The 543,570-nt window shown below is 38.6% G+C and overlaps 2 protein-coding genes and 1 pseudogene across 7 annotated transcripts; 2 read left to right on the top strand and 1 right to left on the bottom strand.

Moving 5' to 3' along the window:
* Window positions 1-19,650: 19,650 nt before the first annotated feature.
* On the top strand, window positions 19,651-465,524 carry tmem132e (transmembrane protein 132E). 2 transcript variants are annotated; one of them, XM_042499185.2, is made up of 9 exons: window positions 19,651-20,862; window positions 330,020-330,986; window positions 395,944-396,084; window positions 407,506-407,698; window positions 417,448-417,591; window positions 430,117-430,322; window positions 440,853-441,132; window positions 455,353-455,547; window positions 461,166-465,524. In XM_042499185.2, the coding sequence occupies exons 1-9, from the start codon at window positions 20,802-20,804 to the stop codon at window positions 462,234-462,236; spliced, it is 3,258 nt and encodes a 1,085-aa protein (XP_042355119.2). In that variant the 5' UTR covers window positions 19,651-20,801; the 3' UTR covers window positions 462,237-465,524. The 2 variants fall into 2 exon arrangements, with proteins under 2 accessions (XP_042355119.2, XP_042355118.2); XM_042499184.2 differs by lacking the exon at window positions 19,651-20,862 and adding an exon at window positions 328,213-328,920.
* LOC148187215 (uncharacterized) lies at window positions 57,243-58,183 on the bottom strand (annotated as a pseudogene).
* A 21,010-nt stretch (window positions 465,525-486,534) lies between the features above and the next one.
* Window positions 486,535-513,857, top strand: rad51d (RAD51 paralog D). 5 transcript variants are annotated; one of them, XR_015778951.1, is made up of 13 exons: window positions 486,535-486,648; window positions 486,872-486,979; window positions 487,064-487,125; window positions 494,937-495,055; window positions 503,548-503,629; window positions 503,828-503,962; window positions 504,046-504,141; window positions 504,266-504,356; window positions 506,265-506,335; window positions 506,899-507,066; window positions 508,523-509,885; window positions 510,037-510,225; window positions 511,329-513,857. XR_015778951.1 is itself a non-coding variant. In XM_042499791.2 (12 exons), the coding sequence occupies exons 2-11, from the start codon at window positions 486,898-486,900 to the stop codon at window positions 508,616-508,618; spliced, it is 1,002 nt and encodes a 333-aa protein (XP_042355725.1). In that variant the 5' UTR covers window positions 486,535-486,648; window positions 486,872-486,897; the 3' UTR covers window positions 508,619-508,648; window positions 511,329-513,857. The 5 variants fall into 5 exon arrangements, 1 of the variants encoding a protein (XP_042355725.1); XR_015778952.1 differs by having other exon boundaries at window positions 508,523-508,648; window positions 509,757-510,225; XR_015778953.1 differs by having other exon boundaries at window positions 508,523-508,648.
* The last annotated feature ends 29,713 nt before the right edge of the window (window positions 513,858-543,570 follow it).

A 543,570-nucleotide genomic window follows, 5' to 3' on the forward strand; every position in this document is an offset into this window, starting at 1 on the left:
CACAGAAAGTATAACAGAAGTCAAATCCATTTTTTATGCTAGGCTGCCATTCTCAGACTTATTTTTAAACTGGTGATGGTTTGGGGAGATTTAACTCTGAAATAAATCTAAAGGGCAGTTCACAGTGCACGGTGAGTTTATGTGACCAAAAAATGCCAGAGAATGGCCACTGAAAACATATCTGAGAATACATCTACAGAAGAAAATATGTAACAGAACTTTCTGTTAAACAGACGGGAACATGCTGTCTTTGAGTAAAACAATTATATAAGCCATATCAGATGTACTGTTGGTAGGCCGAGCTAGCTCAAAGGGCAGGCTTTAGGAAGCAAGCAGAAATTTAGAAGAAGAGTGAAAATTGAGCATGCTGAAGAACTCTGGACAGTCAGAATAATTCCCTCAGTCTTGTAAACAGGATTATTATTACATCTCTCTCTCTTTTGCAGCTTAAGCAGCCTCAGGGTGTCTTGCAGAGTAAGGAACATTGGCATTGTTGTGTGCATGTAAATGCAGTCTTGAATGACACCTTTTTTATTGTACAACAAGGTTAGCTGTACCTACTCCTTGTTGAATGAAACTCCTGGTGCCAATCATTAACACAGAAAGCATGGCAACAGGGATTTCAGTTTCTCCTAAAAAAACATAAATTCAAATTAAAAAAAAAGATTTATCTATTCAGCACCCAAAGGCATGAATATACAGAAGGGAAAGTATGAATAAAAAAACACATGTTGCATGCTGCATATTCATGACTTGTGACTCAGCAATTCCCAAACACTGTGCCATTTCAAAGGTGCAGTTTTGAGTGACATCCACCCCTATTGATACCCCTACAGGTAATTTCTTCTTAATAACCCAGCCCCCTTTTACAACTGCATCTCTGCTCATAAAATTATTAAATTGCTTACCTTTTCAGCATGAAAAGTGTGACCTGGCATGTGTAAAATGACCTCATAGATCACACTCACTAAGACTGTTTTGTTCAGTCCATGCAGTGAACGAATGGTCATGAATATAGTTCAGCATGATAAAACATTTTAACAATCACATTTCTAACTTTGTGTAACGAAGCAGCATGTTTTAATTTGCCCGACCAGCTGGTGTTTAAAATGTAAAAGTGGGGGGATTCACTCTGACTTGCATGACATCCACCACGTTGAGACTTCAAGCAACAGAACAGATGCTGTGATTGAGGAAGATGGTGGGTCGCTTCTGGCTGCTTTTGCTAAAGGACGCTTATGCTACAGCTAAAGCAGATTTCAGAACCACAAATATGGATGACTGTAAGCATGCTAAGAAAAATCCGGCCAAAGAAAAATTGCATTACACTATAAATTTACAGTGATAGTTCTGGATTTTTGAAGTGGGGCTGTATGAGATACTTATTAATGGTCACATTAGTACATACAGTAGCTTGTGGTTGGCGCACCCCACAGCTCAGCATTACTATGCTGCATAGAGGGGCTGACATCAAAAAATGCCTTCCCAAAAAACGTAATACCAGTCTAAGTGGACACTATATTGACAGTGTTTGAGAAATTTCGTTTCAGTCGGATTGCATATCAGCCGCTAACAGCACTTCCTGACCCAAACAGCTGACTGATGGCAGATGAGAAATGTAGTCCCAAAGGAAAAGTCTGTGTGACAGCGAGGTAAAGCGGTAAAAATACTCTACATACAACCTACGTAGTGGCTAAAATATGTTTCAACATAAACCCCTGTGGGATGCGAGCCTTGTCTGTTTCTGCAAACTGAGAGCCTGCCAACCACCAGATACTGTATGTAATTCACTAACTATACATAAGTATCTCATATAGACCCACTTCAAAAAAAATCCTGAGCTATAACTATAACATGAGGTCTATGGAGATTTCCTTAGCACCCTCAAGTGGCCATTAGAGGAACTATAGTTTTTGGCACTTATGCACTGGCTTTATTCTTCAGCCTCAGAGGTTGCCACTTGCAGACTAATTAACATTTGTGATTTGATTTTGCAATATCAGGCCATAGGATGTCTCTGCTGCAACCCTGCGTCCTGGCAACCCAGTCTCAGTCCAAAGTCGTCTCATGGTGATGGTTGGTTGGTGACCTTCCAGATCAACCTATGATGTTTTAGTTATCTTGCCTATCTTATCTAAGAGTTCAGAGTGAGAATTTGTTGGGTAATCGTGTAATATAAGGACCACAAATGTGCTTTTACAGCAGGCAGGTGAGTAGGTGGATGGGTCCCACAAACAACCAATGTTCATGCAGGGGTCTGGAGTTGGATGAGGGTGTGTGTGTGTGTGTGTGTGTGTGTGTGTGTGTGTGTGTGTGTGTGTGTGTGTGTGTGTGTGTGTGTGTGTGTGTGTGTGTGTGTGTGTTTGCCGCGTCATCCCACCACACGTGCATTTGTTGACATGACAGTAATGGGCTGCGTCATCCCACTATGACGTCACCCCACCTTGTGCATTTGTTTACATCATCATGGCGACATCCCGGAATGTCATAGGTTGACGCAGCAAGGATAACTACAACGTCATAGGTTGACATGGAAGGTCACTGACCGTCCATCACCATGTGACAAGTTTGGAGCGAGACTGTGTTGGTCCTGAACACCCAAGTATTAGCATGATAAGGGCATTTTATTTAAACTCTATTTGTTTAAAATATAAAGCACCTATAACCTCCTTTTGGTGGTAATACTGTTTAGAGTGCAGAGACAAAGCCTCCAGTGTGATACAGCATCTGGAAGGACCTACTATACCATCTATGGTAAAGATAAGCCTTTCTTAATAGTCTTAACTCCAGATTGCATGAAGGCATATCAGCAGTGAATAAAAGAGGAGTGATAGTGGATGTGACACCATCAAGGTTAAAAATAAACAAACACTAGAAAAAGCAAGTATTTAAATGCAGTATTTTATATAAGGAGGGCACATTTCACAATGATTATGTAAAGTGTGTTGAGATGAAACTGTACAATTGTGGAAGCATCTTAAGGCTAAACAGACAAATTCTCCATTCACAAAGAGGCAATTTCAGCAGCACTGGAGGCCACGCCAAGGCTTATAAAGTTCATACAAACATTACAAAGACTATTCAGAGGCTAACTCTGGTCAAATAAGGTCACTGCGACTAGCAGAGCTGCAGAGTTCATCTCCACACTCTGTGTACAGTGTTTATTGCACAGATTTCCTTAAGAATTAAACTTTTACATTGTGTGATGATTTATAAATGTGGCTGGGTCAATTCCATCAATCAGTTTTATCATCAGTTATGAACCTTTTGGTAGCACAATCCTGGAAATCCACAGGCCCTTATCACAGCAATACTATTTCCTAACAATACTGTCAATATGACAAATTTATCCAAGTATAAATCTTAAGGTGAAAATGTTCTATGCTGAGGATTATTCTAAATGTAATGCAGTCTGACTAAGCTGTTCGAAGGCCGAGAAATGGAAATGTTAGGAGAATCAATTTAATGGACTTTTCACAGAGATTTTAAGTAGAATGAAATTAAATAATACATATCCACAACCCATGTGTGCAGCAGGTGAGTTAATTCTGAATATAAAATCCAAAAAATAAATGTATTTGTCTGATTGATACTGATATGATATTTGGGAGTGATATTTGTCATAGTGCATCTGCAGTAGTAATCTTATTGGTACATTATGTTACTTTTACAAACATTTATGCAAACCACAGATATGTAACATTGGTATGTTTCATACACAGTGAATAAGCAGAAACTTTTCTTTATGCTTCAGGCACAGAAACCACTTGTTTGGGGTTAGGAAAACAACATATTTTGGCTCCAGATACCTGGTTTGGTTGCCACAGACGAGGCTGGGCATGTCCTGACCTCTTGTTAAAAATACCCAGTTTTGGCGCAAAACCACTGATGGAAATATCCCAACATCTCATTCAAAAAACCTGGTTTTGTCGCCAAAAACATGGTTGGAAATGTCACTGGTCTTGAACAGTTATTTGCTGCTTGGCAGCCGTCTCACATGAAGGTCTCCTCCTCGTCCTCCACCTCCTCCTGATAAGAAACTCAGCTCATATCTGAACTACGTTTAGTTTAGAAATGTTGATATGATGGTTTTTAGAAGCAAACAATGCCAACATTTTGTTTTGGGCTGCAGGGGTTGAAGCACCTGGCAGCATTGGCGTCTAAGGGTAAATGAAAAGAAGAATTTGCAAAGCACGTTTCAGTTTCACAAGTGTTGACATATTAGTTCAAGCCAAACAACACAGCTGATTTATGCTTCAGTGCTTTGCAGAGGTGGGCGGAACTGCAGTTTATTGATACTGTGTTTATCACTACAAGCAACCTCTTTCATATTTAGCTAAAATCTTTTCTATTATTAATAGAAAAATATTAATTGCTGCATCTTAAAGAATGGACATGGAGCCACAACCATAAAAAAATGCCAACAATGTAGATCAGATCCACATTGCTGTACGGCTTATTGTAAGTAATCTTAGGACTTAACAATCTTAAAATTATCACAAGAGAAAAATCTGTCTCAACCCATTATAATTCCACAATAAAGGGGAAAAAAACACTTGTTTGTAATTCTCTAAACCAATCACAATCATCTTGGGTGATACTCAGCCAGGGATGCAGCGATGGTGCCCTTGCAAAATAGTGTTACGCTGACATATAAATAGTGGACGTAGCTACCATGATGCCATCTAATTGTTTGTGGACTGCCATTTTGGAGCCTCGAATTTGGCATTTTAACCATTGCCATCTTGGTGTTTTGGTGCTAGAAGTGACTATATTTGGAGCAAGTGGATCTGACTCATAGACTGTAGCAATGTCTGGCAGACAGCCTGTCACTTAAACTGCCTGTCCTTAAATATGCGTAACCTTGGGCTTTAATGAAGTGTAAACATGTTTATTTCTGCTATTAAGTTGTTAGTTTAAATGTAAGGCTGCCTTTTGCCAGCATTAACTTTAAAGGTTGAATTACCTGAGGGCTGTGGGCAAGAAAAGCACAGGGACATCTTCTCAGTTTCTTTGTCTCTCTTCTTTTTTTTTTTTGTCCGTTGCCTCAGAAGAATAACAACTCAATTTCATTGAAGACACAAACATCTCTTATACCACTCAGTGGAAGGTGCACCACATTATGTAGGCCTAGTAATTAAAGCAGGAGCAACTTAAAACATTATAATGTAAGAATTGAGCATAAATGAAATTGACTTATTTATCTAAAATAAATCAGAGAATAAAATAATCTACCAAATAAATTAAAATTTCACAAAAATAAATCTTGTCTTACATTCTTCCCCATCCTCAGCTGAAATATCCACATGAAAAATAAATCTTATTTTATGCACGTCTTGGGGATTTACTGTGTTTCGAGCCAGCCTCGAGCGGCTGCAGTTTTTGGCACTTCCGCATTGGCTTCATTTTTCAGCCTTACTTGGTTAGGAGGCGCCTTGTTTTGGTGGAACATTTGCACGGAGGTGAGCACTGGCATTAAATGGCTAAATCCCTACAAAAGAAAACGCCACATAAAACAGTAAAAGATGGTTTGGCGTGTAGGTTGCTAGCTCGGAGGATGTTGTTTTACTTAAAGCACTAAAATGAAGTGGAGGACATCTGGCTATATAAGAATAGTATCATGGGATATGAGGATTTTGAAATCTGAAACAGGCAGATTGCAAAAGGGTAGAAGACTGCGTGTGTGGTGTTCTTCTATGGTATGTTATTACAAAGTTATACTGCCATCTACTGGCCTGGCATACTACAGCTTTTTTCGGTTGTTTTTGTGGATCTGTGTACACAAGGATCGTTCTCACAATGTTGTCATATGAATGCAGATTTTTTTTAAAAACGCAAATGAAGGATTTTTCAGGTTTTTAGGGCTATTTTTGCACGGTGGCCATAGTCTGAATTGCAAGACCCTGATGCACAATGACACAAAAAGACAATGCACAATTATTACAAAAAAAAAAGGATCAGCTGTAAAATGATGAACACCCCGAAATTACTCTTGGTATTATTAGAATTTGATCCAGCTCAGTTTAAAAAGTCTCAACTGTGGTTGGCATGCATGTCTTGAAGTAGTCTTTCATACAAATGTATGGAGTGCTATGCAGGAACACTGTATCCAGTTCTCTCAATGCATCCATACAAACTGCTTCCCTCTGTGAAGAAGAAGAGCAGAACGGAGGTACAGTCTGTTGAAACTCTGAATTAAAATGCTGGTTTCCCTCTGGGCAAACTTTTTATCATCCCAGGCAGATGGTAGACATCTGTGGGATCATGAGAATATCTTTGAAGATGCATCTTGCCGGTGGATAACATGTAAAAGGTACTTTGCGACTTTTATCTTGGGGATTAAATGGTGTGTGGCTGAATTCACAGAGTAACGTACAGAGTGCAGAGGTCACAAATGGGGTAAAGGTTAAGGTAGAAACAGGTGTGGGCAATCTGCTTTGCTGTAATTGTGATATTTTACCTATAAAAACCTGAAATACTATCAGCTGTAATGTCTGATCCTGTTGATCCTGTTCATAGATACATTTCTAAAACATTAATTTGTTTACTTTCTGCTGGTGATGTACGATACATTGGCATTTTGTGCATCCATATCTCAGCTTTTGTCTCTGCTGAGAAAATCAAGAACTTTTCATTTTGCTCCTGAGAGTGACCAAACATTGGATTCACCAGTTGACAAGTGGCCTTTAATAAAGTTCTGCAGTTATTGCTGCTCTCGGTAATAAGATTACTAACATATTTTCTCTGGCAGCCTGAAGTGCGACATTAAATTGTCAGTAATTCCTTCATGCGTAAATGAAAAACAAGTTTATGACTCCTTCATTTATGTTGTGTCTTTGCCGTGATTTCCTTTAATAGCACAAATCTGGTCATTGGACCACAGACAGCTGTTGACATTAAGTTTTTAGATGGATTCAAGAACCGTAATATGATCCAGTGCTGCCAAAATAAAATATGTCAAATTGTAAAAGATATTGTCAATTAAAATCTAAATTACTAGCGATTGAGAAGTTCATTGCATGACAGGGGAGTACAGCTGCACACATGTTGCAAGTCCTTGATGACAAAAGACAGAAATTGAAGGCGATTATGTGTGTCCAAGCACTTGTAGAATAATGCGTGCAGCAGATATAGATTTTAGCCCTTCAAAAACCTGCTTTGTGGCAGTGTGAAAGGCTTGTCCTATATTGAAATAATTACCAAATTATACTTATGATGAAATAAACATTTCAGCCCTCCACACCTGCTGGGATTTCATAGGTCATCGTGTTGACACAAGCAGCTCTGGGCAAGAAACTGGCAGTCTCACACAGACTTCACGCTGTGCTACAAGTCCGTCAATGGCTGGCACTCAATCCTCCAGCAGACTACATGCTGCGCTCGGGTTCTCCACTTTGAAACACCCGCGCATTGTTTGTGTACAGACTCTAGCAGCTTTGTCTTTCAACTTTATCTCCTTGCTTTCATGAGGCCTCCTACAGAAGAGCTGTGGTGTGGCTGTGGTTCTCAAACTGTGCCACATACCCAGTGTGTGGGTGTGGATGACCAGAGGAAGAAATGTGAGGCAGAGCTAATGTCGAATTTATCTGCTTTGTGTGGGAATAATAAACGGAGTGCTCTCGCACAATACCAAGATTTACACAGAGAAGTCTCACACCAAAAATACCAACAACTTGCTACTAAGAGTGAATGTATTAAAGTTGTAAATTAATATAAATATCAAGGACCAGTAACTGATGAAACATCCAGGAGAGGATAACAACGATTTTCCTTCACACAGAAGCTTAGACAGTTTGGAGAAGATAGAAATCTATACTTTTTCTTTTGTCTGTTATTTGTAGAGAGTATTCTATTTTTCTGCTTTATTTCCTGGTATTTTTCACTATTTGTTGTCGATAAGACCAAACTGTGTCGAGCAAAATTACGAGCCAACAAAAACACAGTGTGACGCTCCCTTGTGAGTCCCGAGTGGTGAGGAAAAGGCCTGCAATCCCAGGTGATGTATCCCACCTCTCTTTTAGTTGTTACTGCAGGATGGAGGTACTGGGTACATCTTTTGCAGACTACCAGTGTCCAGAGATCCTTCATACCTTGCAGTTTAGCTCTGTTAAACAAATCCTCCTGGTATGAGAGACACTTAAATAACCATTGTTAGTAATGTTAATTTATTATTATTGGATATTTTTTAGAAGTGACTATTTGTTTTTTCGTATTTATTGTAGTATAAATTTGACTATGAATGAGTACCATTTTTTGTGTTTTTATTGACATGCTTGTACATGTGTGTGTGTGTGTGTGTGTGTGTGTGTGTGTGTGTGTGTGTGTGTGTGTGTGTGTGTGTGTGTGTAAGGGGGGGTAGATTTTGATTTAATTTTATAAAACACTTTGTGTTATAGTTCATCTGTATGAAAAGTGCAAGACAAATAAAGCCTGATTGATTGATTGACTGATTTATACATATTATAGTATTTTTATTTTTCCTGTGGATAATCACAAAGGTGCTTTTATGTTATGTGTGATTGTGTGTGGTGAATGAACTGGCGAAATAAATGTAATTTCCTGTGAGGGATTAATAAAGTATCTAGCTATCTATTATATGTCAATATATATTCTATTTTTTTAATAAAATACAACAATACTATAGTATACTAGTATAGCACAATATATTTTAAACTACATTATGAGTTTATACACCAGCAAATGTGACCATACCAACATGCTTAAATAAAAAAGTGATCATGGTAAACTTTACAGCTGCTTAGCTCAAGCATGGTGACATTGTGACAATGTTAAGATACTGATGCTAGCATTTAGCTTAAAGCACTGCTGTGCTTTTCTTTTACAGCAGACTGACAGAGCTCCGAGCCGGGCTATTCTTAGTTTTACTGACTCTGCTGTGTTGTTATAGTTTATAGTTCATTGAGGTTTGGGTCAAACAAGCAGGAATTTTAGCAGCAGACTATTTTTACAGAGGCAGAGAACAGCCATGATGACAAATATTTTTCATGCGGTTATCTTAAGATCACAAGTTAATTTTTTTGTTATCCAAAAATAAAAGTAAAAAAAGCTCATTTTGTCGTGTTAAGTTAATTTATTTTATTTCCTGGGGAAAAAAGGCCAGTTTTTCAAGATAACAAGAAAATGACTTTTGTAATCTCAAAAATCACTGAATAACTATGAGGTAAACTAAAATGAGTGTGTAGTTCATTTGACCAAAAATGAACATCAACATCACTGTCATGACTGTCGGAGGACTGAAATACATCTGATGTGTTGATCAATAACGGTACACTTTTATAAAAATTTCATCTTAAATCAGTTGCTACAATTGTCAAGACCCCATCCATGTATGCTAGCACTGCATATACTCCCAAAGTCTGACAGATATTATATGTTGGCTAATAAGAGTAGGCAAACTTTATTTTATTGTAATAATGGGTTGTTAGTCTTGGCTTCCGTACATTCCTGATGAAACTAACCTTATTTCTAAAAAAAACAAAACAAAAAAAACCAAAACGCTGTTTAGGAATAAAATCTGCAGCTGAAGGGCAAAAAACAAACATACCTCACCCGGCAGAAAACACATTCAACACTCTCAGTAAGATGTGATTTTCTGCAGTTGCCTCATTGAAAACAAAGCTCAGATGTATAACATTAAACATGACGAAGAGTGGCAACATCAAGCCTGCGAGCCTGTTTTGAAAATCTGTGCCGTGCAGCTCAGTGATGATGGACTGTACTGATGTTCTTACAGAGTGATTGCACTTTCATCTGACTTGCAAAGTGACTTCAGTTGTTCTTATTTTCCCTGTGATTGTTGATGTCTCAAGTGATTGCAATTTATCTCATAAACATATGTGTATTTACATCTCCTTTTAGCTTTGTATTTTTCAAACAGCGTACAGACAGGGAGCGATGTTACGACAAGAGAGAAAGTGTCGAAGTGGGCAAAGTTGAGCCAGAAACTGATGTAAAGTATAAAGATAACATGTAGTTCAAGTTCTTGAAAAGAATATTTAAATAATTTTTTGAGCTACCTCTGATTGCGATTATTCTAATATTCCTGGTTAATGACAATTAAGGGTTTTTTTACTTTTTGGTTTATCTTCTCTGCTTTCATAGGAGGGCATGACAGAAAAACTTTGACGACTGGGGTGTGGCATAAGCTAATTTGGCAGCGTGTTGTTTTTCCCAAGATGTACACATTTTTTCTGTCGCTCTCAAACAAGCTTCTCAATGTATGCGCAGCTAGTTTATATGAGTTATCTCCCTGTTGCTGTATAAAAACATCCACTTGCCCATAGGAGAATAAATCTGCCAAAACCTTAGTGTTAACACTAGCCCAATACTGATCTCTGGGGGGCTCCAGTTCTGCTTTAATTTCCTGGAAAGATTCCTGCTGTGCACTTACACATGTCTACTCGTTCCTCTTCGCCAGTAGGCCTCTCGAGAGGTTAGAGATGTCTGTGAAATACTGTAAGAAGGAATGTGCATATATAGCCTCTGAGACAAGTCATAGGAAGCAGACGGTGCACATCCTCAAATAATATATTAATATATAAATAATTTAAAATTAATGAAAGGATATCACATGGAGAGCTAGCACCCTGCAGTGTGTCTCGTGCTCTAGCAGCAACAGTTTAAAATCACACATTCAAGGCACAAATACAAGAAGTGCTGTAATACACACAATACTAAATGCTGTTTGCAACAGAGCGAGATTACATTCATTATTAGTTATGTAGCGGTAAATTGACGTAAAAGAAAATAAGAAGACTACGTTTTTTGGCCACTTTGGGGCATTGCAAATGCTGGGAACACAAAAGCAATGCTAATGCAACTGCAATGCAGCGATTTTGTAGGGTAGCATGACGGGTTGGTGAATGTGTCCATCAAATAAGAACCTTTAACCAGGAAAGTGCCGTTTGTGTACAGTGTGAAACCAAAAGTCATCGTTGTTTTGTTACTTCACTTAATGTAACGACACAAAGTACTTTGAGAGGGTACATTATGTAACTATGCAAAGCATGAGGTGTATGTCATTTATACGCCATTCGGAATTTTTTAAGTAAAATCACAACAATCTTTTCTTAAAGTTTCCTAAAGTATTTTTCTGTTCTCTAAACCTAACCATTTTTCTTTACCTAAACTTAACAAAATGTGACTGTTTCTCAATGAAACTGCACCTGTTCACAATGGACTTTGTATTCTTGTTAACAGCATGCAATTTTAGCACCACCATGTAACACTTTATTAAGAGGTAGTGTCCATTTCATGTATTTCTGTGAGACCGAATTGGTTTACAGAGCTTTTCTGATGAAAGCAGCTGCCTTTTTTGGCTGAACATGAAATGAGAGCTGTGTGTGTGAATAAAAACACCTATAAAACAAAAAGAATTAGTTAAAAAGCTCTAAAGACCTGTGATATTTTTCAAAGTGATAGATGCTTGATATTTATCTGCGGGTTTGTCATTATGAGCAAACCAACCCGTTCTGAACCAAATCATGTTCCAAAAACACAAAAAAATATTCTAATGATGAATTTATTCTCCAAATCCCTGATAAATCATTGGCAAAAAATAAATAATAGCACTTTTGTTAAAAACTTTTGTCCATTACAACAGACGAAAAATCTTAATGCAGAAATTGCCTAAAAGTGAAAATGAAAATGTGACTTAAATTTCATTAATTTCTAAAGTATCTCCCGAAAATAGTATGTGGAAAACCCCCACTGGAGTCCATGTTAAATCCCATCAAATAAGTCTGTGCATTTAGGTGGAGTTGATTGACAGTTATCATAGATCTAGACATCCTAGAAGAGTTATGTCCTTTGACATGGACAGGGGGATCTGAACGGGTTGATACAGAAATATTCATTACAGAAGCTTTATGATAAATGCTATTTCATAATCGAGAAAAACTAACACCTTACCCTATTTTCAACAAACTATTGTGCAAAGCCATTATTATTTTCAATTGAAAATTCAGATGCTACAATCAAAAGCAGATTGATATTCTTCCAGGTTTTTTGCTCTAAGTGAAAGTAATTTCAACTTTGGCACCTAAATAATCTGACATGTATGAAGCTTATCCAGCTCCCACTGAGAGGCAGAATAAGAGATGTCTTACATGCAAATCAGTGTAGCTCAAAGTCATCTTCTGAACTTTGTACATTTTCATTTCTGGTCTGAAACTCGTGGGAATTCTTTGAGATTAAAGAGATCCGGGAAGGTTTGAATGGCAGTGATCTATTTCTCATCCATTTCACACTTACCAGGCAGCACATGTATTGACAAAAGTGAATCACATTGTCGGGGAAGAAAAGAAATCCACACAAAGAAAAAAAAAGTCAGTGGTGCCAGACTCTTTCTTGACATCATGCCTGATGAGAGTCTACACATTGACTATGGCAACTCGACTCTATAGGAAAGTAATGGACCTGGTGACTACGTCGTTTGAATTGTTCATGGTGTGACGCTGGGTCATTGGACATTGTGTTGTGTTGTGTTGTGTTGTGTTGTGTTGTGTTGTGTTGTGTTGTGTTGTGTTGTGTTGTGTGCGTTAGTGTAATTTGAGTATTGATCTCATCAGTTCTGAGAAAAGACTGGAATGACAGCGGAAGTGCTGTTCTCACCTGCAATTTCACTTTCACATGTTGACATCAGCTCCCAAATAGTTCAAAGGATAGATGCACCATAACTTGAATACTGGTAAGAATGGCAATCACGAATACATCACACGAATACAAGCAGAGCTTTCCCACTGAGATGTAATAAATTCAGAAAAGTATTTAGTCCTCACATCATTAGGTTTTTGATTATACAGTGAAAGCGTGGTTTCAGGCAATTATGTTGCTGGAGCATCTGCAGCATTTAAAACTAAACACTACTTTTATGTGCCTTAAAGCATGTACTCATTGCCTAGACTGCACATAAATTAAGTTGTGGATTTTTACACAGAAACTTCCCTCAACTTATTGCTGCTGTCACTGCAGCACACAGCCGTATCAAATGGTGACCAATATGACAATATAAGAGTTTGTATTGAAAAAAAGATATTTGCACAAAGTTTGTGAGTGCTCTTACAGTCTCCTCCAAAAACATTAAGTTAATGATTATGATTATAATTATACTTTTATTTGTCCCCAAAGGGAAACTTGTCTTGGACACAGTGCTGCTTGCTTCATAGTAGCATACAAACGCATCACACCACACAAGACATCACCTTAGTTACTCCATGGCAACAACAAAAGACAGGGCACAAAAACATGGCAGTCACTGACAGCAACATCTTGGTCTGGAATTAAAAGTGCAAGTACTGAATACTTCACTTCCCCAAAGGACAGTTTGTATGACCAGTTCCATCTGGTTGCATTTTCAAGTGCATGTGGATGCACCTGGTGCCCTCCAGCTGTGCGCCAGTGTATGATAACAACACCACTAGTTATGTCAGAGCGCTTTCTCACCTGACGCTGTCCAGCCCATTGTGGTTGGACACAGAAGGGGACTTTTGGCTTCATGCTCGTATACCAAAAGCACCGACAGAGCGGCGCTATTTGACGAGTTCAGAGTGAGAACAGGCTGAATATGCACATGGAGCAGTACAGAAGCAAAAACAGGACCAATAATTCATGGCAACAAGTAAAATATCTTGTTAGACATATGATCCACTTTTCATAAATTCTATATGTTACACAGCAAGCATGTTAGTAAATTAAACAAGCAGTTGAACTTTTCATTTAAAAAAAAGAATATATCAAGCTGTATAACATTCAGCAATATGATTCGTTTGTATGCTAAAAAACAAAAGAAGGAGTTTCACAAACACAACAGATATCATGGAGGTTCTCCTAGGAATTATTGGACTTTAGACCGTGCATGAATACCACATACGAAGCCTTCACAGAGCTATGTGAAAACAAGACATAAGGGGGACATGAATGTGTGTACCAAATGTAATGGTTAATGGTTCATCCTCAGGGCACCATGAATGTCTGTACAAACTTCTATGTATGCATTCCACAGATATTTCAACATTTTGATAAATCCTGAGTGGTCCACAGTAGCATTTGACATCACCTTTTTTCAGCTACAAACAAGTGAGAAAGTACAGATGTTATGAGCTATTCTGATGACACAAGTTCATGATAGTGGATTATTTTGACACTTTTTGTCACTATATTGCACACATTATTCTCAGCATTAGTTTCATCATGTGTGGTCCTCATCTGAGAACATTACCCCTGGCTTGCTGGGAAATCTCGAATAAGGAGAACTCACTGCAACATGAGCAAATGACCGTGCATGAATACCGCACACTGGTGAATGACTCATACCATCTTAGCGCCCCATTATCCTGTCGCCACGGATGTGCATATGAATGAGTTGTTTTGAATGTTTTGTTTGTTGTGGTGTGCTTGTGTGTATGAGAAAATGCATTTTTACCAAAATTACATCTTAACAAATATAAAGGGAAATGAGGAGACATAAAGTTTGATAAGGGTGTGTTGGAAACAATGTAATTGGTGTTATGATGCCTGTATCTGTGTGTGTTTGTGTGTGTGTGGAGTAGCTTTGGGGACAATGGGTTATCAGCATTTACAAAGCACCGTGCTTTTGATATTAGTCACAAAGAAAAGAAAAAAAGAAAATAACCTTGTTGAGAAATTTGGAGATTCATGTGTGAAGAGAAATCACTTATCTGTAAAATTACGACAGGAACAACAATTGGGTGCTAAAAAGACACAATGGACCTCATGCAAGAAACGATACATGAACAAATTCTCTTTTATTTTTGCTTGTATCCATGATTTGCTCTTATTTTGTTAGTACCTATTGATTTTTAGGATTCACCAATGTTTTCTTATTTTTGATTTTTTTCTTATGTAAGAGAAAATGTAACGAGTGGTCGAGAGCACTCGTACCAAGATAAGAGAAAAACATCTTTTCATGGACCACAAGTTGTTGCCCAGCACAAGGAAAAATACATTTTCCATTTGAGGAACATTTAATAAAAGGTATGGATATCTTTTAATAAAATTTAGATTATGTTTTAGAGTTATTAAAATTACTATATTAAATTTCAAGGCCAAAGAAATACTGTACTTGGTACATTGATCCCAAGTATTGTAATTTCAGTTATTGTACATCCCTCTGCCGAGCAGTGCTGGAATCTATCTATCTATCTATCTATCTATCTATCTATCTATCTATCTATCTATCTATCTATCTAATTCACTGCAAGTGGGAAACAAAAACAAGCAATTGTATCAAGAAGAATAAGATATGGACAAATTTGGAAACCAACACTTTTGCAGGGAACATTTTTATTCAAGATTCAGAACATCAAAAAAAGCCGCATTATCTTGTTGACAACAGCAAGACAAGGATGTGTCAAACAGCTGCATGAGCACAGAAAATGTTGCCAAAATGACAATGCGAAAGCTAACACACAGGCTTCAGCAGCATTCAGTTATACCAAGAAGTATTAATAAGTACAACAGGATGTGACGGACAAAACTGTGAGTTAAAACATTTCTCACATGGAAATGTGGCGCACACTTGGCAGGAGAATTTAACACATTTGAGAAAATTAATGTATCAAATTTGCGAGGTGACAATGGAAAGGTGCAACAACAGGGGCCTGTTTGATTTAAGTGAAAAGCCTAAATTGTTTTAGTGTAAAAGAAGTCCATTTTCATGTGTAATTGTGGGTGGTATTAAATTCCCAGGCTGGCCACATCCTAATTTATCACCACCAGAGACTCTTATGTCTTCAGAGGCACAGGAGTTTGAAGGAATAAGTTCTCCATTTGACAATAAGTCTTTTCTAAATGTCAGAGGATAAAAAGATAAATTACAAAGTCAAATGCATTAACAAACCATTAGCAGTCATGCCAGGGCTGCATCAGTGGAGCCTGTGGCAGCACCGTCTTCTCCCGGCTACAGTGGGGAACCACAGTCTGCTCTCTCACCTGGCTGCCTGCTGCTGCGCTGCGGCTCAGGTGTTCTAACTGGAAAATTGCAAGTGACTTGATTTGCATAAGTGGTCCTGATAGATTAGCTGCTAAAGCGGAGAAAGCTGCTCTTGTTAAGTTCTTGGGCGCGATGGGACTTCAGTGTGCCTGTTAGCCTTTTCCTGCAAGAGTTTATTAAAAAACAAAGACAATGAGCTCTGAAACTTTACTCATTACAGACAGGCTACGAGGAAGGAAAGTCCGCTAATTTAAATTTTTTTAATTGCTTTGCTAGATTGTTAACTAGCCTCTCAAATAAAGCAGCAAATAAAGGTTATGAATTATCATGACCAGCTCTTTGTGCGTCAGACAGTCAATTACCATAATAGAAACATCTGCTTAAGCTTTAATTTTTATTTATTACTTTGAAACCTGCCTTATTGAAAAACAAACAAAGAACTAAAGCCATTTTCAGACATGCACCCAATTATACTAATGTCTATGTGCAATTTTCCATGTTGGTCTCATGTCTGACCAAGTGTTCAAATCACATGTAAGTTGCTGCATGGTTCTCTAGCTTGGCTCCAGCTGACAAACAGATATATTAAAAACAGCTTAAGGGTCTTTCTTCAAATTTGGCACAAACGTCCCAACATGTTCTAACCCCAAGCTGTCACATATTGCAGTTTTGTCAGTGGACTTCTGTGTTTAAATATCTCATTTTAGGTGTCCTTCTGTGCCTGTTCTTTACACTCCAGGGTGTCGCAACCACGATGTCGTCAAATGCACATGGAGGGATGAAGCAGCACATGGTTATGTCTACTCAACAAAAGCACATGGCAGTCAACGGCTGCATGTCAACAAACGCACATGCTGGCCTTCTCAAGTGACGCCTCCTATTCATGTATCGGTCGGACACTGCAGGTGCCGTCTGGCAGTCCGCCAGCACACGATAACACCCCAACCTTTTCTGTCCGTCTGCAACCTCAGCTGATGTTGTCCAGGGGCACTCCATGCGCATGAGAGGTGCCTTTTGGCGTCATGCACTTACGCCAAAAGCACTGACAAATTGTTGCTATTTTACGAGTTCAGAATGACCTGAAAAGTTCACTTGAAATAAACAATGAACTGATAAAATGTTGGTTGTCAAAAGTCAAAATGACCTTGACTGTCTCAGTCTTGTGAGCACAATTTCTCAAGAACACCTTGAGGGAATTTCTTCCAGTTTGGCTCAAAGGTCTCAAGGATGAACTGCTTCATGGTCAAAGGTCCAAGGTTCATGAAACTGTGGCCATACCTCAAGAGTTCCTATGCAGATCATAACAAAATTTCAGAAAAAATGTCTACTAATAGGATATAATAATGAATTGATGACATTGCGTCTCCAAAAGGTCAAAGGTCAACTTCGCTGTGAAAACATAATGTTCTGCAAAAATACTTTTCTGGCCATTATTCAACATCATATCTCAGGAGCAGTAGGGGAGACATTTGGTGAGATACTAAAGAGATCATCTTGTCTGCCGAGGGGAAGATGTGTAAAACATCCATGTTTTCACCAACATGGATGTAGACTGCAACTGCATCTTGACTAATTCAAGGAGGCATACAATTGTGAGGCATTATTTATATTGCCAGTCAAGAGAAGACAGGAATGAAAGAGAGAGAACTGCAAAATTTAGGTTCCACACCATGGTTTGCATTAACCCCTGAGCCATAGGGGCGTTCTGTCATTGTAAAACAAAGAAAAAAGTAACATCACTTGCAGCTTCTCCTGCTGTCTTCCTTTACAGCTGCCTGTCTCAGACATTTATGAGATTTTTCATATGTTAGATCAGTCTGTAAAACATAAATCTTACAAAAACAGAAACAAAACAATACATGTAGAACCACAATAATAAACAGACAAGCACTCACTCCTTATATTTTCTATTTTCTTCCATGCAATCTGCATAGATGAAAGTGTGTAACAACAACGTCAAAATACATTTTAAAACCCTTAACTAATGCAGCCTGTGAGACAGTGGAAAACACTCTTCTTTCTTCCTTTATTATTATGTCTGTTCAGAAATAAATAAATAAAAAAAGCCATTATGGAACATTTACATAATGGACACTTATATGTAAGCCTGCAACATGTATACTGTGTCTGAACAGGGCTTTATGATAGATAATTGACCCATTAGCTTACTTATTTAAGATCACAATAGACCCCTGATGGCATCATTGTGGCTCAATAGAAAAACCAAAGGTGCAACCTATAACTCCATTTGGGTGCACCAGTCAGCCAGAATGTACAATACAAGAACACTGGCACACATAAATTGCATGCAGCCATTGTTAGGTTATTATAACAAATTGCACCTGTGTTTGTCAGGTGAACATATTAGCTGTAAGAAGTCTCTAATGCCTAAAAATCTTAGGTTTCAGGACGCTTCATATCACACATTACTTTTGCTTGTACCCTCTTATTGCCTCCCAACAAACACAAAGTGAAGCCATGACTGTGCAGGAGTGCAGCCTTTTTCTTCGGTAGGATATTTTCCTCTCTGATGATGAGGAGGAGGCGGGTAAGCCACTCACGTGATTAATTTTTGTCTGAGATGCCCGGTTTGAGCCACGACAAGCTCACAACGCCCAATATAGACAAGACCGGACATCAGCCGTATTCCCTTTCAAAATTAAACCATGCAAATTTTGTAATTTAAAGGTAGAATAAAAGATAATTTTATATTTTTTAACAAAAATATCTATATTTTCACATATTTTAAAATAATGCCAGAGTTCTAGATCAAGAAAATACACGCACGGCAACTTTAAATCTAAAATATACCAGTAAAAAAAGTAGGCTACTTCAAATAGTTTTTGATTAAGTTCATTAAGTCTTTAAAGGCTGCAGTGTGGATGCTATTAGTGACGATAAATTGAGGATTCTCCGCAATCCATTTTGAACATAATTTCAGTATTAAGCCATTTCTTAAACGTCAGCTTAAACTCGCATTTTAATGCTTTTAAAATTTGATATTTTAATTGCATTATCTTCACTTAGAATTTAGGTATTTGTTTCACTTTTGTGCAAAACAGTGTAATTGACAAACAGCTCAGTAAGTTATAAACAGCAGCGTAATCAGCATCATCACCTGCAGCATAATCATAATAATATGTGTAGTTCTGTTATGTAAACATCCATTAACCATTGTTGACATTGTATTTTAATTTAGCTACCAAAAATAAACAAATAAACAATACTACTACTGCTGCTGCTATTACTACTACTACCACGACTACTACTACTAATAGGAATAACAATAACGATGTTGACCAAATAAGATAATAATTATAACAATATTGTGGTCGGTTTTTATTAGTGTTTTTTTAATTTATTTGAAGAGTCGCCACGGGTGGGGGATACATGATAAGCAGCTTTATTGTTATAAAAATGCTAATTTATTTATTTACTAATTAAATGTAAACACAAAGCATGGGATACATATTTGTATGCTGCAATGGAAAAGTGTGTGTGTGTGTGTGGGGGGTCATTTAAAAAAACCCCAACAATAACACGATTTTATTGGTGGTTTATTTATATATTTAATCTTTATTTCCTCAAACTAAAACAAATACAAGCTGCTGATTAACTTTATTTTACTTTGAAAATTCATACAGGATATGTTTTTTTGTATCGCTAGCTTGACGCGCGCGAGCTGCGGCTGTGTAACATTTTAAGGTGAGCAGAGCACATTTAGTTTGGAGAGGAGTTAAAAACAGGACCGACACAGCTGTGGAGGAGACAGCCGCTACATGAGCTCCGTCTCCGGTGGAAACATCACCGACAGCCGCCGTCAGCTCGAATAATTTGGATTAAAACACAAAACCGGAGAGTTGGTCGGACTTGGCTGTGTTTCAGACTGCCGGTAAGCAGCACCGACCATGCTCCGCTCGGGCTTTCTGTCCTAACATGACAAAGTAAAGCGGAATAAGAAAAGTGAGCGGGACTTTTCCGGATTTTTCTGCTCTTTAAATGTGTTTTCTTTTGCTCGGTAATTCCCAAACTGAGTGACTGTCGCAACACGCTGCGGTAGGTGAACTACTGGAAATCCTGAAAGCGGGCTGTAACCCGGACCTTTCTGGCTCGTTTAAAGGGTGCAGTTTTCACCGTTTTAGTATCTCTGAATGTATTTTCTTCTCTCGGATTTTAAATGAAACCGGGGAAGTCAGTGACGGCTGAAAGCGGTGCGGAGCCCGTCGCCTTTTCGCCCTTCTCTCCATCCACGATTTGCGCAAGGAATTTCAGTTTTTGAATTCTTAATTGGAGATGACTAATCACACAAACAAACCCTTCTGCTCCTTCTCTTCTGCTTGTTATTTACTCTAGTCTAACCCTTTTGGGGTGAGCACGCAGGATTCCTGTGTTTTAAGCCAGAGCGCGCGTCATCTCTCCACTGATGCCCACTGATTTATGATTTTTGGGGACATTTATCGGGTCTCGCGCAAGGACTTGGATCCGTTTCAGGAGCTCCGGTTTTCTCTCTTTCCCCCAGTTGTCCAATTTGGAGCAGGATACTTGTAACTTTATTTAAAAAAACGCTTTTTGCTTGGAGAAGCCCGCGGTTTGGTTGGCCGTGCCTTAGGTTTGCTGCTGGCCAAGAGACAGTAAAGACTGTTGCTGGACATTCACGTTTTTTGAGGACAGATATATATATATTTATATTGCGCATTATCCAAGTTAGGAGCATCGGAAGAACTGCAACAGCATCGCGTGGAGGCTAACACCTGCAGAGAGCTTTATTTAACAACCATCGGCTACTGGAGCAACTGGGATTTAACATCCGCCTGCTGGGATTTCTACCATGTCAGGTGTACGGGATTGCAGATGGACTCTCCTCATCTGTGTGGCTGCGCTTTCATATGGTGAGTGAGCCTCCTCCTTCCTCCTCTCTCCTCCCTTCTCCCTTCTCCCTTCCCCTACCCTGACCCCCCCCCCCTTCCAGTAGGGTTTTAAGGATCATAATTGTGTTGCATAAAAAAGTGATGGTGCCAAATTTTTGCAACATGCAACTGCAGAGGTAGCTGCTGTTCTTATTGGACATTTTTTTGGAAGATGGGCACACACACACACACACACACACACACACACATACCTAATCCTGTTACACATTTTAGAGGAGTATCTACAGATGTCTTGGCAAAAAAGTGCACCCCCCTGCAGGAATGTTATGGTACTTTTGGCATTTTTATACGTGAAGGTTACTAGAAGTTCAGTATTGACAGTCACAGGCACTTTACAAGCGACTACAGGAAAATGCAAGTATCCACAATACATGACATTAAAATATTAACCATAGCAGACATAAATATCATCAGACTCCAGTAGGCTTGGACGATACCTAATCATTTCATACCCTCCTGAAATTTCACTGGGGATTTGTCGGCTGCAGTTCTCTTGAGGTATTCTCACAACTTCTTTACTTAGCATGTGAGTGTGACAATGAGAGCGGTTTAAAATGCTAGGGTGAGTGCAGCAAGGCCTCCTGTGTGTGTGTGTGTGTGTGTGTGTGTGTGTGTGTGTGGGACTCGAGGTCTCTGAGGCCAAGAGCCTCTGCGACCATCCTCCTGAGGCAGCCGGCCATGCAAGTATGCGGCGCTAACTGCACATACACAAACACATAAAATACTGTAAATACACAATCCACAAAATGTTGTCAGAAGTAATTTTCTTACACCTTTTTTCCTTATTAAAAATAGAAATACAACTGCGCACATTTTGTATTCAGCTTTCTCTCAGTCACAGAAAACTGAAAAGGCCTAATCACCTCATTCATTCATCTTAACTCAACCATAACAAAATGAAACTCAGCCATATTGTCTTGGCTACTCTTGCTAGTAATCTAGTTAGTAAGTCCACTGTTTCAACAATCACAAGCTCCGGTTTGGTCAAAATAAATCCTTAATTTGCCAAGTTAGATGTAAAAAACATTGCTAGCAGCTGTCTGTTTTACATTCCTGTAACTTATTCCTCTACCACTAGGTGCCTGTTTCACCAGTAGAGACTGGAGACTGAGCTGTATTTATACCGGCATTGGAAAACATACCTTCCTGATTCACAAATATCCTGGTATACTGTAATAATGCCCAAGCCCAGACTCCAGTGAAAATCACACAATTGAGCACCACAAAGAAGCAAAAACATGTGAATTTTGCAGAGTCTGAGCTCAAACCCTCATTCATCACTGCTCACTCTTACAGACCCACAACATATTACACAACTGTCGAGCATCTCCTTTTGATTTCTTCCTGTGTGTGCGCAAAGTCGTCTCTTTCATCGTGGGAGGGCTCTTACATAGTCTGTCCTACATAGACTGACGTCTGCGCTGCAAAGTGTACGAAATCCAAATCAAACATCCCAAGGATGATTTCCTGACATGTCCCAGTGATCTAGTTGAACTCCGAAAACACTAATCCTCCTTTAATATCAGACTTCTTTTTATTGATGCAGCAGCAGCAGCACTGTTTCCAGCAGGAAGCCGACATTACAAGAGACTTATAGGAATGAGTGCAGAGTGCAATCCTTTCCATATTTACTGCATTACCGTCTCTTGCATCCTTTCAGGCATTTCACACAATATATTCCCCTCTCCTACTCATTTTCACTAAGACTTGCCTCAATTTCATTACCACACAAAAGAAACGCCTACGTGTGCACTACAGAATATACTCTCCTTGATGGCTTCACCAAGGCTGCGGAGCAAGTGCTCTGCAATACTCTGCCTACACAAATCCCGCTAGCGCCCGTGGTCAGCGTTGCTTAGCGCAGGGATGCCCACCTTCCTGGACAATGAAGGCGCTGCTGTCAAAAGTAATTGCGGTAACAGATTTGGCGCATGGCCGGCTGCCTCGGGAGGATGGTTACAGAGGCTCTTGGCCTCAGAGACCTCGAGTCCCACACACACACACACACACACACACACACACACACACACACACACACACACACACACACACACACACACAGTAGGCCTTGCTGCACTCAGCCTAGCAGTTTAAACTGCTCTCTCATTGTCACACTGTAAAGAAGTTGCGAGAATACCTCAAGAGAAATGCAGCCGACTTGCTGGATGAACAGCTAAGCAGACAAATCCCCAGGTGTGAAAAAGCAATATCATGGACTTTAAGACTGCTCTGGGGAGAATACAGTGCTGTAATGAATCTATTCTTCTTCATTCTTCTTACCTCACAATCATATTTTTGTACATATTGGCTCACGCATAACGGTGTAAACAAGCTATTGAGATAACGATTCAGTTTTCTGCCAGGTTGATGAAATAAAAGCCTCTCAGGGATTTGTTATCAAGATGCCACTACAATCGGTCATTCTCCGTATAAGCTAAGACAGCGCTACAGCGGCCACCTCAGCTTAAACCTGACACTTCATTGATGCCTCGAGGGGAAATCTGCCTCTTTTACTTCGTCCGTTCTCTTCCACGTTCAGGTCAGAGGTCAGGTGCAGAGCAGCATTCCTGGAGCTGATGGGGATTAAGGATTTTGCTCAAGGACACTTCAGATAGGCACGTTTGCTGATAAGAGCGTTTTAAAGCTAGGTTTCTATCATATGCCCATGTTTTCTCACATTTAAAGTACATCAGCATTTAGGAGGGGTGTAGAGTTGCCTATTGTTTAAAAATCATTTGATAGTAGTGCTAATACAATAATTGACTGGTTTGGATAACAGAACAATACATTTTTAGGTAACTTTTTTTTTTTCAAAACCGTTTCCTGTCATTTAACAAAAGAAGCCAAACTTGTGAAAAAGTTCAACTTTGTCAAAACACAAGCAGCTCTTTTTTTATTTAAATCCATAGCTTTTTAAAGAAGAGGAAGACCAGATAATGAGACTGATCATACATTTGATTCTAGCTTTTTGGTACCATTAGCTACTGCTATGTTTATTCCTAGTGTCCACACTATTTTGGCATTTTGGAGCTCCTAAAACAGAGACCTTTAAAACGCTGCTGATCCCATTTTAGTTTGAAAACTTGGTTTATTCAAGCAAATGAGCCTTTTAAAAAAGACTCAGACACACAAGTACACTTTCGGATAGGGTCTTTTATCAGTCTGTCAAGTCAAAAATTATGGCTAGGTTTACATACCTTTTGCGATTTTATCCTTTTTTGTGTAAGATAATACTTTAGGTACTGCTCTGATATGTTGCCGTATTTGATTTTCCCACCTTGACCGCCTTATACTCATTTCTTTCAGTAACACTTCCACTGCATCATTATTGGTCCAAGCAAAGACATCTCTGGTTGTCCTTTACACCATATCTGTAGTATTTTCTGGAATCAATAAACCAGCTGCAGAGTAGGCGATCTGCTTCCTGTTTAAACCGGTACGTGCATGCCCAGTTTACGTGAATGGTCATGTGAAATGCGTGTTCAAGTGTGTTAGTATCGATGAAGACTATTTTTAAAGCAGTGTTAAAATGCTTGTGTGTATGCAAATCGATTTTGTTTTAAAATGCTATTTTTAAACGAAAATGTATTAGTGTGGATGTGGCTTAAGTGCCACGACAGATTTTAGTTGGTGCTGAGACAGTTTGTGACCTAGCCGATTCAGCCATAAATTATAACATCTCCACTAATACTTGAAATAAATTTTGGTTTTCCTAATTATTCAATAAGTATATAAAACAGCAGAAAGCAGTAAAAAATGGCCATCCATCCGAGAGCACAAGGGGATGTGTCGAAATGTCTTGTTTTTCAGACCAACTGAAAAACAAGACAAGATAACAAGAATTTACTGGAATGCTAGTCGACGGAAAGCAGGTTATTCTCAAATTTTAGAAGCTTGAAAAATGACTTAAACAGTAAAACAATTATTAAAATAGTTTCTGATAAATGTTATGCCGAGTAATTATTGCAGCTCTAAAAACATTAACCTTCAGAGAACGGAGCAGAGGCAGTAATTCACACACTAAATGTCATACACTTAATAGGTAATTCCTTCTTTATAAATTGGTCGTGAGAGCTGGGTGGTTTACCACCTTGGCTAAATAATATCCTGAGGGAAAGCTTGCAGCTGACATCCTGAAAGGATGAATTGTGGTTAACCTGGATAAATGGATTGAATAGATATGACTAACAGTGTTACATGGAAGTTGTGATTGAGTGCCGCTGATTTCTTGGAGCTGCGTCTGCAGTCAGCTGCGTAACACGGCCGGTGGAGCAGTGTTTGCCCAGTCATGGTTTGTATGTTGTTGGCAGCCTTCCCAGCGCCGGCCTATCTCTGAGAGGAGACACTGGACAGAGAGCAGACAAAGCAGCAGTGTGACACACCACCTCTCATGTTCTTGCCTAATTGATTTACATGTGGTAGAAAATGAAGCCTTTGCTCCGTCGCTGTGTTTGAAGAGGTGTCCTTTTTTCTCTTCCATTTTTATGGAAAACACTGCAACATTCGTGATAGAAACCTCGCTGCCTGTCCATATGCATCAACACCTTGTGACTGCAAATGAGTCAGTGTTGCTATTTAGTTATTCTGTTTTCGTTCTATATTCCAGTGATGTCAGGATGTCGCATTGTTGTTGCTTCACCTGCCACTTTTGTTTGTGTTCACGTCCATGAACCATATGGTTTTTATTTTTAGCTAGCTGCTCTCAGTCGCTGCTTAAGGGAAGAGCTTTTTGTGGCATTAGCCGTCGGCGTCAGGAAATGGTAAAAACCCGTTTGCAGCATGGCACCCTTTGGCAAGTTGATTTTTTTTTCTTTTTTTTTTTTTTTTAAATTTTCAGTGACAGATGGGCTTAAGGCTAAAACCAATCTGTGCTCTCTGAACAGCAGGGCAACCACCTACTGGAAACAATAAGAAGAAGAAGCTGTTTCTGGAAAGGCAGGTCCTTGTTTCGCTCGTGGCCTTGTTCTTTAATTACACCCACAGATCTTCCAGGTGGGCCTGTCACTCCATTTTAATTGATTAGCTGTATGTAATTGTTAGAATAAGCCAAAGCTGAATTTCTTCAATTGTATGAAAACAGTGTTTGATGTTGAAATGTCAAAAAGAAAGAATTTGTCGTGGCATTTAGCTATGATAACAGGGAGGGGGATAACTCTACGCTACTGGGGAAAAAAAACAAAACAAAACCACATCTTGAACAGAAGAATGTATAGCGGTATTAAGCAGGACGGCAGCCTGTGAGCGTGTCACTTATAGAGTGGCTGGGAGGGAAGATATGTTTAACTAGAAAATGCATTTCCTGAAGAAAATGTGTGTGAATGGAGAGCTGAAGCTGCAAAGCAATGCTGAAAATACAGGAATCTTTAAGCTCAAATGCATTGCATTGTACTAACCGAAAACATGGAAACTGAATTATTAAACTGACAGAGATGGAAGTTGAGCTGCTCCACCTAAAGTTGCTAAGAGCTGAAAGACATTGCTAAAAAGCAGGAACTGAAATGTAATACTGTTAAAGGTGGGAGTTGGAATACATTATCTAAAAGACTGAAGAAAGAATACATGCTTTGTACTTTTAAAAACATGCAAAGTAAAAAAAAAAAAGAGTTGAATGCAAGCATTAATGTCCTGAAAGAACATAGCATTTTGACATTTGAATGTTTTTCGTCGGTGAAAGTCTGTTAAGTATCACACATTGCAAAATGTAAGAGAGAAGTATCGTTATTTTGCGTTTGTTGATAACAGTATTGAGGGTAGTGGAATTTAAAAATGGAGCAGATCTGAGCAGTGAAGAAGTTTTCAATGCGGCACAGCTATTTAAAGTTTTAACAAACTTTAAATGTGATCATATTACCATTTATAGACTTTTATTTTCAAAGTTTAGCATGGTTTGTGCCCTTTGGTAAACTGAAGTTAATATCTTGGGGCCTGTATTTTTAACATCTGGCCTGCTGCCATCTGTGAGCTTTTATTTTGCCTTGTTTCAGCCCTGTTTTTGATGTTCTGTGTTTTGTTTTGGTTATGTGGCTACATTTGAAATTTAATCCTGGACTTTACTTTTTTTTATGTTTTTTTTTTTTTTAAGGTTTTTTTTAAAAATGAAGAATGATTTGAAGAATGTTAGACAATAACAGTGTTTGAAATAGAGGCCAATCTTTGCTTGAATCCCTTCGATGCTCGGAGCTGTAACTTTGCTCATGGTTGGCTGTTGTGGAGTGAATTCTAAAGATGCTGTCCTTCATCACCGGAGAAAGGAACCTTTTGTGAAGCATCGGTTCCCTCAAAGTAGCGTGATACGCAAGACCTCTCCCAAGGAGCTTCAGGGCGAGTTGGTAGTTCCTACTAAAAGGAGCACACTACTTGTACACAATGCATTAAACCCTTTTTATTGGCAGGCTTTTGTGTCAGAAACTTGAAATATCTGAATCACGAAAGCTTGCATGCCTTTTTTCATCCCTGAGGTGAATGCCTTCATAGAAATCAATTTACCACATCGAATATACCCTCGCTTGGTTTTCAGTCAACTCAAAAGCCCCATTCCTTAAGAGAGGAGATTAAGCACAGTAAATAAAACATGTATTATAGGTTCTTGGGTTCATGGATCGACTTGAATCCTGAGTGGCAGACGGCGGCGTGCCATTTATTTCACGTCTGTGAGGACCTTGTGAGACAAAACCTTCCCCGCCTGATTCAAGGCTCTGAGCACCACTCCTCCAAAACACTTGATCTCCGATAGTTAAGCTGTGTGTGTGTCAGACAAGTCTTCTCGGCATGGGTTATATTTAAACAGCTTCCGAATACATACATGCAGCCCATCTGCTTCTTGCAGTTAAGTAGTGTGATCTTTTGCTCTTCATTTTGTGTATCTTTGGAAATGATGGAAAGTAATCTCTGTCTGAAATAGTCCACCACCTGCTTGGCTTGGTGTGCAGTTTTGAAGTGCGATGACGTTTCACAGAATAATTAGACTGAATGTGCTAACTATTCATTTGAAGTTTCAAGTGATGACAATGTATGATGCACATACAGTATATATGTAGGCACAGGTCAAGCGTATTGAATAGGGGATGCACTGATTTTGAAAATCTTGACCGACAAGGATGTTGAAAATAGCAATTTAGCTGATAGCTAGTCCCAATGTTTTTTTTAAGATTGTTTTTGATTATTTATTTTGCACCAGGGAAACAAACAAACCATTATAAAAAAACAATATACTGAATGTATATACTGTTGGAAAGGTTGAAAGTGAAATGAAACAGTTCATTTAACTGGGTCCAAAAGTTTGCTTTCACTTAGAAACAGCTGCTCCTCTCATATTAGTGTGATCTGATCAGAAAGAAAAGATTAACAGAACAATTTTCTAACCTGCGAGAGACAAACTGCTGGGGAGAGGACACAGAATGATACAAAGGGATGCACAACCAAAGATGCAAAAAACAAAACAAAACAAAAAAACGAAATCAACTTATCTGCCACACATTGGCATTGGCTAATTGTTTGATGCATCCCTAATAGTGAAGATACTTTAGTTATTTGACTTTATATTTCCAAAATGTAGAAACTTTTTTTTTGCAATTGTAACTTCATAGTGATTCTTTAAAAAAAAAAAAAACCTTTTCCTTGCAGCAAATCATTTCAGAGAAATTTACCCATGACATCTACACAGAATATGTTCATAACAGCAAAGAATTTGCAGAAGAGAAGGGAATCCAAGAATTTTTGGCGATTTCATGGCCGTCTTCCAGCTCTCTTCCAAAATCATGGAGCTCTGTAACCATGCTCAGCAGGGAAGCAATCTGTCTCCACATTAGGGGATCACATATGTTTGGTATGAAATCAGTTCTCATGCACGGCACCTCACACACAGATGCCACAGTGCCTTTGATTTGAAATAGCTTTCTCTACTGCCTGTGGTATTGTGAGTCATACTTGGGAACATTTTCACAAGCTTTGCATTGTAGGAAAAACACCTGTAAAACGGATGAGATGCACAATAGTATATCATCGCTCGAGAGGAATGGCCACGTCATGGCCCCCCTCAGGGAGGGATGTTGGCTCTGTTGTCAGTTGAGTTTTATTTAACACCTTTATCAGGTTTTATCACCTACATGTGACGATACCCACTGTGGTACGCTCCTGTCTTTCTGTGGTGCCACAATGCTATAATCCATTTCCTCTAATTCTGGCCGTCTTTTCATGAAATGGCAATATATCTCTCGCTTAATAAGTTGTCTCCGCTGACACGCAGAAAGAGAATGAGATTTCTGAATGAAGAAAAGGTTACACTGAAGGTGGCCTTTTTAATTCCTCTAAGAGGAATACAAATTTGAACAGGGGAAAGTAGTTACACATTTTGTCCACATATGGCAGATGACACATGTCCACGAGGGGGGCAAGACCTCCCCTGTTGTACAAAATGCTCGGGGCTTTGCAGGGAGGATTGTATAATCTCACAGAAGGTCTGAAGAAGTGATAGCAGCGTTAATAGAGCTGTGTCACCTTAACTATGTTAGGATACTTACTGTGAATTCAACCTCTTTGTCTTCTCTGCTATCAACTGCTTCTAAGGAGTGCTCAAACTTTACTCCTAGTTGAGCAGATGCTGATGTGAATGGATGATTTAACCCAGTTCATTCGTCAAAACAGCGTGCACACCAGGGCAGGAATTTCACCAGAGGCCACCCTTGTTGCCCTGCTGTCTGGCCTCGATGCCCCTCTGAAAATCGTATGCCCATCAGCCACCGTGGCCTTGGTGCTCCGTTCTCTGCCTGTTTTGTTTTTGTCTTTGCCCGCCCTGCCTCTCTGCCCTCTCCCGTCAAGTCTGCTCCAACAACTAAATGCTAATACATGTGCTTGATTGGTCAACAGTAACATTTCGATGTATTCTCATGTGAGTTTATTTACGACAGGCTTATGAAAAAATAACCTGATATCACAGATTCCTGTGAGAGGGGAGAGGGAGAGAGACACTGTGCTGCTTGGAGCTGCTGACAGTTTAGTCTGAGTGTTAAGTTACAAAAAGAGTCTGAAAAGTCAAGGCTGATAATGAAATATTGAGGATACAAAGGCCACTAATATCCACATTGCTGAAGTCACTCCTAGCTGGTAGAATTTTCACTTTCAGCCATGTTTGCTGTTGCCGTATCCATGGATATGACACTGTTATGTCAACAAGTCAAAATATTGCCGGTATCACGAGAAATTTTATTGTAATTTTAAAAATAATACTGGTATTATCATGGACAATATAACTCAAACATATATCATGTGCCGTTTGTCATTTGTCAGCAGTCTTTTCCATTGGACTGTTAGCCTCCATTTGAAGGATTTGTCTGCCGTCAGTCCAGTAGAGACTGAAGAAATACAACCAGTTTTAGCGCTCAGCATATTTCCAGTATCTCCTCTGCTTCCTGTCCTGGTGCTACAAATCTGCTAAAGGACTCAGACATGCATGCTCCTTTCTGGCAGTCCCAGCTTCCTCCTCTACAATCGGCCAACACTTAAATCTTTCTCGGTGCAATATTGTTTTCAGCTGTGGGATTGCTTTTCCTGCTGCAGTTCAGCGAGTCTGGCTCAGGGTTCTCAAAGTTCAGGACTGTTTCTCATTGTCAGCACGGCAGACGTGGAAGTGTATTTGAACAAGCTTCGTGTTCCCGTAGATTAGTCCCGGTGTTTGACTTTGACAATCATTTCTTTGGCGGTGGTTAGGGGTGACATTTCCTAATGTGGTGTCAGATCATGTCATGTAAGATTTACTGTAAATACAAGCTGCAGACTGGAAGAAAATCTCCCCTCTAGTCTTTTCGTGGTAATTACAAATAGGATATGTGGCTCCAGTAACTTCCACTTTAGAGTCACAAGTTGTCGAAGTGTCAACACAGTCTGCAAACACAGCAATGAATCCACTGACTGTATCACTTAAAGTTTGTGAACACAAGTCTTTTTGGGAAAAGTAAATGCTTGCTGCTTGCATTTTTGGCTTGAGATTTATTTTAAATTCTCAACTAAAAATAAGTTTTGATGTTTGACTGCACAGATTTTACACATTAAAGTGTGTTTACAGATCTAAGGGGTACTAGTTCATGTGTGGAAAAAAAGTTGTGTAAAGCCTTTTGTGAATCCAGAGGGATGAAATCTGAGAAATTGCCTTAAGTCAGTTGGATCTGAAGACTCTGAAAATGTAAAAGAAGAAAGAAGTGCGTTTACCTTTGACTTATGTGATTGTAAATAGATTGTTTTTTGTTTTTTGGACTGTTGGTCAGACAAAAAAACAAAAAAAAACAATTTTATGTCCACATTATGGCCTCAGGAAATTTTGATGGACCTTTTGTCGACCAAAACAACAAAAACTTTTTCATATAGGTGCATAGAAGAGGGGCGAGCAGAATACAACTTAGAGAAAAACTCCCGCACACTGTTGGACTTGCAGAATAATGATTTTAATGTAATTTTTTGGTACTAGCCCTTAATGAAGCAAAGAGTTTTATGACAAAGAGAAGCCACATGCAGTGGGGAGGCAGAAATACCGAACATCAATTTCTGTAACAATTTTCATTGTTATTCCGAGAAAAAGAGAAGTAAACAAAAGTTAAAAACACAATATAGTGACAATCATTAACATATCCCAAAGCGTTTCTATTATATAGGTCAGTTTTAATAAATAAATGCATAAATTCGTAGGGTTAAATTGCATTCACAAAGAGATAAATTTATAAATTGTGCAGGTTGCAAGAAGTATATGAACCTGTAGTGATATATTAACATGGAAAATGAAAAAACAGACCCTGGTTAATGGATTTCTTACATCTTCTGCTTTAATATGATACCAGTATTTTTACTTTTTCTTCGAAACTCAGCCTGCTTAAGTCTCTCAAAGACAGTAATGTCAGCCAAGGACGCCAACATCCCAATAGATTGAAAGGTGTATATGGGCAGTGAAAGTAATAACAGATTGAAACAGACATTTCTGTTGTGATTTATGATGAATACACCTGTCCCAGAACGTTAGATGTAGCTGTCAGCTCCTTATGTTAATCCCCTGAACATGACAGGAAGTCTTCTCTGTCTGAGTGACAGGTTTCCGTCTTTGTACAGAGCGGCGTATTTGCGTGTAGAGAACGCTCCGCCTTTTGATCTAAATAAACACTGCAGCTCGCTCCGTAGTCTGGCCGTGACTTGTGATTGTGCTGGAGCACTGCCATTCCTGGAAGCTTCAGTATTAGCCTTGGGTGGCACAATAAGCTTTACTACGAGTTCACATAACTGTTGTGCTGACTTAATGTAACATTTTTCACTCACATTGGGCATTGATTGATTAAACCCAGCTTCTGTATTCTTCAGAAAATGTAGTTATTATTGCTTGTAGAATTTTGAAGGTTTATTTTTTACGACTGTTGGAATTTGTGTAATTTAAAAGCAGAAATGGGGCACTGAATAGAAAATTGTGGCATTCTTTGTGACAAAAGTTATGACTATGATTCAAAGAAATAAGTCGATCTGTTACCTGTGTGTCTTTGTGTTGTCGGCGTGTGTGCAGCTTTGCCAAATATATGAGGAACAAAAAACAAATGAACAGATTTGTGGACAGAGCACAAGTCTCTGTTTATTGTGTTGTTTGTCTCTGAAATAACCCCGAAATCAATCAATAATGTTGTCTGGGACTTGTTGAGGGTGGAGTGTGCATATCTGCTGAACATACAGTTTGAATCTTAGTCATATTGATTTTAACGCGGGGAAACAAATGCTTTACAAATTAGGCCACCATAACATTGACTGCACTGGATTTGCCTGACTCCAGTGATCATGTTGTGTACAAAACCTCAGTCAAAAGAGAAAAAAAACAAAAACAACAACAAAGAACAGGCCGCTGTTGTTCTGTCATGTTTAATGCAAACCCACTTATTGTCGGTGACAATGGGGAACTCACGACGCATTCAAATCCAGAATGAAAACAGCACTAAAAAGTGGCAAACATGAGTCCGGATTTGATAGGAAGCCAGATGTAGAAATGCGTCCTGGGCTTTAGTGTTCATTAGTTCTGCTTCCACCTCCTGCCAGCAAGCCATTGATCTAGGATGTCTGTCAAACTGTGTCAAACGGAACTTCATCTTTGAACCGTGAAATCTTAGTAATTACATTTTCAATTAAATGCTGGAATATTAACCCATTTTTTGGAGAAGTTACATCAGGCACATTAATACACTTTAAGTCACAGATTTACTTATTTTTTCTGCCCTGTGGAAAAATGAGATGTCTTTTTTTCAGCTGTTTAAACCACAGTTAGGTCTATGAAGATATGACAGAGCTCAGAGAGAAGGAACAACTAGCTTAGGCCCAGTCTACATGTTTACAGATTAGGGTTGTCAAACTTAAAAAAAAAATCACCATTAATCACAGAATTTCAATAATTATTCATGATAAATTATGTTTTTTTTAAATCACATGTTTTTAATTAAATTATTTTGCATTAGAAAACAGATATGAAGATCATATAGACAGGCTAAAGCTATTCTTACCAGATCGTCTTGAGTGAGAATGAAATGACAGCGAAAACCTGCATGACACAAGCATAAAGTGGGCAAATTCATTCAGATATCTTAAGGTCAGAGGTCATTATTATAGGTCATTATAAGCATTGTAAGCATTATAGGTCATTAATTAATGCAATTAAAAAATGAATAAATAAAATAAATCATGCAATTTGTATGGACCTCAATCACAATTAATGCATTAGCACTGACAGCCCTGTTGTAAAGAAGTCATTAGACCAAGCAGTGCTAACAAAACAAACTGGTAGTCTACTGCTGCTGTTGTTGTTGTTTATAGTGTATGCTCATTGCACAAGATATCAACAGTAACCACAGTTTGGGAAAATCTGCACCTTAGAAAAATAAATAAAAAATCTCACTGTCAGTGACCTGGAGTTCTGTTTGAATTTGGATGAGAGGTCAAAATGTAAAAAAATGTGTTTACAAAAGTACCTGTGTACTTGGAAACGGCCTCAGTCGGAGCCAGTAACAGCATCATCATCCATTTCAGAATAAACTCCACTCAGTCTCTGTTGGTATTTTTGGGAACAATACTGAAAGCCAATTTCATGACAGCAGACTGGAACCCATCTGTGCTTGTGCAGATCAAGCTGAAATAAGTCTTGCACTGTAACTGTTGCTTTACATATGCAGCGCTGTTAAGACCAACTCAGAATTCAGACACTCTAGGGACGTTTATCATCCATATTATTGGACTTCTCCTATTCAATATTTATTGAAATAAAGAGGACCGTATCTTTGTATCAGCCCACTGCCCTCACTACAATCGGCATCTACATTAATGTTATATTTAAAAAAGATTTGAGAATGACTAATTTGCAAAGAGTCATAGCATGTCATTGATTAATTTGTTGTCCATTTCACTTTGTAAACACAAACTTTTGTCATTTGTACATTTTTATCAACTTAGTATCCCTGATTAGTCTTGAAATTTTGATCAGTTATGCAATCTTTGTCTTTCTCTCTCTTTTTTGACCTCTCCTGCAGTGTTTTAACTTTTTCATTTTCTTTTTCTATCTTTTTTATCCATGTGTATGTGCAAATAAACAAATAAAAATGAATAAATTTGGCATCACAAACTGCCTATTGGGTAGTTGGCAAAATATTATTGGCTCACTTAGTTGTCTACAACAGAATTAAAGGTCCTGCCCTGACTTGACTTAGGTCTATATATTCGACTGTACGCTCTGTGCTCTATGAAAACATCCTTTTTCCTAGCCTGCAGCATGCTGCCAGATTGAGCAATGCCCAGTGTGATCAATTCTTTTATTAGGTTACATAGGCTTTAATAGAAAATGAATCCCAGACTCTGCTATGCTATATTAAGTTCAAAGTACATTATAATAATTCTACAATAAGCTTATCAAACAGGATTTAACCCACACAAAGCACAAGAAAGCTACAAGCTCTGCACTGTTTTTTTTGCTTTGGGCCAGGCTACTATTAGGCTAACGTTTTCACATAGGCTATGATTTTAATCATATGTTTCAGTAATCATTTCTCACTCGCTGTCTTTGATAAATAAAAAATAACTTGTAGCACTTAAACCTATCCTTAAGCAGTTATGTTAAATTAGTGATATCCATTTTCCTCCCTGCCTTTCAGTTTTTACATCTGCCACGCTTACAAATTCTGCTTGAGGAGTCACTTTGTTGAAATTGTATCGTATACGTTCACTCAGCTCTTTATCTGACAGCGACAAAATAGATGTGATCCCCTTCTGGACCTCCGTGATGGAGAAACAGGAGCACCTGCATTAAAATATGCTGTCCTCATACCTTTATCCTGTTTCCTCATGACATGTGGATGTGCTAAGAACCTGTTCAATTAGCACTAGTTTCATCTTTGGCTCTCAAAGCGGGATATTAAAGGGCTCCTGGGGAGCCTCAAGCAAAAAATGAGAAATTGATTAATTTTGCAGCTATTTAATTCACTGGAAAGATACCAATTAAAGAATATGAAAAACATTGTTCTATATTGTAATGGTGGGGGGCCATGTGAGCTCCACATGCAGCACTTCATGTCTACTAAAAGGATGATTAAATTTTTGTTGTGCACATCCTTTTTGCAGGTGCTGAGTTCAAACACATATGGTGATTTCTGCGTCCCAAGGACAACATCTTTAAATTCTCTACTTAAATGTAACTATATTACATTTAAAATTGACTCATCATCGGGTACAAGATTTGAGGTCGTGCAGAACATCCTGCAGGCACAGGCTTTTAGTGACTAAAGCCCCATATTGCGGGTTACAGCAGAACTATCCATGAAGCTCATTGTGCTTTTAGAGGTTAATTATTTCCAGAATGCTTGGAACCTTCAATGCCGGTGACGCAAAACTATAATGGTACCTACTCAGTGAATTAAATCACCCACAAAAATATTGTCCATCAGCCTTTGCCAAGGTCGTAGAAACCATTAAGAGCACTGAGGTCATGTTCTCTGCATTTTCTATATTTGCTCCAGGGAGGGCTTATGGCTACAAGTATGTGTTAAAAGAAGATAACTTACTAGACCTCTGTAGCATGATTCTCATCTCAGGTTAGATATGGCAGGTATTTTATTATGGAGGGCAAATAATAACCAAACTATGTCTATATGTAAAAATAAATAAATAAATAAATAAATAAATAAAGGAAAATTAAACAACCAAATCAATAAATAAATACATAATTACATAAATAAAGTAGTAAATATTCAAATGTATAATTATAACATACATAAATGCAGCAATAAACAAATACAAAACGTAATAGAAAAAAAATAGTAAATATTTAAATATATAAATACATACAGGAATAAATTAATGCATAATTAAATGCAAAAATAACTAATTATTGAATTACATAATTAATCAAAATAAATGAAAAAATATGGAAATAAATAATTACATACATACATACAGAAGTAAATAAATGTAGTTGCCCAAACATGTAAAAATAAAAGTAAGATGTTTATTTATTTCCTATTTAAATGCCAACTTAAAAAAAAAAAAAAATTCTATGCAGTTATCTGTTTATTTCCATATGTATTCATGTATTGGTCTTTGCATTCTTTCCCGTTTTAATTTAGCTATTACTGTATTTATTTATACGTAATGTATTTATTTATTGGTGAAATCATTTTCTGTCCTCCATATTTTATAAGCTGACTCTAGTATTTTAGACTAAATCAGAATCATTTTAGGGATTCAGTATTTTTGAAATCCTGACTACGGCCCTGAATTCATCCTGTTCAGTTGATGTGTTCGTCCTATCGACTGACCATACTGAGCAGTTAAAAATCTGGCAGGTGAAATCAAGTTGGTGAAGGATATTTGTTCCAGCAGGTGAAGTTGGAAATATCTTTGAAAAACTCCAGTGGGTAAAGGATTGTTTGTTCCAAAACAGAGGGTGCAGATGGGAGCATTAGTTTTGCAAGTCAGAAATCTCAGCTGCCGGCCAAGTAATCATTGAGTCACCAGTATTGACTGAAACCCCATCAACCTCCCACAGATAGATTAATAGTTGTTTGGTGCCACGGGGCAGGGAAATCTTATTTCGTTTTTCAGTGGTAGAATGCTGGACTCTGTTTGATTTGTAATTTATTATAGGAAGAAAGTATAGAAATAAACTGGTTTAACACACACAGTTGTTACACGTATATTTTAATATAATCCAGGTACATTTCTTGAAGCAGTACAGTACAAAAGTGAAATATACCCCCTTTTGGTCCAGACTATTTTTGGCCTTGGATATGAGGATAGTTGACTTTGACTCTTGGTCATTGTTACATCAGGATGTGGTTTAGTATTTCACAGAGGGACCTCACATAAATATAGGCCATCTATGCAATAGAAAGACGTACATTTGGTGCTACATGATCAGAGAAAACAGAAAAAACAAAAGCTGGTTGAAAATTGATGAAATATTCCTTTAATGCCATGTCTACCATATATATTTAACAGTACTCGTGAAATTACTCAGCAAGGTGCAATGTGCAATTTTCACACAATTAAAAGGGGAAACAGATTGGTAAATCCAGAGTAAATTGGACTAAGAATAATAAACTTCCACATTCTTTGTATCTGCTCTCAGTGATCACACAGCTTTTGAGTGCCAACCTTAAAGAGGCTTAGAATAATGAATTAGTCATAGAGATCTCAGAGGACACGAGGGAGGAGAGTTTGGCCTAAATGCACAAGTCTATCAGTAGCAGATAACAGTTCGTACAATTAAAAGTTTCACATAGACTTCATTACTCTAATTCTGAAATACTTGAAATCCGTTTTACTCGATGTTCGAGGTTTGCTTTGCATCAGACTGAATTTAAAAGTAGAATATTGTACATATTTAGGGCAAAATTGAATGGCTTGGGTTTGTGATGACTCTATTTGTGTGTGTGTGTGTGTGTGTGTGTGTGTGTGTGTGTGTGTGTGTGTGTGTATTTATTTATTCATTTAATAAGGAAAACCAACCATTAGTAACTGCCTCATAATTAGTAAGGAAGCTAAAGTTCATCTGCAGTCTCTGGGCAGGTGGTACAAAGATGAACTACATTAGCCGAAACAGGAAGCCAAAGTTGGGCCAGTATTGGCGTGAAGTGTCTTCTTTGCTGTTTTGCGTATGGCCAACCATTATCATGTTAGGCCAACACTGGCCTCCTGCCTATGGACAAAGAGTATATTGGCCCAGTATATAAATGGTTGGCTAGAACTGAAAACTCTTTTAATTAAAAGTTAGGCTTAGTTACTGTTCATAAATGAGGTAATAAATGAATCCAGCAGAGCAGGGTTTTAGATTTTCATTGAAATAAAATCCCCACACACTCAATATTCACTTTATAGATTGTACAATATGTAAATGTGAGATATGAAGTAAGCCAAGCACAGGGGCCAATAATTAACCAACATTCTCTGTATTAGCTCAATAATCTGTTCACTAGATGTCGAATTCAACCACCTTCAGAATAAGCAGGATGGTTGCCTGGTTGCGTAAATGCCAAATGTCCAGACCAAAAACATCTTGTCTTCTGATTGATTGACCTGATGCACATTGGGCCAGTCAGACTAGTTTAATGCAAGGTAGACTGTACTGACAACATTTATGCCCGAAAGCGAGCCACCCCATTTATAGACGTACACATGACTAAACTACAAAGATTCATTTTTAAACGCAATTAAATCAAATTTTAATTTTAAAACTTTTGGAAGCAGGTCTGCTTTAGTAAAACTGATGCTACTTTGCTACTTTGACCTGACTTCTTCATAGCAAGTATCCTGGTTAAAGGTGACAGTATTCTACAAATACAAGAAAAAGTAAATAAGTAAGTAAAGTGTATTTATGTAGCACCTTTCACAGATAAAAATCACAAAGTGCTTTATGTTAAAAAAAAATAGATACGCAATAAAGCAAAATAAAAATACAAAATAAAAGAGCGGTGATAAACAGCACAAGCAGAACAAGTAAAAACACAGCAATAACAAAGCCAGACGAGGGCAGAGACACACAAAGATAACGAGGGCTAAAACATATAAAAGTTAATGAATAAAATGGATGATGTGTACTCTAACAAAAAGCCTGTCTAAATAAAAATGTTTTCAGCTGCTTCATAAAGTTAACACACAAATCGAGGGATCGTACAGATAAGGGGAGGGCATTTCATAGTTTGGCTGCGACAGCTTTAAAGGCGGCCAGTAACTGTTGTTGTGATGACCTGATGAAGTGGCCGTTTGTGTGAATATGGGAGGAGGAGGTGTTTGACCGTGCAAGGCTCTAAAAGTCAGCACAAGTATTTTAAAATGTATGCAGAATTTAATGGGAAGCCAGCGAAAAGAGAAAAAAATCAGTGTAATGTGTGATTTCTTGTTTCTTGTTAAAAAAGGTAGTGCATAAAAGAAACACTCAGAAGAGAGAAAGTATCAGAGAAGGATGCACACAGATCCAAATCAGTATTAAAGATATTTTTTTCCCAAAATGGAAACTTTAAACCGTCTTGTTTATGTCAAATGAATGCTTTCCCCAATTTAGATTTTATCACAAGCCGATGGTTTATAACCATGGCGTTGCATCCAATAAAGGAGGGCAGGCAGAGCAGGCAACCTTGGAAATCCTTGACAGGGTGATAAACAAGGTGGTGGAGACTAGTGACCCGCTGTTCTCTTTTCATGTTTTAAATAGCTCAATTTCTATTTGTCAAGGTTCTGTTGAGGCTACAGGCAGCTGGGCTTCAGAGTCCACTCGGGGTTTTAAATCAGTCTCCTAGAAATAAGAAATTTTTCTTCCCTTGATCTTCAACTGAGTGTGTTGGTTTGGAGCTGTGTCAGGAAAGGGTTTTGTTATTCTGCGGTTTGTGGTTTGACGATAATGTCTTTTTCCTCTTTGTGATGAATGTGGAGCAAATATGCCTGACCTCATGCTCAAACTGATAACGTGGCGGTGCTTTTTGTTCCCACTGTGAAACTGGGGCTGACCCCGATCTGTCCTACTGTCCTCTGTCCATTCGTTCATCTGGCTGTCCCGTCTGTTACACGCAGTTGCATTTCAAAATTGCGCTGATTGGCCTAAGGGGGGTGCCACAGCATATGTTGGTATGTCATGCATCTTTGACGCCGCTGATTGCACTTCAAGGAAATGACGTGTCTGATGACTGCGCTTGAGGGAAGCTACAATTTCTCTCCTTTTTCTCTATTTGCTGCCATTATCGAACATTTGGGAACACATTTTCTACCCACTCCACTGAACACATTGGTTATTTGACTGTATTTCTAGTCCTACTTGTCTTACAAATTCCAGCCTAGTGCGTTTTGATGGCTTTTTTAAGGTAACACGTACTGCAAATACTGATTTATAAGAGATCATTTTGGTGTTGTTCTTGTGTGGTTTTATCCTTCAGCCAGCTTGGTGCTGAATCTGGCTATTTGCTGGATTAATGGGATAGGAGGTAACAGAAGTGTGTAAAGCTGTGAATCATTAGTATCACTTTCAGTCTGGCACACGATGACCTGGGCTTATTGCTGACATGGATCTGAGGTTCATAAAAGGTTTTCAGCTTTTGTGACTATGCAGAGAATATGAATGACACCGTTATAATGTTGATTGGTATAATTCACTGTTGTACTCACACCGTTAGTCGCGTATTAAAGGCTAATATCCCACTGTGCTGTCTGGGGCTTGATGATTAATTACTGCTAAAGTGTGAAAGTCAGCTGTCTCTTCCCCACTGACCTCTCACTGTTGGAGAGGTTGTCAGTGCTGCGTTTGGTTTTATCCTTACAGATTGTTTGGGAATCTAAATGCAAACGGGTCAAGACACACTAAAAGTGTGTTGTAGCTCTACCATTATTTCACACACGTTATTGCAATAGTACAGTAACAGTAATATAAGCATCATGCAGAATATTTTATGTATTGAATCCATTAGACTCAAACATCTATTACCAAAACCTTGGGTGGATTATGAGATAATGGGGCCCCTGGGAACACATATGCAAAAGGCCCCACCACCTCTCTTACAGAGGAGTAGGACACACAGATTTTGTGGTGGTTTCTTTATGTATTTTGTTGTGGTTTTGTGTCCCTGTGTGGTTGCTGTGGTTCTTTTTGAGGGAATTTTGTGCTTCCTTGTGGCCATTTTGTGTCTTTTTGACGTAATTTTGTGTCTTATTAAGGCAATTGTTTTGAAAAGAGCATGTGGGAAAATAAGATTTCATTTCATTTAATTTACTCCCAAAGTAAAATTGAAAGGAAAAACCTGCTGCTTTTCAGATGCAACAGTTTGAAAGGGATGAGTTTATATTATTTTTCAAACCAGAAAGATAAAAGTTTCAAAGCATTGTTCAGAACTTTAAGCCCTAAAATAATCTGTGGCATATGAGTAAAGATAAGTATGTTGAGCTAATGTTTGCTTTGGAGTTTAATACTTTATTTGATGTTATTCTAATGCTTCTCACAGACATCCTGTTTCTCTTTGACAGAGTAGATTAATTTGCTTACACAACCCCCTTCGTCTTCTGTGTGAGTGTACAGTGGCTTTAGATATGTGCAAGAAGACTGTAATAAAAATTTCCGCTCCAAAATCCACTCGAGCAAGAACAGGTGACATTATGAGTCTTACTATTGTGTTAGGATGTGTCAGGATCTGCCAGCCCCTCTGTTAAGAGACAAGCATGATCCTTGATGAATGATGGGAGGTCCGGCTCCCTGAAGCAAGCACTCGGACCCCCTGGGAAATCAAACAAGGACTGGGAGAGCCATGTTCATCCGCCTCACAGTAGCAGCGTGACATTCTACAATAGCGAAGAAGTCATTTTTCATGGTGTTACTCGAGCCCCTTTTCTCAAACACGCCAGAGGTGAGCCTGTTATAGGAACAAATTGTGTGTTCTGGGTGAAACGACCAAACGAAGTCATCATCACTGCCACACGTTTAATGAGGACTGAGGTGGAGTGCTGCTCCATTTATGAATTCCCAAACGTTGCTCACATGTTTGATGACAGTGTTACCAAACATTTATCTTTTGGCCTGAGCCAGAGACACAGAGAATGACCGATTCGAAGCCAGCGGTGTCATCTCTCTGGATCCACACTAGAGTGAATGCGTTTAATCATCAAAATATAACACTGTTAGCAAAATAATTTGGAAGTGTGTGTGCATCTCCAGGAAATCTCTTTGGGAGTTCTCACTGTTTGGTTTACCATCTTTCCCCAAATCCCTGTAGGGAAGCTCCAGATTTAAAATTTGAGAATGTCAGACAGAAACATTTACTGCTCTCATGTTATTCTCTCAACTTGTACAGGATGTTCTCATGTGTTTCTGTTTTAATCATTTGGGGAAAGGGACACAACGTTTTTAGATCTCGTTGTATTTTTTTTACATTGCAAATGCATGGGTTTCCCACAACCTATTATTTTGGAGGTGTGCTGCTTGCTGAAACAAAAAACTGCCCCCAACTCAGAGCTAAGGAAACGTTCTGCACCTATATAAAATGTAACATTAACCTCCAGTTACAACGACAAAGCCTGAACTGTTGAGACCTTCATCTAGTCACTAAACTGACCATGAGATAAATTATTAATGGAAATGTAAGCTCCTGAGCATGTTGGTGTTCATGATATGGAAAGAATTTTTTTCATAGTTTACTACTGATGCCGGACTTTTAAGTCTTTAATAGTGTCTAAAAGTAGGCGTGTTTCTCCTTTTGGGCTTGTTTTTCTACCCCAGTCCAGAGAACATTAAGTTCTCAAACTTAATGTTCAAAGGTCAGAATATGATTTCTATCCAAGGCCAAATGATTGGTGATCAGCAAATGACTTTAATTGAACTTGCTTATAACTTACAAGCAACGTACATTCAACATAAAGGCAGTCAAGTCATGTCAGTTTTATTTATAAAGCCCATTATCTCTGCTCTTAGACCCTCACATTGTCTAAGGAAAAACTCCCCCCAAAAAAACCTTGAACGCAGTAAAAAAAATGGTAGAAACCTCAGGAGGAGTGACTGAACAGTCACCATGTACCTCAGTTCTTGCCATTGCTGTCACTTTTGATGACATAAACGATCATGTCTGTCTTCCTGGGGACCAGAGGGAAATGCTTCATCACTGGCTTACCACCTTCAAAAATCAGCTGTTGCATTGGTCTAACTAACTTACCAATAGGGATCCAATCCTGCAGAGAACTGGCCCTGATCCTCAGTGGATGTATTTAACCTCTTTGGGACATTATTATTCCACGGCTGTACAGATTACTGGAATGAACATGTTCATTGCCAGTACTTTTCCTGAGCTGTCTGTTGCCTGAATCTGGTCGAATGCGACCCCCTTGTATTTGGATGGCGTGTCAGGATAATAACCAATATGTGGTCTGAAGATCAAAATCCCATTTTCGCAGCCGGCCACTTATCTGTTGGCTCATTTGGCCGGTGCAGGAATAATAAAACTCGGGATGAAAGTCGTCTCCTGTCTCCAGCTCCAACTGCTGTTTGGCAAGGTCTCTGAAAAAAGTGTTTGTGTATTCAAGTGTATGCATTCGTGGGGTGATGTTTCCAGATGGGGCCCCGTGCCAGGAGCAGTGTGTTGTGATGTGACTTTGCTGTGAACCTTTTCGCTCTGGGCTGGCTGGTGGGTGTCACCAGCACAGACACACACAGCTCCTGCAGGATGTGTGATGGCAGGTTGTCATATAACATCAATGTGTTTTGTTTGGAATCAGGAAAAATATAGTTCATATCTTGGACTAATGAATTCTTAATTAAAAAATGCATCTTCTTGTGATGATACAAGTTGCCCTCTTAAATGACATGTGCTTATTTGAGCTGTGTAATTTAAATTAAGCAGTTTCAGAGTGCTAATTTGTGATAAATTGGTATTGATTTAAATTTGAACTGGAATCAAAGAAAATGCAGTAGATGAGTAATGGCAACTGGCAATTTGAGGGACCTCCTTCATACACACACTTGGAAATAAATTATCTTATCATGTTTATCAACTGCTAATTGGTGCACCTGGATTTGTGGCTGCCAGCTTTAATTACCTCCCACAGGTCTCATAATTCTCTGTGAAATGCATGATGGGATTCATCAAGTGCCAGATTTAAGGACTTTCCATGATGGTGTAATATCCAAACTGAGATCTATCTTAGGAGTATAATGAGGTTGAGGCTTTTCCCTCAACATTATCTTTAGAAGCTACTTCTGACTTTCTGCTGATTTGGTTGGTAGATTAAACATACTCAAGTCTTAGGAAATAAATGATCCCCATGAGCATTTTTTTGCACAGTATAACACAGGAGTTCAGGCTGTCTAAACACAAGTCTTCAAACCAAAATCACAATTATCTTATAAGTAACATTGCAGTACTGACAATTAAGGGTGCTGGCATCCTTATGTACAGTCAAATGGTCATATAAAAATGATTAATTCCAATTTTCTTACCAGATATTCAAGTAATGTGCACTGAAATCTCCGCAGTTATGTCATTTGTCTCCCATAATAAACTACTGTTGACATCACTGAATTTAAAGTGATATTCTGGGAAAACAACTATATGATTTTGTTATGAGCTAAGCTCAATACAAAGGATTGGCAGAGATCTCAAATGGACAAGATTTCCTAATTAATATTTGCTGTAACAAAATGCAGTGATTGCAAGAGTAAAAGCTCACACTCATTTATGAACAAATTTAACAGAAAGTCCAATCCAGTCCCACTCCTCTTTCCTAAACCTAACCAACCCAACTAATGTCGGAGCACTAGCCAATCAGAGGGAGAGTGATGCCTTCGATATCTTAGGAAATGCAAATTGCTTTTCAGGGCGGGGAATGGGAATACAACATGTGTTTTCCCTAATGCAAGTCAGTGTACCATTGAAATTAATTTAAAGTTGTTACTTTAACTCTTTGAAACCAGGGCAATTTGGCAGAATTTCTTTCAAAAATGTGGGTTGAAGGCAATGAGCAACTTAAGAAAAAAATCGCCCAGAAATTAGTTTAAAAAAGTTTAAGAAAATTACCTAAAAATATATAAGAATATAAAAATAAAACAAACCAAAAAACAAACAAAAAAAACCCCAAAAACAACAAATAAACAGGGAAATCACCAGAAAAAAAACCTTAAAGCTTAAAAATTATAATATTTCTGAAAAATTATTTAAAATACATAATTATGATACATAGAAATATAATTCTCTTAGATTTTTGGGCTAAATGAATTTCTTGCACAATTTGGGATATTTCTTGTCAAGTTGCTCATTGCCTTTTTACCCATGTTTTTGAAAGAAAGTTAACCAGCTTCAAAGGTTTAAATATTTTTGAAAGGTGTTTACATGCAGCACAAGGAAACTGATGTCAATACAGGTTTGAAAGGGTTAAAGTAAAGAAAGGTTGCATGATGTTGCGTTAATACATGAAATTGCAGTGAAGAGCCATGCATTGTGAATTGTGTTGAACTGTGAGCTTCCTCTCAAATTAAACCTGTAGAAGGACAAAGAAACAATTTTTCGAGATTTTGCATTCTTGCTAAAATTGTTAGTGAAACACTGAATTGTCGAAACAACGTGAATTTGTTCAATTTACAAAAATCTGTTTAAGTATTATCCTTGAAAGAGATGCAAGGGAAGATCATTTGTAAGTCTTGAGTCAAAAGATCAACAGAGTGAGATACACAGTGGATATAAAAGGCAGGAGGTTGTTCGTCCCTGGAGATGGTGTGTACCGCATTGATTTTTTTAAAAAACTTCTTTCTCGGCTCAAGTCTACGTCTGCCTGCAGACAGGAGATAGACTGAAAGTGCTGAAGTGATAATCTGGGAGATGCTTGTATTTTTGATACAGCCAACATCTTTTTTTGATATCAGGTTGTTACTTTGTTGTTTTGCACGTCTCTGGTTTAGAAATCAATTTTTAGTCTTATATGGTATGACTCAGTGTTACCAGAACAAGGACCCCTTTTTCACTGACTTGAATATAAGTTCAACTTTCTCTGAGTGTACCATACCAAGAAAGAAATGTTCAGCTGTCATCAACTGCTAATTACTCTTACTTGAAAAGGCAATTACAGCTGCCACCAAAAACACTCATCAAGTCCTCCAAACTAAATGACAAAATACTTCATTACTTCATCTGCCGTTGCCTTTTAGACTGACTCCCATTTGGCAGCCTTATGGGAGGGACGACACTGTTTATATTGTTTGTCTGATCAGCTGCAACTACAGCTATGATATGGTTACGTGAAGGCACAAAAACTTAAAGGTTTGACTAAAAAATTACTACTTAAACTACTTATTTACCCCGTGTTAGCTTAAATTTGTGAAGAAAACACTTTGCCCTAACAGTCGCACACACAAATGAGTAGCGTGTCTTTTCTCTTAATTCTGAGGTATTTTGAACGCAAATTTTTAGTGAAAATTATAGTTGGAATATACTCCACAAATTGCCAGAGTTTGTAAATGAGTATAGTTTTGCCGTTTTTAAAGGCAGTATCCTATGACTTATATTAAAAAAAAAACTCAGTTCAAGGATTCTTTGTAGAGGAATGCAATAAAAACAAAGTCCCAGGTTCATTGCACACAGAGTGAGTAAATGATATAAAAAAGGTCATTTGAGGACGAAGTATTCCTTTAGGGTTAAAAAAAACACCTTTAGTTTGGACTAGACACTACTTTAAAGATTGTAATCAAGACTAAGCATAACAAACATTGACTGACACACACTTTTGACCCAACCATCATCTTGACATCTTTGCTTTTACAGTGTCACGCGACCAAGTGTTGTCCTGATCATGGGATTCCTAACTTTGACAAAAGTCCTTGAAAAATATCAATATACGATACCACTCACAATACCACATATAGAAAATGACATAGAGGGCATGACATTTAAAATATTTATTAAAAGATAAATAAAACATAACAATAACTACTTCTCTTTTTGTCATACAGCAGAATGACTGTCAAAAATACCAATAATAAAACAGTAAAAAAGAGCACTCTTACTGACGTATCGATACTGTGCAAAATGAGTATTGAAACCATTTCAAATATTCAAAATGCCTTTGTTTCCCATAGCTCAAGGTAAAATCTTCAGATGTCGTCTTTTGTCTGACCAACTGTCCAAAACACAAACATTTTTTATCAGTTCAGAATTATTTAAGAACAAAAGCAGTATTGGTTAACCTACACCACACTTATTTGAAAAATGTTACCAAACATAATTGAGCAAGCACTCACATTTAACCACAAAACATATTTGGAAGTACATAGTTTGTGGGAGACAGAACTGGATCTCAAACTGAAAATATGCTCACAGTACAAGATCAGAAAATATGGATCCATCACAAAGTGTGTTTTATGTGTGTGTGTTTGGCTTATGTGGAAAAGGTGGTGTATTGATTAAAACAAAATGAGACCGTGCGATGGAAAAAGACAGCAACGTTCCTTAAATTGATACATAAAACCAGCAGGGATGGCCTGTCTCCATCATGATCTCCACTCCGCTTTGTTTGTTGGAGGCTAAACTGGAGCTCATTTGAATTCATCATCTCTTCGGGCCCTCTCCTTCTGCAATAGTTTAATTGCAACCAAAATTTGGATGAAAACCACATTTCACCGGATGTTATCTTGCCAGAGGCATTCATAGACTACCTTCAGCATTTTTTTCCCCACACACATACACACCCACACATACTCGTACACACCTCAGGCTCTCTGGTACCCCAACTCTTTCTTGCCCATATGGTTATAGTTTGTCTTGGAAGACGAATAAGCCTCCGCAGTTCTGGCAGCATTTCCACATCTCGGCTGTCCATCAATCCCTCTGGCTACACCATCTTCCCTACCACCATTTCCCAAAAACCACATCCTTCCTCCCCTTGTTGATTCATCTCTCATTTGCTACTGTGGGTCCTCTTTAGAAAGCAGTGACCAAAAACTTCTGGAAAACCAACAAGTAATGAGCACAGCCCTGATTGAGGTCAGTAAACCACCCACATGATCACATCCTGCACTGAACATCAGTGAAGTACAAAAGACGGGGGTGACATGTGATCCACATACTGCGACTGCACTGTTGCACCATCTGTTTGTTAATCCATTATAAGTAGGTATTAGACTACTCTGTTTATATGCAACCGGTCTTTCAGTCCAGTTATGGATTTACAAACTGGCACTTTTGGGGTGTTTCAACCAGCAGGTTGGTTCGGTTTAGTTTAGTTCAGTTTGGTTACACATTTTTTTGCGTTTCCATTGTTTAAAGTTGTTGATGGTACTTTTAGTACCTTTGGAACGGTCCCCATTTTTCGCCTTTGGTGGAAGCGCAGCTTTACACTGGCATGTTTGGTACACTTAAAAAGTCTGAACACTCAGACCGTTTGGCTCCATTGCCTCTGTGAACATGCTTTTCTTTTTTAAATAAACTAATGAAAGAGCATTGGCTGAGAAGCCTGCATAAGTGTGACCATTAGGAAGCTTTCTGCAATCCATCAAGCGCTCTGTCCGTCAGTCAAAATAATTGATCCTGACATGAGCAGAAGTGCCAAATGGAATTAATGACTACCTTAATATGCAGCATCATGACATGTTGCAGAGGAGCTCAGTGGAAACTTTCAGGGACTTTTCTAATTAATAATGCAGAAACAAACAGCACAAGTATATAAAACCTTGCAGGGATTCGTGTGAAACTCAGTCTCGCTGACACAAGCATGAGTCTATCAGTAGCTGAGTCAATACACTTGAACCAAAATCCACAAACTAAAACTTCACTACTGAGCAGATCACTTTTTGTTATTTCATGCTAGCATTTATATTTTACCTCTTGAAGGAGCCAAATATTTTTCTTAAGGCTCCGGCTGTTCAAAATGCACGTCTGCCAAAAAACTCCACTGAGAGGGTGTGACAGTCGCTCTCAAATCTCCGAGGGGAGGTTATTCAGCGTTTTACAGAGCAGTGTTCAACAAGCCTTTCAGTCCTTTGTCTCACTTCCTTTAGTTTTCAAACTCAAACAAAGATTTTATTTCAAGTTGTTATGCAAGTTTTAGATCATCTGTTAATGTTGTTTCTTAAAATGTTAAAAACCACAAAGGAATTCTTTAGCTCAACATTTGTTGTTCTGCCACTCAATGTGACCATTAGAGAGCACAAGATATGTTTCTCTTAAAGCATCATTAGACTCTACAGGTCTTTTAACAACAGTGATGTCTGATCATCATTTCAAACTCAGATTCCACCCTTGATTAAACTGAAGCTCAACAGATCAGCAAACCTCAGTGTTTTTCTGTAAGTTGTTGAATTTAACATGAATACAAGCAAAGAGCCAGTCATGTACTTCATGGCTGCATAATTTTGGCTATGAATGTCTTTTTAAAGACGTGTGTTTGCACATTGAGACATGTTAATGCAAACAGTCCAAAGACTTAGAAAATGAATGCAGTCCAGCTAGGTTAAACGTACATTATTTTGAATGGACCCCACCCCTTCTACTGCCACTTTGTGTCACTTCGGGTCTGTTATTTAGAGCTTCAATGATTCGTCAATTATTTGATAAGATGTTAAGCTATAAAATTGTCAACTAATCTGATAATCAATAAATCGGTTTGAGTAATTTCTGCAGAAAAAAAGGCAAAGTTCTTTGATGCCAGCTTCTTATATATAAATATATTCTTGTTTCTTTACTTGTCTGTGACAGTTAACTAAATATGTTTGGGTTATGGACAAAAGAAGACATTTAAGGACATAATCTTGACTTTACGAAACACCAATTAACATTTTTTACAATTTTCTGGCATTTTATAGATCGAACAACTCATTGATTTATTTAGAAAATAATCGACAGATCAGTCAACAATGAAAATAATCTTTAGTTGCAGCCTCAGTTTTATATCTTCTTGTGGTCATATTGCATCTCCCGGTAGCTGTTTTACATCTTTTGGTCATTTTGTGCCTTTTTGTTGTAGTTTTGCATCTGTTTGTAATCATTTCGCATAAGGATTATTATTTTGTTTATGAAGCCTCCTCTGTACCCTGGCTCTGTCCCTTAGGTCTGTCCAGTAATTCATGCATGCATACTACATTTTTACAAGTCACAGCAATGTTGCAGGGGCTTGTGTTGTTTTCACCTATTGAATCTGTGTTTGTCATCACAGTAAAATTTGGTCCTGGAAGCACCTATTGTTGTGACAACTACCACAGAAGTAGTTTTAAGTACTTTGCTAGATGTCTATATGTCTATGGTTAAAATTTTGTCAGTGCCAAAATTTTACAGTTGTGCAAGAAATTTTACAAAACCTAAAAGTGTGTAGTTGAAATCAAAACAAGGGCTGAAATCAAAGATGGTTGTGGTCTTCGCAAGGGGGCAACTTTTTACCCCTGGCACAGTTTTTTTTTTTTTCTTTTTAGTCCCGGATCGCTTTATCTTGGCTGGAGTGATTTCACTGCAAGATGGGTTCTAGTTTTTAATGTAAGATGTGACAACAGCCAACAGTGTGGTTTCCTTTGTGCTGCATAGAGAGCTCCTTGGGATTTTACTCATTTTTTTATTGTGAAAATCTATGTCAAACAAAATTATTGCACATACTTGTATTTAATGAGCTTGTAATCAAACTCTTCCCCTGCAGTTAATTCAGTGCTCATCCTGTTAGTTGGCTATTTGGAAAGAATGAATGGCTCAGTTACAACACCATCCCTCACTATCCTCCTATGGCACTGGCTTGCAATTGACCCCAAAAAATAATTCTGGAGACAATGTTTCTTGTTTAAAAAAAAAAAGTCCGCTCTCATGATTTACTTGCAAACTTATCTGTCATGTAACCAGTGGAGCATCTCTTAATTAACAGCGAGTTAACAGTTGGATAATCTGCTTTCTCCATGGCTTCAAATAGCAAAGTGCCTTTAAAATTGCCCCTCTGTAGCCTCTTTAGTGTAATACTTTTAGTAACCTAATTATTTGACACAGCTGTGTTAACTGTAATATATTTGTATTTGGTAACAAACTCTTGCCTTAAAGCCTAAGATCCCTTTTCACGTGTACTTGTGTTATATTGTGGTTGCTTTAAACCTTTCCAGTTTTGGTGACGGAGCTCAGTCTCTCAAAATGTTCTCTACGAGTTCTTAAAAAAAATGTTTAACCCGTTGAGGCCTAATTCTTGTCAAACAAAGCAAAACAAATAAAACATTGAAATCAATAGGCACATTCATGTCTTGCCTGTGGGTATACAGCCTCCATAATTGCTTGAAGAAAAGTTTCAACTGATTAGTTGCAATAATTGGGACCTGCGATAAAAATATGAATAATAGCAGGTAAATTAAATTATACTAACCCTCAAGACACCATTCCAATTAAAAATAAAATCACGTTAAAATCACCTGGGCAGCCTCCATTCAATCAGGTGCTCTAATTGGAAAAGTATTCACTGAGGTCCCTGATGTTCCTGTCCAATGGTTCAAAAATCATTGTCCATGATGCATTATCGTGCATCGCCTATAATAAATGATCCACATTTTGCTGCTTCATTAAAATGTATCTAGGCTTTGAAAAGATAGAGATTAGAAACTCTGCAGTAGCGCTCCAACCCATTGAAACCTGAGCAAATTGGTTTGATTTCTTTCAAAAACACAGGGAGATGGAAATGAGCAGCTTATGAAAACATGGCACACAAATTTGCCAAAAAGTTGTAAAAAAGTAATTAACTAAAAATTAGCCAAAAATTACCTGAAAATAAGCCAAAAGGGGAGAGTAAAAAAGGGGAACAAGCATGAAAAAGTGCCTTAAAAAGTGTTGAAAATTCAAACAATATATATTATTGCATTTACTTTTTTTGTTCTGTAACCTAATTTTAAATATAAAATGATTATGATTATAAATAAAGTTTTCTGGACAATTGTTCCTTTTTTGGGATAGTTTTCTTATAATCCTCCCCTCCTCTTTAAAACAGATTTTTTTTTTTCCGAGGTTATTTTCACCTTTTGCTAATTTCTTGGAATTTGTAGGCCATTTCTTGCCAAGTTGGTCATTGCCCAATGTTTTCCAAAGAAAAGAAACCAATTTGCTCACATTTCAAAGGGTCAAATAGCTTTTGAAAGGCGTCTGAACACAGAACAAGAAAACTGATGTCAATCCAGGGTTTTGAAGGGTTAAAATATCTTGTTCAGTGGTTATTCTCAAAAAAAAAAGGTGCAAAATTTTAATCTGGAGCAAATAAGAGAGACAGATAAATGGAAGTAAAAGGATAAAACAAAACACAATCTTGGGCGCTGGGGCTGAAAGGGTTAAGAAATGTTTGTGCAACCAACTTTTGCCTGATTAAATTATTTTACTTTTGTCCTTTACTTTGATATGGTTGATAAATGAAATTACTCTGACCCCAGAATAATGTCCAATACACACAGGAGCCTGGCATTGTAAATAAGAGTGCTTTACAGTTAAGAATTAGATTCTATATGCAAACTTTAAGCAAGTTAGGCAGCACATTTCATTACCTGAGACAGTTTCAAAGTGCTTTATGTACAAGAAGGTATTTAAAATATAATTAAAAAGAGAAGAATAAAGAGGGGTCTATGCCCTGGGGAAATTTAAAAGCACACTGAACGGGAAACGGCCTCCCACTTGTGGCCAAGCTCAAAGTCAATACCGTCAGTGGAGGCCGCGTCGTCGGAGTGGCTGTGGGGAGTGGTTTTCTTGCCCAGTGTCTGGCTGCTCTCCCTACAGACAGCCCACAGTGTCTCCAAACTAGAGTTGAACCATTAATTAGGCAGCCTCTCCACACAGCCTCAGCTGCTACAGTTAAATTAACTGGACAGACATAAAGACAAGGAAATAAACTGTGTTCAAGCCAGCGCTGCCAAGGACCAGTGGACACCTTGAAAGACGAGTTTTTCCTTTTATTCATCACAGGATGTAGAGAAGCAACAAAATTGCTTTTAATGACTTGCCAGTGAGTCTGATCTGTTACACTAGCTGTGGCTGTTTATGTTGAAAACCGTTTTGTCCCACAGCAGCAGCTTAGTTTTTGTTTAGAATAAAGCATTTAACGATTAGTTATTAAATCAACCCCATGGTTATTATGATAAAGTGAATATAAGGGACAGGCGTTACACTCTAAATTGCTCCGGATGGCCTGGTTGATGCACAAAAAACAAAAACTTGAAAAAACCCCACTAACATCTGGCTTTTATCTTTAGTGGTTACAATCTGCATTCTCTGCAGTAGTCACTGGAAATTATCAACCCCAGTTCTGATTGGCAGTGATGGAAACATAAAACCCACGGGGACATGCTAATACCGTTTTCCACCAAAATTAGCATGCATTAGCATGCGTGTATGCAGTTTTTTTGGATTGTGGGAAAATCTACTAAAAATAGGTGATAGAGTGCTTTTTTTTATATTGCAAGTAGACGAAAGTGCAAGGCTTTGCAGTATGCCTTTCTGTTTTGTTTTTTTTCTGATGTGTCTAGCTCAAGGTCAAAGACAGGCCAGAAAACAGGGTTAGTAAACACAAGCAGCATGGAGGCCAGTGAAAATGTTAAATTGGTCTAAGATGTTAGAGCCCTGCTAAGACAGAGACAGACGGTGTTTTTTTGGCACGTTGCTATTGCATCGTGCCAGCGGAGGGGCTAAAATAAGGTGTTGTTGCCAATCAGAGCTGGAGCCAATAAACACCCTGTGACTACTGGAGAGTCTTTTGACATGGGAATGAATGCCAGTTTTAAACTTTTCTAAACAGAAATACAAAAACCAAATGAAAACCTGTTATCACCCTCTTTCTGGATTTTGGAGTCATGTTTCCAGCAATATTCACCCTCCTTTTAGCCCTTTTTTTGGTCTCTGCCAGTTCCCAAGAAAATATCTGGTTCTTGAGCTTCTAAATGCTTTAATATGTTTTCCAACATTGTTACTGTACTAAAACAGTAATGCTATGGGTTGTCAAAACAACAACAAAAAAGTTAATCTAAAATTGTTTGTAGAGGTTTGTTGAGTGAGTACACTATGGGTTTTTGAATGTTTTGGATCAAAGCAGCAGGTATTGACTATCTTTTAATATGCTGAACAATTTTCTGGCTGAACCTCGTACTACCTCACACTTACCTCGTACTACCTCACACAATTTTTGCAATGATGGAAAGACTTCAGAAGCAGCATATTTACTATCTTGGGACACTGCAACTCTCCTCTGTTCATTGTTATGAATTAGTTTCGTGGGGTTAGCAGCTTAATAAAGCAGGATGAGACAGGTTTCACAGACTGAGTGAAATCCTCAGCATACTGGAATGATTCCTCTGGCTAGACACTTAAAAATAAAATGAATACAAGTCAAGATATTCAGTTCCTTCATAATAGTGGTGGAGGACTCCCAACATTTTTTTTGGATACAAGGCAAACTGATACATCTTGTAATCCGACCACATTGATGTGAAGTGAGTGAGCTCTTCCTGCCCCTTTGCATGATTAATATAAATCAAATCCCCCACCTCACAATGAGACGCATGCATCTGAGGCTCTCTTCTTTTCTCTGCCACTGCTTTTACCTCCCTCCCTCTTCAGCTCTCCCTTCACTCTCTCTGAAATCCTCTCTACCTCACTATCCCTCCCACCCCTCACCCTGCAGTCAGTGCCTGTCCTAGATTTATTGCTCCCCCCTCTCCATCTCTCACTCTCTCTCGAATGCACACACTTGCTCGCTCAGTCATTTTCCCACTTAAGCTACTTCTCATTTTCTCCCACACTCTTCACATATGATTTGCCAGGGCTATGTCTGCTGTAAATCCCACCGCAATTAGCAAACAAGTAGACTCTCCCATGATAATATAACACTAAGGTGGTATGATAATGTTTCTCTTCTTTGCACCAGTTACCTCCCTCAGAAACATCATTAACTTTGGCACAAAGCCTGGCCAGAATTTATTCTTTTCTTTAACAGCACAAAGCTTCCTTTAAATATAAGCTCCCGTACAATAACCCCAGGAGTATTGCCATTTATTTAAGACAAAGCTGAGAGATATCCCTTTTCCAATTCGGGCCACCTCTGTGAATTTTTCTGGCAACAAAACAATTGATTAAATGCACAAAACTGAAGCGCATATGCTTCATTGGCCCTGAAATAAACCCAAACCTGCTGCCAAAATGCCTGAAACAGGAGGTTTCCATTTTCATTTGTCATCTAAATCACCTCAGAAATTATTGGTGATAGCTCTTATTCGCCATCCCGCATACAGCAAACCCCCCCAAACAAAAAAAGAAATAAACAAAAAAAAAAAATTGTTGGCAAATGTTTTGGGGCTGTTCTTGGGATGACATTAGAGATATGATCGTGGGGCCTATTAGCTCACTCAGTAGAGCGGGTGCCCCATGTGCAGAGGTGGAGTCCTCGCCGCAATGGTTATGGGTTTGACTCCAGCCTGCGGCCCTTTGCTGCTTGTCATCCCCTCTCTTTCCCCCTTTAACACTTCAGCTTTCCTATCATTATAAAGACAAAAAGACAAAAAAAACCCCCATCTGACCGGGCCCCATAAACAAGGCCCGATCCTACATGAACCAGCACAGTTTTGTCCAAGCCCGACCTGAGCCCAACCCAGCAGTTTTGAACTTAAGCCCAATTTAAATACCCAAATTTCTACTGTAAAAGAAATATATATTTTTATATATTAAATCATGTATTACATGCTAATATGTCAACATGTGTCCTCCCACCACTTCTCCTTTTTCTCCTCTTTCATCTTGTGTACGACAGGTTTGGCACAGTGGGTTTCACCCCTCAGTGCGTCTAGTACGCACAGAAGTGTCTATGGCAATATGGCAGGCAGGTGATAATCACAGCTCTTTGCTGCACGTTACACACTTCTATCCCACCTCTCTCAGTGGCAGCCACCCCCCCCCATTCTCCCTCTTTCCCTTTTGACTCAGTCCATCAAAACACCTTGACATTTACGCATGATAACTACCTAAAAAAAAAACACACCACTAGATTGGTGAGGGCTTGACCCGATTCAAGCCTCGGGCAATAAAGAGATATTACAGGTTGGGTCGGACCAATCTAGTGGTGTGTTTTTTTAGGTAGCTCTCATGTGGGGCCCAAGCAGGCTTGAACAGAGAGCTCTAGATGACATGCCACATTTAAAGCGGCATGAGTGTATTTTTGGCCACTAGAGGGCAGCACAAAAAGCAGAAAACACAATTTCTGATCTAGCATTAATTTGTTACCAACCCCTGAGGGAAATTTTTGGCTCTTTATCTACTGGATGCTTCACTATGATCACCAGCTTGTCTCTAACTGACTGCTGTTTGGTGCTGAGTGGCGTACAGCAGGTTCATCATTTTTTTTGCTCTTTGCAGCTGTCTTTTGTTCCTAGAAAAAGGTTGATGCAAGCATGCAGGTTATAAAATACACATGACCTCTGCCAGTTTCGTGCTATTCCACTGACTGATGACAGCGTTTACTTTTATCCAATTTGTCTGTCATTGACCCATTCACATGCACACTCACGCACTGATGGAAACAAGCTGCCATGCAAGGTGCTGACCTGACCATCAAGAGCAATTTGGGGTTCAGCGTCTCACCCAAGGACACGTTGACATGTGGGAGGGAGTAGCTGCCAACTCTGTCATTACTGGACAACCAGCTCTCCTGACGGAGCCACTGCCGCCCTAGAGTCACACACGGCCGCAGCTGGTGGCAGTAATTAGTGACGGGCGATACAAAACTTTTAATCAAAAATAATGATATGTTTTGGTAAAATTCTACAACTACCAAATCTAATAATTTATTAAACATACATGTGATTTTCTCTCGTTAATTGCTGTTTTTAGGGAAAAAAAATCAAGACAAAAGCCAATCATGTGACACATATCAGCCATTAATAACCAATTAAATACAGAAGCAAATGAGTACCCTTTGAAATCTGGATTGACATCTCAATTGGTGTAATTTCTTTTGAAAACATCAGTCTACAACTTTGCAATACTTTTAGATAGATTTAGATTTTTTAAACTAGGGACAGTGTCCAGAAAGGTATAATTATCATAAGTTTATATTTACTATAATGTTACAGAATTATCATGTTTTACGCACTTTTCTCAGGTTTTTTTTTTAAAATTAATTAATTAATTTAATTTTTTAATTTTTTTAATATATATTTTTTGTGCTAATTTGTTAGATATTTTTTAATTTTATAATATTATGGGTCATTTGTTGATTAGTTGTTCACTGCCCTCTTCCAGTATTTAGGAAATGAAATCAAGCTAATTTTCTCAATTTTTAAAAGATTTAATAAAAATCAGCAACACTGTCTCTGTAGACCACAACCATTGTGCATTTTGGGGAATTCATATTGTATGTATTCATAATGCTTTTTGACTGTCTGCACCCATCTCCTCCTGTGGCCAGCTCACTATTCCAGCTGGGTGTCTGATGACTGGTAGGGCGGACATGCTAATGGCTTGGATCTGATTCCTCCCACGTAGCTGTCCTCTTAGCACCTGTCTCACCCTGGAGGTTTTTGGCTGACCTCCTTCCGTCCTCGTTGTGACTCCCACTGGCCTGCGAGACACTTGTAGCTGTCCTACATGTCTGCTAACCTGTCTATTGGAAGCTGCACCTCCTCAGTAATCACCACCCCTTTCTCCGTTACCATGTGACCACACTTTTTCGGTTAGAATGACATCCCAGTGTCCTCGCTGTAGATCCTGGTGAGGTCGATCGGCGAATCGATGTCTCGTTCGCTCCTGGCATACAGCATGAGGTCATCAATGTCCAGATGTTGGCTGATGGTTGCTCCACATCTGGATCTGTATCCATAGCCACTCTTGGCGATGATCTGACTGACACGATTCAGGCCTATGCACAACAGCAGCGGGAACAGTACGTAACCTTGGTGTAAGCCGCACTTTGTGGCGAGTTGTGCAATGGCCTGGAGTTGGCTTCCAATGTTTTTGTCCACAGCCACTTCTCTCATGGCCTCCGCTTCTCTATCGTACCTCCTCAGCTGAGCAGCCAGAGCTTTGAGACCTTGTGTAGCAGTCTCTAGAGTCTCACTTATGAACATCTTGTCATACGTCTTATTCACCCGGGACATGTCTGTCGTGACCTCCATCTGCACTTCTGTTAGCCGGCTAATGTCCCTCCGGGCTTCCCTTATCTTGGCTTCCAACCTTCTCCTCCGTGGGAGGCTCTCTCTGCATGTCGTGTTCTTGATCTTATACCCAAGTATCTCCCGGCTTACTGTTGCTGTTGGTTTGCGTGATGGTGGTAGTGGGGATAGTGAATAGAGCTGTGTAAACATCTGCAAGCGTCTCCTCTGATGAGACTTTGTCAGTGAGTGCTGGTCGTGTTATCGAGGGATTGATTTCATCTGTTCACAGTCTTCATCCTCAGCTCAGTGGACGCAGGTGTCATATCTGGTGTTTTGGTATCACCACAGTGTTCAGGAGTGGGCTGCAACTAACAAATTTGTTATCAGTTATTCTCAACACTCTCAATCAATTAAATGTATTAATTATAGACTGTAAAAAAACTCTTTCTCTCTCTATACATTGAGTATATTTGATATATCGCACATCTCTAGTGTCAAATGATTAACACAAAGCATATTGATGAGAAACAATACCATATATATGTAAAACCTACACTCTGACTACTATTTATGGTTGACTTTAAACTAATAAGTCTGACTTTGTGGTCAGCAGGTGCAGTGAAATGTGGTTGTGTCTGAACAGAGCAAAAATCAGATTGCAACACTTCCTTAACAGAAAAATTCACCATAAGATGAATCACAAAATGACCTCACTGATTGATGCTCAGAGTCATGGGTGGATAAAGCCAGTGAGTGAATTTACTCAGGTTTTTGTCTTTGTGGAAATGTTTTTGCCATGAATGATGTAAAAGAACATATTTTTAAGAACAACTCACTGACAGCAGGAGTAAGCCCTGTGACAACAGCCTCTCTCAGTTTACTTTGAGCTGTGTTTAGTGATGACAGTCACAATTTAAAATGTTTCTTGGCTGTCTTGACGTGACTCTTACGCTTGGTTATGTGCCGTGTTGGCAACATGTCTAGCTGTTACTGCTGTATTTGACTGCTGTTCTCCTTGTGAATTAATCTGGATCATGTTGGCCAGATGCCAAAAAATGTAGAAAGTCGGGGGCATCATCGCTTGTAGCCCTGCCCTCTTCAGTGATTTGGGTATTAAGGTCAGCTGTTTGGAGCATGACAATCCCAACTGATACAAATCTCTCAAGTCACTCATAATCTTGAGGCAAATCAGCTTATACTTTTTCTTCAATTCAATTGTTCTGGGTTTTGAGCTTTTTGTTTTGAAGGACTTGTACTTGTTGTTCAGCCCTGTTTCTCCGGGTTAAAAACATTCGTTCTGTGTTCTTTCAATCCCAATTTAATTTTGGATGTAGGAGGAAAATGAGTGACTAAAGTAAAGCATGAAAATGGCATCTGGGCCAGGCTGACATTGTAGTCTGCTTACGTTTGCTGTAAGATATAGTACAGGGGAGTCTATGGGAGTTGTGAATGTTTTTTTTAAGTATTAAATGAGTCTACTAAGGCTGCATGGATTTTAACTTATTGTCTACAGCTATAATATATAGCCTAAAAAAGATCATACTAACAAGTTTAATTAATACTGACAAGAGTTGCACAAATTACACACTTTTTTTGGAAAGTAGGCTCTAAAGACGTCATGAAATCAATATAGATGTAAAAACTTTTTTTTTATTTCTCACACTTATGATTTACTACATGCCAGCATCTGGTCCAGCAATGATGGCAAAAGTTGTTTAGTGGGTGTTGTTTATGGTATTATGGAGTTGGTTATTTCCGAAAAAGGATAAACATTTGATGACTCAGCCTGCACTCTGAAGCATTTAATTTGCATCCAATTAGTTATATTTCTCCATGACTGACAGTTTTGACAGTAACTGATCGTCAGGATGCAAATTTGAGTTTTCTAGGATGGCGAAGGCATGAAACATTTATGCTATAACCCGAACCAATCGCACTCCTGTAATTTAAACTGAACCAACCCAAATTTCATGGCAATGAGTATTAGCTGATCAGGTGCAGAGTAGGGCGGTAATCTAGGAGGTACAAATATGTGCGCAGGACCTACGAGCTAGCTCACAGTTTTGGGTCGTCATGTTGTTTTTGGTTGTGCTAACTCTCACAGTTATAACTGATAATGCCATCCCAACTGCTGCTAAATGCAAATGAAAGCTACGACACGTTTCACAACACAAGCACCACAAAAAATGCTACATTAAGTAAAATAACTGATGAAAAGGTAATCTTCCTGCAGTTTTCAACTTGATGGTTCCATTGAACTTTTTCATGTCGAAGATTGTTTTTTTCTGAGTTTAAGATACAATGGATTGCATCATAACCCTCATTAACATTGTTAGCGCTCTCAGCACTGTCGCTGTCGTTATATATATATATGTATATATATATATATATATATATATATATATATATATATATATAGAGAGAGAGAGAGAGAGAGAGAGAGAGAGAGAGAGAGAGAGAGAGAGAGAGAGAGAGAGATAGATAGATAGATAGATAGATAGATAGATAGATAGATAGATAGATAGATAGATAGATAGATAGATAGATGTGTGTGTAAATATAATTTGTTGTACTTCACATTAAAAGTAAATTTCTAAATGAGAAATGACATATGAAATGAAAACAAATGCTTTTTAAAATTAGTCCGCATGAAAAAACTAATTTTAGCCCTATTTAATAATACCAGTGATTCCTTCTGCAGTAATAAACAACTTTTTTTTTTTTTTTTACAGTGGCTTCCATTTGATGAGCCACAAAGCTGCTTTGTTTTAATGATTTCTCGCCCTCAGGATCCCTCATACCGCTCCCCCAAAACAGCCAATTACTTACTGAGTGACAGGTAGCTCAAATTGTTTCCAGCTTCTGCCATTTTCAATTATGAACCGAAAAACACTCCTGTGACACTTTGAAAGATAATTCAATCATTAAGTTATTTTGCTGAATCAGCGAGGAGCTCTCATTTGCTCGGTCATCACTCACATCTCCCTCATGATACACTCCAGAAATGCTAATTTAAATATTTTTCGGAATCCGTCCTATGAGTTATCTGCTATTGAACAGTTTCCAGCTCATTGACATAATGCATTTTAGGTCAACAAGTCGACCACTGAGCCTTTGTGGGTCATGAAACAGCAGAGCTGTATGAAACAGCGTGAGACATCTGTGGCAGAACTAAAACCATATTAACATGCTCTCAGCAATTTCTGTCGCAAGAAGTACAGTCTGTTTGTTTGGGTGTTGTTCGCTTTTCTCAGAATCCGTATTTAAAGATAATCCTGAATATTCAAGGAAATTGCATCGGAAATGCCGGTGCTCAATTTGTATTTTTGGCAAATAATTTAAACGCAGGTCATTGGTTGTTCCAAAGTCACTGCTGTAAACTGCAGTTTTTCTCCACAGAAGCTTTCATGGTCACATGACTCAGCTCCACAGGTATTAAGTAATCCCCAATCCGGGTATGAAAAGTTCTCATGGGTCTCCGAATATGTGCCGGGTGGAGTGTGCCATTACTGAAAGCCATATAACATGATTGTGATTGTATGGTGGGCTGCAAATAGAAAGGGGGCATTGGTTAATTAGCGAAATGTCAAAACACCCAAGAGTGGAATATGATTTAGCATGGTTAAACAGGCACAATGGAAGCACGTTTCCGGGCTTGCCGGGGGGAGTGTGACATAGTAACCAATGCAATGCGAAACAGTAACCTATCTCAAGAGGCCAGACTGTTGAGCGCTTTGAAGCTATGTTGGGATTCAGGGACTCCAGCTCCCGTCTGAACTGCGAGGGGGGAAAGAGAAAATCAAGAAACGGAGATTATACATTAAAGTCACGCCTGAACTGATGAGCCTGACTACTTGGCTTTAGTGGAATACATTATCTGGGCCATAAGTGGGACTGTTTGGAAGTACGCGACTGTTGTTGCGCCCTTTAAAGTGTGTGATGTTAAGTTCTGTCAGAGTTGGTGTATTTTTAGAGGTGCTTGTCACTCACTTTGACAGCTTCATGTGTGCAGTCTGTCGTCCACCATTTGGCCCAAAACACGAGTAAACAGGAGGGCATGGTTTGATGAGGTGCCACTTAAGTGAAATCCAGACATAATCTGTCAGCGCTGACTTTTTGCCCTCAGCATTAATCCTGTGGTGCACTGCATTATTCAGCTGTGTTTTTATTCAGTGTGTTCCTGCGTCCTACTGGAGTCCATTTCAACGTTTTCCTCAAGAAGAACTGGTGCTTGTTACTTAAAATTTTAGGAGCACCACCTCAATCAATTTCTTAGCACAACCCACACCCTCTCTCTCTTAAGTGTGTAGTCAATCAGTAGTAACAGCAGCCCAGTGCCAGAAGAAAATGTTGATATTTTACTTTTTTGCAAATCATGAATATGTTATATTTGTACTTTTCATATGTAACACATCAATGTCTTGGGAACATAATATATAAGCTGACTTTGTCATCAGGAAATAGATAGGATAGTGGAGGTAGTGACACTTGCGACGCTTGCAAGGGCAGCAATTTACGAGTTTAATCTTTTAATCTTAATTTTTTTCACAATTATTTTTTTAATCTGTAAAATGTGAAAAAAAGCAAAAAATGATGATCATAATAGATGATCATGGGACCCAAAATGGCAACTTAAGTTTGCTTCTTTTGTGCAACCAACCATCCAAAACCTAAAGAGTCCTCATTTACTGTCATGCATGACCAAAAAAAAGCACATTTAAGAATGATAAACTAGCGCCCCAGAGCGTGGGTGAGGGAGAGACCGTGCGCGAGGATCACTGTTTCACCTGAGCAGTGAGGAAGTAACAAGTTCTCATCCCGGCAGATAGAGACCATGTGCCTTGCAGTGTTACGTGAAAGAGCGAGCCGTGTCCCTCCGACTGCTTGACAGTGGTCGTGATGCTTTATACTTTATGAAGTTAGAAAAATAAAACCTCTGACAGTTATGCAGTCCAGCAATCTGTCCAGTGTTCTAAATCAGTCTGTTAAATTTCTCTGTGTCAACAGGTAACATCATTATGAAAGATATTAAAATGCACCTGCTCTGTGCTGCAGGAAAATGTTCCTCTCGGTGTGAGCTGCAGGGGGGGCTCAAGTGTTTGCTGCTCACCCGGTGCTGCTCACACCGACACAGAAGTAGCTTGACTTAGTCAACAAAAAAATTGCATTCATCCTGTGGAGAAAAAAAAGTATATCTGAATGCCTGAATTAAAAACTGAATGCCTACCTAATTAACAAACACCAGAATAGCTGAATATTTGGGTCCTGCCCTACCAAACATGGCTGTTTTGTAGTGACCCGTTCTTTTGTATCCAGTGCTTCTTTATGCCGGAAAAACGGCTGTTTTTACAAAGACGTCTCTGCTTTTCCTGCTATGATAGTGGTCTGAAAAACGGACCAAGTGACCACCGCTTTTCATGCTTCGTTTGTTTACCTCCCATAGCTTGGGTTGTTTTTGTGGTTTTGTGCCTAAACATAATCTCACGTTAACCAAAACATTATTGAAATGTTATGAAAGTTTCAACGTACTTGCAACAAAATAACAATCAAATTTAACGTATGGGGTCGTTTGCAGAAACGAACAATGCCAACATTTTTTCTGGTATTTGCGTTGGTAATAACTGCACTGTACACAAATAACATTGCAGTGGTTTATGTAAGGGATCAAAAGAAGTGAACTCGTGTGATTGTTGGTTAAATAGCATGTTATTGCGTCCGAGTCCACTATTGAATCTGCTTATAGAATATGAATCCTGTTCATGTGTTTAGCAAATCTGTTTATGTTTAGCTATCATAAGTAAAGTCTGAATGAATGAAAAAGACGAGTGGTATGATTGAGGTTGCTGTTGCCCGAGGCACCGATTGTGTAAATGAAACACAAACAACACAAACACATGCTTGACAACACAGAGGTTAGCGTTGCAAAATGAGCCGGTTTACTTCTTTGTGCCTGCATCAGTTGAAACTTTAAACAGTAGCCTTGAATATGCAGAGGTTGCAGTGGCTGTACTGCATTACAAAACCCAAACTGATTGATGCCTCAGGGTGTGTATTTTTGCATTTGCATATTTGTACTGGTTTTGTTGTATTTTTGCATTTTTATGTGCTCCTTGATACCTTCTGTTTGCTGGTGTTGTGTGACTGTATGTGTTGATGGGTCTAAGTAAAGTCCAAGTAAAATTTCCCCTAGGGGACAATAACGTTTATGTCTATATCTGTCTATCTCTCTATATATAACAGTAGATGCGTTTGTAGTGATACAAATGGATTGATTTACCACGTAGATACTTTGATCAACACAAGTTAGGCTTGATACTTACAACTTATGTTTTTATTCTTATTCAAAATGTAGTTTTTATGATGTTTCCTAAATGTCACTTTGGATAAAACTTTAATTTTGGAATTTTGTTACTGACACAAGTAATGTTAATTAGCAACCCTGTGAAAACATAATTATGTTCAGAGACAAAGTCTCCTTGATTTAATGAAACATATATTTATGTACTGCACTGGATTTACAGGGACGTGTTCAGGATGGTTGGTGCACACACAGTGCATGACTGTGAATCATGTATATCTGTCCAGACTCTTGTCTTAGGTTTTGGCAACACAAGCACTATGATTGAATTTAGTGATTTTGGTTTGATGATAAAAAAAGCAATAATCAAAATAAAAAAACAAACAAACAAAACATATATAAAAAAAACACTGACCATAGACAACTAAAATAAGTAATAATAAAAACAGCCAAAGACAAAAGGACAATAATACAATCATAGTGTGTTTTCAATGACTAACATGATGAAAATGGGTTAGAGTTAGGTTTAGTTACAACTATTACTGTAGTCACTACATGTATTCCAAGTTTTCCTTTTTTAAAGGCAAACAAATGAAATAGGTTGTCAGTGAACATTGTGCTGTTATCTTCGCTGTCAACATTACTTGCCAGGTATGTTAATTAGCAACATTGCTTCATTATGTTAACAGGAAACATCATTTTTTCAACGTTATGTTTCCCTCAAAAAGGTATTTGCAGTTTCAGATTAGTTGCATTTAAACATAATTTCAAGGAGAGAGCTCCTGCTAAATCTCATTTTCTGCTAAAAATAAAAATTGCCTGCTATTTGGCTGTTTTGTGCTATGTTCTTTTTGCTAACAAAAAAAAACACTTAGCATTGTGAAAAGATTCAAAAAGACATTCATTAGCCTCAGAGCTTGGGAGAAAGCAGGTGTTTTACCAACGTGGAACCAGATTCAGTCACTTTTACTGTGCTGATGAAAGCCACGCGTTAGCTGCCCACTCATACAACTACATGAAAAATATGCACACACCCACCCACACACCCACACACACACACACACACACACACACACACACACACACACACACACACACACACACCAATTATCTCTACTTCCTGATAATCACCCAACAAGAAAGCGAGACCAAAAAGAAGGCATATTTGCCAGGTTAAAAGTTTAAAATGCGGCTAAGTGGTTGCAGTCTGAAGCAATGTGCTAGGATGGCCATTTCAAGTATCAAAGCAGCAGCTCTGAGCCGAGCTGCACGTTAGAGTGCTGAGGCGACGACATGCACGATGAGTTTTTCTGGAGGTGTCTGGAGCTGCAGTGGCCTACTTTGAGGACATGATCCATGTTTAATGTCCCGGCACTGTGCAAGGTGGCAGGCAAGATGACGTGTTGTCACGGTGTCGTCTGCATGTAGACACATTCTTGTGATTTTTATAGAACATCAAACCTGCATTTATAGCAACAACGCCGATTCCCCTTCAGAGCAGATGAGCTGATGACATGTATGCATTTACATCTTACGCTTTCCGTCTCCTTGTTATGCTTAAATATCTGAACTTCACATGAATTCTGTTCATGCATTACGTGTAGACAAATATGCATGACATTTTATAACGAATACGTTAATTTGCTTAATTAATGACCTCATTAGGATACTTGGTTATGTTGACTGCACCGTGCTGATTATGGTGGGATATCAGGCAGCTCACATACTTGTAGTTAATCAGCGTGTTGTTCTTTGAAGAAGGTTACAGCGAAGAAGTGCTTCAGAAATGTAATAAAGACATTACCAATAGATAAGCTTCAGCATGACTCAAATCTACAGCTCAAAGCTAATTTAGCAAGTAGCGAGCTGTTTTTTCCAAATATGTGAAGATATTATACAAATGATGCAACCGAGTGAAGAGTGAAGCTGTATTTATAATCCGTGATATAAATAACCTGGCCAAAGCACGAAGAGGGAAAAAACACTCTTCGCTTTTTTTTTTAAAGCACAAAACTGAGAGGCTCTTGCCTTTAAAAAATGTTGGCACAACACTATATAAACAAATTAACTTCAAATGTTGTACCATCATTGGCGATTGTGTGCTAAATGCCATTTAAATTTAATATTATACAATCTCACAAGGTTACAAATCATAATTCTGGATTAATATTTCAGAACTACAATGTTGTCTTTAAATATTAAACAATTTTTTTTTCATGCATCGTGTAGCCACTAGAAAGTACATGACAAAATATATTTATTTATTTGGTGTTTTTGAGTTAATGACATGATACTGGTAATTTGAACTGATAATGAGAACTCAGTTTTGTATTGGATTGTCATAGAAAAACAAGCGGCATGCTTATAAGCTCTCGTTTCCTATGCTGTAGGCCATGATTGATCCTTGACCTTATGTTAATGTACCTTTTTCCTTGTGCTTTCAACAACAACAGCAGAAGTAACAACAACATCTTTACAAAGTGCAGGAACAGGATATTCAGTAGAAAATATAGCAACAGAAAAGCAAACAGTCCTACCAAATATAAGGCATCAAAATTAAGATAAAGTTCGAATGAAGTTAAAACAAGAGGACAAAGTATTTAAAAAAACAAGGCTCAAAATGTTATTTTATCTCGATCTTAGTCAAAGATTGGTTTGATCAGTGATTTCACTCAGATAAAAACCTGGTTTCTCTGAAATTTTAAGTTTGGGACACAGGGCGATAATTTATCGTAAAGGAGGCGCTCCAGCAGTTAAGTACAGTACTTCCATAATGTTTGGGGACTTGCAAGAGACAGATTTTAAAAAGGTAGTCCAAATTGAAGCAGTAGAGATTGACTAGTCTCTGTTTTTTGTCTATTACGACTCAAACTCCAACACTGGATCCCACAACTTTCAAAATGCTACTCAAAAGGCAAGAGAACACAAAAACTCAAGAGAACACATAGATGCCACTGGTACCATTAACAGTGGATCTGTTGTATACCAGTAAGCCATGACAGTGTGACAAAGAGCCAGCATGCACACTACCAGCACCCTAAAACTGAAGCAGCTAAATGGCATTCAGCCATCATTAATGTCCCACTGTAACATGCCAGAATATTGGCATGTAGCATCTTTAATTAGACTTTTCTGTCAATGTAATGTTTAGCTGCACATACAAGGCATTTTCCAGGCTTTAATTATATGATGACAATAGATTTAAAAGTCAAAATTTGTTTATTTAATTACGTTATCTATATATTGGTGGATAACTATAACACTCTTCGGCTGTACGATAGTCCGACCATTTGAGCTACCCGTAACAAAAAACATGAAAAATGCTCATCATAATATCCTTAAGTACAGGATTATGTAATTTAATGCCTTGTTTTTGTTCAAAAAATGTGACAACCATCAAAACCTTTGGCATTTTAACCTTGAAAAATAACTTAAAATGATTTATTGATTATCAAAATAATTGGCACTCTGTTTTCTTTTGATTGTTACGGCTTTAGTGACATCTATTTTATATTTCCTAATGATATTTTTAGCAGACTCATCTTGATGACCTGGCAATATGCATTTACTTTATCACTCTTGTCTCTTCAAAATGAATTAGATGTAAACATTGGACAAAAGCTAAAGCAAAAAAAAAAAAAAGGGTTGAAATTGGGTTGGGTTGTCTGATATCAAAGGTCAGTGTCTCTCATTGAATCCTGTTAATATTGACTGCCCTACATATCCCAAACCCAGATGCCCAGCATCTCCTTCTTTTCTTCATTTCAAAAAGTTAGGCACTGTTTTTGTTGCAGTTTTTATAACAAATTTTTCAAAGCTTTGCTTTAAAAAGTTAAATGTAAAACAATCTTGAATTTCTTTTAGATGTTTAATTGAGATTTTTGAGTCATCATGCAGCACTTCAGCATAAGCTAAAGAGCTGAGAAAACTCTCGACTGCTGATTTCTCTCGTTACTGTGCTGGAGAGACAATCTGCCTTAGAAACAGAGGATCAGAGTGTCTCTTACACTGACTCATTCTTTAACACCTAAACAATCCAAGGACAGAAGAAAAACGCCCATGTTCCTACCTATTAGTGCTAATTAAACGAGTTACCTACGTGCATTTCCAAGGACTGTCACTGTTTGATCATCTGTGCTCCAGAAATGTTGTGATTAAGATGTCATTGCTTCAGGGTCACTGATTGAACATGTTGTTCTTTGAAATCTGTATCTAGTGTCTATAACTGTGTTGCCATTAATCAGTTTATTACCACGTACTGTTCCGATTTTTATCGCATCATAAAACGGGTGAATTGCACAGAATCACTTGACCCTGTTAACTTACTGTCGATCTTTAAATGTAAAGTTCAGTGTGTAGCTTTTTCACACTAAAAGCGTATCTTTTTAGAGTTTGTGCCTGTGAAAACTCTCCGTTCGACAGTTGTGTTTAGTAATGTTATAAAAAAATTGAAAATCGAAGAAACACTTGACCTCATGCGAAAACGTACACTCTCAATTAGTTTTATGCAATTAGCTTTAATGGTACCTTTTAAGGCAAGAAAGCAAGTCCCCCACAGAGAACAGATGTTTTAAGTTTTATGGAGGAATTTCGTGATTACTCGAGTGCCGTACATAACACTTGACATCGTCAAACAGGCATTAATTCAGCAAGAGTGTTTCAGATCTGGAGGAATGTTAATTGTACGTTTTAGTCATTGCTAATGTCTGAAATGTCACTTTGATATATAAAAGCTGTATTTCCAGCAATATGACAGCTGCATTGAAGGCAAGGACAGATATGTTTAAGCACAGCGTTCTCGTAGTTGACACAGATGTTTGGTGTTCTTCAGAGTGACAGATTTATTCAAAGACAGGCAAAATATAACCCACTTTCTTTGAAATTTTAATACAGCCCATTTATTGGATTACAGAGTGAAATGTTTGTGTGATTGTGCCTCAGCATCCCTATTTATTTGTCAATATTTCAGGCCTAAACTAAAAATCGGTGTTTTTATTCATTCTGCTGATGATGTGCACTCTTTCGGGATCATAAAGTCACTATTGATTGTAATATTCGAAAGTCTCTGTAGAGCTCATTTTACCAGGAGAATCCACCACAATGACACGTCGGCTACATCTGTTCGATGTGGGCTCAGCAGCTGCTACTGTTAATATTCTGTAGGATCCTCTGCCTTCTGATTTATGTATTTATGCAGAGAGCTGGATAGTGTGGGTTCAAGCTGGGTTTTATGGGATAAGTCTGGTGGTATTCTATATTTTCATTTGAGTGGATCCCCTCATATGCCGTCCTGCTGCTGCGAATACTCACTTGAGCACCATATCTGCACCTGAAAATAGTCCCCAATGGCCAGCTGCTTGACAAAATGACTGTACTTCTGTTTTTTTTTTTTAAATGCAAGAATATATTCTTAAATGTTTAAGTTCTATAGGAGCCAGTGGGCTCAGGACAGGGCAGGGGAGTCAAGGTATTAAGAGATGGCCCAATGCATGTTAGTTTTGGCCTTTTCGTGGTATTTTTTGACAGTTCAAGACACACTTCATCCTCATTTATCCAGTCTTTTGCTGAGTACTTCCCAAACACATGCATTTTGGGTAAAAAAATACTGATTTAAGTCACGTCAGTGCAAACGGTCTTAAGCAGGGCAGAGTCGAGCGCAGTTCATACTCAAACGTGTGCCCAGGTAAATGCGTGTTTGAGAAATACTGAGCATAAGATTGGATAAATGAAACAGGGCTTCACACTCATTCATTAAACTGTGGCGGCCCGCCATAATTAAAACATCAGCTGCCACAAATGGATCATTCATAATGAGCAATGTTGATATATATATATATATATATATATATATATATATATATATATATATATCATTTGGTTAGGCATTGCACTACACTCCTGGAGCGCGTTTTAAAAGTTTGCATTATGCATAGAACCCACTCTTCTCATCTATCGATCTGATGTGATCGTAAAGGGGTATTTTTTGGGGGAGTTTTTTCTCAGTCGCTGTGAGGGTCCAAGGACAGAGGGATGTCATATGCTGTAAAGCCCTCTAAGGCATATTATGATTTTTGATAATGGGCTTCATAAACAAAATTGAATTGTACTGAATTGAACTGAATCAAATTAGCTCTGGACAGATCCACACATCAATTATCCGCTCCATGACTCACAAACTGCTGCTGACAATAAAAAGAACCCATTGACAGCTCTGCTTGTGCTGCATTCATAGACCCACCAAAACCTCAGAATTTAGAGAGGGGACACAGAATAATACAGAGGAACACACACATTTAAAAGAGAAAGCTATAGTTTTAAGAAAGCAAGTACACTTATGACACAAAATAGTTAAGTGTGTTCAGCCGTTTGATCAATAATTCTGGATTGGTTTAAAATTCACAAGTACCCTTTTGGCAGAAAGAGCTCACTGAGAACTTTTTTTTGACATATATTACTCATTTTAGCCCAAAATGTCACCCATACCCCTATGGTTATCACCTTTCCAGTTCAGTTTCTCTCTGTGCCAGTCTCTTGCCATCTTTTATTATTTTCCTTAGACAAGTTTGTGAGACAGGAAACTGTTTAAATCACCAGTGGAAACACCTGAAACACCTACGGAAGTGCTCTCGTTCAGCCCGTTTGGTTAAATAGGCTTGTTCAGCAGCTCAGAAATATTAATAAAAATGTCATAAAATTAAAACAAAAAAAAAGTTTTTATTAAAGTTTTTTGTTTGTTATGCATCCACACCCATGGATGATAAAGCTACTGTCATGGTATCAAGTGTGCACTAAAGCAGACTTATTAAGTGAAGTTAATTGTATTTCTAAAGCCCAACATCATGAATCCCAAGTCTGCCTCAAGGTGTTTTACAATCTGTACAGCATACGACACCCTGAGTCCTTAGAACCCATTAACCCTTTGACATGACTGACACCATCTGTCCTTTAAGCCTGACTGCAGATCCGTCCCATCTGCACTGACGGATACGTTCGACGCAGCTGTCTGACAGTAATTTCTAGCACGCCGTTGCCGTTTGTCCACACTTCACTTACACACACACCTCCTGTGAAATTAGAGGCCACGAGTTATTAGCTGTTTCCTGCCCAGGTGTCAATCCCGCTGCTGTAACACCATTCATATTTCACTCACACGAGGGTTTTCTGTACGAGGAACAGAGTCGATATCACCACACTCATATTTGTCAAGTTAAATAAGTTGTCTCGGAATATAGACCCCACGGGCCTTCTACGGCGGCTCAGTATTGATAGCTGGATTTGTATAATGCTATGTATTTCACCGTCAGTTAAAGCTTTGCTTTGCTGCGTCTCTTCATTATAAAATCTCCTAGTTTGCCCGTGTTGTTTATGCTCTGCATCCTGCTTTGTCAATTTACTGTCTTGCAGTAGACAAGGAGAGGAAGGAAAGAAAAAGGATGGTGGAGACAGTGATTTGCTACTGTTAAAATTTCAATTTTCCACCCCAGAGGAGGGTTGTTCCACATGAAAGAGAATGAAAATGCTGTTCTAGGAGAAAACCATCTTGAAAGCTATTCCAAGTTCTTGAGTTTTAAGTAAATTTTGCACAATGTAAATCTCCCCTCTTTAATTTAAGCAGAAAATTGATGGATTGCAACCTGGAACAGACATTTTGTGTTATTCTTACAGACTGGTTAATTAAGCTTTGCAATTATACTTAATGGATTGCATTGATATAGTTAAACAGAGAAGTCTTTTTAAGCAGCTTTTAGTCTTTGCTGAATAGGATGCAGAAACCTAGAATGAAAGCTATCTTGTCTGACGTAAAAGAAAGAGGTCAGCATGATTCACACCTTACTTTAATTAAAAGGAAGCCAGCTGTTTCGCAGAGCGTGTTCTGTATTTTTCTACCTTTAAAACATGTAATGAGACATCTTTTTTTTTGTTGCTGCCGGCTGCAGTGATCTCACAAAGACCGTTCAGCCCTTCATGTTAACGTTGCTGCCCTCCTCATCTTCAGCTCTCTCAGCTCACACTCCTACCTCACTCCTTCCACTGCTGTCTTTTTCAAATGATATCAAATTCAAAACCTTAAAGCTGGCACACACAACTTCAAAGACGTCCACAACCCTCATAGCTCTGGGCCATGGTCCACTTCCTACATTCTGGGCAATGTTCTTCATTCTGCCAATGCGGCTCTGGTCATCAATCCAACTACTGTCGACTCTTCTCCTTTCTGGCTCATCAGTCATGAAATGAACTTCTCACTCCAGTAGAAACATCAGAATCCACTTCCAATCTTCAGTGGGGGCGTAAAATCCTCTGTAGAAGTAGAAGTATAGTACCTCAAGTCATTTTCCTCACACTGGCTCGTATCACCTCCTCTACTCACTACTCGTCTCCGCTCCCCCCGCCTTTTACGGGATCATGTATAAGCCGCAGGAAAAACGCCAAAGCATAGTAGTTTTGACGCCTGACCTCTGATCCTTTCCATTGTGTGCTTAAAATCGGTGCTCTGTTTGACTCCGGCACAGCTGGTTTTTCATGGAAATGTGTGCATGTGTGGGTGTGTGCATGTGGGTATATATGCTCATGTGTATGTATGATGTATATGTGTGCTATGCAATATTTCTAAAAATGCTTTTTATGGGAATTTTAATTTGAAGTCTTGGGAGACATCGCCAGACCGATTTGCAAATGGAAATTAGTCTGAAACCTCATTCATTCATTTGTTCATTTTTGATGCAGTGATATAAGCGACATACAAATGTAAACTGATTACATGCAGAAATGAGCTGTGATGGTGCAGCGTCAATATATCTGTGAATGAGTGTTTTTGAAAAATAGCACTTCAACAGAAAATTGCACATCTGCTGTAGCCATCCTGGTTGTTTTCAAAAATGCCTCAACAGAAGTCCTCTTTACTAAGCTAGGTTTGTGCTCAAGGGTGCGCAAAACAAAAATGACAGCATTATGTATTTTGCGTCAAGCACAAAGGCTCCACAAGTTGTTTGTCATCGTATCAAACCTGCCCAGTGTTAGATAAATGGTTGTGATTCCTCGGGACCAGATGTATCTGCCAGAGAAAATGAAACATTAGCTCGCTCATTTGTTCCTAAAGACTAATTTCCTTGACGTTTAAACTAAGGTTTAAACTTGGACTAGTTAGTCTTGAATTAAGAAATCACTCAGAAAACAGTCAAATTTGAGCATAATTTAATGAGCTTAAACATTGTGCACAAACAATAAGTATAACATAAGAGCCATTTCAAATGCAATTTTTATTTTAAATGTCACTTAAATGTCACATTGAATTGTGTATTATGAACACATCCTGCGGTTCCTACAAAACATGATGACAGCTTGCTGAATAAAAGTTAACAAATAACATTTATTTACTTTGTATTTAACATCCTGACTTATCTCATTTTAAAACACTGACACTCCAGCAGGTACTCTTTAATGCGTGAGTGTGCATGAGAATTGACACACACACACACACACACACACACACACACACGTCCACTCTTCTCAGGATCTCTCGTGCACCCAAAAGCACCTGTTTTATTCCGCGTCACGGCTAGACATCCAGCCTGTGTGAGTGTGTGGGAGGGTGGGCATGGTTTTAGAGTTGGTCGTCAGCTGTGGACTTGTACTGGTCACACTGATGCACAGTTTGATCCATTGAGTCTGAGTTTGTGTTTGTGCGTGTATGTGTGAAACAGAGAGAGAGAGGGAGAGCAGTAGAGGATGTTGTGTTAATTATTGTGGTCGTTTCAACATATCAAAGTTTTAAGGCCACTTAGTCTGCAAGATGTCTTGATTTGAACTTATGTTCCTGCTCCATTTTGTCTAATCCAAGTAAGATTTTTTTAAACTTTAAATACATCAGGCAAAGTCCTTTCGTAATCACATCTCGTGTGGTCCACTACTAACTTGATGTCCTATTCCTAATTTCAGATATTACCTGTTATAACAAGGCATAAAATGGCACAATACGTCACCACACAGTCAAAAACTTACAAAGATCCACACTTACACAGACTTTTCGTCATCTTCAAGCACTACATCTTCACGATCTCCCTAGTCATGCACACTAAACCGCCTCACAGCACCATTCCTGTTGCAATTAACCTTTACCTGTATTCTATCAGAAAGAGTATAATAAACAATATACATTTGAATATAACTTAAACATAGACTATTACTATACACTATTCAAAATATACACCTGTGTGTATATATATGTGTGTGTGTATTTGTATATATATGTGTGTGTGTGTGTGTGTGTGTGTAAACTCAATAAATATCAGAACCCATCTAATATACCAAAACAAGAATTTCTGCCAAGTATAAAATATGTGATCAAGTGGCTCTTACAATTACAGTGTTTGGATTTCCCTTCATCTATATTCAGAGGAACGTGTGGATTGTCCACTGGATTGTCATTGCATGCTTTTCATCCACGATCAGTGCTCTTTCTCTTTTCCTTTTGTGCTCTAACATATTTAATGCCTTTGGACTTTGATGTGCATCAAAGTTGGCAGGTCAGGAAAATGATTGAAATAAGTGGTTAAATTATCCCATCAGTTGTTAGTGGCCTACAGTGTGGGATGCTTAGAAATATGATTAATGTGATTACAGCTTAAGCGGGATGTCGGCACTGATTAACTGAAAAATCAATTAATCATCTTCAGCACTATTCAAGGGACAACAGGTCTGCTTTAGCTGATGAGTGTCAGACACTGAGCACCCACTGAAGCCCCTCTGCAGTACGATTTTTTTCATGTAACCTCAACGGTGTCATTGGTATCATGCTTTTCATTGCCACATCAAATATGAAATTGCATCACATCTGTATGGGAAAACAGAGACAATGTCAGTGCTAAGAACACCCATTGCATATTTATGAACGCTCTCTGTTTCATATTCCCATTTCCCATGTCTGAGAGAGTTTTACAAGAGCCTCGACAAATTACAGTGCGCCCATACTGTTGGGTATTAGAAGACGGTGGCGTCGCTGTATGTTGGAGAACATGATTGAGCACATGTCTCTTCTCAGGTTTGCCAGTTGAATTATTTCTCCCTCAAAGAGTGAAGGAACAGTGGGAAGGATTGTAACATGTGCACCTGTCAAGGTAAAATAGCACGCCATCAAGACGACAGAGAGAATTCTCAGAGCTTTTGTTGCAAAGTATCGACAGCAGAAAATGTTAGTCGATATCTGTTTTGAAATGAAGTATTGTCTTTTATCTTGCCCTCTGCCGTAATTGAGTGTGTCAGCTTCCAAAGTAAACAGTTTTGCGCTGTGAATGCTGGATATCACAGCCCCAGAACTCTGTTTACTTGAAGTGGAGGGGGAAAAAAGGGACAGTTGTCTTATCTCTTGGCAAATGATGCAAGTTTGCCAGCACGCCATGAGTAATAAAAAGGGTCCGTCGCTGCACTTGTCATCGTTTGGTTTGAAAGCGTTTTAATCCTGCTGCTTTATCAGTCTGTTAAGTGTTTGATATGGAAACAGATATCTCCCCTCTTGTTTGTCTTTTTTGGGAAAGACGTTAGCTCCACTCATGGCCACCATTTGGTTTCGCTTCAGATCAGATGAAAAGCCTCCTCCTGGCTCTCTGCTGCCCGTCACACAGCAGGTGTCCCATATTTGCGATTTTGTGCTCTTTGCCAGCTCGAAGACAGGCAGCCATGTTGTCTACTTCACTGAGATTTCCCCATCATCGCGGCTCCACAAAAGAGGCGTGCGTAGCAGACTGATCACCTTGACGAAACCTCCAGCATCTCGCCTCAGGATCAAGAGTGAACCGTGTCAGGCTAATGCGTTTGTGGGCCGCGGTGCTGTGATCATGCAAAGGTTTTGCCTGTCATTCAAGGCAAATCAGGAAGTACCTTCAGTAGACAAATGCCTCCACATGTCTCCTCCTTTCTGCACAAACACTCGCCTGCCAAGTGTGGCAAAGTCATCAGCTGGCGCCTTTGATCAGTCATAGTAGCATTTCAAGAAGCTTCAGCTGCAGGACAGCCCACTGGGACTCTGCAGGAACTCTGCCCCCAAGACAGGAGGAATTAGTCTACACTTATCTCTCATTCACAGCCATATTGGCTAATCTTATCTGAGCGGCTCTGTGTTTAAGAACAGTCGTGTGAATTATTTGCTCACCCATACTGAAAGGCTGGCAGGTAGGAAGTACTGTGGAGCGTGCTGCATTTGGTTGAGAAAAGGATTAAGGATTGAAAAGTCTCTCTTTGGTATTGTTCTTCCACATGAATATCTTTTTAAAGATTTTTTTTCTTGGGTAACAGCATAGACGAGGTGTTGAGGTGCTCATTTCAAACAGACTGTCTTTAAGCTGAACTTTCCAGCAACGAGAGAGGCGCTGGAGTACAATACCTTTTGAAGATATTATGTAGGGACCAACTGTGGGACGCTTGCTTTTGAAAGCGTTGGGTGTCTTGAGTTCAGCCGTTATGTGAGAACGGTAGAGACTCACAAAAGCTTCTGTTGTAATGTATAAATCATTACACTTTAGTTGGGAAAATACTTTTGGTTTTGGCTCGGCCCCTCAGTCCCAATTAAGAGAAATCTTTATGCTTCAGCGCACAAGCATCTAAACAAACCCACAGATAATTATCACCTGCGTGTAGCTCCCCCCAGCTCCTCACTTTTCAGCTCAGTGTTTTGGTTTTGTGATCCACAACTTCACTGTGTTGGTTCACTCTCACCATGTGGTTTTTGGCCACAGTCGGCAGCTGGAGAACATCCAAAAACTGACTGTACTCTACCTGCTCAGCAACAAACAGCAGACAGACACAGTTAGAGACTAGCTGAGCATTTAGCAGCTAAAGACACGGATGTTTTCCTCAGGAGTTAAAGGAGAACAACACAGAGCTAAAGAGAGCGAGGACTTTTATTCTGCGAGTGTAAATAAACACAACTCCAGATGAATGCTAATGGTGCTCTGTATCTGCTGGCTGTGTAAATAGGAAAATGTTTGCTAGCTGCTTTGTCTTTTGTCTATCAAGATAAAAGTGATAATATGTCGGTGATGTGTCACAGCTCATTTCTGTTGCCTAAAAGTGGCCAAAAATTAGTGATGGCAGGTTTATTTGTAGTGTGTTCCCAACTTTGCTTCAACACTGTGGGGAAAGCCCTTTCTGGTTTGAACATGGTAATTAGTAAACTTGAATTTGTATTTTGCATTTTCCAGTCGTGTGGCCACTCCAAGTGTTTTACATACACTAGTGGCCGAGGCTACAATACATGGTTAAACATTCACACAATTTTCTTTTGGCCAAGAATACAACATGCTTATTAGAGCCGGGAATCGAAGCACTGGTCTTCAGATTAGAGGATATTAAGACTATAGTTTTTGTACTGTAAGGTTTTTGCAAATTTCCCTATTGTTGGACTAATAAAGTATTATCTTAATTTTAAATTTAATATTTAAACAGGAAAATGATGCATCATCTAATTAAATATGCATTTTAAAAAAGTCCAAAACAAGCAAACAAATGTTTTTATTACAGAAATGCCTTAATGTTTGAGAAACATCTTAAAAACCTGGAAACGTCCTAGAATCTGAGAGATGTCCTGAAATCCTGGAAATGTCAAAAAAATCCAAGAAATGTCTTGACATTCAGAAAACGTCCTAAAATTCGAGAAAATCCTAAAATCCTGTAAACTTCCTAAAGCCCAAGAAACGTCATAAAATTCAAGAAATGTCCTGAAATCTGAGTAATGTCTTAAAATCCTTGAAACATCCTTAATCCAAGAAACCTCCTAAAATCCAAGAATCGTTCCAAAAATCGTAGAAATGCCCTGAAATCCTATAAACATCCTAAAATCCTTTAAACAACCGAAATCATAGAAACTTATTGAAAATTCTAGAAATGTCCTAAAAACATCACAAATGGAGGCAAATAGCCATAAATCTCATAATAGACCAGAGCATGAAAAAACTGGAGACACAGAGGTGTCTCTCCACATGAAAGAAGGAGTAACCACATTTACATACCTTGCTCTTAGGGTTCAGTCCATAAACAAAATTTTTAACATGCATGGGATGCATACATGACCTTTAAGTCCACAAATCATCAACAGTGCACTGCTCTTGTCATATTAATAGAGTTTCCCTCTAGTCCTTGTAGCTTTTACTGTATGTAATAATGATTCATATCTGATCACACAATATTTAGCTGTGGCTCACAGACAGAAGCTGCTGCTTAAATGAGTAAATAAGGGTCAGATTTATCACGCCAGCTTTGAATTACAAGCTCGCAGCGACAGAGCTAAACACAAAACTCAATACTGATGTCTGTATTTTTTATTTATTTATCTTTTTTTTACTGAATGGATTTACAGTGGAGCTCTACCCACCCATGCCCTCACCGATGCACTTTACACTTCCCTCTGATGATATCTGGCAGCTTGTTTGCATCCCTCCTGCCGATGATTTGATGTTGTTTTCATCCTCTCTGGCACCTCATAGATAAACTTGTACAGAGATGCAGCAAACTGTAAAGATGAGCTTCTTTCTGCCAGTTATTAGATACAGAGAACATCAGATGGGGTGGAGGAGAATGACAGAGGTTTCCCTTGTGCTGGTCTGTCATTCAGAAGAAAAGCATGCCATGTTCCACTTAACTATTTATCATTCATCTTCTCTGTGAATTCATTTAGTGACATCTCTGGGCTCCCTGTGTGTGGAGACTTGATCTTTTTGTTTATCCAATGCAGTTGGTAACTGGAAGTGTCTGCCTCAGTAAATATTTGTCTCACTTGACGCATACGGAGCAGCGAATGGACTTCTGTTGTGACTGCGCTAAATGCAGCTGTCTGGAGTCTGATGAGGATGCAATTAACTTTGGGTTATATTTGAGTTCACCCCGGAAAGTGCAAGTTCAAAATTGAATAGACGGTGACACAGATTTCACATCCCCCATTTCAATCACATGCATGTTGGGCAGCAGAGCCGTTCAGAGAGCCACTAAGAGCTTGTCAGTTGAGGAAAATTAAATTATGACCCCATTTCATTGCAGCAGTTGTTCTCATGCGTTCTTTCCTTTCTCGTTCCTCCTCCTGAGACAGGTTTGAAGCATAATAAATCTTACCGTTTCACAACAGGTATCAGCAGTGTCCTTAGATCTACTTTCCTCAAAATCTGAAGGTGTTAAAACTATTTGTTGTTTACTCTTATGTAAATCATTTAGTTTGGCAAAGCATCCTCGTTGTGCAACAGCGATGTTTGCCTGTATTGTTGATATGTTGAACTTGTGTAGGAAGTGATGCTTAACTGGCTGTTCTGAGTCAGTCTTCTGCCCTAAATGCCTCCTCCCATGATTGCTGCTGTTATCTACTGTTCTATTTACATACGCAGTATGGGTGTACCGGCAGGCGAGAAAATCAACAGATTAAACTGCACGTTGATGTCTCAAGCCACATTTTTTTTACACCTGAGTTTCAGTTAAATATCATGCATACACGTAATGCCACATTAATTGATTTTGGGGTCACAAGGGTGAAGAAAGATGTGAAAACAAGTTGAAGGAAAAATAGTCACCATTTTCTGCATTATAAGATTGTAAAGTGCCGTTTGGCAGTTATAGCCAACATGCAGTACACATTTCATGACCGTTTACAGATCTACATAATAATATAAAGCCAGTAAATACAAGATCCTGCTCCTGCTGCTTCTTATTCTGATAAAAAGCAGTCACTTTGATTGCTAGTGGTATTATTGGTGAGTGTGGGTGTTTATGTTGTTTGTATTGTATATTGTATTTCAATGTACGTGAAAAAAGGATAGCTGTTTATATTGTGATGGTTTGTATACAAAATTGGGATGGTTGAATTGGGTTGTATATAAAACTGGGATAGTTGGTCATATTGTGGTGGTTTGTATATAACATTTGGGACATCATTTATGTAGAATGTGAATGTATATAGAGGTAGGAATAAATATGTGTGTAATTCCTCTTACTCCTTTTTTAACATGTGATATTAAGTTGAAGTGGCTTTGTAATTTCTTCCTGCACACCTGTCCACAGGTTTTTCAAAGGTGTGCATGAGCCTCCAAATCCAACCTCTGTGCTTAATTACCATCGGGTGTGCCTTTTAAATAATCACGTGCTGATAAGCAAAAGACCAAACAGGTGCACCATAAAAACATCTACAATAAAGGCAATGGCAGATGTCATTCTACTCTACCAAATGATTTTCAGTAATATTACATTTCATAATGAAATGAAATTAATTTATTGTCAGTGTTTTGCGGTGCACCTGTTTGATCCTTTACTAATCAGCATGTTATTATTTAAAAGGCACACCTGATGGCAATTACTCACAGAGTAAATCTGATGAAGTATCCTGGTGTTTGTTGGAAATTTGATTTACTTTTTGGTGCATGTGGTTCGTCCTGCACCGGCTGGCAATCAGGAGAGAGGCGCGGCTTTGCACCGGAGTATCTTCAGTTTTATGACCACATAGTTATATGTTTGGCATTGTGTTGCTGGTCACCTGACAAATGTAGGGCCAGTATTAACTCTCGTAAAGAGCTTTTGTGCTGGAATGACCCACCTGGAGGACTTGGTCCAACTCAGCCATACAGTAAAACCGAAACAATGAGCCAAAAGAGGCTAGAATCTCAGTGATGTAGCAGAGTTAAGTGTTAAATTTTTGTAAATTCTGCACAAAGAGCAGTAATTTAGAGTAGAGTCATTTAATTCAGTGAAAGAAAAGGAAATATTTGACATGTAAGCCTATAGGTTTCTGGGCCGAAAAGTAACTAAATGAGAGCGTGGTTGTTCTGAACTGCTGGACTGACTGATGTTGTCTACTCTCTATAAATAATTACTCCTGGCACTTCAAGGGTTACCTCTAGTTGATTACTTTTAATTAAGGACTGAGACTGAAACTAACCAATGGATAAACGCTCTACAGAGAGCAACACTGTTTTTGAAATGCAGTTCTTCACTGCAGCTGGCTTTGACCAGAGTGATATTCTGAGTGATACTTGGCTACACAGCCTGCTGTGTAATGAATAAGTTGTGTATTCTTCTGCGACAGATTTATGAGCATTAAAGAGCGTTTTTATGTAGGTCTGTAACTTGGACAACACATTCTAGTGCTGTTTACGGAAGATCATTTGATTTAGGACTCTTGGTTATCAAAGATTTTCATTTTTCATTTTTAGAAGGTGCATATTTACATGCTGTGATTTTCAAATAATCCTGCATACAGAATCAAAGTTGAATCAGAATCAGAAGCGACTGACTGAAATATAATGAACAGTTCAAGCCTGATCATTACACAACTGCATTTGCCAAATAAGCACAAAGAAAGCACACGGAGAAAAGCATAAATTATTAATTCATTTCACTCAGACTTCGGAAACTATTCTAAGCACTGGGATGGCACCAGATGTCACCAAATGGGATTTAAAAGAGTATTTAATTCCATCACTCCCCCGCCTAACTGGCCTCTTTTTCCATCCAGTTGACATCGTGTGCTTGTAGGGCAAATCTACATGCTTGCGTGCCTACTAAGTGCACCAGAAGAAAACAAATCAGATGCCCTTTTTTCTCAAATTTTGTAGTCGCCTTCCTAAGAGTACTCGTACGATGAGCTCTCCAGGCCATGGAGAGAAGTCTTTTCATTCACTGCTTCTTTTCTGAGCGGAGACTTAAGATTTGAAGACTTATCCAGCCCTATTGCTTTCCCCTGCGCCTCTCCATAATGGAGTGGCCGGATTGGACATTGTCACTATCTTTTTGTCTGTGTCCTCCGTCATCCTCCTTGTTGAGGGCAAGTGAAGCGAATCGTATTTCCTGAAGACTGTGTCCTTTGGTCATTTAAGGTCCATGTCCTATCAGGAATCACAGTGAGGCATTTAAGTCCACCTGAAGCCAAGTTAGAGCAGAGCTACTTGTGGGCAATAGTTTGACCTTCCTTTCTGGCTGTCACGAATTTATGAATGATTGATGGCACAGCTCATTTTTGAATTTTGATGATATTTATGTTTTAGGGCTGCAGAATATGCTTATATCCACTGTCAGTTAATCATGTCAGGCCCACAAAATGTCAGGAAACTGAAAAATCCCCAGAACACAATTTCCTGCAGCCAAAGATCTCTCCCATCTTTAAACGGTTTAATGTGTCTGAACAACACATCCATAACTTGAGATATTCAGTGTACTGTCATTCAGGATAGTAAAAAAAATAGCAAATTAAAAATTGTGATTGTCAAAATTGTCTGTTTGGACTGTCAAAAGAAAACCCTTAAAATATTTGCAGTGACAGTTTTGTGTATCTGTCATACTCTTATTCTGAAGCATTGTCATAAAGCATATCTGCAAAAGACTTGGACATATGTACGGAAACATGGTACATGTGATGTCATACCACAAATAATTTATATATTGAGATATACATCTTCTGGACGTATTTACTGTGAAACTGTTAATAAATAAAATAACCAGATGGAGCTGTGTTTGGACAATCCAGCAATGTGAATATACGGCTTAATTTTCAGAAGAAAATGTTGCCATTAAACCATAGATGTGTTTGTTTGCACATTTCATACGTATCATATTCATTACAGATTTTCACAAAACATGCATTTTTTGAAATGCTGATAAAACCGCATTGCGAGATGACTGCGACGAAGTGATGTTATGCGACCTCTCTCGCCGTGTTTTGCAACCTCTCACCATAACCTAAACTTTATTTTGCCTCTTCCCCCGGCACTACTTTTGCAGAGATTGTTTTTCTCTTTTCAATTGGCTTGCAATATTTGCCATATTTGATTAATACTGGAACTTTGTTGCTGCTTCGAAGCCAGTTTCTCTGCAGGCAGATTTCTCTGTCTGGTCTAAGACTTGAGAAGGTCTTGGTCTCTTCCTCTGTCCACACATACCCACACATACCGTGACATGTTTTTTAGAATGTCATGTGACTTTTTGCTGTAAATCATGTGACGTATAAAAGCGAAAAAAGTGATTCCATTGCAGTTTTGCAAAATATACATTTTTTTTTCTAAATGCCTGAAATACCACCTCATGGTTTTTGGTTTTGTTTTTGAAATTGACATGTTTCTGTTGGGTGTATTTTAAATCACCAATATCGATTTGCAAAGTTTGAGGGCTAATGGAAACCCACCATGTGTTTCTAAAGGGGTGTTTTATATGACCTGACTGTCACCTGGAGGTGGAGGGAATGGCGGATGGCGTCACACTTTGGTGGGTGGATGGGCCTGCCAAGCCGCAAACTACTGCAGACCGCTGATAAAGACCAACAAACAACATGTTAGTATTTTAGCAAGTCATTGCTGTTTCCAAAGGCTTTTTAGGCACAAAAAGCAGTTGTTTTTCTAGGGATATCACTGTATTTCCTTCCTTGATTGTGTCCCCTGAAAAGATATTTTAAGCCAAAACATGATACTTTTCGAACCACAATCAACATCACCACTTATTAACCACATAGTTGTTCAACGTTAATCATGTCTGCTACATTATAACGTGCAAATGTAGCAGAAATGTACTATGCAAACTTTTTTTTTCTAGTAGCAGGCAATAAAAATAGAAATAGTTTGTCATGCTGATCCCCAAAAAAAATGAAATTATGTGATGTGTATATCATATACTGTGCAGTATCACACTATATAGTTTTAATATGGAGAGCTTTCAGTGACATGATTTTTTAATTTGTCTCTTATATGATACATTTTTTACTCATCATTTTTATTGCAGTGCCACAGGGATGCAGAGACGCAGTTAGACACAAGCAATATCAGACAGATTTTAAATAAATCCAGTTTGATTTATAATGGATTGGATTTCATAAGCATGTGGCTGCTGACTATGGTACATATAGAGCGTCTAAGAAGAATCGGAAGCATTAAACAGTTGGATGATTGATAACATTAAAGTTCGTCTTTATTTCCATCTTCGAATAATGATTTAAATAATGATGGTGATCATAGATGTGATGATAGAATAAAAAAACAAACAAACTCTAAATTGGTCAAAAACAACACATTTTAAAGGAGAATAAAAAATCGATTTAATCATAAATCCCCTCACATTACTTCCTGTTTTTGGTCTAATTTGTGAGAGTATTTTTTTGTCATGTCTAAGTGACAGACTGAATCTTTCTAGCATGTAATATGCACATCTGTTACATTTTAAAGTCTACTCTTTTATTATAAGTAGTATTGCCACTGCACACAATGTAGAACACAGTAGAAAATGTTCAGCACCATGTAGTCACTGATTTAATCAATCCCTCTTTATTTTTTATCTCCTCTCTGATTAGTTTTCCATTGAGTTAGGTGGAGGGAGCTGCAGTATTTGCAAACACTGGTTCACTTGGAGTTTGTGGGAACATTTTCTTAAATAATACTCACTGTGAAATTAATTCGGAGAATGCCAGTTTTTAAACAGAGACAACAATTACAAGAGAAAGCCAGAACTGTGCTTGTTAAAGAGAAATCTTTGTTCTGCGCACGGCCGTTGATTATCTTATCCCTAATAGTTGCATAATCCTGCTACTTTTATAGACTACTCCTGTGCAACTTTCGAAATTTGTCACCGTGGAATCATTAAATACAGAAACTACCTCTACGAACGTTCAACCTGGGTTTCATTTTGCTTGTTTTGGTGATTATGTAGAGCCTGACATAGCTTTAACAGTCTGACACAATCAAATACACAGAAAAACATACACACAGCCAGTTTAAAGAGATAAATAGATCACCAGTGGGAGTTTAAAAGACATTCACACTGTAGTAACACACTGAAACAGCTGTGACTTAAAGGTGTTTTAAACAGTTCTGTTATTATAACCTGTTTGACCTTAACAGTTTCTCACCTCTCCTTGTCAAATTGCAGGCTATCTATTTCTGCTGCATTTATGTTTAATGTACAAAAATGAAAGAACTTTATTTGCAGTAAAGTTAAAGCATTTTTGACATTGTTCTACTAACTGGAATCCCCCATTCACTATGATTTGAACTGGGTTGAAAACTCTATTATGGGGTATATATTCTTGTTTTTCTTCAGCACAATTGATATTTATCAACGTAAATGAAACAGATTATTAATGAAACCTTTATGTCTGACACCTTGGTCTTAAATTTTGACATACAAATCAGCCTCTTTAAGATTCGTGAAGGTGAAAATGAAATACAATCAATTGTTTTTCCCATTTCTATCTTTATGACTATGTATCCGTGCACAGTGTGTTCCTGCATCAGTAATCCGTTAATGTCACCGCAAATGTGACCAAGACAAATCTCTGTTTTCAATTGTATTTTGTGATAAACTATCTCTGAAACCAGAGCTGAGAATGCCAAAAGCGTGTTGCATGGCTCGATAATAGAGTGACAAATCAAAGCAGATGTAATGACACAGAGGGAACGATAAACTGACAAACACATCAGTCTGTAAAGCCAACCTCAGAGCTTAAACTGCGGCAAGTAAACAAAACAGTGTTTGCTTGTGGTACAGTATCCTGTTGCACACACACACATGCACACACACACTTTCAGAGTAAATATCAATTGTGATTATTTTTTGACAAAATGTTTATTAAAGGGGTGCCAAGTAGCTCAACTGGTAGAGCAGGTGCCCCATGTACAAAGGCAGTGTCCTTGCTGTAGCGACCGCCAGTTCGATTCCAGCCTTGGCCCTTTCACATTAAGACTGTCCTTCATTTAAGCTGAAAAGCACAATAATGTATCTCTGAAAAAAGCTATTTCAAATATAAGTTAAGGAGGTATTCAGGTAGAGAGCTTGAAAATGTCTCAGTTTCAGAAACAGAAAATGTCAGAGGGCAGCCTTCCCAATTTGACACGGTTCAACCATCCCATGAGCACTGTGGTCAAAGCTTTTTGACATGCTTAGTATTCAAATGCTCTAATGAAGTGAGGACTGGCCAAAATGAACTTAAAAGCCATGAGATAACTGTCTGATCTCGTGAGTATGGCGGAACCAAACACACCTTTTATATGTTGATCAAACCACCAAAACGCCGGCAGTGTTTGGCCGCCACAAGTCCGTTGTGTGAGTTGGTGTCAGATCATGGATTACAGACTCCACCTCGGGAACAGAGCAGAGCCCACCCTGAGTTACAGCTTATTTTGTGGTTCCTCTGTAGTAAGCCCCTCGCATTGATCTCTCAGGGCTGCTGAAGCGAACTCTTTTTTTGCATTCACTTCCCTGCAGGCTGGACCTAAATTACCTTCCTCTCCTCACAAGTTATCATTCTGGTGTTGCCCTTAAAGCCCCACATTGCTCAGTGGACTTGACAAAATCACAAGGCTTTCAACAGCTCTCTGGCCCTCCATTGTGTACATTTTGACAGCAGCTCTCGACAGCCTATAAATGGGTTTTCCATCCTCACGCAGTAAGTGTCTAAGCATAAAATAACAAGAACTCTGCTACAGCTGAAACCAGTTCTGTTATGGAAATGGTTCTCGGTTCCCAAATCTAAACTAGGCTGATGTCACGTCAAACTTCACCGCGTCTGTCTCTCTTCATCTTCCTCACACACTTGTTTTTTTTTCATATAACTTATCTCTCACTAGTCCTCTCCCTCTTTGTTTTTCATTCTCCTTCTTTTTATCTTTCCCCTCACCATGACTTGGAGTGTCTCTCTTTTCCACCCTTTCTTTTTCTCTTCATCTCCTCTGCACATATCTCCTTTTATTATTCTAATCGTGACAGCCACATCAAAGTAATAACTTGCATTGCTGGCATAAATATGAACCACAATAGTATACATTAGCATAATGCTTTCACCAAAACAGTGTTCCCTGACTGCAGTCTTGGGGAACAGTCTGGTGTCTGGAGATGGTGTGAGTCTGTTAAACACCATGTTTTTACCAGGTACACCAAAAGCAGCCTGCAGCTGATAAAACTGCTCACCTTCAAATGCAGCATCCTGCAGCAAAATTCTGGTTTTGTCCCCTCTTTTTCTTTGCAATCACGCGGCCCCTAATATTGAGGCGCCGCATCCGAAATCTTGCGACCAGCATGCGGTCGGCTTCATGCTGCTCTTTCAGCTGTTGGAGTGATAGGGATGGCACTCCCAGGGTCAAGTGGCGAGTGCCTCCCCCTCAGCGAGAATGAAAATGCTGAACAGATGCTGTGCTGTCGGGTCCGTCTGTCTGCCTCAGTGTTTGATGGGCCAGTGTTTAGTCAGTCAGTCCGCCTTAGCCTTTAAATGGGCTAGTGTTTAGTCAGTAGGTCTGAATATTTAACGTGCCAGTGTTTAGTTTGTCTCGCTCAGACAGACTGACTGAGTAAGCACTTAAAAATTAAACACTGACGGCTGTTTTCCCAGACAGGGTTTATGTCTAACTCTTGACTCAGGTTTAGTATCATTTGAAACTGATCACTGTGACGTCAGTGTGATGTCTGAGTTTCCAGTGTTTAAAGCAGTGTTGGGCTTATAGTACACACACACTTTAAATTTGTCATCAATTGCAATACTAGTGACCATAACCAGGTACCAGGTTGAAAATATGTTTAATGCTTCTGTAAAGGCATTTTACCATGATGGTCTATGAGAACTGACTCTGTTTTAGTAGCAGCTTTTGGCAACTCCTCAGCACTAAATTTTCAGCCTTGTGGGTCGCTACTTGCTAGTAACAAGTAACTAGTGATGTGGGGCAACACTAGTTAAAATAATACTTTTTTTCAAAAATGTATTTTGAGCCAAGCTCAGTAGTTGTAAGTTGTAAATACTGTTATATACGCAAATAAGTTTCTTAGTTTTTTAAAATGTTTTGCACCGACAATTATGACATTTTAGTCTTTTGTATATTTGCAGTCTTTCCCAACTTTGTGTTGCAAGTGCTGCACAGCTATTTAGGGTTACATGAAGTCATATCTTTTTTTGATCTTATCTTGTCTCATTTTATCTTATCTTATCTCATACACATAGCCTTTACACTTTTTTGCCGATAATTAGATAAAGAGACTCATACAAAAGACACAAAAGGTAACAAACGTCCCATATCACCACCTCTTAAATTACTTATTAACACATTATATCTTGTTTTTTTTAAATCTTGGGGGTTATGTGCCAGATAGTTTCTTGGCTGGACTATTTACTTGGTAGTTAGCAGAGACTCCCACTGTCAACTGTCGAAAGTGACCAATCATTCGCTTCTAGCTTTTGGTGCCGGACAGTTTTCCATTATTGGTGCTACAGACATATTTTGGTTGGTATTAAGGTCTGGGTCATAATCTGGACTGAAACTTGACTTATCCATTAAAAACCATTATGAAATAAGGACCATTATGAAATCTTTGTCTGCTTTGAATAGTTTTATTATGTCTCAGTATTTAATAGGCCAGAGTTTTATTTGGGTTTTCTCAATTTTTATGTATTGTACCAGTTTCTTTGTCAGTCACACTTAATATTTAATGAGCTGTTCTTTAATCGTACAATCTCAATTATGTATTGGGCAAGTCTTAATTTGTCACTCTATCTTGGCACTTAATGGGCCAGTCTGTTTGTAGTTAATGGGCCAGTATTTACTCGATCACTGTTTATTTTTTAATGGGGCAGTCTTTGGTCTGTCACTTAATGGCTGCATTTAATGGGCCAGTGTTTAGTTGGTTTGTCTTCCTTGTATTTATTCGGCTGTTTTTGACAGTGTAAACCTGCCAAGCTGATGAAAATATCCCATCATTACAAAATATTTAAGTCATAGTGTCACAACAAGCCATGAATTCACACTGATAATGGGTTCAGGAAGACAATAAATATGCAAATTAGAGATGCTAAGAGTCATTTAATGCAACAAAAAGATGCTTTGACCTGTTTGGTGTGGAGAAAGCCATAATCTGCAGGCGTTATTGCTACATCATGTGACTTAGTGGAGATAAAAGTGTATATTGGTGTCTGTGGATTCATGTGTGTAGTTTGTCCAGTGATGTGTGCAGGCGTGAGAGGTTCCATGTGATTTTATTGACTCTGTCTTTCTGTCTCTTTCTGCCTGACTGCCTGTCTGATGGCTTTTTGTATTGTTTGACTATAACTAGATAAGAGGTTAGATTTGCTCAGGGACTGAATGGATAACACAGCAGTGGTTTAAATGCACCTCTTAAATCATGACACTTTTCAAAGACATACCCTCTTATCAAAAAAAAATGATTGCATGTGCTGATGCATCTACTTACAAGATGATTGTTGCTGTATATGCAAAGTTTCCTGTGCTGTTTTTTTAATGACGAGTTAAGATTTGAATCTCTAATAGGATGAAATATCCCACCTTGACTTAAAAGTTGTCACGCCCAAGTTTATTGGCAACAATACTAATGCAGGGTCACAGAAAACTATATTGTACTTAAGTAGACATGATAATAATTAAAAGGACTTCATAACACATGGAACAATTAAATAAGTAAGACCTTTTTATTTTAGGATCAACACTAAACATATTCATATAAACACAATCTATTCACATATTTTCATATTCACTCGGGCTTCCTCTTGAAAGTCGGAGATTCGAATCATCAGTCAGAGACCCTTCGGTCAACTGAGACAGCTTCAAGTCAAGCAGTCATTTTTTGTGTGTGCACTGTACTTCTGGGGACGTCTTGCTCCCCAAATTTTGCTGCTGAGCGAGTTTTCTTGACTGAAACGCGACTCTATGGCACAGGGGAAATTGTGCTTCGATACGTTCCTCTGATTCCAGCATGGAGAATTAAAGCAAGTAGAAGTAAGTACCAGCACAAGTATATAAAAATATAAATTATAGAACAGAAATACAGTAATAGTTAACAATTAAAATAAAATGAAATATACATGTAAAGAATAAAATGAAATATACACGTAAAGAAATATAATACGAATATTTAAATAATGTGGATAATGTGTTGAGTATGTAAAGTGTGTAAAATATAAAACGGTGCCTTATTCTACAATGCAATGTATAACACTAGTATGCAAGTTAAAAATAAACAAATAAATGAAAGTGAACAACACAGATTTACATAAGTAAGAATAACAAGAAGAATATATAAAATATATATAATACGTGTTACATGATAAATGCAGCCTTTCTTTATAATGCAGCCATCACTTCCACATGGTGGCTCATGGATTGTAATAATGAAGCTGTATCAAGTCGTTAAAAAAATGTGTTATTTTCTAGATTTGTGCAGAATTCTGACTGAGCCAAACATCTCACAAGTGTCTGCACTGATTGCCTTCCTCCTCTGCACTAATCAGTGAAATTCTCCAGTGTCCTCCTTGACTGCAGTGAAATCCTGGATTGTCTGTGCCCTCCAAGGTTCTCATATTTGAGATCCTTGAGTTTAAGAGAGCAGCCAGGTAATAAACAGATCCACTGCCTGGGACTCTGGACAGCGGACTGCAGCAGTCAGCACAATATCCAGCCAAGTCAAACAGCTGACATGTGGCAACAGCATCTAACATCACACTGCATCTTGAACTGAATCCCAGTGTATGGGAAGACAGAACAGGTGCCAGGTGTGAATCTAATTACTCTACTGAGCAGATAAAACTGACTCTTAACTAACACGAAAACTCCTGTCGAAACAGCACAGGTCTGGTGGTGCCTTGCTTAATTGACGTCATTGTTGGCCGTGGTTTTACAGTCATACTGACATTTGATCATTAACCATCACTGGTTACTGTGACATTGCAGATTATACTGTAATCCTATAATCTGGATTAATGCCGAAGTGTAATGTGCACTGAGTAGATTAAATTGTCAGCAGCAAGTAGAATCAGGTACATGCAGTGGACACAGAGCAGGTTTTATATTCCTATCCTAATCTAATGTAGTGGGTGTTTGCCTCTAAGGACAAAATAAACAAGAGAAAAATAGATTTTAGCATGTCGTTCATCCATCCATCCATTCATCCATCCATTCATTATCTTTTGCTTATCTGGGGACTGGCTTGCAGGGGCAGCAGGCTAAACAAGGCCTTCCAAATATCCATTTCCCAGCAACATTTCCCAGCCCCTCCTGGGGGATCCCGAGGCATTCCCAGGCCAGATGAGATATATAATCCCTCCAGCATGTTCAGGGTCTACCCTGGGGCCTCCAACCAGTTGGACGTGCCCAAAAAACCTCTAACAGGAGGCGCATGTAGTTGATGGAAACTCAGAATATCTGTAGCCTGTTATTACAGTAAAAGTCGTCCAGCAAATTTTATTGTGTAGGGCTTATTTTTTCACATAGCCAGCTCTGTAATTCTTACTGATTACATTTACATGCACACTGACATTGAAGTATTATTCCAAATATGACAATATTCTGAATTTGATACAGGTCATGTTAAAAGTGTGTTCTGTTTCTAAAACCATTTGGAGGCCTCTAGCGATTTCCGGTTATGGGATTTGTCAGTTTTAGTCATTCTTTTAGGAGCATTCTTTGGACATTCAGAATATACACTTTGAAGGGGTTTTCGAACACAGTTTACGACATAGGGCCTCTTGCCTGTTTACAGTCAGCTTTGTGCGTTGTCATGGATACTTTGTACATAAATCAACTTGCCAACAGTTTGCAAGGCTGTGGTTAGAGATGCATGCCCAAAAAGAAAGCCTGCACTCCTCATTGGAAGGAGAAACACACCTACTTTTAGACATTATGAAAACTTAGATATCAGCAGGGTTTTTACTCAGATATCTTAACATCGATCTTTCCAAGAAGGTGGTTAAAGGAATGAAAGAGGGAGGCTGTGAGGCTGTGTTTGCACGGTTGAACAAGTCCGCCACCGGTGGAAAAACTTTGACAAGTAGCTCTAGCTGCTCCACTTTTTCATATTTTAATCAACATTCATGCTCACAACGGCTACAGAAACAGAGACACAGTCGTAGCATTAATGATGTAAGTTTTGCATTTTATAAGCAGAAAAGTCTGAACGGATAGGGTTAACCGGATAGAAAACTTTGTTAGGGTGTGGTAGAAATACATGCCCAAAATAAAAGCCCACATTCCTGGTTGGAGGGAGAAAGCATACTGACTTTTATCCACTACGGAGGACTTTAATATTAACCATAGACTGACTGGAATCTGACAGGAAACTAGAGCACTAAGCAGACAGTCACTCAAGTAGCCCTGCTCTTGAACATGTGTAATTTGGGTCCTTAAGTGACACTGCATTCCTTAAAGAGATCATTTTACTACATGACACATTTATTTTAGCGTGAAATGTAAAAAATACCCACAAGGTTGCTCCGCGGCATCACATTGCCTCTGGTACAACCAGTTTTCTGTGTAGTTTTGAAACCTGTTAGAAAGCCGCAGAGACGTGCAGAGAAAAAAACAATAGACCAGCCTTGTACAAATAGTGCAGAGCAGCACGATGTCTGCACGATGTCTGCTCTGCATGCACAGCTTTCCTGGTTAAGTGTCGCAGCTTCTATTGATTATAATGGACACATTCTGCTACTTAAATGCTGAAGCGGAGCGTGTCACATTGTGCCGCCTGTAAATGAATTTTGCCCCCCAGTCTTATACTGGACTCACGCTAGGCAGTTACAGAGTCAATAACACGTCATGCGATTTAACATCCAAAATGCTGATGTTACTTTATTTTTTATGTGTTACTGTAATCTTTGCTAAAAAGAACATGTGTAATGTACAGTGCACAACGCATGGTGTATTTTTTGGATCATTAAGCTTAAAAAAGTGAACATATAAGAGAGATCATTTAACGTTTTAAAACACATCAGTTCAACATTGTTATTGACAGACTTATTGCTCATTTTTTTAGCTTGTTCAAGCACTCAATAAAATGAAAACATTGAAAAAGTTTTAATTATCATAGCCATCTCTTCAACATGGCATGCGCCAGCAGGTCATCCAAAAATCAATTTAAGTCACAAAACCCAAAAAATCTTGTAGACAAAAAAAAAAAAAGCAGTGCCTTTCTCAAACATACTGTTATTAATTTATCCTTGTTTCTGGCATTTTCTTGTTTTTTGGGATGTTTTTCGTTGTTTAAGTTTGACAATGCTGTCAAGTTAGAGCAGGGAAGGAGAAGAAGGTCACGGCACTGGAACAGTAATGTGATCTATGCTTGAAATACTTTAGATGCCCTTAAGAAAAAGACATATGAGTCACAATACAAGATCATCACATTTTGTTGTTGGTTTTGTATCGATTACTCATATTTTAATGAAATAAATGTAAATGTAAATGTAAACTTTTTAATGGCAATATCTTTGTCAAACTTGGAATGACTAATTCTTGACTACAGAGGCCAATGGGGGAAGCTGTAGCCTAGTAACAAGCCAAAAAACACTATTTTCATTGAATATTTTATTAAGGCTGCTACGTGGGAGCTGTGAGGTTATCTGAATAAAAATGCACCCCCTCTGGATATTCAGAACGGAGCATTCTCTGTGGCCATGTTTTCATAAAAATTAAACCTGTGTCTCACAGTGATACATTCAGGCATTTTAATACTTTACAAAGCCTTTTTTTTAAGGCGTTAAGGACCCACAGATGCTCGAGATCTCAAGAGTGGAGCAGCAAACCCTATGTGACAAACATGACTCTAATGTAATTCCAAAAAAAGATAATTCCCCATTTCAAATGTTTTATCTTTTAGTTTGTGCCCGGCGAGCTGAGATAATAGATAATTGCAGCACTGAATTGTTATTAATTTATAATTCCGTTATTATCATCTGTTCATTAGTGGGGAGAAACTAGAGTGCACTCTGCCCCACTTCCACTCAATTTAGCAAGACATCTTCCCAAACTGCCAGCGCCACAATGTTTCCCTCCATGTGTGTACAATTGCTCTTCTGCCTTAAACTAGACAGAAACTGCTACACGAAATGACTATTCTCAGAAGGAAAACTAAAAAACAATGTCCTCTGCAGGAGGTAGGACATTTGATGACAGACGCAATAAGAGTGACGAGTAGGAAGAATTGGAAGTAGTTTCAAGGGGTGGATAGAAAACCTGCACGTCTGTGACTTACTGCTTATTTTCTTGTTAGCAGTTGCAATTTATTATATGTGTGAGATTGAACAAAAGTCTTTTTTCTTTATTTTGACTAATCTTCATTCACAATGCCATGGTATGAGGCTATGGCAGTGCTGAATTCAACAATACCACACTCAATCAACAAAAGCAAGTTCAAAATGTAATGGTACACATGACTGGCAAAAACATTGTCGACATTTATTTTGGGTTTGCTCAGTGAGACACAGTGTTGAAGATAACATTTTTCATTATTAAGAGAGTCTCAGACAATGCCTAATTGTGATTTGAACCGCGGCAGGAGGAGGCCTTAGTTCTGCTGAATTAAATTTTCTGCATGTAATGACTTTTGCCAAAATAAGCCCAAAAAAAACTCATGCAGCGTACTTAACCTTGGCTGCTTGTTTCACTGCTATCTCCGTTCTCTGCCTCACCTGGGAATTGAACTCAATCTAATGAGGAATACTGATTAATGAGAAACGTGACACACTATGTGTGAGTCTCTATCAGAGTTTTCCCCGGATCCACACGAGGACGAGGGGTCTGTTAGTGTGTGTGCCCAAACAACATTTAAATCTCAACCAAAACTCAAACAGCGACAGGAACTCAGGAACCTTCACACATTAAATCAGGAACAAAAAGCTGCTGTTTGTGTTTGCACCACATCTGAAGAAAATTAGTAACACAGACTGATTACAATATTTAAAAAAGTACAGCTCTCCTCAGTTTGAGGAGCAATTCACACACAAAAAAACCCAAAATAATCATGTTTTTCTTGGTTGCCCAACATGTGATATTTCAATCAAGGCTGCAAAAGTAAGTGTTTGGTGATTTTTATTCCTGCTTTAGTACAAAATCACATAAAAACAAACTTTTTTTTGTTCACTTGCTGTCAATCTTTTGCTACAATCTCTTTTTAGACAAGTCGGGACAACGACCACACAACTTTGTTTTTAAACTTCAGCAAGCACTGCCAGAAATGTCCACCCCTAGTATTGATTTTAGTGGCACCACTGCTTGCTAACGGTGAAGTAGCTGTAGTAATCTGAAGGTTTGTGTTTGCCCAATCAGCACCACTCAATAAATCAAATTTCACCCTTTTGGGCCATTGGAAAGCCCTTACCAGGGACTTTTTTGGGCCTAGAAACTGATTTTAAAACCTGGTCCCTTGAGTAAAAGAAAGCGTTGAGTTCCGAAAAGGTTCCTGGGTTGCTGGGAAAGTTTCTGCAGCAGAAAAGGGCTTATCACCTTTGAAAACCATGACAATGACAATGTTTGACAATGTCCTATGTTTTCTCAGGCTTTAAAGGGTTAAGGTAGACTTGAATATATCCGAACCTTTCCTTTGAGTTTGTAGTGCATGCATTTAACAGGTTCTAATATTGAAAATTAACCACCATTGTCCTATGCATTGATGAACACAACTGGACACTGAGTCTCTTTGGGATTTTTTCTCCTTTTCACATATTCTTCTCTCTTAGCCTTGTTATTTATAATTCAGAGCTTTCACTTGTGACTCTTTTCAAGGTCGAAAAAACAACAAAAAGAGGCTGCAATTGTTCATTGCAGGTGGCTTGTTGCCTCTTCGTACCTTGGGAAAATGCCACTGCTACACTCTGGCTGCGTCTGGGCCGCACAGTGTGCCAGCCCGTTTGCTAAACTGGTGAATTGATTTACCAGGCAGTATTCCTTGATTGTGTCTGTAGACTGAAGCAATAGGGTCAGCGCTGCAGAGAGATGAGTTTATTCACCATTCATCGATCAAGCAGTCCAGCCAAGACACAGAGTGGTGCAGAGTTTCCCACCGAGAGAAGACGCTGACCTGGTTATTAACACAGCAGCCCTGCTGACCCACTCAGAAGCCAGTTTGAAACTAATAGGGAGCATTTCTCAAGAAAATCAGTAAAATTAAGTCTTATTCTCTCATTATGATCGAAACAACTCAATTTAGAGCAAACCACTGCAAAGGCTTTAATTTCAAGGAGCTACAACAAGTGCAGCAATAGTCACAGAAAATAGCAACAGTGCTAACTTAGTGTTTGATTAAAACCATCAAGATATGGACTTTAATGACACTCTCTGTGCTGTGGTTTAATCAGGTGTAAAATGTTGTAGGGGAGGAATGATAAAAAGAAGACACAGCCAAAGTGGGTGACGACGGTCCAATTTGTGAAGGTCCCTCTTGCGTGAATAATTCCATCTCCAAAAAGCAAGTGCAAATTAGTGCAGGTATAATAAAAGAAAGATGTGCTAGGGTGAATATTTAGGTGGAATGTCTAAGCATAAAAAAAAGAAAAAAAACGGGGGGAGCTGCACTTAATTAGTTGAGAAGCAAGAAGTGATAGTTGAAAAGACGAAGAGCAGTAATAATAAATGAACTGAACATGATTTCTGCTAAATTGTGCACACAAAGGAGAAGATGGGGAGTTGCGGGTATTCGCAATTAAACTTTAATTTGATCTTGAACTTGACATTCTCTGATGCATTATGTTGATTGTGCTATTCCAACAAGACATTAATAGTAAGTGTTGCATTGTGCTTCAGATACTTGGAATATAAGGGAGGTCTCAACGCTTTCTACATCCTCCCACGTTTGCTCGGAGGTTGCAGCTGATTTTTTTTATGATTGTTGTGTCAAAGCCAGGCTTTTATGGCTTCTACACGAACCGTTCTCTTTTTCATACCATAAAAGGATTGTTTGATGACATATTGAAATAATTTAAGAAGCAAAAAAAAATCAACACAAATTGTCATAGTAAGGTGTTGTGATATCGCAAGCCCCAAGAACAACTTCAGTGCTTCTTGTCCTTTCCTCATTAGTAAGTTTTCTAACTTCCTAACTCCTGTTTAAGATGTGCTCCAAAATCCGTGTTAAGTTGGGTTGAGATTTGGTGACTGTGAAGGTAATAGCATGTGATTCACATCATTTTCAAACCACTTAGGGATTCCACAGTCCAAATAGCCAGCAGAAATTTAGGCCAAGACCTCCGCCTCTGTGTGCCGATCACTTCAGCTTATCTCAATAAACAGATATTTTTATATGAATGCAGATTTTAAAAAGGCCAAATAAAAGCTTAATGCTCCAGTCTCGGGGTGTGGGAGCGCAATATAATGATAAAAACAAAGTGATTTATTGCTTAACAGTCAATATTAACATTAAAAAGAATGAAGCTTTGACTTCAAGGTGAAACAAAAGCCACGTATCAAACCAAACTATCTTTACTAGGGGTCGACTGATAATGTTTTTTAAGGGGCGATACCTATACCAATTATTAGTAGTAAATGAGCCTGACAACCGATACTTAGAACCGATATGCATTTACAAAAAAAAAGGAAAATCCTACATCAGTAATTAATTAACTCCACAAAACTGTGTTTAAATACCTTTTTTAAATTTTTTTTAATCAAAACTGAAACATTCAACATGCAGCAAGTTCCCATCAACTTTTTGATAAAGTCAGTGAAAATTTAAATAATAAATAAATAATAGTAGCTCCCTGAGGTTTTACAAAGTTAAAGTTCCTTTATCTGCACTTTTTGTTTAATTAATTTTATTAATTATATAACTTTGAACAGATATCGGCAAAAAGCCAAATGTCGGCTTCAATAATTGGCCAGGCCGATAATCTGTCTACCCATAATCTTTACCCAGAGTTCTGCCTAATCCTCATGAATGATGCATGAATTAGCGTCTATTTGCATCTTTGACTTTGTATATAAACTTGCGGTATAAACCATTACTCGAAACAGACTGTTTACCTGCTGCTCATACGTGATTGGCCAATACTATTTAGACTACAAATGGGAACCAGAACGTTTTCAATACTAAAATAAACCACTGACAAAGGATTCTGTATACATATATAAATATTTTTTTATAGGAATTTTGTATCCCAAGTCTGTTGTTTAAAAGCATCTATGTGATTTTTTTTCTAGTTTGTTAATTCTTTTCTAAATTGTATAACTTGAATTGCATTGAAGCAGTGTATTAATAAATCCAACCTCACAACAGATTTCTTTCTTTCCTCAATAGCTTTCTGATCCTTAAAAAAAAAATCCCAATTCTGAACCTGCTCATTTCAAACTCTCCTTCATTTAACACAAGCAGTGTTTTGTATTTAACCGCACAGATCTCAAACAGCAACTGCCTCATCGTGATTAATATGTTCAAACAAAGGTCATGTGCTCGCTTAGCCATGTATAATGTATGAAGTTCAATGTTTAGCTGGAGATTCAGCATCAAAAAGAGTTCAATCGGTTAAAAAGTTGGAAACTTGAAAGGCGATTGGGAGTCGGTTCATGTGTGGTGCAGCTCAGTTTAGAAAAACATATTTCTACCTCCACTTGACTGCGTGTTGATTTTGTGAGCTCCATTTCCTCTCCTGAAATGTGGAAAATATTCCAGAGCAGTGACAGGAAGTGACAGTTGCGGTGACTGCTCTGACAGCAGTAACTGACACTGAGAAGCCACAGCAGTGTTAGTTTATGGTATATCAATAATGTCACGCTCAGCGCCTATTTACTTTGGCCTGAGAAACTGGAAGATGCCCGGGTTTCTTTTTTTTTTTTTTTTATTGAGTTTCCCCTCTGGAGTCTTGAGAAGCTCCAGTCTGACAGATCTATTTGGCGGAGGTGAACACGGCATCAGTAGCAGATAAGTGATGTGTCCGCACCCCCTCTCCCTCCCTGTACTCTTTATCACTCTCATTCACATCCAGCCCTTCATCCTTTGCTTGCCTTGTTTTTCTAATCTGTGTGGGACTTTGGGAGGCGTTCGAACTGCATCTGGACTACGTGACTGTGGAGCTCCCCTGCTTGTGCTGATTCTGTGTGTGTCGATGTAGTTACAGCTGTCTGATTAGTGTGGGCGACTTGAGATTGGTGAAAAGGTCAGAGTTCATTGACTTCATTGACTCAAGAGTTCATGGATTTTGTTTCACCTCTCCCTGTTGGATAATTGATTGGCTTGCCGATACTTATGAATAATGGCGGCGTTCAGGCGTGCGTGTGGCCCTCCAAACAAGCAGTCTATCAGTGTGACCCTTTACACAGTTCTTGGGCCCTTTTTCCGACTATTTGTTCACATCGGGTAGCTGTGATGCACCCAAATTGGCAAATCTGAAAACTACAGGTTATGGACCAAATTGTCAGACATAAAGTCCTCACCAAGAATTTAATATGATAGTATACCAACATATATCAATTTGTGACCATTTAATTAGTAGTCTTACCAGTACTAATATTATTTCCATGCATATTTACATCAACACTACTTTGAAAGACATCTCAGAAATGGTGAAAAAAATCATACTGATATATTCTTTTTCATCAAATATACAAAGGAATAACATTGAATTTATAATATTAATGATAGTGTATATTCACCTTTTTTTAATTTGATAAAAAAAAAATCTGAATTTATTATCTTAGCAGTTAAACATAGTTTTAATTGGTAAAAGAAAAGAACTCTACTCTGTAGTACTCTGAAATTATTTCAGTGTATATATAATGATTAACACTAAATGTATAATTTAACAACAATAACTTATTATATTGTTTTTTAAAAAAAAATTTGGGGGGAAATAAGTTCCTGTGGGAGGCGAACTAAAAAGGCATATTGTTTAAACACACAGCAATATGTAGCTAACCGGACCTTTGGTTTAATTTCAGGTACACACCTGTAAAGTTTTGATGCTGTTGCAGTGCCGAAATCTGTCCACAAGCAGACATAAACACCTGGCAAAATACTCGCCGTCTTTGATAGTTCCCGCTACAATAGGTGTCTCTAGCCATGATAAGACACACACACACACGCACACACAATGAAAACAATACCAGCTGTTGCAATGTTGTTGTGGCTGGTAAATATGTCATTTGTCATTGCTGTTCAAAGTGACCCATGGGAGAGTTTTCTGATCTGACTACCTAACTGGCAGAGCATCATTTGTCAGTGCCAACTGTTAAATATGAACATTACAAAAATGATTCATATGACCATTCCATCTGCCAACACTATGGCTAATGTTTGGATGGGTGTAGGCACTAAAAGTACATGGTAATTTTTAAACAAACTGTTGACGAGTTATCCAAATCACGTTTTGTAGATGCATCCATCTATTCGACCTCTAATAAAAACTTATGACCTTGTTCCTGACAAACTGGAGTCTGAATTCTTAAAGTTATTTTTTTGTAACAGGTAAATTATATTAGGCACTAAAGAAACAGCAAATAATAGAAAGTTTCAACAACAATAACTGTAATATAATGTGCAAACACATCTTAATTTACACTGAAATATAATTCTTACCACATTCATTGTGCATTATTGCATCAACACATGACTGATACAGAGATCTTAATGATTTCATTTTCCGCCACCAGTTTAAACACATGAGTCACTGTGCAGGGGTTACCAAGTCGTGGTAACATTAAGCTGGACATTAAGATGATTGGCTTTGACATTGCTTTGTAAGGCAAAGGATAGTGCTTCTGGTGATAGATGCTGTCATGTAGGTCAATGCACTGTCAGAATGTGCTTTTAAAAGTGAAAATGATAATCCCACTGCACTGTGTGTAGGCACTGGATGTTGAATTTAATTCTGCAATACATGTACCTCGGAAGTCAGAGCTGGGAATGTCACACCGTGGTTGACAGCACTCGACAGCAACAAGTTTGAAAACCAAGACAAATAACAGTTCTAGCTATTATTAGTACTTCCAATTAACAACTTATCAGGCAGTGTTTTGCACATGCAAATACAGAAGCAACATGTACACAGGTAGAGGTTGGACAATACCCTGTGCATGACTGAATTATTGACTCATAAATAAGATGAGAGTACTAATATAAAGTATATTACACCAGCTTTTCCTGCTGTTGATGTGCAAAGCAGCAGTCGGATTTTGTGTTGGTGAGGTTCTTTCAACTTTCCAAGTCAGAAATTTGGTTTTGGGAGGCGTTCCAGTTCACATTTCCATTTGGAAAATTGAACATAGCGATTATTATTAAAGACAAAGGACATATGCATTCAAAAAGGTAAAATAAAATTGTGTAAATTAGCATAAAGGCTGTCTCAAAGGTGCTTTTTGTAGCATTCTGACACCAATAAATGATTAGTAAATTATATTTTGAGCCCTTGTGTTGTTTTACAGTCTCTATTTTTGCAAAGAGCTAGATATTTTTTTGCAGTGGCAGAGACTAATCACATTTAAATATATTTAATGAAGCACATAAGAAAGAGTCAAAGACCCCCAGTGACAGGATTTAAATATTTAGTGGGAAATGTAGTCTCAAATTTGATTAACAACAGATATAATAAAAGCACTACCACAAGCTACAGACTGCTAATCATCTCTAAAATAACTTAACTTTATTTATAGTGATTATGCCAATGCATTTCCATTATGGCAATTATATGAGATATTTAAAAATGATACACAAAGCTCATTTAAATGTCTGTATGAAAGGTAAAACAAGTACAAAATCCACAAATATTCCCAACATCAGTGTTAATGGCTTCTTAGAGGATTTTCCAAGCTCCTGTTTTTTACTGAACTTTTTTTTATAGCAAACATAAAAAGGGTTTGAGTATGTGAGCCTGCTGTCGTCTGTATACACAGGGCTCTGAACCCTGTCTTGTTCTTTCATTTCTCCAGTTTGTGTTGATGTGTTTCTACTGGATTAGTCCGCATAAAGCATCATCTCTTTTGCATTACCATCCTGAGATGTGAATGAGAAGCCGCGGCCGTATATCTGAACTGCATTACTATTACTGCAGCCTTTCATTTGACTTCTTTTTGCAATAACTCTCCAGCGCCAAAGGAGTTGGCAACATAAATTTTGAATCAACCTGTATGAAGTATAAAGCAGTAGCCAGGAGTGTGCACTCGTGCGTACACATGCACACTCGCCCACGCACACAGACACATAGACAAACTTCCTCCAGGGACCGGAGAATTAATAATTCACATACATTTCCGGCACAACTCATGTGTTCTCTTTTATGACATCTCGGAAAGCCTAAGAAACGCAGCCTATGGGAGGCAGATCTGTGGGATCATTACAGCCCAGCAATAACGCTGCAGCCCCCTTAATGAAGTAGAAGATGGATTGACGCTGGGCTGGGTTATTGCTATTCAGAGAGCCCTCCCCATCGCTCTGTGGAGGGTGAACAGGACACTGAAAGAGAGGCATGAAGAGAAAGCAGAGGACACAGAGGCTAATGAAGGGACCTCACTGGACATCGATGGCAGCAATGTCCCTTTCCCATGGAGCTGATTCTACCTTCAGTCTGCAGCAAACACCCCCTCCTTCCCGGTGCCAGCAGCTCACATTATCTGCCATGCAACAGTGCCTGATATAGGCCTGCTCAGTGCTGCAAGGCCTCCTCGAGATAGGCCTTGTTTATCACCAAGATTTTTTTTTATTTTCGAGGACTCGCAGATGCACACATACTGCCATGAAATAAAGATGAGAGCTGTGTCCTTTTACCCTCATTAAAAACTGGACCGGTGCCTGAACATACAGTAAGCTCTCCATGCATCCCGGCTCTTCGCTTAGATAACAGTTGCAGGGTTTATCTTAAGAGCCCACGGTATCGGTGCCACGGTATTAAATCTGGCTGATGGCTTATTAAAGTTTAAGTTGCACACTTGATGTGAGTTTTACCTCTTCAGCAATGGTCAGAAAAACCGCATCTATTTACAGATAAACTGAATCTAAACCCACTCTGTCTCTCCTCGCCGTTGCTTTGCTTGTTTTATAGGCCGCTTGTATGTCAACGCGTTCCTTTCGTTCACTCCCAGACTGCACTTTCGTTGAGTGATTACCCTTTTCAGACAAGGCAACAAATTTGACTTTGTCTGAGAGTGGCGCTGTCTTTCTTCAGTAATAGACATGACCCTGTGTTGTTTGTTTTCTGGCACATGATAGAGGGAGGAAGGAGGCGAATGGATTGTTTCCTGAGCTGATACACACGGGGAATGTTTAACGCTTAATATCATGTTTGTCTTTATTAAACGTGTTTTTGTAGCTGTGGTGTTGCATAAATCTTAATCTCAGACCTCTGCATGAATTTGTGCAATGTGGATCATAAGTGGGCTGTAATTAGCAACAATGCATCAATCAGTGGGTCTTAAATGTGTGTTAGATACATTTTCTGTAATATGAAAGAAATGAAGGACTCAAGACATTCTGAAGATTTATATAATTTTACTATATTATACTTTGGTGTTGGGCTGAAAAGTGAATTTTGTTTTCTTTTTTTTCTCTCTTTTTTGCTAATATGGCAAGTAGGTTTGAAATGTACTTGCCTTAGGTCTTTGGTTGGGGTGTTTTATTCAGTTTCCCAAAGATAGATGAATGAAAGCTTATTTTACGGTTTTGCCCACTTTTCTCTGCTCTCTAAAACCCTAGCCATCACAGCCTACCTCTGTTTTCTTAGCATGAGTAATAAGGATAAAAACACTTGTTAATAGGTAAGACACAACATGAATAAATAAATAAATAAATAATAAATACAAACATACATAAATACAAAAACAAAAAATTTAAAGCTTTACATTATTTGACATTTGGACATTAAAGTTGTGCCATATTAAATTACAATTTGTAACAATTGTAACAAATTGTTTTATTTTGAGCGGATATCAAATAACAATAGAAAAAAAAAATAATTGTCATGAAAAATGACCCCTTTTTGTTGACCTTGCTCTCAAACTTGCAGTAATCTGTATAATACATAGTTGTCTGAATCCTCGAATGCCACCCAATTAAACTCAATGTTTTCAGTTTCAAATGTTTCAGTGTAATAATAATGTAAATGTTCTCCAGTGCTTTAGCTCATATACCTTTGTCCTTTCTCGTGAGTGCCAAATCAATACTAGGCATGTTCTACATGCGAACATGAGAAAGAAGCGAGATGGCTCACTCCTTTGCTACTTCCATCATCAGCTCCCAAAAAAGTATGTGCGCAATTATTTACCACTTGCCCAATCGGGCCTCATTTGGCAAGTAAATTGCTAGATTTACTAGCCCGATGTAGCTTTCTACTTGCCTGGGGCAAACAGGCAATCCTTATCGTTGAGCCCCGTGTGTTGTGTAAATGATGAATTAAAACCATAGCACTGAGAAGGTTATAACTCTTTCCATGCTATCCTCTTTGATAAAATGCACAGAAGACTGATTATTGTTGTAAATGCATGCTGCTGTGTGCAGTTCATCATGACCTGTTACTATGCAGGATTTGTGTTATGAAACAAATTAAAAGGGCACATCAGGCATATATTATTGGAACACCATAATTTTGGTTGACTGACAAGAGACATTAAACAAAAAAAAAAAAAAAAATCAAAATTGATGCAGCAGAGACCTGAGGTATCCTGACTTTTAGTCAAAAGTATGGTGGAAGGTCATAAAGCAGTGAATGGTAACCCATTTCCAGTGCTATGACTTTATTATATAGAAGTTACTAGATGTTATCATTGTTATAGATTTGGGTAAGAATGGTCCTGCTATATTAACTAGTGTGTTGGGAAGGCTGTTATCACCTCATTGAATGGCTTTGGCAAAGCTTTACTTTTCAACAATGCTGTGGTTAATGTGTGGTTATCTTTAGATACAAAGGCAACTTGGCTATAGACAGGAAAAGGTCATTTTTGGGCTTTAAACACCCACATTTGAGGAAAGAAACACTGCTAGCAACACCTCAGTGTCTCATTTCTGAACATCCAGTGTTGTTGGTTGTTATTCTGTAGCTTGGCAGCCGTCTCACCTAAATGCTCATAACCTGTACGAAAGCCTGTTTAATAGAGTGATAACATTGAATGGCATGTTTTTGTTTGACCCTCCCTGCCAGGGGAACGCCCACATCTTTCAAACTCTTCACTTTTCAGTTTGTAACACAGTCTTTCTATTACAAGTCTGTAGTCTCCAGGCCTAAGCTGAGGTACTGTTACCCTCAGGCACAGATTCGTTGTGCAGCTGCCAAACTGCATGGTTGAATAGTGTCGCTTTAATATTTGAATCTCCCTTACCCTATCGTGACGTGCACTTTACAAATGCAAGTTGTCACTACTCACTTTCATAAAGCGTAACATGCAAAACACTTTGCAAAGAACATTACAGTATGTATTGACTGACTATGAGCCTATAACACAGAGTTACAGTTGAATTAAGGACTATTTTTGTGATTTTCTACATTGTAGCCCATTAACTACAAGATGCCTACACTCTTAATACTTTGCCAACTATTTTCAAAGGCATAACATAGGTCGCAAAGGTAATGGGGAAATGGTTGTCAATATGTGAAGTATATACAAGAACATAGTCAGTGAGATGGAATAAAGGTGCTGATATAGTCCATGCATTTAAACAGTCAGTATGTGGCTCTGTAACCTAACTAACAACAGCATATTTTGGCAAACAGACAACAAATGCATATGGTGGTCATCTTTATCATCTTTTTTTTGTGTGCAGCACTGCAGTTTGACACCAGCGTATGCTTTGTGCACTCAGTTATGTGAGGATCTCTGTCAGGTGTATGGAGTGCAGGACTGGCTGTGTGTCTAGTAGTGGTATGAAAGGGATACTATGCAGGTTCCATTATTAAGGTGTAACCACAGGCTATATGGAGACCAACAGTATCCAATAAATCCCCTGTCTACCCTCCTACCTTACCAACCTTCCTGCCAACCAAAGATGAGTTTTATATCACTCAGTTTCCCTCTCGGCTCCCTTACAGTGAAGATGACAGCAAAGATATCCAAACACAAAGCAAAACAGAAACAAACAAAAAGCAAAAAAGAAGAAATGTCTGCACATGGTAGCGCCCTTAAGTGCAACTCATCAACAAGTGACGTTCTGAGCTAATTGTCAAGCTCTAAATGTCACTTGTGCAAATAAAAAAAAAAATTGTGAATCACTGCAACCACGAGAGGTCCCAGAGCATGCAGTCATAAATACGCTCAAAAAATATTAGGCTGATGGGTTCAGTAGTACAAGCAGTTCTTAAGGATCCGGAGTCAAGCTAACCTGTAGTCAATAAAAGCTACTTTTCAAAATTTAAAAAACACAGCAACCATGCAAGTTCCTTGAACATGTGGTCACAAATGTTTATAAAAAATATTTAAATCATTAAATCAAATTTTAATTTTAATTAAACCACACATTCACTTGCTACGTACGGACTAAACAAAAGCACAGCATCATCTCTGCAATTTTCACAACATTAGTGAATCAAAAGTTCATCAGCTCAGCACCGATCCTTGCAGGAGTCATCAGGTGTCAAGTTGTTGGAAATATCAGAGAGATATGTTAGCAGACAACACTTAACACTTCTTACACCTCCCTTCCTGAGCCAACTGTGCCAGATTGCCTTACCTGAGTGATTTTGTGACTATTTAATAACTTGAAAAGCAGAAAATAATTTCAGCATAAGGTCATGCTATTACCAAGCAAATTAGTCAAGGGATTAATCTTAATAACGACCTATCCTCCTGACTGATCAACTTAAAAACAGTGACAAATACTAATCTTCCACAAAAGATTGCACAGTCCATGTGAATGTTCAGTCTTTGAATGCATAATTTGATTTATGGCAACAAAGCTCTTTGTATTCATAGAAAATAAAACTATTATCTTCCACGAGCCAAACAAATGAAATGTCTCCTCTTCATTTAGCCAGGGGAAAAATATGGGGAAACATTCAGCGACAAATCCAAAGGGAGAAGGTTTCCAGCTGAATACCTCTAGGTCTATTTATGTGGGAGATGAAAAGCTTGTATAACACTGGCATGATCCTCACTTTCCGAAGAAGAAACAACTTCTGAATAGCGGCATTCAGTCATGAGCTTCGCTGAATATTCTCAAGTCGCGCTGTTTGAGAATATTCAGAGCATGCACCTGAAAGCCTCGAAAAAGGTCCGCGGTTCGCTCCTGTCCACGCTCTGTAAAGGGATGGATGCTGTGGTTTATACCATCAACATAGCGTGGTCTCTGCTTCTAAAGCCTGATCCATTTCCTTCAGTGTGTATCCAGCGTCTCACTCGCCCCCTGCCTCGCTGTAAACACTGATTTCAAAGCTTTGCATTAATTTTTAAGGTTTAATCTGACCACAGGCAACAAATATTAATGCATTCTGCACCAGAAACATCAGATATCTTGCATAGTTAATATTCTAGCAGAGAACATGTTGCAGCTAGTGTTTACTAAATAAAATGCAAAGAGTGTTTTGCGTAATTTTGTGAGCTAGGTGAGGATTTAGTATGCTCTACGTGTCATACAATCACTCCTGTCGTTATTATCATTTACAACATGTAGCATTTGCAGTGTGTAATATGTGAGATGTGTGCATCCAGTTCTTTAACAGCCGGTTGTTATGCACGATGGCAGGGTATGTAAATGGCATGAGGTGTATTCATTAGACAGCTGTGACCTTTTCCCACAGATCGTTAGTTACCTTGACCTTTTGTCAATAAGGGCATACAGATTCCCAGTCCAGGTGAACCTGAACTTTGTGCCGGCCCACTCCATCACCACTACGACGCTGACACCTCCTCTTCCCTCCGCTGACCTTTTTTAGACAGATACCAACTAGCTGTCGACACAGGAATTGAGATAATGTATGCCAACAGATGTCTGACATCCTTACAACCCGCGCCTGCTCACTTGATTAAAGAGTGTTTTTCCCCCAACGTGTTGCCTAGAGGATGTTTTATTTACAGAGTCCCTGGTGTTTGACTGCATGATTATATTCTGTAAGTTAGCAGAATACAGCACAAATGTGTTAAACCTCGCCGACTAGCTTTTCTGGCAGAATATTAGGTCTGACTAATTAGCACAAACAAGATCTGGCCTCCTGTATAAAGTATAACATAGAATCAGATTTTATATATAATTTGCCCAAACTGTATTTTATTTTTGTATTGCGCCAAGCAGTGTTGCTGCATTTACATTTGGATGGCTACGGTTTTATTTCATCTTCTTCCTTTTTATGAGCACATCATGTGAGAGGAACACCTTACTCACAACATGATCATTTTTATTTATCAGTTATTCATCTCATGTTACATTAAGTTTGTGAAGAAAACTTTGATTTTCTTCTTTGCCTCCACAGTGAATGAAGAATCCAAACATGGAGAACATTCTCAATGAACTGTGTTTAATAACAGTAAAACTATACCAAAACATACATGTTTATACTCTGTTTGTGTAATCTAAGTCCCATTTATCCAGTCGTATGGTCACCACCTCACAAACATGCATTTTCATGAAGGCCTCCCTGTTTACAACAGTTCTGGACATGAGTAGCGCGCCTGGGCAAGTGTGTCTGTTTCACTTTGCCAAATGAAATGCACGAGTTGGTTTCAAACACATACAGCTGGATAAATAACACTTGGATTACACCGCAATAGTCGTATGAGTTTCTGTAAATTGATGTTTTTATGTAGTTGTGCTGTTGTTAAATAAACAGCACAATTTACTTCAATTCATTAAGAATTTTCTCCAGATTCTTCTTTCACCTCAGAAGCATGTGAGACAAACAGAGTTTTCTTCAATTAAGTATTATTTGAAACTAAAAAGAGGACATTGGATTTTGAATTCTGAATTCGACTTTTCTTGATGTGTTTGATCCTGAAGCCTTTCTGGTTTACAGTGGAGGCTGGATTTAATTTTAACAAAGATTTAAATCTGGAATTTCAGATCTAAGAATTAAGAACCAGTAAGGGTTTTTTTCACCAAAATGACATGAATATTTTGATATTAACTCATTTCAGGAGCTTTGATTCTTGTGTAACACACACTGACAAGTTGTCTGTCGTTTACAGAACAGTTAAAGCAGTTTCAGTGGCGTTAGTAACGGGCCATTACAGTAAATCCAACTGATGTGGATCCTGCATCAGTCTTTGATCATTAACTGCTAATAACTTTAACTAATTCAACTCTGATATGACTTGATTGAATAATATACCCCAATGTGTCTTATTTTAACAACTGACAGATGTATTAAAAAAACATTTTTAGCAGCTGTTACCAAATGATATGTACATCAGGCAGTTAGAAAGTATTTTTATCAGCTTTCATCAATCAGTCTAAATTTAAGAAGCTGTCAAACTTTTGTTTTTTTTTTAAATTCTACCAAGTAAAGACCAAATAAAATTGTGCATTCTGTCATAAGTTCCACATAGAAACTTTTTTTTTTCCGACATGATGCTTTCACCTGAGCAGATACATTTCACAAATGCTGATTTTGTTTTTGGAGAGGTCTGTTAGTTACCACAATGAGCCTTTAGTCTGTCAGTGATTTATGCAGTTAATCTGAATCTGGTCATATTCAATGTAAACAGAAGCACAAACGTACAGCTGACAGGTGTCATTCTTTGTGTAAATGTGTTTTCTTTAATAACCAGTTATTTAAATCTTGATAGTGACATGAACTGGTAAAGTTGATTAATCAGGTCAAAGCAATTAAATCTTTCCATTTTCGTAAACATTGAATGCATGAAAAAAACTCACATTAATGATGTTAACCTCCATTACTTTAATTGACCTCTTACTGTCACACGGTTTAAACATATTGCTTATAATGTTTTTCTTTTCTTTTATGCCTTCCTGTCTCCTGCTGATGTCCTCATTGCTTTCCCTATGGATCAGGTGAGTACAATTTATTTTTCTTAGTATTTCTTAATGATGTGGAAGTAAAAAAAGGTTCAAGATGTCTCTGTAAATAGTGTCACCATGTCACTGCGGTAAGGATGTGTCATGTTCTCATTCTCTTCCCTGTTGGTTTGGAGTTTTCATGTTTCGCCTCGTGATTATCAGCCTTATTGTGAGCGATGAACTGCAAATTTGTTTAATTTCATGCCTCTGCCCAGAGCATGCTGGGACGGGTTTCATCTTTTCTTAGTAAGGGTTTGTGCATGTCAAGGAAAACTTCAGAGTTCTCAGAAATACCCTGCTGTGTGTCCAAATCTGACAAGAAAAGGTAAAAATGGACATGCGGCAAGTAAAACTACACAAATTAGATGAGATCTTTGGTCTTGTCCAAAGTTATAAAATAGGATTGACAATTTTAACAAGACGTTGAAGTAGTTCAGGGGCCTTTTCTCATTTGTATTTTTCTCTAGAAGTCGTATATATGAATACTGTTGTCTGTTTTTGTGTAGTATGCTATGGGCATTTGTCTTTGTCCATAATAAAGTTATTATTATTATATTCCTAAACTCTGGGAAACTTTTGACACAATTCAGGTGCTGAGAGAGGTTTGACAACGATCAAAGATGAGACTAATCAAAACGAGGGGTGAAGAGTGCTAAATAATGTCTGATAGAAAAAGCATGTTGTAATAGGAAAGGGTTTTACGTCCTGTTTTTAAGTTTGACAGTCTTGCATCGAAGACCACGCTGCTCTGCGCTTTCATGTATGCGCCCAGAATTAACTAACAAGATGTAGACTGAAACATCTGGATCTTGCATCAGCACCAGTTTAGATGTTGTCAGACTACTGCTGTTGTCATGGTGATCATGGATGCTATATTTGCTGCAACGATGTCAGCACCATCTTAGTCACTTTTAAGGTGAGGTGTGTACAAGTAAAAGGAACACCTTTCGGGGCACATCTGGCGGATGTTGGAAGCCTTTTGTGGGATGACAGGACAGCTGTTGCATGGTGATATTTTCCTGTTGGCAGCAGCATTTTGCTGACGCTGAACAGATTTCTTGGCAAAAACAAGTGTGTACTGTTCTGAAGTTGAGGTTTGGAGGTACTTTAGTCATATTTTGATGTTAAACACAGCAGAGGAAAAGTTTTACAATGGTTGCTTGTTGTTTAAAGAGATCATTGCCAATTTCTGCCAGCTTTGTGTCATAACAATGTGGGTAGTATGTCAAGTGTCAAGTGTGGTAAACTTTCCTCCACCTTACAAACATCCAGATCTCCCTGCTCAACACTCAAACTCAGTTTTGGCTCTAGTAATTTTTGCTGGCTGTTTCTTGAACTACAGCTTGTACCTTTGTATTTTTGAATGCTTGCCACCACGGACGCATTGAGTATAGAAGCGGAGACTGAGAGATCCACCCTTTTCCTGTGAAACTCAGACAAAACTCGAACTGAATTGTAAAACTAGTCAGTGCTGATCAAATGTCAACCAAGACTCTGATACTGTATTGCCTATTTCTTGCCTTAGATGTTTTCAGAAACATATTTTAGTGCGCTGTTTGGCTGTTATATGAGAGTTTATAAACAGGAAGCTGGCGTCATACTATTTCCGTTATTATATAAATGTAGGCAGAAACAACTGAGATCCGACAGAACTAAGCAGCGCCAATCAAATATGAACCAAGAGTCTGTGACTGTGTTCCCAGTTCTTGCTTTAAATTCTTTCAGAAACATATTTCAGTGTACCGTTTACCTGCAATTTTAGATCCTTTGTTACCAGCCAGCCGCCTGTGTCAATACCGCCATGCTCCCATATGTCAGCTACCAGCAGGAGTGTTTTCCACCTCTTGAGCAAAAGCAAAAACCACAGTCTTTTTTCTCTGTTCTCTCTGGTTGGGTAGCACGACTATCAAAAGTATTTTCATCTTTCTGCTGCATAAACAGCCTAGTTTTATGAAAAAACCATCAAGCAGGGAAATACTTTTTTAACATGGATCTGTTTGACCTTGGATATGCAGTCCTCTAAATTTAAAAATTTGAGACATCAATACTTGGCTCACTTGAATTGGCAGTGCATGTAATAAGCCTACATCAAGGTCCGTACATTTTCTTTGATAGTTCTGATTGTCATAGATTGTCATAAAAAAGCCTATTTTAATGAATTATTGAATTTTATTTTGTTATTTGATGTAATTTTACTCCACGCATTGCCAAAAAAATGTGATTTAAATGTTATTTATGTAAATCTTAAGCAATTTATTTACCATAGTAACTTTATCTAAACTATCCAATATGGTATTAACTGTACTGCATCCTTCAATCCTTTAATTATGGCTAAAATACAACGCCTACAGTACAGGACAAACTAATGAGAATGACAGAACAAAAAAATAATAATTTAAAAAAGTCTGAATTTTCAGTACTCATTCTTCCACATTCTTACTCTTGAGAATTCATTGTTTCTGCTGAGCAGTGTAGGGATCATCCACAGGGCATCCTTGACACTGACAGTAACTTCTGCCTTCTGAAGTCAGGGAGCAGCGCGCAGGGTCGTCTGACAATCTGATTCCCACATTGCTGAGAAATGTATACCAGCTGTCTCTCTATCCTTGTCTGACACATCTCCCTGGAAGTGTCGCGCCTCAGGTCCCCTCAGCAGGAGGAGGGCTGAAAGAAAGAGGTCAGAGAGATTGACTGAATCAAGATTAAGCTGCCATTGCAGCACTTGGGCTTAAATGTGTAGATGAGAGCACAAAGCCCAGGAGTAATTTTACAGATTGCTAGATGTAGCTAGACATAGCTGCTCTGTCTTTAGCTCTCACGAGTTCACAGAGAGGGGACGGCAATCAAAACTCCCCTATCGCCCATACAGAACCAGCTCCGTGTTCTTTGTCACATCGTGTGGGTATTTGACATGCGTGGCATGTCAGTGAGAGATAATATTTAGCTTTGCGTGTGCCAATCAATAACCTGTCATCCTCTAATCACTTTGATTAAATAAACTTTGGTTTAAACTTTTTCCACAGTGGATAAAGATAAATGAATGAATACAATTAACTTTTTATTTGATATGACATTAACAGTTTCTTTTTTAAAAAGACGCAATCTCACTTTACTAAAGTTAATAATCTGTCTGACCCGCAGGGATTGTGATATCAAAGATTTACAATCTTTTGGGGAAATTCTTAAAACTAATGGGGATATTTTTCTTTGTAATGAACTTGAAAGGTTGTCTGGGAAGCAGATCAGCATGACTTTGGTATATCAAGTTCCCCGGTGGCTTTTCTAAAAAGCCCAATGATCTGTTGGCCAGTGATCATTTTGGAGCAAAGCAGAAATGGGGGGAAAACGCACACAACATATCATGCTGCTTTTGCAGTTGTCCATGTTTTCTGTCTATAGCTTTTACAATAGTGTTTATTTATCAAAGTAGTTTTTCAGACCTGAGCAGGAGAGCTCCAGCAGCGCTCAGTTGCTTAGCTCCCTTGATTGGCTCACTTTCCAAGGATACAGGCCTAACTGTGAGCTCATTAGAGTCATTAGACAGTCAGGTGTAGAGGAATGTAGCTGTTGTAGCTCAATTAAAAGCTGAACATCTTTTCTCAAATAGGTTTTATTCCCAACTCAGCTTTAGTGCTTGTCAGTCATCGTTGATTTAAGCTTCGGGGTAAACAGTGAGGAAATAACTGCTTCATTAATGTCAGTTCCGATATCGAGGTCCTGCACATTTCCTCTTCATTTTCCTCCTAATTTGACTTCTTTTTCCATTGAATTTCTGTCGATTTTAGGTTTCTGTGGGAAGCAGCAGCCATTTCCTTTTGCAGTGCAACCATGGTGGTTTCCACCAGAACCATAAAATGCATCATTTCACATTCTTTCACCAAATACTCATGGAAACCTGCCCAATACCATGCAGTTCGATCTTTACGTGAAAAGTTGTAAAAAGTTGGCATAATTTCGATCTATGTTTGCCAGAGGCTTTATGTTTTCGGGTTGTTCCATTCTTGTGAATGCAATATCTCAGGAATTTGTTGAGGGAATTCTCTCAAATTTGGCACAAACGTCCACTTAGATTTAAGGAAGGACTCATCAGATTAGTGTGGTCAAAGGTCAAGGTCACTATGAGCTTGTGTCTGTCCCATTCTTATAAATGTGATACCTCAAGAATGCCTTCAGGGAATTTCCTCAAATGTGGCACAAACAAGCACTTTGATTCAAGGATGAACTGATTAGATTTTAGTGGTCAAACATCAGAGGTCAAGGTCACTGTGAGCTCGCATCTGTCCCATTCGTGTGAGAGTGATACCTCAGGTTTGTTTGGTTATTAAGATCCCGATTAGCTTCTGTTTTAAACAGTAGCTACACTTCCAGGGGTCTCCATTATTCCCATTTCCAATATTTCATGTACAAGATTACACAAATACACATACGTAGCATACATACTCACAGCTGGACAAAACACAGCACCAATGCAACAGTTTAGTGTTTCTGTTACTTGTATTTGAAATGCATATTTCAGTTACTTTTTAGTGTTTTTTTTTTTAGCAGAAAATTAGAAAATTCTAATGTAAATTGAAACAACACACTTTGGAGGACGGTTTCAAAATACTACTGTAGGAAAAATTAAAGGGCTTTTATTTTGAAATGAGAGCTTTTGATTTGAAACAACCATTACGTCATTACAGAACAGAAAGGGAGACGTTTGGTCAGATACTGAATCGTTGACACAAATCTTGGGTGTTCATCTTGAACCAGTGGTGAGTGTATCGATCTTCTGTCGGGCTGAGTTGAAGATGTGTTTGAAGTTTCCATGTTTTAGAATTTGTAGCTTCTTTGCAGCAACTTCTATATTTGAATTGTCAGTTGTCATGTGTACAGGTCTGGTGAGACATGGCTATAAACTGTAACTGTTACTTAACTGGTTGGCGGAGACATACAACCACAAGGCAGTAATTGTAGTTTTAGCAGTGAAGACATTTTTGTATTATACACATTTGACAGAGTAAGGGTGTAACTAAAGGTGCAATAAGAAGCAAACTTGTGTGCCTCAAGTATTAATGAATATCAGTCTGGTCGATGCGCCCCTGATTTTTATAGTTTATTTGAAAGAAATGGTGTTTTTGCTGATGTCAAACACAAAAGCTGCTTTTTGCTGTCGTAGAATTCCTTTCTCACAGCCAGGAACCTGATAAAGCTTGAGCAGATTATTTATGTTTACTCAGGTAGGATTTTGCTGAGCGTGCATTCCTCTTTTATTTTGTTCACTGGTGTATCCATGTTATTGCTGCATTGTACAAATACAATTGTGTTTGTTGTTAATGGCTCAATTCTTGAGGGGATTTCCAATTAAAACCCCCCACTGGTTGACAACAACACAACAGATGCAGAAGTTGGCCCTCCAGTTGATTAACATACTGTATCTAAAATACTGTGTAGGTACAAATAATTGGAGGAAACAATATTTGTTTCTGTGTTGTTCCAGTTTCACAAACAAATGTAATAAAGCAGATGCCACAGATCGGAGCACAGGAGCGTTAGGTGAATTTTACAGATGGAGGTGAAAGAGGTGCAGACAGTGTGGCGACAGCAGCAGGGCAGAGCTGCACTGACAGCACTGTAGCGGCAAATGGGTTTGTTAAGCCATCATTGGTTGAGTCAGACGCCTTGGGTGGGGATTTCTTGCCAACAACAGAAGCCACCCAGAGCACCTGCAGTCTTCCACTCACAAAGTCAAGCGAACAGAGGTATGTTGTGACACAGGACTAAAGAAAAGGTCAAAAACAAGCAGGCTGTAAGTGGAGTTGACGTGACATTAATTGCGTATCCTTGGGGCTTTGGGTCTCATCTGTGGTTAAATGCTGATGAATGTCCAGACAATTAAAGGTGCTGTATGTAACTTCGGAGAAAGATAGTTGACTGGTGACTCCTATTTCCAGGTCGTCAAAAATTGATGCTGTGGGCTGGTAGTCGGACCAAACCACCAGCCCAAATTGGTGTTTAATGTGCTGGGATTGAGACTCAGCAGTCAACTGTCTTTTTCTACAGTTACATCAAAGATTTTATTTGATTTAGATTTTTTTCAAATAGAGAAATTATTATACAAAAGCAGACAGACAAAAAATATTTACAGACAATGAATAACTTGATGACTCAGTTTAAATATTCGAGACAGTGTGAGAAGAAGTAAAAACTTAATGCTACCCCCCTCTATAAGTCATTGAATTTTAATTATTTTTTTAAACCTATAGTGTAATTAATTAAATATATACATACACCCGCATACTCAAAATCAAATATCTACAATTTTTCGTGATTATTTACAGAAAAAGGAGAAAAATGAGCAAGGAAAGAATAAATAACAAGTAACCAACTAAACAAACAGCAACCTGTCAAACCTGCCTCATGAAAATCATTGCTTTATACATTATTGCATACTGGTTTATGACTGGACATTGCTTTATTACCACATTAAAACTGTTCCGTAGTTTAACTCCACAGATTAATTAACAAAAACATTTTCTGGGGATACGAACGCTACACGGTTTGGAATTAAAATTTCCCCTCAAATGTTAACCTCCTTCTCGATCACTGAACAGTTTTTAGGTATTTCCTTGTAGTAGGTCATTTTTAGCCTGAAACAAGTTTCACAAGATCTGTACATTTCAATAGTTAATAGATGTTTTTGTTTTTCTTGTTGGTCTGAAAAAGATATTTGGATATTGGCAATGTCAACTATTTTTTGACATTTCAAGATTCATTAGAAAAATAATAGATTCATCAAGCCCTGCATGTCCATCTCACCAAATTAATTTCCATCAAAACAAGAAATGCCCGTAATTTGTTCACAATGACTATAATTAACCTTTTAAATTTGTAGAATTAAAGTGAGTGCAGGAGCCGCCGCTTTGACCCATGCTGTTATTTTGTTTAATTGCAATCATTTAGTTTTTCTGTGCTGTGAAAAACAGCCTGTGAGTTCTTAATGAAGGAAGTTTTTCAAGAAAATGGTGCATTTTTCAAATTTTACATAAGCAGTTATTGGTCATTATCATGGATGACACCTAAGTAAAGCAGTTGCTTAAAATGTGGGTCATGTATCCTGAGGTATTCTTCCGTTATCTACTGCTTTAATTTCAATCAGCTGTGTGTCTTGCCATTGGGCTACATTTACCCAGGTTAAGTAGTGTTTAATAACTCGAGGGAGGATAAAATGTTGTGGGGAATTGCGAATGAAGTCCTAGCCTTGCAATATTCTACTCATCAACATATTTGAAATGGTTTTGCTGTCTACCTTCCTCTAGAGTCCGTCTAAAACTTTCTTCTCAATCCATCCAGCTCGAGTTGACTAACAAGAATCTCACGCTCTGTTCTCCCCGAAAGCTCTTCTTTACATCTTTTACCTATGTAGCTCAATTAAAGACAAAGTAGACAAATTATCTTTAAAAAAAGCTCTTGATTCACAAACTATTTAGTCTAAAAATGCGTATAAATGCTTTGATTTTGAAACACTTGAGTTTACTGTGTAATCTTAAAGGGTTGAACCGAGAATGCAAGAAGTAATGCTGCACATAATGTACTTTCACACAGACATTTAAATCATTAACGATGTATCATGGGCGTTTTATTTGGACACCAAACCTTTGGCCTTATACATATTCATGAGCTATAATGATTTGTTGTCCACAGCGCTCGTAGCTTTGATGAATCTTTAATGCATTAATCATCCTTAAGATGTGGGTTTATGTCAATTTTTAAGATTCATTGCTTTGACCAATGGCGGAGCCTTTTTTCGTAATGAGATATTTGATGGTCATTTTGTGGTTTGGCTCTCCTTTTAGCATTCTTGAATTGCCGCAGAAAAGAAATCCACCAAAGAGTACACAATGAAGGTCATAATGTGGAAGCAAAAAATAGGATGATAATTGGCTCTGCATAGCTTCTGTTATTTGTCTCAGTGACGGATAATGGCTCAGAAATGTTCTCTCCTCCCCAAATAACCAATAAAGAAAGCTCATAGATGACTGAAAATATTGTATTATAACTTTCAATGGGAATGACTAAAATGTGTTTTGCTGAATAACCAAAGTGCACAGTCAAAAAATGTATAACTGCTTTAATTCCCCTGATGAGATCGCATGTTTTGCATAATAAATTTAACTCTAATAAACCAAGTATGCAAAAATACAGTGGTAGAGCATACTGGAGTTGAACCTTTATGTCTGAGGCACATTTTGTTTTACTATAACTGAGAAAAAAAACGATTTTAGAATTTCAGAATACAATTGCATGCTGCATGAGTCAAACCAAGCTCTCAATTTGGTTTCATTTTGCTTTAATATTTCTTTTTTAACATCTTTTGAGCAACAGAAAAGGCTAAAAGCACAACATGGACATCATTACAACTTAAAACTGTTTGTTTTGGTCTCCACCAGCTCTAGGAAATATCTTTATGTTTTTTTGTAGTTTACAGCATATTTTTGTGGTTTTGTGTGTTGCTTTGTGGTAATTTTGTGTGTCCTTGTGTTTCTTGAGATCTTGTGTCACTTTGAGGTCATTTTCTGCATTGAGATGTAACTGTGAGTGACTCATTTCACAGAACAATTAGTATTTTGAAACAAAGTGATTTGATCCATTTATAGAATAAATTATTTTGATTACTGCAGCTTTAAATACAATTATGCTTAATATTTAAAGATTGAACAAGTACTTAAGTTATTATTTCATGTATAGTAAATCGTGGCACCTGAGATAAATTACGTTGCTTGCATTTTTATTATTTTGACCCTAAGTGTGATGTAATGCAATAAAAGTTTAGTCATTAACATCATGACTTGATGTATTTTCATCTTAAGCATAAAAAGAAACAGCCTAAATTGATTTTTATTTTCAGTGTATCATCATCACAGTCCTTATTAACATGTAATATTTTCAACTTGAATCGAGTTTTGGCTCGCAGTGTACTTTTGTAGTTAAACAGAAAATTAGTTTTACAATAAAGGCAAACATAACAATGGCGACAGAAAGAAGAGATACCATCTGTGAATTTCAAATAAGATTGCTACAACACTTGATTCAATTAAAAGTTATTAATTAAAATATTTTCTTTTTTCTTTTCATTGTAATCTCTTATCTGTTTTGGGCTTTGTGTGCATGCATATGCATGACAGAAATGGTTCTTTGTAATTTTGTACACAGCACACTCAAGCCTCAGTTGTTGCTGTGTTGTTTCGCCTGCCCTGCAGAGGTGCAGAACCTTTTTGGGGTTATCTGGGTTGAAACCATGGGGCTCTGTCGCTCTGTGTGCACATAATATTCTCTTTTAACACACCTGCAGCTTCAAATAACCTGCTGCAGTTTGCACTTGTCTTTTTGTATATCTGTCCTTCATTAGAGCAAAACCAAGACAAGCTCCCTAAATCTGAAGATTCAGGATGTCTGCATGAGAAAACATGTGAAGCATTACACTAAAACAGATATATTGACCATGTTGCGTAACAGGCACTTGTCCAAGATAGATCAAAATGTTTTGAGCTGTAAAAAATATTTTTCATATTATACCTTGATTAAATGACTAGAAACGATATATAAGGGGGCACTCATAGTGCAGCATATCCTCATGCAACAACATGAAATACACGCATTTGTTTATATGATATCTATTGAATAAGCGCCCCACAAATGGCAACAGCATGATGCGTTAAGATACATTGGTTAGTTTAAGGAAAAGAAACTTAGTTGGACCTCGTCACCTTAAATACTTAATGTCAAGTTACGCACTTAACGTAAAGTTACGCAGGTTAGGTCTAGGAAAAGAAACGTGGCTTGGCGTTGTCACCTGATGTATTTAATTTCATGTTACCTCGTTAATGTAGTTACGCAGGTTAGGTTTTGGATAAGAAAATTAGTTAGGCGTTTTCACCTTACGGACTTAATGTCAAGTTACGTGTTTAACATGAAGTTGTCTAAGTTAGGTTTAGGAAAAGAAACATTGCTGGGGGTCATCACCTTACATACTTAAAGTGAAGTAAAGTTACATACTTAACGCAAATTTACATAGGTATGATTTAGGGAAAAAAAACACGGTTGAGTGTTACATTCTTAGAGTGGAGTAAAGTAGAGTACTTCATGTGAAGTTATGTAGGTTGGGTTTAGGGAAAGAAGCATGGTTGGTTGTAGTCACCTTACATACTTAATGACATGTTATGTACATAATGTAAAGTTATGCAGGTTTGGTTTAGGAAAAAACATAGTGAAGACATAAATTAACTCAAAGTTCACTTTGTTTAAAATGAGACAGGAACACTGGTCTTTTGGGGAAAAGTCCTTTGTTTGTTTGACCAATCCACTATCCCAACCTGCCACCTCGGTCGGACTTTTGCTCTTTATACTACTTTCTTCTTGACTCCCACCAATGCATTGGTAACCTGATCGCAGCCTAACCAGCTATGTGGGTTATATAGGAATTAGTGTGCACTAGTTTTTTGAGTATACATATGCTGCATGAGAGCAGCCTATGTAGTGACCCACAGATGACTTTCACAGGACACTGCGGTTCCCCTCAGCTCTGTGTAGGCTGATAGATTCTTTTAGTTCAGTATTTTGGTGTTACGGTTTGTAAACTCTGTTCTCTGTTCTCGCTGACCTTGTCGCAGAAGCAGCAGGTAGTTTTTTTTTCAGCCAAAAGCCACTGTGTGCTATCTGCCTACCACCAAACAGCACACACACACAGGTTAGTGTGTACCTGATGAACCTCAGCAAACTAAAACACCAGATGTTTCCCTCAGGTGCTGTTAAATACCAACACAGTGTGAATATCGAACACATATTTATCAGATGAAAAGAAGCACAACTCGTAATGAGTGTCTGCTGGGTGTGTAAATAGGCTATTATTTTCTAACTCTTTCACTATAACCGATTTAAAAAGTGATAACTATGTTTCCAACTTGTTATGCTCTCCCCAAGCAGCCAGAATAATCAATTAATGCAGCTTTAAGTTTGAATTTAGTTCAATCCATTCATTATCTTTACTGCCTATTCCTCTGCAAGGTCGCCAGGGGCTGCAAACAAGTTTAAAAAAAACAACATTTTACACAAATTATTTTACCGAATGGATCGATGGGTCATTGCTTATTTGGGTCATCCATTTTCTTCTCAGCATTTAAAATTGACAAAAGCAGTTCCTCCATAACCAAAATGATATTTCCCCCCTTGAAGCATTATTTCCTGCAGACTGCATCCAATGCTGCGTGCAGAGAGAGAAGCTCCTTCACTGCAACCTCCCCATTGTTTGAATCCAGAGTTGTCCCTTTTGCCAAATCATCCTTGTATTCACCGTGGAGATAGCTCCAGCCAGACCAAACAGCTTTATGCAAATGCTTCACAGTGAAGCATGAAATATTCATGTATTCAAGTGATGTGTGTTTATATTAACCTGGTTTAAATTTATTTAGACGATTAGCGGTGTAATAAACAATTGTGCAGAATATTTCAGCGTTGTGTTCAATGCAGTGCTCGCCTTAAATTCATCGTTGTTAGAGATTAACTATGTAACACAAGTTTTTTTGTGCATGTCTTTTTTTAAGAGGTGAATCAGCTCTTGAGTCTACTATGTCAAAACTGACCCAAGGTGAAAAATGCATACCCAGACAAATTCTCTCTCTGCAGCAGTGATTTGGAATGACATTTGTGACAAACATGACCTAAAGTTTTACCTCCCCTGCAACTGAAGTCTTCCATCTCGCAAACTCGAGGGTATTTCCGTCACAGCTGAAACCCAGTGTCCACACACAGATTTGCTTTTTTTTTTTTCTGTCTGCGACTTGCAAACATAACAGACAGCGTCGTCTTTTTTGAATCACTGCCCAACAACGTGTGGGCAGAGAGAAACTCTAACATGTCCATCAAGAAGTAGACAACTAGTGTGTCACACTTTGCTCATAATCTAAAATTACATTCTCTCTCTTTTCTTTTTTTTTTACATTTTGGACTCAAATGCTTTACTGATTTACCAAGTCTCATGTTGAAGTATGAATCTTTACCTGTTAGGCATCAGGGACAGTTTGAATAAGTCTCTTTGGATGTTAGAAGCCATATATCAACCTTGAATATTTCTTTTACATCAGACATCATTTACTGTGACTATCAGCAGTGAATTTATTTAAAGGTTTAATTAAAAGGTTTATGATCAGACATCAGACATGTAATCGGCTTTATTTTGAGCATCAAACCCCCTTTGGTAGCTACGTTATCACTGATAGTGATAATAGCTATAGGTGCAGAGGTGATGAATGATAAAGAGGTTTTGTGGGTCAAAGTGAAGCACCTTACTCATTGGGGCTACTGGGAATGAGGAAGACTATGATTCCACAGCAACGCCGTCCTCTACCAGCTGGAATCCCCGAATGAGCGGTACTGCTAGATAGCTCCCACCCGACCGAGAGGAGCCAGTGGGGACCGGAGGGTGGGCAGTGTGCACTATGTTTTCGCATGTTAACGTGGCTAGCTGGCTGTCTCTCAGCAAAACCCAAAATTAAATAAAAATAAAGTCAAGACATTTTAAACACAAAATATTACAATTTTGCCACCTTTAAATGGATCGAGCTTTGAGGTCAAGGTCAAATTTGTTTATATGGAACATTCAAAAATCAACCAAGGTTGACCAAATTGCTAACGAAATAAATAGTCAATAAAAATACAGAAAATGCAGTATAAAATGCACAAAACAAACATTCCAAAACAATTAATCAAATACAAATATGAGGATTGAACGGCTCAAAATAAGACAAAGGCCAACGAGAAGAAGTGGGTCTTGAGCAATGTCTTAAAATAAACTTTGAATGCAACACTAAAGCTCACTGATCGTACAGCCCAACTATACACAACAAATGTGCATAACATCGCGTCTGCCCTGCCCTACTAGTCACTTGTGGCTTCCAATACCCAATAAATAGGAGCAAATTTCTGGTCAGTGTAGTGGTGCCGCACAAAGAGTCAGTGGAGCGCTATAATAAAAGGAAAAGCCTTTTCAATTTCATGTCAGTTTGCTTTTTCTTTTTTCCTAACACAAAGAGAGAAACTCCCGTACACTGTCCTGCTGCTGGCATATTTATTTAGTTCAAAAATAAATAAATAAATGCAACGTTTCGGTCTAGCGGTTCAAGACAAAAATGCAGTTTTTTTTTTCCACTCAATAAATATGTCAGCAGTAAGCAGGACAGTGTGTGGCAGTTTATCTCTTTGTTTTCAGATCGCTCTATCCTCCGACGCACCTGTCACACATTCAGGTGTGCAGAGATTTTTTCAACTTTTTTATTTATTTATTTATTTATTTTTATCTATTTATTTTTTTGTGGTTAATGGACATCTGTGGTTCAGCTATTGAAGACAAAATAAATGAAACTGACTAATTTGCTAAAGAGGCTAGCCATGGCATACACCATGAAGATCCCAGAAAACACCTCAGTCTCATTTTGTATGTTTGAGCCAGTGGGCTTTTAATGCTGCTCTGAAGGGGCTGATGAAAATACCTTGGAGGATGGTCAGTTTTTACAGTGCACACTGACACGGTTTGACTGAGAATATGAGTGTGAAATGCAGATATTTTTGTCTGGAGGTTGAGGAGACAAAACAAAGCTAAAAGGCGAGTGACTTTTTGACTTAACATTCAACTGGTGGACACAAACATAACTCCATATGAATGCTAATGTTGCTCTGTGTGCACTGTGTGTAAATAGGAGACCGTTCAGTAACATTTCCCACTACACAGCTTCATAAATCATTCGTACCGTTGTGGCCGTGAGTCTGTCATCTCGCTTTGATGATCCTCTGCTGCTTATTGGCCAAAATTGGTCGTTTTAGCAATGATACCAAACAGGTTGACCACAAGGTCAATATCAATAATTAAAAAAACTAATTATACTGTGGCTTTCACACACAAACATTTGCTCAAAGTGCTGTATATTAACAGGGATGAAGAAAAACATGACAAAAGAGTTATGAAAGAGCAGAAAGTAGAAACAATGGTTAAAAACAAACAAAAAAAACCCCAAAGCAACAACTCGAAATTCTGAGAATTAATTCAAATAATGTTTTCTATTTATTACATAATTAATACTTTATAATCATAATAATCATAATCATAATGTTATAAAATATTATTACGTTTTAATAATATATATTATCAATTCATATTATTATTTATTTAAAATGTGCTCTACAAACCAGTGGTAGCTTTTGGGGTTCAGAGTGTTGAAACACTAAAGTAATGATAATATAATATAATATAATATAATATAATATAATATAATATAATATAATATAATAAGTACAATAATAGTTCTTAAATTTTAAAAATTAGAAGAATTCTACATGATAAAAATAATTCAACACTTCCTTTCATAACCGCTGGAGTCTTTTACATTTATGTTAAGCGGTCCGGTCTGTACTGTTCCTGCAGTGAACTTCCCCCGAGATTTCTAATCAGTTCAACTAGCTCTGTGATCTTTTTCCTCGGGTTTTCTCTGGATTACATGTGAGATTTTTCAGCTCATGTTCTTTCTCTGTTAAGACACATTGGATTTGTTTTTTGTCTGAATAAACTGTGAATATAAATTGCATCACTTCTTACACTCAAGGGGTTTTCCCACTTGATTTTTAACTTAATAGTGTGTTGGCCACTTCAACACTTTAATCCAGACTAGGGCTGGCCCATTAATCATTTGGCTTCCTGTGGTTATTCAAACCAGACACAACATAATTGAGATAAAACAGTATTGTGCTGCATTCTGTTTTGCATGATTCTCTGGTTTTGTCCAATGTTACCAATTCAGCGCACCCTCTTTCTTTACAGGCTCAGTGCTGCCAAGTTGGCAACTTTACTTGCAACATTAAGCAACTTTTCTGACTCCCTTGGTCACTTTTTTTCTAGTGAGTGACACGTGACAAATGTAGGGACTTAGCGACCATCAGGGGGAAAGCAAGAGACACAGCCAAATATATTGTTATTCATTCTACTGCATGCTGCTATGAGTAATCGCAGTCCATGGCTTTTTTTGCAAACAGTTTTTTTGCAGCAGCTCTTTTTCTCTTCTCTTACACCATTTTTATATTTATATATTATTTATTTACATTTTTAATCTTTTAATTTTTGTTTTAATCATTTTTTTTGTATATATATTAATTGTTTTTCACTTTTATATTTAAAGATTAAAATGAAAAATGAAATCTATTTAAAGAATAATCATGTTAAATAATCATAAACATGATATTGACCAAATAATCATGATTAGCACTGCTGCAATAGGATTTGCCATATTGGAACAACCCTAGACCCCCTGACTAAATATCTTAATAATACTGGATTGCCATGAAATTTTATGCAGACATTCATGATATATGTGTCAGAAATGATTGGATGGATTAAACCTCTTGGCAGCATTAATGTCTGCATGTAAATGCATTTCATGTGTTTAAAGATTATATAAATTATATATCATTTACAGATTTCCCTCAGGACACCAGGTGTTTAGAGAAATAAATACTGAAGGTTTCTTGAAGTCTTTTCTTTGATTCCCTGTTGTTATGATGGTCTGTGAAGGAGAATAGCATGGCAGATTTATTTAGATGAAAATGTCACAGAGCGGAATAAAAAATCAAATTGAAACGCAGGAAAAATGAAAGTGCACCCAAGCAGAAATTAACCATTAAAAAAAAAAGAGAAAATGAATGACAATAAATCAAAAATAAAACTGACACCAACAGTTAAACCACATACATGTTATCACTCACATTAGAGCATAGCCGCGAGCACGTGTGCACCAGAGAGCGAAGATTTACCTTCATATTTGTTTTGTGCGTTGCTCCTCATCTGGCGTGATGGCAGAATACACAATGAGAGACCATTGTATTACTTCCTCTCTGAAACTCTTTAAAGAGCACACAGCTCCCCAGCTGCATGTTAATGCAATCATTATTTTAGTCTTTCTTTTGCTGATACTACTCTGACCTTCAATACATTCTTCGGCTCATTTTTCTCCAGGGAGAGGAAATTGGCCACGTAACGGCAAAGGTTTCTAGTTTGGAAGTTCTTCACTGTGAGCTGAGGTGGGGTGGCCGCCCACTCCAAAACAAATTAGAGAAATCTGAGAGAATTCCTCTGTTTTAGCAGCGAGGTGACAGCCATCTGAATTATACATGCTAACAAGGACAACCACAGTGAGTATGTGGGATGCTGCTGTGCTGCGACTTGAACTCGCAGACTCCTGCGATCCACTTGAATCTTCAAAATGATCATTACATCCTCATTCCCTTTGCTTTTTATGACTTTCTGCATCTGGACGATATCTTTAGCAAGTGGTTACTGTTTGCTATTAAGGTTTACAGTGACATTCATTAGGCTACTCTGGTGTTATCAAGCTAAAGTAAGCGCTGTTGTGTTATTTCCCAGTGGGAAGATATACAGAAAAAGAATCAAATAAAAACGAGTCCAATGCCACAAACGTGCAGAATAACAAAAAAGTTCTGACCTTTAGATAGGACCCAGCTTGTCCTTCATCTCCCAACATTGTCTGTAATATAGACGGTATATTTTGGATTCTTTGTCCTGAAACATGAACAGTCCCAACATTCTGACCTTGTTTACTTTAATCTGAACAATGGCATGGCCTGAGAGAGAAAATCCTTCAAAGACGGCCCAAGAGTATTTTCTGTCATAATCTGTCGGAAATATGGTCTGAAATTAAATGTTTTCCTCCATTCAGACATTGATGTACACGCGACCTGATAACGGAAAGAAAGAACTGAACGTAATGGAGGTTTTTAACCTCCACCCTCTTTTGTTCTGCAATATAATGGCTCTTTTAATTCCTCTTTTAAGGCCTGTCGAGATAATTTAGTATTTAGATTTAAAAAATCCCCCCCCTGCCTTCTGCATTTGTTAGAGCCCTCTGGTCTCTATAAAGCAGGATTGTACTTGGAGAAAGTTTTGCCTTCAGTCATCAAGAAGAAAAGGATTGTAATGTTCTCTTTTCACATGATAAGCTGCTGAAGTAGGACTGTATCTGAGCAGCATGGTGAGTCATCCCCAGTGTTGCCAGCCTGCGGCGGGCGACCTGGGAGGCCCTCTTCCTGCACACTTTCCTGACTGCCATGTGAGGCCAGTTCAAAATCCAGTCATTGCACTGAACACGTTTGAGAAGTATCCTGTGGACCTTGAATCTTCACCAGCCGCCCTGCAGCAAGCAATAGTGAAAACGTCTAAATAGCTTAAAATGAGGCATAATATCCCGGAGGTGTCAATACTGACAGAGAGACAGACGGAAACTTGAAGTGCAGTTATCGAATGTAGACGAAAGCGATCTTGATTCCTTTATGCCAGAAAAAGGAACCCAGAATATTTTCAGCTTCAGCTTAAGCTTCAGTGACAAATTACCTCGCAGTATCACACATGTATGTTCCTACATCCCTGCCTAATACACAGCATTTCTAAACTTGAATCGTAGGTTTGAAGACATTTGCATTCGCTCTTGAATGAAAAGAAGTGTTTATTTCGCCCCTGAAATGGAACCTCACTTCCATCGGGGAGAGCTAATCCTCATTGTTAGATCTGAAAACTGGTCTTGAAAACCCAATCTATCTATTAGAATTCAGGTGATTTGATTTAACGTTATTTGGCAGTAATAATATGAGAACAGAAGAGATCGACTCCATCCAAAGAGCGACGCAACCATTTATCGCATTAATGCAGTGTTGAAAGGTAATCTTGTGTACCAGTACCTCCAATACAACAAGACTAAAACAGTTGGTTTCGAAAGAAAGACGATACTGTGGGTCACAGACCTCTCGATCACAAGTGTTTAGATTGAGCTTTGTCCTAAAATAGAACAAATTAGCTCACTGACTGACTTGGACTTGTTGCACATTACACAAAACTAATCAGTGCAGCATGTTATAATCAAATACAATTAGAAGACACATTTATTTTTCCAAACTTTGAAAAGAAATCTTTGATGTTGCCCCTGAGGCAAAGTTTGGATCCCATCAACAGATATACTGCTACTGTACGTAAGAACATTTGTGTTTGAAGACGACCAACAAAGGTCTCTGAGACAGCAGGGGGTCCTCCACCATCCGTCTGTGGTACCTTTCTACACAGTCTCAACACATATAGTATATACAATGAAATGTCAAAAATGGATGAGATTTCTGAGCCTTTTTGAACCTTAACCTTTAATATTCTACACTGATAAATCTGTTGATTATTTATCCCGATTAGTGGTTCACAGCTGGTATTCACATGCTATCAGTATTTGGATGATGGATCTCATCATAGTAATTTACACTTAATATGAATAGGTGTTACCTCGATTCTGCCCACGTTAACATGCACACTTATATTCCAACATTATTTTAAATGTGACAATGCTCTTATTGTCAGACAGGTTGTTCTAACTTTCGATTTTAATGAAATTGGTATCAACAGATTTTAGATATACACTAATATTGCAATGGTTATCTTTTCAAGGATGTGTTTGAAGTAATGAAAGAGAGACTGTGTTTGCACATTTGAACAACTGGTGGAAAACTAAAAAAAAAATGGCACAAGTGACAGCTGTTTCACTTTTTCATGTTTTGTGATAAAGGACATGTTAGGGCACGTTAATCCGAGTATGCACTGCTGTAGGTATATTGTCTTTCTTTTGAATGAGTGCAGCGATGGGACTTTGTGTGCGTGTAAATGTAGTCATCGTTATTGGATTTTAAAGTGCAATAGGAGGAGTTGTCGAACTGGCAGCTCAGGGATTTGGTGCTATGTTCAGCTTTTTGAAAGGGAGCATGACATATCAGAAGTAGGTGGCGTTAGGTGGCTTTCCAACTTGTCTTTTTTTTTTCAAGAACATGACAAAACATACATAACAGAACATAACATACACCTTGCAGATTGCATGTTAATAGTACGTGTGCATTTTCTCCATGTCTCTACAAAGTCAGAAAAAAGTGTGAAAATAACCATCACAATTTCTCTGAGCTTGGTGAGATTCATTCAAAATTTGTCCAAGATATCTAATTTACAATATAAAACAGAGAAAAACAAATTATCATATTTGAGAAGCTGGTGTTATGTAATAAGCAGATTATTATCTAAATCTTTGTCAATTAAGCAATTTTTAAATCGACAAATAATTTTAGTATTAAATGATACATTCCCTTTTTTCTGGTCTAGTTCGCTTGGTTGAATAAGTATCACATTTTCTTGCAAACTGTAGTCTGAGCTGTTCCTACAGTACATTTATTACACACAGCATACAGCTCGTGTTAATTAAACTGATGTATTTTTGGTTTAACCACAGAAAAAAAACAATATATATATATATGTATATATAAATTCATAGCTTCCCATGTCTGTAGATATGCATCTGCTGAATATTCAAGGTTCATCATGCATATTACAACAATCAAGTCCTTTGAGACTTTGAATACGACTTTATAAATAAATGAACTTTTAACTCCAATAAATTGACTTCACTCATTTATGCACATTTATGCAACATCCTTTGTGAGCCCCCGCAGATTGTTCTCCAGTGCATGTGTATTGAATGCAGCCTCATGCAATTCAAGTAGCGCGACCTTCAGCTGCTCATAAGAACTACTCGAAACTTCCATCAAATATCCTGCTGACTATAATCCTCGTCAATCTAAAGCGCTAATCCATCAGTGAGAGTGCCCTTTTTCTGCACACAGGAAAAAAAAAGCTTACATGTTCTTCTCTTATCTCTTATAAATCTCTTAGAAAATTGTGTTGTCAATTTGTCCACTAATATCTGGTCGTCTGAGCATCTAGTTTTACAAGGACACACATTTGGATCTGTATAAAGTGAGTCTCTTAAGGCTGTTTTTCAGTGAAGAGGCATCTTTGCATGTCATCTGAAAAAGGGTTGACCCAGCTGGAAAAGCCAAGCCTCAGTGGCTCTCTACATCAACTGGGATGTCGAACAACATGAAAGGAAAAGCACTTTTTTTGTTGCATTACTGGTCTAATCCATGGCATACAGGATGAAAGTACACATCAGTTAAAGGAGCATTGAGCAGTCAATGACCTTTGTCGAACTCTATCAGCTGCCAGTGCGTGTTGTAATGTAGGAAATCTTAGAAATAAATACCTCGTTTCCTAAGGCTTTCATCCACTAACCCCACTTGTATTTAAATGACTCTGAGAAAACATGAGAAAGAGGGATTTTACACCAATTTTACATGGATCACTCACAAAGAAGCACGACTCAGCATCAGAAAATGCTTGTGTGTTGTACACTTGAGTGTATTGCAGCAGGTACCATCTTATGAATGAAACTTCATTGGCTTTCATAGAGATTAAATGTGGAGGCCTGTGAAGTAATTAAATCATTTAGATGCTCATCAGTCTTTATTTCCACGGTTAATTTACCTATAGATTGATTAATATGAGAATTCATTAATAGGACTAAATAGGGCACCACCTTTACTCCGACTGTAAAGGACCTTGTATAAAGCTTACTCTGCAAATAAAGCTTGACTTAAAAGAATTAGTGGTGTGCAGTGGGGGCTGTAATTCACAATAGCTGGCTGCATTTTGGCACAGGATAACTCAAACACTATAATTTTATAATATAACATTGCACAAACAAATACACCAGTACATTGCTCTGTGTCACTTACATGACAGATAGATTAAAAGAAGTACAGCTGAAGGGAGAGGAAGTCAATGTCATGGCTCCTGGTGGAGCTGAAATCCTGAACAATATAAAGCAGCATTACAGTGATTAAAGGTGATAAATTTCAGGTTTCATTAAACTGATTGCGGCATTTATAGATGAGCCATCCTTTCTTTAATCAGCCTTTGCGCCTTGATTTGTTCACTTCTGGTCCCACGGGGAACATGATGTGACTGAAACCACACATGCTGAAAGCTGAACTTAAAAACTGAAAAAATTACAGTCTGCACAGTTAGTAAATCTGATGAAGAGCTTGGCACTCTTGGTGCAGTAATAAAACATGTATATTCAGTTGTCTGGTGGTGGGTATAAGCAGGTATACAACATATGCCCTCCTCTTTTTCTGGCTGTAGTATACCAACCTATCAGCCAAAAAGCCACTGGAATATCTTTGAGACTATACCCACACCCTCCTCGGTAAACTACCCATCTACCTGGTGGTACACCCACCTCAACAACTACCTCTACACCACTGTGTGTTTTCTTGGGAGCATTTACTTGTGTGCAAACTCTATTTTTTAGTTTTTCCCATGTTCCCCTGTCCAGCTCTGTGCTGGACTGGGCTAGGATTTATCATCTGGATGTACATGCTTCTGTTAACCCTTTTTAAAGTTCAATTTCAGACAGAAATCCCCATTTGAATGAGAAAGCAATCTCAATTTCCATTCCCTTATGCCCACTGAAAGTGCATGTTTTTGCCACTGACTTGTTAGATTATTATTCAGCATTGTTGAAGGGATCACTACAGAGAGAGACATTTTGTTAAATTGTAAGATCCTTTTCGTTTAACCCAAAATGGCCCTAAAATTGCTATCACCAAATCCACCAGACTCCATTTATATAAACAATACTTTTACCACTGTTTAGCAGCCACCAGCTGAAGCCCTTTTGCTCAATACTGGAACAATTTCAAAAATTGATGTTCCCATTAGTCACTTAAACACAATAACATTAGGAAATATGGTCCAGGTTGAAATATACCAAAGTTAGTCTACCCCTTATGTGACAAAAGTGGCTTTTTAACTAATAGAAATTAATTAGCATCTTAAACATCATAAGGAACTCAAAAATCCTCTTGTATGTTTATTATTTTTATTGAAATTCTTGAATTTTGATAGAAATAATTAACACCCATGAAAAAATGTGGTTAATTATTTGTGAGATTGAAATACTTTCATCATTTTAGGATTCAAGTCATCAAACATTAATTTGGTTTTGGGGGTGTCTTAATTGCTGCAGCCACATTTGTGATTAAAACTATTCAAATGCTAATTTATGCATAAAAATACATATTGGATCCTCAAAAAGCATAATAGTAACAATAACAATAATGAAGAAAATAATTATTCAAGAATGTGTGAACGTTAAGTGATAATTGCGTGGAGCTGTTGAAACATTGCAGTGTCTCATTGGGCAAGGACATTTGGACATCTATGTACACACAATACTTAACATTGGAGTCCACGGTTGCTTTTTCACTATTTTTCATCACTCAACTTTAGAAGCTTCTTTAATAAAGCAGAAATGCAACAGAACAGATCTTGCAGCTTTCAGAGATACATATATCCTGTTGGGATCTTCACAGGAGGCAGCTGGAAAAATTGTAAACTGCAGTGCTTTTGAGTTCCTCTTAGCAAAATGCACGTCCATCAAAGCACACATGCTGAGTCGTATTTCTTTGGTATTTACTACAGTGAGATCCACCTGGAATATAATCAGATGGGGCTTATCTTTCTGTCCGACTGTAAATCGGGTGAGAAATATCTTTCTTATCACAGAATGAGTCATGGTTACATCCTCCACAGACATGTAATTATTTTTCACTTATTAATATTTACATTTCTTGGCTCTGTACATAACTACAGCTCATCATCAAGATACTTAAGCATTTGCTGATAATACATGCAGTTAAATGAGGGGAATGCTGTGTTTTAATAGCTGGGTGATCATGTTCACACTTGTGCTTCCAGTGCCTCGGGGAAATAGTAATGGTAAAATCTTAAATATGTTATTTTAACATTTGTAGTTGCACCAAAACCCAGCGGATAATGTTTTTTTCCCCCCTCGAGTTTGGAACACCTAATTACATAACAGATGTCTTACAACATGCGACAAAACACTTGTCTATTTTATCAGTTTTAGAAAAAGTCCAGGCTGCATATTGTTCCACTTGTTTTATTTTCACTTTATTTAATTTTTGTTTTTTCAACTTTTGGAATTTTCTGTCCTTCTGTAAAACACTTATTTTTCAAATAAGACAGTTAAGGTTTTACTCAAAACAAATTAGGCAAATAGAACAAAATGTTCCCCTTGACATTTCATCAGGGCTTTGAATCTTCAAGGATTAGCCAATAAACATAATCAGTAAAGAAATCAAACATTTAAAGCTGAAATGATTTAACTTAAGAGATATTTGATTTAGAGATGTGTTGATTCCACATCTATTCGGAGCAATAAATGTGACTTTCTGTGCAAAGCTTTTGATAATGAAAATATCATTTAAGGACTACATATTACCTATACCTCCCTGGTTCCCTGAACAAAAAGCCAATGGGATTTTTCCATTGGAATTTGGATTATTGCAGAAAATAAGGCAAACAAATGTTTATGATACTTACATGTTTAGTTCAGCAAGATAATCTTCACAAAGAAAAAACTTTTAGGATTTGAAGCCTAAATGTAATTGCCAGGAGTGTACAACTAACGTTAGGCTATCAAATAACTACACCATAGTTGCATGATGTTAACATCGCCACCAATGTAATGTTTGGCCCAGTTTGGAGTGATGATGTTCTGTAGTCTCATTTAATCACTGCTTTTTTAAAAAAAATCACGTCATGATATATTTTTTGGTCATAGAACAAAATGTGAAAGTCTCTTTCGCTTGTGTTAACTGCAGACCCTATTTTTCAGCATCTAACCAAAAGCAAAAAAACATTTGCAAACAAGTGCAAAAACTAAATAGCTAAATGATTTCTGGGTTTTAGGACTCATTCATTCACCACTCTATAAGCAACAGATTTTTATAATTGATAGTTTCATGAAGTGTTCAAGCAAAAATACAAAATCATTGTTTGTTTAGCATCTCAAATGTGAGTATTGGCTCGTTTCTTTGTTTAATATAATTTAATTTAATGTTATTTTGAACTTAATGTCTGTTGTGTTGGACTGCTGGTTAGACCAAAGAAACAATATGAAAACATCTCCCATTTGTTTTATTCTTTTTTGACATTTCATAGACTAATTTCATGAGTCAGTTTAATAAGTCAATTGGGCCAATAATTGTCGGATTAGGTGAAAATGGAAATAATCGTTATTTGCAGCCCTGACATCTTCGTTTCCATCCAGTTGGCTTGTAGTTCACACCCAAAGCTCTCTGAATTTGAGCTCAAATAATCACCTTGTGTGATCTTTGAGGGAGCGTAGCTTTTAAAAGCACGAGTCTCGGTTGGTTTTTTTGGCCTGTCAGCACTATCACCTCCTCCTCCTCCACCCCAACCAGGAAATTACGCTTGTCAGCACCCTGACTGGAGTCTGCTGGATTTGGAGAGGAGGGATCAAAGCCACTCAGGGCACCAGCACATGGCCACTGGGCCCCATTAACACTTCCTCTAACTTAAATTTCTCTCGCCCTTCTCTCATCTTCAAAAGACCTGTCTTATCCAATTCCTCTGCACTGTCCATGGCTGTAGATGGGATGGGACACAATAGCATCAAGAGGGAAAATACAGGGAATATTGAGGATATAGAGGCAATGGCATTTCAAAGGAATCTGAAATGTGAATAAAAGATCGGAAATATTGGGGTGTGAGTGCTGAGGCAAAAGTCTGTTTACATTTATTTGATCTCTTTGATCGGGGCCAGCTGATGCATGGTAGCACCTATTTTTGTTGACAGATCTTTTAAGAAAGGCTTCAAAATCTTTGTCATGATCACAAACAGGCCTGTATGTTGTTACGTTAGCTCACACAAGCAAAGACTCCTTCCCTCTCCATCCCCATCAATTTAAAAAGTAGCTGTCGGCACATAAAGACCAGTGTTGGACGGATAAAAGTACGAGATTCTGCTTTTTTCTGGAGTGGACTTTGGAGTTTGAAACGCATAACCTGACAAGCATCATCTATCACAGTTTCTTATCTTGCAGTGCTGTCAACAGGCTGCTTTAAAACATGATGAAACAGCTCTCAGCTCCAGGTGCTATCAACGTCTGGAAAAGCCTCTCAGAGAAGAAAACAGTGCTATTAATAAGACGCTTTGGTCTAGTGAAAAGGGAGGAAAACCAAATGGTCAAACACAGATCCCCCAGTGGGATGTGTCATCACTTTATGAGATTGTTGTGATGGAGCGGCGTTGTTAAAACAAGAATGCAGTCGCTTGTGGTTTGATCTGAATCTTATGTGCCTGACAAATTCTGCAGCCAACTGTGCAGACATCGCTGTCACTCTTGGAATTTTATTTGTTGAGTCTACACCTACAGAAATCCTGACAGCGTTGAAGAGGCACTGAAAGTGATTTTAGAAGTTGTAAGAATTAAATGTAAAGCTACACCTGCCTTAAGGTTAAAGCTGAGTGATGTAAGAGTGAAGAGGAAGAAAATCAATTGAAATGTTGGCTGGGATGCTGAATGGATATCTTTATTAACAGGATTTGATGAGTCAAAGCTTGACAGTGAATTGCTGAGCAATCTCTCACACAGCCATATAGGCACACTGTCTAGTGAAAGCAATATAAGACTTCAAACCACCTGTTCAAATCTTTCAGTGCTATCTCACAAAAATATATACTGAATTCCTTCACGGTGCCTTAAAATTGCTGTGTTAATGTCTGATAAAGACATTGCTTACAGTCAATTACACCCTATCTGAAAAGAATCTAATTGGGATTGAGGTCAAGGCCTTGGTGTAATAATGAGGATGTTTGCAATTATATGTGCAAACTTTATGTAAAGTGCTAGAAACTAGGGAGTTCAGATGGAAATCCAAGGTTACAAAGGGCGCACAGGGAAAATTAATGCACCAGGTGTTGATAACTTATCATTCTTCTGTATTTTTTAAAAGTTTTAAAATGCTTTGACTTTGTGGAAGTTAGATACCTGAATATACAGCAAGACAGGCCCACATGTACATATCGATGTGTCAAACCATGGTGACACATTACTGTGTCCGTTAGACCGAAGTCTCACATAATAGCCTTTTTACTATTCTTAGAAGTTGACCAATAGTGGGGCTTAAAATTCTGAACGTTTCACAACATTTAATTCATGTTGTTCTCAATGAGTTTGCTGGTAATCTGTAAGGGTTTATTCTCTGGGGAGCAGGAATAAACATAGTTCAGTTGCTGCTAATATGTTTTTTTACAACTGTAAAAAATAGTAAAAATGTCAGGGGGTCACCAAAATAAATTACATTCATGTTGACCATAGCTATCCACAGGTAATTACTTGGAAAGCCGTTTAACGATGTATCGGTAAAGAGGAAAAGAGAAGAGATAAATGCTCTTCTATACAGTTTATAGTAAAAACATTTTTTCCTGTTATACAAATAGTTACTGGCCAAACTATACTGTACTTTGGCTTGGACCAGTTGCCAGTTTACAAGTGGAGACCCCAAATAGTTTGTTGACCCCTTGCATTTTGTATTTCCCAAAATATCAAACTGTCCTCTCAATCCCATCTTGTGGGTGAATGCAGCTGTGGAGGGACCAACTATCCAAGTAACCGATTAACTGTTAGAGTTCCTGATTTGAGTAGTTTATTGGCAGTTTTCCACACCGCATCTCAAACTATCCTGAAAAACAATTTAAACAATTCTTCAGTAAATTCTGGCCATTTCAATTGTTAAATGTCTGTTTTTTTTGTGTTTTTTTAAAAATTAAACATTCTTATATTTGCCGTCATCCGTTTAACTAAACAAGGTAGAAGCTCTATATACTGAAAACTGCATGGTAACTATTACATGCCTTTTTCTTAAGTTTGAAAAAAAAAAGCATATGAATTTCATTAAAAAAACTCAGAACACTTGAGAACATTTCAAGGTGAATAATGTCTCTTACATTCAGTGTTTCTTCAGAGATTCACCAGGTCAGATTTCCATCAACCACAATTAAAGCTTAAGAGGCGGTATCAGGCGTTACTGTGAATCAGTCCGATGCTTAGCGTTGAAGAGGCATAAATTCTTCATGTTGCTTGTCCTGGAGAGATTTTAACCGTGGGAGATTGCATGCACCGCAAACACACCAATGTTCCAACAGACGAGACATGGTAATTATTATGGAGGAGCATGGCTGCAACACAGCGCTTATTAAATTACTCTGGACCATGAGTTTACTTCGGATTTAGGGATGATAAAAGATGTGTGGCCTGTGGGCTGAAGACTAATCATTTCAAGTGAAGTGAAGGTCATGTTGGCTTGGCTATGAGCTGCAGCCACAATGTTTTCAAAAGAAGAAATGCACTTCTGTGCCTTTTTTATGTACCCACTACGTGACACACTTGCCTTGTCATAGTTCTTTTTTGCTTTTTTTGTTGCTGCATGTCATGTACATTTGTATGGCTCTTTCATGGTCTCAAACGTCCTTGAGGTGCTTAAATGCCCACCTACGCTTGATGTTTAATCAGAAAATTTAAAAAAAGGAAAGATTTAAGACACATTTAAATTTTAACTTTAAATGTTACAGCAGATATTAGCAGAGGTTTCACTTGTCAAATTGCATTGCCTTCAATATTTTCAACATTTAGAACGCCACGTTTAATTTTTTAAATAACATAAACATGACTAATCAGATCTTATCCTTCCATAACATCAACACAACTTTGGGTCCATAATGCAACAAAATTAAAGATGCCCTTTTTAAAAAAATACATATTCTATAGACACTTGTATGTGAAGCAAACTCCTATCTTGAGTGAGGCTTTAATGCCAGCAAGAATAATTTGTGTTGGAGCCATTTCTCTGCTTTCTAACACTTAATTTACATGTCGATATATGCATTCATGGAAATATATAGCATAACATATTACCATAACATATCTTTTGGGGCTGATGAAGTCACAAATCAATTATTCAGTAATTACACAGTCAGTTAAAGGACTTTTCAAAACTCAATTTCTGGCCCAGTAGAGACACCCACGCCTATCCACACCGCTACGTACATCCCAACAAACCCCACTCAAACGCCCACATATTTTCTACTTTAATATTGCAACCAGTGACTTCCCAGCAAACCAGTTTTAGTAAAAGCAGATGACAAAAAAAGGCTAATAATGACTGTGATAACACACATTTCTATTTAGATTTTAAATCCTAATTGCTGGCACTTCCTCTCCATTGTCAGACCTAATTTAACTGTTTGTGTCGATTAATTGCAGGCCACAGTAAGTTAAGTGGATGAAAGAGATGGAGCAGCCAGATATGCGAGACAATATGTATTGATGTTGCTGCAGTTGCTGCTCATCACCAATAGATGTTGGGAGATGTCACCGAATACATTATGCACAGCTCAATATGCAACATTCAATAGGTTTACTTACAAAGGGAGGGATCTATTTTTCATGTACAGTAGTCCTCTTTGCTCCCTGTTTCTCTTCGATGTTTTTTTCTCTTTGTCCATCGCTCCCTTCCTCATTTTGGCCTTTCTTTTGAAGTAATTTTCTTTCACATTCTGTGGGGACCTAATTCAGTCTATAATCAGACACATAAAATAGGTAAAATGCTCTTAGGTTTTTCACCTATGTGAGCCAAGAAATCAGAATATCCATACCCTGTCTTCACTTCACTTCTTTAGAGGAGATGCAACAAGTGACCTTTGTAAGGAAATTGGCTGGATTTTTATATCAGTGACAAGCAGTGCACAAGAAAACGTCAGTTCTCAAGGATAAAAAAAAAAGAGAAAAAAAGCATTCAATTGTAGGAAATATCTTTTTAAATAAGCATAATTATTGGCCAACAGAACAGGAGAAATTAACTTGTCAAGAGTTTGTAAAACTTCTTTCAAAGAACCAGGAGATATCTTAAAACTTTTAGTTTGGCCACGTTAGCTTTAAGATAATTTAGGGTTCTTTTAGACTAGATATTTTTACTTCCTTTACTCTAAAAAAATAGAATTGTACAACAATTCAGTTATTTACAGTATGTTCCCCAGTTGTTCTGTACTGTACTTGTCTATAGGAATACATGATTGTTGTGCTATAGAATTGACATCGGTGAATTCCATTTGGTAATTATCAACACGTTCTCGTCCCAAGTCATTGCACATCACCATTTTGTCCGTAGACTTCCACGTCTACATATTACGCAGTAGTTGTCCTGTTGAGTCTGCTGCTGATGTTCTGGGACGCCCACCAGCACGTCAACAAAAGCACATAGTTATGTTTAGATAACAAAAGCACATGGTTATGTTTAGACAACAAAAGCACACGGTTATGTTTAGACAACAAAAGCACATGGTTATGTTTAGACAACAAAAGCACACGGTTATGTTTAGACAACAAAAGCACATGGTTAGATCAAGGTTACAAAAGCAAGTGGTTATGTTTAGAAAAAAACATCATGTTTTGGCTCTACACTCAACCATACACCGCCCCTCCAGCCCGCCCCATAGGGACCTTTCAACTCCTTATATCACTGGCAGTGTTTCAACTAAGAAATTATGACTTTGACAAAGCAGATTTGTACTTGTCAGTTTATTATTCCGGTCATTTTAGTTTCAAGCATTAAGTTACCAGTAATAAATCTCAGGAAGAAGTAGGAAGTTATATCTCTTAAGGCAATTAAAGAAGAAAAAAAGCTTAAAAAGTGAAATATTCTGACATAAAATCAGCCCCATATCTTGTCAGACAAAAACACGTATACTATATTGCCTTGATTTAAAACATTTCATCTCACTTAGATTTTCCTTTTCGCAGTATGAAGTTTTAGTAGATGTTGTTCTCTGTTCAGCTGTCATAACATCACTTACCCAACCAAAACATTCCTTGTGTATCTTCCTTGGGCGCAGAAAGTGCAAACACAGTATGTAAGTTTAAAATGTTTTGACTTGAGCTAAGAGTTTTTGATACCCAGGGTTGTTTGACCCAGGGAATGTAAAGAGAGAGGAGCAGAATTTGACTGTTTGTCCTAAAACTACTGGACCGGAATTAACTCCGGCAGTCGAAACAAGTTGAAAATTCACTTCCAGTTGTACACAATTTATCTCAAACCAACTTGTTCACTGGGTTGAAGTTTTATCTTGGAGTAGTTGAGAACCTAGATAGTCTGACTTTAAAAAAAAAAAAAAAAAAGTAGCTCCATTGAGCTGTGCACTCCACACAGCGCTGATACTCTGTTTGGGAGCCAAAAGATTTTCTTGATATTGATCTGTTCTAAACAAAGTGCTCCATCCACATAGTGATCCATTTCTTAGCTCTTTGATACATCGTCATGTTTTTGGAAACTCAAAATATTGAGCCACTGTACATTGTTACACCCCTACTATCCATTTCTTTTTGTTTCTTTCAGACTGCTTTCTCTGTGTCAGTTGCACCAAGCTGTATTGAACAGATCAAGTTTACATGAACTCAACAGCAAATTTTTTCTAGCAGTGGTTCTAAAGTGCAAGAGTTGTATTTTGCGTCACCAAAAGATATTTTGCGAATCCACTAACACCATGGGGGCTTTAGACAAACATCTGTACATGGTTAAAAATCAAATTACATTAGTTTCAATCATTGTGACTCTAACACTGCCTGTAAAAACAATTAATTATTTTTATAAATTAGAACACAGACACAAGTTACCTACTTAAAAATTGTATCCAAATAGTTCCAAGAGGTTTTTGAGTAATGATATCGAAACCAAAAAATGGGTAAAATTGCCCCCGGTCTCCTAATCAACTTTATGTTTCCAGTCATAGAGACAAAAAGTCTAAATTCTGAGTAAATGCAGATGAGAAAGAGCTGGAATACATAAAGATGCTGTGTTGGTCATGCCGGCACAGTGCAGAACAAAACAAAGCTAAACTGCTAAACTGTCAGAAGAAAGCCAAATGTATCGCAGCTTCTGCAGAAGTTTTCAGTGTGTGTGTGGTGAGTGAGGAGAGAGACCATGTGTGTGTTTGTGTGCACTCAGGACAGACAGGGGAAGTGGACATAAGGTTAACAGTAAACCATGAATGTAACCATGTGAAGTTTAGTGTGAGCTTCAGGTTGTCAGAACTGCCAGACCAGTGAAGCTTTTTTAGCAATGCGTAGAGAAGTTGTCATGCATGTTTTCTCTCATCTGACATCTGGGTGGCCCTCTGATCTGCTTTCACACCGTCATGAACATATGTCAACCGACAACGATCGATGGTTTATCGATTGAAGCAACCTGGCATCTGGGTGTATTTGATTTATAATCTTTTCTGTATCTGACTCTGGCTGATTTAAGCAGAGTTTGTGAGTTAATTGCGTATGGGGAGATTTTTACAGCAGCAGGGCTAATTGTATAGCAACAGCATAGGGAACACTGCAGTGGGTAGTTTTTAATATCATTCTGTCATTTTGAAAATGGACTTCCCTGTTGAACTGGCGACTGGAGATTTTGTCTGATCCAAATGTCCTTCCTGACAGACTGCACAATTATGCTTTGCATGTAATTGGAGTAGAAAACAAAGCTGTTAAAATTAAAATTTGCCCAATGTTTTAATGTCCCAACCTGTCAAAACTGTGCCGTCGCATCAGTCACAAAGGCGGAAAGGACAGACAACAGCCAAAAGCCATAGAGGCATCAGTCTTTAAAACATAATGCATGCATCCTCTGCAGAGCCAGGTTGTTAAAATGTATCATCAATCCACATAATGCAGGCAGCCTTGTCTGGAACATTGTAATCTCATTAGCACTTATGGAAAAGGTTTCACTACCAGTAATAACAGGTCAGGCACAGTCACGTGGTCAGTTGCACACATGGGTAAACTCAAAGAGAAAAACACTGATAATGTATAATTTAAAATGATATGTGTGTAAATCTGTGTGAAAGACCTTAACACAAACAACAAGCAGTAGACATAACAATCCATTCAGATAAGAGCCTCTGTGTCCATATATCCATGACAGAGGTGTAACAGTGTGTTGTGGCATTTTCGATATGATTCCAAATATAACATGACACTCTCATTGGCTTTTTTTCTGGTTGAGAGATTCAAGGCTTCAAGGTTGAGCAAATTAATTTAAGAGTCACTATGTGTTTAGCTGTAGCTTTTCTCTGCCCCATTTACTATATTGAATGAGGCATCAGTGTGGGTTTGGCAGCTGACATAAGGTGGTGTGTGTCAGTGAGTGTGTGTTGTGTGTGTTGTGTGAGCCCAGGCAGAAAGTACAGCACAATCCACAGTTTTCCGCAGTGATACATGGCACTATGATGGGATTAGCAAGTCCTTCTGGAAATATACTGACGTTTCTAACATGCATCTAAAATCTGAAGACATCGATTTATGGTCGGTGCTCAACAATGCAAGTCCACTCATGACAATTTCTTTAAAAACATTATAAAAAGTCCATTTCTAGTATTGGAAAAGACCTTAAAAAAGTTTGTCAAAATGACCAGGAACAAAGGTCCTCCCCTGGTTGGGGTTCAGCGACCACAGTCCACTGTTGGAGGAGTGTATAGGAGTGTATATGTGTTAGTTTTGTGAGTTGTGTGTGCCCAGGCAAAAGTACAGCACAATCTGCAGTTTTCTGCAGTGATACATGGCACAATGATTGGCTTGGTAACTCCTTTTGATTATGTACTGTTGGTAACTGTTGGTAATGTAAGAGTGTATTTGTGTGTTGTGTGAGCCCAGGCAATGATAGATGGGATAGACTATGATGGGACTGGTAACTCCTTTTTGAGATGTACTGAAGTTTCTAACAAGCATCTTAAATTCTTTTGCTAATTTGTCATATCCCTCAGCATGGTAATCTTGCCACCCGTGCTTGCTGATGTGAATTAATGCCAAAGTACGTTTATATTCCTTGCTGAGCGCTCCCAAATAGATCATAATCCTTATGAAAATCCGAGAAGGTGGAGACATTCGTGCAGAAAATTTGTCCTGAACCAAGTGGAAGATTAACCAGAAACAAATGTATTCACCAACTTAGTTTTGTTGGATAACTGCATGCAAAAGAGGAAAGAATTCATTATTTTTCACAATAAATGGGGCTCATTTTGATGATTCTTAAAAAAAGTTTGCATTGAAAATACCTTAAAGGCCAACATCTGTTAAAACTATAACACACACCTAAATATGACAGGAATAGAACAGATGTCTTCACATATGTTGTCACTGCACAGACATACTGTATCTCTCACTTCTACATTGTAGTTGCTGTGCACTCACATTCACTCAAGATATTAAAGTTGATGGAAATATGACCTGGATTTGATTCACAGCGCTCACATCTTGATTTACATTTTCTTTTCTACATTACCTTTACCATTTTGGGAGACACACACTGGATTCAATCAGTGTTCACAGCATAACATATCCTTTTTTTGCCAGAGGCACTGAGCATATTCTATTAGTGTAACCTAACAGGAAGAAATGACATTTCCTTTTCCTTTGATAAAGCCACACGTTTTAATTTTAGCGGCATGACTCATATGCAATCATGCCACAGTATATATTTAAAAAAGTAGGCTAATTGTAGGCCTAATTACTAATAGTGAAAGCTGTCTTGGGAAAAAAATATTAATTTCCCAAGAACATCAGGAGCTTATAGATTTTAAGAGGCAATGACTCAGACTCACCTTATGGTCACAGAAAAGGCTTTAATGTGTCTGTACTTCATTAGTTGCTGAGATTTATGGTTTTCATAACTCACTGAATATGAGAAAATGTTTATACGTTTCTTCTTGAAATATTTGAGCACTTGTGGCGCTGTTGAGCAATAGTTTGATGAGCATGAGCCCTGTTTTATTTGTTCATATGAGCATGTGGTGATGCACTACAACATCCATATAACCCAACTTTTGTGAGAAATAAAACAGCTGAACATGGTATTAAAGGGGACCTTTTCAACTGGAAAATATAAAAAAATAAGTATAGGGGAGAATATAAAATATAGAAAATAAAAAGAGAAGTCATTACAATGGCAGATATTGCATTTACTGCAAAGATTAACCATTTTTATCCAATGAAATTGGTACAGAGCATCTCTGTTATGAGCTATTTCACTGCTCAACAGTTGTCGGTGGTGATATTCTTAGAAACATAGAGATGCGTCAGCAAAAAGCAAGGAAGAAAATAACCGCTATACTGAAAACTAGTTCTTACCGTCATTACAGGACTTTTTACACATTTACACATAAATGTACAGTTACTCTTCCATTATACTGAGGAACTGATAAGAAGATCATGGCTCCAGGTAGCTTTTCAGTAATCCTTTTTTTTCGACATCTAATTGGCCAACATCATCTTCATCCCCCTCTTCACTTGCCTTTAGGGTTATAGTTACATCACTCTGTTGGTTTGGCATGTTGTTGACAACGCTTCTCTTGTGTGTTTAGGTATCCATGTGGACAGAGGTTAATATTTTTGAGAACAAAGGTGTCAGATGGGCATGTTTCAAGTTGAATTGCCAAACATTTATTGGAACAAGCTTTCCCATTATGCAAAGTTGGTGATTTTCTAAATCTTATGTGACAGAAAACTGATTGTCTGCAGCTTAAATGAAATAAGCAATTTGAAGAGGTTGCCTTGTATTTTGTTACATTTTTTTTTATTATTTTAGGGTGTTAAGTATAGATAAGATGATCAACTGATTAATCAAGAAGTAAATCCGTGTATTAATTAATAATGCAAATAATTGTTTGTTGCAGTTGAGCAGATGACTCTTTGGCTGAACAGCGAGGCCAGTGTAGATGTGTGGAAAACTGCAGTTTCTCGAATGGCCACTTGAGCTTGGCTCCAAAAATGAGTCAATTCCTATAGAAACCAATGTTAAGATTACTAACTTTACAGGAGAAATACATGTGTACAACCTGGTACTACTACTACTACTACTACTACTACTACTAATAATAATCATAATAATAATGATAATAATAATAATGATAAAAATAATATCCATCTGCTGAATTTTTTAAATAACTCACCCGTTTACATTTCACCAAGGCTTAAAGTTACACATGATTAAGGGCATGGCTGCTTTGACAGGCTGACAGGCCGTCTGCGAGGCCTCTCTACAGTCTATGAGTCAGATCCACCCATTGCTCCTCCAAAACTCCACCCTCTTGTCAAAACATGGTTACTTCTGGCTCCAAAAATCAAAGAAATGGCAAACTTTAAGGCATAAAAACAGGAGTCCATATACAAATGGCTGAATGTCCGATGGCTAAGTCCGTTATGTTATACAGTCTGTGATTGCAGCACTTGTGATGTGCAAGTTCCAAACACACAGATTTGACAGTCTGATAAAACAACACAAAAACCAGAGAACTTCTTTTGAAGTGATATAAGAGAGAATTTAAACTCCCGATTTCAAGGAAAGTCACCAGAGGCATCTATGAAAGACTGCAGACATTTGGACTTAAATTTCAACACCACACTCACTAAATTTTCAATATTTCAAGTGCTCAACATGGGCACAGGCTGCTGTCTGTTTGATCCTCCAAAACACAACTCATTGTTTTCCAGTCTGACAGCTACTACACAGTCCAGACTGTTCGCTGTGTTTGTTCTGTTTATTTACTCGCTACAATTAAAGTTGCCTCCAGGGCAATCAATATGGCCAGTGCCTCATGTCGGATTTATAAAAGCTTTTCACAGCATACACTTGTCCCTGGATTCCCTTTCTCACCTCCGTATCCCTAATCCTCACCCTCTAGAGCCCCACCCTCCACCATCACCACACCCTGCCCTGCGACGCTGTGTCTGCTGGCCCGCGTGCTAAAGGCCTATCCTGTCCCTTCAGGCTCTAGACAGTCCACAGGGAATTATTGCTTTGCCCTTAATGCTGTAGGTCGCACATAGAGCTCCAGACGGGGCGAGCCGGGGAGAGAATAACAGAGATGAAGAGATCGTGTAATCCAATGAGCCTCACTGTTGGGACACTCAAACAGTCCTAGATTGATGGGGATTGCTCTCTATGTCCTTGTCATCATCAGAATCAGGGGCTCAAAATGATTGCTCTTCCTATCGGCAGTACGTCGTTGAAAATCAAACAAACCAATGTATTTGGTGAGGAGTCACAGCTGCTTCAGAATCTGTCTGTGAGCTGTTGTTGGTGCTTTCAGCCAATATTTGTTCAATAAAACCCGTGCAGAGGTGGAAGCTGTTCGTTCACTATGTAGCTCAAAGGAATCCAACAAATATTCTAAGGTTTGGATGCATGCTTTTGTCCAGTCAAGGACAAAGAGTGTGTCAACATGAGAGCACAAAAGCTGCAGTCACATACATCACATCGTACTTTTGGAAGCTGAAATACAGCAGCCACTCACATCAGATTACATTGTCTTGATTTGATCATCTGTGATAAGATTGGATTTTGGATTTCATGATTTCCCATAAAATTCACAGCCACATGAAAGCCCAAATTTTTTGTAAAAGATTGTCACTAATAATGGCTTATTTCTCTTCTTACTTTATTTTCTGGATCAAATTTTGGGTTTTCACCAGCTGTGAGTAGTATCATTACCATGATGGCATTGAGATGTGGTATACTGTTCTTGGCAATTGTCAGTTCATTATTCTAATTAGAGTTGTGAGAATGCTGAATCACAGTTTGAAACAATGCTCAGACTATTACAGTACAAGTGTGGCAGAATTTTTCAAAGTCTCAAGCAACTTATTCTAAGTGAGGAAGAAAAGCAACATTTATATGCAGTGCACATTTCAATCAGGAGTCAATGCAAAACATGATGTAGAACAGGATGTGGCAGTTCCATTGCTGGTATTTTGTGGAGCTCAGTTTTTCTAAATTGACTGTGGATTGGTAGTGATTCTGTATTTGTTTTGCACAAATACTGTTACAACTGTTAGAAGATTTAAAGCCAAGGCTGAGGAAACTGAATGTGTTTACGCCCAGGCCTGTCTATTAATGCAGCATGGCATTACCACGTTGAACGCTGGATCAAAGCAGCTGATGTAACAAGGGATGTCTGTTTCAGTTAATTTTGCTTCTGACAGATGACATCTATTAACCAGTGTCCAACCATTAAATAAAAAAATGCAAGATAATGCAAAATACAAGAGGCCTTTCCTTTTGGTCTGGTGCTCCACTGACTAAGTCAGCACATGGCATTTCAAAGTGTATTCATTTAGAGGTGGCAAAATATTTTGTGATGTAAATGTCTTACTTTTTCCAACTGCTTGGACATCGAGTTGAGAAAACTTCTAAAATTCATTTATGTGTTACGGGTTGAAATAATAATTTTAAATTGGTTAAAAATTCTCCTTTTTCAGTGCATTGTGCCCACTACCCACCCTCCAATCTTTACTAGTTAGCTAACATTAACATTAGCACGCCACCTGGGTCTGATGGAAGCTAATGAGTGGAAACAGTGTCCACCATTCGATCTTCCCTCTGGTCACCCAGGTGAGTAAGCAGCTTTATTTTAAACTGCTTTAGCATTGTTAACTACATTAGCACTGCTAGTGCTAACATCGTGGTGCAACACGCTGCAAAATTGAGCCGTTTACTCACCAGGGAGAGTGGAGGGTGGGCACAATGTTTCCATAGTAACGCTGTTGGTTTGGGACAGCATTTCTAGCAATTTTGCCTGAGTTAGCACAAGACCCACAAGACCCAGGTGGTGCGCAATATAGCAAACTGAAGAGCTGCAAAAATAATCTATAAACGGACATGTGTAATATTCTCGGCAGTACCGATTAACTGTTAACCATTGACATCCCTAGATATAACAGAATATACTATATTATAATATATAATACTATCGTAACAAAAGGACAGGTGATTTTTACATATGCAGCAGCTTTCAAATAGAAATCAGCTTTAAACGTTTACTCTGTTTGCTGCCAACACAACTAACATTTTAAGTCTTTAACTCCCTTTTTACATCATTGCCCTGGCACACTCCTCGAAGTATCCGGAGCTGCATAGAGGATTTAGAATAGAAATAATAATGATAATTATAATAATTGTGCTTTCAATCCAGTGAAGATGTGTGTCATCCAAAAAGTGAAAGTCTGTGCTTTACTCTTGAAAATGACACATTTCACCTGGAATGCTCTTCACCTGATATATGGATGAATGAGCCGTGGCCACAGCAGCCCTTTAAAACTGAATGAAGGATATTCTTGGCTGGAAAATACTGTTGACATTTAAAGTTCTGATGCTGCTTCTTCAGTTCAGTATATCTGAATGTTCCAGCACTGACGTTGCTGTTATTGAGGACCTCTGAAGGTCAGCTGCGAGTGAACATCCCGAGCGTTCTCTGATGACAATTTACAGAGAAGAAACAAAAGTTTAAAGGGGTTAGGTTTGAGATCAACTCTTTTCATCTGAAATGTTTTTAATACAACAATGTAAGATGCCGCTGCTTATTATGTAATATTACTGAGCTATGCTGAGTCACTTCTTTATCTTCCTGCAAGGAACATTTGGTTTGCAGAGAGGGCTTTTAACAACACAACAAGTTTTCTCAAATTCCACAAAAAATGGTGCCGACCAGATGAGTCATCCAAGTGATACACTAGCAGTGCAAGATACATTGTTGTACATCAACATCAGAGGCTGTAATTTCCTGTGCAAATTAGGGATCCCAACTGGGGGGAAAATGAGTGTCTGGCTCTCTTTTCTGAATCACCCGCAAGGCATCAGTTGGAACCGCCTTCAAAGGAAATACCAGGACAGCTGAGCATCTTTCCTTCTTTCTTTCTTTCTTTCTTTCTCTCTCTATCTTTATCGTGTGCAGCTTTGTTTCTGTCACTCCAGTTTACTTGACTGATTACTTTCAAAATAGTGGGTTGTCTGGTTGATAAACCTAAATTATTTTGCAGCTGTGTTGACAGAGAAAGAAACCAAAATTGGTCGCAGAATCTGTTTAAAAGTCAGGCCTGCCAAACTCCAATCTTACAGTCCAACTTAAACCCTAAAACCAAGTCTTTCGAGGAAATGAGGGCCAGCCAAAATGTGCTCAATATATCGGTATTCTGCTGGTTGCAAACTAGTCAGTCATATTTGTATTTTCTTAAACATGTTAAACATGTTTAGTTAAACTTATTAAGTTTAACTAACTAAACTTATTAAGTTTAACTTAATAAGTTTAACTCATTTTACTGAAGTTTCTAACACTTACAACAAGGTATTCCACTTGTCATTTTTGTCATTTTTTCGAGATTTAAAGTTGTATTTTACTTACTTTTGTAATTAGCCTCTAGTTACATTGTGTTAGTGGCAATTTAGTTCAGTCTTTGTTAACAATTTCCAAGAGGAATGCACATAATAAATAATAAATAACACCAAGACATTAAATAAAAACAACCCATATATGTAGACTGAAAAGGTGTAGGCCGAAGCTTAAGCTTATTATACCAAAGCTGTTAACTTATCATGTTCTCATGAGTAACTCATTAAGTCTGAGTTATACAAAACATAAAACAAAGACAGAATTAACGACAGAATGACAAAAAAGCAGAAACAATAAAAAATGCCAAAACATGTCATGCAAAATAGTACTTATACCCCACTTTTATATTTGCTTGCCACCATAGTTTTAAATGTGCATTATTAAAAATCACAGTCTTTGATCATCTTTTTTATTTATGAAAAAGTTTTTTCAGCCGTGACATTGGTTTGGTTGCTGGCAGGAGAGTCTGCTTTTCCCACAGAAAGTGACAACATTAATGAATACATTTTTAGGTGTGAAAATTCCCCATAAACCTCCTACACATTCAGACAAAGATTTCTCTCCAACCACAGATCTCTTCCTTTTCTTGTTCTTTTGTTATTAAGGCTCGTGCCCTCTACTGCTGCCATTTTACATGACATCAGGGAATTTAAGTCTTTCGAATTCACCCATTTAGCCTCTGCCGTTTGCAGCTGCCAATGTGCAAAGTTACCCTCATGCAACATGAAGTAAACAAAAGAAAGAAAAGCAAATGCCTTGTTTCAACACCACTTGACTTTAATTGGCCAGCTACATATTTCCAGACAGTCCTTCCCCATGTGATCCGGCAGCAGACCACAGAGAGAGAGGAGACAGTGTTAATGCGCCCGAGTGCAGCGATAAGGCATTACGACGGCGGCCGCGGTCTGTACTAGCAGCAGCTGGGTTCGCGAGGGCTGATGAAGAAAGATTGCCAATGCTCTTAAACCTTGAAGAATGAAACTGAAGATAACTTGATATCCGTCCTCCCTGCGGCTGATGTGTAATGATCCTCCATGACTGACACTAAAAAAAGCATTTTCTATGAACTGATAGTCTGACTCTCAATATACCGGCTTTAATCAGGCCCACAGCGAGCAATATTGCCTATCTTCTTTTCAGACTCAGCTTAGATCTCATATCGCCTCACCTTTGGGGAAAAAATAAATTAAAATGTTGGCAGTGGCTTTTTTTCCCCTGCCGTTGTGTACTGATGGCAGATATCTGAGGCTCCCTTGCTTTTAGCTGAGATGACAAGCACACTCCTTCAATGTCAAAGCCCCCAGGGCCGTATTAATCAATGGGCATTATCCCAAAATCACATTAATGGTTCTCACTTACAGCTAGCCAGTAGTGTAATCTTTCACTTTAGCGGCTTGTCATTCGTGCTGCCAGTGGAGGAGTAATACTCAGCTGGGCTGGTGAAGACAGGAGGGTGACACACCCAGACAGTTCCACCCCTTGAACCAAAACCAGATAGAAAACATTTGAATTATGTGATATTAATTAGGCACCGCAGACGGGTTTCCTGTGGGGAATAGGTGTCAAGCAAATTTGCATTTGTTCCCCCCCCCGTGACACATCTTCGGCCACCACTAATTCAGCCAGAGTGGAAAGCCAATCTCACTGAAAATGATTCAGCTGGCCGCAACACAGATGCCTGCCGTCTTTCATGTGCAAATAGAAGGAGCCGTGTTTGCCAGTGGCAAGTAGTCGCAGGCCAGACTTGGAGTTTTGTCCACTAAAATCCAGCATCATCTGTGAGTCCTCTTTCTCTTTAATTCCGATCATTAAGTAAAATAGTTTCTGGTCATATCTGGCTGCTGGCCTTTTCTGATGTAACTTTGTATGCAGCTACAGAGCAAAGCACCTCAGGGCTAGCTGAAAGGGCACACTGTTTTCAGGTGTGTCAGACAGAATTATAACTCAGTGAGCAGGCTGTATTGTATAAGAGATTGTAGAATATACATGTTTATATGCAGTCATCCACACAGTGCTACGTAAGGAAGTTTAAAGCTCAGGTAGGCCGTTTAATTTAGCCGTCATTCGGTTAAAACCCCTTTCAACCTTTCCGCTTGTCATAATTTAAGTGGTAAAAGAGAATAATAGACTTCTGCACCTCCTCTTGGCTCTATTTTCAGGCTTTAGAAAATCTAGTCTATGATGGAAGACTTTGGCCAAATACAAGCCGTTTTCGGAGAGAGCAGCTGTCAGTCATAACTTGTGAACTGCTGTCAAACTAGGAGGCGCTTATCAAATATGAATCATGATTCTGTTACTGCATTGCCAATTTCTTGCCTCATGTGTTTTACAAAAAAATGTTAGTGTACTATTAAGCTGCAAAATAAAAAGGTTTGTGACCCGGTTCGAAACAGTAGGGACTGCTAAACAGTACACTAAAACAGTGCACTAAATGTTTCTGAAAACACATGAGACAGTTCTCCTGCTGGTGCGTAGTGCTTCTTTCAGCTCAACTGTTTTTAGCAACATTTTAAAGCTAACTAACTCACTAACTCACTAAGAAGCCATCCTCAGAGAGAGCAGCTGTCAATCACAACTTGTTTCTTGCCTCATATGTTTCAGAGAGAAGTTTGAGAAAGTTTGTGAGCTGGCTGCTATGTTCAAAACAGTAGGGATGAGATGCAGCACCACCAACAAGCCAGAGCAAACTTTTTGTTTTATAGCTAAACAATACACAAAAATATGTTTGTGAAAACACGAGAAAGTTTGCTCCTGCTGGTGCTTCTTTTAGCCCGACTGTTTTTAACATGACAGCCGGGTCACAAACTTTCCCATTTTACAGCTAAACAGTACACCAAATTATGTCTGAGGGGACACTTGAGGGGGGAAATAGGCAATGTAGTAACAAAATCTTGATTCATATTTGATCAGTGCTGCCTAGTTTGACAGTTTCACCACAGTGGATTGTATTTATTTATTTATTTATTAAAAAAGGGACAATGTGCATCAGTCTACATTTTAACAAATGTAAATGCACCCGAGTTAGCTGGGGAGCTAGTTTTCATCAGTAGTCCTTTGCCTGATGTTAATAATCGTCCTAAAATAATTAAATTAATATAAAATATTAAGATGCAGTATGTACTATGCATAACACAAACAACATTAAGATCGAGTGTGTAATATAGTGAGTGTAGTCATTTTAAAATGAGGTAAAATTAGCCTAAAATCAGTGCCGACATTGTTGGCTTTCAATATACCGTTTCTTCAAATTACACTTAAAGTTGATGAGCAGTGAAACGACTGTGCCGCATTAGAGACTTCTTGACTCTGATTGGTCGTTTTCATGATTCTTGCAAATGCCATAAGGAGCACTAAGGGGAGGCAGAGGGACCTCTTAGTTTTTACAGACAATTTGTCTCATGTACTAATGTAAAAAAAATGAAACAACAACAAAAACCTTCCCGCTTTGGCAGTAAATATAAATTCTGCCTGTTTATTTCTGTTTTCAGTTGTTAGTGTTTCATTAGAAGGAAGTGAAAAGAACGTATCAACTGGAGCCAGCAAGTGCACCATGTTAATGAAGAAAAAATGTAAACAGTTTTACTTTTTTTTCCCTTCATATGGTAAGCAGCAGTGATCTGACACCTCATGCTGCATGCACGGCGGGAGTACGTTTTTCCTCACATCAGGACAGCATGGTAAAAGGTGTTGTTCTTGGTGATGATGTGTAGGGGGTGTGCTGGCCTGCACAAACAGAAGAAGTTCCCTGCAACTCTTTGTCTTAAAAGCTCACTATGGCTGTTTTCTTCCTGAACTATTTTTGCACAAATCAAAAACGATGCACTGACAAAAAGCACTGAAAACGACCACATCCCTTCACTGACCTTGGTGACAAACAATGCATTTCCTCTCTCTGCGTCACAACAAAATCTACCTTGGTTCGCCAGGTGTAGGATTTTGATATGAAGCAGCAGCAGTAGCAAGTCTGATGTGACTGCTGATGGGCAATCAGTGCACAAGGAGGCTGCCATTAATGATATAAAATGACAGTAATTTTTGTATATATGCATACTGCATATGGTTTCTTGTAAATCCCTTTCACGTGGGTATGCAAGTTAAATAAGAGCAATGAGAACTATTATATAGAAAGGCAGTTCCAGACTGGAATACATTAATAGCCATTGCTAAAAAATGTTGATTATAAATTGCATCCAAAATTAGGATTTTCTACCAAATTCAGTGTCAATGTCGACTTATCCCCTAGCTTTTTTTTTACGGGTTTGGTGCACTCGAGTTTTTTTCACTCAGTGATGTTGAAACTGTGACACATTCAATTGAAAAAATAAAACTGATTTTACTGGTTTTAATTACCCACTACAGCCGAGGGGCTTTCTGTTGAGTGTCATTATGAAAGCAGTGTTAGAAGGACTGAAAATAAACATGGATGTTACATTAATGTGCTCGCTGACAATTAAGGATGTACCAATTATCCAACCTTCTGTCTGTGCTCTGGAAACAGAACCATTTGTATGATTGAATTTGACCAGCTTATGAGTCTCCATGTTTTCTGCCGACTTCACATGCCACAAGTCTTGTGAGTGATCTCGCTGTGAGAAACATCTGGCCTCCCACGAGATGAAAACACTGCTGCCCTGAACCACCGAAACACTCAAACCAATTAGAGCAATGAGTCATATGCAGTATACATAGTCTGCTGCCGGGCACATGAAATGTGACATAACTTCATCTGCAGCAACCCCAATCAGATTGTCTTGATTCAAATTAGATAAAGACCATGTTATGTAGTTTATCATACAGTCACCAAGATTCCAGGCAAAGGGAGATATCACAACATGGTATCTGAGTCACTGTTAACACCAGCAAGCAGTGATGATACCTATTATACATTAGAAGATTCATTTATATGAATCAGAGAGACACAACAGCAGCTTTAAAACATGGCATTACGTTGCATTCAATTGCTTGTTCAGTCAACTTCAGAAAAAGGCAGAAAAGAGTTTTTGGCCACTTGGAGGCAGCAGAAACAAGCTTTTACATTTAATCACATGTTCCCGTCTATAGGCTTTTCATTCCTTTCACACAAAACTGTCGCTCAGCAGAGATGGGAAATACAATCAAATTCTTTATTTAAACCTCTTTTTTTGTATCTCTTAGGTTAACTATGCTGGTATTACTGTTTTCTTAGGTGCTTGTGGTTCAGATAAATGAAATGAATGATTGCATTTTAGAGAATCTTACTGAGCTTACTGATGGCGGGTTTTTATCACAGATTTGTGTAAAACTTAAGCTATATTTTCGAAATGTCAGTGAAACACAATTGCGAGATGGCTGTGTTTGAGAGACTTCTCTCGTGATGTCATGTCACTTCTCCTCTCACGATAACACTCCAAGAAGCATGGCAATGGATGTACAAAACATTAGCAGGCCATTTCTGTTGCAGCCATTGCACTAGACGTCATTATTTCCGATTGAAGGACAACATGAGGTTTACAATACTATATATATACTAGGTAGCATTCAGGACATGTCTAAAGCTCAATATTGCTCAATATTGATTGTTTGAGCTGCCATTTGTTACTGTTTTAGGATTTATGTTTACTTTATGTTTCAATAATGCAGTTGTTAATGCGTGATTACGTTTAAGCACAAAAAAACACTTCGAGATGATTAGGAAAAGATCATGTTTGGGCTTAAAATTGGTTTTGGTTGCACAATACCACCTAGAAATGCAGCACTGGGAAGCAAAAAACACCCACGTGTGGGGGCAGAAACACCACTGGAAATGCTTCGAAAACAATGCTTAAGATATTGTTTATTGGTTTTGAAGTGGTCTGCAGCTTGGCAGCTGTCTAGGTGTCATGCCAGCCAACATCCCCTTCACCTTTCACTGAAGTCAGCATATATACATATAGCCGCATTATGACAAACAGCCATTTAATAACTGATAACAGCCCTCTGAACATGCTCGGTGTAGCATGTTCTAACTTCTAACTAATGTCGAAGGCTGATAGGTACTGCTAACACCTATTTTAAAGATTGATAACATTCAAAGAGGATGATTTAACACGTTCCCACACCGAAATGCAACAATACATCTTTGGCCTTGTGCTTGTGTTTTTGCCACTCAGAGTATAGATTCAACTATTTTCACATTTAACAACCACACAGAAAAATGTTAAGTTTTAAATATATTCATCTCATCCACTTTTGTTATAAAGTAGTATTTGGTGAGGCAGGTAGAGAAAAAACTTGAGTAGAAAAAGTAACTAGAAAGGTAAACTTTCATCCCAGCAAACCTCTTCAATTAATGACATTTCCCAAAGTTTTAAACCCTTTGTTGGGGAATCACACAGTTTGACTTCATTCAGTTTTTCTCTCACTCCACTACAGTGGCCTTGATGTGACTCCAGCTTAAAGAAAATGAATACATTCATTCCCCTTTCTCAATTTATCACAGCTTCTTTGCATTATGGGTAATTGATTTGTATGCTAAGTGATTTTCCTCTCGTCATTCACTATTGGCCTCAGAGTAATTCACCAGGTTAAAGCATCTCAGCACTTATTACAATATAACATTATGTATGCCTGGGGGAGGGAACCACAGAGCAAATATGTCTCTGTCATCTGGCTTTATAGGAACTGTTAACATCGTAATTGATTGGTGTACTTTGACTCTTTGAATTACAGTCTCACAAACAAGCTCTTCACTCTTAAATGCCATTCGCATGTGTTACATGATATGAAGCATCACTACAGAATACTGTATATTCTTATATGCCCCTCTATGGTATGGTGTTGCCAGTAGATAACATAGCCAATATTGGCTGTTACTGACACAATACATCCTCAAATATGTTGCAATACTTAAATAAAGAGCCAGTGCCCTCAGAAAACCAACAGGGTTTTATACATATATATATATATATATATATATATATATATATATATATATGAGACAATCAAGGAAGGAAAAGTCATGTTACTTTAGGAGCAGTCGGTACAATCATTTGCTATCCAGTGCACAAAAACAGAGTCAGTTCTAAGTTTCAGCACCACAGCCATGAAAAGGGAGAAAATCACTGTTATCACCTGCCATCAAAGCAAAGCCCGGAAAGCAACGTTAGTACCATGATATCTAACAGCGAAAGGTGATGAAATTCCACACAGATTACCTGAGACAGTTGATTACATACAACACCCACAACGATGATTTACAACAAACCCGGACAGTGAATTTGCTTTACACAAACAGTGCATGGATCAGAAGTCCTGATTTGACTTCTTGCAGGGAAGGTGACGCCCTCCAATGTGTCTTTTGCACTACACACATCCATTTCTGGGTCTTGAAAAGAAAGTCTTGCATTCAAATCAGGGTTCCCGCAGATCCTTAAAAGGTATTTTAAGATATTAAATTAATTTGTCTATAAATAAGGCTTTTATTGGGATTAAGTTGTCCTAAGTCAATCTCTAAAAAATCTAAAAAATGCTTAGACATTGGAGGTAGGATTTTTGTGAATCTTTATTTCTGACATTGCATTTTAAAAGCTCAAACTTATGGTTAACATAAAAAAAAGTACAGTAAAAGTACAGATATCTAACCGTAAAATGAATTTGTTAGAAATTCAAATCACCTCTTAAAATGTAGCCTTTAAGTATTTATTTACTGTACACAAGTATCAAAAGTAATGTCAAGCTATTAAATGTGCTTAAGTATTAATAGTAAAGGTACAAGTAAATGCTGATATTAAATTTAAAAACAAAATCCAATTTTGACAAATATAAAGTTTATACATCACACTTAAAATGGGGCCATTACACTAAAAGAAAAACAAGGTATTTTTTTACAACTAAAAGAAGAAAATCCAGTTGTCCGTCCCTTCAATTCCTTCATTCGCCCATCCGTAACTAAGATAAGTAACTACGATGCGTGGGGAGAATGTAGTGGAATAAAAAATCAAGTAAAGTACATATAGTCCCCAAAAATACTTAAGCACTGTAACAAAGTATTAATTCTTCATTACATAACATCAATGCTTTTGCATTAACATCACCAAAGAGTCATGTTTTATAAATATAATTCCTCCTTAACTTAAGTAATTGGTGTTGGTTGATGTTTTTTCCTTCTATATTGGCTACTGTAGAATTAGTCTTAAATTTCAAATAAAGTGGCATTAAAACAGTCTTAAAAAGTCGTAAATTCCACTTGCCCTTAGTTGTAGCAGCCGTGGTTCTTGAATATGGAGCATGAACAGCGCGTTTGCTTGGCTGTCACTGACTGTCCTGCTGCTTGTGAATAAGGGCAGTGATGTCTGTGTTTATCACTCCTCTAATGAAATCAGTCCCCATCTCCTCATCAGTGTCCTCGTTATTAAAAACATGTAAATTGTTTGCATAATGGATCACTTCAAAACATCATTAACCATGCATACATTCACATCTCATTGAATTTGCCATTATTCATGTTATTAGTATAATTATCTGATGAAAGGCCCGTATCTTGAAAATGTCATGTTTTTGATGGCAGTTTATTTTTGACATGGTTCAGGAAGTTTTGTTAGCTTACACTTCATTTTCTGTATCCTTAAAAACACCACATATGTCCTCAGCTACAGACAAAAAAAATCTAAATTTGTAATGATAACAGCATGATGCATGTAGATATGCAAACAGGAATTACTATTCCATGACAGATGCAATACTCTAATTCTTTAATTAAAAGAAGAAAACATCATTACAGGTTTAGATTATCAGAACAAGACAAATCCCCCTCATCTGATTGTGCCTGAACTGAATTTTATCTCCTTGGCATCCCCGCAGTTAATCACTTATGTGTGATAGCAAATCAAATTAATCCGTGCAATTTGTTGTGACTGGGTCCAGAATTTAATTTTCTACTGCTTGATACTGTTTGTATCCTTTCTTATGTTCTTAAACTAAACTTGACCAAGCCACTTTGCAAGAGGATTATAAATCACGCTATGTGCATCTTTTGTTTTGGCTGCTTTCGGTTACCGTAATGTAGTGCTTGAAATTTTTATAATTTTATATATCTTTAAATAATTTTGTAAAGATGTACTTTGAAATGACAGTGTGTAACTTTAAAAAAAGACAAAAAAACCCCCAAAACAGCTGAATTCATGGTTCACAGAACACAGTCTAAACTCAGGTTTTAATACAGCAGTCTCACTTGTTCTTGTGACCACTGTGACATCACCTATTACTTTTTTTGGCTCTTGCATATTTGGAGCCAGAAATGACCATATTTAGACAAGAGAGTGGTGCTAACTCTAACTCTAACTCGCTGCTACCTTAGTCAGCACAGTGCATTTAAAGCTATGGTTAACTGTAATATTGCTTATACTAAAATCCTGCAGCAAAACATGGCTTAAAATCATTAAAACAAAATCTAACTCTACTGACAGGAAAAACTAAACATTTAACTGTCTGGAGAGAATCCCATAGTCTTGTTTTCCAGGCCTAAAAAACACATGAAATTAGTAAAATCCTTGGAAGTTTTGGAAAAGTATAACACCAAAAACTTTTAATTTTACTTTTGTCTGTTTTTCCTCATTCCTTTGTAAAAAATTACCAAATAGTGTTGAAATTATCTGGTGAATCGTTAATGAATCAGTCCACAGAAAAATAACCACTGTGACAAGGCCTCGGCTTTATTTTGGACATTTTCTGACTGACTGTTTAATGTATTTATCAAAAACATTGTCGATGTTGTGGTGACATTTCAACAGATTCTACCCACCTGTCATTTGAAACATCCACGCCATTAATTATGCGTAACTTTAAAAAATAATACAGGGTTCTCATTGTTATGGAAAACCTGGAAAAGTCATGGAATCCCACAATCTCATTTCACAGGCCCATGGAAGTCATGATACTTGAAAAATCCTTAGAAATTTTGGAATTTTGCTGTTTGAAATGAAATGGTTACAGTAATCTTCCTTTGATAACCCTTCAGGTAATGTATCGTCATTGTAAAATGTATTTTCTGCAGCTGTTGATGTAAAATAGCACTGATATAAATGCATCAGTGAAGAAAATAGAAAACCTATGTTGTGACAGTGTGATTTAACACGTAGGGTCATGAAAGTTTCCGTACTACTTTTACATTTCTGAGACGGAGCATGGGGTGCGTAGGGCGTTACACTGTCACTGCCAACCCAACTATCGGTGGTCACTCGCCTGCTCTTATACTAAACAATCGTCTTGATGTGGTGAATTGTCATGGAAATTTTATTATGGTTCCTTGCAAAGTCATGAAAAGGTTTTGAAATTTTTTTCCATGAATATGTGTGGCAACCCTGTTAATAATGTTTAAACATGCGAGTTACACGTCAATTTCTGTTAATAAATGCTGCTGTAACTGTCATAACCGCTCCAGTTCACTAACACTGTGATTCTTCTGTACTTGTACTCTTTCACTACATATCTGCGTATCACAGAGTTCAGTTGTTTTATCTCAAAAGTAAAACAAGGTGTAAACATAGTGTATCTCTCCAGGAGACATGTTTGTTTTCCTCTACCTTTTCTTCTGGAGCTGCTGAAACAACCAGTTTCTGACTTGTAAATACAGTTAGAGTGGTAATTACAGCTGGAAACTCTTTCTGACAGACTGTTTGAACGTGGCAGAGGTCTTGAAAGCATCTGACCCTTTGGAAATGAAAGGAGACTACAGCTGGTTGGGGGGTTAAAAAGTAAGGTCGATCCTGTTTTGTCTTGTTTACACTGAGTTATCCGAGTTAACTTCTTTTATCCATCCTCTTTCTTCAGTTTTTCCTTTTATTTTGGTTTCAGATTTATACTTTAAAGCAGATAATGTTTCAAACAAATTAAGGACAGAAAAAAAAACCACAAGGACAAGAAGAATTTGCTCTCTTCATCTATTCAGAAGTATAGTTTTGGGCTCTTCAAACAGCTCTTTTGTATGTTTCAAAGTCGAGATCAAAGACAAGATGATCAAGCATTTTTTTTTGCAGTGAGGGCCCTTAAACTTTGGAACAACTTGCCGGGGGAAATATGATGAGCTAACCATAACTTTTTTTAAAGACACAAAATAAAAGTCATTTTACAAACTTGTATTATAATGGAAATGGATTATAGCTGGCATTATGCTGTGGCCAGACTTTGTTTGCATCCTGGGCCTTATTTTATGAGTTTATACTTTTATAATGATTGAAAACACTTCACATTTTGAACACAGTTCAGGTAATGATGGCAGAACAGGAGAATACAAGGCTCAGGTTCAAAATAACTTCAGCTTTGTATTTTCAGGGGGTTAATGGAGTAACATGTCACCTCATTTAGCTGCTACTGTAATTTCTTTCTTGGTAGTTTGTTTTAAAACTGTTTAACACTATTGTATGCCTTGCATTCTGGAGTCCTAGTTCAATGATTAATAGCACATGGTCTAAAATAGATGATTCAACTGTGTTTAGTGAAAATCTGGGCACAGAAAGAGGCACAAGGGGCAAAGGGGTTGTATTTACTACCCCAATTAATCATGTGTCAGGTTTATTTTGAGCGTAACATGAATTCAACCAGAGTGTCATCTCCCATTGCTATTTACATGGCAAATTTGGAAAATTGTTGCAGTGGTTTTCTTCTGAGAGTAATGCAGTAGCAACAGTAATGTCACTGCAGCGAATATTGTGGGACATTTCAGTAGGTTACAAAAAAGCAGTGATAAACTTGACTGAGGAAAGAGAACTAAACTTTTAGCTTCTGAAATAATCAATCAAGGTCTGCGGCTCCGTGTGCACAAGTGTGCGCAGCGTCTCTCTAAATGGGGTCGCAGACAGCAGCTCAGCTCTGCCTTCTACTATGTTCACATTTTAGAGAATTTAATTAATATTTTCCTCCTTAATCATGCATTTTTTCACCTACCTGCAACCCATCTTTGCGTCCCTATGTGTGTGTAACAAGCAGAGTGTATGCAGGTTGAACACATCTATTTTGGCACATCTTACTATCTGAAAACGGTGCCCTTTAAATAGCAGAAAATAAAGTGCCATGCTGACTTTAGACCAGGTTTTTGTAGGTCAATGGCACAATCACCCCCTGCTTTTTCAGTATAGCAATTCGCCAAACTGACCACACCTCATTTTTAGGCCCACACGTCCATCGTCACACAGATATGTGCAAATACATTCGCCACATACACAACAGGGGCCTTGGCCTTGAAAATGACATCTGCAATGGCATGAAATTAGCAATGACAGTTGCAGCGCACAACTTTGTGCATGGTATAACATAGTGACCTATGTGTTAATAATTCTTTTTGTGTTAATTTCTTCTTGTTCTTGAGGACTTACCTTGGACTTATTGATAATTATAAGGAGTATTAGCATGTTTTAAGTTGAAAACAATGGTAAAAATAACATTGTAATCTTTGTAAAAAGGGAAAGTTTGTATGTTCAGTTGTCAGTCCATTATATAAGAAGCAGGGATGCAAGTTTCTCTCCCACAGCTTCATCTTTTAACTGGAAAGCTGTTTAGCCACAGAACATAAAAGCCCATCATATAATGCATGCATAGCAAAAGAAACAATTGTGCAGGTTTCCTGTAATGCAGAGTAAAAAACCCATACATGTACAGTAGGTGTGACTGTAAGCATATGCAAGTGTTGGTCTATTAAATACAAATGTTCAGACATAAGTGATTTAAACAAGTTAAAGTCATGCCTCATTGACTTTAATTTGAAAGAACGTGTCATACAACAATGCCTTTCAAACATTTCCTGTTTTTTATTTTGTATTGTCCTTCTTTCCAACTTACACCAAAACATTGTATTATTTTTATTCTATTTTTCTATCCAAATTATTCCAGTTCCTGTTTTTTAGCTGCAAACATCTGCACAAGTGGTTTGACATGTGGCCCCCCGTGGCCACAAGTGGGATGGAAAATAAATCATCATTATAATTTGAAAGCGTAAAAGAGAAATGCCTCATTATCATCATGAGTGGTCCGTGCAAAATAGCTGTATATATATGCAGATTACAAGGCTCACTTTTTATTGGGGTGTCCTTCGCTCTGTGTGAGCGCTCAAATGGCATCTGTAAATATGGTTCAAGCAGTCAGCAGTTGGACTGATGCAGAGTTCAGCCTCTGGTGCTCTCAGACAGCGGGCGATGCCTGTTTGCATGTTAATTGCTGAGGCCCTGCCAGGGTGAGAGTACAGAAAATACTGCTGACTGACTTGGTGTCTTTATTTACTGCTACATGACACTGTCTGCCTGTCTGCCTGTGTGTGTGTGTGTGTGTGTGTGTGTGTGTGTGTGTGTGTGTGTTTTATGGGGTCTAAAGCAGAAATATGGCTGGTAGGGATAATGTTTTTGAGCAGTGATGCATCTAGATAGTACACGGACGGCGCTTACGAACATGAATTTGTTTATCAGAGGGCATCGTATTGCAAAGTGTTTGCAGTAGTTTGCCCACAGCACTGAGTATAAAACTTACAGCCAGAACAGTGTGTTCATGTCAAATTTCCAAAGTTTGCAGCACTTGTTCGCAAATTAATGAATGTCACAAAGATAAAAGTGACATGAATCCAAAAAGATGCAAAGCTCAGTTCCAGCTGGATCTGGGACAACGTCAGCCTCAGAAACGTGTCTGAGTGCAACTTAATGTAACGTGTGTAGAAATAAATCTGAAGGTGATGTCGATTCATCTTCAAACTTGACAGTTTGCTGCAAAACTTTATCAGAAATGAATCACACTTCAAGTGTTTTATACTCAGCTTTATTATATTATGCACTTTAGAAAGCTGTGGCTGGAGGCATTATGTTTTTGGGTTGTTTGTCCATCCGTCCCATTCTCGTGCACGCAGTATTTCATGAACAACTTCAGAGAATTCTTTGCAGTTTGGCACAGATGTCCACTTGGACTCGACGTTGAACTGATTTTGGTGGTCATAGATCAAAAGTCAAGGTCACTGTGACCTTGTCTGCCCTTTCCTGTGAATGTGTTATCTCAAGAACACCTTGAGGGTTTTTTTTTTAATTTGGCACAAATGTTGGATTTTGGTGGTCAAAGGTCAAGCTTACTGTGACCTTGCATCCATCTCATTTTTGTGAATACAATTTCTCAAGTACGCCTCGAGGGAATTTCTTAAAATTTGGCCAAAACATGTTTTTGGCTATAACTCAAAAATCTTCAACTTCACGATGACATCATAATGTTCTGCAAATACATCTTTCTGGCAATAATTCAACATATCAAAGTCAGAAACCGAACTGGTGACACTTATTATGGGTGTCCACCTCGAAACTTTGTACCTTGCCTGGTGTCATTCAACATACAACCATGATGCGGTAATTCTATCGTTGTTCTTCTCTCTATGTTGAGGTGACTTTTTGACAGTGTCACTGACACCATGTAATGTGTTAATATATTTACATTTATTTTGATTGCTTTAATTTGAGGCATGAAAATGTTGCTTCTTTTTCATGCACATATTTAAACTGGCTACAAATTCAGCACAATTATCCAGTGATGTTTATGGGATGATTTATGTATTTAAGAGTATTTTAATTAGTTTAATATAAGCATTTAGAAATGCATGCAGTCTTGAGCTGTTATTAAGCAACAGTTGCTCTATTTAGGAGGAGACAGACCAGTGCTGTAAGGACAGATGTTGAGGAAAAAAATAAAAATAAAATGAACAAAAGGAAATTGGATGACATTGGATGCTATGGAAATTGGAGGTGATGTCATTATTTTGCATATACATTTCAGAAAATAGGATAATCACAGTGGGGTTTACGTTATGTTCAGGTCAGACACACTTGTCCACTGGTATAATCTCGTTGACGTAGTAGTCTTAATGTCTGTAAGTACTAAAGGAGACTGTTAGCGGTGTAATAAAGCACTGACGGGGTATTTTATTTCTATTATGCTCTTTTCATTTTGTTCCTCTTTTGTATTATCCTCTTTCCGAATCAATGTATCATTTAGTCTATGAAATGTCAGACACCCGTGATGAATTTACATCACAATTTCCCAAAGCCCCAAGGTCATGTCTTCAATTGCTCATTTTGCCCAAGCAGAGATATTAAATTTACAATGATATCAAGCTGAGAAAAAGCTCCCATTTGAGCCAGAACTCAAATGTTTGACATTTTTGCTCATTATTTTTCAAAATTACAGACTTACACAGTGCCTGAGCTTACTAAATCATACTAATTTTGCATCTTCTTTTACTTTGAAGGTGTTACATTTATTATGGATGCCTCCACCAACCCAAAACTTTGGCACAAATAAGCCTTAAAACAAACTCAGTCAACATTACATTGCCTGAATCGACAATAGAATCCAATTTGTCAAATATGATAACATAATTGGTACTGTTAATTCCTTATAATTTAACTTTTTTCATATTTTTTTCTACATGTGAAGTCAAATTTTCTCACTTCTCTGCCGGAAGTCCACACTTTTTATAAAAGCCAAGTGTACCTTGTGATTTTAGTTCCTCAAATTTGCAAAGCCACAGAGGCATCGGCACCTTTTCATTACTTTGGCTGATTACCCAACAGTCTCACAAATGGTTCGTGTTTGCAGTTGACTCATTTCACTTATGAACTAGCGAAGGCAAAAGCAATCACACAAACTGCTTTGTGGCTGCCAGGCGAGGCTGATGGATGGGTGAACAATATGACAGACTTTGACACAGTCTTGCTAGCTTGCTGATCGGGGTGTCGGCTTAGAAAATGTTTTTAAGTTTAATTTGGGGGACTTGTTGACACGAAACCTGTGTGTTTATTTATTAGTTTATTAGATGAGCCCTGGTTGTCTGCCATTTTGTTGTTTTTGTTAGTAAAAAAAATGCTCTGCCAGTCACATGAGTGCGGGATCATTTTCACTGAGGAGAGCTGCAGTATGTGCATTACTATGTATGTGCACGTGCTTAAAGAATCTACATGAAACTGCTTAGATTTACTTACGTTGAATGATAATGCTCACATCTGTTAGTCCAAAGAACGTGCACTCCCCCACCTCAGACACAGTTTCTCTCTGGACTGCATTTGCCAAAATTAATGATATGTCATTTTGAATGGTGTTGAATATTCAGCACCATAGCACCCACCTTTCCACGCCCGTGGCCAGTCATCCCTGTCACCAGATAAACCTTCGGTATGGAAAGTTTCTGCAAACTGCAAATATGATACATTTGCATTTTATAATGTAAGTGATACGTTAAAACTTAATAGTTTCACCATGCATGGTATGGTGCATGTTATGTTTAGGCACTAAACATAATGGTTATGGTTAGGAATAAATCAGATTTTGGCTTAAAATAGGGGGAACTATCCCACGGGGGAAAAAAAACAACCCTAGGCCCACTTGCATAGTGGACAAAAATGTATTGGTTAAAAAATAAAAATAAAAAAAGCTCTTTGGGCCAAGTATCTTGGAGAAAAGAAAGTGATGTGGTGGTCAAAAACAAAACAAAAAACAACATGCTTTTCATACCTAAAAGCTGCTGGAAAAACAGCAGTGGGTCACTACAAAACACCCATGTTTTGGCCTAAAAAGCTGCCAGATACACGCTTTACAAACATTGATATTGATATGTAGATAATTTACAAATGTAATGTATTTGCATTTGTATTTGCATATGCACATTGCCAACATCTGATGACATGGCTGGGCCAGTCATATTCATGTTGTTTTACGTTCAAGTTATATTTATCTATGACTGATAACTCATATTCACACCCAATAAAACTTTTAAATGTTTCTTCACAATGCCGACCAGTTTAGGTCTAGCACATTTTTAAGACACGTCACCCAAACTGAATGATGTTTTAATGAAATATTATTTTCATAAAAGTTTTTGCTATTTTGGGCTTCTTTTTTGTGATTAACTCCCGCCTCCTGCACCAACTTATTCAATGTGTCATTCATGAGGCGTGCTGTTAACCTCTAAGTGGTCAATTATTCTCTGCAGGCAAATTAAGAAGAGAAAGGCTAAAATCCACTAAAGAGCAGCTGGACACGTCTCATACTCTGTTCTTTAAAGCACTTGCTGTTTCCAGCTGCTGTCACACAATGGCGACAAATGTAACTCCCTTTCCATTCTGAAAATTGATTGATTTGATTGCATCAAAAAGCAGCCAGATGTGAAAAGCTGGTCCTCCATGCTAAACAGGCCTGATCACAGACCACATTATGTTGCCTTCAAAGATGAAAAGCACTCCCGAGATGAGAAGTGATACTGAGTGACCAGTCATCATGACAGGTGTCACCAAAATCAAGCAAAGACGAGGAGATTTATCATTTGAATCGATAGTCGGCTGTTTGATGAGAGACGGCCTTAACTATCTGTTAGCATCTGAACTGAAACTCGCTCCCCAGATAGCTAATTATGGACACAGGCTGCTGTTTGAGTCATTGAGATATTAAGGAAACGCAACATGTCAAAGCAAACCTAATATAATATTGGATTTGCTTCTTACATTCAAAGCATATATTTTTATTTATGAGTCCTGGCTGAGGGAGCTCCTGTTGCTCGCAAACAATCACTTTGGCATGTGCTGGCAGTCAAATAAGACAAATATGACATCAAAATGTTTTTTTTTGTTTTTTTTCAGACAAGAGCTGGAATATGTTCAAAACAGACTTAGATTCGGTGGAGAAATTTAAACTACCATGTTTTGTTTCTAGCTGCCATTTTTAAAAATCAAATCTGACAGGCATTATTTTGTATTTATATTTATTATGTATTCACTTCTTTGACAGGTTAAAAAACAATAACAGCAAGGATTTGCCAAAATTGTCCTTTTTTCAGGATGTTAAAGCCTCTGGAAATGCGTTCAGCTCCTGAGACATTGAGGCTGTGATCTAATCTGACTGCCACTGTAGGATGAGACTCAGATTATACTGTAGGGTTTGCAGTTCAAGGGCCAGGGTGATTTAACAAATCTAAAATGGGAATATTTCAGATTTAAAAACATTAATGAAGAAATTCTGGGCTAACACAGTTTAAGGTCCAACAGCGTCTTCACTGTTCCAAGGTAAAACATATAATACAGACTTTATTTGTAACACTGCAGGTGATAAATGTCTGTGGGTTTTTCATTATGAATGAGCTCTTTAGTCATTAGATCCATTATTAATATAAAAATATTGAGTAAGTATAATACATTTTAAATTTAATCTTTGATATTAAAGTATATTGTTTAAATGGAAACAACAAAATGCCTAATCAGACATATTTTACCATGCAATCTTTATGCTGTGTTGATGGCGTGTTAGTTATTTTCATTTACTTTTTTTGTGAAAATAGATGTGAAAGATCCATCGATAGTCTGGCTGTAATCTTGAAGCTTGACAACCTGACTGGCACCTGGTTTATGTTGTAAGGCTCACTGTTGACTTGATATATGAGCTCATATATTGAAGTCTATCAGCAGTTCACTGTAAACCAGAGTGGAATTTAACCACATGAGTCTGTTTCATCATATCATCATAGCATGAGGCGGATATAATCAGAAATCTGTTCACTACCATCTCGCTCTAGTCTCACACGTCTTATCAAATATATTAAATGCCCACCTGCACATCCTGCTCTTACTCTTCCCTCTTATCTAATTTCGGAAACACTTACCTGTGTATTGAGCTCTCACTCTTCCTGCTCTATCAAATCTAATTTTTTAGAAATGCTGTCACTCTTCTTCATCAAATCTGCACGCGTGCCCCGTCTGCCCGCCCCGCTCTTATTCATCCTCGTGCTATTTAGTAAATGTGTCTTGTGCGAGCGATCTCACTCTTGTTTGTCTATAAAAATTTTGTGCCTGCCAGCTCTGTTCACAAAGCCGTTCCATAAAATACTGATAGCAGAGGCAGGCCACGCTTCTGCTCTGACAAGTTTCCTGTTAGTCTGCGTTTTTCACAGGCTTGAATTTCTCTACATTTTCTTCACAAGCCACAATCCATTACATTTAAGTTTTGAAACTAAAAAAAGCTGTTGCCATTCATTCAAAGTTGAAATATCTGCTTTTTTTTTTTTTAGGGAAAAATGATGTAAAACCTTAATAACGTAGTTTTAAAGTAGATGTTAAATCATATGAATCAGATTTAGGTTGCCTGTCTGTCAGTGTAATAAATGAATAAGGTTGAAGTCGATGTCACTGCCCGTTTAAGAACACTTGGTTCAGTTATGAGGAGCAAAACAACAAAATTGGGGCAGGAACAGAAATGGTTGTAGTATTTTGTGTTGGGAGAATTTGCCTGGGGCAAAGACAAAGAGCCAGCAGGCCAAATAGGACCAGGCAGAGGTCTCGTCCCTGCACTCGGAGGTGCTGTATCAGAAGGAACACGATGAGATGGGCTGAAAATTCACCAACAGCCAACCAACAAACAGTGTCAGGCCTGTTACTCAAAAAATATACTTTGTCACTCATTACTCATTTCAAAGGTTATGTTATTACTAACTTTTTATTCCCTGGCAACAGTAAATTGTTACGCCCGTTGTAATTTTACTTTTCTGTTACACCCCACAAAATTGGTAGCTGTGCCCTTTATCCTCAAAATTCACACTTTGCATGTACACCTCTGTCAGTGTCAGGGTAATCTCTGATAATCGCAACTAGATAGGTTGCAAATGATTTCTTTAACCTGGAGGTCTTCTGCTGCCTGTGACTGGTATTTTCTTAAGGGTCTGTCTGAAGGATGGAAAGTTTTAGAGAAAGCCAAGATTTTATCCACAACATAGCCAACCACAAGCTCCTTGTTGTTTGTAGTCTGCAGTCCAAAAATAAAATCCAGTTTTGGTTGTTTAGTCATTGTGGGGCTACAGCCATCTTTTATGGAAGCAGAGGGACTCATTTTTGGAGGGGTGTATTTTCACGAGCTCCATGTTGTTGTACTGTCAATCATAGTAGGTGTTTCAGGAGGTTTAAAGTCATGTTTTTGTCAGTGGACAGATTCTTGGTGTTCATTTGATCTTTGTTACAAACAGAATTGAAGAAATGGGAATATTTCCAGCTGCTGAATATAAGCCCTTTCATCTTTTAAGCCATGGCAGCTTGCTGAATGTTGATGTGCAACAATTAAAAAATGAATCCAGCGGTGTGATTGATTGATGGATTTTAAATCAGTGGGAGGTTGGTAAAAATAACGTGTTACTTATAAGGAGTTATTGCCCAACACTGCAAACCAACCAAATAAACAACTAACTGGCCAACCAACCAACCAACCAACCAACCAACCAAGCAGTCTAACAGATAACCAACCAACCAACCAACCAACCAACCAGCCATAAAATAGCCATTATTGAAGGAAAGAAGAAAAAGAATCACTAAAACAGCCAATTCCAAACCTTTTAATTAGGATTTAGGCCATGCCCACGTCCACTGTTAATCTAAATACAGATACAAATGCAGGCATTTTGTGATACAAACTAGTACATAAATCAGCTTTGAATTGCACCCTTACTAACTAGTGCCCAGCCTTTATTTATTAGCCACCACCAGAACTCCAGCTATTATTTGAGGACTCTGTTTGAGAAGATCTGAACAGCAAACATGTTACAAGAAATGATAATAGAGAGTCATGTGTACATAAACATACGTATTTGCTCCATTAGGGCGCTCATTATCCCGCCTTCGTGTCCCCCACCAGCGAAATTCCAATCAGGTGCTTCCCTGCCGTGGATGTGATTAAACATCTGTGATGGTGACACCAGAGGGCTGCACTTCAGCACACCGCTTGGGACATGGATGGATTACAGCTCTATATAGTATATAAAATACTCCCCAGCCTGGTGAACTGCAGTTTCCTGCATCCTACAGTATAAATTGAATTGACTGCTTTCAAGCGTGGACACAGTTATGGTTTTACACAGCAAAACAATTTAGGAACCAAGATCCCAGTTTAGTTCCAGGTGTAAAATATAATAGATGCTTTCTGCCTTGCTGCAGTTTATGATATTTATGGGGATTGCTGCTCCGCGTTTTGACCAAAATGAGTTTTCATTCGGCTGCCAAAAGCCCAGGAAGTGATGCCTGAAGGTTATGATGGATCCTGCCTTGTTTCCGGATGTTTTCTCCATTACATTCAGGAGTGACAGGCATCTTTGATCTTCCCTTGTTTGTGTCAACATTAATCTTCATTAGCATGAAAGACGCAGGTTGCCAATTATCTGCGAACATTAATTTTGTCTTTGGCAGTTGTGTCGCAAAGTTGTCCTCAAGAGGATTAATTTGTATTAAGCTTTATTTCCCCCATATTTCAGGCATCTGGTAAAACACTCCTGTTTTTCTTCGGTGGGCAAAATAATGGCAGAGCTTCAACCTTCTCCTCTTTATTGTAGTCGCTTTATTTTCCTCACACGAGACAAATCCCAGACAAATGTCACACAGCTCTCAGGCTCCGTGTCGCTCGAAGCTTTTATCTATTTATCTAGCTGTTCGGGACTCCTGAGCTGTCAGCTTACTTTAACGGACTCATAGAATTTGGCTGAAGGTACTGCGCCCGCTGTGGTGCCGTTGATGTCACCGTTTGACTTCTTAATGTTATGAATGGACCCGACGTTCTTTTAGATTGTGATTCTGGAGCATTCCTTGTGCATTTTGCAAAGACCCTCGGTGGCTGGAAGGCAGGACGAGACTCGGCCTTGTTCCGATGTATTATGTTGTGTAGGGAAAACTTTCAAAATAGTTAACCCTGTCTTTTCTATACAGGGCACTAGAGCTGGGTCAATTTCTGGTTCTGGACATTCACACAAACATCTAATTCTTGCATACAAATTAATATGCTTTCAGCATTAAGGAGCCAAGTAAGACTGTTTCCTCTTTTTAAACTAAAAGCTTCAAAAGGAGCCGAGGCGCGGTTTTCAGAGGACGAAGATTGACTCATAATCAGTCGACTTTGGCTTTGATATACTTAAAACAGCCTGTTTCCTGTGTTACAGATAGACATTTGTTAATTGAATTTCACTTGAGTTTGGACTTGAGTTACTCAGATGTACTGACAAGTGGTACAGTGCGATGTTTGTAGTGGTAAATGGAGCTTAACAAGACATTTAAAGCCACTGCGCCATATTGTAGTGAGGATGCAGTCTCAGAGGACGTTATTGACTTTGCAGTCCATTAATTACATGGGCTGCTTACACATGACTATCAGAGATATTTTTAGTTCAACTGTGTGCGTGGAGAAAGGTAGGCATGCCAAGAGAGAAGGCATTATGATCATTCATTCTCAGCTTGACCCTGCTAACTGTAACTGTCTAGCCAAGGACGACCTCTCGGCTTGAGGTGTCATTTATATTTTACAAGAGTCTCATTTTATGAGTCCTTCATTCTCATTTTCTATGACACTGATTCTCATTGGGTACGACACCTTGATTCCTAGTTTAGCTTGTACAGAGAAGGCATTCATGGATTTATTATTGAGTCTGAGTCGGCCGAAAGCGACATTTACTAACTGCAGCCTTGTAAAGCACTGAAGTGTGGCACACTTCACTGAACCACTGTTTAACTTCACTCATTCACTCATTCATTTAATCCTTTATAAGACTTAGGAAATCAATTAAGAGAGACCCTCCTTTTCAGTGATGCCGAGCATGAACAAAGACATTAAAAACAGTCAAGCAAACGAATAACAGTTAAAACAGAAATAAAATCATATAATACAAACAATAATAGCAATGTATAACAGTTAAAAATTCAAATAACAGATTAGAAACATGTTGTGGTGAAGAGGTATAATTAAAAACATTTACACTCAATTAAAACAAGATTGGAGTTAAAAGGGATGAAATATTGGGTGAAAGCATCTGTTTTAAAGATTTATAGATGAATAAAACTTGTTGTTGTCTTGTTAGGTTTCCTCTTTTATAATTTTTATCGTCTTTCATTCCATTTATTTTTATATTTTCCAAAAACTTCTAAAAATGTTCTTTATTTCTCTGTTTTGTTCTGGCCTTTTTGCTGTCCCTATCCCTAACCCTGCTTTTGCTTCGTCTATCAAAGCACTTTGTAAACAATCTGTTTTTAAAGGTGCTGTATAAATGAAGTTGTATTATTATTATTATTATATATCCGATGCCAGCCTCACCTCAAAGCAAAAAGTGGCCAGCCGACTTTTTGATAAAGATGGTAGTGGTGGTGCTGTAAGGATCACCGCTTATGAACCTTAAGGCTAAAAGGGAGAGAGCATTCAGCGATTTTAATGTAGAGATTTTCCAATTCTAAACAGATTAAAAAATGATTAAACTATTCTTTATCTGTGCAAAAAAGAGGAACAGTTCTTATTTCTGTATAAAAAGCCAATATGGTGCTTAAAATTAGGCTTATCATCCAGACAGATACCACAGTATTTGTACTGTGCTACTTTCTCTTTGGAAGGGCCGTTTGCAGAATGAATATTATGTGAAATGCTGAATTCTTCACAAACTGTGATTGTGCTGTGTCTTGTGATATTGAACAAAATATTGGAGCTGCAACGGTGAGGCAGAGCTGCAACAGTGAGGCAGAGCTTAAGCAGAAAGCAAACAGGAAATCACACAGCGAATGGGGTCTGATGGCGACGGCCTCAGCGCTGCATCCAGCTCAGGAAACGCTGAAGGATGATGGAGTGTTCACTGGGGATTTCTTAGATGAAGCGTGAGTGGTGCAGTGCCTCGTGGCAATCATTCAGGGAAGCCAGTGTAGATATCAGGCCATGAATGCAATCTGGCAAATGTCTGCTGCAGTTCAGCACAGATCATGCAATGAGATGGATATTAGGCTTATTTAAGCTGAGACCAATAAATCAGTTTACAGGCTGATGTCTGCATTTAACTTAAATACGGTTTTTGGTTTGTTTGTCTGCCTAACCGTAGAAGGTAAAAGACTCTTTTATTATATTGCTTTGCAGAATTCCTTGTGTTTCTTTTTAGCTTGCCCATTTTCGGTATCCATTACAATATCTGCTAGAATCTCCAAGTGTCATTCAAAATCTTACTCTAAAGGCAAATATGAATATTTTTTTTCTGCCTCATGCCTTCTTAGATAAATGAAACCATCCATGTATCCAACCGTGCAACTTGAGAGGACGTATTTACACGATATAGCAGTCCTTGACTGTTGACCCATCTACCAAGAAAATGGGAAAATACTGTAAGTCTTAGTTAAATGTAACAGAGTTCCTGCTTTTGTCATATCCTTTGCACAGATTAGCAGAAAAGATTTTCGTCTAACAAAGGATATTCCTTCTTGACCTAAGAAATCGCTGGTTGTTCCAAAAGCAACATATTTTTATCAACATTGTAGAGGAAAAATGTGGATTGCAGAAGAAATACCCGTCTCCAATAACATTTTCTTGCCTCTTTTATCTACACAAACTGCAACTTTCTCAAAGACTTGTTCAGGTCTTTATCTACTGTTAATCAGAGCCCTTTCACACCTTGTTTGGTACCCAAACCACATTTACTGGTGTAAAGCTTCCAAACAGAACCAAAGATGAAAAGAGCTGTTCTCAGCCCTGAACAAATTAAATCATGGGCCGGTTTGTCTTTAGGGGTGTAAATCACAAGTTTCATCACAACATGATATTATGCTGATATGCTGGACAGCGAAACACTATTTGCTGATATCACAAAGTCTGCCAGGACTCGATTTTGATTGGAACCATTTAGGGACCCATATCAATATGAGACAATGTCGTCTTTTTCTTAAATGTTTTCTGTTCTTTGTCTGGTGGAAAGCATCTAGAACAGTGATACTCAACTTACGGCCCAAATCTGGCCCCCAATAGGTTGATGGATGGATAAAGTGATCCACATTGGGAATTGCTTTTGTACCTTTAGTTTCCATAAGGTGCAAGAGTGCATAAAACAGCATTTAAATAGATCCTGTTTTGGACCCGGACCACCGACAGAGGTCCTAGCTGAGCTCCCAATGTCCGAAAATCCAAGAAACTTCCTAAAATCCTAGAAATATCCAAAAATCCTAGAAATGTCTTAAGATCCTAGGAATGTCCTTAGGTCCTAGAACTGTCCTAAAATCCCAGAAACATCCTAAAATTCTAGGAACATGTATGGGGCTGCTGCGACTGGCCCCCGGCCATCTGTGATTTTGCAAAAATGTCCCCCAAGCAAAGCAAGTTGAGTATCACTGCGCTAGAACGTTAAGTAAGGAGGTTAGCTTGAATGGAAATGGTGACACAGGTGTTAAAATGGGAATTTCAAAATCAAGGCATTTCTTAAAGATAACTATATGCACAGATGTCTTCACCTTGTATATGTCAGTGGGTCATCGGTCGTTGAATCGATGTATCGCTCCAGTTCTATGCATCATTACAGCCTGATTCATTTCTCGTGTGAAAACCTCTTTTTATCCAACATCATGTTATCAGAGCATCGTAGCTGCTTTAAGGAATAAGCGTGTGTGTAGTGTATCCACGGTTGAGTGAGCGAGGGAGATGGTGCAGTGTGAATTTGCTTAGAGCTGACAGGTGTTGGCAAAAGCAGAGGAACAAAACAAAAGGAGACGAGGTAGCAAATGGAGGGAGAGAAGTCCAAATTTTTCATTGACATTTTGTCTGACGACTTTATAAAGGGTCAGTTGAAAAAAAAACCCTGAAAAATAACAACAGTTCTCAGTTAGCCAGATGTAACTGGATCAAATGTTTACAATGTACTAAAAATGAAAACCTAGGTTCGAACCTTGGCTCAGACAGGCGTGACACTATTAAGAGCAGTTTGCCTTCATGGCTTTCTGCCAGAAAGGCCTTTTCTTGGCTAGATATAGGAAGAAGACATTGGTTTGGGTTAAAATGAAAATATTCCCTGAATGCCTTCCCAATGTGTGGAAAAAAAAGGATGCAGTATTACATAAAAAAGAGAAAAAAAAGTCATAAAATAGCATCTGTGAATCATTGAGGCTCATTAAGGCACTAGTCTGCTAAAACATTTCCATTTGAATCCATGTATTGCCATTCACTCTGACATTTATTTTGCTTTAAGCAAAGGAAATGTTTTACTAGAAACTTTTGACTGGTTCAGTCTGTTTTATTGTGTCATGTGTCTCTCTTTACAAGGCAGAAAAAGGGAAATCACTCATTCTGTCATACAGAAAATGACAAACTCAATAAAAACTTTGCTTCACTTGATTTGTGTAAGTGACATGATATTCCTAAACATGACTTTTTGATATCTCTTTTAGCTACGACTAAATTATATGCATCACTTTGACAGTTCTCGTCTCTGATCTGTTCCACTCTTCTCTTGATAACGCCACTGCTCTCAATAAATTTTTGTTTGAAATATCACTGTGAATCATCATACTGACAGCTGTAAAATTCAACCTTAACAGAATGCTTTTTGATTTTTTTTCCTCCATCAAATTAGTAGTAGCCAATTAGTCGTGGGGATGAAAGGTGCGTGCAGATTAATGACAGCCACCTTTATCTCTGCAGATGGAAGCCGACCTCTCCTCAGTCTGGTGTCATTTCGGCTGGGAAATGAATGAGATCCCTCGCTGTTTTTCCAGTTGTTGTTTTCAGGTTTATGACACTGTGAGGAGCAGCTGGGGGTAAATCATTTGCCAAGCGCATTACAATGGGACACCGACACTTGATCACATATATTGATGCCTCTTCTACGGCCTTGTCTTCCATCTGTGGGAGCAGATTGTTCTGGATAGAGGTACGTGGCTGGCTCCAAAACTGTTTGATTGGAACTAAAAGCTGCAGCCTGTCGCACTATTTTCCGGCTTTGATGAATACTGTGGGATTATAGTGTACAGTTCATACAGTATATTGGGGCAGTATATGGTGCATGTGATATTGTGCCCATTCCAAACAGACATGTTTGGATTGCTGATTGCTGGGCCTGTGGTATTGCTGATTGCAGCTTTCTTGAGGATCACTCATACAAATAACTTCACACTGCCCTTCCTTGGGCTCTGAGCAATACCACTGAGTTGCAAATGTTGCAGTGGCACTGAACTTGCAGGCTATCCACTGGTGCTCAGTGACTCTCGGGAAGTGAAGAAGAGTTTGGTTGTAAAACTGGTATATTGAGTAGTTAAACTGCAGTCGATGCAGACGTAGGTGAAGACGTGCTCGACTCATCCCCCGCTGCTGCACAGTGTTCGCTTGTGTATTCAAAGTTTATTAGGGCTGCTGGAAAGTCAGATTTGAGCCATCAGTCGGAGACCCCTCAGTCAACAAAGATAGCTTCAGGTTGAGTAGTTGTGTTTTTTTCTTTTTTTTTATTCACTAGTTAGTGTGCTGTGTGTGTGCTTCTGCGGACGTTTTGGTTCCCAGACTTTGCTGCCAAGTGAGGGCTCTTGACTGTCATGCTACTCTTTGGTAGAAGCTGCAGCACACGCCATGCAGTGGCACAGAGGAAGATGCTCTCTGCACTGCAATGTTGCACACTGCCGTTTTGTCGTTAACACCTTTAGCTTATTTACTACAGCACGTAAATGTCACTGTCACACTGTGCATCCCACTGAGCCTGTTCAAACTCTAAAACTTTATATGGAAATCCTCCCCTGAATTGTCGAAACTTTTTATTTAAGGGCTGAATCTGATTCAACGAAGATAATTCTTGAGTCCGGTACAGCCTTAAAATGTATTGGTATTGAAATTTGACACTGCGCGTCTTTGGGTCCCCAATAAGACACATACCTAGTTTAAAATAGTTAGGATGAATGGTTTTTTATATACGTAAAGGGCATACATACAGACAGACAGAGTCCTCGTAAGTTAGACAGACACACCTATGTACTATGCACAGGGGCATTATGAGGGCATTTGTCATTTTTCACCCTCTTTTTTGTGACCATGTGTAATTGAGATGTTGAACATATGTATTTTGTGTTATTGTGTGCGACAGTGAAGACATTTAATAGATATATTAGACTTTATTGTGTCTTTCGGAGAATGGAGAGATTTGGAGAGCGAGCAGATCATTCTTGCTCCCGCCATCCAGCACCATCCGTCGCAGTAATCCCCATCCCTGATTCCATGTACCAGCCCTTTCAAGTTCCGACACAGTCAAGTGCACACCCTGTCAGATAGCAAACAACATCATGCAAATGATCCCAAACATTGAAGATAGCTGAAATTTGATGCAAATTTGAGTGTGAGGGTAACTACAAAGCAGGAAAGCAATATCAGCAGGATGTGCAAGTATCAGAAAAATGCCAGAGCATAGACGAGAGCATGAGGGTTCATAGCTCACAGCAACACAAACACATTTTCATGGGTACATACTCCAATTGAAATTTATGAGACATCATAAATTTATCTACAAACAAATGCGGTCTCATTTTGGGCCTCTGGTGGGCTCACACGTCTGAGTTGGAGAAATCCTGCAGCAGCTGGATTGATGATGGGAGGGAAAATGACTGTGTGTAAAGCCTGACAATCTAAACAGAGCTCTGGATGTTAAAGATTAAAATTTAGAAACACACACATTGTTGATGAAGTGGCTTAGGAGGATTTGATTCATTTGACCAGAGAAATGTGAGAGTGATACAAAGTGGCACACAGTGTTTTCATGTAAAAATCACACTTGTCTAATCAGCCCTCAATCTAAATTCTGCTCACGGGTGTGATGAAGTGAAATTATAGTACAACATCCAGAGCAGTGAGGGTTGCTGATTTTCAACCCTTTGTGTCATAACACTGTGGGTAGTGTGCAAATGAACTATAGTATACTTTACTCCATTTTACCAGTGCCCTCCTCCCTGCTCATCTCTCATCTCAAATTTTGCTGGCTTTCGGGCTGTCAAATTCCAGATTGTATGTCTGCATTTTTTTTCCCACAACAACGGAAACTCCACCAAACTTCGATCAAACTGTAAGGCTAGACAGTGCTGATCAGATATAATCTAATATTCTGTTACTGAATTGCATATTGTGTGCCTAAAACATCTTCACAAACATATTTTAGTGCACAGTTTAGCTGTAAAACAAGAACAGAAAGTTTTCCTGAATTTTAAAAACTGATGTTAAACTATAAAACTTAGCAGTGCTGAACAAACACAAACCAAGATTATTTTACTGTATTGCCTATTTCTTGCCTAAAATATCCCCAGAAACATCTTTTAGTGCACTGTTTAGCTTTAATCTGAGAATTTGTGAACAGAAAGTGGGTGCCATAGTGATTCCTAAAAATGGAAGCTGAAAAAACTAAGATCAAACGGTAAAACTAAGCAGTGCTGATCACACATGATCCAAAATTCTGTTACTGCGTTGCCTATTTCTCACCTAAAATGTTTTCAGAAAGATTTTAGTGCTATGTTTAACTGCAGTTTGAGGTCATTTGTTACCACTGAACTGACAAATTGTCTTGTGTCAAAGCAGCCAGGCTTGAAATCCCACCATTCACCAGCAGGAGCATTTATTGGCCAGTTGGGGCTCAGTGCATTCTGGTTGTTGTAGATTTTTTTGTACCACATGGGCAAAGGTGAATGCCACTACGCTTTTTCTCTGGCCATATAGCACCAATTTAAAAAGTATTTTCCTCTTTCTACTGCATAGATGGACCGCTTTTATGAAAAGACCATCTTTCCAGCAGTGAAATTCTTCTTTAACAGTAAGCCGTGCTCTATCCAGAGACTGCCTGACTTAACTACAGAAGATCTTTTGCTTCTCTTGTCTCTTCGGTGTCTGTTGATGTAAAGAAAAAAAGATCACAGTCCAGCCGAGCTGGTAAACAGTAGCGTGCTGTGAGCAGTTTACTGATGAGAAATTACGTAATTTCTGGGCATTGAACTTCAGATTTCTCAAGCAGTGATCTCTCATTGCTACTTGGCCCCACTGACATGAAGCATAACTGGAGCAGGGGGTCTATCGGGGCCACACAAATGCAAAATATGTTGCAGGGCATGACATTAACTAGCAGACTGTGAGGTTTTGTGGTCAAATGTTAGCTTGGATTAAAATAGATACATTATGATTTTTTAAAATTTTGAAATGATATAAAGTGTACTGATGGGAATCATGTTGCTTGCAGCTACGTGGTAGAAGAATGCAAACTTATCTCATTAACAGATATAGTAAGTCGCCCACATTCCTCACTGTATGCATAACACATTAACCGCATTGACTTTATCAGTCAAAAGCCAAGCCGCACACCATGCAGTGTGCACCGTCTATTTGTGGTTGGGCTTATTGTTCTCTTGACATCTGATTTCAACTTCTTTATGGATTCTCACAGCGGACTGCACCCTTGACTCCTGTGTAATGAATGTAAAGACGTGTTTTGTGGATGCCAGTGTGGCAAAGTGCCGCTTTCTGACTTGTTTTTGTAGATGGTAACAGACAGTTTGTGAAACACTTGAAATCAAGGTGAACTATATTTCACCTCGCTGGAAACATTTTTGAGTTTTTAGGTTTGCCAAACATTTCTCCTTCCTATTCTCTACCTCTCTTTCTGTTCTGTATTCAGTCCAACTGCAGACTGTTTCATGAACACAAAGAATGATTGCTACTTTGGGGTTATAATAAGGCTTCAAACACCGAGGCTCTGTTCTGATGCCTCATTAGTCAGTGATGTCTAACTTTACATGTCCATGGATTCACTGAAGATTTTTGCCTCGAGAGCCCGAAACGTCTGCCATCCGTTTGTGTCTCCCAATTTGGAATTCATTGATAAATCTTCAGGACTGGTGTTTGCAACCACTGGGCTAAATTAGAAGAAAATGGCCAATTTAACAACAATGATCCATCTAGTAGTTTAGCTTTGCTTATGAAAGTGTTAACATGGGTTGCAATCTAAAATATGAGGGTTATTATGAGTTTAGTAGTCATCGTCGTCACTACCATAAATGTGCTGTAGCTGCTTTATAGCAGAGTTTATGTTGTTGCGTAGACATTTCATAAGACGCCTGAATAGTGAAATCCCTTGACATGTATCCAACATCACCATCCACAGTGCAGAAACAGCACATCTTTAGCCAATTGCATCAACGTCGCACTGTGTTACAAAACTATTTAAAGGGGTACTTTGCTGATTTTCATCATAACAATGTGGGCAGTATGTATAAATGAACTGTGGTAAGCCTCCCTCCATCTAATCAGAGCCTAGATTCCCAGTGAAACTCTCAGGCTGTTGCTCAGACTACAGGCTGTGCCTCCTTAAGTTTGTATTCCCCCCCCCCATGCCGCCACCACAGATACAGAAGCCCTTTTATACACGGAAATCATGCTATAACAGCGGCATCATTTTTCTCTAGTGTGTGATTGTGCACCGCATCCTGGAATCCTGCAACCAAATAGGCATGACGTTTAACACAACAGCATCGCATATAACATGTGTTTGCAGCCTCTCTAAACAATGACGGCATAATGTCAATCATTTACCTTCTCTGTTACATGGTGGCTGATCTGGTACTCTGCTCAGTGGCTAAGGAGCTCCCGCCCAGATTAGGCAGTGGAAATGCAGCGAAAGAGAATAGAAGTGGAACAAGAGATTCTATCTCTCTCTCAGACTCAGACCAAAGGGTAAGATTAGGCTCTATTGATCAAATATAGGCAAGGCAGCTTTATTCATACACATTTCATACAACCGGGCAATTCAAAGTGCTTTACACAGCAGTAAAATATAAAACACAATAAAGATACAGATTTACAAGATTTACAAAAAAAGCAATATAATTTAAACTAGGATTATATTATAATATAATATAAACTAACTACTTACTACACTGCCTGTTTCTCACCTAAAATGTTTTCAGAAACATGTTTTAGCTAACTGTTTAACTGTTAGATGAGATCATTTATTGCCAGACATCCACCATTGTGTTAAACAGACAAGTCTGCATTTTGTCACATTTGGGCAGGAGCATTTATTGATATGGATGTGCATGCTTGTCATTGTAGGTTTTCTACCTCCGTAGCTAAAGCGAATGCCACTGCCCTTTGACTATCCGACCATGTAGTACCAATTTCAACAGTATTTGTGTCTTTGTACTACATAGACAGGCCAGTATCATGAAAAGGCCATCTTTCCAGTGGTAAAAAAGTTCCTCAACAGTGATTGTTTGGATTTACTCGACAAGTGTGTCACTTGGCCGGCAATGAAGAAACGTGCTGTTGCGGGGATTAAACCATTAACCTTCTAATTATGGTGTCAACCTGCCATGCTGTACAGAATGCCTCATCTATTGGCTGCGAGTTGAACTCAGGTCACCAACAGAAGGCCTGTGTTTGTGCAGTTTAGCCGCTGCATGATTAAGATGGCTAAAAAGAAGAAGAGTACGGGACACAGTTGGCTTTTTATTCACCTCATTTTGTGAGAGGATGAAAAAAATATCCATAGATAAGTGCAGCTGCTGCTATGATTTGTTCTGTCCAAAGTGGCCCTCTGCCAAACATTTGAGTACCTGTGAGAGAGAGTAGCTTGTAGCTGTTGTGTTCCCAGTGCCGTATATTTACCGCTCTGAGTAGAACCGGCCTTTGGCAGTTTTATGCACTTATCAAGGTCAGAGTTGGGATCTCATTTGAGATGTGTGCTTACTTTAGCACTAGCAGCACCATCCTGACAGATTAAAGCAAAGATTAGGCCGCTGAAAATAGATAATTGTGATAATGGGCACAAGCTGATTAAAGAGGAGTTTGCATCTTAAAGTTGTCGCCCCAGCGTGACTTTGCTGCCAGATTAATCAAGCCCATTTACAGCAAATTTTCCATCTTGTCCTGCAGCTTTTCATGAATACAAAATGGTTGCGCAGGAGGGTTACAGGGCCACGGGTTGTGCTGCAGCACAAATATAGTCTGTCTCAAAAAACGTAGAAAAAGCCTTGAGCCTACCAAAGCCCCTGTGATCAGGTGTGTGAGGCTGCTTGTTGTGCCAAGGGTGAGGTGCGGATGAGAAAGGCTTAGCCTAGATTGATCTCAAAACACTGGCTCCTCCAGCCTGGACACAGCTGTATGAGGAGACGATGCCTCCAAAAACCAGGCCCACGCATTACCATGGCCCAGCAGCTATGGCTTTTTAGCTTATGCATGCCCTCTTGCTCTGTGATTCGTTTCATACGTCTTCGGGAGGCCTGCCTGAAGGTCTTTGTGTCTGAGTGAACAAAAGTTTTCTTCACTTTCTCCTCTTTACTACTGCATATCCTGCAGTAAACATATAGTAAAGGGTATACCATTACAGTTTTACTCCAAACAGCCAAGCTTTGTTTTGTAGATTTTTTACCTTTTAAAGGTCCAGTTTGTATAATTTCAAGGGATATATCAGCAGAAATGGAATATGATAAAGTAACAATGTTTTCTTTAGTGTATAATCAGAAAAAAGAAGAATCTTTGTGTTTTAAATGGGATGTTTATATCTACATAGAGTGCGGGTCCTCGTCCTTGCAAATCACCATGCTAGTTCAGAAAATACAAACCATTCATTGGCTCTAAATAGGGCCATTCACCTTTTTGTGTTGACCACCATTCTTTGAAATTCCTCTGCAATGAGCAGTGTCAGAAAAACACCCTTTTAAAAACAAAAAAAAAAAAGTGACACTGCTTCATCTAGTGTTTTTTGTCAGTTTAAGTCACCTGGTCCATTTGTTTTGAAGAGAAAGAAGCCAATGCGGGTAATTCAGCCCCTGATTGAAACCTCCTGAATGTCTGCATCTTAAATTATCAGAAAAACAAGGTGAGCACACATTAGCAGGTGCTTGGCTAGCCGGCCGTCTGCAATGACCTAAACAGCATCAGAGAAACACTGATTTGTAGCGTGTAACTGCTTTAGTCAGTGTTTTTGTCGGCTTTAATCACCTGGTATGTTTGTTTTAAAGAGGAAGAGACCTCTACAAATGATTCAGCTCCTGGTTAAGACCTCCTGAAAAATGAACACCAAAGAAAATGTAACTGGGAAAAGTTTTAGCTGGATGCAATCTGCAATCCTTGTTACAGGGCGCCACTAAATCCTTCCAGATCTTACAATACCTGTGAGATAATGACCCTAATTTGAATAATTGAACTGTAGCAAGGAAATCTGAGGCTCCACATTGGTTTATTGTGAGTGTAAAGCTCAGAATTTCTTTTTATATAGGCTCGAAGACAAAACAGTCTCTACAACATGATCAATACTATGCTGCAACAGAATTTTATTGCAGTGAAGTTAAAGTGTGTAATATCGTGTCTCAGGAGTCAGGCTGCAGTTTTTGACAGGGATCTGGAGATATCATGCAGGCGGTACGGTGAGTTAATGTAGTCAAAATGTGACAAATTGAAAGCATAACCCCAGTTTTCAGGTTGATTAAATGATGGAAAAAAAATGTCAATTTTATTTTGGAAGTCTCTTGACACACTGGAGTAACTGCTTAACATGTTTGACAAGGCTTTAATTTGAGCTAAAAATGTGTCAGGATTCTTTCAGATTGACAGACTTATTGACAAACCTTTTCTTAAGTTGTATTTCTGTGATAATACTATTTAGCATTTTGCGATGTAGCCTCAGTCTTCAGCTTTGGCTTACCAGCTTATTGGCTCTTGGAGGGCTGCGTTTGATGTGTGCTTTTAGACTTTTGTTGATGTAACAGTGCTTTTACAGAGCTGATGCGGTGTGTTCATCTTTGACAAAGGCCAGGTGGAACAGTGAACGTGACTGGCTGTCAGGAGCAATCATGTACTCTGGCCAGAGTGCATGTATGAGACAGAAGCAGATTTAATGTTCCATTTAATGTCGGAAAGATTTGGTCTGTGACCGTTGTCATGCTGTTCACTGGCCAGCTGCATGCAAAGCTAGTGAGGTTTTTTACAGCTGCAGTTTTGAGGTTGACATGCAGGTGCCTGTACTCTGAGGACTATTCAGGTTTATTCCAACTTGGGTCTAATTGACAGTTTGGGCTATCATTAATAACTGTAATATTAAAACTATGTTTACTACTCAAATACTGGAATACTGCTTAGGTTTTGCTATTTTTTGTGATGTATTGATTCTCAGAAATACTGTATAATTTGTTTATATTTAAAAATTTTCTTTATTTGTTTATCTTAACAATCCTGTAAGCGCTTTTATTTTTTTTACCCACAGATAATGCTGACTTTGCTCAGATTACACAAAAGCAGTGTTATGATGTTGGATGTTACATGGACATTTCTCATTGCCTAAAAATAAAAAAACTTGGTTTGTTTTATGCATAGGAAGAGTGAGAAGAAGTAAAATCTAATCCCATCCCATCTCCACAAGTCACTGAATTTTAATTAACCAGCTTATTTATTTTAACCTTTAATAAATTAAATATATACATACACCCACATACTCAAAATCAAATATATACAGTTTTTCATTAATATTTACAGAAAAAGAGGAAGATAAACTAGGAAAAAAAATTAAATAACCAAATAAATAAACAATAACGCCTTCAAACACCTGTTGAATGTCAAACCCCCTCTTCGTCCCTGTAACTCGTGAAGATCATGTTTTCATACGTTAATTTATGCATGATTTTAAACACGAAAGAATAACTCCTGCGCACAAGATGAAAAAAACAAACCTTTCCAGTCTTTTGGGGAACAGTGATATGGTGGTGTTTTCTCTGTACTATGATAGTTTTCCTAATTTTAGATAAAAACAAAAAAAAAAACACTGTATATCATGAGGCTTGTAATAAATCACGAGGTATTGATACTTGACCCCTGTATCGTAATCTGTATCAAATTGCCAGATTGTTGCCAGTATTTGTTAACATGTTAAAGTTTTTTATATATGTTCACAGTGCTCCCAGTCTTAGTTTGCCATGCTAACATTTGTTAATTAGCAGTAAACACAAAGTGGAGCTGAGCTGATGGGAATTTCTTTCGCTCTGCTAGTAATGGGCCATAAACCAAAGTGTTGGAAAAATTGCGAGGGCACGAAATGAAAAGTCAGGGAATCAAACACACTCACCAAATTTCACGGCCATCCATCTAACAGTTGTCAAAATACTGTAACAAAAAGTGATAACGCATGATAACGTCACTCTAAGACTTTGTCCTGAAAGTCTTGAGTCTGAACAGTTTTTGCTGCTCTGGTAGATGAATTTAGTCAAAACTTTGATCTTGTCATAGTGGTAGAGGGACAGTTGGATCGCATGATCATTAGAGGTGATCCTCTATAGGGAGCTTTAATATCTGCAGGAAATGTTCATGTCAGGATTATTTGACCTCATGGTGGTGCTAGAGGAAAACTCAGAGAACCACCAGATGCATCCTCATGGGACCATGGACAGTTAATTACAATCCATCCAGATTTTGAGATAGATACTTCTGTGTGGACCAAAGTGGTGGACCAACTAACAAAGACCAACACTGCTATGAATACAAAAATTAAATTACAGCAATGGACATTAATACAGGCTAAATAAATGAGCAGCATCTTGAGCCACTCCATGCACTCCAGTGGTCCAATTATTACTTTCTTGATTTTGAGATTTTCTTAAGATTTTTTCAGAGCTTCACACATGTTCGAAGCTACTGCTCATCGTCACCATATGTCACTCCATCACCAATCGTTACACCTTTGCTATGTGGTTAGTGAGGCGTAGCTCCAATTACAGCCTCCATCATGCACAACGGGCTCCGCAGCTCTCTCCTCACTTGCCTGCATTGTCTCAAGGAAGAAAGGCTTTTTCAGAGCGTAATTCCTGCCTGAGAATAGCAGGAATTAGGACTATTCCACAGGCTCCCAGAGTACAAATGACAAAACGTCTCCGCCTGTGATCACAAAGAACTCAAATAAAACAATGGAACCCTGGGAAGTGTGGTTACTAGTTAGTGTCTTATGCTGGGCTGAAAATGGGACAGTGAGGCGCAGAGTGAATCTGAATTTCCAGGAGCTGTGATGATGAGTGAAACCCTTCGCCGGGGTGCTCACTGGTGGTGCCGGGTCATGTAAACAGTGGGATATATGGCAGGAGTCTGTCACAAATCATGTTGTTTGGCAGGGCGACTTGTCAAGGATTTCAGTGGGATTAGGAGCATTATGCATTACTGATTAAGCTGTTGCAGGGTTTAACTTTTAGCAGGGGAATATAACAAAGTGAAAAATTTGAGACTGTTTTTTTTTTTTTTTAATTGGTGCAAAAGTTAAAACAACTGTGAATTTAAAAGGCACAAACAAACAACCAAACATACATAAACAACACACACACAAGACCAGACAAAGGAAATAAACTGGCGTACAGAACTTGACATGGTAAATAAAAATAAATACATAATAGACGCAGCGAACCAAATAAGGATATTTCTACAGTTTGGATTTTGCAGTTACTATCACTTAAATTAACGTAATTTCAGATCGGTGTGTGGGAAATCTGTTAGATGTGAAATATGGCAGTGGGAAGAATAAAATAAATAAATAACTAAAAAAACAACACAAAAATAATAATAAAATTAATAATAATAATAATAATAATAATAATAATAATAATAATAATAATAATAATAATAATAATATTATTATTATTATTAGTATTATTATTGTTATTATTATTGTTACAGTAATAATAATAAATTATAATCAAATGAAAGCAATAATACATATATTGAAAAGTAAGTAATAGGTAGGTGCTGATAAGGGAGTAATAAAAAAAGGAATACAGATACATTTAATAAATAAATACATACGTATTCAGCTGTTGAAGTGAGGTCGGACTGGCTTTGAAGGGGGCATTGGTGACTGAAATTCATGAAGTCGCAAGCAAAGGTTTAAAGCCATTGAACTCATTTTAACCTGTTCAGGTCTTTGTTTTGACTTACAGAAGCCGCTAATCGACCAGGCTTCACAACCTGGGATATTAGGGACAATAAGCTGGGTGATTAAATGGCCCTGATTGTGGTCCTCGTAGCATTATTAGCAATGCCATTTAAGCAAGGTCAATCTCACACCAGCCTCATTACCGCATAAGTAGAAAAACTGCCTCCAGTGTTAGTATGGTTGCCACCAAAATCACCTCATAGCTCAGTTCCAGCTTTTCCTCAGTTCATCAGCATATTATTTGTTATTTTCTGAGGGCTATTGTGTTGTAATATGAATACACACATGAGCATGCGGCGCCCTGTGGTCAAAGAATAGTGTTTTGCAATGTTTTTCGAGGCATGATGAAAACTAGATCCTTTCATGCCTGAGTTCTGCTTATTGGAAGTTACAAATGAGCGTTATTACCTCATACACTCGGGGAATATTAGAACTTATTCCACCACCAATACGATCCTCTCAGCTAATCGTCATGAACCTCTTCCAAATCTTCAGAGCATTAATCACTTCAGGGACTAAATAATAATTTCAGGGCTTGCATCCTCCTCTCACTTCTGTTTAATCTCTCAGGTGTCGACTGTCAAAATAATAGTTAGTAAAAGAGAAGTAGACAAAAGGAGGGCTGTCTGACTTGTGCCAAATGTGGCAATATTTTTTATTCCTCTCTATAGCTGTAATCAGGCCCACCCTACGCCGAAATGACTGCCTTTTTTGCTGCGCCATTGAGGATTTCCAATCAGTATGCGATTGCATTGTAATCATGGAGTCTTTTTGCTTCACATTCTACAAAGCAAATATGTCCACATTTGGCAGCTGGCACTGCAATTAATTCTCAAGTATGCACACGCTTTTTTCTCCACCATCCCTCTCAGATCTGCAGCCCAATACAGGTGAGAAACTAATTTACCTCCTCTCTTACGTTTCGTCTTCCCATTTTCTCTCCTGACTTTCAACACCATCGTCACCACTCTGTCCTGTTAATGACTAATAAAGTATTCATGTCGGCTATCATGAAACAAGAGCCAAACACATCCCAACAGATATGTCTTTTTTCTGTTTCTTTTATTTATTTATTTATTTTTACAATTGTCCTTATTCCTAGTGGTGGACAGTAATGAAGTGCATTTACTTAATTGCAGTTTTTGAGTATCTGTACTTGACTTTTTTTTTTAACTTATTACTTTGACTCCACTACTTTGGAAGACAAATATTGCTCTTTTGACTCCAGCATTTCTGTTAAGGCCCTCGTTACTCGTTACATTTGCTTTAAAGTCAGCAATTTTTTTTTTCTTTTCTGAAATGCAGAAATTCATAAATTGTGATCATGCACTTCTGCGCGTGGTTTATTTGTCAGATTGGTGTTCCCGTACCTCTGCCTCGTGCATGCGCTTCTCAGACTGGGCAGCTCATTGGTAGAGACAAGAAGAGAGGAGAGGTCACCAGCAGGTGGATGTACGTGGTAAAGCATTGTTAGTAATGTCTGTTTGGAGTTTTTGGGGATGAAGAGTGATTCTTATAGTTTCATTTATTTTATTTGTTTACTTGTTGGGTGCCATATACAATAGACATTAATCTCAGATTGAGAAGAGATGTATTGCACCAGATAAAGCTTTTAGCTAATTTCCATCTGCAGTCCCTGTGGCAGGTAGACACAAGTACGATCTATATTAGGAATGGTAGTTAAACATAAGGTGGTATATTTAAAGACATTATGAGAAAAAGCATTACATCAGTACAAAATACAATAAGGAGGTACACAATACAGTAAAATAACATAACAGCACCCATGGCCCTGTTCCCATTCTTAATCCCTGATTCCGACCACTTTACTAAAAAAAGTGCACATTTTAAATGTTTGCTCGGTTTACCGTGGACAAACTTCATCACGACAGGTCAGGATTTGTCATTCTGTTTTTGATATTTTCTGTAATATAGTAATGATATTTTCAACAGAAAATATCATTACTCAGCATTTTCACTTTAGCTGTGGATTTGCCAATGCGTTGAGATTTTTTTGTTTTCACAGAGCTCTTCTAGAATTCTTGAAAGTAAGTACCTCAGTACTTTCACAAGTAATAATTTGACTCAGCAACTTTTACTTGCGTTGGAGTAATACTTGACCAGGAGTATCTATACTTTGACTCAAGTGATAGAGTTGTGTACTTTGTCCACTACTGCTCATTTCTCATGCTTTAATCATAGATATTCCCATATTCAGAGCACAAAATGAGTCATGCTTTTTCTGTTTTTATGGAATTGATGGTGCTATGGCTAATAAAGAGGCCAGATGCCTCATATTTCGCACCAAATGACCGTAATTTGTGATAATAAGGACCAATCTGTTGCATAGCGAGTGTACCTGTCCACCTTAAGTTATACTGATAGTGTTATTGCAGCCAGCCGACGTGTAGTCATAAAGCAACACCAGTCCCCTTGTTGTCAATAAAATCCTTTGTCTACAGTATATAGCCAAAAGTTTGTGGACACCCTTGTTCACATGCTTCTCTAAGCTTTTGCTCTGGTGTGCTTCTAGCTTTGTGGCATGAGTTTGTGTTTATCCTGTTTCTACATGCCGGTGCCCCCGTGGACGAGGCCAAGTCCAAAAAAGGACTTAGGTTTTCCCTGGCCTGCGCAGAGACGTGACCTCAACCCGATCCAGCACCTTTGGCTTGAACTGAAACTGCAACTGTGAGCCAGCCCTTATCACCCAAACATGTGTGTTAGACCTCACTAATGCTCTTGTGGCTGAATGGGAGTAAATCCCTGCAGCCAGCAGGTTCCAAAGTCTTTGGGGAAGCCTGAACCAGAGGAGTGGAGGCTGTTACAGCAGATTAATACTTATTTCACCCATCAGCAGCTATAGCTCCATAATTTATTTATCATTTTTATTTTTAACTGTGCAATACTGACTTAAATTTTCATATCCTGTGCAATAATTCAGCTGTGTAATTTGCTGTTTAATATTTCATTTATACAGTACTTTTTTTATATTTAATTCTTATTTATTATTTTTTGCATTTATACTTATATTTCGTATATTTTGTATATTCTCATTTACTCTTATTATGTAATGCAAATGTAGTGTTGTCTCAGTCTTGCAAATGAAGTGTTGATGTCTATATTTAGTGTAAGTGGCCACAGCAGTTTTTTATTTCCTTGTTTGAACAGCCTGGGAAAACACAAGTATGTGAAATCTCAAGAAACGATCGCTTAACAGCCAGTAACAGCACGTTTTGTTCCAAACAGCTGACTGGAAGCTTAATACCGTGCAAGGCTCAGTTGGGCCTCTACGTAGGGATAAAGAAGTTATACGGTTTAGAAAAGGTAGTGCCAAAGGAAAAGGCTGTGTGGTGGCGAGGTAGAGCAGTGAAAACCCTCTCAATACCGCACTCATTTAAGCCTGGCATACAACTGTGCGGTTTTCGGCTGTCCCAGACGAAAGATGACCAACATGAAAGAAATGTGGTGATATCTTTGGTCAGGGCTCTGAATCAGTAATCCTGCGTCACACGGTGAGAGATTGGGATGACCATCTCCCATGTGACTGCTGTTAGGACCTGCGTTTACCAAAGAAATGCAGCATGAAGTAACACACTGATCAGCGCAACACTGCAAAATCCTAGTAGATGCTAGTGCTTAGTTTGAGAGCTCATTGCAACTTTGGCACGCCAAGTTGGCCTCTTTTCTCCGGTCACGACTGCGTCCACATTCTCCTCCACCTCCTCTTGTTCAGACTTTTTTCAACACACATTTATGCCATTAAAGCGAGGCCCGATTCGTTTATTTACATTTCTCTCTTACCACTACAGCGGCCTAGATGGATGATACGTGCTGACGACGTGTTGTGTGTATTGACGTAGATGGACGTTGTAACCCGGGATTCAGTAGGTGATGTCATCATACAGTCTGTGTACATCAAACTTGATGTTGTACCCAAGTGCATTACTTGTATGTCACAAGCTTTTGAATATTTTTTAGATTTTTTTTTTTAGATAGGCCCCTTTAAATGTGGCTAAAATCTGTTTTGATTTTGACCCCTCTACAGCAGCATAATGCTGAGCTGTTGGTTGTGAGTCTGGTCTGGAAGTGTGCTGACAGCAAGCTACAGTATGTAATAAACTGACTATACATAAGTATCTGATAGAGCTCCACTCCAAATCCTGAACTATCACTTGAAATTTCATTCTAAATGGCATTAAAAAGTCCTTAAAAGACTGAAATCTAACATACCATGAGCTGTAGCATCCCTGTTCGCATTTTATATTTCTATTTTTTGAAAATGTCTCTGCACTTTTATGTACAGTAGGAGCCACTGTAATATGTCAGAATTTCCTCCGGAGATTCATTAAGTATTTATCTCAATGCCCATGGCTTTACAATAAGATGTTCAATAAGTGCGTATAAGTGTATTGTTGAGTGTTTACGTCCAATCGGCCATGTCGTGTATCTCCTCTCAGTGTCTCAGACAAACCAAGGTTAATATTTTATACATAATTCTTCTCATTTAAGTGACAGTCTTTGGTTCTTTTCTCTAAACCACATCTTGCTCTGTGTCTTTGCTCTTCTCCCTCTCTGAAGAGCCCTATTTATGTCCAGAGCTGAGGTGCTGATAAAAGTGTTTGCTTGCTCCCTGCAAGGGGGCAAATGTAAAACACATAGCACAATAGAAGCTGGGATTCACGCACCCTGATGCTTTTTAGCTGAGCACGTCTTCTCGACGGAGCCCTCTGGCACATTGCCGTCCTCTTTGAAGCCTCTCCACTATTGATCCTGAACAGCAAAACCTAATGCATGCAGATGTGGCTCCAGTCAACAGGGTTACACCAGCAGATAGGCCTGCAGCCGCCACAAAGCCTTTCCCCTTCAGAAACAACGGCCGCTCTGTTTTGTATGTGGATTTTGTTGGCTTTGTTAAAGCTGCATAAATACAGTGTACTGTGAAGTCCCACTCCAGCACTCAGCAGCATTGTTTTGTTGAGTGCACTGATGAAAAAAAAATGACCTCTCTGCTGATGTCTACAAGGACATTACTGAATTTTGTCCATTAAAGAGCAACTGCTTCGCCTGAATAAATCCTCCTAGATCACTCATTAGGCATGCAGAGTGTTTTGAAGCTTGTGATTCATGAGTCTAGTTCTGCTAATGTTGATGGGGGAATGTATCATGAATTTGATTATTACCTGAACCAGAAAATATCCATTAGGGTTCAGCTAGTTTTACATTTAAAAACAGATGCTAGTGTTTTAGACTGAAAGGGCCACCTCGCCAGTTTTATATGTGGGGTTTATTTGCCATGGGGGGTAGCACTTAGCCTGTGGAAACAGTAGTTTAACGTCTTCTGTCTTTTTGTCAAGTTTCAGAGTGTAACCCTAATGGTTTCGTCAGGCATTTCTTGGCTTGAGCTTGTTGAGTAAAAATGTATAACCCGTGTTACAGACTGAAGGTGTGGAAATGAAATGTTGAAGGCATTTGAAAAGATGCAATTGGTTGCATTATGGGAAACGTAGGATCCAGCAATTTTAGAACTTTTCTTTTAGTAGTGGTACCTCTGACAAAGGCACAGGACTTATGTACTGGTTGGCCGAAGTCTTTTCAGTGTTTCAAGTGCAGGGTTTTAGCTCAGATACAGGCAGTGCTAGGCGATGCAACAGTCTGCCTTTGTCACCACTAGTTCTCTGATGTATGTTTGGTGTTTCTGGGCCTTAAAAGTCAGAATATTCCAGCCTGCACTGATTCATTTTTAACTCGACTTTTCACGTCTCCTGTGACTCTTCCAACTCAATGGGAGTGCAATACTAAATCACAACTCTTTAAGTTGTCTGTAGCTCATGTTTCTTCCCCCAAAATATATATATATATATATATTTCCAAAGTTAAACATCCTCTGGAACAGGGTTTAGACCAGGGACCTCCAAAGATGTGCCATGCATTTTTCATTCCAAAGGAGGAGTGTGTGGTCTGATTTCACCACTTTTTCTACCAGGGAGAAACCAATAAAACCGACTACTGTGGCCTTTAGTTGGAAGCAAAACCTACGTACTGTCAGCCGTCTATGTTGTAAGAATGCATATCACGGGACAGTGAACCCCTCCAATGAAACCCCAGACTAATGAAATTCCTTGAGGGTTAGCAGCTCTGTAAGACAGTTTGACCCACACCATCTGTCCACAGAAGACAAAACTCCAGGATACATTAGTTGAAGTAATTTGCATAAAACATGAATGAAAAATTACACAAATAAGCAGTGAAAAAAAAATCACATTGTAGGTTTACAGGCTGTCTTATGCAAGCGTCTACCGAGAGAATTCTCTATCGTATTGGCAGTGAAGTAAAAAATGACTCATATCTAACTCTTTTTTTAAAGGGTTAATGTTGGGGTTATATTGACTGATTTGCCCATGGATTTGGCACCAAGCTCCCACACTGTTTCATTAAAATAGAACACATCCACAATTAAACCTCATCCAGATGCACAAATGACAAATTCAAGATGGTTGGCATGGTTACTTAGTGAATAAGAGAAAACGGAAGTGATATATGCAGCTGCATCCAGGCAACAAAAAACCAATGTTCTCACAGGATTTATGTAGAACAACAAGGCAAGTGCAACCAGCGAGCTGAAAGTTAAATGAAGAGGAGGAAACGGTGGATCATTTCAGTCCTCTTCATAACACTTTTGTTTGAGTGGTAGTTAGTTGCATCATTGCTGGAATAAAATGTCTGGTGGGCGTTGAGTGGCATTTGAGCTGGGTGGAGAGGTCGGTAACAGTTTTCTATTGATATCATTACTTAAGGAAGCTTTAGATGGCATCTATAAACACATAGTCAGGAAAAAAAATGTAAGTGTTAGAGAGAAGATGGTGACTAATGCGGGAACCTTAATGCATCATCTGCAGATCTCTGTAGAGCCAAAGCACACAGTGAGAAGTGAAAATGATTACTTTCCATCAGGTGCTAGAAAAAGCCTCAGTTTGTTTGCGTGAGCCGGAGCAGATGGTGTGAAGTTCTTTTCTGCATTTATAAGAGCTAAAAGTTTAAGAGTACCAGAATCTGTAAAGTTTTGTGCTTATATAAAGGACAACCCCCTAACCCACCAACACACCTACTCACCCCAACTAATGTATATGATCGTAGATTTTGCCCATGAAAGCCCACATGAGACTACCTCTCAGATATCGTTTTCAGCGTAACAGAAATAATTGCCTGTACCGCAGGTGAGGTGATACTGTCAGGGTGAACAGTGTAATTCTCTTGTCAATTTGTATAGCATGGAATATCTACCACATCCTCAAAGAGCATCAGGATGCCCTTCGTAAGTGAAAATGACAACCCCTGCCCTGGGAGCCTGACTGGGAGCAGGGAACAACTCCCATGTGAGCCTCATTAAGACTAAATGGAAGAGATCTGCGGCAGGGAAAGCTGAGGGAGGAATCCAGTGTGCCATTAGTCCCTGTGCAAATAAAGACTAATGAGCAAAAATCATCCTTAAAAAAACCCTCTCATTACATTAAGTTCTGGGGAGTAGCAGTATGGTTAAACTATTAAACTATTCCTCATTTTTCCAAGAATTACCTGGAATTCTCTGAAGGATCATGATGGATCCCTGCAGTGTGCTTTGGGGGACCACATGTTGACAAGGGTTAGTGTGGCAAATTACAGCTAAAAAGGGTGGAGTGTCTGACTGAGCGTTGGACCAATCCACCAAGAGGTAGTTAAACTAAGTAGGGTGAAAAGCGTGGAATTATTAATGAGGGTATCACTTCACTGATGTACAATTTGGGCAAATTAATGTAATCTTACGAGTCAGCCTTTAGCTGTTCAACTCTAACGGTAGTTCATTTGGAGTAAACTATTACCTATTTATTATTAATTTTACATTTAACTTTGCAGACCTGCATCTGGAGCTGTCACGTCATCCATCTTTATTTTACAGTTAATGACTTTGACATAGTTTTAGAGGAATTCAATAAACATGAAAATGACGCACACAACTTAGCAAACAAGAGTTTGTCATTTCTTAAACACAGCATGAAAACAAAGAAACCTCAAACTCTGTTGTGTCGGGATGTTTTAAATCCCTGATACTGATCTGTAGAGTTTGATCCACAGGATCAGTATTGAGGCATTTTTGAGAGATCTGTGTCAGCCTTGGGAAGCCTGATCATTACTGATTCTTTGTTTGTTTGCTCTGTGTGTACTAGCTATCAAATATGCTTCATTACACGCGGTTAAAATGGTTTCTCAACATGCAGCGCTGTGAAAATATAAACTGCAGAGCAGCATGGTAAAAAATAAACAGCAGACAGCAAGTTTAATTACTGATTTGTCAGTGTCCATCAGTATGCAATGTGAGCAGAACGGCTTTAGTTAAAAACACGATGACTGTGTGTCTCTTTCACCTTTTAAATGCTGCTGTTGGTTGCATTTTAACATCAGTTTAATGTTTGTGTTGTGGATGAAGATAAGCTGTCTAAGTCCTTTTCCAAGTTTCTGCTACAACAAATCCACATCGAGTTTCCTCTCTCGGTGGACATGATAGTAGTATAGTTATTATTGAAAACCATTACAGGAAAGCTCATTTAGAGCCGTTCAAACATACCTTGATTGCCTTACACATTTTAATTTAAGCCTGAAGTAGCCTGAAGAAGCAGCTGCAATATGTAGGAAAAATAAAATGATCTCCTGGAATGCATTTGAAGTAGTTCAAAAAAGCCCTTCCCATATTTTGTTGCATCACTTGTGTTGTACATTCATATTCAGAAAAATAGACCCTTGTTGGAGGTACTTAATGTTTTATGCAGCGCTGCCGCTACAGGAGCACATATTTTGCGCTGTGCATAGGACATCAGTGCTGGAGAGGGCACCAAAACAGCTCAATATGATCATTATCAGTCATAATCATACATACTGCATTCACTCTGCCAGTTAAGACAGTCTCCAACTCAATGCGGTTTTTGAGCTGCATTTGCTGCTGGTTTGGCACACATGGCGCAGCTAGGTTATTATAACAGTTATTAATACAGTGAGTTGCCTCTGCTGAGTAATGTTTTTTTTTTTAAAAACAAGCTCATTAAAACATACTCGCGTTCAACAATGGCACAGGACCATCTTAGTGGTCGTGCTGTCATCAGCATCAATACAGAACTCGCTCAGGAGCTGTCATGTAATGACCTACTCTAGCGCTGACATGTTGAGCGCTGTGGCGATGCGTATTTCTACTCAAGACCAATAATAACCTAATCAGCCACCTTGAAGCCAGGTAATGCAGACGCGTGTCGTTCTGGGGAGCCTCTGAAAACTGCTGAAAATCTGACTCTTTGCTGTCTTTGCAGAGTTTGTAAGTTTTTGCACTAAAGGCAGCAGCAGCCCTAGTTTTATGATTCATGTTCTTTTACACAGAAAATTTCATTTTTTTATTTTGTATTTATTTATCATTTTTTGTTTTGAATCATATGGATTTGTCATCTTACATTCTCAGAAGACATAATTAAGAGAGCTACAGGCTTTGAGACACATCCCCCGTGCAGATACTTGACCTTCTGGAGACCGTACAAGAACTCCAGCGTTAAAAGTTGCATGTGTTCTTTGTTTTTCTTTCATATTTTGACAACATATTCAAAATTATTCATGAATTTCATGTTTTTGAGGAAAGCAGAAACACTACTCACTGCACACTGGAGATATTACCTTTTGTCTCACCGGCCTGACTCATGTTTTCTGATTATTCAACTACTTGACTGATGTAAAACAGTTCTTTGAAATAACCAGGGAGGAAAAGGGATCCTCTGCACCCCGCTTAGATCTCTTTAAACCCTCCATTTGTTTCACCTTTTTCTCGCCATCTCAGCGACTGATGATCCAAAGTGGCCCAAATGGCCGGAGTGGTACATTGAACATTAAACATTAAGATCCAGAGTTTTAATGAGAAGAGTTGCAGTTTTGAAGTTCAAGACATTTTAACCACTGGGAAGTGTGGGATCACTTTATGCATCAGAGTATATAATATTTAAGACCTCTACAATCATAATCAACAACATGAAGAAGTAAAGAATCATGGTTAGAATTTACAGAGTAATCGGAGCTTGCAGTGGCAGGCAGGAGGCCGTCCTTGACAGTCCAGCTAAGATATGGTGTGCGGTAAAAATGAAAAGTTCAATGTATTTGATTTAGCCTGTGGTTTCCTGAATAACAGCCCGAAGGCATTGGCTCATATTCGGCCCACTTCAGGTGACTGTGAACTGCAGTCAATGATACTTGAGCTTGCGCTGGACCTGCATTTCCCAGACATAAGTGAGGTTCTATCTGTGAAAGTAATGCTCTTTGCCACACTCTTATTGTTGTCTTTTTTTCACACTGAAGTTTCTTCAACCAGTGCAGCAAAGGTGAAGATCCTCTTGATGTACAGCCAGCTGAGTCAGTACCAAGGCTTTCCATGTGGTCCCTATCGTTGGAAGATTTATTAGCAGCAGGTGTAATAAACCACCCCAAAAAGTACAGATTTGGTGACCCTGAGGTGATGCTATCCCGCTCAGTTTGCTATTTTCATCCCAAGATGCTACACACCACTCTGCAGAATACCTAATTTATGTCCATTGTGGGCACTGCTGCAGCCATTTTCTCTCACTCCACCCCCTACTGCTTTTGATGTTGCCGCTGTCAGCTCTTGTGAAGTGTCAGACCTTTGAGCACTTTATATACAGGCTTAGATTTTTGATTAATTTATATGAGTATGCAGTGGATCTGTCCCCGTCGAGGCTAATTGACGTGTTTATCGATACCACTCCATGTGAAAAACGAACTACTCTAGTATAGTTTAAAGGGAGGAAATGAAGAAGGACACAGTGAGTATCTTTTCGCCAGACAGCATGCATAATTGCAGGTTGCTATGCAACTGAATATACCCTCTGCAATGAATTATCTCTCTGTCAGTACAAAAGTTGAGATAAGAAATCCTTCTCCTTTGCATATGAATAAAAGCAAAGTTGCATTTGCAGATAGTAGCGGTATCAATCAGCATATACATCCATATGGAGACATGACTTGCATGATTTCACACAAGTGCCAGGATGAAGAACTGATGTGCGTTTCATTGGCGGGGAGGAAGACATTTCTAATTTGTATCAGTGTTACTGCCTATCAACACTTTGATAATATCAGCCATTCTGAGCTTGAGGCCCCCTCATATAGAATATTTACATTTTCAATTTACTTCAGACAGCAGAGCGTGGTGGATTTAGAAAAATGAGGCCAATTCTGTTTTTCATATGCGCACAACTGTTGGAATTGTATAACCCAAAGAAAGTGCTCTGCAGTCCCACAGCCCTTGGGGTGTGAAGCATTCACTGTAACTGTAGTTGGTGTTAGTGTTGAAGATGATCACACTATTCACCATTGAGAAAACTTGGTTTATATTGCTACATCTGCCAGGTTATGTGTTTTCCACTGTGAGCACAATGCTTTGTATTGAGAGTATAATTATTAGATAAAGGAAAAAGCAAATATGGAGGTAAAAACTGTGTTATACTGTGACTGAAATTCCTCGAGAGGAGGTTGTTATGGATACTTAAGCAAACAAAGTGTATGGACGAGATACTGGAGGTAGCAACCTCTTTTCTACCATTTTTAAAGGTATACTGACCCACTACAATTGTGCAATGGTGTATTTATCTGCAATGACCGTGCCCTCTGCCTCTGATTTATTATTTTCTTACAGTTTTTTGCTGTATCCTGTACGCTTTATGGGCTGCAAATGGGCATTGGTGTGTATCCCCTTAGCCAAGCACACAATGAGGTAGGGGACTGTGGTGACAAGGTATTAGCAGCATGCATCCGAGAGGAAGCGAGGGAAATTGCAGACCTACAACATTGTCAAAAAACAAACAAAAAAAAAAAAACAAGGCAAAACAGTAAGCGGACAATGCTTGTTCCAAAAACTAGATTTAAACTGGGGTTGGCTTTTTCTGTCCCCGTCAGGTGCTAATGAACAGGACATAGCTGAAGAGCAGAGCAGAAGTAGACAGGTAGGTGCTGGTGGTTAGCTTAGTATCGGCTTTGTCATTCCAACAAATGTAAAGCTTCAGTTATGCCTTTCACACAGACTGTTGCACAGACATGAGCTGATGAGGAATTGTGACAAGGAAACGTTTGGATCTACAGTTTATATGGGTGTGTCTTCAATGCAAACTGATATGCTCCTAAACTATGGGGGGCAGTGTATATAAAACTGATGTCTTTAGCATGAATTTCCCATTTACTCCATTCATCCGTGTGCGTGAAGTTAGAATTGTGTTAGATATGCACGGACAGGCAAAAGCTCTTAACATGGGACCCTTACAAAGGTACATGACTGATAGTGTGACGGCATTTCGGCTTTGCAGACAGTAGTGACCCCCACAGATGCGCCAAGCATATATCGACCACGTTCCCACGGTAGTAGCTTGCAGTGAAGATTTTTTAGTACATGGAAGAAGTGACCAAGTTTGAATGTTGTGTTTTACAAACAGGAACCAACACTCATTATACCTTTAATCTTAGCCAAAAAGTTTTAGTTACATAATTTTAAATGTAACCAAACGTTAACTACAGCAGGCCACAAAACCCTGATATGAATAGTTTGTATAGTTCTTAGGTAATTTTGAAAGGCACTGAAAACCACGCATCCTGTCTTTCAGGTATGTGTAAGAGCACGGCTGTTACGTGACACCGTCAGCCACAGTTACAAAGCTAGACTCGCCACTGTAAACATGAGCATCACTCAATATAAGGCGAGAAAGAGCTGTCCGTCTGACTGACTGACCTGAATTTGGCTCCCGATGAATACATCTGGTGCTGTGGGAAACACATTCAGGTCATCTCCTCTGTATGCACATAAAAGCAGTCCCATTTGTTCCCTCTGCCACCAGGAAAGTTCAGGGAGGGGTTGTTGTTGGCGATCGTGGTAATGCAGACTGCATGGTGCAGAGAGCTGTCTCCACTAAAGTGAAAGGAAACATGCTGTGAGACAGTGGGAATGAGATGCTGCAAAGGTCATTGGACAGATTCAAACCAGAGATGCGCTTGAAGTTGTGCAGTATTCGTCTTCAGATTGCTTGACCACCAGGATGCCCTGTTTTTCATACTTGAATGTGCAAAGTACTCCAGAACTGCCAATCAAAGGTGGCTAACACACAGGTCCATGCTCTAAATCCTCACCATGAAGATTATAGTCACTATATTGCAGGATCTGACCATTTCTGAGTTTGTGGTAGTATTAAAAATGACACTGTAGAAGCAGGAGGCGGTGCGTGTCATTACCCTTCTCCCACTTTTATATACAAAGGGAGAATGTGATGAATGAAAGTCTCAATTTCCTCTGATATCATTTTATTTTTCTTTAAACAAAATCATACACCATAAGAGCAATTTGAATATACTTTATTTTGGGCGATATCTATTACCAGCCTGGTCACCAAAAGGACATTTTGTGTCTAAACTAACCAGTGTTGATGAAACCAAAAGCAACTGCGCCAGTGTTACAAATCCGTGGTTTGCACACACATACAATACCCATCCTGTGGAGCAATCCTTCATATACTGTGTTTTTGACAAGGTAAGAAAGTATATTTTAACAGCCACGTGTAGTGTTTTTATCAGATATACCTGGAAATTGCCAGAATATATGATGGATTCTAAATATACACTTCAAGACGACAACTCACCAGACTACAGTGAGAACCGCAGCCTTTGAATTTGATATCTTAATGATGGCTGGGTTGTGTAAGTCTTGTTGGAGCCATTGGCTCGGAAACCAGCTGCTCATCTCCTGTTTCTGCGGTGTGATGCAGCTAAGGTTTACCAGCCCTTCCCCCGAGGCAGGATGCCAGTCTATTACAGAAGCTTATTCTCATCCATCTCTCTGACACTGAGTGTCAACCAGAGAAGTTTTGAGTCCTGATTTTAAATCTTTTCTGTGAATCATTTGGGTCTCTACCCTCAAAACTTCACAGTGCGAATCTCTCCCTTTGAAGAACTCCTTACAAAGTAGGCAGCACAGAAATGTATTCATTACTCTGCACAAGGTAAACACAATTAATATGTTTGTCGATGCAGTTGTTTGGGCTTGTTTGTGCGTGTGCAGGTCGTTAGGCTTGAGGGATAGTGCAGTAAATATCGTCCAGCAGACTTTGATGAAAAGACAGGAAACTGAAACCTGCTGGCAGACTTTATCAGCACCCACAGCAGGAGTCAGATTTTACCTGGAGACTGATGTTATGGTAATAGATACGGGGGTCCAGCCACCAGCCAGGCATTCAGGCTATCGATTTTGCAGAGATATTTTCCAGAGTAATCAAAGAGCTGTGAAATCCTTACTCTGCGAGTGCTCAGAGCTTCTGGGACCACTAACAGGATTGCTTTCTCTGGTGAAGTTGAGAGTTGAGTAAACTGATACGTCTTTCACGCTAATGTCCACATACTGCTGTGGGTGTAAGTCGGGGCGATTCAACTGCAGTCCACCAACATGGCAAGTGGGTCACAATCTTGGTCAGTGGGCCAACAGAACATGCATGTTTTGTTGGTATCACTCCACTCAAACTGCCATCACCACTGCTTTCATATAGTGTGTGTTGTTGATGAAACGGCTGCTAATGAGCTGTTGAACACGTTTCTGGAAGATCAAACATAAAACATTATTTGCACACATGCAATAACACAGTTAGTTATTTTAGTGCACATGGCATGATTTGCATTCCAGTTAATTCTCTCTCTTTTTTTTTTTTACCTCTTATGATAAGGGTAAAGGTATACAATGGAGATGTAACTTCTAATGCTAGTTAATTAGAATCTATAAATAAAGTCCGATGACTGATGGCAGTTTCAGAGAGGGGCGTTTTAGGGCAAGGTAAAGCGTTGAAAATATTCCTAATACAGGGTGCACTTAAGGTGAAATTGAATTTTATAGTGGGCCTTTTTTAGGTGGCTAAAACTAACCAGTTTGGGCAGCGTTTGCTCAGCACCGTTTGATTTTATGTAAGTGACGTGAGGGTTTTCTACCTGGAGTTTATTGTAAATAAACACTATGACTACTTCACTCAGGCGTAACTGTGATGGGTTTACAGGAGTTGATTGAAAGCCTGGTGCATGTCTTAATGACGTTAAAGGGTGCCTTTGATATCGATTTGTGTGACAAAGCAACGGTTTTTGATGCCCTGGAAATAAGAATGAGAATGCAGTTTTTGAATGTGACCTACAATCGTGACTAAAAATCAAGACACGAGGGACTGTGCACCGTTTTAACCATTCTTATATAAATAGTTCTCTAAATTTCAGTGTATTCAGTGTACAGTCGTGTAGTTTTGCTTTACACACGTCAGAAAAAATATTAAAACAGCTGAGTAATGACTTACCTCAATGCTTATTCAACAGTGATGTGTTGGAAGGTGAAGATGAAACAGCTCGAGTTTGGTTTGAACGCCCTGTGTTAGTGATTTGTTTCCTCCCGACAGTAGTGCATTATGTAGATTATGATTATTTAAAAAAACAGCCAGTTCATCAGTTAATGCGAGGCCTGAAAGAGACAACAGGGGACTCTGTATTCTGCTGATTCACAGCAAGACATGATGGCTGTCCTGTTGTTCTTTCTGTCTTACTTTGTTGGTAGTTAATTATGAACCGTGCTGGTTAAGGTCAAATGTGTATCTTGTCAGTGAGAAGCTGAACACCAGTCGCCTGCAAAGGTTGAAATTTGGATTGATTATCAGTAATAAGGCATTTCTTTTAAATGTTTTTATATCTTTACACATTAGGCTCCAGTACTTTCTTCTTGACCTAGATCTGTATTCAAAGCATTGTTTCTATCATGTTGAGTAGTTTTTTTGTTTGTTTTTTTTGGCTGCCCCAAAGAAGGCCTTGAATGCTGCTTACTCATTCTCATTTTGAAGACCAGGCCAAGAAATATTTTTGTTTGCTCAGCCTCAAGGCTCTGGTGTAAGGTTGTCACCGTTTTCACCAAAAATGGTGCAAAAATGTAAATGGTACTGTAATGGTGGAGAGGGAAAAATGTGATTCATGTGAAAATCACTTATTCAAAACACAAGTTTTTCCTTCTCCAACAACAAACTTTTTCTTCCGTGTTTGTGCATTTGATTTTCAGAATATATCACACAGTTGAGGTCACCTGGGAACAGAAATTTTATTTCTGTCCTGTAGTATTCTTTATCTAGCTTGAATTACTCCCAAGCAGAGTACTGCAGGCTGCAAATCGAACACAGTCATTTACCATGCCTCTTGTCAGTGAGAGGTCAGCGAGGGAGGCGATAAAGTGGACCGGTGATGGTTCTAATATATGTAATACACTGAAGAGCTGATGCATTAACTGATGCTTTTCTTGATGGTGGATTTTTAAAGGGAGTTAAAACAGTTTTAAATGATTAGTTATTATTCTACTCTCTAACCTTATCAATCTACAACATGCATGCTTTCAGGTATTTAAGACTCAGTGTCATACTCTCACCATCAATGAAATACTGATTTGGAACAATAATATAAAAATGAAAGGACTACCTCACCCCTAAATGAACATTTGTAAATTAATTACTCACCCCATGTTACATTTTGCCTTCAATGAACGAAGAATCAAAAAAATGGATTCTTCTTTAACTGAAATCACAGGGGTCCAGCAGCCAGACTGTATCAAAATATCAATTTCAAAAAACTCTAACACAACTTGTACCGATTAATCCAAGTGTAATCCAATCACATGCTCAGTATCTTTGGTCTTTTCAAAGCCGGACTCCTTTGACAAAAACAATAGTTTTACCTTGCTGAAAAACGAGTCTACCACTGCCTTGATCAGTTACTTTGTTTGTTATTGTGTGACTTGATTTTTTTAAAGGTTAACTTTCTGTTCAGCAAAGTCACACAATGACACAAACAAAATACAGATCGGAGCAGTAATAGACAGGCAGTTCCGGTTTTCAGTGAAGTAAGATGACTGTTTTTGTCAATGGCGTCTGGGTTTTAAGAGAACTTTCACTTTAAGTTCAGTTTCCTGTCACAAAGGCCTTGAGAAGTAAGACTTGGATTATACCTCACAGGTTGTGTGAGATTTTGTAGACAAAGTATTTTGATAAAGTGTTCCTGCTGTTAAACATGACCCCCCTTCACTTAAAATCATCAAGAATGTTCTCTGTTTTTGGACTCTTTGTTCATTGGAGGCATGTAAGAAAAACAGTTTTCTTTGCAAAAACAACATAAAATGTGGTGCGTTATTGATATACAAATGGTCATTTTGTGGGTGAAGTGTTCCTCTAAGAGTTGTAGAGCTGAAGATGTACCGCAGATTCTCTTTAAAACTATCTGCTGAACAGGCAGGGAAGCTGTTTGTTTGCTTTTGTATTTAGTGTCTTATAGGTTTGATATCTCCTTTTTTCATAATATTGAAATCTAATGGTACAAATGAGCGTGAAAGGTCATTTTTTCAAAGTCATTTCTCTGTCCTCGGCCTCCAGCTGCTATAATTGGTCCACTCTGCCATTAGCAGACCTTGCTTAAGACACCTCTGTGTGATATCATCTGCACACTCTGAAGGGCAATGGCAGCGCATATTTGAGAGGCACTCTCTTTCTTTATTCATAAAGTCTGTTTACCATTGCTCCTGATTAACTGGGTTATTCAGTTACACCGAGGTCAGAGCGCCTCGGCTACAACAAGGCCACCAGATACAGCTGGGGCCATTCATACTGCAAATCTCCCTTCACAAGCTTGTTCACGCAGGTAAATCAAATGTTCGGCTGCAGGAAGCCTGAGTCATATTTAGTAATGGTCTCAATGTTAATGAAAAAACATATCAACAAAGAATATCCTCTAAAGCAGGGATACTCATCACGCTTTGCTTGGTGGCCACTTTTGCTCAATTGCTCGTAGCAGCCACATACATCTTTCTAGAAATTTGGGACGTTTCTAGGACTTTTTCCAGGAACTACCATGTTTCCCGGATTTTAGGATCTTTCTAGGATTTTAGGACATTTTTAGGATTTTAGCACATCTCTGGGATTTATGGACCTTTCTAGGATTTTAGGATGTTTCTAGGAGAATCTAAGATTATAGGACATTTTTAAGGATTTTAGATGTTTCTACGAATTTAGGACATTTCTATGACTTTAGGACGTTTCTATGATTTTAGGACATTTTTAGGACTTTCAGATGTTTCTAGGATTTTTGGATGTTTGTATGATTTTAGGACACATCTAAGATTTTAGGATATTTTTAAGGATTTCAGATGTTTCTACAAATTTAGGACATTTGTAGAATTTTAGGACTTTTCTATGCTTTTAGGACATTTTTAGGACTTTCAGATGTTTATAGGAATTTAGGATATTCCTCGGATTTTAGGATTTTTGTATGATTTTAGGACATTTCTAGGATTTTACGACGTTTCTCTGAATTTAGGATGTTTCTAGGATTTTAGTTAATTTCTAAGATTTTAGGACATAACCTTCTGTCAAGGGTGTGGGGGATCCTCCACTGGCATTTTTTTGATAAACAAACTCTATTTTGATTATGTTTTATGCACTCTGGCAGCTTATGTACACTAAAGTGCAAAAACAATTCCCAGTGTGAATCCCTTTAATTTTATTCTGAACTAGAAAATGGTTGGGGGGGGGGCACCTGGCACCCTATCGGGGGCCAGATTTGGTCCGTGGGTCGTAAGTTGAATATTACTGCTCTAAAGTGGCATACTTCTAAATGCAACTTTCTGAGGAAACAGTGCTCTCATTGCAGTGGCTCTGGGCTCTGAGCTGAATTCTTGGGTAATTGTGCCCCAATCATTTCATGAGGATTGCTGGAGTTATCAGGATGTGCACTGAATGATCAAGCCTAATGGCATTGGGAGGTATGTGCTCAGGCCCCTTATTTTTATTTTATGGCCTGAGACAGGGCAGTGGGGTTAACCTCATCATGCAGCCAAGTCATTATTGCGCCTCATCTTCTCTGCCATTGATTGCTCGCAGCATTTGGGAATGGAATCCTCCATATTATCCGCCCTAAATACCTGCATCAATCATGTATGAAGTGATAGATATTCTGCAATTATACATGGATGCATTTTCCTTGTGCAGCTGGAGCTGAATCCCTGCAATCTCTAGTGGCAATGCTGCTGTTTTGCTGCTGTATTTAACATCCATAAATATTTGTCTTTTTTTTATGTCTAAAGCGCTTAATGAAATTTGTAACAGTTTATAAATCCAAAAGCACTCTTTCTCAGCAGTGCTACTGTTTATTTGATGCACAATTGAAACACAAGCTGAACTGTTGGTCTCTGAGTATCTCTTCTACACACTTGATGATAGTGCCTTGCTACAGGGCACTTAAATAGTAAGAAAGGATATAGTGTCTCTCATCTCTCTGACAACAAAGCAGGTCTTTCTGCACTGTAATCCCCACAATATAAACTCTTTGATCTTGTTTCTTTGTGTTTGGGGAGCTTCTTTGTCATTTGATGTTGTCTCAAGAGCAACAGCGGATGGAAATTCATGTACAGGAAAATAACATTTTCACAGTCTTGGTGCGGCCTTTGCGTGCACACAAAGGTATGATAAATAATCCTGTCTTTCTTCACATTCAGACTCTGGACTTTGCAGGTTCATGAGTCGTGTCCTCAAACTAGTGTGTTCAACTAAAAATCCAGCTAGTGTTTCCAGTAAAATAAACACATGGATTAAAGAATAAATCAGCCCACAAAAATGGTGCAGCTTTCCTTCCCTGCTGTTGAACGCAGTTACAAGTGTGGCTGATGACCCTTTATGGTCACCTTCCCTTCTGTTGATTATTTCCCAGATCGTCTGAATGGAGTCCTCATAGGCTCAAACCCTGCAGCAAAAATAAAATTTTAAAGCTCATTACCTTTGATCACACTCGGCCTTGTCACAATTACAACAGCCTTAAAACTTTAAACCCATAGAGGTCAGTGAATTAATGATTTTTGTCATAAAAGCAGTCTTATAACGTCATCAGTTTAATTACAGACCTTTCTAATGGCTTTTCTTACCCCAAACTTTGAATAGCACCACCTGTTGTTTTCAACTTTGACTCCAAACAGATATTATTTAAAGCTGTTGCTTTGTAACTTTTATTTCATGAATAACTTTGGTCTTTTGCTGAAATTGTCAATATACTCAGCACTAAATCAGGCCAATAATCTGAGAAAAAAATTATATTCCTTTGCATACCATATTACGTCATAACACTTCTAATGGCATTACTGCATGAACATGAAAACAACCAATCAGAGCTCTGATGGGAGATGCTTGATACTGCACTTAACTGTTAAAAAATGGTGTCCAGGTCACAAATGCTGTCATTTCACAGCTAAACAGTACACTAAAATATGTTTTTGAAATCATTTTAAAATGAGAAAAAAGAAAGTTTGTAGCCCAGCTGCCACATTGGGAATAGCTAACCGAAGTGCCAAACATCAAGGCCAGACCAACTCATTTTACACCTAAACCATATACTAAATTATCTTTCTGAAAACATTTGAAACTAAGAACGTTTTGGACCCGACTGCCTTGTTGGAAACAGTTAACCAAAGTGCCAAGCACTGAGGACAGACCAGCTTTCTCATTTTACAGCTAAACAGTAAACAAATGAGCGTTGACTGACATAATTGATAGCTGCTCTGAGACTCAGCTCTAATTGGTCGTTTTCATTCACGTATGGTTAAGGCCATCAGAAGTTTCATGAAGGCACAGGCAGAGTTTTTTCTTCACAGCTTATCTGTCTCATTTAGTGCAGTGTGAATATAGTGACAGCTTGAACAAATGTGAGAAAAAGTTTTTTATTAATATGAAAGTTCCCAACTACAGCTTTAATGCCTTTAACACATTTCAGATAAAATGCATGAAATAATTGGGGTGATTCAAAATGTTGTTTGACTTAAAATTAAAGCCACAGAAATAAGCCAATTATCAAAATCACCTCTCATGTTAGTCAGAAATTCAAATACACTGACCACAAAATCATTTGGTTTGGGGAAGAGAAATTAAAGGCAGGGCAAATTTATCTTGCACTGAAGCCTGGTAATAATGAGTACTTGAGTAAAAGTGCATTTTTGTTTGGCATTACACAGTCTCAATGACTTGCATCATCAGGTTATGGGACTGAAAGTTGTCAACTCAGTTTTCAGATTCATTATACAGTTAAGCCTAATAAACTTACAGAAAGGGAATATACTTCATTTCAGTTTATTTGGATAGGAAACTCTTCTCTGTTAAAGCTGCACTTTTTAATTTAAAGTCATATAAAGCATGTGTTTTCTATATTAGAAAATAGTGCAGCATCACCATGTTTCGCTACGTAATCAGATTTTTAATTATGGCAAACGTTTACAACAATGTGCAACGTAATGAAGTAGAAAAAGCATGTCTTTCTATGGGTCCATATAGAAATAGAAATTTGCACCCATAAGGACTTTATTGCGTGTGTATGCGTGTGTGTGTGTGTGTGTGTGTGTATGAAACACCGCCACACAGCCCCCCTCATAAGCTGCTTACAGAACAACAATGGGTTTTGTTTGCATTGCAGATGAGAGGGCCTCCAAGGACACAATTTAATGAACATGTAGGTCATTTCTGATGTGCAGTGTACAGTAGCATTAACTGTTGAGTTTGCTACACATGCTCCAGCTGAGATGATTTTGGTCTGGGGGTGATGGATGTCCATATGGGGGTTAAGCACTTTAATAACATAACAGGGCATGCATGTGGACAAACAATGATGCAGATTAAAGATGTGCGCTTGCAAGCGTTAATAAAGCATTAGGCCCTTATTGTCAGAAACTGTAATCGGACAATCTGTTTTACAGAATGGCAGAAGCAATTAACATACTGTATTGTGTAGAAATTACAGATTGCCACAGTTACATAAGAAACTCTTAATAATTAATTTTATAAATGCTTTTTTAAAAATTCCAATAGTCTCATGCCCGTTAAGCAAAAGCTCTTTAGGGGCTGGGAATTATCTCAAGCCAACGTGCCACTTTATAAACTTGCATTTGATTGTGTCCAGTGGGTAGTAACATCTTTAATTGAACATTGTAACCTTTCTATAAAATCCCAGACACATTGCAACATGCAGGCTGGTTCAGTGGTGAAATCATTCAGGAACAAAGATCATTTCCTCTTGGTCAGACACATCTATTTAGCTGTCCCATTACTGATGAATTATAACGGCAGATGAGCATGACTGCAGCACAAGGCACCAGTCATCTGGTCATAAATGTGCCATAATTGCACTTGATTGCGGAACTTTTTGTTAGTGGGTGGTGCGCGTATCCTCGAATCAATATTGTACTCAGTGATGGTTTGGGCAGCAGGAGTGTGCAGATGCAGCTCTTGGGACATGACTCTCTCGGGAAGAGAGAGTAAGTAGACCCAGATTTAGACTTTCTTTGTTTCTACTCTGCCTTTTTACTTTCACCACCTCACCCTTGCCTGCCCCCCACCTCCCCTCATAATGAAGGCAGTTGGAAAGCACTTATTTCTATCCCCGCCCACTGCTCCATCCATGCTCCCTAATGCACATCCCCAGACCAGACCACAATTAAAATTTCAGAACAAATTTCAACCCTCCTTTATTATTTAAAACGCCAAAAGCTGCTGCTGCATCTAGAGACCAAGTGGGGGACAATAGAGGGTGTGGCCATATGTTTCATACGTGCGACTATTTAGTCAGGAGTCAAGAGCTGAGCCGAGGCTGGTGGATCTAACAGAAATGTTCACTTATATCAGATATTGTATCAAGAGGTCTTTTAGTTATCCTTGTAAAACTTCCACTCCAGCCACTACTGGACATAAACGGCATAAAAAATTCTTAACTGTTCCCCTTGATAAGAGAAAAAAAAAAGGAAAGTGTACTGTCTCCTTAAACAGGTGAAACAGCGTAGAGTTTGGATTGTAGTGGCTAAATGGGAAAAATGGACACCACTGAGAAACTGCAGTCTGTAGCTCTTGTTTCATTTTTTGAGAATAAAATCACAAGACCAACACACCTCACACAAATACAAATGGTCCTCTTTCCCTCTGTGGACCGTCGGCCAGCAATCTTAAGTTTGAACAAGCTAACAATGTTGGCTCGCAAACTTTAAGCTAATGAGCCCTAGAAATTGTTGGCTAGCCATTGCAAATGATTGCTACTGATTTGCTGGCCTGCGATACTTATTAAAGCTAACAGTGTTGGCTTGCAGTCGATAGTTTGAACAAGCTGACAATGTTGGCTAGCGATTGTTGGCTTGAACCAAGCCCCCAGGAAGAGCGCCAGGCTTTGGAGCAAATTTTAGTCATACATAGTGACCAAAAGTGGAATTACATGGTCACGTGATGCTGTGGGGCCCAGAAAGACTTTTTCCTGTTGACTTAAAGAGATATCTGTAAATCAGTGGATACACTTTTTTTAACATTTAAACCTCTGCGAAATGACTCAGTTAACCACAAGATTAAATTATCTGATCGCCATTCAAGCTAGTGAGACACTAACACAGAAGTCAGCTGCTCTGATACCCGCTCAGGCACAGTGTGCATGCTCTATGGGCCCCCGGTAATGCAAAAGATGTAGGTACTTTGATACTTTGATTTTCCTTCAAGCCCTACTGAGCAGCTCTCATAACTGTATCCACGTTTTTGTAATACATCCATTGCTTGAACAAGCTAAGGATGTTGGCTAGCGATCTTTGGTTTGAACAAGCTAAGGATGTTGGCTAGCTATCGTTAGGTTTAAAAAGCTATCAAAGTTAGCTAGTTGTTGTTAGTTATAACAAGCTTACAATGTTGGCTGGTGATTGTCAGCTTGAACGTGCTGATAATGTTGGCTTGCAATCGTTTCCTGACTGTGTCCAGGTCTTTCTATCGACTGCCACAATCCACGCTCTGCACTGGTTGTTTAGGAAAGCGGTAGACTTTCATTTCAAGTTTTAACCTTGTCAAAGGGAACAACCTGCTATTGAGCAGCAAGGACCTAAAAACTATTTCCTCATTTCCCACAGTGTTTATTACAGCTCAGGATGACAGCGTCTCATATGCTGTTTTTGTGCAGTAGTGGCTGGACTGGAAGTCTAAGTGGAACAACAATGTCATTTCTTAACAACTGAAAGATGCAGTGAAATGGTCTATAAATAGCCTACAGAATATTGTAATTTTTTTTTGCATAGGACTTGAAACTTGAAAGGAAAAATGCCTCATCGCTGTTGCTTGCTTTTAGCTTTGGTTTGGATTCCATGAGAGTTCATAGAAGGTGAGGAGCTTTAGTTCCAGAAATAATAATATAGACCATATTGGGTTTCTCAGGCCACACATTTCAGCACCTGGCAAAGTAATCGATCAGCAACCTTATCACCCCCTGCGGATAATAAATGCACATTCTGTGTTTTGGGTGAGAAAGAAAAAAAATCTTATGCATTGCTCTCTCCATGTCCCCTGTTTTTCATGCAGGTCTGAATGGGCATCAGGTGCCTTGCGGGACTCACAGATCAGTGTATTTCTTTGTTGTTTTTCTGGCATAAACACGCAGATTTCTGCTGTTTGTTGTCTATGGGAGTCCCTTTGTTTTCTCTCCAGCCGGGGAGGTGTGCTCATGCATATAATGTATCACAAATCACAATGCCCGTTAAAGTGTCATCAGCAGGATCCTCCTACGGCATGTGCTGTGTGATGTAGTCGGTGTGTTGGACTGTATGAACATACAACGCCACATCATTTAGCAAAGCACCTTATGCCTGGTTCTCTGTAAAGAGTAATATTACCTCAGAGCAGCCGTCCTAAATCACCCTCTGACATTTTATTGAATCACAACTGAATGCACATAAGCTGTGTGCCTTAGTAGCTTTAAAGTAAGATTGTATGAATGGAGAAAAACAAACCAGGAGCCAGCACAGGAGCACTGCCTGCATACTAAACCACTGGCACACGATTAAAGCAACTGTTGTGGAACGACCATGTTTCAAACTAAAAAAAATAAAATGGAAAAAAAAAATACTGCAGCTTAAAAAAATATTGCTGTTTACTAACTGGACTCATTCTACAAGTGAATCTGTCGCATACAAGACTGGACTAGAGAATATTTACTGCTTTACAGATTGAATCATTAGATACACTCATCCCCCAGGTTCGAAGGTCAGCCTCACACGTTCAGTTGACTGGGTTTAATTATCAGTAAAATGTCAGATTCATGTGGATGAGCTAAATTAGCTGCAGTTACACCTGGCCTCGGTGCATTGTGGCTCACCAAATGAAGCAATAGACAGCTATATTAAGTCTCTGTCACTCGCTCTCCTATACAGGCTCTGGCTTTACTCTCATTTTTGGAGAGGCCACCCATGCTGTAAGTGTTGGTTAAAGTAGGTCATTCCACCTCATTACACCCTGTTGGTACTGTGCACATCTTGTGCAGCAGTAAATTGTACATTTGGATGACAATTATACATTTAAGTTTAATTTTGAGTAAATGTGTGCACAGCTGGCACTGGTTTGTTGTGTTTACTCCGCTACTACAGTCCTTTATATCAATCCATCTGTAAGAATACCTATATTAAGTGACTAAAGGGACGTTGTATGTTATTATAACATGTATATTAAGAACTTAAAGAAACTAAAAGCTAATTCTGCAATTTATTAAAGCAAAAGCAATTTACAGCTAGCAAGTGAGTGATCAAGTACATTGATAGACATAAATACTAGTGGGGACCGAGCAGTTGTTAGATTTTACCTGTTCAACTGTTTTTAAATATTTTAAGCTTATTACCTTAAAAGCTCTGAATTGGCACCTCCAGGATTTAGAGATGAGTTCCAGTTTTTTGAAACTGGCGCTAGCTCAGCCACAAAAAGTGAAGACTGAGAACTGTTGGCAGTGGTGTAGATTGAGCACAGTCAGATGAGACTCAGCTGCTGGGGTTTTGTCATTGTTACCTGAAGTAGGCAAGCATTTTGAATTAATTTTTGAATAATTACTGATAATGCATGCCTCCGTAGTGTCGTTAAAGTAGAGTATGATTGTGAGAGGAGAGGAAATTGGATCTGTAATGGAGCAGGTAGCCATGAAGCAGTGTGACACCTGAAGCAAAAGTACAGTCAGGTCTGTACAATTAATTGATTTTGAGCCACGACTTTAATTAGATCTTTCAGGAGTAACAGTGACATTACATACTGCCAGCTGGCGAATTTTGATAGGATAACATTTAATGGCATAATTGTTGGCAGTAAATTTAACCCTTGTGTCTCACTTTTTTAAAAAAAAAAAGTTCCAGCATTTTTGTCATTAGAGGAAAAGAATATATTAAAAAACTGCCATTGAATTTTAAATTTAACTGACTACATCTTTAATCCAACTTCAGTCCTACTTACAACTACGAAATATTCATTTATTTTAATTCTTTAATTGCCTATGTGTTTACACAATCCCACGTTTTTTCCCTTGATGGAAAAAAAAAATTAGATTTTTTGTTATGTATACTAAATGAAGGGGAAGGTGTTAGTCTTGTTTTTTTTCATAGTCTGGGACGTGTCGATAATAATAAGTGATTTCAGTGCTTTTTAAAAATGTTTTGTGTCAGCGTTTAACAAAAAACTTTCATCTTCTCCTAAAAATGCATTAGATATAATATTATTTTCCACTTTCACTGAGTGAAATTTTTAACTACCATCACTCTTAATCATAATTAACAAATATTAATTAATTTCCATAATTTTAACACTTTAAATGCCAGTTTTTGAAATGATGCCACTGTTTTTACGTACATAAAAAAGAGGTAGTTTCCATATACTAAATGCCAGGGAAAGTTGACCTTAAAAAACAAAAACAAAAGAAAAACCTCACATCCTTGCTGAAGCCAAACTTGTCCCGAGTGAGGCACAAGGTTTAACATTACCATCAGCTCAGTCAGTGCAGAACAGTATCATCAGTCTGAAATCAAAAGATTGTCAGTATTTCCATAATTGTCCCAACTATGCAGCTGTTGTCTATGAATATTACTAAATGCCATGGTTATATTTGAATATCAATGAGTAACTTCAAAACACACTTGCACATAGATTTCTAACTTGCTTTTGGTTGTTTATTTAGGAGAACAGCACTTAATGACATCTAGCTTTTTCTCCTTTTGAAAGTTAACGCACATATTTTTTGTTGCTTTGATCAAAATTGAGTGTCTGCAAAATAAAATCACTGTAAAGCAAAAGTCAAGTACGAAACTAATGTTACATCTTAATAAACTTGAGAGCTTAATTGTCAGTTCTTCATATAAATGCTGTAATATAAAGTACAGTTATTCAGTGACTCACTCATCTTTGCCCTGCTTAGATGTTGCCGACCTGCCGTCACCATAAGCAGTAAAATTAAAAATGATGTTGTAATTGCTTCCAAAATTCAGAGATGTTATCTTCCTGCCGGTACTGATTATCAGCATAACTCTTCCACTTGAGACTTGAAGTGTGTTTCCCTGTAGTGTGTTGCCACTGGTAGAAGGTTGATTGCACTCCTTGACAGCAACATTAGGCTGGTTTCCTGCTATTGTGATGGTGCTGATTGTGTTAAGCACTAGATTTATCGAAATTTAAGGGATACCAGCTTTCTATTATAATGATGTGAGTTGTTTGTGTAAATAATCAATGGTAAAATTCTCTGTTGACCGGAGCACTGATCTCCCTGCTCATTTCTCAGATAAAAACACTCCATCAGGTTGATTTCAGTGGCTCTGCGGCTGTGTCTCTCTCTGTCTCAATTTAATTTTCAATTCAGCTGGCTTTATTGGCTTGACATAATACTGTGTGTATTGCCAAAGCATATTAAAATATAGAAAAGTTAACATTAATCACATTGCATTAACATAAATTAAATAAACTAAAAGACAAACACTCATAAGCATGAAGTTGGCTAGAACAATACTTACAGCAAATAAAGACAAATAACAAACAACCAAAAGCAGTAACAAGATGCAGGTCCCTCAGACTCTAATCAAACAATTAAACTAGGCAGTGGTGATCGAATAGAACCCAAAATTCTGTTACTGTATTGCCAATTTTTTGCCAAAATGTCTTCAGAATCATATTTTAGTGCCCTGTTTGGCTGTAATATGAATATATATTATGGCAGTGTTCCAGCCTGATGCCATCCTTTCTCGTTTCGTGCGCACACGACCGGCTCCGTCGGGCTGCGTTCTCAAGCGACGCCACCAGCTGTCCAGCTGTGTTCCAGGTGGACGTTGACGGTGGCTTTAGGTGTCGGAATAAGAACAGGCTGGTTTTATTGGTGCAGTGCATTGTTGGTCGGTTAAGTGACTGTGAACCTGTGATGCCATATCTCCACCAGTCACTCACACAAACTCTTTATTCAACCAAATATTCCTCAAATGCCAACATGCCACTCATGATGAGTCTCTTTGATATTAAACGAGATATTTAAGCACTTAATTTGGTGCGTGACACTGCCAGAAGAACCATGCAGACATGGAGATTCTCCAGTTATTTTCATACCTGACAAACAATATCACCAGCACTCGTACCACCACCACCATCACCCTGGTTAGCTTTAAGCACATTGCCCACTGATTGCACTAATCCAATCAGATAGATCAGGTGTGCCAGCTGTCACACCGAGACACTTGGCAGTAACACCGGAGAAAAGCAGGCTGTGTAACAGCCGGTGAGCAGCCATGCAGAGCGGATGTGTCCTGTTAAATAATCCATTAAGACTTTTTTTTTTCCTTTTTTTTAACCTCACCAGCCTCTTTAGATGCATCCGCATTAAACTAACAGTGAAGGTTTTGTCAGGAGTTTTTTTTTTCTTTACAGTAGCTGTTCCTCTTTTCCTCCTGCACCAGAAACAGCACTGCTTTATGGAATCAGAAGTGGCAGATTCAGAGCCACCCAGTTGCCCTGAAGATGTTGCCCACCACTGTGTCTTTTATACACAAGCGCGTCGCCATTCCCGCCAATTGTTACTATTGTCCTCAAATAAGAGGGAAATTTCACCGTTGAATGCCTTGATTACCGCCCACCCCCCGCTAACTGTATTGTGATTTCAAGAAAGGGATTATGATACAAAGAAAAATTGGAGCCACATTACAAAAGGTTTACAAATACCTCTGCTCCAGTTACTCTTCAACTGATGATTTGAAAATTGAAGCCCCCATCGCTTTTGCTCCTTTCCTTTAATGCTAAAAGAGGATGTACATTACTGGGGTCTATGATGTCATCCCATCAAAAAACACAATTTCTATGTGTAATTTTGAAAAACTTTGGTCAAGGAAACAATCCACCAATCAGACTTTATTTTTCATCACTTTTCATACAAACAAAACTGTAACACAAAGTGCCTCATACAGTAAAACCAAAATCACACAATCACACAAAAGCACATGCTTAAAGAAGCAAGACTGTAGCGAAAAGTGGGGAAACACTAGTGGCAGGATTAAACCTACAGAAATAAATAAATTTGGTAAAATATTCTAAATAGTGGATAAGGCGTAAATGAAAGGATAACAGCACAAAGTAAAATAATAAAAAATCTTTAGCAAAAAAATAAAAAATTAAAATACCATCTAGTAGAACAGACCAAAATGTATAAATAGATAGTCAGTAAATGAATAGGTAAAGTTCAAATAAAATCATCACATCAAATCATGGAGTTATTTTTAATTCTGACTTCAAATGACAGATTGATGACAGGCTGGCATTTTTTCAGTTACAATTAATGAAAATCTAATTTGTAACACACACAGACTGGAAGACAGAAATAGTATCCAGGCTTTCTTTGAGTACCACATCACAAAGCTCGCATACAGTATAGCTTATAAGTATATATATATTTGTAAAAGTCACATTTCTGCTATAATATGGCCACATCCCATGTATAATGAACACATGGATTACTTTTGCCTGTAGGGGTATTGGCTTGAAAGATGAAGTCATTCACTGTATGCTCATTCCTCTTATGTCTTCCACCCAGATGGAAATTGCACTCAGGTTGATAGCATCCTTAGGATGGCCGCAGGCACTGTGAATGTGCGCACACTTCGCTCTTTCAAGTGCCTAAAAATGCATTGTTAAGGTTTTTTTTTCCCCTTTTGCCACAGTACAGCTCACTCTTGAACTTCGAATGACACAATTTCTCTCCGGATCAGTCTGTTTGATAGATACTCTGTTGGACAGATAGATAGTATGTAGGGTGGAAGACGAGAGCCATTTTTGAATGTGGAGAGAATGAATAAAACAAACAAACAAAAATTGGGACAGGGAGTGTGTTTGCCTGCAGGCGCGCCGTGACTCTGACTACCTTCCTCTTCCCACACTTCGCTTTCTGGGTTACCCTAAAGGTGAAACATCCAAGGGCGTCTGAACGCAGAGCAGCATGTGTGCTTGCCTATGAATGTGACTAACTGTGCACTTTTATGAGTTTAAGAGATATAATTTTGTTTAAGTGCTGATACTAGTATATTCATTTACTGAACATTAAAGATTCAGTGTGTAGAATTAAGGAATATATTGGCAGAAATAGAATGCAATATAATATGTATGTTTTCTTTAGTGTTAAATCACCTGAAAATAGGCCTCTTTTGGATTGTCATTACCGTAGAATGAGCATGGGTTTCTCACAAACATATGCCGCCACGTGTTGATTTTTTAAATTATTTTCAGAGTTGGACTGTGATTAAGAGTGGTATTAGAATATATATTCCATTTTGTTAATGATTGCACTACATTGCTGAGGTGCAGAGCGTACTGTTGTCACAGATGGAGCAGAAGATCACCAGGCACAGTGAAAGTGAAACTTAACAGTTTGTTGTGCCTGATCTAAAACTTTGCTTTTACTCGCCTTCTGCAGAAGCGGCTCCTCTCATCCAACAATCTGATCTGATCAGTTTTGATGGGATAAACTATCAATTATCAGTTATCCACCTTGCAACTCAAACTCTACAAACTGCAGCTGAGGAAAAAAAAATCTTATGAGTTCCACCTGAGCTGCATTCACCAGCAAAAATGTCTGAACGCAGTGAGGGGACACAGAATGATAGTTAGGACACACACAGAGTTTGTTGTGGATAATTTGGCTCCTAGTAAAAAAAAACAAAACAAAAAAAACCCCCTGATCTTTAGTTATCAGAGAAAAATTGATAGCACACAGTAGCAGGTGCTAGGCTAGCGTCAGATCTCAGACATGCCAAACAACATCGGAGAGACCGAATATTGGCGTGAAACAGCTTTATCCATCGTTTTCACCGGTTTTAATCCCCCAGTCCATTTGTTTTAGAGAGGAAGAGACCTCTATGGATAATTCGGCTTCCGCTTAAAACCTCCTGAACATTAACCACTGACAGAATTCTAACAAGGGTAAGTTTCAGGCGGTTGCAATCTGCATTCTTCATCACTTGATGCTACAAAATCCCCTTAAATCATACACACTGGACCTTAAATACTTGTAAATATTCTGAAGAGATCATGCAGCAAAACTCCTCTGACACCCAGACTAATGACATTTTCTGTGGTTAGTTGCTCCTTTTGTCAGGATGACCCATCACATTCATTTAATTGAAAAAAAAAACCCTTTGTGTATATTACTACCCTTAAATTGATATTTCGTTGATTTTAAAAAGACATCATGACTGAACAAGAAAGTGAATAATACGTCTGAAAAGGGTCCAGTTGCTATATCTGTCTAATTCTAATTCGCTTATGTGCGCACCTTGCCTGTGCATCTGCATGTCTGTTTTGGTCATGCATGCTTCCAGGTCAGTCTAACGCTGGCGGTGTGTTGTGCAGCGGCTGTGCTCTGAGTTGTCCAGGTTGTCCAGGATCATCAGTTGGGAAAGCCTGTCCCTTAATCCCCAGTCCTGTGTTAATGGTCCACCCTCGAGGCCCCCGGGGCAGCAGTCTGAGACGGAGGATGAGTGAGCAGCGAACTTCAGAGAAGAGACTGATGTAAATGTGAAGAAATAGGCTGTATGGATGAGAGAACAAAAAAGTCAAAGAACTGGGGCTATAAAAAGGCAAGGGCTGGGCAAAGGGATTGCAGGAGGCAGAGAAGGGCTGGACAGGCGCCTTCTACCTCATGGGAATGCAGCAACTCAACCCCAGTGAGTAAACTAGAGGGCTGCTCCGACATGTCAAAGCAAGATCACAAAACTTATTTGATCACGGCTAAGCCGAAGACGTGATGTCCCACTTGGTTGGAGTGTGATGTGTTATCCCCGGCTTTGTTTTTAACAGAGAAATGTGCTGTTGCCTCCGTAGGCCTTCGTGTGTGTGGCAGCAGGCTCTGTGAGATGTCATGTTGTGTTACATATGGCAGTGAATGTCTGCATAGCCGAATTCTCATCTGGAATAATTGACAGACAGGGAATCCAGACGTTGTTGACAGGTCTATCTGTAGTGTGTGAGTGTGTTAAAATGAGCACCAGTGCCTGCGGCTGGTCACTAAGCAGGCCCACGTGAATGTGTTAATGTTAGTAATGAGCATTGTCTCCTGAGTTAGCAATTAAAGTGGGACGGCTGGTTATCAATTTGCACATTTTACACTCGGCAAATATCTGCGCGTCCTGATGGAATTACACACATCAAAACTATATTAAATATAATGAACAGATGTGTTTTCGCAGAGTGAAAAAAGACGTCTGTTTGCATTTCATGTCCACTGAGTTTGTAGTAAAATCTGCATCCCATCTGTTTCGCTAAACACAATTTGAATTAACACCTGTCGTTCTTTTTTATGGCCTCCACTGTCTTACATGGGATGCAGGAGATTTCAATGTCACCCTGTCCGTGTCTGTGTGAAAAGGAAACTATAGTACATGTAGCAACCAAATAGTTTGACCACATGTCTAATTATGATTGCTAAATACATGTACATATTATAAATAGTTTTCAAATTTAAATGATTTTTAAGATACTGTTATAAGAACGGTTCATAAATATAGAGAATGCAGAAGTGTAAACGTGTAAAATATCAGCTAATTAGTGCATTTATCAGCTGAAATATTTATATAATGCTTATTTTTTGTTCCTACATTTAGTATAATTTCAGTATATGTATTTAAAGATTATGAATCATCATGTAAAATGCTACAATCGTCTAAAGGCCCTTTAGCACTAGACAAAAATCCCACTTACACCCATTAACATCTGGGTTTGCTTTATAGTGGGGAAGGTTAGAATCACACATTGTTCAAAAATTAGTCCGCATTGAGTTTAACAGAGAGACTGAATAAGTAAGAATTAAAAAGAAATTACCACAATAACATTTTCAGTGGGCTCTTTGCTGCTTTAAACCATTTACTGACCAGTTTTCAGGCCTGTCCGCGATGTAAACAGTCTCACACCAGTGACAGTGCTCTGGTCATCTAGCAGCGGGAAAGCAGTTTATCACCTCTTCTTGACAGGTTTGCCTCTCTTTAAAAAACCTGCAAACGAGCGCTAATTGTAGAAAAGGGGCATAACAGGCATTTCTCTGTGGTAGATCACTGGCTGTGTTGCTCCATGTTAACTCTGTCAGCTACTTTCTTCATCACTCTGAGCCAAGTTTATTTTCTGCTGGAGTACCTTCTCTTTGTCTTTGCACAAGTGTTCATTCATTTCTTCCTTTTGATTTCCCCTGACTTGATGTTCATGTAATCATAAATTTTTCGGTGCTGTTCCGTGATTTCTTTCTACCCTCCCACACAAATTATAATAATAAAATTAAAAAAAATGAAAAAGTAGAGATTTATTGTAGAGCAGAAACCTAGCTGTTAAGAATTTACTTTTCAAACAGATGTAGTATAGAGTAATGCTTCACTATTTGCCAAGTTGGTGAGATATATTATTAAAGGCCAACACTGTGTGTATGTGTGTACCGGAAAAGTCCAGATTTACTGTGAGCATTAACTTTGAGCGTTCTTAAAAATCTGGTATGTATGGCTTAGGGCAGGGATACTCAATTTGCTTTGCTTGAGGGGCCACTTTTGCAAAATGACAGGGTCCAGTCTCTGCAACCCCATATATGTTTATAAGATTTATGACATTTCTTATATCTCACACATTTTAGGACGTGTCAAGGATTTTTAGGATGTTTCTCTTTAAACAAGCTGTATTTTGAAGCTGTTTTATGGCACCTTATGTATACTAAAAGTACAAAAACAAATTCCTGGTATGAATCACTTTATTTAAATTGTGAATTAGAAAATGGTTGGTGGGGCAATCTACACCCTATCGGGGGGCCATATTTGGCCTGCAGGCCATACGTAGAGTATCACTGGTGCAGGGGGATATGTGGCAGAAATGGGTATTGAAAACTTTTCTTTTTTTTAAGTGTAACATCACCTGAAACTAAAAATGGAAAGGGTCGTTTGAGTTTTTTTCATTGCCCACCCTAGTTCTCACAGACACAGGACATGTTTCCGTTGGTTGCAATCTGCAACCTCACTGCTAGATGACACTAAATCCTACCTATTAGACATATAAGTTAGATAAGTGCTTTTTTGGAACCTTTGCCACCAGCATGATTAGATTACCAAGAGTGCTTGGTGAACGTTTAGGCCACAATAGAGCTGTGGCAAAAAAGTAGATCACTGTGTAATCCATTATATTAATTTAATGTAAAACCCTTTTACTGTTCCTCTGCCTTAATCCACTCAGTATATACATCCTTTGTACCATTACTACCAACTGTGTAATGCAGGGAGTGGGAATGGCAAAATGTTCTCAACCCTCTCAGCACAAACCCATCCTGAAGCCAGGACACTCATGCATTGTTTTGTCACGTTGATGCTGTTATCCGTAATTGGATTGTTTCAGTCCCACTGAGGTTTCGCAGAATTGCAGGAGGCTTTTTCATGTACCATACTATTCAACTAATCAGGGTGCACAAACATTGTGCCACTTCCGCGACACAGATTTTGGGAAAGAGACTGTCTGCTCCATCATTTTAATTTACTGTCGAATGGGCCTCCCAAACTGCACTGCAAGGATTCGAAACACACAAAGAGCTGCAGCTCGACTCCCAAGGTCATTGTGTCGATGCACCTTCAAACCGCAAAATTAAGAGCGTGATAAGTGAGGGACGTTGAGACGTTTAAGAAAGTAGATTAAAATGGTGTCCTGGAGATGGAAAAGGAGAGGCTGATGGTGAGGGTGAAGAGGGGGTGAGGAGGCAGTGGGACTCACTTTATGTGGATTTCATCAAGATGACTGTCAGGAGAGTAAAGGCCTGGCTGATCTGTGCCAGATAAATTAGGTCTTTGTGAAGGTTCTTCTGACAATGAACTCTGGAGGAGAAGTCACAAAAGACAGTCCATATAAGATATATTAAGGTCTGCCATTGACAACCCCGTAAGTAACAGATAGCAGAGAGATACTCCTTTCTATATGTGCTTTTTCTGTATCTGTTAAGCTTCTCCCCCATGATGAGAACATCCTAACCATACCTCAGAGGAGAGATGCTGGAAAGGTGATGGTCCTCTCTTTTGGCTTTAGATGCTGCTACTGTTCAAGGCCCTCACTTAGAAAAAAAAAGCAATGTAAAGAAAAATTCTTTGCATTTTTTATGTCCTTGGGACAACAATAACAAATATCAGTGTTTATTGTTTTTAACAGACCCAGTGGTTTTTCAACCTGCCTCTACTAAAAGATGTTTCTTCATTGCATTGGTAAAACAGAGAAAAAAAATAGAATTACAGATTATTTATTGTTATAATGAATAATGCTTAAATATGTTAGTATACCACTATATCAATCTGTGACCATGGCATTAGTAGTACTGCCTCTACTGGTATTATTTCCACAGGTGTTTTTTAGATATTTATCATCACAGTACTTTGAACATCCCAGAAATGGTGAAGAACTTATAGATATATTTTTTTTCAACAAATACATATGATGGAATAACATAAAAAAATATATATTAACAAAAGTGAATATTATGATTTTAGTATTTCATAAATATTGTGTCTTTCTTGTCTAACACCACTTAACATGGTTTTAGACAGTAAAGAACCTCGCCTGTTTTATAGTTTGCTGGCAATATGTTTATTTCTTTAATATAATATCCCCTTTCCCGTAAAAATAGGACATTATTCTCGTAAAATTGCGTCTTTATTCTCATAAAATTATACATTTATTCTCATAAAAGTAGGACTTTTTTTTCTTATAAAACTACAACTTTTTTCTCATAATAATAAAAATAATAATAAAAACTCTGTAGAAGTAGTTCTACCACTTATCTTCCTGTTTTTGTTGATACAAGTTAGTTCCGACCAAGCAATTTGATTGGTCCAGAGGCATTCCATGAGTGCTGCGTACAGTAAAACAACACCGGGACTTATAACTCTTCACGAATCACTCCGCTTCACAACTGCTCTAATATGCTAATAACAGCTACGGGAGCTGGTGCACCTGTGGGAGTTTTGGTTTAGGAAAATATGAGGACAGTGGTTGTTGTTGAAGCTGTAACACCGTCTTCCGTCGCGTTTATTGTTTTATTAGTTGTCCAGTTAGGCGAAACCAGGACGCTTGGTTACATTGGTGGCGGCGGTGTTGTGGAGACCTTACCCGCGATGTTGTTTTTAGCTTAGCTGCCTCTAGCTAGCTGGTTAACCGTGAGTGGTGCTTCAGGGCTGGACGCAACTACTTTACGAAGTTTTCGCGCGGAGAGGACGACCCTTTTAAACCCGGCACGGGGTGTTTGACAGCTGGGACTCCAAAGTTGATAAATGACTGGACCCAGAGCGACCTCAGCCGGGAGAGACAGCTACAGGTGGCAAAGACTGCATTTATGAGCAGGTGAGGATTCTTCCTGCCGGCCTCGCATGTCAAGAGAGACACATAATATACAACAGTCTGCCACAGTTATCAGACAGGGCATACTTCCTAAGTAGCTGCCCTGCGCATAACATGAAGACCCAATTACCCAAAAAGTAATGTAATTAGCAGGAAAAGTTTTGCGTTGTTCCGCAAAAGTTGTCACTTTGAGCGGTTCCGGGACTATTTGTGTTGGCGGAGCCCAAAAAATCATTAGATGAACAGACAAATCATAATCTGCTGTCGCGTATTACTGTTGACGCTTTTTAAAATGTTGTATAAAAGTAATATGACAATATCATAAGTTACTCGCATGTATATGGCCGCTGAAGTATTTTTGGAGCATTTTGCAACTCAAAATTCGCCCTCACCAGCTGTGGTTGTGCTTACGTTGGCAAGGAGAGGCAGCTTATAGCCAACCTGGTTTGCAGTGAAATATGACAGGAAGCTGGATGTAAACACCCAGGCTCCCTGCCCTGAAACAGAGTGAGACTGTCAGGGCAGGCATTACATGCCCTCTGTTGTTTTTTTTTTCCACAAGAAAGACCAACTTGAATTACTCTGAGCATCTTACTAAGAAGCAACTCAACAAAAGAAGCTTACAAAAGACACAGGTGTATTTTCAGAGCTTACCATGTAACTTTATAGCTTTGCTTTACTGATCTCCAAGCCCTTCAGGTCCTTATTTGTTCTGTCTCTGTACAGTACTGATGCTGAGTGAAGCTCTGTGTCCACAAACAGCGACATTGTTTATCCTTTATTTCTGGATCTTGGTAATGTGAGGAGAATCTCAACTATATCTTAACACTGATGGGCTATCACAACACAGTGTCACGAGAGGTTCACGCCCAAGTTGAAAAATTTACCCATCGATCGCACTGCCTGGCCTGAATTCGCGTCTATTCGTGTCTTTGCTTTCACTTAGTATGTAAAGTCATTGCACGAAATGCACGCTTCGCATTCAATGTAAATACACCATTAGACGAACTAACAAGTCATAAGCTGTTTTCATGTATTACTGTCAAATAAATGATGCTCGCTGAATTGTATAGAAGCAATGACACACTCGCGGTCATACATTGTAACTGTATATCATCACGGCTGTGATTGTCTTTGGTTTACAGTAAAACAGCTTTCCCTCTCGTGTGATATTGCTTAAACATACAGTGACTATTGCATGTCTATTGCCTATCCTCAGGGACAAAATTCTCTGTTGGTCTTCTTGAAGTTACTATCATTTTTACTTGATAAATGTTGACTTGTGCAGTTTTTCCCTATCTGCACCGGGGGTTTTAATTTAGAGGAGGTTGTATGCTGTACAGGCCGTAAAGCCCACTGAGACACACTTGTGATTTTGGCCTATATAAATCAACTTGACTTGATTTGCCTCAGTGAGGCACATGGTAGACATTCAGCTGTTAACCTCTGTGCAGACACACTGCAAACTCCAAGTCAAACTGTCACTGAATTTCACCTGAATTTTAGAAACAACTCGCTGTTTTGTCCCAGGGTGGGCCGTGATTGGCTGCATGAAGCTTCATCACTACAATTCAGCTCAGGAGAAAAGATAGCACTTCTTATTCTCCAGCTGAGTCTCTGTGCGCGAACACATTGTTTACACCATCCGTGCAACTAAAAGAGCAGGTTAGCAGCTCAACAGTAGCTCTGTCAGTGTCTGTGCTGGATCTGTTCAGCCACAGTACTGCTGTGCACTCAGAGGTGTTCTTACAGTAACCACAGCCCATTATAGAATCACTGTAGTTTTACTGTGCAGATGAACACTTGAAGACTGAAAACATGCTTCACGTTGCAGTGTTTGTATAAATGCAAGTGAAATACAGGCTATGTGGTTGGTGTAGACAGCTATATTCATTTACATGCCATATCTGTTCCACTATTGCACAAGATGAATGACTGAGAAATGTTGAACAGTACTTTTTGTAGGTGGGTGTCACTGAGCTTGCTGTCTTTTCAGTCAACCACAAATATCTGCACCAAGCAGTGCCAAAACTAGCATATTCAGTGCTGCCCCCCCCCCATCCCCCCACCCCAAAAACCCCTTAGTATTTATTCTGTTAATTACAAACTAGAACCAAGAGCTATCTGGAAATCAACGCAAACAACTTGGCTAGCAAACAATCAAACAATCATAATAAATAGCAATAAAATAGTATGGCATTTGCAAATTTTAACATTTTTTTTGTACTGACCCCTACATGGCTTTTGCGTTTTCATTTTCTCTAGCTCTAATTGTCGCTACAGACACTCCACTACACCATATCCATTAATGCATTACATTTAACAGCCCGTTCTCACTCTGTAGTCATGATATGCCACTGGACATCAGGTTGAAACGCTGTCTGTAACTATGTAATATAAGGAGCACAAAGGTCTCTGTCGGGTGGGTGGAAGAGGAGGTGGATGGATCGAGCACACCCCGAACTTTCATGTCGCTGTCAGGTGTTCACTTCTCGTCTGAATGTGATTTTTAAAAAATTTATTTATTCATTTATTTTAGATGATTTTACCGATTAGATGTGTTTAAAGAGGAGGAGCCAATCACTGAAATCACCTGGTACACTGTAGCGCCCAGCGGTACATGTTTGACCTGTGGATTTTATTTATAATAATTTGTTGATCCTTGGTCAAAACCTGACAGTCCTAAACTGTAACTGACAATTACGGAAGCATCTTGAACCTTTGTTGAATGTACCCCAAACACAATGATGTTTCAGCCATGCGTGACTAAAGGCAGCACTCTCTAAATGGCGAAGTAGGACAACATCTTGAGTAGACAAAGCAAGCAATCCCTGATGCCAGGTCTTGTAGGCCTGCTCCTCTCAAGTTTCCTCCCTTCATCCTCCCCCCTCAAGCCATGGACGCTGTCCAGAAATGATTCGCCCCTAATTGCCTGTCACATTGCCACAAAGCTGTGCTCGTGCTTGAGCCTTTTCTTTTTTTTTTTTTTGCAGTGCACAAATTCTTAGGGTCAACTGATGTAGTGGAGCACTGGAGTGGAGTTGAATGAAAATGTTCAAAAAATGTTCTAATGGGGCATCAAGCATGTCCCTGAGCATGTGCAGTGATGTGTTTGCCCATGCAGAATCTGTGTATCCCTTTTTTTTTTGTGGGACAGAACACGCTAAAGCCACCATGATGAGGAGGCGAGGGGGTTGAGTTTGTCACGACACCTCTGCAGGTTTGTGGCTGCATGGCTAACGTCTGTGTTTGTTTCCAGACGAAATGCAGCATAAATGTATTCTTCTGTTTTTGTTTGAGTGGGCGTTTAAACTTGACAGCCACAGCAGCAAGTAGTAACTCGTGTTTCCGTTGTTTTTCTCTGCCTTACCCCCTTTGGTATTAGGATGCTACCAAACTACAAATGTAATCTTGCAAATCAAAGGTACTGCTGGAGCCGTTGAGGAAACCACAAATTGCATTGTGTGGGGAAGTCTATTTATTATCACATCACCACATTCCCCATTTCCCTCTCAGTTAGCTGTAGTCCATCTTTGTACTGCTGGGGAATCATGGGAATGATCAATTTAGCTGTGTTGTTGTGTATTACTGTCTGCAGGACGAGCAATGAATCACTGATTAGATTGGGATGCTGCTTGTTTGAGTTTGTGCGTGCTCACTTTTACAAGGACATTAAGCGTGTTTGTGCCTGTATAGGGACTCATTTGTACAATCCCGGCGTGAAAACTAAATATACATATTTTGTGCTTTCCCCTACAAAAAAACCCCCCACAAAAAACACCCCAGACCTAATCTGCAGCCAATTTTGTGGTAGATCATGAATTAAAGATCCCACGTGAGCCTCTGGCTGCCACTTGTAATGCTACAGACAGGTCTCTTGTCCAAGGCAGTCTCAGTGCTGGAATTTGATGTAAAAGTTTCAATTTGGCTCTGTTTGACTTTAAGCCAATCACTGTGTACAAAATGCTCACAGACTCTCTGGATAGTTTAGCCAAGAAAATGCTCTCACTGTCGTTTGCCAATATCCATTCCATTAGTAGTTTATGTACCGTAAACCTGCATCTCTCACCTTTGCTCCTTGTTAGACTCAGGGACAGTTTGAGAGATTGAAATGAGGTCCTGAGAGGGGTGGTGTGCAGAAATTTAGGGACTGGCTTTGTCATGCTAAAGGTAGAACTGAAATTAGAAGCTAAGACCTTAAAAAGTTGTTTTTGTGTGTGACCTGACCTGATTGGTTTGTGATTGTGGGACTTCAGCTCTGTTTGAACTAATTAAAGATGTGTAGAGAGAAGCAGAGAGCACATTCAAATCCTGAAAATAAACCTATATTTGTAATAATCACATAGACTTACTGTATAGAAACACATTGCTCTAAGCTGTGGTCATGCTGAATGTGATACTGTTTAGTGTTTTGTTTCATTGGACTTCAGTGATGAGAAGTGGAGGAGGATGGAGGGTTTAAAAACAGAATGTGAGTGGATGGATAAATACTGAAACAGGTCAACACAGTCTTTGTGAAGCACTTTGACTTTATTTAAAATTGTTCTGCTGTGTTTTCTTTTTTTCAGCCCACTTAGAGAACACTTTTTATCTCAAGTGTGCGAGTTGCTGGATTTGATTAGGAAAGAAAATAAATAAATAAACCAACAGATAGGGAAATAAATAAATATCCAATCAGAGTTTCAGCCTGATTGTGTGTGTGTGTGTGTGTGTGTATCAGTACACTGTATACCTATAGAAAAGTATTTAAAAGAAGTATACTGTTAAGACAAGCATTTAAAGTGAGTTGTGCAGTCCTTTTTGCTGGATTTCAATGAATATATCTAAACATTTTCTCAGAATACTACTACTACCATTAATACTGCTACTTCTGCTACCGCTACTACTACTACAACTACTACCTCTACCAGTAGCACTACTATGACTACTACTAATAATAATGATAATACTAATACAAATACTGATACTGCTATTGCTACAAGTACTCCTACTACTGTTTCTACTATTACCACTACTATAACTACAACAACTACCACACCCACCACAACTAGGACCAACACTACCACTACTATTACTACTACTCTACTAGGCTATTTCTACTACAACTACCGCTACTGCTGCCACTACTACAGTTATTAATGGAAAACACTCAACTACTAGTACTATTGTTCCTACTTCTTCTACTGCTTCTTCTACTACTTCTTATACTGATACTACCACCACTACTAAAACTGTCACTACCACTACTATTGCTACTACTACTACTACTACTACAGTTAATACCACTACTACTTCAACCATCACAACTACTATTACGACTATTAATTATACTTACATTTATACTAATGCTACTTCAAGTACTATTGTCGCTACTTTTTTTTCTTCACACAGGTAGCATTTTGAACCTGGTGTTGCAAACAAAGAGTTTTCCAATTTTCCAAATTTCAGTGTGTGCAGTACTTATTTCTGTTATTCCACTTTGTTGCAAATCATTTTTATGGATTGAAATGTTGCAATTTTTTTATCTGAGTAGTTTTATTGACTTAATCCCAATGTCTGCTCTCAATTTTATGTGAGTAGCTGCAATAATAGTAAATCATTTGAAAAACTGCAAGGCCCCTGACACACACGGCTCTGCCTTCTGGTGAGATGACCTGTGGTTATTATGTGATTTCAGTGTTTGGCTCAGAGACATCTGCCAAGGTGTAAAATTACCATCTGTCAAGCACCGCATGTTGCTAAAATTAGTTGTTGGTGGATAAATAAATCAAAATCGCCTGTCACACTGATCTGCTACCTTCAGAAGCAAAATCAAACCATTCAGAACTTCACAATGCATCTTAAAATCTTTTTTTTTTGTTTTTGGTTATGTTTAGTTGTAGTTAAGTAATATACACCGCGGCACTGGAAATGTATAAAGAATCATTTCGGTTCACCTTCCCTTTAGAAAGTAAGTCAAAGAGTAAATTTTGGACACTGTTCTAGCACATTGAGACTGTGTTGTCTGTCCATTACCATTCATTTTGCAGAAATGATTCAGAGTTGCCAGCATCCATTCAGGATTAAGCCCAAGCACTGTGGCAAAACTCCTTTTTATTGCTATCCATGTTTCTGCATTGTAAATGGGCAACGCATGAGCTGCGTCAATGGAAGCAAGACGGATAAAACTGCCTGTCATATTTCTGTCCGTTGGGTTAGAATCAGAGAGGTCACTCCCTGATTCTTCAGATGGAGACTTAGTAGCACTGCAGTGCCTTTTTTTGCTCCATTCTCAACTCTGTGATTTTTATCAGGGTCTCTCAGTGTGCCTCATTTAGCTTGCGCTACTCTCATGCAATGGTTCACACGTTTGGGCTGCTTGACTCACACGCTCACACGTCCTGTGAGATTATTGCAGTGTGTGGATGGATGAGTAGAATGTGGCGGTACAGTATGAGCGTGCAAGGCTGCTGCAGATATTGCACAAGGTAGCCTCTGGGAATGCCGCAGCTTGCGTGTTTGTCTTACAAACAAACACTTCCTCTGTTCGTAAGATCATATTTACATGGATGACTACAAAATGGAAGGTCTGGAAACTCAAGTCCTACCTCCAGATGTAAACATAGTCATATTTTCAGTTGCACAGGTGCACTCTTTGATTCTGTTTGGCTGGAGTGCAAACGAGACCACGATACTCTCAGCTTTTCAAACACAAATGTGATGTCTTCCCTTTTGTAATTACTCCGACATACAGGGTTCAGAGCCACATTAACCTTTTGGCAGGGGCACCTGTGGACCACTTTAAAGCCCTGCTGTTGTGCTGTCTCCAAAAAGGTTGCCAACTTTATTGTCCTAACTCTCAACTGCATCCATTTCAAATCCAATCTGCCCTGTAGGTCTGATTTATTATTGGTCATAGCAATCATTGTGATAATGAATTGTCTGGGTTTTTATGACTCCGTGCCGACAACGGCTAAGGCTGGAGGCAATATGTTTCAAGTTGCAGTATCTCATGAACACCTTGAAGGAATTTCTTCAAATTTGGCAAAAATGTTCACTTGGACTCAAGAATGAACTAATTAGAGTTTAGTGGTCAAAGGTCATGATCACTGTAACCTTGTCCATTTCTTAAGTGATATCTCAAGAAAATCTTGAGCGATTTTTTTTCAAATTTGGCGTGTCATGTCTCAGGAACAGAAGGGAAGACATTTGGTCAGATACTGAATTAGTGACACTAATCTTTGGTGTCCACCTTGAAACTGTGCTGATTGATTAGATTTTCTGTGCTCCTGGGGGGGAGATGTGTGTGAAGCATCCATGTTTTTACAGACATGGATGTAAATTGTAAGTGCAACTTGACTGGTGTGCAGAGGCATACAACCATGTGGCAGTATTTCTAGTTTTAGCTAAATGCAAGTATGTGCTCAAACTTTGTGCGAGGCTAAATTTGCAGCCTCAAAAAAAATGAATACTCTTGTGTAAAACAGAACTTACTGTGTAATAAGTGTCGTGTATTTCGTGTGCTTCAAGCCCATCTGTAATTTTTTTCATGCACAAAATATGTCACATTCTCCCTATTGTTAACAAATTTCTCTCTAAAGACCTATTACCCTTTTACAGACAGAGCAGCCATTATTTTTTTTGCAGACCCCTGCCACTAACTTGTTTATTACTTCTAAGCACTTATTATACTTTTGAAATGGAATAATTCATGAAATTGACTTCTTGGCAGAAATGCAATAACTTGGATGCCAAAATATATAAGAAGGGAAAGCAAAATAAGTTCCTTCAAGAAATAGAAAACATGAGGAAAGTCTCTAAACAGTGAGTTGGGCTGCTCACTAATTTGCAGAAAAAATGCATTTCTAATCCAGGTTATCTAGTTTGGCAGAATTGCCAAAAAAAACAGTTATTTCCATATGATTATTGTAGCTTTTAAAGACTCACTAACGTTCATTTTCATAGTGATAACAAGAACCTCAAATAGCCAAGGCAATACATCAGCCTATATAAATTCATTGCTGATACATGTAAGGGATAATGTATGTCAAGCAGGTCAATATTGTGAAATGAGCCTTGACAGGGCAAAGGTGTAGATTTTGGAGGGGATGCAGGGGACATGTCCCTTCATCATTCAGCCATATGTAAGGTGTTGCTACAATATACAATACAGTATCTTTAATTTTGACAAAATTAATGACATTTACATCGGAAATTGATGCAGAAAAGACACAGATTACTGCATAAAAATTCACCATAATGAATGAAATGCAGTGTTTGATGCTCAAGCTTGTCTGGTAGATGACCATTAAATCCCCTGTTTCATATCTGTCCCTCCCAAGGTTGAAACAAAACCTTTGCCTTGCGACAGGGTGATGCATGGTGGGTTCACCTCGCAATAATGACCCACCCACTGTACATTATCCCACTTATTAAACAGTAATGTACTACAGAAATCAATATTTTGACACAAAATATCCTTATTTAAGTTATTAAACAGAGAAATACAACTGTACACCTTTTGAATTCAACTTTCTTTTGGTCGCAGAAAACTGCCGAGGCTTAATTTCTTCGTTAACTCACCATAAAACACATTTTATTCAAACAGTCACCAGCCATCATCACATCACCATGATGAAAATAAAACTGTGAATTGCTCACTTGGAGCTACTGTTGATCATTAAAGCTCAACATGTCTTTAAATGGATTGTTTTGGAGAGATGCACTCTTATGTCCATGCAGACTGGCTGCGATTTGAGGGGTAGCTGAGAGGTTTCTTTTCCAGTGACTCATAGAGGGCCTCCAGAAGGGGATGATGGGGGAGGCGAGTGTGATCATTGCCACTCTCAAGACGACAATATTGTGCTCCTTAGGAGGGTGATTCTTATTGTGTGTGAAGCTGAACTCCTCTTCTTCCTCCTCCTGCTAACTTCTGCCTTTTTTCCTTCTCTTTTCCATGTGCTGTCGACCTGATGTTACTCATGGTGCCCTCTTCAAATAGGTAAGTCATATAGATGCAATCATTTTCAGACTACTGCACACATGTTTGAAATGTCTTTATGAGGAGATCCATAATGGAACGGATGACCTCCATAGTGAGGTTATTTATACATATATATCTACACATGTATGTGCACACACACACACACACACAAACGCACACACTGTGGATTAACCTTGACAGAAAATGACCTGAAGTATGTAGGTTGCAGAAAAGCTGAGATGGATTGCATAGAGCCATGCCCATGCAATCAGTGAAGGTAGTGAAGGGCTTGTTTTGCTCAGACATGCGTAATCATCGGCAGTGCATTTAATGAGGCGGCTGTGAAAAGCTCCGAGATGCATGGGGTCAGGTCATCGATATCCTGCTGCATCTCCATGAACCGCAGGTCACGTCTCCTGTTCATCATCAGACTGTGGAGAGACGTCAGGAAATATAACTCGCAGTCCACTTAGTGTTGGAACAATATGATCTATGTCATGTTCTATCTGCTCATCATTTATGGTAAGCTCCTGAGAAATTTACATATTTACACTCAAATTTTATACCATTTTTTGCAATTAGGCACTGTAATCCACTTAAATTGGAGCCATATCAAGCAAGTCATTGATTAATTATGTTGTCATAGATCATAGAAGAGATAGAAATGGAAAAAAGGCAATGTGCTTAACATTGAAATTACGTTAATTATACCATATCTCTTCTTACTTTTTGCTTAATGAACGGTGAAAGGATGTGATGGGCAATGAACTTTCTGTTCAATAAAATGCAGGCTTTAAAGTTGAAAGATGACCCGCAAAGACACGCCAGTCGTCTAATTCCCCCCTCTTCCCTATTTCAGCTTTCATGAAGTCATTTGCTACATAGCACAGGTCACTCCAGCTGAGGTTCATCATATTTATTGAATTGTTACCCCCCCCTCGACAAAACAGCAAAGCACTCTCTGTTTGACAAGGGGAGCTGGTACTCAAATTTTAATGAGCCTCCGGAGAGGATGAGGAGGCAGTCTTGTTTACCGACAGGCACTGAGCTTTGTCGGCAGGTACCAAATATTGATGATACAACGTGGGTGTGGACAGCATGAACATGCTTTCTTCAGCTCCAGTCAATGAGCGCCTTCTTTATTTTAGAGTACTCACAAATCTAAGAGGATAATAAGACTGTGCTCTTTAACCTCCCACCAGATTGAAGTAACAATGTAATATGATGCCTTTCCCCAGTTAACAATGGAAGGCTGTGTTATTTATTGCTATATTATGCGTTTTAAACAGAATTCGGTCCACTGACCTTTAATGTTTTCTTTGTTTCTTCCTCTGGCAGAGTGGGCAGGGCGATAGTGGAGTCACAGACAGAGGAAAAAGGTGATAGGATAGGTTAAAAGCTATCTGAAAGCTTTGAGATCCTCTTTCTTTTCTCCATCTTTGGCACTCTCTTTTTCACTGTGCTGCATTATCCGGAGTCGTTCTGATCATTTTCAAAAAGTTGGCCGTCCTCAGTGGAAAGACAAAACAAAAGAAAACTGTTAAATCTTCTCTCTTATTGTTCAGTTGGCAGAAAAAAGGAACATGATACACTGCCATCGTCTGGTGCGGAGTGCAGAGATCTGGTATTGTGCGTGCTGGCTCACTGTCACACGGTCATGGCATATTGGGACACTTGAATGAAACAGAGCCATCATTAATGTCATTAGTAACACCTGTGCTTCCCCAGCTGGGGCAAGTTTAAGTGTCTGCTGTGAGAAAGGGTTAGTGTGCCTTTGTGAAGCCTATCATGTAAGTGGTTTTCTCATCTCATCTGATGTTATTTTGTGTTTTTATTGTGTGTTTTCTTTTGTATGTTTTTGGTTAACATCCGTCTCATTCTTGTGTTTATCTCAAGAATGCCTTGAGGGGATTTCACCATATGTGGCACAAACATTCACTTGGACTATTTGCTGAACTGTTTAGGTTTTGGTGGTCTAATGTCAAGGTCACTGTGTTCCTTGCATTCTTCCCATTCTTGTGAATGCAATATCTGAAGAACACCTTGAGGGAATTGCTTTTAATTTGGCAAAAACATCCACTTGGATTCAACGATGAACTGATTCCATTTTGGTGGTCAAACATAAAATTCAAGGTCACTGTGACCTTGCGTGCATCCCATTCTCAGGAGCATAAAATATCAAGAATGCCTTGAGGGAATTTTCTAAATTTTGGCACAAACGTCAATCAACCAAGAATGAGCTAATTCATATTTGGTGGTCAGAGGTCAAGATCACTGTTTCTTTAGAAAATGTGATTTTTGGCCATAACTCAAAAATGAATGTGCTAATTCTGACAAGAATTTGACACAAACTTCCACTTGGATAAAACAATGAAGTGCTGTTATTTTATATCCACAATGTCAATGGTCATCTTCACTGTGACATCATAATGTTCTGCAAAACAAAAAAACCCTTTTCTGGTCATTTTTTAACATCATAATGTTCTGCAAAAAAAAAAAAAAAACCTTTTCTGGTCATTTTTTAACATCATAACTCGAGAAGAGAATGGGAGTCATTTTGTCAGATTAGGTGGTGCTAATCTTGGGTGTTCATCTTGATACTTTGCTGATTGTATAGATCTGTGCTTTGGGGGGAAGATGTGGGTGAAGTGTCCATGTTTTAGAATACGTAGCTTCTTGACAGACATGGATGAAAATTGTAAATGCAACTTGGCTGCTTTACGGAAGCAGACAACAACAGTGTGGTAATTCTAGTTGACAATTTTCTTTCCATGTGGATCTTTTGATTTCTCCCATTGGCTCCTGCTACCATATAAGTGAGGCCACAGTCTTGTTGTCTGTATTTAAATCCCTTACAAAGACCTACAGTGGTCAAATATGTCTCCTCTTTTGATGACATAACCACTATAATAAAGGGACTTAAATATTTCCTTCCAAATTTATATATTTTGCCTGAATTACCTTCTTTTGTATCCTAATTTTGGTTTTTGTTTTCCATGAGTACCCGTGGTTATGTTTTGATCTACATTTGAGTATACAGAGCAACCAGTCATCTTTTTTATGAGTGATTTGGATGTGTTGATTTTCGGTGGCTGTTGTTTGTTGTGGTACTGTATGACACAGTGTTATCCTAGAAGTATTTTTTGTCCACTGTGGGCAAACTGATACCTTGATTGGTTAGTTGATTTCACACAAAGGCATATTATGAATGCTGACTATTCTTTTACATTCTAAATGTACATATTTTTTATTTTTTCTAATAGACATTTATCATTTTTAAATTTCAATGACAAAAGGCGCATGGACAGCTAAATGTTGTCTTCCGCCTTCTGTCTTTTAACATCTGCCATCATTCCAAATAACTACTGAGGCATTCAGGGAATAGTCACCAGTTAACAAGGAAACCAGTTGAAGCATAACACAGTTACTCCTCCCCATCATCATTATTCCCGCAGTTGATATTCTGTCTGTCAGATTTGACACATTTACTGCATCTTGTTATGTCTGTCACGTACTGTATGCTTTTGATGGCCGGTGCTACATTGCTAGCTGCTGTCTTTTCACCTTGCTCCGTTCTGGAAGGATTCTGCTGTTGCGGTTACAGTTGATGCACATGGTCAGGTTTTGGATAAAGTGGTGCAGAATTGGAGCAAAGGAGCTTGCTTTTAATTCTCTATGCCAGAGAAACCCTTCTATCTTTGTTTATGAAGTCTGCATACTTGCTAATGCATCCTAAATGATGTCCCGTGTCCATGAATCAAGCAAGCCATTCTTATCATCAGGCTTCTAATGGATGAGGATTCATTTTGCCTCAACCTTATGAAACCTTAGAAGGACTGGTGCCATTAAGGGATGATGCTGCCTTCACTGTCTTATGTTTCACAATAGAGAAAATCAAAATAAAAAGTGACAAATGTCTTCAGTCAGTTCAGTCAGTAGAATAACTTATGGTTTCAAAACAAAACGCCATGTGCATTTTTCTTCCCACAAGACACTTTTAATCAAGTCGCAACATCTGAGAAGGTGTCTCTGCAAGTGCGTTTATTTTGGAAGATACAAATTAGCTTTGCTTTTCAGCAGTTAAAATGCATCTTATAATGCCTGTCACGTCAGTGCATTCAGAGATACAGTGCTCTGTGCATTACACTTACATTCTGTATTCTTTAAGTGGCTAAATCAGTCATATGGAACAGGTTGTTTGTGGGCTCGCATTCATTTATGTGGACACTTAGTATGCACATACTGTTTTGTTTGAGATCAAGGTTTGTTTCAGCTCTTTGTGTTGAGAGTTTGCATATTCTCTCTGGGTTCTGCTGTCCTCTTTATAGTCCTAGGTGTTCTTGTAGCAATGTCTTGAGTTGGAGAATTTATAAGGCTATTCTAACATTAGACTGACCGGTGATGGACTAATGACCTGCCTGTATTCTTTTTTTACACTCTGCCCAGTGCATAGAGGGATTTGCCCTTATGTATGACTACACTCAAGAATCAGCTGCTCTGTTAACTTCTCTCCTGCTTAATCAAAAGTGTCAGAAAAGGCGACGCATGTGCAAAGTGAAAGATGCGAGGTCAGACTTGACAATTGTCACGTTGAAGATCTCCGATCAGAGCCCCTGTCACAGAGATAGCACAGTGCTTCAGGGCACCGTCAGTGTGAAGTCAGTGCATCTTTTAATGAAGCTAGGCAATGTAATGCTGAACTCCGTTTTTTTTATATATCAAAGCCTCTCCTTTGATTTTTTAGTTGCTGTTCAATGTTCTCATCACATCTTGTCAATCAAAATAATAAGTGATGATGGGTTTTTTAAATTGTGTCTTTGGCAAAATTTAGTGGGATTTTATACCACCCTGATTCCCCAAAAAATTGACGCTGTTAAAAACAAACATACAACAGAATGTACGATTACAAGTCCAGTTTTGAGGTAGGTTATATAGTTTTATTGTAGTCATTTACAATTAAAATGTTATTTGTGATAACCTGTGATTTTATATTAGTAATTGATCAAATAATAACATGTAACAGGCTATGATACCGAGTTTTCTTCAGCTCTACAGACCATTATTGCACAATCTTTTTGCTACTGTAGTTCGGTCTCTTTGTTTCATAGCAGCCAGTTGTTTTTAGCTGAAAACAACTTCTAAAGGGTGCAGATCAGACAATGTTTTAATTTTGGCTTGTTCTGCTGCCTTCCAAGTGGCAAAAGAAATTCAATAAAATAATAACAGTTACAAAAGACTTATCATAATAGTAAGTACATTCTGCACATACTTTTGTACTTAAAGTAGAAAAAGACAACTTTTCCACTTCTCCTTCCCTAATATTTCGAAGTAGTATTATTGATGGCAACACTGTTGGAAAGACAACAGGATTGCTTTCTGTTTTCCTCATTACAGCAACAGCAACAATACAAAACACCCTGCATTTTGTTTTCTACAGTTTCTGCAGTTGTGCCACTTCTTGCCATTTCCACTGCTGGGGATAGTAACTGCAAAGAACAGGCATTTATTTTGGTAACTGGGAATAGTTTCTCATACCTATCAGGGAAAATGAGAGCACTATCCTCTTCCTGTTTTGGTTGCCCAGTAGTTGGTGTTCTTCCTTTGTGCCATAAATGGAGCCTACATTTTCCCAGGAGATTGTAGCCAGTGGCAGACAGAGGTTGCATAGTGAAAACAGAACATATAAAGAAACAATCTAAACGGCAATGCTGTCATTATTCTATAGTCAATACATTGTGCAGTCAACAGCATTTACTTCATAATGATAAGATAAGGCAACAAAACGGTCATATTCAACTCACAAATGGCATTAATTGATTCTTTAGGCCACTGGGTTGGCTGGAAGACCAAAACAAGGAGCTAAAATGACTACGAAGCTCTGCAGAGTCCAGGAGAACAAAATATGTTGTCAGTTTTCATGCTTTCATGATTATGAACAAATGCTTTTTCATTACATAAAGTGATTCAATCTATTGCCAAAATAAAATAGGTGTTGATGAATGCAGCTTTAACTGTTTAACTCTTGTGCTGCATTCACATGCCTCTCACAAGTATTTAAGTCAAGTCAAGTCAGTTTTATTTATAAAGCCCATTATCACAAAACATGGTTTGCTTCAGAGGGCTTTACAGTGTACGACATCCCTCTGCCCTTAGACCCTCACATCACTCAAGGAAAAACTCCCAAAAAGGAAGCCCTGTAACAGGGGAAAAAAAGGAAGAAACCTCAGGAAGAGCGGAAGAGGATGATGACGGATCCCTCTTCTAGGACGGACAGACGAGCAATAGATGTCGTAAATAACAAATGAGATGTCGTAAATAACAAATGAGATGTCGTAAATAACAAACAAATTTAAAGTCTTTGAACCCTTAAAAAAATGCAATGAGCAATTTGGCAAGAAACAACCTGCAAATTCCATGAACTTAGTAGATTTAAAGAAATATCTAAAAGTATAAAATATGGAATAATTCCCAGAAAACAAAATTAATAATAGTCATAATTATATTTTGAACATAATTTTTAAGAACTTTTTTTTTCTAGTCTTTTGTTGTTTATTTCTGGTTTTTACTTTCCTTTTTCTTTTCTCCTTGTTGGTGCTAGTTTTCAGGTAATTTTCTTTTTCTTTTATTTCTTACAGTTTTTTGGTTCAGTTCTTCTCAACTCACTCATTGCCGTCTTCCAATGTTTTTGAGACTGCTCAAATTTTAAGTTTGTTCTTTTTTTTAAACGAAGCATTTTTACTTCTTATTCACGATATTTATATTGGGTTTCTGCTGTTTTCAATTAGGTCAAGGATTGAAATACTAATTCCCCCACTGCTTAACCATGTGTGGATATAATTGAAATACTTTTATTCGGGAGGATACCAAATTATTGACTCAAGACACAATAGTTGAAAATGTTAGTATGCCTCAAAGCCAATAAGTCTCTCCTCATATTATCGGAGATAAAAAGATGGTTATCCATGCCTATGGGATCCCTGCTTGAGCAATCAGTTTGTTTAGCTTGAGCCTGCTATTGTGCAGTATGGCTTCTGCAGGGAGAGATGAGATGTATAATGTGGAAATCCACCAGAGGATAATCCCGTATCAGCGTCAGCAGCCATCTATGGATGCTGTACTCTGTAGACGGTGGCATGGTTTGATGCACTCCTTCGCACTCTTGACAATTCGCTCGCATTTTCATTTGCACACATACACGCACCCATCAGTCTCATGGAATTTGCAGAGCTGAGGGCTGCTCGAGTCGATGCTTGACACGTGCCGCATGAACAATGTCGAGGAAATTGGCAAGAATCTCGTCTCTGCTCTCATATATGGGCGGAACAAAAGCATGCCTTACGCTGAGGTACTGTCATTACACTGCTGCTCAGGATGTAGGATGCTCATTGTACACCACCTCATTTAACTATAGGCTTAATTACAGTGACACGGTGGATGCTTTGCAATTACAGACGGCACTAGGTGTACTTTTATTGGAAAGTGTTTCTTCTTTTTATTTGATCACAGACTGGGTAATCTAGAACATTAGCCTGTAATTGAATCACTGGTGAATGCACAAGGCCTGTGTAACTTTATTATATCTTATCTAGCCTCATCTCCACTCACCGGGCTCTCTATTTGTTACCATTTACCAGCAATTGTTATCTGATAATGAAGACTGCTCATGCAATACGATACCCAGCCAGCAAATGTTCAGATATAGAATACCTGCACAGTAATGGCAACTTAAGTGCTCTTGTAATAAACTGGAGGTTCTCTGTCTGTGCATAATAGAATAACAACAAAAAGGAGCAATTTGAAAAATGGTCAGTCAGTGGTATATTTGATTGTGTATATTGTATGGGAGATATTACTGTTTTTTATTCCTGTCATTTACCTGGTGATCTCTCAGAAAGGCCATTTAGGCAACAGTTAAGCGTTCATCACAATAAACTATTTTTAAGCAGATTAGACCATCACCATGGATGAGTCGAGGCTGATGAGGTAGAGCTGGCCTGACAGAACCATAAGACTTTTTGACATATTTGAGTTTGTCAGGTTGAATCCATACTGGTTTATGTAGTTCATCCTTGAGTCTACTTGCTGAACTCATGACACATTGATGTAGAATTATATTTGGAAAAATAAACCCCATATGAAGTGTTAAAATCCTCACCAGGCTAGCAGTCTGACCTCAACTGAAGATGAGAGAGAAGTTTTTGGCTGTGCAAAGTACATTTAAAGTTGATTGTAAACTAGATGCTGGAGTTGCTCAAACTTTCCCTCACTGCACAAATAAATAACATGTTATAATTTGAATATATAACCAGGATCTACACAGAACTACACAGTCAACCAACACGACAAGGTTAAAGGGATTTAGAGTTGCTCTGAGTAGTTTTTACATTAGTCATGTGATTTTGGTGTCATATAACAAGTGTCACTTCATATTACTCAAATATCCAGCATAATCTTATCCCAACATATTAAATACTAAATACAGTGGCTCTACACATCAAAATAAGTCAGTTTGGGACGTTGAGGGACGGCAACTCTATATAACGCTTTTCACATTGGCCAGTTTCATTATTAAGTTCATTATTACAAACACAAACTGCACTACTAAGCTTTGTTCAAAGCCACAAACATTTCATTTAGATTGCAGTGCAGATCCCAAGCTTTCAAAAGTTAACAAATATTTGTTTAATTACAAGGAAATGTGTGTATAGGATATTTTGTGTTTGATAAAATGTTGCAACCATAAGGTATTGGCATCTTAGCTTTGAATGTTTTAATCAAATTGTGATAAGTGCAATGTGGCTTAAATGAAGCTGCAACCAGCAGATACACAATATAGATGTTATTGCCCTACAAGAAAGAACAAATAGTTTATAAAACTGGTAAACATAGAGGATACAAGAAAATTATATGGGGAAATCTGACTTTGAGGGGTTAAGCTTGCTACATGCAGCATTAAATGCATCCAGTCTCTTTCAAAATAAACTTACATTGTAGGTAGAACACTTCTTTTAGGCTTACTGCCTTAGGTTTAGACAACAAAAGTGCATGGTAAGGTTTAGACAAAAACACCATAGTTTGGTTTAAATAAGTATGTTTTTTACTTACGTAATATAATGTCATGTGACATACGTCATTAACATAGCATGCTACACATACTAGTGTATGACATTGTCATTAAAATAATTCAATTGACAGTTTCACACTGAAAACAAACAGCTGACTTCTGGGTGAAAGTCGAGTTTGCTTGACCCAGTCATTCCCACTCCACACACCCTATGCAGACTTTCTTGCTCTACGGTAGTTGCCCGAAGCCGCAGAAACTACTGCCACCCATTGTGTGTCATACAGCTGCTAAAAAGGTACCTCTCTGCTTTGGTGTCTGCCACCATGGGCAACTGATCAAAGTTAATATTTGACAAATTGTGTGTGAGATGAGGCTGACATGTCTTAAAGGTTCTGTATATGACATTCAGAGCATTATTATAGCAGCAAACCACTTTTTGCTTTGTAAAGATATAGTGGACTAATAGAGTCCTGAGCAGAGAATGAAGTTATGGTGCCTTTGTGTGTTTTATTTTGAGCTTCTCTATTTTTTCTTGTTGTAAACTATTATGGCCATGGGTGCATGTAGGTGCAAGTCTGTATTTCATTGGCTAGCTCATTGCCCCATTTGCACTGTGCTAATACGGTCGTTACGACTGATAGCAGGATGCTGTGTTCCAGGAAGCATTACGATCACTCGTTCCCCCCTAATTCACACCTTTAGTTCTGTCGCAGTTGTTTATGAGGTTAGCACTGTTAGCTGCTAGCCACCTGCTCAGTCACCTCCATGTTGAGGTGCATGTTAAGACAACTCATACACTCTTAATTTTGTGTAGAGACGCTCTAAAATACATGGCAAAGTCAAAATCTGTTAATAAGAGTGAAAAGTGTTGATCACAATTAAGCCAATAATCCAGATGCTTTGCTGGTGCTTGTCCAGAAAAAAAAGAGAGCATGATTGAAAAGTTAACATTTCATTTTTTTGTCCACTTTAAATAAGCCCTTAAAGCTTTGAAGGATAAAAGAAAAACTTCACTTGAATAATTCATTGGTGCTATCAACTTTGTCTTTGCTCTTTGTGCAGATGGATTAAAATAAACTGAGCAAAACAAAAATCGTGTGAAAAATGTTCATCATCCTGTTTGGCCTCCTCTTCAGGAAAGACATCCTGAAATAACTGTTAACAACTAATTGTAAAGAATATGTATTGTGATTATGCACACGTATTTTTTTAAATAAATGTACTCAATTTAAAGTGAGATGTAAAAACATCTCTTTTCCCAAGCTGTCTGCTGTATACCAGCCCACTGTAGTTCACAGTGAACAGATTTTAATGCAGATGGCCAAATATTCCATCAGTGCTGAAACTCTGGCCCGCTCTTCAAAGGGAAACAAGACTATAAATGTGCCTTGTAAATATATCATGGAAGTGCTTCACTCATTGTTCTGTTTATGCCACAAAACAAGTCCCCGGGATCGTCTATGCATTTTACTCCCCAGCCTGTAAAGAAGTCGCTGACACAGTGAAAGATGAGGTTATGAGACACAATCACATCAGCAGGGAAACGTGTTTTCGGTTCAGGTGGGAGAAATAGAGGATGATGCAACCACTCAAAAAACTCTCCAATATTCTTCCCACACACACACAGCACCTAAAAAAAAGTGTTTTTACTGGTTGAAAAAATGAATTTCTGATAAGTTTATAGTCTGAGCTGGTGAGTCTATGAGAGAATAAACTCAAATCTAGGAGTATATCTGAAAAAAAATATCTATGAATGTATGAAAATAAAAAAGAACACGTATCTGTAGACTCAGTTTTGAAATATACTCTTTATAGATTCATACAAACTCTGTCTTTCTCACAAAAGGGATGTCGGTTCTTTTCTGTACTTGAGTGTTCCCTCTTACAATCTAATGTCTTCTTGTCATGCACTATGTGAGATCCGACATTATAAGTGCTGAAACACGCTGCATAAAGAAAGTACAGCCTGTTTCAGCACTTATAATTTGGAGAAAAAGTGAAGACTTTTTTTCTTTTCAAACTGCTCCAAAAACATAGTCAAGTCTCAGTTTCTGCTTTCATGTGTTCATGTTGCCTGTAGCTGAACGTGACATTGGTTTGTACTTAAAGATGTATCATGGAAGTATTTTCTATGCATACATGTATAAACTCATACAGAAACAGGCTGATCTCGCAAATGGTTGGTACATTTTCTATGAGAAATGAAATGCGTGCATATCCCACATATTTTGAAAGGCTGTGATCACATGACCACCGTGCTGTCTTGGAGTAAACAAGAAGCTGCCCCGAGCAGTCGTATAAGGAGGCAGGTTGGTGGGGTCACAAAAATATAGACTTTCCCACTGGAGTGGGAAATTTCCCAATAAAAGTTTAGGCATTATAAGGTATGATCTCACCATATTTCTTTGACCAAACCTAACCAGGGACTCAACTTGCTTAAATCTAATCTCCATAACTGTGCATTAACTATGTAACTCTACATTAAGAACATAACATCATTCATGGGGCATAATTCATGTATACAAACTGTTGCTCGTGCATTTTTGTTTGATATCATACAAATCATTTTGTGAGAATACAGTGACAGAAGTGACTCTTTTAATCATCATGTATGACCCAGTAAGTGTGTGGCACTATCTTTCTGCAGAGACTCTGCCCTCTTCCTGTACTTTCTTATTTTCTTTTATTTTCTGGTACCAGAGTATAAGCAGCAGGCATCTAAGAGGCAACGCCGGAAAAAAGCAAATATAGCAAGGCGAAACACCATATGAGAATGAATCTGTGGAGTACAAGACATCAGGAAAAATCTGCACAGATTTTCAGATAATTTTATTGTATTAATTTATGTGTCCTTGCAATGAACACTATATTAGACCAGAATTATTGATCGCATCAACTGTATTTGCATTCTAAGTGGTTAGTGTTAAATTGCACTTTAAGTTTGTTAATGTGAATATGTGCCCAGGCACTTAAAATTGTCAAATGTCAAATCGTGTCTAAAAAGTGCAAATCAATACTTGACTTGCTCTAACAAGTTTCAAAAATATTTCAGTATTTCACAGCAGTGTATTTTATTTTCTCTTGGGTGATGCTTCTAATCTTACTAATTTATTTCGATTATAAAAGATGCATTTAAATGCTCATTTTGTGTTCACGCTGCCGAAATGTGGCATCTGGCTGCTTGCCCTGGCTGCAGGCGTGCACCTTGGTAAAGAGGAGAGATGCAGCACAAACCTTCATCAGGCAGAAATAATGGCTCTCCTGGTATGTGGACGAGCACCGAGAGAGTCCCTTCCCTTCAAACCAGCTGATTATATCCAAAGTTAGTGTTTCTGGAATGTGGAAAAAAGCACAGAAAACAAATGTAATCTATATTAAAATCTAGTTGAGACTTAAACAAATTGGCTTTATTTCTTTCAAAAACAGGAGTAGAAGGCAATGAACAGCTTAACAAGAAAGGGCCCAAATATTACCAAGCAATTAGTAAAAAGTTAAAAGAAAATTACCAGAAAATAAGTAAATAAATATATAGATTAATAAATATATGTATACATAGCACTGTTGCCTCACAGCAAGAGGGTCCCTGGTTCGATCCTGTGGGCGGGGGGCCCTTCTGTGCAGAGTTTGCATGTTCTCCCCGTGTCTGCGTGCTCTCTCCGGGGTCTCCGGCTTCCTCCCACAGTCCAAAGACATGCAGGTCAGGTTGATTGGTGACTCTAAATTGCCCTTAGGTGTGACTGTGAGTGTGTATGGTTGTCTGTCTATATGTGTTGGCTCTGCGATAGTCTGGCAACCTGTTCTGTCCAGGGTGTACCCCGCCTTCAGCTGGTATGACAGCTGGGATTGGCTCCAGCCCCCCCGCAACCCTTGCGAGGAAAACCAGTTACAGAAAATGAATTAATGAATGAATGAATACTTTGAAATATATGTCAAATATAATGTAAAATATACACTTTTTTTGCCTTTTATTATTTCTTTTGCAAGTTGACATTTCTTTCCATGCAGCTTATTATATTTTATCATGTGACTTTTTTTTTTTTTTTTAAGAAATCGTACCAGTTTTCTCCAGTATCGGAGGATTTAATGCTTGTGAAAGGTATCTTAATGCAGCACAGGAAAACTGATGTTGATCCAGGTGTTAAAGGGTTAACCTAAACATAGAGGCAACGTGCACTGAACCCATACAGAGTACTGAAACGGTCAGTCCACTGAGATAACACAATTCTTCTCCTTATTTATAAAAAGGCAACTCTGCTTGCCTGAAAAGGTCAGTTTTTTGTGTGAACTGACCCTTTTTTAATAAAGCATCCATCCTTTTTGCCCCTTAGACAGGAAGTGTATTGTGTGCGCCTCCTCCCACTCCGTTCATTGCGGTCCTGCCCCGACACTCATCTTGATTAGCTGTCTACCCTCAAACTGCGTGTAGCCGGCGGCTGAGCTGTGCAGGATCCATAAGGCTATCAAAATAGTTGACGGAGGCTAAAAACAAGACTAATCTGCAATAAAAAATAAACTAAGAGATACACATTGATGCTTTCACATGTTAATGACTAGATTTCAAGTGCTGAATGCAGAGCTTTGTCTTGTTTTTACTGCCTCCCTCCATCTTTGTTGGAGAGACATAACTGCTGTATGGCCAGGAGCATCACCGGTTCACTTCTGGTCTCACCCACAGCAAATGTTTTACACACTCCGAAATGTCCCCATAGTTATTGAAAAGACAATTTCATGCCAAGAGAAGGACACAGGCAGCGATGATGAAGAATTTGTGCCTTTTATTCTTTTAAAATTAGAGAGAGAAAAAATGTAATATTGCAGCGATAACAACAAGATGCAGGTATTCACATTCAACACAGTCTGGCAGCAGTGCCGCCTGAGTGTGTTTTCAAAAATACGATAAATGGTCAATACAAAGAGAGAAGCTAGGTGCTCTTCTCTCAAATAAATGATAATTTGTATTTTGTGGTATTTCCAGCATTCTCTAATTGTCACAAAAACAAGCATTTTTTTAGAAACATTCTATAAAAGGCTGGTATGCCAAAGGTTAGTCCTGCGGTTAGAGTTAGGGTTATTTATCTGAAGATTTTATGGCTCAGATGATCCCCAAATATATTGTTTGTTAATGCATAGTGTTTTATGTAATTTTAGGTAAGAAGAAGTCAAATTTAACCAACTAATAAACAATATAAGATAAAACACTGTACATTTATAGATTAGAAGAACATTGAATTAATGATAGGTATACATCAAAATATATCAATATAAAATGTTCTTTAACTACGTATCTCCATCATGATATGTACCAAACGACAGTAAGGCACACTGTCTACCGTGTCACATGCCACCTCCAAATGTGTCCTCCTTCACAGATATATAGAGAGGGATTTTATGGAAGACAAAACACAAGCGTAGCAAGTTAGTGTCTCAGGATTTTTATGTCTGTTGGAAAAGGAAAAAGGCCATTGCCCTTTTAAATAAATGCTCACTGCTGAATGTTGCAAACTAAGAAAAAAACTGAGCCAGTATGAGCAGGCTTCTTCACTTGAACACATTTCTGCAAGTACCAGCAGGTCTGTAGCACCCAATTATAATAATAACAATTTCCTGAAAATGTGATTAAATTTGCACTTAACTTGATTGAAAATGTAGTAAAACCCAATTAAGTAATAACTTGAGCAATAATGTAACATAACATCCTAACTGATATTGTAATAAAATTACAAAAGAACTGCACTGTAAACTGAAGTGAAATCATTGATCTAACTCTAACCCAATAAACATTTTAAGCTGTTTTGGTCTAATAACGGTTTACCATTACCAGATCTCTAGTCGATAGTAAATAAATGCATTCAAACAGTACAATTGAACTCCCTTTTACCCACTTCCAGCTTATTACCTTCAAGAACAATGAAGGGAGTTTGGTTTTACCGAAAATAGTTACGTGAGATTCCTACTTGTATTGATGAGGTTTATATTTGGGTGTGTGAACTCCCCTCTATCCATGTGAAAATGTCATAAGATCAGACGAGGCAGCACAGAGACTGTGTTTAATATAAAGTATATATAACGCCTATGGTAGAGCGGTGACAGGGATTTTGGTTAAATGCATATTTGGCTGATAACAGCGTACCACTTTGTAACTTTCTAGTTCTACAAAAAGCCTCAGGGTCATAAAATGTGTCAAGTGTTAGTGCTTTCAGTAGGCTCACATGACAATAACTGTCTGATGAATATTCAATCCAATTTGGTAATTACATTACCAAAGAAAAAAAGCATAATTTTTACATTGTTTAATTGTCTGTTTTTTCATCGACTATGGAAACAAAAAACAAAAGAAGAGCCACCTCAATGGTATTACAACATAGGTAGAAATGAAATTACAACATAAATCAGACATTTCATTACATTATTAGGTTTATTAAATTGTAGCTCAGCCGTAGTGAAGGTTTCAATTCATTTCAGGCTTGTATTCAGCCCAGTCGCCAGAGGAAATTTCCGAAAATGGAATATGTTTATTTTGCCCGTTTCATACATGTCATATCAACATTTCTGTACTGACATGATATATATAAGCTGACTGTCATTTAGAAGTGGAGGGGATGGTGGATGGTGTGTCACCAATGCAAAATGCTTGCAAACTGCAGACCACGACTCACAAGCAACAAAAAGCGTTTTCCTTTATTGAATCATTTCTGTTTCCTTTGGCTTTTTAGGTTTCAAACATGGATGTTTTGTAGGAACTGATCGGCAGGGATAATGCCACGAAAAGCAGGTTTTTGTTTTTTTTTAAAACCAAGACATTGCTGCCTTTCAGCGGGGACTGTGCCCCCCAAATCTGATATTTTAAGCCATGCAAATGTAACATATCAGTGATTTGCAGAAATATACAATGCCACCATTTTCTTCTGGCAATTGTGTTTCCTTATTACATTTTCAGGAAATTATTACTTCATGGGTTGCCACATCTGCGTGAAATTCCTCTTATAAGCAGACATAATGCTGCAAAGTTAAAGCTTTTATTCAATAGTATAGAGAACATTGCATGTATGAAATGAATAATGTAATCAAATATAGTCTTGCAGGAAATGTTACCATTGTGAATTTAATTCAGACTGTGTCAGAGGGGTATTTATCCTGTTATAGAGATGTTTAAGGTCATAGATTATTGTGTTACAGCACCAGGTTCCATTATATTTGCAAAATGTTTGTTATTATTGTTTCAGCTTTGGAAGGTGTTATCGACTTTCAGAAAGTTAGGCAGTGATTCATACAAATAGGCATAATGTCTCAGTTTCAGAGGCACTAACTCTCAGCCCCAGCTCGCATCGGGCCCAGAGGTGTCAGACCCTATTTGATCAGTCTGAATCCTCCATTAGCTCAAATTGGCAATTTTTGAAAAATGGCAGCACCTTCTGTACCACTCCACCTGCAGTTGCGGGACTTTCCCTAAAATGTTGAAACTTTGCAATGTAGAACTTTCTGCGACTGATAAATGGAGCACATCTCCTCACTGTCAGATAATTTGCCCTGTGGGCTGAGACGCCGCTAATGGCTGCTCACAGCTATATTTAATCATGTTTTATTTGTTCAATCTTCTCTAAGTGAGGAAATGATAATAGGAGGCCTGTCGTTCCTAGGCTGTGAAACTAAAGTTATTTTAGAGATAGCTGGTTTATTATCATGAACCATAAATCCTGCCTCTGAAGAGTCATTTAAGCTCTAATGATTTTATCAACCTCTTAATATGGGAGAGGTTATCTTATGAAACATTTGACATACCTTAGTCATAACTGAGTGAAAAACTGCATTAATATTTGGCTGTCTGCACCAAATAGACAGTTACAACATCTAAACTCTAGTTTTGCTCTGAACTTCAAGTCTCACATATCTAGAAGTGGAGCAAAGTGCATAATGGAATCTGAACCATATTTAATAGTTTCCATACCGAGAGAAGAGGTCCTGTTTTTTTTTTTTCTTCTTTTATGCACGAAGAACAAGTAGTGCAACCAACATGGGGTCAAGGCTTTTAAAATGTCACTGGTTCTTGGGAAAGTCAGCAAAGTCTTGTCATGCGAAATAAGAGCATAGGCGCAGAGGAGACTGCATGTAAGTCACTTTAATTCATCAAAACAACATTTGTTGTGTTGATTTATTTATTTCCATTTTCTAGAAAAACATAGAACTTATTAGCCACTCCATACCTGCAGTTCACAAGAACTGTACACTCTAATGTGCGAACACCACTTAAACCACAAATCTACCAAGAAGATACTTGTTTGTTGAGTTATTGATACCAAAAAGTAAAATAACGAGAAACTAAAAAGCATCTCAGGAATATTCAGAGAACTAGAAGTTTAATTGTGATGCTGAGTTGCTGATTTTCTTTCTCCGCGAGCAGCGACCTCATCAGTAACATGACAGCTACGCAGCCGCTGTCTCTGCCATTATCCCATTCGCCAATGCTTCAGCAGAGACGAGCAATGATGTTGAAGCCATTCAGTTGTTGCAGTGCCATTACCTGCAGAGTGTTTACCCTGTAGCCGGATCCCTGGGGGGCTTCGGGCTCCTGCTCTCCCCTCTTTGAAATACTACATGAGAGCCATTAGGGACTGATGCTTGCACTGTGTCCCCCTTCACCTTTAGTGGTACTTTGCAATCTTTCCCACTCCATTTAAGGCACCTAAAAATAAAACTCACTGATGGACTGTTTGGAATAGAAGATACTGTATCATCACAAGGTAATTTTTTAAATATCTCATGAAAGATTCACTTTACCACATGCCATTAGAGCGATACAAGGCAGGGAAATCTTAATATCTCAGCTTAAACATGTTTACTCTGCATTTGTGTTGATTTTCAATTGTTGTTTTTGAGACTTTTTTCATTTAAGTGACATTTAGTGTTTAAAATTTAGTAATATGTTTGCTTTTTGTGTTATTTATATGTTTTTTTTAACTGTAAAATATCTATCTTAGTACATATATTGGTCTGGCAAACTAAATGTAAGTGATGTAAGAGATTTTTGATAAAAATATTTATTTTATATGTTTTAATATATGCAAACACAAACAAACATGCTGCAGCTCAGTGGAGGGATTTTTGTGAAATGCAGCCAAATAAAATCACTTCTTTTTTTCTCTATAAAGGCTGCTGTTGACAGGTTATTATACCAGAAGACAAATGACTACTTAATTAATAAAACAACTGACTGTGATTTGTTGCACCGGATTGCATGTGAATTGCATATTCATGATTTGAATCTGACAAATGTGAGGAAAAACACCATCAAACACCAGTTTATGTTTTCAAGTATCATAATGATGGGAGAGATACATTTTCCGACAGTCACTTTTTTGATACATTGCTCCATCTTCCAAAAAGATTGAATGTACACTGTGGCACAATGCACAGTGAGTATAGTCAGCCTAATAGTATGTAGTCTACAAGCTTATATGTGCCCCACAGTTATACACAGGTGGTGTGTCAGCATGTACAGATTGCTTTATCAGGTATCAATATGTCTCACCACCATGACCAATTTTTGCAAGTGACTTTTACTTATGAAAAGTGTATGTGAGACAGAACAATTAATGGAGGCAAAAAAAAATAAAATCCAACTTGCTTGCTAAGAATTTGCAGCAACTCTCTTGACTTTCTCTTTGCCGGTGTGTCCCACAAGCTGGAAAATACGCTTACTCAGCTGTAAATATGTAAATAAAGGCACCAGCTGCACACAGACACAAACACTCTTTACTTAGCCTCCTGGTCTCATCTTTTTAGATTCTGTTTATTCAGAGTTTCCAGATTTCAGGCATGTTGTAAGTCTTCCAGAAAGACACTTACATGCAGAGAGTTACCTTAGGGCTCAATTATACTCCCTGTACGTATGAAAATAGATATGTGTCCTTTATGATGTCATAGATACAGCCAACTGATAGCCCTAGATGGCAGAGTTAAAGGTTTCAGAAAACAGGAAGTGAAGTGATGCTGGAGGAGGCTGTAATAATGTACCTTTTAACAAAGGTAGTGATGTCCGCCCATTTTTAATTCCATCTCTTCAAATACTGCGGCCTGGTCAGTGATATCAGTGTCACACAAATGCAAAAAGGCATCTTTCACTGCGGTATGCTATGCCGCGCCGGGCAGCATAACACCACTGTATAGGATCTTATGTAATAGATATGCCAGCAAACAGCAGCAGTTTGAAACACTGTCAGTGACAACATAATATTGTCATAATATTGTACCGCCGCACCCTATTGGGGGCGGCGGGAGTGGCGATTGCAGGGTCCAACAAACCCGGGATTTTCAAGTGGGAGCGCGCAATTTGCTTTCTGTATGAATGTTGAGCCAAACCATGATACATATTTTTTTTTTTTTTTCTAAACCTAACCGTGTGCAGAAACTGTGCATTTCCTGTAAAAACAGAAGTGCATTTTGGAAAGGTACAATGCAAGTAACAGACATAAATTAACACGGCATCCCACAACATCAACAACAGACACAGGACGATACCTAGAACAACATATGTAGACATGAAACTCCTCTGACCACGTGGTGATGTTTGACAAGTTGGGATGAGCACATGTTGGTGTTGTAAACAACAGTGGTCTGTGAGGCCATTAAATATTTTGCGACATTTGGAAAGGGAATTACCTTCCCTATTTTACAGATTCATTCTGTTCTGCCATTTTTATAAATTCTTTGTGTCTTATTGGGGTTTTTTTGCGCTGCCCCTGGGATTTCTGATGGCACTACTCCATTGCGTCCGTACCCATGAGCATTCTCAAAACATGCACCAAAACAGACAAAATGAATGCAGCCTACAGACAGAAGGCTCCGTCTGTTTGTATACATATCTAATGTTGAACATAAATTAGCCCTTAGACGTGTGCTGTATGCACTTTAATGATGATGGGATTTTGCAATGCAAACTTTACATCTCTTTTAAATACATAGATAACATGGTAAAAAAACATGTTCACTTTAATTTTTAAAAATTAGACAACTTTAGGTCAATCCCCCTTGCTCGAATAAGACATCCTCTTTATTAATGAGAATGTTTTCCCAGTAAAATGTGACCTTTCTATGAATGTCTTTCAAAAGGTCAGGACATTAGATCTAAATCATTTTATGGTAGTCACCTCAAGACTTTTCAGGTTGTACAGATAAAAATGAAATGACTTAATTGGCTTGCGTTCAGCAAAAACTGGCTTAGAAATATTTTCTATCTGATCCGAGAAAATGAAACATTATTCTTACTATTAGAGCCAAGGTCATGGGACTTTGATAATGTGTTACCCTGGTTGGGATAAAATAGACAAAAGCACTGGTTAATAAAAAGATAACGCTCTCAGTCTGGAACGTCTATATATTACAAATATTAAATGACAAACTGCAGATTAATTTGTGGATGGGAGAAGAATTGCTCTGCTTTCATTTCATTCATGTGGTAATGCCCTTGAGCTGTGTATTTAACCCTTGCTAGCGAGTTACTGGAAGAAGATAATTTGCGCTTTTCAAATCTACATTAGTATATTTGGATTAGGCTTATTTTTATGTTGGGATATCTGAAACTGTTTTATGTACTTGTGTGCCTCTGGTATTATCCAGGGCAGGAAAACCCACTCTCAGGGCAGAGCGCTAGCATGGAGGTTGTATTTCATATTGATTATCTTGCCCAAAATTGATAGCTGGTGCTACTATCTCCAGAAACTCAATCCACTGGCTCCAGCCATTAACCACGGGTCCTCTTCTTATTTTGCATCTCTCTGGTCTGAACAGGAGCAAGCCTCCACAGTGACTCTCTGCATAATTCAAAATCTCACCCAGTGACTTCAGGCTCATCTGCTTTCTTGTTATTTGCTTTGGTCTTTCTCACCCCCTACCTCATGGCCTCAGATTTTTATCTGAGGGTGGAAGCTGGGCTCTTTTGATGTTCCTAAGCCTTTGTGTGGGCATGCTGTCTCATTTGAGGACTGCCAAAACATGAATCAGAATATGGAAATCCGGTGTAAAGTGCAGGCTGTAGCGGACCTTTTGTGTCATCAGTGAACTGGCGTTGAGGTTTGGCTTGCGGATTAGAAAAGAAGAAGGGCAGATGGAAAAGCTGGAGCAAATATATGGTTCCTCGTAAAACATGTAATGTGATCTATTAATGATGAAGCACACTTTTCGACAGACGCTGTCCTCTGCATGGAGGTCAGAGGTCAGGGTTAGCCACGATGGAGCAGGCAGGGAGGGCTAGAGCCGTGTTCATCCTGTTGATGGATCACTTCTTAAGGCAACAGGCCAGAGCTGCTGGTAGCAGTATAGTAATGAAAGAGATAGCTGCAGTAGTGGCAGTGGTGGCAATATGTAACGAGTGATGTTGAATGGCAGCACGAAGAGGCTTTTGCTTTTCTGCAGCTATACAAGAAAGCAACGGTAAAAGAAGCGGAGGCAGGTTGCACAATGTCAAGGTGCTTTAGGAAAAATCTATTTCTATTAACCTGTACTGACATTGCCATACCCCAGGATTTCACCCAGGATTTTTTTTATGTGCATGAACACATTTGATTGAACAGTAATCATTCATATTGCTCACCTTTCAATCATACTATTCATGCAAAGTTCTCATCCTGCGCATAACTTTCAAAATGTATGTTTTCTCAGATATCTCATGTTTACTATGCTTCTGTTTAGTTCAGTGACAGCGAGCGTTCAAAGTGGAAACTATGCTACCAGTACTGCTCGAAGTTTGACTTTATCTGATACACTATAATGTTTCATTATGTGTTATGTAGTGTACAATAAACCAGAGACACTGTTTACAGCTGTAAACAAATAGCAGATATAATATATATATGCTATTTCATATATATATATATATATATATATTTATTTATATATTTTTTTTTTTTTTTTTTTTTAACCTAAATGCATAACATTAACAGACAATATTGATAAGGATCTGGTTGACAAAGATCCCTTAAATTAAGTTTTTAAAGGTCCATAGTGTAGGATTTTGGGGGGTATATTGGCAAAAATGAGATATAATGTTAACAACTTTGTTTTCAATACCCTGAAACTAAAAAATGTTATTGCACCCCGTTCTCATTCCAAAGTAATCAGATGTTGCCACTTTGTCAGTGATTTCGGCATAACATGCTGATGCCAAAAGTAATGTGGCTTGACCTGTCGTACATGTCACGGTCGTATGATTTGTGGATGGGTGGCGTTGGTTGTTAACAAGGCCAGACGTCATGACCGCATGATATACCGCTGAATGGTGTCAGGCTGCTGATTTTGACCTGATATAAGGAGAGCAATGGTCTTTTTATAGGGAGGGCAGAAGGGGTGGTCAATTGGTCAACCAAACCCCGGACCTTCACTTTCACCTGGGAGCCCGGTGTTTCCTTCCTGTATGAATTTAAAGTCAAACAATGTTTTTCTGTAAACCTAACCGTGTGCTTTTTATGACATCCCGCTGTTGGTTGTGGTTGTGGAACATCAACAGCAGATGCTAGAGGATAACTAGAGTGTAATATGTAGACGCAGAAGTCCACTGACAAAGTGGCCATATGTGACTTGGGATGAGAAGGTGTTGGTTTTTGTTACCTTGGAATTAGCTGTTAACTGTATGTCTTTATACTAAGCAGGTCCTCTCCTACTATTCCGCCATGTAGTTCTACAGTAGACAAACCAAACACTGGCTATCGATAGGGCCATTCTTGTTTTGCATCAGCTACTGTAGCTTTTCTGCAAGCTTGGCATAAGGGTTAAGTTTCAGGTGGCTGAAGATGAAACTTGTCAAAGATACCAAAATACTTTGGTGACACTGTTTCGAAACTGACTCAAAAATATCGTTGGCATTTTTGTTACTGCAATTTGTTACTTACTTTTTTTTGCCAGAATATGTGCCGATACTCATTTACATGTAATAAGATAATATCAGCTGATAATACAGCTCTCCTGACAGGCAGAAAACAGACAAATATCAATTAGGGCTTGGTAACATATGGACATTTTATTGATATTGTGATATGAGACTAGGTAACCTTTTAGATTTTGGATATTGTAATATCTTAAATGTTGTCTGTTCCTGGTTTTAAATGCTGCATTACGGTATAGTGATGTTATTTTCTGTATATACTAGACTGCTATTCCATTGTTACTACTTTACATTTAATCTTTATATCCAAATTGCTAATGATTATTTATCAAATATCTCATTTTGTAAGTATTTAGTATTGGCACCAATAGTCAAACCTACAGTATTGTTGCAATATAGATATCAAGGTGTTTGGTAAAAAACATTGTGATATTTGATTGTTCTAAAAGTACTACACTGACAATTGCAGCAGTTTTCAGAAGGTTGACGAAAACCTATGAAAGCATACATTGTATAATTTCCTTTCTAGTACGCCACCATGACATGGATGCATTTTTCTTTACTAACTACTAAAACAATACACTGTCAGTAGTGCATAGTGCATTATCTATTGTTCTTATCCGAGATAAATGACCTTAAGCTGGTTGGCAAGTTTGCTCACACATCTAACTTACTATCATGCATGAGCACTTTTGTGGTAGCTGGCCACTGTCAGTATTTATCACAGACACCCTGGACGTGTATCAGGTGCTTGACATAAACAAATCCCTCAGAGGAAGCAGTCGGTTTATGACTCTCACCAAAGTGCGTGCCATCTGTGAGTTAAGGCTCCCATTTACCACTTCATACGAAAGAAATATTGCCGTGAAATGCCGAGAGCGCTGCCAAATGACCTTTTTTTTCCTCTCCTGCAAGAAGCAGACTCATCCCAGTTTTTAGGAGAAAGTGAGGTGCATCTGACATCTGCTTGAAACTGAAGCCCAACAAGCCTCTCACATCTTTTTTTTTTCCTTTACGGGAAATGTAAGACCCTGCAGACATGAGAGAGGCAAAGCTGAGACAAGATTTGAACTCCCAAGTCAAATTACAAAAGGCAGATGACATTAATATCACACAAGGTTTGGCAGCTCCTAAGTACATGCAGGGAGGCAGTGGGGGAGCCCACATAACCCATCAGTCAGCCTTTCCCTCTCTCCCCCGTCCCTCTCTTCCTCCCTGTCAGCCATGTCAGTTTTTCAGACAAATGCTTGGGGGCCCTTGATAGGTTGCCTCCTTTATATGGAAAGTGGGTGATCAACAGTGTAGTTTTTTTTTTTATCTCAGAATAGAAGATAGATGTTCTTGTTTTGTGGTTTGTTTTGTTTTGTTGACTTTATTCCCCCCCACACCCCACCCCCCTTCCCCCCAAAACCCCTCCCATAATCCTTTGCTCCATCTGTTTTGGGTTATTTGTGATGTGTAGATACAACTTGATCCGCGGCTCTCTTTGTTATTCGAATATTTAAATTGAGAATCCTCCGAGGGTTTTCCTTTCCTCAGCAGTCGATGGACTTTTGAAGGTTCGTCACCTGTTTCTAACCCTGAATCTGATCTTTCAGTTACAAAATCACGATTGCTCTCCATAAACTCTGCTGTAAAAGTCATTAATAGATGTTACGGTTTGTATAAGAATAAACATTATTCTAGTTTGTCTTTTTCAGACAATCCCAGTAGGATACTTTGAAGCAAATCAGTGTGATTGATAGACAGGTGACTGTTTGGACAGCTAATCATATTATCCAGACACATTATCCCTGTGTCAAATGAGCTCCCATGACACATGGGCTTATTATGAAGGTGTCAGCTTCACTTAAATTCAGCGGGTAATTAAAAAGTGATGAGTGTCGATGACACCGCCTTGCTCTGAAATATAACAAAGAAGCTCATTTTTAAATCAAACTCATACTGTTTGTTTTGTGCCAAAAATAGTCAATCGTGGTTATTTAGAAGCTCTGAAACAAGATCTAAAATGGGTCAGATCTACGCCTGACCTCATCTGGACACATTGTTACTGTATAAGACACATTTTTCATGCACATGTACAATAGATTTTACTCACCTAAGGTCACTATGTTTGTGGTGGTCTGACATTTAATATATTTTTGTGTTACTGTGCTGAACATTGCTCTTGAGGAAAAATAAAACAAGGGGGCTGCGGGGTCTTTAACAAGAAATTAATTTCAACACTGTAAAATCAGGTAGGTTCATTTTACTTGTATAAATAAATGTAGGAAACTGATTGCCTTGAAAAATTTAAGTAAATATAACTGTTATTTGTAATTTATGTTTACTTTATATATATATAAATAATAATAATATACAACTAAAAAATGGCAAATTTAAAACTAGTCTGTTATACTTGTATTTTCTTTAACATGTTAAGAAATGTCATTATTGGCAAAATCCCATTTGTGAAATTAAATCAGACTCATTTGGTTTACTGAAGTTGCTAACACTTGGAACAAGGTAATTGCACTTGTCATTTTTAAGTAGCAACAACCTCGCAAAGTTAAGTAAAAACTGATAAATTTTAAGTGGACTTAACATTAAGATATAAACCAAACATAAATTAAGATTAGTCGTTATATTTGCTTTCCTTTTCAAGGCAATCGGTGTCCAACATTATTTAAAGTAAGATCATCTTGTCAGATTTTACAGTGTGTCTGGCAAGAAGATTAATGGTGGTTTTGTAAAGTATTGCATGTGCTTTTCCTAAATGATCCTCACAGCGATGTAGGATAAAAAGTTCAAGTTGTCCCGGGGTCATCAGTGTTGGGCATCCTAATATGCTCTCTTCATCACTTAATGAATTCATTTATATGAATTCATGAATTTCATGAGGTAATTTTCTTCTGGTAGACATGAGCGGAGGGGCTGAAACGTGAGGGCAACAAGTTGATCCTATCAGTGTCTTTAATGGACTACATGGAGAAAGGTCATAAAAAACATTGATTTAAGCACATTTCCAATATTAGAAACCACAGATTTGACCATAGATTGCATAAAAATAATGGATTTAGCCACAGTGACATCACTCATTGATTTGTGGTCTCGATTTTGGCATATTCCCTGACACCATCTTGGATTTTTGGAGCCGGGAATCAAGGTGATTTTATGTGGATGAAAGGGTGGAGCTGTGGTACAGTGGGGGCTGTTAAGTCGTCAACAGACAACCTGTCGCTCAAAGCAGCCATGCTCCTGATTATGCATAACTTTAAGCCTCGATAGTATGGAAATGGGTGAGCTATATAAAAATTCACCCCCTGTACAGTTGTCATGAATGGGGAAATAAGCCTTAGAGACACAAACTGTTTTTTTGCACTAGGCTATAAACATGTTAATTTCTGCTGTAACGTTCGGCATTTTAACATGGGGGTGTATGCAGATTGACTGGCTTCTGGAGACAGCCTCAAGTAGACATTTGAGGAACTGCATTTTTTGGCATTTTTGTGGTGGTGGTGGTGTATTTTTACATCAGTTTTGTTCATTTTTTATCTCTTTTGGGTTCGGCAATAATGAATGGAGTGTCACATTGTGTAATTTCTGTCGCATTTACTTTGTGGATTGTCCACAATACAATTAACTCTCTGTGAACATGATAACATGAACATGATTCAACTTGGAACACCTTTCATATTTTCACCAAGCTAATTCTCCATATGATTTGGTTACTGAGCGCAGCTGGCAATGCATTGAAAACTGCCCGTGTTCTACTTGACTGTCTTAGGCGACATCCGTGGTGGCATAGTCCCACTTGTCAAGTATGTTGAAGAAAATCTACTTTTCAACCCCTCTTTGTATCACCTTCACTTGATAACAGACTTTGGGGGATTTTCCTATTTTTCACCCATAAAGTGATCTCCACTGATCACAAGGTGAGAGCAGGCATTGACGTTTTCTTGCTGGCTAAGAGTATGCACTGATAAGATTAGGACGAGCATTGCTGAGCAGGAAGAGGCACTTGCACCATAAGTGAGGCAGCAAGCAGGGTGAATTTGGAGTGCCTTGGATGGCACTGGTAAGGAAATAACCATCATGTGCCAAGGCCAATTTTGGTCGGCTTTCAAAAATTTGTGCAGCAAAATGAGACAGGAGAAACACAAGTGTGGCATCTTTGAAAGTGAAGTCCTCGTCCTTTGCTGCAGGTTTGTAAGGCATGAAAAGCACCAAATTCAATATTTCTCAAAACCGTTTTGCCCTTGGTTTGAAAAAAAAGCCATCCACTGAAAAATGTCAGCTTTCTCCGGAGAGTCAGCTATTATGAGACAATAATTTTGATAACAGTGACACTGAGCTAGATTTGCTCTCTCAAGTCCTGCACCTTAGCGATTAAATTGGACCTGTAATATTGTGCTTTGTTTGGCTGGAGGCTAGGCCACAAATTAATGGAGCACCTGCAACTGGAAGGAAGCAAAAATAAGACCACCAGAAGCAAAAATACCTCAATATGAAGAAGTAGGCCTACATAATGAAACAAAAGCTTGGCACCGAAGAGGAAGCCACCTCATTATGAGATTTCAGTGCAGCCTTCGATATAAATTTGACAGTTATTCTCAATGTTGCTAATCGAGGTCTTCGTGGGTCCTTTTGGTTCTTAGCATCCAAAGTCTGGAATCTGAGTCGGGGCCGGACAAATTATATTAAGTCTTACTGGCTCTGTTAGGGTCATATCTTGGGGATGGGCTCTGTCTCATACTTTAGTAGATCTGACAATGCGTGTTCATCAGATCATCACGAAAGAAAAATTGTGTTCAGGGGAAACAAAAAGTGTAAAATAAATTATTAATACATGTTGGGATTTGGGTAGGTTTTCTACTTTGGATTGAGTCAAAATGTCTGGCCATTGAGGTCCATTATATTGAAGGGAAGGCAGACATCTGTACTACCCATATCTCCAAAACTCAGCAACGCACACCAAAACAATCCAGGTTAATAAATAGCACTACAGGTACGAGGTACAATGTGTATTTTTGATTTTGGTGCAAGTTGTCCCTTTAAGACTATTTAAAACCTCAAATGATAATTCTATAGGAAATTATTTATCATGTATTTAATGAAATTTACTGCCTAAAGGGGTCACTAGCAAGGCTTTACATTCAAAGTTTGTGTTAATCTTGCATTTATTTGAGGTTTTACTTAATCTGTGCCAGTGAATAATCCATAAAGTCCTTACTTTAGCATTGCCTCTAATGCCTAAACTGTTAAAACCGAAACTGTACAAAATAAAGTAGCAGTGCAGAAAATGAAAAATGAGGCTTCAATGCTGTGGAGAGATAAGCTTCAGCTCCATGTCCTAATTAAAAAATAGTCTGCGCTTGGATGGACTTAATGGTTTGATTCTGTATGTATGTATTAGTCCTCTCTGGAGGCCTTCTAACTCAGCCCCCCCTTCATGCAGTTATAAACAAGCAACATTTTGCAGTTAGCCAGCCGTCTGCTGCCCATTGACTGTTGTCCGACAGAGGGGGCTTTAGGCAGGTGCAGGGCTCTGACATTTAGACCCCCATTGTCCTCTCCTGCTAATCCCTCTATTGTGAGCGATTAGCAATATCCTGGTCGCTCAGCTCTGGAAAGGGTGAAGAGGCTGCGTGGGGTGGGAATGGTGCCGCAAATGAACAAGGACAATGCAGCGTCACAAACTACGCTGTCTAATTTCATTATGCTGACATGTTAGTGCTTCAGTGGCAATGTGTGTGTGCCGGCCTGATATGGGCTGGAAGGATTGCGGCTGATAGACAGCAGTGGTCAATTTGGTGGGTAGGTCAGCTCTTTGTCTGGATCATTTTGAGCGGCGGTGCTTTTTCTGATTATATACAGTCAAGTGGGTTTTCTCAAAGCTGTGCCAGGGGCTAGGCCACTCAGGTAAAATAGAAGCATGATCTGCTCTTTCGCCAAGTGACACTTAAAAAAAAAAGAATTGGATTTTGATCATCAGCGTCAGTGGACGCTGCGCACCCTGCTGTGACTGATAGTATGTCGATATCACATCAGTCACGGTGACACTCCTCAATCCAGCCAACAGCACTCAGCTGAGGAGGGCAATAAAGGACGGAGGGAGATAAGAGTTGAGCAGGATGGAGGGACGGACTGAGAAGTGGCAACAGAAGAACCGGATATTGACAAAAGCAGCCCGGGGCTGATTGGGGAGCATGAGGGAGTGGCGGGGAGTTATTTGTCTAACTTAAGCCTGGATCATCTGCTGTTGCTCTGAACCAACAGAGTTGAGTCAGAAGTTATGTGTGCAGGTCCATGTCAAGCCGCGACAGTGATTTAAAGCCTTGTGCCCTTGGTTCAGTAGCTGCCCACATGAATGTCAACTAGTGCATTGGTAATATTGAAGATGGGGCTTGGCACCTGAGCCCACATTTGTAATGCAGCAGTAACTGGAGCAGGGACTTTCAAGCTACACTATGAATTATTCATGTGATCCACATATTCTATAATATTAATGTAAATGCAAGAAATAGATTAAGTGTGCAATATTTAGAGATTTCCATTTATTGTTACTTAGAAAACTCAATTTGCAAATGTCACCAAAAGAAATATAATAATAAAAAAAAATAATAGTAGGAACTTAATATTAAAATGACCAACAGTATTAAGGGAAAAGTGTGTAAAATCTAAGGGGAAGTGGCATCTAACGGAGAGGATTGCAGATTGCAGCCTGCTGAAACTTCTCCTGGTTAGAAATTTGTTAGTGTTCATTGTTCAGGAGGTTTTGACCAGGAGCTGCATTGTCCTCTTCTTCTCCAGAACAAACAGTACAGACAATTAAAACCAAACAAAACACAGAATAAAGCAGCATTGTGTGCTAATATGTGCTCACTTTTTTTTCTTTCTGATGATTTAATATGTGCTCACCTTATTTTTGATCCAGATGTTCGATAAGTTTTTACTATGAGCAAAATTATGCGCAGAGGTCTCTTCCTCTTCAAAACAAACAGACCAAGTAAACCGATAAAAACTGAGCAGTTTTATGTTAAAAAAATCCTTGTTTTCCTTATGCTGTTTGGCTCATCACAGATGCTGCCTAACATGGTAGCCAAAGCCAAAATGTGAAAACACCAATGGTTCTATCTAGTCATTGCTGGTAAGTCTTTTCTGGGCTATTTTAGGAACATGGTGGTATAACATGGCCCTCTCTGTAGAAGAGGACCTGCTCCTTATGTAGATAAAAAGCTTATTCCAATGTAATGAAAAATGCAACAATTCTTATTATCAGTAAAAATACCATAGCATACCATATTCTGCCTATATATCCCACTAACTTGTACACACTGGACCTTATATAATTACCATCATACGCAGTCTACTCTTGGAAAGTATACAGCAGCAAAGGTAAATGCTACATGTTGCATTTGGTAGCTTTACGAGCTACCAGCAGTGTGTTAATCCCCCATCTCTTCTCTTTGCTCATTATCCAGAGGTGTTATGTTATTCACAGCCACAGTATAAAGTTGTGTTAGATAATGATGATTGCTGGCAAATGAAGCAGTACAGAAAAATGGCGTACAGATGGTAAATGACCTTCCCTATTTCAGGCAATTAGTCGGCCACTCCACTCCAACGTAAAGGCAGTGAGTACCCTTCAAACTTCACAGTATTTAGTCATTCAGATAAACAAATTAGAACAACACATGGTGGAATAACTGGGCTTTAAAGGAAAATTTACGGACGTATCTTGCAGGCATACAGTCTGTTACCTAAACCGTTGCTTGCATCACACCGCCAGTGTTTTAGTCCTGACGTACTACAGGTTCTTAACAATGAAACCACTCAAGCTTAGGAGGCTTTTCTGGGTGTGGCATCTTTGACAACAAGAAAACTTGAAAACTTGTGTGTCACCACAAGGTGGAGGTAAAGTAAGCTGCTTCATCAGGCAACAATGAGAGAACATTGTTGTGTTGACTCCCACACTGAAATGAGTTTGAAAGCAAGTAAAGTTTAATTACAGGGCTGTTTAGCTGTCTTGTAATTCTGTTGTATATATTATTTCCTCTACTTGTATTAAAACAAAATGCTGTATTTCATTAAGAACTACAGCTGGCAGCTCCATAATCACCACTGTTAAATGCTGTTCTCTGACACCCTGAGGTTGTCTAAACAGCAGCAGCGGTTTAAGGTCGTCAAGTACGGCAGCTCGGTCAGTGGCCCTCTGTGTCTAATGTCGACGCATGAGGCACTCCACGACATCCGTATGAGGCCCACCAGGCTTTCAACTAACTCCAGTCTAAACCCATTGGCAGGAATATGACACCCTCAGAGTAACTGACTGTCCATGTAGGGAGGTGGAGGTGGTCAGAGTGGTGGATTGGTTTAACAAACAGGACTTTCACCCATGAGACTGCTGTTTGTGTCATGTGTGAAACCCAAAGTGGGTACCATAGTTAACCTTAAGTGACCAAAGTTATGTAAGAAATATACTTATGTAAACCAAACAACGATCTTTTTTTCCTAAACTGTTTTGTTTTCCTAAACCTGAAGTATTTGTGGAACAAGTCCAAAAGCGATGCTAGAGGGGTACCCAGAGCATCGAAGTTTGAAGCATAGGGCCACCAACCAAACTGCTGTATTGGGAGAGTTGGGAATGAGAGAGTGTTGTTGATGCTGATCTTCACTGCAGTGCTACCTTGCTTCTGCCTGTGCTGTAACTTCATAGTGTTTTAAATGTAACCCTTTTGGTCTAATCTTTGACTGATGATAGGACTTTTACCCGACAATGCTGTATGTGTCCTGTTTGAAACCAAAACTCTCAGTTGAGTTTCTCTCAAGTATGTAACCTAGTTAACATCATGTGACATATGTTACATAAGAAATAGTTTTAAAACCCAAACCATGATATTTTTTTCTAAACCAATTTGTTCCCTGACCTAAAGTAGTTGCAAAACCTCATATTTTCTGTAACACATGAAATAATTTTGAAAAGACACTTTAGCATGTAATGATCAGAAACTGATATATTATGGCTGAAAAATTGTTATGCCAAAATTGATGCTTGAAGGGTACCTAGAGCATCATCGTTTGAAGTATAGAGCCACTGACTAAGCCTTATTGGATGAGTTTCAAGCAAGAAGGTGTTGCTTATGCCGACCCTCATTGCAGTGCTACTGTTACATGTGCTTTAAGTTCAAATTGTTTAAAAAAAAACTAACCCTGTTTGTCACTAACTGTACTAACTGACCTAGGAAGCTTGAAAATATCTAGTTAGCAGCTATTAGTCTGTGTTAGTGTTAACAGTATGCACAGTTCTTTGATTGATCATGTGATTACATATTGGCCTTTAGATAAACACTCAGCACCCTGACTGGACTCTTCATTGCTTTTGATTATGAACTCCCAGCATGTGTGCACATGTCTATACGTCTGAACACGTGTGAACCTCAACGCAGGTAACTGCTAATGAGACTGGCAAGATTTGTAGGATCCTCAGGGCCTACTGCAGCATAATTCGCTTATGGAAACTTGATTGATTGGATAGAGGTTGGAGAAGCATCAAGTGCAGTTTGATTGAATTGTGAGTGATGGCAGTCTAGACGTCATTCATTCAAACTGATGCCCTGCAGCACTCCATTCAACAATCAGCACTTTTAAAGACTCGGCTGTCTTCCCATCCGGTGGGGTATGACTTTGCAATCCCAGTGCCTTGGTTTGAAAATGAAAACTGAAGTACTGGTGGTTAAAAATTTGAAACCATTAATTTACTAAACATTGAACTATGGCAAAGTTCCTCCATCAAAACTTGCAATTATGTCTGCTCAATATCTGGGAACAAAGTGGAGCTTTGAATCTTATTAACTTGTGATGAAGTCAGCGCTATTTTTATAAGATGCAAGCACAAGATAAGCACCAGCTTAGAGGGAAGAGCTGAGAGCTCCTTGTTTTTAATGTTTAGCAGTTTATTTTGCTCGACATAATTGTTGTATTAATACTAAGACACTGGAATTGGACCGGAGTTATGGAGGGCACCGTGGCTTAATCCAGGAGTGAGGTAGCTTGAGGATATTCAAGTGTTTTTGTTTGGGTCATTTTGTTTTCTGTGTTTTTTATTGTAAGCGATTTTTAGTATCACGTGAAAAATAGGTGACCTTTTGTGCTGTTGTTTCCCCACACTGTAAAATCTGACTTAAGATTACAACAGGACTCCGGGTCATGCTGTTTTATCACAAATATCAATGCTCAACCAAGCTTCTGCCAACTTGCAAAATACATAAAACTGTTCAACTAAATTTGACTAACTTGGTTCACATAAAAACACAAAAAGTTGCTATTATTTACATAGAACAAATTTATTCACTTGTCATTTTTAAGTTGCAATAGCTTCACAAAATTAAGTAAATACAGATAAAATGTAAGTAAACTTAAGAATTAGGTATGACATGTAAGTAAATTAAAAGTAAAGGAGTTATATTTGCTTACCTTTATCAAGGCAACGGATTTTCTAGATGTATAAAAGTAAGGTCAGCTTGTGAGTTTATAGTGTACTCCGCTATGTCAAGTCACAGTTGGAAAACCCTCAACACAATTTCTGCAAATTGTTTTCTGATGTTGACTGATAGAGCGTTTATCACAATCCTGAGAGGAAGTCAAAGATCGAAAAGCCGGATGGGAGAATGTAAGGTAGCCTGCGGTAATTCCATGCCATGCAGTTGCCCCCAAGTCACCTCTAAGCTTGAGGTCGCCAGATGGACCGCTGTCTCGCCTGGCTCAGGAAAACACATAAACTTTGCTGATGTGTTTTAAGCACGGGGAGGCAGAGGAGGCACAAATAGGATGAGTGAGGTCTCCACAGGGGGAGGCGGGCGGGGACAGCCTCCTCCTCCTCCGGTTGCCTGTACGTTGGGATCACAGGAAAGACTTCTGACCCAGTGGATGGGTAGCAGCTTTGTTTTCTTGCGATGTCAACTCCCAGTGCAGGCTCACAGGCTTAGCGCGGGGTGTGTTAAAACACGCCGGCATAATCCTCAACAGGGTGACAGGAGGTAGTAAATAAATTAAATGTCTTATTTTAATGTTCACAGTTTCAAATCACATCTGCTAGAGGGTTTATTTGAAGTTCCCATACTGTCAGCTGCTTCTTCAACGTAATATCTCACAGTAAACAGTGTGAACCAGTATGTGCATGTATTTACAAGCAGTATCCTATGCTCACATTCAAGCTAAGAACTCTCCTGCTTGTCATCCTCTGTCTCCTCCACTGTTGGATTGTCAACATTTCATGTGGTCTGTTTGCCCCTGTTGGCAACCATTTTTTCTTTTGTTTGGGAGGAGAACAAAAAATTCTACACTGGCAGTGTAAAATCTTCCACCTAGGCGAGAGAGAGTGGTCCTGTCGCATTGATTTACTCCATCAGAAATGGCAAAACAAGTGAAATTGAGTGTGGAGGGAAAAAAGTCAAAAAATAACCCGTCAGACACCCACAACAGCCTCACACACACCGATACACACCGAGGCAGACCAACCAAAACAAAAGAGAACCATTACTTGGGTGAGTAAAATTATGCTCCAGTCTATATATGATATACCGTATACATCGTCAGAGGGAAAACAAGAGAGCTGGTTCAAGGGGAAGCACATCATTTAGATCCACAGGGCTGATAAACAGGAGTGAGTGAGGGGAAACAGGAAGCAGTGGAGCAGGTGGACCCTGATGGACACCATGTGTCTGAATACAGCAAGTCAGTCCATGCTGGCAAAACATATCAACACTGTTTATTACATTCTCAAAAACAAAGGAGCTCTTTCAGTCTTATCTCATTTGCTGCATCTGTGGTTGAAAACTGGCTCTGATCTGACAAACTACACGTCTGATCAGTGTTGCAGAACGTAATTATTCTACCTATTGTAGACATACTCTGCTGAATACATTACTTTGCAGGTGCAGAATCATATTGTGTTAATGCTTTTCCGTCATTGCTCACTTTATTTTGCATTATTGCCACAGCAAAGCCAGTTAGTCATTTATTATATGAGCCTGTTGTTTTTTCTCTGAGCCAAAAAAGAGAAGTAGAGGACCATTGCAAGAAAGTTCATTCAACCTGTATCAGTTTTGACGCAAGAAGTTAACAGGCATCTCTCCATAATACCTACAACATATTTTTTGATTTAAAGCTGCTCAGTGTAAGATTTCAAGGATTTATATACCCACATTAAAGGGACAGAAAAAAAGGGACCCCCCCCCCCCATATTTTTTCCTCTTACCTGTAGTGCTGTTTATCAGTCTACATTGTTTTGTTGTGAGCTGCCGAGTGCTGGAGGTATCGGCTTTAGAGATGTCTGCCTTCTCTCCAAAATAATGGAATGTGGTGCTTAAAGTGTCAAAAATAAAAATAAAAAACAATTTAAAAACTCAACAGCAATGTCTCTTTCCAGAAATCATGACCCTGTTACTCAATATTATCTGTAGACCCTGTTGTGAGCAGTTTCAAGCTGGAACTATTTTCTTTCTATTGAACTACACCCACCAGCTGTATCATCACGTGCTCGTGGATGAGGGACTCGAGCTTAGGACAGAGGGAGTTGTAAAAAGGCTTGCTCCTGGTTGAGCTGTAACATTAGCTAGCTCAGTGATGCTCACGAGAGAAGGCAGACATCTCTACGACTGATATCTCCAACACTCTTCAGCTCAAACCAAAACGGTGTAGAATGATAAATATAATACTACAAGTAAGAGGATAATTATGTATCTTTTACTTTGGCGTGTAGTGTCCCTTTAAAGTCAGACAGACATACAAATTTAGGCCACATTGTTGGTTAATAACAGTCCCAACTGTGTTTAGATTCCTTCATTACATTTTGATACGAGTGACAGAAGGCCTGTCCTGTTTTATGACCGAATACGATACTATTCTGTCCACTCATCATGTTAATGTCCGTTTATCCACTGTGATAGTGAGCAGCGGTAGCAGTAACTAGAAGGTTTGCATTGCAGATGTCCTTGTTAGATGTGTGCAATTACAACATGTTGCATTCCACATGCACATGTATATTGGACAGTTAAGCAACTCAGAATTTACCTTCAGTCCAGTGCCAGTACAAGAAGTAGTTTGTTCTCATGTTGCAAGGAGGAAAGTAAGGATGTTTAGGTGGGGGTGGTGAATGGTCATGTGCCACATCTGATTTTCTGATGCATTGTTGCCAGTCTGGCAGCTAGATTAGATGTCCTAAATGAAAACGTCATTTGTTGACAGTAAAGTTCTTGTTCTGCAAGAATAGCTATTCACCATGTGTCAAAACTAAATACATTGTTGTTTCCGTTGACAAGGATGTTTACATTGTGACTGTAACTAAAAATGTCCCTTATTTCCTCTTAAGGTGGCTTGGATGTCATTGTTCAAGTCAACAAAATTACAGAACCTCCTAATGCAAAGCCCATGTAGCAAAATAACAAAGTTAAATGAAAACAGATTAAGCAATTGAAATAAGGCAGATAAAGCTCAATTAAAAACAATAAATGCAAACAAGCAGAGCAACATGATCAGTTCTGTTGTGTTTTAGGAAGGCATAGTGCAATAAATTACTCAAAAGTAGTGGACTTTTACTCCAGTTATTGATCTAGTTGATCAGATCTTCAGTGCCTCCTGGCTGCCTTTGCACAGTATTCAATGACACTGTGATCACCCATGTAGTATATAGATACCAGGTGGAAAGTGGGCTAAAAAGCCCCCGAGGGTTCTTTTTGTGCAACATCCCGTACTGTAAACCAGCAGCTGCGCCTTTTTAACCTGAAAGTGACAGTAACAATCCTAACAAGCCCGCAGGCAAATGAGCAGCCATCATGAGCGAGTCGTTCATCCGAAGAGCTGCGTAAAGTTCTGGCAGCATGCATCCATATTAAGCAGAACTACACATAAGATCATCAGGACTTCATTACCCAGATGTCAATCTGCTGAGACAGCAGCCAGTACCTTACATCAGTAGTCGCACCACACACTCACATACACACCACTGCTCCCCTTTATACTACGCCTTGATAGCTAATGTGATGTATTTGACTTTTTGGAGGTATTAGCCATGTATCAGTAGAAGCAGAGGCCATTTGTTTTGAGTCTGACAGAAGAGAGTTGGGTGGCACAAAGCCTGGCAAATGCACATCACACCGCTATCAGCACGTCACGTCCTTGGTCCATCGCTTTTGAGGGAGGGAGAGATGAAAACGATGGAAGGACAGAGAGGAGAGGATAGAGGGAGAAAGAGAAGACATGAAGAGATCCAGAGGGAGGAGGGGCGCTGAAATGAAGGAGAGTGATCTGAATGGAAAGGAGGGGAGAGGAAGAGAGGGAGGAGTGTGAGGAGAGATAGGAAAGACAAAGAGAACAGCAACGAGTGCATGACTGATGAAGGCTGGAATGAACGGAGAAGGAAAAAACTGCTGGGAGGACAAGATAGAAGGTGGGGTTAAAAACAAAAAACGGAGAAAATGAGAGTGAAGATTAAGTACGCCAGGGGGGTGGGCATTACACCGATGAGTTATGATAACCCTGAGCACATTCAATAAATAAACATATCAATATAATCGGATTGTTTTAAGCAGGGTGTCAGCGTACCCCTGCAGTCACATTGCTCCTGATTATCGTCTATGGACCGCATCTCCGTTGCAGCTCTATACATACAGTGCACACTTTGAATAGTGTCATGTTTTGCATTTAAATAGAAGACAAAGGCGGTATTATACTTTGACTGCAAATCAAAATGGAAATGGGATGCTGAGCATTCCCTGGGAGTGGAAGTGAGTGCGCTCTCCTGCAGTTGAATATTTGACTGTGCTGACAACAGAGAGGGAATAAAGTGGAAACTCCCTGTGGGAAGTAATTAGTATGGACAGTTTTTAGTGTTGACACCGCTGGCTTAGCGTTCAGATCTCCCGTTTGCCTTTTCCTGTCGTCTTGGGAAAACATTTCAGTGCCAATTTCAGATTTTTTTTTTCTTTTTTTTTTTCCTTTCTCAGATTGAAAGGTTGGTCTTTTGTGTGACAGGAAGTTTCATGAGCTGACAACCCTTTAGCACAAATGAAAAACCATTGTAGGATTCCATAAAAAGGTGTCATTGCAAAATCAGCCCATTCTCATTTTTCAAATGCTGCAGCTTTTGCAGCGATTTCAGGGTAAGATCCCAACACCAAGAGCCACCTTTCGCAGCGGTGTGATACACCGCCAGACGGTGTCAGCTGAGAATGCAGAACAGGTTGCAGTGTTAAGATATGCTGCCATACTGCACCTGCTGCAGCAGTATGATACACGGATTGGCGGCATCAGTTGAGAATTCAGACGCATGGAACCAGTTGCATCTGTATGAAACGCCATCAAGTTGAAATGCTGCCAGTTTCCTAAAGGGTGGACGGGTGGGGCAGTGGATGGGTACGACAAACCCTGGACTTTCACCAGGAGGTCGATGTTTACTTACCATCTGAATGTGATTTTTTTTTCCACACCTAATGTGCAGTTTTTGCCTAAATCGAACCATCCATGCTCTTGTTGCTTCTGTTCTACTGATACAGTTACAGTAAATTCAGCAGTAGTTTTTGGTGTCTCTCTACTTTTAGTTTCACCAATTTGTCCTGTTACCATGTGGCTTTAACTTAGAAAGTGGGACTTGAAACTGTGAGCAGACTATATGGGAATCACTGCACTTTGACATCACTCTGGCATGTTTTTGTTCTGTTTGACTTTAATCATAAATCCCTCTCACAGTGTGGAGGTGGGCGGTTGATGATGTGAATATCAGCTGTTATTTGATGGATCATGTGTTATATAACTACCATGTGTTATACAAGTACTACTCACATCTTATCATACCATTTGGAATACTTTGTTGTTTCCACATGTGCTTGGTATTTCACTGAATAAAATGCAACAGTATACATCTGTTGTCTTCCAAGTGTTAGGGTATTCAAGTAGTAGTTAGCAGTCAAAGCAACTCAATGCCGACCTTGCTGTACAGCTGCCTTTGACCTGTGACCTCTTCCTTGGTGCATCGATCCATGTGCAGCGCCTTTCTTTATCTTTAGGGAATACAAACATACTTTTGTACATCTATTTTTCCAGGCTATAGAGGGCAACAACCACACAACAAAGAGAGCCCCTGGATTTTTTTTTTTTTTTAAATCTGTATTCTCAGTAGTTTGAAGGTTGAAATCTTTCAAGACCTATCTGTCCTTGTATTCATAGCCATATTTCTTCTGGAAAAAAACAAATTTCTGCTAAACCATCTCCCCAGGTGACAGTTATGACAAAGTTCTTGCATACCACAGATATCTATTGACAGTAGGATCAAAGACCCTTGACTATAAAAAGAAGTCAAAGAATCCAGCACACTCTCAACCACTTTTACTTGTGAAGGTCTTGAAACTAGAATAAGGTTAATAAACTTAATACTAGTGTGCTGGATTCCTTGTTTTTTTACCACCAGGGTCACACTTTGCATAAATTTTAACATTATGCAGTTGTAAAATCTGGTGTCATTTATATCCAAATCACCAAGTGCACAGCAAGATGTTGCTCAAGGTTTCAGGAGACTCTGTGAGTCATGTCATCATCTGAGCACTTCTGAAATGGTCTGCTGCGTATCTGGTCATTTCCCAGTGCTAATGGATGTTTCCACACATAAATCTCAGCAAAAATTGGTTTTGTGCAGCTGTGGTTACAAGATGGAAGCAATTAGATCAAACAGTATAATTTTAACCTACTTGTTGTGCCATCACATACTGCGAAATCAATGCTACTGTACCCTAATTTTCAGATGTGTTTCAACTGAGAGCAATACAGATTTTAGTTTGGGACAAAAAATAAATAAAAGTAAATAATTTTATTTAAGTCCTTCAACCCATACAACCACAGTATTTGATGAGTTAAATTAAGGACTGGTTGACTTGAAATCACACAACAATGAACTTTGGTGTCACACAGGACATGAACAGCAGTCTCCTGAGTGAAGGTCCTATTCTTTTTTGACCCACCCAACCACCCACCTCCCCTCTCACTTACCCTTTGCTTCATTTCTCACTCTTTATACTACATCTCTTTATACTACATCAGATGACCAATAATGCCAATGGCCATTGACCAAGCGCTGGTACTTTACTTTATAGGAGTGAAAACGGGTTGGCTTGAAATAACTCATGGTTTCACTAGGGACACAAACACCAGTCTCCTGGATGAAAGTCCTGTGTTTCCTCCTTTGCGCCAGTCATAATTACTGTGGACACTAAAGGTTGCCACCCAACAACAAACTTAAAAATGGGTTGCAATGACCTGCGTGTACAGGCAACCTACGGAGTCAATTTTTGGGGGATGGACAGTCAATAGGCTACTAGGACTACTAAAATAGACACTCTATTACTCTATGTTTTTATAAAATCTGGCCACTGGTTTCACCAGTTGTTGGTAATTTATTTTTGTCCTCAAAAAAGGAGAAGAAATTAAGACAGGCTTATTCGGTGACCCTCCCCTGATGTACTCTCTTCCCGCATAAAGGAAATCAGAAAGTCATTCTGGCCTGACCGAGTGAAAGCTATGTTTGGGTTGAGGGGTAGGTCAGCTAAAATGGGTTGGGAAACAGTTTGAGAGGTACCAGATATTAAAATCTTTTTTTTTCATAAGACTCTCAGAGATAGTGCATGATTCATTTGCAGTCAAAATGGGTCACGGCATTTTCTGACAGATGATGTAACCCTGTTTGGAATAATGACTACATCAAATTGCTGCAGGATCAGACTCTAACATTTGGTGGCTTAATGTATAGTCCATTTATACAGGTCAGTCTTCGCTAACGTCAGTGTGTGGGCGTGTTGCGTGCGTAAGTCCACATGAATTTACATAGGTGTGTAGTTGGAAATCCCAGAAACAGAGATGCTCATCATATCTGAGTTGTGTTTCCATGTACATGGAAACGGCCTTGTCCTTTTGTGTTTGCATGCATTCAAGGATTACATTTCAATTGTTTTGTATTGTATGCGCTTCAGAGTTGTTCTACATCCTGTGGCTTTAGAGGTAAATCTGAGGAGATAACCTGTGTGCATACAACTGTTAATATCCATAAATACAGTAAAAAATGCTACAGTGTTTCTCTAAAAAGGTTCACTGCGAGCATATTCACAATGAGCTCCTTTTGTCCTCAATGGTCCGCGGGAACGTGACGGTCGCCTGGGTGTGGAGGCTTGACGGCAACACCTTCAGTGACCTGAGGAACGGCAGCTGTGACAGGCCGCCGACGTGGCTGTCACTTGTCCTGACTGATGACAGACATGCAGCTTCTTCCTGCCAGTTAACATCTGGGAGAGCAAAGAGCCCGACACTCATCTTGACAGCAGGGGGAGGATGAAAGTGGAGGATGAGGCACACGGAAAGGAAAGGACTGCAGCGTGGAGGCTGCCGTGTTGTTTTCCTTTCTTTCTTTTTTTCCCTTTTTTTGCTTTTAAGTCACCACATTTGAGTTGCTCTTAACATATCCGTGGGACATGCACATGAGGTGCATCAATAACGGTAGACATTTTAACTTGTCATATAAGCAGGAAAAGCACAGGTGTAACTAATAACATTATTAATGGCTCTATTCCTTTGACGCTCTCAGTGAGGTATGCCAATGAGTCAGCATGTACATTGCCAGGGCTCTGGATGGATACTGGCTTGCCTAAATGCAACACAGCCATCATTAATGCTATTACACCTGCTTTACTCACAGTGACATGTCAAAAAATCAATTTTTTTCAGTGGTGTTCATGGGAGGGACAGTGCAGGTTTAGAGACGCAGTGGAGAAACAGCCACTATGGTTTGTTTTTTATATATTTTTTAATAAAATAACTAGATTACTGACTGTTTGATGTTTAAATGTTCCTCCTAAGCTTCAGTGCAAGTCTTGGCCTGTGCAGTAGCCCCAGCTTACATCTATAATGTGCTTAGTCATACGGTAATGACAGATGGCAAGGGTTTGGACATTATCTCTTTGATTGATTAATGAGGTCTCCTGCTAAGCTACAAGATACAGCCAAAACCAACACCGTTCTCTAACCCCGATAAAATGGATGGATAATGAAAATGAGTGTAGACAAAGTAATACACCTAATGCTCTTATTTTTCTTATTTGCCAATGTGTTGTCCACAGCACAGTTGCAGAAGAGAATGTTTTGCATTGTACATTTCTGCAAACCATGGATATGTTACAATTGTACTTTCCATATATAGCATATCAAAGTTTTTAAAGGGAGGTATTTTAGGAGGTGGAGTGGATGGTGGATGGCGTGACACCTATGCTCAAGACTAGCAAACAATAACATGTTGGGGTTTTTTTTGGCAACCCTATGTGGTGTTTCTGCAGCAGTATATTTGAGCCACACATTAACCACAGAAAACCAGTTTGATCCAAAGAAAATGCTGCAAATCATGTATAAATATAGTAGATCCTGGCTTTCAAAGGAATGGAAGTGGTGGTCAAATTGTCAAATTTGTGCCATTTCTTGAATTTAGGCCTTTGTTGTGTAGATGTAGATAATGCAGCAGCAGCAGTGTCATCAACTTTCCTAAAACTTTCCTTTAAAAAGAAGCCATGCTTTGAACCATGTCTTTCTTACCGCCATGACTCCTTCTTGTCCCACATTTTCAAGTGTAGACATTGAACATCATTGTTTTGCAATGTACAACTAACAGGCAAACATGTCAGTAATTCCGATGGATTCGACGATTTTTAACCAGTTCTTAATTCCCATGTCTAGTTAACGTAGGACAGTAATACTAGTCTTTTAATTATGGCTCCAACTAATAGAAATCCTAAACCAAAATGAAGTCATGGAAAAAAGTATGTGATAATTATTTCACAGAGTTTCTTGTTTCATGTGTTTTACAAAATTGTGCATTTAATAATGTGTTAGGACTTCCTTGAAGATCAAAGTAGACTCCAGTTTACACCCTCGTGGCTCTTTCTAAGCTCATTCATCATACTTGGAAATACTAAATTGGCAACAATAAGAGACAAACATTTTGTCAGCTCTCCATCAGCAGCCCTGAATGCCTCTTGTCTGCAGTAGACTGAAGACAGATAGCCAGTGTGCCTGTGGGCTTTTAACCTTGGATGAGTGTCATGTGTTTCATTTTAAAATTCTATCATTTTAAAATGTACCCATATCCCAGATGTCAGTTTTGACAAGCACATATCAATTTGATCAGTAAAGACTTTCACTTAACTCCATACAAGAGAGAACAACGATTTGTTAGCCAGTAGAGCTGGCAGGAACAGAACTGCGCATCATGCATCATAAAAGGCTGTCAATCCATAGTCACCAAATAGATGATTTGCCTCTATTTTCTTGGCTACTTTTTCTTCTAACAATGAAATGGTTTACATTTTCATGTAAAATTATCCACAGTTTTCATTGAGCATACAGTATTAACCACAAGGCAAGAAGGCAAATGTGTAGACGGAGGGTAATGTGATGCAGTGACAGAGAGCATTTGGAGACGCAATCGATAATGTCACCCACATGGGAAAAAAGGGTCAGGCAGATGTTGGAGGAATCGGAATTCAATGGCATTTACAGTTAAAGATATTGACACATTTCCCTGGGCCACAGCTACTAAGAAGTCTATTTACGAGCCTTATTTAAAGACATTTTTACACAACTTGAGCCCGTTAGAGAATATTAAGATTGATAGCATATCATTGTGAATGAAATTTGATGGCAAATAGAAATAGACCCCTGAAGTTCCAGCCCTCAGTTTACAGAGCTGCCTGTTGTTTGGTGCTTTCAGAGATGTTTTAAAAAATACACACTAGGGCCAGCATGAAACTCAAAGATATTCCATTCTGTTGCATTTATTCTGTATCATGGAAATGCGGTATAAGAAAGTTGGTTGCTGTCATTGTTTCAGCCCTTTGTCAGATTTAACAACCAAACTGGATCAGTCTAAACAAACAGCCATTTGTAATGATTTCATGCAAGATTGTATGATGACTTTCACGGGTAAACATGTCAACATAGTTATGCGACTAATTTGACAGAAGTATGAACACGTTCCAAAAAAGTTGGGACAAGAGCATGTTTACCACTGTGTTACATCACCTTTAGTGACACTCAGTAAGCGTTTGGGAAGCAAGGACAATAATTGTTAAAGTTTTGAAATTGAAATTCTTTCCCATTCTTGCTTCAGTTGCGCAACAGTCCAAGGTTTCCGTTGTCATATTTTGCTCTTAATAACAAGACACATTTTTAACAGGAGACAGGTCTGGACAGGCAGGCCAGTTTAGTTTTTCTTTTACTACGAGGCCATGCTGTTGTAACAAATGCAGAATGTGGCTTGGTATTGTCTTGCTGGAATAAGCAGGGACGTCCCTGGAAAAAAAAACAAAAACAAAAAGAGTCTCGGTGGCAGCATATATTGCTCCAGAACCTGTATATACCTTTCAGCATTTTTGATTTTTAACTTTGTGCTCTAGAGTCCTCCAAAAACAATTTCAAATGTGGACTCATCAGACCACGGCACGCTGTTTGTGTCAGTCCATCTCAGCTAAACTCGGGCCCATTGACCCGGCCCCCCATTTTGCTGCAGAATGATTGCTCTTGACTTTCACACTACTCTTTGGTACAAGCAGTTGCAGACATGCAGGCAGTGGCATGGAGGGAGAGAGAGACTGCACTGTAAGGTGAAGAAGTGGCGAATTTACAGCTCACAACAACTTAATACGATAAAGTCTCTCGCTTTTGTTTGATATCTAGTATCTGCAAAAAATGTGGCGCATGTGCGATCCGACGTTAACGCCCTTAGTGCCATTAGCTTGTTTACAATATTATGTGAATGTCGCTGTCACACCTGCTGAGCCCGTTCAAACTTAAAAACTTTATATGGGGTAAAAATGTATTGAACATTTGTATTGAACTACAGAATCTGATTTGACTGGCAAAATTCACCAATTCAAAATTTTTGGGAATGTGTTGCAGGTATCAAACTATTGTACTGTTTTCAGCTAAATATAGGTCATCGAAAAAGACAATTGTACTCTGTATTCATTTACATTTTGAACACCCTTCCAACTTTTTTGAAATCAGTCGTAAACTGTAATCCAGTTCTTCTCTATATGATATGTAAAGTGTTTGGCAGAGTTCAAACAGGGCAGCTGAGCTTATGGATTTTGATGACAGTCTGTCTGTTGGTCTATCCCCTGCAGGGCTGCTATAAGGGTGACTTTTAGCCCTGTTACATCATGAATGAGCTGAAATCTAATTTATATGAAAATATGCTGAATGCCAGTGATGTAATATGTAATACCAAGGCTCATTTTGTGGGGACATGCAAGGTGAATCCATCCTGCTTTGGAAGAAAAAAGTACAAAAATCATCTGCTTTGAAAAAAATTCACATTCCACCCTTTTCCATCTGCTTTGTGTTTGATGGCACTCCTTCACATTGTTTAAACGCCACCATCTGAAGTCCATTCTGTTACATTATACATTTGTAGGCTCTTGCTACAACAGTCTGTCGTCCCCTGTCTGGCTGTCACAGGCTGTGCCACTCTCTTTGGGTGCATTCATGTGGCTCCATCGGCCCTTCAGGGAGACTGTCGTCCTCAGAAAAAACAACAGCATCAGTAGTTTGTTCATTCACTTAAGCCAGCCTATTTTTACGTTTTCCTGACAAGCGATGGGAAAAGAATGGCTGTTGTCTCCGAGAAGCAAAGGCAGATGTAATGTGACATGTTTATTGTGCCGCAAAACCTGTTAGAGGGGAGGTCAGGGTGGATGTTTGGGCCAACAAAGTGTCCGACCTTGACACCAAAGATCACTGTTTGCATCCTATCTTTAACCAACAGTCAACAGTGTTTTTTTTTAACCATGACTACAGTCTTTTTTTCAACCTTAACTTGGAAATTTGGCAAAACAGAAAATGCTCATAAGGGCCAGTGATGGTCATGTACATTTTGAAACTGAAGAAAACAACTGTTTTGTCATTTAGGCTAGACGACTGAATTTTAAGGTAATTTTGGCCTTATTTTTTCTTATGAGCATTAATGCTGGTGCCATTTTCAGTCTGTGCACTCAAATGATTTATTGGGTCTATTTTGTCAGGTTTATGTATTTCAATTATATATAAAATATCCATCAAACTGAGTCACATTATTCTAACATTTCCCAAAAAATGCTGTTTATGTAACCAAATCAAAATAAACTGAGATGCATACAGAATATATGTAACTACAGCTCATAAAATCTACTTTCATAAACCTAAAAGCTTTAAGTAAATATGTTAAAAGTACATATGTCAGTGCTTATCAATATTTTATACACAATAAACAGAATTAATTACAAGTAATTTTAGGAGGTGGGGGAAGAAATTGATGTAGCATAGAATTGTGATATATTGTGTAGCAGAATGTTATTGATACATGTATGCTACATAGTAATTTCTATGTGTATATATATACATATATATGTAGCCCTACAGAATATTAACAGCAATGTTTTATTTTCAGTCCACTGGATGCATTTGGTTGCAATAATAATGTCATTAAAAAAAAGCTGTTGATCTTTTATCCTCTGAAGACATACTTTACGGTTGAAAAAAGGTAATAATTTGCAATATATCGCAATATTACAGCAATAATCAATATTTCACAAAAATGTTAAAAATCACAATAATATCGTATTGTGACTAAAGTATCGTGATAATGCTGTATTTTAGTGCCTCTTGATTTTCACTCATGGTAATCACATTAACTTAACTCAAAATAAAGTGGGTAAATTGTATGAGCTATAGTTACATAAATTACTATAGTCTCAGTGTTATTTGATTTAATTACAATTATTTAATTAAAATTTAATTTAATTAGAATTACTTGACTTAATTGGATGGGAAATTTTGATTTGAATTTTTAAATTTTGACAATAGATCAAATAATTTCTTTGAGTGTGTTTATTTTCCCCCAAAAGCCAACTGTAAATTTGCTTTCAGCAGCTTGCTAGCATAATTATGTGTGTGTAAATTGTATACTTTGTTTTTGTGACGGCTCAGATTTGATCGCAAAACTTACCATGAACAAAAAAAAAAAATCATAATCTGTTTTTGTGCTCCAGTGGTTAGTTGGTTATTTTCAACTGAGCTGGATGTGCTGCATTGCTCGGCCCAGATTGTCATTGTTTGTGTCTACTCACATTGACTTTATATGCAAGTAAAGCACCTCAGCAATTAGCCTCATGTTCAGGCTGAACACACTTTGAGGGAATCCATTTATTTCAGACATTCAGCCAGCGCTGAGTTAATAATACAAACTCCTGCACACTGTTGGCTTCGTTTTTGGAGCACATGCCACATAAACTCAACCAGTTTGACTCCCGTCTGACCCCCTTCTGTCCTTATATTTCCCATTTCTCCTTACCAACTCTTAAATAAAAACTAAAATAATAGATATTTTTAAAAAACTACAAATGCACCAAAGGGAAAGCAAACCTGTCGGCCAGAACATAAAAAGTAAAAGGAGAGGGGGTGGCAGGCTGCTGTGTGTTTAAGCGTTAAATTGTTTTTGTTTACCTTGCACACAACTTGTTTTTGTTTTTCCCTGTTTCATCATTATTTTCGTTAATGAAGCCACTGTTGTTGTTTTTTGTACAGACTTGTTACATCATTCTTCCCTTCCAAATATTTTCTTGTGCCAGCTTTTTGTCTGGTGGACAGCTGGGCCTTCAACAATTTAAGCAAAAAGATAAAAATAGATATTTCTATCCAGCTTTGAGTTTTTAAAAAAAAACTTTCTGTCAAGCATTTTGCTTTCTTTTTTGATGCAGTTTGACAGCAGCCACTGCATTTTTACCCACTTATGTTCATGAGCCTGGTAGGAGCAAGTAGCTACAGTAGCGAGAGAGCAGTTATCATCTGACATAGTTCACTGACTAAATTCAGCATTGCAAGAGGCATCCTGAAGTCAAGCTTAGAATAGATGGCAGTAATAGTAGTTTTATGAGCAAAAATGTTTCATTTAAACTATGAGGGGGCACAATCAGGATGTCTACTGTGACTCACTGGACATCACTTCGCCTCCAACTCGCTGTGTCCTTATTTCAACTGCAAGATCCTATCCAAACAAAACTACAGATATGAGATGACAGTTAATGTTCCATGGGACTCTAGAAAACCACAGATCCAGTTTGTGATCAAAAAACATGGAAAAAATTAATAAAAAGTAAATAAATATTTCAAACAATCATAGGAATCACTTTCTAACAACTAACATAAATTGGTTGCACCATCACCTGTGTAAATGTTTTACTGAAGGACCATTGCTAATGAATGCAGATATGGCTGTAGCAAAAATGTATGTAATGCTAAAGTAACATCTCCTGATCCAGATTGTAAAGAAAAAAAACTTTCCCAATTTAAAGTCATTCGGTGACTTCTTAGACACATTGTGTGCTGCAGCCCGAGGTGCCAAAGCCATGGGATTCCTGCAAAGCTTAGCCTCATCACTTCTATTTTAAAACATGTTTTCAGGGCTAAAGTGTAGATGCTGTATGGTTTTGCTGACAAAAGTGTATTGTACGTTATTGTGACTTTTAAGATGACCTATTTAGAGAATGCTGCTTCATCAGTATTGCAGATGGTGCTCGAAACAATATTAAAACAAGCCTCAAGTTGCATGCACGATTCAACATGAGGGTTTCTGTAGATTTCCCGTTTTTATATTGTCGAATTGTTGAAAGGGAGCTTCTGTATGTGTATATGCACTGTATGTATTATGAATCATATGTGAGATTACATTGTCTAGATGAGTGATTCCCAACCGAGAGTGCTTGTTCCCCAGAGGTTACAGTACATGCAAATATATCTTATATCATTTGATAGAAATTATGATATTGTACAGGTACAACTGGTAGAAGCTGGCTGACAAGTTGGTGATCTAGATGGTAAATATGAGAAGTATTGAAGGAGAATAACCTCAGGGGTTGTTGCATCAGAGAACATAAGGCCTCATTGACCAATGTCTTCCCAAGATTTTTCTACAAATTGTTCTCGAGAAGGGTCCTCAGAAAAATCGACATCGGGCTAATGACGTGAGGTTAAGGCGAGGTACCCCAGTTGAATACATTGCTTTTTCATACACAGGTCAATTTTGAGATTTGGGGCTGTTTTGCCTCCATGTCCTCTTTTAGACTAGTGGATTGAATATGTCCCAAATGCACATTTAGTGATGCTATAAAGGAAAATGCCTCGTAAATCTAGAGGACTAGGGCTGTGTGTACACAGAAATTGATTTTAAAAGTTAAGAGAATTAAGTCAAGAGTGCCCAAACAAAAAGTCTGAAGAGAATGCAACACCAGACTCCAAACTTGAAAAATTTGAATAGCTTTGAAGTGAGGGTACTCCTGCAGGAGGTGAACGCCAAACAAGGTGTCATATTCAGTAGTGTCAGTGGTGAATATAAAATAACAAAAAAATCAATGCATGGGACGCTATCACTCTAAGCTGGAGAAGGTCATACACCTGGGGAAGTTAAAAAACGAAGTTTGATCGTAATTCAACATTTAAAAAAATGTTGTGGAAAAGGCCTGGTTTTGGCCTATAAGAAGCATCATCAGTCAGTAATGACTGGATTGCACAGTTCCCAATTAACTATATATGTAAAATGAGAAGTTGGCGTGTATTTATTTTAAAAGGCCACTATCCCAGGATTATTTACAATCCAAACATCTCCCAGTGTTACAAAATAAATCGAAACACCCCTAACAATTCTTCAACTACAGTATTGTAAAACTGTTGAATTGGAGAAAACACAGTAACCCATTATTTTGCACACAAAAAAATAAGCATGCCAATTTGTGCAAGAATGCTTCTGAGTGTGTGCTTGATTGTTCTAACCTAAGAACAAATCCCAAAATAAGTAAACACTGGTAAATGGCACAATCTCAGTGAAAATTAAATGGGTTTTAAAAAGAAATTTCCTTGTAAGAACGGTTGGTAAATGAGTCCCATTGTCATTAATCCATCTGCTCACGTATTGTGATTAACAGATTAATTGTGACTGATTCTTTCTGAGGGCCTGAAACCGGTAACAATATCACATACATCTTCATACTGACCCCCTCTCAAAGCGGGACTACCAACCATGTGAAGTGGGGAATTGCCCTGTGGCCCCAGACCCCCCCATGGGCCCCCAAAAGCCCCAAGTTCACTGTATGGCAATTAATTTATGGTAATTTCATTTGATTAACTGCTGTTTTGCTTGGGACTATGGGAATATAACTCACTAGAGCACAATATCAGCTGATAAGAGCCTTAAGGTGTGTCCCAGTTTATTACCTAATCTTTAGGCGCTGTCTTGAAGAGGGGCTTTATATCAAAATCTTGCTCTAAGATCTTCATTATGTCAGCTTATATTGTGCTTACGTTCAAGGGGCACTCCTAAATTAATTGTGTCTAATCATATTACCACACAGTAAACCTGGGGCCTTGTAATATTCCAGCAGAGGAGTACTGTACAGAGAGGAGGGGGAGTAGCGGGGTTAATATGAGCTGAGCAGCTCAGTTGTGCCCTGAGGCCCCGAGCAGGTTAATCCAACCATGCCCCCTCTATCTTTCAAAAAGAAAAATAGAGGTAGGCTACCTTTAAAATGTCTGACTATCTAATAAGCTAACACAATAATACAGGCATTCTCTCTGGACAGCCTTTGTGACCCTATGAGATGACCCAAAGACCTATTTTCATCTTTAAAGAGCAGTTACATACCGTAGAAATATTGTATGCTATTGTGGAAAAAGCTGAAATCAATACACTCCTGAGACCAACTCAAGACAGACTAAAACCCAGTCAAATAGAACATAATTTAATTATGGTTATTTTCCACAGGGGCTTTATTAAGAAATATTATTTAAGGGAAAATTCAAAACAGGGAATAAACTGCCATCATGTATTTCATTTATTAGTAAGGCTTGAGAAGTTGCTGTAGGCAGCTTTGTTCCGCTTCCAGAGATCCAAAAGATAGTTTGGTGAGTAGGTTGTGGCATCACATACGGACGCACATTGCACCAGCCCGTTCTCGATCTGAAGTCATCAGATACCACTGCTTTGGCATTGCACCTTTGCATGCCCATAATATGCTGCTTGATGGCTTCGGATGAGAACGCAGACAGAACCACTTGTGTTGTTACAATATGCCACCAGACGGCACCTGCCGCGTCTGCCTGATATGCAGGTGGGCGGCGTCACGTGAGAGCATGGCTTGACGGAACCTGTCGCATGCGCACGATACGCCACAGAACGGCATTGGGTTGAGACATTGCCGGTAACGACTTTATACAACGAGGGCGGGGGTGCCTAAAGGGCGGGTGGGAGGGGCAGTGGATGGGTCCAATGAGCCCCAGACTTTCATGCAGGAGTCTGATGTTCAAACATGAGTCCAGTGTTTGCTTCCCCTCTGAATGTGTTTTTTTTCCTACACCTTACCATGTACCTCCTAAATCTAACCATCCATGGTAGCATTTGTGTTGAGCTCTGGCATTGGTTACCATGTGCTTGTGTCTTCTAAACATAACCACTTGCTGTGTCATCCCACCAGTTGATGCAGTTGGTGATAACAAGGTTGCGCCATCCCAGAATGTCAATGACAGAAAGATGCCTAAAACGTAAAACGTAGATGTGGAAGTCCATTCAGAGTAGTAGAGATGCATAGTACAGAGCAAAAAAGTCTGCTCAGGGTGGGTCGAAGTGGAGGTGGATGGGTCAAACAAGCACAGGACTTTGACCCAGGAGACCTGTGTTTGTGTCTCGTTTGTAAATAAAAGTCAACCTTGAGTTATTTTGTCATGTTGTTATCAGTCTTCATTAAGTCAATTGATGAGACTCATGTCAACCACGATGTTTTCCAAACCCTAACCAAATAGATTTGTTGCCTAAACCTAACCGCTGACGCCCATGTCAAGATACAAGCGAAAGGTGGCTTCTGCCTGAGCATCAAAATAGTGATGTCAAAAATATAATTTTATTAGTACAGGTGAGCTCTGAATATTTAAATAGAGTTCAATATTCATTTTCAGCAGTATCGATACTCTGGTACCAGCTGGGCTTTCTCACTCTCTCTTATTGTTAATGTTTACTACAGTCATTCTGCTGGTCTCTGACACTAACCATGCAGAGACAAGATGTCATTTATATGTTTATCCCTGTTATGTTTATATTTCATGAAAACGTTTTTTATGCTTTAAATGTCAAATTTTCCATGGTAGTGTTGATAATGGTATCAAATATCAATATTTTTCAAGGTATTTCAAGGTAAATTTGAGTTCTGTGACCAGACTACAAATACGATGAGCAGGGATGAAATCACTTTACTTTAAGGATGAATAGGGAGTTTCAGGAGCTCTGTGCTATAATCTTCAGCATCCGATAAATCAGTGCATACATTCTGCACACAGGTAGCCATTTGTTGTGTTGTAGGGTAAGAAAATGCACCAGATGGGGAAGAAAAACTGATCTTGTTCATAGAATTGTTCAAGAAAGAGGTGAACACAACCTTTCACACATCACAACTCTCTTTTCTGTCACTATTCAAAGCTGTCTAGCAAAGTGAAGAAATCCCACTCAAAAAAGACTTTTTAGAAAATAAGTGAGTTTGTTTCATGGCCCAGAGCAATGACTCATATTCAGTCAGTACCTGAAGATGTGATATCAGATGAAATATCTCTGAATATGAATATGAAACTGCTTGAATGTCACATCCCGTGCCCACAGAAGATACACGTCAAGAACTTGCTACTGCATGTAAACAATATAAACTTGAGCCATGGCTAAAACTAACCAGATTAGGAAAACACACCCACTGAAAGTGCGTGACACATATTTTGATTATTTTAAGGCTTGGGAGGGAAAGTAGTTTATCAACTAACTTAATCTGCTGTCACTTTTAAGAATTAGGAGAGCTTTAGAGCTGTCAAAACCTGTTTGGAGATCCCTGCAGGTGGTGACTAATCAGACAAATGTGCACACGCAGGTGTGTAAATACAGAATGTAGACATTTTGCCTTAAAATAACAACTTGCTTCTGCCAAGATTATGGCGTAATTAAAATTTTTGTGACAGTTGCTGTCTGGAATGAGCCCTTGTCATCTACAAAACTGTGACCTTTTTGGAAATGAGAGCTTTCCTGCAACAGATAAATAAATACAGCTAGAACAGCACTGATTTGGGTCCCGACAACTGTGACGGTCCTAATTTCGCATAAATGCATTGTCCCAATACTCGGGGATAGTAGCCTTAGAGCCCTTACATAATCTGTATGGACATGTAATTTAACCTTAGATCTGGTTTGCGTTTCCACCGCAGACACTACTTTTTAGACCCTGACACACCAAGCCAACCGTCAGGTGTAGCTCAGTGTCAAGTTGTTTGTCACCCTAGTTTTTGTGGTGTGTCTTGCATCGGTAACACTATTTGGACTTTGGCGGCTGGTTTAAGGGCTTCACACAGGCGTAGAGCGTATGTGCTTCACCAACATATATGCAAGTTTTCTATTGGCTGTAGTCTTTGCAACAGTCGGCTTTTGTTGTCACTTGTTCCTTGATGTCTGTTTGGTGTGCCTGGCTGTTTTAATGGAGGCAAGGTTTCCTCCATCCAGCTCTCTGTTTTGAATTTGAATGGTAGAGATGCTCATTTTGTTCATGAGGACATTTTTATCCCTTTTGGTAAAGTATATATTTCTGTACACGGGTTACTGTTACTAGTGATGCTGTTTCTGTGATATGTTTTCTCTTCCCTGCATTACTTTATGATGCTCAACCTGTCTGTTTTCTGAATGTGTAGAAGACACAGGCTCAGTTCTGCGTGTTGTAAAACTCCGGCACCACTCGTTCTCAGAAAAAACCGTCATCATTTTAGTCAAAGCTTCAGTGTAACTCCGAGCAGTGATTCTCAGATGTTTGATATGTGGGGCTAATGAGACTTTCTTAGCATTTAACTTGCCTTTGAGGTTTCCTTACCTTCATTTTTCTCAGCTTAAAGAGCGATGCCAGTCTCAGATTTGGCTGTTCTCCAAACACTTTGCTCTCTTAAAAGATGCAACAGTGCAGTTTGGCAGCTGGCACAAAGGGAGAGTTAGGAGACAACATATTACCCAAGACCATAGCAGGGGCTGCTAACTCCCACATCTAAGACATCCAAAGTCCACATTTCTATCAAAAATGCAAAGAGAGTTTCCAGCCTTTAGAGGATGCTGTTTTTTTTTTTCTTAAAAATGCAAAGTGAACTGGCAGAATAGTGGGATTCTGGGTAGGATTTATGTCTGTAACCAATGAAAGATCAAACACATTAAAACTGGGAAATGTTTAGCTTCCTGTTGAGTGCCTGTATAATATGCATTTATTTATATGTACAGAAAAAAATGATGAAAGCAAATATGACACAGATATATTGAATGTGTAGGAGAAAAAAAGAAAAGAACCTGATTAAAAATTCAAACCTCAAAAGGAATGAATAAAACAAAAACCAATCAAGATGACAGTAAAAACATATCTGAAATGGATGATAGAATCCAAAAAGACAACACAACCTAACAAGGTAAACAGTTTTATAAAAGGAAATGTAGAAAAAGGAAAACCAAAAAGTAAATAGGCAAGTGATACTTCAAAAAATAAACAACAAAGAAAACAAAGAACCAGATGGGCAGATAGTTTTCTGTTAATAAGGAAAGTGCATGAAGCAGATGGGCACATCAGACATGTTCTTAGTCAAAATTTGTCTTTGTTAATATTGAATTATTAATTTGTTTGCAACTTTTTCAAAGTCTTGCAAATGAGAATTGGCATTGAGAAACCCAAAATCTAGGCAGGGCAAGGCAGTTTTATCTGTATAGCACATGTCATACAACAGGGCGATTCAAATATAACACACAATAAAGGTAACAGATTTGTTGTAAAAGAGTTACAACAGTTAGTTATGAGTTATTAAGGTAAAATGAATCACTGAATGATTTAAAAAATCAACATTAAAGTAGCAAAGATGTAGGCAAGAAGTGCAAAGATAAAAATATTATTTAAAATGATTTAAAATCAAGTTTAAAAAAACGTTTGCAGTCATTATTGGGTGGAGGAGGCAGTGTTAATGAGAATCGTTTTAAGCTTTAAAAGTGTCCAGAGCTGGGACTCGTCTAACATCATCTGGGAGGTTATTCCAGGTTTGTGCTGCATGATAACAAAACACAGCTTCTCCATGTTTTGCTCTTAACACGGTCAGTAGGCCAGTCCCAGATGTCCTGAGGGTCCCAGAAGCTTCATTTGTCACAAGCATGTCAGAGATACAGTATATTTGGGCGCTGAGCCACAGAGTGATTTTGCAAAAATTAATGTTTTTTTTTTAACCGTGCATCTGCGTCATCTTTGATACTCAGGACTTTTTTTTCTTCACAGTTAACTTTGGTGGAAGCAGTTCAGCTCCTCCACCATGACATGATCCCTGACCTCCGTCTCAGTAGCACCGTCCTGTTCCAGGTGAAACTGGAGAAAGTGGCCTAATGGTCTGTGGCTGCCAAAGAATCTGTCCAAATCTGCTTTTTTGAGTCAAAGAGCTCTGACACTGAGCTGTACCGGGGGTGCGAAGAGAGAGAAAGACTCAAGGGAGCCCTGCGGCACTTTGGGGACAATCTGCTCCTCCTGATGCTTCCTTATCAGGCGACTAGTGGCCTCATCAGCCAGCCTGATCCGAGGTGCTCTGTAGCTTACAGTCATTCACAATAATACAGTTCTTTTCTTTTTGCAGCCTCGGTCTTCCTGTGGTTTTATAGTTTTTGCCATCTTTCCCACCAGTAGTAACAAAATTGTATTCACCAAGATGATTACAAAATATCTGGAGGAATCCACTGCAAAATTAAGAAAACTGTCTGTCTGTCTGTCTGCATTAGTTTTTCTGCATTTGCAGTTAACCCTTTAAAACCTGGTTGGACATTGGTTTTCTTGTGCTGCATCTCCTGGAGAAATTGGTTTGATTTCTTTCAAAAGCATAGGGAGGAAACAGCAATGACCAGCTTGGTAAGAAATGTCCCCAGTTGTAATAAATTTGAATTATCTGTTAACAAAAATCCTAGGCAATTATGTGACTGTGCCTTGTCAGATTATCGTTTCTCAGTATTATGGTCTGTCTAGCATGAAAGGAGGCTGGATGATAATTCCATCATGACCCTCTGGGGAAAACCTCCACAAAAGAAAAAAGTCTTGGGATAACTTTACTGTTTCTCCTTTCCACACTCATTAGAAACAGACTGGTGTGACATGACCAGAGTTATTGTAAGATGTAGACCCTGGGAGTGTCTAGTACCTCTCATTGTTCCCAGAAAGATTTCTTCCTCTGCTCCTCCAGACAGTCTGTCAGGTGTTGAGCTGTCAGCTCAGATGGGAGCTGGATTTGCTGCTGAAACCTCAACAACTGCACCAACACTTTTTTTCCCTACAAGTGCATAGAAGAGCTCAGTGGTCTGTCTAGGCATTAGCACAAGAGACACTTTACAGGATCTGCTTTTTGCTGTGGGGTTGAAGCAAAAAAGGTTGTTGGGGTGAGAGATACCAATTTGTGTCCCAGTAGAGTCTTGATACTGGTGCATAGAACCACCTGTCACTCAAACTGTCATGTTCTTTAACCTAAACATCCCATATGAGTGTTTTCTGTCACCTCTGTTATCAAGTTTGGTTATGTTTAAGCAACTGAAACTACTTCCACCTTTGCTTCTACGAGACAACAGTCATTCACTTCACCACTAGTAGTTCTTGTCAAGAGGAGCAGAATTTTGTTTTTTGTGTTGCTGACAGTTGGGCCAGAGGATGACAACATTGGCTGCTTACTCCGCCCGTCTGCCTGTCTCACACTTTGGTCCAGGCCAACATATCTGCCAGATTGCTGTGACATTTGGTATCAACATATCCCATGAATGAACCTGAATGTTCGAGACCAAACCTTTGCTCCTGCATCAGTATCAGGCAGAAAATTTCCACTCGTGCATATCAAATGCCAAATTTGAAGGCGATAATCCTAGATGAAGCATAGCTTCTCCATGCATTGGTCAGTTTTAAAATTTTCAACAATATTGCTTCCATAACATGCCTTCTTTCAGAATTGTAGAAAGAAAACATCCAAAATACACATTTGTGTGTTTGTTAGTTCAGATTTCTGAAAATGTATGTTAAAAGCACATATTTAATAACATAATGCCTCATTTACATATTTAAACATAAAATTTCAGAAATCTTGTAATACAGAAAATAATTGCCTTAGTGTAAGTAATGTGATGAAATGTGATGTAGTTAACATTCTTCTTCTCAGAGTCTTAGTTTTGGTCTAAAAGTTTATGGTACTCATAGGACATTTTCTTGAAATTAGTTTTTTCTTCTCTTCAGTCACACTTGCTTACAACAAACTATCCAGTCTTATTCCTTTCTCTATATTCTCAAGGTTTCTGCACAGGGCTTTGTTAAAATATCATTCTTAGTCCTAAATATACGTAAAACACATTACTCCTAAAAATATGGTGAAAATTGATGTCTTTATGGCTGTCGTATATTCTGCTATATGGAATGATAAAAAGAGATATCCAAATTTTCCTCTGCAAAATATCTTTGACTCTAATGACAAAATGAAACATGAATTTTGAACTTCGCTTCATCCAGTGTTCAGATTTATGTTAACTAAATAATGGCATATTTAAAACTAAAATTATTTAAAAAAAATAATAATAATAAAAAATATATATAAAAAACTTCAGCATGAAAATGCATTGCCTTACTGAACTTGCGTAATTTAGTATTGTGATGATATTTACTAATTAGAAATTTTACCTAAACTTCTAAATAACTGCTAAGGGTCTTGAAATATATTTGAATCTTGTTTGTTTCATTCAGCACCTTCACATTATGAGATGAAATGAACATTGGGACCTATTTGCGGCACTGGAGAGGCTTTTCATATTTAGCGTTAATCAAAATGTGTGAAATACACCTTTAATTTTGTATTTATTACCCTCGATCACATGGGAACTCGCCTGGTATTTACCCACAGCCATTTGCTAGATGGAAATACTGCAAACACATATTTTAGACATACATATGGAGTTTGTTCTGTATAACTCCTCAAACAGATGTGAAATATGTGACTGTAAAAAGTGGGTTCAAGCTGTCATCCAGTCTTGTGGCTGCTGGGAAATGGGAGTTCCTTCGTACAACTTGTCTGAGAGAACCGACAGCTCCCCTTCCGTTGTATACGCAGACATTTCCGTGGAGAGGATGGATCCTATCAGCGATGATCGGCCTTGTTTTCCTCGTCATCAGTGCACAGCGCAGATACATATGTCTGGTGGCTGCCCGCTATTTTCTGGCACTTTTCTGACAGCTTTTCCCAGGTTGTTGTTGTCCTTGGCAAAACAGAGCAACACATTTGAGTCCACCTTATCTGTGGAAGGAAAGCATTGGCTTCTCCACTGCTTTCCGCAATGTGCTGAAATCTAGCATGTGAATCGGCTGCACGTGGATTGCCAGACCCTCATGAGGAACTACTTTCTAAACATTTACAAACATCTTTAAGTTAGTAAATATATTAAAAAGAATTTTTTGCACTCTTGACCTTATATAGCTTCTTTCTTTTTCAGCTATTTTTTACATTCATTCAACATTCATTATGTGAGTTTTTGACATGATATCCCTATCAATTGTGCATTTTTGTCATCACAAGTTTGACTAATCACAGTCTGTTTGGTACTATTTTCATTAAAAAAAGTATATGACTGCTTGGCAGATCGTCTTTTCATAAAACTGGGCTGTCTGTGCAGTAGAAAGACCTAAATAGTTTTGAAATTAGTGCTACATGACCAGAGAAATCACTGAAAAAGGGCACTACAACTACCAAAATGCACTGCACTGCACTGCACTGGATCAATACATGCCTGCTGATCCGTGGCAGAATCCAATTTGCTCGTCTGAAAATAACATGGCAGGTAGCTGGTAACAAATTATCTCGAATTGCCAGCTAAACAGTGCACTAAAATATGTGTCTGAAAACATTTTTGGCACAAAATAGGCAACACAGTTCCAGAATGATGGTTAATATTTGATCCTTACTGCTTATATTTACCATTTGATCCCAGTTTTTTCAGCCTTTATTTTTCACAATATAGGAAACAATATGGCGCCCACTTGCTGTTCACATATTCTTGTATTACAGCTAAATAGGGCACTAAAATGAGATCAACTAAGAGATATGAGTGCTGACAAGAAGAGGGAAATTTACCATAATCCATTTACACGCACTACCCACAGTTATAATATAAAAGCAGTTGAAAATAGGCAACATATCCCTATTTTTTTTAACCACTCACAATGATAACAATGTGTATTTACAACAAGCATAACCTTCCTCGCATCAGTGAGTGTTGTATAAAAGGAGTAAGATCCTTGTTCAACATTACTATTGTGGTGCTATGGTGCTGTTTTATCATCTGAATCACTGCTATAATCATATTCACAATCCATAGCCGGTTATACTGTAGATTGCCATCAGGTATTATACTTTTATAGTAAGAGCACTGTGGTGGAAAGAAAATTGTCTCGGGCTCATTTGAGACCAAAGTCTTTTATCGCCACTTCAAAGCTGTTAGAAACTGATAGAAAATGATACAAAAACATTGTTTTTTTCTCTAATTTTTAAACATTCACATGATAAAGCTCTAGTCCTCTTCATCCTTTTTTTGCCCTTCTCTGTTACTTATGATTTTTTGAAGAACTCTGATGCTTAATTTCATCGGTTAAAAGCAAAGGAATCGCTCTATTAATACAGAAGTTTATTTTCAGAGCCCTGTCTAAGTGTTGTCTTTCTCTGTCTGAGCTCTCCTGAATCCTAAATTGAAGTGGTGGAATGCCGCAAGGTAGTTACAAAGAGAGTTGCATATGTATGCAAAACCTTTTAAGTGTGAAAGCCAAACTCAGTCATGTTTCAATTTTTTAGGTGCATATTGGTTGTCCAGAGGGCAGCACACTCAATTTTCATATTTTAGCATTAATATCCAACAGGGCATTCTTTACTGTGACTGTGGATAATGTGGCTCTCACACCGTCACCAGGACCTATATGACACGGCTGTTGTTTACTGTGCGTGTACACAGAATATATAAACTAATAAATTCAAATGTTGGTAAATGAATTGCTCTTAGCAGTAGTGTGATTTATTTCTTGATGGACTGAAAAATGAAGGAATGTAGCAAATCATCTATTGAGAATAGAAGACTTATTTGACTCAGCTGATTTTTGTGGGAAATCAGACAAAAGCCCCCAAACAACATGTTAAAAAAGTACAATAGAAAAGAACATTTTTTGTGAAGCACATAGTACAGCACATTTATCCCAGTGAACGTAACTTATTTCAGTTATCTGTCCCTGCTAAAACTTGATTTTTAGCACACCAAGGTAAAATAGTTAGAATTACAGCAGAGACCAGTTACATCCAGACACAACCTTGCAAGGGCATAATGTGAGCTGTAAACAACATCCAGCAGTGTGCCAGAAATTACTGGTTGTATTTTGTTTTTCCTCAAAATTGGGTTCATACTTCCCATAAACCCCTGCTGTTGTTACAAAGAGGATATTATCTCTTGCCCCCCTTGCTGGAATTACATTTGTGTTGAAGAGCACAGACATAAGAGTCTCTAACAGCCCTTGTAAAATAATAATACATGTTGGACAAGTAAGCTGATGTCAAGTTGAAAATTAGCAGGTAGTGAAGCAGGGGAAAAAACTGTGTATTGTTTTGTGTATTGTGTATTGCAGTGTTCCTTTGTAAGGCCCTTCCCAGCCTGCTAAATGCCTACACCGCCACTTTTTATGCCTCTGTGCCAGTGAGAGCTATAGCCGAAGGCATTTTGTTTTTTGCTTGTCTGTTCATCAGTTTGTCCCATTCTCGTGAAGGCTATAGCTGAAAGCATTGGTGAAATTTCCTTAAATTTGGCACAAACATCCACTTGGACTTAAGGATGAACTGATTTAATTTTGGTGGACAAAGGCCAAGGTCACTGTGTCCTAACTTTTGTCTTTAATATTTTGATTGCAATATCTCAAGAAAGCCTTGAGGGAATTCCTTCATCTTTGCCATAAATGCCCACTTGGACTCAAGAATAAAAGATTAGATTAGAATTTAATGGTCAAAGGTCAAGGTCAAATTGACCTCACAAAACATGTTTTTGCCCTAATTTAAGAATCAGTTTGTTAATTATAAGTTTCACACAAATGTCAAATATAATAAAATGATGAAGTGATGAAATTTCACATCTAAACATTCAGCTTCACTATATTTTGTATAAAAACTCTTTTCTGGCCATTACTCATCATCATACCTCACAAGGCTATTCAAAAGGCTGGGACACGCTCTTTGACCACATGGGAGACTTATGTATAACAAATGCACAATATAACCGGAGCTGTGATGTTGGAGGGTTGCTGCAGACGGTGCTAGATATATAGGGATGTTTTTAGCTCAGGTGCTCTTTTGGTGCGCTCTTTTCAGCATCTGTGGGTGCGCTTACCCTGACAAAACTTCTTGGTGGTGATGATGGGCGATATTCAACAGAACATTTGCACACAGAAGGCATTAGTTTATGGTCTTCTATTACAGATTTCTTTTTTCTATGATCGTGCGCCAGCTATTGAGCCTTTCGTCAACTGCAGACAAGATTTCACAGCACATGAGTTGTACCCTACTGATATGATGTGATATGGCACCAAGACTTCTCTTTTCAACCTCATTGATATCTCAGGAAAAGAAGGAGAGATATTTGGTCAGATACTGAATTGGTGAAACTGTGCTGATTGTATAGTAGATCTTCTGTGCTGCCATGCTGAAGATGCGTGTGAAGAATCCACTTTTTGGGATATGTAGCTTTTTTGCAGCAACATCCGTATTTAAGCATTGTCTTTTGTCATGGCTACATATGAGCCTGGACAGACATGAAATATAACTGCAACCTGACTGGTTTGTGGAGTCCAACAACAGGGAGGCAGTTAATACTAGTTAACTTTTGGCACTTTAAAAATTTGTAGTATCATGTCATAGTTAGGTTTTGGAAAAATAACCTCTCTGCTGGGGCTTTTAACCCCACCTCAGTATCTTCATAAGCTGATGCAGTTTGAGTTAAAATTCTTTTGTTGAGCTACAGTGAGACATCAAAATGCTCCTGCAGAGCCACAGAACAAAGTATGCAACCATGATGACTAAACTAAACTTTATGTGTTAAGTCAGTAGAGTGTCCCTTAAACAACTGAATCCCTTTTTGTGGTCATAATATTTTAAGCATTGCTTGTTTCCCCTTTAGCCATTCATTTATACAGGAAGATTTTTACTTAACCCAGTGGCCCACCATCCATTTCAAAATTAAACAATCCAGCAAGACGTGCATATGGTCTTGAAAGAGCTTGATTAAAATAAATGGGCATTATTCTCAGTTTAAAGCAGGAGCACTTGCCCTTTTGGTCAAATAATTTTAAGCCCAAGTGTCTAGACCTGCAAGCTGCCAAACTCCTGATTAAAATGTGTCTTTCATGACGCAACAGAAGCCAAATCCTAACACCGTTTTGAATTGGAATAATCTACATAAAGACCACATTCCCTCAATTTAAATGAAACTCAATTCTGCCTCTGATTAATGTGGACATTATTATGAACACCTTAATAATTTGTAATTCCACAGTGACAGCATTGAAATGGCAGCCGCTAGAATGAAGATTAGAGTCAGTAATACCTGAATCACTGATGCCTCCACAAGTATTAACATTAATTCCACTTAGCCTTTAAATTCATACATTTCTTAAACCCAAGTCCATAAATGCAGAGTCATGTGTCTGAAGACTAATGACTATTTTTATTAGTTTAAGTGCACTAGGCAGCCATACAGGAGGGCTTGTCTGTCATTGACAGCACTCACGCCAGCAAGCTGTTTGGAAACATGTAAAAAGTCAGTGAGAAGTGGCAACACTCCTACAGTTAATTAACAGGAAGCTCAATGTGTTGGCATTGTGAAAAACACGCAGTGTACAGGAGAGGGAGGTGGAGGGAGAGATGGATGAATATTTGCATTTGTCTGTAATTTTAATGAGACACAGCCACATGAATGATCAGTGCGAGCAGTGGGATGCCATCAGTTGCATCTGTGTCACTACCATAAAAGACTGCGTTAGTGGGAATATGTTTAATATATGCACGCATATCGGGCATCAAATAGAACATGTAGATACATGCTCTCAAATGCATAGCAGATAAAAATCTGTCACATTCATAGTGGGATTTTCAGCTAATACCACATCTGGACACATTCACACCAAATGTATGAATAAATTGTATGAACTGATGGCAGCGTTACTCTAGATTTACAAGGCTTAAACAGATAATATGCATATGGACTTAAATTCACATAGCAGATTGATCATATCCAAGCCTTTGTAACAGTTTTTTTGTCACTAATGTGAAGCATTTACGAACTGTCTTCCTCCTCCACTGTCACCAGTATCTCATCACAGTCTCACAAATCTGATGACAATGGCCACATTTTCCAAACATCGAGTTATGGACCTTATTGATGGACACTTAGAATGAAGACCACAAGGTGAACTAATAAAAGAATAGTTTACTTTTTCAAAGTGGGTTTGTATGAGGTACTTATCAGTGATCAATGTATTACATATGGTAGATAACGATCGGCACGAGAAGCAGGCTGGAGTCTAACACTGAAGCTAAGCGATGTACTGCTGTGGATGGAGTCAGCAACAAAACTTATTTTAGCTACCTAAAAAAGTCTCACCTAAATAAAGGAAGTCATTATCAGTTAAGTTTATGCTGAGAGTATTTTTACTACTTTACCTTTTTTTTCATTGTCTGTTTTGTTGAGGAAGCAATTAACATCTTCAGTTTCCCATCTATGCTCTGGTCAAATCCACCAGACTCCTCTGACAAAAACAGTTATCTTAGCTCGCTGAACACAGAAGGTGCTGGTCCACCGCTGCCTCGATCACTTAGTCAGGTTGTGTTATTGTGTGACTTTGGTGAATCCAAATCAACCCTTTTAAATGCCAAAGTCACACAATTAACCCAAATAAGCTGAGGGATTGTGGTAGTACCTATTTTCATTGATGTTCAGTGATATTAAATCAATGTTTTTCTCAATAGCGTTTGGCTCTGGAGAGAGCTCACAGTTTTCCTGCTGAAAATCACTGTCTGACAGCAAGGTACTGAAGTGAAAATATGCCCAGTATAGCGTTCACTTAAACTGATATTGATTTTTTTTTAGGTGGGACTTTTTGTAGGTAGCTAAAATACATTTTGTTGCAGACTACATCCACAGCAGTAGATTGCTTAGCTTCAAGGTCAGATCCAAGTCTGCTTCTCCAAACTGGGGGTGTGCTGACTGATATCTACTGTATGTTATACATTGACTCACATAACCCCAATTCAAAAAATCTGATTCTTAAAAAAAAATCACTGATGAAGTGAATCTGGGCAAAAGCTTCCAGGAAGAAATCTATAAAGGTTTTTAAATTCAAGTATACAAGTGGTTTCCCTTCCCCTCTCTTCCTGGTTTGTTGGTGTAAGAGTAGCCAGGGCTCACTTCCTCCTCCTCTTTCTCTGTTTTCACTCAAGTGTTGGACTGCATCTTCACAAACACAGTGCCAGGCCGAATAATGTGTGACCACGTCTTCCACTCTGACAGACGGAGTGGCAGATCTTAGCGGGGAGGTTTTGATCTGGTCCTTGGATGTCCTCCGCTCCACAGAAGAGCACTGGCCTCGGCGAAGGAGGCAGTTGGTGCTTTTGAAAATATTGGAGGCTTAAAAATGTCCCTTTCTGCTCAGAGGGGAACTCAACATATATGGCCAAACTAAATGGCCAAGACTTTAAGTGGCCAGAGCTGGCTCCATGCATTGGTTGCATGTTAATAAAATGCATGAGCGGAAACTTATCAGTTGTTTCTCTCACAAGTTGGAAAAAAAATATTCAACAGCTTCACTGTTGGCTTTTTTTAAAATTTTATTGTGGGTAACTCGCCCAGTTTTGCGGCATCAAATAAATCCATTTGTGGCCAAATGGGCAACGTTGTGTAGCTGAGGTAATAATTATGCAGATCAGGTACTGCAGTGCAGTTTTAGCTGCCATTTTGGAAAAGAGGCTCTGTTATTCAGTCCATTAATGATCTGGTTACAGACTTTGCTGGATAATCATTATTCTTTTGTTGAATTGGATTTTTGTTAGGATCTGACAGTTCATGTTGGTTTAAATAGACCGTATAAAAGACAATAGTGACTCTAGGGTACACATGAAAGTCTACTAGAATATAACTAAGTAAGTGCAACTTTTTTAATCATTTTGATTACCAGAGGTCATAGACAACAGACAGAAACAATGGAAACAATTTAGTTGACTACTAATTACTTGATAAGTACTCTGCAACTTACGCTGTCAATCACCTCGAAAGTTCATGCCTGACTTTGGAAATATTAATTTGAAATTTTTGTTGTCTCCTGAAAATAAATTTGTTCACGTTATTACATACTGCTCAAAAAAGCAATTCTGCACACCTAAATGGTCCACTGTTAGTGCCGTCCTGAACAGCACGTTACTTTCCCAAAAATTAGACACAATCTCTTTCTGATTGTCAGCTCCATTGTTACAGTCTGGTTAAGTTTAGGCATAAAACTACTTTGTCAAAGCTGTAGTTTTTTGTTTTTTTTTTTAATTTGCTTAAAAAGTCACCATATCCCCACAGAAACGAAACATTAAAAAAAGAACATATCCCTCTGCGTACTCTTAGTGCTCATACTAGCATTTGAAATAGTCCACTGAGCATAAATAAAAACAGCCTCAAATGTTTTCAGACATATATTAGTGTACTGTTTAGGTGTAAAATGATAAAGGTTATGACACAGCTGCCATGTTATATCGAGCCGAAAGAGGCATGGAAGCAAACTTTCTCATTTCACCGCTTAACATTATTCTAAAGTATGTTTTTTGGAAACATTTGAGGTGAGGAAAAGGTAATGCAGTAGCAGCATCTTGATTCACATTTGATCAGCGCTGCCTAGTCTGACAGTTTGGCATTTGGCACCCATCACCGTTTTCTATATCAAAAAGTGGGTTGGCCATCTCTTTCCATTAAAAGAGACCAGCATTTGTTTTTGTTTATCTGCTTTTATTATGTACTCAGGTCTCTCTTGATTTCTTTAAAATGACATCTCAATCTCAGTCGGACTTAGCTGATTTAATAAAGGTTTGCATTCCTGTCAAAATAGAAGTTTGACTGCAGTTCACAAGCCGAGCTAGGTTAGAGACTCCTCAACTCTGATTGTTTTCCAACAGCTGCAGTAGCTTCTAGCTAATGCCATTAGAAGCACTACAAGAAGGAGGAACGTGACTGTTTTCACTAACTATCTTCCTCATGTAGTACTGTGTGATTGTTGTGACACTTTCAGCAAATATGACAAAAAACTTTTTTTTTTCATAACTGTAGCTTTTAGGTTGTGGTCAAGGTAAAAACAACCTAAAGCCATCTGCTGGTAGGAGACAGGATGCAAACTATAGTCTGCAGTAGGAACAATTATACACACTTCTTTTGCTACTTAGAGTATGCTACTGTCATAATTTGTAATAATTTTTATAAAACCAATTCTGTTATTTTTCTGATGAGCACAGGCATAGTGGCACACAAGTCCGACCATCTAAAAGGACATAATTTGTTCTTGAAAATACATATTTGCTATGCACTAATTTGGAGTTCTTCATAATTGTATTCAGGATGTTGTATAATTGGGGCTCTTCACCTCCTTGACAACTGGTCTTCTTTCAGATAAGAGACCATGGGTCTTTTCACAGCCTGTTTGGCAACTGCCTGCTTTTAAAGGGGATGACTGGATCTGATGTAATTGACCGTATTGAAGCTCTCCCCAAGTCCACCTGCTGATAATTTATTCCTCCCACTGAGAGTGTTTTCATCCTCCTCCAGCCACTTTTCTATGTTGTGCTGCGTCACGACTACGCTCGTGGCTCACGTCACAAAAATTAATTGGCCATACCCACTAGGGATCTCGACTTAAGTCTGCACTTGTGTTTGCGCCTGGTTTGACAGAAAAAGCATCTTGTGTGTAGGATTTGGTTCAATGCTGTGTGTGACACTGATTTAGCACACTGTCTTATAAGTGATTAGCATCTGCTGTGTTCCACATAAGACTCACTCGACTCGACTCAGAGGGGTGAGACTGTTGTCAAGCCCGATATTCCTGCTCGTGCTCCATAAATGAGCAACCGACTTCTTTGTAGAAGTGATCAGAGCAGCAGTCATTTGCATCTAGCTGAGCCAGCAGCATGATGTCGACTGATCCTGACATACCTCATGGTAATCGTCTATGAGAATGCAACTGATTGCATGCTTTTTAAAATATATTCTTGCTCTGATTAAATTTAGAATTTTGATGACGGTTTAAGATCTAAAGTCGAACACCGCCTGCAAATGCTCACAGACACTCAGAGGAGAAAAAAAAAAAGCATTCACTTCTGTGCCCGTTTGATGCCGTTTTCATAAATTATTGATGCACCCGTCCTCCTTCAGCCCTGCCTCCAACTTCTTCATCCTGGGAGATTATCAATGAGCGCTCCCCTGTAATTCCAACAAACAGCTAACTCTTTTGTTCCCATCTGCTCAGCGCAAAGGCTGGAGCTGTGAGGGCCTCTGTCATGTCGACGCGGGGACAGACTGGAGCAGACACCCCCAGCTGCACCGTCTGTACCTGTCCCACCTGGAGTACCATCAATACTGTTGCCTCATGATAGTGTTAATGTCAGACCACTGACGGCTTTATACCGCCTTCCTCAATTTGCCACAGCTGAAACTGGTTTTCTGTCCCACAAAAGAATCAATATGGAGATAAAGTTCTGAAAGACAGGGACAAATTGAGCTTTTTTCCCTCCCGAGACAATCCAACAGCTGTTTAACTGTGAAAGGTGGAGGACTGTGATTGTTGTGTCAATTGCAGATGGCTTTATGGAAGGAGGTAAATGTGTATGATTAAACGGAGGTGAGTACTAGGAAAAAGGCAATTAGTACCACAATGGATGAGACAATAGAGGCTTATGTACATTTCCTCTTGAATTAATGGCAGCAGAGACGGTATATTTATGTAATTGATCATAGCAGCTGCAGCTGGCACCATCATCCATACTGCAGACTGTTTGTTGTCTGTTGTTTTTTCTTCTGCATTACCCCTGAAGTTCTGAATGACTCCTTCCAGTCTGATGATGTTTATGTGCATACTACTGTATCATCCATGTTTAAAAATGTAAACCTTTGTTTTATTGGTGTGATTTGGTACAGAGAGTGCTGTTTTGTTGATATGTAGTTTGTTTAATTGTAACTGTGAGGACATTTTTGTGTGCAGCATTGTATCTTATCGTATTGTATGGGATCATATAGTATTGTATCATATCATATCGTATCGTATCGTATTGTATCGTATCGTATCATATCAGGGTTTTTCATCTATTTGTGATTATCCCAAATAGATGTAAGAAAAATTGTAAAAATCAGTGATGAAACCATGAATATGTTTGGTATTTGCACCTTCAATGCCTATAATGCTGAATAAGCTCTTACCCTGGTTTCAAGAGACCTGAATATACTAGCTTGATGGATCCAACAGAATCACCTCCTGCAGTTTTCTTTTTACCATCTGCCTTGTTTTTGCAGGTGCATCTTCAACTCAAATTATTTAGTTGTTTTAAAAAAGGGAAATATTGTGATGAATGATGACGGTTTGCACTAAAATCAAAGTGAGCACACAATATTGTAGGGATGAAACGTGTTTTCTCACTTCTGTCTGCCATTACTGATGTTAAATTTAGAAAAGTTGTAGTCTGACAGCCAAAAACATAAGCAGGTTCATCCTAAGTCAGCAAAGAAAAGCCAGGTATACACCTTAAGCAATGCACATATTCGAAAACTTGGATGCTGTTAGTATTATGTAAACAGAGATAAACAATCAAGTTTGTTCCATGTTAAAGTTATGTCTGGACTGCAACTGACGTAAGAGTCAAACTTGGGTATTAGTGTTAATGTACAGTAGACGACCTTACTTTGGGTAGGGTGTTGATTTCACCATGCAAAATTGCCATCACTCAAACTGAAAAAAAAGGACTGGAATTAATAGCTCAACATGTGCAGATGGATGTTTGTTTACTGGGCGCAGGATTGGTTCATAGCAGGACAAATTTGGGTCAGTCAGTCTAACAGTGCTTTCTCATCTTCTATTCAGCGCTGCTCACTCGCCTGATGTTACAGTTTTCATTATCATGGGCAGGGGAAACAGCAGAGGCTAATCTTTCCATGACCAAGTAGATTAAGCTTGCAAAGCACTTTTTTGCATAACAGGAGCAGAATTATTGTTTGCAAAGTGCTAAGGCAACAGCACTCTGACCTTGTGCTGAGTGTTACTCACTCGCCCTCTGGTACGCTCTCAGATACAGTGTGTGTGTATGTGTGTGTGTCTGCAGCTGGAGTGGCTAATTGATCTGTAAGAGAAAATTACTTTGGGATGGAATCTATTAATTTCTTCAATGTGAACAAAAGAGTTTGCCAAACAGGCCAATACTGTGTGTTATGACAGCAGGAATACAATTAATTGAATGTGTTCTTTTGGCAGCACGATGAATGATAATTGACCTGATGCTGCTCCTAATTATACCAGGACTGTGTCATCCACAGCAGCAGCAGTTGTTGCTTCAGGCAGGAGGAGTCAGTGTGAGATCTGGAATTTTCTGTGCATTTTGTTGACTATGAACATGCCCACTCGCTGTTTGGGTTGAATAATTTGTATCATAAATCAATGCTGCTTATTTCCTGGCAAATCCTATGTGGGTTCAAAAAAACAACACATATAATAGACTAGTTTTCATACCCACGGTCTCATGTTTATACAACCATTACATTTTACTACAGCGGATGTTGGACGAATGACACATGATGTTTTACGACATTTAATATAAGTTGCGCTAACAGGATTTGATCTAAACTAAGATATATATTTTGTTATCTGATGGTAAAAAAGAATCATTTCTAATGCATTATAGTGCAGCACAGTCACCATCACTGTATGTTCCTGCAAACCAAGAATATGTCACATTTGCAGGTTTCATATATACATCATTCATGATGTAATATATAAGCTGACTGTGTCACTCGGAGGTGGAGGGGATGGTAGATGGCGTATCACCTAGGCGGGATACCTGTCAAGCTGCAGATCACTGTTTGAAACCAACAGTTGTTTGACCCTTTGTGGCATTTCCAGTGGTGTTAAAGCCACTGAATGTAGGTGTTTTTTACTGGCATGTTGCTGCTTTTCCGAGGGGCATTTCAGCCACTGAACCTGGGTGTTTTTCACTGACACATCTCTCCAGTAGCTTTAGTGCAACCAAACATAGGTGTTTTAAGCCAAAACATATTTTCCAACTATAACAACTGGTTTTGTACCTTAACCTAACCACACCTTCACCACAGAGTTGTTGAGAATGTAAAGTTTCAACATATCTGTACAAATGTAACAAATCAGTGATTTGCAGAAATGTATAGCGTGAAATTTCTTTTGCCAATTGGTTTGTAATGCTAGTGAAAAAATTAATGAACAGTTCTTGATAGTTTTGTGACTTTGATTTGCACCAGGTCTGCACTGATACATACTACCTCCAGGAAATAGCCATATCCTGTTTCAACCTGAGTAAAGCTCTTGGTTTTTATTGTAGTCTATCTAACAGATATTTACTCTTGGACCAAACAAGTGGAAAGTCAGGCAGACTGACATTGCTACCCTTATAAATGACACTTCCCTACCTAAATTGCTACAGTCTCCATTTGCAATGTGGCATTTCAGTGCAAGCTATAAAATGGACAAAGGTCTTAGCCCGCTGTTAAAGGAACTGAGGGCGAGCTCTGACCTTCTTGGTTCTCCCTCTAACAATTCACAAATTCTGTGATGTGTTTACTGTGTCTGGCCATTCTGTTGCTCTCCAGTTCTTTCGCCAGCTCTTTCAGAAGGCCGAGGACAAGTAACACTGCCACCGCTAATCTCCCGTTCCCATGTTTTATCGCCATGACAGAGAGGGAGTTGTGATAGAGCGCTCCGCAGGCTGAGTAATCCTTTTGACAAAATTGCAAGCACTGTTTATTCAACGCCTTTGACTGCAGCACAGAGGAGAGGCTTCATATCTAGAATGGGAAGCACACACTGGCAACCTGGACACATTTCTGTGAACAGCAGCCTTGACATTTTTTTAGCCCTGACTTGTACAATGATGTATTGGTGTTTGGCAGAGTGCTGTCAGCTCGGCTTGAAACGTCTTGATCCATTGTCTCATACTGAGGTTCAGATGAAGACTTTGATGCCATTTTTGCCTACTCTGCCTAAATCAAGCATATTTTATGGTAGACTTTTTTGGCTTTAGGAAATATCTGAGTGGGAATCTACATTTCGTTCAGTTCTCGAAAAGTTTTAGTGTTTAATACGTAGTCCTAGATAGGGATGTCCCTATTACTTTTTTTTTGCCTTTAATAAGAGTCATTTAATATTGATTATCTACTGATACCAAGTCCTGACCCAATACCTCTATTTTTCTAGATAATACAGCTGCACAGTGCTCACTTTAAGTAGGCTTCTTTAAAGTTATTAAACACAATCCAGTGCATAGCCTATGCATGACAATATGCATAAATTAATAGCTTGGCAAATACATTAGCCTAATATTGTCATTATTATTATTATAAAACGACAAACCCTCCCTTTAACCTTTTTGGCCTGTCTCGGGATAGTGTCTGTCTCTTTAAGAGAGTGGGCTTATTCTGCAGTGTTTGCTGCTTCGCTGCAGCCTGAGTTACCTCAATGAACTGTATTTATCTTTGACAGCCTTTTGGGTAAAAATTAATACATAAGCCATGTTGGCTTTTAGCCCGTGCACTCGCAGTGGCGAGTGGTGAGTGATGTGGTAAGCTTTACACCTGTCTGTCTCTCCTCTGAGCAGGGTGCAGAAACACCATGCAAAGGCAAAATACGAGACTCTCACACAAAGCTGAAATGAAATGAGTGCTCATAACTTGCTCAATCACTGCTCTAACACGCGGGAGCTTAACAGAGGAGAGAAACAGAGACAGATGAGTAGAGGAGATGCCTTAATCAGTCCTGATACTGATGGTTGAGATTGGATTGGTACATCCCTAGAGCAAGCCCAAGAAAAACAACTTTTTCAGCCAAACAGTAAGAATTCCCCATGCTGAGAATTTCCCCACATGGATTTTTCCCCCTGCAAAGTAACCATTAGTATCTTTACAGTCTCTTGTGAGGCCGACTCAGGTAGGCCTATACCTCGTGTAATGGTCTGAAAACCGAAGCGCAGACTTCTTTCCTCGCAAGGTCCATTAGAGAACAATACTCAATCTGACATTCACGACATCCACTTAACCAGCATCCATGTTGGCAAGGCTCTTTGTCATCCGCCTATTCCTTTGTCTTGGCTGTTTGATCCCTAAACAAACAGTCTCCTTACCCTCCTATTCATTTTTCAAACCCAAAGCCATAATATCTCCCCAGACGGCAAGCGCTACCCCGTATATGCTTCTAAGTGGAGAGCTCCAATGCATTCCATTAGCCTCTCGAGCAGAGTGTTAACCTTAGCCTTTGTAGCGTAGCAGGAGAATGGCTCTGGAGGGAGGACTCCGTCACTTTCCCTGCATCCGCTGTGGTCTTTCAGTGCGTAAAAGTTCGATTCGCTCTCTGAATGCTTTTAAAGTTAAAAAAAAGAAAAAAACCTGAGACTCTATTGTTCTCTGCTCTCAATCAATAAAACATATGCCTCCACATGTAGGGGTTTCGTGAATATTTAATCTCACCACTTGTTTCCTTTTATCTGCCAAATCACTAAAGAAAGATCAGGAAATCTTTCCTAGTCGGTGACTTTGAATTGTTTCCTTTTATACGGCCCATTTGAAGCAAGGAAACAGTAAAGTTAGAATCACAAAGGGATTGGAAAATCCCTGCTGAAAGTGCAGTTCTTTAATGTCGGTTGCATCCATGCTCACATGCCTAATGTTCCCGTCAGTGACTAAATTTAAATGCATACCTATTGTATGCTTTGTTTCACATCTCATTATTAAAGAATGGTGTCAATGAGATGTAAATTTATCTGAGCTATGCTCTCTTTTGAAATGCCGACCTGAGCAGTATCAGAATTAGGGTCTTCACCACAGTGTCATTTGCAGGAAACAAGTCATTATTCCCAATTTTAGTCTTTCTTTTATGTCGGCCTTTACAAATAATAGCACAATGCCCAAGTCGATGGTCACCAGGACCAATTACAACAGAGTTCATGTGAAGGTTCTCAAGGAAGCTGTTGGCTACAGCAACAGTGAGGATGAAAAATACAGAAAGTAATTCCAAGCAAGGAAAGCATCAGATTTTGACTTTTTAAGGAGGGATAAAAAAATGTTTTTCCTGTTCTAAGATACAACAGTTGCACTTGTACAAGACATGTTGGTAGATTGATATGAGATTAAGTCACTTTTTATCATGAAGAAATTAATGGAAATATTTTTTATGGATGCAAAACAAAGTAACAGTGGATTTTTGGACATATTGTTCTCGACTAGCAGAAGCAGTAGTCTTGCTGATAACTTGGATGTCATTGTGCAGAAATCCACATCTTTATACCAATTGTCAGCTGCCACCTACATTGTTGCATTCTTTAAAAGTGTAAAAGGGGACTGAAAAACTGAGATAAAATGACAAAAATGTATTATCTAACTTCACTTTGACTACCAGCAAGTTATTTTCCACTTTCAATCCAAAGAGAGGAGAAAAAAAACGTTCTTTATATGAATTATTGCAGAGGTGGTGCATTGGGTACATAAGACTTAAAGTTCCACCTGTTCCAATGCTGGCTTTGCTTTTTGGCCATCTCTCTGTCATCCATTATATTATTGCCTAGGTTTTGCAGCAGAAGCGATAAATTATAATTATTGGATTAGTGTAGGGTTTACAAAGTTTATTGTCTGCTTTGAAAATGCTGTTAACATAAACAATTCTGGAAAACAAACTTCTTGTTGGACTTACTATACCTCACTATGCAAAAACTACTTTTCTGTTTTGAGTACAACTTCACCTAAATCTTATATGCAGTTCCTAATACAGTATAAAATACACACAACAACCTTGGAGTCTCTAACAGGCCTCCTCAAAGAAATGGCTGGGCCCTTGAAAATGTCCAGTGAATTGGCTTTCTCCAATCTGCTTTATTCATATAAACCAGGCCCCCAGGGAGACAATACTACAACACTTTGTAGACAATAATTCTAGTGTCCAAACAGTGTCATATGATGCCTTGTGGCCTAAAAAGTCTTTTTCCCATTTACTTACATGGCAAACTAAACGTCTTTTTCTAGATACATGTTTTGAGCATCACAACTCCAGTGAAATAAAAGATTTTGTACCATTTGGTCCAATAACAATTGGAAAGTCTAAAAGACCTGCACGATATCCATTCAAACGGAGTTCTAAACTGGAAGTAGCTGTCTTGGCTGGGTTAGGGAAAGGGTTAGGGTGGCAGTCTCTAGGCCAATTATCCCAACACGTTCTCATCCCAAGTCATCACAGTGGACTTTCATGTTTATATATAACGCTCTAGGTATTCTCCTATATCTACTATTGACTTTCTGGGATGCTGCAACCAATGCCAGGATGTCAACTAAAGCACAGTGCAAACCAATGCCAAGACATCAATAAAAGCACATAGGCTATGGGTGGTTAGGTTTTGAAAAAAGCATCATGGTTTGGCTCCAGTTCATATGGTAAGCGAAGACTGGGTTCCCAGGTGAAAGTCTGGGGTTAGTTAGATCCATCCATCCCTCCGCCCACCCTACAAGAACCTTCCAGCACATTATATTATGTCATTACTGGCAGCCTTTCAATCTAACGCTGTCCAGAAACATATCATGCAGCACTGACAAAGTGGCAGTATTTGGCAACTTTGGAATGAGAGCAAGTCATTTTGTTTGCGGCAGTTGAACCATTTTGGCGTTTTGCACCACTGAGCAACTTTCATAGGAATAAATGGGGGCCCACCTCCTGTGTTGTACTAAGGTCTTTTTAAACATTATGATATCAATGAATGCACATGCTCTCTAGATTAGATCAGCAAATTTCTCAGGTCATGTGGCCAGCCTCCCATTGTTTTGATTTTTTTTTGTGTGTGTAACAGTTGTGTACATACGCATAAGGCAAAAAGTACTCATACCTATTTTAGGCGAGGTATATTTCATTGTGGAACAGACTACATTTTACTAAAGCAACAACAGATTTAAGATTTATTTTGGTTGTTTCAAAATGGAATATTTTGGCTTAAAAAGTGTGGTTAGCATTGCTTAATATCTAGGATAAACATAGTTATTATCTGTGGCGTATCCCCCCTTATAGGCGGCCATGTTCTGTAATAAAGTCTATTCACTGCACAAATGATTTCCTGGATTTTCTGATTCAAATGACATCCCCTTAGCATCACATAACCGCCATAATATGCCCTGATATTTACCTTTTAGGCACATTACAACTGGTATTGTGCCCCACGCTTACTCTGCTAGCTCAGGCTGCACCTTGTCACTGAACCTTGTTGATAGGAACTTAATTCTCTGTAATTAATGTGTTTAAACCTTGCACATTCCACCACCTGCACAGTATTATGAACCCCCTTTGTTTTCACTCCAACTAATGGAAAACAGATTATGTCAAAGGAGATGCCAGTCACAGTTAATTAAGGCAATGAATTTGAGTTTGTCATTTGTCCTAAATAATTATTGTTGTCTTTATCTTTGCACACATTATCAAATTAATTATTCAATCTGCATAAATCAGCATTTAACCTCTTTGTTAATTCATGAATTGTCAATGAGTGCAGTCAGAGCTCAAAAAATTATCCCGTACACCTTTATTTTGTTGAATTATGCTCAAAATTGATTCCAATGAGAGACCTTAAAAATTACAATATATCCGAACTGCAAGATTTTTAAATAGTCCATAAACATCCATGTTTTCCTAGTGCATAAAACTCTAATTTTAACAGTGATCCAGGTAAGAAAAACAGCTTTTAAACTCCCAAACTTCTCTTTCCACATTGTTTCCTCCTTTGGAGCTTCAGGCTATGCTGATATTTGTTTTCATCACTTTTAGTGAGATATATTTAACACTACAAGGAATAAATGGCCTCCAGATTACATCTTTGTTGGGCTCATTCAGAGTGTCACACCAAATGAATTCAAAACTGTTTACAGATTTGGAGTGTGTGTGATATTATGCACATAATAAATCAGCTTTGTCTTCAGTGAATGCCCCTTTAAGCCTTTAAAAAAGAAATGAGAAATTGCAGTATACAGCTCCGTTTAGATGGAGTCAAAGTGTTGTAAAATAATATAATAAACTCGTCACGCTTCAGTGGGTCTCATTCAAATCAAATCCGTAGAATTACTATTGCCTGTCACACAAATGCCATGTCTGGCTAAGAAAACTCAACACCCTGATCTTAAGCCGTCTTATGGTAAATAGTTGATTGAGTGCCTGTAGAAGTGAAGTGCAGATACTCTTTTACATACTCATGAAGAAGAGACTTTGTTCTTTTGTTCTGATGCATTGGTCCACCAGATTTACAAAGCATATTTTTCTGCCTGTAGTGGTATCTGACCATGCAGATAGTTTTTCCTCTATTCGTCCATATTGTTGGATATCTGTCTCCAAAATTTCCACCTCACCCCAATAAAGCAGAGATCAAAAAAATACGTAATACTCTACAGACCTCCCTGTTACCACTTTTCATTGAAAAACACTTTCTATAAGAGATACTCCCCATGAACAATGAGAAAATGTAATTTATTTTTAATTTTGGTACCTTTATCCACACCGTTTATCATACTTTTTGTACCTGTCTTCTACTTTAACCTCATCTACTGTCTGTCTGTATTATAGCTCCTACAGTAGACTTTCCCCCAGTACATGACATGACAGTGCACCAGAAGTCTGCACAATTTGGCCAAAAAAAACGAAAAAGTTAGAGAAAAATCCCATCAAACGAGAAAAGCTACAACTCTCCGAATCAGCTGTCTCCACTAAGTAGGCAGTTTATTTTGGGATGTAATACCTTTATGGGAATTAATCTCGCAGTGCAATATTAGTGAGCTGTTATGTGCAAATGTCAATTTGCTGAAGGGTTGGCAATATTATAATGGAGTGACACTGGTTTATATAGTATTATGGAGGAAAACACATCCCCAGGCGGTGATTCTGTGGTTTGGACATTATGATGGCCAGTAATGTCAAGTTGTCTGACAGGATAATGTACAAGTTTAGCTCAAGGGATTTGACACTTGCAGCAATTCCCCACAGTAATGTGGATGTTGAGAGAGTTAGACCATGCAGGGGGCTTGCACAGACACAGATACTATGTGGAGCGTCAGAAATTTAGATTTCCCTGCAGTTTTATTTAAATTTATATATTGGAAGTGATGATTGAGATGGATTATTTCTGTATGTCTCGTATTGGGTTTTTTTTAGGAAAAATCCTTCAAAGTATATCTTAAAAATACTTTTCATCATTTAGATATTTTTTTGTTTTGGTCTGTTTTCTTCTCTTGTGTTCTGATCACTTTTGCCTAGTTTTATTTTAGTTCTGTCTCCCAGTTTACTTGAGGTTGGTGATATGAGATTGTTCCATCCGTTTGATCACTTAATCACAATCACAATCTCACTAAATGTGAGTTAACACATTTTACGTCTCTTTAATCTGCCACTGGAGAAAAGACATGGTGTTACTATGCTGGAATCAAGATCTTGCGCTCTTAGCCTCCACTTGTCCAGGAGTGAGTGCTTCTCCTGACACCTCCTTTTTAGCATGTTGTTATGGAGATTTGGCAGCAAGTTGTGTAACCCGTCACCATGGGAACAAAACAACTAAAAGCAGTGTTTTTGTGTGACAGTGATATGAAGAAAATGTGAAACAAAGATATCCTTTTCTCCTTCCTGACTACACTGAGGCACTCTGCTCAGAGAGCTCGGCGCTGACTGTGCGTTGGCCATGACACTATGCAGCGCTGGCATACAATGGACCTCTGCCACAAAAGACCAAAGGCTGCTGTTGCTGTTTTTTTTTTTTTTTTGAAAGGCATCACAAGCAGTGGATAAGCTGTGAAACCGAAATGTCACGTGGGTCCCATGAGGGGAAAAAGGGAATGTTGATTTAGCTGAAGCCTCTTGACCCGAAAATCAAGGGTGTATGATGTCATGCGAAAATATTTTACCCTTGTGTTAGAAGAGGGGCTAGTGAGGTGTCTGTCTGAGCTTTTTTGAACAGATATGGGTTCAGTGAATTCTGTATATTTATATTACAGTTGGAATAGGTGGTCTGCCCAGGAAACTGATGTTATACAAGGAAATTAAATGTTAGATTTGCATTTAGTTGACGCAGTATTTAGAAAAGATCTACTTTTCTTTTTTTTTTCTTTACAAACGTCAGAGGTCATCTTACAACCAGAGAATTTGGCTCGTTGAGCCCCATAAAGCTGAATTAGAAGGAGGTACTGAATATGACCATGGCATGGCAGCATGAAAGTGTGATCTTCACTGATTTTTTTCTGTATTGCTGATTTGATATCTCATCAGCTATCACAGTGTCACTGTCTCTGCATTAACATTGTCAAATAGTTCTTATCCTTACTTTTTTTCTGGGGATGAAAACTGATCTAAGAGAACAAAAAGTAGCGGCGTCATCAGTGAATCAACAGTGGTGTGGTCACCCCTTGCATGCATGCATGGTGAGGTCAATGTCATTCAGACTGCTATGAGTACCTGCAAAAGAGCTCCCAAGCAAATTATGGAGCCGTTTGTGTGCGGTGAGAGCCATAAATGAATCAGTGCCCAATAATGGGAAATGTACTAAACTGATGACACTTCCCCATCATGTTTTGGTGGAGTAAACCTAGCACAAGTGCAACACTCTGATACTGGAGATTGAGACTTGCATTTTGAGTTCTGTGTGTGGCTAGGCAGCACATTCTCATTCCCAAATACGGCAGCTTGGTCAGTGGCCCTCAACGTCTGATTCCAACACACAAGGCAGCCTTTAGCGTCTGTATGAGGTGCACCGGGCCTTGTTGAAGTGTCCTTGGGCAAACTACTGGACTCCATATTGCTACCGATGGCTGTTCCATCGATGTGTATGTGATTGGTTACTAAGTAGCAGGTGGCACCATGTATCGTAGCCTCGGCCACCAGTGTGTGAATGGGTGTGTGGATACGTGAGTGTCATATGTAGTGTAAAAAACACTTTGGGTGTTCAAGATACTAGAAGAGTGCTATACAAGTTTGGTCCAGTTGGCATTTACCTTCAGCTAACTTCAATGTAAACCCATCTGCAGCAGTGACATATTATAAAGAACAAGAAAGTCCAAGTGCGATGGGAAGAGGTGTTTTTGGGTCAAATAACACAGCTGTCCATGTCATTTGAAATGTTGAGGGCTTTTTTTGTTTTTTCTTGACTAAGTTATGTAGTTAACGTCATGAAAATACATGTCACATGACACATTGTAGGTTTAAGTATGTAACATACATGCCTAGTTTAATTTTGCTAATCCTAACCAAATAGTTTTGTAACCTTGACCACCTAAACATAACCATTAAAATGTTTTTTCAACATCATGTTTCCATCAAAACACAAATTAGCAGAAAATGTACAAGACAGGGTTTTAGATTATAAACTTAGCAAGGTACACCCAATAAATTGGAAACTGTTTATTCACAACATTTTACCAAAAACAAAATCCTTTACCACCAAGATCTTCTTCATACAATCCTTGATTGTTGTTGAAATCCACAGGACTATACCTCTACAAGTCTTTTCCAGAAACAACACTGTGCCATGTAGCAGAGGAAATTTAAAGCCTTATCAGTAAAAGCAAACTGGAAGCTCCCATTTCAGATCTGATGTTTGTTGAGAAGTGAATGACTCTCACTCTCCCTCACAAAGCAACCACTGTCAAGGTGCCTCAAGCAAGAAATGACACCCCCCCATTGCTCGGTGGTCAACAAGAAGGAGATGATTGTGGTCCCAACGGGTGGCTCTCAGGTGTAAAGCAGGATGTGGCTTAAAGCATTCAGCCTCACTAATAGCTTTCTTGAACAAACAAAGGTTACAAAAATGTTAATACCATGACTAAATGAAATGCATACCAGCGAGGGGATGAAGAGTATCCCCAGCGGCGATGAAATTTAATGATCAGAGGCAGGAAAATCAAAAGCAGAAAGGAAACATCCACCCCTATGCTGCCTGCAGCCCCTTAGCAAATAACGTGTGTCTACAAAACAGTCTTATTTCCTTATCGCAGCTTCGGCCCAGCAGACAAAATAGGGTCTCAATTTTAATTTGCCACTGGAAAAAAAGACAAGATAATATTCATACAGAGTATGATTTACCAATAAAAGTATCAGACCGAGACACAAAAATCTTAAGAGGTCAAAATCTAGCAATACTTGTATATAAAAAACTATTTTATTTTCAGACCAAAGCTTTAACTTGTGACCTTGATGAAAGATGATCCTGATAAAGGACACCAGCCAAAACCCTTTGGTCATTACTACAAGTGTTAGTAGAGTCTTGACTTCTTCCATAGTCAAAACTTCTTTCCACTTCTTCAAAAAATCCATAGACAAAAGATCTTGAAGGTTAAGCTGATCAGCCAAAAAATATAGTTTAGTCAGGATCACTTTAGTCAAAGAAAACATATTTTCAGTGTGAAATTGGCTTGGTTCTGTGACCTCTCTGCCCTTCCTTGTGCCTACATGAAACACCTAAGGCGGAGATAGCGTCTCTCAACCCTCAGCACGCCTACGTGGAAAGCCAAAGGAAGAGAGAGCAAAGTTCCCTGCTCTTCCATGTGCATCGGTTATTTAGATTAATCATTAAGTGTTACTTTGGTATTTTCAAACTGGGACACAATTTTGTTTTTCTGTCTAAGTGATTAGTGGTAACAACAGATTTTAAAATTACGTAGGAGTAAGATCATACTTGTTAAACGAGAAACAGTCCAGAAATTGCTACTGGCAACAGTTGGTATATTTTCATATTCTCATAATTTATATATAAATTTTAAGGTTTTATCAATCAAACCAGATTTGGTAATTATTAAAACAGTGGAAAACAATTTTGTTTTGTTTCTGTCCATGAATAAAGAATAAAGAGCATTTTACATTAATAAAATTACAGTGTATTTAAATTTAGTTTGGTAGGTTGGTGATAGCAACTAAGGGCGGTTTCTGGTTTAACAAAAGGATCTTGTTCTTCAACAAAAAGGTCTAACTCTTTAGGGATCCTTTCCATAATGTTGTTAGAATAATTATCTTAGCCTGTCAAAGGAGAAGAAGCACTTTTAATGGATGCACATTGGCACCTGCCCTGAGTGGTTACATTGCAGCCTGTTTCACGGCTGCTGGCTGCAGCCCTCTCATCCAATTCTGGAACAATTTCAAAAATTGTTGTTTCAATTAGTCACTTGGGAAAATAGGGTCCAGGTCAAAAAGTATCAAAGTTATCCATTAAGCTTAACAGTTATGTAAACTCCTGATTGTGTAGACTGGTTCTCAGATATAAGTACAAAAATAGTGGAAAATTTATTTGAAAACACAAACAACATAATTACTCCATAAAGGCTCAAATCTAAAAACTCAAAATTCATCTGAAATCCAATTACAAAATGGATCGCCCAGGGTCAAACAGGCTTGTTTGTTCATCTAAGGACACAATTTTAGTTTTACTTTTCATTATATTGTTATGAACACTAAGTGATTATTACTCCTCTGATTCAACCGAGAAGCGAGATTAAAAGCTATACCAGCATTGTGTGAGTAACAAAGAGCGTGTATCAAAGATTTTTCCTGGGGAACAATTTAAAAGAGTGGAGGCCACACATTGAGCAGTCATCTCAGGGACGTGGTCAACACTTTTTTTCCCCTCTGATGATTAAACAGCCTTGAAAGAGTCCTTTGTGTCATGAGAGAAACCTGTTTGTAGGTGGCTGTGTGTGGCAGAGGAAGGGCCACTGCGTTGTCCTTCATAGTGAATTAGTTTAACAACCTGGAAAATAATTCCAGCAGATCATTGATATTGTTACCATGGTGTAGGGTGATGCTTCAGTCATAAACAAGATGCTCTCTGCATAGTGAAACTCTAGGAGAATTGAGATATTTAACCTTCATGATGAATCCACAGAGATGTCCTTAAGTAGTATCATTCTGGGTTATAGTTTTTTTCTCAGGTTTCTATTTATTTTTATGAAAGATACTCCAATACATGCAGTTCTTGAGGGGCATATAGATACACAATTAGAGATAAACTCAAATTGATTAACTTATTAAACTATCATAAAAAGTGAGAGTACAACAGTCAGTATTTGTATGTTTTTAGCTAACTAAGTTTTCTGTATTTGTACTTTGAGTAGGAGGGATTGAAGCAGAAGTAGGTGGGGTTTATATTAGAAGTGGATGGGGCCTGATCATAAATAGTTATTCTAAGCCTGAAATCGATATGGGTTGATCGTTAGTTGCTTTATTCATTATTTATTAGAAAACCATTCACACAGCAGCCTCAGAATTGAGCTTCAGATTGAGCTTCAATCACAAGAGTAGAACTATTTCGCCACCCAAATCAGTAATTTCCTTCCTATGTATAATGACACATATACTAAGATGACACTTATGCTCTTAAAAAGTACATTTTCCATACCAGATTTTCATTGGCTCAACATACTCACTAGAACATCAGTTCAATGGCCCAACCCTGGCTGAAAAAAAAATCCAGTAAAGCATTTTTGATAACATAAGATTTCCATCTTCAGTTAGAAACAGTTGGTATTTTTTGTTTCTGTCATTTAATGGGATTTGATGATAAAAACATAAAATATAGAATAGTGCCGAGCTTTCATCTACTTGCCAAGTCAATTTTGTTTATATAGCCCAACATCAGGAATCACAAATTTACCTCAGGGGGCTTCGGCCTGGTCCTCCAGGGTTAAAATTGTCTATGTTTGAGTGCACTTTTCCATTGTCTTGCCCGCCCTTTCTTTCCAATAATGAAGCTTGCATTTATCTTCCCAAGACATATTAATGGCTAACACCAGAAGGCTGAAAACATATATGGTAATAAAAAGAAGCTTTGTCCAGTGGTGTATCCTGTTACAATGTTCAGCAGAGCTTTATTATCCCCAAAGGGCTGCAATTAGTGCAGTGCTGCTGAATCTGGTCAAATACAATGAAAGACTGCCAATGTATAACCTACAAATCAGCATAATTTAGCATTACTTAGGCTCACAGTGATTACAATAAAAGTCGGGACAGCGGGCTTTGCCAGGGAGTACAGAGAAACTCAAGTCGCAGAGCTGAGACTTTTTGAAACGAGGATCCTTGCACGCAGTTATAGCTTCAGTCTGTGAATGATATGCCAAATAATGTGAGAGCTATCTTGTCTCCGGGAATTGCATGCATCAGCGTTGTCCTTGCGCTCCTTGGGGTAAAGCCATTGACGGATCAGTCTAAATGATGGTATAAAATGGAGGTAAATTGACTGTAATGCAAGTCGGTCTCTCATTTTTATGGGTATAACTTGATATATTTTCTTTCATTCAAATCATTTAGGGTCTTTTTCCCTATCTTTGGTTCATGGATGTGTGGCTTTATTGATCGCCATAGGGAAATGAGGTCGTTGTGTCTATTCTGTGAAAGTAATGGGATTTAGAAGGGGGAAAGTTGGGTTAGAGGGTTGAAAATTGAATTTAGGACAAGCAACAAAACAGTAAAAATAATGAAAACACGACTATAAAATAATAATTGGACTACAAATGGTTTAATTACACAGATAGTATACTTGTGACAATTTTGACATACAGACTTGACGTGTAGGGAGCAATTTATGGACAATATAAAGCATATGAATACCATGCAGATTAACATATTTAATTAAAAAATAGAAAGAGAATTTAGAGTTTAATGCATCAAATAATACAGTAAATCCTATTGCATTGGAAATCCTTTTGTAACAGTGTCTGTATAATATTGTGGGGCTCAGTTTACCTCACACAGAGTATCCCCTATGGGAAGTCCTGTTGTCTGGAGCCCTATAGATTGCGTCAGCCTCAGATCGTATTGAGGCACAGATCATGCAGCCTCGAGGCATTTGCATCCTTTCATCAATACACTACTAATCCATGCAGTGGCTGGGCCTACAAGGCTCCATTTGGTAGCAGAGAAACAGAAGGCAGGGGCCATGGTAGAAGCTGAGGCGCAACTGCACATACTAAACATCCGCAACTTCATAGGTCAGCTCTAGTGTGTGATTATAGTTGCAGGGCACCCTTCCTCTCCCAGACTCCGTTATCCTCTCAGCTTCACACGCAGAGCTTCAGCTCTCTGGTACTTGATGAAGTTGTTGGTGAATCCCATGCCAACTGAATTTGAATTTAAAAGCGTCTTTGTTGACCTCTTCAGCTTTCAGATGTATTCAGAAAACGGTGTGGCAAGTGTTAAGACGTACAAGCCTTCATCAGAGACTGCCAGCAGCGATGAAGAGAAACAAACTAGACACGAGCAAAGCGATGAAGCAAGAGCTCACATTACATAATTATTTATAAACTGCACAGCTCTGTACTTCTTACATTATTAAGTTGAAATAACAAATTTGAGCATGGAAATACAAGGTCATAACTTCAGTAAAGGGCCACAGAATTAAGTTCCTGCTGAAGGGGTTGCCTGATGGTCTATAATGTAAAAACTAAAAGATTTGTGTTTGAATTTGAATGCGTGTTCTCCCACTCATTTCCATTCATTTTTGCACAATGTGAAAATCTATTAGTAAACTTAAAATGTGCTTGAGTTTTAAAAATCCACCAAAGTAAAAATCCATTTTTGGCTGTATTAAATTATTGCTATGAGGCCCCAGAGTGCAAACCAGTCTGTACTTTAAACTGCATAACTACACAACCATACTGTAACAGTGACCAATAAGCATACAGAACAGAAATGAATGGAAACCAGAGGCTACCTGAAAAGGCTGGAAAATACATTTTTAAAAAATCTAAATTGTAATAATAATAATAATAATAATAATAATAATAATAACTTAATTTATATAGCACCTTTAAAAACAGAGTTTACGAAGTGCTTTTAAAAAACAGGAAGGAGGGCCGGGAAGAGTTTGCTGTGTTGAAGTACAGAAGGTTCTTATCGAAAAGGTTTTCAGTGTCATGGCTGAATATTTAGCCCAGTTCAAAAAAATGGAAAAGTCTGAGATTTTCAGAACAGCACTTCTTGAGCGAAACTCGGTTAGCCACACTAACAAACAGACCAGAAAAACCGTTCAACTCTCTTTAGGGTAAGTGTAAGTGGTTACATAGCAGCCTAATTCTCGCTCAGTACTGGGCCAATTTCAAAAACTGTTGTCTCCATTACTCACTCACTCACTCACATGACAAAATAGGGTCCAAGTAACAAAAAAAAAAAAAAAAAAAGTTTCCCTTTATGTCAAAAGAGAACCATGCAACATAATTTATATCTTAAATGGACGTTCTTGATGATTGGATGTAGGGAGATGGACTTATTTTGAATTAGAATGTCATGCTGCTATAAAGTCTCAGATCATTAGTTATAAGTTTGGTGTAGACAGATATTGACTTAAGCCTTGTACAACGTATCCGAGCTCTCATGATCAAAACAAGGAAAAAAAATGTGGGTGTTGGTGTTTTGTACCGCTTCAAAGAGTTCTTGAAACATGCATCCTTTTTGCATGCATCCTGCGATACTTCCTTTCATAGCTCAGCCTGTGACTAATTGGTTGGTAAATATTTGATGTCAAACAGTTGTGTTCTTATCTGCTCATTGGGAAGAGTCGCGTAGTTAAATTATAGATCCCTCGCAGGTCTCTAATCAGAAGACCATCACATTCTAGTTTCCACCATTCAAACAGCCTCTGCTGGACCTGATAAGGGCGACTGATAATATAAATTATGGATGATTTTATGGGTGCATATAAAGGATCAATGATGAAATGTTCCATTTCCCACTGACGGTGTCACACTGGTTATATATTCTTCCTCTTTAATCTGCAAATTATGCCTCATTAAAGCTGCACTATGAATTTAATGTGGAAATACACCACTCTTATCAGCCTGAATTACAAAGTGAGACTTTAACAGAGGAAACATTCCATCTCCGCTAATTGAGACTCTGTAGATTCACCAAATTACATCCTTGTGTCAGACATTTCTTGTCCACATGAGGTGATAGATTGAAAATTGAGGGCGAATTTCGAACTGTCTTCTAAACCCCGCAGAGGGATGGCTTCATCCAGAGGAAGCTGGACTCTTAAATCATTAACCCTTCCCTTCCTTTTGTTATCCTTTTTTGTCGCAGAGCGAGAGTTTCCCTGTAGGGCTTCAGTGCAGTAACAATATCTTGAAGTCTCTCTTCTGGATATTCATTAATTTCATCATGTTCCCAGAAACAATTTTTCCATGAGAGCAAGAGATAGCTGTGACAGTGCATACATAAGGACTGTACACATGCTCACGTGTACATACAGTATTCTTCACGAGGAAGCAAAAGATAAAATGCCAATTAGTTGTAAAGGTCAAGCAATGTTTCTGGGTAGATGCAGATAGAATATAAATGGGGGATTTTATATAGGGGATTTGTTTTAAAACCAAGGTGATTATTTGGCGAACAACAGGTAGTGGTTTATAATTCTATCAAGATATAAAGGCTGTTTTTCAGGTAGCGAAATGTCTAGAAAACATTTAAAAAACACATTGTGTTTTTTTTTTTTTTAATCCAGTTACAAGGATTGATTACAAATCCAACACAGTAACATAAACTACTTTCAGTTATGTTGAAGGAATTGCATTGTTGACATGGCAATAAAGTATTGAATCTTGAGTCTTAAATTCCACATTGCAGAGCTGCATACAATCACGGTGAAAGGGAAGTTAGAGCGTCTTTAGCTTTAATATTCTGACAAATTGTTTTCAAGTGAAACAAAAATGTGATCACATCTCCCTCACTTGCGTACTTGCATATATAGTGAAATAGACATAAATGATGTAAAATCACATAAACCCTGAACATTTTTTTTTACAATTAACTGTGTTTTTATTTTGCCATGTCTGTAAAGGAGGACAAGATGTTGATCCTCATGAATCTGGAACATTTTTGGGATCACCAACATGCACATTTTCCTCATGCTGTTTAAGGATCAATGTCCAAGATAATTGCCAGAATAAATGATGGTGTGGTTTACGGCTGAAAACCATGGATATGTTACAGTTGTATGTTTCATATGTTGCGGATGTGTTGAAACTGTGCGTTTCAGTTTTTAGTGTTATTTGTGATAATGCTGTGGTTAACATGGTTAGATTTAGACACAAAAAACACGTGGTTAGGAAAATACAATATTGTCGCTTAAAATACATGCTTTTGTTGATACAAACATTACTCATCAAACATGCTTGTTTTTGTTGCAACAAACATGGCTGAAATCTGGTCAAAACACCGGATTTTGTTGGTCTTTAACAGTGGTCTGCTACTGTCTGCTGCTTGGCAGCCATCTCGCTAAAATGTCATGCCATCCAGCTCATATACATTTAATCTGAACTGTCACTTTTGAAATGTTGATGTGGTACGTATCAAATGTAAAAATGTAACAAATCAATGGTTTGCAGAAATCTACAATGCCAACATTTTATTCTAGTGACTGGATGACTCTTCATCGATTTAATGGTTGAAATCAATGAATGACTGATTGAATGATACATCGGCTGCGTCTGGCTTTTATTTCTGTGGGCTTGGCAGCTCTCTGGCCTTGTTTGTTTGTCTTGTCAAATCTGTGGCTGAACATAAACTGAAAAGACCAATCGGAGAGCAGTTTAGTTATATAAAAGCTAATACACACTGGTTGAAGCATCGCTCACCCATAAACGTGACAAACGAGAAACACAAACTTCAGGCTGTGCTTCTCTACGTTGTGTCCACATTGTAAACGCTGCCGTTGGACGTTTCAGGTTGTGGCCATTATGTATCCAGACAGCATGCTGCAGCTGTGGACGACAGCCTTCATCGGCCTTCATGTCAGTGCTTCTGCTTCATTGTGATGTCAGTTGTGCATGATGTGATTACGGACATGCTGATTCACAACGTAGATCTGTTTAATCTGGCGGAAATGTGAAAGGCGTGTTTGCCCGCCTCAGGGGACATATAACGTAGCAATGACAAGTAGCCTGTAGAATGACTTGATCTACTTTACTTTAAATTGCCAAAGTGATCTGATTTCATGCAAATACATGGACTGGACAAACCTGCCACAGTGTGGCTCAAACTTGAATGTAATTTCTCTATGCATATAGATGAAAAGTGATGGAATATAAAGCCACACACAGTTTGAGATAATCCATCTGCAGTCCATTTGTAAAGGTAATCCAGGTCTGACTGAGATGGAAATAGACATTCCTCAGAGAGAGGCAAAAATAGGACGAACTCCACTAGTGTTTCAAGTGCTAATACAGCCTTCATCCTCAGGCTAACATGTCTTTTCATCTGCACTTTGTGTTGCATTCATAGCTAATTGAATGATAATGTGAACCATTTTAGATTATGGGCCTTTATTTGCATACAAGTCTCGGCAAAAGTGGAATCTGAATAAAGAATACGGAAATTAAAAGTTGACAAGAGAAAGTGCAATAACTGTGTTTGTTAAGTGCGATCTCTCACTGTAACATAGTGCGATAAGTATTTTGTCGAGCGAGTCGAGAGGTATTATTTCACCATTCCAAATGTAATAGCAGTGCAGTGAGTAAAAGAAGGGAGGGAGTGAAGGGTAAGATGAAGATCGATAGGGAAACCCTTGGCACTGGAACATTAGTAATGCTGTAAGGATGCTCCATCTCTCTCTAAACCCTCTCAACAATTTTTCCTGACCTTTTACTTGAAGAGACATTTATGCACTTCTCTTCCTCAAGATCAAATGTCTGCCCTCCTCATAACATCCTCTCCATATATTTCTCCTTGACTTGGCAGCCGGCTTTTATGTTTGACAGCTTTTGTATGGGCAGCAAGACGTACAGTTAAGTGTTTCATTTACGGTAACTGTGGAGGACAGCTTTTTAGTCTCAGCCTTCTAAATGCTTTTGAGGGCACTAAACAACACAACAGGTACTTTAGATCCTTTTAAATTTGAATGCATAGAATGAGTGGTAAAGTCTGTCTGATTGAAATGAAGATGGTTGTGTTTAAGTGGATTATTTGGTTTGAAAGTGTATCTGGTTACATTATCCCAGGAGTGTAGGCTTTTCCAGATATTTTGCTCAAAATGTGTTTCCCCACCGGTAGTAGGGCCTAAGGGGCTGCGTCTACCAAGGTGGGTTTTTTTATCCAGCTGCAAACACCAGGAGCTCCTCAGGAAAGGCCCAGCTGGGAGCGTTTGAGAGCGCTTTGGAGGTGCTCCGTTTTTTTCAGCTGAGGAGCTTTTGCTGTGTCGTTGCTATGATACGGAATATCTGCAGAAGTAAATATGTCAGCACAAGGTAGAAAACTTGCTTTGGATGAGGGGAAGGCTGAAGCATGCAGGGACAGAGGACAGACCCACCAGTCTGTGTGGGTTCATGAGAGGAAACATACCATAAAACTTCAATTAATAGCCCGGCTATTATTTGCCTAAACCACTGAACTCAGTAGGCTTATATTTGGGACAGGTGTCTTTATTGGGAAGGCTTTTATTTCCTTTCACATTAAACAGTTGCTCAGCAAAGATGGAAATCAATCACACTGCTTATTTAAACCGCTTTTTTGCATCTCTCTGGTTTACTCTGCAGGTTTGACATCTTCTTTGGTGCTTATGTTTTTTGTAAAATGAAGTGGATGATTGAATTGTTGACAATCTTATCACGCTAACCATGTGTGTAGTATGATCAAAAAAACACACACACATATATATATATGTATATATATATAGACAAAAGTTAAAGCTTTTATATTTGTATGTGTTATCTTAGCAGCTAACTAACATTATCTCCAGCGGGGAGCGGACAACCCAGTTTTATACATTCAAAGAACCTCTATAAGAATGACCTGCATGTAACGGCCTCTGACTGAGACAGGCCTTTATTTGTCAAAATGTGTAGCCACACCGGGCTAGTGAAAGGGACTGGGTGTCTGAGTGGGCCTAGGTTTATATTTGATGTTTTATGGTATATTACATTATGTTAACATATTTCTCCTTCATTGTTGTTGCTCAGTACTTCTTCATATCAGATGTGACAGTTTGTCCTCGCAGAGGCTGTTTGTCCCTCCTGCACTGTGGCTGGATGGCTGAAGTGACAGCTACAACTACAAAGTTGAACATTTTTCAACTGTGGATGCTCTGAAAAAAGCATGCCCAACGCCTTGTTGTGCTGCTGGCAATTGTAGTGCGACGTAAATACGCTATGCAGCACTCCCATTGCAAAGCATTAGAAAAAATATGCTGGCCTTAGAAAAAATAAAAAGAAAAAAGCTTCAGTGAACACAGCCTCTTCAGGCTGATTTGTGATTGTGCATCAGGTCTGTGCCATAGCTAACATTTAAGAAAAATTCATTTGAAAATTCAGCTCCACTGTAGCTCAGAAGGTTAAACGACAAAAAAACTGTATCATACTGGGCGTGTTTTCCCACCTATATATAACATGCTGACTTTATTAGCATAAGCCTGTTAGCCTAGCACTAGGACTTTTCACCTCTCATAGAAAGCCAGGACAAATAACACACAGGGTTCAAAATGCTATTTTGTGGGGGCTTCATTTTCTTCATAATCTTTTATGTGAAAGAAAAGCTTTGATTCCAACAAGGGAAATGGTTTTCAGTTTACAAAAAACACAACAAAAAAGCAAGTGATCCTTATTGCAGTGACTTGTAGTTACATTTCTGAGGAGGTGCATATCAGGCTCTGCCACCATTGATTCAGTACGGAGGTATAAATCCTGCTAAGTCTGTCTTCAGACCCACTAAAGTTAAGTTTTAACCTCCTGCTTCTTCTGAGAATAAAAGCAAACTTGTTGCACGAAAAACTTTCCCACATTAGCCACTGAGAAAAAAAAAGCTTGCATCGAAGTGGAATCGAATCTAGTTCTAAAACACGAAAAAAAACCTCCAATAAGTGGATTGATGATTAACATCTCCACTGGGATAAATCAACAGCATTGTGGTTGGAAACCTTCGCTCTTTTCTTATCTAAAGCGTCTCTCTTTGCAGACTGTTATTGGCATAACAGTAGAAGTGGCCTCAGCCTCAAAGTGGCCCGATACTTTCATTAATTGACATCAGACAAAGTAATCTGATGAATACAAAGTGCCCTCTGACTAGACACCCACTCATTTCCCTGCCCCACACACACCAACACACCGAGCAGATGTTTCATGTAATGGGAGCACAACAGGAAGAGAATTCAATTCAATTTGGCCCGAGGTCTAATAGGACATCAAGTGGAAGAGGAAGGCGATAGGGTTTCACACTGGAAGCCCATCTGTGTCCAGGCTCCCCTTCAAACCCACCTACCCAGTGATGTTGTTAGAGTGAAATGAGACAAGAGCACCCTGATGCATCATAGGCTGTAATCACCTTCTCGAATGACACCAGCAGGCCTCGGGGTTTAGAGGAAGGGGCAAAGATTTGTTTTGTTTGATGGCATTCAATGTGTGTATTGTCATTGTACAGTTTCATTGGATTTTAAAGGGATTAGGTGACTCCTGGGCGGGAGTCAGGTGACCTTCAGGCGTAACATCAAAGTATCTGTGTCAATGTTGGTTCACATTCCCCAGGAGGCTCACAGAGGCAACAGACCATTGTGCAATTGGCACAATGTACTCAATATACTTTAGCAAAGTACTTTGTTCCAGCAACATCCACAGTCTCCTATCAGCCGCTCACCTGCTCCACTACTGCATGAGGGACTACACCCTATTTATGGACATTTTCTCATCTTTCACATTTGGACTGACATCAGTACCAGATCCAGTGCCTGTAGTTTGGTACTAGTACTTTACTGTACCCTTTTTTGGTTCTGTACTTTCTTTGTAATAACAAAAAAATATATTTTTAACAAGCTACAGTCCTGACACAGTAGACTAAAGAGCAAATCTTTAATTTAATTCTGTCTCTGTCGGCTCTGTGAGTGTATGTGTCTGTTAGTGTGTGTCTCATATACAGTGATGCTAGGCTGCTATTGAAATAATATACAAAAGTAACTCGACCTGATGCCAAAACTATCGCATTAGAGGGGAGCTCTGTGTCCAGCTTCCTGACTTTGGAGCACTTGTGCCTCATATCCGAGGTGAAAGCCGGCGCCTCCACGGAGCTGGCTTCCAGCACAGTATTGGAATTTTGCAGATATCCAATATGCCGATATCAATATATCCACTCTATTCCCCAGAATCCCCACCTAATTTTATTGATCATCAAGTCTCCTCTGTGGTTGAATTAACATCATGTTATGCATTATCTTATCGTGATGGCATGAGACAAATTAAAATGCTTTTCAAAGTATGTCATAGTCATTCATTGTGCAAAATAAGAAAAAAAAATACTTCAGCTTAGGTATGATGTTTTGAACACGTCTTCTTTAAAAAAAACAAAAACAGTTTGTGATATCTTCAGAAATCGGTGTGTTGGCCTATTTGCACATTTCATTTTAAAGTCAGTATATGCAGATACAGATGACTTGCTGATATTATCGTGCATCCCTGCTTCCAGGCTTTGGGGTGCTTCCTGACACTTTTCTGAATCTCACATTTTTACTCAGATGCTCTCTGGTACCAAAATATGGCAGTGATGGATTTAATAAGAATCCGTATTACTGACGTTATTTGCTCAGTAGCTGTAAAAGTACCACGTTCAGTACCTAATCTCAGTCATCTTTATGAGTAACTTCTGGATGTGTAACGGGAACACCATTTTTGACTTTCAGGGCCGGTATTGAGCGAGAGCACGTCAGCCTACAAAGCATATGCACTGTCTGCTGATATTGTTTTTTCCATTAATGGGTTCAAATTAATAAGCTTAGTGTCTGACAACATTTTGGAAAGGTTCCCTAAAGAGACAGACCTTTTCGTTAAAAAGTGAGCTCCTTTTTGTTCAATCAGAAATGGCCCCGAAACCGCTATCAGCAAGGCCACCTGATTTGAGTAAGACAATAAGAGTCAAATTGTATTTCTTTGACAGAACGCAGTTATAGAATGAATCTGTACTGCTGTCATTATCGTAGAAAAAGATGATAACTACAAGAACGTGCTGTTTTAATACACATTTATTATGGTAAAAGAAAGGGAAATCAATGTTTTTCCAGCATATCAAAAGAAAATGTGACTTTTCCTCCTCAGAGACGGTCCTCCAAAGTGTGTTGATATTTAGATTTTAGGGGCAAAAAGTGATTGTGGCAATCCTGCAATTCATTAGAAATAATTGATATTGACTCTTGTAAAGCATTTGTTCAAATGTTCAAATAGTCACCGCCAAAGGCGGCAACGCAATAAAAAACACATCTCCACAACCAGCATAGTGTAAACTGTTTTGATCGTGTCGGGAGGATTTTCATCTTATTTCAATAAATACTGAGATAATATCTTGTATCAAGCCAGGATTATTGTACAAAAAATGAAAGAAGTCACAATCACTCCTCTGTGGAGAGATATCCTGTCCCTTTGAATCTGAGTTATTTTTGTGTATTTTGCCAATTTCCTGGGGTAATTGCTTCGCATTGCCAAACAGCGTCTCACACTTCACTAACTCTCCGCTCCTGCTGCACCCTGTTTGAGTTGATCCAACAGCTAGATTATAATGCACATCACTGATGATGCAAACAGCCACATATTGCGTCGTTATTGTCTCGCACACACTCAAATAATGTCAGCAAGCTGTTTGGAGTCACAGTTTTACCTTAAGTTCCCTGATGTGGGCCCTACAGCCTCCCTGTGTTCAAATGAGCAGATGCAAGAGAGAAGCAGTCGAGTCAGAGGCAAACTGCTTTAAAAACTAAATTACCATTTAAAAAAAAAACAGCAGCAAGCTGGAAACCATTTTGTTTTGGGCTGTTTGGCCAGCAGCAGGTGCTTGTGAAACACATGGAGACATTTCTTTAAGAGCCTTGCTCAAGGACACCTCAGCAGCAGTTTGGAAAGCAGGGAAAATGTTGCACATTCAGTTTTAAAAGTCCCAGCAGGTTTGGGCATTCAAGTTCTCTCTGAGCTTCAGGCTACTGCTGCCTAAAGACACAGTCAGAGAGAGAAGTGGTCTGTATTCTGTTCCAATATCTTCTTTCTTTTTAACCCTTTGAAACCTGGAGCGACATCACTTTTCTTGAGCTGATGTCAGACGCCTTTCACAAGTATTTAAACCTTTGAACCTGTGGCATATTGGTGCAATTTCTTTCATAAACATGAACATGGAAAATTATTTTTAAAAAGCTTGGGGAATACAACATTGAGGAAAACTTGCAACTAACTTGCAAAGATCATTATTTTAAAATGCCGTTCGGGACTAGACCTCCATCAGTCAGTGAAGAAAACTATATTCATAGCTAATCATCGTGATTACATATTTAAAAATATGTCACAGATTTTTTGTAATTTTTAAGCACTTTTTACAGGTCATTTCTTTTTATTTCATTTTATTGATTTACTTTTACTATGTATTTATTTAACTAATTTTCAGGTAATTTTCTTGTACTTTTTACAAATTTTAGGGTCATTTCTTCTTTGGTTTCTCATTGCCTTCTTTGCATGGTTTTGATAGAAATCAAGCCATTTTGCTCAAGTTTCAAAGAGTTAAACAGCAATAAAATCACATAGAGCTTTGATAGTAACACTGGAAGGTGTACTAGGTGTACGTCCTCATACGTGACGCCGAAATTTGATCCTTCCCTGAGGCGAGGATTGGCGGTAGACTCTTACAGTTTTGCTATGTCGTCATGTGACTGGTAAAATATACAGTAGCGGTGGGAGATTTGAACGGCGGCTCCTGCGTTTGGACCCGGGAGAATGAAGCAGATGGTGCTCTGGTGGAGGAGCCCTTAAGGAAGTTTGTGGAATGCTGTGCATATTTGTCGCTTTTAATGTTGATCAAGGCACACACACACACACACACACACTCAAAAGCACACAAGCATTCCTGCGAGGTAGAAAGCCTTTGGTCGATAAAGACTAGACAGCCTCTAAGTAGCTCCTCTCATCATTATAGTTCCTCCAGCCTTCTCTATGGCTACGGCTGCTCATTTGTAAATGCGGGATGTTTCCCCGGCTGTGGCTTCATCCTTTGTTGCCCGCACTGTTTGCCATTCAGTTTATGGGGCCCACACACACACAAACACACACACACAGACACACACACACACACACATCACGGATCCCCTCTCTCTTTTATTATGGGAATTCCAGGCGCATGTGAGTGAAGCAGGGAGGCAGTCCAGATACCCCTCCCCCTCTCCGGCCGGTATCCCCTCTTTCTCATGGATTTCTCATGGGGCTAAAGCAGACGAAAGGGGGCAGGAGGAGGAGGAGGGAGGGAAAGAAGGAGAAGAAGGAGGAGAGCTAGGCTAATTCATCAATAATCTTTACCTAATCCCTCCCTCTCCCCTTCACACTCTCTTACTCTCTCTCTCTGCCTGGAGGCATTCAAGCAATACATCCATCCCCCGCCCCACCTCACACACACACACACACACACACACCAACCAGCCCTTACACACACACACACACACACACACATAAGAGTCTGCCTGAACACGTCCAGAGGGAGAGGATGAATCGAGCTGGAGAGTGTTGTTCCTTTCGCCTCCATATGTGTGTGTGTGTGTGAGTCCTCTGAGAGTCTGTGTGTCTTAGCTCTGACCGGGAGCTAAAATGGTGATTATAGACTAGAGACTAGGTGTGGCAAGATGGGGCGGCGTCAAAGGCTTTGTCTATAGTTCCCGTACAGCCCACCAACCGGGAGGAGGCTCTGCCTGTCTATCAGAGTCTGTCCTGGAGCCATGCACAGTCTGGGATTGAAAGAGCTGCTGCATGGGGCTGAACCACTCTTAAACCAAGACCCAAGCCACGGGGAATTAGACAAGCACAAGTTCAAGAAGCTCGGTGGAGTCTTTGTAGCCAGATACAAGAAGCAAGTGAAGAACTGCCGGAGCATATTGCTTTTTTTCTTTTTTTTCTTTTTTACACCCTCATTTATTCCTCTTTTTGCAACTCATGACAAAGATTTTCTAAAGCGAAACCCCCAAAAAAGAAACTTCTGTGGAGTGCCCGCTGAGTAACAAACCTTTTGAAGAGGCTTTTCCTTTTGGGGAATTCAAAAAAGATCCGCTTGATTTTTTTTTTCCCCCCACATTTTAAGGATGCGATTTCAATGATAAAACCATTTGGAATATGGGACTTTTAATCTATGATTTGGACCATGGGGACAGGAAACTGTGTTTTTGTGCTCAGCTCTGGGTAATTTTGATAAGTATGTCACATTTATTCTGTTTGTTCTGGGCTGGTTTTGCCCTACTTTGATTTCACTGTCGTAACTTAGGTGTTAAGCTATGTTGACTTGTTTTTCTCAACAAGTGCGGTGCAGCATGATGTAGTGTGTGTGCCAATACAAACACAGGTTTCTTGTTTAATTCGGTAGCTCATTACCTTCAGGTCTCTTGTGAGTTTGTATCTTTTTAAAGATTTTAAAGAGTTGTGTGTGTTCCATTTCAAACTGTTGAATAGCCAAACACTGATTGTTGCTGCATCCCAGATAAACATCATGTGGCATGCACCTTGACAATGTCAACATGATTTGTTTAATAGCCTGTGCTTTACATGAATTGACCAGTTATCATCTGATTAGTGTGTTGACCTTCTCCCCTTTTCCTCTTTACGGCTGACTGAGCAGTCCTCTGTGACTTCCTGCTTATGATTCATTCATCGTTATGATTCATTGACCCCTCCTCCTTGTGTGTGTTTCTTCCTCACATTTTGAAACTTTCTTTCAAAACATGGATCCACATCATTTTCCTTGTGCTGCATTCAGACACCTTTCACAAGCTATTTGACCTGTTGAAAGTTGGGCAGATGGGTTTGATTTCTTCATAAAATTTTAGGGTGAAAGGCAAAGTCCAACTTGGCAAGAAATTAGTAAAAGGTTACAAGAAGATAATAATTTGAAAAAATTCGAAAAAGAGGGGAGGATTATTAGAAAATTGTTCAAAATTAGGGGAAAATGTTTAGAAAACTATATTCACAATTACAAAAAATGTATTGTTAAAATTTGGTTACAAAATAAATATAATAAAATATCATCATTTTATCATTTTTCTTCACATTTTAAGGGCATTTCTTGTTTTTTTTTTGTTTACTTGTTCTTTATTTATTTTATTATTTTGTGCTTATTTTTAGCTAATTTTCTTGTAACTTTTTTTAACTCATTATCTCCAAATTTTTGGTTAAAGTTGCAACCCCCCTTTGTTTATGAGAGAAATCAAACCAATATGCTCATATTAAAAACAGTTAGAAAAGACAAAAAGTCCGTATTTAAAGGTTTAACCTCTCTCCTCTCCTTCCTCTCTTTGCAGCTCTTGCAGGAAAAATCTCTCCAACCAGCTCAGATGCCCTCCTCAGCTCCTCAGCAATGACAGCCAGTCCTCCACCACCCAATGTGTACCTTCCCGTCAACTTCAAAATGTCCAATGCACAACTGGCTTTCTTCTTGCGGGAAGCTCAGATCACAGGACAAACCGTTGGCGGCGGCAGCAGGAGCAGCAGTAGCCCCAGCACTGGACACCCACTGCAGCGCTCGGAGAGTTTCGTGGTTTTCCAGACAAAAGACCTCCCTGCCATCAACATAAGCTTTGGGCCTTTTGCCCGGGACCAAGCCCTGTCCAAGGAGTTGCTCCAGCCAACTAGTCCGCTGGATATCCCCGGCCAGCTGACAGTCAACTGGAAGGTGCGGGCCTTCATTGTCCAGGCCAGGGTCTTCTCCAACAACCCCACGGTCCAGGTGTTTTTCTACATTGCTGGCCGCGACTGGGATGACTTCAAGGCTCAGGACAAGCTGCCCTGCGTCCGTCTGCACGCCTTTCGGGATGTCCGTGAAATTAAAACCTCCTGCCGCATGAAAGGCAACCTGGCACAGTGCTTGGCCCAGCTGGAGCTGCCTCCGTCCTGGTTTAACACCAATGTAGCCCCACTGGGTCGGAGGAAAGGCTCCACTGACGGGCTCTTGGATGGGCTGACCAGTGAGACCCTCCAGGCTGAGCTCTACTACACGCTGCACGGGCCCAATGTGGATGGGGAGTGCAGCGAGGGCTCCGGTCACAGGGGTGGTGGTGCTTCCAGGGGAGAACCTCTGTCACAGCACCCCCTGCTGCGCATCGGGAGCATCAGCCTGTACCAGGCCAGTCAAGAGCAGCTGCTGGTGGACAAGCAGTTAGACAAGAACATGTTCCTCAGGCTGCCAGAGAAACCCCTGAAGCCAGGAGAAACCCTCAAAATCTTCCTCTACTTGATGCCTAACTCCACCGTCGAGCAGTTCACCCTCAAGTAAGTCGCATTTAAAATGTTTACTTATAACATACTCCGTGTGTTCTTCCAAATGTATTCCACCCTGAATGTCACATGTTTTAATGTGTTTATATTCACACATTTACCCCTTGGGAAAAAAAATATCAAGCTGTTTACATGCACAGCAGACACTCATTCTGAGAATTTCCCTCCTTCTATGCAATCATGTACACAAGAGTTATTGATGAATAAATAATTCGTCTGGTTCCTGCTAGGCCTCGGCCAACATTAGTCATTCCCCTCCTGTCATGAACTGCAGTCTTATATCTCCTTTTATAATTATGCTCACACATAATTGTCTGCAATTTGTCCAAGGCTTAGGCTTAAGGCTGCAGCACTGCATGTAAACAAAGCTCTGCAGTGCTGCGTCCTGTGAAGTCCCTGGCGGACAGGCTCATAAGAAATTCTGGATTTACTCGTCCAAATAGCCCTCTATTAATGGCACAATTATCACGGCACTGGATGTCTTCATTACAGTTTTGATAATCAACCTCATTCAAAGCAGCATAATTAGATAAAGGTTTTTAAATAACCCCAACATTAATTGCAGCATTTTAGGCGAGCATATGATCATGGGGTGCATGTAAGTGTTGCCAGCGTTATGTAATTCCAATTCTTTCCAGCACACGACTTGCCATTTATGTCATTTTAGGCCTAAAGAGCCAAATGAGCATGTAATCATATATTTCATCCCTCTCATTAATTTCTCCTTCACTGAGCCCGATGATGTGCCAGCAGTAATTACAGTTAGGTAAGATAAAAAAGGAGACGACAGGGTTAAAGTGTGGCAGCACTGCACGGCTCACCTTTTGAAGTGGTGGCTTAACATCCTGAGATGTCTTTTTTCTCTCAGGACAGGATTGTATGAATAATTTGCAGTGAACTGCTGCTCAAAGCAGAGTGTGTTTAAAAGCTCAAGGCTTGTGCTGTTTGACCAGGTAATGGTTGTAGATCACATATTGAAATGGCTTGCTGCAGTCCTCTGTCGTATTCTCATGCAGAGTTACTGTAGCAGAGAACAAACTGAACCTAAAATATTTGGAGACTGTCTTCATTCACAGAAATCGCCATGCTTCTAAAATGTAAGTGTAAAATGTAGAAATGTAAAACTGCTTTATTCAATGTTTTCACTGATTAAAAACACTGGGGCAGATTGCTTTGGTGCAGAGGAGACCTCTGTGGATAATTCAGCTTCTTAAAAACCTCCTGAAAGTCTGGATCCTAAGTTATCAGAGAAAGCAGGCAAGCACATATTAGCACGTGCTGGGCTGGCGGCCTGCTGCAACGTGCTGAACGGCATTGGAAAAACACTAATTTGTAACATAAAGCCGCTTCATTCAGTGTTTTTACTGGTTTCAATCACCTGATCTGTTTGTTTTGGAGAGAAGGGGACCTCTGCTGATAATTTTGCTGTCAGGAAAAACCTCCTGAATAATGAACATCTGAAGGAATCCTAAGCAGGAGTTTTCGCTTGAACATGGAAGAAGATTTAGCTAGTTGCAATCTGCAATCATCATCACTACATCCTACTAAACCCACACACACTGCTCTTTTAAATTTTATAATAACATCTACCTTGATTTACTATGAAATAACATTTAATGAGCAATCTATTCTATTGACTCTTGTAGTGCTGGAATAAAAAGGAATGATTGAATTTACAGTAAATGAAAGCATTCAAAATGTCTTTATTTTATTAGCATATAGATGGCAAAAGTCCATCAAACTAAGATGATAGAACTTTATATTTGTACATACTGTACATCCAGGACCAATCTCAGTCTTTTTTTTTATATTTAATTAGCACGGTGTAAAATAAAAGATTTGGTTTTTGAATAGGATGACATGACAGGACATAAAAGGCAACCAGTAGTGGCTACCAGTGTGCTGGATGTTGAAATGTCTGCCCCAACCCCCCTGCTACTTCCATAGCTCTGCCATCTCAGCTTTACATTTTTCCCTATTTTCTCAGGACATCAGTATTCGTTTTTATATTCTCTGACTTAAGACCTGTGTCCCAGAGGGGCCATAATTGGTGTTGCAGTAAATAATATTTGGCATTGTTAAATCCCTGAGTTTGACCCTCTCTCCATGGAAATAGAGCTGAGGAAGCATGAGGCCCAGCTCGGCTCACCGGTCCCTGAACTTCATTCCTCTCCTCGGTTGTCAACACAATATTCAGGGTTAGAGAATAAATGATTATTTGCACTTGACAAAGCTTGAGGAAAGTAAGTGTTTCTCTGCTTGTAGGCGTGAAGGCAGCAGGAAGAATGGAAAACGTAAGGAGAATATTACCGACTAACTCAGCAATGATGATGAAACACACTGTAAATACGATTGTTGTAATCCTAACTGAAGCTCTTACAGAATGAAATTTGGAGATTTGCGGGATATTCATAAAGTCTCAATAACCCAATAAGCTCAGAGCGCAAAACCAGTATGAGTTCTCCCTACAGAAATGGTTTATTAATAGTAATTCCTCACATTTCAGCTGGAGAAATCACTATTAATAAATCTAACCTCTAGAGGTTATGACCCAAGTCAATCAAAAACATGGTGACACGTGTTCACCTTTTGTAATGTGACCCAAAATTTGGACTTAAAACTACCTAAATGACACAGTTGATTGATATAGGATGGGATGGGATAGGATAGGATAAAATACTATACTGTACCATACCGTACTACGTCATCGCATTAAATACCTTACCACAGCGTACATTACCGTGTGGTACTGTTCCATACCATACCATATCATAAGATAGGATACGATTCACTTTATTCATCCCCCAAAAGATACACTAGTTTGCCATCATAAACAAAAAGACATGCACAGTATGTAAACAAAGACATTGACACAATCTACACACTCAATAACAACATATGACACTTGACATCTCCACAGCGGTAACTTCCCAATACAGCAAAAGTAAACCGATTTGGTCAGCTTCCTAATTCTTCATAACCCATAAAACCATGACAACATCCTCATAGCAGCTTGTTGATGCATTTCTTAATACAGATACTGATGTCTCTTTGCATCAGCTCTGATTAGGTGTCATTTTAACTCCGGCCTCAGCAGTTTACCTGAAGTAAATTTTACTATCGTATCCTTTGGGAAATACAGATGCTTATGAAGAACAATTACAAACTTTTAATCAAGTAACTATTGCAGTTTTGGACTTTTATTTTTCGCTAGCTAACTGAATTTTCACCTACAGTAGGTGCATCTTACTTCAATGTGCTTGCAGAGGTTAGGAGACGAGTTTTTACAAGTGGAAATCTCAGAGTTTTTTGGGGGGGGCAAAGCAGGCACTTCATCATGCAACTGCTGTCTTTTTTAGAGTTTGGTTTGAAAAGTGTGGCCAGATGTGGTCGGGGATTATTGGTGGGAGCTGACTCTTGTTCCACTGTGGGTTTAAAAGATGGGTGGTGCTTTGTTTTCTTTCAGGCAGCTGGAAACCTTGTATCTGCAGTAAAGGTGCTCCTTGTGCACGCCCCCTCCCCTCTATCAGTCCCCACTTTTTGAGCAGACTAATAGTAACGAAGGTTTAAATTGCAATAGCTGCATTGCAGAAAAGGTTTTGAAACCTTGTCACTATACAAACATGATTTTATACAGACAAAACACTGATCAGGATGATTTATAAACTACATTAATTAACCAAACTTTTTGGTCAAAGGTGTTTCTGTTTAACTTCATGAATAATCAACAAAATGAAGCTGACTTCTTTACTGTGGGCTGATGTGATTATATCTGTTGTTTTCAAATAAAAGGCCTCAGAAGGCATTTATTGGCCAGATGATGGACAGCTAGAGTTTGATCAGTGTCTTTGATAAACCGAACTAATGACCATATTGGCCCGTTTCTTACTAGTGTACTAAGCAATTATTATGAATTATATTGGGGAACCGCCGCCCCAATTCAAATATACTGAAATGTCCCCTCAAATAAATTGATTTAAAAAATAAAGAAAAATACAATAATTCTATGACAGGTAACCATGCGTGGCTGTCTGAAATAATCATTAGAAAATGTAATCATAACCATAAAAACAACAAATTGCCTTAAGTACCACTACTGCTTCAAGTTTTAAGATGGACTGCAGTTCTGTGTGTTGTTCGTATAAGTGGTGTTGCCGCACCTCAGCAGAACACAACGTCTGGGTGTGTTCAACTTATGCTAATGTCTTTCTGACATTATTTTAATCAGATGGCCCATGTGAAGCCGGAGTGAAGTGTCATGTATCATATATGTTAAGCTGAATGTGTAAATGATGTATTAGCTTTTTATTCATTGCATATTTGCAAAGTGTACTGTATAGCAGTACTTGCTTATGATAAATAGGAAAAGTTATTTTCAAATTTTGAACGTTTGGGGGACCCCCGGATATTTGGTACTCCCAGTGTTTGGTACCTCCATGACTACGGCCTTGCAAGTTGATGTCATTTTTGGTATTGAAGGTAGCTGAGACCTGAAATTAATGTATGAATGAATGCTTTTTTGATATGTATTTTAAAGATCTTCTCTCAGTCCTCCTCGTAGACAGACTCGAGTGCAAACCATTTATTATCAAAGTCACAACCCCAAGGAATCCCAAGCATTTGTCTTCACACCGTCAGAGCAACATTTACACTCCTTAAGACTCCCCCTCTGTAAAATGTATGATCTAGTGTCAGTCATAATATCCTGCTCTCACAAAGCTAAACAACAGAGCCTCTGCCTGACAGTGTTCTTCACTTTTGCTGATGTACGTCTTTATCTGGAATCTAGATTACAAAATATTTCATTAAATCAGAGAAGAGAGATGCTGTGGGAATCTGTCAGTCAAGGCGTGGTGTGACAAAGTTACAGCGAGGCTTTGTAGTACAAGCGGAGGGCTTTGTCACATCCCCTGCCTCTTGAAACATTTAGCTGACCATGTTAGCATCCACACACCACTGCAATCCTCGTCCATGCTGCCTCTCTGAGCCCCTTGCAGGGATGGAAATGAGGATTTATAAAGCCGGAGAGTTAAAAAAGAGATGGGGCAGGGAGAAGAAAGCCCAGCCCGAACCTCCTGAGCGACTCGACTCAATAGGGTGTGAATTCAATAGTTCTGGAAGCCAACTGTCGAGTCCCCGCGCATCGAGGAAGATGATTAAAGATGCAATAAGGAGCGTCTTTAAAGATGAATCAGAAGGCCTCCTCTGACTCTCCCTTTGCCTCTATCTTTCCTACCAATTTTCCTCCTTTTCAGGCGTCCAGCTTTGAAGATCTTTTGACTTGCTATGCAGATGATGGCGTGCCAGGCAGACAGAGGGCAGAGCCGGCCACTTGTGGAATCTGCCCCACTTATCCCGCGGCTGCAGCAGCGCTGTCAGAAATGCGCGTCGTGTGTGCCTGCATGAGTACATGTCATGCAGTGAGATGCGAAGTAGTGGTGTGTCAAATTTGGTTACCATGGCAATGCGATAATAACATGCGTTGCTGTATTAGAAATTATTTGGCATGCTCTGCTTGTCATGGTGCAGGATGATGTTGCTTTTCTGGATGAGCTTCTTTTTCACATCAGATGTCTTTTAAAAATCACTTCTCAAAATTGGTGAATCCCTTGTCTGCAATATTTTCTACTCACCATCTCAGATTCATATTTCCAGAGTAGTGACTCCAACAACATGTGGTTCATGAAGGGTGCTCTTCATTATCATGTGCATGTTTTGCAGATAAAAGAAATCATGATGTTGCACAGAAAGTGATATTTTTCCTTGTGCAGTTGTGTTTTGCCTGAGCAGAGAATTACAATTTGAGCAGAGAATTCAATGTCGTGACACTAGACAGGCTTGTTTAATGAGATGTGCTTGTTGCCAAATGACTTCTTAGTCAAGGCTAACAGCAAATAAGCTGGTAAAATTTCAAGGATCTCACAGATGACCACTTAAACTGAGCTATCATTTTTGGTGGGAAATGATTTGAAGTAGTTTGTTGTGTTTATTTAACCTGCTAATCAGATTTATTGTGGTATCACCATCCTGATGACGCAAGTTCAACATTCTCTTTCTCTCTCTGTATCAGTCTGGACTCTCTGCCGCCCTCAAACACTTAAAGTACTCTGTAGTACTCGTCTGACAGACAAAATGCTTCAGCCAATCACAGTAATCAGTAGGGACGCAACAATGAACATTGGATTTGCCATGGGAAACGTCTTCAACACCAATGGAGCAAGTCCAGGTAGAAGAATAGCAAGAACATCTTTTCCTCTGAGAAACTCCTTAGGTGCATTTTGTTGTTCTTATGTAACTGTCATTGAATGCCCCAGGGATCACGTTTTTCTGTAGGCCAACCTAGAAGCCAACATCACCCGGGTTCCATCGTCAAAAAGCCTATGGGATTTTTCCGTTGGGTTTTTTTTCTATTGCATTTTGGATCATCACAGAAAATATGCTCTGTGGTAAACACAAGTTTATGATACAAGTTACATTCAACAAGATGGTCTTCACAAATAAACACCACTTCTTGGATTTTTGAACCCTAAATGCAATGTCAGACACATCAAGCTAACGTTATATAAAGAAACTACACTACAGTCGCATTGCCACTGCAAAGAGGCTACAAAGCCAAGTTTGGCACAGTTTGGCTTGATGATCTGTTCTGTTCTTGATGTTCTGGAGTCTCAATTACTTGTTAGCAACCACCTTTTTAAGACACAAAGTTTGCAACTGAGTATTTGCTGACGAATATTATGTTGTGGAAGAAAAGGTGAAAGTCTCTTCAGCCTGTGCTAACTACAGACCTTGTTTCAGTCTTCAAACAAAAAAAGTCCATTAAAAAAATCAATTGACTTTAAGACGAGAGTACAAGAGGTGCTTTAAGTTGTAGGACTCATTCCAGGGGTTCTCTACTGTATTTCAGCAGTAACTTCACTTAATGCTGTGTTTACCCTACTAACATTAAAAGTTAGCACTTGTCATTCTAGTAGCCACCATTACTGTTCTGCAAGTGGTGGTCTGCATTTTAAGTTATCAAACACAACGTGGTCCCTGATTGGCTGCATATGTTGTCAGCTACAGTGTGGATCCCTGATTGGCCCTAATTGGATTTTAATTTCTGGAAAGTGTTTGGGTCAGCAGTGACTCCATACTGATACAGTATGCGAAACAGAATGCTGAGCTCACGTTATCATTATGGTCTTACCAGGCAAGCTTATTTACTGTATTGACAGTTTTGTACTGAAACTGCATAAGAGACCCTGTCTCCTAGAAATTGCGTTTTTATGTCACCAAACTGCTCCCTTTATTTTCAGTATTTACTTCCTGTATTAATGTTTAGAGATGTTTCTTTTAGGTAACCAAACAGAGCATCTCTGTACGGCAAAGGCTTCAGAGGGATGCTGGCAGGCGTTCAAAGTGCAGGATCTTGACACCAGAACTTTGGTTTTGCATCCAGGCCCCTTTTCAATGTTTAGACAACAAAAGCCCTTTGGTTAAGGGTTAGGGAAGATCGTGATTTCGGCACAATGTTAGGGTTGGGGTGTTACGGTTTGAAATGCCTTTTTTGATGGAAAACTATTGAAATACGTCAGTGAACATTTGCCAGATTCGTTAATTTGCATCACTTCCTCATTATGCTAATGGAAACCTAATTTGTAGGGCTGAGAGGAGCCAGTTGATGTACATATATAATGAATGTCATATGGCGAAAACCACAGTCAGTGGTGGGAGTCACTCAGGGAATACTGCCATGAAAATCAGCTTTAAATACCTCTTAAGATGACTACATGTAATGTGAAAAGTGGCTCTTATAGTGATGGACCCATCGAGAATTACCAATTAGCCCCCTTTAGCTTGTTCGTGTTTTACCGCCCACAGCTCTCTTCATTTCCACCTGCAGCAGACAGCTGTTTTTAGGGGGGGAAAAAAAGCTGTGATAAATCACTCACTAAATTTTCAAAACATAAACATGTCTTCTTACTCTGGTGTCACTCTTGGCTTTTGGGACTATCTGTCACAGCTTCAAGGACACAAAGACGATTCTCGACTAAATACCTAGCGTTGGCCGATGAATCATTCTAAAATGCTCGTGATGTCTTCATAGTATTTTGTCATCGCAGTGTCAGTTCTCCCTGTGCATTTGCTAAAATCCCTCTCCAGATGTACTTTATAACTCTTTCCCCCCTGATGTACTGTCAAAAGATTTTTGATTGACTCGAGGTCCCGCTGGGTCACCTGGAGGAAATGTGCAAATGGTCATGGAAGTCCAACATGAGGCTTTCTGGGGCTCTTAAACTAATTCAGTCATAGGTGGATTACTGAACCTGGCCTTCACCTGCAAAATGTCATTCAAATTAACTCATGCAGACCAGGAAGAGATTGATAATAACCACAAAGAGACACAATTTAAGAGATAAGAAGAGGGGAAAAAATTGATACAGCATATTATTGCGATATTTTGCATTGCAATATTGTATCGATAAAGTATTAATATTGCAAATACAAATTTAGATTTTGAATAATAAAATGAATTTCTTCTTCAGTCATCTAGACACACATTGCTGCTTTAAAAATGATTGAAATGAGATAAACAGACTGAAAACTTTGTCTCAATAGATAAAAACAGACATTTAGTGTGTTTTCCTTCATTTGCAGTTTAAGAAATGTAATAAATTGCACTACATGTTTTCGCAATACTCAGCAAAACCTGGATACGACTTTTAGAGTTATTGCATGCATGTAAATGTACTCAAAGAGGACCTGCCAATTTAGATTATTGTGACTCATTGACATTTTCGCTGAAATAAACCCAGCCTCGTTGCACACATGAACTATATTCATATTATTCTCATCTATGTGCACGGTACAAGGCTCTTGGAAACAGCGCAATACTCCAGAGCCCTGGGTGCAACATGCAGTATTCAAATGCCCTGGCTCCAAATAAAGGCTTGAGGAGAGAAAGCGCAGTGGAAGCCAGGGAGAGTGACCCACATTCAGCAGGAGTGGCTTCATCCCCGGCAGTGAGATGGTTGCTCGTGCCTCGTAGGGAACACAGCAACTTCCTGACCCCATCCTCTGCTTCCTGCCAGCTCTGCGGTCTCGCTCCGCTCCGTGTCCCACGTCTCAATTGTCGCTGTCAGTGTCGGCTCGTCTTCTCCCGAACGCTTTGATGGGAAATGTCAGCACCTCTCGCCGTGAAGCGTGCGCCCGTTCAGATCGTATGACTAGGGAAGTGATGCCTCTGCCGTGGGGCCGTCTTGTCACGACACATCGGGTGACATGGAGAACCGCTGTTTATCAGCACTCATCTCTGATAAAGGGAGAGGGGGTCAGGAGAGTCTTGCTCGCCTCAAAGTGCTTCCACTTTTGCCATGACAAAATAAACCTCTCTATTAGGCCATATTGGACTGCACCACCACTACTTCTTCACCTCTATTCCTTCCTCACTCTTTCTTTCTAAACTGTGTACAAGTCATTTGAGGCCAAGCAGCAGGGGGCGAAGCATTTACCATTGTGAACTTTAATGTGTGTGGATCAAGTCACAAAAGGGGGATATAGTGCATGTGCCAAGGTTTTAATGAAATGGGCTGTTTTGAGCTGGAGTTTTTAATGCTTAAAGAAAGTTGCATGTGTCAGCTCTCTGCGCAGGGCGAAATGCAGATATTTATGCAGGTTTATTCCACTGCTTGGCTACCACTAAAGTAATTCAGCCCTTTTGTAACCTTGAATAGGCCAGCTGAGTAACTTTGTTTAGGTAGCTCTAGTTTATACGCTTGAAAGATTCTTATTGTAGACTCGTATCTATTGTGGAGGGCTTTTTGGTATGCTCAGCAGGTTGTTGAGTGATGGTCCGGTTTGGAGACAAACAAACCCAAGCACAACCAATTAAATGAGACATTCTATCTAACTCAGCTCGAACCCACAAAGTTCATCTGGGTCAAGAGTACAGCTGTAAACTCATTAGGCATTTAGGCAGAGATATTTGCATATTTATCTTTTCCCTACCCTATCACTAGAGGAAGTTAATATTCACATTTGTTAACATAGCCAACCAGAAGATTATTCATTAACCTCTTCGACCCTGCAAGACCTGCCGGTGGGCTCATTAAACATGTTGTGTAGACAAACTCTGGGCCTCATGCGGCAACATTCTCATAAATGTCTCTTACATTTTCTCTTAATATTCTGGTAAGAGGAAATATAAGAGAAGTCAACTCCAGATGCACCAAACCTTCTTAACCATCCAAATCTGCTCTTACTAAATCATAAGTAACCTATTAGGGATAGGTAACACCTAAATACTATATAAGCACAGGTTTGTGCTGTGTTCAAAGACTTGAGACATCACATCAAAAAAGATTGTTAGAAGAGGAACTTCTGCAGTAGTGAAACTGACGTACTGTTAAATAAACTAGTTGCCAGTTAATTTTCGAATAAATTGAATTGTTTCAGCAGCATTTGTACACTTTCATATGGTTTGTGTGCAAAAATCATAATTTGCAAAGTAGTTATCTAAAAGTATTAGTGGAGTAAAAAGCACGTTATTTCTCTCTAAGATTAGAGCAAAAACAAGAAAACATTGTTGAATCCCAAAAATCAATGGGTACTTGCACAATAAGAACAAATTGTGGATATGAGTAAAAATAAGAGAAAATTTGTTTGCATATCTTTTAATGCATGAGGCCTATTGTTCAGGGACACAGAACTGTTTTAAATTTAAGGAGTTTCCAAAGAAACCAAACAAAAAGGAAATGAGTTTTAATGATGTCTAGGATTGGTATGGAAGTGCTGAAGACTGTGTAATCAGCAGCCATTTTCCCAATTAACCACTTAATCAAACTTGAGTGAACTCCTTCTGACACCGTTAATTGTGCTGGACCTTTGTGATGTGCTCAGGCTTTGTGGGGAAAAATCATTTCGCATACATTTTTCACGATTTTAAAAACCGTATGTTTGGGGGAGAAAATTGCACAGTTTCATCCCCATCATGTATTCCCACTGCTGAGTATCAGTGCGCAGGCGTTTTTTGTAGCCTAAATGGCTTTCATTAATCTTTTGTAATTAATATAATGTAAAATAGCACCGAGTGCCGTTCATTCAAACTCCCTGCTCAGTTATTTTGCATCGGTTTGGTTTTTGAACCCTTTCATCAAGAGTTAATCAACAGATTGGCAATGAAAGCTCTGGCTCTGCAGAAATGTATGTCATTATTTTGTCCATTTGATTGCATTGGTCTGATGAAAGCTGTAATCTTATAGCCACTGTGTGTTTGTGTCAGTGATTGGTCACATGCAGATCTTAACTTAGTATTTATTATATTCACCTTAAACTGTAAACCTTAAATTTACATTGGACCGCTCATTTAGGTCTCACGCTTTGGGAAGTCGGTTGATCAAATGTCTGTTTGTCTGGCAGATGGATAAACACACACAAACCTGGGGATTTTCTGTACTTTCCCACTTTTTCTCCAAAGCGTATTTGAATATTGCCAAATCCTCCTGCAGACTGCAGTGGTTTATAGAAGGAGCCTGAGAGACAAATTGACAAAAGCTCAGAGCTCCTCATTTCCAAGGTAATCAAACAAGCAGCCGTCAGGTATAAAAAAATGTGTTTTTCATTTGACTGCACAGGCTTACGTTAACTGTTTTATCTCTCTAAATTCATTTTCCGGCGCTCCAAATGAAACTGCAAATCTTTCGATCACCAAATGTGTTTGTTCTCTATCCAAACACATTTCTTTGTTTTCATCTGGACAGCTTTATGTTCGGGTTTAGCCTTTCACGAAATGTGCTGTGCTGCCGCTCAAGTTGTGAAATATTTTGACATCTCTACTGGGAAATACAGATGTATTCGATGTGCCGGTCTTTCCTGCAGTCTCACAATGTATGGCACTTTGTCATTATTGTCTGCAAGACATGCTTGCAGTTTAAGTCAATAATGAATTGATTAGATTTTAGTGGGAAAGGTCCAGGTCACAGTGACCTTGTAGCAATTTCATTCTTCTGAACATGATATCTCAGAAAAACCTTAAGGGAATTTCCTCAAATTTGGCACAAACGTCCTGCCGGGCTCAAGAATAAACTGATTACAGTTTGGTGGTTAAAGGTCAAAAGTCAAGGTTACTGTGATCTCACATATGTTTTTGTCCATAACTAAAGAATTCCTACACTATATGCAAAAAAAATCACGCAAATGTCTAATAGGATACAATGATAAAGTGATGACGTTTAATATCTAAAACGTCAACTTTACTGTGACATCATAATCTTTTGCAAAACATTTTTCTGGCCATTGTTCAGTGCCGTTACTCAGAAACAAAAGGGGAGACATTTGGTCAGATGCTGAATTGGTGACACTAATTTTGTGTGTCCACCATAAAAATGTGCTGATTGTGTAGATTTCCTGTGCTGCCGGGTTATGGATGGAAGTGTCCATGTTTTGATAGACAGGGTTGTAAACTGCAACTTGACTGATTTGCAGAGGCATACTAGTTTGTTATTGACTACAAAATGGAAAAATGTTACCTTCTAATAGTTAAATATATTGTGTGCTCATGTCAGGAGTACCAGAAAGCACATCTAGAGTGACTCTCTGTGGACACGAGTCAAAAGATTAACTTTTTAAGAAAACAAAATGAGCCGTTAATACTCAATAACCCTGATTAACAGCAGTTCTGCATTAACAGTGGATCAAATTACCCCACGCGTCTGGGAGAGTCTGATTAATTCATCAGGAAATGTTTGGCTGCAGCCACCGCTGCTAAATGTGCTGTAATCAGTTATTGAGTTTAAGGAAGTGTTGCTTTTTTACACCGCCGAAATGGCTGTTGCATAACTTTATTTCAAGAAATAAATGAGCGACAGAATGTCTTCACTCTCTGTTGCTTTTCATCTCGTAGCAGATTTTGGTTCATGATTGGATGACATTCAGCGAGGGAGATGCAATAATGTGGAAAATCAGACGAGGGGAATATGTGTAGGTTGATAGGCAGGTAGTGAGGCATCAACCCTGTGAGGTTATCACATTTCTCAGTCAGCATCAAATTTCTGTCCCCTTTTCCTCCTCCATTAGATCACTTTCTACGTGCACAAAGCAGCCCTCCTCCAACACACACAGCCTCACACAGTTATCTTCAAAACCTTTAGGGGTTTAGGGGACAAGACTAAGATAAGCCATATTTTCCACTGCAGGCAGCCTCTATTTACCTGTCCCTCCCTCTTTCATGTTGTCACAGACAGAAATTGGCGAGGTTTTATTACTATCTCTCCCTCCGTCCCTCCTTCGTTCTGCTTTTTTATGATGCCTGCCAAGAGATTTGCCGAACCAATCTGTAGTAATAGACACGGCTCTACCCAGCGTGAAGGATTGTACTGCCCAGTAGGCTACAGTTTCAAAGGAGGCAGTGGTGTGGAGAAGCTGCATCTACCCACCACAACTAACTTCTGATTTTAATGATGCACTCTCTGGCTTGAGTGAGTGTTCTTCGCAGCTGTTATTTGCAAAGCTGAACATCAAATCCTGTACACAAAGATCAAGAGATGCACTGTTTACTGCTGTCCTGAGAGCAGGACTCTTTGGGTCATGCACAGTTATGTTCAATTTCTTGGGACTAAAAAAATAATTGTGTGGTTTTTGACAAGGAGAACACAGTTTTTAGTTATTGATCCTGAAAGAACGAAAGCAATTTTTCTGTTTGAGGCTGTTAGGATGTTAGCATGGACTGTTTGTGGTTCAACATGTAGTCACAACCTTGTGTTCACTGTAAACATTAGAAGTCCCAACAGAGCTGAGAGGGTGGAGTGAAAAAGAAGTCAGTCATGAGGCTATATTCATGATGGTGTTAAAGAAAGAAGAGCAGCGCAGATACGAATACACTTTGGCAGCATTGCTCTGCCTTCTACATAGCATAATGGGAGTAATGGTAAATGAATAATGGCTAAGATAATGCATTGTGAGCACATGGGAAACTAGCCAATCTCAATGGAAGAAATTCTGATAAAGACATGACTGGGTTAATGCATATTCATAATACATTGCAGCCATCCAGGACTGCTAATCTAATGATTGTAAATGCATGAATTGTTTTTTTCCCACTTCCCTCTGGTGGCACAGTCCGCATGATATGCCCCGTCACATTTTCACTCCTGTCACGTTTTCATTTGAAACGGCAATATTCATCCCTAGCATCTGCAGTGATGTACTCCAGTGGCAGAGAGCTTCCAACTCAATGCACGGCACTCCCCGCCTGCCAATGGAGCATATTGTTGAAGTGTTTTGGCATACAATCACAAGAGCGGTTGCTTCGCCTGAAATTCAGATTTTCCATCACACTCCAGGACAATGGCTTGTTTTCACTTTCATGTCGCTGAATTGAAGAAGCCACATTATTTTTTTTTGTGCTGGAATTTAACGTCAAGGTTGCGTTTTGGCCCAGAGTCCAGTTGGCATATAGACACTTGGATCCACACGGGGTCTTTTTAGGGAGAATTTGAAATGGAGGTCTACAGTAATCGGCTAGAATCTGACATTGGCAAGGCAACCTTTGGCTGGCCCCGACACTGCTGGACTCCACCCATCCCTCTACAATATTTCCCAGGTGGACTAACCCGCAGCTGTGAGATAGGCCAGGTCCCTGTTTCCATGAATACCAACTGGAGGTAAATATCACTCCTCTGCTGAGCTGCAGGAGCTGCGGGCTGTAGAGCTGCACTGATATTATCATACCTCCTCTATAACAGCAGGCCTTATGTTGATATGCACATGTCTGTATGGATGTACAGCCTGTCTTTTTTTTTTAATCCACTGACTGATACACTTACATGTACTGATACAGACAGGCTGTTGCATAAAAAGGATATGGAACTCTGCAATTCACCAAAATCAGTGACAATATTTTCTCATTTTTGCTCGAAACTTAAGATGTCAGTCTATCAAATTGTTCTCATGCACTGTTCACTCCTATAGCTATGAAATCAATGCACTAGAATTCATATATAATCCCTGTAATCATGAGCTGGTTATTCATATGTAACCTTCAAAACTGGCTAGACTGTGATCACGTGTACATCGCTCTGTCGGGAGTTAAACAGAAAGCAGTAAGAAGAAAAGTCTGCACAGAAAGGACTAGGAGACCGGCGAAACAAAGTGAACTTTGAGTCATTGTTTGTTTTAACTAAACCTGGCCTACGTAACTTTATTTTAACATTTGCAACTGTAATGCTAAATCAAACCTTATCTTTACTTTCCACTCATAACTTACGGAACTTTACGTTAAGTACGTAACATTAGGTACATAAAGGGATGACACCCAATTATGTTTCTTTTCCGTAACCTAACCTGTATAACTTCACTTACCTTAACCTAACATTGACCCAACCTACATAACTATACTAACTTCAACATAGCTTATGTAACTTTACTTGTCTGAAGCTAACCTTTGAAATTTTACATTAAGTATGTAACTTTATGTCAGTTAACAAAACAATGCCATTCCTGGTTAGCTAATGGCTTATATCATTCGAACCGAGGTGTGCTCATTTTTGTAAAATACCAAATGAACCATTGTATGAAGATTCAAAGCAACCGACAATATTCTTCCTGCTGCTATGATTCATGTTATTCACTGTCATCTGCACAACTATTTAGCTGTCATATTTAATAGTGCCTTTATATTACTTCTTTTACTGGAAAACTGACAGCCCTGAAATTTGCAATTCCCCCCATACTACATTAATAGAAGCTAATACCAGGTCATAATAATACAGTCACTGAAAGTTTTATTAACCTTTACAGGTAAGCCTGTTTTTCTGTGTCATTTTTCATGGCCGCTATATTAGAAAGGTCTAGTTTTAATGAGAATTTCTCTGTGGCATGAATATTTTCCTCAAGAATTTTGTAGTTCATTCTTTCTTCTTCCTTTTGTTTTGACAATTTACAGTAAAGACAGTTTGGAATCACTGAGCAAGTCAATTTTAAACATTTTTGAATGTATTTAATATTCATTTACCAGCCTTAAGGAATTGCTGTCAAGCCCATCTACCTCCAGGTTGAGAGCGTATGCAGTGCAGTCTGTGCCTTTTCCAGTGGGGGCCATTTCTTTTGTAAACATTATGTATGTTGTAGTGGAGGGTGTTAAAGGGAGTTCAAAGAGAGCTCCACAGTGGAGTGTTTTTAGCCCCGGGCTATTGCTACTATCTCTTCAACAACACAGGGGTGACATCTAAGAACTGCAAATTGCATTTATATGTGGTCAGTATTATCTCCAGGAACAGTGTGATAACTTCCCAGGCTGCATGCAGCAGAACTGACTGCACCCCCCTCCCACCTGCATCCCCCTCCTACGCAGCGAAGCCCAGCTCTTCATACCACCATGTGTGAAACCTTTTTTTTTCTCTCATCTCATTTCTTTGTTCTTCTCGGGGGAGGAGTGGGCTCCAGAGTGGAGGTTTCCGCTGCTGGAAGGTTGTTATGTTAGGCTGATTTAAATTAGAATAATTTTGAGCACACTCCTCAAAATTGATGCCTCCCAGCAAACTAGGACAGATTTGTTATGGCCATTTGCTATGCCCTCCCATGCTCTTTAATGGCTGTTTAGCGCTCCAGCCTCACACGGAGTCGTGAACTCTCACATGTATTTTTTTCCCCCTTTCTTTTACATACATAAGAAGAGTAGGCAGCACGTCCTGAAAACATTTGGTAGATCTGGTAGCATTGAAAAACACAGTTAAAGTGTAAGTCACACTCCTTTTAATAGTAGTCTGTATGAATTGGTAACCATATCCAAGAAGTAAAATTCTCCTTGGTGGTGAGGTTTTGAGGACTGTGGTTGTCTTTGTTTACTCCTCTGTGGGAAGTGTTTTGTTTAAGAAAGCAATTCTTCTTGTAGCACTAGAAAGCATCCTGCTGCAGAGGGACCAGGAGAGACAGAGAACAGTGTTGTTATTTCAGGCTTTGGCTTGAAGGCGCTTCTCTAATTTTTTTCCTGCTTAAATGGAAAATTCAGTTAAAGCTATTTTTCACAGTTCTGGCCATTAGAGCTAAAATCTGAGCACAGAACAGGGTCAAATTTTTGTTCTAGGAAAAAATTTTACACAGTGACATCTGGTTTAACTTTGTCCTTCTTTATTTACTGTATCATTGAGTTAATTTGTGTAAATATAAGCAACAATTTGGTTGTGCTTATTTGTTGCGTCTCCTTTAATAGATAATATGGCTAATGTAGGTGTTTGTTGATTCTGTTTTGGTTATGTTGCCACATTCCCATATGAGTAATTAACTAGTAAAATGTTGTCATACATTATCAAGGGATCATTATAAAAACAACAGGGCACACACTGAAGAAAAAAAAACAGAATTTCTCATTTTATGGTTATGTTTCCCCCTACAGACCATATGCATCTTTTTCTTCTTCCCTCATTATGAATGGATGGTATGTAAGAAAGTTGCAGTAGGAAGTTTCAACTACTTAGTATTGGTATTGACTACAGTTAATTACTTCTCCATCAAGATAGCCTCCATTAGCTCTCTACCCACCCACGAAGAAACACTTAAGGACTACAATAATCACTGAGCATTACAGCCCACAGAGTGGAGGCTATTTGAAATGAATTTGACACCTAACCAAGATTTACAACTTGAAAGGTTCTGGCATATTTAAAGCAGCCTAGACAACAGAAGACAGAGAATATGTTGTTTTTTTTTTCCTGACAAACAAATAGAGCACAATTCATTATCTCCATGAATACTTGCTTTCTGCTTGTTATCATTGATGTACTGTATGATAAAGTCAAACATAGTGGATCAATTGTGTTTGCATGTACTGTATGGGTGCACACACACATACATTTTTTGTAATAAGCCTCATGTCATAAGTCTCTTCTAAGTATCTACATTTTAAGATGGTTATGCAACAAATCCACATACTTAGCTGACAGAATAGCTGGTTTGCCAGTAGGGCTGGGTATCTGTTCTCAATACACTTTAGGTATCGACCAAAATAACCCAGTTCCAAATCAATCAGTCAGTCACCCCAAGCATTCTTCGATTTATTGCAACATGGGATCGGCTCACTATCGTGGCAGCTACGACCCACACAGTCTGTGGTGTGGTGATGTCGAGCGTGGCATATTTAACAGTTTGCAATTGATTATGCCAAGATGGCACAAAAATGTTTAAAGGTAGTTTTACTACACGCCTGTGATGCCTGGTGGGATTTTACGTAACTAAATGCCTCCATTCACTTGTTGTGTAACTAAAAAAGTTGGATAAAAAAGTATCAAGGAAGTGCTTGATTGGTGCTGGTATTATATTTTTTCAGACAATACCCAGCCCTATTTGCCGATGACTCCCAAAATGATATATGTGTATATATATATATATATATATATATATATATATATATATATATATATATATATATGTCAATAATATATGACTGTTATAAAGTACAAGTGACAGGCTAAACACATGGTTAGCAGTGTAAAATGGTTGGAACTCAAGAACTCACAGAATTCAAGGTTAAGTTTTAATAAAATATCATAGTTCGAATTAAATAAGTATGTTTGTTATGTAATTTAAGTGACCTAACATGCATGCTGTATGCAATGTAATTTAATTATGGTACATGCTTAAAATAAGTTCTCATTGACTTTTGGTTTCACATGGGACACAAACAGCAGCCTCGTGGGTGAGAGTCCTGTTTGGTTGACCCATCCATCCATCCAAGCCTTCTTCTATGCGAATTTCTTCACTCTTATTCGTCATCTGACTTCCCTCTTTGCTCCTGTCATAATTAATGTGGCAAATAGAGGTTGAGTGAGTCATAAAATATTTTTTGTTTGTTTTGTGGGCAGGTTGTGATTATTATACCATGAGTATGGAAAATACCTGCTCCTGATCAGCTTCCTAGTGTTTGTTCTGGTCATGGATGGGGACATTTCAATAAAATGGTATATCTGATCTGTCAACAATTTTAAATATTCTTCGAGCTGATACATTAATTGTGCTACATTACCAGTCAATTATTATTAGTGAGTTACATGGTACAGAGTTTCTGTTCAAGGAACAAAAACATACAAAGTCTCTTTGTTTGCACAGCTGGTAGCCTGAATTTGCATGAGATCTTAGCACCTAAGCACTTTTAAGCACTTCAGCTGTTTCTTTCGCTGTCTTCATTGGACATGATCCGGAATTTGTACTTTTGGTCCTTTTTGTTTTTTTAGAGTGTTGCATTATATAATTATTTTTCATTTTATGATGAAAGTGTTTGGATTCGTGGCTGCAACCAAATTTCCCCTGATGGGATGATAAAAGATGACTTTACTTGACCTACGCAAGAGTTAAACTGAGTTCACACACAGAAATATAGATCATTATAATGTACGCAGCTTCCTTTTCCCACTTTGTTAGTGGAATTAGTGTAATGACGGACTCAGCAGAAGAAGTGCCTTTTTCCTCCACCTCATCCATTATTTTCCTATACCTGAACTACTGATCATGCATTATTTAAACATAATGGATAACATCAAACAAAGTGTATGTAACACTGCTTTTATCTCTTTATTTTATATGCTGTTGTAGCCACATTTGCACTTAAGTTTTTTTTTGCAGCAAACCACCGCCTCAGCAAATCTAAAGGAAATGGCTGAAAACAGAAAACCTGTCTGCCAATAATAACCAAGAATTCTAAGTTGTGTATCAATATGCCACCCATTTAAACTTAATAACCCATTGATGAATAAGGCTATATCAAGTATTTAAGGACTTATTGGCTTCTTGACTATCCTGCAGGCTGTATTTTCTTATACTAATTACATGCACAGCACCTGCACTTTGACTCTCCACACATTAATTAATCTTAGACTCTTCATAATTGCTATAAAATCTATGTAATGACAGTAATTATGATTTGTGATACAGCATAAATCCCTCCAGGGAAACACACCTCTGTCATGATCCCCTGCCACCGCTCCTGACTCCACTCCAACCCCTTCGCAAGCCAACCTGACACTCAGTTGCACAATACCTGCCACTGCCTTGGAAAGCTGATAGCTTAACCCTGTTTGAATCAACCCTTTAATCCTTTGACATCCAGGTTTGGAGATCACACAGTGTCATATTTTTTGCGGTGTGAAATCATTTTGACAAGAAAGTCATCCATTTTGCAAAAAGAGCAACTTATACTTGTGCTTTGGTAGAAGTATTTTTAGGGAAGTCTGTTGTATAAGTGAGACATTTTGATAGAGAGAGCTGAGTTTTACAGAACACAGCAGGAGGAATCAAAAAAGCATATTTTAATTAACTTTAAAAACATATATAAGACTACACAATTTATTGCAAGATGATGGAGACTTGGAATGCAAAAAATAAAAACATCTGAAGGTGCATTAACGAGGGATGTCAGTTTTGGTTACTTTTGCTTTTGGTAGCCTGACATCTATTGGCAAATCAGTTAATGAAATGAAACCAAGAGGCCTTTCCCTTGAGTCCAGCCTTCCATTGACTCAGTGAGCTTTAACACAGCACAAGTACAATCTAGTTAGAAGTTGTGAACTTTGAATGTTTGGTGACGTACATGCCTTGCCTTTTATTTTATTTTCTGTTGGCTTTGCTGAGAGACAGCCGGCTAGCCGTGTTAACATGCTTAGAAACATAGTGCCCACTGGACACATCCCAGGTCACAAATTTGCATTTTCCAGAAAAGCGAAGGCATGACCCAATCTACTCTCCCTGTGACAGGATAGAACTCGTTGCCTTTGTTGGTTGGATGGGATAAGTCTGGGCAGGAGGAGTGGGATTGGAATTTTCATAGTAGCTGGTAATTATAATAAACTCATCCTTTAACTCCAAAGATGTAGCAAGATCAAGGATAAATTTTAATCTTGTTTTTTAGACTATGTTCAAAAATTAACTAATACATGTACCTTTTACCTTGGTTAGGGTTAGGGTAAAAATGTCAGGGTAAGGCAGTTAGGCAGGGTAGGGCAGTTCACACTATCCTAGGTAAAGAAAATTTGTGAGCTAGCTTGCAGAGCCATTAACTGGGCGATTCTGCAATTACTGCTAGTAATGCTCCCCCAAAATCCGGTGGAGCAAGAGCCTTCATTATGAGTTGCTGCAAAAAAAGGTTAAAATGATAATTAAAACAATAAAAACAAAATTGGTGGTGCACAATTGGGAATATGTAAAATGCTGCTTTCAATATCCAGATTTTGCCTAATGGAACCAATAACCAGAAAGTGACATTTATGCTTAATGTTTTCCAGCATCTGTCGAAAAATACACTGAAAATACCATTTAAAGAAGCCCAAAAATTCCATTTAGATCATTTATCATAGGATTACACAAAAAATTGGACCATTTGGTGTTCCTGTTATCGGATGATATGGGATTATAAACTCAAAAACATATCACCTTCAGATCAAATCAGGATTTACCGTTCTTTTATAAAAACACTGTTACCAGGCAACAAGCTTAAGCCTAGCAAGGTGTCTGAATGCATTTGCTCAGAATATTAGCACTTCATTTACTTAAGGAAATTGCTACATGTCACCAGGAAGGGGGTTAATTATTCTCTCCTGCTTAAACCTGAGATAGACACAGGCACTGAAATTGAATTCATAGTGAGTGGCAGAGGATTGTTTGGCTTCAGCTCATGTTCTCTCTCAGCCACACTGAATGGCTCATGTAGTAATTCGGCTCCCACTGCCCAGAACATCACAGAGTCCTTTTGTGTGGCGGATGCCATTTTGCTGCTCATCTGCTGTCAGAACTGAGTATTAAGAAACACGATCTGTAATGCAGAAGTGTCCAGTGATGTGAAATAGGCCGAGTAACAGCTAAGTGCTTCATCTATGGAAAGACAAAGTGCAAAAGCAGCATCATCTGTAACTCCAGCTGAAGCATTTAAATACACAGCGTGTGCATTAACTTGTTAAGCAGCATCAATGCCCCCCTTATCATGTGCTGCAGTTAATTGAGGCCTAATGAAACCAGCAGACCGAGGTTGCAGTGGGGCTGAGGACGTGCAAGCGGCTCAGCACTCAAACACTCTTTTTTTTTACCCATCTCTCACTTTCACTTTCCCTCCCTATCTGTCCCCAACCAAGCAGGCGCTCGACTCGGCTACCTTAGTGGACCTCCAAGAGCTCAGTGTGGGAGAGCAAGCCAATTGGAACTGACAACAGGTCCCCAACACCCTCTCTGCCCACCTCTTGGTGTCGTGGCTGTTGTGTGTTGCCTCCCTTGGGGCCCGGTGTTATCTGGTGTGGTGAAGGCGAGGGGAATAGTTTGTGTTTGCAGAGCTCAAACACCTGGGCCCAGTGTGTCTGCCGCCTGTCATGTTTTACAGCGTTGAGGCTTCACTGGGCATTGGGCAAGATTTTTATGCGAAAGTACACCCCTCAGCGAAAGTAGGGCAGAAGAAAGACTCCTCTACTAATCGAGCTACTGTAAATTTACATTTTATTATTGACTTTGCATTGATCACTTCAGCACTGTTCCATCATATTGATTTTGTGTCTAGTTAAAGCCAGCTTGTTAGCTTGCCTGCTATAGCATCAGCTAACTACCACTGACTTTCTGTAAACACATCTGATTTTGCGCACTAAGCTAGTGTGTTTAGAAGCACAATTAGTCACAAGCCATTGCATGTTGACTCGGCCATCATTGCTTTGCTCCTTGTATGTCTGCTATAGTGTTTAGACAACTTTTTAAGAGGTTTTGCCTTTTAAATTCCAAGCAAATTTGGAGCAATTCAATTATTTTTGGTGTCAGTGTCAAAACTCAGGTATCTTTTTGCCACTATAATTGAACATTTTCCCAGCTCTAGCTTTTCTAAGGGATTTTCTTTGCAGTTTTGGTTTGACTATGAACTAATTTTCTTGTCCATGGATCAAAAGAACTTACTCACCTTTTAGCGGTGACTGAAAGCTTATTTTCTCATCATAGCATTCACAAAGCTGAACTGTTTCCTTGGCTACAAACAAATCCACACTGGATCTTGTATTGAGGAAAAGCACTCAATTGCACTCAGCCCTAGACAGGATATTTAAAATCTGTTGCTTTATGATCACATACACTGTAACAGTTGGTGTGTTCTGCTGTACGTGACCACACACACTCCCATAACCTGAGTAGATGCCTCGTTATAGTTAATTTCACAGTATCTTTGGTGCTTACTGTTCTGGCTGTGGTGTTGTTATGTCATGCACTGCCCAGTCTGTCACTCAGTTGGTGCCATTGCAACTTTAGTTTGAGCTCCTGCTGATATAGTTTGTGTCTCAATAGGTGGTTTGCTTTTCTTCGGTGCTGTTCCTGCTTACTGCCCAGATTTATTGTACTAATTACAGAGATTGGTTGCTGAGGAAGGAACTAAGCAGGTTTTGTGAGGTGTACACACAGATTTATTAAGATGGTGGTCCAAACAACTACAAACAAATAACCTAAACACTGGAGACATGAAACTCTTGTCTCCTGCAGGTTCTGCATACATATCAAGGTCTGTGAGAGTCTGTGTAGGGAGGAACAGGTCAGGTCATGCAAACATAAGACTTTGACCCAGGAAACTGGGGTTTGTGTCCTGTGTGAAACAAAAATCAGTGCTGACTTACTGTAAGTAACATGCGTGAAGTGAAGATGCCCACCCTTGATTCATTTTCTGAAGTAACCTAACTTATGGGGCAACTTATTTTAAATATATGAACAAACCATGTTAATAACTTCTCATATGATATCATACAAACCACTGCATGAGTTGCTGCTCCTGCTGGTGCACGGCAGACAGCATTCCCAAATGTGTCTTCCATTCAGTTCAACATTCATTACCAAACATGTATTTAACATTGACGCACTGCTTCAGACAATTGTTAAACAGAAAATGTCAATTCTCAACAGCCACTAAATTAAACTACCTGACGAGACTCGGCTCATTGTAATTCATGAGGCTAAATGGATGGCTGGGAAACTTGCACATTTAATGTGTTTTTTCCTCTGTTAAGTCTTACCTTTTTACCAAACCACAGTGCTGCATCACCTCATCATGCAGTCAGGCAAGCAACATACCTTCGCAGCCCTTTCATGCGTAAAAATGCCTGTAGCAGTGTGTTGTATTACTGTACCATCACTCACAGGGCAGAACACCTCAGACATAAGTGTCCAGGTGAACAATGAATGCGTCCATATTTGTGCCATATGCAGAGCGTGGCTCCCAGCCAGGAAGCTAGATATCCCGTTTTATCTTTAGCTGCCTTCACCTCAACTGTGCTTTTGTAGGCGTGAGAGGAAAAGGAGATGTGAACTTGACTTTGATAGAGGTCTGGGTACACAAAAGAATATGATGTTCTATTTTTGCACCCTACGTCTGAATGCCAAAAGTACAGCTTGTTGTGTGAGAAGTAAATGTCGGGCCACTAGCTGCAGAGCCTCATAAGCTGGTTGGTGAGTGCTCGATGGAACATAGACCTCAAATTGTCCTGGCAGTGACTGCGATGATGGGTGATGTTTTTGGGATGTTCTTTCAGCTCACTGCTCTCATGTTTCCACGCTTTGAAGGGGTGAGGAGGCTTGCTGTTATTGTCACTGTCACTGTTAATATCGACATGCTTTATGCACACATAATCGAACGAGGAACAGATCCGCTCTGCAGCTTGTGTGTGTGCGCGCACATGTGCTCTTACGCAAGCAGTTTCGAGTGTGTACGTGTGTATAAGCTGGAAGTTCGGGGACAGATACAATTGAGATTCAGACCCGGCCCCTCACTAACCCCCCAGCCGTTACAGTCCTGGCCTTGGCTGATTCTGCTGAGTTTCACGTTCCTGTCTGAGATTTATTATCTCCTACCCTGGCTGGTATTTTACGGTTTAATGACCAGCAATCGCTCCCATCATCAGGGTCAGTTACAATTACATCCACTTTGCCTCTGCTCAAGCAAATGCGACTTAGTTTGCTGCCTCTGGGATAATTTTGGTTTAGAATTCCAGATCTCACTAAATGTGCTATGACTATAGATTAGAAATTATAAAGAAAGATTGAAATCCAGATATTTGAACCCCTTAGACATTTTATCCAACTACTGTGCTTGTTTATGAGCTCTCTGGCTTTGGCTTTTAATTTGTGAAGGAGGTAATCAAACTGACCAGTGGATGGTATTTACAGTTGGAACAAAACAGCAGCATCAGCTGTAAAATACCAAAAGGTCCCACATCACCTCCCTCTATGAATTAAACAGCGCAGTAAGTGTAAGTCAACACTCTTCTCTCTCTCAATTTAAAGTCCCCCTCCAGTGTCCACTGTCTGACCTTGATTTTACTGACTTGTATTTGTGCAAAATTGGCTGTTCGACATTTTTTTCAAATCTTTACTAAAGAGGGGAATTTCTTTACACTGACTGCTCAACCTAGCACTAGTCTCGTTTCGCCATCTCCACACTTTCTTTTAGCGCTTTGTCAGCAATAGAGAAAACAGGAAGCAAACGTGAAACCTACAGAAGGTGGAGGTGTGGGTGGGGCATAAGGCCAGAATTTTACAATGAGACGGAAAGGGTAGACCTTTTTTTTTACTTTTTATGTGGGTAATCCATGTTAACTAAAAATTAATCATAACATAATATATTTTATGTTTTTACATACTTTAAAATGTGCCTCAAGGGGAACTTGTTGGACTTTGTTTTAGAAGAACGGCAGATAGTGTAGGTGAATTTTAGTCGATGAACAAATGAATCTTGATGGTTTTGTTGAGTTATTCAAGTTATATCTTTAAGGGACATTCTGGGAAATATACTTTTCTGAAAAGCCTGTGGTACTTCCTCTGTCCCTGTTGCTCTCTCAAACACACACACACATACACATACACACATTTATCAGCTCAAATTGCTTACACTCTTCCAGAAGAAAAGACTGTCCAAAACTAAAAAGGTTTTTTGATGTATCATCATGCTCCTCATCACTCCTCACCTGTCTCACCTTCAACGTATCTGTTTTCAACTCATCCTCACCTCCATCATTCCTCTCCTCCTCTCCTCTAATCTATCCCGTAATCGCCTCCTCTCCTCTCCACATGGCTGAAAACACACACAGCAGTTATTTTGACACAAGAGCCGGACTGACAAATCATTTTCTTTTAGCAGCAACATTCCAACACATTCACGTTAATTTGGTTTGGGAAGAAACCGAGGGGACATGAATAATGAGTTAGACCCGGCTGGCCCTGTTATCCTGCTGCGAAAGCCAAGCTCGAGGTTGTAGAAACACTTTACTTTGTATAATTCACTCCACAAGCCTCATGCGCGCTACCGCAAACACACTCTCGAACAGTGAGGATGCACACATTACCCATGGTGGCCTTGAAAGACTTCCATGATACAGTACATCCATGCAAACAGAGTCTCAACACATTTTTATCCTCACATCCTGTAGAATACATTATAGCACTGATATAAGTATAAAATGAGGACAGGGACTTATCAAAAAAAGCAGCAGCTAGTTTAAAGGAACATTCCAACATATTTTTTGTAATGTACCTCTTTAGTTTCTTACCCGGAGTCAGATGTAAAGATCAATATCAATTTCAACTCTGTGTGTTGAAACTGTGAGAAAGCTACCCGTCTTTCAAACCGCGAGGGGAGTAAGACAGTACATTCAATAGGTTTCCTCTTTAAAAAGCTTCCTGTTGTGCTCGCCTCTCCCGGGTGCTTTCTCAACTGTTTCACTGCCAGCGCACCAACGTTGTGCTCTGCCAGTTTAAAATGTGCAGCTACAGGATTGAGCATCTCTCGTGCTGTTATTGCTGTGATGTGTGGGGCTCAAGGTTTTCCTACATGAGGCAAGCCACAGACTCTTGTGTTAGATGTTTACTGCAGGAAATAATTTCATGCATCTTTTAGCATTTTTTTACACTGTAAAATCTGTCAAATCTAGGAAACCAATTGTCCTGAAAAATGTAACTTAACACAATTATTAATCATCATTATTAATTCAATCACTTGAAATGTAGTTATATTATATATACGATATGATATATATTACTATATTATATATACTTAATGAAGTAAAGTTATTGTAACTTAAAAATGACAAGTGTAATCAAATCAACCTTTCTAAGTTTTGACAACTTCAGTAAACCAAGTATACTGTGCTATATATCTGTAGTCTGTTGGGCGCATATTAGTCGTATTTGTATTTTCTTAAACATTTTAGGAAAACAGAACTCACAGATCACCTAACTTCATCATTGGCTAAATCCTTTTTGATGATCTAGTTAAGTCAGACTAACTCGGTTTATTGTAGTTGCTAACACTTAGAAAGAACATAGTAATTTTACTTTTCATTTCTATAAAGTAAACATAAAAAAAGAGTTTAAGAGTTATATTTACTTTCCTTTTTCAATGCAGTCAGTTTCCACGTTTATTTTAAGTAAGATCAGCTTGTCAGATTTTACAGTGTAGGTTCACATTGGCTACAAAATTGACAGTTTTCAGTATTTCCTGATATAAAGAAAAGAAGTGGGTGTTCAGTATACATATATCAGATCTCCACAAAACATAATTTCTATTACTGCAATGTCAAAAGATCAATGTAGGAGGATCTTAAAACCATCACTTGAGAGTTGGATCAACAATGAGCTGGTGTTCATCTATGACTGATCTAGGCTCAGGCAAGTGGGAACTACTTGGTAAAGCATTCTCTCTGTGTGAGCTGGTCAAAACGTCCTCTTGAGATATCCTCCTATCCTTTTTAATAGGCTCATCTTTAAGATCCGTATTCAGTAGCCACCTGCGCAGCAGATACTCTGGAGCTTTAGGGTTGCCATCAGCATGACTCCATAAAGGAGGTCACCTCTGCAGGGTGAAGTGGATAAACAACACAGCTACAGCTGCAGCTTGTTTTTGTGTAAAATAGACCATAAAATATATATACCAGCTTGGTTACTGCAAACTCACAGTCACCGAGCTGGAAGCAGACACAGAGTGATATTTAAAGGAGATAAAAGAAAGGGAGTGAATAATATTTGAAATACTGTGAAACCTGTTTTTCTTTATGTAAGTGAAGTCAGGGGAATTTATTCAAGTTACTCATGAAAACATTGGATAAACCCCAAGAGAGGAAGCTATAATTTGCAAGCTAAACTAGTAAAACAACTGTCTTGAGATACTTGTTTTTTTAATTTAAAGGTGCAGTCTGCAATGCTAATTCAATACACTTTTTGTCAAATTCAACAAGTATCTCCTTTCGGTTCCTTAGCTGTCATTCTGTTTGTGCCCAGAGGAAAAATCTGGTGTTCATACAGAGCCCTGACTATGAATGGGAAACAAACAAAGTTGGTCCCGGACCGTCATCAGCAGATGCAGAAGGATCTTCGAGTGCAATATGTAGATGCAGAAGTCCACTGCAAAGCTTTTATATGGGACAAGTTGGGATGATAATTTGTTGACAATTCATCAAAACCTTGCGTAAATGTCTGATAGTTGAAAAAGATGACATTTTTTATCCAGAAGGTCAAAGGTGATTTTCATTGTGACATCACAATGTTTTGCAAAAACACTTTTCTGGCCATTTGGTCCTTTGGTGAGATACTGAACTGGTTGCTGTAATCTTGGGTGTCCATCTTAAAACTGTACTGATTGCATTTATCTTCTGTGCTGTTGGGTTGAAGATATGTGTGAAGCAAGTCATGTTTTAGAATATGTAGCTTTGTGACAGCAACATCTATATTTGAAACATTTTCAACCGTCAAAGCTAAATAGGAGTCTAGACAGACTGTTGCACTGTTTACAATTTGGTGACTCAATCAGACCATGAGGAAAAAAGAGAGAAATATATTTAATTCATGACCAGTCATACTGCTCAGAGTAATCACAGTCCACGCTTGTTTCGGCATCAGCATGGGGTCTCTCATCTTCTCTCTTGTGCCGTGCAGAAGGTGTGTGACAGGCAGGAGGAGACGAGACATCGTTCACAATGGGAGTTCAGCTGTATTGAGTTTCCATGGTTACGTTGACTCCCTTGCTCTCTGCATTAGAAGTGCAAGGAAGTGGTTTCACTATAGTGTAAGCGCCATAGCTCTTATCCCATTTAAATATGTAATTGAGGATTTTTCCGTTTGATCTAATTCAGTGAAGTTTTGATGCTCCCATTTATGCCTGATGACATCACCAATATTCATATGAGCATAAGTCATCATCTAGCGGCTTGGAGCTAGCTACTTTCAAAAAGTTGGCAGCACTGCATGGATGTAAACTGTAACTGCAACTCAGATTGTTCACAGAGGCATTAAAATCAGGAGGTGACAGTTCTAGTTATGAAGTAGGTTGTTTTGTAATGTAAGCATGCTTAACCACGAACTCCACCAATTTTACATGAACTAGTCATGGGGAGCACTCAGCCTGTTCCTCTGGAGCAATTTTGCCATGAGAGGGTCCAACGAAAAGTGCTGTCAAGTTGCACTATGGGTATTTTAGGATCCAGTGTTTTTGGAGGTTGATTTTGGGGACTAAACAACATGATATCTCAGCCTCTACTGCAGAGATACTCATATTGTTTTGCTTGGGGACAATGTCTGCAAAATGACAGGAGGCCAGGAGCCAATTGCAGAGGCCCCTAACGTTTCTGGGATTTTTAGGATTTTAGGACATTTGTAGGATATCAGGACATATGTAGCATTTCAGGACAGTTGTTGGATTTTTGAGGTTGTTAGGATTTTAGGACATTTCTAGTATTTTAGGACATTTCTGGTATTGTAGGACATTTCTAGGAATTTAAGATGTTTCTAGGATTTGGGGGCATTTCTTAAACTTCAGGACTTTTCTGGGATTTTAGGGCATTTCAAGGTTCTGATGAAGTATTAAGGATTTTAGGGCATTCCAAGGTTTTTGGGAGGTTTTTAGGCTGTTTCTAGGATTTGGGAAATTTCTTGGATTTTAGGACATTAGGGGCTTAGCCAGCCTCTGTTTGGTGCTGGGGATCTTTCTCTGGTTTTTGATGAACAAGCTTTCTTTTTGGTGCTGTCTGGCACCGTATGTATACTTAAAGTAGAAAAACAATTTCTAGTGAGAATCACTTCATTTTTTATTGTGAATTAGAAAATGATTTGGGGGCCACCCAGCACCCCAACGGTTGCCAGATTTGCCCCAGTGCGCCGTAGTTTGAGCACCTCTGCTCTGCTGCTTTAGTTTTTATCCTAAATTTCTCTCTTTCAAATCCCCTAACATCACAGTAATAAATTATTGGGTTACTGTTTAAAGAGAACCACAGAATGTGACATTTGTTAGTGAGACATTAAATCTTTTATCAGTTGGTGCAGCACCCTCCACTATAGTGACTTCATAAATGAATACCTTCCTAAAGGTGACTGTTGGTCAACTAAAGATAATTGAGGGGAAATGAAAGTACACCCACCTTTTAAATTACAGATACCTGACTGAAATTTTGCTAACATTTTGTTGGCTGATGAACGGACTATTAGATCATTTCTAATTATTTCTGCCACAACAATAGCACTAAGCAACAAAGCATTTCAGAATCAGATAATTGGCACCTCTTGCTAAATTTTTCAGCACACATGAACTGTTGAGGGATGTTATTTCTTCAGGGACTTGCAGCAGAGACCAAGTGACATTTAGGAAGCACAGAAAATGAGCGAGAGCAGAGGCCAAGTCAGCCAACATTTGGTGGTAAAAGTGAGAATTATTTTCCATTAGTAAATTAACCAGAAGCTTGATGCTCATGTTTACCTTTTCATTCTTCTGCTGCAAGAAAAAGCAGCTCTGTGACGCTAAGGCAGCTATGAATAACAAGCCTGCATTTTGTTATGACTTCCTGCCAGACGTAACAGAATGTGTGAAATGCCATCTTTATAACTTTCAGAGTTTAGGAGATCTGCAGCTTTTGACCCTGGAAAATGATCGGGGCCCAGGGTTGTTTATCACATAGGCCTTCCATGCATTTCAGCTAGGCTCCTTTAACAGTGTCAAACTGTGTCCTTTGCTTTTCCGTTCCTTTCTCACTGTTTACCCTTCAGCAAAGTTTCCAATACCGTTTGAGACAGTTGCATTTATTGTAAATCTCTTAGTTGTGTAAAAGGCACACAGAGAAAAGAGTTCCTTTTCCCCTAGGTATCAGTAACCCAGTATGCACATCAGTTGATCCATGAAAACAACACTGACATGAGGTTCCAAACTGCAAAGATGTGGGTGCCAGAAATTCGACTCTCGTGGGACACGGGAATATGATTGCATGCTGCCTGTCGCGGGCGATGGCTGTCAGTGCAGATGAGATGGCATCTGCATTCAGGAGCGCGCTTCATTCATCTCTCCCCTCTTTATTTAGCTTCCCAAGCCCAACAAAGTTGGAGGGCTGGATAGGGCAGACTCCTCATCAGCTTTTAACTTGAGGCGCAATCGGCTGGCTCATTTGGCAAAGCAAGGCAATTAGAGTGGCTGGGTGAGGAGACAGAAAAGGAAGAGCGAGTGAACAAGAGGAAGACAAAGAGGATGGAGGGAACTGGAGCGCAGTGATTTAAATGGAGCCCGGGGAAGTACATTAAGGTGGGGATGACATGAGGACAGGTCGGCGAGTATTAGAGCCAGTCGCTAAGAGGTGAGAGTAGTAAGGCTGTGATGATTACACGCTCAGTGTGACGTGAGATGATTCACTTGTGTTTGCTTTAGTGATGTGCAGATCAGGGTTTTTTTTTAAACCTGACCCAACCTGGCCCACTATGACAGCAGACCCAAACCGCCTGACCCGTACACACATGCAGTATTCAATGACCCGAAACTGAACCACAAACCTGCCAACTGCAGCTGAAAGTTTTTGGGAGCGACTTACTCGCTGTTGTCTGTATTGTTTGTCATTTCCAGTAAATATCACAATTTACAACGTGTTTTCTGCTTTAACATTTACAAATGACAGAAACTTTTTTTTGTCGAAAAACACAACAAATCATATCAGAAGGCCAGCATACGTGTATTGTCAAATTATATACGTATTTTCTCATACTTCTGTCCCGGCATGCCTACATTTACAAAATCCAAATACATATGAACAATTGAAACAAACCACAAAACACAAAAACACACAAAGGCTAGAAATTTGCAGCAAGAGAAATAAATGAATGAATAAATAAATAAATAAATAAAAGGTTAATGTGCAGATTACCCATTTTTAAAGTGGTTATGTCTTAATATGGTCCTTCAATATGATCTCGAGCGCACAGCTGATAACTTGTGTGGCTTGTTTACATGAGCTGACAGACGATCAGTAAAGTGATTAGTTTACATGATGTTACAGAGGTGCATATTCAACAGTCAGTGTGGACAGGGAGATTCCTGCTTCCTGTAAAAACACTGTAGTAGTCTTACATATTTGCAGAGAGATATATAAATGTCAGACCTTAACAGATTTTCCTTATCAAAAGCCGGATCAGAAATATTGAGCGCAGCAGCGCTGATGGGAGAGTTGCTTGTTGTGTTAAATTATTACAACTCAGAATGCTGTTTTGTCATTTTATGACCTGCCCTACCCAAAATCTGCAATATATTCTAACAAGCTCACCCGAACCGCCCAACCAGCGGGTCAACCCATGAGATGTGAGTCAACCCAGGCATTACTAGTTTGCTTCACTGTATTGGGCTTTATCGGGAGGCCAGCTGACGTGCTGCCAAAGCAAGTTGAAAAATTGCTGATAATGATCAAGAAAAAAAGACTTAAGTGAAGTCGACAGCCATAAAGGTCATAGTTTGCTGGTAAAAAAGACAAGACATCATATGCATGTCTTTTTTTCTCACATGATATCTTCTCATCCCTGTCTTTGGTCCTGTCTGATATAGTCAGTGTCCCACTGACTGACCTCGCTGTGACAGCAGGCTACCTGTTGAGCAGGTGCTTTGATAATCATTCCTCCTGTGCTTTTATACTAAGAACACTTTGGAAATGATTTTCTGTTTTTTGTTGTGTTGCCATTATATTGGCAGAACCACCATTTTTGGTCAGGCAAGTGTCCTTTCTAAAGCCATCACACCACTCTGACTCCATCTGTACATTGCCAAGGTCTCTTTTTTTTCTTCCTATCAGTCATTCTGGTCAGACAGCCTGCTACAAAACAACTCTGTTTTGGACCAAACATGCCTCAAACTTGTTTTGCTTAAGTCTTTAGGAAGGTTTTGTTCTCCTGAAATTGCACTTGTCCTTTCTGTCAAGTTGGAATCCTATATGTGTTTGGTGTGCAGGTGGTTTACAGCGGTATAAAGTCAGAGTTAATTATTTTGGTAAGACTTGAGAGTTTGGCATAGTATCAAATAGTGTCTTTTGTTTTTTTTGTTTTTTTTTAGATTTCTTGTTTGCTTCGCTTTTGCAGGAATAGACACCAAGAGAACACAGCTTTTTACACTCTTTTAAGAAAAACTTTGCTGTTTAGTTTAGGATCACTTGCTAAACAAAAGTGAAGCAGAGTTGCAAAGTCAAGTCGATTGAGACAAGTCCAAGTCAAATCTCAGGTCGAATCTCATATCCTTGAGGGCAGGTCCTGATAGTATTGCTAGATAAGCCTACAGCTCTGGGTGAAAGAAACTCAAAGCAAGGTTGTAATACTTCTAGTCTTGCATTGGCCTCTTGACGATACCTCTCTGATAAAGGCAAAGTTACGACATCTGGGGTGTTATTTCACCACTTTCTCACCTATCCTGCCTGGAACATTTAAATTAGATCTCTGTTCATCCACCAAAAACACAAGAAAAATCATGATGCCTTAAAAATGCTACAGTATGTTCACCGTTCACTGTCTTAACACCCAAACGCTAAAATGATCATTGATGGTCCTCTTTTGACAGGCATCAATAAATGCTCCTATGGCGCACTGCAGGCGTCAGATTTGAAATGCCAAGTCTACAGAACCAGCAGGATTTTTGAAAAAAAGGTTGCTATTTAAGCAACAATTTTTGCACATTGAATGTAAAATCTGACAAGTTGATCTTGCTGAAAATAATTTTGTAAACTGATTGCTGTGAAAAAGGAAAGTAAATATAACTATAAGTCTTCATTTAGGTTTACTTTATAGAAATGACAAGTTAAAATTAACATGTTCCTTTTAAGTGTTAGCAACTTCAGTAAACTAAGTTAGTCTGACTTAACTTGATCATCATGAAGAGGATTTTGCCAATGATGAAATTAAGAGAACTGCGAGTTCAGTTTGTTAACATGTTTAAGAAAATAAAAATATGATTGACTACTGTGCAACCAGCAAAATACAGATATATCATTTAGTGAACTTGGTTTACTGAAGTTGCTAAAACTTATAAAGATTTTATGATACTTGTAATTTTTAAGTTGCATCAACTTCACAAAATTAAGTGTATATATATATAACTAAATTTTATGTAAACTTAGCAATTAGATATAAAGTAAACATAAATCAAGATTAGTAATTATATTAACCTGCAGTTTTCAGGACAATTGATTTCCTAGATTTTTTAAAATTAAAATCATTTTGTCAGATTTTACACCACAGAACCAGCAGTATTTTGAGAAATGATAGCTATTTATTATTAGGTCCTCATCTGGAACAACTGCCGTCTCATTTTTGGGTGGCTTTCGCCGGGCTCATGCTGGACGCAGAACCCTGATGTGTTAATGGTTGGCTAGCCACCCATCAGCAGTCACCTGGATGTTCACACCAGAAGCACATTTTTTTGCATTGGTTCACCTTCTCTGCTCCTTTCTAATCACATGGAGAGTTCTGTCCCTGTGTCTCTGTCCCTGCTTGTTTGTGTGTCTCTGGCTGTGTATCTATGTCGTTGAGTGTGTGAGTGAGTGAGAGTGTGTGTGTGTGTGTGTGTGTGTGTGTGTGTGTGTGTGTGTTTGCGTGTGCGTGCGCGTGCGCGTGTGTGTGTGTGTGTGTGTGTGTGTGTGTGTGTGTGTGTGTGTGTGTGCGTGTGTGTGCATGTCAGTGTGTCTGTCTCTCTCCCTCTCTGAGGACTCAACTGGCAAGTACTGTAGAAGCCCTGGATGCATATTTTATCATTCATCATGATCAAATCATTCATACCATATCTATATCATTCATAATAGATTATTTAGTGTGTTTTCCTGCCAGATTCACTTGCGGCTCGCAGAATACACAGACCAGATACTGAAACTATTGCTGGAGATCCGTGGAAAATCGGCGTTTTGCAGCCATTTCAAGTCCAGTGTGAGCCTAGGGTTAGTGAATGTGCTTGAGTATAACGTTTATATATTAACTGTATATGGATGCAAGCTGTCAGGCCAACATTATCAGTTTACATAACCTAACTCTAGCTAACATTACTATATTCTACCTGATCTGGTAAAATGCTGTTAAAGATCTAGGTTGTGGCTAAAAAATGTTTTTAAAAAACCGTCACAGCACACTAAAATTACATCCAAATCGAGGTATGCTTAAGACAACGCTTTAACCTTAAGGTTTGAAATTGGTTGACTCTGCTTGAAGTCGCCAGTGTTTTTCCCAATATGATTGATTGCTGACAGATTGACAGCTGTAATAAGCACAAATCATAGGCCTTAGTGCAGTGTTTCCTGCCTTTGCCTCTAATTGCCTTCCCTCCATCTGGACAGTGCACCAATGTATGGCGCCATTTGCAAATAAACTGTTAAATATTGGCACAGAACTAATGCTACAATATCTTCCTCTCTGCTTTTTTAAGATTCCTCCCTGTGAGAGAAAGTCTGCATCCTATCTACAGGTGCCATCCATGTAATGGAGCTTAAAATAGCCCACATTACATGGGCTGCAAATTTTGCTCCATTTTCTGTCGTTTAGAAAGATATCTTTACAGTTCATGCAGTTTGTATAAAACATTAATGTTGAAGGAGCCAGTCAGTCTAAGCTGTGAACATATGGCAACGCCACTTCAAACGACATTTATCTCAAAGGCCATGTTTTTGCAGCCTGGCGATCTGCACTAACTACTAAACCATACTCTGATTACATGGAGAAGCCATCAGCCAAATCTAGTAACGGTTTAATTCAACACCGTTGCATGTTAGAATGTAATGTGCACTGAGGAGAGAGGGTGAACGGAGAGTAAAAGTGAGTTTGCACTGCAACTAAAAAATGCATGGGAGTTAGTTTACAGAATGCATCTTGCTATACTGTCACTATAAACCCAACTATCTAATGTTTTTGTGACTAATATCTGTAAAAATATGTCAAAACTCCTACAGGTGTGATCAAAAATATGACCCAGAAACACCCAAAATATTTCTTTTAATGTTTTTTCTTGTGATCGCTCTTTTGCTTTTCTTCATATTTGCTGCGTTTAGAATGCAGAGGTGAGAATCTGATATTTCATTGATTTCCGTGAGTGCTCTACCTGACATTAATATCTTCTCGAAATAAATCCGGCATCAGTTGTTGCTTGTTGTTTAAAGGGCAGAGAAATGAGAGTGCACATGAAGATGGATGGAAAAGTTATATAAAGTGCACAAAAATAATACAATTTTCATCAGCACTAACTGCCACAGGGAAGCAGCCCCCTCATGTCCTCGACTGTCAACAGCAGCCACAGAATTATTTCACTCAGTTAAGATGGAAACACCAGATAGTGAGATGGAACATCCAGATTGAGTGGAAGCTCGGAGGGGCGTCCACATGAAAGAAAAGTGATGCACAGATTTCTTAAGGAAGGGATACATATGCTACATGGAGCATTTTAACGTCAGTAAATCAATAGCATTATTTAGGTTGAGACATTTGTGTGATTCTAGCAAAGACACAAGTCTGTAGCTGAGTATATTGCCAACTTCTACTCTGTATTTTATGCTTTCTTGCCACCAGGTCAGGCTTGTTTGTAAGTCTGCTGGATTGCTTTTGGAGAGAGAGACAAGAGAGCGAGAGAATGATTTGAGGCATAAAAGAAAATGATGCTGTTCCTTCACTGCAAACTGAGCTAAATTTATCAGTTCTTCACAATGCCAGAAGGCGGATGGCGCAAAAGGGCAATGGAGAAACCACTTCCAACATTTAGCCTCTTCAGTAAAGATAAAGAGAAAGCTTTAGGCCAATGACGGCAAAGAGGGAGAGAGACATGTCAGTGAAAGGAAGCAAAAGGGTTTATGGGAAATTGAGACTTCATTTTGAGGAACAGTCTTTCTTTCATATTAACATTTCTAAGAAGTAATATAGATCACTGCACAGTTTTTCTATTCATTATAATTGTAACAAGTACCCTTTCATTGCATTTATATTTAGTTATACTTTATGCCTCTCTTTTATTTATTTATTTAATTCAATGAATGAGCAGTTTATTTTATGAAACTATAGGTTATGTATACATTTATCATATCATGTGTTTGGTCATGTGTGTTTGTGTAATCTTGCAAACTACTGGACCAATGACCTAATATTTTGTGTGCATATCAATGGATGTATGTTCAAGGACCTCTGGTGGTTGCTGTGATTTGCAATTTTTGAAAAATTTGTATTATTGACTGTTTCATACCGTCATTGGCTGCTGTCTCCTCAATCTTCTTAACCGGCCAGTAAGGGGCTCTGAAATGGGTTCGGTTAAAACAGATTACACTTAAGGTAGCGTTTCCTTAGTTCCCAGTTTTAATGAGTACTGATTAAAGAAGCCTTACCGTCTAATACAGACCGCATTATGGCCTTTGCTGTGGCTTAAAAACTGACATCCATAGAAAGGTTTGGTTTCATTTTGAACCAGAACATCTGCAGATTGATTCCTGATCTGTTGTTATCCACTAAAGGCATGATGCGAGATGAATAAGTAATTGTTTTTGTTATCTTCTTGACTGAAAAGGAGCAGGGAAGGACAACTCCACTGGGCACAGCTGCTCTACTGAGTGCACTTTTCTAAATTTCTATGTCTATTGAGAATCATGTGCACACATTTTCTTACATGCAGGGCAGGCAGTCAAACACTGCTGTTAATAAATCCTTAAACCGTGCAGCCAAAGTAAAATAAAGTTTAGACAGGTGGTTTGAAGGTTGTTAGTCGGAGGAAGTGAATAAATTGAGTTGCCCTTGAGCAAAGCAATACAACTCCATCACTGCAGCAGAGTTGTCTGTAGTTATACATTGAAGATGCAAGAGGCTACCAGTGTTTGTACTGAGCAAGTGTGTGTGTGAATGTATAGTAACCGTGCTCAGATTTAATTTACTATAAAAAGACCAAAATACATAGTTTACACCAAGTGTTGTGTCTGTTGTCGAGCTAAAGGCCTTTGTTGCATAAATCTTCTTACTGTATCTTCATCACATGAATCTAGCAAGCATCTAGATAATTTCATCATTATGCATGATTCCTGATAACAAAATGCATATGAGAGAAAAGGGAAGGTGCCTCTTTTATAGATAGTGGTACACAATCGCACTATTTGCATTTTAATGAGTTGCCCACAGGGAGTCATCCAAAACAGCCTGTGTACTGTATATGTGTGCTTTGTCCCTAATTGACTTTAGAAGTTAGAAGTTATGGATTTCTGTTAACCTTCAAACACCCCAAGATTTCCCAGCAGCAGCAGCAGCAGCAGAGGTGGAGATAGTCCTGTACAACCAGGCCTCTCCATGCAAAAAGTACTTTCTCTAAGCATGGCTGAAGTGTTTATATACTGAATTTACACTGGATATTTAGTAAGTGTTGAATTGGTTATTCTAACTTTATTATCCAATTTGTAGAAGTCTGTATCATTATATATATATGTAAGTGAGTGAACATTTTGAATACACTGTAATTAAGGAAGGTAATTTCCATTCAGCTGATTAGCAAACAGTTTAGGTACATTTAAATACAACACAGTTTAAATATTAGCTAATTTTGCTGAGTCATTAGATGCAGAGTAAACAGAGTTGGTGGCTCATAAAGGAGCAACAGGCGAAAGCTGGTCTTTATTCTTTCTGTCATCGTTGTGAATTGTGAATCTTCGTTGTTTTTAAGTAGTAAAACTTTAACCTTAGCACTATTGCTGTGTAGTGTATTATGTATAACTGAACATTACATAATACCACCATGGCTGTATAAAACAATGAATGATCAATCCAAGTATGGTGGCTGGAAAAGTTTGATCCATTTCTGCAGCAACTTCTTACTATGGGTGTAGTCAGTGCATCAGAATTAGTCTTTCTCCGCATGTGCCTGAATGACCGCCTGTACGCATGAATGACGTGAAAACAATATCTTGATATGCCTCATCTGAATGTATATTGAACATAGTGGTTCATAGGGTCAGAGGAAAGTGTCCGATTAACGGCCATTACTTTGTCAGTGGTTCTGATTGGCTCAGTTTTCAGGGTCCCATTTAAGTGGCAGTTACAACAGTCACATTAGTCATTTGTACAAAGAGATTGTGTGATAGAGCTGCAACAGGGTCTTTTCATTAAGCTGCCTGTGCTTTTTTTTTTTTTAAGAGAACCGAACAAAGCAGGCATAATGCCCATCAGTGTGTGATTTTAGTTAGCATGCCGGCACCCGTCACTGTAATATTGTGGCTGATCTCACTCTCTGCTCGGAGGTTAAGGCACTAATAGATCTAGTTGCTTCACCAATATGTGGACATTTTCAGTCTCTGCTCTTCTTTTTTGAGTTAGCTGTTAACTGCCATTAGCTGGTTTTTACATCTTCCAGCAGTAGGTAAGGTTGCACCCACTATATGTTGTCAAAAAGTTGTACCCATACCGTCCATTGTCCCTTTCTGCTGGCTCTCTCTTTCACACAGACGTCAGTTCGGCGCTGTTACTCCTTCAACTGTCTGCTTTAAGGCGACACAAACACGTTTCATGAGTCAAAGTCCTATGCTTGTTGGACCAATCCACCTCCCCTCCAAATGCACCCAAAGCAGACTTTCTCACTCTTTATGCCATGTCCATTGCTCTGGTGGTCTCATAATGACATGGAGGGGTTTACATTGGAGTTGATAGAAAGCCCAGTGTATCTCATACAGATACAGTATTTTTTTGACACCCTGTGAGTGAGACCAGGCTGCTTTTTGGAACAAACAGGGATTCACTTCTTTATCAAATGGGTAGTTGGGTGCTTTGATTTAATTGCTGCAGTCCAGTTTAAAAAGCAATTCAACTTTGTCCACTCCAGCTCTGTTATGTTTCTTTTATTCTTTTATCTTCTCATCCACATGCCACCGTCCTCTTGAAGTGCCACAGAAGTCCAGTGTCAGTCTTCAGTGTGTTTAATGACAGTGCTGTGTGTTTAGATCCAATCTTTTACTGCACTAATTATTTCACTTTAAGGTTTGCACATTACCTGATGAAACAAAGCAAAGATAGTTCAGACAGCAGGCTGTAAAGAGTCCATGCCGCCTGTTTACTAATGATGTAGTGAAACTGCATATCAAGAAGTCAGTGTGGGATAAAACGCTGTTTCTCACTGTTGTCAGTTGTTTGGTTCATTTCTCCCCCCTTTTGATTTTTCAGGTATTCTGAATCATCTCTCCAAAATGCCGCAGGGTAGTTTCCAGCCATTCCACGCCTCACCTTACATTTGCCTCAGTCAATTTCCAGACGCTTTGTGTTCTTTTCAGGTATTCGTTTGAACTGAATAATGGCAAGCCTGATTAAACTGCCTAATCAGGAGTGCATTTTTGGAGGGGCAGCGACTGCCAGCTTTTGGCCATGAGGAAATGAGAAAGAAACCACAAACCTGTGGATTTTCTGTGAAGGTCAGACGCCAATTTGTTGTGTTGTGGAATAACAAATATGTCCTGGAATCTCTTCACATGGCTGACTACATATTACAGAAGCCAGGGATTATATTTACTGTTTGTGAACTTCTTGTTCTCAGACTATTTTTATTTTTAATGGAAGAAGGAGCTATGTCCAGGATTAGGAATGTAGTCCTGTTAGTGCACTGGACAAACTGAATGACATCTTGGTCCCATGGCAATACTAAATTCCTTGAAGTAATAAGGGCTCCAAATAGAGACATGCCCAGTGAGTGAGGGTAGTCGAAAGTCAGTGCTTGGGACTGGATAAATCTCTGGTGAAGTTGTAGTGGAGGACATGTAGAGTTTAGTCTCTGAGATGGTGAAAGACCTTTCTGCAGTCTGCGGGATGTTATGGAAGAGATGGGAAATTTACAAGGCTTTAAAAGACATCAACAGACGCAGATGTATTCTCTGCCAGGAAACTACTTCCACAGACTGCCGGCCTACCGGGATGCAGGCCAGCATACACTTTTTTTCAGATAATGTCAGCTATATGGGTCTGTGATTCCTTTGTAATGTCATCTTCCTTGAAATACATCTTCAAGGTGTCTCCCATTTTCATTTTAAACTCCGTGTGGAGAAGCGCCTAGAAGGTTTCACTCATCTCCTTGAGCATTCCCCTCTTCAGAGCGCAGACGGCTCTGCATAAGCTCAAAGACGTCTCAGTGACGTTCAGGTGGAGCCTCTCGCTGTCTCGGGCAGATTATTGGCTACTTTAGACAGCATATTCATGCGTCTTTCTTGAGGGATGTCTCTCTTTCTACCAATTTGACATACAGTAGGTGTACAGGGAGGATTTCCTGTGCCGCGGGGAAATAAAGGCAGATTTGCATTTGAAAGAGCGAGATATGCAAGGTAAGGGTATGTCAGATAGCTCGGAGCTGCTCTCAGGTGTATTGCTGTCATTTGTTGCGCGATAATTGACATCATTCAGAAGGCTGCTGCCAGCGTTGTGTCGGAGGAGTTCTGTTTGCCTCCGATTACCAAAGATGTTTTGAAAATCGATTGTAGGAGAGGCACAAGAAAGCTGGCTGCATGTTGCTGTGTGAATCAGATATGAATGGTTTCTCTTGGCTGTAGTTGAGCTGCAGGTCCAATAGCAATCTGCGGGGGTTCTTCATGCTCTGTCTGCTTTTCATCCTGTCTGCAACATGACCTGTCTGAGACATTGATCATCTAACAGAGTTAGATTTCTCTGAGATTCACAACATGAAAGAGTGCCATAGTGTGTGAAGTAACTTAAAAGGCCTACCAGCCTCAACAGTCACATCGTGTAGGTTTGTCTCTTAGGCCTTCTTCATCACTGAAGCTTTTCTTCTTGGGCTCCGTGTCTTGTACATTGTCATTTACATGTACTTAGAGATGTCATGGACTGTTGTTAACAGTATTCAGGAACAGACTTCTCTCTCAGTGCATGACCTTTAGAGTCCAGAACACTTGAGGATATTACTTCAGATATTAAACTCATTGGGAATGCAGCTACAGTTCACTTTTCATCTTGTCCAAATATCCTCCAAATGTCTTCAGTTCAAGAGACATTTTACATTTTGAATGACCAAAGTTTGTCCATATTACACTAGTAGTTAACTTTTGGCTCCGGATGTCCTTCAGTGTGACTTTAACATTTGTATCTGACGAAAAGTTGCAAACGTTTGATGTGTTTTCTTTTGTCCATTTTATTTTTTTTACTCAAATCAACAAAAAGGAAGCATGATTATCTGAACAACTTTACTTACATGATTCGCCCTTTAAGATGCCTCATGTCACTTTCAAGAAGATCCTGAATATTTTACCTTTTGCACTATACCTTTGCATTAATTCTGGACAAAACTATTTACATAAAACATAACATAAAAAAGAGACATGAGAAGCTCTGTTGACTTTTTGTTTCACCAGCTGTATTAAAGATTCTTGGATTTCTTTGTTGACTTTGTTCGTTGTTCAGTTTGTTTCGGTTACATAAGAATATATTTGTCAAAAAAATCCTTGCATCCTTTTTTTGGGTCTGTGTCTTTTTTTATACTACCACCAGATTTTTTTTCATACTTATACCAACTGACATTAAAGATAAGCATCCTTTTTTGTTTGGCATACAGCAAACTAGCATGTTGGATCAAACTTATCAGGTAGAATATCGTGAAATGCATTGTGTGAGCTACCGTCTCTACACAAGCTATCATTTAAGGCTGCAGATTATGATTATTTTAATTATTTTTCAAGATTTCTAATGTATTCTAGAACAGTTACTACACTGTTTCTTCTATATATATAAGGACAAATCAGAATATAGTAGAAAAACAGCTCACTGTAGATCCTCAAAGCCCAAACAGTCCACTTGAAAAATATTTTTTTCCCTAACAACATAAAAACAACTCATACTGTAGGTATGTGGATACTGATAATATGAGATAGAAAATAACAGCAAATCTTCACATTACATAAGCAGGAACCTTAATAATTATTGTTATTACTTGAGTAAATAATTGATCACTGAAACTGTCCTCAATACATTTTGTTCTTTTGATCTTAAAACCCATTAATCATTTCAGCACCATCGTGTCATTTGTTTTGCAGTAATCATCCAGCAGAGTGTGTCTCAAAGTTAATGCACATGCACTTTTAAATATTTTAAAACTAGTTAAATCCACATATGGTACCATCATTTTAAAGCTTAATTTGACAGAATGCTGTGGGCTCTGTGTGATTTGTTTATTTCTTGTGAAGGCATCATTTCTGTTACTTGGCGAGAGAGAGAGAGAGAGAGAGAGAGAGAGAGAGAGAGAGAGAGTTTGTGTGTGTGTGTGTGTGTGTGTGTGTGTGTCTTTCCCTCGAGAAGGATGGCATTTCTTGTACACTGGCTTCTGTGTGGGTGAGGATCCCCAGAGAGAGCTAGTTTTACGCGGAGCTGTCCAATTTGAAATAGAAATTCCTCGGGGGAAAAGTTGAGAACATCAGGAGTGCTGACACCACCCCCTGCTTGAAAAGATCTTTGAATTTAATCTCTGATTGTCGGTACCTTAAAGGGAAGCTCAGTTGCCCACTTTCACTATGTAGTAATCACTGCTGCTCACAAGCTGCAGCCTCGGTATCTCATGCTCTGACGACTAGTAGTAACCAATACTTTTGCTTTATCACTTTGTCCGTGCAGCATACTGAAAGCTAAAAGTCGTCCATTGCACCCTGAACTTTGAATATCTACTGTGAACCTTGGCTGAAATATTATTATAATCACTATGTATGCATAGTGATTTGAACTCTGAAAATGTCAGCAACTAGGTTGCGGCACGGCCCCAATTTTCTTCCCCTCTGCATCTGTTGGCAGGTCTGAGCTCTACTCCCCTTATCAAATAAATTGGACAGTGGCTATTTTCCCGATTGCCTCCTCAGAAAGGTTCTGGCTTACCCGAGGGTCTTCTGCTCATGGCTTTGGCTGATGGGAAAACTACTTAGAATAATTGTCCTCCAAAAGGACGCCTTCCAAGCCAATGCTGTCGCCTCCATGCTGCTGCATGTGCATCACGCATGTGTGTGTGACAGTAAGAGGGAGATGCACGCTAAGGGCATACTACTTCTCAGGTGATGTGTCAGGATTTGTGTTCAGCGTGTTCACTTCTTGCACTGCCTTGTTATTGGAACACTGAAAAGCTGGCTCAGATTTATTTGTTGTGCAGCAAGTGAAACATTTTTTTTTGGCTTGACAGCAGTAACAAAATGTAATTATCTTCACTTTGATCTATACATTAGGAGGTGTAAATGTAGGGAAGGCAGAGAGGTTCATGCAATATGTATGAATGATGCCTTTTGACTACAATGCACTGATGCTATCTGCAGTAAGTTGGTGTCTGGTGATCACTTCATTAGCCCTCAGAGTGTTTGTTTATGGCTTTATATTTTAAACAGAACTGCTCCAGTGATGCAAGTAAATCTGGAGATCTGCTTTGATGTTATCTACCGCCCCACTGTGCAAAGTACTGCTTTTAAAGGGCACTCCACCACATCGGTTTATTCATCATACAGAATGCTACTCAGACTATAAATTCAGTTGTGTAATGTTTCCTGTGGCTCTGGACAAAGATTTCTGACAGATATAACCCCTGTGATGTCATCAGGGTCATCTCAGCTCGAGCTTGAAACTTACATTTTTATGGCCACACTGGTAGCATGGCTTTAAAGAATACTGTGTGAGTCTGTCTTTGCAACTCTTTGTCTGAGTTCAGCCCAGTCGTGGGAAGGCAAGGTTGGAATTTAACATTTCTGCACATCACAGATACATTGCATTTGTGCGTTTCATATGTACGATACCAAAGTTTCTAAAATGACATGACTCAGATTTTCTCATCTGGAGGTGAAGGGAATAGTGAGACAGTTGCCAGACTGCAGACCACTGTTAAGGACCAACAACCAGGTATTTCTTAGTGAGACATCTGTGGCATTTCCAACTGTGATTGTGCCACTAAATCATCTGTTTTTCAGCAGGACATTACAGGCATGTCCAGCTATAATTGTACTACCAAAAACAGGTATATTTCCATGAGACATCTGTGTCATTTACAGCTGGGATTGTGCCACTAAATTGACTGGAATTTAGCAGGACATTGGCAGCATATCCAGCTGTTTTTTCTTTTCTTTTTTTTTTGCAAGAGCATTCTGACACTAGAATTTAACTAAAATAATAGCTATTCCCAAAAACAGGCTTACATTGCTGCTAGCATGGCCAGCACCTTGTTAACAGAAGGCACGTACTACAAACTGCAGGTCAAGTGCAAGTTGAACATGATAGAGAATTTTCAGTATTTTCTGACAGTCATACGACCAAATAATCAATGAGTTTGTAAAAAAATGGATACAGTAAATGGTAAAGAAAATAATAGCTGTAGCCTGAACACACTCTATGTAGTTTATTCACAACGGTGATGCAACTAGAAGTAAATACCAAAGGTGTTAACAATGCGTTTAAAATCAATAGAAGCTGGCCAATCAGCTTAATTAAATGTGCAAGTCTAAGGCTTTTCTCCTGTATGTGTCTCAACTGCATCTCACTTCAGACACATCCCTCCAGAGCTAAATTAAACATGGTTAAAGTCTAATGTGTTTTACTTCCAAACAGCCTGATCACTGTAGGTAAAAGGTCTGCCAAGGTCATATTTAGTCACAACATGAGCATCAGTGTGTTCACATGGAGCTAGAAGCATCATGTTGGCCGACAGCAGCTACTTATAATGGTTTCATAGTAGCAGATCATTAATGTTTTATTATCAGGTCACATACGGTGGGTCATGCTTTTTACCATCTGTTCTGCTCCATCGTATGGCATCCCGTATGTTCAAAATGTGTAGAGTAAATGTTGGTCAGGTGAAGCAAAAATCCTGAATCTTGCAGGTTGTAATCAGTGAATCTCTGAGGCAGAACATGTTTTCTCTATTTTCGTTTGCCTTTAAATTGAAAATGTTTTATTTGAAGCATGTTGGCATAAAAACACAAGTTTATGGTTAGAAAAAAGACCATGTTTTGGCTTAAAATACCAATTTTGTGGAATATTGTCCTGGCAGGAAAACAAATGTTGGGAAACAAAAAACACAGTGACAGGTCACTGAAAAACACCCAGGTTTGGTGGCTAAAAAGCCACTGTAAAACAGTGACATATAACTAAAAAAGCTGCTTGAAAAACAGCAACAGGTTGCTTTTAAAGCCACCAGAAAACAGTGACAGGCTGCAGAAAAAAGCTACTCAAAAAAACAAAAAGCAGCTGGAAAAACAGAGATGGGTTGGCAAAAAAAGCCACTTGGAAAAAAAAGATGTTTGAAAAAAATATACTTGGGAAAAACAACAATGGGTTGCTAAAGAAGCCACTGGGAAAACAGTGTCAGGGGACTAAAAGAAAGATGCTGAAGACACAGCAACAGGTTCCTATAAAGATGATTGAAATAAACAGAAACAGGTTGCTAAAAAAACTGCTTGCTGTGCCATAATCGGTTTTGCTGTTTGTTTTGAACAGTGGTCTGAAGCTTGGGTGTGTCAGTTCATCTGCCTTCCCTCCTCCTCCAGTTGGTAAAGTCGGCTCATATACATATCTGCAAATATAACGTATTCAAGGTTCAACAAGTGTATACCAACATTTTCTTTTGGCTCCTGGGCTGGGTTTGATGTCTTGCCATTGTCTCTTGTCCTGTCTTCACTTGCCTTTCCTGTTTGCATTTGTTTATAGAGGATAATGTGTGTACCCATACACACATGCATATATATATATATATATATACATACATGCACACTTTTTCCCAAATCAGAGGTTGAAAATCAGCAGCTACGAATGCTGCGAATGATTGCCCACACAGTCTATGGTCCATATGCACAGATTGCTCACAGCAGCTTGGAATTCCCTGAAGTAGACTTTGTAAACCCCTTAACTCTTTTAAGCTAAAACCCACCACAAGTCCCTTTTCATCTGCTGCAGAGACAAACAGCCTCTGTTTTAAGGCCTGTAATTGAGTTTTGCAGCAAGAAGGCAAAATCCAGCCAAAGCAAGTAGGAACACAACTGACATTTAGACTTCTAAGATATCTAAACTTAAGAAGAAAATGCTGAGCCTCTTAAAACCCTCTCCTGTACACTGTAATTATATTGTCTAGATTGTTTCCATAGCAACAGACATCTTTTGCATGGCTGCAAGTATTTGTTTATCTCAGTGGTAGAAGAGGTATTCAGTTTCTTTACTTAAGTAGAAGTACTAATATCACATCCTGCATTTAAATGTTACCTAAGTAGAGAAGTATAATCAGGGAAAAAGTATTTAAATTATTAAAAGTAAAAGTACCCAATGCAGAGAAATTAAAAAACAAACAAACTGGAAATAATTATTTTTAGAAATTGGAAAAAAACAAGTCCAAACCTTCAAATGATTAAAAAGAGAAAAAAAACACCCCAAAAATAATTAAAACAAAACACAGAAAATAAATTGTTTTTTAAAAACAAATTATTTTTTTAGTCAACTACCCAGTTTAGCCATACTTAATAATATACCTAATATTTAATTTGTAACAAAAACAACTTTTGCTAGGTTTTTGTGCAAAAATCTTGATTTGTAAAGTAACTAACGCTCTCAGATAAATGTTGTGAAGTAAAAAGTACATTGTTTTCCTCTGAGATGTGGTGAAGTAAAAGTATAAAAAAAAAAACTTTAGTAAAGTACAGTTGCCTGAAATTTGTACATAAGCACGGTACTTGAATAAATGCACTTATTTCCAATCCACCACTGATGTATCCTTCATTGATCATTCTGCATTTCTGTTTCTTTATTAAAACAAACAAACAAACAAAAACAAAAAAACTGCCTTTTCCTTTCTTTGTATCCACTGCATAGATAAAAGTGTCTGAATGTCATCTTATTCAATCAGTAGTTATAAGCATCTATTTAAGCAGCTCCAGAAAAGCCTCTCATCTAAACAACTAAATGATTTTCCTGCTTTCCACTCATTTTTTCTCCTCCAGTGAATTGTCAGATTAGGCCAAATCCTGACTACTGGGCCATACTGTGCTGCACATTGTTTTTTATTTCAGTCAGAAATGGGTGAATTACAGAGTCTGCTGCTGATAATGTCCCCGTTGGCAGAGCCCTCTCGCATGGCCTGGCCGCTCTGTTTACTGTGAGATAGGCGTTCTTTCGTCTGACTCTCATAATGAGCATTTGCATCACTTTGCCAAGTGAACATCTGTGGTGATGGCTGCCCCGCTCTTCATGACTGACAATGTTGTGCAGCCCCCATATTGACATTGACACCTCTCTTGTCTCGGGGCCATAATGATGAGCACTTTTTTTTTTTTTTCGGCTGAGGACAAGCATTACTGTGCCTTCATGTTGAAGTTAGTGAAGTCTGTTATGAGATGAGGTGTGAGGTTGTCATCATGCATACACAATACAGATGTGGAGTTTTACAGTAAAACAAAACAAAACTTTTTTTGTGTTTGGCATAAACTTTTTTCTGTGCTAAGTGCTCATTACAGCAGTATCTCTGCGCTGCATTCCCAGATGCTGTCAGCTGTCAAACTTGTCAAAATGTCACAACACTGTGGCAATTATTGTGACATCTTTATTTTTGCATTTGCGATTGATCATCTTCAGTTTCCATGCAGGACTTGGGGTCTTCTGTTGAGCCATGGCGACTACTTTCACTCTAACAACAACACTTTTTTTCTCTTTATCCCAAATAAACTGTAAACAGAGAGGGATCTAGCAGGGTGCTGGGTGGGTCTGCAGCCCCTCAGATTTTTTGCCCACCCCGTAGCCACACACACACACACACACACACACACACACACACACACACACACACACACACACACACACACACACACACACACACACAAACCACAGAAATGTTTTCCTCAAATGTTTGACTGACAGGTCAGGAGACACAAAACTCAGAGAATTTCTATCCTTTGTCAGTCTTTTCATGCTCTCTGATTTGCTGATCAGGCAGCACAGACCTCTGGCTCCTATCCACACCTGGAAAGAAGTACTGGAAGGAAAAAGGGTGAAGGCTAATTAATGCCAAGTGATTTTTCAAGCAAAGTCACTGTTGCAGACAAATTTTCAATGTTGGGATGAAATCAGGAGAGTTTTGCTCGTTGTGGTGCGCTCCCGTGGTCATTAAACTCTGCTCCAACTGTCGCAAGTCAGTCTTTTTCTTGTCTTGACATGCTGATAAGATCAAACATGTTTAGTATTATTTTACATTTTTAGTCTTTGTTCATGGAGCATCCAATAGGTGCACTCTCTCCAGCAGCAAACCAAGTTGAAAGTAAACATGGAAGGAAGTTTGTGGAGGCACAAAAACATGAACAGCTGGTTCTTTCGTACTGTAAAAAAGAAGAGTAAGTAGCGTTGTTGAGTGAACAGGAGTTGTTTTTTTTAAGTCTGTGTGTCTGATCCACCAACCAGCACTGATTTTAGTTCAAAATCATAATTTCTGAAACAGTTCACCTCTTACACCTACTGTTTCCTCCCACTAAAATAGTGCATAAGCAGGCTCGTAGCAAGTTAAGACAACAAAATCTAAATGTGGAGTTTGTACGCAAATACAGTTTATCTTTATGGATTATATTGTTGCCGAATAGACAAGAACACTGTCAACATGGACGTCTTTTATCTTGTGTTTTTAGAATTATGTGTTTTTGCAGAAATGTAATGAATTGTTAAAATGTCATATTTCTTGTAGTGAGTTTGCCATTTTATTTTCCATCAGAAGCAGGATAGGAAAGAGTTGTAGTCTATTTGCAGTCTTGCACATAGTGACCATGCAAGATCTCCAGTCTTTGTAAAGTCTAAATAAGTCATAAGTCTTACAGTGTGTGACTAAAAAGTCACATTGCCATTAGATGTTAGAGGCCATCAGACTTTAGTCTTTTAGTCAGAGTTTTCAAAGTCTTCGAGTATATGGTAAACATAAGTCGTCATCGTATCTTTTATAATTCTTCAGTTAAACTAGAACTGACAGCAGTTATACACTGAATGTTTATGATGTGTTACATTTTCATTGAAAAGTCTAAATTTCTGGTCAGACATTTTAACTTGAATGCCATCTGAAACTGGATTTCCAATGTGGAAAATGTGAGAAACCTCACAAATATCGACCTCAAAACCCAAAACGACAGCTCTGCGCATTAACAGTAGGAAAAGCTGCAGGACCATACTGTTTAATCGCAATGTTTATGTCTTATTTGTGTATCTTTAAAACAGCAGCACACACAGTATTGTTCAACTTCTATCTGTGTACATGTTGCTACAGTGTTTTTATGCACAAAATACAGCGTTATGCATTCTGATCAGCTGGTAGTTCCTTCAGTGGCTAACCTGGCTTTAACTGGTATCGCTAACAAGATCTTGGTTTTCTGACTTGTTGTGCTGGAAAGTTATTGACTCGGGTTAGAGGTCATTCCCAGCTCCGACCTCTGACTCCCAGGGTAAAAATGGAACACAGCATGACACTGCGGTTATTTTAACTTTCTCTTTTGTATGTGAGGTCAATTGACAGGGTCATTAAAGTTCTGTAAACCAGTAGCAAGCAACTTTTTCTGCTTTTTAAGTTAAGCTATAAACATAACATGACATGCTGAAGCTGAAACACAGTGGAGTACATAATTGAAACACATGTCGTTGGACACATAAAAGCACCATATTCACGACTGGCCAAGGACATATAAAAATGTGCACTTATTGTGAATTATACATATCTTCATGGAATGGGATTTGTTGTGTCTGCAGTCGCACAAGTGGCAAAGTTGTCTGTAAAGTGCCCCCCTCAGAGGAGCTAATGGAGCTTCTGCCTCCATTAGATGAATGCGGGGGAAAAAAGGCATCGCTGGCCAAATTTAGCTTTTGGGGCGAAGGCTTGTTTCTTCTGTAATGCAAAAGGGAGTGCATCTAATGCCTCTGAGACATCCAAGTGCTGACATTTTAGTTGTTTATTTACTTTTCTGCCTTCATCTGTGCATCGCTAAAGGGACGACCGTGAATCTCAACTCCATCCATCAGGGTTTAGCTCACCAATAGTGGCACTACAAGTGTTCTGTGGCCTGTTGTCACCGCCATCCGTGATCAGATGTTTGTTTACGACATCCCACTCGGCAGCATAACATGCCACTTGTGAATGCCAAATACAGGACTCCAATCTGTCTGGGGCTGGCAGACAGAGAGGAAGGTCTTGGTCGTTTCATTTGATAATTTCACAAGGGAATTGTAGTCAGGCCCTGATGAAATGCACAAACCAGAGCAGCAAGCTGTATTTGGTGGAGCTCAGAAAAGAAGATTGAATTGAGGCAGTAGTTCGGCAAAAACCAAGATCTCATCAAAATCACTCTTGTTGGTGTGCAGGCAAAGCCCCGGATCGAGTTTGACCTTTCATGGTGAGTGTAGGGAGGGATGTAATTAGTAAGTGATATCCACCCCAAAGGGAAGGACACTCTTAATGATTTTGGCATTAGTTCTCTTGTTCAAGCGTTGTAAAAAATATTCTAAATTAATTGGCAACAAAGGCAAAAAAAACACTTTCTTTATCCTAAAGAATCTGACATTTTACAGCTTGACGTTATTACTGTATGCTATCAGGGTTGTTAATTAACTTAAGTCCTTTTAGCTTATTTAAAGGATACTGCTGGTTTATTACAATGTGGTTCTTATTTTAGTATTGGTCGTTGTGTATGTACTCTCCAAAATTAGTGCTGGGATCTAAGAAAACAGGCCAAGATTGGTTAAAATCTTGAAAATTTTCAAAAGATAAAAATGGGATTCTGAAATCAGATTAGACAGATCAGATCAGTGGTAACCAGAGCAAGGGAGGATTCAGGGTAGTTGTTTTACGAACAAAATGTAATAATACACTCAAATTGGTCAAATATGTACACATTTATTTATATTTTGCACCTTTTTATTTTTATTTTATTTAATTAACAGTTATTTTATAAAGCAGAGAAAGTAGACATTAGGGTATCATTTAAGCATTTCATTACGGTAAAGTAAATAAATAAATATGTAAAATAGTCACAACCAAAAATAGGCTTCATCAGGGCATAAGTCTAACCTCATGCTCAACCGCTCCCTCCTTTTTTGGCCACATAGAAAAAGTGACGTGGTCTCCAAAAAAAAAAACAAAATTAGAATCATAAATTAGTAACAAGAAAACAAACATATACAGTGTATGTAATATATACAGATAAAAAAGTAGTTGTCAGTATAAAATAATAATAATAAAGTTACAATCTCAGGGATCTCTGTGTCAGTCTCTTTGGCGGTACCCATGGCAATAAGTGATAAATACAGTGAGTTTGTCAGCAGACTGCCTGCATTGTGATATGCAATCCCATTTAAAACACTTGTTAATTGAAATTTTATAATTCTTAAAAAGTTTTTATTTAGATCGAAGTGAACCAACACAGTGTTGCTTTGAAATACTGGCACATAAGTAAAATGGATTAGCTGATCCTGAATAGAAAAACGTAGAATTTAAAAAAGAAAAATTGGGTCATTGTAACATTGCTAAAAAGAAGTCTGAAACTAAAAGAATGCCTGCCCAAAAAAGTTATAACCCCACACTTACCCTGTTAGATTTATGTTTATCTCTTTATCATTGCACATGTAAATGAAGGCTGAACTACAAAAACTAAATAAACTTAATTCTTCCTTGAACAGAGCACCACAGAAACACATTGTGAAGAGTTAACTTAATTTCAGTAACAAAAAAAAGTAAAATAATCCTGTCTATTAGGCGTAATATGTCATCATCACATGACATTTCTTTGAAACATCTTGCAATATTTTTCCAGCAATGTTTTTTTTATTTGCTATGATGAAATCATCACAGGCTGGGGCTAAAAAGCTCCACTTTCATGTTTGATATTCAGAAAATGTTTTAACATTTGTAGAGTTATTTATTTACAAAGCAAACGGAAAAGTGAGAGAGTTGGACAAGTTGAGTCTAAATCTTTTGATAATGTGTGGATAACTATGGAGGTTGCACTTACATGTCAACCCCTTTGCAAAAATTCCTTATTTTCTAAGAAAAACTCTCTCAGTAACAGATAAAAAATGCCTTATGCACAGATGTTCATACATGAGAAATGGCATTATCACACATCACATGATTTATTTGAGTTCATGTGTTTTTGTACAGAGAAGTGGAGGGAGATAAGTGCAAACTAAGGCCTAGTTTAAGAGGCACTGCAGCTATTCATCATGACTTGGTCCTCAGAGTGCGAAGAAGAAGGCCTGAGCTTTATAAGGTGAGAGCAGTGGGAGCGTCTCTGTAGTTCAAAGGCAGAGAGAGAAAATGTTTGAAAACCAGCTGGTGGTAAATCCAGTGGAAAAAAAGTCCTCCCCCAGTACATTTCTGTCACACATGTTTGGGCAGCCTTTGAATGTGATGAAGAAATGGAAAGATAATGCCCGTGTTCAGGCATGTAGCATCACAATATACTTAATTTTCTGCTTCTGTGCTCCCCAAGGCCTTCTGGAGATATTCACTCTCAGCAGACCGTAACATCAGCTGTTAAATACTTCCTGAAGGGGCAAGGGCAGTATGATTTTAACCTCCTTATCGTGATTATACAGTATCTGCTGGCTTTGATGGGTTTATTGATCAATGCCAGTATTTCAAAGATGACTTCATTAGACGCTCATATTTCTTGCTTTTTCAAATCTGCTTCTGAAAAGATTATGCTGATGATTATCTTTTTTTTCTTAATGTCCACAAATCCATGAAATGATCAAAGCCATCAGTTGATCCCATAAACAAGTATTGCTTGTGTAGCCAATGCGTGTAGCTTTTTTCTCTGAGCCAGAGAGCTGCGCTGCTGTACAGCAACTATTAAAAAAACTATTATATATGACCCACACAATTACAGGCTGCATGAAATGACATGATCTTCTTTACAATGAACATCAGCACGGTAGTCTCCTTTGAGTCACTTCCACATTTATTGCCCTGCTGCAGGAAATCAAACTCAATAGATCACCAGATGTGTATTAATCTGCAGATAAAAATAGTCCCAAACAAATGCTGTTTCATTCTGAGTAATGTTGACCAAAAAACAGGTGTGCTCGGCTGTTTAAAGAAATTACAGAGCCTTTAAAAAAAATTAAATAAAATGTATTTTTGACCAGTTTTGAAACATTTATTTTTTGTAGGAACCAATGTGAAAAATGTAGTATAAAGTCAATCTAAGCCTTTAAAGGGACAGTTCACACCAAAATCAAAAATACATATTTTACAGCTTACTTAAAATGCTATTTAGCAACCTCGATTGTTTTGGTGTTCGAGATATCTGCCATAGAGATGTCTGCCTTCACTTAATGTAATGGAACCAGATGGCACTCGGCTAGTGGTGCTTAAAGAAAAAAATAAATAAATTTGAAAGACTCAACAGCAATGCCTCTTTCCAAAAATCATGACCCAACTACTCAAGATAATCCTTAGACCTTAGAACTACCTTCTTCTACTGAACTATACAGGCCAACTGTATCACAGTGCAGAGGGAAGCGTGCACCACGTACTGAGTGTCATCTAGTTCTTTTATATTAGACAGTTTAAGCACTTTAAGCAATTTAAGACTTAACAATCAAGACTGACAAACAGCACTAAAGGTAAGAGGAAAAATATGTATTTTTGATTTGGGGGTTAAATTGCATCTTTAAAACCGCTTCATTGTCTATTTTTGGAACAAATACAATGAGCTGAGTTAAAAAATGTGAGGCATATATGTTATGTCTGAACATAACTATCGAGGACAGAGATATCTAAGATATCTAAGATCATAAAATTGTCTAACTTTAAGGGTAAAAAGCATATTTCTCCAGATGAAAGGAAAAATGACAAAGCAGCTTTATAATTGCAGTGTTTGGCAGTGTAATATTTTACCTCAGCATTAGATGTTTTTGGTGGATCTCTGCTATAATTATCTGGCTTACTCATCTCTTTGGTTACAATGCGACTTTATTGTTTTCATTAATTACAAAGCACTGTAAGCTGCAACAAAGCACTGCTGATGCTACTTTAATACCAGGCAGTTATGGTTGGCACTTAGTCCGGTTATTTTGTAAGGAAACTTTTGGTGTTAATAACTAGGACTGTGCTGCTGTTAACAATACCATACTCTGCAGAGGAGAAATTTATCACCACGCTGCATCGCTCATCTCCACCTACAAGAAATAAATCAGTTTCAGCGTGTGCAAACCAGCAGCTGCACTTTCAAATTTGTAATCTGCTGTCTGATATTTCCCCTGCTTCTCATATTCTAATTTTCGGAGCCTCCCATTAAAAAGTCTGTCCCTGGCAGGTTCACCCTCCCGTCTGGCTTTCCAGCTGTATGTCTCCGTGCTGCTGTCGAGAAAGCCTCAAAGCTGTTTACTTGTGAAGATAAACACCACAGATATCAAAGTGCTTTAGATGATTGATAAGATTGCTGCCTGCGATCTGAGGGTGAAGCCATGTTTGTCACTTGAGAGCTGCCGAGTATTTTGCGGAAAACCATTACAGTGCCAGGACAAAATTTGTAAGTGGTTAGTGACGTTTTTAGGAAGAACAAGTGAGATGAAAAGCCCTGCAGCAGGATATGTTAGAAAGTGGGGAGAAAAGTGGTTGGTCGTCACATTTTTGATTCTCATTTGAATCCCTCAAAAACTGTGTTCTTAATAGATTCCCTTTCCATGAGTAATGGATGCCTAAAGTGTCAAGTAGGACTGAAATGACCTTACTCTCCTTAAGCTGGAGGGAAAAGAATGGAGGCACTCTAAAAAAATGAATTTTAAAAGTTTTATTTCATTGAAAATGTTCATTCAAGAACCCTGGAAACAGGAAAAAAATCACTCATGTAAGTGCTTTTTTTTTAAAAAAAAATCCTTAAATAACAATGTAAAGAACAATACAAAGACCAATACATATGACTACTAACTTGGAAGCGAATGTGACCAGCATCCTAAACTGGGTTTTTTTGCTAGTTACTAACTACATGTTGTGGTCTAGATAAGCTCTCCCTTTATACTTTATAAAGTGTTTTCAAACAGAATGAGCCAGTTTTAATTATTTCCACTTATGTATATGTTGTTTTTATCTTTTCTGGCCAAAATCAAAGAACGGGTTGGCAGCTTCTCCTGTAAACGACTGTTAAATGAGCATATAATATCGGCCCATATCAAAATACGCATATCAGCCCAAATCAAAACAAATCGCAACTTTCCCAGCAACTTCTTTTATAAAGTTCATTGAAAATTTAAATGAAAAAATGAATAAATAAAAATAGCTATAAAATGCCAAATATCTGCTCCGATAATCGGCCAGGCCGATAATCTGTTGACCCCTACTATTCAGTAGTGTTGCATAAATAACAGAGCCTCTCCAATTAACTGCAGGGTTATTTTAAGTCTTAAAACTGGCCATTATATTCAGTTTTTAATATTTTCACATTTGAATACGCTTGATTTTAGTATTTTTGTATATTTTAGAGATGCTCATTTCCACTGATGTAGATCAATAAACCAAGGCTGATAAACAAGGACAGCAAAACTTGAATTAATTACGTCCAATTATTTCACATGTTTAGCATGATCTTTCAATGTTGCCTCAGTTCCTCACAAAAATGTATTTGGGTCAATGTGCTGTTCTCCAAAGGGAAACGACTGATACCCAACATACTGCTGGGCACAAAGAGGTTGTTTAAGCCCTCAGCAGTGGCACCTTGCCAGACTCCTCAAGTCAGTCTTGTGACATTTTTACTGCATATGACACACTGGTGGTGTACGTGTGCATCAAAATATAAGCGCGCAAAAGTCTTAGAACACGACCACAATTTACAGCATGCATGTCAGCAACAACAACTACAACATGTATCATAGCATCAACTCGCCTTAATACTCCAGAAAAGCAATAATTTGATCATGTTTCCTCTGTTAGAGGGCACATCCCACTGTGCCCTGTCTTCTGCCCTGAGCTTGCCAATTGGCTCATTTGTAACGGACATTCAGATTAATCCTGTGCAGCACGCGTATGAAGTCTAGACTATTAAAAATTTTATTTCATTGTCAAGATTTAAAGTGATTGAAGTCTAAAAATGCATTTGTTACAGTCAGTCTCATTATGTCGTGGTAAAAAATCCCAGTTTTGCGACTGCTCTGCCTGTGGGGATGTTCTCTTCAAATGTGTTCAATAAATACTCTTTAAAAGGGCCATTAAGGAGAAATTAAAGACTTGGGAGCCATGATTTGACTTAATCCTGGTTTGCATATTTTATTTATTAACAGCAGCCAGTTAGATTAAATGACAGAGTGTGGCTTGGAAGTTGGCGTGATTTCTGACAGCAAATGTCATAAATGGGTCATGAGGACACGAGCCTATGTGCCCAGAGGAGAGGAATCCAAGCTCACGAGCACAAGCGCACCATGGAGACATGGCAAACTGCAAAGAAGAGACAAGGACGCTGTAATTAGAGGGCAGACCATACAATATAACGGAGGGAAGAATTGTTGAGTACATTTGTAAATTTACTGTCTTTAAAACCACTTTTATGTCTGCGCTGAGCAGTTAAAAAAGCATTTACTGGATTTTTAAAAGTGTCTTACAGCTCCAGCATGTGATGGGTTTTTCTTCCAGACACTGCACTGGTTGAAAAATTGATAGCAGACTCCAAATTCACAGTCATTTTTGTATTGATCACTGATTGATTGTGCTCTGTTGTGGTCACTTCATGCTGTGGTACAGTGTTGTTTTACCACTAAATACAAGTCTAAATTCGATAACCCCAGGGAGCTCCGGAACAGGCAGCTCAGAAATCTGGCCTGAAATGTGTTGACCAAAAGCTCTCCTGTTTAGCAGTCCGTCAGCCAACTCGGAGTCTAATAGGTGTTGCCATGGCAGAAGGCATCTGTGTGGAATGAGTAAGTAATAGCTCTGTTTTAGCTGAAGTGGCTCACACTGCCTCTCCACTCTCCCTGCGTCGCAGCAGCAGCAGAGGCAGCAGCAACAGCTCGCAGAGATTCTGAGAATTTGGGCGTGTATTATCGCTGGTTGCTGCTGTGCAGCTTCTCCATTTGCAATGCTCTTTCATTAATCAGCATTAACACTGTTCAATGGGAGCCCGATTCATGTGGCGCTCCCATGGGTAATGCTTCATCCCCTCTCATTTGTGGCGCAAAAATGAACCGGAGTCTGTGAAAAGGACCATCTGATTAAAAACATTGGTTCTGTGCAATATGTGGGCTCTCTAAAACAGATTATGATGAATATGTAGTGGCTTTTATAAGCTGCTGGCGAGTGTAGGTAATGAATATAAATATAAGTATTACTCACCAGGGCTGCATCCTCACCAGGAAATGCACTGGAAATGGTTATGCCCCACAATAATGTGTAACTATCCTCTTTTATGATCAGTATTTTTACAAGCTGCAGTGATCAAGTAGCAACTGGGTCACCTCATTTAGCGAGAGTCTGAGGGTATTACATTTCCCCTTTTCAACTCACATCAAAGGCAACACGCTTGATCAGGGTGATTTCTTAAACATTACATATTTCTGTTTCATCTCCCCTTGACGGCACTGTATCAGATAATTACTGTATTTTCTCTAATGGGGGGATTTGATGAAAGAGGACAATAAGAGCTGCAATAACAGGAAACAATGTTTTGGAAGCTGCAACCTGCGCCTTCTGTTTATTTCAGGCATATTGGAAACGTAAAAGACATCATTTTTGATGGCAGGATTTGTACTAGATTTTGCACATTTAGGGCAGCACGTGCAAAAGCTTTAGGTTTAGTTTATAATTAGTTGGTTTCACATAATCATGAATCATAATTCTCTCAGATCACGCTCATATGTGTAATTTTGGAATAGCAAAAAAAACTGTTTGTAGTTGAGTTTAAAGGACTTGAAATAATTACATGAACTGCATATACCAGCGGTTCAAAACTGGTCCAGTCATGGAGTCCAGGTTTCTCCTTAGTCGTTAGTTCAAGGCATATACATTATAAATTGCCACGTATTTTTAATTCAAAAATATTTAAATAACATGTTGGCTTATAACACAAAAAATAAAACCTTTTACAAGAATAAACAGAAATGGCACTTCAAAATATAAGGTCTGTAACGGGTGCTGTGTGGACCCAGATGCAGTACACCGGTAAACTGGAGTAGTTGGTAATGACGTTTATTAAACCCAGCACAAATCAAACAGGCAGCAAGGAGAAGCAGTTCGGCACAAAGTTCGTTCTTCGGGTCGGAACCCCAAACAAAGTCTATGGAGGGCGAACGATGCAAAGAGACGAAGCTTACTGCACTCGGCGTGGGTGAGGAGGAAACCCCGTTGTCCGACGGCTTGACAGCACGTGTGGAGGTACCGTCGAGGAGATGGCGGAAGAGTGGTCGGGGACAGGCGGAGGTTTCGAAGCCAGAGGAGCAGTCCGAGAATGCAGCGGTACCAGTGGGGATTAAACAGCAGAATCGTCGGAGCCAGGCGGAGAAGTCTTTACCAGCGGAGCAGATCAGGAACGCCGAATCAGAACACGTGGTCTGGGACAGAAGGCAGGTAGGTTTTCCGGGGATCAGGCGAAGAGAGCAGGTCGGGGACAGGCAGGGTCGGCTTTGGAAGATCAGACAGGAAAACGCTGGAAAGTCTTGCATGTCACTGAAGAACAATCTGGCGATGAGTGTGTGTGTGGAGGAGGCTTATATCCTGGGTTGATTACTGATGAGCTGCAGCTGTGAGGTGAGAGAGCAGAGCAGGCAGAGTAGGTGGGTGTGGCCAGCAGGTAGAGTGAGCAGAGGGAGAGTGAGTGGAAAAATACTGGAGGGAGGAGAAGGCAGGGATCGTGACAAGGTCTGTGTAGGAAATTCACTGTATTTCAAAATAAAGCTTGTTTAGTGCAGACTTTACATGTTCAAGAATCATTTTGTGTCCATTCAGAGGCATGAGGCATGCAAATATAAATGTTTAAACTTTTGTCAGTGGAGATGCTGCACATCGTTAGCTTTGTTAGATTCTCCACCATTCAATTGTTCAGTTCAGAATTCAAGATATACCAGCATGGTAAACAAAAAACTCAAGAAAAGTGCTGGCTTTCTACATCCTAAGTTGTCAGTAAGTCTGAATATGTGTCTTTTCCTCGATTATTTACTATTTATATAGCACCTTTAAAAACAGAGTTTACAAAGTGCTTTGACAAACAGAGCAAAGCTGAAATGGGATACACAGATGGCAATACAACAGAAAGTCAAACAGTCCTATTGAACACAAGCGAGAAGAAACTAGGGTAGAGTCAGGATAAAATACAAACCAGAGGACAAATAATGCAAGATGCAGGATACATAATGTCAATATGAAATAATACAAAGAAACTGACCAAAAACACAACAGAAACAATAAAAGCATGAAAACCACAATAAAGGAAGTAAAATAAAACATAAATTAAATAGATAAGAATAAATAAAAGAAATAAAAAGACTTATTAAAAGGACAACATCACATAAAAGCAAGTATATTAAAATGAGTTTTAAGAAGTGATTAAAAAGAAGTCACCAGTTCTGCCCACTTTATCTTTTCATGCAGGTTGTTGCAGAGCTGAGGGGCCCTGCTGAAGATGTAGTTAAGGTTGGGTTTTGCCAGCATGGCAAACAAGCACATTTTCAGAAAGTACCGGACGTAACCCTTCATACGATAATTTAATACATGCATTTTGGCCTCGCAGTTCCTTTGCCAAAAGCTTTTCCATTTCAAAAAATGGACCTTAAGTTAACTTGATGGCTAGATAAGTTAATGTTTATAATTATCTTGCATAGTTTCCATGAGTCACTTGTTAAATCCTACCAGAAGCTAACTAAAAAATGGTGGCGATTACATTAAAATAGCGATTGTGTTTGAGCTGTGTGCCTGTTCAGGCTGAAGAAGGGGAGACAGCTCCAGCTGAAAGTCAATTGCTTTCACAAATCATGGATGAGTGGTCGATGCACTGAGCGCAGGTTAGCGTAGCAAATGGAAACACCTCAGCGGGACTTCAGAATTTTTATCTGTCAAAGAAATAAATGGAATGATCTGGAAGATGTTGCAGGGACCTCAAACTTTCAGCCGAATGTAAATGAGACACTTGAGAGAAAAATATGATTTAGGTAATGCTCTCAGCGAGTTTGTCCAGAGAAAGCTGTTGTTTGTCAGAATGGAAATGCAGTGATCTCATGGCGGGAAGAGAAATCCAGCACTGTGTTTTCTGGTAAACAAGGAAAAATCATTAAGATCCCCAGAGTTTTGCCTGCAGGAAAGCAGAAATTGGCACTCTCATTTTCATAACCGGCCAATCTTCTGGACAACACTTTCTCATACTCTCCATATCATTATAATATGGTGTTTAAAACAGAATTTAAAATATTTTACTAGTGTCTGTGACCACAATGTAGGCGTTAACTCAGCTTCCAGTCTGACTCTTAATGAATCGTCTTGACAGCACAAGGCAGACAAACAAAAACCAGATATGTTAATAATTCATCTCTGTCTTCTATTTCATGAAAATGAGACCATGAGATCGATGAACTCCATCGGCTCCACATGTCTGTGGACGGGCAGCTTGTCTGCATCATGCGTCAGTGCAGGGGCCGGGCGTGGCTCTGTGGTCAAATAGCCAGACTCAAAATAATAACTGGGAGTCGAGTGCTTTTGTTTTTCCTCACTTCCATTTTTGTGTTCTGTCAGTGGACATTTTAATAGCACGTCTACGTAAAGTCACTAAGGACAGCTGCCAGAACTCGTTTGTTACCCGGCTGACAGAAAACTTCAGATTATTTGTCCCTGATTTGGACAGCTTCTTGGTTTAAAGTGGAAGCCAGCGCTATCATAATGATACACATTTAAAGCAAAGCAAATTATACAGACCCAAACGTTTCCCACAACTTACCTTAAATCTACATTAGTTTAAGCACTTATGAACCAGAAATGTTCATTTCTTAACAGGAAGTCCTCTGCTTCTCTGTAAACGCTGCTTACTGTCACCATCACTGTTGAAAATATTTAACTTGTGGTGTTTCAGTTTCAAGTCTGAATCTGCTTTTATCTGAAGGCAGCTGAATAACCTTAGATTGTCAAATTTAGATGTGAAAATTCTAAATCAAAACCTGAGCTTTCTCTAAGAAAGAGGAAAATACTTGCTGCATATTGGAGCAGTAAATCTATATCATAGCTGAATGTCCCAGTAGCATTTTTTCTCTTCTCTCAGCAGACAGGTTTGGGTACACGTTTGTTTTTGTGTGGCTGGAACATACTGTATATCTGCAGTTACAGCAGATTTTTGCATCTACATGTTAGTTTTATATGTGCACTGTATACGCATATGCATGCTCAGTTAACATACAAAATCTCTGTAGGCACTGTAGAATTATGAAAGCACTGTATGTATGTGTATGCTTTGAATGAATGTGGTCGGTGCATTAACATGCACGTGCCTGTTAGCGAGAGAGATTGTGCATGTTTGGTAAATGACACACATGTATATTAGATTAACTGTTATATTTATTCCCTTGATGCGGTGTAAGAGACAGATCATGTTCACAGTATGACGTTTTCTTTAATATGTATCAAGTGAAATGTGCATGTATGTGTGTTTATATTTATTCATGGGAAAAATGAATAATTAAAGTAGAAGAGTGCACTCAGTAGAGTGTAGATCTCCACCAGGTGGATGCCTGAGCTTATCGCGGTCACTCTAGATGATCTTATAATTCCAGCGAACACACCGCAGCGGGTTTCAGAGCTAAAAAAATAAAAATACACACATCATTTATTTTTTAAAAGATCCACAGGCGCTATATGTAAAATGCAGATATGATGTAATTATGTGTACAAATGTATTTTTAGCGACTTAGACAGACACAAACAGTATTAAAGCTGAAGCACAACAAAGTAGGAACTGATAACAATAGATTTGATTTAAACAGATAAAGAAAACACATTCAATATTGCCTACTTACTTAATTATGGCAGAAGCACAAATATCAAGAAAAAATGACCAAAGCAAAATAATCTGCAAGACTACAAAATCTGGCAGGTAAACACCTCTGAAACCCTCCTGGTGTGGTATGATGACATTCAGCAGACAGAACAAAAGATGTATTGTCCCTCCCTGCTCTTTTACAGTCAAAATCTAATTGAAGATAACAAAAATGGGGATTTATTTGTCTTGTAATGTGCCAAACTTTAACATATAAAGTATGGAATTAATCTGCTGAAAATGAGACCAAACTTTTCGTTTGCTGTCAGTTTTTGAGCCACAATGAAGGACAAAATGTGGCCTGAAACAGACAGTAAGCCTTGTTTTAAGACTAGCAGATTTCTGAAAACTTTTGCCGCTAATGGCTGGTTAAGAAGTCTGAGGAGTCAGCAGTCAATGACAATATAAAACTAGGGCTGTATGTGACTCAGAATTATGCCAATTAAATCAGATTCTGCAGTTCAATACACATATTCATCTTTTCCTCTCTGTATTAAGTTTTAAAGTTTGAACGGGCCTCAGCAGGATGCTCAGTGTGACAGCCAAGTGTGTGTGCAGCCAAAGACTGTATTGTATTAACTTGCTGTGGGCTGTGAATTCACCACTTCTTCACCTTATGGTGTGGTCTCTCTTTCTCTCCCTCTGTGCCACTGCCTGCATGTCTGCAACTGTTTGTCAGAGCTGCGTGAAAGTCAAGAGCACTCCCTCCACTGTAAATTCTGTGGACCTGCTCGACATGAAGCGATTTCAGCCAGCTGAGGGGTCCCTAAGTGATTGAAATTTCCATTTTTTATGGGGCATCCCTGCATAAAACAGTGAATAAAACAGGTTTTTCAGTAATTGTGAATCACCACAACCACGAGAGGTCATTGAGCATACAGTCATAAATGTGCACACGAAATATTAGGCTGATTGGTCCAGTAGTTTGTTCGATTAGCTGTGGGTGGACAGAAACACACACACACACACACACACACAAACACACACAGCAAAATGCATCAACCCTCTCCAACCCTATGCCAGGTTAAGATAATAATAAAAAAGTGAGATTTTCAAAGACATGCTTGCAGTATTAAACGTTGCTGCGCTCATAATTTCCTACTTCAGTCTGTTTAATGTGAAAACATGAAATGATAAGAGACTGCAGGGAGTATAAGTTGGTTTCCAAGTTCAAACATCTTCCCCGCTGAAGTGTCCTTGAGCAAAAACTGCAAATCCCCCAGCAGCTCCAGGGTTCCTGTTCTGTAGCATAACCTGACCAAACTGTGCAGTCTGTTCTCTCTGAGGAGCTGAGGGGTGGAAGAGAGGACTTCACTCAAGAATCAATATAGTATCATGATATTATATCTTTAGGAAATCCAACAGTGTTTAATTTCTTATTTATGTGAAATCAAATGCCTCATTAGTTGTGTGTCTAAATGTTTCCACAAAGCATGTGAGCTGAATTTAGAAGCCTGTAATACTGTATAAATGCCCAGTGGGTTCAGTATAAAGCATGGTAGATTCTGATTTCACAGAAAGTGTTGGTGAACACTGTGACCTGCAGTAGTCTGAGCCCTCTGGTCTCATGTATCACTGCACTGTCATCTTCATTCATCTCTGTTATTGATTCATCTGTGGGATTGCTTTTGCCATGACGCAATACAAGGAGGAGGACTGGTGCGCACAGAGGGCGCTCACCTCTGACCTCGCACATAAATCACCCCCCTCTAATAAAATTGACTCGTCCTATTTCTTTTCTCCCTCACCATTTCCTGCAGGGTCAAAGCCAAGAAAGGGGTGAACCTGCTCGAGACCAAGTCGAAGAACGCCCAGTGGAAGGTGGACTGGGAGGTGCAGTCCGGCGCCAAGCACTCCATCACCACCATCGATGTGAACAAGAACAAAGCAGTCAAACAGGGGTAAGTCAACAGCCCCGGGCCAAAACACACCGCGTCTCTCTAACCAGCTACCGCAGCTGCAGCTGTTGATTCCTGCCCTCACTCCCGCCACACAAAGATATTTATCTTCCTAAACAATGGACAAAAGGTCTCCAAACAGGTTTCCTTGCATGCAACGGTCATAGTTCACTCTCTGATTAAAGGCAGCTTTTAAAGCATACACCACTCTTTGTAAATGCCCCAGAAGCTGTAAGATAAAATACGGCTTTGGCCCTCAGCAGTGACTAAAGCACCCTCTGCTTTATAGCACAAAGTTAAATGAATGGAGATGTTATCTGCCGAGTCTCGCTACATCTGCTGTTAATTCAGTCTACGTGGAGTGATGAGGTAGACTATTTTGACTGGGGGCATTAAAATACCTTTGAGATGAGATCTTGTCTAACAGCAGTAATTATGCCAAGTTCCTCAAAGGAGTAAAAACACCTAATCACAGTCCTACAGTGTCTGACGGGACTGTAATGGACTCTGTCTGGGCAGATTCTACGGTAAACGCAACTTTATGGTAATAGAGAAACTGGAGTTGCTAAGTGATTTGCAGGCTTAATGTAGTCTAAATGGTGTATAGGCTATTAATCGTTTGTTAGGTTGCTTTTAGGGATACGACCTAAATGATTTAACCAGTAAATATAGGCATTAACATGTGGCGGCAGCTTAACCCTTTGAAATCGGGATCGACATCACTTCTCTTGTGCTGCGTTCAGATGCCTCTTACAAGCTATATGACCCTTTACAAAATGAGCAAATTGTTTTGATTTCTTTGGAAAACAAATGGAAAAAGGCAGTGACCAACTTGGCAAGAAATGCCCTTCAAGTTGCAAGAAATTTTACTGAAAAAAGTTGTTTTTAAAGGAGGGGAGGCTTATCATAAAATAATCCTGAAAATATGGGAAAAAAAATCTGTATTTATAGTATTTTATATTTAAAAACTGTTACAGAAAAATAAGAAGAATAACATATATCAAATAAAAACATATAAATATATTTTTTATTTAGTGTTTTTTCTAGGCCATTTTCCTGTTTGTTTTTGTTTTTTGTTTTTTTTTTGTTTGTTTGCTTTTTTTTATGTTTATTTTCAGGTCATTTTTGCGTAACTTTTTTACTATTTTTTGACTAGATTTTGTGCCATGCCTTGTTATGTAGCTTGTTGTTTTTCCCCTATGTTTTCAATAGAAATCAAAACAATTTTCTCAGGATTTAAAGGGTTATAGGCCCAGTTTTACACCTAAAAAAACAACCCCTTATAGCAGCACAGTCATGGCTGAACACCTGGTGGCCTGCAGCTTGGCAGCCAGCTAACTTGGGTGTAATCGTATCCACTGTCGGCAACATATCTTGCTGTAGTGTCTTTCCACTTTTTTAGAGGCTATTTGCTTGGAAAAAAGTGTTCTAATGACAACTATTGATAGAAAGTTTATGTAATATTCAGAATTACTAAGGCAAAGCTTTTGCACTTGCTGTATTGATAAACGCTTTGAGCATCAACCAGAATTTCATTCACCTCAATTGAATTGAAGTGGATGCAGAAATCTCAGAGTCTGCAAATTAAGACGAAACTTTTTAAACAGATGCCACAGCAGGTAGGTGAGAAAATAAGGTCCTCTTTTTGTTTGGGGAATTTGAGTGAACGGATCCTTTACACAGCTGCTTGCACGTTAGCCCAGGGTACATCAATAACGTTTTGTTTGTGGGTTTCTTACATGGGTACAGTTTGGCCTGCTGTTGAGCTAGTTCCACTGAGGGAAAGCAACTAAAAATTTACAACCATAAATCACAGTATGTGATGCGTTCAATTCATTAAGAACTGAAGCACTGGGAGTTACGCTGGTTATCACCAAGCCTCGGAGACATTAGCAACTGCTGGTCTAAATATTGGCATCCCGGTGGACTCCTTCATGGCTGGGGAGAGAGCGAACAGAGAGGAGGCAAAAGGAGCAGCCTTACCTGAAAAAGAAATCCACTATTCCTCTCTTGTTTACTTCTTAGCGCCTTTGTGGCAGTCTTTCTTGCTATATTTAGTGACCCATGTCCTGTAATCTTTGCCACCCTGTCACCGTGTGTGAAATGTCCAGTAGGGGGTCAAGCATGGATAGAGAAACAACGTGTCACGCTGCATTTTGTCAAAAACCCAGTCAATTCTGTGACCACCTAAAGCCAAACAGCTCAACAATCGCATTTGGAGTTATAAAGAGTGGTGTCACGGAGGAATTCATGTTTTAATGCTCCGTTCCCATCAAATAGATTGAGCGTGAGTGTAAAATCTTTTTATATAAAAAAGCCACCATGCCTCTGGAGATTTTCTTGTGGAGATGTAGTGTTGTGAAATTGCTTCACATTACATGTAATTTAGGTTGTTTGGAGGTCTGCATGAAGTCTTTATTTGTATCAGAATAGAGCAGAATTTATTTAAGATTTGTGCTGTACTCATCATGAAGGCACCATTAAGCTGATTTCTTTTACAAACCTAAAGTGATGTCAGTTGCCTCAACCTTAAGCAGCTATGTGTATATTTGTATGTGATTATTACATCTGTAAAAGTTGGCAATCCAGATGTTTCTCTTCATCTGATCATATATTGCATTGTATTATCTACAGTCATTGCAATCCTATACACAGTGGCTTTAACCTGATTTTTACCATAAAGGAAGGGGTGCAGAAAATGCTCACATTAATCATCTTTTACTAGTGAAAAGAGTCAATTTAAACCACAACAGAGTGCCATATGGATGACATGCTATTTGTAGAGTTGCATGGAAGTCAACATGAACTTGGTCCTCTCAACTAAAAGCCAATTCGATTTTTTCACTGGACTTGGGATTATTTCAGAAAATAAGCTCTGTGGCAAACAGAAATGTACGATACTTACATGTTGTATTCATCTTCACAAATGAACGCAATTTTTTAAGAGTTTTTAAGCTTTAATGTAATCACTAAAAGTAAAAAGCTAATGTTAGGTTCTAAATGAACTACACTGTGGTTGCATGACTTTAATGTCACCATCACAACGAGGCTGTAAAGCGATGTTTGGAGTGATGATGTTTGTAGTCTCATTAAGCCTCTTGTTAGCCTTTTATAAGACATGCAAAAGCTTAAAAATTTACACGTGGGGTATTAACTAAAAGATTTTATGCTTTAGAACAAAGCTTGAAATCCTCTGAAACGTATGCAAACCACAGAGCTTTCCAGCTGGCACTGGACATCAGTATGATGTCACACAGACGTTGGACTCTTATGTCAGAGAGACATTAGATTTTGGTTGTAATATAAATCAAGTTCAGGATATTTATATGTCTAACAATGTGAGAATTTCACATTGTGTGGATATTGGGTTTTGTTCTCCATACCTTACAACTAACAGGTGTTCTAAGTCAAGATGATGTTGGTGTGAAATTTTGGAAGATGTTGGATTTTGGTCACTTAACAACAACTTGGAAACAACCAAATATCAACGTCATTTTTGTAATTCTTTTATTCATTAAATTTTGGTTACCCAGTGCTGCAACCTAAATTCAACCAAATATCAACGTCTAACAACACTGGTGGCCATATAGGTCATGACATCTAACCCAGAACACATTCAAAACACCCACTTTAATATGAAGGAAACAGAATTCCACATTTTCCCACATAAATGTATTTCTTACCAGATTAATTGCAAAACATGGCAGAATGTAAGGGAGCCAAAAAGTGGGGAATAATTCCCATTGCTTCCTGAGTATTAACAAAAAAAGGAAAAATGCACAAATACAGATCTGCAGTTTTATATGTTTTAATGGTTTTCAGGTGTGTTTCTGTTATCACGCTTTCAGCACCGTTATTCCCTGCAGCTTTCTTTTTGATGGTATTCTACTTTATTTTATCTAGAAAATGTATTCAAACCTGTTTCCTTTCGTTGGGTGAATGAGCTTTTACTGCAGCATACAACCGTGCAGGAGCCTAACTCAGACTTTTTACAGTAATGAGCCCAAAATAAAAACATGAATTCTCAAGACAATTCTTCCCCTAATTACCCAATTCAATGCAGTAATAAGCACAATTCAAACATGTTTTCTAAGTTCAATAATTGTTCTTGTCCATATATGTTTATTTGCAAAATTACAGCAGCAAACAAGTAACTGCTCACTATTTAAAGCCCTCCCCCTCCACACCCACATAATCCCTTCTCCCCCCAAAAAAGACAAATATAAACACACCAGCATCATTTTGCATCTCATTGGTGAATACGTCTGAGTACCAGTTCTGTTTGAACATCTGGTTTTGTTTACTCAAAATTACCTGAAACTGAGGAAACGAGGTGACAGTGTTTTCCCTTCGGGGCGTATTGTTGATCTCTTCATCACTCTCTTCTCTTTATTATTCTCTTCTTATTTCCAAGTTTCTCTTCATCAGATCACTCTCTCGTCAATGCTGGAATTATTCAACCTATTTATTCTTCTGTAACCGCCCATCTGGAACGATCCCATTCCAGCAGCGGCTCGTTGATAACACCACATGAACCAATGCATTATTGATCGTGGTCAATGGCTTTCAAATGAATAATGTTCTTTAAAAAGCTGTGGCATTACCACTGTCGCAGTCAGGACAACAGAAATAACTGGGCGTTTATAAGATGAGTCTCATTTTTGTGCTCTGAATAATTCAATGTTAAAAAGCAGATGAAACAGGAAAAAGGATTCAGAGCACATTTTTAAAGTGCCAATATTGACTCCCAACAAAACTTCTGCAGCACAGACGCGGACTGACAAGCACTCTTTCATTTCTTTCATCCGGTTTTCAAAGCTGCTCCGTCGCCACTGATGTTTGCCCATTTTGAAGCAGCATGAAAAAGAAAATGTTTTTTTTAGCGCAATAGATGTTCTCTAGGGAGTGTTTACATAAATTGTTCCAACACCCAAGGGAAAATCTTTTATTACAACAATGTGCATTTTATTTTGAAGGTAAGTTTTGTGGGCCAAAAATTGGAAAAATATTGAGCAGTGTGGGGAGCACAGCAGATAATGTCTCAATTTTAGCAGTTTCTCAGTAATTTGAACTATTTTTTTGATCAATATTTTCTTTGTTATTTTACTCTTTTTTTAAAGTATAATTTCACATTTTCGGAAATGCAATCATTTCCTTTTTATGTGAGAGTGACATGAGAAGATCGTCTACCTCATGCCTGTCTATTAAAGTACAGAGCTGAAACCATAGACTATATAAATATGGACTGTGCGTCTACACTTTCTCCCACTGTGCAGAAAGTGAAGCTAAAAAGTCCCAGATACAAGATGTCATGCTTACCAAGAGTCTGCACGTCGCTTTTGGCAATGGGCCCCATTATATGGAGTTCCTGCACATACCTGTTCAAACCATTTCTTTTATTTTGGTGCCATTATTACCCATACTGCAGCCAGCCACCAAAGGGAAATTTTGATGTTTTGGCTTCACTTTTTGGGAGCTGTCCTGTTGTCCATGTTTAAATACAGTCATGGCCAAATGCAGGATGTGCTTAGCCTAGCTTAGCATAGGCATGGAAAAAACTAGTAGTTAAAAAGGGGAGAAGCATCATATTGTGTCATATCCTCCTGTTTATATCCTTATCCTTGTACTGGTAAAATCTGGTCTGCATGTTTAGCTGCGGTTAGAGTAGCTTTGTGACCCGAACACCAGCTCCACCAGCTGCTGAAATCCTCATACAACATGGAGATGATCAGTTTCACTGAGGCATCTGCAGTCAGCCTTAAGTTGGACTATATTTTGTAAGAAAAATAAAAATATGGGTGTGAATTACAATTCTGCAATTATTGAAAAGGACCCCAATAACAGGCAATAAAGGAATGCTTTTTATATTAAGAAGTTCTATCACATGTAAGCTGTCATCCCTTCAAACACATCCAAAAACTTTCAGGATTTCCCAATTTATTTGTGGTGGCCTGCCTTAAAACACCTGCTGCCACAAATAGATTTTCTATTTTTGGAGCTGGACTATTTATGAAGAGTTCTGTTGAAATATATATACCAATTGGTTATGCATTGCACTTCTTGGAGTGCACAGCACACTCTGGGTACAGATGGAGCATCAGAGAGCTCAGAAAGTTTGCATCCGCCCACTGCAGCTGCTCCTCTCATCCATCAGTTTGATCAGATCAGCTGATCAAATCAATCAACAGATTGATAGATCAGTTATCAAAGACCAATTTTCGCAATTTATCTTTAATCCCTCACACATTTCAAGTATATATGAAGCAGGCGAGCACCATGTATACTCAGGAGGCACAGCACTACAGCAGAGTTCACTGGTGTTTTGGCAGCACTAAGAGCCCAACACACAGTCACTGAAGTTACAGTTGTAGTGTTACATGGAAGAAAATGGACCACAGCAGTTAATGCATCTGCCTGGTCTGTCTGTTAACCCCTTGAAACCTGGGCGAAATGACTTGATTTCAGCAATTTAAACAATAACAAAAAGGGAAATGAGCTGGAAAAAAGCTGCTCAAAGGAATTCTGTAAAAGAATTTCTAATATTTCAACATAATAATTATAAATAAGTTTAGCTCCCTAGGCACTTTTCCCTAGCTTAAAAAAAAGAAAAAAATCCAAATCTTCTAATTTCTCATAATATTCCAGGCATTTCTTACCAAGTTGCCCATTGCCTTTTGCCTATGTTTGTGAAAGAAAGCAAACCAATTTGCTTAGGGTGGAAAGGTTTAAATACTTGTGAAAGGAGTCCGAATTCAGCACAACGAAAGTGATGTCGATCCAGGTTTAAAGGGGTTAAATACAACAAGTGGGCACAGGTTTTTGTACCCTGGTCTTTTTACAGGCGCAGTGATACCAAACCTGGCAACCTCACTGTGAAGAAAACTCTCGCAGGCTCACTGTGCCAACTGTGGTTCACCAGAAAAATAGTTCCAGTGTGTAAATCCCCTTAAAACTTTAATCTCCCTAACTTTATTTCAGTTGAACATTCCTATACTTTGCTTTAAATGCTTTTAAAAATCAGTGTTATAGACTTAAGTACTTCAGATTTTATATTATAGACTTAAGCATGGCCCATTCTGAGCCTTCAGTTCACCATCTCTGTTCTTGGGCTGTTGTAACTCTGCCTTGCAGCGCTTTGATCCGATGAACTCTCCCTGTTAATCAGTTCAAACAGACCTCTGATCAAAGAATGAAATCCCCTCGAGCTCAGGAAAGGCCCCAAGCTACAGCTTTTAAAATATATACTTTGTGCTATACAGACCGTACATCATTAACCTAATGGAAACAAGACTGGACTTTCTGAAGTCATGTTTACTTCCCTCCTCTCCTCCTGTTTGAAATCACTCACTTTTCACCGCCCACTACTTTGTAAAAACACCTTAATGCTGAATTGTGTCTGACATCAATATCAGTGTCTTTTTTTATATATTCATTGCCATCAAATCTGAAGGAAAGACTTACATGAAATATTTATAAAGGACCACAACGGAGGACAGGACAGCTCACCGAAACATTTCCTTGTAGAATGATAATTCATTTTTAAACCCTAAGAACTGGACTCAAGTAACATTAATTAGCTAACACATACATAATTTAGTATTTTGATGAAAGGTCACTCTATAACTCCATTGAGATGGCCTAAGGAAATTTAATATGTGTATGCACAAGGTCTCTTTTGGCATCACACACTTACGTCTAAAGCACTAGGAAAGCGGTGGTGTTTGGAATGAGAACAGGCTGCCCTGAACATCCAAAACTGACAGCGAAAAGTACCTAGCACGTCATATTTTGATGTTTTGCAGTATGTGTTGCTAAGTGCCACCTAGTTCCATTTTACCGGAGAAAAGGCAGACATCTCTACGGCCGATATCTCCAACACTCGACAACTCACACCAAAACAATCTAGATCGATAAATAGCACTACAAGTAAGAGAAAAAATATGTATTTTTGATTTTAGAGTGAACTGTCCCTTTAAGGTAAACCTGTGGGTTTGGTTACCTTTGTTGTTGGCATTGTAAGGAGATAGAAACCCGAAACAGGCCAATCAGATAAGGCCATGTGCATTCAGACAGTGATGTGATATTTCTGATCTCAAAAACCATGTCAAAATGACAAGTGTGCAAATGTGTTTTTTTGTTTCCACTTACATTTTAAACATTTTACTCTGATAAAAAAGCATTCCCTCTAACCCAGATCAGTGCATTGTGAACATCATTTTTCCTTCCTCCGGCGCGGTGGCAGTCGACACTGTATTGAGCGGCTGTACATGTACTCACTCCAGCGGGCCATATTGATGACAGCTTTAGTGTGTCACAGACAGACGGGGGTGTTTGTTTTCAGTGAGTGATGTCGAGACAAATAGGCTGAGATCTCATCACGATGTTCCTGAGAGGAGCCTTTTGTGGGTGGAGGCTTGCACAGATAGTTTGATGCAGCTTTCATTAAAAGGCTCTCAGGCTGAATGGTGGGACGGGTCCCTGCTTTTGTGAAGGACAGACGGCTATAGCGCCTCGCTCTCAGCTTAGAGGTGAGGTTTTGGCGGGATGCTTCTCGTCACGGGTGGAGAGAGATTTAATTTGCCCCTTCGCCACCAGTGAGACAGTTTCATGTAAGGCTTGTTGAACCTGAGGATTACAAACCCAACAAGCAGGATTTTCATAACAGGGGGGCTGTTATCGCTGCTCCATCACTGGCATGCTTGCGATGAAATCCCAGCTGAAGTGTTGGTATCTTCACACTGCAGAGACGAGCAAAAGAGAGTATGCTCGAATATTTCATGTGTATGGCCATGAGAACAATCAGGTCACCTACCAAAAGCTATTGATTGGTCAGAAGCGAATCTGCAGCCACTGCAATTACGGTTATTTGAAAGAGTGAGGTAGAACCAAATTTGCAATCCCCTTGCACAAGCTCCACACTCAAGCCTTAAGATGAAAGAAGAAAGCCAGCAAGATTAGGGAGCAGTGATTGTTTATTGGAAAGCACACTGCTCACACTGAATTCACAGCATATGATAACTCCATCTAAGTAAGCAGGAAAGCCATTTGAAAACTGTCACTTCTCAGCCGTTTTAACATCTCTGTGTATAAGTGGAAACACATATATGAAAATAAAGAAGTCTGACGTCAGAGTAGATTTTTTCATTAATGCACAAATAAATAAATCATGTCTGACATGAAGCTTTATGAATCAGAAAGAAAATACAACCCACTTTCCGGCAAAATACCTTTGCCATATACTTGTCATTGAAAATTTGATTGCCATCGTGATTACATACAGAAAAAGATTTTGTAAATCAAAAAGTGTGACATATTTATACTGCACAGAGCTCATAGTGCTGGATGGTTGGGCGCATAGAGTTTTGAAACAGCACATTGATTCCTGTGTTTTTACATTAAGACATTGTAAAACACTTTGTTAAGGTTCCCAATAGACGTTTTGAGTTAAATATTTAATAAGTCATTTTGTCCAGTGCTTTTCATCAATGTTAAATTTTCAATATTTAACCAATATTCAGTTCATTTAAGAGAAATCAGTTCCAACATTTGATAAAATTATTTGAGCAGAAACACACAAATGGACATAGAATTGTAGGACTCAATATTTACATGCACATTTTTCTCCCCCCAATAAAAACATGAATGTAGCAGGGGATTTTTATTTTGGAGACAATGACACCATAAATAGACCCCAAAATTTCTGAAACCTACTGTTTCCTACCCTACCCCAATGTTGAAACCAAACACGCCCTTGCACGCACACATTGCCAAGCAGATTAGTAAGTGAAAAAAACAGCAATCTACAGATTGAAACAAGATTTTACAATGGCTCAAAAATACCTATTTACCGTGATCATTTTATCATACCTTGACAGCAGGGTATGACAGCGATACGGTTTAGTAAAAGACAAAAAATACATATTAGAAAACACTGAAAGAGACTGAAAGAAAACTAAAGTGGACTTGAGTTAAAATTATTTTGTTCAACTCTTTTTAAGGTCTATAATTAATTTTCTTTTTTTCAATTTGCAGATATGTTCAGCACAGGTGGAGTTACATTTTAAACATTTGATATTTCTTTGAATTTCATATGAATGCATTTTGTAGGAAGGTTATTTTGCTCCATTTGAGGCTATTGTAATGATAAGAAGGCTGTGTCTAATGTTTTGAAAAGAAAGTGCAGACCACTAAGGGTAATAAAAAGCAGGACGTTTTGGTTTATTGATACATCATTATTTAGACTTAAGTAGGGCTCAGTCCAGAAGGAATCATTTTGTATTCAGTGTTTGTTACCAGAAAAAAAAAACAGTTTATAAAGGGATTACGGCACTGAAGGATTAAATTGCAGCATGAGAGAAGGATTCTTATTGTAATATGCTTTAGCAGAGTTTCAGCTTTTTCACCTTGACTTCATTTAATCAAGAAAGGTGTGAACTGAAACCACTTATCATAATGGCTGGGAATTATTTTCACCAGAACCACTAATATTATATCGTCTCTTCACACCCTTTTTGTTTACATCAAAACTTGAATAACATTGCAGCTGCTACTGCTGCCTATTTTTTTAAAAATCAAACAATGACATTTCTGAAAGTTTAGAATGGTAACATTTCAAATGGGAGGTCAGTTGTCCAGCTGTGAAGCTTCAGGTTGCAAACAGCAAACTGTGACCTTTAAGGTCCGACATGTTCGCTGCCTTGTTTGTGTCATGAAGTCTGAGATCCAGACTGAAGAAGCTGTTTCGGCTACTGTTAACTGAATGAAATGTCACAACGTCCATTTCATCGATGAATGTGACTGACAACTTCTGTGAGCTCTGCTGAATAAATAAGATTGATTAAACTCCCCTTGAAGCCAAAAACAAGATACTGGCTTTTATCCTGAAATCCTCTTTGGACGGCTTATTGGATATCGACTCATTGATCCATCCAGAAAACTGAAAACGATATTAAAAGTACATTCAGCTCTTCTGTCATTTCAGTAAAAGACAATAAAGCTGTGATGTCATTTTCTAAAGGTTAACAGCAGCATACATATAATCTCATGCTGCCTTTGTGTTTTTATCTCATGTGTCACGAAAAGACACGCCTTCAGATATGCAGATGTGGAATAAAACTGAATAAAGAACAAATACTAAAATACATCACCTGACAAGTTTCAACTGGGCTCTAAAGCTTTTGGCTGCAGTTCTTTACGTTGATGCCTTTATGAATACATAGTCGCTTTTTTCAACTCACGGGGACCTAAGGAAAACTTAAAAATAACAGCAAAGCAGTGTGTCGACAGCTGTTTAATAATAAAACACTTTCCTGTCAACAATTTCATCACCAACGCATGCAGTGCCAGAATTTCTTGTTGTTATTGCAGCTGACATTTGGCCTTTATTTTAACTTTGCCTTTTTGTGTGTTTTTTTGGTCTGGCAGGGATGTATTGGGCAATGTCGAGGTGATGCAGTTGGACTTCGAGATGGAAAACTTCACCAGCCTCTCCGTGACCAGAAGGATCAATTGGAACATCGACTACAAGGGGCAGAACCCGCCTCCCGATTCAGAGAAGGTGGTGACGGAGTTGACGGTGGTGCAGCGAGATATTCAGGCCATCATCCCGCTCGCTATGGTGAGTGGAAGTATAGCTCAGTATATAGACTCATATGGGAGGGATTGTTATCAGTCTAAGATTCATCTAATTATCGTTATTTAACGTCTTGAAACCTGAGCAAATTGGCTTAATTTAAAAGAAAAAAAGATTAAAAAAGGCAATGAGCAACCAAAGAAATAACACTGAAAGAAATTAGTTAAAAAAAAAAAAACAACTGAAAATTAGTACGAATAAATAAATAAATAAAATGAAATAGATTTTTAAAAAAGGCGAACAAGACAAAAAAGTGTTTAAAATGCAAAATAATTATATAACATAACTAATTTATTTGAATGTATAATTCTGAGGTTTCAAAGGGTTAAAGTTAAGTTTTAGTTTAATAAACCAAAACAACAGAACTGAAATGCCTCATTTTAAACAATGTCTCCCATTTACATTGTGCCTTAAGCTTTCAAAATGTAAGACAGATGAGTGGAGGCCATCAGTAGGTCTGATTTCATTCAAGCCTTGTTCCTTGTGAAATATAACACCACTCTTTGTGTGGCTGCACAGTGCAAGCAGCCACACAAAAGTTTGTCATATCTGGTTGGTTTCTGCATGGCTCCGACAGTGCCTCTGTAGTGCTGAGAAATGTTACTCTGTTAGTCACAGCTGCTGTAAGATTATATTTATATGTAGTGTTTTTCTAACGTATACGTTTTCTAACACTGCGGCACAATGCATACTCTCAACCCTATCTCCAGGAAACTACATTTGTATGTTGCTAAATTGGATTCATAATGGAAGTTGTGGTGGCAACGTATTCGCTGTTCGGATTATGTTAGCAGACAACATTTCTTTGAGCTGATAAAACACTGTATTTATGTACCGACCTGAGGAGGTGGTCGAGGTGGATGGTGAACAGACAAAGGGACTGCGACCCCAGAATCCATTCACTTCTGTGGAGACAACAAAAGCCATTTTGATTTTGTCATCGTCAATCAACATTTTACTGATTCATTCAGTATCAACAGTTTTGCAACTTACTAATACTCACTAATACTGTACCTTTAAATGTCTTTATTCATGACAGCCTGCATTTGTATATAAGTAAATATCACGCACAGAGCATCAGACATAAAACGGACAGCTTCTCATTGCAAGTAAATCTAATCAACACCTACACAGGCTCCAAACGACGTGCTGATTGTTAAGAAAGACAACCAATTCTGGAACACTTAGGTATCTATTACTTTTAATTGGAGCGCCTCTCATTGCCTTGTGAAAGGTGCAATTAGTGAAGGTAGTAAACAGATTATGGGAACAAAGGGAAATTAATCAAGCAAAAGGTGCTGAGTACCTCTGGCTTTGCCGACTTCCTCTCTTGTGTTCTTGCTTCAATCACCTGTTCGAGTTAGAGCCAGTGATAAAAGTCCAAACCCACATGATATTTGCTCATTAAAATTTACACTGCATGGTAAATGATATAGAAGACTGGATGTATGTAGTGTGTAGAAGTAGATGTTGGTTTTTCTGAGGACATTGCGGTGTTCATGGTGGGCAAAGGTCATCGTCGCAGCTCTGAGAATCTTCAAGTACAGTGTTTTCACTGTCATCGATTTGCATAATTACAGCGGTGTCTCACCTGAAGCTCCGTTAAATAAACCTGATCTGCAGTTGTGACTTTGTGTGTACAGCACATCTGTTGCAACATAAGGTTCACTTCATGTCTCCGGTCCCGGTGAAATTTGGAATTAGCATGCGTCTTGTACCCAGATGTGTTTAGCTGCGTTGCAAAATTAGATTTCTGCCTGTGTGACTTTTGCTTGTAAAAATTTACATTCTGAAGCAGGATGGCAGCAACGTTTGGTGCTTTTTCTGTAACTGCCTGCCAGTTTTGCTCCGTGTATTACTCTGTAGTTACATCAGTGGGTAAATTGAATTGATTCTAATGATTTTTAGCTGCAGTTTCTGAGCACAGAACTTGTGTTAACACTAGACGGAGCAGTAAAAGAGGACTGGCGTTGTCATCTTCTCCAATATTTTTGGTTGGCAGGGAATTTTACGGACGTCAGTAGCTTCCTTGTCACTGTAAAAAGAAGACTTGGCTACATTTGTTTTGAAATGGAAGGAAAGGAAAAGATGATCAATTCAGAAAGTTTTCACACCCTGGGAATCCTCTGAGTGCTTCCAATTACTCTATCGAGTACAGCTGACATCGTCATTGATAGAAATAGTCACAAATTTGCTTCAAAACCAAATTTGAGAGCAACTCAGATCAACTCTGCTCATTGCTCTCTCTAAAATTTCAGAAGGCACAGTAAAAGGCTCAGACTAACTCTAAAAACTTTCATCATCAGGCAGCATTTATCGATTTAAAGATCGGACGGACTCCTGCAGGTCGGTCACCTGTGGTCACCTTGAAAGATAAGGTTTAATCCATCATTTCAGTAGGGGTGACTAATTGGGTTGTAAATTACATCCGAACAAAAAAAGTGGATGTTCCATATCACCCAGCAGGAGATGTGACACAGTTAAACAATGGTAACACCACATTATACATGACTGATGAACTGAAAACAGTTGGTCTTATCGGAGCAGAAAAGAACAGACCAACTTCATCATCATGGCAGGTTGCTGAGGAGCTTAAAGGGGCGGTGTGCAGTGGCAAAGATGTGTGATGTACAATCAGAAAGTCAAGAAATGACTTCACTCTACCTCTAAAGATCATTTTAAAGGTGTGGTTTGTAAGATTTAAGGATTTAGGCTTGTATCAGCTGCTGTAATGTTAGACATTTTAACCAACCTCAGATGGCCAGTTTTTGGCATTTCTGCATTGGCTTTGTCTTACAGCCTCAGAAGTTGCGGCTTGGTTGAAAATAAAGCAGTTTCACAAAAAAAAAAAATCAGTGTTTTTCCGACACTGTTTATTTCTATCTATAGTTGACACAAAAACGTGAATGGTCCTATCTAGAACTACCATTTGGTTTGTCCATTCTAGGCTACTGTAGTGACATGGTGGTGCAACATGCTGATCTCTGTGAATGAGGGCCTGCTCCATATTTATATATAAATGGCTTATTCTGAGGTAACAAAAACATTATTCTTTTTACGTAATTATATGCTTAAGAAAACATGCTTATATTATGTTCAATTTATTTCAGTATATCCCCCTAAAACCTACACAGTGGACCTTTAAATCAGTAAATTTACGATCATACTGAGCTGTATCACATTGCATAAAAAAGCAGGATGGGAGGATAGCATGAATTAATGCCTTCATCTAAATGTATAATTTAAGTTGCTCATATTGGTTTGTTGCCTTTTGATTATCACCCTCTGGAGTTGGTCCAGATGTAACATTACACCACAGAAATAAATGTTTGTTCTCCAAACTGGAAGACTGACTTCAGGGTTACTATTATCCAGGGAAAAATGAATACTGACAGTGGTGCTTTTGTGCTTTTCGTTGTTGCAGTTATGTTTAACCTCTGCTGCACATTGTTCTTGAACAGCCCTGGAGCCTTTTTTAATGTGATGTGAATAATCTAATGACTTTGACTGATTGTTGAATGGAAGAACAGTAATAACTGCTGTTGCGGCTATGAAAGTTGAGTTGCCAGTGTGGACTCGACCCTGCAGCAGGTGCTTATCTCTTAGCCCTTAACAAGAATACAATGCGGCTCTGAAGTACAAAAGTGATGTTTTTATGTTAAGCATCAGAATGTGCTGTAATTAGCACAGAGAACATGGTCGCTGTGTGTTCATAAATCAAGCAGTGTGTCTTGAGGGCTTTTTATGAGCACACCTGCACCTCTCAGGTCAAGGAGCTAGTGTTTAAAACATAAATGAATCAGGTAAAAGGAAAAGAGGCTGAGAAAACTGACTTGTTTTTCCTGTAGAATAACTGTCATTTTAAGGGTTTGTAGTTGATGCAAACCATCCTGCACTTTTCAGCCTGTGCCATACACCCACTGAGAGGCTTGTAGAACAGATCAGCACTTTCAGAAACTGCTGATATAAAGAGGTGGGAGGTTTTTCTGTCTTCAAAATACAAATTTTGTGCAACAAAAGCAACAGAGATGGCGGTTTGGGATGGACCCCTATAGTAACTTTTGACAGAGGACTGTCTGGAGAAAGAGAGAGAGAAAAGAAAGAGCTGGTAAATCGACAGTTAAGAGCATAAAAAAAGAGGGTTTTTATGGTTGGCAGACCACAGATTGTGTGCCAACTACAGTTGACCTGCTGCAGATAAAGGACGGAAGGAGGGAGAAAAGGGGGGAATTACTAGTGAATTTACAATGTGAAAAAGAGAAACAATTCCTGAATGGTAAGGTTAAATCAACCCCGAGGCTCGTCACACAGTTTAGGCCACTGTTAACACAAAGCCATCAAAGCCCGCTTTCCCCGGACGTACTCATTACTTTGAAGGGAGAAAGCTGAAGAAAACAGGAAGGAGGATGCTGAGCAGGGGGTATGCCAGATTTCCTAACTCCATTAGCAGCTCTGTGCCACAGAAGCAACCAGATGTTAAATAAAAAATGACGAATCCCACAGCTTGAAGTCACGCTTCACTTATTTACATGTATATGTTTGTGCATTCATAAAGACACACATCTGGCAAAGTGAATTGTTTACATAATGTAAAAGCAGGTGGAAATTATAGGAATTTAACATGCCATTTAAGTTTCACACGCTGAATAAACTCGCTTCACTGCTTGTTAAACCAAGCAGGCTCCACAGTCATATATTACATTCAAATGGACAAGAATAACCACAACAAATTACTATATGTCATCTGTAAACACGGTTTGGACAAAAAGGTAATTATTTGTTGGTCTAATAGACTCTGTGAATGAGTGGCATTAAAAAAACAGTGTGTATGAGGGGGCATATTGACAGAAAAGGAATATAATATAATAAGTATTTATTTAATTATCTGTTTATTTATAGAGTTTTTTGAGTTTATAGAGTTTATTTGATAGAGACAATGCAAATTAACATAGTACAACTTCAGCTTATTACAAACAAGCTGTTGTAATGTAGTAACTGATGTTTCACATATTGAGTTTTTAGCTATTGCTACTCTCCAAATCCTGTCCCTAGTTGGGCTACTACTTAAGAAAAAGAGGAAGATATCAAGGTTACATACAATAATGTGCATACAGTAACAGTTATGGTGAAAAAGAAGACAAAATGGTAAATACTCACATCAAAATTAAATTGAATCATTATTCTTTTTTTTATTTAAACTTTATTTGGTAAGGAATAGTTCCATTGAGATTCAGAATTTCTTTCCCAAAGGAGTCAAAAGTAAGATATCAGAGACAAAAGGTGAGCGCACATTGGCCCGGCTCTGACATGTTGAACAGCATTTCAGAAACACTGATTTGCAGCATTAAAATGCTTAATTAAGTCACTTTTTTTTTTTTTTTTTTACCAGTTTAATCACTTGGTCCATTTGTTTTGGTGAGGAAAAGACCTACCTTTAGATAATTCAGCTCCTGGTAAAAACCTCCCGAACACAGATCACTGAAGAATCCTAACAGGGAGATGTTTCTGCTGGTTGCAATCTGCAATCCTCACTGCAAGATTTCTCCAAATCCCCCCAAATCTGACACATTTTTCCATTAAACTGAGATTATACATGCATGCACGCATGCACACACACATTGTAAACCTAAAAAATACATTTTTAGGGTTTTAAAACCAAACATCACAGTATGTTACAATACAACCAACTAAACCACTGAGCAATATACTTTGCAGAGTGATGAACTTTATCGGAAAAAATAAGAGATGGATAGGTCAAAAAGGAAAATAGCCCATAAACCTACACAAATGTATGATCATTTTTTAACCTTGTTTTCATTTTAATATATCTTAATGCTGACAACAAAACAGAGAGACAAATAATGGTGATTCAGCCTGTAGACTAAGCGGGAGTGAGAAGGTTTTTGTTTGTTTTTTTTCTTTTGAGCTTTGAGTGACGTTTATAATGCGCTGCCACACTTCCATGGTGATGGCAAGAATAGTATGCATGCTGGTGTCTTTATTAAAGTGAATTAGTGATTTATTTTATAGTGTAGTAATAAAAAAACACATTCAGTGCAGCCATAACAAACTAATTTAGTTCAGTAATATGCTGGAATTAAAATATTTTTGTTTTACCATTAAGCAGGTAATCTAATAACTGTTTTGCTGCTTCATAAAGAACATAGTAATTAAGCAAAATGATAGCTCTGTGCACCGATGACTGATTTTGTTCCAAGCTGAATTCAGGTAAGCATAATTAGTGCTCCCAAAGTAGCACACATGTAATTGTAAAGTGTCTTGTGTAGTGCACCACATACCAGATGCCAAAACAGCAAGTAGAGCTCAGGGATGATGTCTTTCAATTACGATTTCGCCCCAGAGTCCAGTCAATTATCCATGGAGGTCTGCTGTGCTTTGTTTTGCATAAATTGGGCATGTTTCATAAAGTCGGAAATGCCTATCTTTAGTAACAAAAACAAATCTTTCTAAAATACTGGAACTTGTTGAACAGATTTTGCTTATGAGTGTCAATAAAAGATTTACAATATTAGATAGATTGGATCATCGGGTTTAATCACCATGAACTGATGTGCTAGTTTAACAAAAAAAAAAAACAATTCTGGACGTTATCATTGGCAACAAGTATACTGATGTCTTACAGCATTTTCAAAGGACTCAAAGTACATAGTATTTTAAAAAAAATGGGACCTTGTGATTCTCTGACTGGACTTGCTTAAGAGTAATGATAGATAAATGTATTTTCTATTTCTGAACATTTTTTATTGATGTATGCATGTATTTATTTATTTTCAGATGAACCTTTAATTAATTGGGAATAGTCCCATTGAAAGTCCTGGCCAAGACAGCACCATCAACAATTTTACACAAAAGAACAAACAGAATAAAAACAAAACAGCAAAAACATAAACAAAAAACAAACACAAAAATCCACATACAACCACCAAGCAACAGACTTAAAACAGCCAAACATGCTGTATGGAGGACACATTGAAAGTTTCAGTCTATGTTGAAATGTTTTGATTAAAAGCACCGCTGTCAGTACCTAAAACATTGTCTTAACTAGATTTTTTCATTTGCACTTTCTTGCATTTTATCTGTATTGAAACACAAAGTTTTGCACAGAACCTTTTTTTTTTTTTTTGCAATATTTTGGCCCATTTGTTTCTTTTCCTTTAGTTTTTCAAGTTTTTGTGGGGTTTTGTTGCAAATAAAAAATGTAAATATAACAGAATTTAAAAAAAACAACAACAGGTGGATAATAATGATAATACTAACACATAGGCGCCTTTCAAAGCACTCAGACATCTCACAAGACAAAATTAAAAACAAGCAGCAATGCCTCCATGAATCATAAAATCAGACAGTCATTAATATAAATTAATTATTTAATATAATAACTTGACATAATCTTTCATAAAAACAGTTTTAAAATCATTATAATAAAATCCTCATCAGTGCAAATCAAGATGTGTGTGTCACCATGAAATTAGACCAAATATGACAGTTTGAAGAGTTCCAAATGCAGGCGGCACAGTGGCTGATGGTATGATTGGTGACGCACTTGTTGAGCATCATTACAAGTCAGAGGAGATACATTGAGGTTGTTACTTTTTATTTATTAACTTGAAACGTGGCTTGACACATTTATAAACATCATACAGACTTGGCTTCAGCCACTGTCTCATATTTGGGAGTTGTCCTGCTCAGACGGGACTGAAAATTTTAATGTTTTTTACTCCAGCCATTTGGAAAGGCCTCTAGAAGAAATGTGCAATTAAAAACTGTTGTGAAGTCCATGGTTAATGACTCTGCTGCTAATTGCCTCAGTTATTACCAATTATATCGATATAGATTTTGCTCCCGTGAGGGTTTCAGTTATATATTTGCTTGATGATCGCTCTCCCCCTTTTCAGTTTTTGGTGTCAGCCATGTGAAAGAGCTGTTACACCTCAAGCTTACCTGGTAAAATAAAATACTTAAAAATGTTTCAGAATGTATCTTTAGATCCTCTTGACATCTTTGCACCTTAGTGCTCTGTCACTGTCAGAGGTAAAGTGTCATGCCTAAGGATGCTGCAGCACTGACTACTTTTTGTTACTTTTGTTGCTTAAGGCTTAAGAGTGGATGCCATGACAAAACTAAATGCTAAGTTTCCTGCATAATATCCCACAATGAATAAACAATTCTGAGCCTTGCAGTTGAGTGGGAATGTATGAAAAATTAGTGGGGGGAGAAAGTCACATATTTAGTGCTCTGCACCCTTATTAAGACTTCAATATAAGTGTCAAGCAGAAATTTAAATATGCTATTTTTGATTGCAGGAAATTTACATGGTCTCTCTCCTGGGCTACTTGTGCACCGCAAATGAGAAAACTTGTTACCCTCTCGCAGCTTACATGATCTGCAAAGAAAAAAATAATGAATTGATGCAAACTTCAGCTGAAGGCCTGGTGTGTATTTTAATTGGCTGTTTGCATTCCAATGCATTGAAAATAAAAATGCAGATGGGGTGACAATGTTGATCTTGTTTATAAGAATTCAAGGGTTATTTTAATCAGTGTGTACAACAAGCTGGATTTATCACCATTTGATCCCTCTTGATATTCTGAAGTTTTAACTATGTAGAATAACGGGGCAACAATATAACAGACATTCTCTGAATAAACTCTGGCATAATTATATAATATGTATGTGTGAAGTACCAGACACACTATCAAGAAAAGGGAAAATAAAGGCTTCTCTGTCGTGCATAGTTTTCCTCACTCAGGATTATCTTCATAATGATTGTTCAAGTACAAATGGATTAACAAACCCCCCAAACTGTTGAGCAGCACTTAAATTGTTATAGAGAGATCCATAAAATTAACAACTGAGAAATTCTCCATGAATTTCTGTATGCTTTATTTGGCCCAATTAAAACCAAACTTATTTCATGCATTTTTTTCTCAAATACCCTCATGGCAAAATGGTTCAAACTAATATAATAATTCAGCTTCCTGAGTAGAGTGCTAAGCACATAAATAGGTAATGGAGGTGCACTAAGCATACATGATAGCAACCAAATTTTGTAAATGGATAAAATTATGAGAAAATTACAGGTATTTTTGTTAGTCATTTTAATATAAAAAGTTTGCTCTTACGCATCATGTGGACATTAGCATTTCCTTTTGCATTTTCTGGAGTCCTTTAACAGAAGCATCCATCCCTAATAAGACTGCTGCTGTGACAAAAACCCATCTCCTCTAATATCTGAGTCAAATTTCCACTCATGTGCTCGACTTAAAGTAGTTGCATCAGATCTTGTGCATCCGTACAGTAAATGCCATGTCTTTTGTGTGGCCTGAAGTTGAAGCTTGCTGCTGTGATTTACCGAGAAGAACACATTTAAAATGGGTTTCCTAGAATGATTAAGGTTGAAATTGTTAACTTTTCTTCAAATGATGTCCTTTTCATCCCCAGTTCGGTTACTTCCAGTCGCTCACTTGAAGAAGAGCGTACTTGAAATTAAAATGTCAGTTGACGACACCCAGTGTAAGATGTCTCAGTAAAATGACTTGTGGTGTGCTGCTGAGAGTTTCACCTGAGAGACACTGGAGCCCTGGTGATAATGGCTTTAAACTTGGACATCAGTAATACTGATGAAATATCAAAGAAAATCACCCTCTACCTCTCACTGTTTCATGAATATGATGTTTTTTCTCATCATCATTATTTTTTTTCTCTCTCCGTAGGATACCGAGATTATCAACACGGCCATTCTGACCGGACGCACTGTGGCCATTCCCGTCAAAATGGTCTCCATAGAGATGAATGGAGCAGTCACTGACGTCTCAGCCTTTGTGCAGTGCAAGTCCTCCAATGAAGACATTGTCAAGGTACAGTAAACTTGATTTGCTCAATCTCTGTATCTGGGAGACAACGTCAATTTAGAAAATGTAATCCCTTTACTCTTCTGCTAATACTGGAGAGTGGCCGAGCACCACAGTCACAACATCAGGAAAGCATAAAAACTTCATTTTGGGCTGCTCCATAGGTACTCGTGATTTGATTATTCCCTTATGCCTCAGATAAAATCAATGGATGTTCATAAAGCTCCACATATCAATGTGTTTGCAAGGGGACGGTAAAAGCTCTGTTATACAGTATGCTTTTTCAAACACCACACATACTGCTTGTCACCTTGCTCTGCTCACCTGATGTGCTGTCATACAAAGCCCAGCATCTCTTGTTGTTCACTTGATAGCTGCGGGCTGATATAACACTGGTGTCCCAGGATCCAGGGAACAATCACGGCCTGCGCTCACAGGGAATCCAAGCTGAGAGTACAATATCAAGTCTCGTTGGTTGATTAAATAAATTAAAGTGGGATCAAAACAACTTGCAGAGCACATTAGAGGCTGTGATTACGCCGTTATTATTTTCTCCAGTCAATTACAATCATAATGGATTGCGCTATATGCAGATTGCATAATTGTATAGGCAGCACAGTGAGGTGTCGCAGTGTCGTTTTGCACTGTTGATCATATTAGAAGTGATGGTGCAAGGGGAGATGTGACCTTAGAGGATGTAAACAGCCAACATGTTCTCATCCCAACAGCATACACTATGTCACTGTATTAAAAAAGCTCATATTGCCTCATTCATCCTCTCAGGTCTCCTCTCATGCAACCTCTAATAATGCTAATATAATCATTTTTCATTCTTTAGTAATTTCCAAAAGTAGACTTGTGTTAAAACTAAACAATAAAGGGATCAAATAAAGAGAAAAGAGTTTTTTAATATTAATTTTCATCAGCATTTATTTAAATCGTAACAAATCATTGAGGGCATGCGCTCATTTATAATAATGTCATGAGTACAATTTAAAAAAAATAAAATCCACAGAAATCTAATGAAAGGTTTGCAGAATGCATATGTGGACCAACCAAGACAAAAGAAACTAGACAAGCGTAACTAATAAAAGATCTACTGAGTTTCTAACAGAGCTCTAGTCTCTATGTTGTGAGCATTTTGGTGTTTGTGATCAGATTAGGGAAATTAATCATTTTTATAAATAAAATTGAAATTGCAGTCATAGAGATAAAGGTGCGTGAAATCACCACTACTACAGCCTTTATTATATCAGCGGTGCATTAGGGTGGGGAACTGAAACTGACTTTGAACCAAATATAAAATGCCAAGAACCAAATACTCAGAAAACAAAGAGATTGTGGACATGAACTGATGGTAAAGATATCAACTACGGCAGAGCTGAAGTAAAATGAACTGATTCAGGCTTTTCCAGATACACCTACATTTAAGAATACCATTTGGAGTATGAGTTAATTTTTGAGTATTTGAGGTTGAGGATCTTTTAACACCCATGCTTTCAATGATCTTTGAAGAACTCTTTCTTCCAAAAAATGTTCTTTGAATAAAAAGGGTTTTTAATTTATCTCTCCTCATCTTGAAGCCTTTGCCCAAGTCTGTGTTTTTAGTCTAAAATTTTTGCCCGTTCAAGAGGAAACACAAATCTTATGTTGTGCCAAACACCTCTCCGACTCTGAAACTTTAGTCCATCATTAGAGTTTTTGGAACATGTTCATTTTTTTTCTACTTCTGTCAGAAGTGTTGTTTGACCAAGAAGCAGTTCAAAAAATGTGGTCGTAACCTCATACATCTGTAATAACATAGAGGAACAGTGCAGAAGTGAAGAGGGGCCCAGTTAGAAAAAGAAGTGGAAATAAGTGGAAGCAATTACCCTCTTGAAATCTTACATCACAAAAAAAGGATAATGTGAGCCTATCCAGAAGTGCACTACTGCAAGGATGATGTAATTGATTAGGCGCACAGTAAAATTTCACAACCCAGATAGCTGCGTTGCCAAATGCAAGACACACCAATAAGAGGTCTTTCCATTTGACTTGTAATGTCAATTTTCACATTGGATAGAACAATAAAACACGTTGGACTCGATTTGCAAGTTTATCTGCTTAATGACTTTTATCAGATTAAAACATGAATATGAAAAAACATAATTAATGTGCAAAGGCCTTTACAAAGAACTCATGAAGAATCCTTTCTTCAAAAAAGGGTTCGCTGGATGAGAAGGGTTTTATTGGGACTTAATGGAGAGGAGGTCATATGAACGTCCTTCCTGTTGTTGTCTTCACAACCTTGTGAGTGGAAATTTTCTGAGAGCTCCAAGTTCACGAGTTAATGCTCACAACTGCCCATTCTGTAAACATGAGCTCACGCGTCTCATTTGGACACAGCAGCTTAAGCATTTTCACGCTGAGTTAGTTTTCGCCAGATGTTTTTTTTTTTAATCATCCAAAAAAATAACATCACACGCAGAAATTTTTCACACTGAGAGGGATGTGTTTTATTGTTCTATTTGTTGTGAAAATTCACGATACGACCGCAATACGACATCATCATCCACCTGAATGACACTATCTGACCTGTTAAGTGAGCCATCTGAATTATAAAATGATACTGAGCACCTGTTCCTTAGCACAGATGTGCAATGCCGGCACATTTTCTTCTCTGATTTTTGGTCAAACAGCTATCTGAAGGCTTTTGATGATTACAAACACAGAAAATCGTACTTGTTCCGATATTTTAAATGCTGGGAGAAGGTTTCGAAATCAGTGTGCAAACATGATTGACACATATGTGGTCATACTTATTTGTAGACGTGCAGCAATTTTGGATAAAAAAAGGACAGCGTGCAAAGGCTTTTAGTCGTAAAAGAATCCTTTTTCTAATGGTTCTGCGTAGAACCTCAGTCCTTCGGGAAGAACCCTTTTGGAACCCTTAAAGTTATTAACAGCAAGTTTTAGTTTTAGACATTTTCTTTTGTTCTTCCTAAAGTTTTGTGAGATGGACAACTGCAGAAGCTTTCACAAAGGTGTCTCACTTCAAAGTTTTCCTCATCGCTGGCTGTCGGGCACAAAGGGTGACAATGGCAGCATGATGAAAGAGGATGTTGATTGTGCATTGTTTCTGCTGTCTTACACCCACTTTCTAATTACCGTGAGGTTGGCACTAACTGTCCAAGCATGTATTTTATGAACAAAAATAAATTCTGCCTATAGCAATATGTCCCACAGCTTAAGCCATTTCACCGGGTCTAGCAGAACGCCTGCAGGGTGTTTCAACCCCTGGATACAGATGGATTTAACCAAGGAATATGACAAATAATAGCAGTACTTTTCTAAGTGTACACTCACATTTCTCCAACTCTATCTCCTTCTCCTTGCTCAGCTATTGAAAACTCTGACTACAGTAACAGCTGCATGTTAATACACTGCTCTCAGTGGCAAACAGCCATCAGGGAGAGAGAGGACGGACGTGACTGGCAGTGCGATCAACTTTGACTTGTCAGGCTTGTCCCGCAGTCACAGAAATCTTTAAATTCAACAAATTAATACGTTATATTTGAAGAATACCAAATCCAGTCTCTGTCGAAAAGCCTTTTGTTCATTGAATAGTAAAACTATTATATCAAGCCAGACTAATGAAACTCTATTCAGTGGTTTAGCAGCTCCTCAAGGTCAGGTGAAACAGGTTTGATTGTGGATTTTACAGACTGAGGGCATGAAGCCATAAAACTGAATCAGACACTGACTTCAGTCAGATCGTTGTGTATAGGCTGTATCTGTTCTTATTGATAGACCAGTATCTGTCCAATATATTTTCAGTTTGATCTACTGGACTTTCTGCCTCACACTGTCTCTATTATCTTTTATACAAATTGGTTGGAATAAATAGATTCTGATACCTGCGGGACAAACAAAAGATGAATTAAACCCATTGCAGAGTTCAGATCGATGCGTTTCCTGTATAAACGTGTGTCTTTAAGGCGGGAGTTGTGGTGTATTGCATCGTGCTGTCAATAGAAGAGAACAGGTGTTGCATTAGGATGGCTGGCCTCAGCACGTCGTTTATCATTTTTCATTATCCATTAAAGACAAGGCGCTGGGCCATGTGGTATTGAGTGGGCTTGCTTCAGTGCCCCTGCCATTGAACATTCGAGGCTAATTTAAAATGAGCCCTTCAGGCCCAGGAAATACACGAGTCATGACAGTTCAATAAAACGTACCTCCTGAATGCAGAAATAAAAATATTCACAGTGAGACAGACAAAGGTGGAACACTCCATTACTTTATTTGTGTGTGGGGTTTTTTTTAATACCGCACACATTACTGTCATGCCAAAAGTCACCGATCTATTCTAATCACATTGTCTTGTTTTCGTATTCTGAGCACTACAGATGAGCGGTGCAAAGTACACACGCCACAAAGCTTTCCAGTACCTTTTCTCCTGCTAGCCTCGTGACTTGAGACTCGAACAGCATTTAGACTAAAATTATATTCAAGACTTCCTCCCTGAATAAAGCTTTATTTTCAGCCCAGTGTTTTTCTCATTTGGATATTTGCCAACCTACAGGCTGTTGTATTCTTTTCCAACTTTGAGAGTAAAAATAGGTGAGAAGCTGTCATTTTTTTTCTTTACTGGAACTTTTATTTATTTCTTTAGTTCTTTCTTCTTTGGAAATAACTAAGCTGCAGCGTGCATCAAGAGCCTATAGCAGATAAGCCAATCCTGCATGTGCACAGTAGTAGCTGTGTGTGCATGTGCATGTGCATGTGCGGGAGACTTTATTAAGGCACCCTCGTTGTACAAGCTTGGAAAAGATAGAATAAAAAGGTTTTGAGTGTGTCAGGGGGTAGGGGCGACTTGCCGGCCATCATGAGCAACCTAGACCAACCTCCGTTCCCCCACTCATCATCCTCTCCCCCTGGCATTGTGACTCACAGAAGCCATCTGAAGGCAAAGATAAGGCCTTGTGTCTGCACATTACTTCTCATGCCTGCAGTCATCCTGCACACGTACTGTACCAAGCTGAAGGCTTCTTCCTCCTCGCCACACTTGCATATTAGTGTGACACATTTACCTTTAGTGCAACTCCAAATTTAGCATCTAAAAGACAAGAAATTACAGACAACATCGGGGACAACTCTTTTACTGCTGTGTGCTTAACCCTTTGAAAGCTGGATCGACATCACTTTTTTGCTGCATTCAAACGCCTTTCAGAAAATTGGTTTGAATTTTTTTGTACAACACAAGGAACAGGCAATGAGCAACTTTGTAAACATTATCTGCAAATTGCAAGGAATAAGTAGATTTTGATTTTTTTCAGGCCAAGGAAAATTTCCAGGAAGCTATCATTATAATTGTTATAATTATATATTTAAAATTATTTTACAAGACTTAATTTACTTTGTTTTAGCCTTTTTCTCAGGTCATTTCCTTGTTTTTTTTAACTTTTCTTTTTTTTGGTGCATTTTCAGGTAATTTTTGTCAATTTGCTCAGGTTTTAAAGGGTCGAACAGACTTTCAGCTCAGGATGAAGGTGATTTTAATGATTTGTTGAAGTTGCACCAATAATTATGCTGGAGAAAAATGTCATTAAAGATGCAAACATCTATGCATACACATTAGGCAATCATATTCCCCTTAGTTCCCATTAAGGGGACAATTGTCAAAATTTGTTTTTAGTCAGACTGTCAAATAGCAACACAGACTGTACTAAAAATCATTCCAAATGGAGTCAACATATGGTTTTGATGTGGCTGTTTTCTTGCTGTTGCTCAAACTGCCACATGTGAGGATCATAAAATAGCGGTGTTATTTAGACTGGCTCTCAGTCCTTCAGCACTTTGGTCACATTTTGTGCATTCTTGCCCTGCTGTTAAAGTAGTTGGCTTGGAGGTGAAATGCTGCCCCCCATTATTTTGGAGCTTGTGGCCAAGTATTACACATTGCAACTTTAAGGCCAGTCTTAATGTCTCAGCACACTATACTGTTTTTGACAATAATGTGCTTCCAGCTTTGAGGCAACATTTTGGGGAAGGCCTTTTCCTGTTAAAGCCAGATCCATAAAGACTGGCCTGCACAGAGGTCTGACCTTAATCCCATTCAGACCTTTTTAGAGAAACTGAAACACCGACCATGAGTGAAACCTTATCGGACAACATCAGTGTTGGACTTTGCTAATGCTATTGTGGCTGGACGGGAGGAAATCCCTGATATCTGTCTCTGAGAGTCCTACTCCCATCCTATAATGGAGGTGAATTTATCTGCCTGAATGGCCAAATATGAGCAGAGGTACATCTTTGATATATACCTTGGACAAAAAACCTTTTAACACCTGAATCAGTTTTGTTTTGCTGCATTCAAACACCTTTCACAAGCATTTACCCCTCTGAAACCTGAGAAAATTGGCTTGAAAGTTATATGTATATATATAATTATTTACTTTCACCTCTTTCTTAAGGTAATTTTCTTCAGTTTCTTTTTTTTTTCTTATTATTTTTAGGTAATATTCTTAGGTAATATTTTACTAATTTCTTGTTACTTTTTTTGTCCATTTCGTGTTAAGTTGCTCATTACCTTCCTCCAAATTTTTAAAAGAAATCTAGCCAATATGCTCAAGTCAGATTGCTGCTTTGATATATGAAATAGATAAATAAATAAAAATATGATATTTTTTAAATTACATTTTAACTGTTTACAAAAGTCCCCAAAGTCCCAGCTTTGCAGACAGATCATTTCACCCTAAACACCATTAATCCAACCAACAACAGGCTAATGGGGGCTGGCTCATTTAGCTAACAGAGCTAAATGAACTCATTGGTTGCAGCGCTCCTGAAGCCAGCACACATCCATCACATGAAGAAAAGCTTCATAACAGCTCCAAGACACAATCCCAGTAATGCTAGCCATATGTCAGCTCTCATCCAGTGTTCATTTAATACATATCTTATCCCTAAATGAGGACTCCATTTGGCAGAATACTGTGGCAATTAATTCAGTGAATATTTAAATTTGAGGATAATATTGCGGTTTCTGTTTGGAAACACATGCCAAGCAGCATGAATGTGTCATCAAGATGGCTCCATTTTTCTTCTGCGCCCATTTGTTCTTTGTCATGTGGTGTCTCTGACATTGAAACGTGGGCGAGAAAATCACTTGTCTTCCCGTTGTCTTTCTGGTACACTTAAAGGAAATCAGAAAGACACTGGAACAAAAGCTGTGTGTGTGAAATTACCCGGTGTTTTTTAACTTTCAAGCAGCCCAGCTGAGTGTTCATTTCCTGCCACCTCAGGATAATTGCACCTCCAGCATGGAAGATGTTTTGAATCTTTTGTCTGCATCTGGTTTTGTGTATTAGTTTTTTCCTTTTTACCATTTTTGTTTTTGTAAAAACTTTTTTGATCTTCGTGATGACCAGGTTGCTTTTGGGTCTGTGACACTAACCATGTAACCATGGCAACTGAGGTTCCAGTCTAGTATGTTGCGTGTCATCCCCTTTCTCTCTTGACCTTTCCTGCCGTCTAATAAAAGCTAAATGCTCAACATATCCTATAAATTCCAAAATATATACTGTGCTGTCAGAGCATCTGCAGTGGACTGTCCTCACCCGCCACCTGCCGCACTCAACCCTCGATCAGAGCCAGAGAAAACGTTAAAATTGGACATGACATTGATGATGTTGTTATTTTAATTAGACATTCTTCTCACGCCATTATTCTTTGTTGATACTCAGCTTATTTTATACAGAGAGATTACTGTATTATTAATGAAATTAATGAATTATGAATTAGCAGCTTTAGTATTCTGTTTCTTTGTATTTTTTTTAACCTTCATTATCAGTACACATCTCTCAAAGGCTTTAATCAGTTTTGATCAGTGTAGTTATGTCTGCACCAGTCAGTATTCACTTCATGTTCACCCTGGTCACTGAGGGTTAAACATACATCGATCTAAATTGATAATCCAATTAACCCTTTGAAACCTGAGCAAATTTCTGTTAAAAATCTGGGAAGAAGGTAATGAGCAACTTAAAAGGAAATGACCCAAACATTTGCATATCAATTCTAAAAAGTACAAGAAAATTACTTGGAAGTTAGCACAAAATTTTTTCTTTCAATTCCCACATTTCCATAATAATTCAAACTAAATACGCTCTGGGTTTAAAGGTGTAAATACTCGTGAAAGGCGTCTGAACTCAGCACAAGAAAAGTGATGTCGATCCAGGTTTCAAAGGGTTAAATGATTAACAAGCTTGATGCAAAGTGGAAACATCAATACATATCATCATCCTTTAGATATGAAAATCCCATCTCACGGCCGTGTCAACATTTCCATCCAAGCCCACATCCGTCGTAAACATTTTTTTTTTTAAATGAAGCCCAGCGCCAGGCAGACAACGGCAAGCAGCCAAGAAAAAGACAATGAGGATATTTACTGAAATCGTGTCATATCGATTGCAGGCCCCTGAAGTGAATCTAATTGAAATCAAGTCATGGCAGACTTTGCAAAGTTAAAAAAAAAACGCAGCCGGGTGAAATCTGTTGCATTCACATTGTATATCACAAAACAAAACAAAAACTCAGAGTGAATATTGAATTTATATTCAGCAGGCGGACCCAAAAGGAATTTGATCCATAACTGCTGCAGGTATGAATGAGCAAAAAGGTGAAGATGTGTCAGGTTGTGTAACTTGTTTTCGCTCCAGGGACAAAAAAAAACACAAAGTCTGAGCTACGAACTGGGGCTATGGAGGTGGACAGATGTGGACATTTATTTGGCAGGATTGGTCTTTCAAAATATGCTATGGAGTTGCATCATGGGAAGTGTAGAATCCAGTTTTGGCGATCTTGACCCACACTAAGGACTAAAAGTCTGGCTTTTTCTGCCTCTGCATCTATTCTGACCATTCGTGTTTCAATCTGTCACTTGTAAGTCCCCAAACTTTGTGGAAGTTCAACACTAAATTGCCGAAGTGCCCCTTCAAGGGGTCATGTGTAAATAATGAGCCCATGATGTAATGGCAGTAAATCTATTTTAGTAGTCCGACTGCTCAAGAAGGGATAAAATGATGGCTCAAGCTCCACACTGGAATATGTATGTGTTTAACTGCTATCGCTGCAGAATGTGGATGAACGGAGAATGGTCACATCATAATAAAATGGTACTAAAGCATTAGTTGCTTGAAGTACTGAAGCTGCTGCCTCTCCTGGAACCGTTTGGAAAATGACTTCAGTTAATGTTATGGAATAAATGTGTGGCAGCTCTTTAGGTGTCCTCACCTTTATTAACCCATCCAGTCGTTCACTCTGCATCATGTGACCAGTGCATGACCGAACGCAGGAAGCACTTGCACTTGTCCTGATCATCTGTCTCCACCCAGGCAATCTGCTGGCACCAGGGAAGATGCCACAGCACATTAGCAGCAGTGTGACGGCATGTGGCGGCTCAGTGTGTGAAAGCCCTCCTCAGCAAGCCCCCACAGGGCCACTGATACCCAGAGCTGCTAACAGCTTTTGACTTGCAATTAGCCGGCCAAGTTTATCAGCCGCAATAGCCGCAGGAGCTGAAGCGGCACTGCAGCTAGGGCACCTTTTCAGTGTGTGTGTGTGTGTGTGTGGCTTTAGGGTAGAAGGGAGTATGTGTCAGGCAGATGTTCTCGACTCTACATACAGCCAGCCATGCTGTGATTAATCAAGGTGGCTGGGGTCATTGTGTTGAGTTACTTCTTCTTCTGTCTTTGTAACTCACTTCACACAGATAAGCCTGCACACAAGCAGACAGAACAATAACGCACAAAAACTGGATACTGTGGAAGCCCATAAGGTCAAACCCTGCAAAATTGCATTAACTGAACCAGAGGGAAAGACTGTCATCTTAAGAAGTCCATCCACCCCCCCTCCACCCTGGCCTGTCTGCATGGAGGGGGAATTATATTACCCAGACCTCCTCCCAGTTATGATGAATTCCCAGCCCTGAGAAGACTGGCCAGCCCGACCTCCATTTGCTGGAGATTAGATCCTCTGATTACAATGCCAGCTACCTCCCACCACTAGATAAATCTTCGATGGGAGCCCAAAAGCAAAGCCCTCCAGTTCCATTGCAGTTAATAATTTAGTGTTAGAGGGGGACAAGTATTTATGATAATTCAAATGGAGCTGGAGATTTTTGACTAGATGGGAAAGCTAAAGAATGGCTTTAAGTTAAAAATGGCATTTGCTAAGGCTTAAATTTAGAAATTTCCATATATTGAATTCTCGCTCAGTGTCTGTGCTGTGTCAAATGATATCACATTACATGAATTTCTTGTGAAAGGAGAAACATGTGAATGTGTTTATTAATGTGCCATGTAGGTGTTGTGAACTAAGTTCACAAGAAATGTCACACTGCTGTCAGATGAATTATGTGTTTGCCTAAAAGCTTTTGTTGGCGTATCGTGTGTGTGTGTAATTGTTCATAGATCATTATGCCGAGAATGGGCAGCAGAGGTGGTGGGGTTAGGACGTGCTTTGCATACCTAATTTGCACTGTACATGCTCAGCAAACACTGTTACTTAGAAGCGCTAATTTGACTGCATAAAAGATGCAAATTAGATCAGAGAACAGCCCACAGTCAGTAAGCATTGTTTACAGTGCTGGTTCTCAACGCTGTACCATCAAGGCCGTAGAGTCTGCAGCATTTTTTTTATTCTGACCAAACACAGCAGCAGCTGATTTTCACTGATTCGTTCCACGTCTCTGGTTAAAGCCGCCCAAATCAGCTGCTGTAGTGTTTGGATGGAGTGAAAACCTGCAGAGTCAGTGGCACACGGCTAAGAAGCACTGGTCTACTGTGTGCTAAATATTAACATACAGCCTCATTTTAAAGGTTGATTGTGTAAGATTTAGGGGCATCTACTGGCAGAGAATGGTGTGTAATGTTCATAACAATGTTTTAATTTGTTTATAATGACCTTATTTCCTTGGCATGAGTATTACATCCACATACAGAGCTGGTCCTCAGTGTTGGACTTAACACATTCAGTGCCCAAGGCAAGACCCCATCTCTTGTGATTATTTTTATTTTCTCTTAGATTAGATACACAAATAATAAATCAATTAGCCAACAATTATAGGCTACGTTACACATATGCATACATAATAATTAAACTTTGTCTTTTTTCTTTTCTTTTTTTTTTACTGTGCATTGGATGGTTTTTGTCCCTTCATTTTCTCTTATCCTAATGCTTTTCAAACACACGCGTCTCCATCATACCAACAAAAGCTCTAGCATGTTCTGATTGTGATGACCACTCACTGATGAACTAGTAGATGGTCCAGAGGTGATACCCCAACTAAAGACTAACAGTTTAGTATTTAGCTTTGGATTTTTTTTACCCTTATTCTGTACTTCTTGTACATTAAAAAGTACTTTTTGTAAATTGTGGACTGCTGTTTTGTAGCGTCAACTTCGGCATTTTGGCCATCGCCATCTTGGCTTTCAATCGAGTGACCCCACCCTTAATATACATTACTACAAACCAAACACTGGCTCTAGAAAGGGCCTTCAAGTTTTCAAGTTTATGAGTTTTCTAATGTTTTTCACCGCTAAGTTTTCCTACTTATTCATATGGGCATCTAGTCATGCAGATCCACTGTCTTAACTGCAGTATTTGCTGCAATATTTCAACCACAGCATTTCCCAGTGCAATTATTTAAATGTGCAATGTTCCCACTCTTGAATCTAGACTAATTTTAACATGTTACACATATTGTATATATTATATATATTTTTATTGTTCTTCTTGCTTATTTGTTCATCGTTGTAGCATTGCACACATGTATATTTTGTATTTTGAACCTACATACTAGTTTTATACATTTTGTTGTGGCATAAGGCAGAGTTTTATATTTTTCACACTTAACAAACTCAGGAAATTATCCATAATATAATTTAAATATTTGCATATTAGTGCTAATTGTCCATTACTGTATTTCTTAAACTTATAATTTTACACACTTACATATTCAGCATATTGTACATATATTATTTTTAAATATTTAAATATTGAGGTACTAGTGCTAATTGTTTCATGATTTCTGAGATAGTTTCAGTTTTATGTGCTTAGGTTTTTAATTATATTCATGTTCACAGTTTTCATTAAGACTTTTTATCCACTAGATGGTAGTTATCCTGACTACCCAAGATATTGTTTCTGGTTACTGTAACTGTTGAGTTTCTCCAATCTCAAAATCTGATCTCCAAAAAACTGATCTCCAAAAAGTAAAGCCACGAGTGTTACCTCTATAGGGTTAAGACAAAATGGAAGCACCTGCAGAGATGGTTTACATGTCCTGAACTTTCACATCACATTCAGATATCTTGCTGCGTATTTGCTCTGCTGAAAGTGTCAACCTTGAAATGCTCTGTGATAAATTGTGGCACTGACAGCTGCATCCATACTGTGCCGTATATCATCACATATCACTTAGATCCTCTGCCACTGACGTGACCATTACCATATAGATGGTCTCTGACTTCTGACCCTGATCTGCCTTAGGTGTCCATGAATTGCGACTACGTGTTCGTCAACGGGAAGGAGACGCGGGGATCCATGAACGCGAGGGTTATCTTCAGCTACGAGCACTTGAGCGCACCGCTGGAGCTGACCGTCTGGGTGCCCAAACTTCCCCTACAGGTGGAACTTTCCGACAACAATCTGAGCTTCATCAAAGGCTGGAGGGTTCCCATTCTGCCCGACAGAAGGTGAGGCTCAGATCCAGAGATACAGTCAGCATGCATGCAGTGTTATTGGGAAATGACAGTTTCATGTAGCCTGAGTCTTATTTTAATAGCTTTGGCCTTCATTCCTATCTGTAATTATAGCATTGTACTCACCAAGGTAGCTGTTGACATTTGGGAACGCAGTACTAAAGACAGGGGAGGAAACTTAAGATCAGACAGGTTGTTATTTCAAAGAAAAAACATGGCAGGACTGTAATTACCCAAAATGTCTATTTATGAAAGCTCACAGATCGACTTCCTGCCTCAACTTTGACCTACAATAATGACCACACTTATATGCAGACAGTTTCCCACTTTCCATTTTGTGCTTGAAATAAAGTGGTTTCGATGAAATGGATGGTAGACATATACCTACACGTTCCTCAGTCAAACAGACTAAAGACCATAATGTGACCTATGAACATATGAGCTGTCCAGTCTGAACAGCTCAGTTTGTTAACATGGGCCTGTTAAAAAAGCATGCAGCACTTAAATCAGCGCACTTTGCGGTGCTTTTGCATCTAGCGTGAATCCAGCGTAATTTGCTTCTCTGTGACTGAGCCAAGCTTTGTCTGTTATCGATCTTCCAAATTAGCTATATCTCTCTTACCCTTTAACTGGCACTGGGGGTGGGAGGGTCAGGCTGTCTGTATTTTTCTTGATTTTCATTGATGTTTTTCATTTCTGTTATTGTTTTTAATCTCTGTGAGGCACTTTGTGTTACTCTTTGTATGAAAAGTGCCATACAAATAAAGATTTGATTTGATTTTGATTTGATGAGAAGTTAAGCAATGCACTGCTGTGGTTACAAAGTTAATTTTTATCCGAAAGTCGGGCAATATCACAAACTAACCGATCGTGGCACCAATAGACCAGGAACTCCCATGTTCTGCAAGGTAAAATGACTGCTTCTGTCAAAAAGAATGACATAACAGCTTCAGTCCTCGGTTGGAAATCGCTGTCTGATGGCAAGGTAGAGCGACAAAAATATTCTTTATATAACATATACTTAAAGGGTCAATTTTTTTTAGGTGGCAAATATACATTTGTTGCTGATCCCTCCACAGCAGTACATTGCTTAGCTTCAATGTCAGCACTCCTGCCTGCCTCTCCAAACTGGGGGCGTCTATTGAGGCCAAAAGACTGACTATAGATAAGTGCCTCATATAATCCCACTTCAAAAAATCTGAACTATCACTTTCAGTTATTATGATTATCAGCGCTCTGACCTATGTCACTGCTTTTAGCCAACAGCTGAGTGGGCATTTCCATTTTAAAATCCCAGAAAAGAAAGTAATGTAAAGTTTACCTCGATGGAAAGATATTCAGGAGCTCTGTACATTTCATATATTAGAACATTCTTTTTCTATATCTATACTTTAAAATAAAAGCCAACAGAGCCAGAATGCATTAGATGCGGCCAAGGTTTTTCATTTTTATTTTCGTACATGATGACCAGAGGACTCATTGTCCAAAGAGCATTCTAAAACATTAGAAACTAAAAGCAGCCTTCTCTCTGTTTCCCAGGATTTCATGTGTAGTTGCTTGTTTTGCTCCAATTAGTTGCTCAGGTAGGCAGCAGAACTGTACCCGGCAAAATGAGGCTCTCAAGTGCAAATTGATCTACGAGGCTGTCATGTTTGTGTCATACCCATCTGAACTGCTTTTACAAAACAAGTCCAAAACACAAACTTAATTTGACTTTGGGTGAGCATACAGAGAACATTTCATAATGAATACTGCTTGTTCTTTCACACAAATAATGTTTTTGGACTAACAAGCGGGTAATTTAGAGTGTTACTCAAGACTCCAAATAGTCAGGGTAGTTTCAGCTGTACTTCCAAATAGCAGCAACACTGCTGATGCAGTAGTTCAGCCATATGCTGCATATAACTGGTCTGTATTTGCTTCATTAGGATATTTTAGGTACCTGTTTTATTCACTTTCCAGATATGGTTTTGATCGAAGATGATTACAATAGGTTTGAGTATTAGATAATGAACCTATGTCCTCAGTTAAGGGCAAGTGCATAATTTCAACCACTGTTTGACTTTACTTTAGTTTAATTGGGAATCATGATTTCAAACTAAATATGTACGCAGGTGATATTTTGCTGACCTTGTCTTACCCATCATAATCCATCCCAAAAGCCCCAGAAATTGTTGAAATATTTGGTAGTCTCTCTCGTTATAAAATAAATTGGACCAAAAGTGAATACATGATATTATACATTACTGAACTGGTACCAACTCATTTTATGTGGAAAGCAGAAGAGATAAAATATTTAGGTGTAATGATTAAAACACCAATTGATAAAATGTTTGATTCAAATTCATAATCCTTACTAAATTAAAAGAGAGGACCTCAGATGGTGGTCAGAGCGGAAGTGCTTAAGATGACCTTAGATTGACTTTTTTTTTTTTTTTTTATTGTTTTCTGTTCTATTATATCATCCAAAACCTTGGTTTGATTATATAGACAAAATGGTTTCTTCTTTTTTGTGGAAAGAAAAAAAGCCTAGAATTACTCAGAAAAAAAGTATATTTACCAAGAGATAGAGGGGGTCTGTATTAACTTGCACTTAAAGGTATATTTTGACAGTTTTCAACCGTCTTTGACTCAAAATAATGTGGGTAGCATGTGTAGATGAACTGTGGTAAACTTCCCATCATCTAGATTAGGACAACTAGATCAAGATTATGTTGCTGCACTGCTTATTTCTCTCCTCAGATGCTTCCAGAAGTTTCCAATGTCTGGTAAGGTGCGATGCATTCTGGTAATTTTAGGTTTTCTACCTCTTGAGCAAAAGTGTCCTTTTCCTCCTGTTTGCTTTGGTCATTTAGCACCAGTATTTGCATCTTTCTCCTGCAGAGATGGCCTAGTTTTATATGAGGAGTATCTTTATATCAGTGAAATGCTTCTTTGATGCCAGATATCCTTGATTTAGTACTATACAAGTATAGAAATAAAAGTAGTTGGGATTGGCTAGAGGAGTATCTTGTAAAGAACAAAAACAAATCACTTTCACGATATTGTAAGTAAAGTATATACAGATTAAAGGTGTTATATACATCTTTGCAACATCATGATACAGCTCTCGCACTTCTACACTTCTAGTGGTCTGTTTATATTGTCGCCATTGTGAGGAATAAAGGCCAAGTCTGGCCTTCATGTCAATGTTATACCACAGAAGCTTTTGTCAATAGAAAGAATCCAGCAGGCAATAAAAAATGAATGAGCTATTAGAAATATAACAGCTTTAGGTGAAAAGGCACCAGTGGGAGATTAAGGTTGTATGAGGTTGGACCCCGATGAAAAGTGGTCTGAGGTTAAGGAACCTGGGTTCATTAAAACATTCCTGCATTCTTGTCATGCATGGAACAGTAACAAACAGGCCCACAACCCTTCATTTAGGAAATGTTTAATGGGAGCATTAACACTCACGCGGGTGGCTGCTGTCGTCGCTGCTGGAGTACATCACAGTCGACCAAATCCATTTCTACCCAAGCTGAATACAAATGGCGTGTTTAAGGAGTTGTTTGAAGAATTAAGGTATTTCAAATGACCTAGAGTGCTTGAAAAACATCTTGCATAGCCTCATTTTTCAAAGATCCCCGATGGGCTATAATGTGTTATAGATGGTGTATTATTTTGACGTGTAAAATGTGTCTTAAATCCCCACTTTCATTCATTTTTTTTCTAAAAGGCCCAGCCTATTAAAGTAGAACTCTGCAGATGAAGAATCATATATGGACTTTTATCAGATTTGTGAGATGTTCAGACCTCGTTATTGTGAGTGGTGTTTGTCATTTGTCCAACGTTTACCAGGCCCCAGGGTTTGCCAGCAGTCTCGTATGGTGTAACTCTTGCCTAACAATATTTCCTTTGTTATTACCGTTCCCTGAAAACCAACAGTTGTGCTGGTTGTTTCAAGCAAATTGGCGTGTTTTAAAGTTTCTTTCTCTGAATTATGTATCCATGCGATTCTTCCAACCCATTTTCTATGCACCTATCTTCCCTTGTGCCGTCATGAAAACAATAATCAAAGACCCCTTGTGAGCTATTTTAGGTTGCTATGATTGCCACACAGCCAGGCCAGAGAATTCATCTCACTGCAGGTGAAGCATTTCTTTTTTGCATGCTGTCATTTGGATTTACTGAGGGAATGTAATTTTCTTTACTTCTCCCTGTAGATCTTTGCAGCATCAGGCAACTGCAGACAAAGGCAGCTCCCATCGTTCTCGATGGTGCCACATGCCGACTATTGAAGCTGCTGATACTGACTAGACTGGCCTTCCCACAGGAAGCTTTGTGTTTTCAGTGATATTTCTAGTGGTTGTGTTGGACATATCTTTTGATGTATGCGATATAGAATGCTTCTCTGTTGCCTGATTTGTTGCAGTAGCACTGTGACAGCAGGCTGGCGTTCACTTGGAGCTATTTAAATGTGAAATATGTTGTTTTTACATCATAAAGTAATTACCACTTTAATTTGAGACCTTAGTGTAGCTTGCAATGATACTTTCTGTTTACTTCACAGGAAATAGATCAATTTATCCTTATATTTGCACCTCTTGATTGATTGATTTAGTAATGTTTTGTTTTTAAATCAGCCCACATCTCATTTCAGGGTAATCGTACTTGTTCTGTGTTGATTGATACAGAGGCTATTCATGAATCAACGTGTTTGGAAAAATGATAAATCCCTCATAAAAGAGCACATTTATCACTCATCATAGATTCACATACAGGCATGTGTGGTTTTCAGATGCTTCACATATTAAATTTAAGACATCTAATGTCAAAACATCAATCTCTTATGGCAGCAAAACAACCGCAATCAAGATCTACTTACACGCCAGGAGTCAGGAGCTTCGCCTGAATCACAAAGCCATCATCAGTAGATTGAGTTGATATTGTGCAACTTTATCACAGCACAGAAGGAAGCGTGCATCTGTCTCCTGAGGCTCGTGCTTGTGACAGGGCAGCTGAGTTGTAAACAGTAGTTAGCTCAATGGTGCTAGGTGAGCCAGCATTAGATGCATGCCATGGATGCATTAAGAGACCTGGATGCAGCGTTGAAAAGTTGCTAAGGAGCACATGAAGTCAAAAACGTTAAGCTGCCGCGTATAAAATTACCCAAATGATTAGCGCTCCTTCTAAATCATTGGGCCCACAGAACAAGTGCACAAGAGACATCCGCAGGTTGAGCCGGCCACTTCTGGTTCAGTGCTCTGCTATCTTGAACAGGAATAAAATTATTTACTCCTACGGTTTCTCTAGACTTTCCAAATGTTATTGCACTAAATTTATCAAATCATGAGAGTGAAATAAGACATTTTGTGGGATTGCAAAGCTCAAAACATGTGCCTCTTACACAATGTTGGTACTGAGGAAAAGGGGTTTTGGGGCTAAACAGCATCACATCACAGATTTGGGAGGTGTAATTCCACAGTTTAGCCACTAATTGACTCAAAATCCCAGCACACGTCTTGGGGGCCTGATGCATGTTGTCATCTTTGTAGTGGTACCGTTGGCAGTTGTAGTTCCATAGCAAGAAAAAAGCTCCTAACAACTGCTCACAACAAGGTCTGTGGATTATCTTGAGTGAACAGGTCATGATTTCTGGAAAGAGACATTGCGGTTGAGTTTTTTTATTGTATGTTTTCGGTGCTTTGAGCACACACAAACCAAGTGCCATCTAATTACATTATATTTGAGAAAATATGGGCGATATTTCCAACACTCTGCAACTCACACCAAAACAATCTAGTTTGATAAATAGCACGGCAGGTAACATGTAGTTTTGATTTTGGGGTGAACTGTCCCTTTAACGAAACATCATCACTGTCAACAAGACTGGCAAACTCTACTGTACCAAGATGGCAGGCAGAGAACGGACACACAGCAACAGGATTTACGAGAAATCATCTTAGTTCTGAGGGACAGCAGCACTTACAGCTCTGGCAAGGGATGGCAGGATCTATTTGTCCTGACCTTGGTCTTGTCTGTTTACAGTAATCATGGAGCGTTGTGATTATGAATTAGATGATGTTTGCACAGGCCTCACAAAGCACTGTAAATAAAACCTCCAAGTAAGAACTCTGATACAATATATTGTAGCTCGTTAGTCATCTCAAACATATTCCAGTAACACCAAATCATGATGATTATCTGCATCAGACTTTACTAAAGCTGCTTCATTTTGGGATTGTTAGACTGAATTATTGCCTTTTCATTAACTCCCATTAATCCCCCTATCGCTCAGTCTCTCCTGCTTATTTTTTTGCTCTCACAAGCTCTCCAACTCTCCTTTGCACAACCTCTAACCTCCCACACGCTCTCCCTCACCTCCTTAGCTCTTTAATTTCCCTTTCCTTTGCAGTCTTTCCATCCTACATTCCCTCACTTCTGCAATGTGACACATTCTGAACCTTCATGCGCAGCAAGGTCTCTTGGCCTGCAGTGGGCCTTTGCTACAGTGCAGCAGAATTGCTCACTGGCTGCATTATCCAGCAACATGCTCTAAAAAAGGAAAGAAAGTGTAATCGGGCGGGCAGCCCGTGTGCACTGAAGCTTCAGCTTGTACGGTTGTATCAGAGACTCTAATAAGAACAGACAATATTCTTCTTGGGGAGAAAAAATATCAGCCTTATTTTCAGGTACAGACTCAGAAAGGTAAACTTTCACTGACCTGAGCCCAGAGTTGTGAAACTCCTTGACAGAGACGGAGAGAGTCCTACTGTCTCATTGGGTTTTTCTCTATCTTTAAGTGAATGAGTAACTGAGTGTGCAGCCTCAGCGTCTGCTGTTAACTCACTTACCTAAGTACAACAGCAACTACATGACCTGAAGCTACACTGTCAGTCTGCGACACACACAGGCCCGCAGTATGAAGTCCAGATGACATCTAGACCAGAAAGCTTATATTAAAAGGAAGAAAAATGCAACCTACCTAAGATCAGTTTAAGGCCCCAGTTTTTTATGAAAAAAATCAGCAAAATCATGAAGTAATTGCTTTTGATTGGGTTTTTCTGGTTTGGGGTCATTTAGGCCCACAATATAGTTACATATTATTTTTTGAGGTATAACCGGAGGTCACATAAGACATATCCTGACTTTAATTTTTATTTATTGTATTTAACCTTTATTTACCCGTGATGGTCCCATTGAGATTAAGAATCTCTTTTTCGAGAGGCCTGGCCAAGACAGTCAGCAGTGAAAACACAAAGTTGCAGACAGAGACACAAAGAGAGACAAAATACAATTCACAGGCACTAAAATTTGCATTAAAAAAAGAGAACTATCTATGAAGCAAAAGTACTGTGTTCCATTTGCACTAGATTTCATGGTAGTCAGTTGGAAATTTCAACTGGAACAACCCCTAAAGTCGAATCTCTGACTCGGAAAGTTGGAGGAACGTCAGCAACTCTGACCTCAAAATCCCAAGGTAGCTGCTTTGTGCATCAACAGCAGTGAAAGCTGTAGAAATATTCTATTTATCAGCACTTCTTTCTCATTTTTGTTTCTCGTGAAATAGTCATACACACAGTCCTATCCAGTGTATATATTTGGACACGTGGCTACAGTCTTTATATACGTAAAATACATTGTAATGTGTTGTAATTTACAGGTATGGCTAAAATCTTCATTTTTTGACTTCAGTCTATGAGTCGATCTCCCCACATTGCCTATAATGCACCCAGTCTCATCTTTTTTAGACCTTCCCTGCCCAATGAAACCTGCTTCTTTCAAATTCCTCACCTCCAGTTTACTTCCTTAAGTCCTAGAAAGATTCTAAAATCTTACAAAGGTTTTAGAAATGTCCTGAAATCCTAGAAATGTCTAAAAATCCAAGAATTGTTCTAAAATCCTAGAAATATGTTTGGGACTGCTGTGACTGGCCCCTGGCCTGCTGGCATTTTGCAAAACTGGCTCCCAAGCAAAGCAAGTTGAGTATCTCTGCAATATGAGAAAAAGTGCTTTTGGTCATGAAAGCCTGTAAATGGGTTCTTGTAGAAATCTTCAGTACAAGTCTAAACCTGGAGATGAGCGCAATAGATCCTCTCTATTATTTAAGACAGAATCTATATGCAAGGTTATTTTAACACTCAAAAGTAAAACCAAGTTGTTGTAGCTAATGCTATTTTTATTATGCCATTTGCATTGTTATTGTTTTACTGTCTGCACACATGCACTTTGTACTAATACTATGCTTCATTGCACTGAACAGTGTAATGTCCTCAGCTTTTTACCTGTCAGGGCAATCATTTCCATAGTATTGAATTCATAGAGGCTTTGCCACATTGTTAAAAAAGCACATCAAGTGTTAATGGCTTTGCATTTTTTATTAATTTTAAAGTAATACATTCAACCAACCATTGAAACAGGAGTGATAAGTCCAGGACCTGAGTTTAACCAGAGCGAAAGAAGCTCCTGAGGTGAAGTTAAAGTGGGTTGAATGAACAGTTACATGCAGGTACCTCCAATGATCCATGAGAGCCTTATGGGAGGCCTTTTTATTCCTATACATCATATAACCTGCCAGAGCAAAGTTATAAGCGAAGCAGAGCACCGAAGCATTGGGGAGAAAGATGAGGTGTGGAGAGGAAGCATGCTAAGATGAATTAATAATCGGACCCAGTAGGTGGGACAGGTGGAGCAGCACACTCAACAATGCATATTGCTGTAGTGGGAGTGTATTCTAAGCGGTTATGAGACCTCAGGACTGAAGTGTTTAGCCTAATAATCAGACCTCTACCTTGAATCAATGGGGGGGATATATACTTTGTCAGTGGCTGACAGCCCTGCTGCCTCTCCTGAATCTCAAGTCGCTCAGATAGTTAAGTCAAAGCTAAGATTAAGCAGAAGAGTGCTTTTTAAGGAGTAACTGGCAGAGTGTCAAGACTGCTGGGAGAAGTTGGGTAACTCATACATCTTGTTGTAGAGCAGATTGCACTCAGTGGGGGTTGCACCTGGCATGTTTAACCCCGCTGCCCAGGGCTCCTGTGAAATAAGGGCATCAGTCCAAAATTCTGCTTTTTGGTGCCTATCATTCCCTCCCTGCTGGCTCAGAGGATCCTTTTCCTCATCGCCATTACATCAGAACAGATAATGTGATGGATTCACATGGAGTGGTGCCGACTTTCTCATCAGTGTTATGATGTCAAATTATAAAATGAGTAGAGACCCTTAAGAACAGAAGGCACACATTGAGACGTAGCATCGTGCCACAGTGCTGAGCATAATTTAGCAGCAGCTGCTCGGTTTAGAGAAGTGACTAGTTGTGATTGGTGACGGCTTAAAGTTCATAATGTTTTTATGAGGAGTTCAATCTTTTTGGTGGCCAATTCCAGACTTGGCCAGATTTTCGACATTAAGTGTAGCTTCGCAAGTTTTTTAACTCAGTTGCTTTGTTTCTGGATACTTACAGCTGCCTAGAACTGGCAGACACAGCATTCATGGGTGGTTTAGGACAGCACTTACTCTATTAAATAAATCCTTGACACCAAATAGAGGAATGTTTAAGCGGTTTTTATTCCAATGCAACAGCTGTGACCAGAAGCATTATGTCTTCAGGTTGTTCCTCGGTCTTCTGAAGTCCCATTCTTGTGAATGTGATATATGAAGAACGCTTTGAGTGAATTTCTTCAAATTTGGCACAAACGTCTACTTTGACTCAATGATGATCTTATTAGATTTTTGTGGTCAAAGGTCAAGGAAAGTGGTGGCTTTGTCTGTCTTATTCTCATAAGCACATTATCTCAAGAAAACTATGAGGGAATCTCTTCAAATTTGGGACAAACCTTCACTTAGACTCAAGGATGAACCAATTTGATTTTGGTGGTTGAAGATCAAAGGTCATTGTGACCATTGGTCCATCTCATTCTCATTAACGACATATCTCAAGAAGGCCTTGAGGGAATTTCCTTAAATGAAGCACAAACATCCTTTTGGACGCTACAATAAACTGATTAGATTTTTTCAAAGGCCACTGTCATCTTATGAAACATTTTTTTGGCAATAACTCAAGAAATTATATGCTTCTTATGAAAAGATTTCACACAAATGTCAGATGAGATCAAATATGAATACAATGCTGATATTTAATATTCAAACAGGCTAATGGTCAACCTTATTGTGACATCATAAAGTTCTACAAAAGCACTTTTTTGGCCACTATTCAACGTCATAACTCAGGAACAGAAGAGAGGTCATCTGGTCAGATATTGACTTGGTGACACCAAACTTGTGTGTCCATTATTGATTGTATAGATCATCTGTGCTGCGGGGTTAAAAGTGCTTGTGAAACATTCACATTTTAGAGTTTGTAGCTTCTTAGCAGCAACATCCATATGTGAAGCATGGTCATCTGTCATGGCTACATATCAGTCTGGACAGACATGAATGTGAAATGCTACGGCAGGTTGATGTATTGATGCATACAACCCCAAGATGGAAATTCCAGTTTTTCCTTCTATAAATATTTTTCCATTTTTCATTCATTCCAAGGAGCACCAGAGACAGCGATGCAGATGATGAAGACGACGAGCGCCGGGTGAGCCGAGGCTGCACCCTGCAGTACCAGAGGGCTCTGGTCAAGGTGCTTACCCAGTTTCACACCACCTCCACAGAAGGCACCGACCAGGTCATCACCATGCTGGGGCCTGACTGGCAGGTGGATGTCACAGACCTGGTCCAGGACTCCCTAAAGGTGGCCGACCCCAGGATAGCTGAGTTGGTGGACAGGACGGTGTTGGTGGGTCTGGAGCTGGGATCCACTGTGCTGAAGGTAAACAAACCGCCTTTTTACGGCTCAGTGCTGAGAATTCACATAAATCAGCAGTGAAAAATTAAGTGCCTCTTGATGACAAATGACGCGTCTGAGTGAGAAGCGTGAAAGCAGGCGTGGTGTTCCTTGAATGTGCCCACCACAGCTACCACACACATAATGAAGGCTGAGGTAAATAGATGAGAAGGGAAGATTTAAAAAGTTAGAGCTCATTACTCTTTCAGAGTTTGCAGCAGTTGTTAGCCAGGGCTAAAGAAGCTGGTTTCTCTTTGAGATTGCTGATCCCTTGATTAAAGGATAATGCAGGTGTATTACAACATGGGGTTTATTTTCAGAGTTTTGATCTTTTTTTTTCTTTTGGTTTTAATAATATTGTACTCACCAAAAAACATTGCTGGTAGATTGAAGATGAACCCAAAAGACAGTTGATAAACTGTGATGGGTGGGTGCAACAGTTAGGGAATTAATATCACTGTTCATCTTTGTTTTCTCTTAAAAAAAATCTGACAAACATGGGAATTTGTTTAAAACCTGATCTATGATTTAATTCTGTTGTTTTTCTTTGCCCTTTTCCCATATCATATAAATTTAACATGAGGAATACAATGGTATCATTACTATTGGGAATGATGGCCTAAAGCTGGGATAATCAACTTGCTTTACCCCTAAGCTACTTTTGCAGTATGACAAGAGGCCAGGGGCCAGTTAATAGACAAATAGTCATATTTATCCGTGTATATAATACATGAATTGCCTGTTTTGAATATTTGCATGTTTGCTGTCCTGTGAGGATATTTGGGACTCAGTGTATTAGCTGTTGGCACTTTTTTTAAACAGTTTATTTTTTTGGCTTTTTTAGTCTTTATTGATGATAGGACAATGATAGTATGAAAGGAGGAGAGAGATGGGATGGCGTGCAGCAAAGGGCCGAGGCCGGAATCGAACCCGCAGCTGCTGCATACCCTCTGTAAATGGGGCACCTGCTCTACCATCTGAGCCACCATATACAAGCTCTACTTTAATGCTTTTTCTATATGTTCTGGCACCTTGTTTACTTTCAAATTGCAAAGAAATCCAAGTATGAATCCATTAATTTTCATTGTTATTTAGAGAATGTTTTTTTTGGCAACCTGGTACCTATTGCAGGTCAAATTTGGGCCGCAGGCCTTAAATTGTATAGCGCTGACTGAAACTAAGAACACAACACCAAAGTTGTAATGAACAAGATTCATCCTTGAAGTTTCACAATCAATCTATTGTCCCTTCCATCTTTCTTTGTCTCCCTTTGTCTGCTATAAAACAACAACCCCTCGATCTCTCTTATGCGGCTGTTGATGTCCACTTCTCTCAAGTAAAAAGAGCTCCCTGACGGAAAGTGCATATAAATGCCTCAGCCGAGACAGGTTCAGGAGTGCTTAAAAAAAGGAAGCAGCAAAAGTTATGACTCCTGGGCAGTGATTTACTGATGCTTCACTGGTCATTTATGGGGACAGAGAGAAGTAACGGTTGGTGAGAGTTTTGATCACCATGAAAGATCACAATTTCAGACTGTCAGGAGGAAGAATGGTTGCCTGATGGATGCGTCCAATGATGGCGAAATAGGGAGGAAAGATATAAGTCACCAATCCATCATTTTAAATGGGCAATGGATCATTTGTAATCTGGTGAAGGACATGAATAATTATCAATTTACCACCAGACATAACTTGCCACTCTGCGTCATAGCAATTGTAAATAAATAAATAGATAAGGTGTTCAAAAATAATTACATCCCTCAAACAACTTTATAATATTGTGAAATGATATAGAGCAACATGCTAGAGCTGGTCTGGAAACATTGGATCACTCAAACACCCATTGTTATTGGATTAAGTCCTCCATCAGGTGGCCCTCAGGCCCCCTTCTCATCCGAGCAAGCCTTGTTCGATGTCATTTAATCACTATTCAAAGGTCTTTGTGATAAGTCTGCAGCCATCCTAACAGCTCTTTGAGGGTGTACTCACTGGTGCTTTGAGCAAAATGCTAACAATGATGAAGCAGGTATGTTTATCATGTTCATCATTGTAGTTCAGCATGTTAGCATGCTAACATTTCGAGCACAAATTATAGCTAAGGATGGTGGGAATGTTCAGCGTATTCTCATTCCAGGGCATCAAAAACGGCAGCTTGGTCAGTGGCCGCCAATTTCTGATTACGACACACAAGGCATCCTTTAGTATCTGTATGTGATACACTGGGCTTTCAGCTAACTCCAGTGTAAATAATGCTGAAGCAATGATGTAGTATATTGGACGAGAAAGTTCAAAAGTACAGTGGGAGGAGGGGTGGCGGATGGGTAAAACAAACACAGGACTTTCACTAAGAAGACGGATGTTGGTGTCTCATGTAAGATTTAGAGTTGATTTTAACCATTCAGTAGTTAATGTCACATGACATGCATCAGCCCAATGACTAAATTACTTAATTCACACAGAAAATTTCATGGCTATTTATCCAAAAGTTGTTAAGAACTTTCACAAATGTGAACTTCATGTTAAATTGTGGTCACCAGAGTCAATGGGATTCTTTGTCTTGCCATGAATGCAAAACTTTGTGCAAATCCACCTGGAAGAGGTTGAGATATTTTACTGGATATCTAAAAAGTTTAAACCTCCTGATGGCACTGGACAAAGAGTAAACAGATCACAAAAGCTTTCATTATTTATCATCTGGGCACCATAAAAATCTATACAAAATTGTCATGATAAATCTACCCAATAGTTGTCAAGATATTTCACTAAAAGCCAGAAATATCAACCCAGCTGATGGTGCTAGAAGTAAAGTTAGGGAATAACTATTCACCATGAATGCATGTGTGAAGTTTCATAGCATCCATGTAATAGTTGATGAGATATTTCAGTTCTTAACTAAAGTGGTGGAATGACCACATTAACAATCCTTCGAGCTATGCGGCTAACGTGGCTAAGTGTGTAAGTCAAGTGATCGCTCGCCAATGAGACCAAACTGAAACTCCAGCTGCTTCCTGCACCTGCAGCTCACTCTCTGTAGGTGTCAGTGAATCAAAAAGGCAAAGTAAAAACACCTTTCTTAAAAAGGCTTGCGTAAAACCCCAAAAAAGGAAACTGAAATTAGAGCCCTGCGCAATGAGATAATTAATGGCTTTCAAAACTCACATTACAAAGAAGTTACAGTAAAAGACCTCCAGTTTGCAGAGCACAGAACAGTGAAATTATTATGCAGATTTTCTGAAAGTGAACAGTATAGATCTCAACAATGGAGCTCTTACTAAAATTTTCAGCCTTTCAGAGGATTTGAATTAGTCTTTGACTCTTTCAGAGTCCGATTCAAATTGTCCACCAGCTCATGAATGTGAATAAAGACAAGGAGCAGCTTTTGTTCACTTAGTGCAGTCATTTAGTTTCTCTCTTTTTGGACACATGGTTAAGGATTATTGCATGAATTACTATTTCTCTGTTAGATTTGACAGTTTTTTTTTAATTGAGGACACAGAGAAAGTATCTGAGCTTTAAAAGTTTTAATATAAAGATAGTACATTGTAGATTTCTGTATATTTATGTTCCGTAATTACATGGCAGAATGATGACTTTCTAGGAATTTGGCAAACCTGGGGGGAGTTGGAGGGTTTAATCCAGAGGATTATTGAACAATAGCTGCTTCTCAAAGCCAGACTTGGACAGAATTCACAGTTAGTCGTCTCATCAGAGATTATTTCATTAATATCTGAAAACACCAACCGCTTGCCCAAACACACACAGCAGATAGAAATAGAGTCCAATCTGGAGAATCTTTAATCTCCCATGAAAATTATAGCTCAATATTTACTCTATGATGTATGAACAGTATGGCACATATCTCAACTATTTGATTTCTATTTAAATGATAACGGCACCCGATGATTTAAATGGATTTTGTGGAGAAATGGTGTCACTCACAAAAAGAAAAAGTGGAGGTTTGTAGAGTGAATATGGAAGTACAAATTCCATACATAATTTAGGTCCATCTAATGTATATGAAATTGTGGGACTCTTCAAATATTATCACATCTTTTTAAAATAGAGAGTTATGTAATAGATGAAGGTGAGAAGATAAGAAATGCAATGAAATGTCAAAACAAACTTCTACATCACGGCTTCTATCCCCAGATGTCGCATAGACAAGAAAAACGACACAGGACATTTGTCTCGTGTCATTCCCCCCCTTCCTGTCTCTCCGCACTTTGATCTACCTAATAAAGTTGAAAATGTCCCCCAAGAAAGTAATAGTTTTATTGGAGCGTCTATCAGGGATACTAGGCAGACTGTTCTGTTGCACGGCTCTAGCTGTCGAGGGAACCCTTGCCTTGCGGGAAGGGGTGTAGAGGTTTATTTTGCAGCTGTTGCACCCACTTACTCTGCAACGTGGGAAGCTGTGTAATTGCCTGAAAGTTTACAGGACGGTAAAAGTTGAAAGCGAGGGTCATGTTTTCAGGGTTTTTTCGCTGTGTTTCGAGAGGTATTACATTTGTATTTCATCAGAACTTCATCCTCTTGGAGAAGAAGCACTTTGTGTTTTGTGCAAACAAGCAGAAATAGGCAGGATGCATCTCGGTGCTCGTCAGTGTTGATTACACTGATGGAAGGTTTAATAAAAAATCGTCATTTGTACAAGATGAAGGCTCCAGCTTGTTGTCAAAGCATAATCAGACTAAACTGATCTGTCACTTGAGTCCACAAATAATTGATCAAGGTTCAATTTGCTAAAACTGTTCCTCAGAGTAGTAAATTGTATTTTGCTTGGAGTTTTGTTTCTCGACGTTGTGCACAGGTTACTGTCTGATGTTGTTAACTGATGCTGCCTGTTACATGTGTCATATGTGTGCTGAATATTAAAGGAGAGTGAGTCGGAGATGTAGAACGGGCAGAAACAGGCTGGATTTGAAAATACGCCCTCCACCTCCTCGTCTCTCTATCCTAAGTTCCTCCAACCAGAGGACCACAGACACATGCACATGCCCCAAACAGTAACCCAATGTTTACCATACATGATTCAGATTCAGAAAACTTTATTGTCTGTCATGACAAAAAAATCGTCTTAGACGTGGCTCAACATACAACATACAGTGGAAAACAAACTCGGCCAGTAAACATGTAGCATGTGTTCCTAAAAACTGAATTAATACCTGATACTAATAATTTAGACAATGTACTACTGTGTGCAAAATGGTATCGTGTTTATATAGATGTGTTGATCATTACCATTTGTTTAATATGTTTGTTGCAGTGAGATTAAAGGAGTTTTTATAGGTGTTTTCCTTGGCCAAGGAGACTTTTTAGCGGCAGCCTGATGGTAGTAGCGGGAAAGACTTATTCGGAGGATGAGTGGGATATTTTGTAATGTGTTTGGTTTTCCTTTTAGCCGCTAAAGTATGAAGTACTGATAATGGAGTTTGGGTATTTCCAGTGATTTATTTACTCTTGCATTGTAGCATTGGTTTATCAGACCACAAATGAGAATCAGCCAGTTAGCCATTGCTTTCTGGGGAGGAGAGTGAGCAGCAGCTTTGGAGCTTTGATTGGTGGTTATAGCGGCTCAAATTTTGCTAGCACAAACTCTCCAGTGCAGCCATGCCCAGAGGAAGAGTTTGCTGCTCGCAATAGTCTTTTCTTTGTCTCTGAGAAATAAATCAGCTTCTTGCTTGGAGATAAAGAAAATTCTGATCGTTTGTTCAATGACGCCAAAATGAAACCACTTATTCCAGCTTTAAGGCCATATTATAAAAAACAGCAACCAGGAGCAAATTAGTTAAGGTTAACTGTTTTTATATGTTTATACTGTGAGTGATATATATTGAATGAATTATATAGTATTATATTATATTTGCTGCTCTAAATTTACTGTACAGCTTAATTTGTATTTTCAAACTTTAGAGGGATATCTATTTCTACAGAATACACAAGAAACACATATGACTTTACTACATGCAAGAAAAAAAATACTAGAACTGTGTGACTTTTTCTGTTTTCTTATTTACACACCAAGAGAATTTGAAATGAAGCTGTGTGTCTATTTCTTAAAAACAAAGATAAAACTACACTATGCCCCTTCTCACTTTGGCTGTCCCAAGTGGCAGCAAAAAAAACTGTTTGAATTTCAAAAAATGTGAAATGCTTTCAATATGCTGGATTCATACTGTATTATGTCACACACTATTTGATAAGATGCCCTTCCAGTCTCCCAATTAGTGGGGACGGCATACTCTTACTGCTCCTCAACTTTGTAATTAAGATGCACTTTGTACTTGCAACTTTAGCTTTCAACCAGCCCAAGTTTATTTTAGCGTTATTAAACATAATGAAAGTATAACTGAAGGTTTAAATTGCCAGATCCCTACATTAGCAGCTTATGGTGATATAGGGCACAGCCTTCAGATGAGACAAAAGGTGTTAATGATCTCTTCTCAAGGTCTGTTTAAAGTGGTGCTCACTTTAAACAGACCTGCGTAATTTTCTTTAGATGTCTGAGGATGCTCTGTTGCATGAAAGGTGACTTGTTTTCCTCTTTCTGTAAGGTACCCACGACATCAGCTGCTTGCATGAATAAATCCTCCACTGACATTCCCATTGCACTGCAAAGCAAAATTATGATTTATTGAATGCAAGGTTTGAGAAGAGAGGCATGGAGTGTAGTAACGAGAAAATAATGTAGTGTGATGCAAGTAATATGCACTAGCATGAGTGAGTGCTCACCCACGCTTAGTGAAGAAACACTGCTGGTCAGTGTCAATCTGCTGGACTCATCATTGATCTTCTGTTTGCCTTAAGCATCAGTGAAATAGTGCCGCGGCTTCCTGTGAAGGCCACCAATACAACGCCTCGCACAGCCACACAGCAGTGACTGATAGAGGAGCTCCTAGTTGAGGAACATGTAAAGTGTAACTACTTTCGTGCTTCACTTCACCTCCCCTGCCTGCAGCACTGATGACAAATTCAACTGGGAGCTGGGCTGGAAGGAGCTACACAGCTACAGCTGACCTCTCCTTGCTGGCAGACAGAAACGCCGACATGGAACACATTCATCATTCATCACTCTGTGTAGCTGTGAATCAATATTCATCCCACATTGTCAAATTTTGTCAAAATAGCACTGTTTACTTTCAGCCGGGAGGTGCTGGCTTTTCATATGTTAATTATCTCCCACCATCAGAGGGGGAGAAAGTGTTTTCAAAGTAAAAGGGACAGACTCGGTTCAAGAATCTTTTTTCTTTCACTAGCTTTGTCCCTGCCCCAATTAGGATTTTAAATAAACCCTGCCGCAACATTCAAACACTTGAAATTGGCTTGATGAATGTGACATGAAACACCTTTCTTTCCACAGTACAACAGTTGTCACATTGATATGGGTATACTTTGTAAAAAGTATAAAAATCACAGGTGAGTTCTCAAGAATTTAAAATGGACTTGCTATGATCATGTTCTTTGGGTTTCTCTGGTCAAAAACACTTTGTTTTAGCTCCTGTCTTTACAAAAAAAAGCCCCGTCTGCTCTGATTGGTTTGCATTTTCGGATCCTCTTTTTTCTTAGCACCTCTGCACCATCATTGCAGTTGGGAAATGGCTGTAACAGAGAATGACGGTACTATCTGCCATGGGAAATCACAGATAAAAACTTCTGAACACAACTGGACATGTTCCAGCAGGAATATGAAAGCAAATTAGGGAAAAAATCTCCAACATCAGCAGGCAAAATTATATTTTTCTCTGACATTAGCATGTAGCAGTTTACTTGTAGCTAGGGAATAACTATGTGTATAGCTGCACTTTCTGGTATTAAAAAACACCAAAAAATGCTTTTAAACCAGCACAAGTAAACTTGTTCCAGCAGAAACTTGATCCAAAATTCCCTGATGTTAGCCAGTAGCCACGTGTAGTAGTTTATGTAACCTTAATATTTGTAGTAGCGTGCCTGGAGCAGATGACCAATTAAAGAAATCCATCGCAAAAGTAGAAAAAAACATTGGAAACAGTTTCAGAACATCTGAGGTTTTTGTTCACACGGATTACTTTTACATACATTTACCCCATTATCTGAAAGTTTGGCCACACTTAATATCGCCATCCTCACTGTAACATCATATGCTATACTATGAATTACAGAATGTAATAAAACGTAATGTTTGGCCATGGTGTCTGCATGGTGAGAGTGGTATATTAACTTAAAAACAGTAACCTTTTTTATTTGGAGGTAAATTTCCAAAATGGACATTAAATATTATGTATTTTTAATCTCAAAATTGTGTAAAATATATAGTATTAAGTAGTCAAAATGTAACATCCAAGTTATGGTGAACCACAGAGAGTGACAGAGTCATTGTAAAAAGGTAGATCTGTATCACAAGTACTATGTACCAAAATACTGATCGACAAATGGCCACAGTTTATCACTTACTCTATTGGCACTGATGCAGTCCTCTGTTTTTAAAATAATACTTGGGGGAGAGAACTGCTGGCACTTGCAGAAAGAAATTGTGCTTCAAACAAGCTTTTGTCACATTAAAAATGAAAACCTAGGGGGAAAGATTTTCTCCCAGACTGTTATCAATTTGTGATGTTTGTGATGTATTCCAGGGTGTATTTGCTGATGAAGTGCTGCAATTTAGTTTTTCGTTTTCCCTCAGATTGCCTCATTTTCTTTTACCACAGTACCAGATTTTCTAAGTTTGCCCACAATGTCTGCGGGAAACTCCCACACGTTCTGCATGCAGCATGTGTGGGTGAAGGGAGTAATATTGATTGTGATAACATCAGTAGTGAGTAGATGAAAAACAAGATATCATGACTCACAATTTAACATATAAGATATTGAGGTTCGTGTTGTAATCTGAAATTGCATCTTTTCTATCTTGTACAATGTTTACCATGTTACCATGCAGCTGGCCAAAAGTATTTCCAATCAGTTGTTTGTCAAGAGAATTTAGAATACTCTAAGTGTCTTTGTAACTCATATTTTCATTAATAGCTTTTAAACTGAAAATTGAGACTACAATGAATACCCAAACTTTCAGTATCATCAGTCATGTCCTACAGTTTAACAATTTTCAGCTTCAAACAATAAAAAATAATTTGTTTAAAGCTGCAAGCAGGGATGAACAGGCCCTCGCAGCTTTGCACACCTCAGGGGTATGGTATTCACTGCAGGGAGCGGTGGCGCTGGAGATGACATATTGCACAGTATAAAACATTTAATTTTCTGTTGCCAGTAGGTCTCTCTGTAAGTTTAACAAAATATTGGCATCTAGATGTCTTCCAGTGGTGACGTTTATCGAATACTTAAAGTTTCAGCCAGATTTGACCATCTACAGCGGTGTTAAAAACAACATCCTGTTTCATGACAAAACACGGAAATATAAGGCCTCACCATGGTCATACTTTTCTGTAAAAACTTAAGCTTTTAATAGCCTTTGGTCTCAAAGGTTTTAAGATGGCAAACATAAAATTTGAAGTTGATAAGTTTCAATCTTTTGGAGAAGTTAGTTAAAGTATAACCCCTGTACAGGGCCAAAATGCACAAAAAATGCACACTAAATTCAAAATGGCTGACTTCCTGATGGGTTTATAGTATGGCTCCAAGATCATTTTTTTGAACACCATAAGATGTTACATCTGCCTCCCAATTTTTGTACATCTAGGTGAAATATACTGCAGGGGCACCTTCAATGAAATTTTGTAGAGGAAGCTACTGAGCCAATTTTTTGACACCAGAACATAAGACCTGTAAAATACAAGTTTTCAAGACACTTTAGCCCCTCTAAAAATGTGATTTATTTGCATAAATAATTCCTTACGTTTCAATAGGGTGCTTGGCCCGAACTAAACACAAAGTCATCACTGGCTAAACTTGCCCTTAACAAAACTTAAAGTGACAGGAAAAGTCTAGACAAGATGCTCCTACAGAAACCCTGTGTTTCTATCTAGTCTGTGCACAAATTATACAGTAGTGCATAAAGTTGTAAATACATCTATTTTTAACGTCACAGTGCGATACAAATAACAGCACCATGGCTCAGGCAGTAACACTGATAAGTATCCATAAATCAAATTATGCCTTACATAAGAATTCTAGGTGAGCACAGTTGCAGAATTAGGTGTAAGGAAACCTTGAGCAATCCAGTATTTCAAGGATATTCACAGCCTTTAAACTTGCAAATATTATGAAGGAATGAATCATTCTGAGCACTTCTGTTTTCTCTCTTTATTTTCCTCCACATTCAAGCCGCTTTTTGTACTTTGGCAACTGTGGGTGGCAACTCCTGTGAGCCATTTTATCTATAAATATCACTGGGTACCGCTCCTGTCCCAAAATGTGAGCTTGGCTGCTTATTGATTTAAAATAGATTTTTTTTTTCATTCTGTATTTCTGTTAAGTTGATTTGTTATAATGGTGTCTGTTTCATTGGAAAAATAAGTAATGCTCAGGTAGATTTGGGGTAACGAATCTATTGACAACTATAACATGCATGAAACAGGTTTATGTGATGTTTGAGGGTCTATGTGTGCCATCTCAAGTACCAAAAATAGCAGAGACTGTGGGAGGAACAAGCATTGGTACCAAACTTGCAATGCAGCATCCCTTCTGTAGCACCAGTGTGATTTTTCTTAAATATTCCTGAAATTGGATACATGACAGCTGAGAATAAAAGCCTTTACCATATGATATGTATCCATAAAGGATCATAACCCAGAACAAGATTAGTTTCTGTGATTCAATTTTTTTATTTATTTAGACAATCAATGTGCACAATGTGGTGTATTTTTTAACCGTGTTTTGACATTTGTACATAGTTGCAAGTATTGATTTTGATAGTATTAGATTTTCTTTTTAGTCACTTTAATTGGCCGGTGAAAATATCAGCCACAGTGAAATGGAACGTGAAAAATAGCAGAAAATCAATTGCAAGCAAACAGTTTTTACTGGTGGATTCGTACTCACTGCGACCTCAGTAGGATTTATGTCTCGATGTGTTTTCACAAAGAAACTGACTTGTTTTTGCTCTGGACACATCTTTCACCTCTCGGACAGTATTTATAAGATGACTTCTGGTCTTCATCTCTATCAACTCTTCTCTTAAACTAAATCTATCCCTAGAAACACACTTCTGCAGTCAAGTTGATGCAAAGTTGTTGTCGAAAAAGCTTCTGTAGTAATGTAAGAGTGATCCATCAGGCAACCGAGTTATCCTCCTGAAAAGTTTACTTATGCATCAAATTACTTTTATGCCTTAGGGCTTTGCATGTACACTTCTGTGTGTGTTTGTGCGTGTTTGCATGAGCACATGTTGCCCAGTAAACCTTAACTCTCTTCTGGCACATTAATCCAACACACTCAGACAGTATGCATATGGAAGTAGAACCTGACTGAAAAATGTTGCTGCTCTGTTAAAAGTTTGTTCTCCTATTTTTAGCCCTAAGCATTTACCACTATGGAGGATTACTTTATATTTCTTTGTAAAATTTTCAGCAATACTTGTTTAACTTTTATAACACTTTGCTCTGCATACACAGTGTGTTCTGCAGAGATGTATAAAACAAAATATCAAGGGCAGGGAAGTCGAGTAGCTGTAGGGTTAGATATATTCACACACACAAACACACAGCTGCAGAAAGCCTTTCACACAGCCGACACCTCCGCTTAATTGTTTCCAACCATTAGCCTCTGTAGGCTAAGAGGATGTTAGTAAGGAGCATTATACCATTCTTGTAGCTATGAAATACAAAGGTTGGCAACAGTCATCAAGCAATGTAATTAGTGTGAGCTATTATGTTGTAACAAATGCCATTACACTGAAAAAAAAGAGGGTAATGATCTCATTCTGAAGTGAAGAATATAGATTTTTTTTTATAGCGTGCTCAGAATAAGATACAAAAAGCTCCAGAAAAAGCTAGCAAGTGAACTTTGAGTTTAGAATATTTTAATATTTTACAAATAAAATGTGTCAAAAATACTTTGGAGGAGCAAACTCAATCACTGCTAAGGTGTGTGAAATGATGTTAAAAAAGCAGCAAAAGTTTGAAAATGAGACTTCTGGCATCCCTGACACAGGTTGCGGTTTGGTCCCTCCTCATTGTAACATGTTGACACCTTACATGGCACTGAACCAACTTGTGTATTGTAAATATGAGTTTACACACATATAATGTAAAAATGATTATGTAAAGACTTAAGCCTTACTTGCAGCAACACTAGCCCCCTTTACACTGCCTACATGATGCCGGCATGCTGATGCCACCCTTGTTTGGTTCTGTGTAAAAATGCAAAGACAGTGTAAAGACAGGACTTCGTAACGGCAATAATGTGTGATTTCTGTGTTAAAATGACAACTTTCTTTCAACAGACTACAGTAAATACAGTATATCTTGCTTGATCTGGTTAAAGTTTGATGCAAAAGGCAAAAAGCAAAAATAGAGAGAGGAACAAACATAAAATGCAAATTATAAAACTATAAAAAGTCTGGAGCACTTGAGTAACATGTTGACACTGAATTGCCCAAGAAAAGGGCCAAACTTCTAATAACAGGTAAAATGTAAACATTCACTAATTCATTTTGATTCCTACAGGTAGTAGTTAAGTCTTGTTTTATTCAAAAAATGTTTTTTTTTCTTTCTGTCATCAATTATTTTTTTATGCAGTGAACTTACATACGCAAGGATTTGAAGTACATTTGTGTTATTCTTTATGAATTCTCAATAGAAACTTCTAAATCAAATCCTTTTTAATGACAAAGTAAATTCCAACTTGGTTAACACTTCTGCAGCATGTTGCCAGTATTTATAGAAGATGGTTCAAAATGTTGTCAGTTCTTATTTAGGATGTTACATTTTTATTTTACTATTGTCTTTTGTTTATTAAAAACTATATATTTTCTAGGGGGGCCCCAAGACCATGGGCCCTAAGCAACTTATACCGTAAAGGAACATTTAGAAAAACTGTAGTTCATTTCTCTGTCACATAGATTTCACTCACTAAACAGCGTAGAGTAAAAGCTACAGGGGCTAAAATGAGACCAGCATGCACTCTGTGGGTGTAGATTAGGCACATGCATGTGTGTGTTTTTATTAGGGCTGTTTATGATTTTGAGCACAACAGAAATCGTAACGTATCAAGACCAAATTAATAAAACCAGACACCTGCATGTGCATCTGTTTCCACAGAGGATTTGGCTCCAGCCTTTACATGACAAATTACATTGCAGCAAATTACGCAACAAATTATGTGGCACCTAGATCTGAGCCAAAGAGGGGGAAAAAAACACTGGACGATAAATGATGTAGTAATCACGCAAGCGAAGAAGCAGTCACAGAAACTGGGTTTGTGTCACAACAAGGCTCTAGTCTAGAGAGGGAGATTGAAAGCTTCAGGTAAGTAACCATGGTGATTTATTTATCATTTTATTTTTATCAGTCTTACCTGTTTGAATCCAGATTTTCAAAACATGATTATCACATTAAATTTCTAGTTACTATACTTTGTAAACAGAACTTGTGTATCTTGTGATTGGTTTTACTGTTTCAAGGTTTCAGTTGACGATGATCAGGCAAACTTGTCATAGCACCAAACCCTTCACTGCTCTGGCTTATTATGCTTGATTTGACACCAGCTGGAAAATGCTTGAGACGAAGGTGGAAAAGATTTCTCCGTCTGACTCTGAGGACAAGGCCACTGCTTCACTGAATGGCTCTTTACTTTTGTTCAAGTCCCTCATGACCTCTGGTTGCAATTGCAAAGTGAAATGATGATCTTTTAAAAGTGCTCAAAGTACCGGGTGCAGAGGCCTGTCAAAAGACTGGGATTACCCGAAGAGGCGAGACCGGCTTTAAATGGTTTTGGTATTTCATGTGGTGACACTTAGATGGGCACAAGTGTTTCTGCTAACCGTCACTTTGAAAGCGTGTGGTGGCTGCTCTGGATTGTTGTCTGGTTTCTGATGGATTCTATCTCTATTGGGTTTTTTCTGTTTGTTTTTTTCACTGTGATAGACAGAGAGGCATTGACATACAGATCCAACACACACTGGAACAAACAATAGCACAAAGCACTTTAATCCAAAATTGCCTTGTCATGGGCTTTATGAGCTTCAGAAAAACAATAAAGCTGTTGTCTATTCTGGACTTAAACGATGTCCCTCAGTCAGGTGCAGAAACAATAAAAGAGCATCTTCCCTCTGCAGGTGGAGTCTCCGCTGGCAGTGGATGCAGTATTGGGAGAGTCTGCGTTTGCGGTCACAGATGACAAGGTTTCCATCACGGAGATGCGTGTTCACGCCATCTCAGGCCTGACCCTATCACTGCAGCCCAGCCCCGGCAACAGCCACACCATGGTGGCCAAGGCAACCGGCATCCAGACACTCACCACTCCCAAGCAGGTAACTTATCACACACTGCAGTAAAGAGTCCTGAACCAAATGCTTTTTAAATTTTTTGTCAGAAACTGAACTCTGTCTTTGTGCTTTTGTCCCTCAAGTGTTTGTCAGTGTTTGTTTGTGTAACAGGCAGTAGAAATAAGTAAAGAAAAAGGAAAAAAAAAAAAAAGAAAAAAATCAGTACAACAATTCATACAGAGGACAAAACTGCAGTGACAGGGGCAATGTAAACTGTATGCATAAAGTGCATGGTATAAAGTGCATGGTGCAAAATACCTTAGTGTAGTGATTATGGTTAAGGTTAGAGTTAAGTCATCAGAGACATAAAGGGTAAAGGGTCATCCCAAAATCCAGCAGTTAGCAGTCTAATGTAGGAACTTTTTTTTTTTCTATCAAACTACAGCCACCAACCTTATTAACATCCAAAGCATGCATCTTACAGTTAAGCCAAATACTCAGAAGAAAAGAGTGTACAGTACAGATAATGCTCCATATATGAGCTTGAGTGTCATCCAAATAAAATGTGTACTTAAAATGAAAAAAAAATCTTTAAGCCAGATAGATGAATATTTGTCTTACACTGGTGATCAAGCATTATCTGAAGCCCAACACTGAGGCTTTAAAATAGTTTTCTACTAAATAAGGGAATACGCAACATCTGATGAACCCAAATCAATTTCACCATTAAAATATCAACTTTCTTTAACGACTGGATTGACCTTCTTAAAACCTTTAGTGATCAAAAATTCAAAATTGGCGTATTCTGCTTATCCTGATTGAGGACCTGAAACTCACTACTCGTGTTTACTATCATTGTTCTGGATGTATACAGGACATAATGTTCTGGATTTGTTCTGATTAATGACATAAAACAGCACTGAATTGCCATTGGATCAATATTTAAATTCCACTTAAATCAAATTGCCACTGAATTAAGTTGCTACAAATGTATCTGTATTGGTTTGTATTGGTACATAAACTGTATATGTAGGTGTTGAATGGCCTAAGAGGGATAATTACACACCTCTACTTTAGGTCTAAAACTAAAACCACTGAGTTCTATATACATTCAAATATGGCACTGAACCAATTACTAAAATCAGAAGAAATGCTCCTTATGCCTTACATACATTCTGTGTGTTTCCTTCTTTCTGTCTCCAGAGTGGTAAAATGAAGTTTATTTGCAAATCCCTTCAGTGGCTCTATATCAACAAGCAGGCACTAGTTTCACTTCTTAGTAATAAAATTATTTCCGAGCTAAATCTTTTAAGCTCCAGCCAGCATTGTTAGCAAGGACACCAGATAAAGGCAGCCGCAGTGAACTAATAAGTATCCTTGGTGCTGTTTTATTACAACCTTCATATTAGCCAAGCCTGGCGGAAATACTTCTGATACGTCCAAATGCATTTCCCAAAATTGATTTTATTGCTCAAGTGAGAAGCGAGAAGACGTCTGGGTGAAAAAAAGCAGAAACTGTGCTTATTCTTTTCCACTGTCTCTTTACACAGGAGTAAGGATCACTGCAATTCTCTGCAAGGAATTAATTGGCAGCCCTGCTACACCTAGGGAGATGTGTATGTTTGTGTGTTTGTGTGTGTGTGTGTGTGTGTAGGAGTTCATTCCCTGCTTCGCCCTTTCATTGGCCTGTAAGTTGCTAAAAATGCAACGACAACCACATCAAGCATCAACGAGAGAGAAGCGAGCATTAAATTCCAATTTTTCTTGCTTTCCGCTTCTTGGCCACCTTGAAATTTAATTATTGTAATGTATTGTCCTAAGTGCTCTCCAAGGCCGGGCCATAAAAGGCAGCCAATTCCTCTGCCGGCAAAGCTCTCAGAGGAGTACTGCAGCTATTTCAAGCCATTTGATTCTGTTTCACAGGAAAACTTTCTAAATGTCCTCTATTACTCTAGAAATGAATGAAACACATAAACTATGGATGGAAAGAGTTGGACAATCAAGGTCTCTTTGTATTATTCTCTTTTCCACTTGACAAAGTTGAAGCCTTTCAGAAGTGAAAGGTTTCAGTGCTTGACGGTTCAACATGGACCATTTCTGTTGCAATGACTTACTCATTGTTACTGCCTAAATGTGCTACTTAATAAGGCATTTATCAGTCTGAATGGTATTATTGCATTGATGCAAATGTCCCAAAATAATATTTCCAGGGGCTGGTTTTCCTGCATATACATATTTTATTATCCAAGCTGTTTATGTTTAATTTACATACATATATACTCCCCGATGCCATGAAGCACAGATCAAAGAAAATGGGAAAATTCATCCTGATGCACATTACTTTCTGGAAAAACACAGGTTTCATTAATTTTAGAAATTGTGTGCTGATGGTTTAAAAAGCCACATGCAGAAAATAATATCAACATAGTGCACAAATCCTTCTGGATTTGGATCTGGATAGACATCAGGTCTTTGATCCCCCAGTTGCCTTTTTCGACAGAAAAGCTTATTTTTTAGGCAAAAAATGGCCACAACCTTCCAGCATTGGGTCTGCGTTGAAAAACCAGTGCCAATTGTTTTGTCAGCCTCAAAACACCATTTTTTTCCTGTTTTTGCTCGCTATATCACTCCTTTCCTAGCCGAGTCAGCTCATAAAAAACAGATATTTCATATTCAATGTATTATTTAAATCATCCATATCAAAGGCTGTCTTCATTCTGTCATGCTGAGATGATAGAGGTTTGACTCTCATCGGGATATCGTCACAAAATTCTACCAAACTGGACCAAAGAGATTTTTGTCCTGAAAAGACTTCTTGTGTGTCTGCCCTTTCTCTAAAATTGTCTGACTGGGTTTTAGACAGAAAATCTTCCCTTTTTGTCAGCTCACCTAATGGTTGGTTGCTGATGTTTAAGCACGCTGTGAACAAAGGGGACTGTCAAACGCAGCCTTGATTACATGGACACCAGTGTTGCGGTTTGTTCCACGGCAGATGAATGTTGTCAGGTAACCACCAAGAAGAATTTCATTTTTGTCCAGTTTCTCCATAGGGGAGTATAGACAGTAAAAAGTGATAGAAAATACCAAACGAGAAGATCACACGCAACAAACACGAGAAGACGGGACAGGAGCTCATCATTCGAAGCACACGCTGCTGCTGCCTTATCTGTCTGCGCTGCAGAGCGGAGCCGTGTTGTAGCCTTCAGGACAACGCAGTCATTCCTGCCACCCCTTCCTCCTCCGTGCTTGAAAGTGGTTTGCTGGTGTGCACATCAGAGGCAGGCCGTCTGTGTGCGTGTCAAGGCTTGTACTGAGCACAGGGTACTGCGGATGTTCACAAACGCTCTGGAGATTTAGGGATTGGAGCAAGTCCAGAACTTCAAAGGCTCAGTTGGGAACAGATATTCAAATCACGGTCAATGCCATGAAAGAATGGGATCTGAACCATTGAAATATTCTTTGGAGAGGTATAAACACAAGGCACTGTCACAGCTTTGTGACTAATTTTTTTTAAACTTTGATATTAACAATATGTTGTTGAAAAGATTATGAAGCAAATATATTGTAAATTTTCTGTTTGGGGAAGGAATTGTATTATTTTCGTACCTTTCCTTCACCCTATTTATCAGTTTTTTGCCAACACTTGTATCTCATCTAAGCTTAAGACCATGATAAGTCTAAAAGAAAACTGTGCTGCTGTTAACCTGTACAGTTATGTTAGAAGTCATGTTGAACTCGTTTATTCCATTATGTTCTCCATCATTTTTTTTTTGGCTACCCAAAAAGCACACACATTAAATAGATTTTCTGTTACTTGTGAAGCTAATGGAGCAATTTAGGCTCGGCAAAATCATTAACCATCATCATTTTAATTGTATGAATAATCAGCCGACTTTAATTGCAGAAGTTGGTTTGAAAGGTCAAAGACAATTTTTTCATCGCCGGGCCCTTTTATGGATATTTGTAGCTACTTTTCAGTAGCGTGAGACCTGAAGTAAATGCAGCTTTTCTGTTGTGACAATCACAAAGCAGCAATTACAAAGTCTCCAGCACAAGTGATCCCTTTCATTATCCTATTCTCATCCTTACAACCACTTACAAATTGATTATTTTTTTCCACATTTTTATGTGACTACAGAGTTCTTCTCCATTTTGAGTCACAAACAAACCGTGGTGCTGACTTAGTTGCTCTTGGACTTTTACAGTCTGCTGTTGAGTTTTGGCAGAGATTTAGTTCTTTTTTTTTTTTTCAAAAAATTGTAAAACTATTTCTCATGAGCTAGCGGTTAAGAAACACATTTTGCCAAGTACATTCTCTGGAGAAGATTGTTTACTGTTCGTATTTTATTCATGAAAAAGTTGTGGTTATGTGTTAACTGGCTGAGGACAAGCAACCGTTGGCACTTTTGGCCCTGCTGAGTCAAACCGTGCTGCATTTATTTGCCTTTGCATTACCAGTTTGAATGTGCCGAGATGCAGAGTCACGCCTGAATCATGCCCAAGTTGGACCATCTCCAGAATCGGGCCAGTGTGCATCAGACTGCCTCCAAGTTTCCTTATCATTATGAAGCATTAACGTTCAGTGACAATGCAGCAACGTATTTATTGTAAATTACCTCCCCTGCTATTGTCAGATATGGTACATACTTCCTCAGTTTCTTCTGTGTCTCAAAGAGAAAAGAGAATAGCTCAGTCTTCAGATGAAACACAAAACCTGCGTGCTGTTTGAGCGAGAAGACCATACAGGCAGGAGATCATGCACTGCTGAGAGAAAATTTAAAAACTTACAAAAGTAGTACAAGAAAGTTAATGACCACAATAACACCAGCGGGGCAGACGAGAAGAATGTTGCACTGGTACACAAGCACAGATGCATCATCAGTTAACCCCTTAAAACCCGGATTGACTTTGATTTTCTTGTGCTACATTCAGATGCCTTTTATTAATATTTAAAGCTCTGAAACCTGAAAAAATGGTTTGATTTCTTTCAAAAACATGGGAAAAACATAATGAGCAACTAGACAAAAAATATCCCACAAAGTGAAAAAAAATAGTAAAAAATACTAGGTAAAGGTAATGATCTGAAAATTAGCTGGGGAGGGGGTTGTAAGATCTTATAAAGAAAAAAATTGCAGAAAATTATATTATTATATATATTATAATATATTATATATTATATATATATTATTATTTTTTAAATTATATATTAATTGAAAGTGTATTCACTCATTTAATTTTTTTTCTTATTTTCAGGAAATTATCTTGCAGCTTATACTGATTGTAAGCTCATGTTTTGGCCATTTCTTGTTAAGCTGCTTACCACCCTCTTCCCATGTTTTCAAAAGAAATCCAGCCATTTTGCTCAGGTTTCGAAGGGTTAAAGACACAATTTTTAAACATGTGGCCCTGTTGTATGGCAATGCGAATCCCTACTGCTCTGGGCTGATGTGCTGAGTCAAGCCAAGCCAGCATATTTGTAGGGAAAAGGGCTACATGTGAGTTTCTGTTGTGATGCCAAAAAATATTCAAACAACTGCATCAGGAAGTTCAGTGCATTTTTGTGATGCTGTAACCTTTTTATTTCTTTTTGAAGTTAACAAAAGTTAACTTGTAGTGTAAAGAAACAGCTATCTAAACTGTCCTTTTTTCTTTTTATCTGACAGGAGGCCAGTTTGTCTGTTTGGATGCTTTTCAGTGACAACACAGCCGCCACTCTGACTTACTTTGATCCTAAAGACTACAACCTCAACGCCTCCACACTGGATGACAGAGTTGTGTTGGTGTCCCAGGAGCCTCAGCAACGCTGGCCTGTGGTGGTGGCAGAAGGGGAGGGATCTGGCGAGATGGTGCGTTTAGAGATGACCATCTGTGAGGCCTGCCAGAAAACCAAACGCAAAAGCGTCATCGCATCTGCTTCGGTTTATGTCAAGGTCCGCTTTGGCCCAGAGGAAGATTCTGAGGAAGAGGCAACGACCGAGGGCGAGATAGAGCTGGCGCCTGTCACCAGGCGTCCAATCATTGATCCGAACAGCAGTGGAAGAGTTTATGAGACATCTAATGAGCAGCCTGCCAGTGTTCCCATTGATTACACCAATTTTCCCACCATCAGCAACCAGGAGCGACCAACTGAGAGCGATGAAGAGGAGGAAGATGACTTTGTGCATTCACCTCGTAACATGACCGACCTTGAGATCGGCATGTATGCTCTGTTAGGCGTATTCTGTCTTGCCATCTTAGTCTTTCTCATCAACTGCATTGTCTTTGTACTTAAATACCGCCATAAGCGGATCCCGCCCGAGGGTCAGGCCAACATGGACCATTCCCATCACTGGGTGTTCCTGGGAAACGGCCAGCCACTGAGGGCCCAGTGTGATCTGTCGCCACAGCAGGTAGAAAGTCCCAGTAACCCTCTGGAGGGCGTACAGACTTGCTGCCATGGGGACCACCACAGCAGTGGCAGTTCCCAGACTAGCGTTCAAAGCCAGGTACACGGGCGGGGTGACGGCAGCTCCGGGGGCTCCACAAAAGAGAACGGCGAGGAGGCCAGTTCACCCACCTCCAAGCGCAAGAGAGTCAAGTTTACCACCTTCACCACCCTTCCCACAGAGGAGCTGCCCTATAACTCCATCCCCATTGCAGACGAAGAGGACATTCAGTGGGTTTGCCAGGATATGGGCTTTCAAGACCCAGAGGAACTGCATGATTACATGCGCAGAATAAAAGAAATAGCCTGAGATAAGAGGTGCAGTGTGAAGCACAGCTCTCAGCTTTCTAAAGAAACGTTCCTTTCTATTTTTCTCTTTTTCACCTAAGTGAAAGATAATTTTTCACAGACTAAAAGGCCAACTGTTGTTTTGGTTAGGGTGTGTTCCATTTAGTTTGCACAGTGCTGTAATCTCATACACGCTCACACAGAGGAGAATGCAAGGAAGCCAAAGACTTGACCAGAGGATCTCAATCACTAGAGAAATCTGTAAATCTTGGCTACAGGAAACATTGTTTCACGCGGAAAGCTGAGCCATGACCAGAGGTGAGAGCTGCTCCAGCTCTCTGATTTTCAGGATTTGATTTGAAAGAAAGCCTGATTCGGACAGGAATGTAGAAGAGGTTCAGTGTTAGCTGTGTTTTTGCTGGCTCAGTGGGACTCTGCAGTACTGTACCTACTCCAAACAAAGATGCCTTTGATGAACAAAAACTGTCAAAGACTCTCATAAAAGCTGTGTTAAAAAAAGTCATTTTGTTTTTGCCAAAGTAGGAAAAGCGTTCTTTTAGTGGCGAAACTTTCTTCATTGTTGTTCTTGGTGCAGCACACTCATGATTTGTACTCATGTTCATTCCTTACATTTTTCTACATTTCATAGGTAGTCGAAAGCAGTGCCCTACTAGTCCTCTTGGTCCTGAACAAATCTAATGCCTTATAAAAATGGTCACGGTTCACTTCTTATATCAGCGCGGACACCCTGTTTTCTCACTGCGGCTAGAGACGGCGTGGTAAGATGTAAAATACTACGACTGATCTCGAGCATGAGGTAAAATTAGAAAAGAGCTTGTGTATTGTGAGGATCTCTAACGTTCTTTGCATGGAAGGGGATCTCGAGGCACAATCAGCAACTTTTTTTTTCCAAATTTGTAAATGTTTGTATTGTAATTATATACTCATTCATACACAAAGTAAATATGTTATCATGCATCACACGCATGCCGTGTCAGGCCTACATACATGCAGACATTCCTCTCTAGTATATGTATATACCGTATCGAGCCAGCGTCGCCTCCCGCACGAACGTTCGACAAGTTACTTACTCAGAGCTGGAGTGCGGAGTCAGTTGAAAATTTTATAGTCTCGTGTTGAGTAGATGGTTCCCCTCGGTAAATTTCATGACAGAACTGTAGCTTTTTAACAAAGTGGTGTCACATTTGACTGTTGAACATGGGGATTTGCTATGCATCAGAATTGCAACAGAACTAATCTTTTGATAAGTTATTTCTCCTCCTCGAGTTCGGTTGGCCTCTAGTCTTTGGGTAAAATAAAAAAATGTACTAGTTGGAAAAACTGAACATAAGATCCTCTAAACTCTCCTGGAAATATCATTTACCACAAAAAGAAGAATAAATTATTGATTTTGTTCCATCATTTAAATCATGACCATCCCATGTTGTCATGCTGATTTTAAAACACTCTTTGTAGTCCCTTTTTTGTTTAATCTGTTCCAGTGAACTCGCATCTGGATGTCACAGATTTGCTTTGTTTGAGCTAAAAGGACAGAGCGAGAGACAGGTAGCAAAGAGTGGAGTTGTTGCTGGCAGATGAGCTGCGTGGATGCGAAGGGTGTAAAAGTATCTCAGGAAGCTGATTGGCTTCAGTGACAAATCAAAGTGATTGAAAACAGCACAGCCGCTGGATGTAGTCTACAGGTTTTGTTGTGCAGCAACGTCTTAATTGCTGTTGAGCATTTAAAGGTTTACTGACAAGGCTTTTAAATTACACTTAAGCAGAAAAGAGGGAAGATCTGGCAGGTTTAGAAAGAGCATAAAACATCTCAAGCAAGATTTCAACCAAAACATTGCAAGGCAGCCAGACACATCGTAACTGAGAGCATGATGACAGCAGAGCTAATAGTATTTTTAATTGCCGTTGCCCTGTTAGCGTAGCGTATGCTTTTTAGTAGTAAAGTGGATGATTGGAGATGACTTTTGAAGGCTGGTGTTATTCAAGCTCTGATCTCACATAAAACAACTTATTTCCAAGACTAATGAAGCAACTATGTGATGAAAATTTGTTTCCGTGTCACTTTTCCTTTAATTCGGTGGTGCATCTAAGGGCTTGGATTTTTCTTTTATGTTAACTGACTGGTTTTGGTGATCCTGTGAGAAAACTAATGTTACGTGCTCTTTGGTGATAATGAGCATAAGCTCTGTTCGTCACTCAAAACATTTTATTGCCATCCTACCTGCTTTTCAGCCCCCGCAGCCTTATTAAAGACCCAATCCAGAATTGTTCTCCTTGAGGCAGCGTCATTATAAAAGGGACAAAAACACTGAAGACAGATTTTATATTTACTTTAAAGACATGAGTCCTGAGCTCCTTATTCATTGATGTGTGACAGCTAAACACATGCGTAAAGTGTGATCTAAAGATGGTTTACATACAGCAACATTGTAAATATTGGAGCAAAACAGGCTTTAATTTTCTCTGAAAGTTGCCATGAGATTATTTTTCATCAGTAAACCATCAATATTCGTCGTGTATATAGACCCACATTTGATCCTGGATTGGGACTTTTAAGGATTTGGTTTACTGCATGCCCTCTCTATGTTCCATGTGGTTGAAATGAATAATGACCTGATTCTAGTGTTTAATAATATTCAATCTGTGTTAACATCTAAAGAGAAGAAGAGATGTTCTTTTCGACAGTCCAAGCCCGTCCTTCAGCCACAGCATCAACATGATTTGCCATGAAATTAGGAGAAGCAGCAGCCAGCGGGAAGCATTTCAGTTTTAACCTTAAATGATGGTTTCTCAGGATGAATGTAGGATTTTAAATTAAACCTGGCTGTTCAGTGTAAATGTGGTCAGCCCAATCTGGTGACGCTACTGTAACAGATTAAGTATCTAATAGCAGCTTTAAACACTGTTTCCTCAGTTTTTTTTCCCATTGATTTACTCACATTATGTAAATATGTTGCCCATTACATGATGCATTACATTACATGATGCATCTCAAAAAACATTTTATTTTGTGCATATGACGTCTTTTTTTGTAACGCTGCTTTGGTGACAGTGCACATGTTGCTCATTTTGTATTTTCATCAAGCTGCTAATAGGAACTTGGTCTTTTTACAACGTATAATTGAACATCTTGAATTGTACCCCCATCACCCCCATGGGAGACTGTGCACGATGTGCACGGCTCAGTCGGCTGTGCCAAGTTAACACAACACTCACGATAATATGTTAATGTACAGAGCACTGTTCAATTTCCTGTATTCTCTTGAAAATAAACCCTTGTATTTTCCCGTTATATGTAAAGTACTAAAGAAAATGCAATACACAAATGACACTGTGTCATTTTTACTTTACCTGCCAGTGTTGACAGTGTTGTGATGTCTACTGTATGTACGTGTGTATTTTTTCACAGGTTTTTATAAGAGATCAGCCTCAGTATCTTCATGTATGAAGGAACGCTCTGCCCTTGAACGAGTTTGGCTCGTTTGGCTCACGAGAGGTTTGGCACAAAAGTCACAAACATGTTTGATGTATACGGTTTATGAAAGCAATGATTTTTACACATTTTGTAAAAAGACTTCCACTTTAATTCATTGTTAATTGTACTCACACTCATCCATGGATATTTAAACAAAATACTTTGGTTTTTGCTACCATTTTTTTCAAAGGCAGTAGTTAAGCATCAAAGATCATCAAAGATTTCTTTCGCACACAAAAGACTTATTTATCTCCAATTTTTTAAAATCCGTGTTTAGAACTTCCTTTCCAAGATAATCCATCCACCTGGCAGGTGTGGCATATCAAGATGCTGCTCTAACAGCACCATTACTGTACAGGTGTGCCTTCAAATGGTCACAGGAAAAGGTCACTCTGGTGTAGTAATGAGGCTTGTTAATCAGTACTTTGATATGCTGCAACTGTCAGGTGGATGCATTTTTTTGGAAAAGGAGAAGTGCAGATCTATATCTTTTGAGTGCATAAAATAACTTAAACATGTAGAAAATGGAGCAAAAACCAAAGTGCTTTAATTTTTGTTCTGTATATTTTATCATATGGGTCGCTGGGAAATTCATTGACACTGAAGACGAGAAAGAGAAGGTTGATTACATAAGAGGTTTTTTTTTTTGTTTTTGTTTTTTTTTTAAATTATACAGTATGTAGCTCACATCTGACACCTTTGCCTATGCATGTGTCCCTGCCAGGGTTGATCAGATCCTGGCTTGAGTCCCACTAGTGTTTGAAGTCCATGGATCACTGCTGCTCACCCCTCGCTGTGCCGGCTGTATACATCTACTGTACTGCACGTCTACTCATCCAGCAGCTCTCATCCAAAAAATCCATACCTGGAGCTGTTTACTTGAACCGTGGAGTGTTTACTCCTTTAGTTCACTTCATTTGGGCAGCAGAGATCAAAGCCTTTTGAACTCAGGTAAGGCACTCAGGTCATTAGGAGAGAGTTAGTGTGTTTATGGGACTGAAAAGACAGGCTGAGCTGGTTGCAAACACTTGCGTAATACTACAGTGTGGACAGATCTTCACACTCATAGTTGTGTTTGGAAAAACAATAATTATGTTAAGGCAGAATCTGAATTCTTCAATATTATCAGCTTCTTCTTCTGTTAACCAAATTTCAGACAAATACGTCCAAAAAATGATCAATGTGTGGTTTAGCGGAAGTAATAAAACAAACATGTTTTGAAAAATATAGTTATGTGTGAAATTCAAAAAAGGAGAATATGACCGTTTCTTCCTTCAGGCTTTGATTTAAAAAAAATAGTTCCACATATCGCAGGGATTTTTTTTTTTTACAGGGAAATCGACCTGATTTTCATTGTCAAAAGACACTACTCAGTCATAACTAAACATTTGGTTTATTTTAGATACATTTCCAGTAAATTGGACAAAACATGGAAAAAGGACAAAACATGCAGTATCCTTTTTATCAACCCAATCACCACAATAAATGTATTTATAAATTACTTGGTTAGGAAAAGGAAAACATGCTTTTGCTTAAAATACCCAGTTTTGTTGCTTTAAACATGACTGGACATGTCCCCACATTAACAAATAACCACTTTTGTTGGTCTCAAACAATTGTCTATTTCTGTCTGTTGCTTGGCAGCTGACTCGTGTAAGTATCACACATGGACAGTTCTGGTTTCATTGGCAGTAGAGGTGTACCTGGGTTAAGGCCTAAGTCTAGGGTCAGGGTTGTCCCATAAGAAATAAATTGAAATCGTCAAATTCCACCTTTCCAACTCATTTTATCAGCTACTAAACAATTAGTTTCAATTCCAAATTTCGCAGTCCAACTTTTCATCCAAACTTTAATTCCAATTCCTAAATTGGCCACGATGGGGCAGTGTAACACACGAAATCTTGCATCCTGTTTCCCCAGACAGCTCAAGATAGGGGATTTTTTAAGGGGTGGGGTGGGGGGGGGGGTAGGGCAGAGGTTAGGGTAAGGGTTACTTCATTTCTGCAAACCACGGATATTTAACATTTGTTTTTAAATATTTAACGTGGTTATATGTAGGCACAGAAAAAACCTGTAAACCTCTTTGCATTGTAGTCTCTGCAAACCACCAAAATGTTACATTTGTACCTTTTATATGTGGTGGTTAAATTAAAGAAAACATCATTTTTGGCTTCAAATAGCTGCTGGACATGTGCTGATCTAATGTTTAAAACTCGCTTTTGACAGTGCTCTGTTTTACATAAATGACAGAACAAGTCAATTTCTACTGACTTCCCAAGCAACATGTATGACTTTTCCCAAAACAACATATATTACCGTCCTAATGGTTACAGTTTTAATCAGCTCCTTAACATTATGAAACAGTCACAGTTGTGCTGTAAAACCTTGTAGTCAGATTTTATGACCTGTTACTTTTACATGTACTTTAAAGTATTTAACACCGTCTACTGTGAGGATTAAAGTCTATGTTTTCACATCTGAATGTAGGATTCAGGTGATCCAGACACACCATGAGCTATGACTATGGTGTGTCTCCCTGTTTTGGAAAAATCTACAGTACTTGTAGCGCTCATTTGTCATTTTTTTCATTTTGTACTCAAGTGGTCATCTCTCTCAGCTGATCCACTGTGTGAGAAATTACACATGTGATGCTCAGATAAACATTATGAGTGCACTCTGGTAATAACAGGACATGTGTGGCTTAACGTATTATTTTTCTGATGTCATGTGTCAGAGGCATTTCAGCACTCAAATAATATGACTCGGTAATTTGTTTCAATGTGGAGTTCAGGGGTGACTCTGACTTAATCAATCTGCATGGCCTTATGTGAGCATACCAGCCATTTATACCTTATCCAACCTGTAATAAAGAGTCACTTCTGTAGAGGGGCTCCTCCATACCATTATTGACATCGAAGTAGGAGGAGTCCTGCAGCTGTAGAAAACCTGTATGTTTCAAGACTGAGTGCATAGATAGAGCTCTTCATTGCCTGCATGGGCTTAAATTCAATGACATTTTCATAACTTTAATACATGAAATGCTGAACAAAAAGGAGAAAAACAACCCAATGCAGCTGGTGGTGGTGAAGCTTACATTTCTGGTCCCATTTTTATGTTTTGTAATGTTTTTGTTTTATTCCTGTGGATAACAGGCCAGTCATGGAGACTGTGATCCCATGTCAAAGCAGCTACAACGAAGCTTGACAGCAGAAATATCTTTAACTATATAAAACATCAACAGTAAATGTCAGCATTCTGCGTCAGCCCCATCCGAATCAAAGAGGGAGCCTTCTTTCTAGACTTACCATTTTCACAGGCCTTCAGCAATCGTACAGGAAGAAATCCATCATAGGAGAGGCAGAGATAACAGCATCACACTGACAGCTGCCTCCATAGACCAGAATGCAATGCTGAGACAAGACATGTTGCATTTTAGGTAAAGGCTACAACCCTTCATGTGACTGGTAAAACTCATGCTCTTGCTGTGCCGTTCACATTTGTCTGCCTAAATATATCCTTGTATAAGTCCCTTCTCTGGAGACAAAAGGCACGAAATCACTACCTGAAATATAAGTAGACAGATAAGTTCAGGGAAAGTTGATACGCCCAAAGAAGTGCATTACAACGTTACTTTAAGTTCTTGAGAAGTGGTAAAAAAGAAAACCTTAAATTAATGACCAACACTTATGATCAATGGTGATTAATCGTACTATTACCTCATTCCCACCGCAATGAGCGGGTGCACGCAGGGTTTTTTAACACGGGTAAACCTGCCAAATGGCTGTATTCCCACTGCCACTGAACCGCTGGAGAGCGAGTCGGCTTTCTGTCAGCTGGCGTGTGTGTGTATGTGTGTGTGTGTGTGTGTGTGTGTGTGTGTATGTGTGTGTCTGTATGTGTATTTTCAGTGGTTTCGTCTCTTTATTTATGTCTTACTTATTCACTCCCTCTTTCAAACTCTGTGCAGAAGTATTTGGATCGTTGTTTTAGCGCTGCGTCGGAGGACACAGACAGTAATTACTGGCGGCGCGTCATTGTATCTCACCGGTTAAGGAGCTGAAATTTTGAGTTTTGAGTGAGGAACAGTGCAGTCACTCGGGGGTTACGTTCCCACCGATGCAGATTGGAGTCGAAGGGGTTAAAAACCCATGTCTACTGCAGAGTCGTTTTACCCGGGTTTGAATGCCGATTGTACGCATTCCCAGTGCATTAAAAAGCCAGATGTTAGTGGGTGATAGCAGGGTTTTTGTGCAGTGGGAATGAGGCTTAAGAGCCTGTTTATAACTTATACCTCTTTATACTGTCAGCAAATCTCATGAAAACACCAAACTAATGATTTGTATGTCCATCTCATTTTTGGCACTCAGCCCAAAGCCAATTAAAGAAATTTATTAGAAACATGCTTAAATGTTGTAAATGGCTAAAGAATGTCCTCAAACAGCTGGCCATTATAGTTTTTAGCAAGCACTACTCTAACAAAATAAATAAATAAATAGTGCCTTTGTCGGGGACTATTTTCAGCTATGGATTAATTCACATTTGTTGCCATGTTCATGTAAATATAAAAACACAGATGTTACTTGTTAATAGGATCTGTTCTTTGCTGGGTTTGGTCTTTTCTTTAGATTTGTTGACCATTAATTAAAAAAAGATGTAATCACTGTATTATCATAACCAATTTAGCATAATCATTTCTTTCAAGAAACACTGTCTTCATTACACCTCAGATCTCACTGTGAACTGTTTTCATCAGAGCTATTTCTCCAGTATAAATAGTTCTAATAAAAAATACTGCGAGTTCTGTGGATTGACCTGATCCCAGGACACTGTTTCTGGAAAGTGATGATCTTGTTGTATTTCTTCAGTGTCATTTTTCAAGGCTGTGAGCACCACAAACAAAACCTTATTCACCTGAGGGAGGGGCAGAAACCTCAGAGGCATATACTGCATCTTAAAACCTGGGCACAGCAATCAGTTCGACATGTCATAGGAAGAGAAGCACGGTTGCGATTAATAAAGTTAATAATGCATGCTGGCTCACGGGAATGGCAAGTAGAGGAGAGTCTTTTTAATGTTACTCACACCGGTGGTTTTCTTGCTACAACAAGTTTAAGTGTCTGCTGTGGAAAAAAGTCCGAAGCAGATAGCACTGAATATGAGCAACCCAAACTATTTGCATAGCTTGATACCACATTTTTAGGGGGTTCAGGTTCAGGCTCAGGGTTGTGCATCCTGACTTTTACAGCTGCTATTATTCATTTTAAAACACTGACCGTGTACACTGACATTTATGTTTTTTATATGAATGTAAAATATGTTTCAGGGAGGGCAGGGATGATGAGCAGAGTGCAGGGGCGTTGTTTCAGCAGATGCCGAGGTAAGGCAATATGACATGACGTCAAGGACCTGCTCTGTTGTTGAAAACAGTTCTCTCACAATCACGTTTGACTTAAAGAGAACAGTGAAAAATATTTTTCATTTTACCTATTCTGGCGCATATTTCAGCATCATGGACTCCAATTTTCATTCATTTGTTGAAACTTTACAGATAATTAATAAATTAATAGAATTGCCCTCAAATTTGAGGTGTGTTCGAAGCACAGAAAAACAACAGGCAATTTGGCAAAAAATAAGCAAATTTGTTGGCAATTTAAAAAAAAAAAAGCTTTTCAAACCCACTGGTTGATTTTGTAAGTCAAATGGTATTTAAAACAAATGAATAAAAAAATAAAACCATTTATGGTTGTATGTCCCCTTTAAGCCAAATGAAAAACAAAAGTTCTCCACAGTGCTTAAAAATGATTGGACGTGCTTTCCATTTTTTTCCGTCACTCCCTGCCCTCTCATGAAGAATTAACTTTCCAAAACAAGAAATAAACTAAGGTGCTAGAAACCAGTGAAATTACTTTTTTTGAAGAGAAATCCGTGTGCAGCGCTCGTTCTCACATTCCCACAAAAAACAGGTTGTGATAGAGGTGGTGATGATAAAGGTGTTTGCCTAGCATGAAGACACATTTTTGGGAGGTGGGTTGCACATCCATGCGGCCCTCAACAAGTCCTGCATACCATCTCTGTGGATCTGCAGAAGCTCTGCACAGGTTGTTGCGCAGATTAATTAGGCCCTGACACACCAAGCGTTGGTGAGCGCATGTTGCATTATGTTTTGCAGTGCGTCCTGCACTGGCTGCCCTTGTTGGTCCTTGTTGGCTTTTCTCCGGCAAATTTAGCATGTTGAATCGGTTGCCACTAGTCAGCTTTTGTGTGTGTGTATTTGGGTCTGTGTTTTAGCGCTGCTTAGGAGGAAACGGAGGGTAATTAGTGGTGGTGCGTTGTTGCATCTTGCTGGTTAAGGAGCTGAAATTAGTGCATTCACCTGGGTATTGTGTTCCCAATAATGCCGATCTGAGCCAGAGACAATAAAGCCCATGTCTACTGCAGAGTCATTTGACTCAGGTGTGAGTGCCGATCTTAAGCATCCTCATTACATTAAAAAGCCAGATGTTAGTAGGTGTTAGCGGGTTTTTGTACGGTGGGAATAAGGCTTTAGTCTAAGCTCCCACACTCTCTACTGCAGGTGAGGACCAAACTTGCATTGGCATTTCACTAGTCTCAACACCAAACAAGGTCAGACTGTACATGCCACGTTAATCTATAAAGGCTATTGTACCCCACTTATAGGTGGACAACTAGACAGGATTTTGAATTTCTTAGGATGACTTTGGATGAGTTTTTGGTGATCTTGGATAAAGTATAACCCTAAAATCAGTTTTTGCAGTCTCTAGCTTGTGGCGAGAGATTTTATCATTAAGTAGGCTCATTTTCAAACTTTTGGGGCCAAATGTAGATGGCGTCAAAGGAATCCTCACAATTAGATCTGTTCTGCTTCTCAGACACAGCAATGTTGCACGTTGGGAAAAAAAATCAATTTGTTTTTTTGTGGTAAAGCTCAAACACAGAGAGCAGTTGCCATTAAAGAGACAGCATCAAAACAAGCTGGGTTCACCGACACATGTTGAAATCTCTCAGCCACGTCAATGTGCTGTGCCAGCAGCCTTTCTATCCATACCAACATTAGTCTCCACTTTAAATGCTGCGTAATCGGGGCTGCTATGGCGCATTTGGCGGGTGCTCACCAAAGCAATGTGTCCTCCTATTGCTCAACTTGCATACTTCCAGCATGTATTTCCTTTTTTATAGAAGCAACTGGCTGTGCAGACTGAGTGCAGCTCCCAGTGTCCTGGTGGCTTTTTAAATAAATCTATTTGGATGGTTTTCTGTTTTCTAAGGCAAGACGGTTTTGCAACCAAGGACAACAAAACCATTATTCATCACGGTGGGCAAGACAGCAGTTTAAAGTTTTATGGTGGCTCAAGGTGTTCCTTTGTAAGCGTGTCTTGCCTTCAACCTTGGCCAATGAAAGCCTAGAAAATTGCGGGGAAGGCAAGCTAGCTTTTGGAAAGGGTTTCTTTTTTTTAGATAAATATAGTTTCAAGGTTTTCTTGTATGTGAAGCACACAAAGATTAAAAAATCATAGAAGATAGTCAGTATAGATGTGTTTTCAAGCCCTTGTGCTAACAACTTTTATTGCTTTTTGATGGTCTCTGGGGCTAAAAACTACAATGTGAACTTTTAGACAGCAACTATGCAACACACCAAATAGCCATACATGTTTTATGAACACAAGTGCCCATGAAAAATTCAACTTTCTTACTCAAACACAAAATTGTCATCTTGTCCTGTCCTATAAGGCCTGAAATCATAACTTAGAGGACAGGGCTCAGTAATTATTTATTTGAGTGTATGCACAACAACAACAGCAGTGTTGACAGCTCATGCCGTCACATCCTGACATGCATCCAGAGTCGCTCGGTCTGAGGGCGTTTTCAGAGCGATCCCGCGAGCGCGGTGAACGATTGCATGAGTGTGTGGGAGTCTGTTTGGCTCCTGCTATGGTGCTCAGGAAAACAAAAGTCAGAGCTTAAGAACATAGTTTTGGCCACAGACTGACACCTGCTGTGATGAGTGTGAGGTTGTGTGTTTGGACCGCAACTCACCTGGGCCCTCTGAGGAGGCATGACCCAACAACTGCAAAGCTTGTTTGTATTGGGTCTTTTTGTTTTTCCCCTTCAGATCTCCTGTGTGGTTTTTTTGGTGTCTGGGCCTCATTGGAAACAGAAGAAAGATAGACAATAACAGGTGACTGTTTTTAAACCTCTGTGCCTTGCTGCTGCTGCTGCTGCTGCTGCTGCTGCTGTTGTTGGCCATACTTCCCTCCACATAGGGTGCTTGAAAAAACCCAGTTTTTAAAAATCATTTCCGATTGGGCCATGCAGCGATCTCCGTGTAATGACATGCAAATGTGTCTCTCAGACGGTGAAAATGTGTTTTTAGTCCATTGCCACCTTCACAGCAGGCCTGGGAAGCTCAGCCCGCTTTGATGTTGGAGCTCAGCTCATGATGCGTTCATGTCATGTTGGAAGTCTGCGTAGGCTCCAGTGTCACCCACTTAGTGTCATGAATTGTGGAAGTGTTATCACAGGCAGCAAACATGCAATCAAAGCCACGGGTTTTGGCAGATATGACGCTAAAAGTCATCTTTTTTGATCATCTGAATGCAATCAATTATATTTATGTAAGGCTGCTGTAGATTGTGTATGGCTGAGGTTAAAGGGTTCCTTATGTATTTTACAACTGGAGCCTTTTTCTTTTTGTGTGTTTGTTTATCTGTCTGTCTGTCTGTCTTAGTAACTAATAGGAATGGCAATTTTTGAAAATGGTCCAGTATTGTGTGAGAGTGCTGCAGCTGGCAGTGGCTAAAATGTAACCATTTGGGGCAATTGTACACCATCAATTTATGTCTACTAAAAGTGCTTGTTTTTGCCACTGACAGGCTTAGATTATTATTCTTAGTGTCAGACAACATTATGGAAGGGACCCTACAGAGAAAGACCTTTTTGCTAAAGATTTTTCTTTTCTTTTTTTTTTATTTTTATAAACCATTAACTGCCCCAAAATCTCCATGGGCAAACCCGCCAGACTCCATTTAATTAACACTAATTTAAATCTGTACAGAGCCAACATATTTTCATATCTAAGTGGGGGAATTAAGGGTTAATTTAAACTAAACAAGGGTTAGCAATTGTTGGAAGAGTATAAAGAAGAACCAAGACAGTTGTGTCAGTTTTATTTTGTTTCTTTCAACTTTGAATGAAGTGTGTTTGAAAGAATGAAAAAGGGTCCTACTCTTTTTGGATCCTTTCCATAATGTTTTAAACTTAAAAAAAATCTGATCCTGTTAATTGCAAAAACAAGCCTTTCCATGGACATAAAATGGCAGTGCACAATTAATGTTACATTGCAGCCTGTTTCCATGCTGTTGGCTTAAGCCCTCTTGCTCAATACTGGACCAATTTTGAAAACTGTTGTTCCCATTAGTCACTTAGACACAAAAACGTTGGAAAATAGGGTCCAAGTTGTAAAATGCTAAAGTGACCATTTGAAGTCTTTACTAAAAAAATTGTGTAAACTGAGGTTGCTTTCAAGTGAACTATTTTAAGTGTATTTTTGCTTTTTCTGATATAACAGAAAATATATCAGCTTTTCATCAATCATAGAAACCTTTTTTGGAACAACAGAACACAAATTGCTAATAATTAATAATGCAATTTGTTTTCAGCCTGATTCCGACATCCTTCATTACAGATGTCTCCCACACTTCCATTAAGGAAGATGCTTTACACAGACAGTAGAGGCACACACACACACACAGACAGACTTAATAGGAACTTGGCAGCCCCTTAAATGGCTGAGGAAGGGAGGGTTTACAGCCTATGTGGGAGTCAACATCTTGTCAGGGTCCATCGGCAGCAAGCCCTCTGCACGAGGGTGATAACCCCGAGCCTTTTTCTCAGCCAACATGTCCAATTTAATCATCAGTGAGAGTCTAACCTAGAAGAGGAAATGCAAAGAAAGCAAATAAACCCTCAACCACAACAAACAAACCGCATATTTATCAAGTCTGATGTGACAATTCATGAATGTTGGAGGATTGCTTCTGAGTCCAAAATATGTTGAATAAGAGATTCTTTAATTCAATTTCCTTGAATTCATCCAACTTTATATGCTGATCATATAAAAAAACATTCTGTTGTAACATAATGCAGCTTATCTAAAAATGGTATAGACCTCATACAAAAGTTTAGGGTTATCTGCACAGTTACATCCTTTTATTGCCTCGACCTAACCATCCCTGCCTTTTGTTGAGGTTGTGGCGCAGGTTGCCATGTGCTTTTGTTGCCCTATCCTAACTTTTGTTGTCATCCCTGCATTAGTTGCAGCATCCTGGAACATCAACAGTAGAAGCAGGTGGATACCTAGAGCGTAATACGTAGGCGCAAAGTCATTCGACAAAGCTGCAATATGTAACGACTTTGGATGAGAACGTTTTGCAAATACAGACAAAATGAAAGTTTAGTGCACACAGAGGGCTCCGTCCATGTCTGTATTTAAGTTGAGCGTAAATGAGCCCTCAGAAGTTGTCAGCCACAGCCAGTGTTTGGACTCCATTGGGGGGATTTATCTTGCTGCTCCGCAGAGCAGACGCCCATTGATTACCAAATTTCCCTGTAGAGTCTGAGCGCCAAAGTCTCTCTGTCAAAATCTTAATCATCACGACTGTTAACTGTCTGTTAATCTGTACACCTATAATCTGTAACAATGATCTTTATTCACCTGTCTCTACAGATTAAAACAGCAGTTTCCTTTGTTCAGCCACACAAAGGCTTATGAGGTGTAATCTCATCTCATAGATAATCATGTGTAATAAACAAACCTTTATGTTGCTCTAAAAAGAAACATAAAGTAGGACATGAGGATAAATCTATGGGTGCACTATAGCAAGTCAGAGGGATGTTTTTGCAGTTTTCTCTCTGAAAAGATTCCTTGCACATAACTGCTTTTGTAAGAACATGGTCCTCAGGGATTTGGTAATAGGTGAAAGAAAATTAGAGCAATTGGAAAAATAATCAATAATGATTTTCCTCTCTATAGTCTGGTTATTTTATTCTGAAAGGAACTTGCCTGAGCTGAGCCGCAGTGACGGTCAGAGGGTGATGTGCAGTGTTTGAGGCATCTTGGGACGAAAACACAGCATGAGAACGCTTGTGCAAAATGAGATTAATAATATTTCATTCCAGGGGGAGATATAAGGGCTTGTAGGTCACATCACACCACCATGTGCTGCTGTATATTCTGAGCGATCCCTTCATGTTATATGACGATCAAAGACGTGTTTTATATAATTTATACTTCATGCATGATTCATCTCTAGCTATAGAAGATGAACAGGAAGGGCCTCAATCTGCTGTGTTTTCTCCGTCTGCCTGATGTTTGATGTTTTCAAGTTTACAACATTTCTACCAAGTAGCTAATGTTAGTACCATCTTCATCTCCTGTTAGTTATGGGTGAAAATGAGCAAACAAATCTTTTTTTAACTGCTCTTATTGTATAGTATGTACAGAATCAACCCACTGGACGTCTAAGAATCTTTAATGTGACTAAATGTCATGCAGTAACAGCAGTGAATTAATAATCAAGGTCCAAATAAATAGGACTCAAGTTGTGACCTCCGCCAACCACAGTCAATGATGCATTCACATGCTCCCTAAATTCTTCCACCATAGGTCTTATCGTGAGTTTTAAAGAATTAACTGTATAATAATGGATATAGCTACTATATGTAATCCATTGGTTTGTGGTATTCCATTTTGAATCCTCGAGGCATTATGACTATCACCATCTTTGTGTTTTTGGAGCCAGAGGTGACTGTATTTAGAGAGGCTGGAGCTGTGGAGAAGCGAGAGGTGGATCTGACTCAAAAAGCAGGTTTCTTTTACAGATTTGCACAAAAAAAAACTTGAGTGATATCTACCAAATGTTGATAAAATACAATTGCGAGGTGATTGTGTTTCCACTGAGTGATGTTATGCAACATCTCTCATAATAACATTCCAACATTTTCATTAGGCGTATTTGATATTCGCAATTTATATTTGCGCATTTGAGACTTAATAGAAACCCACCTACAGACTTTAGTGAAACCTCGCAGACAGCCCGTCACTCAAAGAGGCCCTGCCCTTGAATATGCCCTTAAACATCTATAAATGTTTAAATTAGCTATAAAGACCAAAATTGTTTGTGCTAAGAAGTTGGACATTTTAACATGGGGGTCTTTGGGGACTGACTCGATCTTAGAGTCAGCCTCAAGTGGACATTAGAGGAACTGCAGTTTTTGGCACCCTGACATTATCTTCCTTTTATAGTGTCGGAGGTTGACACTGCTTTAAGTTGTAATATGGAAACAAAATAGATACCATAAATACAATTTGTTATATTTTATTGCTCAGAGTGGCTAAACAACATGTTGGTAAGGGAGACCAAAGGAGACAAATCAGTTTAGCCATGTTCACCCATTATTCTGACACCAGATGATGTAGTACAAGGCTGTGGAGGCAGCTGGGACATCTGCTAGTTGTCAGGGACATTCCTGTAACATTGATTTAAACTTACATACCGACATATAAGTGATATGCAGAATTAGTGTTTGGAAACGGATGTTTAATCTTTCTAAATGTGAAATCATACAAGATGTCTGGAAATGCATTGAAGAGGAGTTTTGTGGTGTGAGCGGTACTAGCTTTTAGATGTGCATGTACTGTAACAGTGTCAGGGGTAACAGAATCGTATTTTGTCATATTAAAACTTGAACACAAGAGGTTCGATAAATTAACTTGTATGACCTTCAAGAGCTGAAACTATGTAAAGGTTCAGTCTACCCATCTGCATCTCCTGTATATCTGTACAGCTGGTTATTATCATCTTGCTGCAGGGGTTTTGGGACAGGATATAACCAGGTTCACACTTAAAAAGGCACTGTTTGTAGCAAATAGCCAATTTCATGCAACATGGGCAAATCTAGATGAGTTGTATCTACTGGCTATGATTACAGTATTGATTACTGTGGGGGAATCAGGTTGTTGCAAAGGCAAAAAAAAACTCACCTGATCATAATGTAATATTTAACACAAGTTATTTGTAATACAAAAGGAAAGACACAGCTGTGAAATAATAATGCGTTACTTAATGATAGTGTTCATGTCATATGAAAACCCTGTATCTACACAATGTCAACTTTTCAGAAAAAAACAAAAAGACTTGCATCTTGACTGGGACTTTAAAGACAGTGACTCATGACTTAACTTGGACTTGAGCCTTTTGACTTGAAAATACTTTGATACTTTCCTCCAAGATTTAATGCCCAAAGATTTAAAGTATGTTATTTGAAATGTTTACCACAAATCCATTTTCCATTTCCTGAACCAGGATGAACATATTACTGAGGAAAAGTTGGAAAAAAAAAAGATAGTCAACTAAAAATCGTTTTGTTTCCATAGAAATTTTACGCAGTGGTCAACAGAGCAAATGTCTTCTTGACTCAAGACTTCAGTGTAAAGACTTGAGACTTACTTATGACTTGCAAAACACTGACATGGTTCCACATCTACATTATATAATCTTTCATTTTGCCCAATAAAATGTGGAAATCATCAAACTTGGAATTGCATGTTTTTCTTTTCAACAGCAGCTTGCAGTTTCTCCACATAGCTAAATACATAGACACAGAGGAAGCTTAGAAGAGCAGATTTGATCACCAGCACACGCACTCGTCTCAAAACAACAAACTAACATAATAAGCAGCAGGACAGAAACATTCGAAAATGAACTTTGTTTCTCCTGCTGAGGCAGAAATCAAATCTAAATTGATCACCAAGTAGAGTTTCTTTTCACTGGGACAACTCTGAGTCTTCCCACTGAAAGTGTCAGGCTCATGCTGGGGTGATGGACTACGGGTGCATTCTACTACATCAATTCTCGTGGGAATCCAATGAATAATTTCAGCACTCTTAATATGCAGTAGTAAATTTAATTCATTATTGATAACTATCATCAAATAATGCGAGCTACCTGCTAGTTAAAGAGGCCGCCTTTGGTGGGCGAATGGCCTGGAGATGCTACAAGCATTCATTACATGTTTGATGTAATAAATCATCAGAGAAGGCAGAGCGGCTGCGCTGCTCTCTGAAGAGAGCCGCCCTGAGAACGGTTCTTCTCACTATCTGTTAATTCAGAACTGTCCCACTGCGCGGTCCTTTTTATTACTTGTCTCATTTGTTTCGAATGACACAGGTAATCGGGTTTGGAGATGAAATTGTCGCAGTGAAGGTTGTTATTTTAAAATGGCCACAGGGTCCAGTGAACGCAGAGGCCTTTTTACACATTTAGGCTCAATATCCTCAATACAGCCTGCTGGGGACCATGTGCAGTTTAGTTACCATGGCAATGATTAAAAAGGGAGGGCCCAATTATATGAGACCAGAACAATAGTTGTTGTCTCGAAACCCACAAAACTCAAGAGATGTGACCCTCACAAGAGATCCGGTGGCTTCACCACAGACACTGATTATTGTAATTTGCAACTGAGCTTCAGAGGTGTCTTATGTGATTTCCTCCACTGGCCAAACAAAATAAAATGGATCATTTATTTTATTGTGACAATTACTCATTTATTCTACCAGGACCAAAGGAAAGTTTGTTATAGTGTTCACTTATCTTACAATGATGCTGCAAAATGAACAAAAACTTTTTCCAGTCCTCTATGTTAAAGGTCCATTTTGGCGTTAGTGTATAATCACCCACGAATCATTATTAGTAATTATTAATAAAAAGTGCAAGAAAATTACCTGACAATTAGATTGAAAAAGAAAGAAAGAAAAAGAACGTTAAAAAAAGAACAAGGAAATTACAGAGAAAAGTGATTTTAAAAAAGTATAATAATTCTGTAACACTTTCAGTTATGTAATTATAATCATTACAAATATGTTGTTTTTTTACTTTATTTTTTCCCTTTGACATTTTCCCTAGCTTTGAAAAATATTTTATTAAATCTGTCAATTTGTCAAACATTTCTTAACAAGTTTTTGTTGCCCTTTTTCCTTTTTTTTGAAAGAAATTGCATCAGTTTGCTTCAAAGGTTTTAATACTTGTGAAAGGCATCTGAAAGAAAAGTTATGTCACTACAGATTTCAAAGGGTTAAAGGTCCCGTGTGTTGGATTTAGTGGCATCTAGTGTTGAGGGTGCACATTGAGAAAAATGCAAAAATACCAAATCATGAATGGCCCTACCTAGAGCCATTGTTGATTTGTGTTTTTTGCTACTGTAGATGGCGGACTTTGTGGGAGAGAACCCCATCCTGAATGTATTGTCGATACAAGCGGCTCTTTCTAAGGTAACAAAAACGTAACACTTCTAAGTATCACCTTGAAACCATGTTTTTTAATGTTATATTCTATGTCTACCAATTTTCCACCTAAATCCTACATACTGGACCGTTAAGCCCATGTGCAACCACTTACCATTGTTTCTTCTCAGTCTTTACATCTGCAGGTACCTGTATAAAAAACCTAAGTAAGGAGGATTTGGTGAACCTGACCTGAACAAGAGTAAGTCTGCTGTTTTATTGCTTCTTATGTTGAAAGAATCTCTCCACACTCTTTGTCATTGGTCAGAGGACACAGTAAAACAGATGTCTCAATATAATCACGCACTGTCTCTAACAAGAATAAACTCAGTGGTATCATGCACAGAGTTTCTAAAAGCATCTGGATTTCAACCTCTCTGACTTCACCTACAAAGCCGTGACAAGCAGAGAAGATTAAAACAGCACATGAACCTGTAGATGTAGGTCTCCAGTCTGCTCTCTCTTTACATTCTGCCACAGCTTCACTTTTCAAAATGTCATCATGCCAGTAAAGTGTGTAACCTCACATGTCACGCGATAAAGGGTGGTCTATATCTGTTTACGGAGGTGGTTTTTGGCATTAAATGACCTGGGACAAGAGACTGAACGAACACTAGAAACGGACATCAGCTCTCTGTGAACATCTGAACACAACAGTTCAAAGCATTTATTGGGAAGAGGTCAAAGTCATCGACCTGACAGTGGGTGATTAGAGAAAGATCAAATAGGCCATTTACATCCAACCAGCAGGTCAGAGTCTTCATTCATCCAATTAAAAATCTCTGCATGCTGGGGCGTTGGGTGGCTCAGTGGATAAAGCAGGCGCCTCATATATGAAGGCAGAGTCCTTACTGCAGCGGCCACGGGTTTGGTCCCAGCTCGCAGCCCTTTGCTGCATGTCATCCCCTCTCTCTCCCCCTTTCATGCTAGCAATCTCCTGTCCTATCTAATAAAGGCAAAAATGCCCAAAAATAAATCTTTATAAAAAAATAATCTCTACATGCAGGCTTCTGTGTGGACTTGAGCAGAAAAGTGGTACAGACATTAATGTTCCCTATCGAAGATAAATCTGATTTTGGTGACTCCTTGACTTTTCGTGGAGCACCACCAGCGGGTTGACCTTTGTGGTTTAGTGTGAAATTTGACATCTGCTCGACGCAGGGTGACGGAGACACTTGTGGTCTTTGCAAACTGTGGTGAATGCGGCTGTTCGTCTAACTGATTATTAGGTCAAACTCTCAACATATTTGGACCATGTGCAAAAAAAAATACAGATACAATTCAAGACATTTACACTATGAATTCATGCAGGAAAGGCACAAATTGTTGCAAAAAATCACCACAATGCAAGGAACGGTTTGATTCCCAGTTTTTTGACAGAGGACCCCCGTACCCCACATATCGTGTGTGTGTGTGTGTGTGTGTGTGTGTGTGTGTGTGTGTGTGTGTGTCCCAAATGTTGAAACAAAACCTACACTCTTGCATCTTTGATTTTCTTTTAAATGAGCATGCTCAAAGATCGAAGATACTCAAAGATACTCTTAAGGCCCTATTTTTGTGCTGGCGACTGTTCGGCATTTTCTTGACCTTAAGCATATGTTGTTATGTTGTTGCATCTGTGCATTTAAACAGGGCCCTTAGTTTTGTTATTATGTCATTGGCATTTTTTGACAAAAAAACGTAAAGGACACGAAAGTGCTCTACAAAGAAGGGTATCTCAAGAATTTGAGAATACAACAGGGATCTTGTTGAGGTCATTCCTAAAATGTTCTCCATTAGACCACAGGAACAGAACGGCGGTAGAACGGACATTCCCGTCCAAATCAGAGGAGCAGGATGATCAGAGTCATGGCCATTTTTACGTGTACCGTTGACATTGCAACACAACACAAAATTATGGTATAAACAAACTGTCTTTCTGGAATGTCACAAATTCACTGTTTCAGTTTTAATGATTTTTCTTTTCTTTGTTGCCTTTATTTTATAGGGCAGATTGAGAGTGAAAGGGTAACAGAGAGGGGATGACATGCATGTTGGAGTCGAACGTGCGGCCCCTGCGGTGAGGACACAGCCTCTGTACATGGAGCGCCCACTCTACCAGGTGAGCTACCAGATGCCGCAGCAGTCACTTTAATGATATTACTGTGTCTGCTATTTCCCTGTTGCCTCAGGAGAAACAGAAAATTATTTTTTCTGTTTAATAAGTAAAATAGGTGTAAGAATAGGCCAAAACAATGTTCTCAAACTAGTGAGTGTGACATACTTTATGTCCCCATTGATGTGTGTTTCAACAAATCAACTTACAACAATTGTCATTTTCTTTTTTACAGTGATGACAACAGCAAACAGCTCGATATCTATTCTACTCCAACTGTATTTTCATGGTTCAAATCCTTGAAGGAGGCTGTGTGAGGAGTCTTTCTTGAATACTTAGGGATTCAGATGTAATAACTTCATATACTATTGCACCCTTTTGAGATATTATTAAATATTTCTTGAGGAATTTCCCAGAGGGGGTTGAAGGTATAACTCACGTCAAAGCCTAACCAGGCCAAAAATGATTTTCTCTGGAGAAAGTCATGAGGGAGTTAAAAAAGTTCTTGTAAGTTCAACTTTTAGGAGTGCAGCTGCCAAAATAAAACACTTTGATTTGGCAACTGGCTTCTGAAGACCAGCTACACAGAGTCTTGGCATAGACGAGTGTCTGGTGTTGGAGAGATTTGACACCATTCTCTCACCAAAAATTCCCGCATGTGGAGGTTTTCAGCTGATGGTAGCTGACACCGTCTCAGACACCAATCTGGACTCACTTTAACATGTGAAATGGGTTTGAAATGTGTTGACTGGAATGGCTCTGGTGTATGTTTGTGAGAGAAATGCTCAATGTGATTGAGGCTGACTTTGGCAACATTTCTTCCATTCGGTAAAAATGAGACGGAGACATTGTTTTCTCCAAAGGGTTGATGTGTTGACGAACCACGGGGTTGTGCATCTTTTTTGAGCAGTGTTTCTACATCAAATATCGAAGGCATTTGAAGTTTTTTTGAAACTGCGGCATGCATTATTAATCTGTACTCACTAGAGATGGTGAAGGTAGAGCAGAGATGGTGCTGCCTCTTCACTTTTCTCAATATGTTATCGACCCGAAGCCCAGAGAGTCTGTGAATGCTCTTGTTGAGGTCAATCTTTTTAAGGACTCCAATGCAAACTTCTGAATTTTCATCTCTTTCCTTCTGGCTGCCCCTAAAAATTAATGATTTTGACCACATTTCCATTTCTGTCTCATCAAACAGTTTGAGAAGACGTGACTTAGAGAGTTTTTACTTTAATCAAAGCAGGGATTCTTTGCCATTTGTGATTCCCAGTAACACTTTTTGTGACTGACATTTCTCTCTCCAGAGAATTAAAAATTGACTTCACAAAACAGCCAGCATAACAGCCTTTCAGTCTGCTAATAGCCAGTTCGGCAGACTTGGATCGAACCGCTTTGGTGAGGACATATGTTCATATTTAGCTTTTTGAGAGCAGCGTGAGAAGGATGACTCATCTCAATCTTTTTTCTTCTTCACTACCTGTGTGTTATTTTACATTACCTCACCCAAAAAGTACAGGTAGAGGAGATTATTTATGTGCTGCGGTCCTAGCTTGGCTTTTTACTGATCTTGTACAAATTCAGTGACATCAACTGCTTATTGTTGGAGATATCGGTCGTAGAGATATAATGAAACTTGATGGCACTCAGCTTGTGATGCTCAAAGCGCCAAAAGATTTTAAACAAGGGGGAACTTATATCTAAAAAACATCTAGGTCCAGGCACTCACTGTGGTTTGAAAAGCATAAAAGGCCTTTGAAACCGGGATAGTCATCAGTTTTCTTCTGCTGCATTTTGACACCTTTCACAAGCATTAAACCTTTGAAATCTGAACAAATTCTCTTTTTTTACCTTCACACACACACACACACACATACACAAAATGCAGTCAGCTAGAAACATAAAGAATGCACCAACATGGATCGGATTAAATTAAGTGTGTGTATTTTTAATGTTTCTATCCCATGAATTAAAGGGCTTTTATGCCTTCAAACCATCCTGAGTGCCTGGACCTGGATCTTTTACACCACAGTTTTTTGCTTATAAGTCCATCCCTTTTTTAAAGAAAGAATATTTACTTTTGATTATATGGTGAATTCTCCCTTTAAATGCCGGTATTGTTTTGAAGTCCCTGTTGATATAATGTGACATGTAATGTGCTTCATTATTATGAGATCCTTTCTGCAAAGTACTTGGTCCAAGTGTCCATTATTTTGCTGTAAACTTTAACATGCACAGTATTTTTACATCATATTGTATGTAAGGTGGAGGATCTTCATTAGGGCGATGTACTCGCAGGACTATTCTGGAAACAGAAATAACTTTTCAGAATAAGCCTTCAATAATGGAAAGCACAGAGCAGCAGTGAAGTCCACCATCACAAAGTACAACTTCATTACTCATCCATGCAGACGTCATCAAAAGATTAACACAGTTCCAGCTCTTTATCCATAACTCTAATATGATTAATTTGGGTTGAATTATATTAGCATATTAATGGTTATTACAGGATTCTTTATTGATCTCTGAGAAAATCAGATTTTCACTTGTCTCCCTGTCATTCACAGGGTATCTGATCAAATAAATCCAACTGTATTTATGAAGCAGAAATTGCATAAAATTTCAAACAAAAGCAGCAAAACGGCAGTTTAGTTACATTACAATGCTTAATAGGTTCTCTGTCTTGCTCAGGGGCACTTCAGCTGAAAAACGACTGCCTACAGAAGAACTATAAATAGTAATTGGTCAGCGTACCAAAAGAGAGACAAGTGGAGCCAAAGTCAATGACTTTTTGAGCTGGTGAGAATCACTATGCAACAGGCTTCATGATCAGTGCATTGTCCGGTTGGAAGTGCCCTCAGTGTCAAAGCTGCTGTGACCGCTTCCACACTTGTGATAGCACTGATTTTTACAGAGGGGACAAGGTGAGCGCCAAAAGCCTTTTCATTGATGACTTTATGAAATTATAAAGACAGCAGTGAAGCACCAAAATATACACCAGAGAGTCTATGATTATTAAAACCTATCACAGATTTCTAAGTATTAAACAAAAAACACACCAAATAACATGTCTAATCTGGGATATGGGAATTATTATTTTTAATATTATTTACTTATTAAATTAAAATTAAATTAAATTAAAGTAAAGTAAATCATTTATTATCGCCATTTTTGGTCATTTCTTTTTTTTTTTTAACAAACAAAAGAACAAAACATTTTGGTGTGCTAATTTTCAGGAACTTTTATTGCAAAAACAGGGTTAACAAAACTTAAAACAGTAATAAAGTTAAAGCATTCATGACAGTCAACTAAATAGAAATGAGGAAACAAGTTAGTCAAGTTGAACTACATTTCCCCACAACATTGCGAGTGCACGGAACTACGGCAAGCCGGAGGCGGAAATGTGAGCCTTTGCTGTTTTTTGAAGGAAGGAAGTGTTTCCTCCTCCTGCTGTGGCGTTTGTGAAGCGAGCCCAAAAAGTTTGTAAAAGCGTAAGTTTGCCGTAAATAAATACTTTTACGTTTTTATCGTCGTGAACTTTAGTAGGAGACTTCGAGAAAGTCATTCATACTGTTTCAACGACCACACGGGCGGAAAAGTTAGCTTTGTAACTTAGCCGCATAGCTAACAACAACAGTGGCTCGCGGCATCTTTTCACCTGTTTTAGCGTAAATTAGAAGCTGGATGTTAGTTCACGTTTGTTTCTGATGTTAGGAAACGTTTGTTGACGATGCAAGATCATGGCGGTCTTAAGAGAAGGTATGTGTCCTGGACTGGATGCGGATTTACTGCGTGACCTGCGTGCTGCCGATGTTAAAACAGGTGAGTGTTTGTGTGTCGCTGTTTTGAGGATTCATCTCATTAAAAACAGAGCAGCAGTAACAGGCGCGGTTTTTATTTTCACAGTGGAGGACGTGGTCTCATCTGACATCGAGGAACTTGCACAGAGATGCTCTGTGTCATATAAGGTATTTATGTCATACATAAACTTATTTATTTATTTAATTTAGATTTTAATTACTTGTTTATTTAAAAGGGACATAGCGTATTGATGAACATCAGTAGAAAATATAAATGTAAATATGCCCGAGGTAGCATTACTACAAATTTACATCCGTAGTCCCTTGGCAGGTAACAGGTAAAAGAAATTCAGAGGCAAGTGACACATTTCCTGCTACACTGTAGCACATATGATGATATTAGAACAAAGTTCTTCACACAAATTAAATGTAAATGCCAAGATTTTGATACAGTAATACAGTATCTGCTGGGGGAAAACAGTGTCTGTGTTATAGAAGCAGTGAAGGTATGTTGGTGCATGTCAGTCTACGGGACAACCTGACATGACATTTATACTTCATTCCTCCTGCAAGTCTCACTTTTTGTTTAAATACATTTGTTTACGCCTATATACAGTAAATGTTCGTGCTCTTTTTATTTATACATCTGTTTTTTATCCAATGGATTGCTGTTGATTTGAATATCATTATTGATTTTTTTTCCTTGTATTTATTTATAATCATCATTTAATTGTATCTGAGGCTTGGGCAAAATTGTTTTACACATTCATGCTAATAAAGCAAATTGAATTGAACTGAATTGAAAATTGACAGAAAAAAACAACATAAATTATACGGAGGACAAAGTGCATTAAAAGTGTCAATGTAAACTGTATGACATAAAGTGCATGGTGCAAAGTGCCTCATCTGTGTACAGAGAATAGAGTTCAACATGTGTTGGTCGCTCACAGCTGTAACTCAAGAGAAGTTTCCTCGTCCCAGCCGCTTGGGACGGTTCCAAGCGGGGACATGTGCAGTTTAAAACATAAATGTTAACCCTGCTGCTATCGGGGAAAAGATACTGAAGTTTCCGCTGAAAAACCACAAACCACTACAGAGCAGCTTCTCTCCCCAGGCTGTGAGACTCCTCAACTCCTCCTTCGACGCCAAAAAAGATGTAGCAGGATTTAGGATTAACTTCAGTTTAATTTCTTCTTAAACCACATTTGAGAAAAATGACAGTAAATCTACTTTGTATCTTGTATGGTACACATTATGATGCCAGTTGCCCAAAAAAAATGTTTGTAATGTTTTTTGTCATAACACAGATAAACATTATTTAAAAAAATAAAATTGTATACAATACTGTATGGAAAATGTTTATAATTATTAAAGTTATCTAGGTAAATTTGCAGAGATAAAAAGAACATTATGATGACTGTAAAACTTTAAACCTAAATACTACCAAAAACTGCAATGGTGGGATTCCATAATGGTTTGAAATTTCATGCCAATAAATGCATTTTTAGTAATTTTCTGTTATACATTTTCACATTGAGCACATTAAACAATTAAAATTTTAACTTAAAGTATCTATTATTATGAATCTATTTTTATTTTCAAGATTTTAAATAGACAGAAAAAGATGTTCTCTGATCATTTTTGTGGAGAGAGTTTATGGGGCTGAAAAATGTGAGAAAGGCCCAAAAAAAGGGACTCAGCATGGCCTCCAGAAAGTCCTGTTACAGTATATGCAGTGCAGTGTTTGGTTTGTCCATTCTGAACAGCACCATGAAAACATGGCGGTGTAACGTGGCGCTGTCCATGGATGACGACCTGCTGCCTGTGCAGATATAAACAGCTAACTCTAAGGTAACAAGAAACACAACAAATCTTATTTCCAGGCAATCAAACGCTAAAGAAAACATATTTATTACATTGTATCCAATTTCTGCATATATATCTCACCGTATTGGCCGTTTATAAAGCTCCTACAACCAAACAAATTTCCCCACTGTAACATTTAACATCTTCATTACTAAGGACACCCTTTATGTTCCCTTATTTCCTGATGATGAATCAAATTCATAGCTTTATTTTGCAGTGTTAGAAATAAAAACAAAAGACACCCACACTTAATACTTGGCATAAACAGTGAAGTGTGGGAGATTGGCCAATATCATGTTGATCTTGGGCACATTTTCACCCACACGCAGCGTGAGTTTCTCATTTTGTAAGTGGTTCATATTAGGTGAACTTAAAAAAAAGGACAAACTGTTTCTCTTAATTAAACAAAAGTTCCACTTGGCTTGTTATGGCAAACAGGTCATCTGGTTAACAAGCTAGGCAAAATAGATCCACAGCACTGGTTCAGGTCTCTTAAAACTAGACTACATTGTTTCCGGTAGATATAGCAGAGAGGTTGCACAGCAAAAATGGATTTAATAAGAAGTATAAGTAGTATTTTAAATATAGTTGTGTGTACACTTAGCGATAAACAATAGGAAAGTTTCTATCATTTCTATTCAAAACTAAAAAACTCCTTATTGGGTATGCCACATAGTCCTTCATTATCAGTTTGGACCTGCAGAGAGAGGCCAGCTCTTTCAGTTTTAAATCATTTCGCTGTGAGAACCAGGAGGAGAGCAGAGATCATGAAAGAAATTCTGCCTAACTCAGTTCTGACCTTATGGGCAGATAACAGGAAACTACTTTTTTTTTTTTTTAGATCATAAATAGTGTTTTCCACCAAACTTTTTCAGAGATATAAGAGTGCAAATAATCAGGAAAGAGACTCAGAAGGGCCTCTTAGATAAGTGTGTCAGTGAATAATTGTGTGGGTGGACAGGGCATGGAAGTCGACCCGAGCTTTCTTGGTTAAAAAAAAGATGAGTGAGAGCTTTCCAGTCAGAGGCACATCCTCTGTGGTGAGACGGTCTGTACGTGCAGTCTGGACAAAGATTTTTGTAACCCCAAGAGAAACTTTTGAAAAGTGTGAATTATATTCTGCAGTCTCCTTTCTCATATCACTGCAAATCTTCTTTTCACGTTGGCTACGGTGCATTAAACCTATCTCGGATTAGAACCCCTAATGACTGACTTGTTGCCCTTTTGAGAGTTAAATACCACCTTGATGTCGATCATTTGAATTTAAACAAGGTTCCCAAGGTCAGGGAAGACCTGGAAAAGTCACAGTCACATTTTCCAGGCCTGGGAAAGTCATGGAACTAGTAAAAACAATTGAATTGAAAAATCATGTTAATTTGTGGTGCGTAAAAAAATTTTAATTAGCATTAATGTAACATAGTGGTGAATTTATATTCTGTAGCTGACGATATAATGAAGCTCTAATATGCCTTGATGTGTTGTATTTTTTTATTGTTTATTGTGGCTGTATTTTACCACCATTTTTTAAGAAAACATGCCTTCCATACATATGTTTTTTTTTTTTAAAATAATGAGGTATTTTTTAACGTTTGTGAAAATGTCGGTGATTTTATTAAATTGGCTTTGTTTTTTAATAGAAACTTTTATAGAATTTTTATTTTTAGTTACTTTCTCCTCTTTTTTGGAAAATAAGTTTGGGAAGCATGCTTTCTTTGAAAACGTTTTTTAAAAAACATTTTGGGTGATTTTTTTTTTCCTTGAAAATTTAAAATTTGTGCTAATTGGTTTCTATTTCTTAAAATTTTGATAGGCATTTTTAATTTAAATTCCTCCAAATTACACCATTCATCATGGCCAAAAACTGTAAAAACAGAAATTATTGTTGGATTTTTAAATGTTCGATGGTCCTTGAACACATTATGTCGGATCCTGAGTCATTGAAAAGTCATGGAAAAGTTTTGAAATTCTGTCCATGATAATGCGTGGGAACCCTGTTGTTGCCGTTCTGGACGTTGATTAACACCTTGCTGGTGGTCATCTCAGTTTAAAGTGGTAAAAAGATATCACAGAATGAACTGCAGTTTTTTCCCCCTGAGATCATTACATTTTTAGAATATCTTTTTTTTTCCATCACCGCCTGCAGCAGGTTGAGGCTCATCCTAGTGGCCGAGCTACACTTCCTGACCAGCTTGTACAGCCTGCAGGCATCCCCTGAGCTGATCACCAGCCTCCCTGTGGTGCATCAGACTCCTGCTGTTGATTTGAACCATTGTTGTGCGCACACATTGCAATGGCTCAGAGGTCATTGCGAGGCCATCTGCACCAGCACGTCCATCTGACTAAAGCAGCCTGCTACAGTTCAATTAAAGCCGCTCAAGGCAAGGTCTGTAAGTAAAAACACACCTATCTTATGAGCCCACATCTTAAAATGGGGCGCCAACATTCCCACTAATTGAGACCCAGCAGATTTGCCTTATTTTCCCCAAATACATTTCTGCTGTTGGACATGAACTCTGGCAGGAAATCCTCTTTGCCCAGAAGAGGAGACTAATCAGAATGTAAGCCTGCTAAACAGAAGTTATTACTCATTCTGCAGAAAGCAGGGCTCAAAATGTGATGTTTTTCCCCTCTGATCTGTTTCCATAAAAAGTATCACAACCCAGCTGTTTAGTTTATGCTGTTGTGGATGACGTGTTACAGAGTAATGTGATGTGATCACAGTAATGCGTTTGAAAGTAACATGTAACTGTAATCACATTCCATTTGTCAGTAATGCAGTAATGAAGTAATGTGACATGTTACTGTTCTAAACTCAGTTTTAACAATACGCAGGGTTCCCACAGTCATGGAAAACCTGGGAATTTTATAACCTAACCCTGACATTTCATTCATATAAAGGCCTTGAAAAGTTATGGAATTAGTAAAAATCATTAAGACTTTTGAAAAGTTATTGAGTTATTAACCCTTTGGAACCTGAGCAAACTGATTTATTTAAAGAATGGGAAGAGGGCAATAAGCAATTTATAAAAGTGAATGACCCCAAAAATAGCTAGAAATTAGTAAAAGGAACAATAAAATCACCTGAAAATTATCCCCAGAAAAAGGAAAGCAACAAAACAAAACAAAAACAATTAAGGAAATGACCAGAAATAGTGCTTGAAAATAATAATTCTGTAATATAGTTTTAATATATATATATATATATATATAGATAGATAGATAGATAGATAGATAGATAGATAGATAGATAGATAGATAGATAGAAAAGTTCTCTTCTTCCTTTAGAGATTTGAAATGACGACAAAAGTCCAGATATTTTCGTAACGTTATTTCCATCACTGTTTCCTAGCAACTTTTAAGTCTAAGTGAAACGTCAAATGGAGCATATTTAGCTTTTTTGCGTACAAGTTTAGACATTTTTTGAGGTAAAGTGAGTTTGTGAGCAGGGGCATAATTATGAGAGGGATATGATAAAATTGTTGTGATCACTCATAAGTGGGTGTGACTTAGCGACCACAGACTCTCGAAATAACAGCCTGATTAATCTGCTCATAGGCGGCCGAGTGCGGGAGGTGGCGGCGGTTCCTGGCAGCCTCACCATGTGCTGTATATGAAGAACCACAGTGATTTACAGAGCGATACCACACATCCATTATTAAATCTGGAGGCAAAGGCGAAAATATTTCCCTATGAAAATAAAAAAACAAGCACACCTCCGACCCATAATATCGCTCTGATAGCTGCTGTGACCCACAAACTAACAGTCAAGTGCAGTTTTATATGATTGGAGAGGTTGGCTGGAAACCCCATATTACTTTTCATTGGATACATTTATGTATGTGCCCTTGAGTGCAATATGAATCATCAAAATATGTATTAACATTCTGCAGGAGGAAAGAAGAGTAGGATTTTGATATTTTAACACACAGGGACACAGAACTTGGAAAATGTATTTCTTATCTCTCAATTTTTAAGTTGCATGTTCATGTGGAGAACTAAAGTTGTGGTTCCTAACCGATGGGCCGCGGACACAAGGGACTAAATTAACAGCAGGGATGTAGAAATATTCCTTCTTTTTCCGTCAGTGACGTTTCTCAGTGGTTTAGCTGTCCTGAGGTGGGATGTGGTTCAGTCCTTTAAGACTGATGATGCCACAGTGATAGCTATTGATCTGCAACATAATATTGATGCAGTTATAATTAACTGAATAATGCCAAATTGTCATATGTGCCTGTTCTTATAGTCTGTGGGTTTTAATGTTTAACTGTAGTGAATTTTAAATAAATGGAGGGTTATTGTGTCTCAACTGAATGCTGATGCTGCTTATTATAAATTAGGCAACAAATGCCACAGTTAATGTTCTTGTGTACAGCTGTGAGCATCCTTGTTTGGCAATTAAAATGCCAAGATAAGCAAAATGCATAGAAGTATTCTAATACTGAAAATGGTCTCTGTTTGCACTTAAACTCAAACTTTTTATTGTCTCTCCCTTTATATTTTCAAAGTACCCACCAGAACCAATGCGCTTTTATCAAACAAAAATGTCCAATATTTGCTTGTACCTGCTCTTGTGAAATTTAAGGATTTGCTGCTTTTCTCAAATAATTAAGAATATTTAGGTTTTGCACAAGTGGCTGGAAAATTTTAAGATTCTCGCTTGGGTTCTGGGAACTTAAAATGAAACTTTATTTTTATTTTTTATTATAAAAATAACACAGTGGTATAGTACAACATAACAGTGATGTTAAACAGTGAACACAATTGACATTCTGTGTCCATGGAAGTGAAAAACAAAGGTAAACAGGTCATTAAAATCATATACTCGGCTGTTCTGTTCCTTTAATGCAGGAGTGTAGGTGTATGTGTGAGACGTGTGTGAAATGATGCAGACAGCCATTATCCTGTATGTAGCAGTGTTAAAATGTTTAAGGAAGTGAGGGAAAGAAAAAAATCTAACAGTGCGAAAAAGAGGCAGGAAAATTTGATGGCAATTTTTCAATATTTTCTGACTTGTAATCAACTGAACAAAAGATTATCCGACAGATCAGTAAAGAAAATAATTGTTAATCCCAGCAGGACTATCCTGAACCATTGCGGTTGTATATCTAAAACTAAGCATCATAACATGATACAAGAAAACTAATATAGAACCTGAGCACAACAATTATTGACATCTCACCAGTTATAATCTTATTTGGTGATTTAACTTTTGTAAGTGGGCGGCACAGTGGCTTTGTGGTTAGCACTGTTGCCTCACAGCAAGAGGGTCCCTGGTTCAAGTCCCAGTTGGAACAGGGGTTGGGATTGCCCCCCCCACAACCCTCAGCGGAGCGGTGACAAGCAGTTAGTCACCTGCCGGTGCCATATAAAGGTCCAATATGTAATGTTTAGGGGGGACCTGGGGGTGTGGATTGCAGTTTGCAACCACCAGGTTTTTACCAAGAGCTGAAATATCCACAGAGGTCTCTGCTCTAAAATACATGGACCTGGTGATTGAAAGCAGTGATAACACTGTGTTTTTCCGATGCTACTGTCACTGAGGGGCTACGAACTACGATTGTTGTTGTTAAACTTGAATGGCCCAAACTAGAGCCAGTGTTTGGTTTGGTTTGTCCTGAGCTACGGTATACGGTGCAGTATGACGATCTACGTAAACCAGGACCTGCTGCTTATCCAGATGTAATTGGCTCATTCGAAGGTAACGGAAATGCAACGATTCACATTTTTTTAGGTGATTATACACAAAAGAAAATCTACTTATTATATATGATTCCATCTTTGCCAGTAGATCCCCCTAATTCCTCCACACTGGACCTTTAAATGCAAACTTGCCTACTGCAGCTTTAGTTATCAAATATTAACCAAATGATGATATGAGAAAGTATGGACAGCGGACAGTGTAGGTCTGATTGTGTTATTTCAAAAGTCTTCCTAAGTGCATTAAAACATGCCAAAATTTTACCTTGAGCTTTTGGGATATAATCTCAATGGCCCAAATGGGCAGAAAACCACCCAGTCTGGCAACACTGTCCAAGGTAGATGAGTACTTGTTGTGTTGTGGCTGTCCTGTGCTGCAGTCGTGTGAACCTCATGGTGTAATTTCTGTATTTCAGGCTCTGTTTGCCATCCGCCGAGTACTGCTGGCCCAACACACTGCTTTCCCCGTGTCAGGCGCTGATCTGTATGAAGAACTATTGAGCTCAACAGCCATCCTCTCTACTGGAAATCCCAGGTAAAGACAATTCTGCACACACAGCAGAGCACACTGCTTTGTCTTTTGAGGACTGGGGGATTTAACAGTGGGCTCAGTGCCACAGGAGCTTAAAGGAAGATTCACCTCCCAAATCAAATATGTATTCCTAAGGACAGTTCCCCCACATATTGAATTAAGAGACATTTCCCCAGTGTTCAGTTTAGAGGCAAAAGTCATTCTGTGTTGATTCAGCATGCAGTGGCTCCTTCATCAGTGCTACCTGATATTATTTCAGATTAAAGTCTTGGATTTGTTTAGCGGTGTTAATAGCCGTATTCTGTGTGTTTTGAAAGTTGAAGCACATGTTGGTTGATGCCAACAAAACACTTAACATGCTGTACCAAATTAATTTGTGCTGAAATTTTCTGTATGCAACATTCACAGCATTAATGTAAAGATTTAGCTGAGTCATGGCGTCGTGAGTGGAGAGTGAAGTCATGCTATCTAAGTGTGTTGTAATCCGAGCCTCTCTGTGGTTTGTTGTAGTAAGCCAGTCTGGCAATGTGTGTATGTCAATGCATGTGTGTATCCTACTGCACGGTTTCCTACACATTTATTTATTTGTGGAACTCTACCATGATCAAAACATATGTTGCCACAAATAGAATTTGTATTTTTGGAGCTGGACCGATCAGTAGTCGAAATATACATACTGTGTGGTTATTCGTAGCACCATACTCTCGGAGCATAGAGAGCACTCTGGGCACAGATGGAGCAGCAGAACGTCTAGTGCATTGAAAGTGAAACTCCACCATTCCTCTGGGTCTAAAAGACTGCAGCAGCTGCTCTTCTCATCCATCGATCTGATCTGATTAGCTCTGAATGTATCGATAGATTAATTTTCTACCATTTTCCATTTCCACTCAAAAACTGCTGCTAAAATAACTTATGACAAGCTCCACCAGCGCTACATTCAGAGACCCAAAAATTTAGAGAGGGGACTAAAAATGATACAAAAGGACACACACACACACACACATTTAAAAGAAAAAAACAGTTTGGTGTCTTTGTCTGCTACCTCTACACACTTACTCTAATTCTGTGGGATACTAGCTATCTCATTACCTCCTCTTTGCACTTTGCCCATACAGCGGTTACCTCTGATACCAATCTGGCAGCTTTGTGAAAGCATTGCGCCCAACCTATACATTCCCCTTGGTGAGCACCACCAACCTTTACCGTTGTTTAGTGCTGTTTACAGAGTTGGCACCATCAGCTGCTGCTTTAGGTGTCCATACAACGCATACTCTTCGAATTTTGCATAGAGCTCCTTCAAACTGTCATTGATTCAAGGGTTGGATTTCAAAAGTCTGCTCTTAGAGGCGGGAATGTCACACTGTTATGGTGCCTTGGTGATCTGTATAAAAGGTACAAATCCCCTGTCGTTTGGTTCTGTGTGAAAATACCAAAGGCAGCATGAAGAACGTACCTCGTAGTGACCTTATAGCACCCTTTCTGTGTACAAAGGGCTAAAGTCACTTTTTTCAGTTTAATATTTGCAATTTTTGTTCCTTGGCTTTGCAGACCAGCACAGACTGTCCACAATCACAGGATAACCTGTAAAATCAATACTATTGTACATTACAAGATGTTTGTAACCGGATTCCTCTGCATCGATCCGTTTTATCAAACTAAGATCTTTTCAGTGTTGTTGAAATCGAATTTGCATCGAACTGTGCCAGCAGAATATGCATCTGAAGCATAGTACCTGAAGTTAAAAATACAGCAGAGCAATAGAGTGTTTTAGAAATGGCCTGTGTGCTATATTTTAGTTGCTAAAGCTGCCTTCTTTGCTTGCTCTTCCATTTGGCTCGTGAACGCAGCCTAAAGTGGCTTCTGATATATCAGCTGCATTAACTCTGCCTCTAGCTGACTACTTTCCACCAAAAACAACAAACATCACAGACAAGTCCTTTAAAACATCTTTGCGGTACATTGAAAAATAAAAATTTAATGACTTGAAAGAAACCTAAAATTCCCACTGCTACCAGCATGGCATCGTATTACAGCAGTACTTGGAATTAGCCTGCAAAAACTGAGACACAACATCCCATAAAAGGTTTGCACAGAGGTGTGTGCTGGCATTGGCAGGTTCAGTTATCTGTATGCAGTCACGGCACAAATCATAGCAGATAAATTCACCACTTTTTGAAGGGAAATATTCTTTAGCCAGGACACAGACTGCTCTGGACAAATCTGTGAAATGGGCCAGCATGGCATAATTTATAGGATGGTACCTTTCCTACAGTTAAACCCACAGTTTCAGCATAATTAATGACCACAGGTGTTTTTTTTTTCTCTCCGCGGCTCTTTTTTAAGTGGTTTTCATAAATTAGTTAGTGCTTTGGATTAGTGATATGAAAGTGAATCAGCCATGTGAGTAGAGGCAGCGTGATTTGTGTATCTTGGCTGCGCTCTACTGGTGAGAAGATGAAGTGATGGATGATGCTCTCTGCTCTCGAAGGTGTCTTATTTTGTACAGCCAGTATGTTCTGTGGTTTATTCAGAGACTGAGTAGAGAAACATACACAGATACCCTCTTTCCACTCAATTAGCTCTGGTTCTTGAATCAGATCATTTCAAGTTTCTTTGACCTTTGGTTTTGTCCTGCCTGCATTTCCATCAGTTTGAGTAGAAACGTAATCAAGAATGCGGAAACTAAACAGTAACAAATTAGCAGATTGCATTGATTACCTGCAAGCTTTTGCTCTGTTATTACAGATATTTGTTTTTGTCCAAATGACAATCATGGCCCAACTTTTAAAAATAAGAAAGCATGAGAGTCTATCACGTGCAAGGCTGGCACACCCACTGATGTTGTCACAGTTCGCACTTCAGGTCAAGGAAAACTTACTGTGTTTTGGTTCAATCAAGCTGTGAATTTTTGGGGTTCTGAACCTTTTTTTTTTTTTTTTTGGTTAAAATGCTCCAAATGGTTCAAAATTAGATACGGAAACCGAAAGAAAACCTGTTTCATGTTGTTGGAAAATGACCTAATTGGGTTTTTTTTGTGATGATTATTTTGTGGTGACTTAATCTAATACATCAGCCCTGCGATAAATCCTACCTTCATGGTTATAAAGTTCAATTTTTGTCAAAGTTGTTGTAGGGATGTGTTGATACAACTTTATGGTTAGTTTTAGGCTGAAGTTTGTGGTGTAGTCACATTTTATTGAGTTATACAAGAGGTGTTTGTAACATTAAGTATTTTCATTTATTTAAATGGGGTGGGTAAAATATTAGACAAATCTCTCTGTATAATGCAGTTTCAGCAGCAGAAATATTGTCCTGAATGTGCTATTTTGTCCACAACTAAAAGATACTCGCTTTACTGTCGTAGAGAAGTAAAGAAACCAGAAAATATTCACATTTTTGAGGCTGGGATGAGAAAATTTTGACTTTTTTTTTTCTTTAAAAAACCCCTCCCAAATCCAAAAAAAACCAACTCTAAATGATTAACTGATTATGAAATAATAGTTGACAACTAACTGATTGATCAATTAATTGTTGCAGCTCTTGGCCCAGTTAGAATCTCATTACACAGCGGCTGTGGCTCAGAGGTCGAGCAGGTCGTCCTCAAATTGGAAGGTCAGCGGTTCGATTCCCGGCTCCTCTGGGCAACATGTCGAAGTATCCTTGAGCAAGATACTGACCCCCCAAATTGCTCCTGATGCCGCGTCATCGGAGTGTGAGTGTGTGTGGATGATTACTGAGTAGCAGGTGGCACCTTGTACGATAACCTCAGCCACCAGTGTGTGAATGTGGTAGTGTAGTGTGAAAGCGCTTTGAAGTATTAATAAGACTAGAAAAATGCTATACAAGTACAGTCCATTTACCATTACTTTTGAAAAATGATTTATCCAATTATTTTTGATTAACATTCAAATCATTATAACTATTGATAATATCAATAATCGGTTAATTCGGTTAACTTATTTCACAATAAATTTCTATAAAATTAATTATGATTAGTCCTACTGTTTGAAATTTTAATTATCATTAAAACCAGACTTGAGCACTGCATTTTACAAAACTCACAGTAAATACTGTCTGGTGTCAACCAAAGTAATCGCACAGCATGCGACGTGGGTTTGTTTTGCTTTTCCCTTGTTTATAGAGTGGGCGTGCAGCAGGCAAACCCAGTGATGCTGCTGGTTCCTTGTCCTCATCTACAGTGACACAGAAAGTCAAGCAGTACATCATATAATTGCATTTGATACTTCAGTGCAGTAAATATCCTATACTTTAAGACTTTTACTCAGATAATATTCTCAAAGGTGAAAAATCATTTCCTGGTAAAATATATCTGTACTTTTACTCAAGTGTGGTTTGCAGGTACTTCATCCACCACTGCTCTCATTTCAAAAACAAACCACAATGACCCCCAAAATGACCATAAAGTTGAGTTAATGCCTCTCTTAAACAGACTCAACAAACCTGAACATTATAACTGTCATGGAAGTAGAATTTATTGCAGGTTGTTTTATTAGACTACATTACTTTTAGCTTGGTGCACCTATCTGAGTGTATAATATGTAAATGGTTTTGTACAGTAGCTTCTTTGAGAGACTGTGATATGCTGATGATTAGAATGATATTTCCTGTTTTGCCTACTTGCTAACGCTGAGCGTGTCTGTTGATCGTCTGCACAGACAGAAGAGGAGATCTTTCTCATCTCTGCGTCAGAATCAGCAAACTGAATGCAGAAAAAAATATCCATTTTAATAGCAAACAAACTGTGATGTATTTCCAAAAACTATACAGCCTGGGTGAAATGAAGCAAATATTTGAGTATTTACATTTTCTTCATCATACTTAGTGAAGGCAGCCAGGTTTAGACTTTTCCTTCCTGAAGCCTGAAGCCCTGAAGGCTGTAAACACTGTTAGGACTTCTCTTCAGCTTTCAATCACGTCTGCTGCCAGACACCTTTTGGCATATTATTTTTATGTCTCTTTCCCTTTCTTCTTCCAGCTGTTTGATATATGCTCAGTGAATGAGAGCCTTGAGCCCAGGAAAGGGATAAAAGGATGTGATGGACGTGAACTTTTTTTCAGTTTTTTGGTGTTACGTCAAACCAGCTAGCAGAAATGTCAGAAATTAAATCTGAAATCAAAAGAGCTCAAAGAAATCCTACTGTTACATAATAAAATAACCAAATGCATTGTTAAACCTTTATACTTAGCTCTCTATTTGGTTAATACATAACTTTTTTTTTTTAAATTAATAATTGCCGTACCTTGTCAGTATGGACTTCCTGTTTTGTCAAGCAAAATAATGTAATTGAAAACGTGAATAAAAAATGTGATTAATCACAAATAACTATTTGAATTCTGTGATTAATCACAATTTAAAAAATTAATCGTTTGACAGCCCTACAAAAAAGTATGGAATTATTCATACTTTTGACAACATTATAGTCAAAAAGTCACACTAGTGCAACTTGCATTTCATACACCTCCGTCAAAGCTCAAACCTAACATAGTCATTATTAAGGGATAATAAATGGCATTCAGTTATTTTTAGCCACAGAGAAAATCAAACATTATGTACAAAGACAAACAGAGAGGAAGCTACAAAAACTAAACAGACCCTGTCAGAAATCCTGATGCTGTCGCGATTTTTCACACTAACAGAACGAATGATCAGGGCTGATAATGGTATATAGCCGTCATCAGCTTGCTTATCATGTTGCCTACATAATATTTTTGTCATCACCTGATAGTAATGACACCAATGATGTTATACTGTGCAATAGTCGTAGCCTTCTTATAAAGAACTCAGCCTCAGAGTTCAGTGTAAGTGGCTCTCAGCAGCCCACACAATGTGCTGCTTAGTCCCTGTTCACTATTTGTTTAAATCCAGGTGCTGAGTATGGCCACAGGAAGGAAATATCTGTCTGCAGGAATCAAACATTGTCTTTAAAAAGAGCTCTACACATAACAACATCTGAGCTTCATTGCTTCTACTCTAGTCACAAGGGAAAGGACCTTGGGTTTTAAGTAGTAAACAGTATTACAGTATTCTGATCTCACCAATGAGTGTGGCCCATAAGAAATCCAGCTTTTCAAGGACAATCGCTCTTATCCTTCTGAGGTCTTACAGGAACACAGCCTGGTGTTTTCATCAACAGTGCAGCCCTCTCTGATCTGTCGTCAGCGAAGGCAGGGATAATGCACGTATGTCCATCCCTACCAATTCTCCTCTTCACAATCACGCTGTGGGCGATGAGAACCTCTATTAACCAATCGCAGGCTTCCAGCGATGCTTAACCTTCAAGCTGGAGGACCTTGGCTATTTAGATTTGACTGCATCGCCGTCACATCCACCATCACATGTGCCAGCAGACATGATGAGATTTCACAAACTACACATCACTGAACGTCAACATAGACACATCATAATACTCCAGCGCTGAAAGAACAGATGGTCAAAGCAATACAACAAACACTACCTTGGTGATGATCAAAATATAGGTGCAAGAGCAACACTCACTCCCTTAGGAGCTAGTAGCAGTAGAAATATCTACATTTTAATAAAATAAGTCTGTAATTCTCTAAAGCACCAGTTTTATGTTGTAACGCTCAGGGCTGTGTATTTCAAGAATCTGGTGATATATTGTTATACTGTAAGCAAGGTGACATATTGCGATTGCGATGATTTTACTACAGTCAGAGTATCTTTATGTATTTCCCTGTACTACTTTTCTTGGAAGGAATTAACATTTGCTCTTTATCAGTAAATATAAATAAATACATGAATTATTAAATAAATAACAGTGCTCGCAGAATAATTTAGATAAACAAATTGAGAAAATTAAATACTTCAAAAAAATGTGAACATAATAATAAAATAACATAATATCAGGATACTGAAGTGTGTTGGTATTTTCTTACACAGCTAGTAACTTATGAGAATGTTTCCTAAATGAAATGTGGAATTCCACTATATTATTACTTATATCTATATATTTAGAAGTATAGCAAGCCTTTGACAGCAACGACAGTGTATCAGTAGATTACAGTTTGTGGTAGTCCATGCTGTGGACATATTTGGGTCAGCACTCAAACGTTTTGAGGTTTGAAACCCAGCCAATGCTGAGACTAACACCAACAGACACAATACAATGGGCATAGTAACTAAATTGCACATGTATAATTTCTATTTTTACCTCTACTCTTTTTTTGTATTTACTTGTACTTATTCTGTCCTTCTGCTGCTGCAGATGTATCCTCTTGCGATCAATAATGGCTTATTCTATCTTATTTCATCTTACACTCAGTTGTTCTCACTAAATCGAATCAAATATAAAAAACTGCTATTCCCATATCAACGTTTTCATGACAATATTGTAAATACTCAGCATATCCAAGAAGATTTAACAGTTCTATATGTTGTAGCCATCGGTTTCTGAAAAATAATTAGTATTCCATGAATTTGGTATAGATACTTCTTCTCCCATAAGCTCCAGCTGCCTCTGCTTTGCTATGGAGAGGAATCCAGCCAGAGCAGCAAATCAGATCTGTAGCAAATTCATTTTGAAAAGAAAGTGGTGCAACATAGTTTCAGAATGTATCCAAATCTGACCCAATTTTGACCCGACAGCAGACTTTCAGTGTTTTGTTTTTTTAATGTTTGTCTTTCCCTTGTATCACTCTCCGTCCCCTCCCTAAATTCTGAGATTTTTTGCGGGCATAGGTGTAGCGCTCAGTGAGTTCTTTTTCCTCAGCAGCAGTTTGTGGCTTGCAGGATGGATAATTGATCTGAGCTTATCAGATTAGATCAATGAATGAGAGAAGCAGCTGCTGTGAGAAAATGCAAATTTTTAGACACAGCGTATTGAACGCTTAAGTTTAACATTAAATGCGCCTAATGTTTTACTGCTCCATGTGTGCCCAGAGTGCACTCTGCACTGTGAGAGTGTGGAGCAATGCATAACTTAACTGTATATATATATATGTCAACAGCGCTCTGAATGACACACCAACTTTGAAAATAGAAACTGTATTTGTGGTGTTTGATGTTTTAATCCTGGCGGGCCACCACAAAAAAATTACTATGTGCGAGACCCTGATGTTTTAACCCTTAAACAGACTGTTAAAGAAGTGAAGAGGGGTCAAAATTTTCTCACTTTTCAAAAAGGTCCTCTCTCTGTCAGTTAAAAGCATGTTTGGGCCCGCACTATGTAACGCACAGACACACACACTAAGATTAATGAAAAGCCAACTATTTTTTGATATATTCAATTTAAAAACACAGCCAGTGGCTGAGTCTGATAAGAAGCAATGAAACAGCAACAGAAATTAGGAATTAGCCAAACATTTTCAGAATAGTCTGGAACCTATTGCAAGCTCTGTTTGTATTATGCTCACCCAACTGCAGTTTTTGTTGGCTCTACGGATGTACGTGGACTTAATGGTTTATTACACGGGATGGCAGGAGTGAGTAATGGATTGCACCTTGTTTCTTGCAGTTTAGATAAACTGCTGGATTCAGGCTTGTATACTGGAGAGATAACGGAGCTGTCAGGAGGCCCAGGAAGTGGCAAATCTCAGGTGAACATTTCCTACCTACTCTCTCCATCACTGATAATTTCTTACTCATAAATTCCCCCTTTTTAGAATTCCCTCTCCTCCCATAGAATCAGAAATTGTACTCTGGTTGAAATAATCCTTTTCCGAGTTATCATTTAACTAACACAAATTATCCTTGCTATCTTTAACTATTCCCTGTGTGCTTGTCATGTCTTCTAGGTGTGTTTCGGAGTTGCAGTGCACATTTCTCACCGGCTGAAACAGAGTGTAATATTTATTGATACGACAGGAGGGCTGACTGCCAGCCGCTTGCTTCAAATGCTACAAGCTGAAACAAGTAACACAGAAGAGCAGGTGAGTTGACAAGGATTAAGTTTGACACTAAAATTACATGTTTTGTAATATAAGACAAGTTAAAACAAACTGTCATTTTACAGATGGAAGCTCTTCAGAGGATCCATATCTTTCATTTGTTTAACATCTTCTCTTTACTCGACTGTCTGTACGGTCTTTGCAGCGGTGGGCTTCAGCAGGTTTGTTTGTATTTGTTTTTTTTCTTTTGCTCAAAATATACCAACAATCTTGCTGCATCCAGGGAACCTTTCAGAGAGACAGGTGAAATTTTCAGCAGTCTAATTTTGTCACATTTTGTATTAGGCCTCTGTTGGCGGTGGCTCTGTCAAGGCAGTGATCGTGGACTCGGTGTCAGCTGTTATCTCTCCTCTACTGGGAGGCAAACAAAATGAAGGTGATATCTCTCTCTGCGAGTCCATCATAGTGCATCATACCTGAGGCTGTGTTTACACCTGAGCCTGTAAACTCCAAATGTCTGTAAAATAAATACCACAACAGGGTTCCCACACATTTTGCAGGCATGACATCTAAGTTAGTTCCAGTCATGAGAGGGTGTGAAAATAACACAGAAACATTTGTACAGTCACGTTTAGAATAAAAGCTCAGTTTTTCTGATGTCAGTCATAAATAGAGCTGTTTCATTAACCTTGGAGCTGCATCGACTGGAGTCTGACCTCTTGAGAATCAATATAATTAAAGTTCTTAATCCAAGTGAACTTAATTCAACTTCATGTCTAACTATTGGTTTATAGAAAAGCTCCAAAACTGCAATCTAATTAAGCAATCATTCAATACAACAAGGTTTAGAAGGGCTCTAAAATAAACCTGCTGAATGGGTCTGTAAAAAATTCAAAACATTAAAGAACAATGTAATTAAACTATATCTAAAAATATTAAATGTATTAAAAATAGCTAATTGATGACGTATTTTGTTAAAAGTTATAAACACTATTAAGGAACAGTTCACCCCTAAATCCAAATCCAAAATACATATTTTCCTCTTACCTGTAGTGCTATTTATCAGTCTAGATATCAGCTTTCGAGATGTCTGCTTTCTTTCCAATATAATAGAACTACGTAGTTCCTACATGGAGCTTCGTTTTTCATATGTATTTCTTTTGGCACTATAAGCACCACAAGCCAAGTGTCATCTAATTCCATTATATTTGAGTGAAGGCAGGCATTTCTGTGTATATCTCCAACACTCTGCTACTCACACCAGAACAAGCTAGATTAACTAATAGCACCACAGGTAAGAAGACAATTAGGTATTTTTTATTTTTGGTTGAAATGTCCCTTTAAGCAAAAGCTACTGGTCTGTGTACACTCATTTATTCGTGACCAACTTGAGTTTGAGCTTTGAGAATTTATTATAATTTGAAAAATATAATTGATTTACCATGAAGCAGTTTCATGCTCTCCACACCTAACAAGTCTGTTTGAATAATCTGCAATAAAACCAAATATAACAAAAGCGCTGCAAAATATTTCTCCAAAGTGGACATTAAAGACCAAGATATTTAGCTCAGTTCAGTAGATAATATTGTAGTTTGTAAATGCTTGCACTGCAAATAAGTAATGTAAGAAAAAAATTCCCCCCAAAATAGGAATCCCTCTGTGTTTCTGAGTGTGGTTTAAGCAAAAACGAGTAAATAAATAGTTAAAAATTTGTTGGGTGTGGAGGTGATGCATTAAAAGACAGTAATAAGAAGCAAAAGCAAGAAAATAAATAGTTACAAATTAAAAAGACAATGATATTTTAAGCCCTGATTTAAATAAATTAACAGTTTTACCAGCTAATCTGGCTAAATCCTGATTAGTGAACCGCAATATGTGTCATCGCCTTTTTCCAATTTAGCCCTGCCAACTTCAAACCAGTGAGAGGAATTAAAACAAAACTGCAAATACAAAATTAATCATGTGAAAAAACACAAACTTTTCAGACTTTGGCAGAAAACATGTTCATGTCGGACCTCATGGCTCATAGTAAAAAGCTTATAAAAAATAGATTTTTAGGGCTTTTAATTAAATGAATGTCTGCACCAAATTCCAGTCAATCTGTGTAACACTTTTATTCTGGACCACTGTTGAGGACTGACTGTCATTGCAATCCTTTGAGCTCCGCTGTCGGTGTCGCTATAAACAAATTGAGTCAACCATAAGAATATTAAAGACTGTAAATGTCACAACAATGATATCTGTAGCCTTAGTTCCTACTGTTGCATTGCTTAGAAAGTACCGTAAATGACACTGAGATATTCTGCACACGAACAAACCTTTCTACAACTTCCTTTGCCTCCAGGCATGTCCTTGATGATACAAGTGGCAGGAGTTCTTAAGACAATGGCAAAGGACTTCAATGTTGCTGCTTTGGTAAGGATGACACAGTCCTTGACGTGTGCTACTCTAAATGCAAGATGCATTTCCAGCGTCAATCTAAACTCTCTGCAAACCCTTTCACACTTCCTCTTGTTATTGCTTTGAGACACATGATGAAAACTAAACAATTTTTTTCCCATTTTTGTTTGGGTAAGAAAAGAAAATCAAGATAAAATCCAAAGGTTAATCATTTCTGATGATTAAATATGTAAAACAAAAAAATCCATTTGTTAGTTCAGGTGTATGGCTGGGGGTTGCGATTATGTAAAATATGAACTAATCACATTAAAAAAGCATGCACCAAAGAAAATCAGCCTTCCCCTTAAATCATCAAGTTATCTGAAGTGAAATAAAGACAATTTGATAGACTGTTTGATGGTGGCCTTTGATTAAAAGCGGCACAATCTGGCTGTCCCACTTATATATGTATTTTTCTCTTCTAAAGCTTTCTGTTGCAAGCTATACTAAACCATGAAACAGAATAGAGAAATGTCGTCATAATCCCCTAAGAGGGAAAAAAAATCAAAAGATTAACTTGAATCTGTCTGGGCCTGCAGGTTACAAACCATGTTACAAGAAGTGGCAGCGGGGAGGTGCAGCCAGGCCTCGGTGTGTCTTGGAGTCAGGTCCCCAGAACCAGGATCCTGCTGGAGCGATTAGAGAGGGCTGCGGCCATCAGCCACTCCACCCTGCGCTCTGCAACACTGATCAAATCTTCTAGACAGGTACTACAAGCAACATTGACTTGCACATCATCCAGCTCAGTATTGATTCTGTCGCAGGGGTTTCGTTGAGAGGTAAATGTCAAAATGGAGTCTGTGAAATTATGTTTGCTCTTGTAAAACAGGTCTGGTTTGATAAAGAAGCCCGTTATTTTCATTAAAAAACAGCTTCAGGCAATACTTTTTACAAGAAAAGTCTTATTGTAATTCACAAAAACAGGCTGTCATAGAAAACACTCTGCTGATTCAGATCCAAGACACTCAGAGGTTTACCCAAAAGCATTTTAAAGGCCCGGACACACCGAACTAACATCAAAGAACTAGAGGCGATGACAGCGGACTGTTGCACTGCCTCACATCACCTGTGTCTTGGCCAAAAAGTTGCACATCAACACATCGCAAAGACCAATGGCAAACAAGCACATATGATCTGTGCCTTCTTGAGGGATAAAAACTCTCCATACCAGCAGACAGCAGTAATCTGTAATTGTCATTCAAAAAGGGAAACCAGAAGACCATCATGACTCTAGTTAGCCTGTACATTAGAAGCAAAATCCATTGTTGAAAGAATATAGCATATCTGCCGCCAATGAATAATTACACAAACAACCAGGAAACGCTTCTACTGAAGAGTTAAAGACTAATAAAAAACAATCTTACCTGATATGACAAGTGTGTTTCAGTCTCTCAGCTCTGACAGCTCTGTCTGACAGCAAACTGAAGCTGGTATTTCTCAGACAGCACAGTCCCTTGACAAAAATAGTTATTTGACTTTGCAGAGCACCACAGTTGCAATATTCCACCTATAGCATACACTAAAACTGATGTTGATGTTTTAGTGGGTCTTAAGTGGCAAAAATATGTTTTGTGGTGGCCCCAATCCAGCAGTACATTGCTTAGCTTCCATGTCAGTAGATTTGTCATATCAAAGATGCTAGCAAAGCAACAGAGTAAACCGAATAATCACAGCAAAAATATCAGATAGGTTGAACTACCATGTTAAACTATATATCTTTAATTTAGTACACTTACGGCTGAAAAACAACAGAAATTAACATGTTTGCCAGTGTCACTTTTATTTTTTTCTTCACACAATGTTTTCGATGAAGTTCATATTTTCAACAGAAGAAAAGGCAAACCTGCAACAGAGCAGACGGCAGACGCTTCCGCATATTGCAAATACATTAGTGGAGCTTTAATGGATCGTAATGATAAAAGGATGAAATTGGCATTATTGTTAAAAACTCTTCTACAATCTTTGTTACTTACTCCTCCTCTAATAAATAAATGTCCTCAAAGGCATTAATTATACATTTTCTGTTCTAAATTACAAAAGAGGTCCTACAGATGACACAAAGAATGCTTCAACAGAGCACATTCAAAAATTAATGTTTTATATTGCAGCTGAGGTTTTTTTTTCTACTAGTAAATCAACACTGTCATGTGCTCTGCTTCTTAGCCTTGTCACATCAAAGAAGAGTTTGACTTGCAGTGGTGGAGTCGCTCTGAAGAAGGATCCTCTGGAAAGAGAAAACTGCATGAGACTGATTCCTGATGAGAGCCAGTTATAATCGTATGACCAAAGGTACGTGAATGTTTCTGGACTAATTTTGCAAGAAGATGTGAATCGCTGATGGTTCCTTTTCATTTTCACCCCTCTGAAACTGCACAACGCTATGCAAGTTTCTGAATGATATCTAAACATTGGCTCCTTGGTTTGTTTACTGTCATTAAAATCGATTGTATTAGCTTCAAATTTTGCCCATTTAAATCTTGCTGCAGCATTAGCATTTCGTTGGGTGCACTCTGTGTATGTCATAGACTACAGACTGCTTTTCGTTAAACTCATTGATGACTTTAAGTCTTAAGGCAAAAATAAGGTTGCAGCTAGAGCTGTTTTTTTTTTAACATTAGGAGGGAGGAATATAGACGCAGCAAAGTTCTTTTTTTGTGTGTATCTTTCATGCCTTTTAAGGGAAGCAGGCCAGGTTCATGTGGCATCTGTCCCTTCAGAGCTTCAATACATTCAGATATTTAATTAAACCACCTCATAGCCTAAAGCGTCCCGGGTATAAAAAGGCAAGTCTGAATTATCCTTGAGAGCCATTCAGATGCAGGGGGCTGCAGTAAGAACCTTCCAGCATCTCATTGGATTGTGTCATAATTTGGGATGAAAGTAAAATGTATGATTTAAGAGGAGGAAAGCCCTCCTAAAATACCAAATGTTTCTGATATCAGGCTTAAAACTTAATAAAAGCATACCATACTTTATACCAGGGTTTCATGTCATCCTATACTCCAACATTTTTGTGAAAGAAATGTTTAACGACCTGCTAAAGTATGACTTCTCTATGCTACTTTGGACACCATGCTATAGTATGACTTTTTGGAGCCATTTTGGATGACATGCTATAGTATGAATTTTTTTTGACATTTTGGACAACATGCTATAGTTTGACTTTTTATACTATTTTGGACGGCATGCTATAGAATGACTTTTTTATGCTATTTCGGAGAACATGCTTTAGGAGAAGCTAACTGATTTGCACATAAAACTCTGTCAAGTGAGAGAGTTAAACAACGCTCTAAAAGCAACAGCTAAAATACAGGAAACTTTTAACTCAACGGTTTTTATCGGCCCCGCTCGCATGGGAGCCCAGTCAGCCCTGCTTGCCTCCACTCTCCCGGTTCAGGATCCATGTGTGGAGGCACTGACTGAGGAGCAATTTCCGCCACTGACCACTGGCACGGCAGCTCCAGCTGGGGTGCACTCAGCGGGCTCCTGCTCTACTCCATGCCTGAGGGGGAGTCAGTTGAAGCAGGTGGGTGGCAGAGGCTGGAGGGGAAGACAGAGGGAAATTCTCTGGCCCCTACCATCTTGCCTGGAGCTGAGGCTGGAAAACCATTTTACGGTGCTGAGCCCAGACTCGTCCTCTAACCGACATCCCTCTGTCGTGCCCACCCCCTCACCAGCGCATGCCTCCATCATGGTGATCAGGGACTCAGATCGTCCAGGGGCTCTTGCTCCCCTCCTACGACAACGCCGCAGCAGTCCACTGTTTCCCCGGTGCCCGTTTGCTGGACCTCAACACACAGCTTTCAGCAGTACGCGGAAAGCACGCCAACGTCAGTATTGTGGTGGCAGCAACAGCACAGCTTACCGTGAGTCTGAAACTTTAAAGGAGCTTTTTAAACTCTTCTTAACTCCCTTAAAGCAAATGGTAAATACATTGCAATCTCTGGACCCCTACTGACCTACACAAGGGGCATAGAAAAATTCAGCCAGCTTTTTGCCATTAATTCATGGCTAAAAAGTGAATGTGACCATTTTGGGTTCACTTTTATTGATAATTATGATCTGTTCTGGGGTCGCCCTGCATTTTTTACACATGATTGACTGCACCCCAACCGCAGGGGTACACAAGCACTGGCCCAAAACATAATGCACTGTATTACACAGTGACTAACTGTTACCTCACCCACTCCGGCTGATTTTATTGAACCTATCATCTCAGCTCAATAAAATACTGTGAAAAGAAAAACAAAAGGACGGAGCCCAAACAACTTGATTACCATTAACATAAATAGAAACTCTTTTTCACCCGCAAAACAGACAGAAAACAACATGGCTCTGTTCAACATTAGGGCATTAACGAACAAGTCTTTTAATGTTAATGAACTAATTAATGACAACAGTCTATATTGTCTTTTTCTTACTGAGACTTGGCTAGGCTCAAATGCACCTGCCACGATAATAGAGGCCTGTGGCTCAGCGGTAAAGCGGGTCGTCCTCTAATCCGAAGGTCAGCTGTTCGATCCTCAACATGTCAAAGTGTCCTTGGGCAAGATACTGAACCCTGAATTGCTCCCGATGCCGCATCGTCAGAATGTGAGAGCGTGTGAATGATTACTGAGTAGCACATGGCACCATGTACGGTAGCCTCAGCCACCAGTGTGTGAATGTGTGTGAATGGGTGAATGTGACAGTGTAGTGTGAAAGTGCTTTGAGTGGTCAATAAGACTTGAACAGCGCTATAGAAATACAGTCCATTTACCATTCACCCGGCTACATTTTCTTCTTCTCATCAAGAATGGGAAAGAAGGGTGGAGGCACAGCCTCAGAGTCACTGGAGGGCAGAGATGTGGACTAAGGCTCTTTTAATGCATTTGAATATAATGCAACTTTTTTAAACTGTCAGACTTGTTTCCTCACAGTGACTATATACAGGGCTCCTAAAATTGACCTGTCCCCTCTTTTTTAACAGAATTCTCAGAACTACTGTCTGTCAGTCGCACAAGCTTTGACTTCATCCATCCATCCATCCATCCATCTATTTTCGTCCGGCTTATCCGTGGCCAGGTCGCACACCAGATGTCCCTGTCCCCAGCAACGCTTTCCAGTTCCTGGGGGGACCCCAAGGCTTTCCCGGGCCTACCAGTAGGACTTGCCTGGAACACCTCCAACGGGAGGCGCCCAGGAGGCATCCTGATCAGATGCCCGAACCACCTCGACTGGCCTCTTTCCACACAAAGGAGCAGCAGCTCTACTCCGAGCTCCTTCTGGATGTCCGAGCTCCTCACCCTGAGCCCAGCCACCCTACGGGGGAATCTCATTTCAGCTGCTTGTATCCGCTATCTCATTCTTTTGGTCACTACCCAGAGCTCATGACCATAGGTGAGGGTTAGAACATAGATGGACCGGTAAATCGAGAGCTTTGCCTTCCAGCTCAACTCCTTCTTCACCACAGAAGTCAGACCCAACTCCCGCATCACTGCGGATGCTGCACCAAACTTCCTGTCCATCTCACGCACCGTTCTACCCTCACTCATGAAAAAGACCCTGAGATACTTGAAATCCTTTGCTTGAGGCAGCAACTCACTCCCTACCCAGAGATCCCGACTCAGATCTGGAGGTGCTGACAGGCATCCTGACCGTCTCACACTCAGCTGCAATCCACCCCAGTGCATGCTGGAGGTCACGGTGTGATAAAGTCAACAGAACCACATCATCTGCAAAAAGCAGAGATGCAATTCTAAAGTCCCCAAACTGGACCCCTTCTTCCCCCCAGGTGCGCCTTGAGATCCTGTCCATGAAAATTACAAACAGGATCGGAGACAAGGGACAACCCTGGTGGAGGCCAACATCAACTCGAAACATGTTTGACTTCACGCCGAGTATGCGGACACAGTTCTCACTTTGGTTATACAGGAACCATTTGGCTTGCAGAAGCGACCCCGGCACCCTGGGTACCCTTGCTAGGGTAAAGAGCTACAATAGATTATCTTTTAAATCCAAAATTAAATAACAATATTGCGCTTCCGGCCTCTAAATGGGAAGAGTTTGCTGCCTACTTCAGAAAGAAAATTATCAACATAAGGTCTGGCGTCTGCCAGCAAAACACGCCCATTGCACCTTTATCTGTACCCTGTTTACAATGTGACGCAAAGTATGAATGCTTTGACCTGGTTGATGCTGAGACTCTGATCTCATCCCAACTTCTCTTTTTAAAACCATTTTTAATTCTTTATCTGAAGACACCCTTGCCATAGTTACTATACTCTCTACTGCTGGGCGTCTTCCCCAATTATTTTAAAACAGCTTTAGTTGAACCTCTTAAAAAAAGGAACTATATATTTTATCATTAAGCAATCATAGACCAATTTCAAATCTCCCATTTTGAGTACAGTTTTTAGAGAAATAAATTTTGGCATTTGTTGGCCCGTCTGGAACGGCCTGTTTTAAATTGGTTCAGTTTATATCATTGTGGAAGAAAGTTTTTAGATAATCCCTGCTCCAAACAATATGAGGTTACCTGTTGTGTACCACAAGAATCTATTGTAGGACCTTTACTTTTTAATCTATATATGCTACTGCTGGGCAGTGTCATCAGGAGGCATGGCATTTCTTTCCACAGCTATGCTGATGACACTCAGCTCTATGTGGCTGTGTCTCCTGATGAATCTGGGCCGATTAAATCACTTTTTAACTGTAACTTTTTACAACTCAACCATGGCAAAGCAGACGTACCAGTCATGGATCGAAGGCTCAGAGAGAGAAACTTGCCTCCAAACTAAACATACTTGTACTAAACCCAAGTCAAGAAGCAAGAAATGTAGGGGTCATATTTGATTCAGATTTTAATTTTAAACCCCACATTCTTAGTATTACAAAAACAGTATTTTATCATTTAAAACAGTATTTCCAAAGTCAGGCTGTTTCTCTCTTTGAGCAACACAGAGAAACTAATGCGTGCTTTTATAACCAGCAGGCTGGACTACTGTAATGCTCTCCTTTCTGGTCTACCAAAGAACACAATCAATCAGCTGCAGCTAATTCAGAACTCTGCAACACAAGTTTTGACTAAGACAAGAAAGAGAGCACACCTTACGACTATTTTAAAAGCTATACAGTGGTTGCCTGTTAGTTTTCAGATAAATTTTACTTTTTTTTAATTGTAAAGTTCTTTTATTAGTTTATAAGGCACTACATGGCCTTGCACTGGACTACATTTACGCACAAGGAAGGCCCCTCAGATCCTCCGACTCCAAAAGAACAGCCCGCCGGAGAATCTCAGAGGAGCTGCAAATGTTGATACTTTTAAACATAAACTATCTTTTTAGTCTGGCTTTTATGTAGTGTCTTACTATTTTATGGTTTTTACTTACTCTGGTTTCCATTTTTGCTTATTTCATGTGTTGTTCTTTTTTTTTCAATCAAACTGTAAAGCACTTTGAATTACATTTGATTACTTTGAAATGTGCTATATAAATATAATTTGACTAATTGAGTATGACTTTTTGCGTACCATTTTCTACAACATGCTATAATATGAGATTTTTATGCTATTTTTGGTCATTTTTTCAATATTCATTTTTATGGTGTTTTTGTTTTTTTTTAACAAAATTCTTTGCCATGGCGTGTCTCGGCACACTATTTCATGCAGTTTTGAGGTGTTTTAAGCTGTTTTTGGGACATGTCATATTTTGACATTTTTGCCTTACTATAGCCTTGCCTTTTCGGTCATTTTTTCAACATGCATTTTTTTGGTGTTTTTGGCTTTTCCCCCAAAATTCTTTGCCATGGCGTGTCTCTGCGGACTATTTTAGGCAGTTTTGAGGTGTTTTAAGCTGTTTTTGGGACATGTCATATTTTGACATTTTTGCCTTACTATAGCCTTGCCTTTTTGGTCATTTTTTTCAAAATGCAGAATTGTGGTGTTTTTGGTTGTTTTAACAAAATTCTTTGCCATGGCGTGTTTCGGCACGCTATTTCATGCAGTTTTGAGGTGTTTTAAGCTGTTTTTGGGACATGTCATATTTTGACATTTTTGCCTTACTATAGCCTTGCCTTTTCGGTCATTTTTTCAACATGCATTTTTTTGGTGTTTTTGGCTTTTCCCCCAAAATTCTTTGCCATGGCATGTCTCTGCGGACTATTTTAGGCAGTTTTGAGGTGTTTTAAGCTGTTTTTGGGACATGTCATATTTTGACATTTTTTGCCTTACTATAGTCTTGCCTTTTCGGTCATTTTTTTCAACATGCAGTATTGTGGTGTTTTTGGCTTTTTCCCGAAAATTCTTTGCCATGGCGTGTTTCGGTACCCTATTTTATGCAGTTTTGAGGTGTTTTAAGCTGTTTTTGGGACACGTCGTGTTTTATCATTTTTAGTCATACATAATAATATTAATACATTTCATTTATAAAGCACCTTTTCACAATCTCAAAGACATTGTATAATCGATAAAGACAAGTCAATTTTATTTATAGAGCCCATTATCATAAAACGTGTTTTGCCTCAGAGGGCAAGATAGAGCATTTAAAACGACAAACGCAAAAAGCAAAGAGCAAAAACAAAAAACAGAAAGAAAACATAGCAATACAACACAAGCATAAAAAACACACACACATCACAGTGACACTTTCAAACTTTTTTTAAAAGGGAGGAGTCTTCAGCAGCGATTTGAATGCAGATAAGTCAGTGCAGTTTCGAATGTTTTTGGGGAGTGAGTTCCAGAAGAAGGGAGCCGCGATGGAGAGGAGTCTGTTCCCCATACTATTCCCTTGCCTTTTTGGTCTTTTTTTCGGCATGTACTGTATGGTGATTTTGGCATTTTTAGCAACATTCTTTGCCATGGCGTGTCTCGACACGCTTTTCCATGCAGTTTTGAGGTGTTTTAAGCTGTTTTTGGGACATGTCATATTTTGACATTTTTGCCTTACTATAGTCTTGCCTTTTCGGTCATTTTTTCAACATGCAGTATTGTGGTGTTTTTGGCTTTTTCCCCAAGATTCTTTGCCATGGCATGTCTCAGAACGCTATTTTGTGCAATTTGAAGGTGTTTTAAGCTGTTTTTGGGACATGTCATATTTTGACATTTTTGCCTTACTATAGCCTTGCCTTTTCGGTCATTTTTTCAACATGCATTTTTATGGTGTTTTTGGTTGTTTTGACAAAATTCTTTGCCATGACGTGTTTCGGCACGCTTATTTCATGCAGTTTTGAGGTGTTTTAAGCTGTTTTTGGGACATGTCATATTTTGACATTTTTGCCTTACTATAGCCTTGCCTTTTTGGTCATTTTTTCAACATGCATTTTTATGGTGTTTTTGGCTTTTCCCCCAAAGTTCTTTGCCATGGCGTGTCTCTGCGGACTATTTTAGGCAGTTTTGAGGTGTTTTAAGCTGTTTTTGGGACATGTCATATTTTGACATTTTTTGCCTTACTATAGTCTTGCCTTTTCGGTCATTTTTTTCAACATGCAGTATTGTGGTGTTTTTGGCTTTTTCCCGAAAATTCTTTGCCATGGCGTGTTTCGGTACCCTATTTTATGCAGTTTTGAGGTGTTTTAAGCTGTTTTTGGGACACGTCGTGTTTTATCATTTTTAGTCATACATAATAATATTAATACATTTCATTTATAAAGCACCTTTTCACAATCTCAAAGACATTGTATAATCGATAAAGACAAGTCAATTTTATTTATAGAGCCCATTATCATAAAACGTGTTTTGCCTCAGAGGGCAAGATAGAGCATTTAAAACGACAAACGCAAAAAGCAAAGAGCAAAAACAAAAAACAGAAAGAAAACATAGCAATACAACACAAGCATAAAAAACACACACATCACAGTGACACTTTCAAACTTTTTTTAAAGGGAGGAGTCTTCAGCAGCGATTTGAATGCAGATAAGTCAGTGCAGTTTCGAATGTTTTTGGGGAGTGAGTTCCAGAAGAAGGGAGCCGCGATGGAGAGGAGTCTGTTCCCCATACTATTCCCTTGCCTTTTTGGTCTTTTTTTCGGCATGTACTGTATGGTGATTTTGGCATTTTGAGCAACATTCTTTGCCATGGCGTGTCTCGACACGCTTTTCCATGCAGTTTTGAGGTGTTTTAAGCTGTTTTTGGGACATGTCATATTTTGACATTTTTGCCTTACTATAGCCTTGCCTTTTCGGTAATTTTTTCAACATGCATTTTTATGGTGTTTTTGGTTGTTTTGACAAAATTCTTTGCCATGACGTGTTTCGGCACGCTATTTTAGGCAGTTTTGAGGTGTTTTAAGCTGTTTTTGGGACATGTCATATTTTGACATTTTTGCCTTACTATAGCCTTGCCTTTTTGGTCATTTTTTCAACATGCATTTTTATGTTGTTTTTGGTTTTTTTCACAAAATTCTTTGCCATGGCGTGTTTCGGCACGCCATTTTATGTAGTTTTGAGGTGTTTTAAGCTGTTTTGGGACATGTCATATTTTGACATTTTTGCCTTACTATAGCCTTGCCTTTTGGTCATTTTTTCAAAATGCAGAATTATGGTGTTTTTGGTTATTTTAATAAAATTCTTTTGCCATGGCGTGTTTCACGCTATTTCATGCAGTTTTGAGGTGTTTTAAGCTGTTTTTGGGACATGTCATATTTTGACATTTTGCCTTACTATAGCCTTGCCTTTTTGGTCATTTTTCAACATGCATTTTATGGTGTTTTGGTAGTTTTAACAAAATTCTTTTCCATGGCGTGTTTCGGCACGCTATTTCATGCAGTTTTGAGGTATTTTCAGCTGTTTTTGGGACATGTCATATTTTGACATTTTTGCCTTACTATAGCCTTGCCTCTTTGGTCATTTTTTCAACATGCATTTTTATGGTGTTTTTGGTAGTTTTAACAAAATTCTTTGCCATGGCGTGTTTCGGCACGCTATTTTATGCAGTTTTGAGGTGTTTTAAGCTGTTTTTGGGACATGTCATATTTTGACATTTTTGCCTTACTATAGCCTTGCCTTTTTGGTCAGTTTTTCAACATGCAGAATTATGGTGTTTTTGGTTGTTTTAACAAAATTCTTTGCCATGGCGTGTCTCGGCACGCTATTTTATGCAGTTTTGAGGTGTTTTAAGCTGTTTTTGGGACATGTCATATTTTGACATTTTTGCCTTACTATAGCCTTGCCTTTTGGTCATTTTTTCAAAATGCAGAATTGTGGTGTTTTGGTTGTTTTAACAAAATTCTTTGCCATGGCGTGTTTCAACCACGCTATTTTATGCAGTTTTGAGGTGTTTGAAGCTGTTTTTGGGACATGTCATATTTTGACATTTTTGCCTTACTATAGCCTTGCCTTTTTGGTCATTTTTTTCAAAATGCAGCATTTTAGTGTTTTGGTTGTTTTAACAAAATTCTTTGCCATGGCGTGTTTGCACGCCATTTTATGTAGTTTTGAGGTGTTTTAAGCTGTTTTTGGGACATGTCATATTTTGACATTTTTGCCTTACTATAGCCTTGCCTTTTTGGTCATTTTTTCTACATGCATTTTTATGATGTTTTTGGCTTTTCCCCCAAAATTCTTTGCCATGGCGTGTTTCGGCACGCTATTTTATGCAGTTTTGAGGTGTTTTAAGCTGTTTTTGGGACATGTCATATTTTGACATTTTTGCCTTACTATAGCCTTGCCTTTTTGGTCATTTTTTTTCAAAATGCAGATTTGTGGTGTTTTTGGTTATTTTAATAAAATTCTTTGCCATGGCGTGTTTCGGCACGCTATTTCATGCAGTTTTGAGGTGTTTTAAGCTGTTTTTGGGACATGTCATATTTTGACATTTTTGCCTTACTATAGCCTTGCCTTTTTGGTCATTTTTTCAACATGCATTTTTATGGTGTTTTTGGTAGTTTTAACAAAATTCTTTGCCATGGCGTGTCTCGACACGCTTTTCCATGCAGTTTTGAGGTGTTTTAAGCTGTTTTTAGGACATGTCATATTTTGACATTTTTGCCTTACTATAGCCTTGCCTTTTTGGTCATTTTTTCTACATGCATTTTTATGATGTTTTTGGTTGTTTTAACAAAATTCTTTGCCATGGCGTGTTTCGGCACGCTATTTTATGCAGTTTTGAGGTGTTTTAAGCTGTTTTTGGGACATGTCATATTTTGACATTTTTGCCTTACTATAGCCTTGCCTTTTTGGTCATTTTTTTCAAAATGCAGAATTGTGGTGTTTTTGGTTATTTTAATAAAATTCTTTGCCATGGCGTGTTTCGGCACGCTATTTCATGCAGTTTTGAGGTGTTTTAAGCTGTTTTTGGGACATGTCATATTTTGACATTTTTGCCTTACTATAGACTTGCCTTTTTGGTCATTTTTCAACATGCATTTTTATGGTGTTTTTGGTTGTTTTCACAAAATTCTTTGCCATGGCATGTCTCTGCAGACTATTTTATGCAGTTTTGAGGTGTTTTAAGCTGTTTTTGGGACATGTCATATTTTGACATTTTTGCCTTACTATAGCCTTGCCTTTTTGGTCATTTTTTTCAAAATGCAGAATTGTGGTGTTTTTGGTTGTTTTAACAAAATTCTTTGCCATGGCGTGTTTCGGCACGCTATTTTATGCAGTTTTGAGGTGTTTTAAGCTGTTTTTGGGACATGTCATATTTTGACATTTTTGCCTTACTATAGCCTTGCCTTTTGGTCATTTTTCAAAATGCATTTTTATGGTGTTTTTGGTTGTTTTAACAAAATTCTTTGCCATGGCGTGTTTGATGCACGCTATTTTATGCAGTTTTGAGGTGTTTTAAGCTGTTTTTGGGACATGTCATATTTTGACATTTTTGCCTTACTATAGCCTTGCCTTTTTGGTCATTTTTTCAACATGCATTTTTATGGTGTTTTTGGTAGTTTTAACACAATTCTTTGCCATGGCGTGTTTCGGCACGCTATTTTATGCAGTTTTGAGGTGTTTTAAGCTGTTTTTGGGACATGTCATATTTTGACATTTTGCCTTACTATAGCCTTGCCTTTTTGGTCATTTTTTTCAAAATGCAGAATTGTGGTGTTTTTGTTTGTTTTAACAAAATTCTTTGCCATGGCGTGTCTCGGCACGCTATTTTATGCAGTTTTGAGGTGTTTTAAGCTGTTTTTGGGACATGTCATATTTTGACATTTTTGCCTTACTATAGCCTTGCCTTTTTGGTCATTTTTTCAACATGCATTTTTATGGTGTTTTTGGTTGTTTTAACAAAATTCTTTGCCATGGCGTGTTTGACACGCCATTTTATGTAGTTTTCAGGTGTTTTAAGCTGTTTTTGGGACATGTCATATTTTGACATTTTTGCCTTACTATAGCCTTGCCTTTTTGGTCATTTTTTTCAAAATGCAGAATTGTGGTGTTTTTGGTTGTTTTAACAAAATTCTTTGCCATGGCGTGTTTCGGCACGCTATTTTATGCAGTTTTGAGGTGTTTTAAGCTGTTTTTGGGACATGTCATATTTTGACATTTTTGCCTTACTATAGCCTTGCCTTTTGGTCATTTTTCAACATGCATTTTTATGGTGTTTTTGGTAGTTTTAACAAAATTCTTTGCCATGGCGTGTTTCGCACGCTATTTTATGCAGTTTTGAGGTGTTTTAAGCTGTTTTTGGGACATGTCATATTTTGACATTTTGCCTTACTATAGCCTTGCCTTTTGGTCATTTTTTCAACATGCATTTTATGGTGTTTTGGTAGTTTTAACAAAATTCTTTGCCATGGCGTGTTTCGTCACGCTATTTTATGCAGTTTTGAGGTGTTTTAAGCTGTTTTTGGGACATGTCATATTTTGACATTTTTGCCTTACTATAGCCTTGCCTTTTTGGTCATTTTTTCAACATGCATTTTTGTGGTGTTTTTGGCTTTTCCCCCAAAATTCTTTGCCATGGCGTGTTTCGGCACGCCATTTTATGTAGTTTTCAGGTGTTTTAAGCTGTTTTTGGGACATGTCATATTTTGACATTTTTGCCTTACTATAGCCTTGCCTTTTCGGTCATTTTTTCAACATGCATTTTTATGGTGTTTTTGGTTGTTTTGACAATATTCTTTGCCATGGCGTGTTTATTGCACGCTATTTTATGCAGTTTTGAGGTGTTTTAAGCTGTTTTTGGGACATGTCATATTTTGACATGTTTGCCTTACTATAGCCTTGCCTTTTGGTCATTTTTTCAACATGCATTTTTATGGTGTTTTTGGTAGTTTTAACAAAATTCTTTTGCCATGGCGTGTTTGATGCACGCTATTTTATGCAGTTTTGAGGTGTTTTAAGCTGTTTTTGGGACATGTCATATTTTGACATTTTTGCCTTACTATAGCCTTGCCTTTTGGTCATTTTTTCAACATGCATTTTATGGTGTTTTTGGTAGTTTTAACAAAATTCTTTGCCATGGCGTGTTTCGGCACGCTATTTTATGCAGTTTTGAGGTGTTTTAAGCTGTTTTTGGGACATGTCATATTTTGACATTTTTGCCTTACTATAGCCTTGCCTTTTTGGTCATTTTTTCAACATGCATTTTTATGGTGTTTTTGGCTTTTCCCCCAAAATTCTTTGCCATGGCGTGTTTCGGCACGCCATTTTATGTAGTTTTGAGGTGTTTTAAGCTGTTTTTGGGACATGTCATATTTTGACATTTTTGCCTTACTATAGCCTTGCCTCTTTGGTCATTTTTTCAACATGCATTTTTATGGTGTTTTTGGTAGTTTTAACAAAATTCTTTGCCATGGCGTGTTTCGGCACGCTATTTTATGCAGTTTTGAGGTGTTTTAAGCTGTTTTTGGGACATGTCATATTTTGACATTTTTGCCTTACTATAGCCTTGCCTTTTGGTCATTTTTTCAACATGCATTTTATGGTGTTTTTGGTAGTTTTAACAAAATTCTTTGCCATGGCGTGTTTGATGCACGCTATTTTATGCAGTTTTGAGGTGTTTTAAGCTGTTTTTGGGACATGTCATATTTTGACATTTTGCCTTACTATAGCCTTGCCTTTTTGGTCATTTTTTCAACATGCATTTTTATGGTGTTTTTGGTAGTTTTAACAAAATTCTTTGCCATGGCGTGTTTCGGCACGCTATTTTATGCAGTTTTGAGGTGTTTTAAGCTGTTTTTGGGACATGTCATATTTTGACATTTTTGCCTTACTATAGCCTTGCCTTTTCGGTCATTTTTTCAACATGCATTTTTATGATGTTTTTGGCTTTTTCCCCAAAATTCTTTGCCATGGCGTGTTTCGGCACGCTATTTTATGCAGTTTTGAGGTGTTTTAAGCTGTTTTTGGGACATGTCATATTTTGACATTTTTGCCTTACTATAGCCTTGCCTTTTTGGTCATTTTTTTCAAAATGCAGAATTGTGGTGTTTTTGGTTGTTTTAACAAAATTCTTTGCCATGACGTGTTTCGGCACGCTATTTTATGCAGTTTTGAGGTGTTTTAAGCTGTTTTTGGGACATGTCATATTTTGACATTTTTGCCTTACTATAGCCTTGCCTTTTTGGTCATTTTTTTCAAAATGCAGAATTGTGGTGTTTTTGGTTGTTTTAACAAAATTCTTTGCCATGGCGTGTTTCGGCACGCTATTTCATGCAGTTTTGAGGTGTTTTAAGCTGTTTTTGGGACATGTCATATTTTGACATTTTTGCCTTACTATAGCCTTGCCTTTTTGGTCAATTTTTCAACATGCATTTTTATGGTGTTTTTGGTTGTTTTAACAAAATTCTTTGCCATGGCGTGTCTCTGCAGACTATTTTAGGCAGTTTTGAGGTGTTTTAAGCTGTTTTTGGGACATGTCATATTTTGACATTTTTTGCCTTACTATAGTCTTGCCTTTTCGGTCATTTTTTTCAACATGCAGTATTGTGGTGTTTTTGGCTTTTTCCCGAAAATTCTTTGCCATGGCGTGTTTCGGTACCCTATTTTATGCAGTTTTGAGGTGTTTTAAGCTGTTTTTGGGACACGTCGTGTTTTGTCATTTTTAGTCATACATAATAATATTAATACATTTCATTTATAAAGCACCTTTTCACAAACTCAAAGACATTGTATAATCGATAAAGACAAGTCAATTTTATTTATAGAGCCCATTATCATAAAACATGTTTTGCCTCAGAGGGCAAGATAGAGCATTTAAAACGACAAACACAAAAAGCAAAAAGGCAAAAACAAAAAACAGAAAGAAAACATAGCAATACAACACAAGCATAAAAAACACACACACATCACAGTGACACTTTCAAACTTTTTTTAAAAGGGAGGAGTCTTCAGCAGCGATTTGAATGCAGATAAGTCAGTGCAGTTTCGAATGTTTTTGGGGAGTGAGTTCCAGAAGAAGGGAGCCACGATGGAGAGGAGTCTGTTCCCCATACTATTCCCTTGCCTTTTTGGTCTTTTTTTCGGCATGTACTGTATGGTGATTTTGGCATTTTTAGCAACATTCTTTGCCATGGCGTGTCTCGACACGCTTTTCCATGCAGTTTTGAGGAGTTTTAAGCTGTTTTTAGGACATGTCATATTTTGACATTTTTGCCTTACTATAGCCTTGCCTTTTTGGTCATTTTTTCTACATGCATTTTTATGATGTTTTTGGCTTTTTAACAAAATTCTTTGCCATGGCGTGTTTCGCACGCCTATTTTATGCAGTTTTGAGGTGTTTTAAGCTGTTTTTGGGACATGTCATATTTTGACATTTTTGCCTTACTATAGCCTTGCCTTTTTGGTCATTTTTTTCAAAATGCAGAATTGTGGTGTTTTTGGTTGTTTTAACAAAATTCTTTGCCATGGCGTGTTTCGGCACGCTATTTTATGCAGTTTTGAGGTGTTTTAAGCTGTTTTTGGGACATGTCATATTTTGACATTTTTGCCTTACTATAGCCTTGCCTTTTTGGTCATTTTTTCAACATGCATTTTTATGGTGTTTTTGGTAGTTTTAACAAAATTCTTTGCCATGGCGTGTTTCGGCACGCTATTTTATGCAGTTTTGAGGTGTTTGAAGCTGTTTTTGGGACATGTCATATTTTGACATTTTTGCCTTACTATAGCCTTGCCTTTTTGGTCATTTTTTCAACATGCATTTTATGGTGTTTTGGTTGTTTTAACAAAATTCTTTGCCATGGCGTGTTTGCACGCTATTTTATGCAGTTTTGAGGTGTTTTAAGCTGTTTTTGGGACATGTCATATTTTGACATTTTGCCTTACTATAGCCTTGCCTTTTTGGTCATTTTTTCAACATGCATTTTATGGTGTTTTTGGTAGTTTTAACAAAATTCTTTGCCATGGCGTGTTTCGCACGCTATTTTATGCAGTTTTGAGGTGTTTTAAGCTGTTTTTGGGACATGTCATATTTTGACATTTTTGCCTTACTATAGCCTTGCCTTTTGGTCATTTTTCAACATGCATTTTTATGATGTTTTTGGCTTTTTCCCCAAAATTCTTTGCCATGGCGTGTTTCGGCACGCTATTTTATGCAGTTTTGAGGTGTTTTAAGCTGTTTTTGGGACATGTCATATTTTGACATTTTTGCCTTACTATAGCCTTGCCTTTTTGGTCATTTTTTTCAAAATGCAGAATTGTGGTGTTTTTGGTTGTTTTAACAAAATTCTTTGCCATGGCGTGTTTCGGCACGCTATTTTATGCAGTTTTGAGGTGTTTTAAGCTGTTTTTGGGACATGTCATATTTTGACATTTTGCCTTACTATAGCCTTGCCTTTTGGTCATTTTTCAACATGCATTTTATGGTGTTTTTGGTTGTTTTAACAAAATTCTTTGCCATGGCGTGTTTGATGCACGCTATTTTATGCAGTTTTGAGGTGTTTTAAGCTGTTTTTGGGACATGTCATATTTTGACATTTTGCCTTACTATAGCCTTGCCTTTTGGTCATTTTTCAACATGCATTTTTATGGTGTTTTTGGTAGTTTTAACAAAATTCTTTGCCATGGCGTGTTTGACACGCTATTTTATGCAGTTTTGAGGTGTTTTAAGCTGTTTTTGGGACATGTCATATTTTGACATTTTTGCCTTACTATAGCCTTGCCTTTTTGGTCATTTTTTCAACATGCAGAATTATGGTGTTTTGGTTGTTTTAACAAAATTCTTTGCCATGGCGTGTTTCGGCACGCTATTTTATGCAGTTTTGAGGTGTTTTAAGCTGTTTTTGGGACATGTCATATTTTGACATTTTTGCCTTACTATAGCCTTGCCTTTTTGGTCATTTTTTCAACATGCATTTTTATGGTGTTTTTGGTTGTTTTAACAAAATTCGTTGCCATGGCGTGTTTGACACGCTATTTTATGCAGTTTTGAGGTGTTTTAAGCTGTTTTTGGGACATGTCATATTTTGACATTTTTGCCTTACTATAGCCTTGCCTTTTTGGTCATTTTTTTCAAAATGCAGAATTGTGGTGTTTTTGGTTGTTTTAACAAAATTCTTTGCCATGGCGTGTTTCGGCACGCTATTTTATGCAGTTTTGAGGTGTTTTAAGCTGTTTTTGGGACATGTCATATTTTGACATTTTTGCCTTACTATAGCCTTGCCTTTTGGTCATTTTTCAACATGCATTTTATGGTGTTTTTGGTAGTTTTAACAAAATTCTTTGCCATGGCGTGTTTCGCACGCTATTTTATGCAGTTTTGAGGTGTTTTAAGCTGTTTTTGGGACATGTCATATTTTGACATTTTTGCCTTACTATAGCCTTGCCTTTTCGGTCATTTTTCAACATGCATTTTTATGGTGTTTTTGGTAGTTTTAACAAAATTCTTTGCCATGGCGTGTTTCGGTACGCTATTTTATGCAGTTTTGAGGTGTTTTAAGCTGTTTTTGGGACATGTCATATTTTGACATTTTTGCCTTACTATAGCCTTGCCTTTTGGTCATTTTTCAACATGCATTTTTATGGTGTTTTTGGTTGTTTTAACAAAATTCTTTGCCATGGCGTGTTTCGGCACGCTATTTTATGCAGTTTTGAGGTGTTTTAAGCTGTTTTTGGGACATGTCATATTTTGACATTTTTGCCTTACTATAGCCTTGCCTTTTTGGTCATTTTTTTCAAAATGCAGAATTGTGGTGTTTTTGGTTGTTTTAACAAAATTCTTTGCCATGGCGTGTCTCGGCACGCTATTTTATGCAGTTTTGAGGTGTTTTAAGCTGTTTTTGGGACATGTCATATTTTGGCATTTTTGCCTTACTATAGCCTTGCCTTTTGGTCATTTTTTCAACATGCATTTTTATGGTGTTTTTGGTAGTTTTAACAAAATTCTTTTGCCATGGCGTGTTTGATGCACGCTATTTTATGCAGTTTTGAGGTGTTTTAAGCTGTTTTTGGGACATGTCATATTTTGACATTTTTGCCTTACTATATCCTTGCCTTTTTGGTCATTTTTGCAACATGCATTTTTATGGTGTTTTTGGTAGTTTTAACAAAATTCTTTGCCATGGCGTGTTTCGGCACGCTAGTTTATGCAGTTTTGAGGTGTTTTAAGCTGTTTTTGGGACATGTCATATTTTGACATTTTTGCCTTACTATAGCCTTGCCTTTTTGGTCATTTTTTTCAAAATGCAGAATTGTGGTGTTTTTGGTTGTTTTAACAAAATTCTTTGCCATGGCGTGTTTCGGCACGCTATTTTATGCAGTTTTGAGGTGTTTTAAGCTGTTTTTGGGACATGTCATATTTTGACATTTTTGCCTTACTATAGCCTTGCCTTTTTGGTCATTTTTTCAACATGCATTTTTATGGTGTTTTTGGTTGTTTTAACAAAATTCTTTGCCATGGCGTGTTTCGGCACGCTATTTTATGCAGTTTTGAGGTGTTTTAAGCTGTTTTTGGGACATGTCATATTTTGACATTTTTGCCTTACTATAGCCTTGCCTTTTTGGTCATTTTTTCAACATGCATTTGTATGGTGTTTTGGTAGTTTTAACAAAATTCTTTGCCATGGCGTGTTTGACACGCTATTTTATGCAGTTTTGAGGTGTTTAAGCTGTTTTTGGGACATGTCATATTTTGACATTTTTGCCTTACTATAGCCTTGCCTTTTTGGTCATTTTTTCAACATGCATTTTTATGGTGTTTTTGGTTGTTTTAACAAAATTCTTTGCCATGGCGTGTTTCGGCACGCTATTTTATGCAGTTTTGAGGTGTTTTAAGCTGTTTTTGGGACATGTCATATTTTGACATTTTTGCCTTACTATAGCCTTGCCTTTTTGGTCATTTTTTTCAAAATGCAGAATTGTGGTGTTTTTGGTTGTTTTAACAAAATTCTTTGCCATGGCGTGTCTCGGCACGCTATTTTATGCAGTTTTGAGGTGTTTTAAGCTGTTTTTGGGACATGTCATATTTTGACATTTTTGCCTTACTATAGCCTTGCCTTTTTGGTCATTTTTTCAACATGCATTTTTATGGTGTTTTTGGTAGTTTTAACAAAATTCTTTGCCATGGCGTGTTTCGGCACGCTATTTTATGCAGTTTTGAGGTGTTTTAAGCTGTTTTTGGGACATGTCATATTTTGACATTTTTGCCTTACTATAGCCTTGCCTTTTTGGTCATTTTTTCAACATGCATTTTTTTTGGTGTTTTGGTAGTTTTAACAAAATTCTTTGCCATGGCGTGTTTCGGCACGCTATTTTATGCAGTTTTGAGGTGTTTTAAGCTGTTTTTGGGACATGTCATATTTTGACATTTTTGCCTTACTATAGCCTTGCCTTTTCGGTCATTTTTTCAACATGCATTTTTATGATGTTTTTGGCTTTTTTCCCAAAATTCTTTGCCATGGCGTGTTTCGGCACGCTATTTCATGCAGTTTTGAGGTGTTTTAAGCTGTTTTTGGGACATGTCATATTTTGACATTTTTGCCTTACTATAGCCTTGCCTTTTTGGTCAATTTTTCAACATGCATTTTTATGGTGTTTTTGGTTGTTTTAACAAAATTCTTTGCCATGGCGTGTCTCTGCAGACTATTTTAGGCAGTTTTGAGGTGTTTTAAGCTGTTTTTGGGACATGTCATATTTTGACATTTTTGCCTTACTATAGCCTTGCCTTTTTGGTCATTTTTTCAACATGCATTTTTATGGTGTTTTTGGTTGTTTTAACAAAATTCTTTGCCATGGCGTGTTTCGGCACGCTATTTTATGCAGTTTTGAGGTGTTTTAAGCTGTTTTTGGGACATGTCATATTTTGACATTTTTGCCTTACTATAGCCTTGCCTTTTGGTCATTTTTCAACATGCATTTTATGGTGTTTTTGGTAGTTTTAACAAAATTCTTTGCCATGGCGTGTTTGGCACGCTTATTTTATGCAGTTTTGAGGTGTTTTAAGCTGTTTTTGGGACATGTCATATTTTGACATTTTGCCTTACTATATAGCCTTGCCTTTTTGGTCATTTTTCAACATGCATTTTTATGGTGTTTTTGGTTTTTTAACAAAATTCTTTGCCATGGCGTGTCTCGCACGCCATTTTATGTAGTTTTGAGGTATTTTAAGCTGTTTTTGGGACATGTCATATTTTGACATTTTTGCCTTACTATAGCCTTGCCTTTTTGGTCATTTTTTTCAAAATGCAGAATTGTGGTGTTTTTGGTTGTTTTAACAAAATTCTTTGCCATGGCGTGTCTCGCACGCTATTTTATGCAGTTTTGAGGTGTTTTAAGCTGTTTTTGGGACATGTCATATTTTGACATTTTGCCTTACTATAGCCTTGCCTTTTGGTCATTTTTCAACATGCATTTTTATGGTGTTTTTGGTAGTTTTAACAAAATTCTTTGCCATGGCGTGTTTCGCACGCTATTTTATGCAGTTTTGAGGTGTTTTAAGCTGTTTTTGGGACATGTCATATTTTGACATTTTGCCTTACTATAGCCTTGCCTCTTTGGTCATTTTTTCAACATGCATTTTTATGGTGTTTTTGGTAGTTTTAACAAAATTCTTTGCCATGGCGTGTTTCGGCACGCTATTTCATGCAGTTTTGAGGTGTTTTAAGCTGTTTTTGGGACATGTCATATTTTGACATTTTTGCCTTTATATAGCCTTGCCTTTTGGTCTTTTTTTCAACATGCATTTTTATGGTGTTTTTGGTAGTTTTAACAAAATTCTTTGCCATGGCGTGTTTCGGCACGCTATTTCATGCAGTTTTGAGGTGTTTTAAGCTGTTTTTGGGACATGTCATATTTTGACATTTTTGCCTTACTATAGCCTTGCCTTTTTGGTCAATTTTTCAACATGCATTTTTATGGTGTTTTTGGTTGTTTTAACAAAATTCTTTGCCATGGCGTGTCTCTGCAGACTATTTTAGGCAGTTTTGAGGTGTTTTAAGCTGTTTTTGGGACATGTCATATTTTGACATTTTTGCCTTACTATAGCCTTGCCTTTTTGGTCAATTTTTCAACATGCATTTTTATGGTGTTTTTGGTTGTTTTAACAAAATTCTTTGCCATGGCGTGTTTCGGCACACTATTTTATGCAGTTTTGAGGTGTTTTAAGCTGTTTTTGGGACATGTCATATTTTGACATTTTTGCCTTACTATAGCCTTGCCTTTTTGGTCATTTTTTCAACATGCAGTATTTTGGTGTTTTGGCTTTTTCCTAAAATTCTTTGCCATGGCGTGTTTTCACGCCTATTTTATGCAGTTTTGAGGTGTTTTAAGCTGTTTTTGGGACACGTCGTGTTTTGTCATTTTTAGTCATACATAATAATATTAATACATTTCATTTATAAAGCACCTTTTCACAAACTCAAAGACATTGTATAATCGATAAAGACAAGTCAATTTTATTTATAGAGCCCATTATCATAAAACATGTTTTGCCTCAGAGGGCAAGATAGAGCATTTAAAACGACAAACGCAAAAAGCAAAAAGCAAAAACAAAAAACAGAAAGAAAACATAGCAATACAACACAAGCATAAAAAACACACACACATCACAGTGACACTTTCAAACTTTTTTTAAAAGGGAGGAGTCTTCAGCAGCGATTTGAATGCAGATAAGTCAGTGAAGTTTGAATGTTTTTGGGGAGTGAGTTCCAGAAGAAGGGAGCCACGATGGAGAGGGAGTCTGTTCCCCATACTATTCCCTTGCCTTTTGGTCTTTTTTTTTAACATGCATTTTTATGATGTTTTGGCATTTTTAGCAAAATTCTTTGCCATGGCGTGTTTTGGCATGCTATTTCATGCAGTTTTGAGGTGTTTTAAGCTGTTTTTGGGACATGTCATATTTTGACATTTTTGCCTTACTATAGCCTTGCCTTTTTGGTCATTTTTTCAACATGCATTTTTATGGTGTTTTTGGTAGTTTTAACAAAATTCTTTGCCATGGCGTGTTTCGGCACGCTATTTTATGCAGTTTTGAGGTGTTTTAAGCTGTTTTTGGGACATGTCATATTTTGACATTTTTGCCTTACTATAGCCTTGCCTTTTTGGTCATTTTTTCAACATGCATTTTTATGGTGTTTTTGGTTGTTTTAACAAAATTCTTTGCCATGGCGTGCTTCGGCACGCTATTTCATGCAGTTTTGAGGTGTTTTAAGCTGTTTTTGGGACATGTCATATTTTGACATTTTTGCCTTACTATAGCCTTGCCTTTTTGGTCATTTTTTCAACATGCATTTTTATGGTGTTTTTGGTAGTTTTAACAAAATTCTTTGCCATGGCGTGTTTGCACGCTATTTTATGCAGTTTTGAGGTGTTTTAAGCTGTTTTTGGGACATGTCATATTTTGACATTTTTGCCTTACTATAGCCTTGCCTTTTTGGTCATTTTTCAACATGCATTTTTATGGTGTTTTTGGTAGTTTTAACAAAATTCTTTGCCATGGCGTGTTTCGGCACGCTATTTTATGCAGTTTTGAGGTGTTTTAAGCTGTTTTTGGGACATGTCATATTTTGACATTTTTGCCTTACTATAGCCTTGCCTTTTCGGTCATTTTTTCAACATGCATTTTTATGGTGTTTTTGGTAGTTTTAACAAAATTCTTTGCCATGGCGTGTTTCGGCACGCTATTTCATGCAGTTTTGAGGTATTTTCAGCTGTTTTTGGGACATGTCATATTTTGACATTTTTGCCTTACTATAGCCTTGCCTCTTTGGTCATTTTTTCAACATGCATTTTTATGGTGTTTTTGGTAGTTTTAACAAAATTCTTTGCCATGGCGTGTTTGATGCATTATTTTATGCAGTTTTGAGGTGTTTTAAGCTGTTTTTGGGACATGTCATATTTTGACATTTTGCCTTACTATAGCCTTGCCTCTTTGGTCATTTTTTCAACATGCATTTTTATGGTGTTTTTGGTTGTTTTAACAAAATTCTTTGCCATGGCGTGTTTCGGCACGCTATTTTATGCAGTTTTGAGGTGTTTTAAGCTGTTTTTGGGACATGTCATATTTTGACATTTTTGCCTTACTATAGCCTTGCCTCTTTGGTCATTTTTCAACATGCATTTTTATGGTGTTTTTGGTTGTTTTAACAAAATTCTTTGCCATGGCGTGTTTGACACGCTATTTTATGCAGTTTTGAGGTGTTTTAAGCTGTTTTTGGGACATGTCATATTTTGACATTTTTGCCTTACTATAGCCTTGCCTTTTTGGTCATTTTTTTCAAAATGCAGAATTGTGGTGTTTTTGGTTGTTTTAACAAAATTCTTTGCCATGGCGTGTTTCGGCACGCTATTTTATGCAGTTTTGAGGTGTTTTAAGCTGTTTTTGGGACATGTCATATTTTGACATTTTTGCCTTACTATAGCCTTGCCTTTTCGGTCATTTTTTCAACATGCATTTTTATGGTGTTTTTGGTAGTTTTAACAAAATTCTTTGCCATGGCGTGTTTCGGCACGCTAGTTTATGCAGTTTTGAGGTGTTTTAAGCTGTTTTTGGGACATGTCATATTTTGACATTTTTGCCTTACTATAGCCTTGCCTTTTTGGTCATTTTTTCAACATGCATTTTTATGATGTTTTTGGTTGTTTTAACAAAATTCTTTGCCATGGCGTGTTTCGGCACGCTATTTTGTGCAGTTTTGAGGTGTTTTAAGCTGTTTTTGGGACATGTCATATTTTGACATTTTGCCTTACTATAGCCTTGCCTTTTTGGTCATTTTTTCAACATGCATTTTTATGGTGTTTTTGGTAGTTTTAACAAAATTCTTTGCCATGGCGTGTTTCGGCACGCTATTTCATGCAGTTTTGAGGTGTTTGAAGCTGTTTTTGGGACATGTCATATTTTGACATTTTGCCTTACTATAGCCTTGCCTTTTGGTCATTTTTCAACATGCATTTTTATGGTGTTTTGGTTGTTTTAACAAAATTCTTTGCCATGGCGTGTTTCGCACGCTATTTTATGCAGTTTTGAGGTGTTTTAAGCTGTTTTTGGGACATGTCATATTTTGGCATTTTTGCCTTACTATAGCCTTGCCTTTTCGGTCATTTTTTCAACATGCATTTTTATGGTGTTTTTGGTAGTTTTAACAAAATTCTTTGCCATGGCGTGTTTGATGCACGCTATTTTATGCAGTTTTGAGGTGTTTTAAGCTGTTTTTGGGACATGTCATATTTTGACATTTTGCCTTACTATAGCCTTGCCTTTTTGGTCATTTTTCAACATGCATTTTTATGGTGTTTTTGGTAGTTTTAACAAAATTCTTTGCCATGGCGTGTTTCGGCACGCTATTTTATGCAGTTTTGAGGTGTTTTAAGCTGTTTTTGGGACATGTCATATTTTGACATTTTTGCCTTACTATAGCCTTGCCTTTTCGGTCATTTTTTCAACATGCATTTTTATGATGTTTTTGGCTTTTTCCCCAAAATTCTTTGCCATGGCGTGTTTCGGCACGCTATTTCATGCAGTTTTGAGGTGTTTTAAGCTGTTTTTGGGACATGTCATATTTTGACATTTTTGCCTTACTATAGCCTTGCCTTTTTGGTCATTTTTTTCAAAATGCAGAATTGTGGTGTTTTTGGTTGTTTTAACAAAATTCTTTGCCATGGCGTGTTTCGGCACGCTATTTTATGCAGTTTTGAGGTGTTTGAAGCTGTTTTTGGGACATGTCATATTTGGACATTTTTGCCTTACTATAGCCTTGCCTTTTTGGTCATTTTTTCTACATGCATTTTTATGGTGTTTTTGGTTGTTTTAACAAAATTCTTTGCCATGGCGTGTTTTGGCACGCTATTTTATGCAGTTTTGAGGTGTTTGAAGCTGTTTTTGGGACATGTCATATTTTGTCATTTTTGCCTTACTATAGCCTTGCCTTTTTGGTCATTTTTTTCAAAATGCAGAATTGTGGTGTTTTTGGTTGTTTTAACAAAATTCTTTGCCATGGCGTGTTTCGGCACGCTATTTCATGCAGTTTTGAGGTGTTTTAAGCTGTTTTTGGGACATGTCATATTTTGACATTTTTGCCTTACTATAGCCTTGCCTTTTTGGTCATTTTTTCAACATGCATTTTTATGGTGTTTTTGGTTGTTTTAACAAAATTCTTTGCCATGGCGTGTTTCGGCACGCTATTTTATGCAGTTTTGAGGTGTTTTAAGCTGTTTTTGGGACATGTCATATTTTCACATTTCTGCCTTAATATAGCCTTGCCTTTTTGGTCATTTTTTTCAAAATGCAGAATTGCGATGTTTTTGGTTGTTTTAACAAAATTCTTTGCCATGTCGTGTTTCGGCACGCTATTTTATGCAGTTTTGAGGTGTTTTAAGCTGTTTTTGGGACATGTCATATTTTGGCATTTTTGCCTTACTATAGCCTTGCCTTTTCGGTCATTTTTTCAACATGCATTTTTATGATGTTTTTGGCTTTTTCCCCAAAATTCTTTGCCATGGCGTGTTTCGCACGCTATTTCATGCAGTTTTGAGGTGTTTTAAGCTGTTTTTGGGACATGTCATATTTTGACATTTTGCCTTACTATAGCCTTGCCTTTTTGGTCATTTTTTCAACATGCATTTTTATGGTGTTTTTGGTAGTTTTAACAAAATTCTTTGCCATGGCGTGTTTATTTCGCTATTTTATGCAGTTATGAGGTGTTTGAAGCTGTTTTTGGGACATGTCATATTTTGACATTTTTGCCTTACTATAGCCTTGCCTTTTCGGTCATTTTTTCAACATGCATTTTTATGGTGTTTTTGGTTGTTTTAACAAAATTCTTTGCCATGGCGTGCTTCAGCACGCTATTTTAGGCAGTTTTGAGGTGTTTTAAGCTGTTTTTGGGACATGTCATATTTTGACATTTTTGCCTTACTATAGCCTTGCCTTTTTGGTCATTTTTTCAAAATGCAGAATTGTGGTGTTTTTGGTCTTTTAACAAAATTCTTTGCCATGGCGTGTTTCGCTATTTTATGCAGTTTTGAGGTGTTTTAAGCTGTTTTTGGGACATGTCATATTTTGACATTTTGCCTTACTATAGCCTTGCCTTTTTGGTCATTTTTCAACATGCATTTTTATGGTGTTTTGGTAGTTTTAACAAAATTCTTTGCCATGGCGTGTTTCGGCACGCTAGTTTATGCAGTTTTGAGGTGTTTTAAGCTGTTTTTGGGACATGTCATATTTTGACATTTTTGCCTTACTATAGCCTTGCCTTTTTGGTCATTTTTTCAACATGCATTTTTATGATGTTTTTGGCTTTTTCCCCAAAATTCTTTGCCATGGCGTGTTTCGGCACGCTATTTTATGCAGTTTTGAGGTGTTTTAAGCTGTTTTTGGGACATGTCATATTTTGACATTTTTGCCTTACTATAGCCTTGCCTTTTTGGTCATTTTTTTCAAAATGCAGAATTGTGGTGTTTTTGGTTGTTTTAACAAAATTCTTTGCCATGGCGTGTCTCGGCACGCTATTTTATGCAGTTTTGAGGTGTTTGAAGCTGTTTTTGGGACATGTCATATTTTGACATTTTTGCCTTACTATAGCCTTGCCTCTTTGGTCATTTTTCAACATGCATTTTTATGGTGTTTTTGGTTGTTTTAACAAAATTCTTTGCCATGGCGTGTTTGCACGCTATTTTATGCAGTTTTGAGGTGTTTTAAGCTGTTTTTGGGACATGTCATTTCTTGACATTTTTGCCTTACTATAGCCTTGCCTTTTTGGTCATTTTTTTCAAAATGCAGAATTGCGATGTTTTTGGTTGTTTTAACAAAATTCTTTGCCATGTCGTGTTTCGGCACGCTATTTTATGCAGTTTTGAGGTGTTTTAAGCTGTTTTTGGGACATGTCATATTTTGGCATTTTTGCCTTACTATAGCCTTGCCTTTTCGGTCATTTTTTCAACATGCATTTTTATGATGTTTTTGGCTTTTTCCCCAAAATTCTTTGCCATGGCGTGTTTCGGCACGCTATTTCATGCAGTTTTGAGGTGTTTTAAGCTGTTTTTGGGACATGTCATATTTTGACATTTTTGCCTTACTATAGCCTTGCCTTTTTGGTCATTTTTTCAACATGCATTTTTATGGTGTTTTTGGTTGTTTTAACAAAATTCTTTGCCATGGCGTGTTTCGGCACGCTAGTTTATGCAGTTTTGAGGTGTTTTAAGCTGTTTTTGGGACATGTCATATTTTGACATTTTTGCCTTACTATAGCCTTGCCTTTTTGGTCATTTTTTTTGAAAATGCAGAATTGTGGTGTTTTTGGTTGTTTTAACAAAATTCTTTGCCATGGCGTGTCTCGGCACGCTATTTCACACAGTTTTGAGGTGTTTTAAGCTGTTTTTGGGACATGTCATATTTTGACATTTTTGCCTTACTATAGCCTTGCCTTTTTGGTCAATTTTTCAACATGCATTTTTATGGTGTTTTTGGTTGTTTTAACAAAATTCTTTGCCATGGCGTGTTTCGGCACGCTATTTCATGCAGTTTTGAGGTGTTTTAAGCTGTTTTTGGGACATGTCATATTTTGACATTTTTGCCTTACTATAGCCTTGCCTTTTGGTCATTTTTTCAAATGCATTTTTTATGGTTTTTGGTTGTTTTTCTTTGCCATGGCGTGTTCGCACGCTATTTTATGCAGTTTTGAGGTGTTTTAAGCTGTTTTTGGGACATGTCATATTTTGACATTTTTGCCTTACTATAGCCTTGCCTTTTCGGTCATTTTTTCAAAATTCTTTGCCATGGCGTGTTTCGGCACGCTATTTTATGCAGTTTTGAGGTGTTTTAAGCTGTTTTTGGGACATGTCATATTTTGACATTTTTGCCTTACTATAGCCTTGCCTTTTTGGTCATTTTTTTCAAAATGCAGAATTGTGGTGTTTTTGGTTGTTTTAACAAAATTCTTTGCCATGGCGTGTCTCGGCACGCTATTTTATGCAGTTTTGAGGTGTTTGAAGCTGTTTTTGGGACATGTCATATTTTGACATTTTGCCTTACTATAGCCTTGCCTTTTGGTCATTTTTCAACATGCATTTTTATGGTGTTTTTGGTAGTTTTAACAAAATTCTTTGCCATGGCGTGTTTCGGCACGCTATTTTATGCAGTTTTGAGGTGTTTTAAGCTGTTTTTGGGACATGTCATATTTTGACATTTTTGCCTTACTATAGCCTTGCCTTTTTGGTCATTTTTCAACATGCATTTTATGGTGTTTTTGGTTGTTTTAACAAAATTCTTTGCCATGGCGTGTTTCGGCACGCTATTTTATGCAGTTTTGAGGTGTTTTAAGCTGTTTTTGGGACATGTCATATTTTGACATTTTTGCCTTACTATAGCCTTGCCTTTTTGGTCATTTTTTTCAAAATGCAGAACTGTGATGTTTTTGGTTGTTTTAACAAAATTCTTTGCCATGGCGTGTTTCGGCACGCTATTTTATGCAGTTTTGAGGTGTTTTAAGCTGTTTTTGGGACATGTCATATTTTGACATTTTTGCCTTACTATAGCCTTGCCTTTTGGTCATTTTTCAACATGCATTTTTATGGTGTTTTTGGTAGTTTTAACAAAATTCTTTGCCATGGCGTGTTTCGGCACGCTAGTTTATGCAGTTTTGAGGTGTTTTAAGCTGTTTTTGGGACATGTCATATTTTGACATTTTTGCCTTACTATAGCCTTGCCTTTTCGGTCATTTTTTCAACATGCATTTTTATGATGTTTTTGGCTTTTTCCCCAAAATTCTTTGCCATGGCGTGTTTCGGCACGCTATTTCATGCAGTTTTGAGGTGTTTTAAGCTGTTTTTGGGACATGTCATATTTTGACATTTTTGCCTTACTATAGCCTTGCCTTTTTGGTCATTTTTTCAACATGCATTTTTATGGTGTTTTTGGTTGTTTTAACAAAATTCTTTGCCATGGCGTGTTTCGGCACGCTATTTTATGCAGTTTTGAGGTGTTTTAAGCTGTTTTTGGGACATGTCATATTTTGACATTTTTGCCTTACTATAGCCTTGCCTTTTTGGTCATTTTTTCAAAATGCAGAATTGTGGTGTTTTTGGTTGTTTTAACAAAATTCTTTGCCATGGCGTGTCTTGGCACGCTATTTCATGCAGTTTTGAGGTGTTTTAAGCTGTTTTTGGGACATGTCATATTTTGACATTTTTGCCTTACTATAGCCTTGCCTTTTTGGTCATTTTTTCAACATGCATTTTTATGGTGTTTTTGGTAGTTTTAACAAAATTCTTTGCCATGGCGTGTTTCGGCACGCTATTTTATGCAGTTTTGAGGTGTTTTAAGCTGTTTTTGGGACATGTCATATTTTGACATTTTTGCCTTACTATAGCCTTGCCTTTTCGGTCATTTTTTCAACATGCATTTTTATGATGTTTTTGGCTTTTTCCCCAAAATTCTTTGCCATGGCGTGTTTCGGCACGCTATTTCATGCAGTTTTGAGGTGTTTTAAGCTGTTTTTGGGACATGTCATATTTTGACATTTTTGCCTTACTATAGCCTTGCCTCTTTGGTCATTTTTTCAACATGCATTTTTATGGTGTTTTTGGTTGTTTTAACAAAATTCTTTGCCATGGCGTGTTTCGGCACGCTATTTTATGCAGTTTTGAGGTGTTTTAAGCTGTTTTTGGGACATGTCATATTTTGACATTTTTGCCTTACTATAGCCTTGCCTTTTTGGTCATTTTTTCAACATGCATTTTTATGGTGTTTTTGGTTGTTTTAACAAAATTCTTTGCCATGGCGTGTTTCGGCACGCTATTTTATGCAGTTTTGAGGTGTTTTAAGCTGTTTTTGGGACATGTCATATTTTGACATTTTTGCCTTACTATAGCCTTGCCTTTTTGGTCATTTTTTCAACATGCATTTTTATGGTGTTTTTGGTTGTTTTAACAAAATTCTTTGCCATGGCGTGTTTAAACGCTATTTTATGCAGTTTTGAGGTGTTTTAAGCTGTTTTTGGGACATGTCATATTTTGACATTTTTGCCTTACTATAGCCTTGCCTTTTTGGTCATTTTTTTCAAAATGCAGAACTGCGATGTTTTTGGTTGTTTTAACAAAATTCTTTGCCATGGCGTGTTTCGGCACGCTATTTTATGCAGTTTTGAGGTGTTTTAAGCTGTTTTTGGGACATGTCATATTTTGACATTTTTGCCTTACTATAGCCTTGCCTTTTTGGTCATTTTTTCAACATGCATTTTTATGGTGTTTTTGGTTGTTTTAACAAAATTCTTTGCCATGGCGTGTTTCGGCACGCTATTTTATGCAGTTTTGAGGTGTTTTAAGCTGTTTTTGGGACATGTCATATTTTGACATTTTTGCCTTACTATAGCCTTGCCTCTTTGGTCATTTTTCAACATGCATTTTATGGTGTTTTTGGTTGTTTTAACAATAGTCTTTGCCATGGCGTGTTTCGGCAGACTATTTCATGCAGTTTTGAGGTGTTTTAAGCTGTTTTTGGGACATGTCATATTTTGACATTTTTGCCTTACTATAGCCTTGCCTTGTGGTCATTTTTTGAACATGCAGAATTATGGTGTTTTTGGTTGCTTTAACAAAATTCTTTGCCATGGCGTTTTTCGGCACGCTATTTTATGCAGTTTTGAGGTGTTTTAAGCTGTTTTTAGGACATGTCATATTTTGACATTTTTGCCTTACTATAGCCTTGCCTTTTCGGTCATTTTTTCAACATGCGTTTTTATGATGTTTTTGGCTTTTTCCCCAAAATTCTTTGTCATGGCGTGTTTCGGCACGCTATTTTGTGCAGTTTTGAGGTGTTTTAAGCTGTTTTTGGGACATGTCATATTTTGACATTTTTGCCTTACTATAGCCTTGCCTTTTTGGTCATTTTTCAACATGCATTTTTATGATGTTTTTGGTTGTTTTAACAAAATTCTTTGCCATGGCGTGTTTGACACGCTATTTTATGCAGTTTTGAGGTGTTTTAAGCTGTTTTTGGGACATGTCATATTTTGACATTTTTGCCTTACTATAGCCTTGCCTTTTTGGTCATTTTTTCAACATGCATTTTTATGATGTTTTTGGTTGTTATAACATAATTCTTTGCCATGGCGTGTTTCGCACGCTATTTTGTGCAGTTTTGAGGTGTTTTAAGCTGTTTTTGGGACATGTCATATTTTGACATTTTGCCTTACTATAGCCTTGCCTTTTTGGTCATTTTTTCAAAATGCATATTTGTGATGTTTTTGGTTGTTTTAACAAAATTCTTTGCCATGTCGTGTTTCGGCACGCTATTTTATGCAGTTTTGAGGTGTTTTAAGCTGTTTTTGGGACATGTCATATTTTGGCATTTTTGCCTTACTATAGCCTTGCCTTTTGGTCATTTTTCAACATGCATTTTTATGATGTTTTGGCTTTTTCCCAAAATTCTTTGCCATGGCGTGTTTCGGCACGCTATTTCATGCAGTTTTGAGGTGTTTTAAGCTGTTTTTGGGACATGTCATATTTTGACATTTTGCCTTACTATAGCCTTGCCTTTTGGTCATTTTTCAACATGCATTTTTTTTGTGTTTTTGGTAGTTTTAACACAATTCTTTGCCATGGCGTGTTTCGGCACGCTATTTTATGCAGTTTTGAGGTGTTTTAAGCTGTTTTTGGGACATGTCATATTTTGACATTTTTGCCTTACTATAGCCTTGCCTTTTTGGTCATTTTTTCTACATGCATTTTTATGATGTTTTTGGTTGTTTTAACAAAATTCTTTGCCATGGCGTGTTTCGGCACGCTATTTTGTGCAGTTTTGAGGTGTTTTAAGCTGTTTTTGGGACATGTCATATTTTGACATTTTTGCCTTACTATAGCCTTGCCTTTTTGGTCATTTTTTCAACAAGCATTTTTATGATGTTTTTGGTTGTTTTAACAAAATTCTTTGCCATGGCGTGTTTCGGCACGCTATTTTGTGCAGTTTTGAGGTGTTTTAAGCTGTTTTTGGGACATGTCATATTTTGACATTTTTGCCTTACTATAGCCTTGCCTTTTTGGTCATTTTTTTCAAAATGCAGAATTGCGATGTTTTTGGTTGTTTTAACAAAATTCTTTGCCATGTCGTGTTTCGGCACGCTATTTTATGCAGTTTTGAGGTGTTTTAAGCTGTTTTTGGGACATGTCATATTTTGGCATTTTTGCCTTACTATAGCCTTGCCTTTTCGGTCATTTTTTCAACATTCATTTTTGTGATGTTTTGGCTTTTTCCCCAAAATTCTTTGCCATGGCGTGTTTGCACGCTTATTTTATGCAGTTTTGAGGTGTTTTAAGCTGTTTTTGGGACATGTCATATTTTGACATTTTTGCCTTACTATAGCCTTGCCTTTTTGGTCATTTTTTCAACATGCATTTTTATGGTGTTTTTGGTAGTTTTAACACAATTCTTTGCCATGGCGTGTTTCGGCACGCTATTTTATGCAGTTTTGAGGTGTTTTAAGCTGTTTTTGGGACATGTCATATTTTGACATTTTTGCCTTACTATAGCCTTGCCTTTTTGGTCATTTTTTCAACATGCATTTTTATGGTGTTTTTGGTTGTTTTAACAAAATTCTTTGCCATGGCGTGTTTCGGCACGCTATTTTATGCAGTTTTGAGGTGTTTTAAGCTGTTTTTGGGACATGTCATATTTTGACATTTTTGCCTTACTATAGCCTTGCCTTTTTGGTCATTTTTTTCAAAATGCAGAATTGCGATGTTTTTGGTCTTTTTAACAAAATTCTTTGCCATGGCGTGTTTCGGCACGCTATTTTATGCAGTTTTGAGGTGTTTTAAGCTGTTTTTGGGACATGTCATATTTTGACATTTTTGCCTTACTATAGCCTTGCCTTTTTGGTCATTTTTTCAACATGCATTTTTATGGTGTTTTTGGTAGTTTTAACAAAATTCTTTGCCATGGCGTGTTTCGGCACGCTAGTTTATGCAGTTTTGAGGTGTTTTAAGCTGTTTTTGGGACATGTCATATTTTGACATTTTTGCCTTACTATAGCCTTGCCTTTTTGGTCATTTTTTCAACATGCATTTTTATGATGTTTTTGGCTTTTCCCAAAATTCTTTGCCATGGCGTGTTTGACACGCTATTTTATGCAGTTTTGAGGTGTTTTAAGCTGTTTTTGGGACATGTCATATTTTGACATTTTTGCCTTACTATAGCCTTGCCTTTTTGGTCATTTTTTTCAAAATGCAGAATTGTGGTGTTTTTGGTTGTTTTAACAAAATTCTTTGCCATGGCGTGTCTCGGCACGCTATTTTATGCAGTTTTGAGGTGTTTGAAGCTGTTTTTGGGACATGTCATATTTTGACATTTTTGCCTTACTATAGCCTTGCCTTTTTGGTCATTTTTTCAACATGCATTTTTATGGTGTTTTTGGTTGTTTTAACAAAATTCTTTGCCATGGCGTGTTTCGGCACGCTAGTTTATGCAGTTTTGAGGTGTTTTAAGCTGTTTTGGGACATGTCATATTTTGACATTTTGCCTTACTATAGCCTTGCCTTTTGGTCATTTTTTCAAAATGCAGAATTGCGATGTTTTTGGTTGTTTTAACAAAATTCTTTGCCATGTCGTGTTTGACACGCTATTTTATGCAGTTTTGAGGTGTTTTAAGCTGTTTTTGGGACATGTCATATTTTGGCATTTTGCCTTACTATAGCCTTGCCTTTTCGGTCATTTTTCAACATGCATTTTTATGATGTTTTTGGCTTTTCCCAAAATTCTTTGCCATGGCGTGTTTCGGCACGCTATTTCATGCAGTTTTGAGGTGTTTTAAGCTGTTTTTGGGACATGTCATATTTTGACATTTTTGCCTTACTATAGCCTTGCCTTTTTGGTCATTTTTTCAACATGCATTTTTATGGTGTTTTTGGTTGTTTTAACAAAATTCTTTGCCATGGCGTGTTTCGGCACGCTAGTTTATGCAGTTTTGAGGTGTTTTAAGCTGTTTTTGGGACATGTCATATTTTGACATTTTTGCCTTACTATAGCCTTGCCTTTTTGGTCATTTTTTTCAAAATGCAGAATTGTGGTGTTTTTGGTTGTTTTAACAAAATTCTTTGCCATGGCGTGTCTCGGCACGCTATTTTATGCAGTTTTGAGGTGTTTTAAGCTGTTTTTGGGACATGTCATATTTTGACATTTTTGCCTTACTATAGCCTTGCCTTTTTGGTCATTTTTCAACATGCATTTTTATGGTGTTTTTGGTTGTTTTAACAAAATTCTTTGCCATGGCGTGTTTCGGCACGCTATTTCATGCAGTTTTGAGGTGTTTTAAGCTGTTTTTGGGACATGTCATATTTTGACATTTTTGCCTTACTATAGCCTTGCCTTTTTGGTCATTTTTTTCAAAATGCAGAATTGCGATGTTTTTGGTTGTTTTAACAAAATTCTTTGCCATGTCGTGTTTCGGCACGCTATTTTATGCAGTTTTGAGGTGTTTTAAGCTGTTTTTGGGACATGTCATATTTTGGCATTTTTGCCTTACTATAGCCTTGCCTTTTCGGTCATTTTTTCAACATGCATTTTTATGATGTTTTTGGCTTTTTCCCAAAAATTCTTTGCCATGGCGTGTTTCGGCACGCTATTTCATGCAGTTTTGAGGTGTTTTAAGCTGTTTTTGGGACATGTCATATTTTGACATTTTGCCTTACTATAGCCTTGCCTTTTTGGTCATTTTTCAACATGCATTTTTATGGTGTTTTTGGTTGTTTTAACAAAATTCTTTGCCATGGCGTGTTTCGGCACGCTATTTTATGCAGTTTTGAGGTGTTTTAAGCTGTTTTTGGGACATGTCATATTTTGACATTTTTGCCTTACTATAGCCTTGCCTTTTTGGTCATTTTTTCAACATGCATTTTTATGGTGTTTTTGGTTGTTTTAACAAAATTCTTTGCCATGGCGTGTCTCGGCACGCTATTTTATGCAGTTTTGAGGTGTTTTAAGCTGTTTTTGGGACATGTCATATTTTGACATTTTGCCTTACTATAGCCTTGCCTTTTTGGTCATTTTTTTCAAAATGCAGTATTGTGGTGTTTTTGGTTGTTTTAACAAAATTCTTTGCCATGGCGTGTCTCGGCACGCTATTTTATGCAGTTTTGAGGTGTTTGAAGCTGTTTTTGGGACATGTCATATTTTGACATTTTGCCTTACTATAGCCTTGCCTTTTTGGTCATTTTTCAACATGCATTTTTATGGTGTTTTTGGTTGTTTTAACAAAATTCTTTGCCATGGCGTGTTTCGCACGCTATTTTATGCAGTTTTGAGGTGTTTTAAGCTGTTTTTGGGACATGTCATATTTTGACATTTTGCCTTACTATAGCCTTGCCTTTTGGTCATTTTTCAACATGCATTTTTATGGTGTTTTTGGTAGTTTTAACAAAATTCTTTTGCCATGGCGTGTTTCGCACGCTAGTTTATGCAGTTTTGAGGTGTTTTAAGCTGTTTTTGGGACATGTCATATTTTGACATTTTTGCCTTACTATAGCCTTGCCTTTTCGGTCATTTTTCAACATGCATTTTATGATGTTTTGGCTTTTTCCCAAAATTCTTTGCCATGGCGTGTTTTGCACGCTATTTCATGCAGTTTTGAGGTGTTTTAAGCTGTTTTTGGGACATGTCATATTTTGACATTTTGCCTTACTATAGCCTTGCCTCTTTGGTCATTTTTCAACATGCATTTTATGGTGTTTTTGGTTGTTTTAACAAAATTCTTTGCCATGGCGTGTTTGACACGCTATTTTATGCAGTTTTGAGGTGTTTTAAGCTGTTTTTGGGACATGTCATATTTTGACATTTTTGCCTTACTATAGCCTTGCCTTTTTGGTCATTTTTTTCAAAATGCAGAATTGTGGTGTTTTTGGTTGTTTTAACAAAATTCTTTGCCATGGCGTGTCTT

The sequence above is a fragment of the Plectropomus leopardus genome, chromosome 15 (assembly GCF_026936395.1).
Source record: "Plectropomus leopardus strain MGB_pleo_1.0 chromosome 15, ASM2693639v1, whole genome shotgun sequence".
Classification (NCBI taxonomy): domain Eukaryota; kingdom Metazoa; phylum Chordata; class Actinopteri; order Perciformes; family Serranidae; genus Plectropomus; species Plectropomus leopardus.

Excerpts from the sequence above, each read along its gene's own strand:
- tmem132e (XM_042499184.2), top strand. The coding sequence starts at position 328,842 with ATGGGACTTTTAATCTATGATTTGGACCATGGGGACAGGAAACTGTGT. Across the intron at positions 328,921-330,019 it reads GCTCTGGGTAATTTTGATAA|CTCTTGCAGGAAAAATCTCT; the intron begins GTATGTCACATT and ends CTCTCTTTGCAG. Across the intron at positions 441,133-455,352 it reads TGGGATCCACTGTGCTGAAG|GTGGAGTCTCCGCTGGCAGT; the intron begins GTAAACAAACCG and ends TTCCCTCTGCAG.
- rad51d (XM_042499791.2), top strand. The coding sequence starts at position 486,898 with ATGGCGGTCTTAAGAGAAGGTATGTGTCCTGGACTGGATGCGGATTTA. Across the intron at positions 486,980-487,063 it reads TGCTGCCGATGTTAAAACAG|TGGAGGACGTGGTCTCATCT; the intron begins GTGAGTGTTTGT and ends TTATTTTCACAG. Across the intron at positions 487,126-494,936 it reads GATGCTCTGTGTCATATAAG|GCTCTGTTTGCCATCCGCCG; the intron begins GTATTTATGTCA and ends TCTGTATTTCAG.